At 39.3% G+C, this 576,716-nt stretch overlaps 7 protein-coding genes across 22 annotated transcripts; 4 read left to right on the top strand and 3 right to left on the bottom strand.

Moving 5' to 3' along the window:
- Window positions 1–2,398: 2,398 nt before the first annotated feature.
- On the bottom strand, window positions 2,399–43,817 carry Nudcd1 (NudC domain containing 1). 3 transcript variants are annotated; one of them, XM_057791757.1, is made up of 10 exons: window positions 43,629–43,817; window positions 33,855–34,009; window positions 20,728–20,910; window positions 20,286–20,466; window positions 17,559–17,741; window positions 15,516–15,720; window positions 13,296–13,440; window positions 9,941–10,066; window positions 6,891–7,050; window positions 2,399–4,225 (listed from the first exon to the last, which is right to left on the bottom strand). In XM_057791757.1, the coding sequence occupies exons 1-10, from the start codon at window positions 43,741–43,743 to the stop codon at window positions 3,933–3,935; spliced, it is 1,746 nt and encodes a 581-aa protein (XP_057647740.1). In that variant the 5' UTR covers window positions 43,744–43,817; the 3' UTR covers window positions 2,399–3,932. The 3 variants fall into 3 exon arrangements, with proteins under 3 accessions (XP_057647740.1, XP_057647739.1, XP_057647741.1); XM_057791756.1 differs by having other exon boundaries at window positions 15,516–15,723; XM_057791758.1 differs by lacking the exon at window positions 20,728–20,910 and having other exon boundaries at window positions 15,516–15,723.
- A 227-nt stretch (window positions 43,818–44,044) lies between these two features.
- Window positions 44,045–52,993, top strand: Eny2 (ENY2 transcription and export complex 2 subunit). 3 transcript variants are annotated; one of them, XM_057792163.1, is made up of 6 exons: window positions 44,144–44,208; window positions 44,547–44,604; window positions 45,537–45,613; window positions 49,489–49,559; window positions 50,952–51,026; window positions 52,731–52,993. In XM_057792163.1, the coding sequence occupies exons 3-6, from the start codon at window positions 45,546–45,548 to the stop codon at window positions 52,805–52,807; spliced, it is 291 nt and encodes a 96-aa protein (XP_057648146.1). In that variant the 5' UTR covers window positions 44,144–44,208; window positions 44,547–44,604; window positions 45,537–45,545; the 3' UTR covers window positions 52,808–52,993. The 3 variants fall into 3 exon arrangements, with proteins under 3 accessions (XP_057648145.1, XP_057648143.1, XP_057648146.1); XM_057792162.1 differs by lacking the exons at window positions 44,144–44,208; window positions 44,547–44,604 and adding an exon at window positions 44,045–44,136; XM_057792160.1 differs by lacking the exon at window positions 44,547–44,604 and having other exon boundaries at window positions 44,067–44,208.
- A 15,026-nt stretch (window positions 52,994–68,019) lies between these two features.
- Window positions 68,020–193,967, top strand: Pkhd1l1 (PKHD1 like 1). The gene is made up of 78 exons (XM_057792175.1): window positions 68,020–68,154; window positions 70,120–70,209; window positions 77,874–78,018; window positions 78,932–79,040; window positions 81,367–81,424; window positions 83,036–83,129; window positions 86,519–86,572; window positions 87,260–87,333; window positions 88,292–88,334; window positions 92,147–92,217; window positions 93,805–93,915; window positions 94,822–94,911; window positions 97,091–97,359; window positions 98,798–98,889; window positions 99,518–99,677; window positions 100,052–100,187; window positions 100,989–101,132; window positions 101,699–101,856; window positions 103,075–103,188; window positions 104,869–105,018; window positions 105,595–105,719; window positions 107,236–107,399; window positions 107,942–108,114; window positions 108,881–109,028; window positions 110,122–110,276; window positions 112,270–112,392; window positions 113,357–113,462; window positions 115,051–115,161; window positions 116,360–116,524; window positions 117,549–117,670; window positions 119,081–119,213; window positions 119,958–120,150; window positions 121,607–121,749; window positions 122,381–122,485; window positions 125,127–125,315; window positions 126,042–126,212; window positions 126,465–126,691; window positions 127,422–128,406; window positions 129,864–130,112; window positions 130,735–130,884; window positions 132,504–132,678; window positions 133,618–133,774; window positions 134,340–134,496; window positions 135,654–135,733; window positions 136,383–136,512; window positions 137,446–137,575; window positions 140,998–141,239; window positions 142,979–143,115; window positions 144,906–145,935; window positions 146,476–146,667; window positions 150,128–150,279; window positions 151,668–151,827; window positions 152,780–152,951; window positions 154,186–154,274; window positions 155,042–155,190; window positions 156,852–156,981; window positions 158,191–158,309; window positions 158,908–159,037; window positions 160,504–160,677; window positions 162,562–162,665; window positions 164,204–164,333; window positions 165,838–165,959; window positions 167,849–167,939; window positions 171,249–171,397; window positions 171,478–171,600; window positions 172,122–172,233; window positions 172,315–172,431; window positions 174,711–174,876; window positions 178,077–178,309; window positions 178,509–178,676; window positions 179,430–179,587; window positions 181,026–181,161; window positions 183,750–184,091; window positions 186,652–186,803; window positions 188,319–188,465; window positions 188,801–188,954; window positions 189,889–190,146; window positions 193,855–193,967. Exons 1-78 carry the CDS (start codon window positions 68,082–68,084, stop codon window positions 193,965–193,967), a joined length of 12,852 nt encoding a protein of 4,283 aa, XP_057648158.1. The 5' UTR covers window positions 68,020–68,081.
- A 15,683-nt stretch (window positions 193,968–209,650) lies between these two features.
- On the top strand, window positions 209,651–227,944 carry Ebag9 (estrogen receptor binding site associated antigen 9). Of its 3 annotated transcripts, none has more exons than XM_057792782.1 (7): window positions 209,651–209,692; window positions 214,372–214,469; window positions 217,551–217,629; window positions 218,318–218,476; window positions 219,911–220,018; window positions 222,860–222,951; window positions 226,053–227,944. In XM_057792782.1, exons 2-7 carry the CDS (start codon window positions 214,387–214,389, stop codon window positions 226,171–226,173), a joined length of 642 nt encoding a protein of 213 aa, XP_057648765.1. In that variant the 5' UTR covers window positions 209,651–209,692; window positions 214,372–214,386; the 3' UTR covers window positions 226,174–227,944. The 3 variants fall into 3 exon arrangements, with proteins under 3 accessions (XP_057648765.1, XP_057648763.1, XP_057648764.1); XM_057792780.1 differs by lacking the exon at window positions 209,651–209,692 and adding an exon at window positions 209,921–210,265; XM_057792781.1 differs by lacking the exon at window positions 209,651–209,692 and adding an exon at window positions 209,921–210,226.
- A 10,772-nt stretch (window positions 227,945–238,716) lies between these two features.
- Sybu (syntabulin) lies at window positions 238,717–339,615 on the bottom strand. 5 transcript variants are annotated; one of them, XM_057791623.1, is made up of 8 exons: window positions 339,341–339,615; window positions 307,237–307,314; window positions 305,132–305,336; window positions 282,007–282,204; window positions 250,562–250,664; window positions 244,104–244,307; window positions 242,102–242,251; window positions 238,717–240,501 (listed from the first exon to the last, which is right to left on the bottom strand). In XM_057791623.1, exons 2-8 carry the CDS (start codon window positions 307,258–307,260, stop codon window positions 239,412–239,414), a joined length of 1,974 nt encoding a protein of 657 aa, XP_057647606.1. In that variant the 5' UTR covers window positions 307,261–307,314; window positions 339,341–339,615; the 3' UTR covers window positions 238,717–239,411. The 5 variants fall into 5 exon arrangements, with proteins under 5 accessions (XP_057647606.1, XP_057647605.1, XP_057647604.1 ...); XM_057791622.1 differs by having other exon boundaries at window positions 305,132–305,339; XM_057791621.1 differs by lacking the exon at window positions 339,341–339,615 and adding an exon at window positions 310,993–311,108 and having other exon boundaries at window positions 305,132–305,339.
- Window positions 311,135–401,198, top strand: LOC130888556 (nonsense-mediated mRNA decay factor SMG5-like). 6 transcript variants are annotated; one of them, XM_057791616.1, is made up of 5 exons: window positions 311,135–311,255; window positions 321,999–322,053; window positions 327,452–327,530; window positions 381,362–381,515; window positions 397,862–401,198. In XM_057791616.1, exon 5 carries the CDS (start codon window positions 397,909–397,911, stop codon window positions 400,840–400,842), a length of 2,934 nt encoding a protein of 977 aa, XP_057647599.1. In that variant the 5' UTR covers window positions 311,135–311,255; window positions 321,999–322,053; window positions 327,452–327,530; window positions 381,362–381,515; window positions 397,862–397,908; the 3' UTR covers window positions 400,843–401,198. The 6 variants fall into 6 exon arrangements, 5 of the variants coding, with proteins under 5 accessions (XP_057647599.1, XP_057647598.1, XP_057647597.1 ...); XM_057791615.1 differs by having other exon boundaries at window positions 311,170–311,267; XM_057791614.1 differs by lacking the exon at window positions 311,135–311,255 and adding an exon at window positions 312,466–312,654.
- A 128,686-nt stretch (window positions 401,199–529,884) lies between these two features.
- Kcnv1 (potassium voltage-gated channel modifier subfamily V member 1) lies at window positions 529,885–537,540 on the bottom strand. The gene is made up of 4 exons (XM_057792164.1): window positions 537,401–537,540; window positions 535,770–536,684; window positions 534,451–534,980; window positions 529,885–531,608 (listed from the first exon to the last, which is right to left on the bottom strand). Exons 2-4 carry the CDS (start codon window positions 536,237–536,239, stop codon window positions 531,097–531,099), a joined length of 1,512 nt encoding a protein of 503 aa, XP_057648147.1. The 5' UTR covers window positions 536,240–536,684; window positions 537,401–537,540; the 3' UTR covers window positions 529,885–531,096.
- Window positions 537,541–576,716: the final 39,176 nt, after the last annotated feature.

Below are 576,716 nucleotides of genomic sequence, written 5' to 3' on the forward strand. Positions count from 1 at the left end.
TGTGCAGCTTATTGTATGTTAACCAGTTCAAATAATACCACAAAGATTTAAAAAAAAAAAAAGACTGTCTTTGGGGAAGAGGAATTCATAATTGAAGTTCAGGAGAAGATTCAAGATTTAGGTAGCTGTCCGTCAGTGTCCCGAGCAAGGTGCAACAAGTAGGGGCTTAAATGGGACACTGAAGTCGGAAAAAGAACAGGGGACACAGGACACGGCAGAAAAAGATATTAGCAGAGCAGTAATGTCCGTAAGTCAAGTCTGCTGACATCTCAACCCCCTGGGCACAGTGCAACCCAGGAGTCTAATGCCTGTGGCTGGAATGGAGGGGGCCATATTCTAGGCAGCGCCTGGGGCTGTGCGGACACACTGTCTACTAGCTCCCAGTCTGAAAGGCCAGCCTTATTGCATTACATCTTCTGAATTTCAGTCAATCCTTTAGTAATACTGTGATAAGGTTTAAATTAGGGATTGAAAATTATCGAAATTCTCCACATAATCCTTATTTTGCTACAGTTCCATTTTTATTAACTTTTCTTATAAAGTCATGGCTTCTCAATACTCATTTCTTGTATTTTGAGCATCAGCATCCACTCTCCTTCGTACTGGAAGCCGCACTATCATTTCTAATTCCATGTATTTGTATGTTACTGGATCCGGTCTTGGCACCAGTGTGGAGAATATCGCAAAGGAAAAGCCAGTTGCAAGGTCCCTGGTGATTGTTTTCTGCTCCAGTGAGCACTTGACCCACTTAAATCAATGGTTCACAACAAGCATTTGCTACCATCTTTGCAACAAGCACTGACTGGATACGATAGTGATGAGGTTTAGACTTGTATTGGTCACTGCAGTCAGGCAAAAACTTCTCACACTGCACAGCCGACTGAGAGATGGAGCTTCGTGGCTGTAGAGAAAACGGGCTGTGATGATATATTGGTACTACTACTACCAATGCTCAGCTCTGGTTTTGGACTTCCTGATAATGTGAATCACTATGGCTTTTTTTCGGCCAAGTTACTTTAGGTCAGGTGTTCCTATTTGTACTCAGAAGAGGCGTGTATGTGTGTGTGTGTGTGTGTGTGTGTGTGTAACTATACCCTCCATATCTTATTCTATTTCATTTCAGTTTATGGATAAGATTTTTTTATTTCATTTCCGAACAGTTTAGCAACTCCTCAAAGATACATATCTATATGAAAATAAAATGAAAGAACAGTCTTTGATATCAAGAAGGAAAGATAAAAGTTGCAGAATCTTTCAATCCTGAAAATGTTCAGAAATTCCTCTATCTGAATGATACATCTCTATTCTATATGGGAAAGGATTGTTCTGTAATAATCTGAGGCCATTTAAATTTCCCTCTGGAAACTGCATTCCAAGGAAGAGCTGAGTCACTCACTTTCCTGGGCATCAAACACAGCGTCTTCAACAGTGTTGCCATATTTCACTCTGGTCTTGCCAGTCTGGGATTTCTGCTGAAAGAATTCAGATGAAACACACCATGCAGTGTATAAGACAGGCAGAGTTTATTAGAAGGTAAAAAAGAGTCATTATTGAAAACAAGGAGGGCAATGGCCAGAGCGGCCACTGGGGGGCGGGTGGTGGTGGGATTGGGCATCATGGGGGAACCTCAAGGTGAAAGGGAGCAATGGTCAGAGAGACTATTGTACTGACCTACAATTTTAGGTGTGCTTTGTATTACTTCTTTGAGTCCCTAGAATTCCTTCCTGGGCCTTTTCTTTTTGGGCCCAGGTGACTGACAGGCTCATCTGAATTAACTCTTAAGGAAAGAGAACAGGTCATCTTTGTTTTTTGTTAGAAACCCTCACCAGATAGTAACCTTGGGATCTTTTCAACAGTTCCACTGGGATCTTAGATCCCATTCTTTTGGCTACTAATCAGAGTTCCACAGCTTGCATTCCTTGTTTAACATGATGATTATAAAAGGGTCCAAGCGCAGTGATCTTTAATCTTACTACTCCTAGATAAGATTACCACTGAGCAATGAAGAATTTAGATGTGTAATCTTCTTTCCTCTTTTGTCTCTCAAGATGGCCTGCCTTCTTTGCTTATTCTCACTCACTATGCTGGGGAACGAATGCAAGAATTTACACACACTAAACTGTAAATTCAGTCAAATTTAAACTGAAACTAGGTGTTGTGGTCCATGCCCTTCAGAAGACTGAGGTAAGAAAAGGATGACCATGAGTTCCAGGCCAGCCTGGGCTACAGTGAGAACTGTCTCAAAAATTGAACTTAGCCACAGCAACAACAACAACAAAGTTACACCTAACTGAAACTACCCAGTCAAATACTGGCTAAAACTTTCTCCCTCTCCCTTCCTCATTCTCTCCCTCCCTCCCCCCCTCTCTCATATTTATGAGTCTATGCGCGTGTGTGTATGCATGTGGAGGACAAATGTTCAAATGTTGACATGAGGAGCTTTGCTCATTTGAACCCGGAGTTCAGCTAATCTGGCTAGACTGTGTGGCCAGCAAGAATGCGCCTGTCTCTGCCTAGCAAGTGTGTCGGGATTACAGATGCATACAGCTGTGCCCACTTGTTTTTCTTTTCTTTTTCTAATGTGAGGAACAGGAATCTAAACCTTGGGTCTTTATGCTTACGCTGCAATCACTTTTCTGACAGAGCCATCTCCCTAGACTAGAAACTTCTTTAAATTGAATTCAGTCCCATGTTTGTTCCAGATAGGCAAAACATACATTCAAACAAATATTTTCTATCTTATGATCCTTTATTTTCTTTCTCTTTAATTAAATTTTTAAGGACATTAATAAAATATGAACTCTAAAAATAATGTAAAAATAAAACAAAACAAATCCACAATAAATACAAATTGAAAGAAGTTTGGAGAATAATTCTGAGCCACAAATATTTGTGAAGAAAAAAATCAATGTGGAAATAAATAAGCTGTCAGAAAAGTAAAGAGATCTTAGTGAGACAAATGTATTATAATCTGTCCTATGTGCCTGTCACCTCCATGGTACCACAGCTCTGCTGTCTGTCTAGACTTGGCCATGTGAGTCATACTGTCCATGTTTTTTAGCAATCATGAAAATCCAAGCTTGGCAAACCCTTGCATCCTGGGGTTTGCTCTTAGAATGTGTTCTCTGTCATGGCAGGACGCACAGCCAGCCTACTAGAAGACAAGAGACCATCTAGAGCACGAAGACCCAATTCACAGAACCATGAAAAACCATAAATAAAGCTTGAGTTGCTTTTCTTTTTGGAGACAAGGTCTTGATATGTGGCCCAGGCTGGCCTTGAACTGGTATTTCTCCAGCCTTAGCTTCCCAGGAGCTGGAATAATCTCTTAAACACCTGAATTTTGTGGTCTTTGGTTATGCAATAATGGAAAATGCTTCTCTGATATAGTAGAGCAAATCTATGCTTACATAAGCAAATCTATGCTTACTATGAAAATAATTAAGGTTTATAAGCAAACATCAAAACTGCTGTACTCTTACAACTCTAGACTTACAACAATTTTTCTGTAGATTTCAACCTGTTAAAATACTTTATAATACTCAGTGTTTGACTGCTACCCACACATTCTATAGAGTGACTATACCAATCTAAACAATGAGCTAGGTACATGATAAATAGTTTTATTTTTAAACAATGAATTCATATTTTTTCATATAAAAGATGAGATTTAATCACCAGGTTTTAAAAAATAACTATATTTGCCAATATCTTCATTTTTTACAGAAGCCAATTTCTCTAAATCTGTAGCTTCATCTATCACATAGCTTTTACAGATTCATAATCTCTTGAATACATTTCCAATCTTCTTTAAAAATAAAACTTCATAAAGGATGTTTGTAGTTATCACAGTAAAACCTAACAAGTTACAGGACAACTGTCCAGCCCTCCAGGTACCACTGGATACTTGATTTCAGCCAAATATTGGAGGATTAATTCTCTGTATTTACTTTTATTAAAAAGAGGTTTTTGGTAGTGAGAACAAATAATCTCTCATTTGTTGCCTGAAAGCCTAAAATAGGATCATTGGTTTCCAGGCTTGCTACTTGCTGCTTAGCAACCTGGCCCACGTGCCTGCCTTCCTTCCTGTTGTAGAGCACAGTGGACATGGGAGCAGGCTGCCGATAGATGAACACTCGGCGAAGGCACTCACAGAGGGCTGCATAGGAGGAGTTTGGAGAACAGGCAAAAAATTTCTTGTCTCTCTTTGATGCTTGGACATAACCTGCCAAAAACATAAGGAGAAAAAAAAAACTGATATGTTAAAATAAAGGGAGAAAAGTAAGGATTTAAGGCTTACTATTTCACAGTAACCATCACAAACTTAAATCCTTCAGTAAAACATATACCATAGCCAACAATAAATAAATTCAGCATCATTACTCTAAGCCACAGTTTCTTCTAAAAGTGCAAAAATACAACTTTAATTACGAAGAAACAAAACAGGGCTTCTCTTCAACAAAGCATAATACAGTACCATTTAATTTCCATGAGATAAAAAAATAAGAATTTGAAATCTTAAATACCAAAACACATAAAAATTTAAATGCCTAGGTCAAAAATAAAAAACCTAAAATGATGTCTTAAAAAACTTTTTTAAGCAAATGAAGAAAACACTAGATGATGGGAAGAGCTCCCATGACCTTGGGTTGGCAAAAGTAGTGCCGAGAAGTGGCTACATTAGTGAAATTGAAAGTTTAAAAAAGATCCTCATCAAATTATAATGACATTCTTTACAGAAACAGAAAAACAATCCTAATATTCATAAGGTAACACAAAGGACCCTAAATAGACAAAGAAATCCTATGCAGAAAATAATGGCTAGAGGTTACGACAATACTTATTGATCTACAGAGCCACAAGACAAAAGCAGCATACATAACACAGACACACAGACAGGAATGGGATAAAGAAAGAAACACAGCCAAGGCGACAGCACAGCTGACAACAGAGGTGCCACTAGCAGGCATTAGCATCCTACAGCCTCTGTGACAAGAATACTGGGAAACGGTATCCACAGAGTATCGAAGCTACCTATGCACTGCAGAGATGACTTGTATCCAGAATATACAAAGAGGTCACAAACTACCCCAATCCCAAACAATTCAGTGTATAAATGGGTAATGAAATGAACTGGCAGTTCCCAAAAGTTGAAGCACAGCGTCCAGTAAACATATAAAGAATGTTCAGCATCTTTACTGTGGAAATTCAAATTAGAGCTTCACTGAGATTCTACTGGAGAGTAGGCAGTACAGCTGTTATTAAGAGAACAAAGGACAATAAATGTCGAGGAGAATGTGGGCAAAGAAGAGCTGACGGGAGTGTACGCTGGTGCAGACTATGGAAGTCAGCACAACCTGAAAGACAGAACTACCATATGATCCAGTTATAGGGTCATCTAATGGCAGAAATCAGTTAGCGCCCATGTTTATTACAACACTATTCACCGAAGTGAAAATACAGAATTAGCTTAGATACCCAAAAAATGAATGCATAAAGAAAATGTTATACACACACTCCCAAAATATGGTGTTTTAGCCACCAGAAAAAACAAAATTCTGTCATCTATAAACACGGCGAGAGATAGAAAGGTAGATCAGGCAGATGACAATGTAGGGAGAGGAAGGGTTCTAAAGGAATTGGGAAGTGAAGAAGGAAGGAAAAGAGAAGAGACAAAATATCAGTTTTTCTCAGATGCGAACTAGATTTAAATGCAAACATATATTCACATTCTTTACATATACACACTAAGTCATGAGACGCGACAGGTCAATACTGCTTTTAAAACATGACGTAGGATGCAAAAAGGGAAAAGTGAAGATACAGGGATCTATCTGAGTAGATGAACAAAAACTGTACAGGCAACTTTGATAGTAACGTACATAAGAACTCAAGAGTCCTATCTACTAGAAAATTGATTTAAGTTAGGATCAAGCACAGCGGAAGTCATCTGCAAGAGGGTGTCGCCAAGCAATGAAGACTCTAAGCATCTAAAAGTGACCTGGAAGAACTTTCCTTTTCCTGAAGGAAGAAGATAATTACAAAATAGGAATTACAGCAGAGCAGTTAATTAATCCATCAAACCTCCCAAACTATTCCAAGACATACAAATTCACCTAGAGTCCAAGTGAAGCAGTTTAGTCATATGTGCTAGGTGATAAATTCCTCATCAATTAAAGTTCTACAAACATAGGCTTTAAAACTCACAATTTCACATTCATGCTGCCAGTTTAAATAAGTGTCCAATAAAGTAACAATTGTAGCTAATTCATATAACAAACCTCCCACATAATATGGGTATATTTCAACATAAAAACCAATTAAAGTGTAGTCTATAGTTACTACTTCCTCTTGTTTTCACTGTGGTTTGGATTTTGAGCCAGACTCTTGCTATATAACTGGCTGGTATCACACTCCTGCCTCATCCATCCAGGTGGTGAGAATGTAGGTATGTACCACCAGGTCTGGCTTCTTTTGCACTTAAGTTCAAAGAAGTATGTCTTCTCATTAAAAATGTACATCCCTATACAGCAGCTGTATAATGTTTTAAAAGATTACTCTGAAGATACTTAAACAAGTTGCATGTACTGCAATGTCAAAGACCCTGATGATAATGTATTTTAAGTCAGTATTTAATTCAACTCATTAGAAAAACTCAAATAGTTATATTGCCACTTCCATGTCCATTCTGTGTTATCTTCCATACAACTGTAATACAGGTTCATCTTTGTATTTTAACACTTTAACCCCGGTCAACAGAACACAGACACCCAAACTGTAGCATGAACCAATTAACTAGCAGGCCTGGCTCAAACGAAACAGAGCAGCTTCCGTCTGAGACGACGACTACTAGAGCGGACGGAAGCCCTCCGCAAGAGCGTGCTTCCTACCTAGGGCATTGAAGGTGGCGATGTGCTCCCACATATCATCCTGCTGGCTGCAGTGCGGCTGCCAGAGGAGGGCATCGACATCATGGCGCAGACAGAAACAGGGCATTTCTTTAGGATCCACAGTGACTGAGAACAGATACTGGTTGCTGCCAAGATTCACCTAAAAGGATAAAAATCAATTTATTTGAAAGTTAGTAACAGTAATGAAAATGGACATAAGACATAACTGTTCTGAAACCAACTTTTCCTCCTCCATTCTTCCTAAGACAAGGTCTAAGTCTGCAGCTCAGGCTGCCTCGTACTTGGCAGTCCTGCCCCAGCCTAGGATTTCACACGTGGACTAACCACCATGTTTTGCTTGCTCTAAACTCTGAGGACCTAGTTTCTGGACTGATTCTTCATAGAGACCCTGAAACGAATGTCTCTGTTACACTCATTCTAAAGCTGACGGAAGCAATGATGTGGGGCACTTAACTTGTCCAAGGTCAGGATGCGCCGAAGCTATGGACATGAAATTTGGACCCTGACTCTCTGTTGTTAACATTATGCTATCTGAAGTGACATTAGCCCACTAGAACATGTGGCTCTGGCAGGCCTCGCCCCTCTCCTATTTCCTCTGCCTTACTAAAAAGTATTAGATTATATTCCTGAAGCTAGCCCCTTATTTGGCCACTTCCTTTTCCTGAGGCTGACCACCAAGTTCCAGCTACCAAGTATGGAAATCCAGCAATTAAAATCCCCCTTTGGCTCACACAATTAACATGCCCAATTAAAATTAAACACCTCATCCTAATGCGGGTTTCCCCCTTTACCTTTACCAACAGCCATTTTCCTATGGGCCACATCTGCCTCCTCTCTATTCAGAGGCAGTACTTTATCCTTCAGAGACAAACACCCCTTCCCCTTCTCCCTCATCCTCTATTTCCTGTCTTTGTCTCTTATTCCCTGCCCTCTGTCCCTCTGGGCCAAAGAAATCTTCTTTGGAGAACTTGGTCTTGGGAGTCCTTTCACTATCTACCCCTTAGTGTCAGTAGTTAGTTTAACATATGACAGGAAGTACCAACTGAAAAACAAGAAGAGTGCTAAATCACAGAACACAAACATTACACTTGCTAGTGTTAACTTGTAAATAATACCAAGAATAATTAACAGCCACTCCAACTTAGGAGCATATTCTATGCCAGGCATGTTACAAGTACTAATCTGCATAGCTCAAGAGGCTGTTGTTATCTTCATGCAATAGTTGAAAGTAGTGCCTTGAGATTTTGAGTAATTGCTTCTATGCTGCTACAAGGAAAAAAAAATCACAATATCAGATAAGGCCTCAGATCTACTTATCAATAGCTCCACTGTGTTCCTGAATCATGTTACTGTTACTATCAATTATTGTTAGCAGCTGTTACTGTAACACTGACTCCTCAGGAACTCCATCTCACTAATCTGAGACCCACAGTTGGATCTCACTCACAAGGAAATTACTTTAACAGGGCCAGGTTGCAGGCATATTCCTCTTCAGCCATTTTATTATTGAAGGTTTAAATATCAACAGAAATAATATCAAATGTAGATAGTAAGGTTAGGGTCAGGGCTGAGAGGCCCAGTGTATGATATATGCTGACTGAGTCCATAAATTCTACAGTCCAGTGAAGAAGGAGGTGTTGGTTAGGGCGCTGAGGCCTGACTCGCACTGTGTAAGGGAAGCTGCAAAGGCTGCAGCGTGAGGATTCAATGGTTCACCAGGGCAACCTACAAAGCTGCGCTCATGAGAACAGCACCCAGGAGCAGGCATTTAGAGTCCCAGAGCTCACCCTGCTGAAAGGAAATGGCTGCTGTGCTCTCGCCACTGTTTATTTCTTCCTTCCCTTTGCTCTGGACTGTCAGTGGCTAAGTGAGACTTATTTTCAAAATACCACTGGCAAATGGCCCTGTTACGAAAGCCGCAGAGGACCCAGCACTGCTTCAGCTCTTTCCTTACATCCATCATTTTCCTCTGGATTACTGAGGGCTTTCCCAGAAGGACAGACCTAACTGAGGTACAGGAAGGCTACAATAGAATCTGCATAAAAATGTGTTTCCTGTGAACTGAGTATTACCATTCTTAAAGACAGAACTAACTCATCCCTGAGCCTCCTATGCATGACTGGAGAGAGCAGCACCAACTGAAAGCTTAACTACGAGAGATCAACCATGCAGACAAGAGGGTGAGTCCCTCGTTCTCATTAGATCTTCTCTTCTTCTGTTTACTTTGCCCATACTTGTGCTACACAGCATATCAAAGGGTGTCCCCGTCTGCCTTTACTGTCCTCTTGTCCTCTTACACATTCTTCTTATCCCCCAATACACAGTTCAATCATCACCTGTTCCTGGAATACTTATCATGATCCCATTTCAAAACTTATCATATTTGATGTTTAATAAATCATAACTGTCATCAAATTTGACCAAAGTATTCTAATAAAAAATATAAACATATTGAATGAATTACACAAATGAATTCTATGCTGAAATTTGTAATTGGCTGTTCTAAAGTGAAGGAGAAAGCGACACTACACCTAAATATAGTGCTGCATGGGCTGAGTTGGGAGTTACAACCGAAAGCTGCTATAAAGCACATCACCTGAACAGAGAGTGCAATCTGAGTATCAGCTTTACAGTGAGACGATTCTACCAATATTAAATTTCCTTAATGGTATTCTGGTTACACTAAAAGAATGCCTTCATCTTTAGTGCCTACATCAAGTAGGCAAAGGAACAATAAATGCAGTTCATTCTTAAACTCTACAGCCAGAAGAAAGGAAGAACAGAGGAAAAAATATGGTGGCAAAAACTTGGCAACTGCTAAGATTTGAAATATGGACTGAATTGCAGCCCCCTCCCCCATACATGATGTACCAAACCCTGGCATTCCAGAATGTGCCTATGCGATTTATCACATCCAATACCTTTCAACCAAACTATTTTTGCAAAACATGTATTTCATTCAATTTTTATCTGCCAACTTTCTATTTATTATCCACAGCTTTTTAGAATTCCTATTATCAAGAACTTACCACATGGGTTGTTTTTAATGTATTGCCATCAAATCTGCATAAACTGGAGCTCTCTTCAAAGAAAATATCACATTCTTCTAATTCCTGAGCATTACATGGAGGTTTCTCTTTATCTGGATTTGGATTCTTAAGCCAAAAAATAAATAAAATAAATAATTAAAAAAACAAGTAATAATTAAACAATAAGAAATAATTTATTCATCCTTTAAAAAGATGTCAAAATGGCAGCTTTGGTCATTGGACACAGTGTCTCAGGCCTATGAACCCACACAGTGTCTCAGGCCTATGAACCCAGGACTCAAATGCTGGGGACAGAAGGACCAAACACCATGACTTCAAAGCCATTCTGGGTACACAGAGAGACTGGTTCAGGCTGGACCTGCGTCCTGTACCAAGAAACTAAAACCAATCAACCAACCAACTAGTCAACCAGCCAGCAACAACAAAAACACTTAGGTACTGTAAATATATTTTATATACTCAAAGAGGAAAAGAAAACTGGGTATGTTGAATCATGGAAGATAGGAAAAAAAGGACCTAGTGAATTTTTTCCATATGAAAATGCAAAATGAGAATAGAAAACCAAACATGAGATAGGTAATTAGCCAATGCATGAGTATAAAGACAGAACACTAAACACTACAGCACATCACAAATCACGGTATGTTTAAAAACATCAGAGTACTGCAAGTCACAATAATAAGACTGCTGAAAAGCAGTGATAAAGAGAAACACTAACAGCAGTCAGAAGAAACTATTTTGCATGGCTGAACAAAGATTCAAATATCTGACTTCTCACAAAAGCTGTTTCAGCCAAATACAATAGAGCCTTTCTAAAACGAACAGTAACTGTGCTACCACTGAATTATAATCCTCACAAAGGCAAATGAAAGAAGTTAAGCAAGAAAAGTAAGTCTACCAACAAAAGCCGAGAGAATTAATCACCAGATTATATACACCACTGCAGGCAACACTGAGGGAAATTCTTCAAGGAGGGAAAAATGTAAGTGACGGCTGAGTCAACACAAATGGAAAGCAGAGGAAATGAGAAGCACGTAAGTGAATGACTTGTCTCTCTCACTTTTGTTCTTCTTCAAAAATCTGACTAAGGCTAAAAATACTGTATTATGAGGGATCCGAGACAGAAATAAAATACATGACAATAATACAAATGATAAGGGAATGGATATATTATATAATTTTTAAGTTGTACATAAATAATACTTTTTAAAAGACAAATAATGTCAGAGATAAACATAACATATACACAAATATTCACCCCAAAAAAGTGTATACATTAAATGATTATTTTATAAATTAATTATCTAAACTACTTTGAAAGCAGAAAAATAACAAACTAAGCAAAGGAGAGAGGTAAACGTAGCAATTAAAGAGCGAAAAAATTTAAAGTCAACAGAAAGTGATATTTAAGATAACACTCTATGTATTAAATTGAATTGTTAAAAACACCAAAAAAGGGAACTCAAAGCTCAGCTGGCTAAGACACAACAGCAACATTACATAATCTCTTCCGTGATGGAGGATGAATTCCCTAATCACTTTATGATATAAGCATTACTTAGGTATCAAAAGTTGGTAGACAACTTCCAAAAATGGAACATGAGAGCAATTTACAATCTACCATTTCCCTAGCTTACTGATGTTATATATACATGACAATACTGTATGTCTCTATTTTTCAATGAAACATAAAACACTGTTTGGGGCATAAGTAACTTCTCTCATAAATATCAATGCTTCTTTGAAACCATGAAGTTTAAAAAGCCCTCAGCTTAATTATCTACAATATCTTCTAGTGTGACAATTATTACACTCTCAACAAAGCTGGGCATAATAAAATCTGCTGATCAAATGAGTCTAAGAAACGGGGCTTTGTAAAAAGAGTTAGGAAATCATACTTCGTGGTCTGGTACATGAATTCCAATATTCTTGAAATTGTTAATGACTGTTGGCAAAGATGAAACTCGTGTTCTCTATTTGGGCCAGACTTCTCTTTGATAAAGGCATTCACTTTCAATATTTTAATCTCTCTTTTCTAGTCTAGGATGCACCTAATGCTACAGGGTAAATAATTTTTCAGAATCTTCTTTATAGCTATAATTCAACATGGCAATAAGTAAACAATTACACATGCCAATAGCACTTTTGGTAAATGATCATATTACCCATGTTCTAAAATATTGGTAAATGTTTTCAAATTTTCAATAGTTATTCCAAGTTATTAAGATGGTAATATTTTCTACCCCATAGCTGAATGAGCATTGTCAGGACATTGTAATCAAGAAATAGTTCATCCATTAAAACAATTACTGAGCTAGAAGATGGTAAAGTAGGAAAAAAGAGCAATCTTCCCCACAAATCTTAACTCAAGACTGGACTTGAGAAAGAAGTAGGAGGCGCAGAGAGGCAAAGGACAGCAATAAGCACAGACACAAAACAGATCAAGATAAGAACACTGACTGTTAGATTTATAAAGGAGTAAAGCTCCAACTCCATGAGACAGCAAAGGAATGCAGAGACTCGGTGACACTAACAGAGAGACATGGCTACTATTGTTTCTATTTTATTTTTATCTCACTTTATCCTTTTTTTAATTAGGTTTTATATTGGTTAGGCTTTGACTATTCTGTTCACCAATGTATGCTCGTGATGATGTGGGGAAAGAGGGACTTACACACTTGCTGGGCGTGGAATGCGGTACAGCTCACACCCATGGCAGTTTTGCTTTTAGTTTTGTGAGGAAACTCCATAGTAATTTTTTTTTTTTTTGGTTTTTCGAGACAGGGTTTCTCTGTGGTTTTGGAGCCTGTCCTGGAACTAGCTCTTGTAGACCAGGCTGGTCTCGAACTCACAGAGATCCGCCTGCCTCTGCCTCCCGAGTGCTGGGATTAAAGGCGTGCGTCACCACCTCCCACCCTCCATAGTAATTTCTACACTGCTTACGTATGTAGTGCAGAGACATCTGTACATTTATGTTTATTATAGCACTATTTACAATAGTTAACTATACAATCAAGTCTCGGTTATTGGCATATAAATGGCACAATTGTAATTGCTGCTTCTGTCAACATTGGTTGATTTTTTTAAGGACTCTCAAGATATAGCTACACACATACACCATGTAAAATATGCCTTCACATTTCTGTATATATATTCATAGTAAAACATATAAATATTAGAATTTCAATCCATATTAAAACATTAATTAGGTTGTTAATCACTTATCGGTGGCATTTACATAAGGAAAGGCACACTAATGTTTGACATGGCATAATCTTCATATAAGATACTCCTGGATTCTTGGACCGTGTCTTATACTACTGTACTTGCTTACCAGTTCGTCGGAGGTCAGGTGCATCAAGCGTTCTGCTATTGCAGCACACTGGGCTGGGTCCCTTATAAGTTCTCCCTGTTTATCACCAACGACCAGCTCTGGCCACATCAGACCTTCATTCTTCTTAATCAAGGTAATTTCCATGCTAAACGATTAAATAAGAAGCATGATGCTACATTAAATATTATTCACTTAAACTGGTGTAGTATTTCATTACAGTATCCTAGCACTCAGTAGGCTCAAACAGCAAAGAATCAAGAGTTCATGGCTACTTGAGGCTAAGGAGTGAGAGCACATATCAAAATTAGAGAGAGAAAAAAAAAGAACGAAGGGGAAGACTAGAAAGAAAGGAGGAGGAGAGTATTTTACCAAAAATCTTACTCACTTTGACTTTTATCTACAATCCAATGATAAATAACCTAAACTTCATAACTAAACATGAAAGTGCCACTAGAAATGGAGCTCCACATGAAGACAGAACCGGAGTGACTGAGAAAACAGAAAATGGAATGCAGGTACATAGCGTGCTACTAAAGCCAAGTAATAAAAGCACAAGCAGCATGGATCTGGGGGACACAGCAGATAGATGTGCAGTGCACCATATACAACAACAACAAATGCCCACAACTAACCTCTTAAGATACACACCCAACAATTTACTATCAGAAACTAATAGCCTTAACATGTAATTTTAATCAAAGACAGGACAAGTTAAATTAATGTCAACATTAATTTTTAAAACATGAACTTTTAAAGAACTGAAAACAAATGTAGGAATTAAAAAGAAACTTTGTAACACAGGAAAAATGTTAATACAGTCTACGTAACTTGTTTTATATTTAATTCTACACATTTAAGCCGTTAAACAAACTTCAACTGCACTGGGCAGGCCGTGCCAGAGACCCAGTGATCAGAAACTTATGCTCAGGAAGATGAAGTGCTGAGTAAGGACAGACCACGGGCAGAGGAGGAAGCAGCCGCCTGTGTCTTTTGCACAGGAGAGGCAACCCAGGTAGCAGGCCTTGTGCTGCCTCCACAGTAAGGGAGCTTTTCCATGCGCCATCCCCTATAAATGTGCAGCACACTAACTCACATCCTGGAACACAGCTTCAAACACACAAATCCAAGAATACAATATAACCTATTATTGTAATTATCAAAGTAAGCATGCAAACTTAACTATTCTTTAGTAAGGCTGTTGTTATCATGAATTCATAAAACAATTAAAGCACTAATTTTTTTCTGCAACTATTTAAGAGACTATACAAAATAATATCACTTACATAATAAAAGTTCTTATCATTAACACCGAAAATTACCACCACAATCAATAATGCCCAGACTTAGTTATATTCTCTAAGGAATTCGCCAGTCTGATGAGAATGGTAACAAAGCAACAACACTGTCTCACACCCACCTAATGCTTTACCCTGTGAGAGGGACTACCTCGGACACTTCATATTTTCTGTCATCTAATGCTTCACACAACCAAATAAATGTCTTTATGTCCATGTTTCAAATAGGAATGGAAAACACCTAAGAGGTTAAGCAACTTCCAACTGAGCAGTGTGTTCGAGCTACCAACTGTATTGGCTGATTTTTAATTGCCAATTCTAAATGCTATCAAGACTTTTGCATACACATAAACACAGTCAAACAGATGTGGAAACATACTGTCCTTTCAAAAGAACTTCAAACATAATTGTTTTTCCATATATTATAAAACCCAAAAAACAGTAAATTTGTGCATGCTAAGCAATCCCTCTACCAACTGAAATACAGTCTAAGCCCCTTGGTTATCTTAGGAGTTTGTAGGGCTTTTATACATTGAAAATGTCTTTTATATAAATATTTTCTTAACGGTTCATGTCTTGCTTTTAAAAAACATTATTAGATGAGCAAAAAATTTCGAGGTCAGCCTGGTCTACAAGAGCTAGTTCCAGGACAGGTTCCAAAGCCACAGAGAAACCCTGTCTCGAAAAACCATATATATAAATAAAAAAAAAAAAAAGAAAGAAAGAAAGAAAAGAAAAAAAATCACAAAAGTACAGCAACATCTTTACTCTTAACTAGTTTTTGATGTAGTTTCAGCATTTTTAATCTATTTAAAAAGTCACCAATATGGAAGGAACTATTACATTCATCTTTAACATAACTACTGTAGAATTAAAAAGTAAAATCATAAAAATTAAAATTTCAAATGTAAAACTACAAAAATACCTGTCATTCTCTTTAATTGTCCATGCACTGCTTTCATGATCAATAGATGAATAGAGCTTTCCTTCCAAAACGTGGTTATCCTTCAGCATAACGCTGATGTTATCAGGCAAAAATCGTATTTCAATATCTTCCTTCGCACAGTTTTCTGGAAGCCTTACTGTTACTGTCAAATCATCGTCAGTTTGCTGCCAGTAATACAGAGGTTCTACTGGGAAAAAGAAAATGCATTACATAATAAAAATTAGACGTAACACACAAAATCGAAGAGAAAACCTATCCAGCCAATCACTGTATTTCCTAGTGAGTATTCTCTCACACATACACAAAATGTAAGCACAGACTTCAAGGAATTTGACACAAAGAGTTATAACAAATGCACACGATACTTTCCTCTTCCAAGCTCACTCAATACATTAAGAGATGAAACTCATAAATACTACTGACAGCAACCCCTTACTTTATTACTTCACTTTCTGCCTCTCTTTACCTCCCCCTTCTTCTCCCTCTTATTTACAACACACACACACACAGACACACACACACAGACACACACACACACACACTCCAGTCTCCCTGAAATGTGAACATATCAGTTACTCAATCTAATCACATAATGGATAACGTCTGACAATAAGGCTAAGAGGAACCTGTAAAATTACATGTTTTAGTGAAAACAGACTAAAGAAAATTATTATTATAATACCAAATGGTCCACAAGTACCATTTTCATGAGGTTTACAGAGAATGAAACCAGTTTCTATTCTCAGAAGTGTTAAGAATGCTAACCAATCCAACATATATAATTTAAAATATCCTCTTTTCCTTTATCATTGTGAAAATATCACAAACAATAATTAATAAATCACAAGGGAATACAAGATGTAACACAAAGCATCAACAAGAAAACCAGCAGTTGGACATAAACGCACACTGCTCTGCTGGGACTGGTTTGCCGTGGTCACAGCATGGAGGCAGAGACATCCCCAGTGATCAAGGCTCTCGGTCCTTCACACCTGCTCAGTGAATGAGTTCTAAGGGCACTGACTTGGTAAAGACTTTAGTACATTTAGCAATGAAATAAGGTTACTGCATTTATTGAGAAGAAGTCCACGTCTAACAAACACTGTATGTGAGGTAACAAGTGAGGGAAGAGAAGAAAAGGCCCTAAAGGCACAACTCTTTCTGTATCGAGAGGCTCATATATAGATAAATTTGGGAACATATTTTTAACATTAATTACATTAGTATATTTAAATATGACATAAAGGATTAATCTTTTTTTAAAAAGTACTCAAATATACTGAGGCCAATTTTATTTTAAAGCTTTCTTTATTTCTATTTAATATGTATGAGTGCTCACATGTATGTACTAGAGATAAGGATGGTTGTGAACCACCATGTGGGTGCTAGGTATCACACCCAGGTCAGCAAGATGAGCAAGTGCTCTTAACTTCTGAGTCATCTCTTCAGTCCCCAGTTTTATTCCAAATAATTTAGTCATTTCAGAATAAAAGGCAGATGCAAAGAATATGTGATTATCAAATGCTATATATTTTTGTTAAATATACTATTCTGGGATATGCACAAAATAGCCTTTATTTATAAATACAAGTTTCTTCCAGAAGCCCTTGCCAACGTTTCTATTCTAAGGCATGACCTCCTGACCTTTATCCACTTACCATCAAGAAACTGCCAGTTTAAATAAAGGTAAGAATATGGATATTAGACCTTATTTTAGAAGAGCATTATCATACTGCCTTATCCATTATTAACATAAACATTTATTATCTATTAAGTATTATTTATTAAGTATTAAACAGAGAATCAAGTAAGCCAACTGCAATTTCTAAAACACCATGTTATTACAAAATTACGAAGGTAAACTAGTTCACATCATTCAGGGAGAATCTTCTGAAAAAATGGGCCCATGAAATAAAATTAGGGGAAAGCAATCTATTGTACTCTAGTGGGACTCATAACAAAGCAGACATACATGCATATGTATATAAGTACACATGAGCGCCCCCTGGCAGGTTAAATTACCTTTGATTTTCTCTGACCTGTCTTCATCCATACTTTCTTCAAGCTCCTGATCAACCGAAATAACCTTGAAGGACTTATAGGACACAACCATTAGGCCGTTTCCATCAGGCTCAACAGCAGCATAATGTGGCACCGACTTTCCACGGAGAACATGATGCTTCGTAATTTCATACTTTTTACTGTCTGGAGGAAAAAAGTATTATGAAAAGCTATAATTTAAAAAAAAATCTTTTTAGGAATAGAAAATTGACAACTTATGGCCACCAAGGCAGCTAGCTCAGTGAGTAAGGGCTCTTGCCACCAAGCCTGGTCACAAGAGTTTGATCCGCAAGACCCACATGGTGGAAGAGAGAACTGACTCCCATATCTGTCCTCTGGCCTCCACATTCATTCACACACACACACACACACACACACACACACACAACCACATACATACACACAAAAAAACCCACACACATACACATACTCCTGACAACTTTATCTACCTCAAATAAATCCCTACTTTAATACACTGGTTTGATGAAATTTGCTCTAAATTGTACTGTCCAGTACAGCAGCCACTTGCAGCAAATGGCAGCTTAACTAAAATGAGGTAAACTTTAAAATGCACTACCTCTGTTACTTCTCCACATTTCCAGTGCTCAATAGTCACACGTGCCTGGTGGCTGATCCCAGTGAATGCCACATACCTAAAGTGTATCAAACCTGCACAATTTCGTCTGGAGAACAAAGTCTAGACCGTCAAGGGGACTAGCTACTTTCCCAGCAGGCATGTAATATGCACCTTTTGAAAAGAGACACTAGCTGAGAGTGAGGGGGAACGTGCGGAATGAATTTTTTTTCTCGTTACTAATGAAGGCTTCTAAAAATAAAACATTTACAGAGTAATTGATTCTTATAAACTAAAATAGAACTATACAATTATTATAATTAATAATGAAATAACTTAAAACCTTTACAATACCAATTTAACTGAATTTTAAAGTTTTAATGAATTTATTCTCTAATGAAGACAGATTGTTTTCTACATACTCCAAACACCTCAGATAAAAGAACTACTCTCTACCAAGAACCCCACAGGCAACACGGTTGGCTGGGACCCTGAACACTGCATTGATACACTTCCTGCAACAAGGCCACACCTCCTAATAATGCCACTCCCTTCTTACAAAGAAAACATTTAACTGGGGGGTGGACTACAGTTCAGAGGTTGAGTCCGTTATCATCATGGTGGGACATGGCAATGTGCAGGCGGACATGATGCTGGAGAAGGAGCTGAGAGTCCTCCATCTTAATCAGAATGCCATAGGAAGTGAACTGAGACACTGATCGTGGCTTGAACGTATATGAGACATCAAAGTCCAACCTCACAGGGTCATTTTTGCTCCAAGGCCACACCTACTCTAACGAGGCCATAGTTCCTAGTAGTGCCACTCCCTATGAGCTTACGGGGACCAATCACATTCACACTATCACAGGAATCTACGCAGAAGATGACGTGGAAAGGCCAGAGGTAGAAGATAACTTCAAGGAGGCAGTGTTATCTAGACAAACCAGGGCAAATTCTCCTATGAACTCAGAGACTGTGACAGTATGCACAGACCTGTACAAGTTCATGCCACATAAAACTCTAGCACAAAGCAGTATATGTCAAAGTGTATGCAAAGTCCCACTACTAATGAGGAGGCAATTAGCAATAGATACCTGCTGGCAAAATGAAAATCAGCTTTTCCCTATGCAGTATCACTGGGTAGACAAGCACACTTCAGGGCAGGGTAGTTGACCAATACTTTGGTTCCCAAAATATACATGTAAAACTCCAAGAGGATTGTTTTCTTTTGTGTGTGCGTTTGTGTGTGTGCGTACACACACTTTTTGGTTTTTTGTTTGTTTGTTTTATTTTGCTTTCTTGTTTTTTTGTTTTGGGACCTTTTGGTGTTTTGAGAAAGAATGAAGGAACATGATGTTGGGTAGAGAGTATCTGGGAGGACTGGGGGAAGGAGAAAGAATGTGATCAAAATAAATTACACAAAAATTTTAAAAATGTAATAATTTAAAAATATAATAAGAAAGGAAAGAATACAAACCAGTGAGCAAACAAAAAAATCATTTCAGGTGACTATATACCTTTATAGTATTCATATTTTTATAAATATGTGCTCTGAAATAATCCTCTTGTACACTGTAAATATTTGCCACTCAAATTGGTTTAATAAAATGGTGATGACCAGTAATCAGGCTGAAAGTACAGACAGGGTAACCAAACTAAGGATGACGGGAAGAAAAGGCAGAGTCTGAGGAGTTGCCAGCCAGATGCAGAGGGAGCAGGAGATGAACATGCCATGTTAATAAAGGTCCCACCATGTGGCAGAGTGCAAATAGGGCGTATGGGTTAACTTAAAGGTGAGAGCTAGTTAGTGACAAGCCTGAGCTACTGGCCCAGCACTTATAATTGTTATTAAGCCTCTATGTAGTAATTTGGGAAGCGGTGGCTGGGCATTTGGGAATTGGCAGGCGGGACAAGAAACTACTGTTTACAATTTGAGGTCTCGAAAATTCATGTAATTCCTTTAAACAAACTGCATAGTTGGTTGTAGAAGCATATCATAGCCTTTTTAGAAGCATAGTTTATTACATTGCTCAAGAAGCAAGCAGTAAATCTTCCATTTCAAGCCCACACAAGGGAAGGCTAACTAGAGAGGTTTGGAATCTTGTTTACTTTACCTTCGTTGTTCTTACTGACAGTGACCCACTCCAAAGAAACATAGAAACCACTTCCTTTCATGTCCAATTCCTCCTTCTCTATTCGAAGAAGAAGCACAGCTACTGAATGTTCTTCAGCTTTCAGTAACGAGATACTGTGAATTATAATAAACGGATTCCCAAGTTCTTCATTAAACACAATCTGTAGGGGAAAAATTACACATATTTTAAATGCATAGTTTATAAAAGAGAAATATGATCAGCACTCTTGACAAAAGAAAAAAAAACCAAATAACAGGACATTTGAAAGGAATGGACAGGAGGAAAAGAAAGAAAGCAATGTCCCAGAATCATGAAAGGGTGCTTCACAGAGCACACAGCGCAGTCAGAAATGGCTCTCCGTTTAGTTTGCATACACCTTCCGGGTTCTGCACAAGTCTTACAAAGAACAAAAACAACTCACTTCCCATTTTTCAGGATTATTTCCACGGTCACCTGTTCCGATGACATATAATCTTCCCGTTCCATCTGACAAGGTAACCCAGGTAGGGGATGTAAAATGGATAGATGCACAAAGACGATTGTCATATGCTGTCAAATCTGTGGGAAGTCGAAAAACCTCTCGAGGTTTTCCTAAGGCAGTGTCCTGAAACGAAACCTAGGATTATAAACAAATCCCTTTCTCTTCCTGATCTGTACACACGCAAAATACCTACAGTACAGCTGATTCTTCCATATTCGAAAGTTGCGTCAATTTCCCTTCAAGTATGAACTTTATGTACTGATTTTAACAAATAAGAACAGCAGATGGAAGAGGTGGCGTACAACCTCTAGGAGATTACAAAACAAGTTACATCATCATCTTTGCCCTTTCTTAGGTTACATGTTGCAAGGGGCTAGCCAGAAGCTGTGGTGATGATCAGATAGGGGAGTAAATACCCACGCAATGAGGAACCCAACAATCACAGAACCCTGTGACTGTCATAGAGTTTCCCATGAGAAACCAACAGGGAGACCGCCACTTTGCGATTCCTGACAGAGACTGAGATGGTCACTGTTTACTTTCCAAGTGACTGGGTGCTGCAGCTGTTTGTCAAAGAGACTAGTACAGCACGGTAATCTCATTTCTTTCTCTTAGCTTTAGGGCTAATGATCACTAGTGTTAATTTTCTAACTAGAAATACCACATTGTATTTCAAATGCCTATGTGGACAATATTCTACACCAGTGATTTCCAGCCTTCGTATCACTGCGACCTTTAAATACAGTTAATCACGTGGTGCTGACCCCCAACCATAAAATAATTTTTGTTGCTACTTCATAGCTATAATTTTGCTGCTGTTATGAACTGCAGTGTAAGTATCTTTGGGGTTTTTTTATGGTCTTAGGCGACCCTGTGAAAGGGCTGTGACTTCCAAATGGGTCGTGACCCACAGGCTGAGAGCCACTGTTCTACAGCAAAAACCCTCAAAAATCCTAAAAAACAAATAAATGTGCCTTTAATTCCAGAACTTGGAAGGCAGAAGCAGGTGGATCTCTGTGAGTGAGGCCAGCCTGGTATACAGAGTGAGTTCTAGGACAGACAGGGCTATACAGGGAAGCCCTGTCTGAAGGCAAAGGGAAGAAGTATTACACTTAGATAATGCAAACTTAGATTTCTGTTAACAAATTTTCAGTTGTTATCTGCCTTTACAATATAGAGCTATGATAAGAAGAATTACCAAAAATGTTTCATAAAAAATATGTTCAAAATTTACCATTTAGGAAATAAATGCACATAAATCACTATATTTTCTATACTCAATTGTATGTTTAAAAATTTTTTAATTGTCAGAGTTCCCTACAGAGGAAAGTGATCCCTGATCAATGCACTTTATTCTTGTGATTCTATAATTGCTTTAATCTATACTTTTTAACTACAAGATTTTGAAAAAAGCAAACCACTTTAGTCATCTATGAAATTGCCTTTCGCTTTTTTACTCACGTTGTTATATTTGGTAATGTCGAATTAAATAAGAAATATAAAATAGCAAGCACAGCAAACAACAACTGCTTTTAGAAACATCAAATCTGAATACTAACAATGTAAAACAGGATTATATCAAGATTATATATTATATCAGTACTGAAATGCATTATACACAGTGCAGTACAGCCACCATCAGTAAACATTTGGCTTATTGCAGTCTCCAGTCCCAATGTTTTTCAGAGGAAACAGAACAAGATCAGTGAATCCAATCAGGTAGATGGAGGTCAGTTAACAGAAATTGTGCCGTAGGCTGATGTCCATGCCTGCATTTAGAACATGACATGGTACTTCCACTAAATGAAAACAGACAGACTCATCAACAAACGATACTGGTACGCTAGCTTACTTCTGGGGAACCTCATCTCTGACAAACACAGGAATACTACATATTTCAGCAGGACGATTAATCTGAAGGCTTTAGAGGAAACGTTAAAGGACTGGTAGAGGACGGTTTAATAACTGTAGGGCAGTCAGTCGATGGCTGTCCATACAAAAAAGCAACACACAGGAAACAAAGAAGCACACACAGGGCTAATATCCAGGTAAACATTGGCTTGTTCTTGAAACCTCAAGAGCCCCTAAACCTGTTAAAAAACGTCTTTTAAAGGTAAAATAATTTTCTACCATTATCAAAGAGAAAAAAATTAGAATTGCAACGCCTATCCTTGGCTTAAGTGACCTATTGGCAGAAGAAATACGTATAGGCTTATAAAAAAATGGTAAGAAATCAAATTTAACGATATAATTATACCCTTTGATATAATCCAACCTACAGGAATTTATATAGTATTTCTATTAATATAAAGCTCAAGCATAAAGAAAAAGAAAATTTAAGCCAGTGAAAACTGGGATGTCATGTAACAGCAGCTCCTGATGCAATGGAGCTGGCTCTGCTCCAGCTGGTCTTGGTTTGGCTACAAAATCAAATATTACAGCATTCTTCTACTGCACATAATGTCAGACAGACACTGCGCCTACAACGGGATGACACAAAACAGTGTCGCTCCATGAGAATTTCCACAGAGAAGAGCACATCACTACAAAGAGGATCTACAGCACGTGACAGGAGCCACTGCATCTTCCTGACTGTCACAGGCAGAGCTCCAGTCCAGTCTTCTTTCCTAGGTGACACTTGACAGCCCCATCTCCCGCTTCATGAAACCCTGCCCCTGCTGCTCCAAATCACCTCAGAGTCAGATCCCTTACGATCACCAATGCTAAATCCTCCCAGACACCCTGTGGCTCTCCTTCACTTATGTTCTCCCTTACTGCAAGAAGTAATAAATCCAACTTGTTCAAACAGTGTGACTGTTCTGTCATCTAGAAAGTGCTGGCAAAGAAATAGAACAGCCACTCTAAGGAAACCCAAATACCAGATAAATGTACTCAAATTTGTATTGCTAACAAAAAAATAATAAACTCAATGAGATACTGACAAAGGAAAAGACAGAATGATATAATGTATTTACCATTCAACATGAATTCATACATGCACAAACAAATGTGAGGCGGCATCAGCTCACAGCAATGACAGACAGGGAACAGTGCTTAGCTTCAGGAAGAGAAATAAGACTGGAGTGTGGCTGGGGCAGGGAGACTGATGGCAAAGGCTTTAAATATGTTGTGATTCTTGTTCCATACCAAATAATTTGTGTAGCATACATAATTTAAAAATATAAATAAAGAGATAAAATAATAAAGGTAAAATAGATTTCCACAAAGCAAGTGTTGACTGCATGGTCCGTCAGACTTACTCTGGTGAACCATCATTAAGAAGGAAGGCTAAACTAGGCAATTGCTGTTCAAGTGTTTTAGGCCATTTTCTTTTAAATACATGGCTACACATGACTGAAGTTAATAGAAATATAATTATCAGATAAATTGGTGCAATATCTAATAGAATAATTAAGACACTTGAGTATATAAATGTGAACCAAAATTAACTAACTTAAAACACACAGTGTCTGCCTCACTTGAGTTAAATGATAAAACGAAAACAACCCAAATGTTCCCAATTTAGAATTTAGTTCAGTTCTAAAGTGTCCTCATAATAATGCCTCAGGAAATGACATCTCCAGCTCCAGGATCCACATATTATCCTTTACTCACAAACAAAGCAAAACAAAACAAAACAAAAAAGTAACCATGTTAAAAATTACTAGAATATCACTTAGGGTAATAATTCCCTGCTGATTTGCAGAACTGGAATTGTGCTGGCAAACTTAATACTCAATGAGGGACTACAGCATGAAGCATTTTCAACTTTGGCCATCTCATTTAAACATCACCAAACTGATGAAGCTGCAATCACTAAGCCTAGCTTAAGAGGGGTTCACATGTATCAATCCGACAGAAACTCCACGGCAACAGGGCCAAGATTCCAGTCCTACCGAGTCCTGAAGATGGTAAATCTCTCTTCCTTATCGTTATCATCAAGGAAAGAAACCATTTTTTCTAACAAATACTTCAAATCTCAATGCAATGTACAAATGCCATTCCCTAAAACATTCACTCTGCAATTAGCACATTAAGTTTTTCTTTAACCAGACATGATATTTTTGGCTATATTGGCTCCTATGTCATAAGTGTAATGTAAGTTATAATGTTCATATATTATAAATGGATGACATTATAAAGGGATAGTCAATAGCATTTATACTGCATATATTTATCTAAATTAGATTTTGGGGTCCTTGTAGTTACAGCTGGAAACGGAAAAGCTTTGAATAAGTGAAATATTTTGTTTTTGTTTTTCAATACTTACACTCCTATGGGGAAACTGGAGGTTAAAAATATGTTCAAGCAGAACTTGGGAGGGATGCCACCCAGGAGTGCTGTTACAATGGGATTAACATCAATCATTGTGAAACATTAACTTATGAACATTGATGCAAAAATACTCAATAAAATACTGGCAAACCAAATCCAAGAATACATCAGAAAAATCATCCACCATGACCAAGTAGGTTCCATCCCAGAGAGGCAGGGATGGTTCAACATACGAAAATCTGTCAATGCAATCCACCATATAAACAATTGGAAAAAAAAAAAAAAACCACATGATCTCATTAGATGCTGGAAAAGCCTTCAACAAAATATGGCATCCCTTCCTGACAAAGGTCTTGGAGATAGCAGGGATACAAGGAACATACCTAAACATATAAAGGCAATATACAACAAGCCAACACACATCAAGCTAAAATGGAGAGAAACTCAAAGCGATCCTATTGAAATGAGGAAGAAGACAAGGTTGTTTGCGCTCTCTCTATAGCTGTTTATTATAGTACTTGAGGTTCCAGACAGAGCAATAGGACAACAAAGGGAGATCAAGGGGCTGCAAATCGAAAAAAAAGTCAAAATCTCACTATTTGCTGATATGATAGTTTACATAAGTGACTCCAAAAATTCTACCAAGGAACTTCTACTACTCATATACACCTTCAGTAATGTAGCAGGAATCAAGATTAACTCAAAAAATCAGTAGCCCTCCTTTATACAGATGATAAATGGGCTGAGAAAAATCACCCTTCACAATAGACACAAATACATAAAATATATTGGAGTAACTCTAAGCAAACAAGTGGAAGACCTGTATGACAAAAACTTTAAATCTTTGAAGAAAGAAATTGAAGAAGACAACAGAAAATGGAAAGATCTCCCACGCTCTTGGGTAGGTGGAATTAATATGGTAAAAAAAAATAAACAAGGCAAGCTTCAGGCCTTGAAGCAGCCTGCTGGCACCCAAGGATCTGGGCTACAAAGTAATTATTACTTGTTTCTCTATGGCATAGATACATTACATGAAATCCAAGAGCTACTGCCCACACTTTAAAGACACCACAGAAAATAACATTCTTGTTACTGGAGAAAACAAGAAAGCTTGCCAAGTAAACAGAAGTCTGTTGTGACAGAAACACTCTAAATACTGAGGAGCAGCAAGTCTCAGTAAACTGAGCAGTAGCAGTAGACCAAAGGCTTTCTGCACCCTAAACACACTTTCTCCTCCTCGACATTCCTAAAAGCTTAAATACTGCAAGCCTACAGCGAAACTTGCTTGGCATGGAGGGCCTCTTCCAGCTACACTGAGTTGCTGCCATCTGCTGGCTCTCACAGGTAGGGAAGGCCCTTTCATTTTCACAAGGTGTCATTTTGCAGATTTAACAAGGGTGCTCATTTACACCAGCCACAAGGAAAGGCTGGTCTCTAATTAGTGGTCTGCATTCTTCACATGCTCTCAACAGAGCAGCTCAAAGAATTTGCTGGTTTATTTTGTTGCTGAGGAGAAAAAAAATACTAAGCATGGTATTCCACTGGCCAGCACCGGGCAGCAAGACTTCATCGCCACTAGGGCCCTGGGAAAATCGCCTACTGTGCTGGATAAAATTTTAAATTTCCAGACCACTGTCAGCCATAATACACTGATTCAGAGTCTTTGAAAATGGGATTTTGAAATTAGTTCTTATGAGCTGGGCGGTGGTGGCGCACGCCTTTAATCCCAGCACTTGGGAGGCAGAGGCAGGTGAATCTCTGTGAGTTCGAGACCAGCCTGGTCTACAAGAGCTAGTTCCAGGACAGGCTCCAAAGCCACAGAGAAACCCTGTCTCGAAAAACCAAAAAAAAAAAAAAAAAATTAGTTCTTATGTTAGCTAAGTACTATACATGATTCTTAGGTGAAGTGGAATTGGAAAATCAAAGAAAAAAGCTGAATTGATGGAGAAAAAAACAAAGCAAACAAAACAAAAACAAAACTCCCGAAACCTGGCTTTTTATAATATAACATATACATTATAGTAACAGCATCTTTTTAAAACTTGATTGGGTAAACAGAGGAATATTACAGAAAAAAGGCAATAAGTAAACTAAAAAAAGTATAACCACTTTCTCTAAGTTGCCCATAAAGACGACAAATTAGGTCAGAAAAAAATGAATTTCAAAAGTATTGGTATTTGCTCCAATTACACATCAAATAATCTGTTTAGGTATAATTATAGTAACTTGTTTCCTGGGGAAGTTTCCAACAAAGAAAAATACTTGGACCAGTCCACAGTGGTTCTGGTGATTTCCAGGGAAAACCCGTTTTATCTCAGATTTCTACTAAAGTATTTGAGGTTTAAGCTGGACATGGCACTGCAAGTCTTGGTCATCAGCGAGACAACTGATGACAACCCAGCTCATGGCTCTAACTGCGACCCTGTCCACCCACCCCTCCCAGTTCAACACAGTGCCTATAGGGAGTCACCATGCCTTAACTTTGTCAAGTGTGTTTTTATGCTGCCGGAATGCCCATCACCCCAATGTAAAAGGCAAGTTCTTTTCTTTCTTTCCCCCATTAGATACAGCTTTGTTTAGGTAGCTCAGTTTTCATGCGACTTCTGGTTCTCCCATTTCCACGTCCTGAGTAATGGGAATGAGGTGTGCGCCATCACGCCCAGCTCCTGTGAGGCAAACTCTACTCCACCCTTCAAATCTCTGTGAAGGTGACATCAACAACATCCCTAACATCAGTCGTGTACTTCCGTGTACTATTGCACATCTCACTGCTGTACTTCACTTCGGCATGCTATCAATTTATTTTTAACTAACCATATAGAAACATTCAATAATGTTTGAAGAAAAATATTTCTTTACTCAGGAAATTAATTTATCTCAAAAACTAAAGATAACTAAGAATGTGTATTCATGTTTTTTTTAAAATAAAAATACTAAATGGTGAAAAATTAGTAAAACAGAATAAAAGGGGTTAGAAATGAGCCTTTTATGGAGTGCTAGTGGAGCTTTCCCCTTTAAGAACACTACATTTTATTGAAAATATTCCCCTTAGAGCAAGCTATTTCTACTTTACTAAAAATTTTGAGAGAAAAATGAACAAAGAAATATGATTTCACTGATGAATAATGGTGGCATGTCCACATGTCTAAAGTAGGCCAAATTGATCCTCAGCATATAATTCAAGGAGCTCAGAGACACTATTCAGAGGACAGACTGAAAGACGCAGTCTGATCGGCTATTTACACGGGAATCAGAGCATCCACCTTAGCCGCCCACTCTTCTTCCTTCACGTGTGCTAACGAGGTTCGCTCTTACCTTACTCACCAATTCAAGTCAGTATCATACACTCTGGTGACAATGACATAAAAACCCTAAGAAATCGTTTGACGAGAGTTAAAAATGTATATAGAGTGCAAGTGGTTATTTCAGAAACACAGTGTCACCTGTGGATCATGCAGGCCTGTGGTTTTTACCAAGTAAGTTTCCCTGCCAGCAGATCCAGAGGCCAGAACTAAAGGAATGACCATTATACTTTCTGTGGGATGATCCATTAAGATTTACGTAAGAATAAAATCATATTCTAGATTGATTGCTATTCTGTATGCCCAATTTGGACAGGAACGTCTACAAATAAATAAATAAATAACCAAACACCCATATGGAGCAGATGAAAACACACAGAGCTGCCCCTGGAGTCATCCTGGAAAAAATAAAGGCGGTAGGATCCGTATCCACTGTTGGGAGGTAGTGTGGCTACTATGGAAACCAGTGCGGGGGCTTCTCAAAACACAAGCCATGGGACTAATGTGAGCTAGCTACACCATGTCTGGACGTATACACAAAACCCAGAGATACCTGCATATCCATTGCTAACACAGTTCTAGTCACATTAGCAAGGAAATGGAGTCAAGCTAGATGAATGAATAATGAAAATGTGGAACATATATACAATGATACTTATGAAATCATGGATAGAACTAGAAAATACTGTATAACAAGATGCAGGCACAGATAAACAGATCCTAGACTCCAAGTGTTAAACCTGTGTTTCCAGATGGGAGTAAATATGGGTAAAGACAGGAAACTAGAAAAAAGCCCATGTGAGTAGGGAAAAAAAAGAGGCTTTAACGGAGTGGCGAGTGGGGAAGGCAATACAAAGGTGAAAGGTTACAGCAGGCAAAGGGGGACAGAGAGGAACGGGGGAGTAAAGAAGGAAGGAGAATCAGCCAAAACAATACAAATATATGGCAATCTATTACTTTTTAAGTTAATTTAAAAAGTAAAAATAAATTATTAATATGCTCTATGTCCCGTGCCTAACAACATCTGTCTGTTCCTCCTAATCTATTACTCTATACTTAACTTCTGTGGTTCTATGCATTGTAGCTTAGGTATAATTGATTTCACAGCTACTACCAGACAAAAGAAAATACAGACCATATTTGTCTTTTTCAGTGTGGGATACCTCACTCAAAATGATTTTTTTCTAATTCCATCCATTTACCCGCAAAACAACTTATTTCATTTTTAAACAGCTGAATAATAATCCATTTTGTAAATGTATCACATTTTCTTTATCCATTCTGTTGACAGACATCTAGATTATTTTCAATTTGTGGCTATTATGAATCAAGCAGCAATGAACATGGTATTGGTCATTCTAATGGGTGTAAGACAAAATCTCAAAATAGTTTTGTATTTTCCTGATGATGAAGGATGCTGAACATTTCTTTGTGTTTCTCAGCCATCTGAGTTTCTACTTTTGACAATTCTATTTAGATCCGTATTCCATTTTCAGTTGGGTTATGTGTTTTCTTCAGATCTTTATAGATTTTGATTATTAGCCCTTGCCCTAGTCAGGGTTACTATTGCTGCAATGAAACACCTTAACTGGGGGAGGAAAGGATTTATTTTAATTTGGCTTATGCTTCCACATCACAGTTTATCATCAAAGGAAATCATGACAGAAATTCAAGCAGGGTAGGAACCTGGAGGCAGGAGCTGATGAAGAGGCCAAAAGGGAGTGTTGCTTACTGGTTTGCTCAATCTGATTTCTTATAGAACCCAGGTCCACCAGCCCAGGGATGGCACTTCCCAGAATGGGCAAAACCACCCCCCATCAATCACTAATTAAGAAAATGCTCTACATGCTTGCCTACAGCTCGATCCCACAGAGGTATTTTCTTAATTGAGGTTTCCTCCTCTCTGATGATTTTAGCTTGTGTCAACTTGACATAAAACTACCCAGCCCTGTACCAGATGTGCAGCTGGTAAACAGCTTTTCCCATTCTATATGCTGCTGCTTTATTCCAAAGGACAGTGTCCTTTACAGAGCAGAGGCTTTTCAGATTCATGAGGTCCCATATATTAATTGTTGATCTTAGTGCCTGTGCTGATGGAGTTCTGTTCACAAAGTCTTTGCCTGTCCCATTGAGTCCAAGGCTATTTCTCCACTTTCAATTCTATGAAATTCAATGTATTTGCTTTTATGTTGAAGTCTTTGATCCATTTGGACTTGAGTTTTGTGCAGAGTGATAAATACAGATCCATTTGGATCCCTCTACATGCAGCCATCCAGTTTGACTAGCACCATTTGTTGAAGATGCTGCCCTTATTCCAGTGTATATCCTGACTTCTGTATCAAAAATCAGGTGTCCATATGTGTGTGAATTTATGTCTAGGTCTTCAAGTCAATTCCATTGATAATGTCTCTTTTTGTGCCAGTTTATTACTATAGCTCTGCAGTAAAACTTGAAATCAGGGGGTGGCGATACCTCCTGCATTTCTCTTGTTATTCAGGATTGGTTTTTAGCTCTCCTGATTGTTGGGTTTTTTTTGTTTTGTTTTGTTTTTTGTTTTTTGTTTTGTGTGTGTGTGTGTGTGTTTCCATATGAAGCTGAAAACTGTCCTTCCAAGATCAGTGAAAAATAGTGCTGGAATCCTGATGTGGATTGTACTGAACCTTTAGATTACTTTGGTAGGATGGCCATTTTTATTATATTAATCCTATTGATCCATGCTCATGGGAGATGTTTCCATCTTCTGATATCATCTCCTATTTCTTTCTTCAAAGACTTGCAATTTTTATCATACAGGTCTTTGATTTGCTTCATTAGAGTTACCCCAAGACAGTTTCTATTATTTGAGGCTACTGTGAAAGGTGCTGTCTCTTTTATTTCTTTCTCAGACTGCTTGTTACTTGTACTTAGGAAGGTTACTGATTTTTATTTGAGTTAATTATGTATCCAGCCACCTTGCTGAAAGTGTTTATCACCTGGAAGGGTTTCCTGGTGAAATTTTTAGGGTCATTTATGTATACTTTGGCATCATCTGCAAATAAAGATATTTTGCCTCTTCTTTTTTCTATCTCCTCGATCCCCTTCAATTGTCTTATTGTCCTAGCTAAGACTTCAAGTATTATAACAAATTTGTATGGAGTGTAGACAACCTTACCTTGTCCTTGATTTTAGTGGAATTGCTTCTTAGTTTCTCTCCATTCAAGTTTATGTTAGCTATGGGCTTGCTGTAAACTACCTTTATTATGTTAAGGCATATCCCTGGTATCCATAATCTCTCCAAGACTTTTATCATGAAGAGGTGTTGGATTTTGTCAAAGGTCTTTTCTTCATCTAATGATGATTATGTGATTTTTGTCTTTCAGTTTCTTTATCTGGTGGATTACATTTATCAATTTCTGTATGCTGAACCATCCCTGTACTTTTGGGATGAAGCCTACTGGGTTATGGTGAATGATCTTTTTGATGTTCTTGGATTCAGTTTGCAAGTACTTTATTGAGTGTTTTTGAATCTGTGTTCACAAGGAAAACTGGTCTGGAATTATTTTTCTTCTTTGGGTCTTTATGTGGTTCGAGTATCAGGGTAACTGGCCTCTTAAATAAATTGGGCAATGCTCCTCCTTTTTCTATGTTGTGGAATGATTTGAGGAGTACTGGCATCAATTCTTAGAAAGTCTGTGCTAAAACCATCTAGTCTGAGGCTTTCTTTGGGAACTTTTAATAACTGCTTCTATTTCACTAGGAGTTATAGGTCTGTTTAAATTGTTCACCTGGTCTTGATTTAACTTTAGCGAGTGGTATGTATTGAGAGAATTAGCCATTTCTTTTAGGTTTTCCAATTTGGTGGAGTACAGGTTTTTAAAGTGTGTCCTTAGGGTTCTCCAATTCCCTAGGTATCTGTTTCTATACTCCTCTTTTCATTTCTAATTTTGTTTAACTTGGATAAATGAATACATAACATATTGAAACTTATGAAACACAATGAAGGTGGTTCTAAGAGGCAAATCCATAGCAATAAGTGCCTACATTAAAAAAAAAAACAAAAAACAGAAATCTCATAGTAATAACTTAACAGTACACTTGAGAATTCTATAACAACAAAAATAAATCACACCCAAAAGTAGACAGCAGGAAATAATCAATTCAGGGCTGAAATCAGTAAAACAGAAACAACCAGAAAACCAAAAACATAACCAACAACAAATACAAAGAGTTAGTAAAGGGCTGGAGAGATGGCTCAGAGGTTAAGAGCACTGGCTGTTCTTCCAGAGGTCCTAAGTTCAATTCCCAGCAACCACATGGTGGCTCACAACCATCTGTACTGAGATCTTGCGCCCTCCTCTGGCGTGCGGGCATACATCAAGGCAGAATGTTGTATATATAATAAATAAAATCTTTTTTTTTTTTAAAAAAAAAGAGTAAAGCATACAGTTGGGTTTTTGAGAAAAAAAAACAGTAAGGCTGAAAACCCTTATCAAAATTAACTACAAACTACTTATAAGAGATGTACTTTTAACTTTAACCCTTTGAAAGTAAGAACACTGGTAAATACAAAGAGAAAAGAAAAAGAACACTTTGTGTGTACCCGTGAGTGTCATCACACCAGGACTTCTGACACGGGCTCTAGATATGGAACTTAGATCCACAAGAGCCAAGCACTTTACTGACTGAGATTTCTCCCTAGCCAGAATTTTAGTTTTTTTTTTTTTTTTTGGTTTTTCGAGACAGGGTTTCTCTGTAGCTTTGGAGCCTGTCCTGGAACTCCCTTTGTAGACCAGGCTGGTCTCGAACTCACAGAGATCCGCCTGCCTCTGCCTCCCGAGTGCTGGGATTAAAGGCGTGCGCCACCACCGCCCGGCCAGAATTTTAGTTTTGAAGTCAGTTGTGACTCTATTAATATCAAACTAACAAGATTTCAAGGTAAAGAAAATTATTCACAGCCGGGCAGTGGTGGCGCACGCCTTTAATCCCAGCACCCGGGAGGCAGAGGCAGGCGGATCTCTGGGAGTTCGAGGCCAGCCTGGTCTACAAGAGCTAGTTCCAGGACGGGCACGAAAGCTACAGAGAAACCCTGTCTTGAAAAACCAAAAAAAAAAAAGAAAAAAAGAAAAAAAAAGAAAATTATTCCCAAGACCTAGAGAAAAAAGGACTACTTCATAATGGTAAAAGAATCAACTCAAACAACCAACCATAAAAATTAACATAGTTTAAATTACATAATGTAAACACTAACTAAAAGGAAAGAGGAAATCTCTTATTATACTGAGGATGTACAACACACGGGTGGAAATGGCTAGGTGGAGGGATTATAAAAACAAGAACAAGAGTAAAAGCTCCAATTGACATAAGCAGAAAGGAGCGTTACAGCTTGATGACATGTTTCCACATTCCAGAGGAATGTACACTTTGACTGTCTGGATATCAAAGTCAAAGAGATTATAAGGAGCAAACACAACAGGATGAGCTCTGTCTTTACACTCTGCACGATTTTCTTACCAGCATCACTGTTAAGTTCATGATTCTCCCAAGGTTATCAATGTAGTAGACACTGTCTTGATACCAGGCATCACAGTGCAGATAATTATACATTCCAAAAGCATGCATGTGCTCCAGTGTATACTGGTCATCCCGAAGTTTTACTTCTGCTACAGCTGAAAGACAATATAAGTAAATAAACACATGTTTACATATATATAGCTATGAACACAATCATCAAAACATACACCTCAGATCCTTCCTTTGTGGAAAATTCCTACCGGGCACAGAAATCAGGCAGTGCCAGCTACAGAGGCTAGAACATGCAGAACTTTCATAGTACAATCCTCTTGCTTAATGGACCTCTACAATTTTGAACTATAAGAATAGAAATTCTAAAAACAAAGGACTTCTAATCTAAGAGCTAACAAGCCCAGCTTATAAATTCTTACCCTAGTGTATTGTTCATCTTTATCACCCAAAAAGAGATACAGATAAACTGTACTATATGATTATACAGCTAGAAAACTATGTGTAAACACAAATAGTGACTTCACCACCATAGTCTATCTTTCTCAATTACATATAATAAAAAGAATAAAACAGAATCACAGTTACTACATACACAGGTTTTCTATGTATAGAACAGGGCTCTCTGAACTAAAACATTAGCTGTTTTCCTAATTTTGAATTGGCCAAATACAGTTTCTCCCCCACACTCCTGTGGTTCTGTGCAGGTAAGAACTCTTGCAGCTCAAGACTACTTATGTCCTACAACTAATTTCTGCTGTAACAAGAAATACTAAGTAAACTGTGCCAAACCTAAATGTTCCTTTATATAAAATTCACTTTATTTAACTCTATTCTAATTGCAAGTATTTTCTTCTTTGCCCACTGTTTTGGTTTGCTTTCCGCTGCTGTGGTAAACACCATGACCAAAAGCAACCTCGGAGAGGAAGCGGTTAATTCCAGCTTTGACGTCATGTCACAGTTCATCACAGGGAAGTCAGGGCAGGAACTCAAGCAGGAACTGACCGTAGAGACCAGGAAGAACTGTTGCTGCCTACTGGCTGGCTTGCTCTGACTTGTGCTCAGCCAGCTTTCTTATGCTTACCCTGTATACCATCTGCCCAGAGGTGGCACTGTCTATGGCGGGCTGGACCTTCCTACATCAATCAACAATAAAGACAATTTCTCACACACAGGACCAGAGGCCAGTCTGATCTAGGCAATACCTCAATTGAGACTCCCTCTTCTGCATAACTCTTAATTGTGTCAAGGTGACAATAAAAACCATCCACGACATTATATCACTTTCTTTTTTTCTTTTTCGTTTGATTTTGTACATGTGTTTGTCTGCAGGAATGTATGTGCACCACTTGCATGCCTAGTGTCTGTGGGGGCAGAAAAGGCATCCAATCCTTTCAGATGCTTGTAAGTTACCATTTAGGTCCTGGACACTGAACCCTCTGCCAAAACAAGTTCTTACCTGCAGAGCCATCTCTCCAGCCTCACTTTTCCTATCTTCAATGCCTGCACTGAGTCCTAGCTTACATACTTATTCACTTATTTATTTAGCAAGTTCTTTAATAAGCACCAATGACACCAGTGACAACAAAGAGAACATACTCTACCTTCTAAGAACTTAGGATCTGGTAAGTAAAAGGATAATAGGCCAGGTGCACACTTTAATACCAGCACTCGGGAGGCAGAGGCACATGGATTCCTGTGATTTAGAGGCCAATAAGTTCCAAGCTAGCTAGTGACAGTGACAGTGTCCCAAATAATAATGATGATGATGATGATAACCCCCAAAAACAAAACAAAGGGGCACTAGTCAAATAATCAAATGTTGTATAACAAATTTTATATAATTAAACCATTATATAAGGAATACAAATACCACAAGGATATTAAAAAAGAATTGACTGCTGTAGAATAATACCTTTATATACTGTGAAGATTTTTCACTATGACTGGTTTAATAAACAAGCTGACTGGCCAGCAGGTGAACAGAATAAGGTTAGACAGGAGAGTCAGAGTAGGAGAATGGTGGGAGAGGGCAGTCAGGAGACACCAGCCAGCTGCCAAGCACATGAAACGTGTAGAAAATGAGCTAACAAGCCATTAGCCACGCAGCAAAGCATAAATAGAAATATGGGTTAATTTAAATAAGAGCTAGCTAGTAACAAGCCTGAGCTATTGGCCAAGCATTTATAATTCATATTCAGCCTCTGAGTCAGTAATTTGGGACTGGGTGGTCAGGACAGGAAACTTTCGCTTACATATGCCATTCCAAAACGCAGTCAAAATTTCCACATTAAAACCTTATTTTATGTTTTAAAAAGTATTCTAGACATACGGAGCCAAGTATGGCTTCTCAGTAGCTGCCTTTTCTTTAGTGGGCTCTGTTTGCTGGCAGTAAGCAGAGGCACAGCTCCTTTAAGAGATGGCTTCCTGTCTCAGTTCTAGCAGCAAAAATGTGGTGGCTCTTTAAGAGGCCCTACTACCAAACACTTACATGGTGTTTATGAGCAGCCACTGGCACACTACTCGGTGGCGGCATGGACCTAGAAACTTCGCAGAGTTTGAGCGATAAACATGCCTCCGCTATGAGACCAGGCTCTCAGGGAACAGAGGCAGAAGAGACAGTACCAGCACGCCATGACCTTTTTGTTCATGCAGACAGAAAAGGTTACAGATGCACAGCAAGGGCAGATTCAGACAAAAAGAGCCTCTAAATGGGACACCCACCGTGTATTTAAAAAATATGCATAGGCTTGGGAAAGAGAAGGAAAAGAATATATCGTCTTAGATTTAAAAATATAGTTTTAAAATAAAGTCCTTAAAAGGGAAATAGAGTAATAAAAACCATAAAAAGCCATATAAAACTGGAAAATACAGTCTAGATACTGTATGTTATTGTGCTGTTTTTAAATTTTTGACTATTAATAAACAAATGATACCTACTAAGAGACATATGATTATGGAAGTTGCTAGATTAAATCAACATATATATATTTTTAAAATACCTTAACTTCAAAATTTAAGTCAAATGATTTGTTATTTTGGAAAAGAGGTTCTGCTTTTACTTTCACAGGAAATGAGAGGCTCTTGATTCATTCTGGGTTAAGAAAAATCAGGTTTGATTGAGGAAGACCCCCTGGAAAAAAATTTCTGATGGGAATAGATGGCCCAGATGATCCAATGTTTCAGACTATCTCTGTTCTACTTTCCTCTGAGTTATGCATCCAGAACCTTCAAGGCTGCTGCTGGCTAAAATAATCCAGCCTCACAGAATACTCCAGTCAGGAATTTACCATAATCCCAAAGATTACCAATGCCTCCAATCAACAAGAAGTAGTCTAGAGAACTATGCCCCCATTCCCAAAAGTAACTTATGGATATTTGTCATTGTTTAGGGGTTTGTTTTCAAATTATTATTGGTCATGGTAAAAAAAATAAATAAATAAAAATAAACAAAATACTAAACAAATGAGTTAAATTCCAAGATCTCGTTCTAAAGGAAAAAAGAGATAATATATAGTATTGACAGGATAAAAGGATAGATTATTGAATCTACTTTAAACCCCCCCCCCAAAAAAAAACCAGCTACTTATCTGTCAGATATGTTAGGACTGTCAGCCAGAGTTGGATGCCTCAATATTACAGAGAAACTCTGGATGGCTGTCCAGGCAGTCTATTGTCCCTTTCACTAGATAACATTTCACCCTTTTGAGGTCTTTGTTCAACATCTATCAAAGACCCCAAAAGGGTGAAATGCAAATCAAAACAACTCTGACATTCCATCTTATACCTGTAAGAATGGCCAAGATCAAAAACACTAATGACAACTTATGCTGGAGAGGTTGTAGGGAAAAGGGAACACTTCTGCATTGCTGCTGGAAATGCAAACTGGTACAACCCCTTTGGATGTCAGTGTGGCAGAAATTTCTCAGAAAATTAGGAAACAACCTTCCTCAAGACCCAGTAATACCACTTTTGGGTATATATCCAAAGGATGCTCAATCGTGCCACAAGGACATGTGCTCAACTATGTTCATAGCAGCTTTGTTTGTCATAGGCAGAACCTGGAAACAACCTAAATGCCCCTCGACTGAAGAATGGATAAGGAAAATGTGGTACATTTACACAATGGAGTACTACACAGCAGAAAAAAATAACAACATCTTGAATTTTGCAGGAAAATGGATGGAGCTAGAAAACATTCTTTTGAGTGAGGTAACCCAGACACAGAAAGACAATTATCACATGTACTCACTCACTCATAGGTGGTTTTTAAACATAAAGCAAAGAAAGCCAGACTACAAACCACAATCCCAGAGAACTTAAACAACAATGCAGACACTGAGACACACATGGATCTAATCTACATGGGAAGGACAAAAAGGCAAGATCTCCTGAGTAAAATAGGAGCATGGGGACCTTGGGGGAGGATTGAAGGGGAGAGGGGAGAGGCAGGGAGGGGAGTGTAGAAAAATGTAGAGCTCAATAAATATCAATTAAAAAAACAGAAAAAACCAAACTACTAGTTTTAAGTGTTTTAAATTGGATTGGAGTTTTGTATATTGTATACAAAATTTATATATTGATACAAATTTGAGATAAATTTTGTAAAAGAAAAAAAAGAACAGAAAGAGAATGAATGTGCATTAGGTGCTAAAATCATCTTTTCCTGTCACTCAAGTCAGGGCCCAACCAACTAAACAGTATGCCTTCCCACCTCAATTAACTGAACGATTAATTAATTAACCTCAATTAATTCTCATACACATACCCACAGGCCAACCTAATCTATTCCTTATAATCTCAATAAGGGGGACTCCAGATGGTGTCAAGGTGACAGTTAGAACTAGCCACCACCCTGGCTTTGTAAAATACAAGAACTATGTACCAAGAACAGCTGCAAAGGAATGCAGCTGGAGAATGAGGACAACAATCAGATTTCTATAGTCCAATGTGACTTCATCTCATTTCTTCCTTTATAAACTCACTGTAAGGATCCACTGGTTCCTAAACAGGAGGTGGAAGTTGAGATTTGGGTTCCTGGGACAGTACTTCATGCAGCAGACAGAGAAGGGGCAAAACCACTAGCAAGTTACTAAGGTCATCCAAGTCACATCCAACTCACACCAAGAGGATGACGGAGGCCTGGAAACACTTCAATTCACAGGCAAACTTCTAAGCTTATAGAACACTGATGGGGGTTGTGGAAACGTCCCCTTTAGTTTAAGGAAGTATTATTTTATAAGGAGCGGTTAGAAATATATACTCTATTAAATAAGAGTGAGTTGGTTTTCTAGCACCATCGTGTGGATGAAACTTAATAATGCAAGAAGCGTGTATGAACATACATAATAGCTCAAAGCAGTAACGGTATTAGACAATAATAAGCTAAGTATGTTCTGCCATATTTGGATAAAGAGTACTGAGCAACCTTAAACAAACCAAAAGTTTTTAACTTTTTGCCTCATTATAACACCACCCACAAACATAGATCTGGATATGATTGACAGATTTTTATAAGATATTCACATATCATTAAAATACATAAGCCAGCAGTGGGTTTATAACATGATGACTATTTTATAAATCTGTTTGTTAGGTCACAGAAAAAGGCTGCCTCTCTGGCCCCAAACGAGCACTGAAGAGTTGTCACTGCAGCTATCATGCCGATCATCTTAAATACAAGGAGGGGTGCAGAGCTCCACAGAGGAGGAAGCAGAGTTCGGTCCATGGCAGAACTTAAGCACCAGAAGAACTCTTCCAGAAAGCCTGCCCATCCCAAGAAATAGACGAGGGCCCAGGCTGGACCTAATCTGGTGAAGATCAGTATTACAGAGAAGCTGAAAGTCGGTGTTTTATTACTTAATGTTACCATGAATTATAAATAAGCATTAATTAAAAAGTCATTATTTTAGAAAGAACTCAGGATCCAAGGAGATCTCCCCTGAACCTTTACAACTCCTGCACCAACAGACCCTCCAAAGCCTCTGTGGTTATACATTGGCTATCTACTAAAGGCCAGGCACTGACTGCATTTGGCTTTTGGCACACACTGCTGAGGAAAGTCAACGTCACTCCTGCACTAAAGGTGTTAACAATGCTACTCGCTACTACTCCTGACCTCTGGGAATATACTATTGCGCTGAACCCATGAAATCCCCTGTATTTAACTCTTGGCCAATGAAGTATGAAACATCTCATATGTTTATAAGTGCACTAGTTCACAATAGGGAGCACAAGGAACACTGTTTGCAAAGTTGACTTTGAGACCATGAGCACCATAACTTTTCCTTTACATTGTGACAAGAACAAACAACTAACACAATCTACCTGCACTTCTCAAGCTCCTTTACAAAGCTGGTCCTCTTCCATTCTACCCACCCTTAGCAACCATTCCCAACTGTTTCCCATTCAAATGCTCCACAGAAATCATTTTTTCACTTAAAATACATCTTGAACAATATTTATTTCCAACCAAGGCACGATAACAGAACCTAATTTCTTTTTCATCAAAGCAACCAGTAAGACAAATCAGACAAAACTACATGAAACAACAGTTTCCAAGAACGACACACAGGCAGCTAAGGATCGCGATCCTTGAGACACCAGACACACAGAAGGGCAGCCGACCATGCCCCATCTTACAGTCCTGAAAAGCTTCCAGAGCATGGGGCAAGGTGCCTAAGATAGAAGACAGCAAAGTCCTTGACTTGAAGACACTGCCCTGTGATTCTAAGAAGGCCAAAGGGGCCACAGTTCCTTGGGCAGAGCCGCAGCGAAAGGAAGAAGAGCACAAGACACAATCCTGCAGATGGACACAAGGTCTGCCCAAGCACCCAGCACAGCAGAAGCTGTGTGAGCTGACAGAAGTAACGAGCTAAAGTAAGAGACACAGCAAGGACGAGAGGAACAGTGGTGGGCCTCGCACAAGGCTGGGAATGACTGACACCGCAGGTAGAATGGGAAATGTGCGGATCAAGGAATACTGGGAAGGTCTTGTTTCAACACTGAGGATAGTTTGTCCTACCCTGAGCACTATTCCCTACCACCTTCGAGATAAAAACAAAGCCCACTGGTCTTAATGTTTCCAAGTAACTGAAGCATAGCCTAGAGAAAAAAAAATTAAGAAGACTGTAGGATTGCAAAAATGTTCTACATCCACATAACAAATGTAAATACAATATCATCTTCTTAATCAATTCAGAAAAGGCACTAGACTAAGTTCATAATATCTTCATGACAAAAGTCCTAGAGAAATTAGGACTATATCTCAAAATAAGAAGTAACAAGCCGGGCTGGAGAGATGGCTCACTGGTTAGGAGCACTGTCTGCTCTTCCAGAGGTCCTGAGTTCAATTCCCAGCAACCACATGGTGGCTCACAACCATCTGTAAAGAGATCTGGCTCCCTCCTCTGGTGTGTGGGTATAAATGGAGGCAGAAAGTTGTATACATAATAAATAAATCTTAAAAAAAAAAAAAAAAGTAACAAGCCCATAACCAACCTTATATGTTAAATGGGAAAAAAACTGAGAGTATTTCTTCTAAAACTAAGATGAGACAAGAGTACTCACTTTTTCCATCTTGTTTAATACAGAATTTGATGTCTGAGGTAGAGCAATAGAAAATAGATGCTTGCACATCCATGTGTGTTCTGCTCTGCTCACAATAGCTAGGAAGCAGAATCAATCTAGATGTTCATCAATAGAGGAACAAATAAAGTAAACTTATCACTCTGGATCTAGACCCTCTGCTAGGGCCTTCCAACAGTGACTCTTGATTTGATCATTTAATTTGCTTTGGCCAATAGCACAAGTAGAAACTTGTCAAAAGCACACTGAAGCAGCACTTGTACACTGTGACCTCTCTCCTGCAAAAGGCCTGGGCTGGCCTGCAGAAAAGATGACCAACCACGTGGGGGCTCAAGTCAAGATTATATGACAATATCTGAAACAAGGCACTAGCCAGCAGAGTCTCCTCACACCAAGATGACCAGAACTGCCCCTGCCAACCCATCCCTGAGCAAAGATGCATGAATGAGCCCTGTGAGAGGACCTGCCGACCCGTCCATTTGAGAGCAACAATACCTTCTGTTCTGAGCCAAAAGGCTTTGTGCCTTTAGGTTTTGTTTCCAATGAATTAGCTAACTGAACATGGCAGTATCTGTTACTGGCATGGAGACAAAAACATCAAAAGCCCAAGAGGAAGAGGAAAAGAAAGGAAGCTCCTCTTTGCTGCTGCCCAACAGCTACACTCAACTCAGTTCTCCAGGATACTTTCCCAGATGTACCATTGCATGCTCACTTCCTAGCCCTGCTTGCCCAGACTGTAGATGCTTCTTAAACGGATTATGATTCGTCAGCTACTTATGAACTGTTTCCTACCAATCATGACCATCATAGTATAACACAAAACAGACCCACAACGATTACTTTTTTGTTTTCCGAGACAGGGTTTCTCTGTGGTTTTGGAGCCTGTCCTGGAACTAGTTCTTGTAGACCAGGCTGGTCTCGAACTCACAGAGATTCGCCTGCCTCTGCCTCCCAAGTGCTGGGATTAAAGGCGTGCGCCACCACCGCCCGGCCGATTACTTCTAAATTGAATAAACAAATTAAAAAACAGGCATTTGTTGGCCTGCATGGGGGCACGAGAGAGTATTCCTTTAAATCCCTGCACTCAGGAGGCAGAGGAAGCTGGGTATTTGTGAGTTCGGGGCCAGCCCAGTCTACAAAGCAAGTGCCAAGCAGTCAAGGCTACAGAGTCACTCTCTAAACAAATATCAACATTTGCTCGATTTTTAAACGTCTACTAATACTTCTGGATCAGTATTTCTCCAAGCATAACTCTCGGGAAACATGTATCAGAAACAGAATTTGCAGAGGCGTGTATTAAAAAACAAAAAATCTCTGGGCGTTTCCGTTAATAAAACTGCAGTTCTTTTTTTTTTTTTTTTTTTTTGGTTTTTCAAGACAGTTTCTCTGTGGCTTTGAAGCCTGTCCTCAAACTAGCTCTTGTAGACCAGGCTGGTCTCAGATATCCACCTCCCAAGTACTGGAATTAAAGACGTGCGCCACCACCGCCCGGCAAAATTGCAGTTCTTAACGTTGTAAAAAGAAGTTTGAGCCAACCTGGTCTACAGAGCAAGTTGTAGGACTGGCTCCATAGCTACTAGGAAACACTGTCTCAAAAAAACAAAAAGAAACAAAACAATATATAAAAGAGAGAGAGAGAAGTTTGAGAATAGCCTCGGGCCAGTTACAAATGAACTAAGTAGCAGCAGTATGCAGTACTAAGCGCACTAAATCTGTTTCCCTCAATAACTTGTAGGGTCGTTGTGTGTGTATCGGGGACCTGAGTACTTGAAACTGCTAACTAAATGTGGGGGGGGGGGGCGTAATTCTCCAAAGAAATGATTCTGCGTCAGAAGAAAAAGGGAGCTGGGGATTTTCCAAGGAGGCGTGGCTTCCTGGTGAACACGTTTACAAAAAGGTGCTTGCTTCGGGGAAGGAAAGGGATGCAGGGAACCTCCGAGCTCGGCTGCGGGTGCCAGCCAGGGCCCAGGGTCCCGAGGCTCGGACGCGGAGAGAAGGGGGTGCCCCCCGGGTCCCCGCGTGGGTAGCGGTCTCCGGGGACGGCCGCTCTAGGTGCAGCCCGGCAGGACGCGTCCAGGGAAAGGCCACCATGCCTGGCCAGCCAGAGTGACAGAGGGTCGCGCCGATGGCAGCCTAAACGAAAAGGAACCGCGTGCGAGAGGGCGCCGCCGATCCCACCTGCATCGAGCTCCAGCTGGTAGCAGGGCAGCGGCTCGAGAGACAGCTTGTAGCCCTCGAAGCGGGGATCCAGCAAGGGTCGCTTCACCCGCAGGGAGCAATTGGCTGCCTCCATGGCGTTCCGGGAGCCCAGCGAGAGAATCAATAAAGCTCTTGTTGAAAGGTCCGCGCTTCGCTCCTGGAACTGAGGGTGGGAAGCGGCGTGGTTCCCATCCCAGAGGACTCTGCGGCGCCCAGTCTTGTCTGGGAAATGTAGTATGCTTGAGAAAGCTGACTCGTGTAGTCTCCGAGGAAGTGTAGTTCACCGAGAACGAACGCCCGCCCGCTAAGCTGACTCCGGACTTCCCTACCCAGAAGGCCGAGCGACCAGAAGGCGGCCCGCGCTAGTTGAATTCTCACATTATAGGCAGGGTGGCCAGATCCCGCCCCGGAAATGCGTGGTCTAGCTTTCTGTGTGCTTAGGTGCCCGAGCTACTGAGGGTCTAAGTCCGGGCAGCCGAAGAGTGTGGTAGGTAACGGTCGTCAGCGCAAGGGTCATTTCGTCGCTGGGAAGGGACGGCCCTCGCCCGCGGTGATGGTGGTGAGCTATGCCCGTGGTCCTCAGGGCCGGGACCCGGGCCCAGCCCAGGCTCCTTTCGATGTGCTGTCTTCTCGTTAGCTTCCCCGACCCGCGCTCGCGGGCCTGTAGGGCTCTCCGACAGGGCGTGCTGCTGGAGTTGGCCCGGAGCCAGACCTCGCTTTGTTTTCTGGCTCCTCCCCTCCCGCCTCTCCAGCTGTCTCGGCCGGGGTGCCTTTTCCCCAAGAATGTCAGAGCGGGGAGGGGTTCCCTACCCTAGCGCCCTTGTTTTACCAGTGAGAAAACTGAGGCCTTTGGGAAGTAAGTGACTTGGCCAAGGTCACCAGCCGCGATTTCTTTAGGGGCCCAGACGAGGTGAAGTTTCGCTGTGCTCGGTGTGGGTCTGACTGAACTTTGCAGGTATTTTGAAAAGGTTAAGCGCTAGCCACAGGAGTAGGACATTCCCTAGTTATTAACTCTCTGCTCTCCTGTGCCTGGCCCAACCCGACTCTGAAAATTCTGTCAGTCCGAGTTTTCATATAGACGAGGTGGGCAACTACCCAGTAGTCCCAAGTTAGTGACATTAAGTAGGAAAACATTAACTTAGTTCTGATTTTATTTTAAACCTTTAAAAGGCAAAAATGCCCTCAAAACTTAACCTTGCTTTTTCTTTTTAAATGAAAAGGGAGAATTTTCTCAAGGACTAGTTTGAGATTTGTTTTCTCTTATCATACCGTCCAGAAAAAGTGTGTTTGTGGGCACAGATACCCACAGTTAGGGTGGCAGTTGTAATTCTCAGTAAATTTTAGTGAACACTAAAGCACACAGAGTCCTATTTCATTCTTCACGATAGTATCTCTTATTGGTGTGCATACTATATGCCTGTCCCCAAATTTGAATGCGGTTAAGATGCAGAAATGAACAGTAGTCAGTTATTAATCTGCAGTTAAGTGAGGTGTTTGGGGCTCTTGGTGGCTGAGTGCCTGAGTTCAAATTTACCCATCACCATTTTCTGTCTCTGTGCCTCAGTGTTCTCATCTGTAAAATAAAGTCGTGTTCACAGAGCGAGTGTGGGAGTTCAGGATGCTCGGTATTAGGTAGTCAGCGCTTGATGATGTTGTTGTTCCCTTCAGCTCATGAATGAAGAGCAGACAGGAAGGGGGGAGTATAGCGAAGGTGAATTGGGATGCGGTAACTAATACTAAGAATAATGATGCCATGTCACATACTTGAAGTTCTCATCCTCTCCTTCCTAGAATGGTGAATGTGTTGTTAGGATGGTTGTCTAGAGAGGACTTAGCAGGAACCGGTTCTCTAAATGTGATGTATCTCACACTCATGTTGCTGTCCAGGTTAGCAAGATGAACAAAGATGCACAGATGAGAGCAGCGATTAACCAAAAGTTAATAGAAACTGGAGAAAGAGAACGGTGAGTAGTCAACTGGGTTCACAAGTCAGGTTTTCCCGTCCTTAATGGCTACGTGTGAATAGAAGAATTTCTAGTGTCCAGGGACAAAACCTATCTGGAAAGAATTAGAGAGAAGGAAAGATTACCAAAGTTTCTGTTCTTAACATCTATAATAGTCGGAACAAGCATTGCAAGATTTGGAGAGTCACATACAAAGATAGCAGTAAAGGGCACTGCTGGAGCATGGCTCACTAAACAGAGAAGAGAGCATGCACACAAATAACCACCGCCGGAGAGTAATGCCAGGTTTAGTTACCTCGTGCTCTTAGCTCTGCAGAATCGGGCTGTTACTCTTTGCCGAAGTGCTTTCTTCTTCCTCTTCTATTCAGTTAATTATCTTCAAATTCTAGCTCTTGTATCCACAATGTATTCCATTAGTTTATGGTGTAAGTATAATCAAGGTTCCATGAGAGAAATGCCTTTGTATACCCATTATATAACGTTATGCTTAAAACCTTATTTAAGGAGCAAATGTTTAAAGAAATATAAAAAGGCTCCCAGAGCAGAATAATAATTTACAAAAGGAAGCCAGGCAGTGGTGGCACAGGCCTTTAATCCCAGCACTTGGGAGACAGAGACAGGTGGATCTCTGAATTCAATGCCAGCCTGGACTACAAGAGCTAGTTACAGGACAGTTAGGGCTAATACACAGAGAAATCAAGTCTAAAAAAAAAACAAAAAAAAGAGAGAAAAAAAAAATTTACAAAAGGAAAGTCCATATACAGGAATGGAGGGATTTCTCCCATTTTACCTGAAGGTGATTGAGTAAATTTCAATAATAAAAGCTGGACGCTAGTGGTGCACGCCTTTAATCCCAGCTGAGCTGAGGCAGGCGGATCTCTGAGTTCAAGGCCAGCCTGGTCTACAAGAGCTAGTTCCAGGACAGCCTCCAAAAGCTACAGAGAGAAAAAAAAGATTTTCACATAGGATAGAAGAAGAATCAGCAGTTCTCTAGGTCAGAGAGGGAAAAGATGGTCTAGGCTTGTGGAGCAGGAGGCGCATCCAGAGCTTTGGTACCTGATAAGTGCTCGGGGAACTTCAGGATATAGAATAAAGAGAGAGTGTGAGAGCTTGTGAGTGAAGCAGGGTGCAGAAGTCTGGATTTCGTGTAAGAAGTCTATCCTTTGAAAACATACTGAATTTTACAAGTGTTTTAACCAGTGGCATATTTAAGCCCATATAATGAAAACATTGACAATCTGAAGATGCTCTTTACATCACTGCATCCAGGCCCTTAGAAACGGTTGCAACTGTGTCTTTTCCTCCCTCAGCTCTCCTTTCCTCTGTTGTCTTTATTCTCAAGCAGGCCCTACTCACAGGTTGCAGAGGTTAGCAGCTCAAAATTTACATCCTACCTGCAAAGAGCCTCACTTGGTTACCATCTTGCTTAGGTAATAGGCAAGTTATGATCAGCCATGCCCAGGTCATATTTCAAATTATAAGAATCTTCTAGGCCGGGCGGTGGTGGCGCACGCCTTTAATCCCAGCACTCGGGAGGCAGAGGCAGGTGGATCTCTGGGAGTTCGAGGCCAGCCTTGTCTACAAGAGCTAGTTCCAGGACAGGCTCCAAAACCACAGAGAAACCCTGTCTCGAAAAACCAAAAAAAAAAAAAAAAAAAAGAATCTTCTAAATAAATAAGAATCTTCTCCATATTTGTATGGGGAGAGTGACTCAATAGAGCTGTTTGCTTGTGTTTCTGTTACAGAGCAGAAAACTGGGTTTGCACAAGCGTATGTTGCTGTCTTCGTCCTTAGGTGATGGGAATTTTTGGAAAGGAAGTGACTAAGCTACATTGTCCTTGTAGGGATATTATTTTTGCAGTGTGAATATAGATTTGAAGGAGCTAAGATAGACGGTAGGAAGATTAGTTAGGAAGGTGATGGGGTGAAGGTGAAAAGCAGCCATTGGAAAGGAGGACATAGCCATGTACTTTTTCCAAATGGGAGGTAGAGCAGACACCCATATGGAGAGAGATCAGATGCTGTGCTGGGTGCGTGCAGACAGCATGGGTAGCAATGTGTGTGGAGAATTGCCGTTCTCTTTCTTATTCATGCACTGTGCCATGCACTATTATCTGTTAGGTGCCCAGGATACAGTAGTAAAGTGTACTTTCATGGGGCTTCCACTTTGCTGGAGGAAACACATCACACAGTGATTAGTATTGGGGAAAGAATAAGGCCAAGGGGTATGCAGGGAGGCTGATGTTTTAGACAAAAAGTAAAATATCTCTTGTAAAGATCAGATGTGGATGAAGGAATCGGGGAGCTCAGAGAGTCACAGTCCTAAGATAAACTTGTCTCCTAATCACATCCTAGCCATGGAATAAAGCGGGTGAAGGAGAGGAGATAGACTCAGAAGCGTAACTGAGGAGAAGGCAGAGCATTTGGGTCTGTAGTAGAATCTTTGACTTTTACCCTGATAAATTGGGAAGGCACTGGGAGATTTTGAAGGGAATGTCATAATCAAGGGAGCAGGTGGGGAGGTGATGTAGGAAGTTAGGTGTTAGTCCAGACAAGAAAAGATGGTGGCTAGAACTAGGGTATTCTTGGTAGAGAAACATTTAAATTCTAGGTAATCATTTTAAAACTGAAACTGCAGGATTTACTCACACATTGCATGCATAGTGAGTTGAAGGATGCTCCCAAGTATCCGGAAGAATGACATTGTCATTTTGAGAAGAAGGAGGGAAAGTGGGAGGGAGAATGAAGCTGTGTTTTGGCTCTCAAAAGCCCTACTCAGGTATCAAGGTTGACGTGTCACATGGTCAGTCTCTGGGGCTATTGAGAGACTGGTGGTCTGCAGGGAAAGAGTTTAAGAGAAGAAAATCCTGCTAATTATAGTACAATAGCCATGCCAGTTTTGCTGAAGTGTGGGAATTGGGAGAGACATGGGGCAGCTTAAGACTGGAGTCAGTGAATGGAGACAGACATGGGGCAGGCTAAGACTGGAGTCAGTGAATGGGGACAGACGTGGGGCAGATTATCAGTGAATGGGGACAGACATGGGGCAGGCTAAGACTGGAGTCAGTGAATGGGGACAGACGTGGGGCAGATTATCAGTGAATGGGGACAGACATGGGGCAGGCTAAGACTGGAGTCAGTGAATGGGGACAGACGTGGGGCAGACTAAGACTAGAGTCAGTGAATGGGGACAGACGTGAGGCAGGTTGAGACTGGAGTCAGTGAATGGGGACAGACATGGGGCAGGCTAAGACTGGAGTCAGTGAATGGCGACAGACGTGGGGCAGGTTAAGACTGTAGTCAGCGGGCTGGAGAGATGGCTCAGCGGTTAAGAGCACTGACTTACTTTCCAGAGGTCCTGAGTTCAATTCCCAGCATCCACATGGTGGCTCACAACCGTCTGTAACGAGATCTGGTGCCCTCTTCTGGCATGTAGGCACACATGCAGACAGAACATTGTACATTGTATACATAATAAATAAATAAATCTTTTAAAAAAAAAAAAAGGCTGTACCCAGACAGACATGGGGGCAGGTTAAGACTGGAGTCAGTAAATGGGGACAAGACACGGGCCAGGCTAAGACTGGAGTCAGTGAATGGGGACAGACATGGGGCAGGTTAAGACTGGAGTCAGTGAGGACAAGTTAAGACTGGAGTCAGTGAATGGATTCGGAACCTGACGATAAGTGAGGCCGAGATCTGGCTTGTGTAACGTCTAAAAACTAAGCAGTGACTCAGGATTTGACCCCAGATAAAGCCTGGGGACGAAAAGTAGGGGGTTTTAGTTGAACAGTTTGTACTTGTACATTGCTTCAGACATTGCTATTTAAAGTATCTTGTTACGATTGATTTGAAAACATTTCCTTTTAAAACAGCCTCAAAGAGTTGCTGCGAGCTAAATTAATCGAGTGCGGCTGGAAGGATCAGTTGAAGGCACACTGTAAAGGTAATCAGTTTCACTTAGATATGCATGGCTGTTGTCTGAACTGGGTTGGTCTGGGAACCATTACAATAAAGAATAGTTCATATCTTACAGTGTCAATCCTCAGTCATCATTTTAAGCAGATAGGAAGATAGGAAAGTGAGTCTGTCTTATGGTGAGAGTTTTCTTCTCGGTGATATTTTTAGACTTAATTCCTGAATTTTTAGAATTTTCCAAAATTGAAACATAAGTACTAAAGATTCTGTGGGACCAAAGTATAGTCGCCTGTGTTTTTTAGTAATGCTAGTGATCTTGATATACTTTTCATTAAAACAAGCACTTGATAGTTGGTAGATGTAGAGGAATTGTGTTGTGTGTTCTGTTACAGTGTGCTAGGGGAATTAAGCATACTGTAGAAAATATACAATAAAAGTCTTGTGGTTTTGGTAGCTATGAGTCCCTTTTATGGTACAGCTTTTGATAGATTAAAATTCTAGATATTTTTAATGAGTTGTCCTTATTACATTTCCTACAAGTAAAAAATAATAGACTGTGTCTTTATTAACTGTTAAAAACAAAAAAATCTGGACAAGTAAATAAAAGGGGAAGCTGAGTTGTGCAAACTTTGGCCAGAGCTCATTTTTGGCCATGTACTGAACTTTATTTTATTTTATTTTATTATTTATTTATTTATTTTGGTTTTTCGAAGCAGGGTTTCTCTGTGGCTTTGGAGCCTGTCCTGGAACTAGCTCTTGTAGACCAGGCTGGTCTCGAACTCACAGAGATCCGCCTGCCTCTGCCTTCCGAGTGCTGGGATTAAAGGCATGCGCCACCATCGCCCGGCCCATGTACTGAACTTTATGCTTTAGTTGCCTCACCTTTGACGTGGGTGTTATTGTAGGTACTGAAAGTTGTAAATGCTAAAGGGTTCAGTAAATGTGATTGTGTTCCCTCTTGTTTCCTTTGGTCCAGACTGGAAAAGAGAAAAAAAGCAAAGTAGCTCAACATCCTAATTCTTGCCTATAAAGTTATAACATAGGCTCCAGTAATAAATTTTATTTCCTTGATGCATTTAAACTTAATATAATTATAGTAAAATCTGTTAAATTACAAATTTCCAGATTTTTACAAAAGTTACATTTGACACTGCACAGTTCTTATTTATTCTAAGTATTCCTGCTATATGTTTGCTTAAAAAAGTCATTTAGTGGAAGGATGAACCAACTGTCTGTAATCTGGAGATTGATACATTTATGAGGCGATTAATTTTCATTAAAAAAGAAAAAAGAAGTGTCCTCTTTTTATATAAAGACCAATCTATACTCTAAAAACATGATTTTAACCCTTCCTCTATGAAAATCTTTCTTACAGATAATGATTTTAAATGATATGATTTGTTTTTTGCTTTTGCATAAGAGGTAATTAAAGAAAAAGGACTAGAACACGTTACTGTTGATGACTTGGTGGCTGAAATCACTCCAAAAGGCAGAGGTAAGAAGCACAAATTGTGTCAGAGGAAATACAGGCTTTCTGTAAGAAAACATCCTTGCCAAAATCATGGAGTTGTTCTTCCTGTGGGAAAGGTTTAAGTACAGTTGCCCAGCTGACTGTTGGAGAAGTCTGGAGTAGTTGGTATAAATTGGCATGCTCCCTGTCTGTGGTGTTAGGTTGATGGTTTGTATTAGTAAGGCAGATCTCATTTTTGACATGAGATTTTATAAAGTTTATTAGATATGGCCTGAGTCCACTTAAATATTTAATAATTCAGAGTTTTACTCCAGTCCTGAGTCATTGTCCTACTATCTCTTTCCTTATTAACAATTAATGAAAGTCTGTCTTCTTGAATGTCTAATTAAGAATTTGGTAATTCAGGGTTATACATATTTAAGACTTAGAAGTGAAAGCATCTAAATTAGCTGAGTTGTAGGATGTCTTTACACATGGCCACAGTCAAAATCCTTGACTATAAAATAAATACCTGAAAATTACACAGAATACTCATTCCATGTCAAGAAGGAAGCATAAAACCCATGGTCCTTTTCTTAAAGTTTATTTACCACTGAAAAACATTTGTTTTATCAACTATGGCTCAGGTAAAACATTTGTTCATTTTATCCATTTATACTTTAAGCTAATTTTCTCTGATTTTTCTACTTTTTTTTTTCTTAATCTTTTAACATTGCTTAGACATTGTTTATTTAAGTAAGAAATTATCCTGTTTCTCATTCAATGTTTCCATCTTGGATATGTTCATATCTTTCAGATTTTCTATTGGTTTCCAGTAAATATTGACTTTTTTGAGATTATAATTACAACATTTTTTCCTTTCCCTTTTCTCCCTCTTAGTCTTCCCGCCTCTCCCCCACTTCCTCAAATTTATGGCCTCTGTTTTAAAGAAAAGTTTTGTGTATTTTGTACACATGTTTAGATCTATTTAGCCACTACCTCAAGAAGGTTCACACACACACCCCCCCATAAAGATTCTCTTCAGCTCTATTGATGACTTTATAGTCAGACAATTCAGAGGTGACATGTTTGGTATAGGTCTTGTTTTTTTTTTTGTTTTGTTTTGTTTTGTTTTTTTTTTTTTTTTTTGGTTTTTCGAGACAGGGTTTCTCTGTGGTTTTGGAGCCTATCCTGGAACTAGCTCTTGTAGACCAGGCTGGTCTTGAACTCACAGAGATCCGCCTGCCTCTGCCTCCCGAGTGCTGGGATTAAAGGCGTGCGCCACCACCGCCCGGCTGGTATAGGTCTTGTTTAAGTTGGATTTATCAGTGTGCCTTTGCATTTTCAAATGGACTTGTATATATCTAGTTTAAAGAATTTCCCAGGCTTTTGCTTCTCATTGATAAGCCAGGCGGTGGTGGCGCACGCCTTTAATCCCAGCACTTGGGAGGCAGAGGAAGGCGGATCTCTGTGAGTTTGAGACCAGCCTGGTCTACAAGAGCTAGTTCCAGGACAGGCTCCAAAACCACAGAGAAACCCTGTCTCAAAAAAACAAAAAAAAACCACTCATACTCATTGATGTGCTATGTGTTTAGGTCTTAGATGTTAAAGTCCTGATACCATCTTTTTGTTTTTTCATTCAAACATGAATGTTCTGTGAAATCCCTGTATTGGTAATCTGTAATAAAACATCAAGTCAAATTGATATGTGATCACTGGAGTCCTCTGACTTTGATTTTTATGTTTCAGCCCTGGTACCTGACAGTGTAAAGAAGGAACTCCTACAAAGAATAAGAACATTCCTTGCTCAGCATGCCAGTCTTTAAGGGTGAACTAGAATGTATTGTTCTGTGGGTTTATTTCTGAAAGTAAAACTTGCCATAAATTAGAAATTGATATCCCAAAATAAAGTCCTTTTTTGTATGATGGTATACAGTTTTCAGTAATGATGTATACATTGTATTGGTTTTTTCCCTAAATGTGTTATTTTAATAAATATCTCATGAATGAGTTTCAATTTTTTTCAATTTTGGAATAAATGAGACTGTGTTTATTACTGATTGAGTAGATATGTTGAGAGAAAATGCCAGCAATTACTTACTATAATTCAGTATTTCTATGTGTGATTCTCTGTACTAACAGCTGAGAAGGCTTTCTGGGTTGTCTAGTTATGGTATGTTCCTCTTTTGAATTCTCATATTTGATAACTGTTATGTTATGCCCCCATCTTGTACTGTAGGTTATTTGTCTTATTTGTTACAAGTTCAGAGGGTTAAGACTGGGTCTTATCTGTATGTGCCTTTCTTGTGCTTCAAAGAATTTACCATCTAGTGGAAGACAACATTTACAGGCTGGCTGCACACCATCTGAACTTTGAAAGCAGCATCTCTAAATTGCATCCCTATATACTGAGGTCAAGAAAGAACATAAATGGAAACTAATACTCTGTACCCACTAGCTTTCCTCTGCCATCAGGATTGCTAGATCTAATGGACTCTTGTCTGTTAATGTGACCTTCGCAGGGTGATAATGTTGACCATCCTTCCATTTGGAACTTTGCCTCCCATTCCTCGCATTGCTTACTACCATTGGAAGTTCTTTCTGCTTGTTTTTGGTTGCTTGGGTTTTTTTCAGTGTTTTGTCGAGTACTTCTTGTTCTATGTAACCTTCAAGTAATGTTCTGTAGGACTTTCTTGAGTCCTCTAGTTAACAGTATATTCTTCCCTGGCTTGAAACCCAGGAAATGGGTCTGACCATGGCTTCAAATACCAACAAATTGGAACTTCCTCACAGCCAGACTTCATTCCAGCCTCAATACCCATATACCTATCAACGAGTCTAGTTCCTTGGATATTACACAAACACCTTAAAATGACCATTCTTTAAATAGTAACTCTCTCCCTGGTAACTCCCCTTGTTGTATTCCTTATTCATGGAATATCTCAGATACAGACGACTCAAGATGATTGTTAATGCTATTTCTGAAGGTAAGAGATAAGAGGATTATTTCTGAGACACCCTAAGCTTGTGTTACTGCCGCTGATTGAGGACCGCTGTGAGAATACCCGACATCAACTTGGATCATCCTTTTTGGCCCTCTTAAGCCCAAGTGACTGCAGTGACCCCTTTGTGCCTCCATTATCTCTCCCTTACTGTTACTGCCTATGTGGCCTTATAAAATTCAAGTCTGATCATTTTATTCCCCTACTTGAAATGTTTCAATTCTGGATGAAATCCAAACTCTATATATTAGCTAGGCCTTCCTAAGTCTATTATGTAGTCATCTCCCCAATCTGTAGAATCCCCAACATATTACATTGTTCTACCCCTTAGTCCTTTTCAAAACCACCCATCAGCCTGGGAAGCCCTCTAAGTCATCTCATTACTACTTTCCCTTCAGAGTTCAGCTTGAGTTTTAAATGTTCTGACAGTCCTATGATTTAAATTCCTTGTCACTGATTTTTTTTGGGGGGGGGGGATTTTTGAGATTGACTGTCCCTGTATAGGCCAGATAGCCTCAAACTCATATAACCCAGGCTGGCCTTGAACATGAATCCTGAGAGCTGGGTTTACAGGCATTTGGTGGTACATCTGTAGGGGAGGAAACATGACTTCATTGTATGATGTACGTTTCTGAATGGATGAGTAAGGGAATGAATGGGCTGTTCAGCAGGAACATGAGATAAAGTCCTGATAAAAATGGGGGTGTAACTGAAAAAATGTTTCTCAATTTTTGGTTCATAGTTCACACTTAATGCCATGAGTTCAAATGTCATCGAGTAATTTGCATAACTGTAAATTATATTTGGATCTTGATCTATGTACACACACAAAATCTTACCCAAAGTAATGTCGTATTTCAGTTTCATAATGTAGAGTATTGATAGGGTTGTTCATTTGTTGCCCATTTTCAGAAAGGAAATAGTCTTACATGGTACACATAAAATACTAGAGATAAGGAGTAGTTCTTCATAATTCTGTACATAGAAACAAATGGAAAAAGGGCTTATAAAGATACTGTTTTAATATCCTAAAAGGTTAAAAGAAATAACCAAGTTTTGGAAATACCTTGAAAATGGGAAAAATAGCTGAATTGAAAATACTTTGTAGAAATTTAAGAACATAGATTTGGGTTTTGAAGGTGTTTTTTGTTTTGTTTTTCATGTTATTTTGGGGTTTTGCCGTTTGTTTTGAGACAGGGTCACATGTAGTCCAGGCTTTCCCTGTACTTGCTATGTAGCCTAGGTAAGCCTTGAATACCTGCTCCTCCTACCTCTACCTCCCAAGTGCTGGGATTACAGGTGTGTGCCACCGCCGGGGCCCATAACTAAGTCTAGATTTAAAATAATGCTAAGACTCCCCTACCACTTTTTTCTTTGGCATCTTATAAATGTCTTGTAGATTGAATCTAGAATCACTGGTATTTGTAAATAAATCAACTTTGTGAACATTTTGGCTCTCATTGATTTATGTAAAGAAGCAATACACTGAAACCACTTCACCCTTTCACACTGAGTGTTGGAAATGTAATACAGTTCCATGCTGTGCTGGGTTAGTATGATCGGCATCACTATCCTCTGTTATAGGGTAAAAGAAGACCCAACTAAATTATTTATACAATCACTTTGGGCATTACAAGTGTATCATTTGGTTAAGCATTGCCAAGCTAGGGACTGGTTGATGCTGGGGCTTAGTAATTGGATACAGGACTTGACATAACTTGGTAGAAAGTTCCATCCAACACAAGAGAACTGTGACAGCTGCTCAGTAGCTGGTGTTGGAATTGATCCTGCGCGCGTGTGGGTGTGTGTCACACAAGCACCTGCATGTGTCTGACCCTTGTAGAAGCCTAGCTTGTGTTTGACATCATACAATCCTACATATTTTCTACTAGGAACCTTTGAACAGAAATTGAGTGAACCTATCAAGAAAACTGTTAAGTATAACCAGATCATTCTGGTTCTGAACTCATTTATGAAACTGGATTAAAAGATGAGGACAGCCGGGCGGTGGTGGCGCACGCCTTTAATCCCAGCACTTGGGAGGCAGAGGCAGGCGGATCTCTGTGAGTTCGAGACCAGCCTGGTCTACAAGAGCTAGTTCCAGGACAGACTCCAAAACCACAGAGAAACCCTGTCTCAAAAAAACCAAAAATAAATAAATAAATAAATAAATAAAATGACATTTAAAAAAAAAAAAGATGAGGACAACTCTTGCCTTGATTTCTCTGTATGATAAATCATATAATATCCTTAATATCCTGCCTGGAATTAATAAAGACTTAAATATTGGTAGGGTAATGAGAGCATGTGGATTTATGTTACCAAAAACTGTAGAAATGGTGTGATTATGTATTTTCCTACACTTTTGTATGGAATGAATCCCATTAGTCGGGAGTTTCTAGATGGTATTAACCACTATGCGATGCATTCAAAGATGGTGTTCTTGGGGTTGGGGACTAGTTCTGTTTTATCTGCATAGTTCTGAATGATTCAAATTTGGTTCTCAGGATCAATGTCACTGAAGCCCTTAAGGAGGATTGAAATGTACTCATTTTTAGCCTCTTAACTCATCTATGGCTTGGAGTGTATCACATTTACCTTTTTGTCTTCAGTACTTAACAGAATCCTTAAGATGGTCTTTTAACTGAATCAACAGCAAGAAAGATACAGATAAATTTGTGGCAAGTACAGTCAATATATTCCTGTTTATTCCAGATTTCAAATTGTATTTGGTTACTCTACTTGGCAGCCACAAGGGGGCCCCTGGCACCCATACTTGTTCCTCTCTGGACCTCACTAATTGAACTGAGAATCACATTTTACCAGGCCCAGTTCCAATCTAGAGGCCAACCAGCTTGTTCAAGAGAAAAGTGTTGTTGGATTAAAACTCAATATGAGAACATATAATGTGCTTCTGATACAAATAACGTGCCGATGATCGGATCTTCAGAAGACAATTCAGGAATTCAGGAACTTGACTTAAAGTGTATATACGACTCCCAAAATAGAAAGAGCATGTACGAGTCCTAAAATACTGTGATCTCACTGATTTATAACCAGAAAGGGAAATAGATTTTAATTAATTAACCTGTGTTTTTAATCACAGTGGAGGGGTTTCATTCACACTATAGATGGTTATTGCTGAGCTGCATCCCAGGCCCAGGGGTCTTAACAAATGAAATAAAAATGTTTTAATTCTTCCCAAAAGAATAATACTCATTTTTTTCCTTTTCATTCTCTGTTCTATTTTAAAGAGGAAAGATATAGGGCATATGTAATACCCAAAGCCTGTGGACATTCAACGATGTGTTTTACAATGACAGCAGCAATCAAAACGAAATCAAAGAGCATGTGGGCTCTAGGCTCATGTCACAGTATTGCACTAGAGTAGTTCGAAGTGTAGACGGCAGCACCATATTTACTGCATAGTTTGGCGTTGTGCTTGAATCGCCAGAATTAAGTAAATGACTTTCAGTTGGCCTAATTTTGGTTGAAGACATATCCTTCAAAATGTATCCCTTCTAGGTAGTTACCTACAGCAAAGTTGGGCTTTGACAAGGGAAGAGCCACAAGATAGGATAGAAATACCCACAGAACTATAACTTGGTCCTGTTCCGCTGATTGAAGTAATGCTATGCATTGTATGGTGTGGATATTCAGTTGGGTGGAGAGACAGACACTGAGGCCAAGATACTACCAACATAGGAGTATTGTTTCTACCATAATATGTTTAAGGACTTCTTTAGTTATCTAAGAGTTCCACCTGACAGTGCCTGTCAATAGGATATCTCCTGTTTTGCTGGGAACAGTCACAATGTAATGAAGTATGAGATTATGTGTGTGCCTCCTAAGAAAGGTGATATAAAGTCAAAGAAATGGAAAGACCCTAGCACACATTCTAATGTTCGGTCCTCAAAAATGGTGCTACACATAAGGTTTGTCTTTCATATTCTGCCCATCCGTAAAGACAGGTTTTGCACACGTACAAGCATATTTAATAAAAATATGACATTTATCTGCTGCATTTTCTATTCTCCAATCCTGTCACTTTGTAGTACAGACACAGTGAAGTCACTGCCCCCTTTTTATTTATTTATTTTGGAGGGGGGCAGGGTTTCTCTGTAGCTTTGGAACCTCCTGGAACTAGCTCTTCTAGACAAGGCTGGCCTGAAACAGATCCTGCCTTGCCTCCCGAGTGCTGGGATTAAAGGCATGGCCACCCACCCAGTCTTGTATTCCTATAGTAACTCCTCAGACCTGTAAGTTTTTCCCTTGGGCTCAGAGTCTATGGTTTATCATTAGAACCCCCTTGCCTGCTTCTCCTTGTTTCTAACCACACACAGTTCCATGTAATAACTTACACATGACTGCCCCAAACTTACTCAGTGTAGACACCTACTGTTTGAACTTTGTTGAAGAATACTTCATAGTCCTCCTAAATTTGTTTTAAAAATAACAATTCTGACTATCACTTGGCATTGGTTTTGATATGGCGCTATTGTGGTATCAAGGATTCTGCTTAAGGTCATTTGGCCTTGTGCACTTGGGCAGAATATTATGTTGGCAGAAGCCTGTGGTAGAGAAGGCCCTTCATTTCATGTCAGACAGAAAGGGGACAGGGACCTATTTCCTCCAGCAAAGCTCCCTACCTCCCAAAATAGAAACTAAGCATTGAGAACATGGGCCCATGGGGGACATTTTATATTCAAAGTATATCAAATCTTGATTAAATGTGCTGCATTGTTTTTGCTAACCTGACAAAAACTAAAGTCAAGTGGGAAGACGAAACCTCAATTGAGGAATTGCTTCCAACAGATTACTTGTGGGCATGTCTGTGGGACCTTTTCCTGACTGCTCATTGATGTGAAAGGGCCCAGCCTAGTGTGGGTGGTGGCTGGCTGGGCAGTGGTGACGCACGAGCAGAGGCAGGCTCTGTGAGTTCGAGGACAACCTGGTCTATGGAGCTAGTTCCAGAACAGCTAGAACTTTACAAAGATAAACCCTGTCTCAAAAACAAACAAACAAAAAACACAACAACAAGAACAACAAAAAAAGTGACTGAATATGAGCCTGGAAGCAATTGAGTGAATGCCATTCCTCCATGGTTCCTGCTTCTGGTTCTGCTTGAGTTCTTGTGACTTCCCTCTAAGGTGAACTGTGGTCAGGATACATAAACAAGCAAACTTGTTTCACCCCAGGTTGTTTTTGGCCCAGGTGGGTTTATCACAGCAACACAAAGCAAACTAAGACAGTAATTGGTAGCAGAGAGTAGGATCTTGCTGTGACAGACGTGACCATGTTGGTTTCAGGGACAGTTATAGAAGGAATTTGGGACTTTGGGCTTGGAAAAGCAGTTGAGTTCTTCAAGCTTAATGGCCTATTCTGAAGGAGTCAGGAGGTTAATGATGCTGAGAGCAAAGCAGACAATGGAGACCTGACTTACAAATTTTTTTTTTTTTTTTTGGTTTTTCGAGACAGGGTTTCTCTGTGGCTTTGGAGCCTGTCCTGGAACTAGCTCTGTAAACCAGGCTGGTCTCGAACTCACAGAGATCCGCCTGCCTCTGCCTCCCGAGTGCTGGGATTAAAGGCGTGCACCACCATCGCCCGGCCTGACTTACAAATTTTAGGAAGAAGTTTGAGAGTCCCTCAAAAACTATTAGGAGCTGTTTGTGTGATAATTTGATTTAAGATTAAATCTGTTGCTTCTGGTTAGCTAGCACTGAATAATCAGCTTTGATTAACAAGAGACCCAGGTCACTGAAATGAAACCTTTGATGTACTGGGACAACCAAAGCTAGTTAGCTGGGTATGAAAAATCAGCTGCAATTAAAGATACTAGCATCATTAAGGCAACATCTTCCAAGAAGTATTACCTCATAGTCAACACACAATAGCTGTGGTCAAGAGCAGGCTCAAGGCTACATTTCAAACTAGCAACCATACATGGTAATGGCTAAGAGTCTTTTACATGGTACTGGTTTTGGCAACATGGAATCTGAGGTTTTGAAAGGATCATAGAGAAAAGTTAAGGATTGGCACCATTCAGAGTCTTTGAAGACGCCAAGAAAGGACATCAGTGAAGGTAGAGCCTCATCCATAGTGGAGATCCCAGTGCGTGGAATGCCAGCACTCTGGAATGACCTCCAAGGACAGCAGCAGCTAAGGAGTACATCTGGGCTGGGCATAAGAGGTAAACTGTGTGTTCTGTCGATGTGGATAATCGAGCCATAGACATAGGGCCATCCAAGCTCCTTTCATCCAAAAATATCATGGGTGAGTCCTAGATGTTGGATATTGAGCTACTTACACTCTTGGATGTTGGCAGGGCTTTTCTCTCCTCCCCTAAATGGGGGGGGGGAGGTTTATAAAAGCGTTTGAAAACTAAACACGGGCGAATTCAGTGTTCAGTATTCACTGAGTTGCACTCCTGGTACTATCCTGTATCTCTGTATTTCTTTCATATCTCTGTTCCTCCTACCTGACTTTTCTAATCCACATGCCCCTACCCTGGACGTACAAACCCACTGTGGCTGGATCAAGACAGAAGTCACCCCATAGTGTTGCTTACAACAGGTCTGTCGATTTCTTTAAGAGTCTAACAATGTCATCTGAAAAAAATCTAACAATATTATTTCAAGCCATTCACACGATTTGAAAAAACTTAATGGTCACATTCACAAACGAGCATGTTTTCCTGTCCAAGACAAGTGTACTTTTCTAGTATCTACTCCCCCATTCACCACAATGTTTCCCAGCACTCACCACACCACCTCAAGCTTTGTGGAGAAAACAGCAGCATCCATACAGGAACCCTGCAGCAACCTAGCACCAAACCTCCTGGCTTCCCTGAAACAGATCTAGACTGAAATGCAAGCCTTGCCTCCAGCAAGTCTATTCTAGATCCCAGCACCCCCTACTTTCCTTTCAACAGATTCTTTTTTTTTTTTGGTTTTTTGAGACAGGGTTTCTCTGTGGCTTTGGAGCCTGTCCTGGAACTAGCTCTGTAGACCAGGCTGGCCTCGAACTCACAGAGATCTGCCTGCCTCTGCCTCCCGAGTGCTGGGATTAAAGGCGTGCGCCACCATCGCCCGGCCTTCCAACAGATTCTTCATGCAGTTGTTCCCCTCTTCCCTCGGAAGTCTCTCCCTGTGTCTCAGCAGCCACTTGACTGGGTATCTGACTTTTTTTTTTTTTGGTTTTTCGAGACAGGGTTTCTCTGTAGCTTTGGAGCCTGTCCTGGAACTAGCTCTTGTAGACCAGGCTGGCCTCGAACTCCCAGAGATCCACCTGCCTCTGCCTCCCGAGTGCTGGGATTAAAGGCGTGCGCCACCACCGCCTGGCGGTATCTGACCTTTTAATAAACGTTCTTGATCACCAACATCTCTCAAGAACATTGTTTCTATGCTACTAAACAAGAAGCAAGGATTTTCAACTGGGTGAGCTATAGATGCCATCTCTACTTCTTTATCTCTGATTTAATTCATTTTCTTTCAGACAAGGAAAGAATAATTCCATGAGAGTTATCTATTTCAAATATGCAGAAAATGTTCAACAGAACTTGTCATCAGAGAAGAACAAGTTAAAAGCACAGTGATGAATTATCTGACCCCTATTGGGATTGCTTGTGTTCAAAATAAAGGAGATAAAAATGCTGATGAGAAACTGGAGAAAATGCAACTGTTGGAAGGGCTCCAAATTTGTGCCGCTATGGTGGAAGGTACCACGAAGACCAGCATGGTGGTGTGAGCCTGCAATCCTAGCAGGAGGAAGACTGAGATAGGAAGGCCACAAGCTCCAAGTCAAATTCCATCTTATAAAACAATAAAAGTATAGAGGTTCCTTGAAAATTAAAAACAAGGCTTCCACATGGTCCAGCAACCCTACTCTTGGGTATATATCCAAAAGAATTACTTACCATAGCCAAGATATGAAATTAATAGTAATGTACATCAGTGGATGAATGGAAAAATGTGGTGTGTATATATAAGATACTATTAAACATTCCAAAATCAAAAACCGATATTATTTATGAAGAAAGAAAGAAAGAAAACACAAAGTTTTTTTTTTTTGTCAAGTTGCATATGCCGAGCCATTCTTGCTTTCCTGGGATAAAGCTAACTTGATAGTGATGGATGATTTTTTTTTTTTTTTTGGATGTGTTCTTGAGTTTGGTTTGTAGCTATAATTTTCTTGCAGTTAATTTAAAAATATACCTTATAAGTGTGGGAGGCAGTTCAGGGGTAGAGTACTTGGGTGCCGTGCCCTGGGTCCCGAGTTTAATATAAACCACCACAGAAGGAACAAAGAAACAATTGAAGATAACATACTTTGTTTGTGGAATAATAACCACAATCAACTGGCCCTCTTTCTAGTATACAAAATGCAAAAAGTATTTGAAGGGGATAAATCAGTAAACTAAAGAAAGTTTGCCCTTCTACAAATTAACAAACTACAATATCTCTATTTCTTTGTAATTTTTAGCAAGAACAAATGACTTTAACATTAATAATTGACTTGATAGTCAAATGTATTTGACATTGATTAGGCTATATATCTTATTAGAGAGTTAGGAATTTTACTTATTCCATTATGTGTGACTTTAACACACAGTATAAGACTTCAACTCTTTCCAGGTATTGAATACAATTGTTAGATATTCTGCACATTTTCCTCACATACTGTCTACTGCAAGAATATAGCCTCTATAAGTATGGAAAATTTCAAGGCATAATTATATTCTTATTGCCCCTAATGTTAAATATTTGCTAAAAGCGAACTACTGTTTTGTAGAGAGTGCATTCTGTTCATCCTCACAGGTAAGTCTAGTCGTAAGGTCAGGCATCAGCATTCAGCTGGTTTTCAAGGTTAAGTCAAACACTCACAGGTGGGCTCTCCATTCCCTCTGCTTCCATACAAACTTTTACCAACCCCTTTCACTTTCTGGTTGTTTTAGAGGCAAGAGTTCGGGTTTTAATGTCTCCGTGTCTCAGCACACAGTTAAGAAGGAGAGCAGCACGATATGCAGTGCGCACACAGCATGCAAAATGTGAACAAGGAGCCTCTGCCTCAGATTGTGAAGGATTCAGGACAGATCTAAACTACACAGAATACCACAACACTCAGGTACCCATGGCCCAGCCCTGCCCTGCAGGCAAGGATTTGTTAGAGCTGGAATTTTTGTTGTTTCGTTTTGTTTAATCTTAAAAAGGAAATACATGACATCATGGTTAGGGTTTGCTTTTGTGCCTTCTCATGCTCCTGCCCCATGATGGCTCTAAATTACAAAAGAGTTTGAGGATGCATACAGTTTTAGTCATAAACCACATAGACACATTTTTGGACCCTAGGATACCTTTAGTTGGATGAATTTTCATTAGGTTACATTTATTTATTGCCACATTACCCGCTCAAATTATTTTGAAAACTCAGGATTAAGACTCTCCCTTGTGTGATTTTACCTCATGGAGTTTATTTATCATATAAATAAGTACCGTTTAAAGAGGGAAAATCAGTTAAAGATTCTCATTCATTACACAGAAGCTTATTAAAAATTTATATATGCCAAGTATAGTGCTTGAATCTTCAAGAAGTCAAGCATGATAAGAAAGGAGGCTAATTGCCTTTTAAAAAATTAACTTTCTTAAAGCCAATTAGCCAAATGATCTAGAGGATGTATTTTAGTGACCAATTTGTCAAGGTGGAAATATTTGTCTGTTTTTAATAGGATTTTTTTAGTTGGGATACATATTATTATATATAAAATGAATCAGTAATATTGATATCACATATGCATCATACACATATGTGGCAATATACATGCAAACATATTTCTGCGCATACACACATAATTACATGTACACATACAAACTTAACCTGTTAAAAAGGCTAGTGTTGATGAAAGAGAGGCTCAGTAGAGAAGACAACTGTAATGGATCAGGTAATTAGTCTTCGTTAAGTAGAAATGTAAAATAAGGGCACAATAGGTCCAGAAAGATGTCTCAGAGAGTACAGGCACTTATCACCAAGTCTAAGGCTCTGAGTTTGACCCCTGGATCTCACAAGGTAGAAAGGAGGAGCTGACCACTGAAAGTTGCCTTCAGTATGCCAAATACTCACTGTGGCACAAGTACCCGTGCCCACACATGAACATTCATGCAAACAAATAAATGTAAATTTTAAGATGTTAAAAAATAAAATACAAGCTGGGCGGTGGTGGCGCACGCCTTTAATCCCAGCACTCGGGAGGCAGAGGCAGGCGGATCTCTGTGAGTTCGAGACCAGCCTGGTCTACAAGAGCTAGTTCCAGGCCGGGCGGTGGTGGCGCACGCCTTTAATCCCAGCACTCGGGAGGCAGAGGCAGGCGGATATCTGTGAGTTCGAGACCAGCCTGGTCTACAAGAGCTAGTTCCAGGACAGGCTCCACAACCACAGAGAAACCCTGTCTCGATAAAAACCAAAAAAAAAAGAGCTAGTTCCAGGCCAGGCTCCAAAACCACAAAGAAACCCTGTCTCGAAAAACCAAAAAAAAAAAAAAAAATAATAATAATAATAATAAATAAAATAAAATAAAATACAGTTGAAGTAACCAAAATTGTATATTAAGTAGTGAATACTATATAGAAGAATGGTAAAAGCTGGCCTTGGTGATGGAGGCCTGTAATCCTAGTTCTTCAGGAGGCTAAGGCAAGAGCATCCCACATTTTGAAGGCCTATATGGACTACAAAGTGAGTTCTAGGTCAGTCTGGGCAACTTAGCAAGGCTTTCTCAGATTTAAAATCAAGCGAGCAAACAGAAATCAGTGCTAAGTATATAGCTGAATGGCAAAGCACTTAGCTACCACAAGCTGAACCCGGATTTGTTCTCAGCACAGCCTTCCTCACCTCACCCCACTGCAGGAGCTGGGGGAGAAAGAAAAGAAAAGAAATCTTAAAACTATTCAACGTTAAGGACAAATACATTTAGTAAAAATAAACCTCGTATCACTCTGCTGACGCCCAGAATGCAGCACAGTTTTCCTTTCTGTTGTTAACCGTAAACATCATTTCTGCAGGAGAGCTTGTCTCCCCCAGTGACCCCTTATTAGAAGTCATAGCTTCTGGATACAAGGACCAATGCTTTCAAACTGTTTTTCTAATCTTTTTATAATTTCTTCCAGCATCTTTTTCATAATTTTAATACTGAAAGCATTTTAATATTCTTCTAGCATCACTTAGCCTCGTCCTCAAATCCATTTTATTTTGTAAACTCAGAAGCATCTGAAAGGCTGGGGATGGACCTCAGAAGTAAAGTATTTGCATAGCATGAAAGGGTTTCCGGATTTAATTCCACAAAGCATAACACGAAAGTATCTGTAAAAAATTATAGCTTAGGTAAACTTCTCAAAGTTTAATTCAGGTTAACTTTAAAACCGAATCACCAAAAGGAATCAAACAATTCCACAAATAAAAAAAAAATCTCATATTAAGTTCACTTTGCTTGCTGTTGGTTTCCTGCTTACTCCCTGCATCTATAAAAGAGTGCCCTGTGGCATGAGCTGAGCCACAGCAATACCACCGACGTTCAGAAAGAATGCTAGAGAGAGAGATGGCCAGAAAGGGAAGTCTGCTCAGAGAATGGGATTTCCTATGTCAGAATGTATGTGCTCAGAGGACCGCTGGTGTGTCCACACACACACACACTAACTGCTCACAGTAGCTAGAGCAGTAATCTGAAGGTCAGTTTGCAGAGATCTATTTGAGCTATGGAATGACCTGAATAATGAATGTTATTTTTGAAGGCTCACAGCTTGATACTAAGAGTGCCTCAGATCCTAAACAACAAGGAATTTATCTTACTAATTTTGGAGTTGCCATTGATAAATAATAAGACAAACACAAGTTAAATTTGAATTTCAGATGATATGAAAAATTTTAATATAGGTTATATCTTAAACAGTGCAGTTCATCAGATATAAATAAGTTGCTATTATCTTTTTTTTTTTTTTGGTTTTTCGAGACAGGGTTTCTCTGTGGTTTTGGAGCCTGTCCTGGAACTAGCTCTTGTAGACCAGGCTGGTCTCGAACTCACAGAGATCTGCCTGCCTCTGCCTGGATTAAAGGCGTGCTCCACTACCTCCCGGCAAGTTGCTATTATCTTGAATTCAAATTATACCTATATATTTCTTAAAAAATTAAATACATTAAATAATTAAATATTATCTGTCAAGCATCCCTCTAAATTCTACCTGTCCCCCATCCTTCAAGCACTTGGGACAGAGCTTGGAACACGGACTGCCTCTTGGAGTAGATGAACACTATGAGCAGTGGCCTTAGACAGAGAGTTTATTAATGTTGAAAGCTATTTCGAGAAGAGTAAAAGCACAAGTTTGGCATTCTACCATAATTTTTTTTAAAAAGATAAAGGTCTAGCTGGGTGTGGTGGCACAGGCCTGTAATTGCATCCCTTAGAAATGCGTAGAGCGGAGGATCCAGAGTTTGAGGCTAGCCCAAGCTGTATAGTAAGACGCTGTCAGGAACACGCGCGCGCACACACACACACAATTACAAAGCACCCCCCCCCCACACACACACATTAATTTTAGTCTTTACATAATGAAAATTGTGCCTGTTTCTAGGAAAAGTGGAGGAGAGGGCACTCATCAGGAGATAAAAGGGATGTTGATGAAGCACTAAGATGGGTAAGAACAAGTTTTTTTTTTTTTTTTTGGTTTTTCGAGACAGGGTTTCTCTGTGGTTTTGGAGCCTGTCCTGGAACTAGCTCTTGTAGACCAGGCTGGTCTCGAACTCACAGAGATCCGCCTGCCTCTGCCTCCCAAGTGCTGGAAGAACAAGTTTTGAGGATGCACAAGCAGGGGCATATACTGAAAGAAAAGTATTTCTTCCCAAAAGAGTGAAAAGTGAAAATATGAACAGAGAATTTGAAATGCTCTAGTCAGGAAAATTTTCAAAATTACAATTTTCAAAACGGGAAATCATATGGATCCCTAAATTCTGAAATTATTGAAAAATTCTAAATTTTATTTAATCACCATTCACATTTCATTTTACATATTTTCTTGGGTCAAATACATGAGATTCGTTCTAGGCACGATGATGCTGCAACCCTAAATGCTGCAGCATGCAGTTCTAACACGTGAACATTCCCCTCATGGAATAACACGGTTATTCGGTTATTCTACTTTTTCAAACAAACCCGTCCACCCTGTCTTTTAGTTCTCGGTCCATAGTCAGCTCCCTTAAGCATCCTGTCAGGTGCAGGTACCTTGACAAGCAGGATGTGTGGAGTAGAGGGAGGAGGTGAACAGTCAAGGTTAGAGTATTAAGGACAGTGTAGATTCTATAATGCCTCGTGGAGTGTTTTGTAGTTGTCAAAACCACTAAGTCCAGAGGTGGGCACTGATGGCTCATTCTTCTGCTACCTGGCACCCTGATGCACAAGGCAGCAGCGCCTGCTATCCCGTCAGCCCGCAGCAAGCTCTCTGCAGAAATCTGCCTCTTGAGGCTCTGGGCAGAAAAAGCAGGCTGTGTCGACTCTGGCACAGCGCTAAGCCCTCCCTCCAGTAGGCGCATATCCCTGAGCAAACTGCTTAAAGTCACTCTGCCTTAGTCTCCTAGGACAGTGGGGCCAGTACTAGCAAGGACGTTTGCAATTGTGAGTTCTGTCTGCTCTGCTGTAGACACGGGCTTTGGGAAACTTTGAGCTATCAGTACGCTATACTGTGTGAAAGACAGTAGGGTTCGTATATTAGCTGGTCTTATAATTAACATATCTTGGACGATTAATGAGCAAGGTAGACAGGCAAATAAAGATGTAACTAAAAATATATAACTCCAGAATTTAAAAGAAGAAAAATAAAAGGTGGGGGAAATAATGGGAAAGTGGGGTGTGTGTGTGTGTGTGTGTGTGTGTGTGTGTGTGTGATCCTAAAGGCACAGCGGGCAAGCTGGGGGCGGGGCGGGGCGGTCCTGTGTTGGCCAAGTTCTTCTTGGCTTCTGGGGCGAGTCTCGTGCGCCTGAGCAGCGTCTGGAGCCAAGTTTCAGCGCAGGAGGCTGCTGCGAGCCAGCGGCTGGTGCAGACTTCGCAGCACCGGCTTTGGCCATGGGACACCTGTGGCTCTCGGGGACCTGGTTTCTCTTGGGGCTGTTTCGGTGTGCAGCAGACGCCAGCAAAGGTAAGCAGTCGAGAAGTTAGGGAGCCAATCCAGACATCCAGCTCCACGGGTCACAGAGAGGCGGGACCACCTGCCGTCTGCCCTGGGTAGAGGCACTCCTGGGGACCTGGAGTCCTAGAGGAAGGCCTAATATGAGCCTTCTGATGTGGTACAGAGACTGTACTGAGAGAGGCTGAGACAGAGGTGGGGTCCAGAGAAAGACACCACACCGGTAGGGCTAGCTAAAAAAAAAAAAAAAACAAACAAACAAAAAACTCTTACAAATGTTATCAGTGCTGGGGTTTGAACTGAGGAAGTCCCTTACCTCTCTTCAAAATGACATAGTTAAAAAGAGACTAGAAAAGCTGCTAGTGATGGGTGAGGGACAGTCGATAGGCCCCACCTGAATCATCCCCCCTCCCCGACTCCATCTTCTTGGATCTCTTTCCCTACAAAAGGGAAGACTAGTCACAGGAAGCCAGGAATAGGTCCTTGTGGTGGGTGTCAGTCAAATACAGGGTAAGCTGCCCAGAGTCTTCAAAGCAATCCCCAGGAGAGGGCTGGGGAGAAAGTGATAAGAAATTGGAGTTGAGCTCTGAGGTAAGGAGAGGATGAATTTGAGATAGGGGAGGCAGTAAGGTCTGGAGATAGGATCCCGCTCCCTGCAGATCCTCTCTCGGCTCTCTAGGGCAGGCACAGAAAATAGGAAACACAGCAATCCGTGGCAAACTCGAGATCTATGCTAACCTGAAGCTCACAGACCTTGTGTCACTCGGCGCTGGTGCCTCCTTTTATACTGACCAGCTACGGCTGCCATAAATCAAGTCCATGTTACGTTTTTAGACGGTAATGAACTAAACAATCATAATTTCCTTAACATTTAATTTCCGGGCATCCATTTCAAAGCAATAATTTCTGTGGTTGTTCTTTGTGTCTTTTTTTTTTTTTTTTTTTTTTTTTTTTTTTTTTTTGGTTTTTCGAGACAGGGTTTCTCTGTGGTTTTGGAGCCTGTCCTGGAACTAGCTCTTGTAGATCACAGAGATCCGCCTGCCTGTCTCCCGAGTGCTGGGATTAAAGGCGAGCGCCACCACTGCCCGGCTTGTTCTTTGTGTCTTAAGATTTTCTATTTACTCTGATAAATTGTTTTTGCTTCTAGTTAAAATGCCACTCTAAGTAAAAAATAAAACACCACTCACTGTATTTCTGATTCATCATGAAGAATTTCGAGCAGTTCTCCAGAGAAACGTCTGGCTAGCTCTGGCGGTCCCGCAACTCCTTCTATTAGAACCTTCCTCCTATTTCTTGATGGTTGATCCAGGCTCACTAGCTCATATTTGCCCTTTGAGATACAGCAGAGGAATCCCTTTCTAGAAACTAGTGAGATCCCAGAAGTGTGAGAACCCTGAGTTGTTCGTCATTTTGCACTAGCCTAGACTTTGGGGAAGCAGGTACTAATGCTCTCTTCTCTATCTGCAGGAAGCTAGCCTAGTTTAATGAGAGGATGAGTGGTCTTCCCACTAAGCCCTCAGCTTCCTTAGGACGCTGTTAGGCTGTAGGAACAGTCTGTCATTCCTAAAGTGACAGGGCACACTTTCTCTTTGTAACACAGCGATTGTCCTTGCACCTCCTCATCACTGCACTTCCGTGCTTGACTTGACAGTCTGTCTCTCCCGGCAGGTGTTGCCTGTGTTTGTAAGCTGCTGTGTGTGGTTCTGGATCTGTAGCTAGAGGAGCATGACATGTAATTACAGGTTTACAAGTGTGTTAGAACACGGTATGTGCGAATGTTGAGAATGGTTATGTAATTCTTCCTCTTTGTCAACCCCAAAAGTTCTTCACCCAAGGCCAGTGAGTGTTACTTAAGTATTTGAATCCCGGTGTGAACATTAGTCACCTTCATTCCCATCTTACAATACGAATGGGAAATGCGGTGTTTGAAATGAGCTCATGATTGATTCACAACTACCATCTTTGTGCGCCTTTCAGATGGCTCTGTGACAATCCCCAAAGTGACAGAAGTTATACCCAAATACGGCAGCATAAATGGAGCCACAAGACTGACTATCAAGGGAGAAGGTACGGTTGCCCCCTGTTGGTCTGCATGCAAACATCCAAGACTGGGGAATTTTAAATTGTGTGGTGCTGGGGTTCCACTTTAATATTCCACAAAACTCAGGACTTCATACATTCTAGGTGGGTACTTATCACCTCTTAGAGTTTTATGTGTAAAGTAACCCCCAACAAAAGCACACACCACTAGTATAGTTTCTGTACTTGACCAACGTAGTTAAAATCTTCCTCCTTGATAACAAAACAAATAAACAAATAAACAAATAAAACACCACATTATTGTCAGCTTGATCACCTGGACCCTAATTACAATGACTTGTTTGACCTTAAAAGATCTGGATTTAATGGTTAAAGTGAACTCCAGTTCTTTCTCCCAGGTCTGGTGATTTTCCTCTGTCAGAGTTTGAATGTAACAGGCTGCGGGTGGAGAGGCCGGATGTTGGGATAGAAATGGAATGTTAGTGAAAGATGGAAGATAGCAGGACACCAAACGTGGGCTCCCTCCCACTGCCACCCAAGCCCTATCACATGCTGCATCAAGACATGAGTTATGTATGATGCCTGCGCCTTGCCTGGTCTCAGAAGGAAAGGATAGAAGGGAGATAGATTTAAAGTGCACTTCCTCCTAGCATGAAATAAATAGATGGTCCATCAGCTACCAGGCCTTTGTAATAACAATGGCACTACTATTCAGACACTTAGGAATGTTTGAAGGACATGAAAGAAGCACTTTAAAAAAAAAGAAACATTAGCAAAATCTTCTATTTGATCTTTAACAAATAAACCTTTGGAGTCAGAATTGACATACGGAAATACTTATTATCATGTATATTAAAATGTATTTTATTACATTTAACACTTCTATAAAATTCAGTACCTCAATGATATGATTAAAGCAGATTATATTCCTGAAGGGTGAGCAATACATTTAACTGCCCCCGTTTTTTGTGTGTAGTTAGGAATGGGAAACTGTATTTGCTAAAGATTTTAAGACATCTTAATCTTATCTACTTTATATTGTAAAACGCTGTCATATTGGCAGCTGTTAGGTTTCATCATAAATTTAAATGCCACAGGAAGAAAGTTCGAGTTAAAATGAAGCAAAGCAACACCCCAGCATTGCCTTCTGTCTCCAAAACCCAAACTCCTGGCACAGGAGCCACCGCTAGCTTCGCTGCCCAGAGTCAGAGCATGTCTGGTTGGGCCTGTTTTCTTTTTTTTTATTTTTTTATTTATTTTTTTTAAAATATTTATTTATTTATTTATTATGTATACAATATTCTGTCAGTGTATGTGCCTGCAGGCCAGAAGAGGGCACCAGACCCCATTACAGATGGTTGTGAGCCACCATGTGGTTGCCGGGAATTGAACTCAGGACCTTTGGAAGAGCAGGTAGTGCTCTTAACCACTGAGCCATCTCTCCAGCCCTGTTTTCAAATGTTGTCAAAGACACGGTCCCTCAGCTGTCATCTTTGCCCTTTGGTGACCCTTGAGGCAATCAGAGTTAGACTTCTCAGTGATGAAGTATAAGGTGTTAAGATATACTTTTCTTTTCCTTGTGATCCCTGGTATCTAAATACTTTTGACACAGTTTATAGATGAGTCAGGGCCCATTTGAACTGGAGACACCTGCATCCTTATCTTTACATCTTTACCCTTTCTCTGCTTTAATAATTCTCTCTGTGACTCCAGACTGACAGCGGGGAACCTGCATAGGACCAAACTAGGCTCTCTGTGTGACAGTTGTGTGTAACACCCGATTTTGTGTTACACCCTCGGTACAGTTCGGGCGCCACTGTACTGTACGCGAGTCTGAGTCGGGCAAGGGCCTGGAGATTTAAAGAACACACAGAGAGACCTGGGTCATCGAAAGGAGATCAGCTGAATGCCCTTTATTCAACCTTGGGGAAATCCTTATCTACCTAGCTGCTACACAAGGGTTACCACCCAGGCAGGTGGGAAATTACCATACCAAAGTGGAGTCAACAGTGCCCTACAGCTAATCACCAGGCGGGGTTAGGGGGAGCACAGAAACAAACAGAATGCTTTAGTTAGCTGACCAGTAACTGTCCTCAAGATGAACCCCAGGAACAAGGTTAGACCCTGGCCCTACAGTTGTGTGGCTTGGGCAGTTTGTGGGTCCGTGGAAAGTGGGATCAGGATTTATCCCTAGTATACGAACTGGCTTTTTGGAGCCCATTGCCTGTGGAGGGATACCTTGCTCAGCCTAGATTCAGGGGAAAGCCTGATCCTGCCTCAAAGTTAGGTGGCAGACTTTGTTGACTCCCCAGGGAAGGCCTCACCCTCTCTGAGGAGTGGATGGGGGTGGGGTGGGGAGAAGGTGTGGGGGCGGAGTATGAGTTGGGGAGGGAGGGAGAACTGGGATTGGTATGTAAAATTTAAAAAAGGTTTTTTTTTTTTGTTTTTTCAGTAACTCTCTGTGGCTAACTAAAGCTGTGTTGATCGGGTTGCTTTCGGGCCATACTTTATATTGTTTGGTTGGCTTTGCTATCAAGTCTCTGTGTTAAGAAGTTGGTTAGATGAGGGGAACTTTGGTTACTTTTTCTGTTTCTCTATGACAGTGGCTGGCAGACACATTGTGTTGAAGCGTTCAATCATAGACACTTTACAGTATTTTGGAAAAGACACGCATTTTGGTCCAGTCCAACTGACTTTTCATTGGACTTTACATTGCAGCAAGTTAATTCTGTGATTGCTGGCTTTCTCATCAGTCAACCAGGTATCATTTCCCAGCTTCTCATGGCTGTGGAACAGAACCCAGGCACCTGTTAAATACTCCAAGCTCTACTCATTGTTTTACTTCTGTTCTTCTGTATTTACAGGCTTGGTTTTAGCCTCCCACCTATTCCTCTGAATCTTCCCTCCCTGTGGTTTTACAGCATTTAAGAACATCTCACTCTCATGCCAGCTTTGTAAGCTAGAGAAACCAAAACAGCCTACACTGCATGACAACGGCCAGTTTGAACAGCACTGCCGTTTTCCATGATAACAGCATGGGTGTAACTGCTGGTTTGCTGCTATCAGCGGACCCAGCCTGTGTACCTGGCAATGCCTGTCTCCAGCTTTTCTTCAAAAAAGAAAAGAAAAGAAAAGCACATCAACATGTCAGGACTTTCCATCCGAAGCCTCATCCTCTCTGTTTCCAGGGTACACCCAACCCTTCCTGTAATCTGCGCTTTGGAAAACTTCCAGAGGCGTCAGCTTTTTATCCAACGGTTTATTTAGAATTATACTTAGAATTAATTCTACCAAATAATCTGTTTGTACTCCTTTTTACTCCCTGAGTTAACTTAGTATCAGACATATTCTATACTTCTTCAGCATTTCTTTTTATTTATTTATTTTTCTTTTTATTTCACCTGGTTGACAAGCATGTCTGCACACCGCATGCATGCCTGGTATCCATGAGAGTCAGAGAGGGTGTGAGATCCTATGGAATTGGAGTGACAGGTGGTTGTGAGCTGCCATGAGTGTTTTAGGACTCAAACTCAGGTCCTTCAGAAGAACAGTCAATGCTCTTAGCTTCTGAACAATCTCTCCAGTCCCATTAATCTCTGTTTTCAAGGCAAAAAATGTATAATTAAAATGTTTAAATATCTTGCTAATTTCTTCATATTTTCTCATTGGTTTTTTTTTTTTGGAAAACTTCACACATTCATGCTTGATATTATAGATACCCCCAAGGTAAAACCGATATCATCATTTGATAGTTTTATTATTGAATGTTGTACTTGTCTGCAGAACGCTAGAGTGCAGACCTGTGTGAGAACATCACCAATGCAGCATGTACCCGATATAAAAACAAACACATGTGTCACATCCTGAAGCATATCACAAGTAAAATATTCCATTCTTTAGTTTCCAGCAGCCCTCCTGCGTGCTGTGAACTCAATGTGAACCCCAGAGATAAGCAGAAGTTGGCAAAGAAAAAGATTGTGTTTGCAAGTGTTTGTCTTGGGCTTTTTAAGAATTTTTTTTCATGACTCTATTTTATTACTAACTGCCTTGATAGTCTTAAAACTTCAAATTATATGATAATATCTTTCATATGGAAGATTTAAAAATGTGTTTTTTGTGAATCTATGCTGAATACATTTTCTGATTCGGGTTTCCATTTTGAGGAATAAGGTCTCTATCCTTTGCTGAGTTTCTTCGTACTTTTATTGCCCCCGAAAGAAAAGATGGGAGAAGAATTGAACAACAGAGGATGGTGAAAGTTAGAATTGGTAACAAATAACAGCGCTGGTTTGATCCTGTGTTATTTTTAAAAAGGATATGAATGCTGGACCTAAATGTTAGAGTTTCCATGAAGACAGCAGCCAATTAAAGCACTCCTAGGTCAGATAGTATTGAGCCGCTATCAAGTTAAGTACTATACACCACTGCTTAGCAGTCTGACCATCCAACAGCAGAGATGAAGGGGGATTTTCTGATGAGGAGAACAAGAAAGCTTATAGGTTTGTTTAAAGTCAACCAGGCAGGAAGTGCCGACACTGAGACTCCAGCCCAGGACCTCACAGACTGAAAAGCACCATCTCACAGGTGGCATAATCTGAGCCAGAGGCAGGAGTGTGGGGTGGGATGGGCATCTGTCACAGCGAAGTCTTGCTCTAGTCCTGTGTTCAACCAGGCAGCATGGCATATGTGTGACCTAGTGGGCCTTTGTAGAACAATGAAACTGTCCAGGAATTTGACAGCGAGTCACACCTTAACTTCCTGTACTTACTTATGATTTCCTAAAATTAATTAAGATTAATTAATTAATTAATAGTAAACAGGATATTTATGTCACAGTGTCGTTTATATGATTATAAGTAGTACTATACACAGGAATTAAAGTTTATTGACCTACCAGGGTTCACCATTTTTTTTCTTCTTCATTGGTGTTAAGTGACTGCTCTGGGGATACAGTCTGAAGGTAATTATGTTATGATATGGAAACAGCTTATAAATATGCATTAAAATTTTGGTAATTTCAAACTCACTATGAGTCAAAAATTTCATCATAATAGTATTTCAAAGTGCTTTGATATTTTTAGGAAAATATTCTTAAGTGTACTTATCCAAAATTTAACAATTTTAAATTCAAAATTTAACAATTTTGGATTTTAAGCAATGTAGACAAAAGTGTAGGAAATTAAATTTATAAAACAATTGTACTTTAGATAATTCCATAAATGTACGTGATTTACCTTTATATTAAAATAACAGTAAGTGCTTCTTAGCTTTATTTTCGTTAATATTATTTAACATCTTAGAAGAGTTTGTACATCATAAACTACTTAGTCTATCTTTAATTACTCCTATCTATACTTTCTCATTACCATGTAAGATTAAACTAACTAAATAAGATTAAGCTAAATTTCTGCTGTTTTGCACTAGTCGATTTCTGGGTTCAGCTTCATTATCTCCATCAGCCTGACGATACACTCTTGTTCTGTCTACCTGAAAATAATGTTAAAGAAACGTCACTAGGCTCCTTACTCTGTCTGCCTGCCGTATCCAGCTCTAGTCCAAGTTCTCTGGCTCCTTTTATAGTAAAATTCCTGGAAAATGTTAGCAAGCTCTGTCTTCTGTGTTTATTGCTTTTAGACAAGTCGCTAATCCGAACATTTTCTATCATTTGATGAGAAGTTCGTGGTCAGGATAATAGTGAATCTAGAAAGGCCACTGACCTCAAAGCCTTGAGTGTTTCTCCACACACAGAAATGATCTCAACACTTGCCCTGTTTTCCATCCTCGTCATTTTCATACTTAGACTTCCCCAATCATAGCTTCCATTACTTGGCTCTACAAACACGGTCTGACCCCTGCCCGGGTACATTCTCTTCCCTCTACCTGAAAGGCATTTCTTTTAGATATTCATAGGCCTTCCACCCTCTGAAAAAGTTCCCACGACCATCTTCATCATCTGTCTCCTGTATCTCTGTCATGTAACACCATCACTTCTGATTTCAGTCCAGATACCACAAAGCCACTGCCAATGTTTGTCTCCCTTCCCCCCCTGCCAGTTTCCCTGGTAGTTTGAGCAGTGAAGATCATACAGCCAGTGACTTCACAGGCAGATGGGCGTGGTTCAGCATTAAGGGATATCTGTGCATGGCTCCAAGGGAGTAGCTGATGATGATACAGGGTCTGAAAGGAAAAGCAATGAAAGATCAGAACAAGAAATTCTTAGAAAAGAGCCGGTGAAGACACTCATGGCACCGAGAGTGAAGTAGGCAAATCTTTGCCTCACACTAACTCCCATGAGGGAGTGTCCTCACAGGGGAGTGGAACGTGCAGGCTGATTCCGTGACTCAAGACACCAGCTTCTCCCCTTGGCTAGCTCAAGGCTTGTGCAATAGGTCTGTGGAAAACAGCCCTGTGATGGAGGCTGTACCTGGGGGGAAAGAGGCATTGTTTTTCACCAAAGCAATCACTGAATGCCTTTTCTGTCAGAAGCAGAGAAATCTTAGGTTATGCTGGACTTGAACTCACAGTCCAAGTTCCTAGGTAGGAAATGCTTCTCTTAGGGATTACAACGTAGGTTTTGACCTAAACTGCCTGGAAAGAGCAAGTACTACTCATTAGCTTGATGTCATCAAGCATTCTGAGTTCATGACTAGAGATAATTCATTCTGCTTATCACAGAGAAGTAATGATGTTTTGCTTCATCATAATGGGGAGGAGTGTATCTGGAATTTATGGTATTTGGGGTGGCATATCTCTTGGCTCCCATATCTAAGGATAACTGTGGCAGGGTAACTGTAGCACTGTAATTCATTAAAAAAAAAGAAGAAGAAGAAGAAGAAGGCAATTAGGATTTCTGACCGCTTAGAGCTGAAGGTTGTTGTCGCCCTGATCACTGGGAAACTGGACAAGGATGAGAGGCATCTATAATGAGAATCAGGAGTTCAAGGCCTGTCTGGGATGTAGGGTACCCTTCATTAAAAAAGAAAAGAAGCCGGGCGGTGGTGGCGCACGCCTTTAATCCCAGCACTCGGGAGGCAGAGACAGGCGGATCTCTGTGAGTTCGAGGCCAGCCTGGTCTACAAGAGCTAGTTCCAGGACAGGCTCCAAAACCACAGAGAAACCCTGTCTCGAAAAACCAAAAAAAAAAAAAAAAAAAAGAAAAGAAAAGAAAAGAAAGTGTACAGCATAGCACTTTTGTGTAGAATAAGGAATAGTGCCTACTCTGTGCCTTGGAAGGGGCTGGCTTTACATTCTCTTGTTCTCCCTTTTCTTTCTAATCACAACTCAGCAAATAGACGTCTATGCACTTTGGCTCACTCTGTGCCTGTCTCGTCCTCAAAGTTCCCATATCTTTGTTGCCTCAAATGGCTTTTCTGATGAAATCAAGTAGAGCCCTGGAACCTATATAGCGCATGCCCACAGGAAGCTTCATTCTATAGGATTGTAGAGTATATAAATGAAAGTGTGACCTCTCTCTCCACCTTATGTGTATCGAACAAAAATGTGCATGAATAAGTTAATTCAAGACCAATACTTATGCTCCCAGAGTATAATATGGGGATAAGTATGAAATGAATTTAACTTCTTCCTTCAGCACTGTTCATTATTACATTACGAATGGTCCAATATTGGGTTATGACTGTTAGAGCTCAAGAAATAGATTGTCATTAATAATGGTTCCATTACTCTTGCAGGCTTTTCTCAAGCAAATCAGTTCAACTATGGAGCCGACAACACGGAATTGGGAAACCATGTGCAATTAGTTTCGTCTTTACGGTCAATTACTTGTGATGTGGAAAAAGATTCAAGCCATTCAACTCAAATTACATGCTATACTAGGTCCGTTTAAACATGCCTTTAATAACATTATTTTCATCATGTCAGAAATCACTTATGTATATTGGCATTTTAGCAGTTTCGTCACTTTGTCTATTACAGGTAAAAGTTAACAGTTACCAGTCGTTATATTTGATTTCATGATGCTGATATTAGTTTATACCCTTATTATGGTCAATAGTAATGCTCTTTATACATGATGACATTATAAATATATACCCTGTGCTCATTCTGCTGTTGTTGGCACTATCATATTTTATCATTCCTGAACTCTTCTAAGACGTGAATGGCTGCTATTAGTAGTTAGTAATGATGTGTCTCAAAATATTCAAATCATGCATTTCTGTTCAGGTTAACTGACCTTATTCAAATATTCATATATAATTTTGTGTGGTGACATTTCAAGTTCTTTGCTAGCACCTTAAGTCGATCAGCATTATTAATAATTTAGTGGAGCATTAAACCATTTTAAAATGCAACTTCTAGTACTGACTCAAACACATGTTCAGAAGGATGTTGTCTGCATTGGGCTTGCGGACTGTATGGGGGCTGTAGAAACTTTTAAGAGAGACCTTGTTAACAGCTTTTGAAATGCATAGCACAGAGTCACTGAGTCTACAAGATGGCACACTTAACATGATTATTATTGCTGGATGTGGTACCATTTATTTTACTTTTTAACACAAACCCATATGCCTACCCACAATAAACATTCGTTATATGGTATTGTAATTTGCAATATAGGGTGATTTAGAATGAACGCTTTTTATAATATAAAAGTGGAACCTAGTAGTAGATCACTGAGGATCTGAAGCTTGATTTGAACCATGAAGACAACTAAAGCAGTAGTTCTCATTATTACTATATGCTGGGAGAAGTCACTGTGTGTCTCCTGTGTTCTTCACGTCTTTCCCAGAGCAATGCCAGAAGATACCTACACCGTAAGAGTGAGTGTGGATGGGGTGCCCATTGCAGAAAACAACATCTGCAGAGGACTGGCCAGCAGCCGAGCATGCAGCTTCAGTGTATGTGGGGTCGTTTAATTGCTGATAATTGAGCTTGTGTCTTTCTCACAAAACTGAATCTTTTTTAGTTTTTATAGCTTGTTATCCATTTCCACATTAACAGATATATTAACAAGTAGCGAAATGTAATTTTCCATTTTAATTGACTTCCATGGTAACTTAACCTCATTTACTGCCGCTTCATTTCTGCCTCTTTAACACAACGTTTATCAATAAATTAAATGCTCACATCCTTAACTCATTTTCCTGCCGATCATTTATTCCCCTCCTTCTAAATTCTGCTCTTGATTTGATTTTCTCCTTTCTTCTTTTAAGGGAGTTACCCCCCCCCCCCCGTTTTAAATAGTAATGTTAACGTGTCTTCCTTCTATATAATTGCCAATGTAATGAGCCTAAAGGAACATATTTGGCCCTCAAGTTCAGGTTTTTGTAAATAATGACATTTAGGAAAATATGTTTCTCCAATTATTGTCTTATACATTCTTTAAAATTCCACTTAGTTTCAAGTTGTTTATTATTAAGTACCGAGATGTCTCAGTGCTACTTAGGATGACCAATCTGTGCTTTAGCTCTGCTCTTTATATAGTTAATATTAACTTTTTTTGCACACTAGTATTTGTCTTTTTTTTTTTTTTTTCCGAGACAGGGTTTCTCGGTAGCTTTTTGGTTCCTGTCCTGAAACTAGCTCTTGTAGACCAGGCTGACCTCGAACTCACAAAGATCCGCCTGCCTCTGCCTCCCGAGTGCTGGAATTAAAGGCATGCGCCACCACTGCCCGGCAGTATTTGTCTTTTTTATTAGCCATCTCTGATTTTGCTTTGCAAAAAGAAATGGACATGTTTATTTAGTTAATAATATATTAATCAATATAATTCAATGTAATTATTCAAAATAATGCATCATTTACTATATGTCTGGCTGTGTTATAAGTGTCTAGTTATTATAAACTTTTTGTTTATATAACAGTCTCGCTTTTGGATGCTCATATTATTATCTCTAAAGTTGATGCACAGAAGGATTCTATTACTTGCATGTAATCACATGACTAGGAGGTGGTTGAGCTTAATATATCAATTTGGACCATTGACTCTCTCTCCCCTTCATGCATGTACTCAAGCATATCTGAAACGTTAAGCATTTGTTTCTATAGATCACAAGTCCAGTGTGGGGCTAAGTTGGCAAGGTGCCTGTGAGGGGTGGTATTCTTTCTGGAGACTAGAGGGAGAACATGTTTCCTTGACTTTTCTTGCTCCTGTTTGCTGTCCACATCCCTTAGCTCCTGGTCTTCTCCCACTGTCTTGAAACCAGCAAAGGTAGTCTAATGCTTCCTTACGTCTCTCTCACTTTGCTTCCAATGTCACTTCAAGGCCAGCTACTTAGCAATCTTCAGTCCACTTAGCCATCTGTGTATATCCCAATGGACTCACAGACTGAAACACAGGCGCCTTTGGGGGCTTTTGTCCCAGGGATTGGAGTTTATGTCATACTGATGACCTCCCTGCTATTCTTTTTTTGTTTTGTTTTGTTTTTTGTTTTTCGAGACAGGGTTTCTCTGTGGTTTTGGAGCCTATCCTGGAACTAGCTCTTGTAGACCAGGCTGGTCTCGAACTCACAGAGATCCGCCTGCCTCTGCCTCCCAAGTGCTGGGATTAAAGGCGTGCGCCACCACCGCCCGGCCTCCCTGCTATTCTTAAGAATTACACCGGTGTTGCATGGTGACTTAGCCTTGCTGAGATCTTTCTATGTTTCATTTTGATGTTTTTTTAAAATATTTATTTATTATGTACACAATACTCTGTTTGTGTATATGTCTGCAGGCCGGAAGAGGGCACCAGATCTCATTATAGGTGGTTGTGAGCCACCATGTGGTTGCTGGGAATTGAACTCAGGACCTCTGGAAGAGCAGGCAGTGCTCTTAACCACTGAGCCATCTCTCCAGCCCCATTTTGATGTTTTGAAATATACTTTGTTTCTTATTTTTCTTTAAAAGTAAATCTTAAAAATGTAGTTTATCCACTTCTGAAAGACTTTACTGGAGGGTTATTGCTGTGGTTTCGCTTATACTGCTTACAAAGGCATGATTGACTTTTTGAATTCCAGACTACAAATACTAGGAAATTCCAGTCCATTTTTAGAGGATAAAGGAAAGATCCTGAAAAAAAAAAAGCAGAAAATGTGCCAAACTTTATTTTCTATATGAAAAACTATTTTGACAGTCAGATTATGGATAATGTTGAAATAAAACTGATACAGAAAACAGAATTGTGAAATTAGGATCAAAATAGAGGTAAGAATGCTAGCTGACATGATTATTAATATTTTACAGGCAAAAGGTTTTAGAACCCCAACAATAAGAAGCATCACACCTTTATCTGGGACTCCAGGTCTGTTCTGTGGCAACTGAAATGTGTTGGGACTTGTGGCAACTGATTTATTTTTAGCATACAAAAGTATATTTAATTTATAAATATTATTTTTCTGATTATAATAATAATGACTGATTATTTTCAAAGGTTGAATCTTAATCACTAATAATGTATTTTCCCTGTCAGAGATTGAGCTAGTATCTAGTGTTCTTTTTGATAATGTGATCTTATTAGTTTATAATCTTGTAGAAGTATGTGAGAATGCCCTTTTCTTCAGCCTGGACTAATGAAAGTCCTAATTGTTGTCAAGGATTTTGTGGCAGGTATGGGTTGCATATACCTATAACTCTAGAACTGCAGAGATAAAGGCAGGACTTAGCTGATACATAGTGACAGTTTCAAAAAGTATGATTAAAAAATAGCTGCTAAAAAAGCCCTGCATTTAAATCTTCCCCCTGTCTTTGATGTCTACCACCAAATTTACCTAAGATTTGTTTCTCATTGTCTTCTTTTAAATGTTGTTCATTTATTTGGTTTTCGAAAAATTGAGACAAGACTTTGTACTGTTGGTTGGCCTGAAACTCACTTTGTAGACCAGGGTGGACTTGAATTCGCAACAGTTCTGTGGTGCAAGCCCAGATGTGACTACCATGCCAGGGTCTTACCTGAATTTAATGGTAGCTATGCTTTCCATATGAGGAATTTTTTGTTTCAATGATATTAGGTGTTCGTATTTGTCATATATGCAGGAAACATATTTTTTTTTCTGGTTTTTTGAGACAGGGTTTCTCTGTGGTTTTGGAGCCTGTCCTGGAACTAGCTCTGTAGACCAGGCTGGTCTCGAACTCACAGAGATCCGCCTGCCTCTGCCTCCCGAGTGCTGGGATTAAAGGTGTGCGCCACCATCGCCCGGCTTAGGAAACATATTTTGAATTTATAATTTGCTTTAAATTTTCATTAATAGTTTTTCTGTGAAGTAATTTTCTTTGTTCAGTCTATAGATTTTAATGTCTTTTTTCCCTGTCCTGGGGAAGACCATTGCATTCTGGTTATAGAATAGGACATAAAATTTCCACCTAGTTTTCAGGATTTTTTAACTTCATTTTTATATTGTTTTTATTTAAGTTACATTTTTTTTTTTTTTTTTTTTTTTTGGTTTTTCGAGACAGGGTTTCTCTGTAGCTTTGGAGCCTGTCCTGGAACTCCCTTTGTAGACCAGGCTGGCCTCGAACTCACAGAGATCCGCCTGCCTCTGCCTCCCGAGTGCTGGGATTAAAGGCGTGCGCCACCACCGCCCGGCTTAAGTTACATTTTTTTAACATTTGGAGTAATGTGGGATTTTTTTCTTTTCAAGCAAGCTAAATATCGACTCAACTAATATTTACTAAAGAATTCATCCTGTTGTTCATTTTATAGCACATTAATCTAGGACTCCTTAGCGATGTTCTCATGTTTTATTGTATTTTTAGCTATTTCAAAAGAATGCTGAAAATAGTGTTGAGAAATCAATATAGATGTCTAGATTCTGTTTTATTGGGAAAATCTGTAATGTTTTGGAATGAAATGTACAGACAGAATCTCTCAACCAGAATCAATTTGAGGATTTGTTTTGCTTTGTATTGCTTTTAGGAACATTAATAACTATTCAAGGCCGGCTCTTCACGGATGTCTATGGAAGTAATATTGCACTGAGCTCAAATGGAAGAAATGTTAGGATTTTGAGGTAATCTTTTATTGTAGAAATATTGCAATAGTCTTATAACTTACAGATGAGACAGGATATCCTAAATGTGCTAGAGTCTTGGTGGTATAAAAGCCAACTACAACTAGATGGAACTAGTCAGAATTTCAGTCCTAGAGGAAGAGAACCAGACTACAGTTGATTTCTTCTTTTCTGGTCTGATATGACTTCTTTTTCTGTGAAGGCAAGGTCAGTAATAATTACAGGATAGCCTCAGAATTCCATTAATAGAGAACCTTATTCCTTATCCAGCCACATTTTACATGTGTGAACATACCTAAGGCCTGAAATGGATAGCTCAGTCAAGATCAGTAGTAGAATTCAAGGCTTCTAACACAATCTACATTTTTCTACCACACTTTGATACAGGGGAGAGTATAGGAAGTAGGAATAGTCAACAACTCATGAGTAATGAGAGCTTTAGTCCTGGTCGCTCTGTTTACCAGAGCCAGATGAGATAGCACTGGTTAGTCCAAAAACTGCCACCTCCTTTTGGACCGGAGACCTTTGCTGTCACGGGAGAGTTTTCCTGAGGCATATGTGGGGTTATCTCAGCCCTTTCTTAAAAGCCTGAAAGGTGTCCATTTCTTTCCTAAGGAAGTGGATGCCATACTGTTGTTTGTAGGGTGCTTCCTGCCTACTGAATACTTGTACCAGAGAGATAAATGGATGAACTCCATTTACAATTTATACAGCAGTTAAAAGATTTGTTAAGTACTAAAAAGGTTACAGATCATACACACACACACATATATGCTTTTCCAAACAAGCAATGTAAAAATTTGTACTAAATGAAATCAAAAGGATTTATCTAGCTTATTGTGAGCCAGAACTCACAATTAAATCAGGGTAGTATATAATGTTTTGCAATCATTTATAATGAATATGTATACAGAGGAAAATAATTACGAGAGAAATGTTTTATGTGCACAATTTAGTGTAAGTAAAGAGTGTCTGCTTCAGCATAATTGAACATTATGAATGGCTTATATTACTACTATTAGAATTTCCTCACTTGCCCTTTCGTATAATGAGTCTAAGAATGGAAACTATAAGCTTCAAAGTGAGATTCTGAGTCACCAAAATGGTGACTTCAGCAGGTCAAAGTGTTTGCAAACAAGCTCATCTCTCTGAGTTTAATCCTCAGAGCCCATGGTGGAACTCTGACCTCCACATGCAAGCGTGCAAGCTCCAGCCTGTGAGAGGCCTCATGTATGCACATTACACACACATACACAGTAATCAATAAAACTAAGATTGAGAAGAGATTCCTCTCCCTACCATCAGAATTTATTTCTGCGCCATACCAGGAAATCAACGAAAACTGTTTTCAGAAATCACAAAATCCTTCAGAAGGGACCTGACTCTTGTCATCTGGAAACCTTGAGAGGTGACAGCAAGTGTAGAGAACCTTTCACCTACTAAGAGGATGAGAATTCTTACACACTAGTGACCTCATGGGCACCTTGCTGATGATGACACTGGGGCTCCCAAGACACTGGCTGATTCTACTTGAGTTGCAAAGGGTCTCTGCTCTAGGGACAAATCAGGAGATCTTCTACCTGTCAGGCCTTGTCCTTTCTGCCAAATTTCCCAATCTGGTCTAGGTACAAATCGTAAAAGACACTAAAATGAGCTGAGGAACTTGCCCTGTTCACAAGTTGTTGACCTAGAAGTTTCAACAAGCAAAATTCTAGTCTGTATCTGTATCTACTCAAGCAGAGTGCTATTTTTTGTTTGTTTGTTTGTTTGTTTTGTTTTTCAAGACAGGGTTTCTCTGTGGCTTTGGAGCCTGTCCTGGAACTAGCTCTGTAGACCAGGCTGGTCTCGAACTCACAGAGATCCGCCTGCCTCTGCCTCCCGAGTGCTGGGATTAAAGGCGTGCACCACCATCGCCCGGCAAGCAGAGTGCTATTTTAGACATACTTTTTCTATCCAGGGGAGTTAGCACATGTGAGAACACAGAACACGTGGTTTGAATCCTTACTGTATCCCTTACTAGCTAGATGTGGACAAGCTACTTCACATCTCTGTCTCGGTGTCTTCATCAGCAAGTGGAAGAAAATAGGAGGGTGATAATTATTAAATTATACCATGATCACAATAGTTAAATCTATCTAATAAGAGCCTATGTTAGCTGATAAATTTATTGTTTAGTTGGAATAAAACAGAAGGTTAAAAGGAGAATTTGACTTGACAGAGCTCTACAATGGGAATAATGATTTTTTTATTTTTATTTAGGAAGCCTAATGTAAAGTTTAAATAAAACATACATATTCATGTGTGTGTGTGTGTGAGAGAGAGAGCCAATAACAAAGTTGTCTTAAATTTGGAAGGAAGCAGGGGGAACAGTGACATAGAAGGGGCCTGAGGGAGGAAAGAGAATGAGGAAATTTATGTCATTATATTTTGATTTAAGAAAATGAAAAAAGGACCGTGTACAAAAGTCCATTTAAAATATCAGTGTTTTGGCCGGGCGGTGGTGGCACACGCCTTTAATCCCAGCACTTGGGAGGCAGAGGCAGGCGGATCTCTGTGAGTTCGAGGCCAGCCTGGTCTACAAGAGCTAGTTCCAGGACAGGAACCAAAAGCTACGGAGAAACCCTGTCTCGAAAAAAAAAAAAAAAAATATCAGTTTTTTTTTCTAATAGAAGTCATCAGCACTTATAGTTCACATCTCTGAGCAGCTTGGGATTCACTTCACACAAGCTGGGTGACATGTTCTTATGCTACAAACCATTCTGATATAGCAAGACTCTTGTCAACTGTGAGCCTCCAAAATCATTTGGTGATGACATCGGGTATTCTGATGTTCAATTTCCACATCTTAAACTTACAAAAATACATCTTATTTGACTTGATTAAACTTTTATTGGCGGCCGGGCGGTGGTGGCGCACGCCTTTAATCCCAGCACTTGGGAGGCAGAGGCAGGTGGATCTCTGTGAGTTCGAGACCAGCCTGGTCTACAAGAGCTAGTTCCAGGACAGGCTCCAAAGCCACAGAGAAACCCTGTCTCGAAAAACCAAAAAAAAAAAAAAAAAAAAAAAAAAAAAAAAACTTTTATTGGCGAAGTCCCTATTTTGTTTTATGCTTAAATTATACCAAAAGTGTTATGATTACTATATTTAGTAATTTTCCCCAGAAAACTGTCTGTCACAAAAGCATAGAGAAATCTCACGTTCACAGATTTGTCTTTGTGCCAAGAGCAAGAACTGACACATAGGGATGATGAATAGGTGTTTAAGGAGTGAGCGATGAAAAATAAGCAACCGAGGAAAAAATAAGGTAGCCATTGATTTTAGTAAAAAGAGTAGAATTTTAAGTATTAAATTTGACTTGATTTTTTTTCTAATACAAAATATTTGTACAGGACCTATATTGGAGGAATGCCCTGTGAACTCCTTCTGCCACATTCTGATGATTTGTAAGTAATTAAAGTAATTTTTAAAATAAAAATCCATATAAATATAATACTTTTAAGTAGTAATTATTAGCAATAATGCATAGCTATGGGTTGTAATAATTACCTTTTATGTAATAAATTAGTATTGATTTATAACTGGCTCCTTCCTTATACACTTACATATGTCACTAATGTAACATACTATTTAGGTTCTTATTTCTACTAAGAAATAAATTTGTGACATCATTGTTGCATTTGATAACATTTGAAATGCCTTAAAAGTAACATTAACAAAAATACCGCAATTAATGACAAGCTATTTCAGTGATAAATATATTTGATTGAAATGTCTCCAATAAAGTCTGAGAAATGATTCATTTTGCTGAAATTTTTTAAAATATTTATTTATTTATTTATTATACAATATTCTGTCTGTGTGTATGACTGCAGGTCAGAAGAAGGCGCCAGACCTCATTACAGATGGTTGTGAGCCACCATGTGGTTGCTGGGAATTGAACTCAGGACCTTTGGAAGAGCAGGCAATGCTCTTAACCTCTGAGCCATCTCTCCAGCCCCCACATTTTGCTGAAATTTTAGTTGCAGCAATAGCAGCAATATATGTACTGTGATATAAAGAGATGATTTTAGGAAATAACAGTATCTAAATAGTCAATATGAGCCTTAATGCGAACATATTTACTTTGCTAGGTATGGTCTAAAACTCGATCATCCCAGTGGAGATACAGGGTCTGTGACATGTAAGACAACAGGGACTTACATCGGTAAGTGTTAGCCTTCCTCTTGCCAAGCCTGGCTCTTCCCTGGTTCATTTTCGCCTCGACGTTCCCTGGGTTATTTTCCCCTCAAATCTATCACTTGGGGTTTTGCTAAGGTTCACATCTGATGTGATTTTTGTCTTATTCTTTTACTCCTTTCCTTCCTCAGAGGATACATGACTAATTCTGCTGCTGTATTGATTCTTTAATTTAGAACCTATTTTTTTCCTCTCAGGGTGTATACTCCAAATATACAGATCTTTTAGTTCTTTAAGGTTTTATTAGCACACATTAGTTGCACATAGGTGCTTCACTGTGACATTTCATACATGTCTATAATGTACTTTGCCATATTCGGCCCGTTGCCCTCTCCTGACTCCCTCCAGCTCCCATTGCATGGCTTTTAATTTGTGAGCAAGCTTCCTCCTTTCTGTCTCAGATCCTGAGTAAACATTCTAGCCTGAACATTTTAGATAAAATTGTTGGCCAGGAACTCTTTCTCGGAGCTCTGTTTTCCATTCTTAAACCTCGCTTTCCTTTTCTTTGATAACCTTATCCCAATAGATAGCTCTTGGTGCCGTTGCTCTTAATGGAGATGATATGCTGTGCTAGAAGGACATGGATTCTGTTTCGCTGTGTCTGCTCCTGCTGCCCAAAGCTCTTAATGATTCAAAAGCTTTTGAATGAATGAAAGGACTACAGGGGAGTACACATGTACATCTTTTATCACTCATCATTTGTAATTATATTTTGTCAGATTTTCCAGTTATAACCTCAAAATACCCACTTATATGTTTTTATATTGTACATACTTTAAAAATAGTTCATTTTCGCCTCATTAGGGCTTTATAGGTCAAATATTTTTTATATAAATTTCTCTAAACTTTAATCAGCTTTTTAATGTAGAGTTATTGTTCTGTTCTGATTGAGAATTTAATTGATTATGTATTTTAATTAATTTCAGGTCATCACAATGTCAGCTTCATCTTAGATAGTGATTACGGAAGGTAGGCCATTTTGTAAATAATAATTTTCATAATTTATTCAAATGGGTAAATAAAGTACATATTTACTTTGCTCTATTGGTGCAGAGATTAAAGGATTAATCATTTTCCTCACAAAAAAATTTACATTCAAAGAGTCAGTAACTCCTGTTCACTTATAACTTTCTTTTTTTTTTTTTGATTTTTCGAGACAGGGTTTCTCCGTAGCTTTGGAGCCTGTCCTGGAACTCCCTTTGTAGACCAGGCTGGCCTCGAACTCACAGAGATCCGCCTGCCTCTGCCTCTGCCTCCTGAGTGCTGGGATTAAAGGCGTGCGCCACCACCGCCCGGCCACTTATAACTTTCAACTCACAAAAAGCTCTTTCTATTACTGGGACTCTCGCTTGTAAACATGATATGGAAAAAGTGCTATTTTATGTCTTATTCCTCGTATGTTTTAATTGTAATTCTTTTCAGAACAAAAGTAAAATTTGTTTTGAATTAATGTAAGAATAAATAAAACCACGTGATCAGTGTTATTTTCCTCATAATTTCCCTTGATATATCCGTACTCAGAATGTTACAAAGGTGATAACAGTTTTCAATACTGTGTCTTAACATAACTACTAATAACACAGAGCTATGTCTAACCAGAGTTTATTTCCAAATTTCCTATTCACATTTCAGGATAATACTTTCATGTATTTATAGAAAAGTAAGTCTGTGCATCTCTCTTTGTTGTTGCTCATGTTCTACAGTGCAGGCGTGGTATTAGACATGGTTTCTATGCTATCTAGATTCATCTTCTGGAGAACCTATAAAGCAAGCTATTAACCATCCTGTTTCCCACTGGGAAAAAAATGAGAATAATATAATAGTTCATCAGAAATATCTTGTGAGCAGAACCAGCTAGTGCATGCTGTCTAAATCCATGCCCTGGGCACATGGTCTCAGCGCTCTGCCATGACTGATGGCGGGGTCAGCCTTCAGTACCACATCTCATCGTCATCTAAATTTCTGACCTAGGAGTCTTACCAAGCAGGACTACTGCACTCTTGGGAGCGTTTGAAGATGTGTGTAGGGGCAGCATTTACTGGCTGTCAGTAAAACTGTGTGTGCTAATGACTCTTGTGGGCAGGACCATGATCATCAAACTGAAATGAGTTGTCCTGCCCCAAATGTCAAAGTGTCTTTCATCGACAGAATGAGCTAGTTGACAGACTTCCAAATGAGTAATACTCTTTACTAATAAAGTTGTAGTGTATCAATAATAGATAGGCCTATTGATTTCTTTTTGTGATTAAAGGACTCAGTGATTAAAAGTGTGAAAAGATGGACAGCAGTTCAATAAAAGTAGATGGTGTCATTCTCCTGAGTGTCCCAGGCTGAAGGAGGGATTCAGAGTTTGTTCCTCCCTGCATGGACCTGCAATTACAATTTGGTCAAGGTCAATTATCATTGTATTTAGAGATCATTTAGCTCTAAACACATAGAAACAAATATAACACAATCATGTCCAAGCTGGATGCTTTATTGTAGATCAATGTGGATTGGAAGAGAAATAAGAAGCTTAGTGTATTAGAAAACACCTTTGAAAACTATTCAAGGCAAATAACTTAGAGTTCAATGTGACTTAAAAGCTGTTTTCTGTAAGAACAGACCCATGTGCAAAGAACATGTAAATCAGGAGTAGAATTTTACCAAAGGGTTTATAAAACAGTGTCAGAACCAACCATTACTGAGTTTTAAATTCTTTCTAGGACAACATAGAGTTCTTTTAGGCTCTCGGTTTCATTCTTTCTAAGATGAAATAAAATGAATTTGCTTCTGAGTCTATATAAAAAGTGTTAATTGCCAAATCCATCATACATCTCTCAGAGAAGTAATTACCCTGAAGTAAATGGTTTGAGTGATCAAGGATGAATATTACTATGCAGCTTACATAAATCAATCTGCTGCAACAACAGACTCAGACTCCATCTAAAAATCCGGCAAAGGCTGAACAGGAAAGTACTCAAGAAACCGAGACAGGAGGATTGTGATAAGTTTGAGACCCATCTGGGCTACGTAATGAATTTCAGTCTCATCTGGGTTAAAAAGTGAAACCCTGTTTTAAAAAATAATTTGTAAAGCTTGCAAATTCACACATAATATTTAGCAAGGATGCTCCATTTACCAGTTAATTCTGTGGTCTTGATTTCTAATTTCATTTTCAGTCTTTTTAAAGCTAATGACTAGCTGGGCACAGTGGTATGCATCTGCAAACTCAGTGCTTGAGAGGTTGAGACAAGAGATTTATCATAAGTTCAAGGACACCACAGGCTACAGAATGAATACCAGGCAACCAGGGCTACAAAACACGGCCCTGTCTCAAAACAACAAAAGAAAGAAAGAAAGCCTATGGCTGATAGTTTTACATTAATGACATATAATTTAGGAAAGTATGTTTCTCTATAAAATAGTCTTAGGAATTAAAAATAACTATTAAAATATTAAATTTACCATATAGAGATCCACGGTTTAAAATTGCAGGGTATTTTTAAAAAGTGTTAAATCATTTTATAACTTATAAAATTCATATGTTACAAGTTTTAAGAGCACTCCTGCATATAAAATGAAACAATTAAAGACCACATTGACACACAGTCTGCATTTCTTGGGAATGCCCAACCTTTGATGCTCCATTTCCCCAAGTTCAAACAACAGCTGTTCCAAACTGATAAGGTTCAGATGAGACCGTCTTAATTGAGAAATGCCTAGTCATTATCAATAAATTAGTGAAAATCACCCCGGTGTCATCCACAATAAATTACATTTAAATTTTATTTCAGGAGGCAATTTTCCTGTTAACTTCAGAAGCAGCATTAATTTTTGAGATGCATCGTCTGGCCAAACACAGTGTTATTGATGCTGGCATGGTTTCAGATCAGGGGAATCAACTGGAAAGCTTATGATATGAAAACAGACAAATTAAGATGGTCTCCTTAAGCAACAAATTTAGCATAAAGTATTTTCCTAGATTCTTTAGTGTTGAAAGTGCACATTTTAAAACCTGGGTTAGATGGGTAGCAGAGTTGGTTATGGTCTCGGCCACAAGACTCGCAAATCCAAGAGACTGAGTGGATTTTTCAGAATTCTGGTTTTTTCAGTATTCTAGGTTACAGAATTATAACTGTCTATAAAATATATACAAATATTAGAGTCTGTGTTTGTGAAGGGTGATTTAAACCTCGTGAATAAACCTTGCTCTCACCATTTTTATTATCACACAAATAGTGGGCTGGCTAGGGGTACTGTGTAGTGTCTACACTACAGGAGGTGGCACTGGATACAAGGGGCCTGGGCTGTGGTTCTGCTTCTGCCACTTACTGGCTATGTATTCTTTAGTAAATTATTTCTTTGATGTTTATCTCCATCACGTGTGAAGATCAGTTGACACAATAAACTGAGCACTCTTAGCTCAGTGTCCTTGGACCCTGGGGAGACGCTAGGCAAAGAGACAGTGTGGGTGACAAACGGAACAGCTCACCTGTACAAAATGGAATCTTCCTGCTGGGTTCTGTTTTAATCCTTTTGGGAAAAAAAATTCCTAAAGTGAACTTTATTAAATATTTAGCGTTTGTAGTTTAGTAAGTCCTCAGAAATCTACACACCTGCAGAACCGACAAGTGTATGAGGATGTGGCCCTTTCGATTGTTTCCTTCAGCGGTTCTACCCTGCTACCCTGCGGGCCATGCCTTAATTTCTGTCATTGTACGAACCAAATTGAGTGACAAAATCCATCAACATAGGTGATTTTTAAAACAAAGAACTTCTGCTTTTTTTTTCCCCAACAGGAGTTTCCCAGAGAAAATGACATATTTTGTTTCATCTCTCAATAAAATTTCAATGTTTCAGACATATGCAGGTATGTGACATGTCCCCCAGTTCCGTGTGAGAGAGGTGTTGTACCCTTCGGTTCCCCCAACTAGGTGTAGTCACGCCAGTAAAGTGTACATTAGCGTATATACTGCTAGGAAACGAAAAGTACCCATAATGGGGCATGTGACTGAAGGCGTGACAGGGAGCTAAAACCCCTCAAAGCTGTGCACAGTGTAAGGTTGAGAAATATACTCGTTGCCCTGGCAGGGAGAGCACTGAAACAGGCTAGCTCAACTTTAGTTGTTGAGTTAAAGATAAAAAAAACTCTCAGTTTCAACCACATGACAGTATTGTCAGGTTTGTACTCAGTGTGAGTCCCAAAAAATCCCTTACCAGACTTTAATTATATTGAATTATTTTGAAGTAACTACTCCAGGTTAAACTACGCCCAGAAGAGTATCAAAAGCAAGTATTGGTATGCTGGAAAAACTGTCCTCCTTCCCAGATGAGGGGTAACTGAAGGACAGGCTAAGATTCCAAGGGCACTAAAAATGTGGCAGGTTCTGGGGCTGGGGAGATGACTCAGCGGTTAAGAGCACTGGCTGCTCTTCGAAAGAACCCAGGTTCAATTCTCAGCACCCACATGACAGCTCACAGCTGTCTATGTGATCTAGTTCCAGGGAAGCTGGTTCTCGCATACATACTTGCAGGCAAAACATCAATGTGTATAAAATAAAAATAAACAAATTATTTAAAAATGGGAGAATAGTGTGACTGCTTGTATCAACTGACTGTGGGAAATCTTGACTTGTGTTCAAATTTATTTACCGAAAAATTTACATGCAATAGCAATATATTGAATCATTATATATAATAATAATCTGAGATTGAGGTTACTTTAGAAGACTCACACCTATTTATGAGATCATGTTAAATGTTACATATTATATGTAAATAAAAGAAAAAAATTATGAAATCAATTAGTAATGATTTACCATATATCTTGGACTGGATGGACTGGGCTGTTTTAATTATATTAAACCTTTTCTGTACAAAAAAAAATAACCATAGTTAAATGCATTTTTTTTTTTTTGAGAAAATATCAGATGTCAATCTAGAGCCAAACACAGCTCCTGTCTGTGATTCTGGCACTCAGGAGGCTGTGGCAGAAGCTTTCCAGTGAGCTCAAGGTCAACCTTGGCTACACACCCAGTACTAAGCCCACCAGGGTTATATATCACCCTGCCAAAACCAATGTGTTGCTCTATATATGCGTGCTCTTCCAAATCCTGCAGAAAGGGGGCTGCTTCTACCTTAATTCTGCCTGTTTTCTTTGGGAATTGGTTGTGCTCAGCTCATGTCTGCTCTACTTTCTCATTCTTTTGAGGGCTTTTTAGCACCAATCACTACCCACACCTGTCAGAGACTCTATGAAAGTTGGATTTTCAGCGTCTTTGTTGGACCGCAAGGGTCAAAGCCTGAATTCACTCCCTGGCAATCCACCTTAGGTGTTCTCAAGCTCTCTTGTGTTAGGGATGGTGACTAGGATATGTGGAAATCTTGGTAAAAGGAAGCAGATTGGATTTGTGTGTGACATTTACAACATTTTACATAATGTGCCTTCCTTCCTCAGAGGTCACAACAATCTCCCCTTCAAAAGGCAGCACTCAAGGTGGCACCGTTCTGATGATACATGGGCGGTTCTTTGATCAGACCGATCTCCCAGTGAGAGTTCTAATTGGAGGTATTTTATGTGTATATATATACTTTTTATTGTACTTTATAAAATCAAATCCTGCCTGTTCTTTAGGAATTTGTATGGAACGTTGTCTTTTCATTATTGTTATCTGTTAGGAATATTTCCTAACTGAGCCACTCCATGGACACAAAATAATCCCAAACAAGCCAAATCAGACCAGATTAAAAGATATCCAGGTTTAATTAGACACCTGCGCTCCGGGGTGGCCCCGAGGAAAACAGGAAGCTGCCAACACGGCCACCGGAGAGGAAACCAAGTGTTCATTTTCTGGGGAGCAGTTTAAATAGCCTGTGGGAGTGATTTTGACCTTTTCTGGAGAGGGGTCAATGTTTGGTGGGCACAGGGGAAGGATCTCCAAAGATGGAGGCCGAGGCTGGGATGACTCCCATGGGAGTCATCAAAGTCAATAGCATCACTTGAGGCAGGACCAAGCCCCCCCCCCCAGTGTCTAGGCTGAGCAAGGTATCCCTTCATAGGGAATGGGTTCCAAAAAGCCAGTTCATGCTCTAGGGATAAATACTGGTCCCACTACGAGTGACCCCACACACTGCCCAAGCCACACAATTAAAAAAAAAAATTCAAGGGCTGGAGAGATGTTTCAGGGGTTAAGAGCATTTGATGCTCTCACAGTGGATTGATTTGGGTTCAATTTTCACCACCCACACCGTGGTTCACAACCATGCCTAAGTCTAGTTCCAGGGAATCCAATGCTGTTTTCTGACCTTCCCAGGCACTAAGCGTGTATGTGGTGGGCAAGCATACACTCAAGCTAAATGAACATAAAATAAAATGAATAAATCTAATAAAAATTTCACAGCTTTTCAAGATAGGCTGGTGTGATTTACATTCGAAAGCCTGTTTGTAACAGCTTTGTATTTTACTTCTCTATAGGTCAAGCCTGTGATATTTTGAATGTCACAGAAAATAGTATACATTGCAAGACTCCTCCCAAACCTAAGATCCTCAAAACCCTCTATCCAGGTAAGTTATCATAAGTTAGAATGTCAATTTCTGTGTTTGCAGGAAAAATTATTACTGACGTATGATCTTACGGTAAGAATATTAGTTGAACTTTTAGGAATTTTAATAAATTTCCCAAAAGCTTTCAAGTTTACAATGTCTCAGTTCATAGAAATTTTTCTAGCAGCCACTCTGTCAACCCTGAGAATGCTTTTATTAAAATAGTCGCATCAAAGCTGTGACCTAAATCCTAACACCTTGCTGTAATAAAGTGTGACCTTATTGAAAAAAAAAATAAAATGGTTTAACTCTTTGAATCACATTGTAAGACAATGTGAAATTCTTAACAGGTAAGGCCTCAGTCGTACACAAAGAGCTACAGGCAACTAAGGAATGTTGATACTGGGATAAACTGTCTTCCTCAGGGAAGAGCACACAAAATAGTCATCCAAGGCTAAGTGGTCATCCCTGAAAACAGGCTTACAAGTAACTGTGTGAAATCTTAGCAGGGTCTATTAGGAATTATTAGGAATATGTATTAAATATTCCTATATTTAATATAGCCTATATATTAAGATATATGCAATATATTAAGAAATTAATAAAAACAATTAAGGAAAAAGAGGCCATGAATTTGGAGAAGAGTGGGGAAGAGTATACAGGAGGGTTTTGAGGAAGAAAAGGGATAAATCTTGTAAATATATTATAATCCTAAAAATAATGATTTTTCCAAAATGATTAAAAAGGCTTTCTGTGCTAAAAGCATAACTATGGGAGATTAAATCTTACTGGTTTAGAAAGATCTGGGCATAAAAGCAGAGGAAAGAAACACCACTCAGAGTTTTCCCAGACTTCCTCATTCTGGCCCCTTGAAATAGCCATGTCTGGCCACCCTGCTCCTGCCTCCTGCATCTTGGAAAATCTGTGTGTGTAGCAGCAGCTGCTTATCTTTCGGAAGCAGTGAAATCTATTCTTTATCATGCCATTGGTGTTTGTAGTATAACAAATTATCGTTTACAACCTCCAAATTGCTTTGAATATAAGGAAAATGTTCTCAATTTACGAAATAATGTTGATATTAATGATTGCTGATTCAGAGAAAGTTGTGTATCAATGACCGCTGACACTATAAAAGGCTGACTTTAATCTGCTTAAGTTTTTTCTCAGCAAGTGCAGATGAAGAGCATTAGCTATTATTTTTAGATGCAAACAAACAAAAGGCTGCTGAAGGAAGGTGTTGGCCTCAGGGTGTTGCATTTTTCAGGAAAAAGCATTTGACAATTCCTTTCTGATTGAGAAGAGATGAATACACATGTTTGTCTCACATGTATAGTCACACCTAACTGAGAACTTTCCCTCTGTGATTCTAAGAAGCAGATGACATGTCACAGTTTATCCTACAAGTGTAGATACACCTAATCTAGAAGCAGGTGACATCTTAGCACAGGATCAATGTTTGGAAAAGCAACAACAGAGGAAAGCAAATACTGAGACAAATATTAAAACACCAATATCTGTCTTTTTGCTACATGATTTGCGTGCCAGTTATTGACTAACTTTTATTAGAGAAAATGATCAAGACAAGTTTGTTTAGTTTTTATTTATTTATTTATTTATTTATTATTATTATTTTTTTTTTTTGGTTTTTCGAGACAGGGTTTCTCTGTGGTTTTGGAGCCTGTCCTGGAACTAGCTCTTGTAGACCAGGCTGGTCTCGTACTCACAGAGATCCGCCTGCCTCTGCCTCCCGAGTGCTGGGATTAAAGGCGTGCGCCACCACCGCCCAGCTGTTTCTTTATTTTTAATGATAAAATGGTTTGAATTTTGGAGCATTGGGACTTTGCTATGTGAAACACCAGTCATACAGTTGAACAACATAGTATAGCCACATGTTACCATCTTACCTAAAGAGTAACTAGGTATAAAATGTTTAAAATGTCTATCAACCACATTATATTTCCATGTGCAATATGGATGGAAATGTCAACTCAGGGACCAAGTCATAATAATTAAAGAGTGAACGAGTCTAAGAGCAAGTGCTGTGTCTCTAGGATCAGCACGTGTAGGGTGTATGCAACTGTTTACACACATGCTCTGAAAATGCAGCTGACACAGGACCTCAGTAACTACCACCTAATAGGTCATCAAGATATAGCAACCTCATCCTGATGAACAATTTCATTTATTGCATTATATTTAGGTGGAAGAGGCCTAAAGATGGAGGTTTGGAATAATAGCCGGCCAGTACATCTTGAAGAGATTCTTGAATACAATGAACATACCCCAGGGTACCTGGGTGCCAGTTGGATAGATTCTGCTTCCTATGTTTGGCCCATGGAACAAGATACATTTGTTGCACGCATTAGTGGATTTTTGGTGCCTCCAGATTCTGATGTTTATAGATTTTATATCAAAGGTGATGACCGCTATGCTATTTATTTTAGCCAGACCGGACACCCAGAGGATAAGGTAGGGAACCTGCAATATGGTAATGGATAGCATGAAAACACTATTATAAATTCTTTAATGTGTTTCACATATTTTAATTGAAATTAGTAAATATTTTAAAAACTATATGAAAAATGATTTTATGAGGTTAGGTCCTTGCTATTTTAACACATGTGTGATCCAATACTGTAAACTTCTAGTAGGAACTTGACAGTCTCAAAAAAAAAATTTTTTTTTTTTTTTTTTTTTTTTTTTTTTTTTTTTGGTTTTTCGAGACAGGGTTTCTCTGTGGTTTTGGAGCCTGTCCTGGAACTAGCTCTTGTAGACCAGGCTGGTCTCGAACTCACAGAGATCCGCCTGCCTCTGCCTCCCGAGTGCTGGGATTAAAGGCGTGCGCCACCACCGCCCGGCTCAAAAAAAAAATTTTGTTCCTAACTCAAATCCTTTGTCAAGGGAAGTACCCACACACACACACACACACACAGAGGAAGTTTTCTTTATTATGAAGGAATTATAACCATAATAAGAGAAATTTAAAAATAATTTTAAAATCTTTTACATTTTCTTGGTTTTAAGATGAAAGTCTGTCTTAATGCTACAATCTGTATTTGAAGTTTTGCATAGATAGAATCATAAATCCAATTTTCTAGTCATCTTTTGTATTGTATTGGTATTATATGGTAAGTATGATTGTTTATTGACATTTTAAATTAATAACTATGCTACTCTACGGGTTTATTAAGCTTCTATATATCTCACCGCTAATGACTTTTAAACTTTGGATTTTTTACACCCATGAATAAATATGCTGTTGACTAACAGTATTTATTTGAAGTTTTAATGTTATGAACTAGTCTCTCAAGAAAGTTTTAAGAATGTGAAAATAATAAATCAAAATTTAAAATCACAGTTCAGTACTCAATTTATTTGACAAAATGTTTTCTTATGCTGACTATGTAGGCTTAGGTTGTTATTTGCAGTCTATAAATTCTAATGCTCTATAACTTGTCCACACCATTATCCAAAGATGATGTAGTCATTCTTAGTAAGAAGCATAAAGTCCTCTCAGCCTGCTATGTATTTAGCTGGCTTGGGTAGCTTTCAAGTATACATACAATTAAGTAATTTAGATCAAATCTTTAAGAGTTTTTTCCTAACAAAATTCCATTAAATAATAATAACAACTCTATCCCTAGTTTGTATTTCTGCTATTTTCTATTGCAGTTCTATTATTAGAAAGACTAGAACTATGTGGTAGACTTGGGTAGTGACATTGGTATCAGTAAAGAATGAAACCATATTTTTTAAGTAAATGTTGCTATGGATAACAGATCTTAGAAGAAAAAGGTGGATTTCCACATTTTTCCGTTGATAAAATTTTTTAAATCAAAAAAGTGATAAATTAAAATTAATTGTAGAAAAGTTTTGTGGTAAAATTCTTCTCTCTTTCTGGGATAAGGTGAAGATCGCATATCACTCAGCCAATGCCAACAGTTATTTTTCAAGTTCAACGCAAAGATCAGATGAGATTCATCTTCAAAAAGGAAAAGCGTAAGGGTATTTTTTTTTTGTATTTAAGTTCTTGTATGGAATTTAAAAATGTAGCCTTATATTTTAATACATTTTGATTTGTTTTAACTGGTGTGCACAATGGTCTATTTGGCTTAGTTTAGAGAGTTAGTCATTCCCAAAGGCCGAGGGCACTGTTAATTGTATGAACTCGCCTAGCGTGCACAAAGCCCCAGGTCCAGTGTCCTGTAGCTATAATCGTAAATGTTTACTTTCCACAATTTTGTGAGCTACAGAAGTATGATAAATGAAACCAGAACGGCCGTTTTCTCCGAAGCCCTAAGCTTCTACATTAACTTCCTTCTCCCTCAGTGTTGTGTCCCAGAAAATTACCACGGTCTGAACCTTTGTGCCAGCTCCACAAGGTTGAGGCTGCTGTCTTCTTCAGTAAATATTTATTGACTATCCTGAATCAGGAAAACTTTTTGGAAATGTTTGTGTATTCTAGAATTAATTTTGTTTAACAGACTGCTTAAAAACTTGTACCAATTGTACATTTATACATTATTATAATTTAATAACTTTTGTGTTACTGGTTTTATTCATTTAAAAAAGATTTCATGACATATGTTTTGGAGAAAATATTTATCTTCCTTACTCTGTTTCCCAGATATTACATTGAAATCTTGCTGCAAGAGTATAGATTGAGTGCTTTTGTTGATGTTGGACTATACCAATATAAGAATGTCTTCACTGAGCAGCAGACAGGAGACGCAGTAAATGAAGAACAAGTCATCAAGTCTCAGTCAACAGTCATCCCGGAAGTACAGGTTTGCAGTGATGACATATCTACTTTCTTGAAAACCAGTGTGTGGTACTGGGGTCAGCACTGGGATATTTGCATAACATCTGTGAGGCCCTGGGTTCACTCCTTATCCCTTAAAAGAGTAAATGCATGAGGACCGGCTCCGTTCAGTTATTATATTGTGTGCTAGGGGAATATAATTACATAGTTGTTGAATTTCCTCTTGATATACCTATATTATAACAACCAGGACTTCATTTCTTAAGACTCATTTAGACATGTTTTAGGATATCATTTTCATTAAAATATAACACTGGAGAGACATTGCATAACTAAATTACAATTATGTAAATTCACTTATATCTATATTTTAATTTTCTTATTTTTTTTGGAAAATAGATTATAAGCTTGGAAAACTGGGAGACAACTAATGCTACAAATGAAGTTCAGCAGGTTGCAGTCACCAGCCCCTGTGTGGGAACTAACTCATGCTCACATTCCCAATACAGATTCATCTACAACATGGAAAAAACTGGTAAGCTATACTAACGAGAGAATTGTTTGCCTTTGCATATAAACATAGGTATAAGGAATTCGCTCTAGCACCATGATAATTAAGAAGCAATAGCTTCAGTAGCATGCTAGAGAAAGGAGGAGAAACATATTTTGAAGAAAAGTTTCTACTAAGATTAGAAAATAGCAAACAACTCTCTGGCATATAGTATTGTATTTATTTATTAAAGCATATACATATTTATACACATTGACTCTCAGGTATAAGTTCAGAAACTAGAAATGAAAATTACCATAATAGAGAATAAATACACCTTTGAATTTGTCTTATAATTAACTTACAAAGTACTAATTTATCAGTTAATAACATATTCTATTAATCCCAGCACTCGGGAGGCAGAGACAGGCGGATCTCTGGGAGTTCGAGGCCAGCCTGGTCTACAAGAGCTAGTTCCAGGATGGGCACCAAAGCTATAGAGAAACCCTGTCTCAAAAAACCAAAAAAAAAAAAAAAAACCAACCATATTCTATATTAATAAATTCTAAAAATTAATAATCCTAAACAATTATTTTTGCTGTCTTGAGTAAGACATATCAAATAATGTATTCAGTACTTATTATAGAATATTAAAATAAAATATGGTTCCCTACTGTCAAAGACATTACTAACCAATTAAACAGTTAACATTATTATCCAGGTCAGTTTTCTGCTTGATAACTTTAATGTTCCCAAGAATAAATTTAAGTACAAGACACCACTTTGGGTTGCAAAAGTCTAGGAAGATCTCAATTCTTCTATTTTCCTTTTTTAATTCATTCAAAGTTTGGCTACCTGCTGATGCTTCTGACTTCATCTTACAATCGGCTTTAAATGACCTTTGGTCTATAAAACCAGATTCAGTGCAAGTGACCAGCAAGAGAGATCTTCAGACTCTTATTTACACAATAACCTTTTTGTCAACTAGAGGTAAGCTTGTGCTTCATTTGTATTATAGAACATAGAGAAACTTTGAAACTTTGACAGAGACCTTAACAAATAAATGGCAAAATCAAAACAGGGTATATGACAAGACTATATCAACAGAGAGAGGCAGTGGATTTCAGGGCCTCACCTGCTACAAAGTGGTACCTTGAACAAGCCCGTGATTGTAAGATGTTATTGGAAATCCACTTCATGTTTTGTAATTGATAGTCATCAAAACTAAATGGATTTTTGCACTAAAATACAGACATAAAAATGCAATAAACGTTTTGAATGCCCAGTTGCTCCCTTCACCTTTACTGCCTGATTCGATTGCAACCTGCTTTTCTTATAATATTTCCTCTGAACCTACAGATGGAAGTTAAATGGATCAAATGCCATTTTGCTCTTTCTTTTGTGAATGAGTCTTCTATACTATGATATTCTGCATTTTTCCCATTCCTATTTCTTTTTTGTTAATACAACCAATTTGGTTACAGTTGAATGTCACTTTTAGATGTATGGGTATGATGTAATTGTCTCTTTAAAATTCTATCTGGTGCCACATGCAGGAGATTTTGATCTGCTTGGTTATGAAGTATTTGAAGGGAATAATGTCACGCTGGATATCACGGAACAAACCAGAGGAAAACCCAATTTGGAGACGTTCACACTAAACTGGGATGGGATTGCTTCTAAGCCCCTTGCCCCGGAGTCATCAGAAGCTGAAGTATGCTCTAGAAGGATTCTACCATGTATTTCTTCTAAATCTTGCACAGTTCACACTGGCTATTCATACACAAAAGAAAAAAGACTTTGCTTCATGGCATTAGCGACAATCACTTAACATTTGGCTAACTAATGAAATGTTTATCATAACTAATTCTTGTCTCACATGGGTACAAAGTCAATCTAGTGTGATTACCCATTTTTCTGAGAAAGCATCTTAAAACCACCACAGCCATCCTCCGTGTTTGTGTGGGAGATGAATGCCCCTTACCCACCCCAGTACTCTCCTTCACCCCAAATCCAAGTGTTTATTATGAACAAGTTAAAGAGACCCTTAGATATGGATACAGCAAAGACTCTCTAATAAAATTTAAATATTTTGTTAATTTATTAAAAAGATACCCATCTAAATGTCAAGTTTATGATGTAAATAATACTTACAGGAGATGTGATACATTCTGCTACTGTCTTGGTCAATCATTGTAAGACAATAGGGGAAGAGATATTACAAAGACTAAACGAAGAAGAAAGTGATTCTTTGACGTGTGTCAGCATGGCCTGTTGTGCTGGGTAGTGTTGGAGTGGGGGCTGTTTTTAAAGAAAACATGCTTGTGAATTACCCGGACATGGAAACTGTACAGTGGGTTTCAATTACTATTTGCTTGGGAACTAAATACTATGTATTGCCTTAAGCCTTTAATTCCTAAGCAACAATCATTTTCTGTGTTTTGCTAGACACATAGAAGTAAAAGTTATGACTCACTAGTGTATCATAATGCCTATTTAATCAAGAATACTTAATGTTTTAGAAAATTGGAAGTTTTGGGCTAAAGTCAGAATTTAATCTGTCCTTTTGAAAATAGACTTCATTTTTGTAGATAATTTGATGTATCAGGGAAATCATTTATTTGGAATATATTTAATTGGGTAATTGTTTATTTCAAATTTTATTGCTCTCCTTAAAAGACTTCTTAACAAAATTCTTACATTATATAAAATGAGACATAATCATCCTTAAATAAATCTCTTGATAAGATCAATAGGCACTAAAATAATAACATATTGAAAATTTTTACAAAATTATAGATGAAAGTATCCTAATTATGGCTAATATAGGAATTATCTTGTGAAAATATTCTGATAGCCAATTAGTCAAACTAATAATAGAGTTACTTATATCTTAAGTTGATTAGAGATAAGAGTAATATTATCCATTTAGTTTCAGGCAGCTGTGGAAGAGATGGTGAGTGCCAAGTGTCCACCAGAAATCTCACATCTGGAAGAAGGATATCTAGTAAAATACTTCAGAGACTACGAAACTGATTTTGAACTGGTATGTAGTGTTGAGAGGGACTCAATAAAACTTCCCATTAGTGTTTGAGATTTTGCAATTTCTCTTCTTGAGCCAGCATTAGTTGTTAGTAGTATTCTACGTCAGACTGCAGAGGTCATTTAGTTACAGGCTAAATGCAAGGCTCAGTCTAGCATCTTCCCTAACTCTGAGTCATTAGTGAAGACAGTACTCCCAACACTCATGGGATACTTGATAAATAGACAGTAAGCAAAATGGGTAACTATAAGAACTTCAAGATTGTGCTTACGTGTTTTCTTCAAATGAGTGAAGTATATGTTCTCTTCCTCCTTGGCTTCAGAGCATATAGTTTGTATTGGAATGAGTCATACAGTAAATTTCTTGTCTTGCTTTGAAATCACTTAGTCTTTATTACAATGCCTAATTCTTATTTCTTTATGAGATTTATAAATTTTCTTTAGTATACAGAGGAAAATATTAAATATATACATTCTAATTTTTGTTCTGAATATGTGAGAATGCTAAATATGCATGCTTTCCAAGCGACATCCCAAGAATATGAAATGCAGGCATGGGGAGAGGGTCGGTGACTGAAACACTTATACAAATGGGAAGACCTGAGTTCATATTTCCAGAACCCAAGTAAAGCCAGCCATAGTGGCAAGTTTCTACAATTCCAGCACTCATATTGGAGATTGAAGGTAGAGACATGAGAATTCCAAGAAGCTTGCAACCAGCTAGCCTGTATATTTAACAGCAAACAAGAAACCCAGACGAGGTGGAAGGTGTATACTGATTGTTAAATGTATGCCATGGCACGTGTGCACCACATTCATGTATACAAATCATCCACACACATATATGCACAAAGATCGAACAGAGGGTCTAGGTATTTAAATGTGACCAATACTCTAGAAATAACCATGAATAACTAAAATATTTACTACATGATACTTTGTGTTAGCAGATTTATTAGAGATAAAATGGAAATTTTTCGGCTTAATGGCAGCATGTGTATCTGAGTGTAGTCCTGTTGATGGTGAGGATTAGATTATCCTCCATTCCTTTCTAGGTGCATCTCCTGTCTCTACCCAGCATTCATGTCTGGGCTCTGCTTGGCTTCAGCTACTAGCAACTCTAGGATCTTCCTCTCTTTGATGTTTCACGGTGATTTTTACCCTCCGAAGTCAGTTGATTCTTTCTCTGGTTTGGACAATTCCTATTTATCTTTAAAGGCAACTCATTTGTCACTTCCAGTGAGGTTTCTTTACGTGAGCTAGAAACCTCTCACCAAGATTAATATAACCCTTAGTTCTTTTGTCCCAAAGGGTGACCCTCTTCTTGCAAGGATAGTGTTCTTCATCACTTGAATTATGACAAATAAAATAAAAGTAAACAAAAACTTAGTACCTGGTACTAAACAAATATTCATGAAAAATGAATAGGCACCTTTAATGAGATGATAGTAAAAGAAAAGATGATGAGACTTGAGAAGCCTCCACACAGAAACACAATGGATGAATATGATTAGGGATCAGAATGAATGTATGAAGAATTTCATAGATGGGAGAGACTGTTTCAAGTTAAATACCGAAGAGACCATGGGATTAGAGTAGGATCTCAAATAACTTAGTTGGAGGTGTTGGGAGAAAAGCAGGATGATAAATCACGTTTTCCTTTGAAATATTGTTGTTTCTGTAGGATCATATTAATAGAGGGCAGAAGACGGCTGAGACGGATGCTTACTGTGGCCGCTACTCCCTGAAAAACCCAGCTGTTCTTTTTGACTCAGCAGATGTTAAGTCAAACAAATTACCATATGGAGATATTTTATTATTTCCTCATAATCAGGTGAGCTTGTGAAAACTGCATGCTAATCGAATCTGGGAAATCACCTGCTAATAAAATTCATGGAATTTTAAGACTAGAAAAAGCACTTGCCTTTTGGAATCATGTCCTGTGGGACAGGAATAATGATTCTGATTCTGTGATCATCTTTCTCCTGGTGATTCTCAGAAGACAAAAGAAGGAAGAGGGGCAGGGAGGGAGAGAACAATAGTAAGTAGGAAATAAATCATAATAGTTTATGCTTTTTCTTGAAAATTTAGAATAAATTATTTATATAAGGTTTAATTGAAATTTTATATAACTCACGCTTATAGAGAGTGAAATATTTTCTATTTTTAAAGGAAATTGCATTCAAATACATGAAGACATTATTATTAGGCTTTGTCTTCTGTAAGTGAAAGTATCCCAATTCTCTCACAGCTAACTGGTTGAAATCTACTGTTTTTTTTAAGTATTCTTGTATACTTTATATGAAAATGTTCAATAAATATATATAGATTTTCATTGCAGTCATTTGAATTGTTATAATACAAAGTAATTGTAAAATATTGTTATTAACCGCTTTCATATCTTTATTAGTTTTGTTTCGCATACAAAGGATCCTTAGCCAACCACATTGGTCTGAAGTTCAAGTACCAAGACAGTGGCAAGATCTTTAGAAGTGCTGATATGCAATTTGAATATGACTTTTCTTCTGGAAATAAGTAAGACACATTATGGGTTCACAACAAATTATACTACAATACACAGACTAGTCTCATTTCTTTTTCTTACCATGATCCAGTTGGCTTCATTCCAGAGGTTCAGGAACAACTCAACATACACAAATCAGCAAACAATGAATAGATTAAAGAACAGAAATCATAAGCCTCTTTTAATAGATACATAAGAGTTTTAGACAAAATCCAGAATCCCTTCATGATAAAACCCCCAAACAGATAAGTAATAGAAGGATCATGTCTTGACTTAAAAAGGCTATATGTAATAAGCCTATAGGCAATATTATATACTAAAAAAATAAACAAACCTGATGGAGGAGTTAATTTCATTGGTTAAATAAAGAAACTGCCTTAGCCATTTAATAGGACAGAAAATTAGGTAGGCGGAGTAGACAGAACAGGATGCTGGGAGAAAGAAGTCGAGTCAGTGAGTCGCCATGATTCTCCCACTCCAGACAGATGCAGGTTAAGATCTTTCCTGGTAAGCCAGCTCGTGGTGCTACACAAAATATTAAAAATGGGTTAGATCAATATGTAAGAGCTAGCCAATAAGAGGCTGAAACTAATGGGCCAAGCAGTGTTTAAAAAAATACAGTTTCGCCGGTCGGTGGTGGCGCACGCCTTTAATCCCAGCACTCGGGAGGCAGAGGCAGGCGGATCTCTGTGAGTTCGAGGCCAGCCTGGTCTACAAGAGCTAGTTCCAGGACAGGCACCAAAGCTACAGAGAAACCTGTCTCGAAAAACCAAAAAAAAAAAAAAAAAAACAGTTTCCGTGTAATTATTTTGGGGCATAAGCTAGCCATGCGGGCGGCTGGGTGCCGGGGACGCAGCCCCGCCGCTCTTAATACAACACAAACCTTAAAGCATTTTCACTAAAATTAGAATAATCAGAACTTACTTTTCTGTTTCCCATATAGTTAAGAAGTAGTTGATTTCATGCTATTTTGTCATTATTAATGTGCTCTATTCAAACTGTGCTTCTTAACTTCCTAAATACCATGGTGGAAAGTTATTTTACATCTCTATAGGTAAAGCCAAGGCTACAAATAAAACCTCTACATGTACACAGCATTAATATCTCATTGACAGTGAAGTCTTTCATTCTATTGCATTTTAGGTTAGTTTCTGCTCATGTGTGTGTATATACACAATACTGTGGGCATGTGTGCAAGTATGTACACGTATGTAAACACCAGAGGTTAGTATTGGACATTTTCCTTAGTCACCTTCCACCCGATGGAGTCTTTCAGCAAACCTGGCGCTCACCAGCTGGGCTAGGACTATAGGCAATCAGATACAGAGCTCTTTCTGTCTCTGCCCTCCAGTGCTGTGACTAAAGCCTGTGGCACCAGGCTTTTGCATGGATGTTGGGGATTTGAACTCAGGCCCTTTTTTTGTGCAGTGAACACTTTCCAAATAGAGCCATCTCTAGCCTGTTGTAGCACTTTTATTATGTATACTTATTACTAATGTAAACACAACATTATACAACGTATTTCAGGTGGACCTACACTTGCATAGATCTTCTAGATTTCTTACAAACCAAATATGTGGGGACAAGTTTTTCTCTACAAAGGATTAGCTTACAAAAATCATCCGAACGCCAGTCCGTCTATGTGGATGCAGTGTACATTGGACAAACACCTACAGTCTCAGCTTTGGGTGGTATGTCGACTCATTTTATTTACAGTTCAACCTTCAACATCTAGCTTTTTAAAATATTACCATGGAAATAATTCTCATATTCAGTGGTAAAGACAAAATACTAATTCATAAATATAATGATCTGCTCTTTTACCTCAGAAGTATTATGAGGGCTGCGTGGTTACTTTAACAATGAATAAATTCTTAATGTCAGCCTCTTCCAATCATAGCAATTTCTAGTTTATGATTCTGGATTTGGCTTGTTAATAAATAAACTATAGCAGACTTTGCTTATACATAGCTTTGCTTATCTTGGAGAAAGCAACTATGAAGAAGGAAAGCTGTTCTTCAATTTCAACTGTTTGACAGTGACGACTTTCTGATATGGTGGACTTGAAAGTTTTCATAGACTTGTATGATAATAATGCTACAAGTGAAAATTTTATTTACACATCTTAGCATCATTTACCAAGTCCTATTGATAGATTTATGCATATGTGAATTATGTCAATCACATAGCGAAACCTTAGCACTGTAATCTTATCTCCCACTGACTTTTACAGAAATGCCAAAGAGAAGATCTCCAGCACTAGCAAACAAAGGAATATTTTTAAAGCATTTTCAGGTGAATAAGACCAAAATAAATGGATCAACTACAGCGATTCAGTATTCTGTTACCATGACTTCATATAACTGCAGTCACAATATCCCCACGATGGCTGTGAGCTTTGGGCAGGTAAGCCTTTATAGTTACCACTTTCAACTTCACGACCTTCAGTTGCTGTGTATTATAGTAGAAAGAGCACTGCTTGTCCTTTTTGTTGACGGAGGCTTATACTATTTCTAATCTTTAGCACAGATAAAGTTGGTGTGCACTTACACACACAGGTGTTTTTTTCTATGATTTAAGTTACTTCTTTCTCTATGGGTTTCAGTTCTACAAGAAGGACAGGAAACTTCAAAAGACCAGAAATTAGAGATGATTTTACAACCTACGAATATGGATTAGCACGTATTTCTTCTATCAGTTGATTGGTGTTCAATATTTAAAAATTATTCAGAGGGCTGGAACGGTTGCTCTACTATAGTGTTGGTTATGTAACTACAGTTATTTCTCCAAAAGGTGTTTTAGTCATTTTATAGTGAGGACTATTTTTCATGCTTCTTTGCCTCCACACAGTGGTGTGCTTTGTACCTTAAACAGAGTGCTTGCTTGATAAATATTTGCTCCTTGAGTGATGGAGAGTATGCTCTGAATTAATGAGGTATTACTATGATTCCAGCTGATGGCTGCACAGATGACTGTGTTGACTTTGGTCTCATTATTGCAGCTGTACAGGCATGGCCTCTGTTGATTTATGGACCTCTCCTTAATGTCCCGAGGAATCCTGAGTATATGAGGCTCATTTATGTTACGGCACAGGATCCTGCATGATGAAATGGAAATTGTGTCACCCATTGTTAGGTTTACTCATTCTATCAATATTTATTTTGGAAATTAGGCAATCACAAATGAGACAAAGAATGAGTCGGTTTACAGAGGAAATAATTGGCCGGGGGAGTCAAAGATTCGCATTCAAAAAATTCGTGAAGCTTCTCCACCGATAAGTGGCAGCTTTGACATCCATGCTTACGGACATACCCTGAAAGGTACATTTGAATGCTTGGAATTAGCAGAGCTATACCAAAGCTGTTCAAATACACATGTATGCACAGTATATTAAATGTTAACTATTCCTGATAATTGCTATGTATGGTTATCTTACATTTAAATACCTAAATAAATGATAAATAATCATATGTATATATTAAAGGCAGTAATTAATAACATTTTTGTCTCAGAATTATTCTTTTGGTAGTTTAGGAAAGAATGCACCCATATAAAGTCAGTTTTATAAGTTATAGCTATTTTTACTTGAAAATGTAAATAAACTCTTAAGCATCCTCTTCAAATAAATAAACTCTTCCTGGAGGTGATTGAAACTATGACCTTATATAAAGTTACATCCTTATATGCTATGTACATTGAAAGAGATCATTACTGTGATATCCAGAAATGTTATAACTTTAAAATACTTATAAAATGGGATTGGAATAGTATTTTTAAATACAATCATAATTAAATCATTTAGACCTGTGTTGTTCAAAATGGTACCTATTATCATATGTGTCCACTGCAAGCTCTGGCTGAAATAAGCACCATACGTTGAAATCAATAACATTTATGTATAGCTTCATACTTGTTTAGTCTTAGTTTTACTTTATAAAATATTATTACTAGTACCAGAAAAAGAAATGTTTATTTAAATCTTGCATCACAATCTTTATCAAACAGACAGAGAGTGCTGATTTAAACAAAAGTAATATATGTTTGGTACACTTATTTTTAGCAAGACTTACATGACTTATATAGTTCAAATCGTCAATAACATGAAATAAGATTGTCTGGAATAAGTGGCATTTGAATGATTTCTTCATTGCCTTATTACATACCACTGTTTATTTTCTAGAAGTTTCTCTTACATTCATGACTTATAGATTATCCATAAAGCAAAATGACATTCAGATGAAAGTTTTAAACCCCAGACAATGCTCATATAATTTTGTTTCTCACTAATGCCCTCTTGGGATAAGAGTTCTAGATTTCTCTTTGACTGGAGTGGAATGGCTGTGTGGTTGAACTTGAGAGAGACAGTACTTTGAGGAGTGCTCCATTTGTGAGTCTTCTCTCTTTGTGCTGCAGGCATCCCTGCTGCTGTATCAGCCTCAGACTTGCAGTTCGCCCTGCAGAGCCTGGAAGAAACAGGACAAGTCTCAGTAACCAGAGAGGGAACCTGTGCTGGGTACTCATGGGCCATTCAGTGGAAAAGCCCCCGTGGAAAGCAGCCGCTTCTGCAGGTCCCTTCTTTAGAACAGCTTTTAGTTCCTTAGCAGTGCTTTTTGCTACATTGTTTCCTTCACAGTGTATTTTGCTACTTTGTTTCAGCATCAGTGCTCTTTGCCACTCTGTTTCTTTAGCGATACTTTTTGCTACATTGTTTCCTTAACAGTGCTACTTGCTACTTTGTTCCCCTATCAGCGCTCTTTGCCACTTTGTTTCTTTAGCGATACATTTTGCTACATTGTTTTCTTATCTGAGCTCTTTGCTACTTCATTTCCTTGGCAGTACTTTTTGCTACATTGTTTCCTTATCTGAGCTCTTCACTACTTCGTTTCCTTGGCAGTACTTTTTGCTACATTGTTTGCTTATCTGAGCTCTTTGCTACTTTGTTTCCTTATCTGCCCTCTTTGCTAATTTGCACTTTTTCTTAGATTCCTTAAAGGAACTCGAGACTGGGTTTTTCAAAAACAAACCATAAACCAATTTTATTTTATTTTGTTTTGATTTTGTTTTTTGCTTTGTACATAGGGTCTCACTATGTGTCCTTGACTGGCCTAGTACTTCCTATATAGACCCGGCTAGCAGTGGAGAGATAGAAATCCACCTGCCTTTTCCTCCCAAGTGCTGGGATTAAAACTGTGTGCCACCGGACCTGGCTCATAAATAAACTTTTAAAATTATTTGGAGAAAAGGAAACTGCTGTGCATTAGAACGACTAGGAAGGCGTTCTTTTTTATGGAGAATAGCTGTTGATACTTTAAATTTTTTTGTGAGAAGCCCCTTGATGGTATACAGGCATGGACAATCTCACAAATAAATTCAGCTGTAATTTAGAGAGGACATAAGAATAATTGGCTTCATCACCTGTAATTCTTCCACTGGCTCTGTATGGAAAGACAGAAAACTTGCTTTTTGTAAAGACGACCTCTTCAAGTCAAATCTACAGCTGTCATCTATTTGACAGTTACATTTGGCATACAGGAGTGGAAGAGAAGGGAATGGCAGTATGTGTGAAGGAAATTAGTGCAGAAGAACTGGGCACATACAAAGTCTAAAAGTAAATGACTATTATGCAGCCATACATAGGACCCACATATATTCTCCAGGAACGAAGCTACAACACAACGTGGAGAAAGTACAGAGTCCTAATCAGGAAGTATTTGAATGGGAGAGAGAAAGTAGAAGACAAAATCACACAAAAGCATGTAGCCATGGAATTCACATGGCTGTGTAGATTATAACAGCTACAAGACACAGGGTTTATTTTACAGGCCCAAGCTTGGAACTAGAATTCTAAAATTCTCTAGTTGAGAATGTCCTCCTCTTGCTAGCTCTGCTCATATCTGGTATCCATCTCTTTTCCCATGAGTCTCCTTGGCTTATTCATCATTGCTGTCCTTCATCACTAGCTCATACAGAATCCATCATGGAGACACCTCTGTCCTTGCTGGTGTCTGGATATATCAGAAGGTGGCCATACTGGAATAAGGATTTTGAAATGACCAGATTATACATGTGGATGTAATTTGGCTTTGTTTTTATGACTATAAGACAATATAATTTAAGAATGAGAGATCAGGAGAGCCAGAGATGAAAAATGCTAAAGGGAAAAATAGCTCAACTTTTTAACTATTTAAAATAATTTACCAAAGTAGCTATGATGACAGAGAGCAGAGAACATTTTAAGATATAAAAATTAAATAAATTTGCTTTATTTAGACTCATTTATATTTTAATTATGAAATATATTATAATGCAATAGTCTAATCATTTTCTTTGATTGATTATTGTTTCTCTAGAAAAGATTTTTTTAACCAAAATAACTAAATTTTTAAATTTTTCCATCCATAAGTGTTTACCTCCTTTACCCATGCTTAAATTGGTTATATTCTTCATTACTATTCTAGTAACCTCATTCTATGTAAAATAATTGTTTACTTCCTTTACCCATGCTTAAATTGGTTATATTCTTCATTACTATTCTAGTAAATTCATTTTATGTAAAAATAGATTAATGATTCCAACATTACTGGAGAAGAAGCTAATGTGTCAGTCACCACAATAAAGGAAGGTGGATTATTTAGACACCGTATACCTGGAGACATGCTCCGCACACCTAATCAGCAACCACAGGTACTTTTCCAACTTTTCTCATATTATTTATAATTTTAAATGCATAACTAATTTGTGCCAGTGTACCAAAGACCTTTCAAAACAAAAGTATTAATAGCTCTAGTCCCATGGGAATATTGCTGTTGACAGTTGACCAACTCATTATTTTTCTCCAACTTCTGGGGGAGATTATCTTCCTAATAATAAAAGATTCTTTTAACTCTACCACTGACAGAATTAGCAACTATATCTTTTTATTTAACATTTATGTACTTATGTCAGATAATTATTAATGTTGCCACTTCAGTGATGAGAATATTAAACTATAGAGTATAGGTGAGTTTCCTTAAAGCAATCTCTACGTTTCTTCATAAAACTAATTAAACAGTACTTTCGTGATTTAAGTTATGAAACTTTCCATCCTACATTTGCTATAATTTGAAGGACAACAAGGATGCTGGGTTTTTTTCCTTTTTTAAAAAATTTATTTACTTATTTTGAATACAGAGTTCTGCCTGCATTTATGCCTGCAGGACAGAAGAGGGCACCAGATTTCATTACAGATGGTTGTGAGGCACCATGTGGTTGCTGGGAATTGAACTCAGGACCTCTGGAAGAACAATCAGTGCTCTTAATCTCTGAGCCATCTCTCCAGCCTATGATGCTAACTGTTTATTTCACATATTTATTATACTCCTATTTACAACTCCATCAGAAGCCCAATGGTGCATTGGCTGTGCAAATGAATAGATGAGTAAATGAATAATAATGATGATGATGAATAATGAGTGGATGGATACACAAATGAATGAGATGTCAAAGTAGAGTGCATAAACACATTTTTGCAGACAATGTTCTATTTGTTCTGAGCATAAGTCCTGTGCATAAAGACTGTGCTTTCAGGGATTATTACTATACTTTGTTACTGAATTCAATGTACATTGTACTGAGTTCTACTTCTGGGTCTGTGTTTCTTGACTTGAAGGTTGAAGTTTATGTCAATGGAATTCCAGCTAAATGTTTAGGTGACTGTGGGTTTACATGGGATCCCATGACTACGCCTATCGTTTTGACAGTAACACCTTCTGAAGGTAACATCTTGCTTTTAAATTTGGGATATAGGTATAGGGTAACTAGAAAAATGAGTTCTCTGACAATGATTTTTAAATGTATGTCACTGTCACTAAGGCAAGCAAACAGTTCATCATAGTCAAAACTGTGTATTATTGAAACTATGGAAAGAACATTCACTACTTACTTGAAAAAAAATACCACCTATGAAGCCAATGTATGTCATTAATCTTTCTATTCTTCATTTTCAAAGTTAGAATCGGTCTCCATAATTTCCCTGTGACTTTGAAACATTGATTTCTACTAGACCAGTGTGTGTATTAACATCCATCATGAGAACATGTCCAGCAGAGATAGCAAGTAGGCAAGCAAGATAGCTGTGGTTTTCTGAAAGAAGAAAACAGAACAATTAATGCCAAGAACTCATCTCAACCGTAGGGGATGAATTCTTATTGGGGGGGGGGTGTAATTTATGTGAGCTCCTAAAAATTTAAATAAGCATCATTGTTAAGGACTGTAAGGAATGAGTTTTTAACCACAGTGATAAATTCAGAAGTCATAACCTCACCTTGGGTCTTTGTAGCTGATAGTAACCCTTATCTGGTTAGTGCCCTTTGTTTTTACCAGTGGTTTTTTTCATGTTTGTATACAGTTCTTAAAAATTACTTTGGGATCAAAATAATTAATAACTTGAACTGCCTTTTTAAAATTGATCAACTTAAAAATAATGGAAAATATAATATAATGAGTACAATAGAACCGAACCGTGTCCTTCCTTCACAGTTAGTGGCTGCTTTCATCTTGTTATACACATTCCGATCACCAGTTTACAGAATACAATAGAAGCTAAAGCTCTCTTTATGCATCCTAGTCCCCAGGGCTCCCAGAGGCAACCACAGTGACACATTTTGTGTTTTCTTTCTGTGCTGTTTTACTGCCTTCTGTATGTGACATATAGATGTAGTAATTTTGATGTGTGTGTGTGTGCATCTGTGCATGGGGTGGGGGTGAGAGGTCAACCATAGGTGTCATTTTGCGGCGTCTGTCTACTTTGTTTTTATTTATAATTAGAATGTTCTGATAGCACATAATATTCAGTTTCATTATGACATTCCCATACATGTATCTAATGTATTTTGATCATATTCACCTTCCATTACCGTCTCTTCTCTCCTCTCCTCTCCTTTCTAGTTCCTTCTCTCCACTTCCCCGTCTTTGGCCTTCAAGGTCCATCTCCTCTCCCCGTGCCCTTTGCAAGTGAAAAGTGTCACTTGTAAGTCATTCCTTCCTTCACGGTTTCGTGATGGCTTACTGCCCTATCAATTTGCTTGCCATTGGAGTATTTTTTTTCTTTTCTCGTTTAATTCCATAAGTCAATGAAGTAATTTTCTGATATATATTAACACAGAGATCCAAAATATGAATCCACACAGAGTAATTACATGGAAAACATCATCACCAAATAAATGTGTCTTTTCCCCTTGTTTAATTTCAGGTTTATGGTTTATATCTTTTAAAAGATAGGCATATTCTTGTAAATGTCTGATTTTATAATAACAAATTCTATTTTTTATATAAAATGTAGTGACTTAAACTTATCACTTTCAGGGTCCTATGCAGAAAGCACAATACTAACCGTAGCAGGCTCTGGATTTTCTCCGACTTCAGCTGTAACCGTCTCTGTTGGGTCTACCAGTTGCTCTCTTCTGTCTGTGGATGGTAGGTTCTTTTCAATGTCACAAAGTTCTGCTGTTTTCTCCAAGAGAAACTGGAAGAAAGAACTATCACAAATATAATTGTTCTCTCATATATGTTATGGAGTCACGAAATTAGCAGCCTGGTCTGGAGAATATATATATATTCTCTGATTATGACCACACACTAATTGTTTGGGTGTTATACGGTGTCTTCATCCCATTAAGGGTGACCCACCATACATCTATCCATACATACCTTACAAACTGGTTGCTCAAGATTTTTCACACTTGGATGTATCTCCGAGACACAAAAATATTCAAGGTATGATTCTCTTGTCCTACGCTCCCTATCCATGCTTGTTGTTGTTGCTGTTTGTTTGTTTGGGTTTTGTATGTATGAGGGATGGAACCCAGGACCTCAGGTATATTAGGTAAGTGCTCAGCCACTGAACTACATCAACAATCCTGTGACTTAGCTGTGACAATGCCATAGCAGTCATGAGGCAGGAGGACATGACGATATTCTTTGACTTCTAGTTCAGCACGACCTCTCTCCAGTTGTGCAGACTTTAAATGCCAGTTATATTTTTAACTTCTTGACATTGGTGGAAACACTGTTACTTAATTTCACCCCAAGCTATTCACATTCTAGATATTTTCCTGATTTAAATCACATGAACAAGACCACTTACCAAATCATTTCTGTTGATTTGTATTGAAAAGTGTCTTTGAGGTCAAATAGCCAATATTTTAACAGTTTAGCTAAACTGCAGTAAATAAAGTAAAAAAAAATATTTTCACTTAATTTATCACTTTATTATAGAACCTGCTATTTTACTCAATTTTGGACATAAGTAATATGTTGAGCCAAAAATGTAGTAAAATTTTTTTAGTATAAATTCTAATTAAAAGTTAGAATGATAAAAATCTTGATGTGCACCTTTTTTGGGCAATGGTTTGAGATTGGTTTTCATAGTTGATTTACAGTTTCCTAGAAGTAACTAACTTTTAGCAGCTGATAGTTTACAACGATTCTATCTCCCCACTAAGATTTCCCTGTCCCTATCAGAATATGAATAGTTTACCTTGGTTATATTTCTTGGAGTCTAAAAACATAGGTCACAGTTAATATTTGCAGATTAATTTTACTGAGTTTTTTTTAATCTTAAAAACTCCACCCTCCACATTTATTTTATCATTTTCTTCTTTTTTATCACAAGAAAATGAAATCCAGTGCCAGATTCTGAATGGAAGTGCTGGACACGTCCCCGTGGCTGTGTCCATTGCTGATGTTGGACTAGCACAGAATCTAGATGATGAGGGATCCCACTTCGTTTATCGGAGTCAGATCTCCCATGTCTGGCCTGATTCTGGAAGCCTGGCAGGTAATAGCTAACAGTTCTCAACAGAAGTGACCACATACATCCCCATCACTGGGTTTCCAGGGCTTTGTTTCTAGTGCCAGGAAAACAGCATGGACCGCAAGGCTCACAGGACAAAGGAGAATGTCTTTTCAAATGGCACAGAGATTAAGTGGCTGACTAATATTTTTATTCCTTGTGAAGCACAAGTCGGTGGTGTCTTATGCTTACATCATAGGTTATTGAATTAATATCATCAATTATTACATGTTTCTATAACAACCTCATTAATTATGTCAAGATAAGATTTATTAGTTATTATTCTGCTTACCAGCTGCTCCACATGTAGCCAGAGTCTCAACGGAGCTCCTTGACCTGGAATAAAGTTCTAGGACAAACAGGACAAAAGAAGGAAGGCACAGACAATAACACAGTTTCTTGTGCTGTTTCACTTACTTTGTATACTTTTAACATGATTAATATTGGAAATTGTATTTTCACATCGATGTGTATGTATGTGTATGTGTGCTTTAATTACTTTATTTTTACTTGAGTGTATTCTTTCTTTTCTACTTTTACTTTATTGTGTTTTTACTCTTAGTTTTCCCCTTGCTTGGAGATATTAAAATTTCAGTCTTAATTGACCCTCATCCCCCACACATGAGCTAAAGCAAAAAGAAACATGGTAACTTCATCCAAGATGGAGTGGTTGCTGCTTATATATCCCAAAGCCAATAAGGGAAATCCACGCAATTGAGAGCTTAGCTGGGCTTGGGATGGTGATTATGTGCATGGTTGATTCTCCACCACGCAACTGAGAACTTAGCCGGGCTTGTGGTGGTGTTTATGTGCATGGTTGATTCTCCACCACGCAATTGAGAGCTTAGCTGGGCTTGGGATGGTGATTATGTGCATGGTTGATTCTCCACCCACTTGTCATCCATCTGGTGTGACCAGATGATTTGGCAATGATAAGTTAGATGGTGAGAAAGTTTCTGTGGTGGTTGATCTGACTTTTGGTTTTATTTTCATTGCTTTTCTTATAAAGGTGGTACTCTACTGACTGTATCTGGATTTGGTTTTAGTGAAAATTCAACTGTTTTAGTTGGAAATGAAACCTGCAATGTGATTGAAGGAGATTTGAACAGGATAACCTGCAGAACATCAAAAGTAAGGCCTCTGACTTCTTTAATCCCTCCTCTCCAACAGACCTAACCTTATGAGCTGGTAAACAAGTAGGCAGGTGGTTAGACAAGGGTCATATTTTTACAAATTCCAGAGTTTTCATTATTATCTGTAAAAACCGTTTCTCTGAAATCTTTGAACTAAAATCTAAAACAAAAATATTATCTCCATATGTGAGACATTTAAAAATCATGATGAAGATGTCTATACAAAACTATAATCAAAAACAGTGCATCTCACTTGAAATAATAGAAATAGATACAAAGTAAAGATACCATTCAGTGGAAATGGGAGATCAGAATTAACATCAGCTGGGTGGTGGTTGTGCACGCCTTTAATTCCAGCACTCAGGAGACAAGAAGCAGGAGGATCTCAATGAGTTTGAGGACAGCCTGGTCTACAAAGTGAGTTCCAGGACTACACAGAGAAACCCTGTTTAAAAATACACCTCCAACCTCAAAAATTATCCTTAAATTTCAGTCCGGTCTATGGTCCACTAATTATGAGCAAACAGGTGATAAATGTAAATGCAGTCACTAACACGAAATCTCAAAACACAGCAAAGTAAGTAGAGACATAGGGTAAGGTGTCTAGGGAAGAAATTTCTCACGTGTGTGTTGGACTGAATGATAAAATAAGGATTGAGAGGCTATCACAATGTAAAAAACATTTTATTTAATCCATCCAGTTAAACACAACATGTGCATTAATCCAATGCCCAACAATAAAGTGTGCCTAGCTGAGAATTGCACAGATGCCGTAGAGGAAGTATAAAGTGCCTTTTAGTGTTTAAGCTTGGAGTAGGTAAGTAGATCAGCTAAATACACAACCTAGTTTGTGAATAAAGTAGAACTGTTTGAGTCCATTGCAAGAGAACAAAGGTTAAAAATGATATCTCACTCTTTATCGGTCAGAGAACCTTTTGCCCAGAGCATCTCAGTTGCACTGTGTAGCCCTTAAAGTTCAATAATATAAATAATATAGATGCAGTTCAATGATCTCTGTCTTGAGAATTTAAATGCAGAACCTATGTTTAATACAACTTTAAATACCTGAGAACTACCTCTGTTTTATGACTGAAAACAACTTCAGAATGTTGTTTACAGTGATTCTTTCTTCAGTCACTGTGTGTGTGTGTGTGTGTGAGAGAGAGAGAGAGAGAGAGAGAGAGAGAGAGAGAGAGAGATCACAGCCTTGGGTGTAGTTCCTCAAGAATTGTCTGTCATGTTTGTTTTAGATAGGCTGTCTCACTGGCTAGATGTTGCTAACAAGGCTAGGAAGGAAGGTCAAGTTATCACATCTGCGACACATTTACTGATGATCTCCTAGCTAAATGACTGTATTTCAATTCAATACCTCATTGCTTAAAATTTTCCTTTTTTTCATTTATTTCAGAGAATTGAGGGTACTGTTGATATTTCTGTTATTACCAATGGGATTCAAGCCACAGCAAAGGATAGTTTTAGCTACAACTGCTTACAAACACCAGTTATCACTGATTTCAGCCCAAAAGAACGGGCAATTTTGGGTAAGAAATTCTTCAGTGAGATCACTCAGTCATATTTCTGGGTCTGGGTTAACTCATTCAGCCTGATGATTTCAAGTTCCATCAATTTACTTGAGAATGTCATAATGTCCTTTTCCTTCATAGCTGGATAAGATTCTGTCATGCATACGTACATTTGCTTTGTCAAGGAAGGTCTAGGACAGTGAAGACTTCATAAATAGTAATAGATTTTTGTGTAATCTCCATCCATTCTTCATTTTATCTTTATTATAGCACCTATCACATGGCTGTAATTTTGAGTCCACAAGTGACTTTTCCCACTTTTTCTTGAGCACAGATAGAAAAAAAGTCAATCATTTGATGGATATATGGAAACCACTTCCAGAAAGCATGGGTTCTCAGAAAGTCTTTCAAAGCATGGTTTCTCACTCAAGTTGTGCTCCTTATATTGAAATGTGCTCTTTACTTTCCTTTGCTTTTAAATATAAATAACTGAACTTATAATTTTGCTCTCAACATGAAAAATGGTGAGAAAGATATTATATCTTTGAAAAATTATTTAAATACGTTTTCCCTTGTGAAACATGTATTTTATATGTACATAGAAGCATGAACTCATTCTTTGGAATTTTGCCTCTGAACGTGTCAACAGTTTCTAAATCCTATGAAAGATGAATATGTTGGTTTGGTTAAAGTACAAGTTTTGCACTGGATTAAAAAGTTAACTTTTATATAAGAAGTAGTCTTTTTCTTTTAAAACAATAGGAAACATCAATTTAACAATTAAGGGCTATAACTTTGGAAATGAACTCGCACAAAATATGGTGTATGTTGGAGGGAAAGCCTGCCAGGTTCTTCATTCAAACTTCACAGACATTACTTGCCTTTTGCCCAAGTTACCGCCAGGAAAACATGACATCCATGTCAAAGTCAGAAACTGGGGTTTGGCATCAACAAGGTATGGGACTGATTATAATTGCTAGAGCTGTGGAATGCATGGGGCTAATAAAATTGAGATAGAAAATAGTCCTAACTTTCAAATATCTTGATTGCTTTCTTTACCTTTTTATGTCTCGGAGGAAAATAAATTCTTTAAAATTCTCACGAAATATGTAATAATGCTTTGTTTTGTTTTTGAACAAACCATTTAGAACGGATTATAAAAATTTTCTGTGTAGTTGGATTTCTGTAACTGTTGTGTGGCTTATGTTCATCCTGGAAATGTTTTTCAAGCAATTTTGGCAGTGGGGGAGAACATTTGTGGACTTGCAATAGTTTCCTGTGCTCTTGGTCTCACAATATTGTTGGGAGGGTTTTCATCAAAAAATTAAATGACTACTGCAACAATTCTAGATGTGAAAAAGTTTACTAATAGTAAATCTTAGGTGTTACAAAAGTGTGTAATGGACAATAGAATAGGGCAGGATTCTCTGAGAAGAAGATTTTAAAAAGCCAGTACCTGGCCATCTAAAGAAAGGGGTGGAGATAATCCGTCACTGATTCTGTTCTGAATTTTCTTCCCTGATACTGTTAACAGGAACATTTTATTTCTTCTCTGAAACAATTGCTAGTTTAGAATACTCTGAAGAAGAGCAAGCTGAATTAGTAGCTTTAAAAGAAGGCAAAGAAAGCAAGTGTCAGAATAGAAGGACATACGATTGTCACAAAATCTTACAGGGACTGAGGACCAGTAAACAGAATCTGGGGCCACATCCTTGTTGAGCTCACAGGGAAGAGCTTGAACAGCTGCTGACTTTTGCTGTTCTTGGATGATAGTATATCCATATGGAGAAACAGTAATTCGGCATGCTAAAGGAGTTAAATAAAGCAACACAAAGCCTCATTGGGATCTACAGAGATTTTGCTCTCATGGTGGGACTTAGGACATAGGATGTATCAGGTCAAAAGAACATTGCACATTTTGATGGTGCCCTAGAAGGCATAATATCTATAGTAAAGCAAAGTTTAAAAAAATGTTTTCCCTGAGATTATGAGAAAGTTTTGACAAATTTTCAAAAAGAGAAGTTAAACTAAATTGCACAAAAATTAATTACTCCTATTATGTATGAAGTTTTGTTGTTATCTTTGTTTTACATGTATATCTGCTTTTATAAGTCATTATAGTAAAAATGCAAAATACTTTAAAGAATTTCATGTGCCATCGTTTCTTACAATCATATTTCCTATATTATTATAAGACTTTACATCTCACATACTTTTGCTGTCAGATTTTTAAAAACTCTAGCTTTCAAAATTAACATACTCATTTAACAAAAGTACAAATGATTGCCAGATTACCTGGTCTGAGAAATTAATGTGTAATTACACATGTATTCGATTATTTCTTATTCTCAAAACATTGGGGACCTATGGTGAGGAAGCTCATTGGAAATCTATTCTCTTGTTCTTTTCAGGAACAAGTTAAATGCTTCCATACGGTACATTTTGGAAGTCATCCACATGTCTCCACACAGAGGCTCTTTGTACGGTGGCACTGAGCTCACTATAATGGGTTTGGGGTTCAGCCCGATACCAACTGAGAATTCCATCCTCTTAGGTAAAACCTTTTCCCTGCAGGGGGCGCTGTTAAGGTTTTCCTTGGCTAAAAGGATCTGCTGGAGGCACTGGGTTGTTAAGCAAATGCTTTCAATGTTGTTTTCAATATCGTAAGAAAGGTTACATAAATACTGTTAGTTGCTATTCTATATTTTAATGTGTGTGCATGGAGGAGAGGGCTCCATGTTTATGGGTGCTCATAGAGGTCAGAGTAAGACACTGGACACCCTGGCGTTGGAGTCATAGGTAGCTGTGGGTCACTCAGCACGGGTGGTAGGAACTGAACGTGGAGCATTTGCAAAAGCATCAAGAGCTTCTAAGTACTGAGACCTCTCTCCAGTCCATTTTTTTATTAATGTAGAAAAAAAAGTCAAGTGTACATAGTTAAAGGGATGATCAAAAGGTGAACAGCTTTTGAATGTTTCAGTTTTAATTAGTTCTCATTGTATATTTAATGTGTGTAAAATCTTTCTGTGAAAATACAGCTATAATCAGCCTCAGGAGCACAGAATATCAAAGATCCTCCCGTATAACACAGAGCTTTGTTAAACATTGGCTCTTTACGACTGATAGTTCTTCTCTATAGTTTACAAAGTCATCTGAAAATGTTTCTCCTACCTTTATATTTTTAGGTTCTTTCCCATGCGACATTACATCATCATCAGAAAATGTCATCAAATGTACTCTTCATTCGACAGGAACTGTATTCAATATTACCAACAATGGCTCACATTTAGGTACCAATCAACTTTTTTTTTTTAAATTATTCTTCTTTCATACAATACATCCAGATCGCAGTTTCCCCTCCTTCTTCTCCACTCAGGTCCCCACATCTCTTCTCCCCCTGGTCTAATCCCTGCTGTCAACCCACCTCCACCCCGGGTCTCCCCAAGAAAAAAGCAGGCTCCCGGGGACATCAGCTGAAGACCGAAAACAAGATACAAAAATAGCACAAATCCTCACATCAAAGGCTGGGATGAGGTAACGCAGTAGGGGGAAGAGGCGAAAGAATCGGAAACACCTCCCCTCCCTCTGTCAGGAGCGGCCCCCAAACACCAAGCAAACAACCTTAACAGTAGCAGAGGACCTAGCGCAGACGCGCAGACCCGCAGACCCGTGTGTGCTCTCTGATTGCCGCTTCAGTCTCTGTGAGCACCCCTGATCCCTGTTTAGTTGACTCCCTTGGGCCATGTTTTCCCAGGGTCTTTGACCCCTCTGGACCCACAATTCCTCCTCCCCCTCTCCCACTGGGTTTCCTGAGCTCTGAAGGTGGGGTGCAGCTGGAGACTACCAACCTGGGTTCTCTCTGCCTAAAGTTTAGCTGTGGGTTTCTGCTGCCTCTCTAATGACTAGGGTAGACTTCAATCTATGAGTATAGCAGAACATCAAGACTCCTTTTGTTGATGGAGGGGGCAGTTGTGTTTGCTTCTACCCCAGGTCTCTGGGCTGTCCTTCCTCCCCATCCTGGTAATCTAGACAGTGTCAGTCGTGGGTTCCTGGTGTGGGCCTCAAATTAGACCAGTCCTTGTCTAACCACTCCCACACGTTCAGCGCCCTCATTACCCTAGCACATCTTGCAGGCAGGAAAGAGTAGGTCGAAGGTTTTGTGGCTGGGTTGGTGTCCATTTGCATCACTGGAAGCCTTGGAAGCCTTGCCTGGTTCCGGAAGAACCGGACAGTTCAAGTTCCATACTCTCCATTGCTAGGAGTCCTAGCAAGGGTCACCCTTGCAAATTCCAGAGCGTTTCCACCGCACTAGGTTCCTTCAGCCTCCAAATGCCCCCGAGTTCCAGTCGTCTGTCCCTGTACTCTCTCCCTCCATCCCCCACATGATCCCTCCTACACCCATCCCCACCCATCCCTCGTCTGCCCACAGAATCTTTTCTATTTCCCTTCTCAGGAAGATCCACGTGTCACCGTTAGAGATCACTTATCACCTAACCTCTCTGGGTCTGTGAATTGTAGCATGAATAACAGCTTTAATCCGATAAGCATCTAATATCCACTTACAAGTGAGAGCATATCATATGTGTCTTTGTGGGTCTTGGTTACCTCACTCGGGACGAATTATTTCTAGTTCCATCCATTTGCCTGCAAATTTCATAATGTTATTTCTTTTTCACTGCTGAGTAATACTCCATGATGGAAAAGTATCACATTTCCTTTATCTGCTCTGCAGTTGAAGGACATTTATGTTGTTTCTAGTTTCTGGCTGTTATGAATAACACCATTATGAACATAACTGAGCAAGTTTCTTTGTGATAGGATGAAGCACCCTTTGAGTATGTGCACAAAACTTGTACAGCTGCTTTTTCTTGAGGTTGATAAATTCCCAATTTTCTGAGGAGCCGCCATATTGATTTCAATATGTACAAGTTTGCACTCCCAGCATCAATGGAGGAGTGTTCCTTTTGCTCCACATCCTGGCCAGCATGAGTTTGTTATTGATCTTAGCCATTCTGACCCTTGCAATCCAAAGTAGTTTTTATTTGCATTTCCCTAATGGCTAAGATATCAAGGAACACTAATATTTTAGAAAAAAAGAAAAGACTTCATGCTGAAATTAAGTTTATTTTTATTTTGCATTTCAAGCTGTTCAAATAATTGATGCTATTTCTTGTCTACTTCTGCAACGTTCTCCTTATGCAGTTAAAAAGTCAAGTACATAGTATATATGTAGTCACATGTGTGACGAGCTTGAATTAAGAAGGCCAGGCTACATACTACATATGTTGTCATATATGAGATGCTCTTGCATTAAGAAGGCCAGGGACTTTGTGGCAGTCTAGGACCTCCAGAGTTGCTTCAGCTTATTACTGCAGTACTGAGTTTCAGAAAGAAAATTCGAGTTGAAATTATGAGCATGTCCAGTTGTTGCCAAATTTTTTTATGTAACAAGAGTTGTTCGACTCATTTCAAACACTCCACAAATATTTCCAAACAGCTTATTTACTAAACATCCAACTTTTTTTAGTGTCTCCTGCTTATCACTTCTGGAGATATTATTTGCAATTTACTTCTCCCTTTCCATCTTGTTATCCTGCTTTCTAGTAATCCTGGTTTTATTTTGGTCAATTGTTTAAATTATATACCAAGAAAAGTATAAAGTACTAATTTTTTTTTTTTTCGAGACAGGGTTTCTCCGTAGTTTTTGGTTCCTGTCCTGGAACTAGCTCTTGTAGACCAGGCTGGCCTCGAACTCACAGAGATCCGCCTGCCTCTGCCTCCCGAGTGCTGGGATTAAATGCGTGCGCCACCACCGCCCGGCTTACATTACTAATTTTTGAACATTGTTTGTAAAAATGACTGTTTTCATGGTTGATTTTTCAGACATTTGCTTCTTTGTCTTTTAAAATCTGCCTCCATTCTTCTTTCCAGAGCATGGACTAGGTTATGCCTGGTCACCACCTGTCTTAAATGTGACTGTGGGCGATACTGTGGTGTGGCACTGGCGAGCACACCCCTTTCTTAGGAGTATAGGGTACAGGGTTTTCTCAGTGTCCAGCCCTGGAAGTGTGACTTATGATAGCAAAGGATTTACAAATGGAAGGCAAAAGTCTGCATCAGGTACTTTTCTGCTTTGTTGAAGTTTTTATCATGCTCCTTTGTTCTTAGATTCAGTAAATATGTTTATATAAATTACCAATACAAATAAAACCATGAAGTAGTTGACTTAGCACTTTTATGCCTATTTAAAAAACATTATAAATAAATCTAAACAGTTCATTTAAACATGCCATAATGGATCTGGACTTTATTATCTTTATTGATTCCACGATAACTGACCACTTGAAATGTGTTATTCAGCAAAGCACAATGAAAATAGGACTGTTTTAGTCACATCGATCTGATAACAAACAATGAACTTTTGTTGATTGGAATCAGCTTATCAACCTTTCTTGTAGAACATCTAGTGTTAGTGTGCCTTTCCAATTGACCAGTTTGTTCTGTGCTTGTACCAGTATATTTACATTTTCATTGTATGCTATTTTTCTTTCAAATTTGATAAATTAGGCCTGACTTTCCGTGGTTTTCTTTAGAAAGTAAAGCTGGATCTTGCCTTTTTGTATCATAATTTCCATATATATATATATATATATATATATACACACACACACACTTTATAGTCAGTGAATTATTCTCTACTGCTTCCTGTTGAGCTATTAGACATTTGAAAAATAAGAAAATTGTCATTTGCATGTGCATTTAAATGATAATTCCCACTTCCTCACTTAGTTTTCAAAGATTCATTAATTGCTTGTATTTCTTGTGTACAATTTTATTTTATGGCAGGTTCATTTTCTTATCAGTTTACATCTCCTGGAGTCCATTACTACAGCAGCGGGTATGTTGATGAGACCCACTCCATATCTCTCCAAGGAGTCATTAACGTTTTACCAGCTGAAAGCAGGCATGTTCCCCTGCGAGTGTTTGTGGGAAACATTGAAGCAACGTATGCTGCAGGTAAGATGGTTAAACGTGGAAAGTGCAGCAGTGGAGCTGGGCTTAAAATGACCTTTTAGAGTAGATGCCGGTAGATGTCAAATGGCTGGGTCAACATGTGTTTGTCTCCTCCTAAGGCTAGAATATATTCCATAAAGTCACTCTGCTAATAGAATACCCAAATTCTTCACTGAAGGAAGCTGTAATGGCGTCTGAATCCAGTTCTTGTACAGGATAGCGTACATGGCTTACAGATCGCTCTTTTGTCTAAAGCAGGCCCAGAGAATTCACACTTGGCAAGTAAGGCAGCAGGCTGCCTAGCAACAGAACCCTTGTGTGACCTGAATGATACCATGGTTAGAAATACAGATCAATTACTCTTTGAGTTTTCACATTGTGTCTCACCATCTATAAGCAGCATTACTCCGTCTACGGGAACAGTGAATGAACTCATAACTATCAGTGGACACGGCTTCAGTCTTCTTGCATGTGCTAATAAGGTAAGAAAATAAAACCTGTTCTCGGTGTCCACATACTCAGTAAAAAGGAGATATTTGGCCACAATCTCTTAGTTTGACTTCATCAGATTTATGGTCTGTAACTGGCACACTACTTAGTCACTCTAAGTTTACATTTAAATGTGTGTGGTGTTTTTGGGGGGTGATTGTATAATAATGGAGTTGTATACCTGTGACTGGAATAAGTTTTCGAACATGTCATAATTATAAAATAAACCTCCTCATAAGAGAACATCAGCCACTTCCTTCATCCATTTCAGCATACCAGCAACTGCTAATCTCTTTTCCTCCCTATAGATGTGCCTATCCTGAACATTTTTCTACAATGTACAGTTCCTTGTAAACATCTGTTTCCATTTGGTATAATGTATGGAAATTCATTCATGCTTCATTGCTTTTTATGGCTAAATAAATACTTCATTATATGGTGCATATAGCACATTAAGTCTGCTCATTCATCCAGTTTTTGATAGTTTTTTATACTTTTCGGCTAATGTGAAGAGCACAGTTATTAACACACTTGCGCCAATTATGAGATTACTTCTTACATTTTTTAAGACATGTCTTCATCAGTTCCCCAAATTAATTTTATGAATACAGATTTTTCCATGGGATTCTCTTTTTAAAAATGCAATTGATGCTAATACAAACACAAATTCCATATGAGAGTAATGTATTAACTTATTTGATCTTACATTCATTTTTCTTCCAGGTTACAGTTGGTAGCTACCCTTGTGTTGTAGAAGAAAGCAGTGAAAATTCTATTATGTGTCATATTGACCCTCAAAACTCAATGGATGTTGGCATCAGAGAAATTGTTACCTTGACTGTCTACAACCTGGGCGCTGCTATCAACACAGTGCCCAACGAATTTGACAGACGGTTTGTCCTTTTGCCAAACATAGATATGGTGTTGCCAAGCGCGGGATCAACTACAGGAATGACAAGGGTGACCATCCACGGCTCTGGATTCATGGCTTCTTCTGCCAGTTTAGACGTCTTTATGGGTGATTTCCCATGTAAAGTTCTTACTGTGACCTACACAGCTGTTGAATGTGAAACGTCTCCTGCTCCCCAGCAGCTTGTTCCTGTCGCCCTTCTGATACATGGAGTCCCTTCCCAATGTGAGGGCAACTGCAGCTTTTCATACCTAGAAAACCTTGTTCCTTATGTAACTGGAATCTTCCCAAACTCTATCAAAGGACCTGGAAATCTCCTTGTTGAAGGAGAGGGGTTTGGGACATTGTTGGAAGACGTTTCTATATTTATTGGAAGTCAACAGTTGAGAGCAATCGAAGTGAATGAAAATAACATCACTGTTTCTATGACTCCACTCCCAGCGGGACTTCATTCTCTCCACGTCGTGGTTGGGTCTAAGGGCGTGGCTCTGGGAAACCTGACTGTCAGCAGCCCTGCAGTAGCTTCTGTCTCACCAACCACCGGAAGCATCGCTGGTGGAACCACTTTGGCGATCACAGGCAATGGCTTTGCTCCTGGCAACACCACAGTGACTGTTGGGAATAACCCTTGTCAGATTGTGTTCACCAACTCCAGTGAGGTCTACTGCAGCACCCCGGCTGGGAGAGCTGGAACAGCCAGTCTCAAGATCTCTGTGAATGCAATTGTTTACCCACCTCTGTCATTTACATATGCCATGGAGGACACTCCATTTCTCAAAAGAATTATCCCGAATAGAGGTACTTTATTATCTACATGTATTTTTATTGTATTGATGTCATATTATAGTCATATTCATTATTTTTTTTTAATTTTATTTTTTTTTTTGGTTTTTCGAGACAGGGTTTCTCTGTGGTTTTGGAGCCTGTCCTGGAACTAGCTCTTGTAGACCAGGCTGGTCTCGAACTCACAGAGATCCGCCTGCCTCTGCCTCCCGAGTGCTGGGATTAAAGGCGTGCGCCACCACCGCCCGGCTAGTCATATTCATTATTATGGGTTATGACATTCAAGTATATCTTTTACTTAGTCCTACTTAAACCAATTAATATAATCCATGGGACTCAAGTTCTGTGCAGTATTATGTATTTTTTTCATACATTCTCAGTATAAAATTCCAACTTTTATATGGGAACACAATGTCCATCAACTTGATCTAAATTAAAAATGAGTAAGAAATAGATGACTGTCTTGGAAGCAAAATGAGTAGTTTATGTCATTAATACTGATGTGGCATAAGAAACAACTATTAAGACTCATGTGTGAGACCAGGCAGTGGTGGTGCACACCTTTAATCCCAGCACTCGGGAGGCAGAGGCAGGCAGATCTCTGTGAGTTCAAGGCCAGCCTGGTCTACAAGAGCTAGTTCCAGGACAGCTAGGGCTGTTACCCAGAGAAACTTTGTCTCGAAAAACAAACAAACAAACAATTCACAAGTGATTGACTTCATTAACACTGATAATTGTGCAGGGTATATTACTTCTATAAGCACCAACTGATCATTGTTTGTACAACAGAATTCTTTATGAGGAAGTGACGTATCCAGAGGAAGATGGCATCTTATCCTCTGCCGTATGCCAGTTTCTAATCCTCACACTATTTGAATGTTCATCATCTGTGTGAAGGATCCTAGAAAAGCAGCTGAGCATACCTGAAGTCAATAGAATTGCTATGATCAAAAGCACAGATAGCACAAAATACTGTCTCATGCTCAGAAATCCATAGATCAGAAATCCAGAAAAATCCAATGACCCTCTAGATCATTCTGCCCTCTTTCTCTTTTTTCTATCGGTCTAAAGAAGTAATTTATATGTTATCATGGACAGAAGAACTAGAAATCAGTGCACTGAGATAAGTCAAAAGTAATGAATGTACAATTGGCTGGTATATACCTTAGTAAAGATGTATATAACATATAACTGTTACTTATATAGTTTTTAAACATTGGATATTATTTTGTTTGGGTTTTGGTTTTGGTTTTCAAGATAGGTTCTCAGTCTGGAATTTGCTCTGTAGACCCTGCTAGCCTTGAACTCAGTGATATGGATCCACCAGCCTCTGCCTCTAGAGTATTGGGGTCAAAGGAGCCCAGTTCAGATGAATATTATTTTATTTACAGGGGTAAAGCTACATATCTTCAAGTGCATATGGAAACATTAACATGTAACACGTATTTATATTGTTTCCTTTTTGTTTTAAGGTCCACCAGGAACTGAAGTTGAAATAATGGGGTCCAACCTTGGATTTGATATCTCAGATGTTTCAGTGATGATAAATGACACTGTATGCAACATGACTGCCATCAATGACACTGTGTTGCAGTGCATTGTGGGAGAACATGCAGGGGGCGTGTTTCCTGTGACGATGCTTCACAAGACAAAAGGCTCTGCCCTCTCCTCTGTTAAATTTGAGTACCCACTTTATATTCAGAATATTTATCCAAGACAAGGTGATCAGTTAATTTATGTTATTTCAGCACTCACTTAGAAACAATATATTCTTAAAACCCTGCCATAACTTGCTTCTTATAAGCATAAAAATATTTACCTTAATTTGTCCAACAAATTAAAATACAAGAGTATTAATTTGTCATTCCAAAATAATGTGTTCCATGTTTGTCTTATGGCAGTATTATTTGATTAAAAATTATCAAATTTTAAATTGGCAAGTTACATGTATAAATTTTAAAGATATTTATTTTAACTGAAATATAATTATTTCCACAGAAAATGGTGCTTCTAGTTGAAAATGAACAATTAAAATCTCTAAATGTATGATGAAAATATTCAATTAAGTAGTAGTATTATATGTACGTTTTGAGTACTCTGAAATCATTTGTGACATCTCTTCTAAATTAAATTTTAGTTTCTAGAATTACTTACTTGTTACCAGAAATAACATTTATTCATTGAAGATTTAAATACTACAATTAGAAGGTGTTTGGTTTTATTAATAATATAAATTTCAGAACTAAGGAAGCTTGAGTAAAGTACTTCTTCAGATTTTTAACTGAAGCAAATATGTACAGAGAAGAAGTTCTCTGCATATTCATTCAGTTTTGTCTGATTCAGGGAGCTTTGGTGGTGGCCAAACCATGACTGTGACAGGCGCGGGGTTTGATCCACAGAATTCAGCTGTATTGGTCTGTGGCTACAAATGTGCAGTAGACAAACCTGGGTCTGACTCTACAATGTTGCTCTGTGAGACTCCACCGAATAATGGTAAGTACTCAAAAAAAAAAAAAAAAGATGAATGGCTGTCATCGAGGAATACAAATTTTAGTACAATTACAGTCTCTTTTCTCAAGTTGTTGAATTCTTTGATGTGATTGAGTCTGATTTATGACCATCCTGACTTTAAGCAATTTGGTCAGAACCTTACTTTCTACCATTGTAACTCCGAGGACTTCGGTTTGTGGCATCAATTGGTGCCTGGGTCTTAGTTACCCATTCAAATGGAGAACATGTCTTTGGTTCTCATTAGTTAAGTTTTCCTAAAGGCAACTAACAAATGCTGAGAAACAGATAAATAATATTTCCAGGGAGTAGTACACCAACAGGTTATCCAATCCCAAAACATAAACCCAAGTAACATTCGACAGACTGATCATGTTGTATTTGGAAATATATGATATATATGTATACATATATGAATCTAAGAACAATTAATAGAAAAGGAGACCATAAACTTGAAAGAGAGCAAGGATGGGTATATGGGAGGTTTTGGAGGACACGAACAAAAGAAGGCAAATTATGTATTTACAGGATAATCTCAAAAAATAAAAGTAATTTTAAAAGATGAATTAGTACAATTCTTTTGTGTGCAAACCTTGGTAGTCATCAACAGGATTTGAGCCCTAAGCATTTCTTTAGAAAATGTTTTCAACCTCTGTTTGCCTCAGATTCTTCATGGACCAAATTAAGTTTAACATAGTGGTGTTTTTCATAAGATTATTGTGAGGTTAATATATGTAGGAGGGTGGATATCTGGAATGTGATACATGATTTTTTACTGTTATAATTCTTTTTCATTTTTCCTGGTTGAAAATAAAACCTAACTCTGAGTAATCCCTAAATCTCATATTTTGCCACTTCTTTTTTTATCCCCAAGTAAGTAGGTATCTTCCTACTCCAGGTTTTCTGTTAAATGGAGACACTAAGAGTCCTAATTTGGTAGGTGCTGAACCTCAACAATCCAGTGTGATGTAAAGATTTGTCATAATTATTTAACAAAATTTAGGAAGGTATTTAAATGGCTTTTTGGACAAAGAACAGGATTTAAATGGAAATATTTTGACATAATAGTTTACTTTTGTGAACCTTTTGCAGTTTAGTTCTATTCATCATTTCAATACTGGAGTTGATATCTTGATAAAATTACAGAGCAACAGTGTTGAAGACTGGCAGGGTGTGATTCTCAGCACTGACTCCTCTTCTTTTGTACCGATTCCATGGGCTCTGCGACGTGTTTCAGCTCCTCCCCCGACTCCTGTGTTGTCTGTGCTTCTGTATCTCCTTTTTCTAACTCTAATTTGCAGCATTGGACCTCCTGGGATTGGAAATCTAAGCAGACAGGTTTTCAGAACTGTCCACAAGAGCAGTTCTGAGAGAAGACTGAGAGGGTTATTTTTTTTTCCTTTCCCCTTTCCTGTTATTAGTGGATATAGGTTCTATGATATTTTTAGCTGTTGCTAGAGGATTTTGCTAGTTCGTGTACAATCTGTGTGCATTCTGAAGTGGTCATGGGGAAAACAGGATTATAATGAAAATATTGAGGGGTTTTGACAGTGCATCTGGGCCTGACGGCAGAGCTACGCTCAGTCTGCGTCCCTTCTCCATAGGCAGTGGACCAGAACAAGCCTGTGGCGTGAGTGTGGTCAACGGAAAGGACTCAACCCAGTCCACGATGCCGTTTACATACAACTTGTCTCTGACTCCACTCATCGCTGAAATATCGCCCAGGAGAGGCAGCACTGCAGGGGGCACCAGACTTACAGTCACAGGATCTGGATTCAGGTACCGTCTTCACACAGGGCACACCAACACACTTCTAGACGCGAGTGGAACAGTTTTCTCTCCTGAGACTCCCAGTAATCAAGGACAGTCTCGGAGCGTGGACTTTTCTGTCTCTAAGTCATGCTTAGGGCACAAAATAGCGCCTAACAGCCTGCATTCACTGAATACATACTCTGTGCTGGGGACCTTCCTACCCGCGGAAGGTTCCTTTTCCTCCATATAAGGTTTTGTTTTTTTTTTTAAATCCCACTTCATGTTCAGGAGGCTAAGGTGCAAGAGATGAAATGAGTTGCCCCAAACCAGACGGTAAGTTGACAAACACAAATAGATCATTTGTTCTGCTTTCCCCTCAGCTTCTCTTCAGTCATAGTATGTTTCACGGGTGGAAAAGAAACATCTTTTCCCTAATCAAATCCATTCCTTTGCAAGCAGCCAGGCTCTTTTTCAGATGCCCTTAGGCAGAGGCTCTGCCATCATTCTTCACAAGAGAAAGCTGACTTCAAGGCATTGAGGACTAGTTTAGTGTCTCAAGGGATAACAGTTCCTTAAAACGTGTGTTTCAAGTAGACATTACATTCTAAGGCTTGTGACTGTGCTTAAAATATTATAAAGGGAAAACATTCACAAGCAGTTTCTACAATTTGTAAAATGCAACTGTTTGGAGACCACAAAGAATCTTGGTGGCTTGAGGCCAAGCAGCTTTTCCTTTAATGTTGGGACACGTGCTGCTTTCTACAGTTCTGGATCCTGACATCTTACAGTCTTGGTTTGCTTTTTCTCGATAAATATTTCCGACTCTTAATATACTGCCAGCCTGCGCTTTGACAGGCCATAGGGCACGATCGCTGGTTTTACAGTAACATATGAATGCAGAGCTTTTAATATGTGAGGTAGAAATTCAAGGTAATTGTACATGGTTAACCTTTTTTTTCTTTACAGCGAAAATACACAGGATGTTCATGTCTCCATAGCCTGTGACAAATGTGATGTCCAGCATTCCAACAGGACACATATCATCTGCATGACGAGGGCTCATGCTCCTTCAGGGTGGGCTCCGGTTCATGTCAGCATCAGAAACATCGGCATGGCCAAACTGGTAATCATGGCAGTTGCATATGATAACCAAAGCAATTAAATCTCTCACTCGGGATATCTTAATGGAGCTTAATGGCTTCAGCAGATAATTTAACTCTTCCTGTACTCAACTTAAGCTGTGCACAGTTTTGTGCCTTAACCTTCATGTTTTTATTCTCTATTTTAATTATTCCATGTGTGACATAATTAATAATACATTTTAACTTTTTTATAATCATGAAATAATTGCATCATCTGCAACATCTTTAAAGTCAGCTTCATTTCATTACTTAGACAATGTATCTTGTTCTTGTTCTAGATTTTTGTTTTGTTTTTTGAAGACAGGGTTTCTCTGTAGCTTTGGAGCCTGTCCTGGAACTTGCTCTGTAGACCAGGCTGGCCTCGAACTCACAGAGATCCGCCTGCCTCTGCCTCCCGAGTGCTGGGATTAAAGACAAGCACCACCACCACCTGTTTTTTTGTTTGTTTGTTTTGGTTGGTTGGTTTTTTGTTCTGTTTTGGTTTGGTTTTTGAGATATTTCCTGATAAATCCTCTGAATCTATGGCTTCTTTACACACTGTTACAGGAGAATGCTGACTTCTTATATGTTGATGCTTGGTCTGCCAACTCCTCATGGGGAGGAAATCTCCCACCAGAAGAAGGTTCACTTGCTGTTATTACAAAAGGACAGATAATTCTGCTGGACCAAAGTACTCCTATTCTGAAAATGTTACTCATTCAAGGTGAATTTGTGATAATCTGTATATTAGACTTTGCTGACAATTTCTATGAAGTTAATTTCACCAAAATTCATTATTATGAACATTTATCTTTGCACTAGGCTTCTAAAATCTGATTGCGGATTATGAATTTATTTTGTGTGCTGCCACTAGCATTCTTCAAACTTTGTCTCATGAAACTTTTTCTTCAGTACTAATAGGGGAGGCTGGTGAACATCTTGATGTGCTCATATTTAATTGATTAAAATAACAGCATTTCCCATGTCAAGAATATTAAGGCAGTGGATCCCAGAGGCTACAAAACTGTATCAGTTTGCTCAAGTCAATCCTAAACAACTCCTGACTGCCTTTGGAAACTGACTACAGTTCTCTCCTTTGTCATGAACCTTTCAGTTATAACTCTGCTTCTTGGTATTCTGGTTCTATTATAATAATGAAATAGTCACCGCAATTACAATTATACATGAAAGAAATCTTCAACAGAAATTATAAAGTGCGTGGAGCATTTGTGTATAAACCTTGGCACAAACCTTGGTTGTGTATGTTTGAAGACTGCTGCAATTTTATGATTGTTTTTAGCTTCTGCAAAATTATTTTTATTTGAAGATAAAGTTGTACTATCTTCAAATTGACATCAGTCTTTTAAAAGGCGTCTTAGTATATCCTTAACAATGCTACTCAGTGGGCTGGAGAGATTGCTCAGCGGTTAAGAGCATTGCCTGCTTTTCCAAAGGTCCTGAGTTCAATTCCAAGCAACCACATGGTGGTTCACACCCATCTGTAATGGGGTCTGGTGCCCTCTTCTGGCCTGCAGACATACACACAGACAGAATATTGTATACATAAATAAATAAGTAAATAAATATTTTAAAAAAACCAATGCTACTCAAACTATCCCTGTGGCACAAAACTGTACAAATTTCAGAGCTAACTTTTTTTAAGAACAGAGCTAATGTTGTCATTATAATGGTTTTAATAAAGATAGCTATTTCTTTGTTTGTAATTTATACTTTGAATTTCTGTTTTATAGAATTAACTTGTGTAGTTGTGCCGTTTAATGGTAGTGGAAGTAACCCCAGTGTTTCTTCAATTGCCCTAGAATTTCTTTTGCTGTAACCTCTTGAGGGTCTCATGACATATTAATATTATGTGGTTCATAGGTGGGACTCTGATATTTGATGAAGCTGATATTGAACTCCAGGCAGAAAACATCCTAATCACAGATGGGGGCGTTCTTCAGGTATAAAAAATAATGTATTTACCTAATTTTATTGTTTAAAATATTATGTGTAAAATAGGTCGTTAATCCTACCATATTTTCCTGAAGTTGTCTTTGTTTAGACAGGTTTAATTAGTGGAAAACTTGCCAGAGGTTGATTCTCAGAATATTCTTCCATTTTATTAGAGAAAACATAGTGTATTGTTGAATTTAAAATAAAAGGAAAACTGCCCTGGGTCGATTAGCATGCTTTCTGAAGGTCAGCTGTTTTGTATATTGACTTATTAGAAAATTCAGGTCTTAGGGTTGAGGGAGCTAACAAGATGACACAGAAAAAGTCAACAGCACCTGAGGAACAACCCTGGAGGTCATATTCTAATCTCCATGGGTAGAGCCAACCATTGGCTTTAATCACACTTGAGGTACCAGGGTAACATTGTTTATAAGCTTTTGATGTTGATGTTTTCTGTGTTACAATAGCACACACATGCACCTGTGCAGACAGGAAAACACATACACACAAAAAAATTAAGGTTCACGTTGTAAAAGAAAGGTATGAATGACGAAGCAATTCTTAAATGGGGAAGAAAATGAAAAATAATTACTTTCACTTGTCAATTGTCAATTGCTGAGTTTTACTTTTCTAAACGGTTTGTTTGAATTCTTTCAGATCGGGACAGAAGCATCTCCATTTCAACACAAGGCTGTCATTACGCTGCATGGACATCTTAGGTCCCCTGAGCTCCCTGTGTATGGAGCTAAGACCTTGGCTGTGCGAGAGGGCACACTGGACTTGCACGGTAGATTAGAGACACTCCGGAATAAACTTAATCCAAAGAGGCTCTGCTCTCTTTGGATAGTCTTTGTTCCCTGTTTCTTTCTGACTCTACCCGTTAGTCTAGAAAGCTCCCCCTACACAAGCAAGTCTCAGATCAAGGCGATGCCTTCCTTGTGTCCCATCCCATATTCTTTTCATCGCGGTTTCTACGGATGGGCAACACTGTTACCGCGCGATGCAGCCCTTTAATCCCTTATGTACTCTGCCTACTTAGTACTCTGTCTGAAAGGGCACTAATTTTGGAATTAGAAGAAGGTAATATTTTCATTTTTACTTCTAAATATAGGATATTTATAAAATATAAAAATAAATGTACAGTTGTACTTTTCTATAGCTATAATTCAGGAAATTGCCATCCATTAATGGGTTTGATCATGTTTGAGGGGCCAAGGAGACATTCCTTAAGTATAAATGCAGTCATTTTTTTCACACTGATGTCTTCCATCTGAGGAAAATCATAGCCTTTTTTGAATATGGAATGCCATGAACAGGAATATTATGACCATAAATGTCCTATGTGGAACTAATATCCATCCTACTGTAATTTCTTAGAAATTTATATGTATGATTTATCTGTAGATTATCAGTTTAAACAGTCCATGCTAACAATAATAATATCACAATTTATGCTGTTTCTGTAAAGATTTCCACAAACCGAAGATACCTTTGCAGAAGCACAATTTATTAACATCGAACACAAATACACCATTATGGAAGCATGTTATTGTCAATTTTCCAAAGCAAGAATTTTCATATTTTTTTTTTTTTTTAGATAAGTGGTGAAATCCTAAGGTAGAATAAGTCTTCCCCAATGCGACATAATTCAAATGCAGAGGGCACTTAATAACCCCGAAAAGACATCTGATGCAATGCTGGGTGTTTGTGTGGCTTCCAGGTCTGCCCGTGCCTGTGGTCTGGACTCGTTTGGCTCACACCGCAAATGCGGGAGAGTGGACTTTGATTGTACAAGAGGCAGTGACATGGAAAGCGGGAGAGAGCATCGTGATTGCTAGCACAGGACACAGGTATCTAGCGATGCTGATTTATTTAAGATACACTTTTTTTTTATCCGTGTAAAAGAGGAACGATTTGGAATTCACCCAAACTGATTGGATGTTAGCCTCTGTGAGATCACCATGGTGTTGAGGTTTTAGTGACTGATCTGAATCATAGTAAAACAATGTGTAGCAACAAAATGCTTTTTCACAGGGTTAGGTTCTTTGGTGAGATTTCCCCGGAAAGGAACATTCTCCTCCTAAAAGTCCTTTGAAATCGACTCACTGTGCTGCGAAACCTAAAGACAACCATGGAAACAAACGTATAAATGAGCTTTTTTGTGTGGGGGTCACTGGAGGACATGCTGAGCAGCAGCCAAAACTCCTTCATCCCACAGGCTTGGCAGCGTTTCCCACTGAGCAAACCTGGAGGCAGCGACAGAATGGGCGAAGAAATCCACAGGCAATGAGGGAGCTAGCAGAACTCCCCACAACTGAATTTACCCACGTCCCTTAATTTCCATGTAGTTACATGTTCCGGCAATTAAGAAATTAAACATATAGTGCAGCTTTCCCGAGACTATGGGGGAGCGAGGACAAGAGGACCTTTCATTTGTTTTAGCGTTAGCTTGCTATTTAAATCACAGACACTAAGTTTGAATGTCGTTATGTTTACCAGGAAACGAAGAGTAATTATGACAAGGAACAGACCTGCCAAGTCCATGGTTGACTTTAAAAAAATTAAAATGCAAAATGCCATTTTTCAAGTTAAAAATAGGCTTGCAGATGTTGGGAAGAGATAAATATACACTTACAAACTTAGTCCTGTAAGTGCCTCTTTTTTCTCCCCTTGGAAGGAAACTTAAATTATATAATGACAAAAAAAAAAAGAAGGAAAATCATGGTGCTCACTAATAGAATAGAAAATCTTTATTTATAGCCTTTCTGTGTGAAATCTTTACAATGTAGAATAGAGCTGCTTTTAAGAAACATGAATTAGGACTGGAAGTTAGGCTCACAACCAAAACATCAAGAAAAAAGTTAAAGGGTTTCCCATCAAATTTAATTCATTATTCACAGGTGAATCCAATCTGAGAATTTACAAAATCAGAATTAAGAAAATAGCTTTTCTGGATGCAGAAAGCACTGGACCAATCTTGAGAATCCAGGTGATGAGAGGGAGGAGGGGTCAAGGTCATGACAGGGAAAGCCACAGAGACTGCTGACCTGAGCTAATGGGAGCTCATGGACTCTGGACCGGCAGCTAAAGATCCTGAATGGGACTGACATGGACCCTCCACGTGTGGATGACAGTCGTGTAGCTTGGTGCATTTGTGGGGTCCCTAGCAGTGGGATCAGGACCTCTTCCTGGTGCTGGCACAGGAGCCGGCTTTTTGGAACCTAGTCCCCATGCAGGGAGGCCTTGTTGCAGAGGAAAGAACTTGGTCCTGTCTTAAGTTGTTTTTTTTTTTTTTTTTCTATAGCCTCTTGAGCTAAGACAGTTCAAGAACAGCCTGAACTGCTTCCACATACCACCTGTGGGATCTGACTTTGATCACTCTTAAACATCCTGGAGTCTCCACCTCTCCGTGTCTCGTTACCTCAACTCCTCCATGGGTGCTCAGGGATCGAGGTTCCTGTGGTCCCTTACCATCTTGGAAAGCCATTTTGTTTTGTGTCCTCTAGTTTCTTTCACCATTATCCTTTAGAAAACAATCATTAAACTGTTTCAAAATGTCCATGTCTATTTCACGCTATGAGCCCTTCTTCCCCTTGTAACAGAGTCTAAACTACTTCAATGGAGCGTTGGCACCGACCTGCCGATGCCCCTGACTCTATCCTATACATCAATTGCCTTCAGCTCTGCCCTTGAACTTCTGTCCCATTGGCTTTCCCTGCTTCCAGTTTTACTTTGTTTACCACATCTGGATGACCGCAGCGTCTTTCTAGTTTTGTTAAGTGCTCAGCAGGCAAAATAATTCAAAATAATTCCATGTGCAGCAGACAGACCAGAAGACGAGACAGAGAAATAGGCACGACAGAGGACCACAATATGGTCCTTCTGAGTGTCAACGGAGCAGTCTGCAAGCTGTAATAACAATCTAGACGGCATGAGAGAGATAGCAGAGTTCACTTTTAATCTAGTTTATATATAACACCAGCATTTTACCCAGTTTTTCAAGCTAAGAAAGAATTATGGGAAAAAGAAGAACAAAAGAAAGCACAGTCATCTCTGCTAAGCTTGCCTGTCACCAATCACACTTTGTGGAAACTGTGAAATAACGTCTTGGTGCACTCAGCTTAAAGTCAGAGGCCCTTTCTGCTTGCTGTTTCCAGGGTTTGTCTCTATGCCTGGAAAGCAAACTAGACCCCTAGAAAGCAAACTGGATAAAGAACTGAATATATGAATGTTTGCACCATAGAATTTACAAGACTTAAGAAGAGTCATTTACTGTAGCTGGAATTTTGAGGATATTAGAGAATAAACTGCAACCGAGAATTTTCTCTGCTTAGAAACTTCTAATGGCGTTGCTTTGTAAGAGTTTCTCTACCTCACCATGACTGGTACCTTGACCAGATGGTCGTGGCTGCAGGAAGGCTTCGTCTGTGTCTTACAGAATGCTCGGCAGGCTCCCTGGCCTCTCTGCATTGATGCCAGTAGCACAGTCCTTTCCACCAAAGCTGTTTACAGTCCTCCCTGGGAGTATGCAGTCATTCTCATTAGAGAACCTGTGAGGATCATCCCTAAAGCTATAGATGATTATTTTTGTACTCTCTGAAATAATCTAGCCCTTGGGTTTGAGTCATGAAACTTACTCTAAATACAAAATAATTTTCTCAAATATCCTCTCAGAATATGGCATGATTTTTAAAAAGTACCTTACTTGAGAGGAGGGAAGGGAAACTGCAATCAGGATGTAAAATAAAAAATATTTAATTAATTAGTAAAAAAGAATATAAATGTCAGCAATAATACAGATAAATATTTTACTTCTATTCTCAAGATTGTTATAATTCTGTCCATAACTTAATTTGTATTAACTGGAACTTTAATGACGTTACTCAGTGCTGTGAGTCGAATACAAACTGTTCCCTATAGATTTGTGTATTTGCAAACTTGGTTCCCAAATGGGGATGTTGTTTGGAAGGCTGTAGAGCCTTTAGGAGGTTGGAGCCTGGTTAATGGCCATTCTGCTCTCTTCCTGGTGGTGGAGGCCACGTGAGCCTTGGGCTCCTGCCACCACACCTTTCAGACAGGGCGGGCTACATCTGTTAAAGTACATTTTAGAATAAATCCTTCCATTTCGTTTTATTTTCTTAGATATTTAGTCACATCAATAAAAAAGTAATTAATAAAAATCCTTACTTTATGACTGAAGCATTCAAACATGTAAAACAAGTATGGCAAATGTGTATGCTAATTTGTAAATTTTTTTCTTAAAATTTTATAGACACAGTCAAGGAGAGAATGAGAAACGGACCATTGCGTCGGTGTCGTCTGACGGCATGAGCATAGCACTAACTAGGCCACTAAACTACACACACTTAGGAATTACTGTCACACTCCCAGACGGAACTGTGTTTGAAGCAAGGGCAGAGGTTGGACTTCTTACAAGAAATATCTTAATAAGAGGGTCTGAAAATGTGGAATGGAATGACAAAATCCCATCGTGTCCTGATGGATTTGACACAGGTATTCTTCCCGTCCATCGTCTGAAGTGATCATGCTAATTTGCAAGACATGTTGATTTCTACGGAAGTGTGTTATTCTATTTTCAACATCCAAACATACCATGTGGGCATAAACTATGGAAAACTGGAATCACTGATGGCTTGAAAATATCTGTAATATAGTGATGAAAATGACCATTACTGATACCAAAGTGGATGAAATGAGTGTACTTGGAATCCATTGATGAAGTCCCTCCCCATTCTTGTGGTTTCTTGTTATACGTTTCTATTCTCAAGGTCCTTTGTCATGCGGTCTTGGTAACTCCAGAGTCATACATCATCCAGAAGCTACATCATCGACATTTACCAAGAAAATGCAGAATACAGTATTTAATGTTTTATTTAGCAAGCCTTTACCTCTTTTCCAAAATCTGCAGTATATATGAGGGTAATTCCATCATAGACAGATATTGTAAAAGCTAGTTCATGGACAATGTTGACTAGATGGAAAACTTGATATATGAGAAGATACAGAGATATGAGTGTAGATATATAGGTATATAACTTTTAAGATAGGCTAGAATAGCTCCTGTGCCTTTGAAATTTTGTTCTGAGTTATTCTTTGCATGAGATTCTATCCTATGCCCTGAAGGATATTTTGCGATATATCTGATGTGTATAAATCAAATATTATTAACATTCCCATCACTGTGTCAGCCAAAAATGGTTTCCAGATGTTGCAAAAGTTTTCTCTGTAATCAACATTATCCCATAGTTGCAAGCACAGGGCTACCCTATGCCCCATTAGTCAACAAGCCTAAAATATCCATGATGTTCACTGACAAAAAATACTTCTTATTCATGCTTCATCTGTCTGGTCTAATATGCGTCAACAGGAGGCCATTCTCATTACCATCCCAGAATTCAGATTGATGTAGGCTTTGTCTCAATATGGGCTTTAATCATCTCGGAAGCAAAGATGAGATGACGAAAGGAGCAAGCCACACATTAATTGCTTAGATTCTGAAACGATGTATATTGTTTCTGTTTATGTGACATTGGCCAGACATAAGTCAACAGTTATGATGTCTAAGGGAATTAGTGAAAGGCCCTGAACACACAGTAGAGAATTATTAGATATTGATGCACCTTAATGATGTGTTTATACTATAAAGCAGAATATCTTTTGACAAGTTATCTCTTAATATTTTTGTAATCATTAGTAAGTGATGATAAAACAGCAGTCACAAGTTAGCTGATAGCTTTTTCTTCAAAGGTAAGCATAAGTTCATTGGATTTTATGTTAAATGACCTATTTTCTGATTCCAGTTTATCTGCATCAAGTCTCACAGTAGATATGAAAACAAGCCTCAAGCTGTTAAAAAGAAAAGACTTCCTGTTATGCAAATTGGGCTGTCAGAATCTACCGCTAATCAAGCGTAATTTTGCGTTATGGTAATTTCCAATTTGAAGAAGAAGCTTCAGAAACCATAAACAAAATACAATTATCATTATTTACTCAACCATTCAAATATTATTTGATACTATCTCCAAAAGATGCCCTAGAATATGCAAAGATGAATAAGACAGCACACTTAGCTTTCTTATTAGCTAGAAAAAAAGACATGAATATGTAATAATTATATTTGAGACTAAGGTTAAAATTACATATAAATAGAGAAATATGAAATGAGTATAAGGAAATTTCTAACAATAATGTTGTTGGAACATCTTGAATATTGCTTTGAAATATTTTTACAGGAGAATTTGCTACACAGACATGCCTTCAAGGAAAGTTTGGAGAAGAAATAGGAAGTGACCAGTTTGGAGGCTGCATTATGCTGCATGCTCCTTTACCTGGAGCTAACATGGTAACTGGAAGAATAGAATATGTAGAGGTAAGGACCATTATGATTAAATCATCAAGGTGTCATACAATAAATATGTATTCAGCTCCTGCTGTTTGCCATACTCTACGTCCAATATGATAGCAGACAGATAAGTGAACAGTTTTAGTACAGTCAATTATTCACTTATTTGATCATTACAAATATTTGTTTATTTTTTATATTTATTTATTTATGGTTGTTTAAGACAGGGTTTCTCTGTGTAGCTTTGGTGCCTGTCCTGGAACTAGCTCTTGTAGACTATGCTGGCCTCGAACTCACAGCGATCTGCCTGCCTCTGCCTACCCAGTGCTGGTATTCAAGGCATGCACCACCACTGCCTGGCTCTTTCTTTATTTTTAAAAGCACAAATCAGATCTGGCTACACACACAATTATGGCATCATAGCACATCTAAAACACATATTCCATTCCCTTTCATGGGACCATGAGACCTGAATTCTAGCTATTTATGATTTTGTCATCTGTGACTTGTTCAAGTCAGCTTAGCCACATGGACCTCCTTCTGTAACTATGTCAAGCACATTTCTGACTTATGTCTGCAGCCCTTGCTCTTTGTTCAGTTTAAAATGTTATTCATCAAAGCTTGCATACTTCACGCTCGTAATGTTCCTGGGTTTCCTCTCAATGTCACTTCATAAAAGAGCCCTCTCCTTACCGCGTTTACTTAAAATTGCTACCCAAACTCCTGGTTACCTTTACTCAAACTCTAACATTTTATGAATTTCAAAATCTTCTTCATGTCTTTTCAATAATCAGACTTAATAATCCTCAGGACTTACCAGTTGTTATCAAGTACTCAGTGAAGAAAAGAGTAGGGAGGGGATTAGATGTACAATATCAAGATCCATAAACCCATTTTGGGAACTCCTAGATAGCAATGATAGTAGCAGAGTCGCCACTTCCATCTTGCCATAGCCTTTTCTTAAGATACATTACACATGTGACATCTGAGATATGAACTGACTGAGTTTCCAGAATTGAGCTGTATATTAAGTATTAGTGATAGCTAATTTTGTAGAAAAAATAAGAATAAATAGCTATTCTAATATTTTCTTTCCATAGACAACTGGCTTATGTTAAATCACTTGTTAGCATCTTGTGTATTAGATCATAGATAATTAGATAATTTAGATAATAGGTAATAGAGTTAATTAGAGCATAGACTTGAAAGAAGAGAGAGCTGAATGGTTAGCAACAGTGCCTAATCTGGACTCATTCCCACCTGGATTGCACTGAACGTTGCAAATGTAAACAAGGCACTCGAGCTCTTTACATTTTCTTCATCTGTGAGATGAAGTAAGTGGTGACCTTATGATTATGCTAAAGACAGTGACCTTGCATATAAAGCAATACAGTGTCTGGCATGTGGTAAATATCCCAAATGTTTCTTATATATAGAAATCAAAGGATCAGGAAAAATAAGACATTTAGAGAACTTTATTTTGTTAAATAGGAAAGTTCAGTAGTAGAATTAAGTTGTAGAGAGAAGATAAAACACAAAAGAGTCAAAGATGGGTTTGAGGATAGTAAAGAGTGAAGCTACCTTGCAACATTTGTGTGCCATTACATTTGTGTGCTCATTCACTCTGTTCATGACCTAACAAATATTGTCCTATGCATTCAATTATATCTTATATTGTATTTAGTATAAAATACTATTTTCAGATAATAGCACGAATAATATGGAGGATATTAATATAAATATATTTATATCTTAATATGAACTTGGAGATTATTTTGAAACAGCAAGCTACTGAACAGTTATTTCCGGCATGACAGGTGTTCCATGCTGGCCAAGCTTTCCGTTTGGGACGATACCCAATACATTGGCACCTACTTGGAGATTTACAGTTCAAGTCTTATGTAAGGGGCTGTGCAATTCATCAAACATACAACAGAGCTGTTACAATTCACAATACACATCACCTTCTTGTTGAGAGGAATATTATATACGATATAAAGGGAGGAGCCTTTTTCATAGAAGATGGCATTGAACATGGCAATATTCTACAGTATAACTTGGCCATCTTTGTACAACAAAGTACTAGTCTCCTGAATGATGACGTGACTCCAGCTGCATTCTGGGTAACCAACCCTAACAACACCATACGGCACAATGTGGCTGCTGGTGGTACTCACTTTGGCTTTTGGTACAGAATGAATGACCACCCAGATGGCCCCTCCTATGACCGAAACATCTGCCAAAAAAGAATTCCTCTTGGAGAATTCTTTAACAATACTGTTCATTCGCAAGGGTGGTTTGGACTGTGGATTTTTGAAGAATATTTCCCCATGCAAACAGGATCTTGTACCTCTACAGTGCCCATACTGGCTATCTTTAATTCACTCACTGTCTGGAATTGCCAAAAAGGAGCCGAGTGGGTCCATGGAGGGGCTCTGCAGTTCCACAACTTTCTGACGGTGAATAACTACGAGGCTGGGATTGAGGCCAAGAGGATTCTGGCTCCTTATGTTGGAGGATGGGGTGAAACCAATGGAGCTGTGATTAAAAATGCTAAAATTGTTGGTCACCTTGATGAACTCGGAATGGGGTCTGCGTTTTGCACTTCAAAAGGTCTCGTTCTCCCATTTAGTCAAGGCCTGACTGTGTCCTCGGTACACTTCATGAATTTTGACCGTCATGACTGTGTGGCCTTGGGAATAACAACCATCACTGGGGTCTGTAATGACCGATGCGGAGGCTGGAGTACAAAGTTTGTTGACATTCAGTATTTCCACACCCCAAATAAGGCTGGCTTCCGATGGGAGCACGAAGCAGTACTGATCGACGTCGATGGTTCACTTACAGGTAATATTGCTCTTCAATCTGTGATAAAAGGATATCAGAGCTATACTTAAGCTTTCGCGAAGTTGAATAATTAAGGCTAGCTAATTCACCAGTATCACTATTCTAACTGTATCAAACTTTATTGAGATGTATGCACTTGGATTTGGTTAAAGTCAGTGTGTGATGATTTTTATTTGCCAGTTTTTTTAATAAAGAAGTTTATTAAATTATTAAATAGGTATGTTAAACCTAGAAAAATACCAATATGGTATATGAGCAGATGTCTCAGAATTGAATCCTTTTGTGGATCCTGAATCAAGCCACTTGGGCTCCCTCCTGTCCCTTACTTGACTCTCATGTCTTGTGTTCCAATAGATTTGTGGTGAGTCCCTTCATAGAAAAGTCTACTGTGGAACCAATGCATCCTTGTCTCTTGGAAACAAAACCCTCTACCAAGGCTTCTACAATTTATTAGTAATGCTGTCACCACAGGACAGTAGATCAATTTTATGAATTTTCTGATAGAAAATAGCAATCGTGCTGCTTCTATTTCTTCCCCAGGGCACAGAGGGCACACCGTCATTCCCCACAGCTCCTTACTAGACCCTTCCCATTGCGCTCAAGAGGCTGCATGGAGCATTGGTTTTCCCGGATCTGTCTGTGACGCCTCGGTCAGTTTCCACCGGGTAGCATTCAACAAACCTTCTCCAGTGTCTCTACTTGAAAAAGATGTAGTTCTCTCAGACTCTTTTGGTAAGTGAATTGGAACAGTTTGAGTCAGTTAAGTCCAATGTTTTGCTTTCCTAAATGTTTCTCATTGTGCTCTTCATGGTGTTCTGAACATTGCAAAGAGCACATTTATACCAGACATAGTCCAGGCAGGACAGCAGTTACTCAAAGTGAGGGATGGAGGGACAATAAATAGGTGTATGATATCCTGTCAGTTGAGGAGCCACCAGACAGTATTATGACAAAGAACAGGAAAGTTGTCAAAGCCATTGGAGCAAGGCAGTAAAGACAGATATATTAAGCTGAAGACAAATTTTTTGCTATGCTTGCTTAATGAGACAGAATGTGTTTAGCATCTCCTAGGTCAATAGATGTATATGAAGTGCTATGGACTGTTGATTAGGAACAGGATTACTGTGCTTAGTACACCTGCTGAACTTGGCTTCATTACCAGACTAGGTTGTCATAATTTATTACTATTCACAATCCATATCTAACTTTTCAGCCAAAAGGAAAGTTAACTGGTAATGTGGTCATAACCTTGCTTTTCCTATGTCATAAATCTTCGGTAGTTGCACTGACCTCTGCAGTTCCTTACACTGTGTTTGCTGTCACTCATCTGTCAATCACAACAACAAAAGCCTGAGAAAATAATTAACTTGTACAGAGAAAAATTTATCTGGGCTCAGTTTTGATCACAGAACTTTCCGACTGATCAGCAGGACCAATTGTTTTTGAGCTGGTCACAAGACGGTCCATCCTGGAGAGGAACACATAATGGAATAAAGCTACTGAGTCTTACATTCCCATTGTGAGGGCCCGTTCTTAATGACCCAAATATCTCCCGCAGGGCTGCACCTTTTCAAAGTTCTATTGCTTTTGAATAGCACCACCCTGAGACTATACCTTCAAAGCACTGGCCTCTGGAGGACAATTATCTTCTTTAGGAGGCATGGTGCTGTTTCCTTAGTCCTTATTAAGGGTTTTCCCTCTCTCCAATGATCAGAGTGTGGGGCTTTCTCTAAGCATGTATTTTCTCATTTACACCTTGACTAGCCTACCTTGAGTGAATCAAATCTACTTATCCATCTATCTCTTATTTCACTCATCAATTTATCCATGTATTTAGCTATTACTGATATTCTTTGCCTTTCAGTGGGTCGTATTTTGATAAACCCATTCCTAATCGAAAATGTAGAAACTTTAGAAATGCAGCTGCTACACATAACACGCTAGAGGACGGTTTAGTCTAGCTGCTTTACCCGTGCTTGGACAGTTGCACTAGCCCCTAGCTCAGAAAAGTCATCTAACACAGAGCCTATTTTATAATAATGGCTTGAATATCTAATGTAATTAATTGGATAGTAAGTTATTGTTATTTTACGACTGCCGGTGTAGATTCCAAAACTCATTAAGATGAACCATCGTAAATTATATTTTCTCTGCATAAATATCTGTCTATAATGAAACAATTTTGTTTTCCACATCCTGTGATGATAGAATGGAGATCTGACGATGAGTGAAAGCTTGCGATAATCAGGGATTTTTTAGACAACAACTTTATAATATTTACAAATGTTATTCTTTACATTCTCTACCTGTGAATGTCTAATCCTAACATGTAGGGAATTATGACTATAGAAAGGGACTTGGTCAACAAAATCAAGTGCTCTTGCCTGTCCTTTGATGGCATCAATATTTATCATTCTTTGCTTGGGGATATTTTTCTCTTTTTGCTTTTTGAGGGGCTTACCAACCAGTTCCCAAATAAATTTCACACAGAGAGATTTATTCTTAGTTATGAATGCCCGATTTTAGCTTGGCTTGTTTCTTGCCTGCTTTTCTTACGTTATCCTGTCTATTTTTTCCCTCTGGGCTTTTATCTCTCTCTATTTCTGTGTATCTTCCCTTCTTACTCCGTGGGTGACTGGGTAGCTGGGCGACTGGCCCCAGATGTCCTCCTCTCCTTGTTTTTTTTTTTTTTGGTTTTTTTTTGGTTTTTCGAGACAGGGTTTCTCTGTGGTTTTGGAGCCTGTCCTGGAACTAGCTCTTGTAGACCAGGCTGGTCTCGAACTCACAGAGATCCGCCTGCCTCTGCCTCCCGAGTGCTGGGATTAAAGGCGTGCGCCACCACCGCCCGGCCTCTCCTTGTTTTCTTGCTCTTCATTCTCTCCTCCCAGATTTCTCTTATTTATCCTCTCTGCCTGCCAGCCCTGCCTACCCTTGTTCCTGTCTCACTATTGGTCATTAATCTCTTTAGGACCATCAGGTGTTTTAGACAGGCACAGTAACACAGCTTCACGGAGTTAAACAAATGTAGCGTAAACAAAAGTCACACACCTGAAAATATTTCCCAACAACTCTTCCTCAAAACTTTGCAAATAATTACAAAATGGCAGTTTAATATGCTCTCAGTATTGCCAAATACACCAACCCCTATTTAACTATATTAATAAGGTGACAAAAATCAGGCATTTCAATAGTAGCCTATTCCACTTTGAAATTTTACAACATGAATATCCTAGCAATATGCTAACTACTAAAAGTACCTGTTACTAGTCTAATTCACGCTGATGTATTGCAATATTCTTATTCTTTACACATCAGATTCTCTCAAGATGTTCCTTGCAAAAACTCCAAGTTCTTCCCCCATTTCAAGCAGAACTCTACATTTATTTATTGTGCATTATGAAACTGAGTAAATACCTGTACCCCACTCCTTGACCTACTTTGAAATGGAGTAAAGATTCAGTCCAGCACCGACTTTCACAGTTCCCTTTCTAGATGGTGGATTATGCAAGCAAGTGCGGTTGTTTATACAAGTGCGGTGGTTTTGAAATGTCCACTGTCCCTTCCCTCTCAACTCAATAACTTTTGCTGTTTGAACTGGTAAGGACCTGGAAAATAAGAAAGACGTGGTCAATTATTCAGTAACGGACTTCTGTTCCTCAGGTGTCATGCAGAAATTTTTATTTCTAGCCGGGCGGTGGTGGCGCACGCCTTTAATCCCAGCACTTGGGAGGCAGAGGCAGGCGGATCTCTCTGAGTTCGAGACCAGCCTGGTCTACAAGAGCTAGTTCCAGGACAGGCTCCAAAACCACAGAGAAACCCTGTCTCGAAAAAACCAAAAACCAAAAAAAAAATATATATATATATATGGTAGCAAATCTATGATCTCTGAAAATCTATCACCAAGCAGGTCTGGAAAGGGTGACGTGAGGAAAGGGAGAGGAACCTGGAGCCAGAAAGCACTAGTGTGAAGTAGGCTGACTCATAGCAACCAACCATGCTTTGCGCTAGGCGATGCTGGTGTCCACCAGGACTCAATACTGCCCCCTAGAGGGAGTTACAGAAATTTGACCTTCCTCCCTTGTCTGTCTGAGGACAGCCAGAAGACGGGATTTTGTATTTTTTCTTGTTCAGAAACAGAGGCCTTTCATGAGGTGGAGATTATGGCTGCTGCTTGTTTTATGTTCTCCTACAGGCACCAGCATCGTTCCCTTTCAGAAGAAACGGCTGACCCATATGTCTGGCTGGATGGCTCTGATTCCAAATGCAAATCACATTAATTGGTATTTTAGAGGTGTGGAACACTTAACCAACATATCATACACATCAACGTTCTATGGATTTAAGGTAAGTGAAGGCTACAAAGAACAGAACAGCAGCCTACACCGTCATCCTCACACACCCATTCTTTTTCTTCCCTCTTCTGAGTATGTATGTATATGTATGTGAATTTATGTATTGCGGTATATGCGCATATGTGTATACAGATGGGAGCCTCTGTATCTTTATCGGTCTCCACCTTATTCCCTTGAGATAGGTGATCTCCCTTGAGACAAACTCTCTTATTTAACCCAGAACTAGCCTGAAGATCAGAAAGCCCCAGCAATCCTCCAGTTTGCACACTTAATCACTGGCACCATGAGTCACACTTGGCTTTTGTATGGGGCTTTGGAATTGGAGCTCAGGTGATCCTGCTTCCACACCAAGCAGTTCTATCCATTGAACATTTCAGTAGCTCCTTAGCCGTTTCTCAACCCAGAATGCTTACTTCATAAATCAATCTTTCAAAGCCCTATGATGCACCCCGAATGATCTACTCACTCTAAATCTAAGAAGGAGGCAATTTTTGCCATATTCCCATGTTATGCTTTTTCCTGACTTCCTTTGTCCTTATTACTGTGGCAAATAGCTTACACATATTGAGTTCCAAGTACCAGTTAAGAGTTTATTTGTAGCCGGGCGGTGGTGGCGCACGCCTTTAATCCCAGCACTCGGGAGGCAGAGGCAGGCGGATCTCTGTGAGTTCGAGACCAGCCTGGTCTACAAGAGCTAGTTCCAGGACAGGCTCCAAAACCACAGAGAAACCCTGTCTCGAAAAACCAAAAAAAAAAAAAAAAAAAAGTTTATTTGTATCATGAGCTAGCATAGAGAACATTAATTACAGAATACAATATTTGTATTTCCACCACATATCTCTATAATCATATTTTCAAATATTTACTATCTTTGAAAAGGAATTAAATTTGTAGGGATAGTAGAGGCTCCATTTTCTGACCTCAGTAATTGTGTTCAGCATCTTGATAAGGTGTTTCCTCCTACTTTCTTCTATAAATGCTACATATTTGTGTGGCCCAGAAACCATAGCCAGCATTACTTCTAAAATTGTAAGGTATCACAGGAAAAAGCACATATCTTAAAAACATATCCATATGTGTGTGAAACTTATATACCCATGTGTACAACTGAGTGAAGAACCTGCACATGCGTGTGGAGAGAGAAAAAAACAATAATAAGAAAAAGAAGGAAGACTTGTCTTACCTTGACGGTGGAGCTAGCATGTTGACATAGACTTGCAACATGTCAAACAACATATAAGCCTTCATTGAAACGTAAACAAGAAACTAACTTTGTATGTAATACGCAACATGGGCTACATTCGTGGTATTAAAACCAAGTTATAATAGGAGATACATTTTTATATAAATCAAGCCACACTTTTTTTGCAACAATTTTAGGAGGAAGACTATGTAATTATATCACATAACTTCACTCAAAATCCTGATATGTTTAATGTTGTTGACATGCGGAATGGCTCGTCCAACCCATTGAGCTGGAATACTAGCAAGAATGGAGATTGGCATCTTGAAGCAAACACCAGTACTCTCTATTACTTAGGTATGTATTCATTAGGCAGAGTGATTTTTTTAACCTAATAATTTTCCCAAAGATAAGAACAATTTCTTAATAGAAATATGTGACACATAGTAGCCTATATTATCGGAACTTGATAAATATTTGTTGAATAAAAATACGGCACATAAAGTTTATGCTGGAAAAGCCTTTAATTTAAAAGCTTGAGTTAAATTTTTGAAGATAATGCTCATATAATTTACAAAAGGTCCTGATTACATTATTTACAGAATTAGAAAAAACAAATATGATGGCAACTTGTATACATTCCATTACTATTAAAAATATATTTAGAAAATAAAAGTGTTTAAGAATAAAATTAAAACTGGATGGTGGTGGTGCACACCTTTAATCCCAGCACCCAGGAAGCAGAGGGAGGAAGTTTGAGGCCAGCCTTGTCCACAGAGAGAGTTCCAGGACAGTCAGGGCAACACAGAGAAACCCAGTCTCCAAATCCAAATGCCAACCACTCCCAGAAAGAATAAAATTTAAATTTAAAAAATAAATATTATTAAACTAATTTTAAGGCACACATATTTTATTTTATGTCTATGTGTTCATGTTTATTTTATGTTTTGCTTGCATGTGTGCAACTGTACCACGTGGTTTCCTTGTGCTCACAGAGGCCAGAAGAGGGGCATCAGATTCCTACAACAGGAGTGACAGACAGTTCTAAGTTGCCATGTGGGTGCTAGGAATAATATCGGGTCCCCTGGGAGAGTAGCCCATGCTTTTAACAGCTGAACACTCTCTCTATCCCCTTAATTCTTCTTAATATCTCATCTCCTAAAATGATACCTATTTTGTTGAAGTTTCCCAATGCTTATTTTCTGTTTCTGGGTAAGTGATGTTTCCAAAATGGTATGGCTTCGCACAGATTTAAGTACTTGGTTGTCCTGTTAATGTGTTCATTGAAACCATATTGATTTTGCTTCAGTGTCAGGGAGAAGCGACCTTCCTCAGAGCCAGCCCATTCCTGGGACGCTAGATCCTGACGTGAAAGATGTGATCATTAATTTCACAGCCTACTGCTGTGTTCTCCAAGACTGCTTTCCGGTTCACCCCCCATCAAGAAAGCCAGTTCCCAGGAAACGCCCAGCCGCTTACACGTACGTAGGCCTTCTTCTGCTAATGTCTTTGATGCAATCTAAATCTCTCCTCCGGGAGATTAAACTGCCTTCCTCCTGCACGACGACTTTTGCTTCACAAAGTGCATCCACACCCATGCTTTTCTCTTTTTGTAATTCACTCCCCACGAAAAAAAATGGAGAAAGCTCATAAAAATTGGGTGCAAAAGTTGCTGACAGTGTTAACACTAGTGGAGAGTTAGCTTGGATTCTGATAGCTGTCCCAAGTCCTTTATTGTATAGGTGAGAAAGATGCCATCCAGTGACATAAGTGAGCTGTGTGAGTTCTCTGAACAAACTTAGGGCATGTCCAGTCCAACACAGCGTCTGAGCTTCTTCATTATTCCAAGTGGTGTCAACCTCACAAGAGAATTTCGCATTGTTTTCAAGTATTGATCTCAATTTTAATGCTTCTAGTTAAAAATCTTTCCCTTCTGTCTGATCAGATTTTACAGATCCCTACTTTTTTTTTTTTAACCCCTGTGAAACATCACAGTTTCATTATTGTGTAAATGGCTCTCTTGCATCTCAGTACTAATCATTTCCAGCCAGAAGGTATCAACTTTCTAATCACATCCCTTAGGAAATTTTCCATTAGCTGTCAGTTTCTGGAAGGCACAATTACAAAAAGGGCAAGGCCCCTTCTTTCCAATGAGCTTTCCATGTTTATTCCAGCGTAAGGCAGCCTTCATTCTGGGTGCAAACCTATCACCCAAAGTCCCTGCGCTGCCATTGCTCAGGGCATAACCCCAATTTGTCCTGACAAATAAGAGACCATTCTTACTGCCCTTCCATTCACAAAATCTACCCAAATATGTCCTTAAAGTGTACTTGGTGAAATAGCACCATTTGCCAGGGGCCCATAAACAGATAGAGGATGTACTGCTTTTCAACTTCCTACGGCCAAATCTTATAAGAAAATGAAATAATTGGCATATCTTAAATTAAAGTTTGGTTAAATTGGCATATACCAAAATAAGGATTTGATGTGAAGAAAGGTGTTCAGATTTTTAAAAGTAAGAAGAAGTACGTTGTTTGTATATGTTTTGTGAATGCTAATAATTGCACATGTTAGCTTGCCTAGTTAGTAAAATTATTAAACATCTGATTCACGTTCTACCATTCCCAGGATATCTAATGCACTGCTATGCCTTAAGGAAGTGCTCACTAAACACATAGAGGTGGCAATTAATGGCAGTATTCCTTTTCTTTTCAGTTTATGGTCAAATGAGTCTTTTTGGCAATCATCCCCAGAGAACAACTATACTGTACCTCACCCAGGAGCAAATGTGGTTATTCCTGAAGGTAAGCACATAAGTATGCATAAGTCACATGTTAGCCTTTAGGGAACATTAATGCTGCCATGGAGCAGGTGTGCTAATGGTTACATCTCTGTCTTCAAGCGTCATATGCTGGGGAAGAGTCACTGGAAAGAGATGTGTCAGGGGATGAAGCATAATCTTTAGGTTTTCTGTACATGATAGCTTAGCTGGGTGTGGTACAGTTTCCTGCTTTCCCTGAGACTCCAAAGACCAACAAGGGAGTGTGTGGCTTAAGTTCAGGGGTTCAAAACCTAAGTTATACACTGCAACACTGTTGTCTTCTTCTTCTTCTTCTTCTTCTTCTTCTTCTTCTTCTTCTTCTTCTTCTTCTTCTTCTTCTTCTTCCTCCTCCTCCTCCTCCTCCTCCTCCTCCTCCTCCTCTTCCTCCTCCTCCTCTTCCTTCTCCTGCTCCTTTCCTACTCCTCTTCATCCTCCTACTTCTTCTTCTGACAGGGTTTCTCTGTGTTGCTCTTGCTGTCTGGAAACTCCCTCTGTAGACCAGGCTGGCCTCGAACTCACAGAGATCGGCCTGCCTCTCCTCCCGAGTGCTGGGATTAAAAGCATGCGCCACCACTGCACAGCCACAGCACTGTTTCAAAAACAAAAAGGTCACAAGGACAACAAAACCACAATAGCATAATTTCTGTAAGATGCAGAAATCATTAAGTGAAAAGAAATCACGGACTTCAAAAACAAGATTCTGGGGCGGTTCACGGGGTGGGTTGCATTGCGTTTCATATTGTTTTTTAGGATCATGGATTGTAGCTGACACAGATATACCCCCAATGGAAAAACTCATTATTTGGGGAGTTCTGGAAATAGAAGACAGATCTGAACTGGAATCTGCAGCCCCTTCTTATAGAAGAGTTGTTTTGAACGCCACCTACATATCAGTGCAGGTAGGGGTGATGTCTCATCTTTTATATTTTTAATCTTATTAATTTCTGACATGAAAATTTAAGGAATTAGCATTCAGTGTGTAGATAACCACACACACACACACACACAGAGAGAGAGAGAGAGAGAGAGAGAGAGAGAGAGAGAGAGAGAGAGAACTGTTGTAGCCCAGAAAATGCAAGTGTCACACACCTCCTAAGTCTTCTTTCTGCTCTCTTTTAAATCATGGCGTCATCTTTCTTACTGGGGTAATTATCAGCATACACTTGAGTGTATGGTTGTCCCTGTTTTCTTTCTACTTAAAATATTTGTATTGATATTATATAAAGCTTAAGTATGAGTTCGCACCAACAAATACCAAATCCTTAGATGTTCTAAAGAGAAAAGATTTTGACTATTTTTTTTTAAGAAAACTTACAGTGCTTCTTAAAAATGAATGGACACAGATGGGATTATTAAAACAAAAGTAATAAGATTCAGTACTTCGGTGGCGTGGAATGGTCACCTGGTTCTTCTATAAACCTCAGGTGGTCTTGAGCTTGTAACAGCTTAATCAGCTTAATTGTGTTGTCACTCTGCTACCATTTATGAGAAAAGAATCGCTAAACAAAAAAGCTATTAGGGATTTATTTTAAAGAGCATTTATTGCACAAATAAACTTCCCTGATGCGATCCGGATGCTAAACTAACAGTCCACGGGTAGAGATGTAAATGCAGCTATAAACATAGATAGTGGTTTGATGCTATGTCTGTCCGTTTGATGCATAGTAATAGTAGATTCACCCCTGAGGGCCCCAAAATGGGTTCTTGGCCAATTAACATGCTCCAGTAGATGGCTTTATACACAACACATGGGCAGCACAAATTGGTTTGGGTGGGTTATTTATAAAAATGGAAGAGGAAAAAAAAAGACGTGAAGTTGGGAGCAGGAGGCAGGAGTGGAACTGGACGGACAGGAGTTAGAGGGAGGTGTGGGAGGTGAATAGGATCCAGACATCGAAAGAAATTCTCAAAGACTGAATAAAAATGTTATATTAAACAGAATTTGCCCGCTTTTTATGAAAATATAAAGAACAGAAATGCCTTTTGATGCTTTACAGAGCATAAGATTTTGGGCAGATGTAATGGAATTGAGGAACAATGCTACATGTGTCTTTACTTCACTGTTTATTGGTTTATTAAAACGTTAAATGTTGAATAAGTTGTCTGACCGCTTTCATTTCAGCATCAGTTTTCTCACTTATGAAATAAAGATACCAATTCATGAGTTTAGTATGAAGGCTAAAGTTTATAACTAATATAGATGAAGTTTCACATTAGGTTCATTTGATGCCAGCCATCATTAGCAATGCTGGCCCTTGTGGGTATAGCTTAGATGGAGGGTTAGGAGCATATTGTGTATGTCTATTCAAACATCACTAGCTTAGGTGTTGGAAGATCTTAGTTCTAGGTCTGACAGTAAGTAGATACTGAATTCGACCATGGAAAAGCATTTAGACTCTCTATCCTATGGCTAAAGGATAAAGTCACTTTCAACCACAAGACTGACCTAAAAAAAATGTCTCCATTTACGAGGGAGGCTTCTAGCTTCTTCTTTCTAATGGGTGCACTTTATTCCTGCTCATTTTTTTAAAAGTCCTAACCATTTTCTGCTTCAATGCAGGGAGGGAGATTAATTGGTGGCTGGGAAGATAACCCTTTTAAAGGAGAATTGCAGATTGTTCTTCGAGGAAATCATTCTACCCCGGAATGGGCTTTTCCGGAAGGACCAAATCAAGGGGCAAAGGTCTTAGGTAAGGGATGTCAGATACTGAATGTCTCTAGTCTTTTTTCTTAGTCTCTTTCAAAATACACAGCCCTAAAGTACTCAGCTCATGATGGTATGGCTTCACAATCTTTTATAGCCTTTCATTTATCCTAAACACACAAGGACCAGAGATTTTAAGATATTAAATAATGTCATATTACAGTTTGGTGACAGATGTAGATGTGTATACTTCAAATCAAAATTAGTTATTATAAGACTAAATTTAGCAAAGCTCTCTATATGCCTATCATTTCTCTAGACTGGTGTCTTCATAATCTTTTTTTGCTATGGAAGAACAATAATACTTTTCGTATTTTGTGGCTTCCCCCTTCCTTGCCCATAATTTCATTTCAATATTCATAAACATTCTTTGGCTCAGTTGGCTATGCTGTCAGTTCCCCACTTACAGCTGCAGCCGAGCTTAATTTCCCCAGGGCATTGGCGTATTGTGCACAGTCCTATTTAAATCTAGAAGGCAAAGGTCTTACAGGAGTAATTAACAGCTGCTTTCATTAATACTATTGCATATTCATTTAGGAGACGTGTAAAAATGCCACTACAACATTGAGGCAGATGAGCACAGTCTTTAAAGATATTTGTATGTCTACGTTTATTTTTCAAAAATGATATCAACCAGTGCAAAATATTATCAAGGAAAAAAACTATTAAACACATATGTCTTTTCAGCTCCAATCTGAAGAAAACTAGTATTAGGTAACACTTTTCTATCTTTTCTTGCACATATATTGTTTATAATTATTTATTGGGTTTTTCCTTTTGTTAAAACATGGTTAAAATTAACACATCATGACACAGCTTTTTGTTTCTTTGATAACATATTATGGATATATGGTTTAGATCAATTGGTGCCCACAGAGAAAACTCTCCCTTTTTTAGAATATTGTTTCCCACTGTTAAAACAATTGAAACATTTATAATAATTTATATACATCTTCATTAATTCCATTTTTTATTATTCCAAAATAACGTTGTTGAAAGACTCCTAATTTGTTTCTTTCCACACCAGGTTTACTATGGTCTAACTGCCAATACTTTTTGCACAGCCAACCTCAATTCATTCCATTCATTCTCAAATGTTTAGTAGCTTGCTAAAAATACATCAGTGAATAGTCTCATTCTACACTAGCTCCTAACTCAGGCCTGTGCAGTCAGTGGGAATGCTTGTCTCTTTCAGGAGTGTTTGGTGAGCTGGACCTGCATGGACTTCCACATTCGATATATAAAACTAAACTGTCAGAAACTGCAGAGGCAGGCTCCAGAATCTTATCTCTGGTAGACGCTGTGGATTGGCAGGTAGAGAACAAATCATGATGTTAAGCGTTCATCAAACCATATCAGGAGCATCACATGTACATTAGTTATAAAACAAAAATATGTAAGCTGTTGGTTATAAATATTTGTAGCTTGTAATTTCTTGAAGGAGAGACACTAGAACTATTTAAATATATTTTACTGTTATCTCTGTTACCTTATCCTTTGTCATTTTTGATGTTATATTTCAGCATTTGGAAAGCAAATAAACTTCGAAGCACAGTGAAATTCAAGTGATATCTATAGCAAACGAGAGAATAGTAGAATGCTAATAGAAACCTCATAATTTAGACTTTGCTACATTTTATTTATTCATGGAGCACATGCTTTTGTATGGGGTGGTTAAGGGGGAAGGACATGCTACACGTGTGTTTGTGGGCATGGGGTAGTGTCATATTCTAGAATTCTTAATATCAACAAAGCACATTTATTGTTAGAGATCTAGATGTATACTTAATTTTTGCTGGTAATACCCTGATTGCTAATAAGGCATAAATTTAGAATTACTTATGGTTGTTCCTAAGAAACATAAACCTACTTTTAAAATTGCTCTTGCATTTGGCACTTGAATTTTTCTAAGGAGGGAGAAGATATTGTGATAACTACCACAAGCTATGATTTACATCAGACAGAGACTAGAAGGATTGCTAAAATCCTTCATGGGCACAAAATTCTCGTCCTCAATGACAGTCTTTCCTACACTCACCTTGGTAAGTGGCGGCTCTTTATTCAAGGGGCTATGCAATTAAAATGTCTGGAAATGTCCATATTTTAGCTGTGTACCCTTTAATTATAATTCTTTGACTGAACTTTACTAATATTTTGCAAGCATAGTTGGCTTGGGTGCCAGTGGATTCTACTGTTCATGTCTAGGCTTCCAAAACCATTTGCTATATATAATGTATTTTTTGTTCATTCATTTACTCATTCAGCAAATATCCAACAAAGACCTACTCTATGGAGTAAAACTCTGTCCTTTTCTAAATGTCCAAGAAATTCTTAATATGCCATGGAATTGTAAAAGTTTTTTTATTCTGTGACAGTTAAGAACACTGGCTACTCTTCCAGAAGTATGGGATTCGATTCCCAGCATCTACATGGTGGCTTATAGCAATCTATAACTCCAGTTCCAGGAGATCCAACACCCTCTTCTGGCCCTTGAGTGCACAGAGATACGCAAATGATGCTCAAACATATGTATAGACAAAAAACCCATACATATAAAATAAATAAAAACAAAAATATGTGAATTGTTCTTGATCCACTTCTAACAGAATTCTGGTTCATATGCTATATACATATAAAAGTAGAACAATCCCATGACTAGGATCTGGGAAAAAACAGTGTCAGTTCTACTCAGGGTCCAGGGAAACATTTTTTAAATAACACAGTTTCCTCATTGACTAAAACTAAAACAAGTATTTTAAATAGCATTGCAATAATATTATCATGTGTAACTTTATATAATTGCAAACCACCTCCAAAGATTTTCGAAAGAAACTCCTATTTAAAATAATCGTAAGCACTGTCTACATTTCGATTATTTTTCATTAGTGTGTATTCATTGCTTGTGGTACTGTGTTATATAAGAATGTTTTGATACAAGTATAGAATGTACGTTGAGTCTATTCTCCCTAGACTATCTTACTTTTCTTACTGTGCATAATAATTAATCCCTGGAAGAAGCCTAGGTGTTCATCAACAGAAGAATGGATAAAGGAAGTATAGTGTATATAGATAGTAAACTTTCCAAGCATAAAGAACAAAGTTACATTGTTTTCAGGAGCACCAATGCAAGTGGAAACAAAAATATTAAGTGAAATAAGTCAGTCTCAGAAAAACCAGTGCTGGATTTCTTCTCATATTTGTACTTCATAGATTTAACAGAGGTATAAAACTGTCTAGAGAAACAAAAGGAAAGAAGAGGAAAGCAATAGCTTTAATTCCTAATTTTAATAATTTTATTACACAAAATGCCATGTCTTGGATGTATTAGTATATAAATAAAATAGTATCTTAATTCAGCCTGCCATTTATCTCCATTTAAACAGTGTATCAATGTATGCATTTATACCGACACTTGGCATGTCAGAAAGTTGCTTATCTTAGGAATTATAAAGAAATGAATAATTAAATATTTCTTAGCATTGACAGTGGCCCACCTTTCTGATTGCAGCTGAGAGACAGCAGATCCCTGGAACTGGGCAGGGTTACACATTAGCAGCTGATGTGGGGATACTGAGTAGGAACATCAAAATAGTCGGTGAAGATTACCCAGTTTTGTCCAGGGAGTCTTTCGGTGCACGGATCCTGGTTGGCTCATTCACTGGAAACATGATGACATTTAAAGGTTGGTCAATTTTCTGTCTTTTTTTGTGAAATATATAACATAGTTTCTTGTGTGTACAATGCTCAGTTCTTCACAGGAGCACACAGAAAAATAAAGCTTCAAGAGTGATTATGCATTCTGTGTTCCTCTCTGAGTAAATTTCATAACATTATTAGTTACTTATTTTATCTTCTTAGACAGTAAAAGTTATCAAACCAGAAAAGGATAAAGTGATAACTAGGCTGGCCTCTAAGCCAAACAGAAATTATTACATAACTTCTCTTGCCTTTTCTTTAAGGAAACCTTCAAATACACCAAATACAGAGAAACACAATGTAGTGAATTCTCCTGTCAATGTCACCTCTAGTGACCGTCAACCACCCGTTTCAGCCAATCCTGTTTTATCTGGTAGTATTTATCTTTGTCACTCCCTCCCCATCTGAAATCCAGAAAACTTTTTTTGATAAGTTTTATTAAACCCCACGGCCTGGAAGTAGAGTTCCGGCAGCAAATGCAGGGAAAATCCTATACCATTGGTGAGAGAGGGGTGTTGAAGTCTCCCTTCATTAAACTGTGGGGTTTTATGCGTGATTTAAGCTTTAGTAACATTTCTATTACAAATGTGGGTACCCTTGTATTTGAGGCATAGAAGTTAAGGATTGAGACTTCATCTTGATGGATTTCTCCTGTGATGAATATGAAATGTCCTTTTCCATCTCTTTTGAGTAATTTTAGTGTAAAGTCTATTTTTGTTAGACGTCAGAACAGCTATGCTAGCTTACTTCTTAGGTCTGTTTGATTGGAAAATCTTTTCCAACCCTTTACTCTGAGGTAATGTCGGTCTCTGATGTTGAGGTGTGTTCCTTGTATGAATTCTTTTTCACATATATTCTGTTAGTCTGTCTTTTTAATGGTGAATTGAGTGTGTTTATATTAAGAGATATTTATGACCAGTAATTGTTAATTTCTATTATTCACAGCATCCAGAGGGGAATCCCATATCAGTTGGGGGTCACCACAGCATGAGGAACAGTGTTTAAAGGATGCAGCATTAGGAAGGTTGAGAATCACTGCGTCTACTCCGCTATGATTCTCTGTTGTGTTGGTATTTCAATGTCCTACCATTTACCTTAGTAACCTTTCCATTTTAACGACTAAATCCTTTACAAAGGAGCTAATAATTTTAAGTCTTCATTTTCCAACATAGGAAACACCTTATTGCAGGGTTTTTCTTTTCTGGAATTAAGAACCAGTCATTTCTGTAGCTAGCTCTGGTTGTATAACCTTGGTGACATAGGAACCCAGTGCATCCAGTTGGCTTCAGCGACTTCCTGAAGCTTCAGAACTTGGCATAAAGTAATCTCCTGTAGATTGTTACCACTGTTTTTACTGATCTGCAATATCATCTTTTGTCACCTCAGTGGTACTATGACAAACTGGCCAGCAGGTGATTGCCAATACACTTTCTGAAAGAGCCTCTGAAATAGAAATCTCTTAATAACTGCAAGATTGAAACATCAAGTATATAGTGCTTCCATATTTTATGTGTGCTTTCTTAGCAAGGAAATATTACCATCAAGTACAAGAAAACTTTAGATACGATTATAAATAAATAATAAATAACAAACAAATAATCTCAGCTATTGCAATGATTTGTGATATTGCAAAGGGTCATTATGTAATTTAGATACATGTTAAATCTATATAATTTAATTTTTCTGATTTTGCAGGGAAAGAAGGTAAAATTCTAAAACAAAAACAATGGGGAAAGATCGAGAATGTTTCATTTGAATCAAAAAAAAATAAGGTTTCCATGAAAAAATTGAGTAGTTTTGTACAGCTTTTCAGTGTTTCCTTATTTTATTCATCTTTGGGAAATTTTCTTTTCATCTTATACTCCCACAGGAAGCGCAAGAATCAGCAATGTGGAATTTTATCACAGTGGCCAGGAAGGCTTCAGGGATAGCACAGATCCAAGACACGCCGTGACATTTCTTAACTTGGGACAGGTTTGTGCTTTGATTTTTGTATGTGTTCAAAATAAAATTTCTTTTTTTATACAAAAATCTTCATTGTACTAACCTTCAAATAAAACATACCACACAGCTAGATTAATGTAGTCACTTAAGCAAACACTTGCCTTGACCCAGCCAAAGTCTCTGTATCTTTTCACCCTTTCACTATAAATTGTTTACTTCTGTACTTACCACAAAATTTGAAAAACCCATGACAGAGTTAAATTAAAAAAAATCTTTAACTTTAGCGCCTCTTTCTCAACTAATATATCCTTTACCTGCACTGTTTAATCTAGAAGAGGTTTGTGGTAAGTTTTTATATACGTTCAAAATAACATATCTGCATTTTGAAATTTATTTGACTAAATAGTTGTCTTCAGATAGATAAATGTATCTTCTAATATTCGAGAAGTTCTTTGACCATGTTGCCCATAAACATTTATAGACATAGTAACATTTGTTTCAATCATTTCCTGGATAGTTAAGGTCAAAGGTCATAGGAAAACTAATAAAATTAAACGGTGTGATGTTGTAGCACATGTGTGAAGCTCAGAGAATAGCTTTGGGGGTTGGTTCTTTGATTCCACCGTGTAGGTCCTGGGATTGAACTCAGTTTGTTGGCTCAGTGGACAGTATTTTTGTCCGCTATGCCATATCATAGGCCCAGCTTAGTTTTCACTGGCAAAGAATAACTTTCTGTTAAATGAAGAGATTACTGTTTAGGTTTCTCAGAAGACAAACAGATTTAAATATCTATGTCCCCCGTGAAAGGGGAGAATAATTATTCTAAGACTGGAGAGTTAAGAGAGATGGAAAAGAGTGTTTCTTAAAGGAAATAAAACGAATGCTTCTAGGCTTAACGTTGAAACCTCTTGAGCCTGTGATGTGGCTCATCAGGCCTAAGTGCCTTCTACTGAGTTGACAACCTGAGTTCAATCCCGGAACCTGTATAGTGGAAGGAGAGAACCTACTTCCAAAGCTGACCTCTGACTTCAAGCATGTGCTGCAACACACACACACACACACACACACACACACACAGAGAGAGAGAGAGAGAGAGAGAGAGAGAGAGAGAGAGAATAAAGAAATAAAGAAATACAGAAATGTTTTTATATTTGAAACCCCTGACTTATTCCTATCAACATCTGAATTGTGATTCTTGCCTGGAGTGTTACTATTGAAATTTTAAAATCACTACTAGCAGTTTAATTATTCTGTAAAAACAATTTTTATCCCATTAGCATTTTGAAGGTAATAATAGAAATATGGACACATTTGAAAATATGAAAAAGCCCTTGAGAAAATTCTAATCTCCATTTAAGGTGACCATATGGTTTCTACTTTATTTAATCATAAGTTCATGACATGAAAATCTTCCATGATTAAAAGACTACAGGGAAATCATCTCTTTTAAGAAAGAGTATGCGTATGTAATCAAGGCTTGCTTGTTAAAAATCACCTAATTAAAATTTTTCTATAAATGTGTTTAATTTTTATTATAAAAATGTTCATGCATTCCAACTCTTCCCAAGATTGAAGAACATGGTTTGTCTTATGTTCGAGGCTGTGCGTTTCATCATGGCTTCTCCCCAGCAATCGGTGTGTTTGGGACAGATGGACTGGACATAGATGACAACATCATCCACTTTACAGTAGGAGAAGGTAAGAAAATAACACTTTGGTTCACATAGTGCACCCTTCTGAGGCAATCTTCCTGTAAATGCTATAGCTAGGCTGTCCAGTTGATCTTCCTGTGAGGGTGGAAATGGTCTGTCTGTGCTGTCCCATCAGGCAATCACTAAGCCACATGTGGTGAATGAGCCTCTGAATTGTGGCTAGTGCAACTGAAGAGATGAATTTGTGTTTTGATTTTACTTAGTTATAGTTCATTTGCATCCAAGTTGCCACCAGCAGCTATGACTGTACTATCAAATAGTAGAGACCTCAACCTAAAGTGAGTTATTGAGTCACTCATCTCTTCAGTTACTATGGGTTAGGCTGGAAAGATGCCTCAGTAGTTAAAGACATTTGTTGCTGGATTCCTATTACCACCAAGGTGGTTCACAAACACCCATAACTCCAGATCTAGGAGATTTATACCCTCTTCTGACTTCTGCAGGCACCAGGAATATATGTGGTTCATATCCATACATACATGCAAAAAACCTTTTTTTTTTTTTTTTATTTTTCGAGACAAGGTTTCTCCGTAGTTTTTGGTTCCTGTCCTGGAACTAGCTCATGTAAACCAGGCTGGCCTCGAAATCACGGAGATCCGCCTGCCTCTGCCTCCCGAGTGCTGGGATTAAAGGCGTGCGCCACCACCGCCCAGCGCAAAAAAACCTTTTATAAACATAAAAGGATCTACAATTTAATTACGATGACTTTATGCTACATTTTAAATGTGTGTATCATTATTCTATGTGTCTCTGAAGTGTACAGGAAAGGGACATTCATGCCATGGTATGCATGTGCAGGTAAGAGGACATGAGGAGTCTGTTTACTGTTTCCATAAGTACAGGCTCCCCGGATGGAACCTGTGTAGCCAGGCTTTGAGACAAAGATGTTTGCTCACTGAGCCACTGAGCCTACCAAATTACTATGCCTTTTAGGATACCCCTCATGTATCAGTCATAAAGATTATCCACGGGTAATGTTATTTAAAAAATAATGCACAATATGTTTCTTTCATTTTTATCATATGAAGTACACTGCAAACTTATTTAATGTACAAAAAGTTATGCATGTAATTAATAAAATAGGAGGTGAACTAATTTAGCATTCATCTAGAGCAGTGGTTCTCAACCCTCCTAATGCCGGGGTACGTCAGTGCAGTTCTCCGTGCTGTGGTGACTCCCAACGATGAATTTATTTCGTTGTTCTTACATAACTATAATTTTGCTATTGTTATGAATTGTAATGTAAATATATGACAGTGACCCCTATAAAAGGGTCATTCATCCTCAATGGGATCACGACCCACAGATTGAGAACCACTGATCTAAAGGATTCTAATTCAGGTAGTCCATATAAGAGTGAAGTTTGCTACCAAAAGATCAGGGAACCCTTTCTAAGTCTCACCCTAGAAAGCAAGAAAAGAAATTGCAGAAACAATTAAAAACATTCCACATAGTATCTATTACAAAATTGTTATCTTTTTAAAACACAGGTATAAGAATATGGGGAGATGCCAACAGAGTTCGTGGAAATTTGGTTACCCTTTCCGTTTGGCCAGGAACATACCAGAACAGAAAAGACTTGAGTTCAACTCTTTGGCATGCAGCCATCGAGGTAGGGAGGACACCTTTATAATTATGAATGATTGTAACATAAACATCAATTCTGTGAAAGTTGTGTCTCTCAAATTGGAATAGGATTTCTTCCTTAGGTATTGATGATCTATTAAAGTAAATTGGTTGAAGAAGTAAATGAGCTTTCTTAAAAATTATTTTTTTCTTTGAGAATTCTGAGGATGTCTATAACTCATTTTTATCATCCCCACCCTCATTCCCACCTCCCACTTTTGTGAGAACTCTCTCTACACAACCTTCTCCCAACTTCATGTGTTCTTCCTGTATTTTTATAGCCCACTAAATCTTCCTCTATCCTCATGGGTGTGAGGCAGTCTACTGGAGCAATGGCAACCTGCTAGGGACCATAGTCTCAAAAAACTCACCTTCCTGCTCTAGCCATCATTAATTGTCAATAGCTCCACAGCTGGGGTGGAGCCGCATAAGCCATTCTCTTCTCCATTATGGGATACTGACTAGCCTGATCTTGTGCAGATTTTGTGGGTTCATGGACGGAATGGCCCTGCATCTCCACAAGACACTATTTTACAGCAATTCTTGGCTTTTACAGTCTTTCTAGCTCCCCTTGCATCATGTTTTCTGAGTCTTAGGGACATGTGATGTGATGTGATATAGATGTTCAGTTGGAGGCTGTATGAACTTTGAGGAGTATGTTGCAAATTCTGATTGCCATTGAGTTTGTTGATGATGGTGTGTGTGTGTGTTTAGGTTTTTCTACCAATATTTGTTAGTTTAAACAATTATCTTTCTTCAACATTATTCATCATTTTTAGGTTCCGTTATGGGGCCTCTCTGCTACTATTAGACTGGGCATCTTGTGGACATTCTGAATGAAAGAGTGCTGATATTTATTAAAGAGTACACATTTTATCCTTATTTCCCATGAAGTTCTTTGCAAATACTGCAGTATATTTTAGCTATAGAGTAAGAATTCAAATGGGAAATGGAAATTATAAAAGGATTTAGACAAAAGTCAAATATCTCTTTAGTTTACTGACTGTAGTATAGTAAGGGAAATTAATTTTAAAATAGCTGTTTATAGAAAATGGGATAAGGCTTAAGTTTTGTTGTTATCTTCCTACTAACTTCCTTAAGGAAAAACCTAAAAATTGAACATAACACACATGTGTGTGGTAAAAAATATTCTCCTTTTCATCTATTTAATGTTAAAGTGCAATTAAACATCAATTCCAAATCTGTAAAATTATCTATAGGATTTTTAAAAAGTTATTACAGTCTAAAAAATAATTGTTTAATGTGCTTCAAATGGTGAACGAGTTTTTGCTTTTGTTTGTGTTTATTACTGCATTGTTGATATTTCTATAATCCACACCTTCATTTTCCTTGACTTTGACTCAGCTCATACAGTGAAATTGTAGACTAATTACTATTACTTGAACTAAACAGGTCTATGATGGGAGCAGATGTTGCTAAACTAATCAATATCCCCACGGAATCTTATGCTCCGTTGTACTGTACTCAGATATCTTTCTTTTAATGAATCAGTTAAATTGACAACAAATTATAACAAAAAAATCTTCTGATAATTTTGGACTTTGGCCCGAAGCTTCTAAAACTCTCACCACATCTATGACTAGAGTAAGAAGCAACCTCTGTGGTGTACCTTTCTAATGAAGAACTTAAGAGCTAAGCGAACTAGCATATAAAGCACAAAGTACAACCTCCAGCACCACGAAAGGAAAAACATAATATGATTTCACTTGTACTAATATTTGAATGGGATGAGTTATGATAATTAAAGCAAAACACTGGAAAAGGCTGTTTCCACACCTGTTTTCAATACACTTACATTCCTTGCATAATGGTGTACTAGATTAACCCTAAGCATTTCATCTGTGGCCATGCCAGGTAAACAGAGGGACCAATACAGTCTTGCAGAACAACGTGGTTGCTGGATTTGGAAGAGTAGGGTACCGCATTGATGGAGAACCGTGCTCAAGTGAGTCCTTTAACATGGCATTGCTAAAACTAATGAAAAACTTGTCCAAATTATGAAAATGAGTGATTTTATCATTTTGATGTCTGGTATCTCCTCCTTTTAAAGACTTAAACAAGGTACACAGTTTCAAGACCATCCAGTCTAACCGACGGATCCACCTGTTGTGTATGTTTGTGTGACCCTGGGGATTGATGCAGGGTCTTGTGAATCCTGGGCAAGGGCTTTATCCCTGGATCCACTTTGAAGGAAAACCTTTTCTTTCTAGTGTTATCATGCCCAAGTTCCAACGGCCATATCAGTCCTTGACTCAGTGGGTTGGAAGAATGACAAACTTGTTCTGCTGCCACTTTATCCAATTCAGCATTGCCAAGCATACAGATGCATTGCCTGGGGATGTGACTGTTTCCCTCCTGATCTAGAAGAATGAATGCCAATAACACGTAGTAAAAGCTGCATGCATGGAAAATTCAAAGGACATAAACAGTCTTCAGATATATTGCTCTACTGCATTCATGATTAATCAAGAACTAAGCAAATAATTATCCTTTTGGCAAGGTTGTAAGGACACGGGGAAGTTTACACATTGCTGATTGAAAACGGCCCCTGCATAAAACATCTGATATGATCTACTGACATCAGGTGTTCATTTACCTTTAACTCGGAATATCCATTTCAGGAAACATAGCTTCCGGAGACATAGTCTTCCCATATGTAAAGATGGCTTCTAAACAAGGCTATTTATCTGTACATGAAAGGCATATTCTGTTCCTTCACAGTTAGATTAATAGAACAAAGATAAAAATTAGAATATTGCCTTTGAAAAATAAGCTGAAAATGATGAAGAGATTTCCAGGATATTTGTAAGTGATAAGTGAAAGATGTTTAACAATATATACAGTGCTTTTTGTATATTGTTTATGTATAATGTTTTTTAGGAGGTAAGAAAATGAAAATATGTATGGAATTTAAATTTACGTAGATAAACTTTATACTGAGCATACGAAGAGAATTTATAGATGGCATAAACGAGAGGGCAGGGTGACTTGGAATTAATTATTACATAATTTTATATTTTCTTTTGTTTTTAAACATATACATAAATTATTGCCAGATAATAAAGGGAAATAAGAGCTCGAAAGAGAGACTAATGGCTATAACACTTGTCACAGAGGCCTAAGGCCCTAAAAGAAAGGTGGTTAACTGGTCTATCAAAATCAGCAAGTTCTCAGGTGCAGTGATAGATCCTGCCTCAATATAATGGGGAGCGTGATCAAGGAATATATCCATTGTCACCCTACACACATACACATAGGCACACATGCACATGGGAATGTACACACACAGATACATGGCAGGGGAGAGGGATAAATGATAAACTTTCTATTTCACTGAAACTGAAAAAAGTGTTAAAGAAAATGGGTCTTTATCAGAAAATTCTACACTTAATTTAGTTCTGCTTTTGCTTCCCTGGAACATTCTTTACAACAGCATTGAGAAGAAATTGTGTATTTACCATAAAGTTCAGCTGCTCTGTTAATATTCTAGTTAATGAGCTAGTTATTTTTAAGATTAAATAAATCAATATATTCTGTCAATTCAAAAACAGTTTGATACAAGCCAATTTTATTGTTACCAAAAATATATTCTGAAGAAATAAAACAACTTTATCATTACATTTAACTGATTTCTTGATTATGGTCTTATTAGATATTTAAGTCTCCAACAGCCCCAAGTAGCTCTTTTTTCTTTGACATCCAAAGAAAACTTAAAACTATAATTTTCTAAAGCTTGTATAAAGTTTTCTCACGGCTTTTTGTAGAATCAGAATATAGCTCTTGTATATCAATATTTACTTATAAGGTATAATGATTACTGATAGCACTAAACAAGAACGTTTGTAAGTAAGCCTATGGGCTGCAGAGATGGCTCAGCAGGGAAGAGAACTTCCTGCTCTCCCAGGGATCTCAGGTTCAATTCCTAGTACCAACACTGCCAGCTCACAAATGCCTGTAACTCAAATTCCAGGCTATCTGATACCTCCTTCTGGTCTTTGTAGACCCCAGGCACACAAGTGATACACAGACATACATTCAGACAAAACACTTACATGCATAAAGTAAAACAAATTTTTCAATCGAATGGGCAAAAATATTAAAACTTGAAAAGGATTTGCATTTATAGCAATGGAAATATAAAACACCAAAGAGGAAACAAAGCTAAAGTTCCTGCAATGTTTATCAGTTTTCCAATCCATCCCAGGCACTGACAGAAGTACAGGGAAGGCGCTGGTGACCTGTGTGGGTCCAAAGAAGGGTCTGTGTCTATCATTATGTAGACACAGGAAATGAGAAGAGACTCTTTTGGAGAAACAAACTCAAGCCAAGCCCAGAAAAAAACAGACATAAAAGGTAGAGCTCAAAGGATTAGGAAGAAGGCGAGTGAAGGGAAGATGGGAGGTCTCAGAATCAGAGAACCATCATACCAATAATGAGGATAATGTTCTTTATAGCTAGAATTTGTACTTCTTTGGGTTACTTAATTTGATCTTAAAATAATCCTAAATTAGAGATTAGAAGTGTTTACAAACATGGAAACTAAGGTTCAAAGAGATTGGACAGCTTTTCCAAGATCATGTATATATCAATCCAAAACGCATCTAAGGAACACTCTATGAATCTGGTGAAAGACAAGGCAGACACGATGGCTCCTCCCCTGAAGTTAACTTCCTAGAAGAAAGGAAAGATATTTCATCAGATTTAACGCGGTAACACCTTAATTGCAATGGAAGAGGACTGACGTGTTAGTTTGAATTAGGTGGTCAGCAACAGCCTTTTAAGAAAGTGATTCTTTAAAATGATGTGGCTAGGAAATACGAGAGAGAGAGAGAGAGAGAGAGAGAGAGAGAGAGAGAGAGAGAAGAATGGAGATGAATTTGACACATGCAAGTCATTGTGTTTCAAGCTTATATTTGTTTTCATCTAAACCTCATGCTTTTTCAAATAAAATCCATGCTTGTTTTAAATGGATGCTGTAATAGGGGAGTTAATAATGTAAGTGGCTATACAATTTGCCAGTTACTCCACAATTATTCAGAGTAATAAAAGGCAAATTAGATAAAGATAATGCCAAGCCAAAAAAAATGAGAGCAGACCCATTAAAATATCATCACATTAAAACTTATATTGAGAAAAATACATGTATATATATACATATATGTATATACAATATTATCTTTAACCAACAGTGATGGTTAAAATTACAAAGCATTCCTTGTAACATTAAGTTTCTGGCTTTCTATTTTTTTTCAAGGTCAGGCTAATCCCATGGAAAACTGGTTTGACAATGAAGCCCACGGGGGTTTGTATGGCATCTACATGAACGAGGATGGACTTCCTGGATGTTCTCTTATACAAGGATTTACTGTTTGGTCATGCTGGGATTACGGAATTTATTTTCAGGTCAATATGAATGAGACGGCGATGGCTCATTTTCTGCTATGCTCATTCTTAGCATTGTCTAACTACAGCTTGTGTTACAGACCACAGAGAGTGTACACATCTATAACGTGACTCTGGTGAACAACGGGATGGCCATTTTTCCCATGATCTACATGCCACCATCGGTGTCTCACAAAATTTCTAGTAAAACCGTAAAAATTAAGGTAAGGAGAAAGAATCATAGTGAAGAAAGTAAAATTATTGAAAGTCGAATGAGAATAATGTCCCGAGTGTCTCTCTGATTAACCTGTGACTTTGAGGTCACAGACTCTTTCTCCTGACCACTCTGCCTTCTCCACTCACCTCTTCTTATCCACATGATCTGTGACAGTCACTGCAGTTTCATCCTCTCCCTCAAGACGTTTCCTCAAACCGCAGAGATGCTAATGGCATGCCCTCCGCTTTGTATTTCCCCTATTTCTGCAAACGTCCTTATTTCTATCATCATAGAAACAGAACATTTCATTTACTATAATTACTTGCATGCATAATATTTAATCATGCTTATAAATATTTGCTTGAGAGCAAGCGTAATTACTTGCTTTCATTAGAGTCTCATTCCTGTTGCTATTGTCAGTCTCAATTTCTGTTCCCTTGTGTTTGGTTGCCATACAGTTCAGTATGATTATGTTCCCTTTTAGTAAAAGTGAGTATTAATGCTGTCTCATTTGAATGTTTTTGATAGAACTCATTAATTGTTGGAAGCAGCCCTGAATTTAACTGCTCTGATGTCCTCAGTAACGACAATCCTGATGTGGAACTCACCTCTGCACATCGAAGTTCTAGACCTCCATCAGGTAGAAATTCGACATCTGGAATGTTGGGTATCATGCATATGTGTATGCAGTTGCTGTTAACCTGTTTTTTTTTGCTACAAGGTGGGAGAAGTGGGATTTGTTGGCCGACATTTGCTTCAGCTCATAACATGGCACCTCGGAAGCCCCATGCGGGGATCATGAGTTACAATGCAATCAGTGGTCTTCTGGATGTCTCAGGCAAGTTAAATATAGTCTCTCACGAAACTGCTCAATGTTTCATTATCAGGAGAATGTGTTTAAGTTGATTTCTGTAGTAATCTATTGAATATGGTCTAATAATTTGCTTTTATTTTGTGTGCATTGGTGCTTTCCCTTCATGTATGTCTGTATGAAGGTGCCAGCTCCCCTGGAACTAGAGTTACAGACAGTTGTAACTGTGGATGCTGGGAGTTAAACCCAGGTGCTCTGGAGAAGCGGCCAGTGCTTAAAACTTCTGGCCATCTCTCCAGCCCCTGTTGAATATATTTTTAACATGACAATAAAAGAAATCAGATTTCAAAATCCGTTTCAAGCACGGTTCTCTAGTGAAATTTAGACATGTATATGTACATATTATATGTGTGTAAGATGACTATGAATTAGTATGTGGCTATGAGTGAGGGCACATGTATGTGTTGTATGTATGTAAGACGACTATGAATTAGTATGTGGCTATGAGTGAGGGCACATGTGAAGGCTAGCGGAGGACGCTTCTCATCTCCTATCATTTAGTCTTATTGCCTTGAGATATGAAAGCTCCCAGTTTTGGCCGAGCTGGCTAGCCAGGAGTCTCACAAGACCTGATTGTCTCTGACCCCTCAGGACATGCACAGCCATGCTTGGCCTATTCCATGGTTCATAGTTTACAAACTGAGGTGTTCATACTTGCAGACCAACCATTCTGACACACTAAACCATCTCCCTATACTCCTAATGTTTACATATTAACATTAAAGAATGGTATTTAACATTTCTTCTAGAACAACAGAAAAACGCTGACATAGTGATTTAATATTAATTTGTCTACTTTTCAATAGGGCCTTTGGGTTGCTTCTAACCAAGCAGTTAAGACAGTGCTACCCAAGAGTCTGTGTATGTGTCCTTCTCTCCCGGTTCACTGTGATAACACAGTTGAGACAAGCAAAGCTACACCAACCACAGGAGGCATCTGAATTCATTATTTTATCCGATTATAACTTAGGGCCACTTCATCAGTCAACTAGAGGTAGACTAGGAAGTGGAATATTTTACAAAGTGATTTGTTCAAAGTATGTTTTTAGGAGAGAAAGCATAAAGGAAAAAGGATAGGAGGAAGTACATAACAGAGTATATGGATTCCCTGAGGTCCAGTTTTCACCCGATGATTCAGACAGCTGTGATGGCCAAATTTCACCCCATATTTTTCCTGGCAGTCTTTCTTAATTCCTTTTGGTCAGGGATGGCTGTGCCTATATCAGCAGTGATGAGGAGTGTCTATTTCTTAGGGCAAGGGAGACCATAAGAGGTCAAGAGAAATTCTATGGGAATGAAACAGCTGTTGCTTCTCTGTGGGCAACCCTTGAAGGAAGAGCTAGAGTTGAGCTCGCTGGCCTAGTGAAGCTCTAGACAAAGTACAAACAGCATCTATCCTTACATCTGATTTCTACATATCTATGTTATCATTCAGTTATACATACACAGAATTTCTTAAGATACAATATATTTAATAAAGGTAGTAGAGAAACTTATTTAAAAGTTCTAAAAATAACCTTTGAGTTATTGCATTTTAAGTATGATTTTTTAAAAAATAAGTCTTTTATTTAATCTAACTTGGAGTATATAATATATACAAAGAAGCCTAAATAAAAACAACAGATCAATTAATTCTTGCTGCATAATAAATCACCCTGAAAACTTGAAAAGTTTTCAACAATTAGCCCACAATCAGTGGATTTGCAATATGGACTTTGTTCAGCCAAGTAATTCTTTAGCTATTGTCCCTTAGGCATTTTCATTGAGTGTCCCCTAGTTTGTAGAATGAGTTTTGACTGACTAGTTCATTAGAAATACCCTACTTTCTATAAAACTTGATGTCTGGTGACTATTGCTGGCCCCTAGCCATGGTGATGGGAATGATTGAGCCACATATTCCTAGGCTTGCTTATGCATTGAAAATCATAGAATTTCAAGAAGCATCAAGACAACTACCCTTAACATGAAAGCATCATCCAGATGTCTTCTTATGCCACAATGAACATTGTTCTATGATTTAAACAAAGTGTCAGTGTTAAATTGAAATAAAATGTGGGAGAGAATTACCGGGGTCATGCAGATATTAAGTTGCAATCATCTACTATAAATAAAAGGAGGTGCTTTTGTCATACCAGCCCAGAACTCCAGGTCCAAGGCAGCAAGAAAGAATATATTGGTTGAAATAATTCTGGTCTCACATTGTTCTCCAGGGAAGGGTTATCATTTTTATATTACTTTTGTTTTAGGTTCAACATTTGTTGGCTTTAAAGATGTTTGTTCAGGAGAAACTAATGTGGTATTCATTACTAACCCTTTAAACGAGGATTTACAGCATCCAATCCATGTGAAGAACGTACAGCTGGTTGACACTGTCGAGCAATCCAAAGTATTCATACACAGACCTGACATAAGGTATTGCTATGAAAACATATTCTTTATTAACTTCCTGTCCTCCATCCCCTGTTAAACATCTGAAAAGGTTACTATATTAAAATAACTGTTACTATCGAGAAACAGGTAGTTTTCACAGATATTCACAAACAGGCTTTGATAATGCAAATATAAGCGTTCTCAGGTGTTTTTACAAACAAGCTTTACTGTATCTATCCTTACCCTGTTTTCCGTGCACCATTAGTAGCATCGTTATAAATGCAAAGTACGGGGATGCAGGCTTTGTCTGCTTTCCACGTTAATGGTTTCCCATCAGTCGTCATTAAGGGATAGGAGATAACTCTGTATCATTTCTTTTTTTTTTTTTTTTAATCAAAACCTCAAAGTCTTTTGGCTTTAAAAAAAACATGCAGCAACAAACATGCCTTCTTATTTCAAAAGGGAAGAATCAGGGCACAGTTACAATTAAATCAAAGGAAACCTACAATCCGTTACTATTAATCAATTCCTGAGCTCCATGAGCAGCACCTTGGGTTCACTCATTGTATTCTCACTCTGAAGGCCTTGAACTATCATATCTCCTCAGGTCTGCCCTCCGCAGCACATGCAGCCTGTCCTGCAGGCGCAGGCTGGCTTCATGCCACTCCTCTACTGTTCTTGGTGAAGATCATGTGATCCGGGAATCTTTGATATCTTGAGAGCTCCACTGTAGCTCAGGTTGTTCCTTCACCAAAGGCTTTCCATCAAGTACTCTGACTCTGCCAAGTTGGGCCTCACTTCTTTTTATTATGTTTTATTACCTGTGGTTTTCCAAATGGCCCATCACAGGCACTCCAAAAATGGGCTCTGGTACTGGACATCAGTTATTCTATTCACAGTAATTATAATTGCATAGAAACTTAGAGCTAAGACCTTTTCTGATCAGTTAATGTCAAGATACTTCCAAAAAGGATGATTCTACAGATTTGAGGTCATAGAATATTCTAGTCAACTCATGATATTTTTATACGACTTATAAAACAGGAATTTAGTTGTAAGATTATATTAGAGAAAAGAAGTTTTCTGTCAGAAATGTTTAACCAGCTCGCAGAGACTCAAAGGAACAAAGCTCTGTAACCGAATGGATGTTTCCCACAGAGAAACACAATATTTCATCAATAGCTCAGGTTCATATGGTTTTATTTTGATGACAGCCCTAATTGACTTGTTTAATCATTTTTGAACTGTGGTAGATTTATTCAGCACTAACACTAACATCTGCTATTTAGTGGTCATTGACTTCTTTGGACTTCAAGTATAATTTTGATGTCTAGGTCATGAAGACTGTATTGTGGTTTTAGTTACGATTTGTTTTAGTTTTGTTTGGAGTGGATATTGTTGGTAATCTTTCAGATCTTTCTTGCCAAACAGTGCACTCATCCTTCAAAACTTCTCAGCCAAAAGTGGCTTTTCACGTTTGTTGTTATAGAAATCCTTGCATTACAATTTATCATCAGCCTTGCAACCTATGGAAAATGACTGACTGATTCTGGAGAATTCTGTCTCACCCTGACTCAATGCAGTTCACTTACCAAAACCTTTTTATAGAATCAAAATGATGCTGCTCTGAACCAACCAGGCATGCTCCATGTTGCTTCTTTCCCTGTGTCTTGAGTTATCTTTCCACAACTCACACAAAAATCTACCTGTGAGGCTTTTGGGAACCTGAATGAAGGCTGTTAGGGTCTGAGAAAAGTCTCCCCAAAGACCAACAGCCACGTATGCACTAACAAGAGTGCTTTATTAATTCCAACATTGGGTTGGCACTTAGCAACCTCCAAAGAAGGTCACAGGCTCCTTTTAAAGGGAGTTAGAGGAATTCCGGTGAGGGGGGATTAATCTGGGGTTGGTTGGTGGAGCAAAGATTAGTATGGGGGCTGATTGGTGGAAGGTTCTAGTGGATAGGGACCTTCCAGCAGCAGAATAGGGCAAGCTATCTTTAGCCTGCAGAAGTATGGGGGACATCTGCTGAGCTAGCAGAAGAACTTTGTGGCCCTGCTTAGCCAGCAGAAGGGCTTGTGGGGATGCTTACTAATGGTCACCCATAAATTGTGGTTTTCATGAGACCTGCTTGCTCAATTCTGTCCTATTCTAGTGAAGTGAAACTAAGGTCTGGTCTCTGCCAGGGCTCTGGTCTGCTGCCCTCCCCTGGCCCTTTCCAGTTTTCTCAAAGACAGCACACACAACCACACAATTTGAGGGTACCTGAGCACCTTACAGATTTGATTACAAAAGTACCCAACACGAACTTGAATATAAAGAACTCATTAACTACTGAAATAAGTTATTGAAATTCTCCCAAACGTGTATTATAGCAAGAGATAACTGATAGTATTTCTCTCATGACAAAAAAAAAAATGAGAAGCATACTAGGTTTCATATAACAGGTCCAAGATTTTCACTACTGCAGTGGGAATGAAATACATTTCTTCACTATATACATCGCAGCACCTTTAAATACACGGTATATGATTTGAATGTGTGAGACATTGCATACTCAGCAATCTTTCATTATTATACCTGAGGACACTCAATTAACACTGCAGGTGATAGAAGATGAAGCCAATATACTGTTTTAGGTTGAACTGTGAAGACATTTACAGTATTTTCACCTCTAGAATGGTTACCACTATGTAGCAGAAAGATCACAATCCAAGTTTATCAGTGTGTACATAAATAAAATTATTTAAGATTATATATCAGCCTTCAACTAGTAAAGAGCCTAAGATTTCAGGTAGGAAGGTGAAAGAGACAACTATTATTAAATATCTATATTATCTTATAGTAAGTAGTACTTTATCATTTGTAGAGACAAGAATGGTGAGAAAATTAGCAGAGACTACCAGGCCAACACAGAGATTTCCATCCTGTCACAACAAAATATTGGCATTCACCTGCAGCATAAATAAATGTTAGTGTATTATGAACAACACACAAAAATCAGATCTATAATTATACAAAATATGGGATACCAACATGGAGTTCTATGTATATCTCCCACCTGTATCACTTGTCATTTTGAAAGGCTAATAAATCCAACAGAATGGACTAAATAAACACCATAAAAAAAAATCACTCTTCTTTGCAATGCTAATTGCACAGGCTAGTTTGTCCCACTAGAAATTTTCTGAACTAAGACTCAATTAGTGACCTCAGTTGTTCGTCTTGCCTTTTCTCCCCAGTAAAGTGAACCCATCTGATTGTGTGGACATGGTTTGTGATGCCAAAAGAAAATCCTTCCTTAGAGACATGGATGGTTCCTTCCTGGGGAACTCGGGGTCAGTGATCCCTCAGGCGGAATATGAATGGGATGGTAACAGTCGGCTGGGGATTGGAGACTATCGAATTCCTAAGGCGATGCTCACCTTTCTGAACGGAAGTAGGATTCCTGTCATGGAGAAAGCACCTCATAAAGGTTTGTTGTTCTAGTAATAGAATGATAATTCTATGATTAAACTTGAAGTTTATGGAATGAAGTTCCTTTTTTAAAACAATTGTATGATGAACCAATAACTCGTTGCTTCTGTTTATTGATCCTATAATAAGATAAGGACAATAGAAAGACATTTTGCAGAGATCTACCATTTCTAAAACATTAATACTCATGTTTCTAGGGATTATTAGAGACACGACCTGTAAATACATCCCAGCATGGCAGAGCTATCAGTGTTCTGGAATGGAGTACGCAATGATGGTTATAGAAAGCCTGGATTCTGACACAGAAACACGAAGACTTTCCCCAGTGGCTATCATGAGCAATGGCTATGTTGATCTCATTAATGGTAAGTGTTCTGTGTAAGTGGACTTGAATTAGTAGTCAAAGCACTTATTTAATGCAGAGAGCTACCTGAAAAAATATTTGCATATAAAACCAACAAATACAAAGACTTCTTGACCTTCCATATTTAAGAAATAACTGTGTACAAGAGTGAGATTTGACTCAGTGGTTTACCAAATAGGAGATCCAGGACATTTATTTCATATTGAGTATTTGATGGAATGTTGTAAGAAAGGCCGCTTGTTGGTTCCCGGCTGTTCAGTCCCCCACAGCTCTGAATCAAATGTGTTGTGGAATTTATGAGCTGGCTAATAAACAAATGAACAAGTGGCCAAAAAAATTAATGCATCTTGTTAGGGAATACAAATATTCATTCTTTGCTGGCAGGCTCTGTCTTAATGAAACAGCTATGCTAAATACATTTCCTAGAAAACAACCCCAGAAAGCTAAGTCTTGACCACAGTGACACATACAGTCCTCTAACCCAAATCCTAGCTAACACATTGTCATCTTTTTAATCCCAATCAGTATAAAAGGAAGGATAATAAGAGCAAGTTGCTTCTCTGCCTTCCATTTTAAGCCAAAGTTTGAGAACCAGCTGGGTAGACAGAGGATAAATAATAGGTTTATCTGCTGAGCTTGCATCTGAATGAAACCCTTGAAATTTATTTTAAATATAAAGATTCTTCATATTTTGTAAGAAATAAACAAGTACTCATGAAATAGGAACATGGACGTTGATTTTGCATGAATTTAGGCCCACAGGACCACGGTTGGTGTGCTGGGTATACATGCCAAAGAAGACTGTCCCTGTTCCATGGCATAGTGGCCCTGAACAAAATGTATGAGGTTTACTTTACTGGGACCAGTCCTCAGAATCTTCGGCTGATGTTGCTTAACGTTGAATATAATAAGGTGAGCCTAGGTAGAAATACTGCCTTACCGATTGTCAGAGTTCCAAACTGCTGGCAATTAAGTCTCACCCGCCTTCTCTAATTTTGTCATCCTTCTAGCTCGTTTAAAAAGATACATTAGTGTAGTATTGAAAACACCATTAATCTGGATGGGTTTCTTTTCTTGAAAGAAAACATATGTACCAAACTCCTCCTTCCAATATGCGTTGATTCCTGAGCCCCATTTATGAGAACTGACTGATATTTATGATCGAGTGACTAGCAAGCAAGCCTGAATTTTTAGACTAAAATCATGTATGATTTAAAGTAATATATTTGTTTTTCTTATTCTTACATGCTGATATTATGCATATACATACCAGAAATATACCTTTGGAATATATTGCCATGTTTTCAGCATATTATTTAAATATCTCTGATAGTGTCACATCTTTGCTGTCAGTGTTACTCAGCTGGGAACATTAAATTTATTCAGACTGCCAGTGGGGAAAAGTATTGATCAGTAATCCCATAATCCAGACTTTCTTTTTTTACATATACAAGATTTTAACGTCCTAGAGTGTTAAGTACAGGAATGTATCTGGCCAGATGAAGGAAGGGAACAGAGGAGAAATGAGAGACATCCTTTCTTCTCAGGTGATAGCCAGTCGATGCTTTGCATTGCTAAGGTAAAAACTCGGGCATCATTATTGTACCCTCTCACTCTGTTTCATTCCTTACCCAATCCATCTGTGAATTCTGCTGACTTTTCAAACAGCTGGAGTCAGAGGATCTCTAACCAAATCCACTGCTACCACTTAGTGAAGCAACTCTTGTCCCTAGAAGTAGGCAATTGCCTACACCTCTTCTTTGTGTGTCTTCTCTTGCCCTCCAGTGGTCTGCTCACCTCGGCCACAGAGGACATGTTAGGACTCTCCTCTAGCAAACGTGAGATTGGTTCCACTCATCTCTGTGTGAACTATTCTTCACAGCGACCTACATGACCCTATGGGAATCTACCCCTGCTTCAACTGAGTTTTACCAGTCTCCGTACCAAAGTTTTGTGAGATAGTTTTCAACATTACAGATTTAATTTTGTGTTCCTATAAAGCAGAACACTGTTAAGTATCTCCCAGCCACTGGCTTCAAAAGTCTCTTTTGTACTTTATTGTCTTTGAAAGGGACCCTGCCTTCAACTTGTACATGACTTCTCTAATAATTTCTTTCTTATGTTACATTCTTCTCCTGGGATTTATCAGTTAGGGGTTAATATATCATCTGCATGAATGGTTAAATGCAAGCATATTTTGAATCTTTTCCCAATGTTTTCCCCGAGTTCACAAAAACTTATTATCTTACAAAAGGTGTACAAAAGAAAACCTTTTTTTAAAGAAGAACTAAATTCTAAGCATTCTGTTCTATTGCTCTAATAAAAACATATAAATGTTTGCTTTTAACAGGCAGTTCTAGTAGGAATTTTCTTTTCTACACTTCAGCGTTTGGATGTCTATGTGAACAATTCACTGGTCTGTCCCAAAAATACAGCATGGAATGCCCAAAAGAAATTCTGCGAACTTGACAGATATCTGAACGCAGGTATTTCCTTAGGACATTACACGTGTGTGTATGCGTGTGCATGTGTGCATGTGTGTGTGTGAATATATATATATATATATTGTTCCTTGTAAACATTTTTTGAAACATTTTATTCTTCCACCATTTCCATAACCATTGGTGAATAAAGAAGGAAGTACATTCTTTAGTCCCATTCAACAAAAAACTAAGATGTTATCATTCGTAAAGTGTTTTTGAATGATCCCTGCTGGCAACTCTTTCCCTGTAGGTGGATTAAGACAGGTGCTTCAGTAATGGACATGCTTGTTACTTCCTGACTAAGTTTTTCTTCAATGTGCGTGGTTTAACTGCTCTTGTGTTTTGGTTTTTTTTTTTTTTTTTTCGAGACAGGGTTTCTCTGTGGCTTTGGAGCCTGTCCTGGAACTAGCTCTGTAGACCAGGCTGGTCTCGAACTCACAGAGATCCACCTGCCTCTGCCTCCCACGTGCTGGGATTAAAGGCGTGCGCCACCACCGCCCGGCCCTGCTCTTGTGTTTTAAAGAGCTTTCTCTCCGAATCTTCTGCATGCCCTCTGCTTCATTTCTGTTCTATGGAGGTCAATTCCTGAATTAATTCTAGTTATCAGACGTATTGTCAAGAAAGCTATCATAATACCGACATTATTAATTAAATACTACTAACTACACTTGATTTGAATGTAATGCACCAAAAGGGCTACGTTTATCTACATAGTGATATTTATAAACCAAGAATTATCCCTGTTCATTTAGGGCTTTTTATTAAATAGAATTCTAATGTTGCTGATAGCAAACGTGTTTCATGAGTGGACTTAGATTACTTACCTCTGGGCTCCATGATCTTGGCCCACTATTACAGAATTGTAAAAAACAAACTATAAGCTAGACCTGGAAGTCTGAATGAGTTGTCAATAGTCTTTGTCATTTGTAAAACAAGTCTTGTTTTTGATACTAATAAAAGAGCTAAAATTTCCAGAGACATTCTTACATGTCAGACACTCGGCTCTCAGTGCTTTATGTATAAATTCTTGTTACATACCATTATACCTTAGGTCAGTGGCTCTCAACCTTCCTAACGCTGTCAACTTTTAATGCAGTTCCTCATGTTGTGGTGACCCCCAGCCGTAAAATTGTTTTCATTACTACTTCATAACTGTAACTTTGATATTGTTTTGAATTGTAATGTAAATACCTGTATTTTCTGATGCTCTTGGCGACCCCAGTGAAAGAAGTCCGCTACAAGGGGTGGCGACCCTTAGCTCGTGGATCACAGCCTTAGACAATAAGAAACATCTGAATAAAATGAGGCAAAGGGCTGGAAATCAAACCACATTTTCTTTCTCAGTGCTGATGCTCAAACATACAATCACTTCTCTGGCCAAAAATTAAAGTAAAAAAAAAATTGCATTGTTTTTGCAGGATTTCTTCAAAGCTTTAGCACACTGAGTGCAGAATGCCTTTGTACCATAAGCCTCTCTATTTTTTTAAGGTTACCTGAAATGCTCTATTGTCTTGATCTCTATGTCCTTCATGACTGCAGTGACATAAAAAAGTCAGCTAAGATGGATGGCACAGGCGTGTTAACGAGAGTATGAACTCCTACCTACTCTGTAGCACGGGGTACATTCTTTAGATTCGCACAATGAAGTACAGCCAGACGCTACATGATCTATTCTACCACAGGGGTACAGTTCAGCCTTTGAGGCTTACATGGTGAAGATCTGCTGGTTCTTAATTGTGTTGACACTCTCTCTCTCTCTCTCTCTCTCTCTCTCTCTCTCTCTCTCACACACACACACACACACACACACACTGTAAATGTATAATTTCACTTCATAAAATCCAGTTCCCTAGTAGAATTTGTTTTGATTAATCGTAGCTTTTTACAAGCTAGCACGTCATCCCATTTGCACGGCATGAGAGTCCTCTGAGATGTTTTATTTATTATTTTTTTAAATATTTGTTTATTTATTATGTATACAATATTCTGTCTGCGTGGGCACCAGACCTCATTACAGATGGTTGTCAGCCACCATGTGGTTGCTGGGAATTGAACTCAGGACCTTTGGAAGAGCAGGCAATGCTCTTAACCGCTGAGCCGTCTCTCCAGCCCTCCTCTGAGATGTTTTAATACATCCTTCATTTTATCACATACCTTCTGTCCTCAGTAGAATGAGAAATATTAACATGTATGTGCTGAACGAATTAGAAGGCCATTTTAAATTTACACTTTTAAATCACCAAATTCATTCACCCATGGCTTTAAAACTCAGAATATATAAGTCATCTTCTATAACTTCAGAATAAATTTCTGGGTGTATAGGTTTTTGGTGTCTCATTTTTATTGTGACAATAGATCATTCATTCCTTTAGAAATCGATTTGTATACAATGACTATAATAGTATTATTTAATGGATTATCACATTGCAGGTTCGTTTCGTAGGCATTTGGATTTTAATATGTACGCTTTGTTATGAAAATGATATCATTGAACTTTTGGGAGTTCAAACAAATATTAAATATGCATGTGGCCATTATGCTAATAGAAATATATTCTGATATCTTCCTGTCTTGACCTTTTTTCTTCCTAGAGCAATTCCTTCCTAACCTGGATTCCGCTGGCCCGGGTGAGAACTACTTTGACAGAGTCTACCAGATGCTGTACCTTGTGGTTAAAGGAACCACGCCCGTGGAAGTCCACACTGCTGCAGTCATCTTTGTTTCTTTCCAACTGCCTGCCGTGACAGAGGACGATTTTTTTAGCTCTCACAATCTGGTTAGAAACCTTGCCTTGTTCCTAAAGATATCGAGTGACAAAATCCGTGTCAGCAGAATAATGCGAGGGAATCTGCGGAGGAAGAGATCCATGGGACGCGCAGTGGAATTAGAGATTGGAGCCGCTCCTGCTCGGTTCTTAAGCAACTCTACCGCAGGTACGGGTAGCGGCTTTTGAGATAAAGGAATGTCATTGCCAAGTGTAATGTCATAAATAAGCCTACCAGGGAGCCCTGTTTTCTCTTTGTCTTGAACCCTAAAGGCCTACAAACCCTTTTACTTCTCTATTTCTATAATAATTACGACTTTGGGATTATGAGGAGGTTGCACATGAGTAGATTAGACAAAAGGATCTGACTTAATAGGAGTGACTTAATCTGAGTGCTAAAGGGTAAGAATAGGTTAAAATAGTTGATTAGAAGAGGAAGCTGCCAGTGGAACTCTGCTGCTTAGAAGAACATAGGACGTCTAGGTTATAGTTATATTTCATAGCTAAAGCTTGTCTGGGGATCAGGAAAGTAAAACAACCACAATGGCATACGCCTTTAATCGCAGTAGCCACATTAGTTGCCTTAAAAACCAGGCAGTGCATGACGTCCCAGTGGTACACACCTTGAATCCCAGCACTAGAGAGGATTATAAATCAGGAGGAGACAGCTCTCAGACACAGTCTCATTCTGAGATTCCTGGAGGCAGGATCACCACTTCAGACCAAGGTCAAGGCAAGAGCCAGGTGGCGGACTGTTTTGCTCTTTGGATCTTCAGGTTGAACCCCAGTTTCTATCTCTGAGTTTTTATTGATCTTGCTTCACTAGGCTTATGTTGTAGCAATGGTTTCTATGATGTTATCTGCTTTGAGTCATAGCTGACTTCCCTTCTTCAGCTCTGTTCTTCCTTGGATTATATGGCTAGTGTTCTGGTGTCAGTGTGACTTAACCTGTAGATTTAATCTAGGAGTTGCAGGGGCCAAGAGTACACTAGGCAGATTATTCACCCCTTTGTATCAATGCCAGATAGATCCTGATATAATCTAGGAGTTACAGGGGCTCAGGGTACATACGCAGATTATTCACTCCTTTGTAGCAATGCCAGATAGACCTCGATAAATATAAGATAGAGGTGTGAGAACAAGGAGCATAGGAACAGGAATGTAAAGAAAAGCAAGCCAATGGTGTGTTTACAAAGTAAGTTGAGTGTAGGGTTGCACGTCTAGAGATAAGTTCTAGAACTTGGCCTGGGGTGGATCAATCATGAAAAAACATACAGAAGTAAAAAGAAAGATGTGTACGTAGTCATCCAGCTGATCCATAACATCAGGGTATCCAGCATGTAAGCATCGTGCAATATGGCATTCGCATAGTGTCAGGTACCTCACTGACATTATGAGGTAGCAAAGGTGCTGAGGAGATGTCCGGGTGGGTGGAGTCCTCAGGTCAGAGGTTTCCATGTCAAGGTCTTCAGTATTGAGATGGCAATCGGGAGAACTGGAAGAACAGCGCAGCAGAGGTTGTGTTGCCACTGTGCTGAGAGCCAGTGACCATAAAGTAGCAGTGGCCATGGGATGATGCGCCTGGGTACATCCCCTAGACCACAGAAGCATTCACACTTCAGAGAGCTTAGAGAAGACATCTGGAAGGAGTCAAGGGAGAGGGAGGAACCTGAAAAACTCAGCCTGTTTCTGAGACTCTGGATCGTACAAGGAAGACCTTTCGAAGTGAACTGAAAATTCCCTGAGTGTGGGTTCCAGTGTGTCGTGTTAGGCAACATTGCTCAGAACACCAAGCTTTCTAGTATATTCTTAGTGGAAGAAATTCAGGGGTTTGAGTCATGAAGGCGTGACTTAGAATGTGGAAGACAGCAGATCTTTTAAGCTACAAGATCTTAATAATGTCTTGGTTACAGCAGTTTTCCAAGAATCACTCTGGATACAGTGTGGGGAATAAAGGAGAATTTAACGATTCTCATTTTGAGGGCATTTTGACAGTAAGGACAAAGGAAGTTGAAAATTAGTGTATGGTTAATTATGAATTGGTAGGTAAGTGGAGAAGAAATCAAGAATAAGTATCAGATTCTCTCAAAAGGAATACGAAGGTGTGGTTAATAAAGTGGGAGTCCTTGTGGAGGCGATTAGTTTAAGAGGAAACCCCAGGTCTTCCCTGAAAGGAAGAGAGAAAGGGAAGAATGTACTGTCTGAAAAGCAGCCTTCAAAACTGCCAGAAGTCCAAAGAAGGGAATGGATGGTTAGGAACCTGATAACTTCAGCAAGTTATTAATGCACACACTAATAATGGGTAGATCCTTATTATATTTCAGTTCTAAAAATACTCTGTTCTGGAAAAGTAATGTGTGCTGACAGGAAAGGCTGAAAATCCTTCACTTCTAACAAAGAATGACAGAAAAGTTTAAACCAAGAGACACACTCTCTCGTTGTGCTTTCAGGTGTGTGTGTGTGTGTGTGTGTGCACATGCACACACACATGTGCATTCTTTGTTACCTTTTTTTCCTTTCTTAAGTTGTATTTTCTAACATTCTTTTGATCTCTTCATTTTCCCCGATTTATTAATATGACTGTCATTTTGTTTTCATGTACCAAAGTCTTAGTAGTCTATAATGTGATGAAGAATGCAAACAAAATGAAAGCCAAAAACTTTCACATACGCACACATGTCTATATTCTTGTGATCCAAATAAATGCCCTAATGGATTTCCCCCCACAGGTCAGATGCACTTGTCCGAGCTCCAGGACATTTCTGGCTCTCTTGGCCAAGCTGTCATCTTAGGGAAAATTAGTACTGTCCTTGGATTCAATATTTCTTCCATGTCTATTACCAGTCCTATTCCCCAACCATCTGATTCTGGCTGGATTAAGGTAAGAACACACAGCTAGAGTAAAATGTAATTTATCTTTTTAAAAATGGTGTTGCTTTTTTTAAAAAAACGAATTAAGACCTTCTTTATATTTCAAATTTGAAACCTAGATAGCATGTCCTTCTAATTCATTTTTATGGGTTAACTTAAATGGTAATAACGTAGTTTAATATGGCTCAGAGAGCCGGGCAGTGGTGGCGCACGCCTTTAATCCCAGCACTCGGGAGGCAGAGGCAGGCGGATCTCTGTGAGTTCGAGACCAGCCTGGTCTACAAGAGCTAGTTCCAGGACAGGATCCAAAACCACAGAAAAACCCTGTCTCGAGAAACCCAAAAAAAAAAAAAAAAAAAAAAAAAAAAAAAAAAAAAAAAAAAAAAAATATGGCTCAGAGGCTAAGAGCATTGCCTGCTCTTCCAGAAGTCCTGAGTTCAATTCCCAGCAACACATGGTGGCTCACAACCATCTGTAATGAGGTCTGGTGCCCTCTTCTGACCTGCAGGCATACACACAGACAGAATATTGTATACATAATAAATAAAATAAATATTTAAAAAATAAAATAAAATAAGAAACAAATGGTGTTTGAGATATGGTTGGAACACTTGCAGTGCAAGCCTGTGTCTTAGTTGGGGTTTCTATTGCTGTGAGAAAACACCATGAGCAAAAGTAACTTGGGGGGAAATGAATTTATTTCAGCTTATAGCTATAGTCCATCGTGAAGGGGAGTCAGGTCAGAAACTCAAGGCAAAAACCTGGAGGCAGGAGCTGAAACAGAGGCCATGGAGGAGTGCTGCTTACTGACTTGGTCCTCATAGTTTTTACAGCCTGCTTCCTTATGCAAATCAAGGCCACTGCCCAGCGCTGGCACTACTCACCATGAACTGAATCCTCTTGCATTAATCAAGAAAATGCTCGGTGGACCTTCTTAGAGGCCCACATTACAGAGGCATTTTCCCAGTTGAGGTTCCCTCTTCCCAAATGACTCCAGCTTGCCTCAAGTTGATATAAAACTAATGAACACATATGAGGACTTGAATTTTGATTTCCATTATTTACGTTTAAAGATAGGCATGGCCAGAAGTGCCTGTAGCCCAATACTGGTCTGGGTGAAGGGACAGGGAGATTATTATGACTTGATGAACAGGCATAAAAACAACTAGTTCCAGGTTTATTGAGAGATCCAGTCCCAAGCAAGGACAGTGGAAAGTGCTATCAAATGACTCCCTGTGTATTCTCCTCTGGCCTTTATAGGTGTATGCACCTGCACACACACACACACACACACACACACACAAGCATTGGACATGATCATACCTTCTAAAACTTAGTTTTTCGCATGTATTTTGCATTGAATATGTGTCATAGCTATGATTTAGAGGGGTATTTATAGCAATGACCATTCCACATGTTGAATTTACTATTTCAAATGAACTGAATACTGCATTTGGCCTGGCTGCATTTGCTTTGACATGCAGTCAGACCTGAACAATTCCCTTCCTTGCTCTGTCCATGCCAGGTGACTTCCCAGCCAGTTGAAAGATCTGCATTTCCTGTCCACCACTTGGCCTCTGTGTCCTCACTCTCCGTGGTGGCTCAGCCGGTGGCAGCACAGCCAGGACAGCCATTTTCTCAGCAGCCTTCGGTAAAGGCCGTAGATGCGGAGGTGAGTCCAGAGTTGCCTTTCTCCAAGAGTGAAGAGCTCTGACTATAATCCCAGGAGGGAGCCACTTCTCCCGCGGCCTGAGTGTGAAAGTTGGCTATCCACATGTATTAGACATGCATTAGACATGTGGATTGTCTCTTTTAGCTACTGTTTCCAAAATGTTTCTTTGAAAGGAAACGCTTCTTTTCTGTTCATGCTCAGGGCCTCTTTCAGTGAGGTTAGGAGAGTCTTTAGATTCTTAATTTGTAATAGACATTTTAAAAATAGTTTATCTTTTTTGAAGATCTAGGCCAGGGCATTTATTATAATTCTCCACTGTTCTTTTTTTTCTTGAGGGTAACTGTGTATCAGTTGGAATTACATCACTTACTTTAAAGGCTGTCCTAAAGGATTCCAATAACAACCAAGTTGGTGGCCTTAGTGGAAATACAACCATTCCATTTAGCAACTGTTGGGCCAATTATACAGATCTCACGCCTCACAGAACAGGTGAGTGGACCAGAGTAGGTCCTCCATTTTGGCAGTAAAGAGTTGTGTATTTTCTTTGAATAGACAAAACATTCTATAATACTTTGGTCAATAAACTGTAGAAATCAAAATGCTATATTATGCCTTTTTCTGAATATAACTGGTCTCCTTATAAAATACCCTTAATATACAAAAAATTAAAATATAATTAGAGAAATTTAAACATAATCAGCGATCATACAATAAAAATATCATATTTTGTATTCTTTTCTTGCCTGTTATTGCTCCAAAATTCTCACTAAATGTGTTACATTTATATTTTAAAAATTAATATATACTTTTTTTTACTTAGGGTAGACTTGTAGTTATTTAATAATCTGCAAGTGTTCAGAGCTGAGCAAGGAAGTCACTTGTAGACTTTCTACAGGCTAATGAGAAAAGGGAAAATATGTACAGATGAGGATTTGGGGAGCCTCGAGTTCCACAAACCAGTTGTTGTGGAGAATCTTCACTGTTCTGGCTTATTTCCTGTTTCTATGATAAACACCAGGACCAAAGAGAGCTTAGGAGAAGAAACAGTGTCTTTCAGATTCCATGCTCAGAAAGTAATCCATCACTCAGGGAAGTCCAGGGAGGAATGCAAAGCAGGAAGCTGGCACAGAAACCACGGAGGACAGCGCTCACCGGCTTCCTCTCGCTTGCTCACGTGGTTTTCTGTGCATCCCGGATCGACCTGCCTGGGGACAGTGCTGCTTCCCAAGCCTGTGGTTAGAAGGGGACTGAATGTCTGAGAATTTAATTATTACCGTCTGTGCTCAAACTATGTCGCCAGATTCCATTGACAAAAATACTTCGTTAGAAATTAGTCCTGATTTTGAAGCCAATAAAAGACAAATGGGAATTGATTTAAAACAAGCAGAGAACTCAACGACTACAATGTTTTTTCTCCCCCTAGGAAAAAATTATAAAATTGAATTTATCTTGGCTAATGCGGTTCGGGTGGAATCTAGAATCTTCAGCCTGTCAGCACAGACGACGCCTGGTGGAGGCCAAAGCAGCGCTAGCAGCGGCAGCAGCGGCAGCAGCGGCAGCAGAGCATCCACTGTGGGGACACCTGTCCAGATACTGACTGTCGTAACAGGCTGTCTCGTAGGAAGACTGTTGCTCTTAGAAGTCTTTATGGCTGCAGCTTTCATTTTGAACACAACCGCAGGTAAATGACGTTCATTTTGTACGTAGCCTGTGTCTCCCCATCGCAGGGACCAGCAAGTGTTCCCTAAGCAAAACCTGTTCGCACAGCGGTTGTGCCTTGCATTGCTGGATGTGCAAAGAAATACAAACTCAATGACAGACAAGATAACTCCGTGGAAATGATACCGCCATTACGTGTTGGGATACAAGACTGGAGGTGGAGGCCTGCGGATAATCTCAGGTGTCACAAAGGGCAGACACAGCTTGAAATGCTTATGCAACTAACTAGCTAACTAAGCAACCTAGAAGTGGTCTGGATTCTGGGCGCTGTTTCTCCACCTCTGGGTTCTGTTCTCTTAGTGCTAGCTCCACTTCCAGGCTGGCTCCTCTCCCCAGTCTTTGTGGCGACTGTCCCTGAACACCTATGTTTGTGTTATACACCAGCAGCCAGCACAGCGCACAGACACCTACATCCTCGACAGATCCGGCAGGCCCATTCCACAGCCCAGTCGGTGATCTAGATTGGGACCCAGGCTCATTAGTGAACCAGTAGCCACGGGGCGCTAATGGGCGTGGCCTGGGTGCCATCAGGTGTAACCTGCTGAAAATAACGTTAGGACCAAATGTAACAGGCAGACAGAGAGTGAACTTGAAAAGATTAAAAGAGAGAAAGGCCTTTCTGAGCTGGAATGATTCTAATGGTGTTACGTTACTCTGTGAGTAACATGGAAAGCCTGGGTGGGTTGCATAAGATGTCTATGATTTGGAGAGAGAAGGAAAAGCAGCAGCCAAAGAAGATAGGGGAGCAGGAAAAGGCAGACTGCAACTAAATGCAGCCAGCACTGAGTCCTCATTGACTTCTTCCACACGACTACCTCACCTCAGTCACAACGGCGCGCTCCCCTGAGCCCTCCAGTTCATCCTTCTCAGTCTCTGCATCCAGCATGAGCTCTTTACCATATTCGCCAGACTACATGTCTCTCTTACCTTTCCTTGTTTAAAGTCTCCTCACTACATACTCTCCCCGCCAGCCTTGATCTCCTCTTTCTATAACACCATAGGCCTTCATGTGCTTACATTGGATTTGCATTCAAACATGTTTTTCATTAAACTTTGAGCACATAGAAGAGCATATTCTTTATGTATTATGTGCACTGAAAATGCAATCAAGTTAATTTTAACTCTTCAAAGGAAAATAGCCCTCACCTATGACTTAGAACTGTTGATTGGGTACGGGGTGCCTAGGCAAAACATAAAATGCTTAAAGGGTTGGCAGATATTAATCAGTTTATGACTGATTTAAAAATAAGAACTTCTGATTTGGGGAAGATTAATGATATGGAAACATCGCATATGCAATAAGCCTGAAGAATTTGAAGTGGGGCAATAATTTAGACTACTGAAGTATTCAAATAAAAATCCAAAAGTGGAATTGAAGCCAGGTAAAGAAGGTCACTGTGATACTGGTTCTAGGAGTGATAACAACAGCAAAGGAGGTTAAAATCAATGGCTGGGGCATGGGGAGACCCATTGAATGACTCCGCTTCTCACGGCAAAGAATAATGAGGGTCCATCTGTGGAGGGAGTAGCGTGGTTTCTGGAGACTCACTATTGTCTGCTGACAGCTGAGTGCACATGGGGGAGAGGCAGAAGAAAGAGGGGCTTGAAGTCGAGGGATAATAGGTGTACCCATCATTAACGAGCACACAAGTCGCACAAGTCAGCTTTACATCTGCAGAATTTTAATAAAAGTACAGATTGTTTTTCAAAAAGTTTTCAGTCCAGTGACTACCACTTGACTAAATAAATGGTAAGTACTGCTGACTGTATGCTAGTGTTGAACATGAGATGGCTTGATTTTCACAGTCATTCTGACTGTCCCTCACAACTTTGGGATTTGTGCCAACTAGGGAAATACTATTTTTCTTTTTTCTTTTTCTTTTTCTTTTTTTTTTTTTTTTTAAGTTTTTCGAGACAGGGTTTCTCTGTAGCTTTGGAGCCTGTCCTGGAACTAGCTCTTGTAGACCAGGCTGGCCTCGAACTCACAGAGATCCACCTGCCTCTGCCTCCCGAGTGCTGGGATTAAAGGCGTGCGCCACCACCGCCCGGCTGGAAATACTATTTTTCAAATCATTAGTAAGTTATATAGTTACCGAGTCTTGTCCAGGAATTTTTCCAAATGCGAAAATCTGTCAATGGCTTCTGCTTTGCTATTAAGTAAACATTTGTAATTAAGATTAAAAAAAAAAATCAATTCCCGTAATACATTGAGAGGTCTAGGGCTGTTCTGTGCAAGGGGCCCCAATGCTGTTTCTCTGAACATATGCAATGATGCCTTTGATAGCATGACCAAACAGGACCAGAGGTTCCTGCAAACCGTTTCTGATTATTCTAAGTTGCAGGCACCTTGTTGGGTTGAGGAGTGTCCTCAGTGACTCTACAGGCAGCTTTGGCGGCTTCTGTTTCTTCCAGGGTGCTGGCCTGGTCTCACTCTTTGCACTTTGGCTTGTCTGAGAGTGAGTCTCAGCAGTTTGACTTGTTTACATGCTGGGAAAGAGGGCCTAGAGAGTCTGGTCAGTTTCAGGTACTTCCTGAAGCTATTTTATTTGGAACTGTTTACCTTCCTGCTTAAGGAGCTTCACGGAAGGATGGATTGTTTTAATCTTGGAGAAAACTGTAATAGAACACTCAGGGAAGTCAGAGGAAGTCAGCTCCCCTGCCTGGCTTTGCAGGTCGTGACTGTGCTCAATTAGTCCAACATATAGATTTTGAAAATGCCTTGACTTCAAAATTTAAGTCAAAATATATGTTAATTAGAAGAAGAGGTTTTGATTTTGTTTCCACGGAAAGAAAGAGGCTGTAGATTCATTCTGGGTTAAGAAAAAATCAGGTTTGATCAAGGAAGACACCCTGAGAAATCTCCTATAGGAGCCAATGGCCCAGAGGTTTTTGGTTAAATGTGTATAAAGAAACATAATCAAAATAACTTAGGAAATTGGTCATTAGTACACATGTAATATTTACTGGCTTTTGTTTCATTATAAAAGTAGCATATATTCAACCTGGAAACTTGTAAAACCCAGAAAAAGGCAAGTTGAAAAATTGAAAAAGACCCAGAGCAAAACCAAAACCAGCCCAAGGTAGACAGAAGACAGGAAACCATAAAACAAGAGTGGAAGTAACCCCTAGAATCAGACCTAAATACTGATTACCAATGGCTGTTAACATCACACAAAAAAGATGTCCAGAGATTTGTGAAAATGTATATGAATTGCAACTCTAAATACATTTCCACCAAAAAAAAATTATTGATGGTAATAAAAATTTTATAAATTTTGCAATGATTTTGTTACTTTTACCTTGTTAGTCAAACCATGAAATATTTTAAAAGTTAAAATTAATGGCACATACTTTTAAATGTACTGTATGTTATTGCTCCTTTTTTTAAAAAAAAATGTATTATTGTCATTTTACAGGAAGCAACTGAAGTGCCGTGCTGAAGAACAGGCTAAAAACAAAACTATAAAAACTGCTTATGTATGAACTATTTTGCTACTCAACAGGAAAAAGCCCACAGCATTTTCAATGAAAAGATGCTAAAGTCTTTTAGTATTTTTATAATATTTGACATGTAATCATTATATTTAATCCAAAATTTCAGATTTCTTCAAAATATAAGTTTCTGTTGATTCCTTAAACTTGTACGTTCTTATTTCATTAAAAATTTTAGGAATCTCACATTTGGAAGCAAATACACCACCTCCCATCCACCTCCAAGTACCATCAAAGCAGAGAGTCCTTGAAGGAGTTGAAGGAGTGAGGTATAGTGGCTCAGGCCTTTAATCCTAGTGTTGAGGAGTCAGAGGCAGAAGCCTCCTCACAGTGAGTTCAGGCACGCTAGGCTCCATGGTGCGGCTATCTCCATAGTGCGGCTCTCTCAAAAACAAAACAGGCAAACAAAATAAACTAATTTTTCCTGGTTAGTTTATTTTTGTATCCTTCACAAAGCTCAAGTTTCCAAAGGATGAAGTCGTTGAACTTTCTGTCAGTCTTGGTGGTAAGATTGTTCTGGACCTTCAGCAGGCTGAACACTCGCTTTCAGATCTGCAGGTATTCTGGGAATCCCAAAAGGAAGAAGAGTTTTCTTAGTGTCCCTAAAATTGGCTATCAGAATTTTTAGTTTCCACTTAGTCTTCATTCCCATTCAAAACTATCTCTACTGAGTGTGTGTTCTGATTCCAGAGATCAACAGAATAAAATAAAATAAAATAAAATATATAAACCAACCAAACAAAAACTCTTATTTTCCAGAGTGATAAACTGGAGAATGCAGAAAGGCACAGATTAATAAAGTTACCCAAAGCCTTCAGACTATTAAAATTTAACTTGTCCTCAGAAAATTTTAAAGGGACTGATTAACTTGGTGGAATGCCCAATAAAGGCATGGCAGACATTTTTTTGTGGCAGGTGCAGATGAAGCTCAAAATGAATTTGGGATAGTTGATAAAATTCTATGAAGCCCATGCATTTGTCTCCTGCACACCATTTTCTGGGTACCATCTCCCAATATGTTCACCTTTGACCACTGTTAGACATTCTTGGAAGTGAAAAGGAAGAGAGACAAGGTTGGGGGAGGGAGGCAACCTTCTGCCAATACACCTGAGAAAATTGTCTTTGTTCTGTTAGTCGCAGGGATGCACCTACAGTCAGATATAAAAACATAAATTTTGGCTAAGACAAAGTACAAAGAGAGATACCGCACAAATATCTAACAAGTTTCAAAGTGAATCACCTAAAAGCATAAAGATTACAAGATTTTTTTTCAGGAGCAGATCTTTGGAGATGGCTGTGCTTAGAAGTCACATTTCAAAGCAGAGGGGACAGCAAACACCAGCTTCTAATTCCAAGCCAAGACAAAAGGATTTACACTTGGCTCATGGAAAACCTAATGTGTGTCCCTGAAGGTCAAGGTGTGCAAGTGTTGGTGATCCAAGACTTCCATCAGAGAACAGGTAGCAATCTCTTGTCATGAAGGGAGAACTTGCATGGTGCAGCGTATCCTGATGCACAGGGATGAGCTATGTATGAACTTCTCTGTCTGTGTTTGTGTGTGTATGTATGTGTGAGAGAGATGGGGGTGGGGGAGAGGAAGAAAGGGAGAGAGAGGGGGTGGGGGCAGCGAGGAGGAGAGAGTCTAGCAGTGAGAAGCATGGTCTAGGAGGGCTGCCTGACAGGGAAGGTGACTGGACAAGGAAGCAATGCATGACTAGAAGCAATAGGAAAAAGTTCAGTCGCAGCTGGAATATGACGGAGTCAAGACTTTGCGGGAGAGGTTTGGAGAAGATATGGGAAAGCTCCATGACAAACTTGCCATGTGAGAGGATAGTGTTGATACTTGTGACATCCCCCAGGAACTAAACACTTTTATACCCACTTAGTCACTTTCTGACAGACTGCCGAATGTGGTCCTGATGCAGTTGAGGAGGCCAAACACACCTCTGTTCCATGCTGAGATGTACAGTCAGGCGTTCTAAGGCCAGTTCTAAGGCGTTCTAAGGCCCTTCTACTTTCCATTCATGGTACCTCATTTCTGATAGAAAATTAAAGCCCGAGATTTGTAATTTACCATCTCTAGGGCAAATTAGGGTTCTGGGAGAGATGCGTGTGTGGTATTTGCCACACAGTTGGCACCCTATGTAGCTCTTTTTCTGAGTTTTAGTTTCATCCACTGGAAATTTTTTGTCAGGTTTTTTTTTCTGTAGACATTTAATCAAGAGGTTTTATAATATGATACTTGGCAGTAAAAAGGATTTCTAAAAGCTTTCTTTTTTGCCACAGACTTGTTAAAAGCTACTAATTTAACTGTCCTAGCTGTTGAATGTTTGTTTTTTTTTAAGAGTTTTCTAAAATTATCATATTACTTTCCCATAATAGATAATGGAAAAAAAATCACAATTTAATCTCTACTTTTTATATTTAGTCAGCTTTTAGAAATCCATAGGCAATGCCAATTCATATGTCTCAATTCGTATATTAGCCTCCTATTTTCTTTTGAATTTCTTGCTTTTAAATCATTTTTTATTTGACATTTTTTGCCCTAGATAATGATATTTTAATTCTTAAAATAAGTTTAAATAGTAGAATTCGCTATTCTATTCAGTTGATGGAAGAAAAGTCACTCTGTGTGTATGAATGTATGTTTGGATGGAGTTGGTGTTGGGGGCGCACATGTGTGTGCATGCATCTGTGTGTGTGTGTGTGTTATATTTTCATTTTTTGACTTATAACTCCCAAAGACCAGCCAAAGAATGCAATTTCTTTTCCCAAGGTGGGTTCCAGGAATTCTGTTCTTCCTTACTTTCCTCAGACTAATTTGTCTGAGAGTTAAGACTGTTCCTACCTCCATCTCAAAGATGGTCCTGTCCCATAGTTAGAAGGAAGCAATATTACAAAGATACACCAAATGTCAGTACAGGCATCCCAGGCTGGTTTTTCCTAGGCAGTCTGCTAGTATTAGATAAAATTGCCATAAAACCTTAAGCAGTCAGGCAGGTCTCAGAGAATTTCTGAATAGGTAAACTTGCAGAAGTCCCTGGATGATGCCGCCCCAGAGAGCACATAGGTGTGCTTTGTCTTTCTCATACCTCAGATAGTCATCGTTATACCTTTATAATGCCCCTTATAATAAATGTGTCTGTGTATGCCTCCATAAATTCTGTGAGCTTTCGAACAATACAATCAAATCAGGGAGGGGGTGTGGTGATCCAGTTAAACAGAGGCACTGATAAGACAACCTGCAAGCTGGTGTGCGCCCCTGGCATTAAAGTCCAAGGAGCAGCTTGGGAACTGAGTCTTTACCTGGGACCCGATGCTATCTCCAGGTAGGAGGTGTTGGAACTGAATTAAATTCTCAGCCCCAGCTGGTGTCTGCTGAAGAGCTGATTGCTTCCTGTTTGAGGACACCAAAAAAACGCTACGCATGTAGTGGAGGAAGTGATCTATCTGTGTCATGAGCATATCGTCTAAGAGAAGTTGCATCCAGGTTTGTTCTATCTAAGAAAATGGTCATCATATTATTGCCATTGTGGTCTATGCAATGATCAGGGAATAGGAAGAAAATGAGAGTATCTGCCTGTGTTTCCTATAACAAATAAAATGTTTGTCTGGTGACACTGTGACTAGCCTTTCTGGAATCTCTGCAATGATGGCCACAGGGCTCACCTGGTTTTGAGTCTTGTCTTCACCAACTCTTCTGTCGCTGGAATAAAACATTCTGACAGAAGCAGCTTCCGAGAGAAAAGTGTTTTCATTTGTTTTCTCATGGTTCAAGGATCCTGCACCTCATGTTGTGAAATCAAAACAAGAATCACATTGCACTGATAGGAAACAGAAAAGAATGAAGGCATGCTAGTGTTCAGCCTGCTCTCTCTATTTTTTTGCAGCCAGGATCCCCAACCTGGAGAATGAACTTTCCCACAGTTGAGTTTTCCATGCCCAATTGCTAGGCCTCCTTAGCCTCCTTATTCCCCAGGGAAAGGTGAGCGGGCTACCCACCCATTCTGCATCCCCACAATGCAGGACAATCAAGACACAATAGGGAGTCAAGTCGAAGCACGAACTTCGTTTATTACTGAGAGCATCAGCTTATTATATAGGCTAAGTGGCATCATGTGATATGGGGGTACCTTCAGCCAATGAGAGACAGTCAAGCCCTCCCTCTGGCTGGAGGGGCATCTACCTAGATTTTTCTGTCTCATCCTCACTCGGTTCCCTCAAACTCGAGCCAGGCTTTTCTCTGTCCTGCAGGCCTCGAGGTACAAGTCCTGAGATAATTTTGGGCCAACATCTCCCCCATTTGTTTTATATCCCACCCTCTACTCCGGTCACCAAGCCAAAATAGCCCACCGGGGAGAGAGTATGGGTCAGGACCACCCCTACCTGGAGTTTCAGTCTGGATACAAATTGAGAGTTCATCCATGGGATGAGATGTATCGAGCCTATCATAATGTACTTGAAGGGCCATGAGTTGTTCCTGTTGTATCTGTTTTTGGGATGCCTTTTTCAAGCCTTTGGAGAATGCATGGGGTGAAAAGACAGATCAATAAACAAATAGCCATCAGCCCAATTAGGGAAGAGATGAATGTGGTAAACCATGGGGACCAATTAAACCAGGTCTCATACAAGGTCCTTGTCTTAAATGAATCAATATCTTTTCTTAACTCATCTAGGGTTCTTGTAACTATCCCGGAATGACCCGCATAGAAGCAACATTCTTCCCTAAGTGTCTTGCAAATTTCTCTCTGTTCCATAAACAGCAAGTCCAAGCCTCTCCTATTTTGTAAGGTTACCCTTGCTGAGGAATCCAAAGACTTTCGTAAATAACGTAATGCAGTCTCTGTCTTTTCTAATTACATCCAGCCCAGTCTGCTCATATTCCCCGGGAAGAACAATAGTAATCAGGAGCTGCCCCACAGTTTCTAATAGCAGAAGCAGTCCGGTTGCTTCTTGGGCAGACATAAAAGGGTGTCTGCAGGAGGGCATGTCTCCTAAGGACATGAGAACACTCAGACTCACTAGGGTAAGATGCCTGGGGTAGGGAGCACCCTGAAAGCCTCTGCATTCAGGTCTCCCACCATGTCCCAGCTCCCACACGCCAAATCACAGAGGTCAAACATCAGGTCAGGCCACCACATCCAGGGTGTCATCATCTGAGAAGTTTGGTTTAGGATCCCTCCTAAACCATTGCTCAAACAGGATCCACGTCACCTGTGGTTGGTGGGGGGCTGGACCTTGATCTATGGGAGAAGAGTTAACATGATTACTGCCTGGAGGACCTCTTTTAGGGCAATATATATGGCCGTCATTTCCTTATATTGAGTGGATCCTCCAGAAGGGAGAATTTGGTAATCTTTGTCTCGCCCCCCACCCCCGCAGGGAAAACTACGAAGGTGATCCCATTCTTCCCACCATCTGTGCAAACAATGAGTGTTTGGGTCAGCGGCCTAGAAGAAAAAGACTAAGGGGACTCTCCAGTGTAGTGATATAGCTTCACTAACCAGGACTCCCCAAAGTGGGTGTCCAGGGTCCCCAGAAATCCCCCCAGGGTGAGGCTCAATCGAGAACAATGTCTGGCTGCCATTCTAAATCCTTAATTTTGGATGGAATTATTAATTTAGAGGGATTTTTTTCCATAATGTTGAAGGGATGTGTCCTGATTTTTGTGATGGTATCAGCTATTTGATCGACTAGAGAGCACACTCTGGGAGTGCCCCCTGGGTGGTGTCTACCCATTCTAGTGACTGCTGAACAATGGCAGCCGGCATGGTCTTTTTCGCTAATAATATCCAGCCTTGGATTGGAATGTTAGGATTATATCTCACCAAAGAAGCCTGATGGAGCTCATTGAGGAATTCAGTGAGTGCCTGACGACCCTCAGAGGGTAAGGAAATGATCTCATAAGGTTGCCGCCCTTTTAGGAGATCTTATAACACATCTAGTCTTCTAGTCTCTACAGACAACCAGGGCCTTACCCAGTTCATTTGTACCAGTATCTTTTGTAACCTCAATAAAGTGAGAGGCTAAGGCAGGATAACTGGAGTCCATTCACTTTGACTTGAGTGAATATTAATTGGTCACCTGCCCCTCCATCTTCTTTGTTTCTCAAATGGCATTCTCTCTCTGCTTTAAACTTTCTGCCCCCAGAATCCCCCCATCTCAATTTTTGTCTGACCTATATTCTATCTCTGTTTCCTTAATACAGTATGACAAATGGCCCCTTTCTATTTTCCTAGCTTCCAAATGTACTCCAAATTAAACGCAGAAAACAAAAGATTTTTAAAGCCGGGAGAAACATATGAACATGCAACTTTTGTCTCTCTGAGCTATGCTATATAATTTTTTCCAATAAACTGTTCTGGCTAACTTTATGTCAACTTGACATAGGCTAGAGAAACCTAGCCTATTTAACCTCAATTAAGACTGGGCTGTAGGCAAGCCTGAAGAGCATTTTCTTAATTAGTGATTGATGTGGGAGATCCTAGGCCACTGTGGGTAGGGCCACCCCTGGGCTGGTGGTCTCAGTTTCCATAAGAAAGGAGGCTGAGTGAGCCATGGGGAACAATCCCATAAGTAGCAACCCTCCATTGCCTCTTCATCGGCTCTTGCCTTCAGGTTCCTGCTCTGTTTGAGTTCCTCTCCTGACTTCCTTTAGTGATGGGCTATGGATGTGGAAGCATATACCAAATAAGTCCTTTCCTCTGCCAGCTTGCTTTTTGTCATGCTGTTTCATCATAGCAATAGTAACCCAAACCAAGACATTATCCATACCATCCGAATCAGAAAAACCTATACCTTGATTTGACCCATTCTGTGGATAGTCAGGGGACTCTTATCTGTAGAGTTCAGACTCATCAGTGGGTGTTTTCAGCTTGCTCATGTGGGCTACAAATACCAAGAACATCAATTTCCCAGTGAAAGAAACTCTACCATTTATTTATTCTGACTTCTTTCTAGACGGTCATTATATAAATTGTGTAATATCTAAGGAAAGTGCCTTCCAGAAGACAAGCAGTAAGTGCTTGGATGCTTGGTATCCCATTCATAGGACATAATATATTAAGTAGCTCCATTATTATGAATCAATGGTTGAATACTTATGGAAACTGCACTGCCAGGAACACTATTTGCCCATGAGTGCTGACTTTGTTGACTAGTTCCTTCTGGTTCAGGGTTATATGAGGATTTGACACACTGTGTATCTTTAAATTGGAAGAAATCTCTAAGTAAATTAAGTAATAGACAGAATAATGAAAAATTTCTTGCACTATATATTTTCCAGATAAAAAAAATGCTTCCAAATTATTCCAGAAACTGTACTTCATCCTGACTTACAGCCCTCATGTTTTAAATAGCATGGTATAAAATCAACACTCAGTTACAGAGCAAATAGTTATAGCTGTTATGGCAATAGAATCTGTGCCTATAAGCAGAGAAAGTTATTCCTTTTGGGTAAGGTATTTATTACAATTGTATCTGGCTACATGACAAGAGCATTTTCACTTTTTTTTTGTAGAAAAATTTATGTATTTAGACTGATGAGCCTTTGTATATGCAAATTCTTTCTAAGAAAAAATGTACAACTTAAAATTTTTAGTATTTCTTGTGTGATTACAACCTGAACTTAATTCTCACTGATAAAAGATTTAATTTCATTTTTAATATTTATTATAATATGAGATAAATAGCTTTACCATAGTAAATATATAGTATACCTAGTGAAAGAACCAAGGAGCCAAACCACTGCCATGACAGGCTCCTAATAGCCCTGCCAGAGAATAGGCCTCAGTTTTGGTTTATTGAAATTAAATAAGCAGTTCTTGGAAAGACCATAACTCAGGGGCAATCATCAGTAAGTACCCCCACAGCCTTATGCAAGCTCAAGACAGCTAAAGATAATGCTTGTAGAATGTTATTTTAAGGTGTGTTGATTTTATTTATTCTATATTCATTTAACTCTGTGAAGCTGTGATTCTTTGCTTGTCTAAAACACTTGATAGTCTAATAAAGAGCTGAACCGCCAAAACCAGGCAGGAGAAAGGATAGGTGAGGCTGGCAGGCAGAGAATAAATAGAAGTAAAAATCTGGAAGGGGGGAGGAGCAAGAAGAGAACAAGGAGAGGAGTCAGGGACCAGCCACACAGCAAGTCATGGAGTAAGAGTGAAAGCAAGATACGCAGAAGTAAGAAAAGGGAAAAGCCCAGCGGCAAAAGGTAGTTAAGTTAAAAAAAAAAAAAAAAAAAAAAAAGCTGGCAAGAAACAAGCCAAGCTAAGGCCAGAAATTTATAAGAAAGAATAAACCTCTGTGTGATTTATTTGGGAGCTGGGTGGTGGGCCCCTTAAAGAACAAAAGAGCAAAGAGCCCCAAAGAGTAAAAAGAATAAAAGCAAAAACCAGACAACTACAGACAGCTTCTCGCACACTACTGCTAAGAGTTCCTAACCACTAAGCCACCAAACAATCCTGTAGCAACCCATAAACCTTGAGTCTAAACCCACCAAGCAGGGCCCAGACTAGCTGATCCTTATCTTGGAATTCCTCTAATATTGCTTTAAAGGAGCCCATAAGCTTCTCTCTGGGTCACCATGTTGGCACCCCTGTATGCAGGTATTTTTTGCTCTCAAAATAAATAGGCTTGTTGGTTGCATATGTGACTGGTGGTCTTTCTGTGGGACTTCTCAGGAACTGTAACACCTAAACAAACATTTGACCGGAATTGCTAATATGATATTTTCAAGAGCCAGTGGTGTGGCCAGGAGATCCAAAACAACAGTTAGAAATAAATTTTGACTTTAAATCGCAACTATTAAGACAAAACCTCCCCCCCCCAAAAAAATGTGAACTGATAGACAAAGGTAACTGAATCTATTTATTTTAAAGAATATAAAGTTCAAATCATGAAGTCTGCACCTACAACCTATTTATAATAAGCATACAGTAAAGTACTGAGCTGGCATACAGGGCACAAACAAAACTTAGAACATATTACAGAAAAGCTTTAACGGCCCAATAAACCTCTCCACCTGTGCAATAATCCAAATCAGACCAAATCAAACTGAATTAGAAAAAGCTCAGGTTTAATGGATACTAATGCTCCTGAGTGGCCTTCTAGGCCCTCAGAGAGGAGATGGGGAAGGAAGACCAGGAAACTATATGTTTGTCCTTTGGGGGACAGTTTAAATATCCTGTGGGAGTGGTCTTGAGCATCTCTGGGGAGGGGTCATTCTCAGAGGTGGAGTCTGGACTGAGGCAACTCCCAGGTGAGGGGGCTTGGAATGGAACTTTCCACCCAAATGTTTGGTTGGAAGCCTCACTGCAGCTGCTGATGTCCCTGTACCCAAAGGGACTGTGATCTTTGGTTGAAAGTGTCACCCCAGCCCCTGGCACCCTTATATCCAAGGAGTCTGGAATGTTTGAGTGGAAAGTTCCATCCCAAGCCCCCCCGCCCCGCCCCCCCCCAAGTTGCCCCAGTCCAGAATCCACATCTGAGAAAGCCTGCCAAACGATGACCCCTCCCTAGAGATGCTCAAGACCACTCCCACAGGCTATTTAAACTGACCCCCAGAGACCGAACATGAGGTTTTCCCAGTTCGGTTCTCCTTCCAGTCTTCATCCCTGGGGGCCTGGAAGGCCACCTGGAAGCGCTGGCATCCATTAAACCTGGGCTTTTCTAATTCGGTTTGATTTGGTCTGATTTGAATAATTGCATCAGTGGAGAGGTTTGTTGGGCCATAAAAACCTTTCACCAAACAACCCAGACTCCTTGGGTATAGGGTGTGCCAGGGCCTGGGGTGATGCTTCCAACCAAATAGTCATAGGGTGTTTACTTGTGCTGAAACGATGGGGTGAGGGCAGAATGGACTGAACTGGGCATAGATGAAGTTTTGAGTAGTAACCAGAAGTCTGCGGAACCAAGAGGAGCCCTGTGGCACTTCAGTTCCGACTTCTGCTCATTAACTCTCTCCTTACCACGAAGGCCCAAGACTCGAAGGAGTTAATTTCGAGCTCCAGCTTCAACTCTTAATAATCTTATTCCTTTTCCTTTTTAAATAACATGCTACTGGCAAATATGTCCATTGCTGATGATGGAAAAAAAAGCCTCCTTTGTTTTGCTTGGAGGCAGCATTTCCAGTCGTGAGCTCGAAATCGTTCTGGACGAGGAGATGAAAAGCGGCTACCTGAAAATCGGTACCAATTTTTACTGCTGCTTCTAACACGTTTCTGCTTACATTATGACCTTTAGTTTGCAAAATAAATCCACAAGGAAGGTTTTATTAACCTAGTATTGCAGATATAAAAACCGAGCCTCAGCGTTGTTGAAGGTCATAGCTGTCATGGCCAGCTTGCACTACGGTATCTGAAGGGTAGAGTCTTTCACTGTAAGTTCGCACTATTGTCAAGTTTGCAACCCACATACAAGACAAATCACACTAGTATCTCATGTTGTACGATGACACATTTGCATTTCGAGATGATAAAAGGCCTTGCATCTCCATATCATACTCAGATCAAGATTACTTAAACCACCTTGTAGTAGATAAATGTGGGAAGAGCAGAATGGTGTTAAGTCACCAAACCATGACCCTAGACACAGGGTGAGAACTTATCCCCCCCTTTCTCTTTAATCTATTTCTAGTAGAAAGAAAATTAAACAAAATGTGTTATCTTTCTAAACTTTTATCCAAGCCCCTTCTAAAGAAACTTGACTAACTCAAACAATTCTTCTTAGATCACCGGTCCTCTTGTTTTAAGCAATTGATTACTATTGGTTGTTATATACTGGTAGAAACCATCTAGGGGGCTGGAGAGATGGCTCAGAGGTTAAGATCATTGTCTGTTCTTCCAAAGATCCCGAGTTCAATTCCCAGCAACCACATGGTGTCTCACACGCCATCTGTAATGGGGTCTGGTGCCCTCTTCTGGCCTGCAGGCATACAGACAGAATATTGTATACATAATAAATAAATATTTTTTTTAAAAAAAATCTAAGTGCTTCATAGAAAGTTAATTTTTATTTAATAGGTCTGAAGTTGTTTTTAAAAGATGCTTTAGACTGTTCAGTATATTTATTAAACCATTAACCCTAATTAAGACATAGTGATTTTAGATATTTAAAAGCATTTAAATTTCCAGAATATTGACGTTAATTATTTTGAAAGCAAGTAAAATTCTGTAGTAGCCAGGCCAATAAAAACAATCTACTAAAATTATCAAAAAGTCTATGCTTTCAAACGTCTGTTCACACTCTCACTCAGTACTATGAGCTGCAAGTCTTGCCTGATCAGAAAATGGATGTGACTTCATTATCTGTATCCAACTGTGAACAGCTGCTCATTAATAAAACTCTACTAACATTCAAGTTTCATCAGTTGGTTTAAATTAAAACAAAACAAAACAAAACAAAAAACAAAAAAAGAGGTATCCTTTGGTGAAAAGCCAGAAATTAGTCAAACACTGAACAGGGTTAGTGCAGAAGACTCAGTCACACAGCTGGAGAACCTAAACAATGAAGACCCTCCCAAAGGGAGCCTGAATTAAATGAGGAGGAGGATGGTCAGCAGCTTTAAAATGGGCAAATATTTTATGCACAGAACAGGCAGGATGAACTAGACCCCACTGAGAAAGGCAGTATAGAAAATGTCATTCACCTACAATTACTATCAGTAACAGTTACAATCAGGAAAAGTTACAATCAGTAACAGTTACAATCAGGAAAAGTTACAATCAGTAACAGTTACAATCAGGAAAAGTTACAAATCAGTAACAGTTACAATCAGGAAAAGTTACAAATCAGTAACAGTTACAATCAGGAAAAGTTACAAATCAGTAACAGTTACAATCAGGAAAAGTTACAATCAGGAAAAGTTACAATCAGGAAAAGTTACAAATCAGTAACAGTTACAATCAGGAAAAGTTACAAATCAGTAACAGTTACAATCAGGAAAAGTTACAAATCAGTAACAGTTACAATCAGGAAAAGTTACAATTAGTAACAGTTACGCTATTGAGTGTTTTCTTACAGTAATTTTAGTGGGCTGTTTTATTGCCCTTTCCACCTAGAATCTGAAAATCTCTTTTGTTCTTCCTATTTTACATCATCCTCCCCCGTCCCAGGACAAGACTTGAAGTTGCAAACTTAAAAGTGCTCTCTGATTGAGGGTCTGACTCCAAAGTGCTAAGATTTAGCCCTAATAAGTCATTTGTTTCTCGATTACTTTTTTTTCTCTTGCTGCCCTCTATGTGAATCTTCTCTGAGAGTTTTCCAAGGGTACAAAGCACATGAAAAACTTATTTGGGGCCGGGCGGTGGTGGCACACGCCTTTAATCCCAGCACTTGGGAGGCAGAGGCAGGAAGATCTTTGTGAGTTTAAGGCCAGCCTGGTCTACAAGAGCTAGTTCCAGGACAGGCTCCAAAGCTACAGAGAACCCTGTCTCGAAAAACAACAAAACAAAACAAAACAAAAACCAAAAGGAAAAGAAAAGAAAAGAAAAAGAAACTTATTTGGAAAATTCCTGAATTGGGTATTTGCATTTGGCAGCCCAGTCAAATTGTTTTGAGAATATGGAAATCAACTTGCTTAAGTGCAAATATGGAAAACTGTAAAAAACACCCTTGGCTAAGTCAAGGTGTCTCAGTCCAGACAGAGGCGGATTCCCCCGTGCAGGGAAAGGCTAGAGACATCCTAAAGGTGAGGCGTGTCTTCATTCCCCAGACTTGCTTGAACTCACACCCGTATTCCAGGAGGGATCCTGAAGTGCTGACCTGTGGGATCACCAAGAAGATTTAAAATATTCTCTTATCGGCGTTTTAAAAGGAAATTCAGTTTTCAATCTTTTGTTTGGTTGTCTTGGTCAGGGTTCTCTTGGCCGTGATGAAACATGTGACCAAAGCAGCTCTGGGAGGAACAAGTTTATTGGGCTTGCGTCAAATCACCCATCATCACTGTCGGAAGCAATGACAGGAACTGAAAACAGGTAGGGATCTAGAGGCAGGAGCTGATGCAAATGTTATGGAGGAAAGCTGCTTACTGGCTATCTCCACGTGACTTGCTCAACCTGTTTTCTTATGGAAGTTAGAGCCACCAGTCCAGAGGTGGCCCCACCTACAATTGGTTGAATCTCTTCACAGAATCATTAATTAGGAGAATGTCCCCATGAACTTGACAACAGTCCTATGTTAGTATGTCATTTTTATTTTCAATGAAATTGAGGTGCCCTCTTTGATAATTCTAGCTCATGTCAAATTGACATAAAACTAGCCAGCCAGTACCATTGCTTTTCTATCGCTCTATGTTGTGAAGCAATGATGTACCCAGTCACCAGGTTTTCTACAGAAGTGTGTGCCCTCCTTCCTTTTAATCGGAAGTGACAAATTAAAAGAGAAAAAAAATCATGAAAAGGAAGAAATTAACATGGGATATAATAAGTAATTTGTAACAAAGGTGTAAGTAATAAACTTAAAAAGATAAAACAGCCTAGTGGTGGTGCACACCTTTAGTCCCAGCACTTGGCAGGCAAAGGCAGATGGATCTCTGAGTTCAAGGCCAACCTGATCTATAGGGCTACACAGGGAAACTCTATCTTGGGAAAAAAACCTCATGTCAGAATTATTGAATTTTGGAAATTCAAAAAATATTGGAAATGATAGATTATCGGAATTTGTACAATAGAAGAGATTACAGTTAGGATACCTGTTTAGCAGACTGCAGGGGACTTCTTTAAATTGGTCAAGTGTTGAATGGCTATAATCTATGATTGCTTGTATGTACCAGACTTCACGAAAAGTTTTGTAAGCAGTAAATTCACTTAAAAGGAAATTCAGATTAAGAGATTAAATCCATGTTTACCTAGAATGCTAAATTCACTTTCTTCCTCCTTGCAGGGTAAGCATACTAAATTGTTGTTTTGGATTGGTGGTACATGTTAGTCATTCCAGAATACCATGGAGGCTGAGGCAGGAGGGGCTTAAGTTCAAGACCAGTAAGACTCTCAAAGACAGATAAAGAAAATAAAATATGCTGGGTGGTGGTGGTGAATGCCTTTAATCCCAGCACTTGAGAGGCAGAGGCAGGAGGATCTCTGTGAGTCTGATGCCAGTCTGGTCTACAAGAGTTAGTTCCAGGACATGTAGGCCTGTTACACAGAGAAACCCTGTCTCGAAAAACAAACAAACAAACAAACAAAAAAAGAAAACACACGAAATTACTAATAAAAGTGTGGAGCAGATTGCAGGGAGGAGGGTGGGCAGAATGCTGGAAGTTAAGTGACAGATAACAGAAATCATGGTGGGAGAACAAAGGCAGTTGTCACTTTTCCCCAATTCTTTTAAAAATTGTTTTTATTGAGCTATACTTTTTTCTCTGCTCCTCCCTCTTCCTCCCCATCTCCTTCTACCCTCTCTCGTGACTCCCATGCTCCTGATTTACTCAGGAAATCTTGGTATATGAAGAAAAAGACTAGTTGAGAAACAATTTGAAAAAAAAACTGTTTTCAGCTTTTGGATATATCATACACACACACACACACACACACACACACCAGCCACTTTCCAACAGTAGCTTAAGGGTTCCTAGTCCAATACAGTCATAAACTCTAACTGGTTCTCAACCTTTCTAAAGCTGTGACCCTTTAATACAGCTCATGTTGAGGTGACCCTAACCATAAAATCATTTTTGTTGCTATTCATAACTGTAATTTTGTACTATTAAGGGTTGTTCAAGCCTTAAAGGGCTCACACCCACGGCTTGAGAACAGTTGCTGTAGGGTTTACTAGCATACAAGATAGAAGACAGCATGGAAACTCATAAATAAGTACAAGGAAACTGTCTAGGCTGTAGACTCTAGGGAAACAAGTGTCTATGGGAGGTAGAAGGAAAAAAGGGGGTGGTGTAGTGGGGGTTCAAGATACAATTTATCCTTATGTGAAAGCATTTTTTATGGGACACAGTAACATGTTCAATGAATATGTACAATAAAAAGTAAAAACAAAACAAAAATAAACAACACAAAAATATCCTATTCCAAGAGAGAACCACAAAAGAACAGGAGCTTGATAAAATGCCTAGCCCTGATGCAGGCCAGGATATAACGAAGGAACTTAGAGGAAATGCTCCTTTACTTCCAGTTAAAAACTGAACTAAGTCGAGCAGGCTAAATCCTGGAAGAGACTTGTAAACGTCTCAGGTGCTGCAATAACTGGAGTCTGTCCTAGTCCGTTCTGAGACAGAGGAACTCCTCCAATGCTTCCTAATGTAGACTCAGCTTCCCCTTGGTCCTGGCGGGCAGGTTTTTACGGATGGAGCAGAAAGGGGACAGACAGGTCACGGGTGAGACACTCATCTATACCGGGGAAAGGAGGACAACTTGGCACAAGCCCAATCGCTCCACGACCAAAATAAATAAATAAATAAACAAACAAACAAATAAATAAGCAAGTAAATAAATAAATAAATCGGGGAAACCAACAACTACCTCTATCAACAACAAAAGGCTAAAGCTCAAGCTTCCTTATCGCTGCTGCGCTAGTCACGCCCTCTACGCCCATTGGCTTGCGGCTTCTACGTCAAAGAAGCATCCTATCCCCTTATTGGACCAGAAGAGACCTGGGGCGGGGTGTGGAAGGGAGAGCCTGGAGACAGCACGTAGCTCCGCCTTGGAGGCGGGGACTAGGCGGAGAATAGGGCGGGGTCTGGGAGGGGAGGTGGGGCCTGGGCGGGGAGTAGGGCGGAGCCTGGGCGGATCCGGGGTCCGGGGCGGGTTTTCTGGCGAAGGGGCGGCCATGGCGGCTGCGCGGCGGCAACGGCGGCTGCGGCGGAGCGCGCGCCCGGCTTTGAATGAGCGGAGCTGGGGCTGAGCCGGCCGAGCGCGAGCTCGGGGGAAACCGTGTGCGCGCCCGCGCTCGCGCGCGCAGGCCGGCCGAGCGCGCGTGTGTGTGTGTGCGCGTGCGCGCCCGCGCGCGCGCGGCCCGCGGCGGATCGGAGCCTCCGCCGGGCGGGCGGGCAGGGGGAGGGGCAGGTGAGTGTGTGCGGCCTGCGCGCGCCCGCCCGCCCGCGAGTGGGGGCTTGGCTCGACCCCACCCGCCTCTTTCCACCCGCGGTCCCCCTCTGGGTCGTCCCGTACTTCCTGCCCTCCTGCCTTCCTCTTCGGCCCTCTTCTCGCGACCTCCTCCACGCCGGGCCACCCTGGGGGGCGGGGGGGCGGACTGTTTCCGGGTCAGGGTGACCTGTGGGGTGAGCCCGGCGTGGCTAGGAACCGGCTGAGCCCGTGTGCCCTCGCCATGCCACGCGCACCGCTTGGGACACCGGCCTGTGCGCTGCCGACCCGGAAAAGCCCCGTGTTGAGTCTTCCCCGAGGGCAATGTGCCTCCTTCCTGTCCTCCCTCTCCGGGCCTCGCACCTCCGGGGCCCGAAGTCCCCAACCTCGGAATCCCAGCCCACCCGGCTGGCTCCCACCTCCTGCAGTGTAGAGCGCCTAGCATGACTCCCGCCGTCGGGCGTGGGATTGCGTAACCAGAAAGCTCGCGTGTTGTTTTGCTTATCTGTACAGTGGGTATGATTTTCGTTTTTTCCCCCGTCGGCCAGACTCTAGGTGGGTCACGCGAAAGTGAAATTGATTTCAGTTAGGGAACACTCCGCGGAGTCATTTCACAAGACGGCCCACCTAGATGGCTGTCCCAGTGGGGTCACATGCGAAGGCCCGATGGTACAGAGACGGTTTTTACTTCCAGCTTGCCAAAACAGCGCTGCTGGTTCTGCTTACTTGCCTCTGTTGGTGACCCGTCTTTTTTCCCGTTTGGGTGCAGGGGGTTTTTCATTGGAACCTTGGGGATTTTTAACTTTAGCGAGTTTGGGACTTCCTTTGAGTCTGTTCTGTGCTGCTGTAGATCGTAGGACTTTGGAGTGTTTGTATGAAAAGGCTCGGGTTGTGAAGTACAGCACTAAATGACGCGTTGAGTGGGTATCACTATTTGGCGTAATGAATTTTAGGATGGATCTTTACTCCAGCATGTCATCACTGAGCGCAAGGAGGGATTGACTTCATGCAGGATTCTTTTTCTTTATGCTTTCCACCCCGGCTGTAGAGAGATCTTTCTCAGTTGACACAACAGATGTCTCATCCTACTTGCTTGATCGGAGATGTCATTTTTTCAAAATTCTTCCTCTGTCATAGATAAAGTTTCTGAATTTTGTTAGTCATTTTAAGGACTGTTTTTTAATTCATGTATTTTAGTAGTAGGCCATTTCATTATTGCCTGGTTCTAGAAAGCATTTTAAAGCACCCATTTTACAAAGTAGACCCAAATATTTTTCTAGTTGGTAGGGTATTTTAGAAACCAGACTGTAGCGATATATATACGATTAAACTAATTTCAAACGGAATATGTAGGGAGAGTCAGACCTTGGGATCTCTTCCAATTTATCCTGGTTTAACCTGTCTAAATTACTCAGGCCAGTTACGGCCCTCATCTGTTACCTGGGAGTGGTGAAACATTTGGACTACATCCCGAACATGTTACGGCCCAAGGAATGCTGGTTCCTTTTCATTCAGGAAATATTTGAGCGCATAAATGCTGGTGCTGCCTAAGATTTGGAGATAAGAAACTGAGGCACTCTGGAAGGGTCCTATCTTTCTAGGCTTTTTCTTTTGAATAAAGTAGATGTAGAAAGAAACTCAAGACCACCGAGTAGCAAAGAGGGTTTCTCTGTGCGGGGAAGTGTTTTTTTCCTTAAGAGTGTAGCATATGCCAGCTTGGTCTACAAGAGCTAGTTCCAGGACAGGCTCCAAAAGCCCTGTCTCGAAAACCCCCCCCCCCCAAAAAAAAAGAGTGTAGCATATGTTACAGAGTGTGCGCCAATATCTATTCACCCCTTTCTATTTGCAGCGTTATGTACAAGTCCTGAGTAAGATTTGTCTACGAGTCAGTGTCATTGATAAAGTGTTACTTAATAGCTTGGGTACATTTTCCCCATTTTAGTGAAACTGGTTGGAAATTTTATCCTGGAACTTATATCTCCCCTGATTTCTGAGGATGTTTGAGACTAGTTTGTTCTTGGTTTTCAAATTAAATCGATGTAGGTTTGAATGCCAGCAGTTGTATGAATGTGGAAATGTGCTCATTCTGTTTCTATCTACTAGATGAAGAAAATATCTATTCACAAGAATGAAGTTCTGTGGGTTCAGTTAGCTAGTATTTAGGTGGTGCTTGGTTCATAATGGTTAGTGGATTGTAGGTCTCTTTCATTAATTACAGAAGCAGATTTCTCACAGAATCGGAATGCTGTTGTTAAGTGGGAATTCTGTTCTGTAATCAGTAATAATTCGACTTTCTGGTTTTTCACTTAAACTTGAAATCTTATTTCTACTTTTTGTTGGCGTCATTCAAGGTGACGGGTGTTACTGAGTAGTGACACTTTGGATGTCTGAGAAGTGTAGCTCCTCAAGACTGAATGAAGTTTGTTCTCAGCCTAAGGCAGCACCCTGTCACAGTACCAAAATAGTAAATGTCTTTTTTCCCCAAAAAACCTTGCAGGAGTATCTCTTTGGCTGTATGTCCTTTCCTAGGGATGTATACCATTGAGCTATAAAGCTACCTTTTAAATAATTTTTCTGAAAATTTATTTATTTGTTTTTTTGAGACAGGGTTTCTCTGTAGCTTTGGAGCCCGTCCTGGAACTAGCTCTATAGACCAGGCTGGTCTCGAACTCACAGAGATCCGCCTGCCTCTGCCTCCTGAGTGCTGGGATTAAAGGCATGCGCCACAGCTGCCTTTATTATATTTTTAAAAATTTACCCAGAATTTTTATTAATGTATATTGACTGTATAAATTACTGGACTCCATTATATTTTTCATTTCTTTATGTAATGCAGTTTGTTTTACCCCCTGCCCTCCATTTCTATTGTACTTCTGGCCCCCATCTTCTTACAGATAGTACCACATCTATTTTCGTGTCTTCCTGAATTGGAATTGGAAATCTAGCTTGTACAAACGATGGGGAAAATGCTGTCTTTGTCTTTCTGACTAGCTTATTTTGCTCAGCAATATGGTCTTTATTCCATCCATTCCTGTGCACGGCACTAATGCTTACTCAAACTTCTCTTTGGGAAGTTTGCTTTTCTATTTGTTGATAGGTACTTTTGACCAATCAACTTTAATGAAGCCTTAATTCACCATTTTATTCTGTTCATTCTACTTATAATGACGCATCAAATATTTCTTTCAAATTTTATTTTGCAAATGATAACAACGTACCAAGTTAAAAAAATCCTTCAGAGAAGTATTGGGTAGGGCACATAGGTAGTATATAGATATTACTATGCTGTGAAGTAGAAAAATGTGAAGTTTTTCAGTGGAAAAACACAGGCTAAGAAGACTATTCCACCAAGAGGGTAGGAAACAATATGGACAACATTGGGAAACCAAATAATGCTTGTAAGCCATTGGCATCTCTGAGATTCGTTGAGAAAAAGGAGTCAGCTTTGTTGCAGTTTTTGAAACCAAGTACACCACCTTGGGGATATTTGTCATAAACTCTGTGTGTGTGTGTGTGTAGTACTTGAAGAAGGAGATTGGTAGTGTGCTCTTGGTTCTCTTTTTTTTTTTTAGCATCGCTGTTCTTTGCCCTTGCTCAGTAGTGAGCCACCTCCAGCTTTGGACATTGAGTAGGCCATTCAGTTAAGATAGGCAGTCTTCATATGCACAAAAGTACATGGGCATTGCTAAGGGAGCCTTGTGGAACTTTTCTGTTGTACGGACTAGCTGTGGTTCTTCAGAAGGAGCTGCCAGTTACTGACTACAGAGCAGTCAAGCTCAGGGCCATGACAGTTAGTGTGTTTTCCTTGCTTTCTTGTTTTCTTCTTTCCTTTACGATTTGGCTGTGTGTATTGAGCTTTTATATTGCGGTATAATATATAAATAATATATGCAACAAAGCAAGTCGTCTTTTACCACTCAGGTTAAGATACAGATCTTAGTTTCCTAATGCGTCTGTATCTCCCCTCTCATCATGAGAGGCAAATATTTTTTATTATTTAATTTTTAACCTACTAATGTAATACTTCATTTAGTTGAGGAAACTTCATTATGAGCTATCTTTAAAAACCTGCAAGTTACTGTTGGGTATGATTTGTCCTTATTCCTCAGAGACTAGATTAATAGACTTAGTGCAGGCCCAAGCATCACTGTTTCTCTGAACAGATCACTAAATTTGCAGACCTGAACTAGATGGGTTTTATCCTTTGTCTGAACTTACTAGCTGTGCTTAGAACATGTTAGCTGACTTGACTCAGTTCAGTTTCGCCATCTGTGAAATAATGAGAGTATCTCCAGGTTAAAATGTTGAAAATATTTTTCATAGTGCTATGTTGAGGTGAATCAAATTTTAAAAGGTATAGAAAGGTTTAATATATACTATGTTGTCCTTTTTTGAGCTTTTAAATTGTAGGTAAATTTGTACTAGTTTAGGCAAAGCATTTTTTAGAGACTGAGGGTGAAGAGTGTTCTTCCTCACAACTTTAAAATGACTCACATTGTATTGGAATTTAATGTTATATTTGTAGCTTTTAGAGAAAAGTGAAGATGTCAGATTTCTCTTAGTGCATAAGGACTTTTTAATTTGAATTCAGAAAAAGAGCATGGCTTCAGCAACGTGTCTAATATATTGTTTCTGTGTGCGTGTCTTTCCTTTTCCCACAGGTTTTGGTTCTCGCCATGGCCATCACTCAGTTTCGGTTATTAAAAGTTTGTACCTGCCTAGCGACAGTGTTCTCATTCCTAAAGAGACTAATATGCAGGTAAATGATTTCTGTGTTTAAACTGACCTATTTGTCTCTTCATTGGTGTAGATTACTTCCTAACGTCAAAAGACATGGATATCGTATTTAAACTAGCTGTCCTGCTTAAAATACGCATTAATCTCTATGCTTTTTCAAAACATTTTTGCAGATCTAGAAAGGATATCAGTTGTTTTTGTTCTTTCAGATGTTCACATCTTCCATTTAAATATATTAAGTAATTAGTCCTGTAAAATTTTGGAAAGAAGCAGACCAAGGCTAAATAGTACCGTGATCACAGATAATATGTATTCTCTCATGATTGGAATGTTTAGAAGTGGTTAGGCAAAGTTAAGCTTAGGTATTTCTATGTATATTTCTATATAAATGCTATTTTTGTATTTATTTTTAAAACTTTCACCAGAGAGGGGCTGGAGTGATGGCAGTGGCTAAGAGTTCTTGCTGCACCGGCAGAGAACCTGGGTTTGGTTCCTAGCATCCCCGTGGTGGCTCACAGATGTCTAAACTCCAGTTGTGGGGAATCCAGGGCCCTCTTCTGGCCTCTGCAGATAGCAGGTGTACACATGATGCACAGGCACACATAAGATACACACAGACTCAGAAAGTAAAAATGGATTTTTGAGACTTTAAACAAAGAAACTATAAAAAAATATAAGTATGTGGCCAGAATAAAGTGTTTGGCTACATTTGGTTTTCCTTAGATTCCAAATCCTTCTGTCTCAGCACATGACATACTCTAGCTGCGGCTTCTCAACTCCAAGGTGCCTCAGGACTCCCCGTGACATTCAGAAGTGTGTTCTAAGGGTTAAGAGTTTCCAGCAGAGCTTCAGTGATCAGTAGCTGCTGAGCACTGGTGGAATCCAAATTCAGACTGCTCATATTTTGCAGCACTGGGGTCTATAGCTTTATTCAAAGCTATGTTCTTAGGTTGTAATTAAAAGTCGTTATTCCACCAAAATTAATGTAGAGCAGAAAGTGAGGGTGTTTGTATTCAGTGTGATTGAAGGCTTCAGAGGCTATGTAATGTCCAAACGGCATATATAGTTCAATAGTAAAAATTTGTATTTTATTCCAAATAAAAATAATAATTTTTATTTTCTGCCTTTTTTTTTCTTTTCTTGTTTTGAAACAAGATGTTGCTATTTCCCAGGCTGGCTTCTATATTTCTGTGTAGCTTAGGCTGTCCTCAAGTTTGCATTCCTCCTTTCTCAGCTTTTTGGTCATGAGAGGGTTAAGAAAAGAGAGGTATATGTGTATTGAGATTTTCAATTGGCTACAGAGAACTTAGGACATCTGTAAGTACTGAGTTGTTTGGGCCTAAGTCTGAATCAGGAATGGTCCATGCCTTTAGTTAAAACAGCGTTTGGAAGGCAAAGGCAGGCTGATTTCTGTGAGAGAGCCAGAGCTGCATAAAGTGACTCTGTTTCAAAACAAACAAACAAACAAACAAAAGCTATCAATCAGAGGAACTATTAGACTGTTAAGTCTTTTGGTGTAAGTTTTCCAGAGAAGCTTAGTGATAGGTAGGGTAGAAGGAAAGCAGACGTAAGTGGTAATCAGCCCTCTCTTCAGGTAGTTTAGGAAGGTACACACAATACTAGGTTGAGCCTGTTCAGAAGTTAGCATATTGATGAAATGCTGTGGAGTTGAAATGATCACTGGGAGATGAGAAGTCAAGAAACACATGGAAGAAATGGAGTGGTTGACCCTTGAGGATTTGGTGAAAAAATGTTCAAGTCAGAGAATGAGGAAGAGTAAAAGGCATCGTCAACAGTTGTCTTGGAGCGTCGATGTCTTCATGTGTCTGCAGTTTCTAAACGTCTAGTCAGTGTAGGTTAGTGTGAGAATAAGAAATGATATTTGGTTTCATATCAAGGGCTTTGTTTGTTGTCGCTGTGAGCTTCTGTTGTCAGTGTCAGCATGTTTAAGACTGCGTACATTCAGTTGTAAAGAAAACCAGCTCTTTATTAGGGTGAACTTAGGTGTCAAAACGAAGCTGGATTATGTGTTGTAAAATTCCATACTTGTGGAATAAATTTTGTAATAGGCTGTAATAATTTTGTCTTTATAAAAGTGAATAAAAATAAAGTGAATAAAACAAAGCTTGTGAATTTGTCCTAAAATAACCCCCTTTGCTCTAAGGGAATGAATTCCAGACTGCTGGGTTTAGTGGCTACTGTGTTTTTATGTCTCATTATGTAGCTAATGTTATTCTAGCTGCTTTAAATACGTTTCTTAGTTAAAGCCTTAAAAGAACCTTACAAGTGTGGCTATCCAGCTGACAGATGAGGATACTGTAGCTGATAAATTAATTCTCATTAGCCTCAGTAAAGTAGCTTTGAAAGTCTTGTCAGTGTGGATTCTTTAGCTCATGTTAACAACTGAATGTTATTATATCCTGATTAATGTAGTAGTAGTATTTCTCTACAAATCCTTAGAAATCAATTGGTTTAGTTTGGCTAATTGATTTTCAAAATTTTCCTTTTTTAATTAATTTATTTTATTCCATGTGCATTGATGTTTTGCCTGGATGTATGTCTGTGTGAAGGTGTCAGATCTTGGAGTTGTAGACAATTGTGAGCTGCCATGTAAGTGTTGGGAACTGAACCTAGGTCCTCTGGAAGCGTAGTCAGTGCTCTTAACTGCTGAGTCGTCTCTCCAACCCCTGATTTTCAAACTTTTTAATAGTTGAATACTTAATTTTACCAAGCAATCTATGAAATGTAAAACCAGTCCTTCCTGATTAGTAGTTTAGAGCTTTATCTCCAGAACCCAGAACACTGGGGGAGCACAAGGCTCAGAGGGGCTTGCGTTTGTGTTTGATGTTCAGTTCATCCCAAATCCTATAAGTTTGTCTATAATTCTAATCCTAACCGAAAAGCAGCTACATTGGCTAAGATTTGGGACACATTGGCAAGATTGCTGAGTCATGCTTTTTCATCATAGCTTTTGGGGCAGTTATTGTTTAAAACAATAATTATAAAGTTGAAAAGTCCCATTTTCTGAGTAAATTATTATCTAAAATGTGTTTTCATGCACGCTTGTCTGGGTGTTTCTTGAAATATATCCTGTTTCTTTCAGATCTGGCAGAGGAAGGAAATTAAGTGGAGACCAAATAACTTTGCCCACCACAGTTGATTATTCGTCTGTCCCTAAGCAGGTAATCTGTAATGGAGGTGTCCTCCAGAACATGGCTTTCACATCAGATAAACTGCATCAGAAAGATTGGGTGGTCAGGATTCTCGGTGATTTTCTTATCATTTGCTTACTTTTATTCAGTTCTTTATATTGTGTGTGTGTGTGTGTATGTATGTGTGTGTGTGTGTGTGTGTGTGTGTATCTTAGCATCTAATTTCTCCCCTACTGATTTTAAGTACCTGCCACTTTTATGAAACATTTAGTATTTAAATTTTTATATGTATCCTACATTTATATCATCATGGGGTTGCCATTTTGTAATTAGTTTTGCACGTGAATTGAGATTCACGGATTCCTGATATATTGAAAATTCTGGCTTGTTTTTTGGGCATTTGTTATCACATTGAGACTTTTACTTCCCTCATGTCTTGTGGAAAATGTTGATACTTTTTTTTAAGTCAGGTGATTAGTTTGGTTAGGGTTGAATGGAAAGTTCCATTCTACCCTGTGTGTCCAGTACATGTAATGATAACTCAGTTTTCAAAAGCACCTGCTTGAAGTAGTTTCGGGGTGTGGTTTGAATTGCATATATGTCTGTGGTTCAAGAGAGTTTTAAAACCAGTGTCTCAGAAAGCCTGTTTCTCTAATAAAGGTCGAGGAGATCGTTAGGTTGTCCTTTTGTGTCTCACAGTTCAATCAATTACATTTAGACAGATGTGGAGGAGTGGACTTCCTGGGATGAAGATGCACCCACAAGTGTCAAAATTGAAGGAGGGAATGGGAGTGTGGCAACACAACAAAACTCTTTGGAACAGCTGGAACCTGACTATTTCAAGGACATGACACCCACTATCAGGAAAACTCAGAAAGTACGTGGAAGATTCATGCTTTTGGAGTTTAGAATGCTTCCTAGATCCTCAGTAAAACTAGAGAGTATAATTGTGTTCATTAGAAAGCCTGTATATCACTTTGTTTCTCTGTTTATTTGATTAAATAAAAATGTTATGTATTCACTTGACCTAAAACAGATCTAATAATGCATATTTTAAAGTTTTCTAATATAGCTAAGTATTTCCAGAAATTCTATTGGCTTTCAGATAGTAGGTGTTAGTCTCTGCTAAGAGAAACTTAAGCCAATAAAATTAGCAGTTTTAAGAAGTTCCAAGTATGATGATATCTATACATTAATAATTTCACATCATATACCATGTACAGCTCTTGCAACCAGTCCTTGGTAGAACACTGTAAAGTTGTTGTGAGTTGTGAGTTTGTTAGCTTTCCTCCCTTTTGAGTTGAGATGAGCTTGCGAAGAGATGCAAAGGTGTTGGAAAGAGCACAATGACGGTTTTCTGTCCTTTTACCAAAATAGGACAATACTGGAGAGCTCATAATGAACCCTGACTGACTTTGTCTCATCACTCAGCCAATTCTGCTTCCCGCAGTAGCCATTCAATAACTTTTCTGTTGTTTGTATATCACATACTGCTATTCCTGACACCAGCCATGCATACTGTCCACTTACACCGTAGTGTGGTAAATGTAGAATTAGTTCTGCTTCATCTCCTTCCAATAGTGCCATGTTAGTCCATTCTGCTCTTCTACTTCAGAAGTTTGTACTTTTTATTCAAATACAGAAACATTCTATAAACATGTTTGTATATATGTAGAGACATATATTTTATATAACATGAAAGTATTTTTTTTCAGCACTCCTTATGTATTTTCTTGCTGTCTTTTTCTTAGTTTCAGCTACATATATGCATTCTTTCTTTTTTAACTGTGTTCAAATATTCCAGTAAGGAAGGATACTTAACAAATTTCTCAGTTGATGTATATCTTATATTGTGGAACTATATTGCTGGGATTTAGCATATTATATCATGCCTTATTACATTAATTTAGATTAAAGGTGCTTTTCCTGAAATTTACAGTATTTCAAGTAAATATATTCTAATACTATTCCACATATTAAAGATGGTAGGTATACTTTTGGTAGAACATATTAGATGTGTTATTATTTAATTTAGTAATTTAAAGTAACTAATTAAATTTTAATAACCCTCATAAAACAGGGAGAAGGAAAAGACAAGATTTTTTTTAAATGAGATATAAGTTTTCTTGATATGAAGCTGATTTATGTTATAATTGCATGGGAATTTTGGTACTGTTTACAGAATAACTCTTACTTCATTGTGTATTATAAAGACAAGCACAATTTAAGCATTACCAAATACATTAATCAATTATTTCTATGTGGTTTTGTGTAGATTATCCTTGTAATCCTGTTGTAATTTATGTTTCAGATTGTCATTAAGAAGAGAGAACCATTGAATTTTAGTATCCCAGATGGTAGCACAGGTTTTTCCAGTAGATTGGCAGCTACACAAGACATGCCTTTCATTCATCAGTCAGTAAGTATGCCAGTGCGAGTTAGGGTCAGCTTTTATCTTTTTTTCCTTCCCTCTCTCTTTTTTTCTTAAGAAGAGAAAAATTCTCAAGAAATTGAACAAATTTAAAATTTCATCCAAAGCTTTATCAACATAATATTGAGTAAGATTACAAATTATATTGGACAGGGTACCATTATACACAGAAAAGACAGAGGCACAATTTGATGACATTTACACGTTAGAATTATAGGAATTATCTCTAAAATGACTAAGGTAAGTTTTGACTTAGGGATTTTTATCATCACAGAGTAAGTTTACATTTAAGCTGTGATGTAATTTAAGATGAATTCAAAGTACAAAGTTGGGGTGCCCAACACTGAGGAGATATGAGAATGATCTGGGGAGTTTTTTAAGTCCAAAATGAGAATAAAATTCCACAAATACCCACATGTCTCCCCAGGCATAAGCTTGCTTCGCATGACTGGTTACGCCAGCTAATAGTTATAAACCCAAGATACAGTGACTACTGAACATCCATTGTCTCTGAGTCTCTGTGGTCTGAGAATCCAGGGGTGTTTAAACAGGGAGATTCTGTCTCAGAGTTGGCAGTGAATCTGCAGGCTTGACTAGGTTGGGAGGACCAGTGTGTTCACCTTCCAAGTTCACATGAAATCTTTTGGGTTTTGTCATGTACTCTTTCTTCTGTAGGGCTGTTTGGATTTCCCTGTGCATAAGTACTGATTTTCAATGGTGTGGGAAGAGAAGGGGATTGATTATAATGAGGAGACAGTGTTGAATGATTGCACACCGTTACGAACAATAAAATATAACATCATAGATATTTCTCCTTTTATGCCTTTTTTTAAAGACCCAATCAGTTTTATCAGGGTTGCTTATGAAGAACATGGCTGAGGGATTATTTACAGTGACAGTTTATGGGAGCATGAACACCTGTGACTACACCACTGAAGAAAATCCCTCTGCTCCAGGAAGCCTTAGCTGCTGGCTGTTGATTGTCAGTGCAGAGTAGTTTTCAGATAAGATATTCTTTATTTATCCTGAAGTTCATCATTTGTATATGGAGACTTTATACTAAGAATATCAACATTTTTCTGTCATCTTTTACATATTTTTACTGTTGTTGGCTTCATTTGGATGTTTTTGGTATATTTAGGGTGTGTGCGTGTGTGTGTGTGTGTATGTGTGTACTTACGTGTGTGTGTGTATGTAGAGGTGAAATCAATGCTGATGTCTTCTCTGTGACTTTCCACCTTACATTTTGAGGCAGAGTATCCCAGTGAACTTAGAGCTCCCCAGTTGTTTAGACTGGCCAGGGAACCTCTGGGACCTTCCTCTCTCCCCTGCCAACCACTGAGATTTTAGGCACACACTGTCATGTCTAGTTTCTTACCTGGATGCTGAGGGTCCAAACTCAAATTGTCATCTTTGCATAGCAGGCACTTAAATTTCATATGCTTAACTGGAAAGTATGTGCTTGTTTTTAAAATTTCCAACACAGACTACTCTAGTTAGACATTGTCATTTATTCTGGAGTCGATCTGTATCATTTCTCTCCTTTTTGCTCCCAAAAAGAGACAGAAACAAACAAATAAAAAAGGATCTATTCTTGTCTAGTCCAAACTAACAAAGTGAAAACCAAAATTAATTATAAAACAATATTCTGTGAAACATAAAATGGCTGGGTGGTGGTGGTGCACACCTTTAATCCCAGCACTCAGGAGGCAGAGGCAGAGGCAGGTGGATATCTGTGAGTTCAAGGCTAGCCTGGTCTACAAGAGCTAGTTCCAGGACAGCTAGGACTGTTAACACAGAGAAACCCTGTCTCGAAAGAAACCAAAACCAACCAAACAAAAAACATATAAAAATGAAGACATAATATGAAGAAATCTGGTCTTCCTCAACACACACACACACACACACACACACACACACAGAATCTCTCTTCTGTCTCCTTTGTGTGTGTGTATGAATTTTAATTGGTTGCTTACTTGCCAGTGTCCGCACCACTGAAGAAAATGTCTTTCTGCCCTGCTCCCATCCCCCAGCTATCAGTAAATGCTTGTAGGTTGTCAGGTGCAAAAGGGGCCTCATGAGCCCTCCCCACTTCCATGAGGGGATGCTGAGAGGAGCTCTTCATGGGCGAGTCTTGTGCAGTTAGTCACAGCTCCTGTGAGGACTGGAGTGCCCTTGCTATGCCATTTCAGAGAGGCTGCATTTCACAGTGCTTTACCCATTCCTCCTGCCCCTTCCAGGTGTTTTCTGAGCCTGGCTAGCAGGTCTTAAAAGAGGCTTCCTCTTAGAATTAAGCATTCAGCAGTCACTGATGCTGGTCATTTTGAGCACTTAGGAGTCTACAGAAACCATAGCTGATTGGAAAAAGAAGCTTCTCTGACTAAAGCTGACAGCAGCACCAGCTTATAGGCATAATAGTAAATCTTTAGAAGTTAATTTAGTGAGCACAGCACGCCTGTTCCCTACTCATGCCTATGTCCTCCCCAGCCATGGACTCTTGACCAGGTTTATAGCACCAGCTGTGAATTCCCTGCTGTGGAGCAGACCTTAGATCCAGTCAGAAGTGGTTGGCTCCATGAGGCCGGCCACTATTATACCAGTAGTGCAGAACAGTTTTTACCACTTGGGAAAGTCACACATCACAGCATTATTGTGAAACCTGCTATTCTCGGCAGACTAGAGGCTAGATCATTTATGCCTGATGTAGGGAATGTATAGTTTGGCTTAGACTTAAAACTGCTCCTTTTTTTTTTTTTAAAAAAACTGAACCACTGTGTAGAGAAATGACGGCTCTTTACGATCTTAGTTTCTCTTTGTTTTTCAATATAGTCAGAACTAGGTGACTTAGATACCTGGCAAGAAAACACCAATGCCTGGGAAGAAGAAGAAGACGCGGCCTGGCAAGCAGAAGAAGTTCTGAGGTATGCAGATGACATTTATCTGACACCTTGAGTGCAATGCTTGAATTTATCTCTTGTGTTTAAGATCAGGAAAGCCTACTCTGCCAAATGTCTGTCTGTGTCTATTTTTCCACACTGAATCTTATTGAACATGTTCTGAATTCCAGATTTCATGTCTCAGTATATGGATTTAAAGCACTGTTTAAATCAATGAATAATAACCTTAATGGTAAAAATTGCTTGCCTATACATACCACGTGGTAGTCACAATCTCCTTCTGTGAAATGTAAGCCACCATGATACGCTGTTCTAGATTAGAAGTTGTCATTTTGATTTTATTGTTTCACAGTTTAATATAGTGTCTGAACTTCACATTTGAATAGAAGTAGCTAATAAAGCACCCTGAAAGTCTCCATGTGTCTTACTTTAGTATCCACAAAGTATCATAAAACAGGGAAGTCAGATTAACAACCTGTGCTACAGAAAAGCAAATGTTGTTCTGTAGTTTTAAAGTTCATTTTTGTTCGATGGTCATTCTATATTTCATTGAGTAATAAACTTAGTTCTTGTACTCCTTTACTCCTTTTTTTTGTTTGTTTGTTTGGTCTTTTGTTGTTGTTTTGTTTTCGAGACAGGGTTTCTCTGTGTAGCCCTGACTGTCCTGGAACTTGCTTTGTAGACCAGGCTGGCCTCAAACTCACAGAGATCCACCTGTCTCTGCCTCCCGAGTGCTGGGATTAAAGGCGTGCGCCACCACCTGGCTAGTTCTTGTATTTCTAGGATGGGTCAAAAAATAAGGTAAGAAGAGTGAAAAGCAGAACTGTGAGTGTTATCATGGATGCAACCTTACACGTCAATCTGTCTAATCTCTGTGCATTTAAGATCATCTAGCAAGGGGCTGGAAGATGGGTTGGTGAGTAAGAACACTGCTTCTCTTCCAGAAGACCCAGGTTCTGTTGCCAGCACTCATATAGGCTTCAGGGGATTCAGTGTCCTCTTCTGGCCTCTGTGTGTACACACATAATACACATACATACATGCAGACTCATGCACATGCACATAAAATATAAAAAAAGTAGCAAAATATACTGATAGAATTTTTATTTTAAAATTATGATTGTTTTTGCTCTATGGATAGAAAATGAATTACTTTTTCCTTGTACTTATTTTTATGTTTTTTGTTCTTTTCTTGTCTTTGATGGTAAATTTATAGTAACCTTAAATAACCAGCAGAGGGTGCAGTTAAATAGACATTTTTTTTTTTTTTTAAGTCGTGTTCTCAGCATGTCTTTTTGTAAATGTTAGAGGGAATCACATTTTTAAAGTTGTGAGAGTTTTTCATATTTAGCTTTCCTTTGGTCGGTATAAATGAGTCTTCAATAAAAGGTGTTTTTAAAATTGTGAACTAAAGTAATGATGTTACAAGGATCATCAGACAGACATTTTTATCTGAATTTTAAAAATAATAGTTTCAAAAATCACCTATTTTTAGGAAATTTGAGGGGCTTTAATAATTATTATTTTTATGTGGCATAAGGATAAAAGAAAGAGCTGTTCATTTGACTCTAATAATCTTAATGACATTGTTATGGAATCTTCAGCCGTGAACGGAGCATCTTAATGTTACTCTAAAACTTTCCATTTTCCATCATCTGTCTTGTTCCTTAAAAATGAAAACAGAAATATTTTACATTATAATGGCTATTTAATTGAATGAGATTATTAATGTTAGGCAGGCGAAAATCATGCTGTGTGCTGCACAAGTGTGGGCCATGGAGGACAGGAGGACATGGAGGCTTGTGGCATTGCTCCCTTTTAGAAAGCGTTGTGAAAGTGGATCTGTGTTCATTGCCACCCTCAATCCTCTAGCCCTGTGATCAGTTCAATGAGTATTTACTCTAGTACTGAAGCAATTCCAGACTTGACTCTGGATGAGTAATATATATATTTGCCTTCAGTAATCTGAATTATTTCTTGTGCCTGGAATGTTCACTACTGATATTTTCATTTTAGATAGGAACCATGTCAAAGTTTATCTTCTTATAACCTATCCAGTCCTTTATAACTATTTTCCTTCCTACTTTTTAATGCTAATGCTTTGACTTAAGTAGAGCTAATGTAAAGTCAGTTTTCTTTCATTTTTAAATGTGGTTAATTGACAGTGAAAGTTGGAGTGTTGGCACAAAGAATTTTTTTCTCCTTTGTGGAATTTTGGTCATCTGTAACTGCCCCCTTGTATTTATAACTGTTACTGAAAATCAGAGGTGTGTGAATGCATATGAATACTTATGCATTAACATCATTTTCATAAACTTTTAAGTTGTACATTTGCTAATTTAGATGCCCCAGTCTGGAGTGTTCTGCATAGATGTAGGTCTTCCCTATTCCATGCTCAGTGGTAACCTGTGCTTTCCCTCTTCAGTCTTACGTATTGAGTTACTGTCTCACATCCCACCCAGGGTCCCTCCCTCTCCTGTGTCATCTTTCCAGGCCCAGTCTCCCTTCCTGCACAAGCAGCGAGCAGAGTGTTTGTGTCATCTCCAGCCCCTGGAGTTGCACCGGGCTAAGAGCCAGCTAGAGTGCAGTGAGAGACCGATAAACCCCTGCTGGTGTGCGGGTGGAGCCGCTCAGATGCCGATCTGTAAATTCTTTGGTTCTGATCCATCTGAACTCCTGTCCTCCTCGCAATGTGCTTCTAACGTCCTTTAGCTAATTTTTAAAAATCTATTTAATAACGAGAGAATTAATTACAGTATCAAACTGTTTTGGATAGTTTCCCCCTGAAGTAGAGAGTTTTTGTAGAAATGAGGTGAAGGAGGAAAGTAAGAAGATATGGGTTCTTCTTCCTGGAGACATTAATGCTGTGACTGCACATCTCAGCGTTGTGACTCATTTCGTCTCTTTATACAGAAAGATAACATTTCTTTTTGTAAAGTTATCTTCTAAGGATAAGCAGAAATATTCCTATTGAAAAATCCTTGAAATTTTTAGAGAAATGAGAAAATTAAAGACATTAAACATTTATTTCTTGATTATAAGAAGGCATCCTTTTTATAATTAATTTGCTATTTTAGCTGTGCAGTGTTTTATGAAAGTAAAGATGCAAATGTGTTTCTTTTCAGGCAGCAGAAAATTGCGGACAGAGAAAAGAGAGCAGCAGAACAGCAAAGAAAGAAAATGGAGAAGGAAGCGCAGCGGCTGATGAAGAAGGAGCAGAACAAAATCGGGGTGAAACTCTCCTAACACACACCCGCCTGCCACACCAGTGCCAGTAGGAGAAGCCGGGCCCTGCCGCCTACACAACAAGCATTTGTATGGACTGGAGATGATTTTCAGAATACAAACACTGCTTGATCTTAATGTGTTCATCCAGGACACCAGGATTCTCCCACAATACCTTGAACTGTCAGTAATCAAGACTCAAAACACAGAAATGATGAGACAATTATTTTCTTCAACATGTTCCAAATATAAGATAATTGTTTGCTGTAGAGAAGTTATTTCAAGTGGAATATACCAGACCAGTACCTCTCAAGCTAGTGTTTCTAGCTGAATAAAGTGGGTGTAAATAATTTTATGGTAGAAAAGTACTCTGCTATCTATTATGCTTTCATTCATTGTGCATAATTATAAGATAATTTAATAGTCTTTGTTGCCATAATCACTTGACACAAATTAAACAAAGTTTAAGTGGGGCTTTATACCTCCTTAATTTTGTTTTCAGGTAGTGTTGACGTACATTTTCTTTAATTTGAACTGGCATTGTTTGGTACAACATTAAGGAATATGATTTGGATTTTCATGAAAATACATTAAATGCAATAATTTTATTTATCAAATATTTTGTATATCCTTATTTTCTTTTGGATGGTACTGTAATGTTATCCAGAGCTGTAATTTATAGTGCATGTATAAACGTTGAGAATCAGCTGCAGTGACAAATCTGTAGGATTAGTAGCTCTTCTCTTCCATCACAGACGTCAGGATGCTCTCAGTGTCTGTAAGGATCGTAGCTCTTCATCCTCCTTGAAAGCCATTAATTTTCAAATGCAGAAAGCCTTCAGTTTTAATTGATTTTATGAAAGTGATTCTGAAAAATTTCTCTTTTTTTATCTTACACAATGCAGGGTATCTATATTTTTGGCTAGAGAACATTACGGATTCATTACAAACAAATTATAAGTATTTTTTGTTTGTGATATTCATTGACTTGTTTAAAGAAATAATTACATATTGTGTTTTATGGGGAAAAATCCTATCTCACAGTTTAAAATACCATTAAATTTTCTCCACAATTGAAATATAACTGGCCTGATTTTCTGTGGCTTTGGAATTTTTAAAGATGCTTTACTTTCTTCAAAGTTATTAGCCAGGATTAACATTTTGTGGGCCTTTAAAATGTCATAGTGTACAGGCCAAACATTACTAATATGGTTGAATTAAAGCAATGCTTCATAGTAAAACCAATAACTGTACATTGAAACTTTTAAAGGTTTCTTAGTCTGAGATTTGAGACTTAATTATTATGATCATTTGACTAACTGGTGGGAAGAGGTTTTGGTCACTAGACCACATTGTCAGTTGCTGTGTTTACTGTTTCTCCAGTACATTCCCAGCTAGGTAGAATTTAACTGAGAATTTTAAGAATCTCTTCTCTCCCATGTGTTTGGTTTAGTCATTGTGAGAGTTTTATATCTATGAATGTAGAAGTCATAAAGGATAATTTCCCTTCTTCCAATAGTAGTAAGTACTGAGGTCCTCTTTAGTCAGGCTTTTTAAGTATATGAACTAATTTTTATGTTTATCTCTTTAGCTTTTGAGAAATAAAAAAACAGAAATTGCAGCTTATATGAACGACTAGGAAGAAATAGATTTCTCTTTAACAATTGTGAAATATTTTCACCTAAATTTATATGTAAAATTGGGTATATATGATCCCTGGAAGGTCCATGGAGTTAAATACACATAATAAATACTTCATGGTAGCAACCTGAATTCTTCAGCTTCCAAATTTATGTTTTTTTCTTTTAGTTCTTTTGATATTGATAAAGCATGATGGTTTGGTTTTGTTTGAGACAAAGTTTCTCTGTGTATCCTTGGCTGTCTTGGAACTCACTTTATAGACCAGGCTGACTTCAAACTCAGAGATCAGTCTGCCCTTGTCTCCCAAGCGCTGGGAATAAAGGCCTGTGCCGCCACAGCCTGGAATGGTATAATGGGTTTTAGATGTTTACTAGAACAGACGAAGTATGCTAGATCTAAATAGTTTGTGAAGTTCTACTCATATGTTTGAGATAAGTTATCGAAGGCAGTGTAGAGCTTCTTTCGTGTGTTTAATAGAAATGTTGACTTCTCAACCTTTTCTTAGTAAGCTTTAGCTAGATGTCCTTTCTTGGCTCTCTGTGATATTTGTCTGGATATTTTGAACTGATGATTTGAAGATATTTTCATCTGGATTCCTCAGTTTGGGGATGTACTCATTTCTGGCCACAGCAGTCACTATTTCTGGATGAAGACTGGTAGTTAAGAAGATGGCAGTGGTGGACCTGCATCTGGATCAGCTATTACCAAGTATAACCATAACCAGTATTCAAAAACCCCAAGACGACGATGATGGTTCATGTACTAAAAGGGTGGGCTGAGCCAGAGGCCGCTGGTTCGTTTACCTTAATTAAGCCTATCGAGTTCGTGTTGGCTCCAATCTACCAATTGCTGTTACTTTCACACTCTATGCCCTTGTTCAAAGGAAATCCTTTAATTAGGTGTGGAAAGTAATGTAACCATTGTGAGCTGAATGATTCTAGCTGAAGTCAAGTGGGGAGTAAGGCATGGGCTTTGTTCTATAGGTTGACTGTCTTAGGAAAGGAGACTGCCTTTTCAAAAGGAAGCTGGAGGCTGGGGAAGAGGGTAGATCTGTGAAAAGTACATTTGATTCACCAGTACCTTAGGCTTAGCTCATTGTATGTTCAAAAAGAACTGTGTGTGCTCGTGTGTGCATGTGTGTGTGCACACTGTGTGTGTGATTTCCTTTATTTTTCCTTAGAATATTCAGTTTTGTTCTAAGATCATAGGAGCAACTAGAACTAAGGATTCCCTTTTCTTCTCCCCTGCCCCCTCCCCTGAACTGGTCTAGAACGTACTCTGTAGCCAGGCAAACCGATTTTAACTCTCCATCCTTTTGCCTTACCTCCCAAGGTGCTGAGATTGCAGTCCTGGCCCACCAAATATTCATGTACAACTTCCTTGTTTTCTTGCTTTACTTTCTTCTTACCTTTTAATCTTCCATGTCCCCTAGCTATAGCCATTGGGCAGGTTTAGGAACTGGGGAGGTTTTTGAGAAGTGTTAAGGTGTGTTTTGACCAGAGGGTCCCGTTTTGTCTTGCAGGGCTACAAAGGGACACCATTTTTAGGAACTTCTGAAATCCAGCCCACCCTCATGCTAAAGATTTATTCCGGACCATGCGTACCTACCTGCTGCTGACTGAAAATCTGGTCAGTCCCAGTTAGTGTGAGCCTTCTCTTCCAGATGTCTACAGCTATTCTGCAGCTGTTTCCTTTACCCAGCGGTCTGGTCACAGCAGTTTTGAAAACTCCATAGAGTTGAAGAGATGGTACAAAATTAAGCAGTTTGTCTGAGTTTGTAAGTTTTTTTTTCTTTTAAATGGAGGAGGTGGTCTAATGATTAAATGAGATGGTAAAGGCATGGGGGGGGGCTGACCTATAATTTTCAAGACTTAGGAGGCTGAGAGAGAATTGCCTCAAATTAATGGCCAGCCTGGACTACATAATTAGGCCTGCTGTAAAACATGAAAAAATAAATGGGGGTTGTCAGGCCCTGCCCACGTTTTTTGTGAGGTCCTACACGTACTTCTCCTAATTGCCTCTACAGTGCTATGGTTGGCCCTTGCAGAAGGTAGGAGAGGCTGGCTAGTTAGACACAGCAATAGTCTCTGCACTGAAGTCCAGATTAGAATGTCAGCAGTTAGGGTGGGATGCTGTAGACCTTAAACTAATGTCCCTTGCTGGCTGTTATTCAAAGGCTTGGTGGCCAGCCTGTGGCCATAGGGGTGTACCATTGAAAGGGATGTTGGGACCATGGTCCACCTTCTTTTCTGTGCCCCTTCTCAATTTCTACTGGTGAGAACATTTCCTCCACCCCATCCTCACTTGGGGTTGTCTGCCTTACCACAGTTCCAAAAACAATGCAACCAGGAAGGACACCGTGTGGACTATAACCTCTGAAAGAGTAAGCCAATATTTGTCATAGCAATGGAAACCCTAAATATCACGTGCTTAAGCCGCCTGGTAAGTCAATTATCATTTTATATACAGAGAAAGCAAAGCGAAGGAAGTTTGATCATCACAGTATAAAATGTCAAACTTCAGAGGAGGTTTATGCAAGTGATTAATCAGAATTCCTAGTGAATTATGACTTCTATGAAATTCAAACTGGAAACATGAATTGCCAAAAATATTGGGTGTAAGATGTTGTCCCCACTTCAAACTCAGTGAAGATGGAATTAATAAGTGATAGTAAGTAGAATCTGTTTGTGTTTTCTAAAAACTTATTTAAAATAGGCATGGTACCACATGCCTTTAGTCCCAGCCCCGAGGAGTCAAGGGCAAGTAAATCTCTGAGTTCAAAGATAACTTTGTCTACATAGTGAGTTCCAGGCCAGCCAGATCTACATACTGAGACCTTGTATTGGTTTGGGCTGGGGGATCTGGGATGAGACACTTACTTAATAAATTTGGAAGAAATTAGCTTAGCTTTATTTTCTGTAATTGATGACTGTCACTGAGTGGCAGTGCTACGTCATTAGGTGTTCACAGTTTATTTGGGTCAAATGTGGCCAAGTGTGCAGGTGTCATTCATGTGCAGACCGGTGTTACAGCCTCTTAAGAGACCTTTCTGCGTGGACACCTGTAGCCATCTTTAGGGTTGCTTGAGAGGCAGAATGACAGAAAAACATTCAACTTCTCACACAGAAAATGTAAAAAACATGGCTACTCAGTGCTACATTTTCCAACTCTCCTGTCTTTTTTCTTTTCTTACAGATTTCTAATTATCACCCTGTATTTTACTTGGTAAAAATATTCAAACCATAGTTTGAATTCTTAACTCATACACTGTTGCTGTTTTTAAACTTACTGATTTTTGTTGAATAAAACTCATTTTGTAGCAGAAAATCAATACCACTGCTAGATAAAATGAGACTTCTGTCTTGTTTTCTTTCTTTTCTTTTCTTTTCTTTTTTAAATATTTATTTATTTATTACGTATACAATATTCTCTCTGTGTATGCCTGAAGGCCAGAAGAGGGCACCAGACCTCATTACAGATGGTTGTGAACCACCATGTGGTTGCTGGGAATTGAACTCAGGACCTTTGGAAGAGCAGGCAATGCTCTTAACCGCTGAGCCATCTCTCCAGCCCCTTTTTCTTTTTTTTTTTAAGATAGGGTCTGAGTGGTCTCCTGGAACTTATTTTATAGACCAGGTGGCCTTGAACTCATAGAGATCTAAGATCCACCTGTCGCTGCCTTCCAAGTGCTGGGATTAAAGGCACTTGTCACCATGCCTGGAGAACCAAAACGCATTATTTTGTTTGTTTGCTTTTTCGAGATAGGGTTTCTCTGTGTAACCACTCTGACTGTCCTGGAACTCACTTTGTAGACCAGGCTGGTGATGAACTCACAGAGATCCACTTACCACTGCCTCCCAGGTGCTGAGATTAAAGGCGTGCGCCATCACCACCTGACTCCAAAACTTTTGAGCTGGTTGTGGTGGTGAATACTTAAAATCTCAATACTTAGGAGTTAAGGTGAGGGAATCACAAATTCAAGGCCAGATTGAGCTACAGAGTGAGGGCCTGTCTCAAAATACCAAAAATGAATATCATTTTATTTTCGAATCCGCATTTTCTTGTAGTGCCAAGTGAAGTATGATGTGCACACAGTCATTGACATCATGAACCTGCCACGTTTAAGTTTAAACCATAGAAATAACAAGTGCTTTATCTTCCAAAGCACTGCTGTGCACCTGTGTCTGATTACTGTCTAATCAGTTTTGGTTAGAAGGAGCCCTTATGGATCAAAGTAATACATTAGTGATATTTTGAAAGTGCCCCCCCATACACTGCATTCTGGGGGGAGACAGAAAAAGTGTTAAAACTGTTTCATTTTCTCCATTTAACAAGTAAGCCTGAAATCATGTGGTGGTGTATAGGTTAGTTAGTTAGTTTAAGAATGCAAGGACTTTTTATTTAGTTTAAGAAGAGAATTGGCAAATCATTACAAATACCGAGCTATTTTGAGTCAAAGGAAGGATGGACATGCTAACGGAGCTATGAGCCTACTCTGATATTTACACGGTGAAGGGGGGATGCTGACTTCCACATCAGTTTAGGTCACTGTTGCCCCAGATGCCTTCCCCTCCCTTCTCGGAGTCCTCTTCACAGTTAAACCAACATGGCACTGGGAAACACGTTTGTGAGAAGAGAGTACTATTCCAATTCACTGAGCGTTTCCATATGAAGTCTTGCATAAGCTGACAATTTCAAAGAACATGGTACACAGCAAAGTGGTTTTCAAACTGTTCCAGATGCTATGCCCTCATTTTGTAGGAGACGGATGAAGCCAGATGGCAAGGTCCCAGGCTTGCTGTCATTCCAAAATTTTGTGTTTGTGGATATGTTTTATATATTGGGTTTTTCTTGTTCAAAACTCATTTTAATGGTATGCCTTTGACAAAGTTGAATTCTATGGAAATACTTCAATGTTAAAACAAAATTCTTCTGAGTAAGATTTGGATTTAAAAATTACTTGGAATTTTTGATAGAATCATTATAACACTCATAACAGGCAAAATTGGTGGTTATTACAAAGTACATTTCTAGTTTTTTATTGTTATTATTATTATTATTGAATTTTTGAGACAGGGTTTCTCTGTGTAGACCTGGCTGTCCTGGAACTTACTCTGTAAACCAGGCTGGCCTGGAACTCAGAGATTCATCTTCGTCTGCCTCTGAGTGCTGGGATTAAAGACATGCACCATGCCTGGCTGGTTTAAAAATAATTACCTGATAAAAACCTATTTCATTTTATTTGGACTAAATACTTACTTGTATTTTCAGATAGCTAGGAATTTGTGGATATTGTCTCAAGCATAGTTTGCTATAAATTTATTTTCCTAAATTACTACTTATTCAGCTGGCAAGATTAGGAATATGTAAATTTTATAAGTATTCACTGACCCAAAATGGAAGTAAGGAAACTACTCCAAACCTTTCAAAAAGAAAACCCTCCAAGAGAAACACAGACTCAAGCGTGTGGGTGGAGCCTATGACAAATGCAAATCTCAGACTTCTTTCTACCCCAAATGTCAGAATGCTCAGCATCTGACCACATTGTGCCTGCACCCCACCCCCAACCTGGAAAGGTCAGCCTATTCCTCTGGGAAAAAAAACCTGTTCTTATAAATTGAAATGTTTGCTCACATAACCTTAGGAAATATTTAACATTTGCTTTGATGTGATGGCAATTTGTGCAATAGAGTAGAATTGTTCTTTCTGTTTCCATTTTCCTGTCTGTGCATCACGGGTACCGAAATTCCTGACAGCAACTTAGAGGCTCTTTTATGTGCAGGATCAGATCATTTTGTTCACAAAACCAGGCAGCGCCCTGAGCTTCCAGAAAGCAAGCGTGAGCCATCCTTTCCTGTTCCAAGGAACTCATTTGAGAGACTGGTCTGAACCCAAGCAGTGATTTTCCGCATATTATACATGCTGACGCCCTAGAGCAGGAAAGGAGGGGAAAGAGACAAATAAGAGGAAAAGGAGTCTGCTGCAGGGTCCCCTTTCACCTTTGCGATGGTTTCACGGTGTATAGGATATTGCAGAGCCTGAGGTCTCAAATGATCTGCCTCTTTTGAAGCTTTTCAGTCATGTGAAGGATGCAAGGCATTGAGGCAAGGAAGCAGTTTGTTGCTGGTAAGAAATCTGCCTCCAGTTTGCTAACAACTGTGTGGCTCTTGAAGATCTTTTCTAGTAGGAGTAAGTCCTTTCTCTAGAGCCATCTGAAATTGATACCACTGTGGAGTTCTGGTTTACGATAACAACAAGAAAATATCACAAATAGGCCTATATTTTTTTAAAAGTAAAAATGCCTTAAATTAGCAATGACTAAAAATAACTGTAAGGCGGGACTTCAAGGAAGCAAGCTGCATCCAGGTTCTTGTCTAGGCTGGACAGCAGGAAAGAACCTGAGTCAGTATGGCTCATTATTTTGGAACACTTCCGAATATTCATGTCCCTGAATAGTTTTCCCTTCCCTTTTAGCCAAAGCCTTCTACTGCTGACTAGAACTGCAAGGTAAGCTGCTTCAATGTAAGTACAAATTTGTGTGCCTCCTGTATATACATTCCAGTAGACAGGACCCTCACAACTCTCATCGTGAACGCTGTCAGGATCTTCTTTAGACTTCCGTTTCTCAGTTAACCCTTTCTTTCTCTGACTTCAGTTTCTTTCCCTTCAGGGATTCACCAGTCAAACTCTGAACCTCCTATCTCCTTGTAGGTTTTTTGCTGCACACTCTTATTTATTCCATTTTCTCTCTTTCCCTTCTTGTGGTTGCTGAGAATCTCTTATAAGAGCAGCTGCATTTACATCATTTCCACTGCTCTCTTCCTCTTCATTTCTTTCCATGTCTACTACTTCCTGTCAAATTCAAGACCATTTATTTATTATTAGTTTGATTTGGTTTTTTGAGACTGGATTTCCCAGGAGCTATGGACCAGTCCTGGAATTCAATTTGTAGACTGAGCTGGCCTTGAACTCACCAAGATCCACCTGCTTCTGACTCCTGAGTGCTCGGATTAAAGGTGTGTGCTAACATCGCCCAGCTATAACCATTTCTTTAATTATTGTTGTTACATGTGTACACACACACACACAAAAAAAAAAAAAACCACACACACATTCATAGTTGGCCTAACAACTTGAACGGAGCTTTCTATGCCTGGTACTGGCATTTTTATTAGTCTATAGCTCTCTTTTTTGGGAGAGCATTTTGACCCCATGTGGCATAACTGCATTCAAACTATATACATTTGTATGTATGTATATGTGTATATATTTAAGTAAATATCTTTCCCTATGGCTTTTTCAAACAGTGTTATTATCTCTTCTACCTCCCCCACAGTTACAATCCAATGTTATGGAATAATCTTTTTGTATACTGTAAAGATGTGTCTTTGACAAAGTACCTTCTTATTGGTTTAATAAAAAGCTGACTGGCTAATAGCTAAGCAGGAAGAGGTTAGGCAGGAGAGCCAAACTAAGAGAATTTAGTTGGGAAGAAGAAGGGCAGAGTCACCAGGAATCATCAAGAGGGGATATAGAGAGAAGCAAGATATTCCATTCTGGAAATAGGTACCACTGTGTGATAGAGCATAGATAAGAAATGTGGGTTTATTTAAGTTGTAAGAGCTAGTTAGTAACAAGCCTAAGCTACTGGTCAGGCATTTATAATTAATAATAAGTCTCTGGTTATTAGGGAGCCAGCAGTCCTGAGGAAAAACTCTGCCTACAAATGATGCCCAACATGAGACAACATATATCCACATAAAACCTGAGAAAGCTTAAAAAAGGTTCCAAACACACAAAAATGGAGCCAAGCACCATTTCCTATTTGTGAAATTATGATAAAAGGTATATTAGATATAAAAATTTAGACTCACAAAGATAGATAGTATTTTCTCTAATTTTGCCAAATACAAATTGGCTAGATACTGTAGCTATAATTCTTCAGCTATTCAGATAACTGTTTTTGTTGTATATAATTTTACAACAAAATGTTAATGTTAAAATCTTTCTTTTTAATTAGACAAAAAAGGGAAAATGTAATGAAATAATCTTTATACACTGTGAAGATGTGTCTGCCAAGATGCCTTCTGATTGGTTTCATAAAAGCTTGTAGCATATGGAGGGCTGTTGTCTTGGCCTTTCCTATTGTTTGTTTTGTGATGTGACCTGGGATTATGGACATCTTTCATTGGTTGTATATCAGATGTGAGATTCTAGCCGACCAGCGGTGGGGCTGCTGCAGGGGTAGTGTGGTCAGATCTAGGGGCTGGAAGTGTGGAGACAACACAGGTGGCGTGGTGTGGTAGTTTGAAGTAATTGACCCCCGTAAGGTCATGGGGAATGACACTACTGGGAAATGTGACTGTTGGAGTAGCTTTGGCCTGGTTGGAAGAAGCGTGTCACTGTGAGGAAGAGATTTGAGTTTCCTATGATTAAGATACCACCAAGTATTTCAGTCTACTTTCTGTTGTTAGTGAGTCAGAGGTTAGTGAGTCAGCTCCTTTTCTAGTACTGTGTCTGCCTGCACACTGCCATGTTCCACCATGACAATGGACTGAGCCTCTGAATTGTAAGCCACCCAATTAATGTTTCTCTTTATAAGAGTTGCCGTGTTTGTGGTGTCTCTTCACAGTAACAGAAATCCTAACTAAGAGACTTGGTGCTGGGGAAACTCACTAGACAAGGCCAGTGAAGGAGCTACATGATTGAACCATACCTGGCAACGTAGGGCTGGTGCAGGTGGAGGTCGTTTGGGGGAACTCACCAGGCAAGGTGAGTAATGTACATCAGGAGCTAGACCTAGGAACGCGGTCACGGCATGGACAAGCAAGGTTCTGGTCTTCCATTCACTCTTCAAGCTGGTCCAGCATCTCCCATAAAAGTGAACTGACGTAGTCATTAAGACTGCTATGAAAACCAGTGAATACACTGCTGTTTTCGTATTAGACATCTCCTGAGAGTTCTCCCACTGCACTCCAGCCACTCTCTGTCTCTCCTACTTTACTTGCCTACTTTCCTCATCTTTTGAGCAGCCTCCTCTCCAGCTCTGTCGGCTCTTCATTACTCAGGTCGATCGAAATGTGAGAGTAAGACAGATATAGTATTTGGCCTTCTTCTTTCATATTTCTTGTATGATTTCATCTTTTGTTTTTAAATACCGTGCAGCCAAGGAGCCCAAATTCTCTAAGTAGCCCTGGCAGCTCCTGGGATCATCCTCAGTAGGTATGCAGTTACTGACTTGGCTTTTCCACAGAGTAGAGTAGACATCACACATAGTCTCTTAGCCGAACCTGATTCTCTTGAACTCTTAACTTTCAGCAAATGGTACTCATTGATGTAGTTGCTCAAGCTGAAAACCTTTGAGATAGCCTTAATTTCTTCCTTTTCCTTTTACCCTTCCTTCCCTCTCACCCATTTTTTCCTATATTTATGCAGCTTAATCAATTAACCTCTTCCACAGTCGAGTAGTCCATCTCTCATGTTCTCTGTACTCGGCCCCCTCGTTCCCATTCCTGCCTGACTACAATACATTCTACACCCATGGGTTAATTTGGGAAAATAAACATGTCATTGTTCTGCTTAAGTCTATTAATATTTCCTCATTGCATTGACAGTAAACCTAAACCACTACCATGGTTTACATGCTCCCATATGAACCAGCTTCCTATTTATCCCTTTTCCCTTCTCTCTACCATCCTTGCTTCCCCATGTGCTCCCCAAATATGTTGAACCCTTATCTACCTTTGGAGTCTTCACTCTAGTTCTTTTTTTCCCTGCCTACCTATTTGTGACCAACCCAATAAACTCTTTTGGGCTTGTGAGATCCCAAAAGGTGGCTGATGGATGAATTATACAGTGATTTCCAGATCTATGTGCCAGTTTCTTTTCTAAATTCTTGACGTTTTGTGCATGAGACAGAACACAGATCCCTGCCCGCTTCACAGAGCTAAAATATCAATGGGCGATATGGGTAAAAAGACATCAATGGTATAAATAAACAAAAATGACAGTACGTTATATTTAAAGTGCTATAGAGGAAAAGTTTTAGAGTGAAAGACCATTTGCCAGATCGCCTCCATTTCTCTAGTAAGACAGAAAAGGCATTTTCATTGAAGACTCTTAAAACCCTGGCTTTTGAAGATGAACATAGAGATCTTGAGCAGTTTTGCTCTTAGAGGCTTTTTTAGTTCCATTTATGAAGTGGAATCCCATTCACAAGACAGATCTTTTTCTCCACCCATCCCCACGCTATCATTGAAAAAAGGGAGGATGGAGGATGGGCAGTACTCCTGTGATCTCCCTCTCCTGGGAAGGAGGAGGATGGAGGATGGGCAGTATCTCCTAAGAAGAGGGAGATTAGTTCTAGCTCTAGTCTCTAGCAAGCTTAAACAACCACCCACCTTTCCTGAAAAGAGTTAACAAATGCTACTGATTATGTGTGCAAGCAAATGCATGGTGTAAGATAGAGCTACTCTTATTTTAGAAATAATGCTTTTCAAGATAGGATATTTACCTTTTATTTTAAAATAATTTTTTATTTTTAAATGTGTGTGTATGTGTGTGTGTGAGAGAGAGAGAGACAGACAGACAGACAGAGACAGAGAGACAGGGACAAGGCTAGAGAGAGAGACAGAGAGAGGAGGGAAAGGTACTTTATGTGTGTATACTAGTGTTTGGTAAGAAGGTGCTGTGAGCCACTGGGATGCTGGGAACAGAATTCAGGTTCTCTACAAGAATGGTTAAGTTCTGCTCTTAACCATAGGGCTATCTGTCCAGCCCTTCACCTTTCTTTAATAATTATTTTTCCTTTCTCATTCCTCTGCTTAATTACATTTTACAGAATATTAATAAAGAATAATCTAATAATTTGGTGTTGTATAGTAGTGAACTCACAATTATAGGAGGCATAAACATTTAAATGGAAACACTAATTTTTATTTTCATGCTGAAGTGTATGTTTACAAACAATTTCCAATAAAACACTATATATAATAAGCAAAAAATAAGTTAGTACATTGTAACATTGTAAATTTACATAGTTTCATCAACTGACAGGTTTAAGAGCAAATGAGTCTTTTAAGACTTCGGAGCTACATTTGGTTAAAAAAAAAAATTCCAAACACTCAAACCTTATCAACCCCAAGAAAGACAATAAAGAGCTATTCAAGTGTTCTTTGAACCAATTACACAAACACATTTTTATTTTTGGTTCTAGTCCCCTGCTATGCACAAGACCATTGGAATGCTGGAACAATAACACATTTGGAGACAGCACAAAGCAGAGCAAGGAGATAACATGCCAGCCTTTGCGAGGCTGTGTTGAAAGTGCAGACTGCATTTTCTCTTCCTGAACCATTAGCATAAAAACGGGCACCTCGACAACACGGCAGGGGCGTAAGCATGCTTTCTATACCACTCTGGCGGGACATCTACCAGGACCAGGTTTCCATGCCTCGGAAGATTCCTCTGGTTTTAAACAGTGAACAGGCTTCAACTGACTATAGTGCAAATCAAACAGCGAGGAGCAAAACGACAGAATAAAGACTTCCATTGATCCACCTGCTGTTGCTCTACCAGGTATAACACCACACGACACGTTGGCACACAGTAACAACTAACTAGGTTTTGATGTGGAAAGCTGTACGGCGGAGTGAGTGTAGGGCCACCACACAGCAGCCCCGGAGCAAGGCTCCGATGCTGTAGACAGGATCTACACCCCCTCTCTGAGTACTGAATGCCCACAGAACAGTGGGCACCACAGGGGCAGCCACAGCCAGGAGATCCACCAAGAAACTGCTGCTCCAATACTGCCTCACGACACCTCCCTGAGACAGCGAGAGGATGCTGTCCAACCTTTCTTCTGTGTAGGCTGCAAAATCTAGCTCTCTCATGAGGCGGTTTGTACCGGCTTCCATAGCTGCCTTGCTGAATGGAATCTCCACAGGAGACAGAAGGATGGCTGAGTTGGGACTCCTTGGAGTTAAATCAACCGTGAAGGCAGAGATGGACTCTGGGAAACTTTCCATTGAGTCAGCTCCAGATTCATCTGGGGATGCTGAGCTTGTGGGACAGGAGTCTTGAAGCTTTAGCACGCTTGGCATGAGCTCTGAGAAGGCAGGGCTGAAGGGAACCATGTCGGTCTGCACGCCTTGCTCCACCACCACGCTGCACTCTTCCTGGCTCACCAACGGGAGCGCCTGGAAGGCTTGCGGCCCTGGCGTAGAATGAACAAACACCAGGTCACCAGATTCTGTGGTGGTGGTGGTCACCATCTCCTCTAACACATCTGTGCCCTCTCCCACCAGAAGCTCACTGTCAGCGCCTTCCTCTGTAACCTGTTCTTCCAGAGAGAACCCATCCGCCATCTTGTCAAAGGTGCTGCTCAGGGGTAGGCTCTTCTCCGGAGAGTCGCAGGAAAAGTCTAGATACAGTTCATCCCTCAGGGAACTATTGTGCGCCATCTCCATGCTTTGGAGCAGAGACTCCAGCTTCTTGTTCTGGATGTTTATGTCTACAAAGTACTTCTGAATGCCTTTGTCTTTGTCCGCCAGGCTGTTCCTCATAGTCTCAATGACCTGCTTGAGCTGCTTAATCTCTTTCCTGGCCTCCTTGAGTGCCAGCTGAGCCTCCACTCTGTGGCACTCTTCCTCAATCCAGTCTTCCCTCATCCGAGTCAGCTGGGACTTGAGCTCCACGATCTCCGATTCCCTAGAGGAGACACGGGCATGGTTACAAGCAGAGCCAGCTCTTAAAAAGACAACTAACAATTCACACAGGCCTAAAATCCATGCTCTTCCACATGAATTTTTTTTTTTTTGGCAAGTATTAGCCATGGAACCTCGCCCTTTAATTGTAAAACAGCTAATATAATAATAGCAACCAGAATCAGAATCAAAATAGCTGCCATTGTTTCCTACTTGAATGCTCACTGGGGGGCAGGGATTGTACCAAGTACTTTGCTTGCATTGTGCTCTACTCAAAACTTACTGTTAGATGTTTTACTGTTAGTTTCTTGGCCTACTTCTGACTCTGTAGTTTTTTCTTTCATCAGTATGTAAACAGCTGTAGAAGAAAAGCCCATATCACCTTTAATGACCAATTAAAGAGAAGCCAAGATGATCAATCATAGCCTTCTGTAACTGTCCTTATATTCCAGTGACTTTTTCAAATCATAAAATGCCATATGTTCAGGAAGTGCTCTGTAAGAGTGGTTTAGTCTGTGTCACCCCAGAAAAGAGGTGATGATGCATCACCCGTGATGCCCGGAGGTGACTTTCTGAGCTGTCTTATCATTCACAATAGCCTATTTTAAAACCTTTGCCAAGACGTTCTTATAATTTCTTCAGTCGGGGCAAATATATATCCTCATGTTACTTGTGAATACAAAGACCAAACAGTCCACTTCTTCTTGTGTCTAAGAGCTATTTTATCACGTTTTCCTGCTTTCTGATGCCTTCTCTTACAAGGGTTCAAAACTTCCCCTGGATTCTATAAATCCTAGGAGTCCACCCAGAGGTGAGCCTGGGTCTGAAGCATGTTTCAGTCAGGTAAAGAGTCGAATTAAACAGGAAGGTGAAAACTCCCTGCCTGTACTTCTGTCTGTCTGTCTGTCTGTCTGTCCCGCTTTACCAGTCAAGGTCACCATATCCTATGGCTGTAGAGGAGGACAGAGAATGCCAATGGTATCCTCACTAAGGACCTCGCACCCTAGTCCCAGCTAGTATGTCTCTCGTCACCTCGTCTCAAGAAGTTCCAGGAGGAAACCCCGAAGCAGAAAATCTGGCATGCTCCCCACATGTCAAAAGCTTTTCTTTTCTTTTTTTCTGTCTGTGATAAGATCTAGACACAGGCTGGTTTTTGTTTTTCGTCCCCCCCCGCCCCCCATAAGCCTTAACACAGTCCAAGAATAACGAAACACTTCCTTGAGCAGGGAAAAAGCTGGCAGGAGTCACAGTACACACCGCTGTCCACTCTCTCCAGAGATCACTGGGGCCACGGTGACCTGTTCTACTGGAAGGAGAAGATGGTTCCTGAGGGTATTTCTGCCATTTAAAAATAGTCCTGCACACACCCTATCTTTCACGGCAAAACCGAGCATACCCAGGAGACAGGGTTCTCTCTAGCCTATTGGCTACTGTGACCTTCTGCAGCAACCGGGGCACACACAATTATGGAATGAATCTGAAGCCTGAAAACTTTAACAGCACCGTTTTCTTTTTCATTCTTCTTTGTACTCTTGGTTCCTTCATCACTTTCTGGAAAGAACGGACTGTGCTAAGCCACGAGGTGTAGAAACATTCATATTTACCTCTCGTGAAGTCTGCGCTCAGACTCCTTCAGCTTGGTCCTCAGGTGCCTCACTGTGACCTCCTTCTGCTGCAGTGGAGTCAAATACTGTTCTGGATTTGGGGGTTTGACACCGTGATTTTCTCCACAAGACATGTATCTGCCAGACCTCCTGAAATGATTTGAGTAATAAGATATTACTCTCTGCCCGGCGTCCTTTTCTACAGAAAGAAAAGGATGGTACTAGACAGGCTATCTGTGCACGCCCCCTCAAAATTGGAAGGTAATTAAGACATAATAAACAGAGAGCTTTGTGATGGAATTCATTCCCTTATCAGAGGTCCTAACTACTGGGAGGATGAAGAAAATTAAGACTAAATATAATCTGAGTGTAGTAAACGCATATGTAAAAGTCTCGGTGAAAACATTATTGCATACCATTAATATAAGCCAATAGAAATATTAAAAGAACGAGAGAGAGAGAGAGAGAGAGAGAGAGAGAGAGAGCTCTAGATCCCTTTCTTTGTGAGGATTCAATAAAGAGGAGTCTCCAGCATGTAAGTGAGCTTGACCATGAACGTGACCACATTTGCACCATCTCAGATTCAATCCCCAGAACTGAATGAACACCTACCTCCCTAAAGTCACCCGGTCTGTGGCTCTCTGCTCCAGCAGCCCAAACAGACATGGAGCTGACAGCTGGAGCAGAATGGCGACAGTGGGCTGGCGTTGTCAGTCTCAGGATAGGCTGTGACACACCGGCCAATCCTAGGGCTGTTTGTTAGACAGAAGACTGAGTGTATGTGTATTTCTGGAAGGAAGGGGCAGTGCAGAAAGGTTTTCTAAGGCTTAGGAATGATTTCATATGAAAGAGTGCATGCTTGTCTCTGGGCCTCAGCAATCAGTTCAGATTAACAGCTGTAACCTTAAGGAACTGTGTGGGGTAGGGAGGGGGCATGGTCAGGACGGAAGGGTGAGACAAGATGACCTAACTTTCCCCACTTTGCCCCTGCCTGAAGACCTTGCGTACAGTTACTCGAATTCCAATTGTTGTGAAGTCAGTGGCAGGGTAAGCATACTGATTTGGTGGGAATGGAAAGTTCCCCGTTCAGAGGGAACAAGGCCACTCCGCTCTGACCAGTGTGTTTTGTGGAGGAGCACTCAGTGTTCTGCAAACACAGCCCGGCTGGAATCTTGGCCCTTCTCAGGCCTGGCTAAGCCTGGGCATCCAGGCTGTAAGAGCTGACTAATGAGTACAGGGAAGCCGGGGAGGAACAGGGCTGTGGAGGGCTGGCTGCCAGACTCTCCTCTGACTCTGGAATCAATTCAGGTTCCCATGCTGCTTGCCCCCTGTGCCTACACTCTGCTCAAGATGGCCCACGTTCAGTTCCCAACCCTCCAAGCCCTCCTCTTCTCTAGCTCCTCTGGATATGCCACCCCTTCCTCCTCCTCCGCACCCCTTTCCCACCTATTGTTAACACTCCCACTCACCTTTTAGATGTCACTTCAGTTTTATTTGGCTAGTGTGGCCTCTCTGATTCCTCTATCCTGCATTGGACCCCTGCCCCACCTCTTGCAAATTCATATAGCAACAGATAGTTGCAGAATAACGTAAATGTGTTTATGTATTAGATAGAATCCTTCTCCTTTGGGCAGCGAGCCTAGGGCCACTTCTGCTCACCCTTCTGTTCTCAGGGTTGGACACAGACCCTGTTACTCAATGAGCAGTTAATGAAGGGATGAACACAAGCACAATTCCTTCCCGTGCCTAGGAAACGAGAACAGCTCCCTGCTACAGTGCCATTTCCCCTCCCTCCACACTAGCTGGATTGCCTGCTGTTGATTCAGTTTGTGGTTTATGTTCACTCCGCATCAAGCCTTAAAGCATTAACTAACTATGAGAAAGAAGAGAAGCATCTTGCAAAAAGCAGGGAGTCGAGAGTTATATAATTTTCCCCTGGCTTATGAAAAGTCCCAAACTGGACAAACTAAGAAGCATGCGTTCAGAGGCAAATGGGGCTCACCTCATAACGGGACTACAGTCACTTCCTTTGTAGGAGCCGGAGTTGCTGCTACTCGGAGAAGAAGGGGCGTAGCTCGGGTGGACGTTATTGGGACTCAGTGGATTCCTGCACACAATGGACACAAGGTCCTTTTCCCTTGGGGATGGAGGGCTGCTGCCAGGCTTGTGGGATGATGCTCCGTTGCTCCGCCCATGGGGACCTCGGCTGAAAGAAGAGCATCTCAGATGCTAATCAGAGTCCTGTGGCTAGAGATGCCCAGGTGTTCCTGTGCTCCTTCTAAGCAGTTGCTTGATGCTAAGAAAATCTGATTCCTAGAGTTGACTGGGACAGTGTGGTCACTTATGCAGTCCTCGTGAGCAATAATTTTTTTTCACCTACTTAATATGTTCTTTTTATCACAGGCGCAGGAAACCACTCCCTCTGCCATTAAATCATTTCTGTGTGGTATTACTCTCCCCTGTAAGAGTCTGATGCCTTTTTCTATTGGGAGCTGGCTTAGGTTTATCTTTGTATTTTTGAACCTATAATTTTTGCTGCCTAGCATGATTCCTGAATGAATTAAGTGGGTGTGAGTCCTGGCACTGCCATTTACTAGAAAGTTAGGAAAGCCACTTGATGCACACACACAAACATTCATATGCACACACACACACCACATAGACACAATACACACACCACACAGACATATCACACACACCACACACACAAACATTCATATATACACACACACCACATAGACACAATACACACAATACACAGACACATCATACACACACACCACACGCACATAAACATTCATATACACACACACCACATAGACACAATACACACAACACACAGACACATGACACACACCACACACACACAAACATTCATACACACATACACCACATAGACACAATACACACAACACACAGACACATGACACACACCACACACACACAAACATTCATACACACATACACCACATAGACACAATACACACAACACACAGACACATGACACACACCACACACACACAAACATTCATACACACACACACCACATAGACACAATACACACAACACACAGACACATGACACACACCACACACACACACACCACATAGACACAATACACACAACACACAGACACATCACACACACCACACACGCACACAAACATCCTGCCTTCCTTGTAGAATTGGTTTGAAAATCTAGTCTGGTGGGGTCCACCCCTGTAAAACCAGGACTTGGCACATAGAGGTGGAAAGATCAGAAGCTTGAGGTCACCTTTGAATATATAACAAGTTTGAGGCCAATCTGCATTGCATGAGGTCCGTGTTTGCAAAAAGAAAAGTCAAATTGAAAAAGTGTGTAAGTTTATTCCAGAAACTTCATGCAGCTCAGCTCTCGGCTGGTATTACAGGGTCAGCTTGTTTAGGCTTTTTCCTGTTCATCTAGTTCCAGAGATTTGATATCCAGTAGAGTTGGAAAGCACCCAAGGAATGTTGAAATTACTAACAGGATAACATGTTCTACCAGGAGTACTGCTTGGGATTGCAGGACAATTAAGAAGAGCACCCTTCCCAGACAGCAGCACTGCTTTCTAGAACCTCTTCTATCTGTGGCTCAAAATCTGGCCCTGTCCCACGGCTGCATTTCACTGAGAAATGTCTGTGAGACAGAGCGCTGGCGCAAATGTGGGCTCCATACCTGAGATCACTTATCTGCATTCAAATGCAATCTCAGCTTGCTGTCAGCCATTGCTCATTAACAAACCCACGGAATCCTAAACTTACAAGTTCTTTCCTCTTGAAATCACCCAAATCGGCTCACTCTCCTTTTCACGAAGGAGACATTTTATATGGAACAGATGGGCTGATGGCCTGGTGACAAGCCGACTTCAGCGGCCCAAGGGCGGGAAGAACTTCACGAGTGGCTGAAAGGAACATGTACTCTGGCTTGGATTTCCTTCTCTATGGCTTCACTTCTAAACCTGGCACTGGCTGTTGTATTTCCCAATGTGACCACAAGAAAATATTGAGGGTTAATGAACCCTTGCAAGTGACAAGAGAATATAAAGAATTACCCATATCTGACACAGGGAATTTTATTCTCTGTTAACCATTCTGTAGAGCAGTGGTCCTTAACCTAATTCTGTGACCCTTTAATACAGTTCCTCATGCTGTGGTGACCCCTAACCATAAAATTATTTCATTACTACTTCCTAGCTGCAAGTTTGCTGCTGCTGTGAATTGTAATGTAAATATCTGATATGCAACTCCCAAAGGGGTTGCGACCCACAGGTTGAGAACTGCTGCCTGAGCATGCCCCGAGGCACCTTCTGTGACACTGGTGCTGCTCCAGAACTTTGTGAACACTCGGCCCTCATCCTGTCAGACTGATGAAATCACTGCTTCCCATTTACACGTACATCACTGAGATAAACAGCCCAAGAATGTATGGCTGACCTGGGATTAAGAGCTGGAAAATTTAAAATTTAACAGTGATGTTTCCCACTTTATAGAATTAGAGTGCATTGCTTTGGTCCTGTAAACAATCTTATCAGGTTCTCATTTGGAGATGGTTATTGTTGGATAATCCACTTGGGCATTTAACCATTCACCTTGCAACAAAGTGCTGAGGTATATGATCTATGACAAGCATTAAATTAGGTGATTTCATGAAGAAAGTAAAGGCTCATCAAGCCAAAAGCACATTGCTTAAGTCTCATAAAACATATAATCAAGTCTTCATATGTATTTCAGGACATGACCCTCAGAGAGCCTTAAGAGTAAATTTTCAAAAGAAACTTGGTGTTTAAGACTATTGCTTTTTCTTCTCCTTTCATTTATTTCAGTTGAAATGTTAGCAAATATGGACATAAACATCACTTCTTTTCATCATTTTCAGAGGAGAAGCTGCAGTTCCATTGTTCATCATGGCCATGGAGCTTTTCTACATGTTCTTTGTTCTAGCAGGCAAGAGCAATGGAATACACAAAAAAGAGAAAATTTGCTCACCCTGCACCCTTTCTGAATACCTGAACAGAGAAATGTAAAAAAATATATAGAAACTTCACAAGAGCCCAAGGGATCTGTTTCCTATCCATCGGCCTTTCATTTCAGGTGGTGTCACCACCACGATCCCACTAGTTTTCATCACCATCATCATCACCATCATAACCACCATCATCATTATCACCATCATTATCACCATCATCACCACCATCATCATCACCATCACTATCATCATCACCATCATCATCATCATCACCATTACTGTCATCACCATCATCATCATCACCATCACTATCATCATCATCCTCACCATCATCATCATCATCACTATCATCACCATCGCCATCATCATCACCATCACAATCATCACTATCATCATCATCATCACCATCACTATGATCACCATCATCATCATCATCATCATCACGATCGCTATCATCACCATCATCATCATCACCATCACTATCATCATCATCCTCACCATCATCACCATCGCCATCATCATCATCATCACCATCACAATCATCACTATCATCATCACCATCATCACCATTGCCATCATCATCATCACCATCACAATCATCACTATCACCATCATCATCATCATGATTAACACTGTCATCATTAGCACCATCATCATCACCATCATCACCATCACCGTTATTATTGTCATCATTCACTGTTACCATTTTTTTTTTTTTGGACTTAACTCTGTTACTGTCAATATCCCAAGTTTGTATGTTGAGTACCTAATCCCTAAGACTTCAGAATGTGACTGCATTTGGAGACAAGGCTTTTAAAGAAGTAATTAAGTTGAAATTAGACAGTTATACTGGGCCCTTGAATTTAACTGATAGAATAAGGGAGAATTTCAACACAGATGTGTACAGAGAGAGGATGATATAAGGATATGGTGAGGTTGAGTATCTTCAAGCCAAACAGAGAGGCTCTGAAGAAACCAACCCTAGCAGACCTTGATCTGAAAGTCCCCAAATTGGCAAGTAAGTGGCTGTCTGTCGCTCGGGCCAGCAGCTCTGTCACTTTGCTCTGCAGTTCAGTAGTAGAAGTAGCATGTTTGTCTTCTCTTACACATACACCCCCTCCTGTTTTAACTAAGTTCTGGACACTTGTGATGTGATTGCCTACCTCAGCTCACTTAACTCAGAGACAGTACTGCTATTTCTGTTTTCCTGAACAGGAAGCAAACCTAGTCATACACCTAATAAACGATGATGAATTTGATGCCAATTGCAACTACCCATACCTCATTCATACTTTTATCATTTCTAGATAGATTAATGTCTTAGGTAACAAAAGAGACATCCTCAGAAATACTAGCAGAATTCGATGATGTGTTATTTGATTTGTAAGTCTCTGAAGGTTTGCTTTAGAAACAACTTGTCAAAAATCTTTTGAACAATTCCACATTTCCCTTGCACCCCAACACTCGCATTGAATATTCCTGCTACACAAGGTGGCAACTAGCTACACATTTGACTCTCCTACACTGTCTAGGATATAGAACCCACTCCCAGCGGCCCTTATTGCTTGGTCCTGGTGAGTGCAACAATTATAGGATAAGCCCAAGATCTTCCATCACTGAACTTGCTGATGATTCTCTGTGCCTAGATCAGGAAAGGAAGTGAGGAGTCAATCTCAGTTTCCACACACTAATTGTGGTTAAAACTTGGAAGTCTATTACTTGGCTATAAAAGATTCTGGTGTGGGACTGGAGAGATGGTTCAATGATTAGGAGAGATTATTTCTCTTGCAGATGGCTTGGATTTAGTTCCCAGCAGTTCCAGGGCATGGCACCTGCATCTATCTGGTACATATAAACACATGCCAGCCACAAATACACACATAGGAATAAGAATGAAAATTAACTAATATTCAAAACAATTGTGACATATCTGATTTGCCCAAATTGCTTTATATCTGCTACTTCAATTTTTGATCACTTTTTTAAAATCCTGAGTTTCAGATTAAAATGTTTTCAGAATGTAACTACAATCTTATGTTCATTTGAAATGCTCGATAAAATTGCCTTCTTTATGGGTTCATTTTTTTTGATACAGTTCACCATAGGGTTGCGTGACTTGCCTCACCTACCCCACGAATGGTTACATCCCTCCCCTGTGATCCCAGAGGCACTTTATAACCAAAGGATAGAGGGGTTGGACTGGGCCGCAGTGCTCTGGTACTTGGGCTCTACTTTTCATCATAGATTTATCTGGATTTCCTCTATTTTTAGTGTGAAGCTGTGCACTGGAGGCATCTTAGTTCCCTTTACAGTCATCAGTCAAATGCTCTGTCCACACAAGAGAAATAGGAAATATTTGCCCAGGGTTCCAGAGCTGTCTGTTTGTGGAAACAGAAAGGATCTTGAAAATTATAAATTACTAATACTTGAAATAATTTTGAATGCAGTGGCGCAGGGCAGTGAAGTGACTTAATAAAGTCAGAAGACGTTCTCCGGGTGGCTGTGACGTCACTCCACCACTCCTTAGTTCCTAATGGAGCTCACATCAGTACCCTGGAAACTAGCCCATCAAAAATGGGTCACATACCCTATCACACACTCTCTCTCTACTTTCCATGCGCCATTTTTTTCAAATTACATAATTTACCCATGTATTATCTTCTGTACATTACTAGAATAATTACGGCTTTCTCTGAGTTCTGTTTGCTGTCTTACAGCAGATGCTCAATGAGTGCCTACAGAGGAATAACGACACTGTTCGTGGGTAGAAAGAAAACCCTGGGCTTAGAACCCCTCCCACTAAATGTGAACATTAGCATGTATTTTCCTATAATCCCGTGCCCCAAGTCAGCTAACGATAATGGTGAAAGATTTATAATGCCTACCACTTGGCAAACACTGCCCTAACCAGAAACCCTCCAAGGTAGGTGTCATCGATTTTGCAGATGAGAAGCGAAGTGTAGAGAAACGAAACCCCTTGTTCAGGGCCATGCAGCCTAGGGAGGGTGGTACGAGTGTAAGGCCAAGGCAGCCTGGCTCTAGAGGGCACACATCCAGCTGCTTTGCTCTGCTGCCTCTGGCAGTGAATGCACACCTGTGAACTTTACACATTCTTTTCATTTCTTCCCACGTAAATAAATGTCTCCTTCAAAGAAGGGAAGTTAGAGCCTTTGCAGGTGGCTAGGGGTTATGAGGGGCAGGCAGCGTGCAAACCGTCATTTCCCCGTGCAACAAGCGTGGGGAGGAGGGCAGAGAGCCAGGGTCTGATTGAGAGATAGCTGGGGGGCAGGGAGTGCAGGCTCAGTCATATGAGGACAGGAGGTGAAGCAGGCAAACGACCAGTTACACATTACTGCAGAATGAATACCTCAAAACTAATAACAGTCTCAGAGTCCCGGTGGTTCCCCAGAAAGCTATGGACAGGAAGTCACCTGCCTTGAGCTTCGTAATTACAGAGCGGGAGTCAGTGCCTACTTGCGTGAGAAAGAGGAGCGCTTGTTTCCCGCAGTGGACATGTGGACTTCAGGAGCCGAGATGCTGCCTGTGCTGCTCGAGGAGCTAAAATCTGCTTCACTGCCTGAAAAAAAACAGAAGAGAGAGAGAGAGAAGCATGAAGGTAACGAGCGCCAAGAACGGGACGACAGTACCCCGCCTCTCAGGTCCGAGCCTCCAGAGCTGCGTGCTCTAACCTTCAAGCGCCAACATTCCAGAGCTTCCAAAAGCTTTGTGCTTTCCTGGGGGAGGCAAGGGAAAGGACAAGACACCGTTTCATAAACAGCCTAGAACAGAAGGCCAGGCAGATGGTTTCTCAAAGAGCCAGTCTCCAGCAGACTATAAACAGCGGCCCAAGCAGGGCAAGGAATCCCAATCTTCCCTGGGCCCTTCTCACCAACAGCTCACTCCACCCAAAGTGTAAGCAAAAGGAAGGCTCCTGTTAGGAGCAAAAGTAGTTTTCCTCCAGAAGTTTATCTTGGAGCCCTTGCCGTCGGCTAGTTGAACTTGGCCCCTCTGGTCAGGAGTCAACCAGTTTGAAGCAATCAGAAGACCTGGCTTCAGGAGTGGCTTGAACCAACACTGTCTGATTGCAGACACAACTTTCTATGATAGCAGCATCAGAGTGTGTGTATATATTTGGGGATGAAATCTTAACCAAACAGAAAATTAACATTTCTAAGCACAGGGACAGTGATGGGATCTGGGAGTGAGACAGAAATTGGGGATTTGAGCTTCGAGGTGGGGTTGTCAGCTTACAAGGGGCATCATGGGAACAAGTGAGAGTTGGGTGTGTGACTGTAATAATACGCCGCGTGTTGGAATCATCTAAACCCATTTTAATAAGAAGTCATAGCCATCACATATCAGCAATGGAATTATTCCCATAGGTTTTCTAGGGAATTGAAGGGGGAGGGCTGTGGTGGGAACAGAGAACAATGGGAACAATAAAATAGGATGATTCAAAAGAGCACGACATTGCATTTGGCTTTGGAAACTATCTAGGTGCATTTTATTTGACTTTCTCACTCAATTCCTACAGCAGAATTTGTGTGGTATTTTGACCTAGAATCCAGAAGCAGCTCCCACTTCTGAATTGAGGGAGTTAAGAATGATCTAAATCACTTCCCTGTCTACGAATAGTGAACCATTATTATCATCACAATGACTGTCTATCCAGTGCCTATTAGGTCACCAGCTCTGTATGAAGTACTTTCTGTAATTCTATCTTGGAAAATCGGTACGCTGAGATAGACATTAATCTCACTGCTGTGTTTTGGAAGAGATAGAAGCTGATCGGCCCTAGGCTTGTGGAAGGTTGATCCAGGGTAGGATCAAGTCATCAAAACATATCTGTAATACTGGAGTGCTACCCTGAGAAGGCAGAGGATGAAGCAAGGGAATCTGAAGGCTTTATGGGAACAACTAGAAATCACCAAGAATAGCCTGGTACACAGTGCAGCCAGGGCTGGGATCCTGCTGTGTAGATTCCAACAGGTTTTATTAGTACAGCCAGTGGGAAGAGCAGACTGTACCAAGACAGGCAGAGGAAAACAAATCCCTCCTCGAGCTCCCAGGAACCCTCAGGATGCCCAGTTACTTTTGGAAAAGAGTAGAGAATGACCTGTTAGTTAAAGAGTAACTCTCTTTCCCACTTCTTAGCAGATTAGAGTGACAATACACTGGGACCCAGACCAGCAATTCCTTATGCATGGCAGAAGCGGTCTATGATGACATGCACTTCCAAAGCTCTGTGAACTTAATTAGTTGCTTCTGCATAACTCACTGGGTAAATTTAGCCCTTGAAAATCTCAAAGACTGGTGATTGGTGGCGCAATCTGGCGACACACTATTCCTGGCAGCCTAATTGGCCAGCTTTGTCTGCCAGCAGATCATCAGATTGGTTTCTAAGTGACAAAGATGGGCAATTTCCAAAAATATATCTTGTGGGTATAGCCTCCAGGCCTAAGGTATTATTTTCAAATGTTAAATTATTACTTGGGAACACCTGGTTTTCATTTCTTAAAAGACATGCAAAAAGTCACGTGTTGTAATAACCGCCTGCATGAAAACAGAGATTCTAGAACATAGACAAGTGCTAAATATCCAGGGTTTTACTAAAAATCTAGGACGCCTTTGATCTCTAGTACTTATGTCTTCAAGCTAAATGGTTAACTTAGCTTAACATTTTATTGCTACCAGAACACAATATATTGACTCTCATGTATTTGCAGAGCTGAAAGTCTCTCTCTGTTCCGGTACATTCTATCTTATCTCCAACACATCTGTAAACGATTAGGAGCCACTCTCAGGGTGGCCTATAGCTGCAGCTGTACTTAAATCCATTTGAATGATATGGTAGTCAAGTTATGCGGATGCTACTTCCCAACTACTTTCACTAATGACTTTTTCCCCCTGTATTTGTAATTTGAAGGCTGGTGAGATGGTTCCGTGGATAAAGTCACTTGGTGCATTAGCATCACGAAGCTACACAAGACTGATGACCCAAGTTTGATCCCTGGAGCTCATGTAGAAGTGGAGAGAGAGAATTAACTCTTATCATCTGAGTACCAAACACAGACACAGACACAGACACACAGACAGACACACACACACACAAATATACAGCTTTCAAAAATTACAATTTGAATCAATGAGCTTTTTTTTGTTTTTTTGTTTTTGTTTTTTGGTTTTTTGAGACAGGGTTTCTCTATAGTTTTGGAGCCTGTCCTGGAAGTAGTTCTTGTAGACCAGGTTGACCTTGAACTCACAAAGGTCCACCTGCCTCTGCCTCCCAAGTGCTGGGATTAAAGATGGGCACCACTGTCGCTCAGCTTTAGTGAGGTTTTTTTTTTTTTTTTTTTAATATTTTATTTTAGTTTGAGATCGGGTCTTACTGCGTTGTCTAGAATGGCCTTGAACTTCTGAATTTAGTTGATTCCCCCATCTCCATGCATGCTAGGTCTATAAACACATGCTACTATGCCCATCTAAGAAAGCTAATTTGGTGGATTATCTAATACACCCAGCCAGTTTACTAAGCAAAGTAACAAAGAAAAAGACTAGAAGGACTTGCCATTTACTTCTTACTTGGCAACAAAACTTAGAGGCACTTGAGTGTCTTTAGTGTATGCCAGTGTAGTTCTTGGTAGCTGCTTTGTCTTTCTACAGAGAGCACCTCAACAGAACTGCAGACCTGAAGTCAAGTGGCGGGGACCCCTCACATCCCACCTCTGCAGAACTTAAGCGGTGTGGGGCCACACACATCCCACCTCTGCTTTCTCCGTGATGACGTGAGGAGAATTACTCTACCCCTTCAGGCATCAGTTTCTTCACAGTGATATCACAGGCTTACTGTAACAGTGACATCACAGGCTTACTGTAACAGTGACATCACAGGCTTGCTGTAACAGTGACATCACAGGCTTGCTGTAACAGTGACATCACAGGCTTACTGTAACAGTGACATCACAGGCTTACTGTAACAGTGACATTGCAGGTTGACTGTAACAGTGACATCGCAGGCTTACTGTAACAGTGACATCGCAGGCTTACTGTAACAGTGACATCACAGGCTTACTGTAACAGTGACATCACAGGCTTACTGTAACAGTGACATCACAGGCTTACTGTAACAGTGACATCACAGGTTGACTGTAAGTCACTGGTATATACATAGCATAAAGCTCAGAAACACTCAGCAGACAGCGCATCAGCTAGAAATAAGTGTTATTAATCATTGTTTTTAGCTTGTTGTGATTAAAATATAGCTTCTATTTACTATATATTTCTTTCTTACAATATTTAGAAAATGGTGCTGGTTAGTAAGAAAAAAAGTAAGTCTGTAAATTTATCCTCAAATATAATCTGTTGCTATATACTATTCAGCATTTACCCTTAATACATTATTATGTAGGCTATTTTTCCCCTTCATAGAGTAAAATCTTTGATATATAGCACATGTTAATGGAATGAATAAATATTACTCTCCTTTAGCTTTTTCCTGTTATCAGAAGCAAGTGCTCTGTATGAAGAACTGTCCCAAACACCATTACCTAATAGTTTATTTCTCATAATAACACCCAATCTATGAAGTCGAGACAGGTGTTATGAAATTGCTTTTATAGCAGGGGAGTGCACAAGTTGACACAACTAATAATTCAAGGCTGAGGTCCATCTGATCCTAGGGACTGTGCTTTTAAACATAGCTAATAGTTAATGAATATATTTGGTCATATAAATTTATATTCTTGTTTATTGACTGATTTCATTAAATTCTTAGAAGAATTTTGGGACAAATGATACACTCAACTGAAAGACCTTCCATACGCACTCTATATCCACAGGGATTTTGAACTGGTGCTGGCATGAAGCAGATTTGTGCCTGAGAGGGTATCTGCCTCCTCAGCCTGGGTGTCAGTGCCCAAGTGGAAAATCTCTGCTGTCACTGGAAATAGTCTGACAAAGCACTAGTCATGATTTGCTCTTTGAAAGTTGGGATTGAAAGGCTGAAGGGAACTGAAAAATTCGTGGATCTGAGGCAATCCTCCTAAGCACTGTTTTGTCCCCCATTAAATTCATCTTTGGTTACCTGTGTGGGTGACCCTGGGTTGCTGGACTAAACAAGAAGGTGGCTGTGGGTGTCCTTTATGAGGACAAGTTCCTGGTGACCAAGAGCTAGCAGCAGAAGCAGATTTCAAGGTAGCAACAAGTGCTCTTTGGTAGCTTCTAAAACTCCTGGTTGGTATTTTGCTTGCCTGTTGGTGCCAATGCTTGGCTCTTAGAGAAGTGTATTCTTTATTCCCTGTAATGTTAGAGGGGAAAGCGCTCAGTGCATACATGCCTAGGCCAGGGAATGAGAGAAGAAAAAGGAAATGAAAGTTTCAGCTTAAGCTGAAACCTAAACTTATTCTTAAATCAATGCTTATATTTGAGTCTTTAGAGTGCTACTTTTTTTGCTTGCTTTTGAGACACTATGGAGTCCTTATGCATTTGAGCACAGAGCAGACTTACTATCTAGCAAACATTGACAAGTCCTTCTAAGCCACCAAGTCTTCTGTCCTTGTCATTGCAATTATCAAATTAACTCAAATTAACCATCTATATCCCCAGTCCATATCGAGGAAGATTTTCACTTCCCTTCACAGCCCTCACTGCCGCAAACACAGCTATTGTCTTTAACTGCCTCTGGTGAGGACAGAGGAATCACTTTCGCTGAAGCCCAGCACACCCATAATGGAAGAGCTAGAACAGTGCACACAGTCACCCCAAACACCATTGCAGGTCCTAGAGCCCAAGAAACATATAGCATAGGATGAGAGGCTAATTTCTTTATTTCATTGAAAACTTATATAAATTGGGGAAATAAAACAAACCAAGAATAAATGAGCAAATGACATAAGAAGATATGACAGAAAAATAAAAACAGTAATTGTCCTTGAAAAGCTGCTTCAACAAGGAGACAGGTTGCATTTATCAAACTGGAAAACTGTCTGCTAGTATGTGTTCTATTAAGAGCATGTAAAGACAAACAGAGCTGGTAACAGCATGTATGGATACTATACGTGCAAAAGAGACAGCTGAACTCCTAAGACTTTGTGTCTTACAGGAGCACCTGAAGGACAGGCTGGAGGTCTGCGAACAGTGAGTGGCTGATCTGGAAGCGGAGCAGCCTCTGAGAACACCGCAATCATAGGAGGAGGGAGGTGGGTGTTTGGAAACGAGGAGACCTTGAGGGGTGCTATTTAGATTAAAACAGGATGGTAGGTGTGGGGTGTCTGCCATAAAGTAAGCCAATCTTAAAATTACCTGCAATTCATAATATTCTAGAATATTTTATCAAGGGAGGACAATGGTCTGTCAATCATGGCCTCCCTTAGAATCAGAAATGAACTTGGAAGAGAACAACTGCAAACGCATTTTTTTTTTTTTTTTTTTTTTTAGAGACAGGGTTTCTCTGTAGCTTTTTGGTTCCTGTCCTGGAACTAGCTCTTGTAGACCAGGCTGGCCTCGAACTCACAGAGATCCGCCTGCCTCTGCCTCCCGAGTACTGGGATTAAAGGCGTGCGCCACCACCACCCGGCATTGCAAACGCATTTTCACCTTAGTATCATCCCGCGTAATTTTATTTTCCTGGCCATATGCCTATTACTCTTACCTCAAAAATACAAGCATAGTGACTTATGTTGTTTTATGTGACAAGTAATCAAGACAGCGAATGTAACACTTTGAGGGCTTTGGAGTCAAGAAACCTATGAATCTAGGCTCCTCTAATGGAAAGCCTCTGTGGAATCTTGAGCAAGCTATCGACTCCTTTTCTACCTTAGTTTCTTCACCTATAAAATGGTGATGAAGATATTAACAGTATTACTAAACAATAAACAGGGCCAGGTGTACAGCAAGAGCTATTGTTTCAATAGAGCCACAGCTACAATACAAGGATCAAAAGATATTGCAGACAGTATCGTGCCTGCCGCTGAGAAAGATCCACAATAAAGATTATACTGAACTTATAGAAAAAACTTGATAAAAAGGTAGTTTTCCCTAGAATTCTTCAATAAAGAACCCCTAAGACAAAACTGTGTGGTGTGTGTATGTGGAGAAAAGTTTCTAAAAATGGAAGATTCTACATCAGACTCTAGCCAACAGGCTGCTCCACAAAGCTGTAGAATTGCCCTCAGGTCTGAGTCTTGTTCCAGAAAAGTCCAGGGAAAGAGCAAGTTTCCTACAGCACTCAGCAACCCGGCCAGGTGGCTTCCAAGTCTAAGAATGTAAGCGGGCAGGTATCCAAAAGCAGACTCTAAGAGAGCCACGAGGTCATGGGCTGCCCTGTACAGGCCATCATCCCCTTATCTCTGCAGGCTTGGCCGGCCACCTGTTCTTGCCACATATACAGGCCATGCACCTGTTGAAGTTGAACAGGAGTGAATGAGAGAACTGTAAAAAGGCAGAAAGAAAGCTCAGCAAGGAAGGGAAAAGTGAATACTTTCTAACCAAAGACATTGCCCTTAACTGGATATTTGGTTTTGGTTAAAAATTTAAAATCTCTCTTAAGCCTTAGGTACACACGTACACACGTGTACACACACACACACACACACTCACACACACCAAGGTTAATATATTATTTGCTTAGCAAATGTTTGTTGAACATTTGTCCTGCCCATGTGTCAGTCTCTGTTCTAGGGAAGAACATAATGACTCTAATGTTAGAGGGGAAAAGAGTTTGTGCATAGAATGTTCCTGATGCATCTTTAACATTCATATTGCTAATAACTTCATATTGCTAATAGCTGACTGTGGGGCCCATGGAATGGAGCTCCAATAATCAAGAGAAGTGGACTTTCTCTCCTTTTTCTGCCAAGACATCCACCGGACTTTGAAATAGCTTCTTATTCCTATACTTAAGCACATTTACAAATCAACTCTGAAATACATCAGCCGTAAGTGTCTCCTCTCCTCTTTGTCTCTACTGGTCAGTAACCTCCAGGGCTCCTTGTGGACACTCTTCATCCTTGGCAATGGCACTTACAGCATCACACTCCATAGCCCACCAAATAGTGGAGTTTCACACTGGATCATCCCCAGGAGGCCTTCTCCCTTCACAGCATTTAAATAGGCCAGCATTTTAACTCTGGACTCAACTAGGCTCCAGTTCCCATATGTTGGTGTCCTTACATCCTGGTTCATGAATTATCTCTTCTTTACTCACTTGTGTGTTCAAATCTCATGAAACTCTTTTGATGAGCAGCCATATGCACTAGCTATGTAGCTTTCAGAAAAGTCCCTAACATCCCTGTGCCTTGTGTTCACCCCAAAGGGAAGATTGTCATAGGATGTGTCACATAGAGTTAAGAAGACTCTACAAGTTGTGTAGGTATACGAACAAAGTGTCCATGTCACAGTTTTGATAGTATCTTAATTTTTCTTCTGATAATCACCCTCCCTGAGTTACATCTGGAATCCAGCCTGTAGAAAAGTAAACCAGGGGAGGACCTGGAGCAGGAACTCAGGAAATAGTGAAGCTATTATAGCATATGCCTGGGAAGGGAGAATTCAGAACAGACACATGAAGAAGCAAAAAAGGAGACAGTCTGGCAGAGGACAGTAAGGACCCTGTGTTTTGCCTTTGGAGTATAAGCCACTACAACGTGAATCCTTAGATCTCATCTGTATTGGTTGACAGAATGTTTTACTATTTTAAGAAAGTCCATGGCACACTAAACAACAAAGACCCATTTAGCAAAACCTTCTGGAGCAGCTGACTTTGGTTCTCAGTGAGATCCAAGAGCTCAACACTGCTGAAAGATCACTAGATCACATTTGTATGCCCCACAGGTTTTTGTTCTGTTTTGTTTGCTTCCCAATTAATGTCAGATTGATACCCAGGCTTTTTTCAGGAAGAGGCAAAAATCACATCAGGGACATAATTTTCAGAAAGAAAGCAACAGAGACCATTTCTAGCTAAAGGATTAGGGTATCAGGCAGAAGGAACATAGAACTAGCAAGTTTGGAAACTATACATGACTATTGCGACTCAGCATCCAGAGCAAGGAGCAGACGTGAGGGGAAGGAGCCAAGTGTGGACACAGTAGCATGAGAAGAAGGAGAGAGAACACTCACAAGGCCACAATGGTGACTTGGAGACAGTTGAGCTTAAAATCCTCCTGAGCCATAGGACCCGAAGTCTGAGGCTGGAAGTTAGGAGTTGCTCTTACTTGACACAGAGGTCCTTGCTAGTCTCTTCTCTGAGGAAATATGTGAACATCATTCTCAGAGAGATGGATACCCAAGGAAACAGGTGCCTGACTTCTCTACACCTGTATCACCGCCATCACAATTCTGTCCAAAGGGTTCTACTGACAGCCTCTTAACAGTCTTCTGATAGGCCACCTTAGTGGTCACTGTGTATAAAGTGAGTAACTGTCAGGAGATGGGAAACAGAGAGGCAAAGGATTAGGTCGCACTGCGGTGTGGAAACCAAGCATGTCATTTCTCTGTGAAAGAGTGACATTGTATTATTCTCTCTGTATCCTAGAAGCTATTTTCTTAATTTCTTTTTTTATTATGAATCTCAGAGGCATGGTAATGTCATGTAAGTATCCATGAGGTAAAGCCAATGCTGAGGCAACCCGCCTTTGTGAAGCCAAATAACTGCTTTTGGAGCAGGTCAGGTGATCAATTTTAGATCAGCCTCTGTTCTGAAAGTCACTGGTGATCATCCTCCTAATTACAACGTGATTCTTGGAGGGTGCATTGACCTCACCTGGAAACACGCTTCTGACTCACCGAGACTGGTCTTTGTGAAGCTTAGTAACTTACAGGCGGGGCCAGGCTCAGGGTTAATGAGCCCTCTGGGTCCAGAAACTCCAGAACGACTACTCTAAAGCACTCTTCAGCCTGCGATGACTCACACGGCGGTTTTCTCTGAGGCTGTCTCTGACAGAATGCTACAGAAGGCTTGACTGTTATTTCAAATATAGCTACACACTGTAGTATGTATTTTGGGAATTGTTTTTACACATTTTACATTCAAAATGTGAAATTTTAATGAATTTTACTTGGCAGAGTATTGGCTCCTGCTGACTGTGCCTTGTGCAACTGTCAACAACACAGAGTATACTCTGCTCAGGTGGAGTCTAGCCAGCGGGTTCAGGGGTCACCTTTCTGGTCTTCCATTTAAGGGCACTGTGAGCTCAGGCAATTGTTTAACGTCACTGTACCTCAGTTTCCTAATGCCAATACCGGAACACAGAATCTGTTTTGCCTGGGATTACTGCCGGGATTAACCGTCACGATGTTTTCCTAACTCACAGTAAGAATTCCTCCTCATCACTATTAGGCCGTGGATCCATGTGGAATCATGTGGATCCGCACTTAGTGTGTCTGCTGCTAAACAGCTTCTCTAGGAAGTCTGGCATCACAGGCATAAGCCTGCATCGTCGGACAGGACAACGTATCATAAATATATGCTCAAAAGAATTGTCAAGAGCCGGGCGGTGGTGGCGCACGCCTTTAATCCCAGCACTCGGGAGGCAGAGACAGGCGGATCTCTGTGAGTTCGAGGCCAGCCTGGTCTACAAGAGCTAGTTCCAGGACAGGAACCAAAAGCTACGGAGAAACCCTGTCTCGAAAAATCAAAAAAAAAAAAAAAAAAAAAAGAAGAATTGTCAATACCTAGAGCACCAGGTAGATACAGGTTTTTTCATAGTGTGGAAGGAGTGTCTGCAACTGACATCATCATCTGCCTGGTCTGCTGGTGGAAATTTTCCTATGAAAATGTCTTCATGCCACAGATGACCTTTGTTCTTTTACAAATGGCCTAGGTGACCATCTATAGCGAGCTGAGCTGTTACAATAACAGGGTCTTGTTTGCAGGGTGCCATTGCATGCTATAATCAGCTGCTCGGCTCTGGATGTTGATCTACCCACTTCTTCCCATCCGGTGTGCTCTACCTGAAACAACCATTTCTCCTTTTTTTTTTTTTTTTTTTTTTAACTTGCAGTTTCCATACCACACCCAACTGTTGGATGTGGCTCCGGATACTTGATCTTCCTTACTACTTCATAGCATACATCTCCTAAGATCACTCCTTCCTTAAAGTCTTCCATGCCACCTGTGTCAAGACAACGTTCACCATCCATGGCATGAACTATGATGCCAAGTTTTCATACATGCTGTGCCTTCTGCCAGAATTATTTCCTTTCCCTCCAGGCTTGTCTAAACACTGCCTGTTCTTGAGGTCTCACTTTACCTTTGACCTTTACCTTCTTCAAGAAGAGAGTGGGTGCCCCTCCTCTAAGGTCCTACCTCGTGAGTGTTCATCATGTTGCATGGTAATTGTGTTCGCGCTTTAACACCTCTGTCTCTGAGCTTACTCATCCTCAAACCCCAGGGACCAAGGCAGCACTTTGCCAATAGGATGCGCAGTTATTCTGAAATTTTTCAGTGATGTCTCCCAGAAAGGGTCATGAGCAAGGTAAAAATCTTTTTCCTATGTCCCCTTTAGGCTGAGTTGATGAGCCCAGTCGATGTTGTTTATAGCAAATGGATTTTCCCTTCACGTTCCCCTCCATCTAACATTGCCTAATTCTCTTAAAACTCAACTTTTCAGCTCAGGTACAAGCCCGTGGCTGGGAAAGCCTCTGTCTCATTCATCATTGCATATCCAGAGGCAAGCACAGAACCTGGAATATGGTAGACAGGAAATACATTTCGTTGAATGGTGGAGGAGAGGCGCTGAAGACAGTGGTATGGCCACTTTCAGCAATACTACCAGGTTCTGTGAAATTAGAGTGGTGGCAGGTTGGAATTGGGGGGAAATACGCAGGCAATAGAGGAAGAGACAGATTGTGGAAATCACATCCTACTGACATTCGTGTTGATCAGCATAAATGTGGAAAAAGTCCCGCAAGAATACAAGAAAGAGCCAGCAGTAGTTTCCCAAGAGCCACATATGAAAAACACCCACTGTTTCTGACAGCGTTATGATTGTCATATAACACACATGTCTGGAATTCAGTGGACATGGATATAAACATTGAAGATACTCTGGCAAACAAAGCAGCCATGTGCACTGGGTGACATCATGCTTCAGTACCCAGAGGCCCTGACTAATGGGTTGCCCATCAACCTCCAGGGAAATCCCTAGCCGTATGTCACCCTGCTCTGTCCTTGTCCTTATCCCGTTTAATGTGCTTAACTGATGACATGAGCACAAACGTGGAAGGCATGGTGCTGACAGTAGACTACAGATTACACACGCCTTGAAGGGACAACAGACAAGAAATGACAGCGCTAGATAACAACGCTATTGTAAGCTCCGTGTCCCCAGAGCCTTCTTGCTCAAGAACCCCGCTTCTGCTGGTTCCTTTCATCCTTTGAATCCTAGAAAGGGTAAGGATGAGGAAACTAAAGTTCTGAGGGGTGATCATGAGTCTATCCAAGTCCCAGAGCCAACTAACTTGTCTGATTCTGAGACTACATTCTTCACTGTTTGGGACCTGATCATCACAAGTCGCAGAGATGTAACAGTTGGATTCCAGGATGATGACATCTAAATTGGCTAATTTCAAGTGTGCTCTGTGTCTTGTACATGCTAAGATTTTATCTGGGGCATCAGCACAGGGAACACTGTTCCAGGACCCAGGATCTCAAGGAGGGGGCGGAGCTCTCACTCAAGCAGCTAGGCTACATGCTGAGTGCAGCACACATCCACACAGAGAGCACAGCGCACACAGCAGAGGAAGAAACTCTTAGAGCGAGGGCAAGAAGGCAACAGGTTCTGCAGTAGGGACAGACGCTACTTGAGATGGTCCTGGAGCATGAAGCAGAGTGTAATAAGGGTGGCGGTGCCCAGAGGTGGGGCGAGGAGGGGCTAAGTTCAAGTAACAGGAAGAGTGAAAACTGAAACATGGAAGAAGGGAAGCAGAACTGGTATGCAGGTCATCCCGTCTCCTGTTTGAATGGAATATAGTAATTAGATGAAAAGAATTGTAGTCAAATTGGGGCTATTGTAGCAAGGCACAAAGACTGAGAAAGCTATGCTTCAGATAGAGGGACACAGTCCATACTGAAGGCAATCTGTGAATGCGGTGGCAATATGAATCAAGTGACGCCTTATGCAGACAAGGGACAGAATGATCTGGAGGGGAGGCTGGACAGAAACCAGGTCAGCTGTGACAGACCACGAGCAGCACAAGACAGGGGAAGGGGACGGCTGTGAGGCCTCTTCATGCATAGCTTATAAATTCACAAAATTAACTTCATAGTGCAGAAATCATGTAAAATACGAGGCAAACAAAAGAATTTAACAGGAAGAGCTAAACATTAAAAATACTTATAATATTTTTACTATACACTTGTCTTATATTTACTAATACTTGGCTTATAGTTCACCCTTGACTGCAGTGAAGCCTACAAAAACAATCAAACAAAACAACAACAAAGAAAAACAGTTAAAGAGATATATGCATAAACCTTCTCAATCAAAGGGTGGAAAACCCAACAAAATGGTGGAAATCATTTCAGTCGATAAATGGGAAAACTATCTGGCATTCAACCTGACAAACTGTTTTAAAGCACTGAATGATCCAATCCAAATGGTCCGAGATATTCCAACATCAGTGCTGGATCTATCCCTGTGTACTCTTCAATGAAAGCATACACCAGTAAGGATGATAAAAGATGGGCAAATCCTGACATCTGTACAGAGTATGGGAACAAACACAGCTGAAGAAATCCAAGTTCTTGGGGTGGTTGCTTTAATTATGACCCCCGCTTAAGGAACTTAAAGTAAAAACAAGAGAGGTAGGATTATGAAGTCATATAGAAATATTTCCAGGGCAGGGCTTGGCTGCCATCAGAGAACCCCTTTTGGGGTTGAACGATCCTTTTGTGGGGGTTGCATATCAGATATCCTGCATATCAGATATTTACATTACAATTCATAACAGTAGCAAAACATTGCAGTTGTGAAGTAACAATGAAATAATTTTATGGTTGGAGGTCACCACAGCATGAGGAACTGTGTTAAAGGGTCACGCATTAGGAAGGGTGAGAACCACTGCTACAGATTATGGGAAGGGCTCAAAAGAACGTAGGTATAAGGCAGGTGGAGTGACTCCTCTCTCCCACCCTGTGACACCTGTCCAAGGTATGATGTCATCGTGATAAAGATGACATTGTCTCTGGGTGGGGGATGCCAGGTACAATGAATAATGGGAAATAATATTGCTAGGTATTGTGTGCTCACAGCCTCTTCAGTCAGCAACTGGATCCGTGCTGCTTGCTTTCTACTTTCTTCCTTCAGGGTAACCAAGAGGACTTGGTTCTGGGGCACAAACACCCAGGATACTGTGTAACACTTAGACTTTCCTTCTGGAACTGTTCAGGTGAGGAGGGGGAGGTGGTCCATCTCCAGAAACAGGCTGCGGTTCTGCAGCTCCCATCACTATCTATCAACTGAAACCACTTCTACCACCAAGCTCCTAAGAGTCTCAAGCTTCTGCGCACTCCCTTTTGCCCCTTCCTTCCTGCTGAAAGGGATTTCTGCTTATCCTAATGGGGTTTATAGCCTTTGAAGAGAATGAAGTGTACTCACAATTAGATGATGCTCTGCCCAATGATTAGCTCTGCATGTCTATGGATGCGTTAATGGATCCGTCTTTAGGATCTCTCTGTCAGTGACAGCGGGCACAGAGGATGTGTTCTTAAGCCAAGCCTTGGCTGCCCAGGTACTGTCTGCCCCAAACCCTTGTAAAAGTTAACTTCTGAATGCAAATGTACCCAATACTCTCTGCTCTCTCTATTCCTTAAAAAGGGACAGAAAAGAAAAGCAGAGTCTTACAAATGTATGAAGGCCACTAGAGAATGTTGGCATGGCAACAAAAAGAAATTAAGTAGTAACCTGCAAAGGCTAATATGAAGATGCTCCCAAGCCATCAGATTTGATCAAACATTTTTATGGGTGCATATTACATTTACAAGCACCCCAATAAGATAAAACAAGGATCCAAAGGGCTAAACCCCATTGTAGACAGAGTTTTTGTCCTGTCTGGTTCCTCAGGAGTTCAGTCCCAAAGAAACACCCAGAGGCTTATATTAATTATAAACTGCTTGGTCTATTATCCCAGGCTTATTACTAACTAGCTCTTACAACTTAAATTAACCCATAATTCTTATCTATGTTTAGCCACATGGCTTGGTACCTTTTCTCAGTGAGGCATTCTCACCTTGCTTCTTCTGCACCTGGCCTGCAACTGCCTCTCTACTTTTCCTCTTCCCAGAATTCTCCTAGTCTGGTTGTCCTGCCTATACTGTCTGCCTTACTACTGGCCAATTAGCATTTTATTAAACCAATACGAGTGGCAAATCTTTATAGTGTACAAGAGCGTTCTCCCACAGCACCCTATGGAGTCAGTTAAGAATACCTTGCAATCTAGAAGCACAAAAATACCCCCTAGGCTCCATCACATCTATTCATAAGCATCTCCTGAAGACCTACCAAGTCTGTGCAATGAAGGGGAACACAAAGGCAGAGAAAAAATAGCTCCAGGGTTTTGAAAATGCTGCTTTGAGTTCTATCATATTTTCAAGGATATGTGTCCAAGGTAGTAAAGTTATCTAAGTGTTAGGAAAGGAATAAAGCATATCTTGGTATAGTTATCATTCCTGTTGTGAGATAGAGAATAGAATCTGGGGGGAAAAGGCAAGCCTTCATGATGGCAGTTCTTCAGATGGAATCAGGTCATTGTCACCATGCTGTGCCTTCACACCCATGCTATAAATGCTCTTTTCTATACACACGTCATGTGCAATGCTGAGGAAGGGAGAAGGGGAACAGCAAAATCTAACATAAAACAGAAGACAGTGAAGTGATTAAGAGGAAGGGAAAGAACAAAGCCCATCAAAGTGATTGACAGACGGCGAGATAGAGAAAGAGGGTGGGTATTGGGTAAGGGAAGAAAAAGAAGATAGTTCCTGTTCTAATGACATATGCATCTCAATAAAGAGCAATCTAAAAATACTGATTACACCTAGACCATAAGAACACCATGATACTTTAGTGGGCAGCACTAGTGTGTGGGTGGAGCTGGGCTCAGTTCTGTTGAATGGTGGCTGAGACTGACGGCGAGGATGCTAAACTGCAGAACCCTTGCCAAACTTCAAGGCACAGACAAAGCCCCTCGTCAGTCTGCTGCTTTGGGCTTTGCAGCATGGAGATAGTGGTACCATCTGTGGATCCCAAACCATCCCTCTATATAAACTCTTCTAAGTCTGTGGCTGGAATCCCTCACTTCTACTACTCCTCAGGGGGGAGAGCATTGTATGTCATGCTGCAACCAGGTGTCAGGTTCAAGCATCGCCTCTGTCACTCAAGAACAGTCAAGGCTGCCCCTAGTCTTGGGTAGAAATCAGATCTTCCTAGAAGAGACCTGTGGAGATGCGTATCTCTGTGGCTGAGGTGAGCACAAGAAACCGGACTCAGGAATATCCAGTTTCCATGAACAATGTCCCTACGGCATCAGCTAAGGGAAAAGGGAACACCCCTCTTTCCTGAATGGCCACAAGCTCCCACAGTTACAAAAGGGCTCAGGATACAGAACTGTTAACCAGGACTGCACAATGCTCCCAGGGGTCAACTAATGATATGACAGCAGCGCAAGGACCTAACACACAAGGTGTGACATCTGCCCACAGCATGGGCGTGCTTGATAACAATGGGGAAAAGGAGGGCATTTTTTTTTCAATTTATAGATCAATAGAATAAAACTACAAGTTGCCTTTTTAGTCGGGATGATAGTAAAGATTTAATTATTGTCTTGGAACATTAGAAAAGAGATTGACTCTTATAGTTCCTCTGAGCCATGTGCATGTAAAATTACACTCAGCCCGATGTAGGTGGAGTGTGTGGCCCTACCTTGCTTCCAGGTTCCTAACTCCTAAAACCTTCGCTACACCCCGTTTTCTATTCAAGGGAGATGGTGGTATAGCCCTTTTTACACATGCTGCATCCTTTCCAGGGCAAACAGATGGAAGGAAGAGAATATGCCAGAAAGGAAAGTAGAAGTGAAAATGGCATTAAAATAAAAATAAAGTTGCAAAGTGTAATCTAGGTCAACTCCTCGTGTGCTTTAAACTAAGCACCAGCAGGCTCTGTGCAGACGGCACCGATTTCTCTTTTTCATTTGATTTATTTATTTCTTTTTATTTTGCTTGAATGTCACACAAGATTAGTGCAAAAGGAAAAAAAAAATCCCAGCATGGGGCCTCTTTTTATACAGACTAATCAGTGGCTTCCCTTCTCTTTCTCTTCCATCATTCCCTGACCTTTCAACTTAATGCGATTACTCTTTATTCAAAAATATTTTATCCAGTAAACCCTAAGCAGAAATCTTTCCAGGAAGTGGGATTAAAAAACTCGAGCCTAGGTTTCAGTTGTCACATTTCCAGTTCATGTCACAAATGTGGACTACAGTTGTGCTATGGCCTAGCTTCATTCACCGTGCCTACACACTGTAATAGCCTAAATAGTCACTGTTAGCAGCAGCACAGTTAACTGGAATGCATTCTGTTACACATGTGTAACTATCCAAGAGAACAGAAGGCAACATATTTGAAGTGAACAGAAAGTTTAAACATTTCACTTTGGGAGAGTTTCACTCTTGTACACTGAGACTCACAACTACCTTCAAATGCCAAGTGTGTATAAGTTCTTAGTACTAAACATATAATTTAATAGGCTGGAACAATCGAAGGATTGTTCAAGTTGTTATCCAAAACCTCCCTCGACTCTTGTGTGGTGGCCCAGTGACGATGACTACGCTTACAGTAGTCACGCTGTAATACCATCTGAGAGCTACCCTAGGCCACGTGTCATCAAAGTTTCAAAAGACCCTTAGCTGATTGGCACTATTTTCCTCTGCACATTTTAGGTGAAATACATAGATATTTTGGGGTCAAATTTAGCACAACACACGGACACACACACACCCCTCATTTTCAAAGCAAAGAAAGAAACAGGAGCGGTTTGATGAGGTGGAAGAGATGTGGAGTCTCAGTCTGCTGATAAAGTGAAAACTTTGGGGACAGCGTCACCGGCAAGATCGTGCTTTCTGCAGACTTCATCACAGAAAGAGTTGCTCATTGCTCCATCAGCTGATGGGCACTGTTTTCATAGAGCATGAGACTGATGACCCATAGCTTGGCTCGTGTGACAAGCTGGGAATGTAACAGTCATTGGTGCATAGCCGCTCTCAGAGGGTGGGACCTTCTGCCATTTGAGCAACCACCGCTTCATGGCTGTTGAAAAAGATATTGAGCATAGTATGTCTTTGGCTTGAATGGCCATAAATTATAGGAAACCAAAGAACTTGACAGTATAGCACTATGCTCTGTGCTCATTCTTTTCTTTTTTTCTTTTTTTGACAAAATGTCAGCATCCTATATTTTGTGGCCCATTTTTGCTTTTCATTTGGAGCCGTTAGATGCTGCATGTCTATTGAAGACATTCTAAAAATTTTAATTTTGCATTTTAAGATCTCTTTAGCTAGACTCAGAGCAACCACATATATAGCCATCCTTATGTTTCTACTAATTAATTTTCATGCCACGGGCATTAATCATTTGCTCAGCAGATGAAAGCCACTTTCAAAGGACTCCCATGTTTTACAACAGCAGGAACCCAACCCTTATGCTCCTGGAATGTGCAGTAAAGAGGAAGTGTTCCATAAACTCAGACCATATGAATATCAACTCAGACCACACAAATATGAAAATCTTCCACACCCCAACCCACAGACATGAAGAGTTTCAGAATTTCTACCGGATGCCACGGAAGAAAGTAAATTAAAATAGGTCAGACTGCCTTGCTGAATATTTTCCACAGTTAAGCGGCAGACATGGGCATCTCTTTCCCCAATCACAGAAGCAGACTCTCTCTTGACAATAAATGCATTCCATCTCGGCCTGCACAGAGGCCCACTGCAAACCGCGTGACCTGCCAATTAGCGTTAATTGTTGTCATGCATGTTTATTCCCCTACCTCAGACACGGGTTATACCACACTTGCTATTCATAAATGAAGTGAAGAAAACATGCCGAAATATAACCATCCAGAGTCATTTAAAACTTATTTCTGCCATTAACTCACATACAGAAACTCATAAAAAACTAATGTATTTCAAGCAACATATATAGGCATTAAAGAAAAAAATAACAACTTTAGTTATTGACCCTGCATTCAAAATATCTAAATGGCCATTTGTTTTCACTATGTATTTCTATCCTGTTACAACTTCACACACACACACACAGAGAGAGAGAGAGAGAGAGAGAGCAAGAGAGAGAGAGAGCATATGCACTGTAATCCAATATAATCATTTACTTACTGTGACTAACACTACTTACTAAGAAAGTAAGCTCCATAGACTTTCATGGCAAACACTGCAAACGGCCTCCCACCACAGGCTGGGGAATGTCTTTTGCAGAAATATAGAGTGTGCAGCTCATTTCTCAGTAGAGTACAGTCTCAGAGTCGTGTATCCATGGAGATGGAGCCTCCTACATGTGCAGGGCAAGGAAGTTACTCTGCTGGGCACCATAGCAACAGGAGGCAGAGGGAGAGCTGGCCTATCGGGGAAGAGCGCTGGGCCTTTTCCCTGGTGACTGCAGCATTTCAAATGAAAGCGTTGCCCTCATGAATGGACACAAAGCATTTGCAGAAATACCGAATTGTCAAATGGAGGCAGAAGCTTGCACAACAGTCATCGCTAATCCTTCGGCAATACCAGAACAAAGCGCAGAGCCATTTTACACATTTTGACTACAATACCCCAACGAGTAAGCAAGAAACGACACTAAAAACACCCACAGAGCTCTAAATTCAATGGCAAGCGTGTGACATTTTAGGGAAACGCTTAGGCACTTCATGAATTAGAGCTATTTAAGTATGCAGGTCACTTCACCACGCTGCCAGGCAGAGAAGAGCTGGGGAATTCTATTGTTCTGAGAAGGAGAGAAAGGAACCCAGGGCTGTCCAGTACAACTGTAGGAACCCTCTTCCCAAACAACAGCTTTCTTGAAGTAGACATTTCCACCCGAGCGCCCGCTCCAATCAGGATGATTGGTACCGACAAGACAACGCAGACATCAGAGCCGTAGTGGAAGGAGGGTGGTGTTCAAATGCCTGGAAGTCATACCATCCGTAAGCTTATCCCAGTTTGGGATTACAATAAAACCGACCATCTACTGAGCAGTTTGTCAGGCAAAGGCTTTCCCCTGTAACACAGAATCCTGTCCAATGCTGACAGTGATGATTCCAAAGACAGAGGCCATGCCCATTTCCTTCCTAGTGCCGTGTGGGGCTTGGGTACTATGTGTGCTCTCTGGTACATGCCTCGCATCATTTATGACCCCCACAGCACTGAGAAAAAGCTAAGTATTAATTATTTCCCCATACAACTGAGAAGAATAGAAGACATTTCTTGACATTATTGTCTTCCTTCTGCTAGTGCTCCCCCACCTGCTCAAGGGTGACCTAGATCACCCTACTTCAATGTCTAAATATACGCTGAGTACCTCCTCCCACAATTTCCTCTCACAGAAGAAGGGATCACTTTCTACTGAGCCTTCGGCAAACCTCTTATTGTAGGGCTCTCATAATTACCTCCTTTGGACAGAAAGTGCCATTTGGAAACCACACACCAGTCTGAAATGGCCCAAGTCTATGCTGATTCCAGCTCCATTCAGACTTCATCTGATGGGAATTCTTCAAATGAGAATCTAGATACTAAATATTAAAAACTCGTTTTCTTTTTTTTTATTTTTGAGGTTATAATATAATCACAATCCTTTCTTCCTTTCCTTGTCCAAACCCTTCCATATACCCTATTTGCTTTTTCATGTTCATGGCCTCTTTTTTGTTGTTGTTAATTGTTGTTGCATGTATGTGCGTGTATGTGTGTGTGTATGTGTGTGTGTGTATTCCTAAATGTAACCTACTTGTGTGTATGTTCTCGGAGATAGGCATTTAGTTTAGGTAACCAGTTTGTGTGCTCTTCCCGGGGAATGACTATCTCTCCCATTCTCCTCGGCGTTCCTCAGTTGCCTGCAATTCTTTGTGAGGGTTGAGGACTTGCAGTCTTTCCCCTATTATTGTTGTTCTTGTTCAGCTCATGCTTAGGCAAATTAATAAATAAATAATAAAAACCCAACAATTCGTTTTCTAGTTATCCCTAAGGAATGAAACCCTCCACCTTTTAAGAATCTCTAGGGTTGGTTGTAGAGCTTGTGTGACCCTACCCCTCCTGCTATGTGATCTCAGGCACAGAATAGCTCAGCAGAGAAAGGCATTCGGATACCTACAGAGTAACAGAAGAGCCAGCTGTCTTTCTGTTATTCATGGACCACTGTGATTGCTTTTGGTCATTTACTAATGTCCATCTTTGTGGTCCCTTCTTCTATGATAACAGGTGTGAGACTAAGTTGTACTGGGATATAATTAGAAATGACATGTGGTGCTTCTTTACTCTGACCTTAACATGACCAGGTGCCTGCAAGCTCACTTTGCCCCTTCCTTCTGCCTGGAATATAGCAGACAACCTGGCCACTCAAGAAGATAATTGTCACAGAAGCCTAAGTGCCAATCAGCCTGTATCACCCAAACACCTGCATGCTTTTCTGTAAGAGACAAAGAACTCTCAGTCTAGATTTACTTCATATATTTAGGGTTAATAAAAACCTATAGCCTCACAATAAATGTAGGCTTATAAAAGCAACCAATGAGTATGCATGACATAGATTCAAAATTGCTTTACCTTAAAGGAATTAAGTTGAAGTAAAGATGATTTGATCTGAAAAACTTAGATGAATTAAAAAGTGGCTCAAAAGATAAAAGACACTGAGTAAAAGTTTAATGTAAAATACAAACAGTTGTGGATGGTGGGACACACTTACAATGCCAGCACCTGTGAGGCAGAAGCAGGCAGATCTCTGTGAGGTCAAGACTAGTGAGTCTATATACAAAGGTTCTGCGTCAGCCAAGAATACATCATGAGACCCTGATTAAAAATTACATATAATATGCTGTACATAAATAAATAATACATTATCAATACTTCTAATTAAAACAATAAATTCAAAGTTACTTGTTATTTATGACTTCATATATCTGATATCACTGGAGATGGCAAAGAAAGCAAATGCTGTCAAGAAAATGGGAGCCTCGTGCTAAATGATAGAAGCTACACTTGTTCATCCTAATCCAAGGCTCAGCCATCTGAACTTTATATCCTGTTCAGTTTCACTCATGGACAATTGAGACTCAATGAGTGACATGAGGAGTCTCAAACACATAAATCAAACCACATCTCCTCTCTTCAAGCCCAGAAACGGCCTCCCGTTACTCTGACAACACAGACTGCTTCTGCTACTCTCTTCCCCTCCGTCACTTACTCTGTCAGCTCCCTGTGACACTCCTAAGTTGGAAGGAACAGACCATGTTCTTCATCTCAAGACATCCCTCCGCCTTTCCTGGTACCACTTCCTTGCTTTATGCTTAACCCCACATTCCCACATTTAAAGTTGGTGACATGAAAACAGATTCCACACTCAGTTTTCCCCTGCTCTACTCATGAATAATCACACTTTCACTACATTGAAAATACTTCTTACTAGGTACTGGATGAATGAATAAACTAATGAATGTAGAGCCAGAAGGCAAACTTTGGATTAGCAGAAACCTCTTAATCATAGGATGAATGAAGGGTCCCCTCCCTTTTAACTTTGATGTAGGATGATCACTTTAATGCAATGCTACAAATATTCTGTCAAATGCATTGTAGCCATGTCTCAGAAACTAACCCCTACTTGGGGCCTTGTAGCTTATTTACTGATGCACTTTGCTAGTTTGCAGATCCAGGTCACATGACAGAAGAATTTTACTATTTGAATTACCCAAGGAAACAGACTAGGCTGTTGAGTACACATAGTTTTGCAAACCACTGTACAAACACAGTCAGATGTTATACTACAAATGCACTTGTGAAGAAGGCAATAGACTTGTGTCATGGGTGCCCTATCCATGTCTACAGCTATTTCACACGGAGCCTCCCAACTTCTTCTCCCTGGATTTTAGGTCATGTGACCTGTGGTGGTTAGTCTTGGTTGTCAACTTAACTATATTTAACTAAAAAGCAAGTAGCTGAACACACCTGCGAGGGATGTTTCTTGGGTTCTTTGAGGTGGGGGACACCTATATTACATCCAGATAAAAGTTCTGGTCAGATTCATCCTACATGTGGGCCACCACGTGGTGGCAGGTAACATAAAAGGACTCCAAAGAAGGATGGAAGCCTTTCCTTCTTGTGTGCCTGCCTTCACTCTCACTGGCAAGCTCATCCATCCCGAGCCTTTCCTTTACTGGTGTTAGAAGCTATTTCCTTAGGATTCTAACATAGATGGAAGACTGGCAACGCTCTAGGACTTCCCTGGGACTCCAACACCTGACTGGGACTGCTGAGATAGCCACCCTTGCGGGGCAAAGAACTGCTGGATCTTTGACCTTTCCCTCAGGAGAAAGTCATTGTTGGGCTAGCAAGCCACTCTAACAAATCCCCTCAATGTACATATGTATATGTATAAATTAGTTAGTTTATTCTATCAGAGCGTTCCTTTGGAGAATGCTGACTAATACACGGTCCTCCTCTCTTATTCCCTCAGGCTGTTATCTTGACTCCAATCAATTACAGCCATGTATTTTTACCAAGCAGGTAAGTACAGGATCTCCTCAGGAATGCCACTCCTTTGCAAGTAATCTTCAACGAGTGTTTCATGTGAAGGAAATACAAAACCCAATGTAAAGCATACATCTGCGTGATTTATAGCTCTTGGGTTGTAACTTTTTGCATTTCCGGGTGTACGTCTGTCATGCTGAGAACCAATGAGTATGCTCAATGGTGGGTGGAGTCTTGCACCTATGAGAGACGTGGGTGGCTTCCTCAGACATTAGAGTAACTAGTGAGCATCTGGCAGACCCCCAACTCAGTGGCTGAGAAGACCAACCATGCAATAAATCCTGGGAGACTGGGGTTTCGACAGTAGTTGCCTTTGAGAGGAGAATTATGATTTACTAATTCTTAGGGGAAGCCCATTAAGGGCCATTTGGCACCATTATTTTGATTGAGTACGTCATCAAGGGCACAGATGGGGGAAAGACATGAGAGTAAATATGTAAACCAGCCACAGAGATAAACACTTAAGTGCGCTCATTATGTTCGTGCTTGATGCTGCTGTTTGGGTCCTGCTGGGGTAGTCTAGGAAATCGTCCCACACCAAAGCATTATCTGCTGTATTCTGTGTACATTTTCTCTCAGCATGAGAATTCAGAGTCCCATTTTACAATAACTTCAATGCTCTCTTGACAAAGTAATGATCTTCACTCAAGAATCTAAGAAATGAGGTAAAGCTCCCGTCTAATAAGCCAGCCCTTCTTTCTTTCTTTCTTTCTTTCTTTCTTTCTTTCTTTCTTTCTTTCTTTCTTTCTTTCTTCCTTCCTTCCTTCCTTCCTTCCTTCCCTCCCTCCCTCCCTCCCTCCCTCCCTCCCTCCCTCCCTCCCTTCCTCCTCCCTCCTCCCTCCGTCCCTTTCTTCCTCCCTCTGTCCCCCCTCCCCCCTCCCTTTCTTTCTTTCTTTCTTTCTTTCTTTCTTTCTTTCTTTCTTTCTTTCTTTCTTTCTTTCTTTCTTTCTTTCTTTCTTTCTTTCTTTCTTTCTTTCTTTTTCACTTGACCTAAAAGGAACTTACTGGAGTGAAAGGTTTGCTGCGCTTCTAATTCTAGGTAGCGTCTATCATCCAGGGAAGTCAGAGCACAGACCTGGAGTGGGAACCATGGAGGAGCATTGTTTACTGGCTTGTGCTCTGGCTCATGCTGAACTAACTTTCTTATCTATCCCAGGCCCACCAGCCTAAGGATGGAATTGCCCACAGTGAGCTGTGTCTACCCTCCCATACCATAAGTCATGAATCAAGACCATCTCTCAGAGACATTGACAAAGGCCAATCTCACCCGTGCAATTCTTTAACGGAGATTCCCTCTTCTTAGGTGACATTAGGTCATGCTAAGTTGGCAGTATAAACTAACCAGGACATCTTGCAAATGGAAGATTCTGAATTCCATCACCAGCTATTCTTATATTCATATTCTCTGTCTGTCTGTCTGTCTGTCTGTCTGTCTGTCTCTTTTTATCTATATCTACATACATATATATTCTCTCTGTATATATCTCTGCTTCTCCATATATGCATGTATGTATATATATATATGCATGTGTGTGAGAGTATGTACGTGTGTTCATTCACAGAAACAAATTTTGTAAACAGTGGCCTCCCTCATGATTCAGTGGAAATAACATAGTACCTTAATATCCCTTTGATGGTTATATTCTGTCTTCATGGTTTATTTTCCTGCTCTGCCTCGAGAAAGTTTATGTTCAACCTTCTGAATGTAACTGATGCTGCTGACGTTATCAGCCACAATCAGCACCATCTACCCATGACTAAATCAGATAATGTAAAATAAGAATTTCTTAGGATTTAAAAATAGTAAAACGAAAAACAAAACAAAACAAAAACATCATTCCTATCTTATACCACTACATCTTTCTTAATTGTCATACTGCTCAACTTTATTTAAAATTACAGTTTGGGAGGCAGACCTTAGAACTTCTGTGCTGGTTAAAAGTAAGGAGCATAGGTGCCCCAGCTAAGATCTATTCCTAGGGTGAGTTACAAAGCATCTTTGTATATTAGTGTCCCTAATTGAAAATGTAGGATAATGATAAGTGTTTTTTGCTTGTTTTGTTTTATTTATGTACTGATGTTAGGATGGAATGAGTTACTAGTTTGGAAGTTTGCCAAGGACAGTCCGTGCTGAGTAAAAGTCTCAGCTTTTCTTACTGCTGGATTTACTGATAATCAGCCATATTTCAGAAAGCTATCTGAGCCCCAGAATAAATCTAATATATCCTTTCAAATATTCCCATCTGTCTATGTCCATTTCAGAAACAGACTGTAGTCTGTTCTTAAGGCTGCACTCTGCTGCTGGAGTCTTTTTTCTTATGACTGACAAGATGTGAGAAAATTAACTCCATGTCACAGAATGTAGAAAGTCAAGCTTGTGTCTCCCTAGAGTCTTCACTCATACTAACTAGGTTCATGTTACTGGAAGGTCTTCTTCAGACTACCAAAGGAGAAAGGTGAACAGCAGCCCAGCTCTAAACCTTTGAATACACAATGGTGACGTGCTTGCAAAATATGCTGGTGCAATAGTGGCACAAAGCTTATGGGAGCAACCAACCAATATTTGATTGAGTATAAGACACACTCCATGAGATGGAACCCATCCTTGACACTGCTTGGGGTGCCAAGATCCCAAGACTAGATAGGCCAGGAACCCAGGAGAAAATTAAATCCACCTACTCTGCTAAGGGAACATAACAATAAGAGGACTCCTAATGACATTCTCTATATGCATCGGTCATTTTTTTGCTCAGCCATCATCAGAAAAGCTTATCTGCAGTGGATGGGAACAAATACAGAGACCTTTAATCGGACAATGTGCAGAGAATGAGAGACTCAGTCCTAAATGGGGTGTTGTTTTCAAATCCTCTCCCTCTGAGCCAGAAGGGATGCAGGACATAAAGAAAATAGACAGTTCTGAACACATTAGGACCAAAGCACAACTAAACTCAGAGGGACTGCGACGGCATGCGTAGGACATACACAGGTCTGAGCCAGATAACTTCCCAGCACCGAGAGGGGAGCTAGACACATGCCTCCATCACTAACCTAGAAGTTATCTTCAACTGAAAACTGCTCACAAAGGAAAGATTAGTTTTCTCTAACAGAGCCTCACTGGGTATACAAACTATTCTTAAGGGCTGGCCCCCATGTCCAGTATCAGATGGCCCACACAACATGAACTCAGTGGCATTTGGGGAGGTGCTCTATTTCATAGTGCTTTGTCAGGGATGGTTATTGTTCATTGGCTTGGTCTTGCAGGTCTTTTGTGTGCATATTTTGGTTTCCAGGTGGTTTTGTGTTTTTATGGGATTCTGTCTGTGCAGATGTGTCTCTCTCAGCCTCTCTACTTGTTTCTTGTGCATCTTCCTTGACTGTTTTTCTTGTTCATTTTGTACCATTCCAGTTTGTTTGTTTTAATTTTACATTACTTTTTTTGGTAGGATTTTCTAGATGCCTGTTTTCTAATGAAAGGAGAAAGAAAAGGTGCAGATTTTGGCTGGAAGGGGAGGTGGGGAGGATCTGGGGGAGGGAACTATAACATAGGATACTGTATGGAAAAATCTATTAAAAATAAAAGACAGCAGTTATACACCGCATGTGGTGGCTAATGCTTGGATCTCAGCACTGGGAGGCTAAAGCAAAAGGAAAGTTGTCAGTGCAAGGTGCACCCGGCAACATAGTGAAAGCGATTCACAAGAAGACCTGCACCTGGCATGCCAACTCCTCAGTCCGCTGCTGCTCTCTCTGGCAGTTGAGGTTTATCCGAGTGGATTCAGGTAAGGGGCCGAGCTGTTATTTCAGCTCACAGAACTCTGAAGTAGGGAGGTAGGAACAACAAGGAATCACACCTGGGTTGAACTGTGCCAAGGGATTTCTTAAGGGAACGGGGCTCACGCATCTCTAACCTAGTTGGTCCCTTCTGGGTTTTCTAGCAAATGCCTCTTGGATACAGGGAACTTTTTTTTGTTTTGTTTTGTTTTGTTTTTCTAGAGGTAACCAAACCCAGGCCATTGTTTTGGGGTTATGATAGTTCAGCCAGCCAGGTCTCTAATTTCAATACCTGGTGATGGTATCTGATGACAAGCTAAGGATATACAGTGGCATCTTTCAAAGGTAGACTTCAGCATCTCAGCTTCTGAGTAGATTTCTTTCTCATGACTGTGGCCCTAATCACTCGCTCCTTACCCCTTCATTTGCCTCTAGTGGTTTTTCCTCTCACTATTCCTCTTTGTTAAGCTGTGTCACTGTGTCCACCCTCACACCTTTCTAGCCAGTCTGTGGACAAAGGTTTTAGCACCTCAGTTGTAAAATAATGATGGTGGATTGTTTCTTTCCTGAGTTAAGATGATCTTTAAGTAATGAACCAGCAGCTACAAGCAGCTCTGGAATAGTAGCAAGCCATTTAGGGATTTTACTTCTGGGTAAAACAGTTTTAAATCCTGAGAGTAGGCAGGTGATTGTGTGTGTGTGTGTGTGTGTGGGTGGGGGGGGGTTACAATCACCTGATTCCTCAGAAGGCCACCAGGGAGGAAGGCTTCCATTCCTCTCCTTTTGATCTGTGTTATCACCCAGATATATCATACCGTGCTCTGCCTTGAATTACAAACTCCCTCAAAATGGGGTCACACTTGCCCATTGCCTCCATGCTCCCCTCACACTGAACTCACTGTGTAAGGAACACAGTCCCTTTCTCACCGAAGTCCCCACTGGGTATGTAGCTCATAGCAAACACAGATGCATCCTGCAATGTTTTGCCAAAATGGGAATAAAAGAGAAGCCGGAAGCCAGAGTCACCATCCAGTCACACTATAGGAATGCTTTGCTATCGCTCTTTGGTACAACCTTTAATTAAATCGGTGTAGTTAGTGAGCAGCAGAAGCCAGCATAACAGATGGCCTCCCAGAAATTTCCAGGAGGAGTTTCTGCCTGGCAGGAAAGGTTTTCCTGCTGAGGGCACCTCAGGACTCTGTTGGCAGAGAACAGATTTGCTTGCTTGCTATTCACCTTTCCAAGCCCTTCCTGCATCCCTTGGCATGGTTCTCTGCTGGGTCTACCCGACAAGGCCCAGCAGCCATTATTCGTTCTGTATGTCACTGACATTTCAATGACTGTTTTCTGCCGTAGGGACAGCAGTGTTCCCAAATCTAGAGCAATGGACCTAAAATTAGATGGGCTTTGGTTACTTAATTTTAAAGAGTCCCTGAGCCCCCACGTAATGCCACTAATTGCTTGCTATTTTAATAAACTGACATTGGTTTTAATGAATTGCCTTTTTTTGTTTTTTTGAAAGTAGAACATGCACCTAGGGCTGAAGATCAGCTTTGGCGAAGTGTCCGGTGGGGCCACAGAGAAGCAGATGGTTTTAACCTGAGAGCAGGACCTTCAGGTGCCTTAACAAACTATCTCTGCATGTCGTAAACTGTAAGAGTCATCCAAGGGTCTTGCTTCCTGCATTTCCTTTCTTTCTATTCATGAGATGGACAAGTTCACTCAGCCAAGAGTTCAGAGACTCTGTAGGTCAGCCTGCAGATTTTTCTATTCATGAGATGGACAGGTTCCCTCAGTCAAGAGTTCAGAGACTCTGCAGGTCAGCCTGCAGATTTTTCTCATACAAGGCATTTACTGCGCAGAACTGGGTTCCATTCAAAAGCAACAGGGACTTACTTGAAATTTTTGTTGACTCCAAATATTTAAGGATTCCTTTAACACAAGTATGAAGTTCAAGAAAAGATTGCTTAGGGGGCATTTGTGCCTATGGACAATGAAATCAAAAGCAGTCAACAAAAGTTTTGTCTCCGGAATCACTAAATCAGGTCAGTAAATGAGGATTCATACATCTTAATAAACCAGATCCATGAAGATGCTGAAAAGTACCAGATGCTTTGTGCACATGACCATTTTTTTATGGACTGTAAGTACATAAATAATCCCATGTTGGGCTATAAGAAAGAGGTGAGAGAGCCCTGGGATGATATACTACCCACCTTCTGCACGTGCTGTCCTCTGTCATAATGTGACCAAGTCAGACGGCCCAAGCAAGATGGAAACTCTCTACTTTGAACTCCTTAGCCTCCCAAATCATTAGGAATACATAACCCATCTTGGGTATTCTGTTGTAATGACACATGGCCAAAACAAAAACTATTGTTTTTAAATACATCTATAACCAATGTTGCTAGAACCCTCATACTCTGCTGGCAGGAATGCCAAATAGTTCAGCCATGGTGGACACAAATCTGGTCATTCATTAAAAGGTTAGCATGGAGTTACCACATGATCTAGCATTTTTATTTTTAACTATGTATCTGAAAGAACTGAAAACTTGTTCAGGGCTGGAGAGATGGCTCAGAGGTTAAGAGCATTGTCTGCTCTTCCAAAGGTCCTGAGTTCAATTCCCAGCAACCACATGGTGGCTCACAACCATCTGTAATGGGGTCTGGTGCCCTCTTCTGGCCTGCAGGAAGACACACAGACAGAATATTGTATATATAATAAATAAATATAAAAAAAAAAAACTTGTTCACACAGAGGCATATATACAGAAATTCATGGCACCATTATTCATAGTTAAGATGTAGACACAGCCTAAATGTCCATAAGGACAAGGTAACGGGGTGCAGCAGCATGCTGGGGCCAAGTATTAGCCAGAGGGGAAACTGGAAACTCTCAATACTGTTCACTTATTTATTTCTTGTAAATCTAAAATTGCTTTTTAAAATGAGAATTTCTACAAAATGGAATTTTATTCAGCCATTAAAAAGAATAAAATATCAATATAGGCTACACTGATGAGCCCTGAACACATTATTCTAAATGGAAAATCTCATACATTAATGGTCACATGTATGGTTTCATTATGAGGAGATACAAATACACAGAAAGTGGATGCCAGGCACTGTGCAGAGGACTGAGAGCAGCTGCTAAAGGAATGAGGGTTTCCTTTCGTGGTAATATAACAACTTTGGATAAGGATAGTGGCGATATTTGCATAACAGTTAAACAGTAAAAGTAACCATTTCTATAGACAGACTTAAGATATTTGAATCCTGTCTCTATAACAGTGAATCTCAGTTCTTCAACTGATGAGATCTAGAATTACCTAAGATGCTAGCCATGCCTGTGAGTGACTAACTTGGTTAGATTAGCTAAGGTGGAGACCTGTCTACTCTGTGTATGTGTGCGTGCGCACATGTGTGTGTGTGTGTTAACCATAGTTTTTAAAAGTTGTACGTCATCACAGCATTTTTTCTAGCACCATGTTTATATTTTTGAGCTATAAAATATATTTATTCATATATTATAGGTTCTGAGAATTTACCTTTTCTTTTAAGCACATAACTTTCTCATTTTTGCAATAACTTTCCGCATACTATCTTACAGTATCTAATATTCTGTAGTTACTGAAGGGGTAGATGCATCTACATGTAAGCATGTTAAACTTTAAGTCTCTAAAAGAAAATATATTAGCTAATTTAATAATTTTGTCTAGCTATAGAAATTGGCATCGAGAGAAATATCTCTCTTCACTAGTATTGTCACTTTTTATTTTATAATTTATTCATAATACAGGTTAGAAATGATTATAGAGTTTAAATGTCTGTTAAGCCATTTAGCTTATACATTTCAAAATTTCTTAAACACATATAAACCAAAAAAGTCTATGATGGACAGATATACCATTATACCTAATTACTAGCAACTATTGCATTGAATACTCTATAGGCTACCTCTTTTAAAAAATATTTCTGGGTACTTCCTGGGTATCTGAGAGTCCTTTCTGACTTCATAGGTAGGTTTCCAATGGAAATCTCTCTTTCTGCACTATAAATCCCTTAAGGGAAAGCACACCAATTGTTATCCAATACAAACATTCATCCCCCAAAATATACATACAAATAAGATTTTAGAGATCAAGCAGATTGTATACAGAAATATGTATATACATAGATAGATAATGCATGTAACAACAATTAATAAAAAAAAGAGGCCATGGATTTGCGAAAGAGCAATGAGGAGTACATGGGAGAGTTTGGGGCATGGAAAGGGAAGGGGGAAAATGATATAATTATATTAAAATCTCCAAAAATAAAGAAATAATTTTTAAAACTATGAATAGTAAGGGCACTTACCTGGCTTTATGACGCCTCCCTTTGATTCCTTCTTATAACGAGCTGCCTGGACACTTCCCTCAGCAACTGTTCCAATCCTGCATTTCTTTCTGGTAAAGTCTTCATCGCTTCCGGGGCAAAAGCCAATGGGACTGTGCCCTGTGTCTGAGGGAGTCTTCACAGGCGATACCGACTGGCTGCTGGGACAACCTGTGTCATCTACGAGACAGAAAAAGCATTGAGCCACGTCACAGGGAAGTAGTCATGCAGCGTACCAGACACACATACACTCATAAGTTGCTTACGAAACACAAGTAAACTGGGCATGGCTTTTCCTATTAGGACCCTTCTTTTGTTTTTTGTTTTTTTTCTTTTGGCTACACACAGTGGCAGAGAAAACACTCTTTTAAGGGAACACTGTGAAAATATATCTCATAAGTCTTTTCATTTTGAAGACTTCAGAGACATGCAGTTGTTCTTAAAATCAAAGCGTATGTCTCCTTGGATATTCTCCATGTCAGGATTTGGGTTCATATCTGTCCACAGATTTTAGTTTTGTGTTTTGTTTGCTTTTGCTCTTTTGTTTTGCTCTTCAGCCAGGGTCTCGCTATGTGACCCTGACTGACTTGGAATTTAGAAATCCATCTCCTTCCGCCTCCCAGGCACTGGGACTGAAGGTGTGCGCTACCATGTTTGTTGCACGCATGTGTTTGAGAAGAGTGGGTAATATAAAATCACAAGAAAAGTTCACAATAATTGGGCATCTTTCGGAGTTGTTTTTGTTAGGGAAATAAAGTTATTTGAATATTACTGAAATTACCTGAGCCTTTGATCGCATGGCCCATCCTCTGGTTAATAAAGTTCTTGGGGAGGCTCTGGTTTTAAAAGTTCAAAGAAACAGAAAGAAGTGGTCCTATTTTAGACACAAGTATCTAACCAAAAATAGGCCAATCAGATCTATCCTTACCTGCAGTAAGCTGGAAAAACAAATACTAAACATAACCAGGGTCATTATGTTAGGCTGATGTGTATGTTATGTCATGAGGTTATCTGTGCAGGTGCCAAATAGGCAAACAGAAAACTGCTGTCTCTTATGAATGTTTTTCATATATACTAAAGTATATAGTCATCTAGGATGACTGATTCATACTTTTAAGCTTTAATGAGAATTTCATGAAAAATTAGAACCAAATTAATGTTACTTTAAAGTTTATATACTCAGTAAAATAGTATTTTTTTCATTTTCATTACTCAACACTTTACTAAATGAAGTTATTTTGATATCAGAATTACTCTACAAATTAAACAAAAGATTGTAAGAAAGATACGTACCACTAACAATCTTAGAACTATTGTATTTTATGAACTGATGTAGTAGCCAGAGTCATTTGTCATCGACCATAGGCTATCTTGGGCTTCCAGCTGGAATAATAGCAGGATAAAACATGGGCTGGGTAGAATACACAGATTGCATGAATTATGCCTGGGCTTTGTCTAAGAAGGAATTGCCATTGCTTCATTTCTGGCTTCTACTTCATTTTTTTAATTATGAAATCTCCCAGTTCCTGGAACAAAATGAACTTGGCACTTCAAGACAATGCATTTTTCTTGCTCTCTCTCGCTCTCTCTTTTTTTTTTTTTTTTTTTTTTTAAAAAAAAAAAACTTTTGGACACGTTATTGTTCATGGGACCACAGTGATCCATTTCTAGAAGTTAGTGATTGTCAGCGCACTGTGCCTGAAGATGTGCTAGATCCTTCCAGAGTAGCCAGGGGCAGAGGTCCTGACGAAAGGTGAGCCCCTCTCTGGGCTGCCACTGCTCAGCCATTTCATCATGTGCTATCCATGACACCCCCCCCCATTTGCATGCCCCTGTTTCAGTGCAAAACAACAACAACAAACCAAAAAACAAAAAAACAATGTTCCTTTCTCGGGGTGCAAATTTTGCTTACTGGGCCAGACTCCAGCAATTAATACATCTGCACATTGCCCCAGAGAAACTTTTCCTTGATTCCTGTTCCAAAGCAGAAAAACTCAAAACAAATGTTATTAGAACACTCAAAATTATCTACTGCCTTTTACAATGGTTTTCTTGTGATTCAGACCCATCCATTATTTCTTTTGAAAGATACTCGGTCCAAATAAATAAAAAATCTATGCTTTAGAATGTCTTTTCTTCTTGGAAGTGCCCAGAATCAAAGGGATAGAATTAAGTAATTTCTAGTGGGAAAAAGTGTTGAGAAAAACTTTCAAAACTGTGTTTAAATAAACAGGAATCAAACATGTTGTGATTGGTTCTATTACTTCTCTCTGGAGCTAAAAAGTAAAGGACACACAAAGCATCTTTTCCAGTGCTGTGACTTCACAAGCAGCAGGGATTAAGTACGATGTTCCAGATAAAATTTAGGATGAGAAACTGGAGGCACCGTGGGAGAGGCAGTAGCTGGAGTCCATGATCCAGCTGTCATCAGTATTTGTAGCCCGCATCTCCAGGAGATGGGAATGAGAGGAGGAATATATAATCCAATCTTGAACTCTGGGTACCTCTTAAAGCATTTTTTCCCCTCTATGTGCCAAGATTGGGGAAACAATAGCAAGAGGAGACATGGATTTTCTTAACAAATATGTATAAAATTCTGGCACCAAAAAGACTCACTGTTCTTGTGCCCAGTCTGCATCCTAATGCAACTTATAAAGGAGCCAAAGGGAATTTGTGTACATTACGTCTTTTGCACATTTTTTCTCATCTGGGAAGTTTGAGCAAATGCACAGACAACAACAACAACACCATTAAGTGCTCACAGTGGCCTGTGCTGTCTGCCTGACTTGTCTAGTGGAACCAGCGCTAACAAAGCAAGGCAACTGTGAAAGAGCAGACCTGTTATTTTTGCTACGGTACAGGAGACAATATGACATGCAGGAAGGGGCCCAGCGCAGACTCAGAACTTTATGTGCCAAAGAATCACCTGGTCACCCATGGTCCCCGAGGGATTTCCTCTGTGCTGTGCTGAAAAAGTAATTATTCTTTCAACAAGTCCTTCTGGGGCTGTTTCTCTGCTCTTACCAGTTTAGGTGAGGATAACACTCACTTTCAAATTCTGTGCAAAATATTCTTATTTGTCATTTAAAATGATCTTCTAAGGATGGCAAAGTCAAACTGCTGCTTTTTGGAAGGTCATGTTCAATCCCACAATTGTGAACTGACGTTAAGATCAAGTACATACTACAAAGGCATAGTTACTGGGGGAGAGAGAGGTGGTTCAGCGGTTAAGAACGCTTGCTGCTCTTGTAGAGGACCCAGGCTCTATTCCTAGCACCCACATAGTAGTTCACAATTGTCTATATACATCTAATGTAATCTCCTCTCCTCTTCTGATATCTTTGGGTACCAGATATCCATGTGGTACACACACACACACACACACACACACACACACACATATACATGTAAGCAAAACATTCATGCACATAAAATAAAAATAAATCTTTTTAAAAAATAGATGTGGCCATTGAATTCATTGAACTTATTAAAGAGACTGAGCTTTCTGTTTCTCACTGCTACTGAATCTACAGACTGACAATCATGGTGTTTATAATTGTAACATTTACTGGCTATATTAGTACGAAGAATCATTAATTGCAAACAATTCTAAATAATAGAAACGAGGGAACTATTTCTGGTCAGGAAATGGGAGAAATCGTGACAGATAGAGGTCGCTGGGAGGAGGTCTGTGATGGGTAAGACTACCATGACTTCAAAGAGGAGGTTGTAGTCAATCGTTGGTCTGTGGGAGGAGGAGGAGGAATTGAAATCACACACACACAACTATGACGTGACTGAATGTTTACACTTCCTTTGACTCATGCCAAGTATGCCTGTTCTAGAGTGCTTGATCAAAAAACCATTAGCAAAAATGACTTGAGGGTGGGAAGGATGTCTTTCAGCTTACACTTCCATGTCACTGGGTCACTGAGGGAAGTTGGGGCAGGAGCTTCAGCAGAAATATGTAAGAAGATTGCTTACTGACTCATGCTCAGCTGGCCTCCTTATACAACCCAGGAATGCCTGCTTAGGGATGCTACCGAGGGCCGGAGCCTCCTACATCAATTAACAATCAAGAAAATGCTCCCAGGCCAGTTTGACCAGGCAGTCCTTCAGTGGAGGTTCACTCATCTCACATGACTCTAGGTGGTGTCAGGTTGACAATAAAGACTAACGAGCACATTTAAAGAACCAGGATCGCTTTACACATTGAGGGGCATTTTAAAGTATGAGGTGATTTCCTTCAGGGAGAAAGGATTTGAATTCCCAACTGGATGGATCCAGGATGGTCACGGATAAAGTTAGCAAAAAGCAGTCCTGCTTAAGACTTACACCTGTGTGATCACCACCTGCAATGAAGCAGAATAATTGAAATTTTCTGCTTCACTTAAATATAAAGAAAGGGGTCCACCAAGCTTAGTGTCACCTACCTAAAATCAGAGCACTTAAGAGGCTAAGACTGGCCAGGGATGGTAGATAGTGCATGACTTTAATCCCAGAGCTCTGGGGGTAGAGGTAGAGGCAAGCAGATCTCTGAGTTCAAGACCAACCTGGTCTACACAGTGAGTTCCAGGGCAATCAAGAATCTGTAGAGAGACTGTGTGTCAAAAAGCCAAACAAACAAACAGACAAGAAAAGAGGCTAAGGTGGGAACATTACCAGAGAGTCTCTGGGAAGAAAAGGGGGTTGTATTTTTCAATGTTCATTTATTTAGAGTCTGTCCATGTGGAACGAAGAGCAAGGGAAAGATTATGGCGAGCCTCAGGAAGCCTGGGAAGTGGCTGTCTATATAGAGCATGGTAATAAATATAGAAATACATCTACAGAGTAGCTTTCAAACTGTTGATTGGGAGAAAAAGGCCTTCAGGTCTGTAAAGAGAGGGAGGGGAAATCAGAAGCTACTATAATTCTAGTGCCTTGATGTTAGAAATCTTAATTGGGTAGGGGGAGCCATATTTTTTTCTGAGAACAAGCAGTATAGTTAAAATTTTATGATTATCTACAGTTATTAAAGTGTAGCCGGGCGGCAATGGCGCACGCCTTTAATCCCAGCACTCGGGAGGCAGAGGCAGGCGGATCTCTGTGAGTTCGAGGCCAGCCTGGTCTACAAGAGCTATTTCCAGGACAGGAACCAAAAAGCTACGGAGAAACCCTGTCTCCAAAAATAAAAAAAAAAAAGTATGTCTGTGTGTTTTATAAAATAATTTTAAAGATAAAATTAAAAGAATTTAAAAAATCATCTGCTGGTGTTAAAATTTAATTGCATTTTGCCATTCTAAAATTAGTACTCACTACAAATAAGTAAGTAAATAGTAAAAAATATATTTTCTTGCAATTGTTACCCAGAATAAAATGAACACTTTGGCCTATTTGATTCATTAGATTAAAACACTATAACAATGAATATGCTTTACTTGCTTTCTCTTTATCAAAGTTTTAATAAATATTAATAGCTAAGCTCATTACTATACCATGGAGCATTTTCACCTGGAGCTTGATAGCTTATCAATACTAACAAGACCAAAAAGGGGCCCCCTTAGTGGAGGATGGGGGTGACTTTAGCTCCTAAAAGAGGGATAAGTGTAAGCAATGACAATCATTGTAAAAACATCTGTGAATACATTTTCACATGCACAATTCTTAACCCCTCCAATTCCCAAGACCCTGGAAATCACCGGAAATGGGAACTGTGGGGGTTTTCATTAGGTCTGGGATGTAGCTCAGTGGTTGTCTGGGATGCACAAAGCCCTGGCTTTGCTACAGCATTACAACAACCAGGCCTGATGGTGACTATCCGCCATCTTAACACTCAGAAAGTCGAGGCAGGAGGATCAGAAGTTTAAGGCCATACTTGCCTACATAGCAAGTTTGAGCCTGCTTTGAACTACATGAGACACTGACTCAAATGAAAATTGTCCATTAAAAGGAAGGAATCATCAGCTATATTGACTGTAAAAAGGGAGCAATATTATGCCATATTTCATTCAGTGAACCTGAAATTCCTCAATGGTTTCGAAAGTTCTTTTTCTTTTTTTACAAAAGCATTTTGGCTAATGAAAGTAGGCAGAATAATAGAAAATTACTTTTATGCAATTTCTAATGAAATAATTGCATGAGGCAATACACTTAGTGAGTGAATTCACAGACAAAAGCTGAGAATTTACATTGAGAACAGACATTCCTCACATGTGATAATGTGCTGTTATTCATGCACCATCTGAAGACACGTGAGATGAAAGAGGCTGGGGAAGTAATTCAATGACAGGGCACTTGTCTGCCAAGGGCAGGGTCCCCCACTCTACAAAGGAAGCCAAAAGAAAGGACCCCCTATGAAGTATTCCTGACACACATAAAAATAAATTGTCCCTACGTCTATTCCAACACTTCAATGCTAATGTCCGTCTTCCAGTCTGCAGGCCACATGTAGTTCTGAGAGCTTGTAAAAATAAAGTGTTATTGGAAGAGAGACACCTGGCTCTATATTGTGTAGTGTGGCTTACCAGCAATAAAGTCATGGCTGCAGCATAGGCTGCCTGGTCAGCAAAGTTGAAAATATTCACCAATTCGCTTTGTACAAAATTTGATACAAGGAAGTAAACAGACACCTTTGAAACAATTAGGGATATTTTAATGTTCTGCAGCATTATATTAATTCTGTGAGTGATTCAAATAATTCTGTGACTACATCAGAAATGCTTGCATTCTCTTATAAATGGTGTTGAGGTGTATAAAGAGACATTGACCGACATGATGTCTAGAGACTTGATTTAAGACGTGTAACAGGGAACAGATGCAATGGATTAGGAACCACGTTTTAACCCAGATAAAATTGTCAACAAGCATAAAATACTGTACTAGTCTGATTTTTAAGGATGCATTAAAAGTTCTGAAATATTTAATTTCTTTTTGCTTATTTTTATTTTGGGGTAGACTTGGTCTCATTAGTCCTGGCTGGACAGAAACTTTTCATGTAGACCAGGCTGGCCTTGAACTCACAGAGATCAATCTGCCTCTGCCTCCTTAGTGCTGGGATTAAAGACATGTGTGACTATGCCTAGTTATTTAAATTTTACTTTAAATTGGAGTCTATTCAAAATAGATAACAATGTGAAATTTTAAAAACCACTTCCATTTTATAGGGTTTTAAAGCTTCCATTTTTCTCACTATTATTAAAATTGCTTACATCTTACAGATATATTTTTAGCTAAATCTTACTAACATTTAGAATATATGTCTAATAGAATTACCAACATTTCAATGAACTTTGAGATAATTTATAATTCTCTACTTAGTATCTCACTTAATTCCTGACAGTAATATTCATTTGCTTATAATTTCTCAAGTTAAGAATTACACATGATGCTTTGATGTCATAATTTGCAGGCTTTTTATTACTAAAGCTTCATATCTTTCATGTTTGTTTGTGACCCTTCTTTATGTATCCGATTACTTCTTCATATCTTTTTTACTTAAATATTCAGATGTTCTTAAAGTTTACATATGTTATATTACATGGTATTAATAGACTATTTTGACTTTTACCTTCCTAATGTTTTGAATATTCAAATATTTCCTATTTTTTCAAGTCTTTACATATGTTCATTTCTGCTTTCTTTCAAGAATTTTTATACATGCTTAGAATATCTTTCCGTACTTAAAGATCAACTAAATAAAGAGTCATACTATTTCCTAGATACCGGTAGCTTCACTTTTCATTTTTATATCTCTATCTGGAATTCATTACGAAGTTCAGTGTCAACATTAGATAGTAACTATTACTTTATTAAATTTTTAGGAAATCAATCACGTTAATGTGTTTCCAATGCTTCTACATAGAAATTTGAAAGCAATGGATATTTTGGTCTGTTAATTTATACATCTTAAATCTTAACATCACCAAAATGTTTACAGGTGTGTATGCATTTGTTTTGTCAACTTTCCTGATATTTAACAAGTGTGCCTAACAACCATTATCATCAAGCAGATTTGGTAGCAACTATGATGGCCAAGGCCTACTTCAATGCCCTTGCACCAGCTACATAGAATTGTTAGACCACTTACAACAGTAAAACAGCAGCTTTCGGAGCTGGGTGCGGTAGCACAGGCCTTCAGTTCCAGCAACTGAGAGGCAGAGGCAAGTGGATCTCTAAGTTGAAGGCCGGCGTGGTCTGCAGTGAGTTTCAGGACACCCAGGGCTACACAGGGAAACCCTGTCTGGAGAAACCAAACCAAAGCAAACCAAAACGGGCCCCAAATTCAGAGATTAGAAATAAAACACTCTACCAAAGTCTAAGGAGAATCTTTCTATGCCTCCTGGTCCCTTTTGATATAGAAGATCTCAGAGATTACCTGCTTTCCAAAATGTCAAACTAAGCAATTCCAGGAGACACATTTAAATTCAACATCATTCAGAAGAAAACGGTGCTTTTGTACCCTGATATTTTGAGACATTCAGTTACACTTGGTTGCCACTCCATGTTCAATTATATAAGTTTGGGGCAATCACTGTCATTGGAAGGGAGTATTACTTGGACTAATATGAAAGACTGCTTCACTCTCACAAAATAATTATTGATTTACATTCATTCAACTAATGGTTACAGAGTATCTACTATGTGCCAGATGTTGCTAATACAACTGCTCCAAATACTGTATTGTTTAATATAGCTTGATAAATATATAAAATATCAAAGCTTAAACTCATGATTAATATAACCATGTCTAATTCTAGCCGCACACCATACACTGAAGGGATATAGGTGAGGCAAGAAAGCATCACATACATGCCTATTTTGTAATTCTAATAATGTCTTAGAGATGGAGGACCTGGGGCTCGGAGAAGAATTCCCTGCTTGCAGAGACTAAATGGTTGACACAGAGTTGTATGAAAAACATGTATCTTTTAAAAAAAATCACCCTATATTTTTTTCTTTTCACTTTTTTGTACTTGAACCTGTTCTGAGAGGAGCACCAATAGTTCTCAGAGAGGAGCACCAACAGTTCTCAGAATGCTCAAATTAAAAACAGACAAAGCAATCTGTCAGAAAGCAGTCATCCCATAATAAGCAGACCACAACAATTTGAGGCCAGAAATGCTTCCATGTTTCTGTGAAGGCAGTGTTCCTGCCCCCACACAGGGAGCCATTGGCACAGAGAGTACACTGCTGCCATCAGTGTTGTAGTCAAGAAGCCTGCTCTTTTATTTACTCACTTACCATTAGCAATCTTTTCACAGTAAGAACTCACAAGTGTAGAAGACTCTACACTGACTTTGCTTCAGAATCACACAACGTATACTTATCATCTTGTGTCCAGTGCTGAGATATAATAAGCTCATCAATCTATCCTCTGATAACAATTACTGAATTCCTAGTGGGTGTCAGGGATTCTGTATAGATGCCATGATAACCGACACACACAGGTTTCCCCCAGGGAGTTAGCATTGCAGCAATGAGGGCAGACAGCAGATAAACAAGTAGGAAAAATAAAATAAAGAGGACACGTAGGAGTGTGATGTGCATTAATGAAGCTCACTGGATGGCATTCTGTAGAGTAAACAGTAGGAGGGGCCTTGTTAGACAGCTTGTCATGGAGAACTCCTAAAGAGGTAATTTGAGCTTAGGCTAGAGAGAAAGGAGAGAGAGAAGGGGGGGGGGATGGGGAGGGATGGGGAGACAGAGAGAGGGAGGGGGAGGGAGAGGGGAGAGAGAGAAGACAAACAGAGAGAGATAGAAAGATAGAGTCAGAGAGAGAGAGAGAGAGAGAGAGAGAGAGAGAGAATGAATATAGATAAGTAAACTAATTCCAGGCAAATGAAAGAAGAGTGTTAAAAAACAACCTTCTGAGATAATAAAGGATAAAGGATACAGCAAGGAAGTTGACAAATGAATTATGGGGGACAATGGCTAATACTGAGGTTGGATCTGAAGCCCAAGCACTTGTCAGGAAGGCTATAGGAATCACTAAGCTCATCTCAAGTTTCTCAAGTTTCATGCACGCTAAGCATGAAATGACACAGATCTGGTAGTTTGTGCTGATAAAGAGCTGGCTCGGTTTGTGCTAATACATTTACATGGTAAGGATTACATTCTGTTTTAAGCACTTAATCCAGAGTCCCCTCAGAGAGTCACTACTGCCAGCGTGACTTCCTGGGCACATACAAGACCTGCACCTTCCTAAGCTTGGAATTATTGAGTGGGTAAAGCCATGGTCCGAATCCAGATAGGCAAGACCTGAATCGTCTTCCTCACTGTGCTTTGTTCCGGTTTCAGAAACAAAAGGTCAGAGGCAAATAAATCCACCTAAAGGCCACTACTACAGCACAAATGAGGAGAAACAGTGGGCTGATTGGGTTTGTAAGAGTAAAAATTGAGAAAAGGAGACATATTTAAGATATACTTGGAAAAACAATGAAAACCATTTATTTATGGCATTGAAAAACGGGAAAGGAACAAAGTCATATTCTGTATTTTTTTTGAAGTAGCAATATGGTGGCTCATTCCAGGATAAAGAAAAATGAGTTCATGAGTATGTCAGTAGTGAAATAAAATATTCTGACTTTTCTGTGGTAAAATTGAGGGACAGATTAGACACAGCATTGTGATGTGGAACAGACACTTGGGTGATTGAGCCTCACTCTCAAGGACAGGCTGAATATCATCACACAGAACAGGAGGTTCACGCAGGAGGCAGGGGTACGAGTGCTGAGGAAAAAGATGATTGTGTGGAGCATCACTGAGAGGCCAAGGGAAAGATGGCGGACAAGGGAATCTAAGGTTTGCCAGCATGGCCGCTCACTTGCTAGTCAAGGACAAATTGAGAAAAGAGTTCTGGTGGCATGTTGCAGTGAGGAAGAGCAGAGGAATTGTGTGTGGGGTCTAGGGGACCTTTGTTTTCCCTCAGTGCTGTGGAACTTTGTGGGTGCTGACGGACATGGCTTGTCTAAGTACCCAGATGAACACCTACCCTCAGCCATGTAACCTGCGTCTCACAGAACAAGTGGACATTGGGGTAATTATTTAGTGGACACTTCCCTTGTTGTTTCTTGGAGACAAAAATAATCATCTCACATGTGAACATTCCCAGGATTTCTGAGCTAGTTTGGAGCCCTGGGTTCTCCCTTAAAAGTCCCTGGGTGAAGTACTGAGCAGGATAGGGGACGATATGGGAGAAAGTCTGCTCATTTTCTCAGAAGGAGGACCAGGGGCATTGTATAAAACAGGGTCTGTGACTTGGTTTCCTCCCAAGACTCGGGTTGTTTAACATGTCCCTGGAAAAGGAATCTAGAATGAAAATATCAGGGCAACACATTTAATATAGCATGAGGAACACATTCAAGTGATGTTCTGGGGGAGAAGAGACTGAAACTAGGAAGCTGGGTAGGTCAGCCGACTTGAAGGAAGGTTTTGAATCAAGCTGCCATGAAAGCTTTAGGCCAGTGGTTCTCAACCTTCCTAATGCTGTGACCCTGTAATACTGTTCCTCATGGGCCGGGCGGTGGTGGCGCATGCCTTTCATCCCAGCACTTGGGAGGCAAAGGCAGGTGGATCTCTGTGAGTTCGAGGCCAGCCTGGTCTACAAGAGCTAGTTCCAGGACAGGAACCAAAAGCTATGGAGAAACCCTGTCTCGAAAATCCAAAAAAAAAAAAAAAAAGAAAAAAGAAAAGAAAAAATACTGTTCCTCATGTTGTGGTGACCCCAACCCTAAAACTATTTTTTGTTGCTACTTCATAACTGTAATTTAGCTACTCTTAGGAATTGTCATGTAAATATCTGTGTTTTCCAATGGTCTTAGGTGACTCCTGTGAAAGGCCCTTTGACTCCAACAGGGGTCATGACCCACGGGTTGGGAACTGCTGTGCTAGGCAGGAACAGATCTTTCCGAGCTTCCTTGTCTTCAGCAACGTGAATTTAATTACAGTTTATAGCTCATGACTTTTCAAGGCTCAGAATTTTTTGTTTTCTTTACACTTATTTTTTTAAATAAAAATAAATGGAAGTGTATGGGAAGAAGGAAAGCCTGGGCGAATGGAAGGGAAGATAGAGAGACAGATCAGGGAAGAGAGAGAGAAAGAGACCAGGGAAAAGAAAGAGAGAGAGAGAGACCAGGGAAGAGAGAGAGAGAGAAAGGGAGAGAGAGAGAGAGAGAGAGAGAGAGACAGAGAGAGACAGAGAGAGAGAGAGAGAGAGACAGAGACCAGGAAGCCAGTTCTCAAGCCTCCAGAACTCAGTGTTAAGAAAACTTGTGCCCTCACTAGAGTGGCTTGGATCATAGAAAACTGTTCTGTAGCAATGCACACCCCCTTCCTTCTAGTTCTTCTCATCCCGAAGATCTAAAGACAACAGTGGACAAAATAAAGCAAGGCCTAAAATAGAAGAAAAGGAAAACCTGGAATGTCTGTTGTATAGGCCATTATTTGCAATATTTGAGACTTGTTTTTGAAAACAAAGAATTGTTTCAGATAATATTTTTTTTCTTAAAGGTCTATTTTTATTTTATGTTTAATTCTGTGTATTTGTGTGTGCCTGCAGGTGGGTACATGTACATGAGTGTAGGTGTCTGCAGAAGCCAGAGGTGTGCATGCCCTAGAGCTGGAGTTACAGCTGGTCACATGGTCATATGAGTCACATGATATGGGTGCCTGGAATCCAACACAGGGCCTCTGCAACCGCAGCAAGAGCTCCTAACCGATGATCCATCTTCCTCGCCCTAATATATGCTTATATTGGTTGGTGCTAGGATGCAGGTTAAAAGCTGAACCTTGCTCACGCTAAACAAATGAGCTACAAAACCAGCTTATCTTAAAAAAAATAAGGAAGAAAGGGAAAGAAGAAGCATGCTCCTACGTAGTCTAATTCCTGTGGCAGTTCTAAGGCCAAACTCAGAATTCTGAATGTCAACGTCCAGAGACGAAATGTGCATCTACAGAAGAATGGTTTAGATAGAGATGCTCCTTAGCAGACTATTCTGTCAGCGCCCGGCGGCATGAAAGAAAGAGATATTTGCGTGTTGACAAGCAATGGCAGGTGTGGGTACTGGTCACAGAGCACCTGCTGGGGCCCTGCTCCAGTTTAGCCATTAGAACAGCTCCTCTCCTATAACACGAGTTCTCCACATATGCACCCAGCGAATGAGCACAGTCTGGTATGAAGCCGTACAAAGCCACTTTTAGAAATGAAACCATATCTACTCTGATAGATGCCCTTCCATGCTTCATGTGGAACATGTTTGTCAGTTTTCAATTAAATTATAAAACACATCTTCACTGAACTTAGACCCCCCCCCCCACAAAAAATACTAGATTACATAGAAGGAAAGCTTAGGATCTACAGGGCCTCTGAGAGTTGGGTTAGTGTTTCATGGGAACCCCCCAGCCTTCACCCTGACAGGCAACCACACAGAAGACAGAAGGAAGATGACATCGGTTATTGAAGAAGAAGAACCCAGAGAAGCACACAGGAGCATGTTAACGGGATGGAGGTGGGCTCTGCTGGGATGGGGTGAGTACAGCGTGCGCTTCAGAACAGGTTTAGGCACACACCGCCAAGTGGTCTGGGTTCTCTGCAAAGAGACTAGTCATCGGCCTCCCCTAGGGTTCACAGCAACCGCCCCACAGAGACTCCCAGGCAAGGATGCTGATCTCCCAGTGCTCAAGGATACCTAGTCAGAGGCTCTTTCCACACACAGACAGGAGCTGAGCTGCGCCTACAAAGCAGAAGGCAGGCTAGTAGATCTGCAGGGAAGGTGTGGGCAGTTGCTTTGCCCTAGATCAGGAAAGTCACCCTAGACAAAAGTGCACCACTTTTGTCTCCTTGAACCTCCCTGTGTCTCCAGTTGGTCAGCTGGGAGATAAAACTTCCTGAGATTAAAACCACCTAAGTGTGATGTGATGTCAAGTCAGCCCGGGAGATACAGTGCTGAACATCTTCTAGCTTGTAGTCTGAGCTGCTGGGTTTGCTCAGGGCTGTGCGACCAAGCAGGAGAGCAGTCAGTATTCCTCACAATTTCCTCAATATACGGGGCACTTTAAAGACTTTGGACTTGACCATACATTGGCTTCCATTTCTCATGCCACTCTCTTCTTCTCAAACTCTTACCTTGCATCAAACCTTTACATGCCAACTTTTGAGGGGAGCATTTTATGAATTTCTCTGTCTATCAGCTACTTAGCTACCCACAGCACTGTGAGGGTAACTTCTCTATGGAGGTGGTTTTTTGTTTTTTGTTTTTTTTTTTTTTTTTTTTTGAGACAGGGCTTCTCTGGGAATTAGCCCTGGCTGTCCTGGAACTCAGTTTGTAGTACAGACTGGCCTGGAACTCACAAAGATCCTCCTGCCTCTGCTGGGATTAAAGGCACCACCACCACCACCACTGCCTGGCAGGCTTAATTCTTTGGATGTTTGGAGACACTGGAATTCCCAATACAGGAATGTTGCCTTAAGTTAACAAAAACATTAATGTGGCTACTGGTTTTCACTTTGAGAATGACTATCATTGGGTCCCCTTCTCAATAAACCTTCTTAAATTGGCGATAATTCTTCCCTTGTTGTCTATTCATGAATACAGGGTGCTAGGGAGTCCTGCGCTATGACAGAAGTGCAATTCTGGCAAACAACCAAGGCTCTGAATTGCGTCCGATGCCTTCCTACTCTGGTCTCAAAGTAATTTTTCCAAAATGCCTGGGTCCAGAAGTATTTTATGTCTTGAATTTTCTCTGGAAGTTGGAATATGTACATAAACAATAGCAAGGTTCATATTTGGAAGCACTTCAGATGTGGGTTAGGAATAGCTCTAGCAATCTACCCATACCTATACTCAGCCTTATATAAATCACCATCTTTATCTCTTTTCCTTTATTGTCTAAAACCTTTATCAAGCACTTTTTGCCTGCTAATGACTCAATATTTATTACTAATGTTTTATTTGCTCCCATGCCAGTTAAGCTTTGGAGAAACTGTCTAACTTCCTCTATCTGCCACCCTTCTCTCAGGACCCAGGTTCCAGCCTCCTGTGATTTGGGTTGGGCTTCCCAACAGTTTTCTGCAATGCTTTGTCTGTGATCATTAATATCTACTCTGGATAACTATGACATCACCGACATCTACTCCTGGATCTACTACTGCCTGGATTTAATGCAGTTTTTTCAAACCTTATTTTAATTATTTGTGCACATGGTAACTTATGTGTGTGAAGATGTTCAAGAGGGTGTTGGGTTCTCTGGAGCGAGAGTTATAGGCATTTTCAGCTGCCTGATGTGGGCTCTAGAAGCTGAACCCGGGTTCTCTGCAAGAGCTGTACTTGCTCTTGACCAGTGAGTCACCGCTCTAGCCACAGCCCACCTTTTAATCTAGTGGTGGGTCGTTTTCCTCTGGAGACTCATCTCCTACCTGTGGACTCAGACACCATTGCTTAGGATTCTTTCCTTGTCCTTGAATGTTCAGCCTTGGAGATGGTGTTGTTGTCTTGGTTTCCCTTTCTACCTGTTTCCCCTGATGGTTTTCTAAATCAGGGCCCTCCTCGGAACTTGTTTTCCCATGCACCATCCATGAACTTCAGCTGTTGCCATTTTTAAATTGTGTTAAAGGCATCTGCTTTGTTCTTAAATGCAATCAAGTCTAAACCGAACAATTTAGTTGACTTCTTCCTTTTTCCCAGTCCTGCAATTCCATTATATTCATTTAGTAGCAATCAAGATAAGACCTCTCCTTTCCCTTCCACATGAAGCTGGTACCCAAGACCTACTTATTGTGGTTGCAAAGCTCACAGCTATCATTTGATTCATCATCGCTTGTACTGCACAGTGGCTACAGAGCCAGGTAAGGCCTTTACCATCATCCCATGTGCTCTGCATCCACTGTCTACCACCACCGAAATACAGAGAGCTTTCTAAAGTAGAAAACTGGCTGTAATTCCTCCCTGCTGAAAACCCCTCATTAGTTTTTCAAGATATCTGAGAACTCCAAAACAGCAGCCCCTGAGCCATGCCTGGCTATTGACACATGCTGTCTGGCCCACAGAGTTAATTACAAAGTTGTATTGCTAAGATTCTAAACGACTTTAGAAGCAACACACATACATCTAGTTTTAAAGTCCCCTCCAGTAAGCCAGACCCAAAAAGAGGAACATGGGATGTACTCACTCATATTTGGTTTCTAGCCATAAATAAAGGACATTGAGACTATAATTCGTGATTCTAGAGAAGCTAACTAAGAAGGTGAACCCAAAGAAAAACATATAAGCATCCCCCTGAATATTAACCTTCATCAGGCGATGAAAGAAGACAGAGACAGAGACCAACATTGGAGCACTGGACTGAAGTCTCACGATCCAAAGGAGGAGCAGAAGGAGAGTGAGCACGAGCAAGGAAATCAGGACTGCGAGGGGTGCACCCACACACTGAGGCAATGGGGATGTTCTATCGGGAACTCACCAAGGCCAGCTGGCCGGGGTCTGAAAAAGCATGGGACAAAACCGGTCTCGCTGAACATAATGGACAATGAGGACTACTGAGAACTGAAGAACAATGGCAATGAGTTTTTGATCCTATTGCACGTAATGGCTTTGTGGGAGCCCAGGTAGTTTGGATGCTCACCTTAATAGACCTGGATGGAGGTGGGTGGTCCTTGGACCTCCCACAGGGCAGAGAAACCTGCTTGCTCTTTGGGCTGAGGAGGAAGGAAGACTTGATTGGGGGAGGGGGAGGGAATGGGAGGTGGTGGCGGGGAAGAGGCAGAAATCTTTAATAATTAAATAAATTAATTAATAAAAAAAAATAAAGTCCCCTCCAGGGTCTTTCACTAATCTACATCATTGATCTGATTTCTGTATGGATATTTAATCTCACACTTCAAGTGTTTTACATGGAATATATGCCCTTCCCAATCTAGTTGAAGCTTCTTCTGTCTATCTCATCTCACGCTTTTAGTCAAGTCTGCTGATGTCAAAGTTTCTGTTTATTCAGAACACTATGCTAACAAATGTTACTTCTTTGAAAATGTGGGCTTAGGAAATATGAGAGGCCAGTGTTGACAGTAAGTGGAGGAACAATCTCACATTACATAGGGGTGTGTATGGATATGGGTAAAAGAGATAGGAACATTAAGTGAGAAAGTCAACAGTATGGGGATCATATCCCAAGGTTTGTTATCCTATTGTTCAGGCAATAAAATGAAGAGCCTTTCTTATCCCAATTGCTCATTCATTCTTGTAGCCGTAGCACAACTTCTCATGCTTGGCAAGCGTCTAATAAATGCTTACTGGACAAATAAGTGTTGTCAGGAACTTGTAACATGACGGGTTTCCCAATACACGTAGGCACCCATTTCTCTTCCTTTCCTTCTTTAATTGTAACCATTGAGTGTCCGGGTTTCATTCTAGGTGTGCCCTGCACACTCACTGGCCATCTGCTCCATGTCATTGTCATCTCAGAGAAGAAAAGTGAGAGAATAACAAGCGTAGGTACAGATGGTAAATCTAGAAAGCAGGTAACATAGGAAAATAAAGTAAGAAAATTCTTTCTCCCATCTTCATTTTCCTACAATTTGGACACAAATTAAACCCCATTATATAAATATAAGTATTACTATTGCTAAGACTAAGTATGCAAGATATTTGTCTATACAAGTAGAAACTGTGATTTTGGGGGATATTGAAGCATTTCTTTTGCCCCATAGCCAGTGGTTACCAGGTCCACCATCTTCCACATTTGTGCAGTTTATAGTGAGATTTTGGGCATCACCCTGATCCCTGCTGCCTGCATACACTCACATGTCACAGAACATAAGTTTGTGAGCCTAAGACGTCAGCATGCATAAGAACTCTAAAACGTAGACGCTCAAGCTCTCGAATACCAGGATGGCAGTCTTATGTCCACATTTCAAACAAGGAAAGTTATTCTAAAGCAGACAAGCAGCATCTGAAACTGTCATGATGAGACCTTTAGAACGTGCAGGTTCTTCAGGTTGGGCACAATCTTCTACCCTTAGATGTGGCTCAGTTCTTTCATGGTGATTCATCAGTTCCCACTCCTAAGGTTTTCTTTTAATTGAATGGAAAAGGGTTGTTCTTATCCTCCTCTGTTTATAGCAACAAGAAATACTGCCTATAAGCCTAACACTCATAACCTATTCCACTAGGTATATACTTAGGTGAGCTAAGAAGCTATGTACTTGGAATATGTATTATCCCATAGTGTCTAAGCCCCCAGACTCATTCAAGTGATATTCAGGTCTTAGGGTATTTGTGTTTCAGTTCACAGAGGGTTGGCAGTGATTCAATGATGGTATAATTTGGTATTGCAGCTTATGCCAGTTGAAACAGTTCATCTCAATGCTGATATCATCACGCTCAACGGTTCATTCTATCCAGGTGCCGACTTTGCTCAAGCCAGGCAAAAGCAAAGCAGGGCTATTTCTGCTTGGCAAGGCCTGGCAGATTTCTGAAGGCTTGGCTACGCCTCAGCAGTGCTAAGCAGGTTATAATTTGCCTTAATTGTTCTGCCACAAACAGTAGCAATGATTACTTCGAGGTCAGCCCCAGTTTAAGATTTTACCCAAGCCGCTGTAAAAACTCAAATTCTGCAAATACCTCTCTTGAGATGAGACGGCAAAGAAAGTCTGAATCAGACTCCTTGGTGCATGTTTTCCTTGGCAGAACTCATAGACCTGTCCACGCATCTCACCTCTGCAAGCGCATCAGAAGCAAGATAATTCTGAGAAATTATTGGTATCCCATAAAATATGCCCGATCTCTTCCACCTGCCATGTTTACAAGGCTCCCCATGGAGAACTAGCTTCAAACCCAGCAGTCCATCTGCCTCCAATTCTAAGGGAGTAATTATTGCCTCAACTAAGCAAGGAGGAACGCACAGCAGGCTGCTAACTACGGCAGGTGACTGATGGCTGTGCCTCACACCCACAGAAGTCACCACCTCTCCTAATGGCAGCCAGGGTCATGATACAATGACAAACAAGTCATCAGTAACCAAAACAACAACAACAACAAGCCCAATCAAACAAAAAACCACCATCCCCCCATCAAAACCCAAACCCAAACCAAAAGAGACCATGAATTTTAGAGAGCAAAGAAGGGTATATAGGAGGGATGGTATGGAGGAAAGAAAAGGTGGAAATGATATTATATTAATCTCAAAAAATAAGAAAACATTTAAAGAAAGAATTAAAATAATATAAAGAATTAAAATATATAAAAACAGCCCCTCCAAAAAAAGGAGAAAAAAATTAATAGAAGCCTAGATTCAAAGGGCTACATCCAAAACACAAATTGAATTGCCATTGTGGATTTTACCACTCCTTATGGGTGTGTTAGAAACAAGGAAGACAACCTGGGCAGAGGAATGGTGATACGATGCCAAAAGCATGTTCTAAATGAAACAAAACACTGGCTTGAACAGAAGTACGTGAAAGCAGGTGCTTTATTCCCAGTCACAACATGAATTGTACTTCTTGTGTCTTATTTACAGGAAGCTAAGAATCCACAATATTTGCAGTATACAAAATAAGGCCTAGCCTTATCTGTCTCCAACCACAGCCAAAGGCGAAGACAGGCTACAGACTGTTCCAAGGGGTCTACTTCAGCTCTGGAATGATGCCCACGTATGAGGACACTCACATGCTGATGAGATGCAAAGCAAGGTCTCATCTTCAGAGACTCTGCCCACAAGCAGCCGCTCAGAGCAAAAGCTCTTTAGGAACACGCCCCAAATGATAGGTGAAAGGTCACACACAATTCCTTCCTTCCCAAATGAGATAGACACAACCTACCCATGAGCATTTTCTTATCCACTCATTAAGTGCGTGAGGAGGGAAAAGAGACACTAGGTAAAGATAAACTGTCGCTTTGGAAATGGTGTCAGACTTTTAATTTTACTGATCAACAAAATTAGTAGAAAAACATGGTGGGCATAGAGGTAACAGAGTGTTCTTGCTTTGTCAAAGTATAAGGACCGTCTGCTCTGAAACATTTTATATAAATGACAGGACTGCCAGTCTATCAAAATAAGGGATATCTTTGATATTAAGTAACTTTAGCTGTATATAAACTTATTATCCTATAAATGTATTATCTTCCAAAAGTTGAATATTTTATAATAGATAATGCTTTGCAAATAATGCTTCTGATACCACACTTGGGGGAAAAAGGAAATGTAATTTTCAAATTAAATCTCAGAAAGGACCTTCCTCTATATTTTCAGTTCCAAAGTTTAGAATTTCTTTAACTTCCCATGGTCCCTTTGTAGTGCCGGATGTAAGGATTCATAGAGAACCAACGCTAGTGTCGTGAGGTCCATCCATGGCTGCCTGCAATAAGTGGTCTGGTTTCATCTGGACAGATAACGGCATTCTTCAACTTGTGCCAACATTTGTGTTTTGTCGACTGATATAACTGCTGTGCCTAGGCAGTACATAATAATTCTGGCCTCAGTATTCCAGTGTCTGGAGTCGGCTCTTCCCCCTGCTGGCTGGACATGTTTTACATTTGCTACCTCACTGCCCGCCGCGTTAGTGGTCCCCATAGAACCAAACCCATTTATTTTCCACCCGCCGACTGACCTCCTAAAGCATCATTAACATGCCCCCAAAGGCCTTGCTGCTGTCAATTTCAGTCAGTGCAGCCCTCAAAGGCCTTTGTGGAGCTCATCAGCGCTCCGCAGGAAAGGAACTTAAGGCAGGGAACGGCATCAGACCCAAACCTTGGGGAATTGTCAGCAAGGGAAGCTGGGGAGAATTGCTGGAAGGACTGAGGGGTGGAAGATGAGGCGTGAGCCTAAGGGCTGAAAGGCTGGTGTGTGGACAGCCATAATTATGTGTGTCTGCCACTCAATTCTCAGCTAGTTAATGGCAGAAGGATCAATATCTGCTTTCGATTTTCATGTCTACCATTATGGTCTTCATGAGAGACAGGTCTTCGGGGAAGAAGGGATGATTCTACAAACGGGTCTGGGGGAGATGGACTCACAACCAAAATCAGCACTGCCTTTGTTTAGTAAAACACATTAGTTCACTTCTCTGTTGTTTGACTCACTACTTATCTCCCAACAAGCACTTACCTTGAAGTCGGTCACAGAGAGTGATAGTATGTGAAAAGGCTCTCAGGAATAAGTGTGGGGTCCAGTTATACACACAAAGCTGGAAGTCATTTCCCATCCACACTCCTTAGAGTGAGCTCTGAACTCTACAGGGTGTCAGCAAGCAACGATGGCTCCACCAGCTTTATGCTCACCCCCTTTATCTCAGGAGGGTATCACATAGCCACGAGGGAGTTTTCTTTTAACTATATTTGTTCACTCAAATGGAAGGAAACATTTCATAACATAACTCTGTGATATCTTTGTTTTAGGATGAGGGAGAGGATTTGAAGCTTCACAGAGGAACAACATTTAAAGAGTAGATGGCTATATTCCTAAGCTATAACTTAGGTACAAAACAGGATCATTTTGTGAGTGAATGCCAGGAGGCCAGAGTGGAATGTGCAGTTTCCGTGTTACCCGTATTGGAATGCTGCTCCCTGCTAAGTGAGGGCACTGGTCATTTCACACAGACCCACTTCCCCTTCCTACACATGTTCTTTCGGTAAATTTGAAAACGCTGGGCGTTACAAAACATCCTTCACCATCAGAAGACAGCCCGAGCTTCACATTTTTCCCAAATTCCTAATTATTCATTCATTTTTTTCTTTCTTTCTTTTTTCTTTCTTTCTTTCTTTCTTTCTTTCTTTCTTTGTTTTTTTCTTCTTTTTTGAGACATGGATTTTCTATAGCTTTTGGGCCTGTCCTGGAACTAGCTCTTGTAGACCAGGCTGGCCTTAAACTCACAGAGATCCATCTGTCTCTGCCTCCAGAGTGCTGAGATTAAAGGCGCGTGCCACCACCGCCCAGTTAAATTCCTAATATTTCTTTTAAAAAGGACCCATGTCTTGTTAAGTTACATGCTTCAGTACCACAGGGGCTATCCTCTGGAACCAGTGGCATTTGAGGAACTATCAGAGGTCGGGGTCCTAGAAGGATATTTCTGACTAAACAAAACAACAAAACAAAAAAACAGTAACACAAACCCTCTTCATTATATGCCGTGGAGATGACCATAGTTCATGGCATTAAGAACCATCAGAAATGAAAGCACTCCGTAAGCCAGGCTATGTACCTGGCTTTGTACTAGGGATGCACTTAGGTGAGCAGTCTCACTGGGCCTCATGGCAGCTCTATCCGTAATACAAATTACCCAAGTCTAAAACACTATAAAACGTGCAGCTCTTTGAATACTGACATAAGGCATGAGTAGAAAAAAGCATGCCCAAGTTCATATGACAGATTATATAGAGAAGATAGGCACGTTAACAAATATCTGGGCTATCTGAATGAAGTACATATGAAACATTAATAAATCTGCATTTAGTTGTTCCTATCCCTATTATCTCTCCTCTCCTCTCTCTCTCTCTCTCTCTCTCTCTCTCTCTCTCTCTCTCTCTCTCTCTCTCTCTCTCTCTCTCTCTCTCTGCAAATACTCTAAAACAGCCAACATTTCTGATAAGGAATCCTCAACCAATACTTATTGTCCCACATTATTGCTGTAACGACTAAGGTTTGCCAAGCTTAAGCAACTTAATCAGATCACACAGCGTCTAAGTGGTAGGTCTGGGATTCCAGCCCACCCTGGGAATCAGGTCTGGCTGGTAATAAGTCTGTGTTCTTCCCATTACACTACATAGCCAGGCCTGCAGCATAGTCTTCCTTGGTCTTGACGTCATTTGTTAGAAGTTATTTTATTTGGGGTTTCATAATCAAAAGTACATAGAGTTATATAGAGATTGCTAATATAAAACTCAAACTGATATAACTTTTAGATTTAATAAAAGAACATACTTTAAAAGTTATAGAAAGAGAAGTTGAATTTTACAGCCTAAATTGTAAGACATTGAACTGGGCTGAGGCGCAGGAAACATGTATTGGTAGCTTACAGCCAGAAAGGGTCAGCGTGCACTTGTCAGGGTGGTGGGAGGAGCTTAGTTTTGGCTGCGTGGATTCAGTTACAGTCTGCCTGCAGGCCACACCTTCCTGCCGGGGAGGCCCAGCAGTGCTACTGTACCTGAGCAGAAGCTGTTGCTGCTGATTGTCCTCCCTGAGCGCCCAGAGCTGCTGGGGTTGAACTCTCGGCTTTCTTCCTCAGAAAAGGGAGACTCGGAGGCTGGAGAAACCTTGTTCTGCTGTTGATGAGGCAGATGCGGCCGCAGAATCAAGCGGGGAATTCGGCTCCTGGAAATCTCCTTCTCCTGATGCTGCGCCCTTGGCTCCTTCTCCAAATTGGAAAGCCAAAAGAAAACAATCATTTTCCCTCTGTGGTGTCTGGGAGGTCATATTTCTGAGCACTGAACAGCCAAGCAGTCTGTACCTCAGTTGCTGAACTCAGCTCCCCAAGTCTTGCCTTTTGATCCTATAAATAGCACAAGTGCAAGTCTACAAGTCTCTCTCTCACACACACATACACACACACACCATCCATCAGCATAAACACCACCCCACAACTCCGAGTCATTCCTCCCTCACCTTCTTATCCTGCCTTTTTCTACCACATTCAAGCCTGAGGCTTTCAAAGGCTCTGTATCACCCAGAGTGAACACCAGCTTTTTGGGGTGTGTGTGTGTGTGTGCTTTTTCCTTTAGATTCTTGTGCTATTCCTGTATTGATGACAATTCCACTTCTGTTTTTCTGTCTCCTCACAAGCTAGATAATGGATCATCCACACTTATCTTTAAAATCCCTCCTCTTCCGGACAGGGTCTTAATTATTCATTAATATCCTGGTACACACTGCTTGCTGCCAACAGAAAAGCAAACACATCCAATACCCAGGAAAATGGCTCCACCTTTTACATCACATCAAGCTTTTGTTTTTCCAAAAGGACAACCACAAGAAGGAAATTTTCTCTTCTTAAAAATGACTTTCTAATAACATGTCATGCTTTGGTTTAAAAAAAAATGAATAAGAAGTAGATTTTCACAATGTTTTCAGTTTAAAAGTCCCTTTTCTTAATAGCCAAGATGTCTCAGTAGGTAAGATGTTCAGCCAAGCCAGCCGACCTAAAAGTTTGGTCCCTGGGACCCACAAGGTGGAAGAGGAGGACTCCTGCAAGTTTTTCCACCTGATTTCCACACTTGCTGTGGCACCCACACTACCTCCCCACACAAATAAATAAATGTAATAAGAAATTAAGTTCTCTCTCCATCATTAGTTCATTGAATCGATCTTTACACCCCAGTGTTCAACACCGACACTTATACAAGTTCATCTGAACAGATGGGAAACTGAGCGGCTGAAAGAGGAAAGAACTGTACATCACCTGAAAGAACAGAACACCAGACCAGTGCTTTCAGGGTCCCCACTACTCTGCCTTGTTAAACTGGATTCTCGGAGCTTTTTTTTTTTTTTTTTTTTTTCCAGAAATTCCACAGCTCCTTCCAGCCTCTGTAACTGAAAGAGGGCTTTGGCTTAAGTAGCAAACACCATTCCCAATATGACCTCCTGCTGTTTCCTAAGCTTACCAGGAAGGGTCAAGGCCAAAGCGAACACCTCGGACGAGAGGCCTCCCCAGGGAAAACCCCCTGCAGCCCGGAACCTGGTTCAGGCATCCATGCCATCCTGGCGCTGCAAGCCACACCCAGACTCTGGATCTGTCCAGCCCATCAGTCATCCAGCAGGTATCCCACGCCAGGCATTCTGCTTGGCATACTGCAGACTCTTGAGCTGGGTCACTGTCACGCTGCGTCCTTATTCCTCAGTCACGAATACACCAAATTCCCTTTGCATGTCACACACACACACACACACACACACACACACACACACGCACGCACGCACACACAGGCAAACACATGACACCAGCTAAAAGCTTCACCTCCAGACACAGCTTTAGGAGCTAGGATTAACCCTCTAAAATCAATCATTTAAATCCTCATATTAATCCCCCAAATCTCTTCCTGTAGTGCCACCTCCCCATCTGCCACATCCCATCACCCTCGGATGACCCTTGACTTCTCTGCTGTCTCCAGCGCCTACTTCCCCCGGATTGCCTGGACTCTGAACACCAGGGTCCATTTCTCACCTGGTTCTCTACTAGGCAGGCTGTACCCACCTTGTCCTTTACTGAAGCCCTCTCGGACCCTGTCACCGTGCCCGCACACCGGGTCCCCTTACCTTGCTTTCTCGGAGGGGTCCCATCTCGCCGCTGCCTGCCGGTACCCCGCGCCGCCGCCGCCTTCCAGGAGGAGGCACCTGTGAGCACCGAGCAAAGACGGAGACTCTACTGAGCCCGGGGCTGCGTGTGGCGACGGCAGCGGGTCCGCCGCGTCCCCGCCAGCGGTCGCGCTCGGCTCCGAGGGCGCGCCCGCCGCCCCGCCCCGCGGGACACGTGGTGCCGCCGCTCGCCGCCGCTCCGGAGGCGCCTCCCGGTCGCCTCCCGGTCGCCGCCTTCACCTGCGGCCGGGCACAGCTGCCTGGCACCTCTGAGCGCTGCACCCACCAGGTCGCCCGCCACGTCCCGCTCTCAGCGCCCCTCCCTTCTAAGCCGAGCTCGACCCACTGTGGGCAGACTGAGGCTTATTCGCAACACCGCCAGCCCAGAAGGGTCCCCATCTTCTTTTGCACCTGGTCCGGGATTGTAAGTTGGATGGGGAGGGCGAGAAAAGCTGCGATATCAGATGGCCAAGATGGAGAAAGAGGGAAAGTCACCCTCCCCACTCGCTGTCCCTCTGTGACCTCTAGTCAACATATGATTCTCTACCATGACTTCGCCCAAGGGAGGTGGGGCGGCGGGTCCCGAAACCCAGGCAAGCCAATGCTGCTGGATTGACACAGCACATGGTTTGTAGGATTTCCTTCCAAGGCTGCGGTTCTCCTTGGAGGGATTTGCGTCAGAAGGGCCTAAGGTGGCAGTGAAACGCGGCTGACACCAGGAGGCAGGAGCCCAGGGCCCACACACAGGCTTTTTAACCGAGCACACAACCCCATCCCCAGCTCTACAACCGTTCCCTGACTACACCGTGAAGAAGAACCTGTATAGACTGTAGACGGGACAGGACACTGTGCTTGGGGAACCAAGAGGAAGCCAGTTCTTCCAAGCTGAAACCCTACTTCAAGTTTGTCTGGCTTAATATGAGGAGTAATAATACCTCTTGAAGGGTAGCTGGGAGGATAGAGGGAAGGAAAACAAGAGAGCTGTATCCAATTGATAAAGCAGACCTTTCCCGGGACAGCTAGGTCAGGTCCAGGTAATCCAATATCTGCAGGGGTCTTTCATGTGACAGGCAGTAAAAAGCATTTACAAGATGTTTAAGAAGCTCAAAACGTCTCTGACGACAGAAGAGTTGCTAGCCATGCTATGCTCAGGTCTTTTGTGGTGACAGACTTAAATTTGTAAAATGACTTAAACACCCCTTACTCAGAGGCAGCAACGGGAGTGGTAGATGGTCTCCACACCCCAGGGTCCTGTGTGCAAGGATTGCCATCTTGTTGATATTTCTTTGAGTACCAACTCTGAAACCTAGGGATGCGCTGAGTTCACAGAGACACTGAAGTTGGAGGATTAGTGGAAATCAATTTGTTGGTTTCTTAAAACCCCCAAGAGATTGTATTCCACAAATCCTTATCCCCCTTTGATCTACTTAACAGAGATATAATCTTAGGATTTTCTGAGGTGGAGAAAAGGTGCCTAATTCATTCTTTCTCTACCCATAACTGTCTTAACCATGGACCTCACCAAGATACAGCCCAAGAGGAGTCATACAATTTATTTCTAGAATTACGTGCCAGAATTTGCAAATGGTGAGATAGGCATGAACTATGGACATCAAGAGTTGCTTCTGTACCCCCTACCAAGAACTGAAAAATTGGTTGTAGGATCTAACAGCAGAAACTGTCCACAAAGTTGTTCAAATCCGAATCTCAGAGGCAGTTCTGACATCCTCTGAACCCCTCTTTTGCCTCGCTCTTCTTCTCCTGTGACCAACAGCACTATTCAGAGTGATGGAAACCTCACTTCTGCCTCTCCTGATAACAGGACTTGAAGAGGACCACGCTTGTTCATCACTTTTCCTCATCTTCATTTGAATCCTGAGTCAGTTCAACAGTCGCCATTGAAGTCGTTTCTAACCAATTAATTATTTTCTTAACTCACAAAGCTTTATAGAAAACAAATTACTCACAGTCTTCCTTGATTTTATTTGGTTTGAATTTTTTCCCTGTTTGTTTGGGTGTTTTTATTTTATTTATACATTTATTTATTTAGGTAATGCTGGAGACTAACCAGAGGGCCTTGTGTTTGCTAAGTAAGCAGTCTGCCAAGAAAATCTTTGACCACTGAGTTAACCTATGGCCTCTTTTATGCAAAGCTAAGTCAAATCACTCTTCCCCATTAAAATCATTAATGACTCCCTGTTTTCCAGCAGGTAGTATTCAGACCCCCACCCCCAAGATGGCACCAAGGCCTTTCAAGCTCTAAGTGCTGTTTGCCTCTCTTCTCCAGGTGTTCCCGACCCTGGCACATCCCTCAGCCTGCTGCTGTCTCCATAACAAATGGTTGTTGTCCAAGTTGCCGTCTTTCAGTTCTCTCGAGGTTTTCATGCCCTTTCCCCTCTAGACTTTTGCACACTGCTGGTCCCCCTGTTTGCAGTTCTTACACTCTATCCACCCTTCCTCCTTCATTCTGAAAAAGAGTAAGTTTAATTTTGGACAGCTTCTTCCAGGAAACCTCCCCGATCCCTCCATACCACCTGTGCTTACCCTAGGAGCTCTGCTATGATCCTGTTTCAGAACTCCCCACTCACTGTCTTCTTCAGGGACTGTAGGCAGTGCCTGGCACAGTGTCTTCCACACAGTAGCATCAATGCACAATTGCCAAGTGAATGAATACCTAAATGAATGAGTTCCACAAGCCCACATAGGGCCCGCTGGTGCAGGATGAAGAACACAGATACAACTTGTGTTTAGCAGATGACTCAGATAAAGCTGCCTCCAAAGTGTCTTTGTATTTAATGATGGGATGTGTGCCTAAAAAAATCCAACATGTGTTCAGTGAAAGTCTTGACTGCAGAAGTGCAGGCACTGAGAGGCTGTGTGGTAGCCTTGCTATCACCATAGCAACCTTACTGAGGGAACGGCTGATGGTTTACTGCTCAGATACCTCTTAGCTCTGTACTTTTGGAAACCAAGCCCGTTTTCCCTGCTGTTCTAATAGGCAAGTTTTACAAATAATCACATCTACATTGCCTTTAATTTCATTTAAGTGTTTCTCATGTCATTAGGAGAAATTTAACATTTGGATTATAGCATCAAAGAGATATAATCTAATATCTTTTGAGATATTCATCTTTCATCTGCCTATTATTATGCAGCAATTTCATTTTATACTTAAGTACTTATTGTCTTGTTTTGTAATATTGTGACAATTCCCTGAAGAAAAAAAAAACATTTCTTGGCTATTTAGAAAATATCAATTGCTTGATAGTTTCTAGAGGCTTGGTCCGTTAGAGGCTTTAAATAATATGCCTGCCCAGACCTGGCAAGAGATCTGGGAGATCAGGTGTTATGGATTGGGAGGAAAGCAAAGTCTCTATACTTACTTCCCAGAGGAAGGGGTTCTTTATGTGAGATTTGTGATTAAAAGGTCTATATTTTTAATGTACAGAGAACTTTACATTTTCAGAGCCCTCTCACATAATATAACCTGACACAAGTCTCACAGAAAAAAATCCTGTGACCTGGAAACGGCCAACTGGTAAGTCAGACGAGTGTTAAAGGGCAGGATTTTATTGACAGAGGACCCCCCGCCCCCCCCCCCCGCGACTGCAAACTTCGTGGGGAAGACAATACAGATGCCCTACCCACGAGCAACACTTGCACCAAACAGTGTCGATACCTCCCAGTCCTACTCATCCCCTTCCCCTCACATCTCACCTGCGTCGTCTGCCGGGGCTGTCTGGGACTCAATCAGGGCTGACAAAGCACTGGCTCCTAATCCTATCAGCTGTGCGAGCAAGCGCTGCTGTCTCTCAGTGACCCGATGTTGGGTGATCTGCACAGCAACAAGGAACAGCTGACGTGCTCTACAACACGTCATGAAGAAAAGAAACTGCATTCTGGGGCATCCTGGGATTTTTTTTTGTGGTGGGGTGGAGACCCATATTTTTCTTACCAGGGAGAGAGCTGCCCGTTTTCCTGTAAGAGCTTGTGTGAGTGATCCACCCTCCTCTTATTGTATGTGTGTTATTGTTAAGCTATGGTTAAGGTATTTAGATGCTGTAACCTGTAATGGCTAGGATTATGCAAGATCACTCCCTGAGGAGGGGGCCCAGAGAGTACTTGAGGCAGAGAGGGGAATGGGTAACCTGAGGCAGTGTGGCATGAACATTCATTGGGTTTGGAGTGTGCCAATTAGCTGGGCTCTGCAAATGAGTTTTCAGTTAGAGATGCTTTAAGTGACGAACAGAAATTAAATGGAAGTCCAGGTGAAGAGGACTGGCAGAGGTTTGGGCCTGGGGACTCGGAGGCATGGAGGATGTATTTTTCTGGCTGTGTAATGGGGAATCGGATGTAAGCTGATGTCTTAAACCATGCTATCCGGCATCTGTGTCCTTTTTGTGAGAACAGGGTAAAAAACTAGCTAAAACATAGGAACAGTGACTGTATTAAACAATGTGGGGACACAGGGTGCGTCAAGCAGATGTACACTGACTGGGAAAGTGGATTAAAATGGTTGAAAATCAGATACCTAGAATGGCTGTGTAGAAAGCTGGGCATCCAGGTGGGAGAGGCTGAGTCTGGACATTTCCCTAAGGAACTGCGTCCTCTGATGACTAGACAGACCATGGACCTCAAAGATTCTCTGAAAGGTCACAAGAAGTCGTCTGTGAGGTAGGCACCGGAAGGCCTAAAGCCAGATGTTGAATTCTGGGCCTGAGGGAGAAGTCTCTTCAGGTCCTAAGAACCTGGATGGAGGTATGAGAAAGACAGTGATGCGTCCCATGGTCCAGCAGCAAGCTTCCTAGAAAGGAGGTAAGGGGACGAGGCCAAGACAGTTCTGCCAGGCGCCTCATCTAGGCGCCCTGAGGACTGGTTCAGCACCCACATCAGTCTAGGCTTAGAACAGATATTTCTAATGTTGCCTCAGAGAGCAGATCTATAGCTACATCTGAGTCCCAGGAAGGATTGTTTTCCACAATATAATTTAGGTCTATGACTTTGTGTTTTTACCAACATCAACTTTCTAGTAAACACCCTTTTAAAAATAATTCTGCCTTTTTTTTTCTGCTAAAAGATGGGGGGGGGGGTTGATTTTGAAATTTCTACTCAAAACAGCGTTGTTTCAAAACCGAAGAGAGCTCCCCTAGCGGCCAACTGCTCTGACAGCTGGGGCAGGAGCCTCCGGAGTTAGGGAGCAGTTTGCAGGGCCGAGGGACAAGGAAGGAGGTGGGAGCTTGGGGTTCGGGAAGGAACACAGAGCCAAGCACACCTCTGCAGTGTTGGAGCTGGGGGCAGTCTGATTGCTGCTTTACTCCCGAAACCGGCTATGCCTTTGTTATCAACCATTTTTCTTCAGTCCTGGCATCATGTGACCTAGTGAGTAAACAGACCGCTTTGCTGTGTAACCTGTCTCCTCTCCAAGCCGGGGCAGAAACATTTATAAAAAAATAAACCTAGAGGTTGGGAATCTGCCCTATGTTTGTCTCATCTCTCCTTGTGTCTCCTTTAGCCAATTCTAGGATGCTGTTTAGTCAAAGAAAAATTGCCTTTGAAAGGAGATAACTTTCATATCAGTTTTACAGGTACCGAGATGACATCATCCAAAACCTGGCAAATAAAAGACTAAAATTGTTTATTTCATCGGCCTGATAACTATGAGCCCCTGGTTTTTCTGTTAGCGTTCCCTTTTTTTTCCCCCTCTTCTGTCTTTTCAGGTTTATTTATTGTACATCGAAACAGAATCAAAATGAGAATAAAATTCAAAGTAACCTCTGGCATTTGGGGGTCTGTTATGCCATTTTACCTGACTGCTTTGATGGCTAGCGTGGGCAGGAATGCTCTTTGTTTTCCAACAGGTTCCTCCCTTCCTCTTGTCCTCTGATTGGGCTGTGATGTGGGATGTGGTTCTCAGGCTTCCTTCTCCTGGCAGACAAGCATTGGGGCTGCTGCTGGGGAGCCTGGATGCTCCACGGTGCCTTGCTATCCCTGACTCTGGTGGTGACTGTAGGAGATGCGATGTTAAGATGGGAGGCCTAGTGCAGAATTAGTAAAACTCATTCTGGAGAAATGACCTTGAATTAGGATCTGAGGGAGGAACAGCTGTGTCTAGTTTTCTGCTAAGAAGTCCAGCTACTGCCTGGCCTCCCCCTGTGAGGGCCCATCCAAGAGACAGCAGGAGATTGAAATGAGTTCCCTTGTTTGTATTGAGGTTCGTGATGAGTAGAAAATGAGAGATGGACCTGAATCTCAAAGCCCTGGACACTAGTCAACCGTTTGCCTTGTTCTGACTGTGAACCTCATCGGAATTGTTTAAGGAACCCCTAGGACTCAGCATGGTGTGAGTGCAGGTTAGTTGGAAAGGAAGACTTGGTTGCACCAGTTAATGTCTCTGAACAAATTAAGTTCTCTCAGCTTCATTTTCACACCTATAAAATAGGCTTAATAATAGTAATTAGCTCGAAATGCTGTTAGAAGGATTAGACAAGTCTGGTATTTAAACCTGGCATATGCTTACAGCTTCCTAGATACCCTCTCTCTCCTTCAGATTGGACCATTCTAACTACCATTGCTGCTTCCTGTTTGCTTGGTATCATCTGAAAAATCTGCATTTTTACCAAAGGGGAAAACGCTTTTCCTACATTGATTGTTACACATAAAGAATGAAATGGATTTCACATCAGAAAAGAGGTTGATAAGCCTGTCCAACTAAAGACTGATTGACAAGGGTTAAACAGAAAGGATGATGACAGGCCACACCCCAATCATCCATCCATCCTCTCATCCATCCATGAGTATTGATGTTTCTACTCTGAGCTAGTGTCTCCTATTCTTTAGGATCTAACAGAAGTCTGGGCATAACCCTGGCATACCTTTCAGAGTGTTGGCATTGTCTCAGAAAGAAGCCAAAGGGGTTTGCCAGAATTTAACTTAGTCTGGGATCTGAGGTAACCAGGCATCAGTTTAGAGATGAGCTTTGAAGAATAAACAGGTTCTACTATGATTCTGGATTCTTGAGTGTCCCCTTCATTAGCTTGTTCTTCTTCCTCCTCATTTTGTCTCCTTCTCTATCTTCTCTCTTCCTCCCTTTTCCCAAAGAGTCTAATGCAGACAGCAGCTCTGGGTGCCCCTGGGGATTTGTCTTAACGTCTTGACTGACTACGAAGAGCACCATGTATATAGGTAGCTTCTCCATCACTTTTTGCTAATTAATAGTATTTAAAATTTTTAAGAGGGCCGTGTTATGTTGCCACCTATTGGTCCATCGGTGAATTTTTTTCCCTTTGTTATCTAGGTTTGCCATGAAATCTTGATAGCATCTTCAAACTTGTTCAGCATTATTTGAAACTTTTCTGAAACTTTAAAAATGGAAAGCTGTTTAATTGTATGTCAGTGAGTGAAGTCACCATGTACTGGGAGTGAAAGAATTAAAGAGTGTTTTTTCTCACTAGGCATTTCTTCCCCCTGCTTTCTGCTGAGCTATACCAGAAAAGTTAGCATTCCCAAATCTTTGCATCTTTACTTGTAAAATGCATATATGGTCTACTTCATAAAATTTTTTCAAATATTTAATTCTCTAACACCCACAGAAAACTTATACAGGTTGGGGATTCAACTGCTGGCTTATTTTTCTTCCTTTCTTTCCCCTTTCCCAATTAATAAAAACCCTGGGGAGAATAAACTATATGATTTAATTTTAGCTAATTAATGAGCTAAATCCTTCTAAAACAATAATGCCAAATGATCTTAAGATAGTCCATATTTTGCCTATTCTCATGGGTCTATTTGTATATAACTAATAGGCTTGATATTTTTAAGGTGATGTTTTTAAAGCTGTTTTACTTTCATTGAAAGATTAACCATCTAAACTACCACTAAACTCCATCTTTTAATGTCAAATTTTGGATGCAGTTCAATCACTACTTGCTTGCCCGGTTAGATATAATCATACCCTTCTTTAGAAGAAGGTGAAAGTAAGAACAAGTTCAATGGATCTACCCGATCCCAATCTCCTTATCTCTTTGGTTGGTCTTTCATGTCTCTAATGTGTAGTCATCACCCAACTTCCAGAAACTTCTCAAATAAACTTGATATAGCCACTTCTGCAGTGACCCAAAGCTGCACAGAAGGAATTCTATGGCCCCACTAGTTAATAGCCCTGCCTGTTCTCACTCTCTGACTGCCGGAGTGGTAGTCAGCGTTATTTCCTGTTCATTTCAGTGTCTGTTTACACCTTCCCCATACTTCAAAGTTACCCGCCTACTCCTGCTCCCTCATGCTGTGCAGATGCCCTTAGACCTTGATTGGCTGACAAAATAGAAGGTACAGGAAAACTTTCCTTCTCCTACTTCCAAACCCATACATGTTTTGACCTCTACCACCCCATCCCTCCCATTTCCCCATCTTGTTAGTTTTTGTCTCTCTCGCCCCCAGCCAAGGGAAATTTCTAAACCTGAAAATTTCTGTATGAGACATTCTTTCATGCCTTGTAAAGAACATTATTCAATCTGGAAGCCCTTCTAACTCTCCAGGATTTCATTTCCTTGGCTTTAAAGTAGAATAATTATATAATTATATGGAGGCTTCTATGAGTCTCGGTGGAACACATAAGGAGTGGAGGAGAGGTCCTGGAGTATTCTAACCATGCAATTGGGTGTGAACTGTTACTAGCTGTCAGTCTCTTTAAGAATGACTTCAACATACATTTCCACTGAACATTCCCTACCAGGGTTTAAATATACTGAAGTATTCCTCGACGGCAGATGCCTCACTGAAGCTCTCCACCTTCCTGAGTTCCAGTACTACTGGCCTGCTCTGCTTCCCATATCAGCAAATTTCTGATGAAGGCTTAGCTGGGCATACTATCTGAGACCCTCCCTGCTTGTGACACTCCACTCCAGTACCAACAATTTTTAGCTGGCAGCTCTTGCCCTAAGTCACAGATTATCCTCTCTGTGACTACTTTAATGGCTATTTTTCAACCACAACCTTGACTTCTGATCTGTCTTTGGAGTAAACAGTACTCCAGTTTTCAAATATGAACTGTTCCCTTCTGATTATCTCTTACTTTGCAACATGGTTTTAGGCCATCCTCTGAACCCCGGTATTTCCCTTTTGTTTGTTCATCCTGTCTATTCTACCTGGGTAATGCTTTTTTTTTTTTCAACTGCTTCAATAACTATTTAAAGGTAGATCATGTATAAGTTCTACAAATCCATATGTCTAATATAATACTTCCCATAATCCACTTGGATATCCATCTTCCATGTCCCCAAAGGCCCACAAATGTCACTATTCCTAATTGAATTATGACACTTCTGCATGTGACTCTTACCTCTGCATTCTCTAAGGTAATAAACGGTTTCACCATGCAAACCCAGGGACCTTGGAGACTCTGTTAAATCTTTTGTCTTCTACACTTCTACAAAGAAGTGTCCTATCTTTCTTACCTCCAGATTATCTTGAAATGTCTCCATTTCTCTACATCTCTTTCTTCCCCAACCATCACCTGACTTCCTAGACTAGTCCACCAGAGTATATTCTTAAATAGTGGCCCAAAATGTTTCTTTAAGGGGCACATCTGATTATTCCCAACCTTACTGTGACTCCATCAGATCTAACTGAATCCTTTCATTGCTTTTCAGTGTCTTGGAGATAAAAATAAATGCACATGCCCTTTTGATCCAGCCCTGGTATCACACCTTGGGTGTGTTCACAAAGGGTCTCTCTTCCCAGAGCTCTCTTCACAATCTCTGGTCTCCACCTGAAGTCCTTATCTAGTCTCTTTTGTCCTTCAGATACACTCATTAACCAATCACACTTGCTCAAGTCAGGTAGCTTATTCTTGTACTGAGAGTAATGTAGGAGAGAATGATTTCTAGGTTTAAAAATGGTGTCTACTTTTTTGCATGGTTGTATAGTACAATGGAAAACTACAGCCACATGCCGGATAAGATAATCAGGAGCCGGATTTGCTTTGGGGCTTGTCACATGAGCTGAAAAGCAATTCAAAAGAATTTTAAGTAAGCAAGTAAAAATAATGATTTCCAAATTGGTGTAACTTGAAAAGCTTCTGTCTCAGAAAATACATATATTTTATCTTATGTATTATAAAATATTAATCTTAGCTTCATTTTTAATGGGTTCAACTCTCTTGAGTGAGAATTCAAAGAATATGCTTTGAAAAACTATTCCCCTGATTCCTCGTTATGGTTTTCCCCTCTTTTCGTTTGTCGCTTATTAGATTTTTACTATTAAAATAGAAAACAGTTCTAGACAAGGTTTTCTTTCTTAAAAAATCTCTAACATTTAAAATTTTAAATATTCACATAATCTCATTGCTATATTTTGTCATACAGTCTAATACAGTAGTTTCACACACACACGCACATGCACATACACACACGCACATACGATTTAAGTAGTCCTATTTTGAAGCTTGGAAAAATAAAAAAAAATTGTTACTAAGGCAGGGAGCATTAGAAAATTTCACACTATGAGCCTACTTTAAACATTCTTTGAGAGCAGCCGGTTTCCCAGTACTTGGGATTCTAAGTATAGATGTGTGAATTTGCTGAAGTCAGCATGCTTGTGGTTCCCATCATAAACACCTGGAAATTTTGCATTTAAATTACTAGTTTTGTTTCTGCCTACCCTCATGTCAGCAATCGTATCCACAAACCTCTAAGTTCAAAAATAATTCTATAGGAACAGATAATGAAATGAAGGAATAAACACAGAATTAGGGATCATTTAGGTTTTTGTTATTGCTGCTGTTTGATTTTTGCCTTATAATAATATTGCAAAATTGGATACTTGAAAAATATTGTCTTAAAACAAGGAGGTATTCATCTTTAAACATAATAAAGATGAAGTTGATAATAATTATTAAGTATTTCTAAACCTTGAAATTGGCAAACAGTTACTTTTACTAAATACAAAACTTATACCTTGAACCCAAGACTTTTTGTAAATAAGTGATTTTTATTTATTCTAAAAATATAAATTGAGTCCTTTCTTATTATTTACAAAGAACTCCAATAAATATTGGGAGAAACCTAATCAATTTGCGGTGATAACATAAATTAGTCTAATTTCTTAATTTTATTTGACTTCTTTACATGGAACTTTAGCAATGCTGGGACTCCTATGTAGTCATGAAAAATAGAGGGAACAGTTAATGTCATCCAAATACTAAACCATGCTGCGGGGTAGGTCCTTTGGTTTTGCGCTTGTTTTTTTTGTGATGATTTTTAATTAAATATTAAATTATAATCATTTTAAACAGAACAGGAACACATGAGTCATTTAATATTAGTATAGAGATCCATTTCAAGCTATAAACTCTATTTTAAGATAAACTAGGAATGAATTCACATAAAAATATGACAGAAGTCATACTTATTAACCTGAAATATGTTATACTTTTTCAAGTTAAAAATTGTGATCATATGAAAATTACATATTTTTTTTTTTAAAAAATCCTTAGTTGAATCTTTCAAATCCCTTTTCCACAGGGCATTGTTATTTCTATAAATATTAAAACAAAGAGGGTGTATGGGTCCCTAGAGTTAGGACACACACCCCTTCCTTCTCTTCCCTTGCTCGTAGCTCTGGTATTATTCTTTGCTGTAGGACCACTCAGTTCTCTGTAATTAAAGAAATATGAGAGGGATAGTTCACACAGGAGGTTTACACAGAAAATGCCATTTTTTATTTTTAAATCAGTAACATTATGGTGATCCTTTCAAACCAAGGAAAGGATTGTATTTTCTGGTTGTATTTTTGCCCAAAGGTAAACTGTCTATTTTAATGAGCTTTATAAGAAGAGGCTGCCAGCAGATCTGTTGCTGTGGCCTTCGGTGGTGTATTCAGGATGGAAGCCCTTGCTCAAGCATTCTATTCCCGCACTCTGACGTCATCCTTTCCCTTGTTATCGTTGAGACTGGGAATGGCTGCAGAATACAAATCATATGATAAATATTTGGGAATTGGTCTTTGTGGTTTTTCAGCACCACCGCCAAACTTCTTGCCTAGAGAGCTGTGTGAGGCTTTTCAATCTGAAACCTTTGAGCAATCCTGTTTCCTTGCCAGCTGGGAGGCATCCATATGATTGAATTGCAGCAGCCCTTCAAAGAGATTAATAAACATTTCCACTTCTTTGCATCTTTCCACGGCTTGCTTGGTTATTTGTTGATAACATTTTATGCTCAATAACTCTAAACACTGGAATGCATCTTCTTTATGTGGATTCCCAAATGGGATGCACAGAATTTTGAATAGTATTAGTATAAATGAGGAGTCTTTCCCTATTTTTTTTTTTGTATCACAATTTTATCCTCCATTTAGTCTGATACTACTGGAAGATGCTGCCGTCTTGTTCATTTTTCATTCACTGAGTGTTCCATGCAAGATTCCTTTCTCAACTCTCTTTACGGTATTGGTATTGTAGCACATTTCAAGACATGACAATGGCCCATCACACAGTCCTGCAGTGCTGTTTGGTGGACAGATCTAACACCTCAATGACAATGGCCCATCACACTGTCCTGCAGTTCTGTTTGGAGGGTAGATCTAACACCTCAATGACAATGGCCCATCATCATTCTGCCTGCAGTGTTGTCTGGAGGGTAGATCTAATGTTTCAATGATGAGTGGAATATGTGGGACAAAAAGTTTGGTTGGTTAGCATCCTCAAGTAGCTTTGCTCTTTCAGCCCAAAGTTCCAACCCTTTTATCATCCTTCCCCAATCAAAAGGGTCAGCCTTGTCACCAACTTAGACTACTCTCAGTACTCAGCTTTGGCTGGTTTACTTTATATTGTTGTGATAAGCATTATGACCAAAAAACCCTAGGGAGGAAAGGGCTTATTTCATCTAACTTTTAAATTAAAGCACTAAACTAAGAAATGCATGAGAAATGCCTATGCTTGCCCTGTTTTCTTTTTCTTTTTTCTCTTTTACCCATCTGTTTCTTTGGGATTGTCAAGACTGTTTCTAAGTACAAGGACTAAGACTTTCAATTCACAAGGACAAAGTGAGACTACTGGCAAAAACTCTCAACAGAAGCAGTGTTTTAAATTTGTTCAGAATGTTGAGGCTGTAAATAAGTGCTTGGCTCATATGTGCAAGGCTCTTTATTCGATTCCTGGGCACACCCAAAAACAAGGAAGGAAGGAAGGAAGGAAGGAAGGAAGGAAGGAAGGAAGGAAGGAAAGAAGGAAGGAAAGAAGGAAGGAAGGAAGGAAAAAGAAAAATCAAAGGCTCATGATGTGGGATTTCCCTTTGTATGGTGTGAATACCATTGGTTAATTAAGAAGCTGTATTGGACCTGTGATAGGGTAGAACAGAATTAGGCAGGGAAAACTAAACTGAATACTGGGAGAAAGGAAGAGGAGTCCAAGAGAAGCCATGTAGCCCAGCTGGAGACAGACACCAGAACTTTACCCTGTAAACCATAGCTTTGTGGTGATACACAGATTGATAGAAATGGGTTAAATTAAGATATAAGAGTTAGTTAACAAGAAGCTAGAGCTAATGGGACAAGTGGTGATTTAATTAGTCCAGTTTCTGTGTGGTTATTTTGCGAGTTTGGGTGGCCGAGAAATGAACAAGTGGCCTTCTTAAAACAGGTTCACACAGAAGTGGTTGTGCATACCTGCAATCCAAGCACTTGATATATGAGCCAGGAGGGTCAATAGCTGAAGGTCATCCTCTGCATAGATTTTCAGGTCTGCCTGGTCTATATGAGGGTCCATTTAAGAAAAACACACAGACAAACAAACAACAAATAGAAACATGTATTCATAGGTAGCAAATCTTTAAATAACAGAGGCAAACAACTGAAATTAAGATGATCTTTTCTTGCTCAAATGGATCAGAAATGTCTCTTTATTTGGAGATTAGAATCAATGGTGGGGCTGGAGTGATAGCTGCTCTTCCAGAGGAGCTGGGTTCAATTCCCAGCATCTACTTGGCAGCTTACACCTATCTATAACTGCAGCTCTAGAAGACTCGACACTCTCATATAAACATGCGTTCAGACATAACTCCCATGCACATAAAAATTTTAAAAAGTAATAAAGAATCAATGCTATCACACATTAAACCAGTGTACTTATATCCACTCCAATCTTAGACAGTATTTTACAGGTTTTTTTTTTGTTTTGAGAGGGGAAATTCTATTATGTTGCCTGAGCTTGAAGTCTTGGTCTTCCTGTCTCACTCTATGTCACTGGTCTTATAGGCTTATTTGTCTGCACGTATAGGACATTGTCTTAAGAACTAAGATGCTGGAGTTGGAGCTCAGTGGTAGAACACTTACCTGGTATATCTAAGGCTCAAGGTTTTATTTTCAATTTACAGTAAAACCTTTTGCATTCACCCTCTTGGTCTCTTTTCAACTTAATAGTTTAACATTTGGTAAAGCAACCTAACCAACCTAGAGCATCATGGTGGCTTCAAGGTCACCAAAGCACTTTTGTCCTCATAGTCTTGTGTAGCCAATAAGTGGTAAGGAAATGTGCTCCTTCAATAGTGACCACTAGATCCGCTTCTCTCAATGATGTGAACGATGTCATATTTACTTCCCCAAAGGTAGTTTCCCTTAAGTCTACGGTCGGTTTCCAATTGAACAATAGAAAAATGGTAGCCAGGGGACTTTCCTGTTAGCCATGTAGGCAATGACAAACGACCTGACAATCTGCTGCCTCTCGTTTGCATTAGTGCCTGTGGAACTACTGTTGGCCATTACCCAGTTCAAGTTCTCCATGAGACCAAGGTAAGGAGTTTTCAAAGCTTTTGTCACCTTTCACTGCCTGTGTTTATTTGCCTTGTTCTTTTTCAGTGATGAGTCCAAGATGCTATTGGTATAAGCAGTTTCATATTCATACTGATCCAATTTGCATTTTTCCTTTTACACATAGAGAACAAAGACAAATTTGTCCATCACAACCCAACCATCAGAGCCACAGGAGCCCTTTAGTTCTGCTTGCCGCTTTAACTCTCCATTCTAGAAGCCATTCAGCTGTTCTTTCCTATTTCTGGTTTTCATTTAGGTATTTTTCTTTTCCAAATATTATTGTCTTTTTGCATTGTTAATGAAGAGCAATCTGGGGTCTTATTGGTACTAGAAGGTTCAAAATAAATATTTACAGTTATTAACTGGAATTAAAATACAGGTAATTCTTTAAGATGATTTCTCAAATCTGTTTTTAAAATATGTATTGCTCAAATCCCAACTATATTTGTCATTTGGAAATATAGATATTGCAGGAAGGAGGACATAAAAGGGTTTTATAGAAATTTTAATGCTTTAAACCAAATAGTCAATTACCCAGATAGCACTCATAAAATGATTGCAATATATACCTAAATATGAGACACATTTGGGCTCTTGAATATATACTTAGTTATGAGACACATTACCACTTGAATTGGCTCATTTTAGTTAAAAAATGTGTAGTTATTTTTTCCACATTGATTTTAAGTTTATAATAAACCGGAACTGACATTTTTGTTTGCACGTTAGGAAGTAAGAAGGCTTTTTGGTTGGGGAGACAGTTATGTTAGTTATATGTTTTTAGAGAGTGTCTCAAGTAGGCCAGGTTGGCTGTGAACTTGATATATAGTTGAGAAAACGGCCTTGAACTTTTGATTCTCCTGCCTTCCTTTACCAACTTCTAGTCATGGGTGAGCGTAACCATACCTGGTTTATGCGGTATGGTGATTGAACCCAGAGTTTACTACTTGCAGGAAAGCATCCTATCAAATAAACTACAGTAGACTTTCTTTAGACTTTCTGAAAAAAGAAGGTTGCCTTTGTAGCTTTAATAATGTAGTTATTAGCTCTGTGGTAAGAGGTGGTAAGTTAGGGTAAAATCTGTTTAATTATTTATATCAGAACCATAAGTATGTAACATTTCTGAACTGTGTAGTTACTGTAATATCTTATCTCAAGTAATGCAACTGAGATCCACAGCTGTTATCTAATATCTTAATATGTACACTGGCTATTTTCAAGTTGATGTTTATTTTTTATGTCTCAAATGAGAATATATTTCCCTCATCTCACTGATCAATTAGGCTAGGCTAATTGGTGAGCTCTGGGACAATGAGAAATGCTGTATTAGGGATGACAGACATCATTTCTGAGGATGACACCTGAGGTCTTCTTTTAGACTTTACATGCATGCACACACATGTGCAGAGATGTGTACACACACAGTATCAAAAAAGTATTAGATAGTAGTAAGAACCAAATGGTTAACACATAGTCCAAATAGTGTCAATAGTATCATTAATGAGACTAAAAAAACTGTAATATGGTTCCCTACGCTAATTTGATAGGCAATTAATTACTCATTTTGCACAGAGCTGATGATGGTGTTTTCTGGCCTCCATAAATCATATTTCTATCAACAATTAAGAAAAAGATTGCAAGTTTAAGTAAATTACTGATTTGTATAATGGCTCTAAACAAAGAAAAGGGATGTTTGCTGACTAATGGCACCTTACACTGCTTCCCAACTGTATTGCTTGGCATTCAGTCTTGTATCAAATTTAGAAAGAGATACTCCAATGTAAAAAAATTAATTGTATGTATTTTAATTTAACTCAAAAATTTCATTTCAGTGCATAATTAATATAAACATCAATGAGAAATATTGGGGAGCCAATACTTCAGAACAGGATTCAGAACATGTCAAGTTCTCAGAGAGCATGTGGCTTCTTAGCATGTTGGAAATCCCTCTCTATGCGTTAGCAGTGATCAGTTGGAGGAAGGAGGATCAGTTTCTAGAGTTTTCTAATCGACTTTACCATGACCAAAAGTTTTATTTTATTTATCTTTTTATTTTTTTGTTTTTTGGATTTTCGAGACAGGGTTCTCTGTGTAACAGCCCTGGCTGTCCTGGAACTTTCTAGATCACGCTGGCCTTGAACTCACAGAGATCTGCCTGCCTCTGCCTCTGAGTATTGGGATTAAAGGGGTGCACCATCACCATCCAGCTTCACCAAAGGTTTTAAATGGGTAAAGGTCTTTGTTTTGTGGGTTTGGAGGAATTTATGCTTCTTATTTTGAGTGGATTTAAAAGAGACAAATTAGTTTCAAGGTGACAAGCTCAATCCCCCTCTCCAAATCATCTAATTGATGCAAACAAATGAATGGAAAGTTCCCTGTTTGCCGCACACCGCGCCCCCGTGTCTGCGCTCTGTGCGCTGGCACCCAGTTATTGAGCTTCGGGAAAGGGGCTGGAGGTTAAAATACACAGACACACACAGAGAGCGAATCCTAGGATTCCCCAAGAATGCCCCCTTTATTGTGTTCAGGGGCAGATTATATAGAGATAGCCACGCCCCAGCCAAACCCACCAGAAACCACTCTCCTGCCATCAGGAACTCCTGAAGGTCTCATGCTCAGAGCAGCTGTAAGCACTCAGATCAGGGGATTACAAGAAATTCAGGATCTGGGGTCTCACTGCTCCCAACACCTGTTGAGGTAAGAAAAGTTGGGGCTTTGCAACAGTGAGGCAGAGTCTTCCCCGCGTCAGCTGACTTGTAACCATGCACATACTCTATGAAACTATTTTTTACTTTTTAAAAATTTTAACTGATTCCTCCTGCTGGTGCAGTTTCTTCACACTTCATCGCATTTCTAAATAAGTAGCACTGAAGATTTCATGTGCTGAAGGCGCTGTGCCAATGCTTCCCAAATACATCTTTTTAAAATACACAGTAGTTTTATTCACACTTCCGATTTTGGATCCACTAAAGGCATTTGGAGTTGGAGGGAGAAAATGCCTGCTGTTCAACTTTTCTTTTCCTCAAATTCTCTTTACTGAGAGGCCGCATATTTCTCGCTAAGTTCCCAAAGCACATTAAATTCCCACTAAAAACCAAGTCACCATGACACACTCTGTAAACAGGAGGTGCGAGCAACTTTTAAGATAAAAGATGAATACCAATGCCACTGCCTTGCCTCTGAGTGGAGAGCGCTGCGCCAACAGGGACGGAGCAGACTTTGGGAGTGGGAGATCCAGCAGCTCAACACAACACGTTCTTTGAAAGTCCATGGCTTCACTCCTGGGTTCTGAATCTCAGCTCGATAGACCCACTGAGCTGGATAAACCTGTTGTGAGGCAGTTCTCCACTCTGGAGGGCGATTAGGAGCGGTTCCAAATTCTACTCATTAGCAACCACCTTCCCACGACTCAAATACCGACAAGTCAAAGATGCCTCCAGATCATCCAGTGTCCCCCAGGAAACAAGATTCTTCTCAACTGAAGAGAAGCTTTATTCAGAGCCTAAACATTAGACATTTAAAATAAAGCATTTACTTCAATATCAGGGTCAAGTTAACTAATTCGGTTATACATAGAGTGTACTTCTAAGAGCTCAGAGACTTTGGGAAATGCACTAGGTCCACAGGGCATTCTTTCTCTTCTGTCCCACCTTCTCAATCTCAGTGCTCCCTTTTTACCTTGACTTCTAATTTAATGGTAAATTAAATTTTATCTGGAATTGATTTACATACGAGAATTTCAACTTTCATGTCAAGTCAATTATCATATACAACAGAGATTGAGAAGATGTAGTTACTTAAATTTTCTTGGGTGTATTTCAAGGGTGTTTACTGGAAGTGATTTACAATGATCAGCACTCCCTAAATAAATACAATGATTATGTCGCTACTATTAACTTGGAAGCACTATAAGAAATTTTGATAATCCATGTCTTAAATAATAGCACAAACCTCTCTACCTCCATAAAATATGGCGAATGAACAAAATCTCAAAGGGAAACTTGCATTTCTTTCTTTCTTCCCTTAAAATAAGCACAAATCAAAGCATTTTAGCACATCTATTTCCTGTCACATAAAAAATTGAGATAGTTAACAAAACAATAGTGTTAATACAGAAAAGAAGAATATCTATTCATTCTGCTTGTAATTTTTTGGATGACAGAATAAGTTGATAAATGCAGTAAAAGACAAGGAGATGACAATATAGTGGAGGCTGGACTGGATAGAATTTGGTATACCTATGAAGGTGTCAGCTTCAATATAAAATCAATTATTTCATAGAGCAGAAGTTGAGAATATGTAGCATGCTGCTTTAACTTTTTTAGATATATTTCAAGGGTGTACAATGTATACAAGTTTCCTCAACCCTACTTGTTTGCTTTGATGAAAGCCATTAATAATCATTGTTCTAAATACTGATATTGACACTGTCATTTGTTGATGAAAATTATGCTAGGCTAAACAAGTCTTCACCCATCTAACACTGCAAGATTGCTTGAGGTGAGTATTGCAGCCTACATCTGATGAGGAAAAAGAAGCTCCAAGTGTTGGAATTGCTTGTAGAAAATGGTGACTCCAGCAAAAATGAAGTTCAACCTACACATCTTCAATGACAAAGTTTAAATTCATTCTGGAAGTTTTCCTGATTCCCAAGAGACTCTGAGACTCTGAGTGAGAGCTGGCCTGATTCCACAGGCTTTTGAATTTAAGGAGGCTAATGGGATTTTTGGCAAAGCAGCAGATTTTTTTTTTCTTTTTTTAGAGAGAGAGAGAGAAGGAAAGAGAAGGAGGAGGATCAGAAGGAAGGAAAAGAGGAGGAGGAGGAGGAGGAAGAAGAGACATTAAACAGCTGTTCATGTTGTGAGAAGATGGGGAGAGGGATGAAGAGACAGTGGAGATGGAAACAGACATAGAAAGCCAGAAATGTTTAACAGCAGAGACACTTTCCAGCTTGTGTTGGTCATGAGTTATGTCTTTGGTTCTCCCACCAAACCGAACCCCGTGTTTCAAGCCTTTAGAGAGCCAGTTTGAATATTAGGGCTCTAATTATAAGCCACCAATATTATCTTGTATTTAAAGAAAAACAATCTTTTCTAATTTCATAAGAAAACTGACTGTGGTGAACTTAATGGGCAATTTAAAGAATTTTATACTATCAATATTTTCTCTGTCCTAACATGCTTTCTCTAAAGTATAACCCCAGAATACAATGTAATTTGACTGATTTTGTCTGTATGTAAGCACATTAGAAGAATAGAAGACAAACTCTGGTTTTGAGATGAGTGTCACCCTATAATTTCACAAGATAAGTAAAAGCAAAGCCCCTAATTTTCATGGTAAAATTTAAAAATAGCAAACTAGTATACTTCTCTTTCAGGCTATTTCTGCCAAAGATGAATGTTTTAGAAGATTACAAGATGAAAATGATTCAGACTGAGGCGAGGCAACGCTGAATGGTAAATATTTCTTTCTAAACCTATAATCCAAGAGAAGATCAATAGTGGAAAAAATCTGTGCCAGTAACTCAACTTCAGGAACTTATAATTTGAAAAATTTCTCAACTTTTATTAAGGTACTTTATAAATACTAGTAAATATGTGTATTTAATTTGCTTATATTAAATATTAAGTTCAAATGGACTAAAAGTTATCCACATGTCAGACACTTACTTGCCTATAAAAGGAGAGACACTGAAAACAGAAAAAAATGTTACTATACAGTGGGAATTCAGGCTTGCTTCTCTGTTGTACTTAGTTCTACAAAACAACCAATCTCTGAAATTGAAAATATTTATTGACTCTGACACAAATAACCATAAAATCTGATTGAATGAATTACATTTATATATAGTGTCATGCAAAGTATATCAAAGCATCGAATTTCAACAGGACATTGTTTCTTCTGATTTAATATCATGTCAGTTTTACACAAATGCTGTATGTTTTAATGCCTGTAGTGTAAGTTGAGAAATGTAAGCCTACCTATCTCAAGCTACTTTTGGTTGATTCTTTCTTCGCTGTAGCTTTCTTCTGTTTGTTCAAGGAAAATGCTAGGCAGTCTGCCAATATCATTTAGAACATGGAAGAATACTTTAATTGACTTCAGAGTTTCTAATTAGACATTTGTTTGTTAGCTTAAACATATCTCTGTTGTTTTATCAGAACTGTGTTTATGCAAGTAGTGTTGGTTGGCCTTTAACCCTAGCTATGCATTTGAACTGGGAGGTCCCTGTATGCGTATGCAATAAGATACTTTAACCCTTAGTAACTGATGGGCACTCATATCACCACCACGTTTTCAGTTCAAAGGTACAGACCAATGCTTAAGGAAGACAAAGAAAGTATTAGTAATTGTAATAAAACTGTGATCAAAACACAAATATATATCTTTTATAATGTAGAGGCTAACTCCCTCTTTTATTCTGTTACAAGGTATCGCCATCACGTGTGTATATGAACACAACAATGACAGCATCAAAACTGCATGCCAAACAGGCTACTTTCTATTTTAAGGAAAAATTTTGAAAATAAGACTTAACCATTTATCTTTTAAAATCTCAGAAAAACATATCATTAATAATATTAACTGAAATAGTTTCAAATTTTTATGCATCCTAGCACACCTCTTCTGATGATGCTTTTCCAATAATATTTACTATCACAGAAGGCCATTGTAAAATTGCTTGTTGATCTTGTGCACACTACTGAATGAAGCAGAAAGGCTGTTTCACCTCTATATCATTTCTTTCATCATTTAAGTATAGTGTGTTTAAGTACAGGTTTGAAGTAAAGAACATTTGCTTCAAGTCTCCCCAGAATACGTTTTACTAACCCAGCCTTATTCCTTCCCTTCTGTGGCTTTCTTTCTCCATTCCTTGAATGTGTAATGTATAATTTGAAAGGACAGGGAGGGAGAGAGAGAAGGAAAATGGGAAGGACAAGAGGTGGGAGGAAGATGGAACCTTAGCATAGAATCTCTCCTCTTTGGGTCCGAATGCTAAATTCTGCATATTCTTTACAAAAGATTAAAACAATATCTCCCAGACTCTTTTCTAGTTGAAGTTATTTGCTCTTTCCCATACAGCAAGAAGGTATGAAAACCTCACTTCAATGCATGATACTGGTTTTGTATCTTCAGAGTAATTCTTTTTGGCAGAGTGGACTAAATTTGTATGGAGAAAGCTCTACTTAGGAGTACACCGTATTAAATCTGAGACCACTATTTTGGTAGCATTTTGTTTACTCAATACTGGAGCAGTACAGTTTAAAAAGAGAGAAAGGGTATATCTGAGTGTATGTTTCATAAGTTTAATATTCATTATTCATGCATGCCATTGAAATAGAAGGAATATACATGGGCATTCCTTCAGATATGTGTTCTGAGCAGTATATGCAGGATCCACGTCAAAGGGTACATTTTCAGGGGGGTTGGAAGGGTGTTCACTGAAGATAACAGAAGGTGAGTTCTTCCAGTAATGCTTCAGAGGGTTCCAAGATCCGCAAGAGTTTAAATTTCCCACTCTGTGAATTAGGCTGACAGCACTTCCTCCTAAAATAATTAGAGTGAAGTAACATTTGAGAAGTTTCAAACTAGTTTTACTCTATGTTTCATGTAAATGGAAAAATATGAAATAAAACTGACATCTGGTCTATTATGGGAGGGGCCATAGCACTTACGTTTTTTGAGTTAAGCAGGGTTTGTGATTCTTATAAGGATGTGTGGCTAGCTGACTTAGGGCTATAACTTAGTGAAGGCACACAGGAGAGTCTGTGGTTACTTTATAACTATTCACTTACAAAAAATAAGGAGTGTGCACTCCTGCTCAGCAAATATTAAAAATAATTATTGCTGTAGCTCTTTTTGAGAATGCTTATAAAAAGTGAATAACATGGATGAAAAAATGCAGTATGTAATTTAGAAATAAGAATTAAAATCTTCCTTATTTTTCCACTAAATTATTTTGCCCCAATCTGTAGAATTTTGATAATGAATAAGAAATTAGTAATAAAATTGATAAAGTGAATATTGGAATTATCACTTGATAAAGTGATAAATGGAATTCCTCGTTCCCACTTCTACATGTATCTGTCATCTTAGGAAACTCTTTCAGGCATTATTGATTGAGTGCTCAGAAGGTAGACTGTCATCATTGGCAAGGTTGTAACAAATACAAACAATTTTGTCTGTTGTACATGTAATAAACTGTGGTTTAGCAACTTGGAATCTGGGGGCCCAGTTATTATGCCTATCTGTGTAACTCTAGCTACACAATGCAGAAACAGGAACTTTTGTTTTTCTTTGTTATTTTTGTTATACAAATACAGACTAGAAGGAATTCAATGGAAAGAGAACAAGAGGCTGCAGTAGAATTTTCTATGTGGAGAATCATAGCTCCACTGCTCTAATGAAAAGTCGGGATAAATTGTAAGTTTCACAATTTATAATTCTTTCAGAGGCAGTCAGGGTGGATAAGTTCTTCAGTGTTCAAATGCTCATTTGAAAATGGAAATTTTCTCCAGACTCCTTCTAACTTCAAAACTAGACGTTGAAAATTATCTTAAAAACCAATGCTTAGTTAAGCTTTTTTCTTTAAACTTCTTATTACATTATGACAAATCTTTGTTTTCGTTTTTGCTTTTTTTGTTTTTCTTCCATGACAGGCTTTCTCCGTAGTTTTGAAGCCTGTCCCGGAACCAGCTCCTGTAGATCAGGGTGGTCTCGAACTCACAGAGATCCACCTTCCCCTACCTCCTGAGTGCTGGGATTAAAGGTGTGCGCCACCACCCGTCTGATGACAAATCTTTGATAAGAAAATAGCCCCTATAAAAACAAATATTCCTCGCTCATGAGCATAAGCAAACTCACCTATTAAAAAGGAGAAGTTATCAAAAAATTTCTTCACCTGCCAGGTATGGTGGTGAATGCCTTTAATTTCAGTACTCGGGAGGGAGGGAGGGGCAAGTTGATCTCTGGGAGTTCAAGGCCGGCCTGGACTGCTTAATGAAGTTCTAGGCCAACTGGGAGTACAAAGTGAAATCCTGTATCAAAAAACAAAGTTTTAATTCTGGGGCAAGGGATGGAGACATTTAAAAGAATTCAAGTCAAGGGGCTATGTCTACCCACTAATTGGAAAGCAGAGACACGTGTCCGATGTAGAGTGCCTTCTGGCACCTCTTTGTCCTAGGTAGAATGCTAATGCTAATTTTCCATTTGCATTTCTGCAAGCTCAGAAAACACTGATATCCTCTGACAAAGCTTCCAGCTGAAGGACTCTGATTGAGCAAGTAAGACCTCTTTTGTATTCTAGCAAAACAAGGCACACAATAAATATAAATCCAGATAGCTAGAAAATTGTTATCACCTTGTGATTGGTCTCTTTGATAAGAGACATACATGAGAAATGTTGCATTTCTGTTTACTTTAAATGTGCTTGAAGAAAGCCAAGACAGATCTTTGAAAATTTCCACCATTTTCTTCTTTCCATTGTGCAAAACTCGTCACTGACGTGTGTAAAAGCAATCATCAAGCCAGTTTCGAAGGATAGTGAACTACAGATAAAAGCACAACATAATGGTATCAAAAATGCTGTGAAAAAGTTACCATCATGAAAAAGGGGGAAAAAACCCAGCTAGCCCTATAATTATTTATGTGCTAACATGATACATTTTGAAATATGGAAGGAGCTTAATTTAAATGATGTTTAATGATATTATTACTCTATTCAATAAATCCAAAGCGAGTTGTTAATATTTGATTTCAAATTTTTAGGAGGAATTTGAAGCTCTTCCCTTAAATCCCCTTTCTCTGTGTCTATATGACTAAACATGAGATAATTGGACAATGTCCAGGAAAAGCCTTTCAGAGGAGGTGATAAAACTATCATCATACATGTATAAGTCTGGATATTTAATTATGTACATAATCACAAGTGCACGAATAACCTATCAGCCACTTCATCTAATACATAGCTCTATCATTATTTCACCAAATAAACCAGGATTGTCTTTTGCCTTTCACAATGGAATAAAGAGCGATTCCTAGTATATGGAATGTTTTTATCAGTATTTACTTTGGTTAGTTTTTCAATTTTGATTCCCTTCACTGGATGTCAGAGTTGCTAATTTATGAATGGTAAGAATTTTGCATACTTATTTTAACTTCTCTACAGATTTCTTTCTTCCAGCACTCTTTATGGGGATATTGTTATTTTTGAGTTGATTTAAGGTGATTGGTGAGTTTTCTTGATGCATGCTAGTGATGATTAGCAATGCAAAAGAGGTGCTGGATTTGCAAGTTCTGCTCTCAAAAGGACAACATAAAAATAGCAATCACACTGGGGAAATGTAAAAACAATTGGCAGCTTTATTAGTGATGTTTCTGTAATCATTTTAATGTATAAGTCAGAATTGGTCAATATGTCCAAATGTTTGATGTAGGCCTTATTGGAAAGTAGAAGATATTTCCCTTTGCAGGGCAATTCTTTAGTCTGTAACTATACTCCATTTACTGTGGGGTAGAACACAGTGTTAGAAATGATTCCTCTAGTGGAGTGTCAGGAAACATTGCTGACTGGTAGCACCAGCTGTTATTCATTCTTCCATGACGTCATTCTTTTTCTGTATTTCCCAGGTAGCCCCAGCTACCTAGAAAAGGAAAAGTATTTATGTGTGAGAAATTTGTTGTAAACTGGTCAGATGGGGCAGAGTTTTGAAGAGCTTTAACTTAGATGGTGATATGAAAAATGATATGGCACTTAAGTGCTAAGGTTGGCTGAAATTTGGGCATAATAGTTGTTTAAAAGCCAAAACTTAGTCATTAAAAACTTTTAATTATTATTTATTTGCTAGTTATTTAAGCAAGTTGATTAACTTCCCACATTTGAATAAAAAGATAATAGCTGTATTAATATTAAAGACATACTATAGAGGAAACACACCAAATATATAACATTTAATACACACTAATTAAAAACACACTTTTTTACTCTTAATATTTTAATACATTGGAGAAAATAGAATAATCAATTCTCTAATTTGGTAACTGGTGAATGCATCTCCTCTCTAAAGGCAATACGTCAGAGTTGGTATAATCTGATCAGTGCCACCAATTATTGTTCTTTTAGTATTTCTCCTATCATCCTATCATTCAGATTCTAATTTATGCAACTAATAGGAACTGAACACTTACTATATGTTAGGAATTTAGCTAGGAAATAGATATAATAAATCAGTAAAAAATACAAAAATGGCTCAGTCCCTCACTGATGTTATGTTGTAGTGATATGCCCTGCTTGTGGTATTATTTTCAATATATGTTCAACAACTATAAACTTTTATGGCTTCTTATCTTCAGAACTATATGTCTCAGTGAATTAATCTGAAAACTGATCATTAGTGTCCTGTGGGTATGGAAAAGGGAATGCAAATTATGGTTCATTATTAGAATGTGCATGACTTTGCCTTGCTTGAAATTGCATGAAGAAAACTCAAAGTATTCTCCTCTCAAAATATAAACTGAAAAGTTTCTGGTAAATGAACAGAAGTTAGTGACTAACAATATTATTGCCATATTACAGTTTTGTAAAGGAAGGAATTATAAGAGTTAAAAGATGAAAAACCAAGTTAGAACACTTGCTATTTCCCTCCCAAATTCCTCAAATACACCATCTAATAATGTTTTTACACTTTCTTCTATAATAATTACATAGTTGTATAATACATGAATTTCTCAATTTATATTTACGGTTTTTTCTTTTCTTTTTTTTTTTTTTTGTCTGTTTATTTTGTTTTGTGTTTTGAAATAGGGTTTCTCTGTGTAACCCTGGCTGTCCTGGAACTCACTCTGTATACCAGGCTGATCTCAAATTCGGATTTCAGCCTGCCCCTGCCTCCCGAGTTCTGGGATTAAAGGTGTGTACCACCACCATTCAGCCTTATATTCATGTTTTTAAAGTTGTTAGCTTCGAGAAATACCAGTCTTCCCTCTTCATGTAGTGGAAGGTTGGGTCTCAGAGAAAGAGACCAATTCAGCACCATGGACAGAACTCCCAAGACCCTGCAGGAGCTCCTAAACACATTCGCTTAGGTTAGGGTTAAGGAATAAACTCAAGAAAACCAACACACAAATGAAAACAAACAAGCCAGAATGAAAAGCAAACAATAACAAAGAAAAAGCATAAGAATCACAGACACAAAAAGAAACACCCCCCCCCCAATCACAAAAGATTTGTGTGGTTGAGGAGGTAGGGATGGTCTGGAAATAGGAGAAAGGAAATCATGATCAGAATGTATCATAAGATAAAAGTATTTTCAGTAATAAGAAAATAAATAGCCTTAGGTATAAGAGCTGTTTTGAAGATGTATCAGTTCAGACTAGATTCCACAATTCTACTTTTTGATTGATTATGGTTTTCTCTAATAGTCTCCAATTTTTGCAAAGAGAAGTTTCCTTGATGTGGGGTGAGGACTAGACTTATCTCTGGGTATAAGGACACATATTTAGGATGTAGTGGAGGATTATACTGGCTTAGTAGATTGGTGGTTGGGGATATTTCTCCAAGATCCAGGACTTCATTAACCTCGGTAGTTGGCTAGGCTTTCCAGTACGAGGCATGACTTACTTCTTGTTGCGTGAGGTCTAAGTCCAATCAGAGAGCTGTCGGTTACTTCCAGGCAGTGTATGTCACTACTGTACCCTTCCTTCAGTTCATCATGCCATGGGGGTGGTGGTTGTGGTGCATAAGCCTTATAAGCAGCTAGAAAGAACAGTTGGCTGCTTCCCTATTTTTGGAAGCTTACTTGATGCTTTCTGGTACCATGGAAGCTAGTCCTCAGGTAGGAGACTTATAGGTCAATTCTAGCTCAGAGATCTCTGCTTCCTGTATCTCAAGTACATGGTGTCTTCAACAACAGAAACTTTTCTTTTCCTACCCCAGAGGGATACCAAGGGCAATAGCAACAGTCTTTAGTGTTTGGGGAGTTTCTTGAACAATCCTGATCAACAAATCAAAAGAGAGCTTATCATGCCTGGTGCTGAGGTTTTTACTATGTGGTCTTTGGTTTTGGAGGGAGCATTGTCAGCCCAGATGACAGAATTTCAGGAATCATTGCAGAAGAGAGGGTGGAAAGATTGTAAAAGCCAGAGAATCAGGGAGTTTGTTGTGAGATTGTATCTCCTAAGAATGGTAAAACCTACACACATAAAGTCTCATCAACATAAGCATGAGCTGAGCAAGGACCACAGCAACAAACATGCTAATCTTTAACCTTACACAAGGAACTATAAGTAAGTAAGGAATGTTGAAAGGGGGTGAAAGCCTTCTCCAGGGAAGAGACAATAATTAATTATCCAGTAGTAAATGATCAGTCCTGAAACATATATACAAGTAAAATTGTACAGACTGAGAAGTTTATATTTATGTATTTAGGAATACATATGTACACACACACACACACACACACACCAAAAACTATTGCAAAAAGGCCATGAATTTGAAAGAGAACAAGAAAGGGTATACAGGAAGGTTTAGAGGGAGGGAAGGCAGAAATAATATAATTACATTATAATCTCAAAAAATAAAAGATACAATTACAAAAAAGATATAATCTGATTGTATCCACCTTTCTTTTTCATACCTAAGAGACAAATGAGTATGGAGGGATGTTCACCTAGATAGTGTAAAGTTTACTCCCCTCTATCTTAAGGAAACACAATGGCCCTTTCAAAGGCACACATCATTTTAATAAATGCGTCAAAGGTGTCATTAGGTTTAATAGCACCTACTCACTCAGACTATTACTCCATAGCTTTTAAAGTTAGTTTAATGTGTATTAATGGTGTAAAATTGATGAAATTACAGTTTGAGTTTCCCTGGGCACAAGTTAAACCAAGAAAGTAAGGAGAAGGTTGGTTAATATTATGCTCTACCCCATTCTCTGTTCATAGTACAAGATAAGTCACTGTCCCCCAGGGAAAGAAGTGCATAGTTAGTGCATTTTTATGGTTTTAACTAAGGAAACTCTCTTAGGTTGGGTCGTCAAAGGTTCATCATTTTCTGTGGGGAATAAGAAAAATTGTTCTCTTTTGAGATTAAATTCCTATTTTATACATTCAGATTTTTTTTTTGAGAAACAGATAGCTTCTTATTGTCTTTTCTTTCTCTATTCCACTTCCAGTTCAACTTAGAGGGCCGAATCCATCTCATTCTTCTATTTTACTACCATTTATTGCAGTCAATGATGAGGTTTAGCTAGTTAAATATTCAAGCAAAATATGATAATAAACATCATTACTGCTAATACAACTAATAACTGAAAAATCCAAAGTTTTGATTTCAGACACATGTGATACAGGAAGACTTCATTTCAGAGATTAAAAAGATTAGAAACTTATTTAACTGTGACTTGCAAAAATATAAAGAAAGAAAAACCACATTCATTTTGTACTTGAAGGAAACAAAAATAATTGCCAAGGTGAAATCTGCAGAACCAGGCTTGTAAGTGGCTTAGGGTGGATAATAGCACTTAGCACACCTGACAACTGGGTGATCATGGCCAGGCTTTTGTGTGGCATCTTTTGTCAGCAGAACAGAATCAACAGCATCATGGCAGCACTGTGAACATCTCTAAAGAACCCTGGAGATGAGAAAAGATCCCCACTGCATGTCCAAAAGCTCAAATGTCAAAAGAAAGCATCTAATTTAGAACTGTTAAGATTTACATTTTTAATTTTTAAATAATATGTAAATATTTTTATATATTTTATTTCATCTTAGCTAAATCTTTAAATTGTTAAATTTAATATTAAATTGAATAAAATTTAAATTCATTTTAATTTTTATTTAAATATTTAAGCATTTATATATCATGTTTAAATATTTTAAATATTTAAAAATTTAACTGACATGAAGTGTTTTCTGAGCAGTTAGTAAGGAAAAATTGGTGCTTAGAGATTGGCTTTTGTTCAAAGTAATGCCTTTGTTGATACCTAGCTCACTTTACTTTTATTTATTTATCTATAGATAGTGTGGGATTAGATCTGGAAGGTGGTTTAGGGCATAAGTCACGAAGCTCAAGACAGTCGATACATGAGTTCAGTGGTCAGTGTACCAGCCGTAGACTAGAAGTGGAAACCTCTGTAGAAAAGCCTGAGCCCTCGCTGGGAAAAGCCCGTCAGCCCATCTGAAACTAGAAATTTGGATTTCTAAAAGCAAATTCTCTTTAATTTTTAAAAATTTTAATTTCAACCTTTTTTTTTTAAAGTAAACATCTTCCTGATTTTTAAAACGAAGTAAATACATTTGTGGGTTGAATCTGGCCCCTAGGCTGTCTGTCAGCTTGGGGCATGTGGGAAGGCATATGTACTTCAGAGGGAGAGGCATCGGGAAAGTGCGACATGATAATATTACTGAGAATTTGCGGTGGGGTGCCAGGAGATATACTGTGATTATGTGAGTTCTGAGTTAATTTCGAAATAAGGATACTTGACTCTAATACGTTCTCTGCTGTTCTGTGGAATAGGCTTCCCTCCTCGCTCCCTAGAGCATGCTCACACCTTGCATTGCCTCCCCATGTGCCAAGTGTACAACTGAGGGTTCACAGATGATTTTGGGTGATTCCCAGATAACTCTTTAAAAGTTATATATGCTGTAGAAAATGATAACATACAAAACTTGGTATTTTGTGGGTTTCATTCCACAGATAAAGTCTAAGGAAAAACATAGTGTGTTTAAATAATATTAAGTAAATAAAATAGCTCCTAGTTGGCGATGGTGGAAATTATTAAGGACACCAGTAAAACGGACAGTTTTGGAGTCCTGTATTGGAGTCCAGTATTCTCTATGCAGAAAGCACATATAGAGACTTGTCTAGCATTGCATAGAACTTAGTCTCCAGGACTACCACTGATTTAGCTTCCTGACTTCTTTAGGATTGCCTTTGAATATTATGGGGCTTCTTCCATTGGTGGCCAATCTTCAAAGTAGAAACTTCTTAAAAGGCTACACCTTAAAATCCAAATTTGACTTATCCACAGCACCTAAGTACACTCGGATGTGCGCACACTCAAATAAATAGATAGAAATATGAAATCGGGGCCCAATATTTTCAGAGTGGCCTCACTTAATATATCTGATTGCTTAGTTTTAGGAAGACATTACCTTAAAGATTTTAACTACAAAGGCCACGTCAAGCTAATGAAATACAAATTAAAGCCGATTGACCGCTCTGCTTTACATGATCTTTTATTTAAATAGAGCCATTGTCAAATAAAGTAACCAACATTTGCATTATAGCAATATTGCTGCTTTCAAAGTGACAAATGCCACGCGGAGAAAGTTTGACAGAGAAAGCCTGTTTAAGTCCTTTTGCCCTAAGGGTTCCCTTTGGGGTAAAAAAAGACACCCACCATCCGTTCCCCTACTACCTTTGATTAAACTATCGGTCTGGTAGGGCTGCAGCAGGATCTCAGATGGAAGATTATGAACTGCAGGGGGTTCAAATGTGGCTCTTTTCTAGAAAAGGGCTTTCACCAGTAGAGTCGCCCATGCTCTGTAGTCACAAAGTGAGACCCTGCAGAGGACCCTGGCAATCAGTAGACAAGTCCTTCATCTATCTTCACCTCACTAGGGAAGATAAAAACACCAGGAGAGAAGTATCCCCAAGTGGCTTCTTCAATTGAAGATTTAGAGGTTTCCTCACACATTCTACAACCCATCCCATTTCAGACCGACAGCTGTTGACACCACCCATTTTGGCTTGTGCTACCATTTTCAACAACATAGCAATGAAATCTAGATTCATCTTCTTCACCTCGGTATATCTTTATGAAAAATCATCCAGGAAGCTCCAACATGAAGGCTGGGGACTTGGGAGCGATCCATCCCCCAGAGAATTCTTAGAGATACCTTTTTACGGAAACCTTCCCTTTCAAAGGGCGCCATTTCCAAGCCTGGCTTCTGAGAAACATCAGGCAAGGGACTTCCAAAACTGATGGCCAACTTGCTGGTCTAGCCAGCCAACCTGACTGTTGCAGATTCCAGGCGGACTGTTTGAATAACAATTCAGGCAGGACTGCTTTTGCCTTAGTGTCCCTCTGTGGAAAGCATCCCTGTGTCCAATTTCCTATGACCTCCTCGAGTTTGTCCAGTGCACCCCAGGTACCTCTTTCAACGAAAGGGGTGGTTCTGGGATCAGCCGTCCTCGTTGAACTCAAGACATTGGTTGCCCTCCGGTGCCCACAGGCACTGACACCAAAGCATGCATCTTACCGGTTCCTTTGCAGACCGTGTCCATTGCGCTGTCCAGAAGGTGTCCCCACGCACCCTGGAGGCTGGGACCGGGCTGGGCCGCCGGCCTGCGACACGGCGCGTGACAGCTGGTTTGCGCTTGGGCTGGAGGAGCCGGACCTGGCCCGCTCCGCCCGCGCCAGCCCGGTTAGCACACGTGGTGCGGCGGCAGCCCGTGCGCTCCGGTCCCCGCGGCCTCTTGGCTTCTGGAGCCAGCGCGGCGGCACCTGGGGCTTCAGAACACGTGGGGACACACGCCGGAGACCAGAGACTCGGCACGGGTAGGTGGGGACGCAAAGACGCTGGCTACCAGAGGACCGATTGCGACCGGGGTTCTTCTCTGGGGCTCTCAAGCCGAAGAAGGTCTGGCCGCTGTCACCAGGGCCTGTGTAGATCACAAGCTCAGGCTTGAGATTCAGCTCCCGGTGGGGTGTCGCACTGCAGTGCCTCTAGTTCCCGCCAGTGGGGGGAGCCCCATCTAGGGCGGGAGATAAGTGTCTGTTTTGCAGGGCTACACTGAAGCCCCGGGGTGGCTGGGGCAGAAGTCCTCTGTAAAACCTTGGAAACAGCAGCAGGAACCTAAGGTGGCCTTTAGGATAGCCTGTCCTTGGAAGAATTCGAGCAAAGGCTGCTTGGAATCACCTAAGGAGCCAACTGAGAACACTTGTGCAGCTGCAGACCCTTTCCAAGTTCATTAATGACCTTGCCTACTTCCTCCATGCAAGGTGTTTGTCTAAGTGCTCAGATTTCTGACCTGGGGACATACACGGTCATTTACTTTCTGGTTCTTAGGAGATAATAGCACGGACAAAAACAATAATAACAAATTAACTGGTTTAATAGCTAATGAAACAGAGATAGAATTTGTGCTCTTTTTAGGAAAGACTGAAAAGATTCCAGAGACTGGAGAGAAATTTTATTTTAACTTACCAGTCCAAATGCAAAACTAAGCAACAACTTCTCTACCTGCCGTTCTCGAAAGGTGAGATTCTGAAGAGACCAATAGGAAGATGTTTACTCTCACCAGAAATATTACAGTTCCAAGTAGTCTGCCATGAACTTACAAGCTCTTAGAACTCTTCAGCACTAGCTGTTGGTGTTATGCCCAAATCCACGCAACCCCGCAAGCCAACAAGGAAACCAAGTCCCGTATGTAATAGGAAAGAGCCTTTATTTTATGCAAGTTTGCAAACTTGGTCCCTCCGCATGTCCAACGTATTGGAATAACCAGAGAGAGAGCCCAGAGCTCAGTTAGAATTCTTTTTTTTATAGTAGTAAAGGTGGGGGTGAGGGGTCTCTGAGGTTCAGAATCCCTGATTGTCTGACGTTTGTCTAGGGGTATCCTGGTGAGTGTACACTGGCAGGTGTTTCTATCTATAGCGCTCGGAATGCCAGGCATTTCCTTTGAATGGTCTGTTCTTGGGTAGGGGCTGGGTAATCTCAGTTTGTGGTTCTTTCCTGCTACCAGGTACTGCTCAGGGGAAACTGAGACTCAGGCCTCTTATATTTATTGAGGGCCGAGCTCTACTCTGGCAGGTGATAATGGTTGGAAGTAAAGAACTTCCTTTGGGTGACCTGTCCAGACTTAGCTTATCATGGCTGGCCCCCACAGTTGGCTCCTCGTCTAATCAACTGAGGGTAAAGGGCATCCACCACAGCTGGCTAAAGAGTTCTCCATGCCTTAGGGGCGGGAGAGTTTCTTGCTGGTGGTTTTTTTTTTTTTTTTGCTTACTTTTACTCTGCATTTGTATTCCTTCAGGAAGCATTCTGTAGGAAAGGTTGTTCCTGTCTTGTCTCATCCTCTTTCCTCTGGGTAGCACCCTAGTCTCTAAACTTCTACCGACAGATAGTTTTATAAATCCCTTTCTCCTTCCCTGACATCTCTAGCTCCCTCCCTCCACCTCTCTCTTTCCTTTTAAATCTTGACATTAATAGATATTAGTATGCACTTTGCCCACCCCCTCAACTTCTGTTCAGGATCCCACCTTTGAATTTAATCTTCTATTGTCTTTTAATGGATGGATGTAAGTCCCCCCCCCCCATACCTCATGGCTTTGGGTTAAAATTGCTGGTTGTCCTGCATTTCCCTCATCAGTTTGACTTAGGTTCTTTCAGGACTGTGCCGTAGGAATTTGGTTTCCTCTGCCAACAGCCCAGCCAACAGATACTGTGCCCCTTGACCTGCCTTTGAATCCTTTAAAGATATTGTGGAACTAGAAGAAAAAAAATACAATAGAAATTTGGGCGATTAGTTTTAAAGTGAAACAGCCCTATCCCTGCAATATAGATTCCATCTGCTTGAAGGAAACATCACCAAATTTTCATACAGAAGATTGAAATGTTAAAAACATAACGCATGGTAGTTTGGGTGTGAGGGTTGGGACTAAAGCTATCATGCGAAGAAGGGGGAAGGATTACATGTGCTGATTGATGGGCAGCTCCAGATCAGACCATCCAGATGAGGGTTAAGCAGACTAGAAACAGAAAGAGAAGGTAAATCTGTAGCATGAATTCTAATTGGTCTCAATAATAAAAACCTGGAGTCAGATTTTAGGGGGTGAAAGCTGAAAGGTCAGAGAAGCAGAGCAACCAACCACTAGTTCTTACCTCTACTGAATTCTCAGACCAAAGGGGCAATCCTGTCCCTATGAATCCTCAGACTGAATACTCTCTCTACAAAACCTCAGACTCCTTTGAGCTCCTATCTCCTCCCATCTTATATTCCTTTCTCTGTCCAGCCATATCACTCCTGTCTCCAACTCCCTAGTACTGGTATTAAAGGCCTGTGATCACAAGTGCTGGGTTCACCTTTGTGTGAGCTCTGTTTCTATTTTAGACAGATTCAATCTCGTGTAGCCCAGGGTGACCTTGAATTCACAGACATCTGTCTGCTTCTGTCTCCTGAGTGCTGGGATGAAAGGTGTGTGCCTTAGCTCTGCACTCTGATCTTTAGGCAAGCTTTATTTGTTAGCTCACAAACAAAATATCACTATAGAAATCTTGGTAGAAATGCTTTTCATCAGAGTGGGCACAGTGTTGATTATACTGTGAAGCCAAGGTGGAGGGCTTCCCTACAGTTTTGGTCATCATTCCTTGACAACATACTGCATGGATATAAAAGGAACGTTTTAAATTGTGGATATAACATATACATGTAGCCTCAATTGAAGCTAAATCTTTATTATTTTTCTTTAACTTTAATTTTTGAGAGTTTCACATATTAGTACAGTAGCTATGTTGTTCCTGTCTTCCTTCTTCCTTCCAAATTCACAATCTCTTCTTTATGCACACATATATGTACACATGTATGCATAACATATATGTGTATGTATACACACATGGATATATACCCTACTTAGTCAATTATTGTTGCTTATATGTATATGTGTCCAGGGATGACCATTTGAGATTGTATACCCTGTGTAGGAGGTCATCTGTAGACAAAATTGATTTTCTTCTCAGCAGCCATTGAACACCTGTAGCTTTTCATCTAGGGGTGGAACTACATGGCATTTCCCCTGCCCGTACTGGCATACTAACTGGCAGTCAAACCCTTGACATTGTCCTAATGCCTACTCATTGCAGCAGCTTTCTGGAGGCAGTCATTCATAAAAAGTCATCAAACTGGACTCTCTGAATGTGGCTGAAAATGGGGGCTGACTGAGAAGCCAATGATAATGGCACTGGGTTTTGATTCTACTACTTTTTGGGAGCCTAGTCTGTTTGGATGCACACCTTCTTAGACCTGGATGGAGGGGGGAGGACCTTGGATTTCCCACAGGGCAGGGAACCCTGACTTCTCTTAGGACTGGAGAGGGAGGGGGGAGGAAGTAGGGAGGAGTGGGAGAGAGATGGGAGGAGGGGAAGAGGTGGGAATTTTCAATAAATAAAAAAAAATCCATCATGAAAATGCAAATGAAAAGGACTCAGTCAAAAAAACAAGACACCTGAGTTGTTCGTGACAAACAACAACAACAACAAAGTCATACACAAGTGGGAGAAGTCAGGTCCTCTTGTATTGAGAGGGGGCGAGTTTTGGTCTCACGGGTCTTTTCTTTCCTCATTGCTGTGACAAAACACCTAAGTGTGGGGGGGAAGCTTACAGAAGAGAGGATGTATTTTGGTTCACATTCTAAGAGGGAACCTGTGCAACAGAGAACACACATTGGTAGGTCTGTGGAGTGGCTGTCACATTGTCTGCAGCAGCCGGCAGAGAGATGAGTATTTGCTCTTAGATTCCTTTCGTTTTTATTCCACCTTCATTCCAGCCCATGGAAAGGTACTGTATATGCAGGGCAAGTCTCCCTTCTTAGTTACATGTCTCTGGAAACTCCCTCACAGACTGGTCCGGAGGTCCGTTGCCTCGATGATTCTAACCCATTCAAATTGACCTAAAGAGCAGCCATTGCAACCCTCAAACAAACTGTTAAAAACTCTCTTAAAGGTACATTGCATTAGAGTCCTCTACAAACCCTTATGAAGACTGGAACAAAGTGTTAGGATTCCTTATGCACACCATGATTATAAAAATTCATAATACTGACTATTATGCTTTATTCATAATAGATTGGTTAAATGAAATGCGATAGATGGCAAATTTGAAGAAATCTCATAACCTCTCTCAGCCTATAATGTCATCTGTGAGGTAGAAATAGCACAATGTCCAAGGACTTTCAGGTGAATGTCAAAGGAAGTGACAGAAATAAAAGTGCTCTGTGAAGTGGTGCTACATGTGAATTATCAGATATAAAAACAAAAGGAACCCAAGTGGAAATCATAGAGTGGATTGAGTAGAAAAGGAATATTCTATAATTCCAGTTAGCTTTGCACACACACACACACACACACACACACACAAACACACACACACAGAGTTGTAAAGATTTGCATGGATAGGGAATTTATAGATTGCTTAATTTGCCTATTTATTTATTTATCTATTTATTTAGTCTTTTAGCAACAGCATAACTCTATGTAGTCCCAGCTGTTCTGGAACTCATTCTGTAGACCAAGCTGGCCTCGAACTCTAGTTTGCCTTATTTTATATGTGAAGAAACAAATATTCCTAAATTGTCTGCAATCTTACTAGCACACTTAAGAATACTGTTGAAATTCTATAATAAAAAGGTGGTGCCACCAATAACAAAAAGAGGCCATGGATTTTAAAGGAGTGTGGGGAGAGCTATTTGGAAGGGTTTGGAGGAAAGTCTATGTATTTTAATTATGTATGTATAATGGAGGTTCCATGGAAAGAAGTAGAAAGTTTATGGAGCGGCTCCTGTATGGCAGCTTGCTGCTAGAAACACAGCGAAGCACAAAATGGTTACCATGCCTGCCTTCTCAAACCTGATGACCTAACAAAGAGAGCAAGCAGTCATGTTAGCCACTGTCTTAAAGGTCTTAGAAGTGGAGATGCAGCAATGAGTTCAGAGGCTAAAAGGTGACAAGAAGTGAAAATATTTCAGACTAGTTAGATGTCAGACTGACAGGATTTACAGGTCATTTGCCGTAAGAAGTCTATGGCAAGAGAGTCAAGAATGTCAGACTTTTTGCCTGAACAATTGATTAGCTGTACAGCTTTCTTAGATGGGGCAGGATTGTGGCGATGGTTTAGATGGGAATGGGAGAAATGTTTAGTTTTTCTTTACTTATATGGTAACTTAAATAACAATCAAGCACCATAATGGGATTTTTGAATAGGAGTCTGGAGATCAAAGGAGACTCAGTAAGGCTGGACATCAATTCTTGAGAACTGTGTTTGAATATGAAATTCCATTATTGAGAGTTGCTTCTAATCTGTAATTGTAACAGCTTCCTGTTGTTATCATGTTTGAACATACTATGCAATTTGGGGCAAAAATTTAGATGCAGTTAGTGCAGTAGTTTTATGTAAAGGAGGAAGAGACTCTTATCCAATGGGAACCAGTGTCTTCAATAATTTTATGTCAGACATGGCAAGCTGGCACCGCACTGAAGATAACTCTTGATCAAGAAGCCAGCCCAGTAGCACGCTTCTACATTATGGAGAGATAAGGGCTGTGCCCGCTATGGGGGTGCGGCATTTTACGTTGGGGTCGGGACACTGTTTCACAGGTTAGCCATAGTTATGAGTTGTTAAGAAGGTCTTGCATGATGGTAGAGCTCCAGGGCTCTTGCTGCAGTGTGACTAATTTAGAAGCATAGATGTAGAGAACAGTGTGGATGCAGCAGCTGGATGAAGCCCTGGAGAGGACAGCTGTGACTTCCAGAAAGTAAACTGTGATAAACAAGGCTCATCTAGTGACATGACTTCAAGATGTGTATATTTAGAAATTCAACACACTGCTCCTGTGACTAAGCTGGATTCTCCATTGCTAGAGAGACTAAGGATTAAGGGACTTCAGAAAAGAATGTTTAGGAGTTCTTACCATGGGCATGCTATGTATTATTTGTATTGTGCCTCTACTACCTTGCACAGTGTCTGGCACAGAAAGTAATGGTTATGTCCGTGTCACAGTGACTATTTCACACCTTAATGCAGCAAGTCTTTGCCTTGCATTATGTTATTGTAGCAACATTTAGTCAATCCTTATATGCTCTGTTATTATCTCTTGAATACAGTAGGTATGTAATGAACATTTAGTTCGTCAATGTGTTTTAAAATGTGATAACACGTTGTCTCACAGCAGAGAGCTACCTGAAACTCCTCGGAAGGTACCTTCCATCTCTGAAGGTAGCGCAATGTTAATCTCTGCCAAAAATCATACATGGTGATTGAGTAGTTGAGACTCTAAGGGCGTTATGGAGGTCAGTGAGAGGAAGCCCAGGAGGCTATGTGAATCACCAAAGCACTTGTGAATCTAAGTTGCAGTTCTTATCCTTTCTATCAAGTGCATTTGTATCAAGAACTTTTTCACCTGCCTCGGTCTTTTCTATTATTAAAAACAGATTTTTTTCCTACAATATATTTTGGTTAGAGTTTCCCCTCTTCTGACCCTTCCCAGTTCCTTCCCGCCTCCCCTCCTATCTGGATCTGTACCCTCTATGTCTCTCCTTGGAAAACAAACAGACATCTAAGGAACAATAATAAAATAGAATACAGTAAGATAAAACAAACAAACACTTCAGAATTGATCAAAACAGAAAAACCACAAGAAACACAGATAGCAAGAAGGACACATACAGGAATCCCTTGAAGACACAAAAACAGAAGCCACAATATATACATAAAGGACCTATAATGTGTGTATGGGGGGAAATACCTTGAAAATGTTATGAGACAATGGACCTTCAAAGATGGTATTGATTTCATTTTGTTTTGGCCATCTACTGCTGAGCATAGGACTTACCTTAAGAGTGTTTTTTTCCTCCAGTGAGACTCCCTTGGAGAAAGCTAATTTTTCATGTGCAAGGGTATTTTTCAGTTCTCGTGGAAGCCAATCACCACCCCTTTAGATGGCAAGGGTATACTTAGCAAGTTTTTCAGTTTATGAAGCGTCTAAGAGTAGGAGAGCAAATGAGTGAACTCCATCCCTCCTCTCCAAAGCAGACAGCTGCCAGAGAAGCGGGAATATAATTATTTCTAGTCCTCCTAAGCTCAAAGGTGGTCTTACATGCTTCCTTGACAGAGTTCCCTGGGCAGTTACTATGACCAATAGGATCAACATTCTAGTAGAACCTACTTGCCACCTTTGATAATGACAAATGTGTAAGTATGTGTACACTAGATTTAATTACACATTTACTTAAGAGATACACATATATGAAATGATATAATAAGCAACATTATAACTGAGATCTTAATATAATTCCTAATGATGGAAATATCTGGAATTTTTTGGAATGGTTGCCCAGACTTATGTCACAGAGTCTCACTCAAGTATTTCATGTCCTAAATAAATTCTCCCTTCTGAAAAAAAATGTCTTGTCATTGACTTTGAGTTGCGTAGTTTACAGCTACTCACAATGAATGAGGGTCCCTCGTTTCCCATATCCCTATCTCTGTTGTTGCCATTTGTCATTTGTTTTCTTGATGGTGGCCATTCTGACTGGATGAGGTGGTTTTCTTAAAATAGTTTTAATTTGCATCGTTTGACGTTGGAGTCATTGGACACCTTTGACAGTGCACATGGGCTATTTGTACTTTTCTTTTGAAAACTTTCTGCTATGACAGTTGGCCCCTTTATTGTTTCGATGTTTTGCTTGTTTGGTGTTTTATTTTGGCACCTTTTCAGAATGCCTAAATATTAACCTCCTGTCTGAAGTGTAGCTGACAAATTTCCCTCTCATCCTATAGACCGTTTATTCTGTTGATAGCTTCTTTTTGCTGTGCCTAAGCTTTATACTTTCATGGAATTTCATTTCTCAGTCTTGGGCTTATTGCCAGTGTTTCTGGGGTTCTACTCAGAAATTTGTTTATGTCATATGCTCTTAAGTGCTTAAACCAGCTTATTTTTAGCTAGAATTGTCACTCTAACTTGCATGATATGAGTATGTTTGAATTTATTTGTACTCCTTAGCATCCATATCTTTTTAAAATTTTATTTCCCATTGTAGAATTTTATTTATTCCTTGACTATTTAATATATTGTATACACTGTGATTTGGTCACTGTCCCTCTTCCCCTCCTGCTTACTCCTCCTTCCTGCCACCTTTCCATCCGACTTCACGTCCCTTCCTTTTCCTTAATAACCCACATTTTAACAAAGCCTGCCATTTGTGTTCCTTTGTCCATAGTCTTTTGCACCATGAAACATTTAAAACAGTCCTGCTGAATTACTTCTCTATAAGAATTCTACTCCGACCCCACCATCCTGTCCTTGAGCATGCTATCTAGCTACCGTGCTAACGCTTCACTTTCAGTGAGAATTGTCCCTGGTAACCTAGTATTAACTATATCTTAAGACTTCCTACATTGTACTAAGATGTATCTTATCCTTGTTGTAAGACCATATTATGTAATATGGTCTTTAGGAACTTGGCCGTGAGGCTCGGCAATCAAAGGAATTCAATTATTCACGTTTCGTCGAGATGAGTAGATGAATCTGTAATGAAAGTACTGTTTCCAGTGTCTTCTAAAAATATGCATTATGTTGACATACTTTAGGCATGTGTCATAATTTCCTGCTTGTAAGTTTCTGTTTGAGCAATAACTACGGTTTCCTGGTGGCTTTGTGTCCTGGTGGGTATCCGCCTTTTCACCGGAGACCTGCTGCTGCTCCTGCTTGCTTCGCCTTCCTCTTCTCCATTTTCATGCTTTTCTTGCTTCCACCTACAGGCCTAGACTGGCTCCTGCTAGAGCAGGAAGTCTGTGAGAAGCAGCCCGTGAAGATGGCCTTGGAATCCCTTTTGCTGGTTCTTCCTGCCTGTTCTTCTGCTCACCTTCCTTGCAGCTCACCTGGTTCCTGCTGCCCTGCCTCACCTTTTGATTCATCTGCCTTGCCTTCCAGCTCTGGGACCCTCCAGTTCTTCTCTGCCTCCCCTCCCTCCCATCAGCTGTTTGCTCTGAAAGTCCATGTAGCCATGGATATATAAATATATTTTTTCTTCTTGTCTTGGTTTCTGACTGTTGGCAATATCATGACCTTTTTGACCCGTTTGAATGATGGAATTGTGGACTGTGTATCATGGTTACTTTCAGTTGCTTTCCCTGGCTCCCACGGTCGAAATTTGCCCTGTGTATTATCACCTCCGGCCGTGAGCCACATCTTGCCATGTTGTTTCATTTGAACAAGGACACTATTTCTCTTCTCTCATGATGGTGGAAGCTGAAGTGACAAACTCCAGCTCAGGTGCTAAGCTTTTTAAGTGAAACATACTCCAGTGACTCTAAAGGCAGTGTTTCATGACATCTTCTTAGTTGTGACTGTGCCTCTTAAACATGGTGGAACCTAAGTAAATGCAGACACTTGGGCCTTGTTACAGAGATGCTGAATTAGAATCTAGAGATAGGCTTTTGGCATATGTATTTCCAATTGTTATTTTTGGTGCATCTTGAGGTAAAGCCTGCTCTGCAATTGAGCACTGTTAAGCCAGTGATTACCCAAAATATTGTATATTATAATGACAATGAGCCTCTCATTCAAAATTGCTATCAGTCATTGCTATGTATCAAATGATAAGTTCTCTACATCTAGTTTCTCACTTAATTAATCATTGAGTCAAAGCAGCAATATACATAAAGAGGATGAATTTGACTTAATTAGAAAGAGGCTAAATTGCCAACTAAAGTTAATAGTTCTTTGCACAATAGGAATTTAAATTCAAATCGTTTTTATACTTAAATATTGTGCTATAGAAAACACCAATATCCCAATACTCATAAATCAAAAGACACAGTGTATTGTAACTATCAACTTATAATTTTACTAATAGAGTTAATATGGTCATCTAATTGCTCTATTTGAGGATTCTTATAGTTTTATTATTGCCTATAAGATAAAGTAGATTTTCCTTGTAATAGTATGAACTATCTCTTAAAATTTGTCTTACAACTGCCCCTCCGGTGCTGACTCCCTCTTTATTTACTCTCTCATCACCTGAATTTTCCATCATTTTTGTGAGGCAGTGTCTTGGTCACTGTTCTATTGCTGTGAAGAGACACTTATGAAAGAAAGCATTTAATGCAGGGTTTGTTAACAGAGGCTTAGTCCATTATCATTATGTCAGGGAGCACGGCGGCACACATGGCTTCATGCTGAAGAGAGAGAGAGAGAGAGAGAGAGAGAGAGAGAGAGAACACTAGACCTGCTTTGGGATTTTGAAACCTCAAAGTTCACTTCCAGTAACGCACATCCTCCAACAAAGTTATACCTACAACAAGGTCATACCTCCTCATCTCCCAATACTTTCAAATCATACCACTCTGCGATGACTAAATATTCAAATATATGAGCCCATGAGGGTCACTCATATTCAACCCACCACAGGCAGCAAGCTGAAACAATGGCATGTGGTCACCGGTGACCACACTAAGTCTCCTTCCTAGACTCTAATCAACTGAAAAGGACTCATGATAGTCAGGCCTCCTTAGATGAGCTTTATGGTAAGTGAAGTTAGATTGCAGCAGTAGCTAGGATCTAGTGTCTTCCCACTGGATAAGTGGTAGTAAGGCCCTGAGCTTACTACCCAGGCACAGGTGTAACCAGTGAAGGAATGTGGGCTCCAGCGGCCCTCAGCCCTGGTACTGAGATCTTGCAAGACTGTTCCAGCAGACTGTGGTAGTGAACTCTTGGGCTGAGGCTGCTATTGAGATGCTCCAGATCCTGTAAGCTGGCTGCCTGCAGGAGGAGGGGACAGCGGGGAACCATCCCTGCCTTATGTCTGGGAGGGAGAAGATGACTTCCCCAACATGGTTCCTATTCATTTACTCTTCTTTGATTTCACCATCAGCATATGTGCTGCCTCCTGGTTGGGCATCTGTTGTGTACTAGGCTCTCTCGACCCAAAACATTTAGTTCATACCTGATGTTATATGCATGCATATAGGTTCAGGTTCTTGTAAGTTCTTTTTTATTCAAAACTTTTTTCATACAATATAATCTGATCATGTTTTTCCCTCCCCCAAATTCTCCCACATCCTCTCCACCTCCCAACCCACACAGCAATATGAATTCTTTCACTCTTTCTCTAAAACACAAACAAAACAGAATCAAACAAACAAAGGAAAAGCACAAGAAACACACGCGCACACCCCACATGTTACTGTGTACTGTCCGATGTCTAAACTTTCCTGAGGCCGGAGCATCCTCTCACTTGTTCAGTGAACCTTTAAAGTAAAGCTCAGAGTGTTGTTCCCTCACAAGCTTAAGAGTGCTCCTCCAAAGCCTGGCATTTCCAAGCTGCCTGGCCTAGATGGAGTCCACCACTGTTCAGTCTGCTCCTAGAATTAGCCCAGGATGTGGAGGATTGAGTTAAAGCAGATCATGTCCTATAATGGTGGTTGTTGATTGCCACTTTCTTTCAAGGGATGTATTAAACTTACAGTAGAAGATACATACATGTTAGGAACAGGACAAGCCTGGTAAAATCAATGCAAGGTCACCGCCACAGGACAAACAGAAAGAAAGACCTAAATGTCAAACAAAAATTGCTGCATTGGGAATCGGTAAAAATCCTGCAGGTTATAAAGGATTAGCTCTATAAAATATATTCATATGCTTTTGAAAATGTCACTTGTATTAAAAGTAGAACCACTGATGTAAAGGGACACATGCATTCTTAGACAGTAGCTCAAAGGAGAATAATATGCTTTAAAAAATCTGTTTTAACACATGAAAGTATAACCTTCTTTTTCAGAAATACTTATTTTAACCTTCACAGTTACTTTATAGATTCTCTTATATGTTTTCAGACTGATATTTTATTTTAAAAATTAAAATTTCTTGAGCTTGAGGAATAAATTTAAACTAGTACATGACCCTATTAGATATTAATGTACGAAATCATTAAATTAAAACACACATTGGATTAGAGTTGTCTATTTTCCCATTTGTGAATTTAATTCATCTAATTCTTGAAGTGGCTAATAAAATCACTGGGGATGGGGGTTTTTCATGCTTCCTTCACAATCTTCCTTTACCTTCAGTTGCAGCAACAGAATGCCAATTACTTTTTTTCCTCCACAAATGTCATTATATTTTCCTTTATGTAAGGCATAATGTGCTAAGAAGAAAATAAACATAACACGAAGATCCTTGTTCCTAGTAAGAGTAGGAGAATGTGGTAAGCTGCCATGCTTAGTACACAAGATACAGATGAATGAATTTGCGTTACTATACAACTGTGTTGCAGGCGAGAGTTTAGAGTTTGTTGTTTGTGTCTTATAACACCCAGCACAGCCCCTCATATAGATGACATATACCTAACTTTAGTTAATGAGTGAGAAGCTGGTGAATCACAGAAACAGGGGCAGGGTAGCTTTTTAATGATGTAAGGCCATTCTGATCACAAGGGGTTGCCTTATTGGCATATGTGTTAGCTCTGTTTGAAGTATGACTACATTCAGAAAAGTGTAAGATTCAGAAGATGAGTAAAAGGCACAGCTAGCTCCCAAATTAAATTCTTACTGTTGGCCTCCTCCCAGTAACTTTTCTCCAAAATTAACTACTGACTTGACTTAAAGCATCAGAAATTCGTTTCTCTGTCTCGTGAAATGGAACCACTAAAGGTCTAGTCTTTACACTTCATATGTGCTGTGAAATCAATTCATGTGAAAGGCGTGGCTATTAGTTACCCACAGACATTGCCGTGTAGCACTCATTCACATAAGCATACCACAATTCACATATCCTTTCTACTGTAGAGGGAGATTAAGATGTCTTGTTCTTTTAATTTGAGGGTGTCATTGGTAGTACAACAGATAATTTTTACTGATCTTTTGGTGATTGTATGCACAGATGTCTAGGAAAGAAGTTGCAGCAAAGTCCAAATACACATGGTTAGCTGATACTGCCGTCACTCTTCCCCATCAGCTGCACCTGAGAGTTCAGCTCCACTTTATTGGAGACATTTGGTTTTATTTTGGCCATTCTGTGGGGCGTTTTCTAAAATAATAGGACATTGTGGTACGCATTCCTATGATGACTAATAATAAAGAGAACCCATTATATATGCTCTTGGGAAGTTCCTGTTCATAGTTTATACTGTATGTTTGTCTCTGTATTCTGTAGCACTTCATCATGCATTTTGATACAGGCCCGCAGTCAGGTAGAGGCACTATGATAGCTGTCTTTGTCAGCAGATTTAACCTGCAGGGTTTTCAGGTTAAACCACGTAGCCCTGCCACTGGTGGCAAGGACTGGTGTATAACAGAATCCAGTGCTAGAGCTTCACTCCTGATTAACTGAACTGGAGGTAGAAACTGGATGTATTGCCTATTCTTTCATCCCCAGTGCCTTGTAAGTCATTTTCTTAATATTGAAACAGATTTTTTTTTAATCTTTAGTTCAAGATTCACTTTTCACAAAATTGTATATATAAAGCATTTTATTCCATGCCCCAAAACCATAATAGAAATTACTAAATGGGGATAAATAAAAACTTGTCTTCATAGGTTTGCTACATATTCATAATTATAATAAATTCCTTCTGAGCTAAGGATATAACTCAGTTGAGAACCTAATGCCAAAAAGCCCTGGGCTTGACTCCAACTCCACTGAGCTTGGTGGTACAGCCTGTGGTCCAGAGCTCAGGAGGAGAGGACAAGTGAGTCAGAAGTTCGAGGTCATCCTCAGATATGGAGTGAGTTTAATGCCGGTCTATATGAGATATGCCTCAATTAAAAAAAATTAAGTAAGACATAAAGAAATTTACTTTCCGATGGAATGTTTAATACTAGTCTCATGTAAAACGAGAAGCTTTTCACTTTATGCTATTGGCATCCTTTCAAGCCTCTTAGAAGCAGATTAGGAAAGCCCGCATTTTCACGGAAGGGGTTTATTGTTCACAATCAATGGGAATAGGTCGGCCCGAGGCTCAAATTGGGTATAAGGAAAAGTTGTGGCTCATTATGAAGAAGAAATGGGCAGAAAGCTGCAGGATATCAGTCTTGCCGCAGAAGGCTGCAAGGCCCTGTATTTAAGAATCACACGGAGCTGAAATTCCCCACCTGGATGGAAATTTCCACAGTGGGTCACTGGCTACAACCTCGCGCAGTACCTCCCAGGTTTGCTTTCACACCATCCTGCAATATACAGCATTTCATATATTGCAGGCATAATTCTTCCCTTGTTTGCGAGACCCTCCTAACCTTGAGATTCTTGACCTGGGCACAGGAAATCCCATGTTTGGGATTTGGAGGTCACACCAGGTGAGAGGATGCTGGCATAAAGGGGACTTTCCTGCCATTGGCTGGGAAGGGAGCTATTGATACTCCCCCCTTTCCATTTGGACTTATTCTCGCTGTGTGGTGTTTTTAAGGACCCCTCCCTCCTTCAGCTTGAATTTTCAGGATGTTCTATGAAATGGAAATGCAGCAGCACAGAAAAGAAGATTGACAGCCAGAGTTCTCAATCTGCCTTTCCCGTAGGATAATTTGCTCAACATTAAATATAAAAAGCTCTGCCTGATGGTGGCATTAGGACCAGCGGGGTGTCATATCAACCAACATGCTGGGAAACAGGTTTATACAACTCATTCTCTTTAGTAATCATTGCCTCCAAGTGAGGACATCAAGCATGTTAAATGGAACTCAGTTCATAATTGTCAAATATTAGTATAATGGATTCAGTTAAAAGGATTTTAGACATTTGGGGCAAATTGGCCTTTTCTAGAAGCAGCACGTGCATGGCATGGGATGAACCTGCTTCCTAAAATTGGAGAGAGGACAGGGTCAGTACCTGGGTGCCAGGCTTTGTTCTACAACCCTTTCTGACTCTTTTGCCGCTCACAACATTCTTGACTTAAGGGTATGGACACTAGGGAAAGCCTACCTCCAACAAATGACGATAATCTGCAGAAAGTTACGGAACTGAATGATTCATGAAGTCTAGAGTTTGATTGTCAGATAAAGCAAAACAAAATCAAAACCAAAACCCACACAATCAAGAATAGTTTTCCTTAGCTTCATAGTCTTTTTCAAAAGTGTTGTGTGAGTTTTTTTGGGCATACTTCAGTCTTGTATTTGTGATATAATTTGAATGAGAATTGCCCCCCCCCCATGTATTTGAATAATTTGTCTCCAGTGCTGTTTGGAAAACTTCCAGAACCTTTAGGAGGTAGAAAGCAAGGAGGTTTGACAGATTGGTCCCACTTCCTGTTCTTTCTCTTCCTCCTCTTGGGTATGGATAAAATATGATCAAGCAGCTGTCTGTCTACCAGGCTAGCCTCATTTACCTGCTCACCTGCCTTCCCTACCATGATAGAATATATCCCTTCAGGAATTCTAGTCAAATACACCTTTCCCACTTTGTTATCATTTCTAAGGGCAGGGGACCTGAGGCCCGTCCTACAAGGGGCAGCAGTGGGGCACTGGAGACCTCGGCGCGTCCCCTTGGCAGGTGGGAGATCTTGGCAGGTGAGAGACAGACAGACAGATACGTCATGCAGAGAGACCTGGGGTATATATAGAGTTTATTTAGTGGGTTATGGGGAAGGAGGAAAGGATGAAGGGGAAAAAAGGAAGAAGGAGGGAGGAGAAGAGAGAGAGAGAGAGAGGCAGAGAGAGAGACAGTAGTTACCTCTTTGGAAGAGGGATGGAGAGAGAGAGAGAGAGAGAGAGAGAGAGAGAGAGAGAGAGAGAGAGAGAGAGAGAGGAGAGAGAGCATGTGTGAGCAGGCTGGAGTGAAGGCAGGAGATCCAAGGAGGAGATTGGGAGTGGGTGCTGCTTGTCTTCTTAAAGGGACAGGGTACCCAGGTGACAGACCAGGCTAGCAGATTACAACACCCCTCTAAGTAGCTTTTTGTCAGGGCATTCTACTAGAATAACAGAGCTAGTGTGGTTAGGAAGCAAGTTGTGTCCAGGTTCTTATATCCTGCATTGTTTAGCATATTGTCTTAGTAGCTAAGGTTGTGGAAGTCTACTTTAAGAAACAGTATCTTCCCTTAAATCTTATAAATAGGCATGCATTTTTGGCACAGCAGAGAAATCATAGAAATATCATCTGGCAAGATTGGATCCTGATGTTTATACTTCCACAGGACTAGTATATTATAACTAGAGTTAAGGATTATTTGGAGACCTCTTTCTATTTTTTGCCTCAGGAACAGTTTAGTGAGGCAAAGGTTGTATTGTAAGTCAGTTTTTCATAACTGTAGCAAAATACCTGAGAGATAACATAAAACGGTTTGCTTTCACTTACAGTTTCAAATCTTAAGCATTGCCTTGTGTCTGTGGAAAGGCGGTACCTGACGCAGGAGCCTAGGATAAAGCTCCCTTCACGGTGGCTGGGAAGGGTAGCAAAGGAGAAAAAAGAATGAGCAGGGCCCCATAATTATTGTCACGATCATGCCTCTAATGATCCAAACTCTCCCTCTAGGCAATGACTTCTCTTTTCTGTGAAGTGATTTTGGAGAGACCAGTGAATTTATTTTAATATAGGCTTAAGTGTGAGGATTTGAAGGAATCAAGGCCATGAAAATACACCCACATGTATTCCTTGAGAGAGGGTCACATAGACCTCACCTTTTTCTTTTTAATTTAACTTTCTTTTTTCCTTTGTTTTACACCCCAACCAGTTTCCCTCCCTTCTCTCCTCCAGTCCCCTCCCCTTTTCCATCTACCCAGCATTGGCTTGCCCACAGCTTAGTAAGTCAAAATTGGAGCAGGACCAAGCTCCTCCCCTTACTTGGAGGTAAAATCCCACATGGGAAACAGGTTGCCAAAAGTCAGCTGAGAGCCAGGAAGAGGTAACTGCTCTCACTGTGAGAAGCCTTACTAAGCAACCAAGCTATAGGATTATCACACAGCTGCAGAGGGCCTAGGTCGGTCCCATGCAGGCTCCTGAACTGCTTACTTCCTTACTTCTTATTTCCGCCACCTCCCAGACACTGCCAAGCCAGACACTGAGCCTTTAGCCCTGGGACTTTCACATCCAAACTACAGCACAGCATAAACGCTGATTACCTCAATGAGCAGAAATCCCAGACTGCCTTTCAACAGAACAGGCTGAGCTTCAGAGAACCTTGGGTGCAGTAGAACCCTCACTGGTAAAGCTTCGTTTTAGAATTTCTCTTTATTTAGCTTATTTGAGATTTAGTTTTATTCTACAGCTTTAGTCCAATCAAGCTGTGGAATAACCAAAGTTAAAACATATTTTAAAAATTAGCATATCTAGGTAATAAATGAGTACATATGTATATTGTTTACACACACACACACGCTTGGAATTGAACTTAGGGTCACATAAATGGAAGGCAAATGCTCTATTATTCTGTGTTCTGATAAATACGTTTGTTTTTGAAAATAGTCAGATAAAGAGTCTCCCTTCAACCCTCCTTCAAATCCCACTCTTACGGACCGTGTTATAAATGTAGCCAGTATTAACACTGAAATACTCTTCTAAGTAGTGTAATGTTTTATATATAAGACTCATCTATAAGCACATTCAAGTATATAGTTTGCCAAACAATAAGAAACTACAGAATCTGGTTTTCTACTATTTTACAATAGGAGCAAACTGCAGGAGACGATGAAGCTTAGGAATATATCCCCATCTAGAAACTGTGCTAGAGATGTTTTTCCGAAGGCCTTCTTTGAGTGTGGCCCTGGCCTGGCCAGTTTCACCCACATTGTCTTTCCTATTCTTCACCCTTACCAAGATGCAAGACACTGTATTCCATATAATCTAGAAAATCTTGTTTTTTGTCTTTATATTAAAGTAGTCATACGATTTCTGAGCTAACAGGATGATTTTTAATTAAGAGTTAAACACGCTAGGCAAATAGGCTACCCAGGCAGCAAGGGACTATTTCCCAGATCCTTGCAGTCTGAAATGGGATAATTACTAAGACAAATGGGTCTCTGTGACCTATTATCTCTTATTTCTACCAAATTCTAGCAGCTTCTCTCTCCCTTTCCTTTATGCCCACTTGACAATGGAGCAGAAGGCAATGGTTTTTTTTTTTTTTTTGTAACTGTTGATCTTGATTGCTCGCAATCTTCCACCCCAGGGGTTCACATCCCCCCTTGATTAGGAGAAATGGCCCCCTGCTCATCCTGTCAAGGCTTCCACACTGCACAGTGAATAGGGGAGAAATCTCATTTTGGAGACGAGCATTTTCTGTGAACTCTATTAAGCCACAAAGAAGCCAGCCTTTCATAGGGTCACATTTCCAGGACATAATCACCAACTTCTTGGGTGCAATAGGAGGCCCCCACCGGCGTCCACTCCTTCCATGTTCATCAGCGATTATTTCAGCATGGCAGCTTCCTCGAGGGAGTTGGGGATGCTTCCTTCACATTTTAATGAGCCTGTCATCCTGCCTCAATTTTCCTCCTTCAGTCTTTATTTCTTTCTGATCCCTTTCTTTCATGTTGTGAGCCTCCATTTATTTGGAAGGCACGGGGAGCAGAGATTTTTAAAATGTCATTCAGTATAGATGGAAATCCATTTTCCCCTCTTGAGACTTAACTATATTGTATTTCCTGGTTAAGTAGAGTGAAAAATATTCTTTATCTGTGTTCTGGGGAAAATGACATATAACAGGACATAAAACATTTTGATAAAGAATACTTTTATTTCTCATGAAGATCTGAAATGTGTGTGAGTGAATTTATAACAAAAGTATTACAGCCAACAGCCCTGTGCAGCAACACAGGGCAGACTTGGCCCGTGACTCAGCAAGTGAATATCTTGCCATTCTTGTACAGCTCTCATCATAATCTTTTATTTCTAGAGGTTAACTTAATAGCAAATTCCAAACATAGGATTTGATTTAAAAAAAAATTAAAAACAAAAGCAATACCAGAACAGATAAAGGGAGAGTCCGAATATTTTATATGGTTTCATTGTACTAATTTTACCCTTCATTTCATTCTGTTTTATATTTTTCTCACATTAGAGCTTAATTTTATAACTAAATTTACCATGGGATTTAGTTTCAGGAGATGCTAGAAGAGAATTTGATTTTATAAATAAATTTACTTAGGATTTATTATGTACGGATTGTCAATTAGGTTATATTTTAATGCATCATAGCTACCCGTCAATGATTTTTTATTTTAATTTTTTTCTGGTAGCCTTTGTTAGCAAAATAATGGCCATGGCGAATGCTCCCTGTAGCTTTCCCTATTTAGATTAATCTGGTTCTTTATCCTTTGCAAACATATGTATGATCTGCTTCAATCAGATTTTCTGAAAACAAAGGAAAATATTCCCCATTCCCTCCCCAAGGGCTTTACAAATGATATGCATTGAACTAATCCAATTGGACTAATATGATTATTTTTGTGTGTATGCAGAATGGCATAGATTCTTCAATAATACATGAGAGAAGAGAGGGGGGTCTCCTGACAATTTTTTTTTTTAAACAGAGATCTGGAGAGCATGATTTCTGGGCTAAGAACCCATATGGCCACTAAGACCTACCTTTCTGTATATGTGGTGCTCTTTTGGAAATAAGAATGCACTCTCTAACACAGACAATGAAGATGTGTTGGCTCACCTGTACCCATTCTCTCATTCTTCTTTCCAGTAATGGTGAGTGTCATATAAGCACAGACTAAGACTCTCACCTGGCCACAGCTGAGACAGACCAGGCATGGGTAGCCACAGCAGCTGGTTGAGGGAAGGACAGTGTTCTTTGTGTAAGTCTTGGTGTGTCCTCCCTCTTTCTTAAACTGACTTGCTGGTGTTGGGAAAGGTTCTCCTTGGTGTGTCGCCTTTATTCATGCCACATACTTTTGGAAATTTCAAACAATTACTAGTTTTTATCCTGTGCCAATTAATTCATAACATATGTATGTACACATTTATTAGATAAACATACAGTTCATCATATACACACAGATTAGATCTCTCCTCTGTTTCCCATTCATTCAGGGAATCAGTTTAGTTACTGTTTTGTCGGGGTGGGAATTGGAGTATATAGAAATAAATGATTTATTGGACAGCTGTATCATAGGCTTCGCATTAGGCAGAGTCCACCACCAAACACACAGCTCTGTTTTTCCATCTTCCTATAAAACTATTCTCAACAAGATACGTTCAATTTATTGTTCAAGTTCCGAGACAAACCTCAACCCCACCAGGAGTTCCCCCCGATTATCTCATGCTCTTCACATCAGGTTATACTTTCACCAACTTCATGTAAAAATCTCTTTATTCACACTGTTCGGTCAGGTGCTACCTTTTGTCTCATGAAACACCATAAAAATAACACACTGAATATTTGTGTTAAATTAGAACAACATTTTAGTACAAAGAGCTCTCATATGTATGGGATACCCCTATTCTTCTATAATGTTTTATGTCTTTTATAAATAGTTCACTTTCTAAAATTTAAATGAAGTACCATCTCCTGGTTCTTTGATAGGTTTCACAGTCTCCTTGTCCTCAAATGGTACTAGTGCCACCACACTTCTGTCAATTTCATTGCTTCTGGCTTATAACATTCGGATAGCTTCCCATGGCCTTCAGTTTGTTAATAAAGATTATAACCCAGTAAAGGTCATTTGTGAACTGGCTCCTTGTTTTCATGTGTTCACCCACCCAGTTCTCTAACCATGGAGACTCTATAGGGAAACAGGGTAGTTCCTCTGTCTGGGGTGGCTTTCTGTTTTCTTTGTCTTCTTAGAAATTCTTTCTAGGTTCTAACACAGTCACTTATTCTTTCCTTATAAAACCAAAGGACACTGATTAGTCTTCCATCATTTTTGTAATGTTTGCTATACCAATGCACCTTTCCTCTTATTTTCTAAGTACGCACTAACATACAGATGAGTATTAATTTAAATACTACTACTGAAGAAAGAACTTTTGCTTTTTTCTTGATTAAATGGAAATTCAGTGTGATTTGCAACAGATAAGAGAAACTCATCAAAATCCTGCACCTATCACTTTTTATATAATCTTACATAGTCACAGAGACATGCCCTGCTTTTACAACACCACCCACCAGCATTGTTGATCAGATCACTGGAAATCCAAGTTAGAGAGAGAATTTCTGACAGGTATTTTGTAGACCAATATATAATCATATTTATAGGAAGGTAAACTTATGAACGATTAAATGCATCTTTTTATAATCACATTTATTTTTTTGAACTTTCTTCATTTTCCTTTTTTCTTTTTTCTTTTTTTTTTTTTAGTAAACGATATTAGTCTTAAACCTTGTGCCAGTGGAGCAAGTTGGTTCTGCAGTGGCTGCATTACAATCAGAAAGTGATAACGTGGATGTGGTCCTTAGCCATTAGTCCCATGATGTTGGCCTAAATTCAGGAAGGAAAGTATCAAATACAGATAAATGACAGTGGGATTCAGCAGGGCAATGAAAGTGGAATGCCATGCCTCTAGAGGTGGATGTTGTCATGGAAAATTCAGCTGTCAGGCTGGATTTGTTAGATGATGTAGTAGAATGAGCATGAACTCGGAGTAAAGCACAACATCGTGTCTAGAGTTGGGAGTGCTCACGTGTAGCTGCTTGTCTGGCCCTAATCATACATGCCACTTGACTTCGCGGTGCTGTGTGCTCATAAAATGCTAAGTGGGTTTTCATTGGAAAAGTTCACATATACAGTTCAAATCCCTTCTCGTTATCCTCTATTGTATACATCTATAGTTATTTCTGTACTAAATAAAGGTATAACAGAATAGTTTGTGTTCACGTGTTTTCCCTCTTTGATTTACTCAAAATACGCCAACATGCATGCTGGATATTTAATACACTAAAAGCTAAAAAAAGGAGAAAATTATTATTTAAATTATTTTAAATTTGTTAAAAATTTAAAACCAGGATTACAAACTACCAATTTGTACTAAATCTATAAAATGCTACCCATCTTAGAAATCCTGAGAAAATACTCCACATTAACTAGTGTTATAAAAATAGAACTTTGTAAGCAGTAATAAAGGGGAGTTTATTTCCTATTTTATTTCAACATGTGTAATTTTAGTTGTTCCTTTTCAAATTATAAGCGGATACAAAAAAAAAAACCTCTTTCACACGGAAAGGATGTTATTAAGTTTTCCTTGGGGTAAAAAAGACAGCTGTGTGCAGACAAGTCTCAAAATAGCTCTAAAGATGAATGCAATAGTTTATTAACAGGACTATGTTGCAAAGAGATGAGCCACGCTGTTTGATGCCTTATCGTTGTGCTCATTTTATTGCTGTTCCCCATGCCTGATGTAGGTTGCGAGCTAGGCACTCAGCCTAGCAAAGCTCAGAACTCATGCATACGTTTTTGGACTAAAGCTGGGTGTGCCTTTGTTCTGCTTTTCCATCTGTGATATTTTGCTGTTTTTATTGTTATTGTTGTTTGTTTTTCAAGGACTTCAGCTACACTTGAACACCAAATGTCAGTGAGAATTTCTCTTTCTTGATAAATCCATTAATTACTCTTCTAGCCTTTATGGTAAGGTATCTAACAACAACAACTCAAGGGAAGAGCATTTTGACTCCTGGTTTGAGATGGTCCAGGTCTATCCTGGTGGGGACTTCATGGCAGCAGGAGAATATGACTAGGGCTCCTCACATCTTTTTGGATCAAGCAGCAGTGAGTTTGGTGTAGACCTGGAGTGGGCTAGAGCCTTTTATTCCAGCTCTTATAGCCAAGCTTTTATGTGTGTGTGTGTGTGTGTGTGTGTGTGTGTGTGTTCAAAGGCTTAAGTCTAAGGGCTACATTGCCCAAGTCAACTTCAATTGATCCGCTGTAAGGATGCCATGGTGCTGTTGAATCTTGCAACATGATTGATCTCCAAATCAAACTCAGTGAGGGACTTCTACCCCCCCCCCCAAATTTCCCACGACAGTAAGTTTTATGTTTCCTTCACACTGTTCCACAGAGAGAGGTTTCATGGTTTCTTGAAAATTCAGCAAAGGTCCACTAAATTTGTAATAGCCAGAACCTGGAAACAATCTAGATGCCCCTCAACTGAAGAGTGGAAAAAGATGTGGTACATTTACACAATGGCGTACTCTCAGTGGTAAAAAATAATAACATCCTGAAATTTGCAGAAAAATGGATGGACCTAGAAAAAGCCATACTGAATGAGGCAACTCAGACTCAGAAAGACAAATATAATATGTATTCACTCATAATTGGCTTTTAGACATAAAGCAAAGAAAAACCAGCCTACAATCTACAACCCTAGAGAACCTAGACAACAAAAAGGACCCTAAGAGAGACATACATGGATCTAAACAGGAAGGAGAAAAAGACAAGATCTCCTGAGTAAATTGGGAGTGTGGGGGTCACGGGAGAGGGTAGGCGGGGAGAGGGGAGAAAAGGAGGTGATTGGAGAAAAATGTCTAATGCAGTAAAGACAATAAAAATAAATAAATAAAAAGGTCAGAAACTATTCCTGTAATACTTTGTCTTATTGTAGTTTAGAGTCCTGTATTCTTGACCAGCACACTATGGAAACTCTAAATATTTTTAATTTAAACTAGATAGACTTCTTTCTAGAAGACACTATGATAAAAAATACATGGTAACTACTTGAAAGGATACACAAGCAACATTAGATACAATCACAATAGTGTGTGAGCATCAATACTGTCTTTATTCCAAACTTTTCATCTTACCAATAGAAATTTTTGAACCCAATAGCCAGTGATTCTTTCCACAGGCTGAGCTTAGCATCCTTTGCCGTGTCTCTGTGGCTGTGCCTCTGCTAGTGGAATCCCATAGCATTTGTTCTGTTTGATTTATTTCAACGATATCCTACTTTCACTATGCTGTTGTATGTATCAGAAAGTTTTTTATTTTCCTTTTTACGTCTGTGTGCTATGCCATTGCATTTTATACCATAGTTCTAGGTATTAATCTGGAGATAGGTATTGGTTGCATCTACTTTTTAGCTATCACGAATAATGCTACTCTAAACATCGGTTTAGCATTTCTGTTTAAATCACTGCTTTTAATTATTCTGTATATGAAACTAAATCAAACGAATTCTCCTTTTATTAGATTGAGAAGTTAAATTGGTGTCTTTTGTTTACTATGAAAAAGAATGGCATATGAATACTCTGGTTCCAAGACAGCATTGTCTGTAGCTCATCTGACAGGACTCAATATGATCACGATGTTTTCAAAAAGGCTTTTCTCATGTTACTGCCTTGTAAAATGCTTTTAATAAGGAGATAAAAGTCTATTATAGATCAAGATAGTTCTTCACTGCTGATCTTTAGAATAGATACTATCTTGTTTGCATCCACACCCTTCCTTCCTTCCTTCCTTCCTTCCTTCCTTCCTTCCTTCCTTCCTTCCTTCCTTCCTTCCTTCTTTTCTTTCTTTCCTTCCTTCCTTCTTTCCTTACAGTAAAATAACCTAGGCATTATTCCCATGCAGTCTTTGGAATTTATTTCACAAACCTGAAACAGCACTTGCCACCAAGGAAGAAGATGGAATATAAGGACATGTCATTCTCCCTGTTGGAATGATTATTCTGGACACGGCACTAATTTGCTAACCTGGAAGAAGTCAGTATTGTTTATGAAGACCTTGACATATTCACCAAATTGAGAATTTTAAGTAAATATCACAGGCTTGTACTTGCTGATCCCTGGGGTAATTGTTTAATACAAGTTCCTCAGAGCTCCTTATCCTTGGAAATCACATTAAAACGATGACATTATCAAGGTGTAGGAGGATGAGTGAGAAAAAAATTAAAGATGGCCTCATTGTAGGAAATAAGACAGAAAGTTCATTTCCATGGAGATGCTTTGTTCTTTCTCCTAGATTCATTCTTCTGTAGAAAGGCTAGAGAGGACGACCAGACATATTCCTTGGAGACACATAGTTAATTATCCCAAATAATGTGGCTCAGGCTGCCAGTTAATGGGAATGGAAATCAAGTAATCTCAGAGACCTGCAGGGCCACATCCCTTCCTTTGCCTCCTGCTGTCAGTCTTGCTGTGCATTGCCCCAGTCCTACAGACCGACCAGTGAGAAAAATGATGGAAGCATGGAGTTGCACATTTGGATGACACCTGTACTCATGTTTCTTGATTTCATCCACCTCTCTTCTCAGTAGAAAGCCAGAGGCCAAGTAAGTTTTCCAGAGAAAGTGGGCAACATACAGAGTATGCTCAGGGTCTTCTGATTTGAAAGCCAGAGTAATTTAGCTTGGATTTCAGATTCTGTAGCTTACTGGTTCTGAGGCTTTTACACACGAAGCAACTTCCTTACCCTCAGTTTCCTCTTCTTTAAGCCAGTTCAAATAAGAGCTTTGCGTAATTGGTGTAACAACAAAATAGAATAGGTTTATATATTTCTTCTAGGATTCCATGGCTGCCTCCCCCTTCAATATGTCAGTGCATCCTCCCCATACATATTATCTTAGGTTGCTGCATTGAAAGTGTTAGGAAAGTACCAGATAGGCATCCCGATGCCTGTAGGTAACGCTAATGTAATGTAATCAAGTATCACCTTACCCTTTCTTCAACCCATTCTCCAAAATAAGATTTGAGCAATCACTTTAAAATAGGAGTTTGATTACATTATTTCCTGGCTTGAATTCTGTCATTGTCATTTGATCACCATTAGGACCATTTAAGCATCTATCATGGCGTTTGATTGACCTTTGTTTCTACTAACAGTCAACCCCGTCTCTGGCTCTAAATCATCCTCTGATATAGTTATATATCCAGAGTCTCCCACGTGTCATGTTTTCTTTTGGTAATCTTCCATTTTTCTTCTTTTCCAAAATAACATAGCATCTGCCTTCTTAGAAGATTTCTCAAATGTTGTAGAGACTTCCTTGTTGCTCTTATGTACTGCCGCTGGATGGTTACCTGAGCACAAGGTTACAGAGCACAAGGCTCTGGTTTCAGCAGAGCGAGCATTGTCTTTCATTTCCTGCATGAAAAAACTGTCTTTTCATTCCTGACCTTCAGCTGTACTCAACTCATATTTACTGTAGGGATGAGTGAATGAGAATCTCAGTGCTTTGAAAGTAATTAGTTTCATGTCCTTCCCCCACCCACTAAGTCAGAGACACATCTCTAACTATCTTTACTAATATTCCTCAGGATCCGTTGCTACAGAATGGATCTGATCTTTGCTATGGCCCAAATAGAGAGGAATGCATAGCAGCCATGTCTCCTAACCCCCCCTGCCCCCAGCTCTTCTGGAATGTGGGTAGAAAAGCCCAGAGCATAACGCAGTCCCATGAGTTCAGAGAACAAGGACAGGGCACAGTGTTTTCAGTTGACTTCTCATCACTGTGACCACATAACAGAAGCAGCTGAATGGAAGAAGGGCTCATTTGGCTCACAACTCAGAGGCTGGAGCCTATCATGCAAAGAAAGCATGGCATGTTGGGAGCTTACAATTGGACATGTCCATGTCTTGATGCCTCTGGATGCTGAGATCTAGGATGGGAACTAGAAGTGGGCATCACATTAAGCCTTGCTCCCCATGTTTTATTTACAATCCCCAGTTAGGCTGCATTTTCTAAAGCATCCACAGCATCCCCAAACAGTGCGCCAATCAGAGATAAAGTATTTAAACCTATAAGCCAGTGGGAGAAACTTGTAACATTCGTACCACAACACTCATAAAATATCTTAATCAACTTTTGGAGAGTGTGATGAAGGGCCAAAATCTAGACAGAGGGTGAAAAAAATCAGTACAGATTAATGGGAGGTCTTTAGGTCACGGGGACATGCCCTTAACTGGAACTGTAGGGCCTCTTTATGCCATACTTTTCTTCTTAATCATGATGTAGATGGAGTTTGTTCTGCTGAATGCCCCTGCCATGGCGTTCTGCTTTGCAACAAGCCTAAACCAAATGCTAGAATTAACTCTCCCAAAGTTTGTTCCAAAACAACCTTACCCTAAGGAAGTAATTCACCTCAGCTATTTGTTATGATTACAGAAAGTTTGTGAACACAAATGTCCTTTTGAAATTCCTTTATTAAAGCAGCAAATATACAAAACTGTTGCATTTTCCTGTGGCTGTGATGTCCACGAAGTATGAACTGTCTAGAGACAAGCTCTGTTTTACCTACCTATCTTGGAATCTCAGTCTCCCTCCATGCCTGCTGATTGACGAGTGAGTGCTGCCCCCGGCTTTTGTGCTTTTTCACACCTTCCTGCGTGGATTATGCTCTAACTGGCTTATAGTGTTTGCAGCTGAGTTTATTGGAGAAGGCCATGCATACACAATATTCAACGCACATTTTATTCTAGACAAAGGAATTCAAATGCATGCTGCAAATAAAGTTCAGAATGATATTGAAATAGGAAATCATTGAAAAATATACCTTTCTAAAAATCTCTTCATTTTGTCCACTTCAATCTAGATGTGCCGAAGACATAATTGGGATTATTATTTTTTTTGCATTCTTTGAATCCAGAATAAATCAAATACCACATTCTTTGTCTTTTTGTTTACTATGTCATATTTAGTCGATTGCTACCCAACCAACCTTTTTGCAGTATAGTAAATTTGTTTATTTAGTTAAATTGGTGACATTAACATTTTTGGTGGCTCTCCCCTTTAGAAGCTACTACAGAGAGTTGCAAGGGCTATTTCTTGTACGTCTTCTTAGGCGTTTACGGTTCATGCTTTATAAAAGCATTCCATTTGGTTGACTACAAGTCAAGGTGTGCTGACTATTGTCATTATTATTCTGGTAAAAACCCTATGCTATTTTAGAGATTTTTTTTGAACAGTAATTTATACTTCCATCTGTCATCCATGTATTCCTTCCAAAGCTCTGAAAACCGTGAATTCCAGAACTGAACCAACCCTGCCCTCTTGTGGCAAAGTTTAGAATTTCAGGACAGACCTTTACAAAGGACTCATTTGCTGTTTCCTTTTATTGGTATCTTACTATATACATGAACAAATTATGACTGTATGAAAGATGGAGTACAGTGTAATGCTTTTAAGAACAGTTTTAGACATTCTTTTCTGTGAGCCTAAATAATGCTGTCATTATTGGCATCTTGTTTTCAAACGCTGGTATGAGTTTAACAGATTCGGATATGATTTGGTTGTGGAGTTCAAAATATAACTGAAAAATAATCTTGGGATATATTCGTGTACAAAGACATAAAATTTTTCTGCTGGGCTAAGGAACTTATGGTTTCACTTAAAAATAAACTTTTTTGAACGGATGATGGGGTTAAATCCTTTAAAAGGGCGAAATATGCAGTTGAAAAATGAGGTTTTTTTTCTTTTTTCTTTTTTGGTAGTCCCAGAAGAACCAACAATGAAGGCCTAGTTTGACTATGTAACAAATGTGGAGATCTAGATGCAGGGTAGTTAACTGGCTTTTGTTAAGGTAAAACACCACCACCACCATCACTAGCACCAACAAAAACTAACAAATCCATATAGAAGCTGTAACACAGCTCACCCTTTCTCTAGCCTTTCACCTCCATGAGAAATGTCTTCCCATTGGGTCCCTTCAGGAACTGAGGCCAGCATTAAGTGGGAAGAGACACAGGGAGCACTTTGAGAATTAGTGCAAGCACAGAGAAGCAGACTTATAAGGTGGAGTGGCAGAGAGACGAACCCACAGGTCTGATGTGCAGGCAAACTCTGTGGGTTTAGGGCTTGGTTCTATGTGTGGTCTTAGGCAAGTCACTTAAGTTTCAGATTGCCAATTTTCTCATCTGCAAACTAGAGATGGTGATTAAAAATCACGGTGATAAGAATCACAAGAGCTTTGGGTAGCATGATAGACCCTGCTTAAAATCACTTGAAATGGTGCACCTCAAAAAGGATTGAGAAGATGAATCCGCAGTGCATTGGAATGGCAACTAAAAGCACGACTCAGTACTCAGGCACAGTAGTGGCTGCAGGGTGAAGCACCAACCATTGCCTACCTGTAGTGACCTGTGTAGGTTTACTGCTCACTGCCTCTCTACACCTGTGTGAAGGATTCCCATTAGTGACTTCATTTGTAGATAAGGAGGCAGAGGACAGAGAAGTTTGATGTGCTCACACAGACATAAGAGGATGCTCCAGAATCTGATCCCCAGAGCCTGGCTCCATAGCATCAGCTTACTGCCTCATCAGGCCAACTTCCGGGGTCACCAGTGCTCAGGTTAACTGTTTCCTGAATACTACACAACGCTGTCTTGTCCATTAGGCAATTCTTTTTTGTGTCTAGGAAACAGGGGAAATCCAGATCTTTTCATACTAAATACAAAATTCAACCTTCCTCTAATTATGTATTATCAATGTGATAGATTTATTACATCAGAGCAGCAATTTGGTTTTCGTTTGGGAAGAGTAGTGGAAAACGCACGATCCATGTCCTGTTTTCTTAACAGCACCTAAAAACTTTACCTTGCAAATAAGTAGATGACCTTTTGACTAGGAGTAGCCATTCTGTGCGTATGAAAACATATCTGGAGTTTTACTTAGGATAATTGGATGCCAGCTACTTCTCCCCCTTCCTCACCTCAGGGCCTTATTTATTTATTTATTTATTTATTTATTTATTTATTTATTTGCCCCTTCCTTTCCTCCCTGCAGAGCTTCAAAGGCTGCCTGGGGTAGAGAAGGTGAGTCTTGCAGGCACTAAGATCATCCTGGCACCTCCAACCCCAAGGAGGAAATAGGACGTGGGGGATGACCCGGGGAAAAGAGAGCAAAGTAAAAAGACTAGGAGGCCAAGCTGGGAAAGGGAATTATGGGTATGTTTGCTGTGTGCCGGAGAAGTCCAGATGAGAAAAACTGAATTTTGCTTCTGATTTGAGTGTGATGGGAGATGCATGTGGCTTACATGCTCCATGGTGTGGCTCTGAATCATGACCAGTCCCTTTCTTCTCATGGTATCCATCCACTCAAATCTGTACAATTATTCCTTCACAGATGAAATTGAAGTTTGGTAACTATGAATAATCTCCCAAACCACATCCCCAATGTAACTGTAATTTAAATATGAACCCCATTTCTACAGCATCTTACCAGACAGATGAGCCGCCCTATAGCGGTTGTGTGTGTGTGTTTCCATACTCAACAAGCAGGTGTCTGGCTCCAGTTAATTCCAGCAAGTCTTGCCATAGATATTGTAGTGACTTTCATTCATTAAATAAGATAGCTGAGTAGCAAAAGGTTTGGCCTGTATCTTAAAGGACATAGTCAACCACGATATGAATTTGCCTGTTTGTGAGGTAGGCTATTTAATTCTATTGCAGAGACTTCAGAATTAACTTTCTGTTCCACCTAATTGCCTTCGGTCTCAGAACAAACTTGTCTGTGACTGTCAGCTGTGGAACACAGCTTGCAAATAATCACGCAGGAAACTTCATTTTCCAGTTGTTTTATTTCCTGCTGTTCAGCTTAAATAGAGAGCAAAGGAGCAGAGATTTCAGATTGATTGCAGTAGATCTTGTTGGGTAATGCAAATTACTGCTTCGTGTCACCGCAGGGGAACACTTCCATTGAATCCTCACCAAAGTTGACTCTAAATGGTCTTGAGGATGCAACTCCAGATGTTTATAAAAGGTGTTCTTTTTAACTCCTATTCTAGAAGTATCTTTTTATTACATACTGACCATATGAAGGCATGTTATTGGTGGAAAGTCTTTGAGAGACTTGGACAGCAATACCTGGTGTGATTATTTGAATGTTGCCAACATTATCACAGGAATTCGGGGGATGATTGTGGCTACCCTAAAGACCATGTTTAAACTTTGGCTGAGGACAAAGATCAGTGCCATTTCTCCACATATCTCCAGAAGCACCAGCCCTTCCATCAAGTTTCATCTTTAAAATGTTTGTTCGGCGTGTGTGTGTGTGTGTGTGTGTGTGTGTGTGTACACGTTTAAGGAGATATGTGTATGGAGGTTAGAACACAGTTCACTAGGATCATTTCTTTACCATGTGGACATGGAATTGAACTTATGCCCTCAGGCTTGGTGCCAAGTACCTTTAATGCTAAGCCATCTCATCAGCCCTGAAGCTGCAGTTTCATTTCCTATCTCCTTGAGACTTTCCAGGGCAGCCTGTGTCTAGGCTGCAGTACATCTGTGGAGAAGGAGACAGGAGGGATGGAACAGTGAATGTCTTCTGTTCTGTAACCCACATGACAGCGGAAAATCATGTTCTTGTTTCATAGCTCAGGCCCTGATAGTTCAGATCGTTGCTGTCTGAGCAGATTTAATATTTGAGAAGCAACAACCTGTCTCTCAGTATTTCAAGTGCTGTCACTTTAAAAGGCATCTTTTTGTATCTCACTTCCAATTCCTGAGTCCTGATTTAGGGTGGAGGAAGAAGAGCAATCATTTTGAAGACATTGCTTACTATTTACTTGTCATCTCCTTAGGATTTGAATTATTCAGACAGACTACATAGATTTTGACTTTTTCCTTTTATGGCATCTGTGTTTATTTCATTTTTATTTTCATTACTAATACAGAGAGTACAAAGACTCCATCCACCAAAGTAGACGGCTGTCTCGGTGGAGTAGCCATTTGCACAGCATCTCGATCAGCATAGCCCTAAACTTCATCAACTTGGTGCTTGTATTCTTAACTGCAGCTCCCCCCTTCCTTGCAACTTTCTTTTCCATTTCACAACATCTGAATATGTCTGTCCCTGAAAGTAGTGGGACCTTGGAGAGGGCCCTTGATTTGGCCCAGGTGAATTTCATTTGTGAAGTAAAGAATTCCTCCTATGTGCTGGGAGATGCTGAGACTCGGATGATAGGGTATGCTGTAGTTGGTTGTTTTTACTCTTTACTCTCTGGGGAGGCCCAATACCCAGCAATACACATGGAGAGTTATTATTATAAATGCCAAGCCTTAGCGTGGCTTGTTTCTAGCTAGCCTTTCTTTCTTTCTTCCTTTCTTTCTTCCTTTCTTCCTTTCTTTCTTCCTTCCTTTCTTCCTTCCTTTCTTCCTTCCTTTCTTCCTTTCTTTCTTTCTTCCTTCCTTTCTTCCTTCCTTTCTTTCCTTCTTTCCTTCCTTCCTTCCTTCCTTCCTTCCTTCCTTCCTTCCTTCCTTCCTTTCTTTCCTTCTTTCCTTCCTTCCTTCCTTCCTTCCTTCCTTCCTTCCTTCCTTCCTTCCTTCCTTCCTTCCTTTTTTCTGGTTTTCCAAGACAGGGTTTCTCTGTAGCTTTGGAGTCTGTCCTGGAACTAGCTCTGTAGACCAGGTTGGCCTCAAACTCACAGAGATCTGCCTGCCTCTGCCTCCTGAGTGCTGGGATTTTAGCTAGCTTTTCTTAAACTATCCCATTTACGTTTTGCTCTGGGCTTTTATATTTCTCTATTATATATACTTTTTTAAAAAAACTTTATTCTGTGGCTTGCTGTGTATCTGGGTGGCTGGCTCCTGCTATCCTTCTCTTTCTTCTTTTGCTCCTCGAGCTCTCTTCCCAGATTTCTCCTATTTATTCTCTCTGCCTACCAGCCCCAACTATCCTTTCTCTTGCCTTGCTATTGGCCATTCAGCTCTTTATTAGACCAATCAGGTGTTTCAGACAGGCAAAGTCACACAGTTTTACAGATGTAGACAAATGCAACGTAAAAGGACACAACACATCTTTGCATCATCAACAAAAGTTCCACAGCATAAACAAATGTAACTCATCTTAAACTAATATTCTACAACAGAATGTCATACTCTTCAAGAGTTGTGGTCCTTCTACAAAGGCTTCTCTGCCGAAATCTCAAAATCTCGGTGGAAACCTCTAATTGCTGCGCACCACGCCCCCGCCCCCGTGTCTGCGCTCTGTGCACTGGCATCCAGTTCGCGAGCTTCGGGCAAGGGGGCTGGAGGTTAAAATACACAGACACACACAGACAGAGAGACAGCGACACGGGTCATCCTTGAATTCCCCAAGAATGCCCCTTTTATTGCGTTCAGGGGCAGATTATATAGAGATAGCCACGCCCCAGCCAAACCCACCAGAAACTACTCTCCTGCCATCAGGAACTCCTGAAGGTTTCGTGCTCAGAGCAGCTGTAGGCACTCAGATCAGGGGAAAACAAGTTGTTTACAAGAAATTCAGGATCTGGGGTCTCACTGCTCCCAAAACTTCTCAAACACTGATGAACTGACTGCTCCACCCTTCCTTTTTCCAGTTTGAAGTCCCACAGTCTTAACTCTTTGAAAGGTTTTCATTACGTCCTTAATGAACTCTATCCCTCGACACTTGGCTCTGGCAGCCACTGAGTCTCACTCATTTGTATTATTTTGGGAAGGAGGTGTCTTTGGTTTACTTCTGGGTGAAAGTTTGTTTCCAGGAAAAAAAATCAAACTTGTTTTCTCTACGTGGAAGTTCACCAAGTGTATGCAGTGTGTGTCGGGGTCAGAAGAGGGTTCCAGACCACCTGGAACTTGAGCCACCATAGGGGTTGCGAAAACTGAACCCTGGCGCTCTGCAAGAGAAGAAAGTGTGTCACCCGTCCAGCCTCAAACTTTTAAAAGCAGATTTGTTTTGTTTGCATCCCTAAGCAAGATGTTATTTGATGACTGCAAACATATTTTTAGCATCTACTGAGTCTAGTAGATGTATCCTCAGTGCCCCTGAAGACCTACTTTTAACCTTGTCCACGCAGCTCCATGGCCCTGAGGCTGATCTAGAGGGGCTGCTCGTCTTTTGGGGTTTGGCTTCAGGCAGCCTCAGTAGGACATTTGAGTTACATCACAACACCACACCCCGCAACCCTGCACCCCGCAACCCTGCACCCTGCTCTGCATCGCCAACTTTTCAGCAGAACCACCTACAGTGCTGAGGATCACGGAGGCCTACTTTTGTGTGGAAAGGTTTTGAAGTTGCATAGGCATTGTGGTGCAGTCCTGTGATCCCAGAACTCATGGGGTGAGAGGCAGGAAGAGTGAAAATTCAAAGCCAGCGTGTTCAGCATAGAAAGGTCTGCCTGAAGACCTCTGAGCCAGCAAACTTCTCTCTCTGCATGGCCTGTCAATCATGTGTCAAATCAAGTATAACCTTTTCTGAATTTTTTTTCAATCTTGTCAATGTTAAAATGGAGGCAGAGGCAGGCGGATCTCTGGGAGTTCGAGGCCAGCCTAGTCTACAAGAGCTAGTTCCTGGACAGGCACCAAAAGCTACAGAGAAACCCTGTCTCGAAAAACCAAAAAAAAAAAAAAAGAAAAATAAAAAAAAAAAGAAACTTTAAAACATTAGTGTAAGTGATCATGTAAAGTATGTGTGAGTTTCTCTACACATAACGTAATTTTAAAACACAGGGCGTGCATTTTGTTATCGAGGCAAAATACTGAGAAACTATGATTTCATGGTATTTCTTTATTCAATTGTTTTGCTTGAGGATACCTTCAACAAAAGCCGTTGTAAATAGTGTTCAGTATTTTGAAAAAGGTATTGCTTGACCCACCAGTGTTTCAAAATACAACTTTTGTGAGAGAGAATTTTCCCAGTGAATGCTGCTGGATGAGAGAAGTCTGTCAGTTCTCCGAAATCACCCTTAGTTTCAAGGTGTGGCTTCCTGTTGACAGCGGCAAACACGGAGCATTCGCAGACAGAATTTGTTGGAAAGATAAACAACGGAGAACACCAATCACACTTAATGGGTTATAAAAACCACAACCAAATGAAATTAGGAAAGGATCCAGTTAGAAGTGGGGGGAAGGGAGGGTCCCAGGAGTATAGGAGACGGAAGAGGGGTGAATATGATAAACCACATTGTTTGTGTCTGAAATTGTCATCCGCTAACCATGGAAAAGGCTTTAGAGAGCCCTAGCTGATTTAGTGAAGTCGCCACTAGATGGCAGCAGTGAACAACAAAAATAAACAGGCCTCTAGCAACAGGAAAGAAAAAAAACTAAAAAACTTCCAGTTTTTATCTCTCTCCCTCCCTGCCCTGCCTTCCGCAGTTATTACAGGCTCACTCCCTCACTCTTCCTCTCCATGCCCCCCGTTGTCCCTGTGTTTACAGATGTAATTTTGAAAAGCCCTACCTGCTTCTGTAGAATTAGACATGACAATCGGCCACACGAAGAGTTGTCGTGTAGATACTAACAATGCACGAAGTATTTTCAAGAGGTTTCTCATATCTGCTTTGTACTGGAGGTGGGGATCAAGCTTCAGAAGATAGCAAGGCTCAGAAAGACCTACGCTTTCGGTCCAGGGCCCTCACATGCTGGCAGATTGAGACCCGCTGGGGTGGAGCGCCAGGGCAGGGGCTTAGGGGACTAATAGAACATGCTAGAAATTTTGGGACTCCTTCTCCATTGATGAGACATATTCCGCCTCCCTGGTCTTATCAAAGCATTGGCTCGATAAGGATCAAAGTGCAGGATGGAAGTTTTTCTTTGAAACAAAGAAAAACAAAAGAAAACCCACCCACCCAACATCCAGACAGGCAAAGAAAGCAAGAAAGCCAAGCCCAGCACGGTGCAGGTACAGAAAGAGCTGCCTGCTTGCTGATCTATGCACAGGGGAGTCAAGGGCTTGACTGGCAGCCCGATCCAGGCCTGAGCTGGAGAGTGAGATTCTGGCTCCTCATTCTCCCCAGAGCCATCATTCCCCTCAGTAAATCTCCCTTATTTATTATTAATTTATTTATTCTATTTCTTAAGTTTTCTCCCTTTGAAGACTGGATTCTGGATTCTGAAGCGTAGAATTTGAATTTTTATCCCCTGATCCCGATCCACCAGGCACACAAAAGCACGGAATCTAAGGTTATATGAAGTAGGCGTTATGAAACCTCACTAGTTGTAAGATAATCTGAAACACATACACACACACCTCACACACATATATGTATAAACCCAAGGGGGTTTAAATGGGAATACTCTGTCAGTGAACAATAACAAATCGACTCACAGACGACATGGTCTATTAAGTGGAAATCTCATCGTCTGGTACATGTTAATTTCCTATGAACTATTGTCAAAAATGCCCCAGAGGCACCCAAAGCATGCCAGGCTATTGCCATTGCTCTTGGTTGCCTGCCATAACTAGATGGTAAGACTTATTGATGAAGATGCCACACACTTTAGTTGCAGAACACAGAGAAACCAGTCTTGGACTGACCAGGAAACTCTCCCTAGTGGTCAACGTTCACAGGCTGGCAAGTCCTGTGCCGGCTGCTGGAAGACAAAAGATGACAAAGGTCCCATCCATTTACGGATCCTGTATGTTACAATTCTAACTTGCCAGACAATAGTTACCCACTGGTGTAATAGTGGCAAGACTGTTTATGGGGCGGGGGGACCAACCACTTTCTTGAATTGATTTGAGACCAGCTTCACATGAAGGAATTCATGCCTTGTACTTTAAACATGGTCAAATCCATGACTAGCACACTCAAAAGTTCTAGGGGAGAAACTGCTGATGTTTTTTTAAGTTGTTTTCTTGTCATACTGCCTTCTCAATATTTATGTTTATATCCATAGATTGGTGCTTGACCATCCTTGGTCTGAGAAGCTTCTTACTGGAGTAGTGATTAATGCGTAGATAAATTACCATTCAAAGTGCTAAAAAATCACTGACAGTGAGTGCTCATGTGTAAAGACAGTCACTTTTCTTTTAGACTGTGGTCATTGATGGGTTCTCTGGGCCCCGGTGGGAAATCCCACACCCTTGCACATATGGGCAGCAATAATGGGACACAGTGAGTATAAAAGAAAAATAAGTGAAGAATTATAAAAAGAGGACCTGGAGCCAGGAGGGAGCTGCGGTGTGGCCTTAGGTGGGATTTGTAGGGAATGTGGGGAGTGGATTTGATCATATTCATACATGTATATGTATGACATTTTCAAAGAATAAATATACATGCATGTATATGTATGATTTCTTTTATTATTTATTATGGCATTTTCAAAGAATACTTAACACTATTTTTTTTTTAAAAGCAGGCATCAGAAAGCTTCTTTGAGGTTAGCCATGCCACTTGGGGACAGTGAGCAGAGGCGCTTCCAGCTGCCATATTTTTCAAAATCTATAGATAATAAAGGCATAGAGGAAGAGTTACGCCTTTACCCGTCTTCTTCTTTTTCACAGTCTTTGTCTCTTTCACACACAAATACTTGAACAAGAGAAGAAAACGCATGCCAGTATTAAACGAGCCCTGCCATCACCAAAGGGGTTTTCAAAAATGCTTTTACTTGCCCCACCTGTCAATTGTTAGCTCCTGGTGTTGAAGTTAACACCAGTCCGTGACAAGAGGCCAAGAGGGAGGCGTTGACTCTGAAGGAAGCAGCATTTGGACTCCAAGTTCACTGAAGAAGGGCTATGTGACCTCTGACAGAAGCTGTGACACCCCAGAGCCTAGCATGTTATTTCAGCAGGGCTTTGAGCTGCCAGGCAGCACACACACACTGAGTGCAATTGTGAGGGTGAGTTGAGAAATCACGGCTCCCGTTGCTGTGTGTGAGTCCTTAGTCAAGTGCTGGCAAAAACCCCCAGAGCTGTGGTTTTTCTCATTTATAAAGCAAAATTGACACGGCTTACCTACAGTGTTGCTCTGTGTGTGAACTCACCTGGGAAGTTCCTGGCATACCTGGGCCCATAGTAGGCATTTAATGAATGGAAATAATTTAATCAGGACAATGATAGAGGAATAGATTGTGGACTGTGGAGTCTATCAGGATCTGCTTCGTTCTTGCTCTTCATCGGAGACAGACTTTGGGTCAAGTGTGAGCTACCCGAATCTCATCTGCAGGATGGAGATGATACCATGCCATTACAGGCTTGCTGCCTTGGCCCTGGCTAATCATTCTTCTCCCGGGGATTACTACTATTGTTCAGTCCTTAAAGTATATATTGAGTTGAAAACATTTTCTTTTTGTCTTTGGAAGTGAGAAAAATATACAACAGAACTATTGCTTTGGGCCAGTTGTGTTGGTATATACCTTTAATTTCAGGCAGAACCTGATAGCTCTCTCTAAGTTCAAGGCCAGCCTGATCAACAGAGAGTTTAAGGCTAACCAGGGCTACATGGTGAGACCCTGCTTCAAAAATCAACCAACTCCCCAGAGAATCTAGACAATAAAGAAGACCTTAAGAGAGACATACATGGGGCTACATAGGAAGGAGAAAAAAACAGATCTCCTGAGTAAATTGGGAGCATGAATGTCACAGGACAGGGTAGAAGGGAAAAGGGGAGGAAAAGACGGGAGTAGACAAAAATGTGTAGCTCAGTAAGTACAATAAAAAAAATCAACCAACCAAAAAATAAAAACCAACAGCTCTTGCTTCAGGGCATATATAGATTTATTGGCAATAAAGCAACAACAACAAGAAAAAACAGAAGTATAATAGGTAGAAACATTGTTGCTTAAACTTAAAGCAAGCGAGCATCAGTACCAAGTGTAATAACATGATGAAGTGTATAATCGAACCTGGGAGAGTTCAGAAAAAGGAGAGTGGAGAGTGCCAGGGGCTGCCAACTTTTAAGCGAGGTTTTTCTGGATGACTGAGATTGCAGATGTGTAAATTGAGATGAACAGACAGTAACTCGCTAGGGAAAGACATAACAGAGGAGAGGAGGCCGCGATGGGATAGGCCACAATTTTAAGTGATGTGGATAGGGAAGACCCCTGAGAAGTTCTCATGAGATACTGCTAGAAACAGAGGTGAACCATAGTCACATCCAGAGAATCCATGCAGTGTGAAGGGCTGCTGCCAAAGCCCTGGCTTTGAAGCCGGTTTGTTATGTAAAGGGGTTAGGCCAGTCACGACTGGACAATGAGAAGCTGAGGACAAGTCAGGCCTGGGAAGCTGAGGACTATGACACTAGGAAGGTATCGTGGAGGGGCAGGGACCAATGTGTGAGCAGATTATGTGGACCTTGTATGCCTTCTCAAAGTCTTTGGCCCAAACTTGAGTGAAATGTGAGATCATTGTCTTTTGAGCAGAGAAAATGAAAGACTTAAGTTGGTCTACTAAACACTTTCCTGGCTGTTTATAACACTTTTAGAAATATGTTATAGGGAGCCGAAGGCAGAGAAGTATCTTTGACTCTTGGATATTTGCACACACATACACACACACACACACACACACACCACATACACACACAAAACCTTCCTTATGAAGGTTTGGTACAGTGGGAGAGGTTTTATTGAACGCAGATGCTACGGCATAAGTAGGTGTGGTAGCCAGGTTAAACATGTGCTGGCGTGAGAGGAACATCAGCGTTAGAGTCCTTCACTTGCCTTTTGTGGAGAATGAGAAACCAGAAATCTCTCCAAATAGGGAACTGTGAACCCAAAAAAACTCTTTTCTCATCTGGGGACTCATATCAGAAATCAGAAAACTTGGTTGGGCTTATCTTCCTACAATGCTTAGTGTCATTTCCTTGTGTGAATTCTCACCATTCTCTTTTTCAATGGAACGTCCAAGAGCATCTTAAAATCTTGCTGCATGAGCTCTCTACTTCTCCAGGGAGGGAGAGTCCTGGGAATACACCTCTCTCACCATTGCTGCTGCCGAGAGAGAGAACAAACTGTTCCCGGACTGTTTCCATTACTTACCTCTCAGAATTAATCCTGTCTTAATGAATTGCTTTTATCTTCTTTAGCACAACCAGACTCAATTCAAAATATCTGGTTTACAAGGTTGTTATGATGGTACCCAGACGTGGTCCAAATGGAAAGAGCTCAGCACATGCCTTGTTTATATCAGGAAATCAATACCGTGTCACATCTCCTCTCCCAGGTTTTCATCTCCCCTCTCCTGGGAGCTTATTGAGGACAAGAATTCTGTCTCATAACTTATTGCTTTCTTTTCTTAGCAAAGAATAAAATAACAGTAAGGGTTTCTTCATCAAGATTATGAAAGAAAGTCTGTCAACACTCAGATGTGAAGTCCTGCCCCGTAGATGTTTCTCTAACTCAATAAAGCCGAGCAAGAACATTATAGATGATTCTGTTGTAAGTAGTCTTAAGAGAAACAACTGCCAAAGTCCTGGGATGTTTCCTTTGACGGAACTCACTTAAAACAGCTGGAAGTTAAGCTTAATCTGACCATGCCTGTACCTGGTTCAGTCACCAGCAAGTAAAGATGCCACATGGCCATTCTTCTCTTCCATATAAACTCACACTTGTTTTGATTTCTTGTTCATCATGGCCGAGAGTCCTCATATCTTGAATACATTTAACTCTGTGTCTTGTGCGGGTTGGCCTTGCTCATTTGGGACATATCTGTTCTGAAAGCAGATAGACGTCCTGATGACTCCACCTTGTCTACTTTGCCTCCTGCATTTTTCAGATTCTTGACGTCGAGTTTGTGCTTTGAAATTAATTGTATACTTTTTGAGAAATTAATTGCACAAAGGGATATGTACAAATCCATCTGTCTACACAGCTCCATCCAGCACACGGAAGAGAGACTGTTTACATTTCTTAAAAATTTTTTAAAAATAAAACCAATTAAAATTTCCACTTCCTCCCTCCTCCCACTTCCCTCTCGCTCCCTCACTCACCCTCTCCCCCACCAGTCCTACAGGAGAGCAGGGTACCCTGCCCTGTGGGAAGTCCAAGACCCTCCCCGCTCCATCCAGGCTTAGGAAGGTATGCATCCAAATAGAATAGGATCCCAAAAAGACAGTACATACAATAGAAACAAATCCCAGTACCATTTCATTGACTTCTCAGTCAGCCCCAATTGTCAGTCACATTCAGAGGGTCCAGTTTGATCCCATTTTCATTCAGTCCCAGTCCTGCTGGATTTGGTGAGCTCCCATTAGATCAGGCACACTGTCCCAGTGGGTGGACCAACCCCTCGTGGTTTTGACTTCCTTGCTTATATTCTCCCTCCTTCAGCTCTTCAACTGGACCTTGGGAGCTCAGTCCAATGCGCCACAAGGCCAGTTCAGGCACCCTCTCCTCCACTGCCCAGGGTCCTAGCTGGGGTCATCCCCGTGGACTCCCGGGAACCCTTCCATAGCCAAGCCTCTTGCCAACCCCAAAATGGCTCCCTCAATTAAGATATCTCCTTCGCTGTTCCCATATCCGTCTGTTTGCGTCTCTTATCTCTTGTCAACAGTGGTAGCATTTCTGAGAGAGAGAGAGAGAGAGAGAGAGAGAGAGAGAGAGAGAGAGAGAGAGAGAGAGAGAGAGAGAGAGAGAGAAAGAAAATGTCGTTGTTGAGACTGGAGAGGTTTTCATTATTTCAAAAGAAATCCTTCTCCTTGCCTGCAGGTTCTTCTACCCTAATGGAGCAGACTTGATTTTGTGCTCGTCCCACACTAATGAAGTGTCTGTGCTTGTGTGAGCTTGGAAATGTTTCTAGGCACCAATGTTTCCTTTATTCTGACAAACAGGAGATCCAGTTGGCACCCAGTGAACAGAGTGCTCCAGCTTAAATCTTCATAACCCTGTCCAATTTCTTACCTTTTCTACTGACCCCTGACCAAATTAGCATCTCATTTAAAAAATATAAATTCTTTTTCTGAATAAATACCTCTTCCAAAGCTCTTTTTACTCACTATCCTTTTTAATCCCACAACTTTCCCTCTCTTTTTATCCAGGTAAAATCCCATCCAGTCTTCAGATGCTCCTGCTCCTCTGCAGCTCTGCAGCCCTCAGCACAGCTAGCTCCGCTTCTACCATCAACAGTGAGGCTCACTTATAGAACAATTACTTTAACCTGGAAAACACGCCTCGTTCCAACGATCCTATAAGGTAAGCATTCTTATTTCTGGGTGTCTCAGTGGAGGAATTCAGAAGACCAGGGAGGTTAAGTGGCTTTCTCAGCTTTCACACACAGTAAGAAAAGATTCTCTTTCAAGTCTCTTTGGTGAAGTGACATTCAAATGTTTTTGACCCAGAGCTGCGAGGCCCAGGTATTCCTTGAGTGACAGCAACATAAATTTGATCAATCACTGTCTCAGCACTTTGCAATTATCACATGTGATAATAAGCTCTTTGGAACTGGAAACTCTGTGTTTGTCTTTTGTCTACACATAATTGGTTTAAAATAAGTATTAGCTCAATGAAGTAGATAAAAAAGCATCTTTCAGAGACTTTTGAAATCCAACAAGGTCAGTATTAAGCCTCTAACCATGCTGGCCTATTAATAGTTTAATTCAGTATTGTTAACAGTTTGAAAATAGATCATATATGCAGAGATTTTAGAAGTTATGAAGATCCATAAAAGCTCACATTGGAAATGAAAGTTTTGTCAAGCAAGTCCTTGGTGTCCCTGATTCTCTTTAATATTAACTCCTGCTGTTATTGTGAAGGAGTACTACTGAAGGGTATAGTTATTAGTCAGTCCTGACACATGCCCTCATTCTACTTTACTTTTTAGAAAGTCTATAAGTAGCAGCTTAAAAAATTACAGGATACTCATTTTTCCATTTGTATGTGACCTATCTTGTATGGATCTTCAATACTATTTATTATAGTATCATGAGTGAGTCAATATTGGAAATTCTCCTACTTGCTGAGTAGGTGATGAAAGTCTTTGTTTCTGACATTGTGATTTTACATTTGGTATTTGGTCTTGCAAACCATGAAACCTAATATAGTGCATTTAGATGTACAATATTTGTGAAATTTTTCTTCTATTCCTTGTCTTTGGGGTTCCCATTTTCTTTATGCTGTGTAAATTTCCATTTTTATTGCTTCACAGCTGGTTTCCAGCATGAAAACCACTCCAATTTTCTACCATCTTGGACACGCAAAAGTCCCTTTCTATAGCAAATAGCAAGAAATGAAGCCAGAAACAAACACATAGATGTATACCAGGCTTTTTCTTTTAGGCCACCAACTAGCTCCCAAATCATGACACAGAGAGTTATTATTAGTTATGAATGCTTGGCCCAGCTTAGGATCTTTTCTGGCTAGCTCTTTTAACTGAAATTAACCTGGTTCTCTTTATTTACCTTTTTCCTTGGGACTTTTTCCCTTTCTTACTTTCTGTATAGCTTACTTTCACTGCTTCTTGTGTCTGCTGGGTGTCAGCTGCCTGGCTAGCCCCTGACATCTTCTTCTCTTTCTCTCTCATTCTCTTCTTTCTTCTGTTTTCTTCTTATTGAGAAAGATTTCTCCTCCTATTTATTCTCTCTGCTTGCTAGCTTCATGTATCCTTCTCCTTCATACCTCTTGGTCATTCAGCTCAGGGCTCAGGGAACCCCGCGGAAGAGTGGAAGAGGAGGCAGAAGGAGCCAGATGGGAAGGAGGACTCCAGGAGAGCAAGCCCACTAATCAGCATGAGCAAGGTTTATGTGAAATCACGGAGACCGAGACCTTATTTTGGGCTCTTCTGTTTGTCTTGTTCAGCTCCAATCTGATAGTTTTTGTTCTATCTTATATTTTATTATTATCCCGTAGAAATCAGTTTGTTTTTGAATGAGAGACAGAACAGGAATGGATCTGGATAGGAGGATGGTAGGAAGGAACTGGAAGAAAAAGGAGGAAAAACTATAATTAGTATCTATTATTTGAGAAAATAGCCTATTTAAAAAGATAGGGAATAAAATGGAGAGAATATTATTTTCTCCTTCATGGAAGAAATATATTCGGTGGCCAACCCATTGTTTTCCCTGGGCTGGTGCTTCCTAGCATTCAGTATAAACTGTCCAGAGTTGCACAGAGTCCCCTCTGCACCATCGCTGTGAACCCTTTGGCTTTCAGAAGATGCAAAGCCTGTTCTTTTTAGATACCATTTGCTGCCTCAGGCTCATCTGCTGCTGTTTAGCTAAGGATGAAAGAACCCAGACAGTGAAAGGCTAGCTGAGTGAAAGGGAGAGCAGACACCCGCAGACACACCTAATTGGCTAACTTCCAAAACATCCTCAGGCTTCCTAGAGCTTTGATGAAGCATAAAAATCGGGTTTTCAGGGACTGAATGTCTTTTCAGAAGGGTGATAGATCCTCTTGCCAGGATTTTTAAAAAAAGACTAGAATGAGCCCCGTAGCCTACAACTGCCATCGTTCACTTTATTTAGACAGCAATAGGTTGATGAAGAAGGCTCCTGCTTTCTGAAAAGGAGGAACAAAAAAATGCTAGTTATCACACACGGGTCTCTAGGCTGTGTCAGCAACACTGTGAGCACTTGCAAGGAAAATGATTTAGCAGGTGGAAAGTAGTTTTATAAGTACGTTTCCACCCCTCCCTGGTGGAAAGTAACGGTGGCTCAGACGCTAGCGGTATCTCAGGGTGTAGAAGGGACTCTCTGGGGTTTTCTTTCCAGGTGACCATCAGCACGAGGTAAGCTCAGTTTTGCATTGACTAGGTTTGTGAAGGGTTGAAGGGCATCAAAGAGGCACAGGTGAGCACCACTCATGCTGCGGGTGCTCAGGGAGCCCCATGGAAAGTCTGGCTTGCATCCTTCATTCATAGTCCTTCACATTCATTCTTCCATTGTCTTCTCAAACCTGGCGATATAAAAAGACATATATAAGATTTACCTCACAATTCCAGGGCATTCTGTTCACTGTAATGAGTGGGCAAGTTCTATTTTATTAACTAAATAAGTTTGTCTTTCTTTTTCCTATTTAATATTTGTCAAAATATTATATAAAATCGAAAGATTCGTTGGAACATTGGAGATAACTCTAGTGATACATCTTGCTACCCTTCTCTTTTCTAAGTGTCAGTATTTTCTTCTTAGGTAAAGTCTCACAATGTTGATGTGGGATTCCCCTCTGTATGCTGTGGATATGTTTTATTACCATTGGTTAATAAAGAAACTGCTTTGGCTTAAGGCAGGGAAAATCAAAGCAGAGATAGTGAAGGAAAGGAAGGCAGATTCAGGCAATTAATTTTTATAGTTTTTATAGTATAGTGAATTTAGGTCTTTGTAAGTTTAAGAAAAGCTTTAGTTGTAAATGTTTATCTTCAAATTTGCATTTGGGCAGAGGAATTATTCCTCATTGATGCTTAAATATTGAGATGAAATATCATTTAGGCATGTCCACAGTATTTCAGATGTGGAAGAAAGTCCAGAGTTTCTTTAGAAGGGGAGAGGTTTTGGAATAAATCTAAAATTAATATTGTATCATTTGAGATTAACTAACATAATTTGTATTAAGTAGTATCAGCAATGTAATTTTTGTAACTTTTGGCCAATCTGGTCTACAAAACTAGTTCTAGGATAGCCAGGGCTACACAGAGGAATTCTGTCTCAAAAAACCAACCAACCAAAGCAAAGAAGCAAATAAATTCCAAACAGACAAACAAACAGTGCTCCCCCCCCACAAAAAACCTTAGTGATTTAGATGTATTTAGAAACACATGGATAGTTGTTACTAGATCACACAACACAGGTCCAGATAATGCATTCAGATTTCACCTGTAGCTGTAGAATTTATCTATGTCAAGGCAAGACAAATTTCAAAGTCATTTACATAAGTTAAGTTTTTAAAACTGTGATCACTGGAATGGTGATTGTTTCAGGCAGTGTGTGTGGGTGGAAAGAATACAGAGTGTGAATCAGACTTAGAAGACACCTTCCCTAGTGAAACAGAAAGGTGTCTAGGGTTTCCATCTGTGGCTTTTCCTGGGGAGATATGAACAGACGTCTGTTCATCCCAGATAGGGCATGGATGGTAGATGAGAAACAATTCTACTCATGTCCAGCTTGGTGAACCAGTGGGTTTCTTGGGGTTCCTTACAGAAGCGTAGGTGTTCCAAGGGCAGCTGCATCACCTAAACTCATCTCAGCATGGGTGATGAGTCATGGAAGTTGCATCCCCAGAACTCATTACAAAATTTTCAGGCAGTTGCATTGAAGAGGGTCTCTTCTCCTCTGAAATCGTTTATTGTTCTTATAGCACAGAATACGGGGAGAGGCCTGTGAATCTTGCAATTTCCTGAATATTGTTAAGTTTTTTGAGATTCCTAGGCCTTATGAGCTCTTCTCCTCCCTAGAGGAGGGGATGTTCCTGTTTAGAGTAACTAGTCAGAACTGCCCCACCAAGACTTGTATAAGACCAGTTACCTGAGAGAAGAACATGGAGCAATCAAAAACACTTTCCTAACAGTTTTTTATTCCAGGATTTTCTTTGCTTGGACTTTCTACACTTTAAAAATTTCCACGGTTGAGCCGGTGTGATTCCATTGCACCTACAAATCTCTCACACTCTTGCACACTCTTCTGTTGTATGATTACAATATTCTGCTCTTAATGTGAACATATCTGTGTATGCTAAATAGTGTCTCCTCCTTCCATTTCCTATGCTGATTATTACTTGTATAATATAGAGGGTTGGTGTAAACTATGTAGGCTCAGAGATTAAAAAAAAGGAATAAAAATTTTAATGGGATAATAGATAATATAATGTGAACTTATTCACACTAATAATAATAGTGGGTAATAAAGTGAATACTTGTGAACTATTATTTATGGATAATTTACTTTGGTATAGATTTTTGTATAAGTTCATATTATATTTGTTATTTCTGTTTACAATATTTGTACACTTACCCAAAGTTATTCTTTCAGATTGTATAGTGTGTGTTTTTACCTCTGTTTAAGACATTTCGTATATTGATATAACTTTTAGGGTATATTTTCATATTGCATCATATATTATTCTTACCTCTGATCAAGGTACTAATACATTGTTTACATTTTGAGGTCATTGTCCTCATTTGCTGCACATTTGTTTACAGGTTATTTCATATTCTTATATAAAGTCTTCGTCTTAAGTTATACAGATATTAAAATGTTATAGGTCAATAATTATTCATATTTGTTTCACATATAGTCAGATTTATTAGGATCTTTAGATACATAGGGATTGTATCCTGCCTAGATAGATAATTTTCAACCACTGCAAGGATCTGTATAATATGGTATTTAATAACTTAGGATTCTGTTTACATGAGACATGATTGCTCCTTACAGCACCTATCTATTCCCGAAAGGACATTGAGCACCAAAGACACTCCACTTGGAGTTTGTTTTCTTTTTGGCACAATTGGCCTTTGGGCAAGGAACTACCCAAGACTCAACCACTGACAAAGTACATGGTATCCAGACTAGAAAAGCAGGACACGAGGAAAAGGACAGCCAAACCTTGCCAAGACAGGGTAAGACAGTTCTGATAACTTTTCTGTCTCTGAAAATGGTCTGTTACTCTAGGCCTTAGCCAAAGTTAGTTGCTTCAACATTGCCAATGAGACTTTGGGTGATTGCTCAGATAGCCAGTTGTCTCTGTCATATACTCCTTGCTTTGGAAGTTTCTTGATTGTACTTCCTGCCTACTCAAGTAATATTATCTTCCTTCTCAGGCCTTCAATAGGGTTGAAGATTAGATAGTCATAGTTACCTTTCTCTTATGATTTAGCCAAGCCTATTTCTGATGCAAGAATTAGACTCTTTAGAACAGAATGTTTATTAAAACATTTATCATGTGTTCCTTGATTAATACTGTTTATGTTGGTTGTAATTTTATACTTGATATGTGTTTCTATTGTATATAGTTTTGTATTGGGTTTGGATGGTTCTTATTTAGACAAAAGGGGGAGGGGATGGGGAATCTTTGTCAACCAATTATCTTTAAGAGGTGGGACCAAGTTAGGGTATGGCTTTCTGGGACCTCAAGAAAATTGGTGCAAGGCCCAGGTACTCTCTCTGTGTGGTTCCCTTGCAGAACAGATGAGCTTGGACTTTTGTTCCTCTTTTGTGAGTTTGCCCCTTATAATAAGTAAAAATATAATTGTTTTATCTTTTAGCTAGCCTGGTTGTTTCTCAAACTGAGATAATTCAACACACACCTCTTTGCAATCTGACACAGCAGATGGAGGGAAAAGGACCCTGTCTACTATTGCCTTACATCCTATTTTTGATCAATCATCACCCCCAAGTTTGCTCCGACATTCTGTTTTTGGATTCTGTCTTTCTGTTTTTTATGCTCATCATAAATATAATTATTTTATTATATTTTTTATTTGTGTGTACGTGTGTGTGTATGCATGTGTGTGTGTGTGCATATTACAGCAAGTGTGTGGAGACCAGAAGACAACTTGTAGGAGTTGATTTTTTACTTCCACCATGTAGGTCTTAAGGATTAAACTAAAATCTTTGGGCTTGCAGGCAAGTGCCCTTACTCATTGCTTCCTACTTCTGATGCGAAACTCCAGTGGTGTTAGAGTTCACAGTAAATTATCTGTGTTCTGAACTTCCATCGCATTCCACATGGCACAGCTCATAGCCAGTTCACTTGAATAAAAATCCCTTGTCTTACAGATACTGTCTCAGTTCCTTTGTCTCTCATATCTTGCTGTGCTAGAAAAACGATTGGAAATAAAACATAATACACTCCATTCTTTAGATCCTAAATTCCTTGATGTCTGTTCTTTTTCATGGAATGCTTTTCAGATTTCAGTGATTGCTGAGCATCTGCTGTGTGGAGAAATTGTAGTTACTGACCCTGCACATCCCTTGGAACTTCACAGAGTTCTTCCTTGTCAGAGAGTGCTATGATTCTTCTCCCTGGACTGCCTGGTTGGATAGCCATTGGAGCATAAGAAGCACCTGTTTGTGTGATGTAGCATAGTATTGAGTTGAACTGAACACTCTTGTGTGGACATCACTTTCAGAACTTAATTTATATTTCAATAGTTTGGCTTTCAAAAAATAGGCTATGTAATAGTCTATTAAATTCAAAGAAGCCCTCAATCAGTTTAAAAAATTAGAGATTAATATCACTTTCACTGAGGCTGAGTTCAGTCTATTAAAACTGGATTTTATTTGAATTACAAATGGCTAGTTTGGATTGATCATGTGAAGGTTTCTGAGACAAATATTTTAAAAGATTAAATAGGGAAGATAGTAAGGGATGGGTGCAGTAGTAACCTGTTGGAGGGGCCGCTAGTTAGTTCCCATTCGCTTAGCCCCAAAATAATCACACAGAAGCCATATTAATTAAATCACTACTTAGCCCATTAGCTCTTCATGGCCTACCAGCAAAGTTTCAGCATGTTTGTCTCCAGGCAGCTCCATGGCTTCTCCCTGACTCTGCCTTCCCTCTCCCAGCCTAGTCTAGTCTTCCCAGCCTACCTAAATTCTGCCCTGCTGTAGGTCCAAAGCAGTTTCTTTATTCATTAATGGGTAATCACAGCATACAGTGGGGAATCCCACACTGGCAACCTTTTATTTTATGTCGTTTTTATTTGACTTATATGCACTTCAGAGAAGAATAGTTCAATGAGGTAATGAAGGCAGGACAGAGTGGTAATGACCTCAGTTCAGAGCTTTAGGAAATTGAGAAGCAGAAAGAGATAAAAGGGAAAATTATAAACAGTAGAAAGAAGACCTAGATTTTATCTTCTTGTTCACTTTGCATGCCAGACATATATTTTTTAAAGGGCATAAAGACATAGAAACCATCTGTCTAAAATACTGTTGATTCAGTAAATAACTCCAGAAAGCCCAGGGGGTGAATCTGTGCCTGTCTGTGCCTACTACCTCATCAGAAGTGAGAGTGTGAGGGGGGAGAAGTGGCTTAGTGGAATTTGCTGTCATTTCTACTTTCAGTGTCTCACTGTGCTATACAAACAGAAGAGCCTTACAAAGACTTCTACTACAGTGATCTTATTTAACATATGAACATAATGGGACCTAGAGGAGCTAGGATCGTCGACAAAAGCAGATGTTTGTCAATTCACTTGAGTGTCATTTTGCCATGTAAACAGTGACAATAATTAGCACTGAGCTATTGCTCTGTGAAAAGCAAGTAACTGTGGCTTGCAAATCTCTAGGTCCATTACTGCCGAGATCATAGAAATGACTAGATACTTAAGAAATAATAGCAAAAATGATGAGTTTATTCATAAAAGGGTAAACAGTAAATAGTCAAAGTAAATAGAATGCGTATTAAATTCAGCATAAGACTTCATCCATGCAGATCTGGCAGAATAGTGTGGAGCCATTAAGTCAGAATTCAAATCCAAGTGAGTTTCTGCCTAGTTAGGTACATTTGACAAAACTTATTAGCCTCAGCTCTTTTTGCAGGCTTGTCTTAAAGTGGGAAAAATAATTCGCTCACTGCCCTGTTTGTACCCAAATAAAATGTTTAAGACAGTGGATAGATGCACTGTGACATGTGTCCAGTGATTTCAATTTCCCTGAATCCATGAGCCTGTGTAATCAATTTCCTTCTTAACTGTGGCACACACTGAGGGGTTAACCTCCAATGTGCAGATTAGGGAAACGGTGATAAGATGCCAGGCTTGTGAGTAGCTTGTCTAGCACAGTGACTTCCATCTTCCTAGATGACTGTCTCTCTTGCTGGTTTTGGTAACAATATTAATCATGGGTGACAGGTTTACATGGCAAGGGACAGAGGTCCTCACCCCAAAAGTTACCAGCCACTGCTGTTATTGTTGCTATTGTTGGTGGTGGTGATAACAATCAGCAGAGATGCTGATTTTCACGATGTTTGTGAACATGAGAAGGTAATGAACTTACCTGCAGCTACTGTTCTTGGTGCCCCCATTGGCTACAGGGTTTACCTTTACTCAGATAGTACCCCAAAGTCAAAAGTTACCAGCTCTAGTGATTCTGGTTAGTCCTTCTACTTTCCTGAGTTGATAACTGTGTGAGCTATAATCTGGGACTAGGTGAGGTAAGATAAGAAGTGCAAGAAGAAAGCTTTGCCAGATGTGATTTTAAACCATAATCCATGCTTACCTGACTTGCACCTAGTCTACTCCTGTTTCCTCTGTGCTTTTGACAGTTTCATTCTATGGAGTCAACCATTCTCCCCAATTTGTGCAGATGATGCAGGCTCAGGGGCACTGCCAGAATTCCCTGGAAATTTGTCATCATGCCCTGCACCCTAAAAAATTTTTAGCTTTAGAGTTTCCTATCAGAGCTCACAATGTGTTGCATTGTTTTCTTCTCACCTGTCACTGCACCTTACCGCTTGAAAATTTGATGCATGCAAGGCATAACAATTGCAGAATATGACACTATTTCTCACATAAACTACAATTAACTCAATTCCTTCTTCCTCTTGGACATTTGAAGTTCTTGTTGTTCCAACATTCTCTGCAGCACTAGACACATTGTTTTCACTGACTGCTGTGACCATATTACTAGTGACTTCTTTCCCAATTATCCTTTCTCTTTTTAAAAAATTTCCCCCCAGTATTTGAAAGAGTTAAAGTGGCTTCCAGAAGTGCTTGATGTTCTGGGAGAACCAGGCTCCTGGTGTCTGATTCATTTTCTGCGTGGGAGGTGTGCAGCTCTAACCTTGTCACTGACAGGCAAGTTCAGACTCTTCTCATACTGCAGAGAAGTCTGTCCATGCAGCTTTTGGAGGCTGAGCACAGCCATCAGACTATATATGCTCTTCCATCAACACGCTGGTGCTTGTTGGCACCATTTCTGCCTTGCATTGGGCAACTTGCAATTTCCTTTCTTCATCCAGACTGTCTTAAAAAAGGGCAGGTTTTATTTAGATGGCACATGTGCTGCGGATTCATCTTGTTTAGGTTTGACTGTGATTGTTCTGTCGTCCAGGGCAACAGAAGCAATGCTGTAAAGGAAAATGTTTGCCTTATTACCTGACCAAAGTGAGTGTACAGTTACGGTGATTTTAGTTTTTGGATACATTGGTTGCGATTTGAGAAGCAGCATCTGAAATAGGTAGTGAGTCATCATGGGGGGAAAGGAGGGAAGGTTTGGTCTTTAAGGAGGACGCTGGATGATGAAGGATGCTGACTGATGAAGGATGGCAGCTTTTCCTGTAGGTCAGGCGTCCACCATGCTGGAGGAAATCACATTCATTACATTTTGCCTCTCTGTTCCTGTTTGTTTTTGCACACCATGTGGTTTCAGATTTTACTTTTTCAGTTTTATGTTCAGCTGTCTTTTCCAACTGTTCACTCTTCCAAGTGACAGATTTTGGGACAAATAGAAATTGTAGAGACAAGAGCCCTAAGTGGACTACCTCTCAGGATTTCATAATTCTGTAAAGGCTGGTTCTTACAAACCATCTGTATGAGTAAAAACAATTAACATGACAAAAAGGATATTAGTATTCATTTAAGCCACTCTCCTACCCACGAGCAAAACTCATCTATGATGTGCAAATGGGGATAATTTCTGCTTTAATTCTGTCCCTAGATGGAAGACATTTATCTCATCAGAGAGCTCATTTATTCTTAGAGACTTATAATGAAATATTTTATTGGATGTGCTTGTGGACATCTGAAATCCCAGCACTAAGGAAGCAGAAGTATCATTAATTCAAGACCAGACCGGGTTATATACAAGATTCTGTCTTCAAAAGAGTCTCTTTTCATCTTTTCTTGAGTTCATTGGCTTCTTTGGAAATCAAAGTCTGCTATTATGTGAGATCTCTTTGTGTTATAATTAGAGACACGTACATCCTCAATGTCTTATTCTAGAGTTCTGTTGATGGGCTATGGTGCCGTCATTTATGAGAATTATATTTAAATTGGTCATTTTATTAGATTCTGTCTCAGGCTATGTGTCTTTAATAGGAATATAGTTTGTAAAAATAGACAGAAGCTTATAATTTACACAATTTACTGAATGAATGATTGCAGCATGAATGTTATGAATGAAATTGAGGCAAAAATAAATGAGAAAGAAATTTCAATATACCATACACAGAACAAAAGGCAGCCATGGGTTTGTAATACCTGCTCTATATACAACTGACTGACCACACCTAACTCATCTCCGCCATCTAGGCATCATCTGTAATTTGGAAGATTATTTGAGGTGTCTTCCTACTTTTGAACTTTAAAAAAATCTTTTCTAGTTCTAACTCTATACAGAAAATTGTTTTGATACTTTTGACCATTTTTAGTGAACAGAATTTATCTTTCCAAAAGAAAACAATTACTTAGTAGTTAATGTTATTTCTTATTCAAGTTATCTGGCATCAAAGTAGCAAACCTCTAAAGACACAAACAATAAAGGCCTATGTGACTACAAAGATGGCTCAATGGGTAAAGGTGATTGTTGAACATGAATGATGAGCCTGGGTTTAATTCCCCAGAACTCATGTAAAACTGTACCCATAAAGTAAGTACCCATAAGCTTATTGCTGTTCCTACGGGAGACAAAGACGGAGAGTGTCTGGAAACTCATGGTGTTCGAAGCAGAAAAGTAGCAAAGAGACCCTATTTGAAGCAAGATGGAAAGCAAAGAACTAACAATGTCTGAGTGTGTCCAGTGTTCTTGACACACTTACTACTGCATATAAGTACCTGCATTCACAACCTTGGAGGCATGAGGGCACACACACACACACACACGGTACGATACATACTTTGTGTTTAGTCTTTTAATACAAACTTTAAATTTTCAGTGATCAAATTTACATATAAAATGAACAAAGCACACAACATACATACATGCATGTTTCCTGCAGTGGACAGCATACTTCCACATTTTTTTGCATTTGTGAAGTGTGTATCCATGAAGAATATATTTTTCTGTTTTGCCCATTTGGGTCTTAGTTTCATACTATCATGTTTTCTATGTTCTGCGGATGACTGCTTCTGCACAACATTATGCTTGCAGGATCCATCCATAAGGATGAGGGTAGCATGGCTGCTCATTTATGCTTACAATGTAATACATGTATATCCTGCACTTTATTCAATTCACCGATGACACAAAATCAGATTCTGTCTAGTTTTGGATTTTTTTTGTTTCATCTATTACAGACAATGCTGCTAGGGATATTTTTTCTCTTGTCAAACGGTGTGCACTTCCAAGAGCTCTCTTCTGTGTGAGTCCAAACCTGAAGGTGCTGCATTGTAAGGTATGTGAGTTTTCGACAGTCGTGAGTCAAGTCCAAATCCTGAAATAGATTATAACACGCAAACGCTCCCCTCACTCTCTACGCAAGCACAAAGTTGGTTTTCTCAGGTTGTCTCACATTTTACATGGTCCTGTACTTCATGGTGCTTTTAAATTGTATATCCAATCACTAAACATCTAAAATTTCTAATTCTTTTCTGACCATTTTCCCCTTCCTCTTCCTCTTCTCTTTGAGGCAGAGTTCCAAGTAGGCCAGAATTGCCTCAAGCTCACTATGTAGTAGAACCAGTCCTTGAACACCTGATTTTTTTGCTTCTGGGCTCTGACTACTGGCATTACAGACTTACATCACTATGCTGTAGGAAATGGCAATGTATTATAAATTATTTCATATGTATGAGGTTTTCAGACATTTGAAAAATTTCTTCTTTTAAATTTTATTTTATTTATCATCATTGTGTTTGTGTGTGTGATATATATATGTGGGGAGGAGCCTGCGCCATCATGCATTTGTGTGGGATAGAGGACAACTCTGTGGCATCAGTTCCTTCCTTCCAATTTTAGTAAATTCTGGGGATCAAAGTTGGGCTTCCAAGTTTGTGTGTAAAGTGCTCTTATCCATTGAGTGATCTCTCCAGGCTGGGCCCAGGCTGTCTTCTGTGTTTCTGTTGTCCCAGAGAATGGTATTTTAAATGATCAGAATAGCTTGCCTGAAGTTTCCAGAACATTTGGACATTCGTAAGTCAGGTACACGCTTCATGCAGCCATACTGAAATCCAGAACACTGGTCAATGATTAATTTTACCTTTTATATTGAAGTGACAATAAATACTCTTCCCTTAGGACAGTAAGTGTGGCCTTTTCGTCTCATGGAAGCATCATTGGCAGAGTTGGATATGGTCTTATTATTTGTTGTCATGTCAAAGGAAAATTTGCCTAACACAGAGTAACATATATTTTCTCCTCACTTATTCACAGAGTTTAATGTTTCAGGTTTTACTTTGAGTCCGTGATCCAATTTGATTCCTTTTGTGTAAGATCTAAGGAATGGGAACTAGCTCACTCTTGTGACAGTGGATGTCCAGCTATTCCAGGACCATTTATTGAAAAGATGGTTCTTCATTAATTTATCTGACACTATTGTTGAAATAAATGGATTTTAAACATAAACACTTATTTCTTCATTTTCTTTCGTTCATTACTTTAGCTTTGTTACAAGTTTAGAAGCAGCAGTTGTCGCAAGCCCACTGATTTATTAGTTTCTCTTCTCTTCTTCTCACGAGGGTGGGGAGTACATATGGGAGATCAGACTCAATCGTTTGCCACGCCAGGCAAATGCTCTATCATTGAATTATATCACTAATCTTATATAGATAGCCCTTTCATGTTAATAGTAGTATATGTTTTAGGATTCTCACAGAAATATCTGTGAGAATTTTAATAGGGATTACACTGAATCTATTGATCAATTTGGAGATTGTTGTCCTCTTATAATATTAAACTTATGATTAGGTATGAGTTTCTTTCCACTTATTTAATTCTTTAATTCATCTCAACACTGTGTTATAACTTTCAGGGTATAAATTTGTACTTCTGTTAAATCTTTTCACAATTGTTTCATTTTGTTACATATTTATTATGAACGGAAGTATTTAGTTTTCTTTTTCTCCCTTCCTTCTTTCCTTCCTTCCTTTCTTTTTTTTCTTTTTTCCTCTTTCCTTTCAAGACAGAGTCTCTCAATATCACACAGGCTGTCCTTGATCAAGCTATGTACTGTTACTCTCCCGATAGTCCTATCTTCTTCCAACTACCAAGAATACAGATGCAAGTTCCCATGGTGGCTATGAATAGAATATTTTACTAACTTCATTTTTGTATTCCTTTCATTTTTAGTTTATGTAAGTATTATTGATTCTCAGAAGCAAGCTCTCAACATTATAGATCAGGCTGGCCTCAGTCTCTTAGTCATTTTGCCTCAGCTTATCTAGTATTGGGATTATAGGTGTGTATCACCATGTCTGGCTCTGTGATACTTTTCTAACTTCTGTTTTCTGTCTGTCCTGCTGTCTTTCTGTTGTCTGCATGTTTTCTGAGCCTGCCTTACCTACCCAAGTCAGATCACTTGTGAGTCCCGCCTATGCCAGTTTTGTGGAGCTAATGTGGGGCCTAGGTTAAGTGCTGTATTCAAAAGGCATTGGGGAGCCTTATGGGTGAAATAAGACCCAGGGAACCAGAAGGCTGAGCAGATGTACACTCTAGGAGTTCAGCTTACTGGTGAGTTCAAAGGTGGGTTCATTTAGATTCATTTCATGGAAGGGGCTTAATTTTATCCATTTGATAATGAAGCTCCTAGGAGTTCACGAGCTTTAGATGAGGAAACATCAGCCTTGGGGAATTACCATTGCCCGTGGCTTCAGGAGGAGCAGCTGTGTCTCATCCCCTCCTGTTAGCCTGCTAGGAAACTTCTCCAAAAGTTTGCAAAGGACGGAAGAGGTCCTGAGAGAAAGTAAGAATCGGATGTCACCATCAGTGTGAGAGCTCTTGTACGGGGGCCAGGTCTGCTCGACATCCACTCAGGCACGATGAGCAATTCTCCATAATTATTTGGTTCAAAATTGTTTGTGAGAAACTACAGTTTAGCTTCATGGACTCATACCTAGATGTAGAGAGCCCTACAGTGTTTTTGTGCACCATATAGATGAGAAAATATGGCTGCAGTGACCCATGGTCACCTCACTATACACTTGTTTGCAGAAATTAGCAGAAAAAGCAGTGTTTGTATGTACTTTTTCAGTATCCTTAAAACATGAAAAAGTAGATTAAAGACGATGAGTTTTCTACTTTTCTACTTCTCTGGACATGCTGAAGTACAATTTTCCTAAATGAGACACCATTGTGCTTAGAAAACTTTCTTTCATTCCTGTGAGCTGCTATTTTATCTATGGCTTCTTTACCGTTCTAGTTGAGGAACTGATTTGGGTAAATTTTTGAAGATGTCTTAAAACTCTTCTCCTTTCTTATAGTTTGATACGATAATTTCTTTTTAGACAAATTGTGGTTGGGGAGGAAGGTAGAGAGATGGGGGAAGGAGGGAGAGCTATTGATCTACACTAGGCTGTAGGTCTGTCTTCTCTAGATATTTTATGGTAGGTCTTATCCCCCTTGCCTAAGTCAGTTCAGAAGGGAGAAAAACGAAAAGAGCCCCAATTCTCCTAACCAGTAAAAGGTGTGCTGCTCTGACCGTTTGCCAGGCTGTGGTGCTGCTGGTTCAATTTCCGGCCTCTTCATTGCTTCTCTGCAAAATTATTTTCTCTTCTTTTGTTTGCATCTCTCTTTACTTTTAGCTTTTCTCATTTTAGTCTGAGACACAAAGACACTTGCCTCCCTAGATCTATCCTCCTGTGAGGATAGTATAATGCATGCGCCCGATCGGCATCCAAGCTATTTAGTAGTCAGTTAAAGTGCCGTCTAGTTAGTCACTTTTTGTAATTTGGGGCGTGGCTTGCTGGTAGGGCCTTACACATAATGGGCGAGAGCTGAGCTGTGCGCCCAGTGCCCTTTGTTACTTTTAGTTCTGAGTCAGGGCTTTGCCAGTCTGGCCAGGACTGACTGATACCCCTATACCTCCGGCTCCAGGGGAGCGGGATTCACAGGTGTGCATCATCAACCCAGTCCACAGAGCTTCAGATTTTGAACGTCTGTTTGATTACCAGCTTTTCTCTATGTCCGTCATTCAAAGGTATTGTTTTTAAATCATGGAAATGAAGGAGCTTCAGGAGAATGTCTGTTGAACAAGTGTTATAGATCTTCTGTGGGGGTTTACCAATGTCTTTTACATACCCATGTGATATATTCTATTTGGAAGATATAGCCATATTATTTTGTCTTCCACTGGTTTTTTCCCAAGTGATCCTTTCCAAGTCTTTATAATTATACTTTTCTAAACTTGATTTCCTTTGTATATGCATGCACATCACATAAACTATCTTAATCTTAGATTGTGTAGGTTAATTTCAATGTATGTACTCCTGACTTTCCTTCATTAGAGAGATACATTTGGGAGGGACCCCATATTCATGTAGGTTTGACTGCTGATGGGAATGATTTCCAAAGAAATAAATATACTTTAGTTGCTAACTAAAGATCAGGAAACTAAATGTTTATATAAGTGAGAGAATCAAAGTATCCCCTCCAATTTCATTGTTCTCTTTGGCGTTATTTTCAGTCTTTGTGGGTGAGTACTAATAGATAGTTTTCATCTTTTCTCAGGAAACATCGTTAGCATTCCTCAAAAAGAAGCATCACTCTCCAGCCTCATGGAGAGAAGCCATGAAGAAACACCCAAGGCCAGGCTCCTCTACCAGGAAGTTTGCCTGGCAGCTCAGCGACTGGATTTCTTCCTTCAAAAAGGAAATGCCCACAAAGAAGTGTTCAAGCCTCACATCCTGGCTCTCAGAGAGATGGTTCAGCAAGCCTGCATTAAACTCATGTTCCTGCATCCTGTGGTTTATGGTAGGAAGGCCGAAGAGCTCTTATGGAGGAAAATCTACTCTGACGTCATCATGCTGCTCATGAAGACCAACAAAAAACAAATGGACACTTTCCAACACTGGGGCGGGCCCCTGCAGGCTCACCTGAAGGCTGGCCTCAGGTTCTACGAGCATCTCTTCCTGTTCCTTCAGGGCCACTACGAGCTGAGGTTACAGAGCTACATAGACTGGCCTCACAATGCCATCCACTTGATTGGCTGTAAAAAAGTGGGACCCACATCAGTGGAAGAGGCTTCCTGGGCCCGCATGGCCTGCCATCGCTGCCTCCTTTACCTGGGAGACTTGTTCCGCTACCAGCATGAGTTCCTAGACCTGGCCACCAAGAACTTGGCTGAGAGATGCTATTATAGGGCCTTGTCAGTGGCCCCACATATGGGAATGCCCTTCAACCAACTGGGCGCGCTCATGGGGAGTAAGTATTATGACCTGGAAGCCACATACTTCTATCAGCGCTGCCTCCACTCGGAAGTGCCTTTTAAAGGAGCGGCTTGGAACCTCAAACGGCTCTATGATCATGCGGGAAAGAGATATAGCTGTCTGAAGAGGTACCAGGGAAGAAAACTGTCCCACAGCCAGAGGCAGTGTTGGGACAACAAAAGGCTTCTGGTCAGCTTCCTCTACCTTCAGAGCCTCTTGCAGCCTAAGAAAAAATTCAAAGCCGCAAGACTGATAGCCCTGTGCCAACTGGTTCTCGAAGACTTTCGTCTCTGTCTTTCCTATCGGCCACACCAATCTGTCCAGTGCCACGCTTCCATAGATGATAAGCCTCCTAAAGGGTATCTTTTTCTCCCGGACCTTCTCATTTTCCACATGGTGGTTCTTTGCCTCATGAATGTGCACAGCCTGAGGAAATCAGGCTCAAAACAATACAAACCAGCTGTCATCTTCACCCTGACTCTTTTCTCTCATCTAGTACAGCATGTGAACACACGGATCCAGGCTGAGCTGCAGAGGCAGAAGCTGACTCCAGAAGATGCTTCTTCTCGTGAAGGATGCTGGGAGAAAGAACCTGGAAAGCAACATCAAGACTTTCCATCTACCGGGCTCCAACACAGCAACTGTCAGAGAAGTCAGGGCTGGTCTGGTATTTCTAGGGAGAGTGAGGCTGGCTTTCCTTCCTGCTGTGACTCAGATGAGACAGAGGAAGAGGAAACCTCATCCTTAAGTTCCCAGGTCCAATCGGACACAAGCAGTGAAGCCTCCCACTCAGATGCAACAGATGAAGAAGGAAGTGGCTCCCTGAGTTCAGAAACAATTCAGAAGGGTGGAGGTACATCTAAACCTACCACTGCTCACCCTAGAAACAAACTGAAGGCATATGTACCTCCCGACAGTCTCCTTAATCTCTTGAAAACAACTCTATCTTCCAGCTTGTCGACTCCTTTGAGTCAAAAACTCCAAGGAAAACATGGCTTGCCCTTGGCTTCCGTCTTCAGTCATAACATTCTGACACCTCCGTCTGAGCCAAGTCCTGCTGTCAGCAGTTCTTTGTGCACCGAGGGCGAGATGAGCAGCTTTCCAGACACAGAGTTCTACGTGGGTTCCTCTTGGGAGCAGAGGCCCTCCGTTGCCCAGAAAAACAATCTCCAGACCACCCAATGGAAATTGGACATTCTTTCCGCAGAGGGACTGTTGCCTACCATCAAAGTGATCCTGAGCTGGCTGCGCAGCAATCACAGCCTCCTCTCATCACACCGGAGGAGTGTACTCAGCTTATGGGACCACCTCTGTGTGCTTCTGAACCTGTTGCCCTCGGTGGGAGACCTGCAGCATCCAGGCCTTGGTCTGTCTCGCCATCTCCAGGACTTACTGCGGAGCTGTCAATGGCCACACACTCCCAAGTACCTTCAGCTCCCCGAAGACATTGCCCTGTTCCAGCAGTTCCCTCCTCAAGTGTCCCAGGATAGAGCAGACGTAGGGCAGGATCTGCCTTCACTCACCAACCGGGAGGAAGTTATCGTGCGCATCTGTTTCTTCAGAAGTTTTGGACACTTTGCCACCAGACTCCCAGGACAGTTTTTGAGCTTTGATTCGAAACTGGGCGTCTTTGTGAACAGTACCCTTGAAAGGTCAGAAAACCCACTTCAGCAGCTCCCAAGAACACCTACACGAATTAGGTTTTCCAAAGACATAGTCCAGCTTTGGCTTCAGCGTGAAGTGGCATTGCTCGAGAAGACCCTCCGGGGTCCCCAGACTCGGTCAGTATTGACCCCTTACCTGTTCCCTGACCCCAGGGCCCTCTGCGAGCACCTCCCAGTTATACAGAAACTAGCCACTAGTGCCAAGTTTTTTCTTATCATACCCAAGGTTGTGGTTGACACACTGTACATCCTAAAATGGGAAGACCGCAGAGCCCTGGCAGCCATCACTTTCCTGGAAGATGAGTTAAAGAGAAGGAACCAGTACATTCTCTGCCAGTCCTTTGTGTCCAAGAGGTTGGTGAGACCCAGAATGACTAGACCAGACTCTGATGCCTGGGACCTCTACAATATTCTTGGGTTCTGCAAAAGTCTGCTGGACTCCTCCAGGCCAGGGGTATTGGATCCCAGCAGCATGGTGACTATCGTTACCGGTGTCTGTTTGGACCGCCCTAGGAATTTCTCGTACCCGTTGCAGTTGGTGCTGGGGATGGCAACTGAAGCTGGCGTGGAAATCAAGAACATCCTGAACTTCCACAAAGAGTGGAAAGTGATCAGTTGACGAGTTTTACATCTTCCTGTTCTTTGTCCTCCAGTTCTCATTGTTTAAATTCAGTGTGGTCCTTTGTCATGGGCACCTAACGTTGAAGTAGGCAATGTGTTCATGAGTATTCGTGTCTACCTGCAGGTAGAATTGTAGTGTGCCAGCTTTCAGAGGCCCTCCTGTGTCCTTCTTGGCCATCTTAGCTCTGTAGTATGCTTCCTCTGATATAAAGCTCAAGATTAACTCACTGGTAAATGATCTTATGATAAAACAGCAGATTCAGACATCACTTCTGTGTAATACTTTGTGGACATTCTGTGATTTACTTAGCTCTGTTTTGTGACACACAACTTTTATGTATATTGTTTTATTATGGTAGGGTCAGGTCTGTTGTTGAAGGCATGTCTCTGCCATTTATGAAACTCAATAAATAAAGCTAAAATTTCATGATGCTGGTAATGCGCTTTATTGATTTTCCTGGTCACGTCTATATAATAAGCATGATTGAAATAGCTCCCAGGACTGGAAGATTCCATTCTGCTTTGGGTAAGTTAGGAATGCATATTATATGATACAATATTAGCGTTTTAACCTACATCTACTGAAAAATTTTCAAATATCGTTTTTATGGAGATATCCCTTGCTTTTTCCTGGCTCCACGGTATCTTTTGGGAGCTGGTTCTCAATCTCCTGCTTCACCTAGAATCCAGGAAGCAACTAGAGTATTCTTTCAGGATCCCACATTATGGAGGAATTCCTTCCCTCTGTCCTTTGACCTCCTCATAAACTCAGCCTCCGTCCAGTTGCCCCCCCGACATGTCTGGAAGGCTCACCCTTAGCTTCTTCATCACTCCTGAATTCTTATCATATTTTTCTGTAATTCTGTGCCTCAGCCAAACCTTCAGTTAGTTCTTCCACCATCTCAAGTTTTAAACTGCTTTCATGCTTTATTTATAGCCATTAGAAAATTTTTAGCAAAGTAATAAAAGCTCAAATATCATCTCTCCATAACCTTACCATTTCTGATACTTTATTTACACTCTCATGCTTCTCCTGAACACATAGATTTTTAAAATCTATCATTAATTTTGGATATGGATGTTTTCTGTGTGCGCACATATTTGTTTTAAAGGCATCTCCTTTAGCACACATTATCTATATAATTCCAGTAAGTCTATTGCATTTACCTTCTTTCTTTTAATGAATGGAGCAGGGGACACTTGTCAGTTTGTTATGTGTTCCTTTTGCTTCGGGTGCCATTCCAGTTTGATATGAGCATAAGCATTCTTCTTTGAAGACCTAGAAGAGTCTATAAGAGCAAAGCTGAGAAACGCCACACACATACAAATGACAGGAAACATTACGCTTGTTGATGCAGCAACTTTCTCTATAGTTTAGGCTGGGCTTTTCCTAGTGCTGTGTCTTGCAAAGCTTGGAACCTTCAGCTGGCTAAGAATGGTAAGGGAAGGAAGAAAGGACATTCACAGGCACAGAAAAGCTGGTATCAGGTGGGCTGTGTGCACTCTGATGGGGGATTAACTACCTCTGCACAGCGGAACCTTAGGTACGGTGGGCAGGAGTTGGCTAATCTTGATGGGAGGTTTCTCTAGACGAGTACTCGGGCTGTAAACAATCCAGGAGGATGAAGCTGCACTTGGTAGTTCTCACATAAACTGTTCAATCATTTGTAGACCAAAGAGAGACTTGGACCAAAGAAATGTCCATGCTGAGTCTGACCCAAGAAGGCTTTGCCATTTCCATAGGTCTGAGGCTGTGCCTATGTCAACAACACACATGCACTCAGGATTTCCTCTGATCCCCACACCGTAGGCCAGGCTGACCTCAAAGTCAGAACTCTCTTGTCTCAGCCTCCTGAATGCTGGAATTACAAGCATCTCCTAGTTTGGGAAGTTATATTTTCTCTTTTCCCTCTTCACATTATGAACTGTAAATTACTGGACTTTACTTCCTGTGTCCTCCATTTACATGTTATGTCTGCTTTTAGATATCAAGAAAAACTGGCTTCCTGAACAACAAATAATCTCAAGACTGCCATTTTCTAAAAGGCTTCGAATATTTCAAATAGCCACACACACACTTTCTCTGGATCGTTTCTCCCTTAAAGTCTTGGTTTCTCCAACAAATGTTAATCTAGTAAGTTACATTTACTTGCTTCATTTTCTTATTAGATATTTTTTGAACCTTGCATTCTGGCTTCTGTATCCAGCACTCTGTGGGAAATTCCCTCACCAAGGTAAGTCCCATGCAGAACAGTTGATTAGTTTAAATTTTCTATGTGGATGGGGATAACGTGCAAGAGTGCTTAATTCTCTTTCATGAGGGCCCATGTGTAATTCTCAGCAAAAATTTTCCAGTTTATTAGCCTGAAACTTCTTGAAAAGAAGAATAATCAAGCTTATTATTTTTCTCCCTCTAACAATTTCTCAAGTTTCTTCTCATCAGTGTTTGATATATGTTTCACATGATTCTGCACCTTCCACCAAGAAACAAAGCTTTGGGGCTCAGAAATCCATTGGATTTCAAAAGAGGAATCCTTTGAATCATTCAGAGAGTACATGGAGTTCAGAGAGTCCAGTCCATAGTTGCTTTGCGGAACATTATTGTGGTAGGAGGTTGTGCCACCACCCAGGGGAACGAGAAGTCCTGACACGGTTTTCTGAAGAAGGTGGGATTGTTCAATGCATGAAAGAGTATCGTTAGATAAAGCTTCTGTTTCAAAGGTCATGGAGGAGGACCTTCTATGAGCCAACTGTTTTCTAACTTTCTTACTCTAGACTGTAAGAAGGAATCATATTTATATAGTCGAAAAAAGTGAAGTCAGTACAAAACCCTGCAGCTACTCAGTGACGTAACTCAATCCCATGCTAGTTACATCTGGCTGGCAGTCTGTCGTAAGCAGGTCTAGATCACTTCTCAGCACCACAAGCTTATGACAGTCAATGGCACCTTATGATGTCTCTGTGAATGTCAGGGATAGCTGAGATCAACTTGTGAAGAGCAGAAAAAAGCTGCCCTCTTTCGCTATCCCATTGTTCCACCTTTATCTACTCTGTCTCAGGATAGGCAGCATCATTGGAACCTGACAGTCGATTTCATCTCTTCCTTGAGATGATATTAGCCTGAGAAGAAATTGTTTTAGGTGTGAAGACACCGGGTTTTCTTTACAAGAAAATTTCATGTTTTGGTTGGAATAAGTTTAGATGTAAGCTATGTTTAGATGTTAACTACAGCCAGATAGCTCTTCTATATGTTTGCTATAGTGTATAGATTTCTACACTACAGTATGTGTTTTATAGGAAGAGAAGCTTCTTGGTAACCTACTCTTCTCCAGTATGCTCTGTTTGCTCATGGTCAGCAGAGGTGCAGCTCCTTTAAGAGAGGCTTTCTGACTCAGCATTAGCAGCAAAAATCTTGCAGATCTTTTAAGAAACTCTGTAACCAAACACTTAAATAGTAATTATGAGTAGCCAGCAGTAGGCTTCTTGGTGGTGGTGTGGACCTGGAAACTCCACAGAGTTGTAGCAATAAACATGGCTCCTTCTAGTACCTCTGCCATGAAGATAGACTCTCAAACAACTAAGGAATGAAGTGGAGTCAGCTGCCAAAGCCACAGCTTTAATCCTAGCCATATGGTTTAGCAGACTAAAGACTTATGTGGTCAGAAAAAGACAGAGATATATAGTAAAGACAGATTTAGGTAAAAAAAAAAAACCCTCTAAATGGTTTATAATGTGTTTAGAAATATATGTAGGCTTAGGAGAGAAAAGAAAAAAGATAAAGTCCTTAAAAAAGAAATATAGTAGTCACGTGTGGTGGCACACACCTTTCGTTCTAGCACTTGGGAGGCAGAGACAGATGCAGGCAGATATCTGTGAGTTTTAGGCCATTCTGGTCTACAGAGTGAGTTCCAGGACAGCCAAATGTACACAGAGAAACTGTCTCAAAAAAAAAAAAAAGAAAAAGAAAACAAAAAAAGTTAAAAACAATAAAAATAAAAGAAATAGAGTAAAAACAAACAAACAAAAGCCACAAAAAGATGGAAAATACACAGAGAATCTGGATATTGTATGTTATTATGTTGTCTTTGAATTGTTTGACTGCTGAGGAAGGAGAAACAGCTCCTAAAAGACATTCAATTTTAAATGCTCCTGGATTAATCCAATCTATATATTTTGAAAATACCTAGACTTAAAAATTTAAGTCAAAGATATGTTACTTTGGAGAAGAAGTTTTGCTTTTTGTTTCCATAGGAAATGAGATACTGTGGATTCATTCCGCGTTAAGAAAAATAAGTTTTGATCAGCAAACGCCGCCCTAAAAAAAAACTCTGGTAGGAACAGATGGCCCAGATGATCCAATATTTCAGAATACCTCTGTTGCAGTTTCCTCTGAGTTCTACATTCAGAACAGCTTTAAGACTGCTCCTTGAGCTAATCCAGTTCTCACAGAATACTCGAGTCAGGACTTGACCATAATCCTAAATTTTCTCTGAGTCCCCATAAGATTATCAGTAATCCCAATCAGCAAGAAGTAGCCTAGAAAACTATGCCCATATTCCCCCCAAATGGATTATGGATGATTGTCTTTGTTTAGTATGTTGGTTACAGATTGTTATGGATAATGGTCAGGAAAACAGCTGAACAAAGAAGATTAGATTCAGTGTCTTGTTTTGAAAGAAAAGAAAGGAAATGCTGTGGGATAATGCTTTTCTACACTGTAAATATTTGTCACTCTTATTGACTTAATAAAATGCTGATTGGCCAGTAACCAGGCAGGAAGTATAGTTGGGGCAACCAGACTAGGAGGATTCTGGGAAGAAGAAAGGCAGAGTCAGTCACAAGTCAGATACAAAGGAAGAAAGATGAGAATGCCTTACTGAAAAAAGGTGCCAAGACATGTGGCTAAACATAGGCAATAATTTTGGGTGAATTTATGTCATAAAAGCTAGTTAGTAATAAACCTTAGCAACAGGCCAAACACTTTATAATTAACATAAGTCTCTGTGTGTTTCTTTGGGACTGAATGGATGCAGGACCAGACAGGGCAGAAACTTCATCTATAATCTTGCCCCTCTCAGTTAAAGTGTAATAAGAGCTCAGTGTACACACATAAAGTCCATATATTTTATGTAAGCAATTCAGGGCTGATTAACTGTAGTGAATTTTTCTAGTTCTGGCCATCATTTCTGTTCCTTATATACATTTCTTTTCATATTCAAGCATTTGCAATGAATGTTGGCCTCCCAGGAGCCTGATGGTTGTGAGCTGCTATTTTAGGTTTCGGAAACAGAACTTGGGTTTTCTAAAAGAATTGTAAGTGCTCGGAAACACTGAGCCATCTCAGCAGCCTCTTTCTAAGGAATCATGATTAACTTGGTTCATTTCTTTGAATTTGATTTCTTCAGATACAATCTATTCCAAAGTATCAGGACAGTCAAATGGAATAACGTGGAAGCTTTATAATGAAATGAAAATATCACTGTTATTTTTGAAGCTGCTTCCTACATGTGTGCCTTATGGACCCTTTGTCCATGGAAAATGACTCATTCTCTTATAAAATCATATTTATATCATTTTGTTGATTTTTATTCTTTTTATCTTGGTCTTTGAGTAAAAGAAGAAACTCTGCTTTGCTAAAAGACTAAGGAAAATATATATCCCTTTCTGTTTAATTTGTTGAATTAAGGCAAATGTATATAAAATATGACAACTTTCTATTAGGTATTTTATTACACAGTCATTTATTGTGTTTGTATTGATGTGTGTCAGTTATTGAAGTTTAAATAACAGTAGGAATTGTTTTGCTCATTAACATCACTGAGTTTTATTTTTTAAAGTCATATGAAATAAGTTTGTTACATGATTTAATTATGTTGTATGTTGATATATAAGATATCCAAAGAGAAGATATGATAGTCATAAATAGTTTATAGATGAATGTTGTTGCATTGGATAGTCTACACTGGGAACCACGTGGTCATTTACAGAGAAGTGCCCATATAATGTGTGTGGTTTATTGGTTAGATGTATATAAATAGGAAACATTACATGACAAATTAGCACTATGCCATTTTGAAATGTCTTCACTAAGGACAATATTAATGTCAATCCACTACAACTTTAAAGGAAAGTAACAAAACCAATGATTGTCACATTAAGTTATATCCATAAAAATGAATCAATTCTATTAGAATTTTAGAAATTCTGAATCCTTACTTCAAGTGTCCCAGGTGAGGACATGTGCTTTGTCTGCTTTTCTGCTGTCATGACAAAATACTTAGCATGTGTGTTTTAAGAGCACAATGTCTTATTCTGGGCCCAGTGTGAAGGCCCCAGCCATCAAGGTAGAGATGGGGGCAGGACCCTAGGTTCCATTGTATCTATACTCCAGAAGTAGAGCTAAGTGAATGGTACTTTGCCCCGTTTCTTCTTTTTATTCAGCCAGGGACCACAGCCCATGAAATGATGCTGCCCACATTTAGGGTACTCTTCCCTTCTCATTTAAATCAATCTAGAAACTCCTTCAGAAATTCTTACATAGGTTTGGCTCCTAGGTAATTCTAGATCTATCAAATTAACAATCATAATTAATCATCACAATGGTGCTGTTTGGTCTTTTATAATCAGCTCATGCTTACATTTGTTATCAAATAAAAATAGGAGATAATCAATTACAAGTGCACTTCCCTGAAATTAGTGTGAACTAAAATAAAAACCAATTGGTCCCAGTAGAGGGGCTTGTCTATTTCGAGAAGAGATAACTAGTTCCATTGCACAGCAAGGTAGCCATAGTCTAAGACAATTTACTATAGAGTAGAGAATAACACGTATTAGTCATTGATTTCTGATTTACAGAAACTGTAAATGTTTGAAAGAGAGGAAAATACTAATTGCACTAATTCAACCACATTATTTATTATGTATTTTCCAGTGATTCTCTATCTCATAAATATGTAGGATATTTTGTGTCAAGTGAAAACAAAAAATAAATATATAAAGGGCAGGGGGTCCTAAAAGCAAAGACAGTTTAAAAAAAAAATAAAAAGGAGTACCACAGGTAATTCACTGTATTTTCTAACCAAGGGAGGCTCTAGGAGGAGGGCATGTATTTGTGAACAGCTATCTTTGATTCCTCTGCATGTACCCTATTTAAGCACTCCCACTCTCTGCGCTCTGACAACTCGGCGGCAGGAAGGAAAGCTGGCATTGTAGTTGGAGCAGATGTGCAGACACTTCCTTCCCTCCAGCTTGGCTAGAGCTGTCGGGAAAATTAGCAGTCTATACTAACACTGAGGCTTTGGAGCTCTGCCTCTGAAAAGTAACATTTAGAGTGAGACCATGGCTCAAAAAATTCTTCCAAGTGGAATGGCCCTTCTTGTCTCTCTCTGGCTGAGTGAAAGTATTGGGAGAAGACAGACTGTGTGGTCACATTGTAGTGGAATTTCTTTTTTTGGCATGAGAATGCAGATTCTATCTGCTCACCAATGGCAAATACTGTGCACACATTACTTATTCCATGGATCTTGTCCTTTTTTTTTCATTCTCTTCTGCAGTTTAGAATCTCCAAACTTTGGTGATGTTTCACTTCATGTATGCCACAATTCTTGGTCTCCTAGGCAAGAAGAAACAAGCAGCTAAGATGTTGATGGATTTTGCTGACGTTTGAACTACTCGGTGGAGGAATATTTTGTTACTTGAGCCGATGCTGTCTTATTTGGATTATCTGTTCCGGTTTATTATGCTTTGAAAGAATGTAGATATCAGCATGTGCAAAAAATTCAATAATAAATCATTTGACTTATATTCTCCACGAACAACAGAAAGACATTTAAAGCTATAATGATGATGTTGACAAATTTCTAACAGGGTATTACCAACCTGAATAAATCTATTAAGGAAGGCCAGGTGAAAGGCATGCTTTAACAGTTTTTATTTGTCAAATACAGTCTTGTGACTTTAGAATTAGAAGGTATTTGGAAATCCCCTAGAAATCAATGAAAGGATTATTCAGTTGAACTATGGTACCACATATGTGAGATCTTTGTGATGGAAATTGCCATCGAGGAATGTTTTTACCTTGTTTGGTCCTTAAGTGATTGGCTTTTTCTTTCTTTCATTTCCATGACCTCACCTTTCTCTTGTCTTCTATAGCAGAGACCCTGGCTCTGAAATGAGATCAGATTTTTAAGTTGCCTCTAAGTGAGCATCATTTAGCATTTTCCTTCCTCTAAAAGAGCTCATCAGTAATTGCTCTTTAACAGCAGGCAGGCACGATGACAAGCAGAGAAAGGCACGATGAAGCTAATGAAAATTTAAAGTCACCTCCATTCTCTGCTGGCTTGGAAAAGGCCCATCAGAGCAATGACACTTTGTACAGATAATGACATGCCTCCAAAGATAATTGAAAGCAAGACATACAGGAAGCACAGAGAGCCTTCCTGTTCTCTTAAATACAGCGCTTTCAAATTCATTATAGTTCTTGGAACACTTTTTGATTTTCTTGCACTAAATGATACCAAAATTTGACAATTTCAAAGGTGAAAAGATACGGAGATCCCTGTATTTAACTATAACTGATCTTGTAAATGTTTGATATAATGTCTACATAGTCTATGAAACTTTCCCTGAAAGTATCTACTTTCAGACCCTGAACTGGTTCTAAGTATTTCTGACTCTGTTCCAGGAACCTTCCCTTAAAAATTGGGACATTTCTAAATTACACAATACCGAAGTTTTGTCTAGGAAGAAAGGATCTTTTTATTTAATTTTACCCAAGAACAGATACTGAGACAGTGGCAGAACTATGCATATTTTATCTAGGAAATGATCCCACAAGTTTTTACAAAAGCTATGAAAATTGAGAAAGGAGAAAAGTCAAAAAGAAGAGGAAAAAATGGTCGAATGGATGCCCTGTGATGTATATACCTGTGATGATTAGGAGTTAAGTCTCTGGGGAGTCATATAAGAAATCATAAAGAATATGCTTCAGTATTGTCCCACCGATGGGAGAGGAAGAAGAAGAGTAGGAAACAGAATTGGTTATCTGTGACCCCGGGGTTTTGGGAAACCCTGGAGGTATCAGGGGTTCTTGTGATACTGGAGGAAACCCCCAGACAGAGCAGAAAGAACATTTGAGTGGGGAAAACTGTCCATGTTCCAAACATCAGCTCCACAGCATCTGGAGGTGGACACAGTGGACTGAGAGGTTAATGGTCTGAGTATAAGATGTCTACAGTCTATCATACCAACAAATTCTCACAAACTCTCTTTGAAGATATAGAAATTCCCCATTTTCTATGTATAAAATGTATCATTATATGTACATAATTAAGTCTAGGGGAAAGCTTGAGAAGATAGATTTCAAAGCAACAGGACTGAGAAACAGCTGAGAATTAGACACTGGCAGGGGATAAATTGCAGCATTATGGTAGCAATATCCTTGAGAAACTTTGTATCATTGATCACCATGGTGTATCAGCCGCTGTCACAATTTCTGTAGATCAAGTCCTCTTGAGCATCCTGGCCTTGCTGCTTATTTTTGTGACTGTTAAATACTGCTTGGGGTTCTGTTATTCATACCGACACTAAGGAATCTCCTCTTCAACCTTCTTTCTCTTCCTCTTCTTTCTCCTCCTTCTTCTTCTTCTTTTTTTTTTTTTTTTTTTCGAGACAGGATTTTTCAGTGTAGTCCTAGCTGTTCTTGTAGACCAGGTTAGCCTCGAACTCACAGAGATCCACTTACCTCTGTCTCCTGAGAGCTGGGATTAAAGGCATGCACCACCACTGCCCGGCAAAAACTTGTTTCCACAAAATACCTCCTACTACCCTGTAGGCCTATGGAAAAACCATGGACCTTCTTAGTCACATCGACATCTCCAATGCTGTGTGTTCCTTACTGTTTTAATGGAAAGCATTAAATGTCAGTTCAGTCCTCAATAAACATAGCTAATTAACAGATTTCATGCCTCTCTTTATGTAGATATGTATATTTTAATTATTGTTTTAAATTAAAATATTGTCATATCACTTCCCATCGTCCTTATCTTCTCTCTAGGTTCTTTCATGTCCTCTCATTCCCTCTCAAATTGATGACTTCATTTTAAAACTATTACTGTTACTATTATTATTATTATGTCTAAATATATAAATACAACTTGCTGAGACCATCCAGTGTGGATCATGTGTACATGATGTCATGGATGACCACTTCATGTTGAATTACCAATTAGGGGGCTCATCCCTGAGAGAGGCTATTCTTCCTCTCAAAGAAGTAATTGGTTGCTTGTAGATTTTGCCTACTGGTGGGTCTTTCTGAGGTTTTTCTCTTCTGTGTTAGCATGGCCATTGACTTTATTATTGGTCAGGTATTGTTTCAACAGTCATATTGATAAGGTGTCAAAAGCATAGCCTTCTCCTTTTTCCCCCCTAGGAGATATGATATTACAGCAGAATTTCTGGTCCCCTGTCTCTTACAATCTTTTCTTCCTCTTATCTTCTATGATGGGGGTCAGGGAATCTCACCTTTGTTAATTCCCAGTCTTTCTTTTATTGCTGTCAAGGCACTTACTTAGGAGTCTCAATTTTGATTACTGCAGGGCATCAGTATGTTCAGTCTGTAAGAAGACCATAATGTTTATAGTGAACTGACAATTTAAGAGTTCTTATCCCTTATCCAATCCAACACTATCTGCAGGTCCACTTACCAGTTTCTGCCTGTTACGTATTTGTTAGGCATCAGCTTTCTTGGGAAATCAAACCATTTCTTTATGTAAGATGTTCCTCCTCCAGTGGTGCTGATATACAGCCCTAGGTATCAATCTAAACTATGTCTTCTGATCCCAGATTCAACTAGTCATTGAGAGCCAGAAAATACTTCATATAATGATGGTTTGTATCTCTTAAAGGGCTACAATGTATAAAATATATCAATGCTAATAATTGCATATATATTTATAAATAAAAGATAATAAAAAAGACAGGGAATATTGTATATGAGGAAAATAATTGTTTAGGTCAAATGTCTAAGGCTTCTTGGATAGTTGATAATCGTGATGGTTCCTTTTTGTTAACTTGACATAAATTAGAGACACCCAGGAAAAGGGAACTTTAATCAAGGCACTGCCTCCATCAGCTATGGGCACATCTGTAGGGCATTTTATTGATTAATGATTGAAGTAGCAGGGCCTAGCCCACTGTAGTCTCTGCTGCCTCTGGGAAACTAGTCACGTTTTGTGGAAGAAAGCAGGCTGAGTCAGCCATAGGGAACAAATCAGGAAACGACCTTCTTCCGTGGCGTCTGTTTCAATTGCTATTTCCAGTTCCTGCCTTAAGCTCCCATCCTGGCTCCCTTCCACGATGAACAGTTGTAACCTATAAGCTGAGATAAACTTTTTCCTCCTGCAGTCTTGTTTTAGTTGTGGTGCTCATCACAGAAAATGAACAAGCAAACAAAACAGTAAAGGTAATAATTAACTTGGACTAACATGCTCGACACTGTGTGCTAGATGATCTGGGTTGTAAAGATCAATCTGTATCATGTGCTGTTTGTCAGAACCCTCCCTCCTGATGCTAATAGCACTCCCCTTTCCTTCACTCTGCCATGACAGTCTAATATGCCTCCAGGCATTGGAGCAGTTTCCCAATTAGCATGTATTACAATAACCTATAGACTTCGGTAAATAACAGGTTCCTGGGTTTCCAAATGATAGCAGAGAATTAGTTTTCTCAAATAGCATAATTAAAGGTGACGGAAGCATGTATCCCTTGGGATTTTTTTTTTTTTGATCTACTAAAATAAGGCTAGATAAGAGATAAAAAGTTCCTTGGTTTGGTTAGTGAAGAGGAGGGATATCAATGAGTAGATGAGTGAAAATTGTGATGACTAGAAGCATCAGCGAGGAGCTAGATTATGAAGAAAATATTGACTGTCATGTTGGAGAGCTTCTTGAAAGACTGGAGTTGAAGAATGGCAGGGTCTGGCTTATAACCGGCTTGTCTTATGAGTCGTGTGTATAGACTGAATGGAAGTGTGAATGCATTACTAAGAATTGGTTTTTATAACTCAGGAGAACACACCAAGGGCTTTGATTCACGCTGAATTAGAGAGAAGTGGTCAAATGAAAGGAACCCATTCAAGTAAAAGCTGGCAGGGCGGGATGGCACATTACATGAAAAAGATGCTCCCAAGATTTTGATTTGAACCAGAACAGGTCCTTGCTCCTTACTCAATGAGAGATTGTTAAGGAAGGGGGAGTTTTGGGGGAAATAGTAAGGGTTTAGTTTTTGGACATAGGTTAGGTATCTCAAATATAGATAAAACAACTACTGATTGTCACAAGGAGAAACATCATGTAAAGTCTCAGTTCCTAAACTGTCTCCTTTGAAGGAATCTGCTCACAAGATTTGTCATAATAGGAGAGTATGCCACAAACCGGAATGTTGGTTAAGACTATAGGATCCTTGCATTGAGAAAGAAGCTGAAACTAGCGATGTTTAAAATCCATATACAAGTGTTAATACCAAAGGGGAATTGTAACTGAGGAGATAGATTCCACACTACAGAACATTTAGATGCCCTCCAAATCAACTGTGGTATTGGACAACCTGTCAGAACAAAACCAAAAGTTTTTTTTCCTAGTTAACTTAAAAATCACTGATTTTGGATGTCATATGGTTGAGCAATGTGTGGTTAGCTTTCCGTTAGATGGTAGCAGTTTCCTAGGGTATTTTGAAGAAACTTGAAGCTTCAGCTTTTGCTAAAACATTGACTCTTCAGCAGAGGTCCCTCAGATGTTCAGATAAATAAACATATATAATAACTAAATGGGGTTAAAAAAAGGTTGGCATGTCTGGCTTCTTACTGTGTCTGTTCCTTTGTCTGCCCTAACCTTTGAGTCAGATTCTGTTTAGCTTTCCATGTCTCCACTTTTTGGAGAATCCTTAACCCCAATTATAAAGTATTTGGATACTCCAGTAACATACATGCCACTAATGTGTCAGTGGGCATACCTGGTCAGGCAGGGTTTATGATATAGCTCAAAGGGTTCACATCTGGATAAGACCGACGATTACTTTTCTTCCTTGATAGTGTGCACTTCATCTTCCAACAGTACAAAAACTTGCCAGTAGAGATGAAGATTCTAGATAAATGCAAGCTTAATTTCACTTTATTTTATAGTTCAAGTATGTCATGTCTTCACCAATAGAGTCTTACACTCATGTTCATTTTTATTTTATGTTTCATTACTTAAAACCATTTTAAATTTAAATATATTTTGATCATATTCATATCCCCCAAGTTCATTCCAGGTACTGCCCCCCCACTTTAATTTCTTTCTTTTTTTCTCTTTTTTTGTTTTTTTGAGACAGGGTTTTTCTGTAGCTTTGGGGATAAAGTGGGGAAGGGTGGATATGTCAGATGGAGGAGGATGAATATGGTCTAAATACATTGTGTCAATTACAAATGACTAATAAAATACTCTTATAAAGAACTGTTTAACCAATTCTTGCAAGTAAAATGATTGAAAAATGGCCCATTTAAATATCTGTTAATAGGATGGTTAGGGAAAGGCTGACAATAAGTCATCACTCTTGGCTTTAGAGTTGACAAGACTGACAGAATAGATTTGTTGAAGAACCAATATTGCATATACACATCCATGGGCTATAATAACTACCTTCTGAATTTCATTATAGAAATTAATAAAAGTCTGAAACTGTTATTATTATACTTGAATAAGAGTTTTGAAATTTGTTTTATTCTGCACGACGAACTTGTTTGATGCATATTTCATGAGCTCTGGGTGAGAGGGAACATTTTATACTGCAATATATGAAAGGCTCTAATCAAACATTTATGTCAGCATGAACTTTCTTTTGTAGAAGAAAGACAATATGATTAAAAAGGCTGGAATGGCATAATAATGCCCTGAAGACATGAATCCTATTTGGATAAGACCGAGGCCACGGATCAGCCCTAGAAATGGACAGTTACTGACAACTTTACTGAATCAGGAGCGTGGCACATGGGTGTGGCTTTGGATGATAGCTTCCTTGGGAAGTTCCTTAACCTACGCTAGTAACTGTGAGCCCATTCTCTCTTACATCTACTGAGTAACAAAACATTTACAAATGCTGCCTTCAAACTCACTGTGTCATTTTTATATTTGAGTGAAATAAAACAAAGTTTCACTTAAAAATTTTAATATTGTGAATGATTCCTGAAGGAGATATATGGTTCTTTAAAATGCATTAATTTCAGAAAATATATTTTAAATGGCATTAATATAGTAACCATTTGCCTCTATATGTTCCATCTGTATAAAATAAGGACCTGCACAGCTTGTTATAAACAAACTTCCTCCATAGATTCTGAAATGATTTTGCAGGAGCCTATAAAAACTTTTAGTCTCCATCAGATCTCCTCTTCCTCCAGCCTCCTATATCTTATGTGTGGAATTTGAGAAACTGTGTAAACTGGTAGGATATACATCTAACTTTGTAATCTTCATTCATTTTCTAATGATTAGTGGGCTATTGATTTCTATGTATTTATCCTATTTTTTCTTTCTGAAGGGACCATTGCTGTCCAGTTATCATTGTATCTCTTACTGTATATTAGTCATTTTAAACGCGTCTGTCTACACTAGATACCCAGTGGTGCTTATTGTCTGGGGAGAAGCATGATGTAATTCTATTTGGAATGGAAAAATTTTGTTCAAATGACCAGACAATTATTCTTTGAGATACTGGGCCCAGCTGAAGATTTGTCAGAGACTTTCCTGTTTTCAACACATGTTTAAAAATATTTACCATATCCCATGCAGTGTAACATGTGCCGAAAATCCATTAATGCCAAGTTGTAGCTTTTGTGAACCCAATGCTAGCAGAACTGCTATTAGTGTAGTATTTAATATATTGTAAGTCTCTAACAATCTGCTGAATAAAGATAATAAAAATATATACACTAATTTTATTATAAAAATTGGTGTTAACCTACTCCAAAGTTTAGCTTCTAGACTTTAATATAATACATTTTTGAGTCTTTATATAAAGCTTAAATGTATTTTTACTGGTGTCATATCAATTTCCTGAGCTTTTACAAAGCCAAAATATTCTCTTATGCATTTAATCTAGTAGAATTATGGCTCTAAATGGCTCCTCGATATTGATTAATGAACCCTTCCCTTAAATTTTCTTTCAATTAAAGGAAGCCAGATTTCTTAGTTCAACTTAGTTTAAAAACTATCACTTTGGATGTTTAGACCTACAGTCAAACATTAGGCAGAACTCAGGGTACCCTGTGGGGAGGAAGGATTATGAGCAAGAGGGGTTGAGGGTACCAAAAGAACATGGTCCACAGAAGCAGCTAAGCAGGGCTCATAGGGGATCACAGAGACCGAAGCAGCAATCATGGAGCCTTTATGGGTCTGTGCTCAGTTGTGTGCACATATGTTATTGCTGCTAGCTTGGTGTTCTTATAGAACTCCTAACAGTGAGAGTGATGTTTTCTCTGACTCTCTTGCCTGCTCTTGGGACCCTTTTCCTCCTACTGGGTAGCCTCATTCATCCTTAATATGAAGGTTTGTGTGTAGGCTTACCTCATCTTGTTTTGCTGAGTTTTGTTGATATCTTTGGGAGGCCTGCTCTTTTTTTGAGGGGAAACAGGGGAGGAGGGATCTTGGAGAGATGAAGTAGGGAAAACATTTGGAAGAAGTGGAAGGAGGGGAAAGTGGAATTAGGATTTATTGCACAAGACAAAAGTAAATACAAAGGAAAAAAGGTAGTTCCTACTGGTATATTTAATTTTATACAGCCTCAGTTCTATTACTGGCCCTGATTGGACTATTTTAAACAGAGAACCGGAACTTTACTAATGAGAGCCTTGTGTGAGTCACAAAATTTATAAAACATCATTTGACTGTTACATGATAATATTTTAACATAGAAGTACAATTTATTTAAGTATAAGGGACTGAATAAGCATGGGATGAAAACGGACTCTCTGAACATGGCAGACAATGAAGGCTGATAAGAAGCAAAGGACAATGGCACTAGGTTTCGATCCTAATATATGAACTGGCTTTGTGGAAGCCTAGCGTGTTTGGATGCTCACCTTCCTGGACCCAGATAGAAGTGGGAGGACCTTGGACTTCCTGCAGGGCAGGGAATTTGGACTGCTCTTCAGTACCTAGAGGGAGGGGGAATGGAGTCGGGGGGAGAGGGAGATAATTGGGGAGAGGGGGAGGGAAATGGGAAATGGGGAGGAGGCAGAAATTTTAATTAAAAAAGAGTAAAATAAAGAAAAAAAAGAAGTACAATTTCTTCATACCCTGCTCAAAAGTTATATAAGTAGCTAGAAAATTCATGTCTCTTTCTTCTCCCTGAAGTGATAACATACTCTATGAATGCCAGGATATGTTTTCTGGTCCTCAGAGTCTTTTACAGAAAACATAATGTGTATCAATTTAGACATGACAAATTCTATATATGCTTTTCATAGCAGGCTACTGAGTTATAAAAAAGCATGGATTTTAAAATTTGACAACCTTAGGCTTCAATTTTAATTGATATTCCATCATCCATTTGGCCTTGGTCATTTTCTAACCTGAGGGCATTTTACGTTCCTAATTCTAGATGGGATGCTGTTTATCCATCAACATAGAGAGGATTAACTTAATTAATGTGTGTATGACTCCTGGAATATCTGAGATGTTTTAAACATCTCAGAAACCTTGCAAGATAGGTCCAACATGAATAACTTACAAGGACTTTTAAATATGCTTAGTAGTCAAGTATTTAACATTTTCCACTGTTTTAAAATCTAAGTGGGAATTTTCATAGATAGTACTTTGCTGTGTTGATCTGGGCCCTCACAAAAGAAGTAAAACCAGGAATTAAAATGAATGCTCATGAGAAAACAGTGGTTCTCTCTTGATAGAGGAAAACCAAGAGAATTTTGAAACCCATAAGACTATAATGTGATTTCAACCCCAAGAGAGGACAGAGTAGAGAAAAGATTGCATGGAAGCAAAATAAAATTCAGTTTCGTTCTAAGGGAAATTGCCACAGGCGCTAGTAATTAAGACTCAATCTCCCACCAAAGGTGGCTTGCCTCTCTCTGGAATAGTCTTGCCCTTTTATGCCTGCTGTGCTCAGTCACTGGCCAGAAGGAGTCCATTGAAAGTATGGGTTTCATTTGATACAGTAACAGATCTTGATAAATAGTTGCTGGGATAGTCAGATAATTATAATCCCTGCAGCTGGAGGCTTGAGGACTATGTTTCTAAAAATGTATTTTATGCTTTTTTCTAAACATCCTGACCTCCTCATCTCCAGCACCCTTTGCTGGGATCTTCCTTATTTTACTGTTCCCACATTATTCATTTTTATCATTGGTCTCACCACTCCCCAAAAGTGTGCTGCTTCTGAAAAATGTCTCAGGTGATTCTTCACCCTCTAGGAAAAGCTCATTAACTATCCTCAGTCTCGCTGCCACCTCAGGGCTCATTTGCTTACTTCCTGTCTCACCCAGCCAAGAATCTACAGGGGATCACTGTGGCCAGTAACTTGCAGCCAGCCCACTTGCCCTCTTTCCTCAATTGCATCCACTCCTCATGATTCCAATTGCACTTGCATTTCAATATTCCATTACTTTACAGCAGAACCTTAGAAGTTGCTAAAGGCTCTCTCGAAATTTTCCCACCTCTCTTTCTTGGCAGACTGCTACCACTTTAACCATCTAATGATTCTTCAGCACAGATTAAATGTCGTGTTTATACTGTGCTTGTATATAATACAAAATGAATATATTGCAGTCATACTTTTCTTCTTATATTCTTTCCTATACAAATTATCCTCAGTTGAAGGTTGTGCCTTATATTTTATTGAGAAAACTTGAAAAAAATCGCAGAACCTTACTGTATCAGCCAGATTCATGTTTTATAATGGAGTACTTAACATAATCAGCTCGTAAAGATAAAAAGTTTATTTAGACTCATGATTTTGGAGGTGTCAGTCCAATATCTAAGATTTCCAGGTGACAATGATAAGGAAGACACTGAATCAAACTGCGTATATTATTTACATAGTATGTGACCCTTACGAAAGCACAAGTCACCAGTCTGTGTCTCCTGTCCTCTGTTTTCATTCTCCCTCCTGTTTTATTTATGACCTACAGCATAAGGTCCACGAGGAAAGAAATTTTGCTTTTGTTATCCACTGACGTATCTGCAATACTGGCTAATAATAGTAACTAGAAAAATTTAAATGAATAGATTGATTCATTCAGTAAAGATTTGTTATATGAGGAGTTAACATAAACTAAATGACGTTGAAGGTTTTCATTGTTTCTGTCAATTATTTCTACAGAACTTATAGACTAGCAGCAAATTTACAAGGAACAGAGGCTTTAAAGGAGATAGCACTTGCCAGTCTTGTTTTTCTTGATAGTCCGTGTCATTTATCAAGACAAGGTTTTACAGTGTAATCCACCTTGTCTTCAAACTTTTGATCCCCCTTTCTCAGCTTCCCAAATGCTAATAATACAGATATTTTCTGAATATATGTTCCACATATTTTAATCGTAAACATTATTGTATTCTGTCCTACGGGCAGTTCAATTTCTGAAAGCAAACATAATCATATTGTCACAACTTGTACTACTTTAGTTCAGTTTATGTGTAGTTTCTGTGGTGATGGAATCTTCACGAATCTGAAGAAACATATACCTATTCACATGCATGGATATTTATATGATAAAAAATTGGTGGGTCTAATTAGTACAACATACAGCGATCCTTAGCATCCAAGGTAAGAAGATGAAAATGGACAATATTTTCCCTTTGCTTCTATTCCATTTGGACAGAATGACAGGGACTCTGTCAAAAGTAAGATGATCACAATCCTCATCCAGAGATAAGAACCTGTTTTAGGAAGAGAATGTGGCCCACAAAGTCAGTTAAGCAGGGCTCATACAGACTCACAGAGATGCAAGCGGCAATCACCTGACCTGCATGAGTCTGCACTAGGTCTTCTGCATATGCTATAGTTGTGCAGTTTGGTGTTTCTGTGGGACTCCTAAGAGGGGGAGTGTGTGTGTGTGTGTGTGTGTGTCACTGATTCTTTGGGCTGCTTTTGGGACTTTTTCCCCCTTATTGGGTTGACTTGTCCAACCTCAGTAGGAGGATTTTTGTCTTGCTTTATTGTGTCCTGTTTTGTCCTATTTGGTTGTTGTTCTTTAGAGGACTGTTTCTTATGAAGGGAAAAGGAGGGAGGTAAATCTAGGGGAGAGTGGAGGTTGAGGGGGATGGCTGACAGGAGTGGAGAAAAACTGATGTATTATATGAGAAAGGGATGCATTTTCAATTTTTTAAAAAAGGAATAAGACTGAGAATTACAGCTCAGCAGAGCAGCAAGTTTCCTTCATTGTTTCCTGGTGTGCCAAATCCTGCACCCCTCAGATTCTGGGACTTCCCCAGGGAGTTTTGCTATCCTACCTGCCCACCAGGATATTCTGAAATCCCTTTACACCATGAGCCAAAATCCAATCTTTCCTCATACTGGTTTTTCAGTCAGTTGTCTGCCATAGCTATACAAAGTTTACTACCAGGCAAAGCAGTTGAGAATGTTTCAAAGACTTTAAGGGTAAGAATGAGCTGGGAAGAGGGGCACATGACAGTTTCTTTTATTCTCTTCTTTTCTAATGCTTTACAGTGAGAAAGATTACATAGGTTACTGCTGTCTTTGATTAGAGAAAGAGGCACTGACTTTGACTTTTGTTCTAGCTCCCTTCCTCATGAGGTTCCTAGATAAGATACTTGGCCTTTTCTGTGTAATTAAGTGATTGTAATTGATCATATTTCTGGTCTATTCCCAACAATTCTGGGTCTTTAGTGACTTAACAGCAGATGAACAGGGGAGGTAGATTATAGAAATAAAGGGCAACCCATCCTCTTTCTTCTGTAGTTTTGTCCATACACTCAGAAAACATCCAGTCCTAGAGAAAGAATTGTGTTGGCCCACATACTCCCTATGAATGTCCCTGCTCTCTGTAGTTAGTGTAGACAAATTTATTTCTTCATGACTCTTGAAATGGTATTTCAAATGACCAGATGGAAATGCAAATAATTTCCACCTCCATTGCCAAATTGGCTCTCAACCAACATTAGACAATGATTGATACGATCAAAATTTTAAACTACCACAAGCTAGTAGGTTTATACTTTTAAATACTATGTGTTTATTATTTCCTAAAGAAGTCCTTTGGTGGGCAATGGAGAAACAGTCCTTACTACTCTTGAAGAGGATCTGTGCTAGGTTCCCAGTGCCAATCAGGTAGCTTGTAACCATCTGTAACTACAGTTCCAGAGGATCTAATGCTTTAATCTGGCCTCCACAGGGACCAGGCATAAATATGACGCACATACATACATGTACCCTTCTAATGTTCGTAAAATTAAATAAATAAATTAAAAATTAGTTTTTAAAAAGAAAAGGCAAAAAGAAATTCTTTGAAAAATTTTTAATTGTTTAGATATATATGTGCTTCTTATGTTTATAATAAAATGTGTAAACAATTACTAACCAATTGTCATCTATATGGATCTAAAATTTTTGAAAGTTATATTAAACATATATATATAGTAAAAAACCAAAAAGAACATATTTTAAGAAGAGACTAGAGACTAGTCGAGAGTTTTGGGATGGCAACCTACCATGAAGATGAATCAAGGCTCTGTTTACCTTGGTTGGTCAAAATTTAGATAGGCCTTCTCTAGCACTCAAAAACTGAGAACCAATGTATTAGAGTCCCTAAGATCTTAAAATTCCTTCGTGTCCACAGACTGCCACTGGAACTGGCTTTTACTTTTATGGAATGACTCAGCATACCTTCCAACCATGTGAAAACATTTCAAGGACCAATTAGTTAGAAGCAGGGCTGATGTGGTGACTCAGTGGATAAAGGGGCTTATTGCCAAGCCTGCTGACCCGAATTCTATCCTGGGGATCCATGTGGTGGAAGGAGAGAGTAAGCTTTCCTCTCCCAAGTTGTTTTCTGATTTCCTCATGTACCTCATGCATGGCACAACATCCACACCCCCGACACCTAACAAACCCACCCAAACAAACAATAAATAAATGAAATCTTAAAATAGGTGGGGAAGGAGGAGGCAGATTAAGGGTACATCTTAAATTACAAGGAAACATGCAGTGAAGCCTCATGTTTAAGGTAAAGCTTAGAGTACAAGCTTTACCTTCCTGTACCAGAGGCAAGGCATAGTTATGTTTGGCACAATTTTCAGCTCTGTGCAACCCCGAAAGGCTCAGGCTTATGGCCAGAGATCAAAAGCATAGGCAGACAGGGCTTTCTTTCTTTCCTCTGCTTCTTTTCTATGAATCTATGAATCACTTGGGTATTTGCCAGTGACCTTAAAGTAGCTTACATCATATTTTGTAATGTGGGGCAACAGAGGCATATCCTTTTCCTGCCCTGGATCTATAAGCAAAACCTTTGAACTTGTTTCTTACCATGGGTGCTACATTGAAATTGTATATTCTTCCTGAAGAATGTGGGGCTGGCCCAGGCCAAGGCTTTCTTAGGAAGCTGGAGAGAAAGCATAAGATTGGATTCTCAGTGTTGGAGGAATAACTATAGCGTGCAAAATGGAGATGAATTAGTCAGTAGTGACAAGGGCATCTGCCAGTATAAACACATTTCTGGCATCAGGAACTCCCATTAAGCATTATGCTCCCCACCAACTAAAAGCAATATGTCACGAAAGACACTCTATTAGCACATTTATCCAGCACTGTTTTATTTCCCATTAGATCAGAGACACTAGTTCTCTCTAAATAAGGTGCAAGACAAATACGTGAAATAAGTGTTCCTTTACTTTCTTGGTATGTGTGCTCATTCAAACATTTACAGTGGCCAGAGGCTGATGCACAATGGCTTCCTTACTTGCTCTCTATTTTATTTTTTGAGACAGAGTTTGCCAATGAACACATATCTTGCCAGTTCAAATACATTGGCTTATTCACTGAGAATGACTGTCTGGCTCTTTTACTTGGGTTCTGGGTGATCAAACTCAGGTCCAAGCTCTTCAATGCAAGAGCTTTACTGATTAACCCATGCATGTCCTTGGACTCCTCTCTTATCTTCTGTTGCTTCCTTCTTCACTAGAGAGAGGGTCATTCCAAACGTCCTTGAGAGCTTCCACCGAAGCACCTAGCACTTGCTGAAGGTTCCTAATTTTTATTCAAGTCTGTCTCCTACAATGTTAGCATTTTAAAGACAAACCTGTTTCTCAGGCTGTAATTCTTTAACTCAACCACAGCAAGAGCAAAAACTCCATTTTTTATCGTCAGTAGAGCCAAAGGAGTCAAAGAAGAAGTCAAAACATTGATAGAACTAAATGAAAATGAAAACACAATGCAGCTCAACCTCTGGGACACGGTCAAAGCAGTCCTATGAGAGAACTTTATAGTTCCAAGCTTCTACATTAAAAATCAGAAAGATGTTGTTATTTTTTTCTGCTGTGTAGTACTCCATTGTGTAAATGTACCACAATTTCCTTATCCATTCTTCAGCCAAGTGGCATTTAGGTTGTTTCCAGGTTCTGGCTATAACAACAAAGCTGCTATGAACATAGTTGAACACATGTCTTTGTTGCACAATTGAGCATCCTTTGGATACATACCCAAAAGTGGCATTACTGCGTCTTGAGGATTGTTGTTTTCTAATTTTCTGAGAAATTGCCACACTGACATCCAAAGGGGCTGTACCAGCTTGCATTCCCACCAGCAATGCAGAAGTGTTCCCTTTTCCCTACAACCTCTCCAGCATAAGTTGTCATCACTGTTTTTGATCTTGGCCATTCTTCTAAGATGGAATCTCAGAGTTGCTTTGATTTGCATTTCTCTGATGACTAAGGGCATCTTGAATTTTGTAGGAAAATGGATAGAGCTAGAAAACATTATTTTGAGTGAGGTAACACAGACACAGAAAGACAATTATCAAATGTACTCACTCATAGGTGTTTTTTAAACATAAAGCAAAGAAAACCAGAAGACAAACCACAATCCCAGAGAACTTAGACAACAATGAGGATACTAAGAGAGACTTACATAGATCTAATCTACATGGGAAGTAGAAAAAGACAAGATCTCCTGAGTAAATTGGGAGCATGGGGACCTTGGGGGAGGGCTGAAGGTGGGAGGGGAGAGTCAGGGAGGGGAGCAGAGAAAAATGTAGCACTCAATAAAAATCAATAAAAAAAGGAAAAAGATAAATAAATAAATATGTAAATAAATAACCAATAAAGAAAGAAACTTCCCACAATACACAAAGACCCCTCTTAATAAGAAAATGTTAAACTCTCCAAAGAAGATATGGGACACTACACTGTGAACTCCACCTGGACTGTGGTAATGTTAACCACTGGACAAAGCTATCCCATGCCTTCACAAAGTATAGGCACTTGGGGCTGACTTCAGTACTCTGCCTCATCAAAGTAAGGTTAGTTTTTCAAAGTTCTCCTACTGGAAAAATTTCTCAGACCTGGGTCTGACAGCCTAAGGCCTGCTGCTCTGTTTGGTAACTAAGATTAAATGCTACTCTTGTCTGAGAGCCAAAGACCATCTACTTCTGCACCCAATAAACCGTATAAGTCTCAAAAAATCATCTAAGTACATCTCTGCCATTTTAGTTAATACATAAACCATTTAAGTTAAAAAAAATCAGGAAGAACACAAATAATTGACTTAATGATGCATTTTATGCATTGGGGAAAACAAGGAAAAACAAACCCAAATCGAGTAGACAGGCAGAAATAACAACAACAACAACAACAAAAAATTAAAGCAAAAGTCAATAAAATAGAAAAAAAAGAGAACAATTCACAATCAGTGAATATAGGGGCTGGTTCTTTTAGAAGATAAATAAAGAGATGGTTCAAATGAACAGAATCAGAAATGAACACGGAAACATTGCAATGGACAAAATTTTCAGAATACTATAAGAGAATACTTGGCAAACCTCTTCCCCTCTAAGTTGAAACTCCAAAAGAAATAGATGAATTCTACATCCAAATTTGAAAAGAGTGAAGTCTAAGCAGTTGTCACTGGTCCTGCTCTCTCTGTGATTCCACCAAGAATCTGAGGAACTCGTGATGGTCTCAGGCTCCGGGTCCTCATCACCTATCCCAGGAGCAGCAGAAGGAAAAGCATTCACTGTTAGGTTATCATACAAGCTTAATCTGCATTTACATTGAGCAGTGGTAGCATATGTCACAACATTATCTGTCAGCCAAATGATCTGTGAGGAGAAAATGAGCCAAAACTATATCTATAAGATTTCTTTATATTCTTAAACATCCAAATAAAAATATTAAATTTGCTGTTGGATAAACAGTTGTGTTATCCCTGAAAACAAACATAAAAGTAAAATCATACAGATTGAGCAGGTTGTATTTATGCATGTAGGAATAAATATGCCTATGCAAATATGTACACAACTACAGTTAATGAAAAAAGAGGCCATGAATTAATTTTAAAGAGAGCGAGGAGTGGTTACTTGGGAGGGTTTGAAGGGGGAAAGGGAAAAATTGTGTAATTATAATCTCAAAAATAATAAAAAGGTATCTATTATTTCTAAAACATCATTGAATTTCTCATCAAGGTGTCCTTTAATTACATAAATGTTTATCAAACAGTGTGGAACAAAGCAGGAGGAAATAACAGAAAGGAATCCAGAGATACTATTGTATCTGATTAGAACTCCCCTGCCGGGAGTATTGAAGGTACTGTCCTGAAATACTTGCTGGGAGTTAAAGATTCACTTTACTAGATTGTTTTAAAATTGAAAACAAATTCTCTTCTCATACAATAAATCCTAACCACTGTTTCCCCTCCCTCCATTTCCCCCAGCACCCCCACCAGATGTTTAAGCACAAACTCATCATACTTTATTTCAAAATTGAGCTTGTGTTCTGAATAGCAAATGAATAACATGTCTGTTTTCACAGTGGAGAAAAAAATGTTCAAAAATGCACCTTATTGTGTTTTTGTTTATTTTTCTTATTTCATTGAGCTATACATTTTTCTCTGCTCCCTTCTCTGCCTCTCTCCTCCCTCTCAACCCTCTCCCATGGTCCCCATGCTCCCAATTTACTCATGAGCTTTTCAGTTTCAGGAGGTCCCATTTAGTAATTGTTTCTCTCAGTGTCTGTGCTATTGGGGTTATATTTAATAAGTGGTGTCCTGTGGCAATGGATTCAAGTGTACTTCACACTTTCTCTTCTATGAGGTTCAGTGTGGTTTGCTTTATGTTGAGGTCTTTGATCCATTTGGACTTGAGTTTTGTGCATGGCGATATATACAGATCTATTTTCATTCTTCTACATGTTGATATCCAGTTATGCCAACACCATTTTTTAAAGATGCTTTCTATTTTCCATTTTATATTTTTTGCTTCTTTGTCAAAAAGCAGATGTTCATAGGTGTGTGATTACTATCTGGTTCTATTCTGTTCCATTGGTCCTCCTGTTTGTTTTTTTATGTCAATACCAGGTTGTTTTTAATACTGTAGCTCTGTAGTAGAGTTTGAAGGCAGGATTGTGGTGGCTCCAGAAGTTCCTTTATTGTACAGCATTTTTTGGCTATCCTGGGTTTTTTTGCATTTTCATATGAAGTTGAGTATTGTTCTTTCGAGGTCTGTGCAGAATTTTTCTGGGATTTTGATGGGCATTGCATTGAGTCTGTAGATTACCTTGGTAAGATTGTCATTTTACTATGTTAATTCTACCTACCCAAGAGCATGGGAGATCCTTCCATTTTCTGGTGTCTTTTTCAATTTCTTTCTTCAAAGATTTAAAATTCTTGTCATATAGGTCTTCCACTTGTTTGGTTAGTAAAAACAGAAAGAACATTGCCAAACTCTTTTTATGAGGCTACAATTATCCTGATACCCAAACCACATAAAGACATTACTAAGAAAGAGAATTACAGACCAATCTCACTCATGAACATTGATGCAAAAATACTCAATAAATACTGGCAAATCAAATCCAAGAACATATCAGAAAAACCATCCTCCATGATCAAGTCGGTTTCAACCCAGAGATTAAGTAACCCTCTTTTGCACAGATGATAAATGGTCTGAGAAAGAAATCAGAGGAACATCCCCCTTCACATTAGCCATAAATAGCATAAAGTATCTTGGAGTAACTCTGACCAAAAATGGACCTTATTGTTGTCCTGATTTATCAGAAAGAAATTGTTTACCTTGTTTTGTCTGAGAAGTTGTGGTTTTACCAGACTGATTACTGCCAAGATAGTTTTCTATGGTCCTTAATGCAAGATGTCATTTTGGGTTGGCTGAAGGAGGAGCATGTTTTGCCTCTAGGTGGAGGCAAAATCAGAGAGCCCTGCCACCAGATGCAAATTGTCTGAAGAATGAAAAATGTACTGTGCTTTGTGCACAGTTTCCAGAAAACATTAGTTAAGATTGGCCAATTTTTGCTCTGCATGAACTCTGTGAGGGTGATTATGTTCTTTTCTTGTTAGAAGATGAGGTGCTAGGGTAAAAATATTAGACTCAAATGAGATGTTTTCTATATTATTCCTAAGGTCATTACTATATCCAGAGCTATATTAGATAATATAATTTAAAAAGCCAATTTTCATGCTTAGCTGGTTGGTTTAAGTAACTGTTGAATTTCACACCATCACCTCTTGTTCCTGCGCTAACTTCCCTCAGGAAGAACAGAAACTTAATTATTGACAGGCTAAATATTTGCATCTTGTAGAAACTAGAACATTCCACAATTTAAAAACAGAGCACATATTTTCTCAAAAACCAGATTTTTTACTTAGTTGTGGGTTGCATTTAAAAATAGCAGGATGGAATTATGAAATTGGAAGGGTAGTTTCTTCTTTTTGAAGTCTGGACCTACTTCGTTTGGTCCTTTGTCTTTTAATTTCTGCTCCTCGTTGACTTTTCCCCTTTATGTGCCTGCAATACCAGATAACAAAGTAGTGAGCTTTATCTTAGAGAAGGTCATGATATTCTTTCATGTATGTATAATTTCCATGTGATGTGGGTAAATTTGTAAAACACCAACAATTAAAGTTATCATGTGCAAAAAGGGTCTTGTTTAAGAGCTCACATGATGAGATTTTTGTGTTTCTTATTTATCTGAAGTTCTTACAAAGTGTATACTTCATTAGCGTCTCATTTGCATAAACAAATTGTTTTGCTTTTCAGGGACAGTTTTTTTTTTTTTTTTTTTTAGGAAACTAGAAGCTATCATACAGAATCCCTTTGAAAAAAGTGCTATGAAAATAAAGGCATTATTGTTGGTTTTATAGAAGGTAGATTACTTGTATTTTAAGAATTATATTTGGTAAAGTGTCCAAGTTATTAGCACACAGGGAAACAGCTAAGTTGGAACTTTCCAATGTGATTTTGGGTACATCAAAACATGACTGTGAAGTAGTTTCTAAGCAGCAGAATGATAAAGGGTAGAACCTTTTCTTGGTTCTCTGATTGTCTGAGCCTCTGTGTATTTCACTGTTGGGTTGTAAAAAGGGCATGGAGTCCACAGAGAGCAAAGTTCCAGCCTCATTTCCCAGCTCTACAATTCTGGAACATCACTGAGTCCATTAGAAATTCACAATCTCTGAAATGACAACGAATATGCTTCCTTGACCAGCTTCCACAGTAAGAGCTATCATGGACTTAAGAGTATTGCACAAAGTTAGTTAATAATCGACTTTATTTACATGTGGTCTTTTGTCACCCAAGAGCTACAAACCCACAATCACTACTTAAAAACTGATTTTACTGTATTGCATTTTGCTATCATTCAATCACCCAAATTTAAAGTACAGCACAAGATAATGAAAATTATTTTCTATTCTATATTGAATTTGCTGCAGAAAAATGACTGAAGAAATTGTTTATAACTTACATAAAATTCTTTTCATGATGATTTAGAGACGGTACATGTTATTTTTAGGTTACCACAGATTTTTTTTTAAATAGGAGTTTTCTCTTTCTTTCTTTCTTTCTTTCTTTCTTTCTTTCTTTCTTTCTTTCTTTCTTTCTTTCTTTCTTCTCTCTCTCTCCCTTCCTTCCCTTCCTTCCTTCCTTCCTTCCTTCCTTCCTTCCTTCCTTCCTTCCTTCCTTCCTTCCTTCCTTCCTTCATTTTTCTTTCCTCCTCCTCCTTCTTCTCCCCCCTCTTTTTTCAGGGTTTCTCTGTGTAACAGCCCTGGTTGACCTGGAATTCACTGTGTAGGCCTGGCTGGTTTTTTTTTTTTTTTTTTTTTTATTCTTTTTTAATTAAAATTTCCACCTGCTCCCCGTTTCCCATTTCCCTCCCCTCCTCCCAAATATTGCCCCCTCCCCCCACTCCCCTCCCCCTATCCCCACTCCTCTTCTCCTCCCCCCACACCATTCCCCCTCCCTCTCGATACTGAAGAGCAGTCCAAATTCTCTGCCCTGCGGGAAGACGAAGGTCTTCTATCTACGTCCAGGAAGGTGAGCTTCTAAACAGGCTAAGCTCCCACAAAGCCAGTTCATGTATTAGGATTGAAACCTAGTGCCATTGTCCTTGGCTTCTCATCAGTCTTCATTGACCGCCATGCTCAGAGAGTCCGGAATCAACCCATGCTTATTCAGTCCCAGACCAGCTGGCCTTGGTGGGCTCCTAATAAATCAGTTCCACTGTCACAGTGGGTGGGTGCATCCCTCGTGGTCCTGATTTTTTGCTCTTGTTCTCCCTCCTTCTGCTCCTCATTTGGACCTTAAGAGCTCAGACCGTTGCTCCAAATTGAGAATCTGTCTCTACCTCGATCCATCGCCAGATGAAGGTTCTAAGGTGATATGCAAGAAATTCATCAGTATAGGATAGGGTCATTTCAGGTTCCCTCTCCTTAATTGCCCAAGGTACCAGCTGGGGACATATTCCTGGACACCTGCGAACCCCTCTAGAGTCAAGTCTCTTGCCAGCCCTAAGATGGCTCCCTTAGATAGGATATATACTTCGCTGCTCCCGTATCCATCCTTCCTATATCCCAACCATCCCAATCCCCCGAGCTCCTCCCATCCTCCCCTTCTCATATTTCTCATCCCATTTCCCCTTTGCCCCGTGCCACCTCACCCGCAAGTTCCCAGTTTTTGCCCTGCAATCTTGTCTACTTCCCCCTCTCCATGCGGATGACTATATGAATTTCTTTGGGTTCACTTTCTTATTTAACTTCTATAGGATCACACATTATATGCTTAATGTCTTTTATTTATGGCTAGAAACCGATTATGAGTGAGTACATCCCATGTTCCTCTTTTTGGGTCTGGGATACCTCACTCAGGATAGTGTGCCTGGCTGGTTTTGAACTCACAAAGAAGGTGTGTGCCACCACTGCCTCACCAAATAATAGTTTTCTATAGTTGTTTCTAAGTAATACGCAACTGTGTTCTCCCACTGGCCTCTAAGTAGGCCTAAATTAAATTTATGGTTTAATATCTAGTGAAATATGTGTGGCTTAATGATCTGCATTTGACCTTACAACACCATCTTGATGATACATATTTAACTGCATCATCAGATGGCTCTGGTTTGCTCTTCTTAGGCATTTCTTCTCTTTTCCCTTCTATGCTGCATGTATTTTGAACACTAAGTGATTCATCTCATAACTCTCTGCTAATAAAATGGGTGTACCGAATTCCAGTACAGAATTTTAGGATTCTAAAGTCCTAAGGTGGCTAATCGTTTGATTATGCAGCATCTTACTACAAATTACAGTGTAATGGTGACAGTGCCACTGTTATAAAAATACCAAACATTTGATATAGTAAGACATTTAACTTTTATGAGGAACATATACAATTAAAATAAGATGTTCAAGGCATTTATTATTGAAATCTTTGCTTGACAACTTGGTAGAGTGAATTTTGCTATATCTTGCTTTTACTGCCAAGAATTATTTCAAGGCCTGTCTCCATATGTGACTCGTTGTAATATCAGGGAGATGTGTATGCCTCTTAATGACATATGGAGAAACATCCCCAGCCATCCTGTTTTAGAATGCAGCGAATTCTTTCTCACACTTTCTAGTAAGGATATGCTTCTTCCAGTGTAGTTTGGTTGCTTTTTCTACTCCTGCCTGTGATATTCAAATGTTAACACTCACTGACAGATCTTTCAGCTTGAGTGGAAAAAGTTCTATTTCCACTACCTTTTGTACATGGGGATCATCCTTAAAGGGTCACTTTCCTACCAATGCCATAGGCACTGTTTGAAAAAAAAAAACACGATTGAAGGGGATGTCTCAGTAAAGTGCTTGCCGAGTTTGTATAATAATCTTGGTCAAATGGCCAGGACTTGCATAAAGGATAGACTGCCAGTGATCCCAATTCTGGAAAGATGCACGATCCCAGCGGGCTGTTTGATTGAGGGAATGTGGACCATACAAAGTTGATGCAAAACAACAGTAAGATCCTGGCTGCAGTTCTGGGAAGCTGATGCTTCCTGTCATACCAGTTATGACACCATCAAGCCACCAACCTCAACACCATTTGGTTTCATACCAGAGGGGGTGCTTGGCACCATCATGGGTGTTTGTTCCCCAGAACAACCATAAAAGCTTCCTGTTACCGAGTAAGTTCTCAGAAGACAGAAGTACTGTTCAGGGCTCTGGAATAATAAAACTTGATCGGAGACATCATTTCTAGGAAATGGCAGCCCAGGCAGTATTTCTCAGAGAATAGAAGGACATGCCATATCTATCTAGCATTCCAGTTTTTTCTTTTTAACAGAACTGGGAAACAGCTACTAGGAATATAGGATCATTAGGACCATAAGCAAAGAACTCAGAAAAATCAGACAATAAATACAATTTTCTCTCAACCCAGTTCTGCTAAATGTTTTACCCAACCCCAGTAGAATTGGGGACTAACTTCTCAAGGGAGAATCTCACTGTGTCTCCTAGCACTGCCCTGATGGAATACTCCAGCCTCAGGCTCATGAGTGCTGGAATTACAGTCATACAACACACATTACTGTCCCATAGTTTCTGTGTTAGGACTTTGAACTTAAGGGGAAGGTGTCTTGGCCCCTTGTCTAGAGTCTAAAGAGGCTGAAATCAGTATGTGGCCAGGCTTGTTAGCTTACCTGGAGACTTATCTCAGTTAATTAAGAGAATTATCATGGGAGTGATATTTCATCCCCCGTGCGATTTAATGTATCCAATCAAGAAGGACATCCTGCCAACATTACCATATCCTACAGGTCATAAGATCTGTCTGCACCCAAGGGAAGAAAGCAATGAAAATGAAGAGGACCACGGGTACCAAAGAGATCTAGGGTCATCATGGGGTGTGTCTGCTTTTGATTTAGGGTCATCATAAGGTGTGTCTGCTTTTGATTTAGGTTCTATTCGTTTTCACCTAAGATTTTGTTACCTAGTATCTGCCACTTACTATAAATTATTTCTATGGTTACATTTTAAGACTTTGAGATAAAAGTCTCATTCACACTGGACATAAATAGTAGAGCAGTTCAGCAAACAGTAGGTGCAGAATTAAAGAATTGCAGAGAAAATTATTTTGACTGGGAAAGAGAAACAGAGACATTTTAGAAGAAGGTTTGATTTTGTATGTCGGTAATGTTTCCAAGTTTTTAATTTCTGTGCCCCAAGTATTCTAAATGATTTCTCAGTGGCCTTTAATTTGAAATTGTGTCTAAGGTCATACAACAGATTCAAAGAACTGGAACAACAGAAAATAGGAAGTTAAAAACTATTGGCTATTAGTATATTCTGAGAAGTCTTCTGGCTATAGGATCAATATTTTTGCTTCTCTCATTTCCTTTGCTTCCATCTCTTCCACTTTTGTCTTGCTCATTTCATAAAGTTTCTTTAGTTGACTTTTATTTCATTTTATAATTCCATCTTTCTTCCAATATTTGCTTCTCCTTCATGATTATACCTTCCTTACAGTATTATTACTTTTATTAATCAACATACATTCACACATATTTGTTACATTTATGGATGTTCGTGCAAACCCATGCTCACACCTCTATGTACAAGTTAGTGCAGTATGATTTGATGGCCTTGCCCTTGTGTGGCTGGTTAATGTCTTTTTTCACTCTCAGATGAATGAGTCAAGGTCAAGCAGATATTGATTAGACTAAATAGTGAACATACCAAAGACATATGTGTCCTTGGAAAGTATCATAAGTAGATGTCACAGAGGGATTTGCTGAAGAAACGTTGCTTGCAGCTAAGACTGTAATACAATAAGGCTCTGAGGATCAAGGGAAAGTTGGCAAGTTTCACAGGAAGAATTTTTGTAGGTTTTGAAGGGATAGACTACTCATCCAATAGTTGTAACACATGTTAAGGAGGAGGTGAGAGAAGTTAGAAGGGGGTGTCTATCAGTGATACTATTAGTTTTAAATCTATCACTTTAGTAGTCAAGGTACAAAGTACTCCTATTCTTGAACAGTGCTCGTGGAAATCAAAATTAGTTAGGGTAGCTTCATAAATTCATAGCAATCAGCTTAAATTTCTATTCTAAAGAGATAAGCCTAATGCATTTAGAATGTAATTGTTTCTCTTTCCCATACCACAGCCATTATAAGGACTTCCGGATTCAGTACTTTGATGTGAGAGCATATCCAAACATTTTTTGTGCACAAAATTTTAGTTTTCTCTATTTATGTATTGATTTATTTATTTTTTTTACCCATAAGTGAGTGCTAATGCTTGAGATAGAGTCAGAGCTAGGAACATGTTGTGATTATATGATTTTTTCCCCATCTGTCTCTTACTATGATACAGCAGCATCTGTCAGTAAATGATGTAAAACCAAAAATCCCAAAATTCCTACTTGAAGACAAACAAATTTGAAGCATTTATCTATGATCACGGAGATTAAGGTGAATAGTAAAGGGGAAGAAGATAATTGAAGTGAGAAGGTTAAAAGAGTATAGAGAGTCTTTGAGGTGGTCCTAGGGAGGACCCTTAGTAATGGAGGACACAGAGTCTGAACTAGCCATTTTGGTAATTGGGCAAGGTTCCCAGTGGTGGACTGGGTTACATTTGGTTGAGCTGTTGTCTATGGAGGTCCTGTGGAGATCATTAAACAATTCAGGCTAATGATAAGAGAGAAGGTGGCACTCTGAAAACTGACAGTGGAACCCCATTGCCAGGATCAACTTACACAAATTTCATTGAATATAGAGAGGGAGAGCTGGTGCCTTCATTTCTACATTCTGGTCTCTTTGGGCACTAACCCAGCCATAAAACCTTCGACTTATGATCTGTCCTGCCAGTGAGATATACTAAGGCAATAATAGGACAAAACTTGTGGAAGTGGCCAACCGACATTTGGTTTAACTAGAGGTCCACCCCATGAGAGGGAGACCCATGCCCTGCTGCCTGGAAGGCCAGGAAGTGGAGACTTCCAGAAACCTTGAATAGAACCAAACATGACTGTCAAACGAACAAACAAGCAAAAACCCAAATGATTCCTGATGGCATTTTGCTATACTTGTAGATCATTGTCTTGCCCAGTTGTCATCAGAAAAGCTTTGTATAGAAGCATATGGGAACATGAGCAGAAATCCACAGCCAGACATTAATTATGCAGAGAGAATGTCTAAATTGAAGGTCTCCATCGGGTCCCTCCCCTTGGAGCTCAGTGAACCCCACAGAAGGGGGAGGAAAGATTGTAAGAGTCAGAGTGGATGAAGGACACCAGGAGAACGTGGTCCGTTGAATCAACTAAGTAGGGCTCATATGGACTCACAGAGACTGAAGCGGTAAGCACACAGGGGCTGTGTTTATCTTAGGGCTGTTAGCTTGGTGCTTGTGTGGGGCTCCTAATAGTGGGAGCAGGTGTTTTCTCTGACCCTTTTTTCTGCTCTTGGGATTCTTTTCCTCCTATTGAGCTGCCTTGTCCACCCTCAATAACAGGGCTTTTGTTTTGTTTTCTTGTATCTTGTTTTGTCATTGTTTGGTCGTTGTCTCTTGGAGGCCTGCTCTTTTCTGAAGGAAAACTGGGGGAGTGGGTCGGGGGGAGAGTTTGGTAGTAGAAGGGAGCGAAGGGAAACCGCTCTTATGATATATTGTATGAGAAAAGATCTATTTTCAGTGGGATAAAAGAAAAGTAAAATAAGATAGAGAATTAATTTTATGATGAGAAGAAGATGGACAAGTTCCAGAAGCAGTGTATTCCTCCCACTCAGAGTTGGGGAATCTGTTTCTCTCTTTGAAAATTGCTGGATGAAGCTACTTAGCGCTAATACATTTAATTAGTTTCAGCTTGTGAACTCATGATTACTGGAACATGAGTTCCTGAAGAGAGTTGCTTTATCTCTATTAAACTTTTCATATTAGTAAATAATGTAAACAAAACCAAAAATGGTTGGAGTTTCTCTACATTTGTTGATAAATTTGGTGTAAAAAAGCGTGAGCACATGTGAAAATTAACTTTATACATAGAGAACCATCTTTTAAACATTTGCAGAAGTAAGGTTCTTTAATTATTGCTGTGCCCTGGAGAGCTATGCCTCAAAGGTTCGTATATAAATTATATATATGATAGCCAGCTTAGTGCTGTTAGGAGTTAGTCTAGCCTGAGGGGAGTGGGAAGTCTTTAGGTCATTGGCATCCTCCTGGAGTAGAAGCTGGAGCTCCAGCTTCATCTTACTCTTTGCTACTGAGCTGTAAGAACAGGCTTGCACCATGTTTATTTGGCATTATGTGCTACCTTGCCACACTCTAAACAAAGCCTCGAATCCAAAGTGAAACTTCCATAGCCATGAGCCAAAATAAGCCCTTTCCCTTCATCAATTCACTTTTATCTAGTATTTGAAAGAGTGATATAAAGCTAATATGATCATAGTCAAACTAAATAAGACATTATGAACTCATATGAGAAAAGCAGTTCTACTTCAAAATGACACGCAAGAGCCCAATTCAGAATTACTAAACCCCACTTTTATTAGCAGATTTGTTTTAGTTAGAAAGTTATAAATTGGGATTATTTCTTCTTGGTGAGTATGATATTGTATCATCAAATGTAAGTTCTTTCTTCATATTCCATAGCTATAGAATTTCAATTATGGAAGCTCATAACCCAAATCTCCACTTAAGAGAGCAGATTTTCGTTGACTGTCAGCTAAGTGGGATTTTGGAAAATCCCCAATATGTTTCAGTTCCTGAGGGAACATTAAGAATAAGCAGTATGAAGACTTGATAATTCTTTTAAAGGAGAAAGTACTTTCTCTATACTGAGCCTTGATTTTTGTTTTTCCAAAAAGCACTAGAAAGTAGGCCCTGAAGTTGGTAATTATGGAGAGAACAAAAATATTTTCTTATTTAAATTGTGTTCATACTTTGAAACATTTTATCCACGGGAGTATAGATGCTTGGCTTGAATGAGAAGTTTTAATGGGGGGGGTTGTATATAAAATCCGATTTCATCCCAGTGCTGCACTTCCTATCAAAGGAAGAGAAATAATCCATAATATCTTGTAAAGAAAAAAGGTAATAATCTAAGACGGTGTGAAAATTTTAACTAATAAGAGAATAGTTTTCATAGCTCTGTGCTGCAGGTTTTGTTAATTTGACTAAATGAATAAATTTCAGGGAAAATACACAAGGCTGAACCAAAGCAATATTGAAAGAGGCACCAAACTAAGCAGAGAATTGAGGAAAATAACGAATACCCCCGTTTCCACAATCTGAAGATAAAACGTGTCCAAGATCTGCTACACCGAGGAATGATTTCTATGCTATTTAAATTGTTAGCGTGTGCCGAGAGTGTAGGAAAATATAATTCTTTCTAAATTTGCATAACTATATTCAGAAACTTGCACAAAAAGGAAAATAAAGCCTTATCAAAGGAAAAGAACAGAATTGTGATTCTGCTCTTAAATGCTATTAAAACTCTAGAAATATTGCTACAAAATATTGCATAACAGAAGAATAGCACATTCTGGGTTAGAAGGATGCAAGGGTGAACTGATTAACTGCAACTCTTAGCAGTGTAGCTTATCCTGACATTAGAGACTCAGTATTTTATAACTCATCTTTCCTTGAATCTGATTCAATTGTCTCATCTCAGCCCGATCTCTTCTCTTACTTATCTTTTTTTTCGGACACAACAGGACACCCCATGTTCTCCTTGAGAACACCACATGTGCTCCTGAAAAGTCTAATCGTGAAATCATTTTTAGAAGCATTCTTTCCCCCGAAATCTCCTTTTACAGCAGGGAATGGGGTATTACTGAGAGATTAAGGATTTTTTCTTCCATTTTTCAATCCCCTGACAAAGTGGTGTTTTTCAGACCCATATTTGGCAACAGTCAGAGGGAAGGTGGACAGCCCTAGCCACCTGAATATACAGGTATGAGAATGAGGTGTTCCACATGCTATTCTTAGCACCTCTTTTCTGTTTTGGGGTCCTCCAGTGAAAGAACGAATGCAATACTCAAGAGTTCACTATCCTAATTTATTCTAGGGCCTTTATCTGTTTCTCTCATCTCTACTGCGTAGTTTTTCCCTGTATAATTTTCAGGCTTTGTTTCTGAAAATAATGATGAGAAAGGACAGATGAAGGGCATAGGGACTTGGATGAGAAAGCTTAGAAATTTTTGCTTTGCCTATGACAGTACATGAGACTAAGGAGTCTAACCTTGGTTGAGAATTACTCTGCTGATATTAGTGTGGTACTTTGGTGCACCATACACAAAACAGCAGATGAGATGGTTATCTTTATAACCTTCCAGACAGATGAACTGAGCCAAAAGTGTGACATAGTAAAATAAACTAGTCATGGGCTACCTTATGAGTCAGTGTAATGGAAGTTCCTGTAAAGGAGGTTTCCTGGGGGTTTCTAAGCACTATATACTCTGACTTTTACTCTTGGTTGCTTAGCAGAATAGATTGCTGAAGACAATGTGCTGTGGTTGCAGGAACTGGGAACTGTGCTGCTCTTTTTTGCTGACCACTGTTCATAGTTCTAGACGTGACACAGCATAGTAATCAATATTACTTAGCTGTGGACCTTCTGTGCTACAAGACCCACCTACCACACAAGATGTACCTACTGGTAAATAGACGTGTGACTATTATACTCATGTAAGCCATTCTAATTAAATTCATATGGTCACCAAATTAAAACAAAATAACAAAAGTAGGTCAGAGGGAGGGGACCAGTGGGTGTGGGAAGGGAGCAAAAGAGAACAATGGAAGATACACCACAGACACATACACATATGCTTTATATGCATGAATGAAATTTTACAATGAATTTCATTTTATGAATAATTAGTTTATGCTGATTTAAAAAAAACTGGCATTTTAAAAATTTACACACACATTGTGTGGACAAATTTAAAATATAACTTCTAATGGGCAGAAGAAACTATCAATAAAAGTTTCCCAAACTAGAAATGTTGAAACTTGTGATGACATCAAATCAGGAAAACTAACAATAATCAGAAAGAATTCAGAAAATGTAAGAAGAAACCTGAGTTGAGCTATAAATGTCTAATACAAGAGGTACACTAGATGTAATAAAAGTTGACTAAATACTTGGGAAAATGATTAATGATGTAAGGACGGTGGAAAGTTATGAAATTCACTGGATGCCTTTGTTCTTATTTTATTATATAAACAAAAAGCAAGAACAATAATGACAAACATCAAATGAAGACCACATATCTTTTGGAAAAAGCAGGGTAGATTCGGAGCTCTATATAAACATCAAGTTTCTTGAATTACATTCATTAAGTCTAAACAATTTATTGTAGGCTTTGTTGGTTAGACATTTTGTCAGCTTGACAAATTCCAGAGGGAGAAAATTTAAAAGGAAGGAGGACTTATTTTGGCTAGAGATTTCAAAGCTTTCCACTCATGGCCTTTTGGTCACCCTATTTCTGGGAAATGGTGAGAAAGAATGTTGTAGAGGAAGGATATGGCTGAACCAAATATCTCACCTCATGCTGTACACAAGCAAAGAGACAGGAAAGGGTTGGACACAAAGTATTATCTTTTCAGGGCACCTAGTGGCTGACTTCTTCCTAGGACACCCTACGTCCCACACCCCACTATGTCTCAGTATTGCTATCATTATGGATCCATCAAGGTATTGATCCATTGAAGAAGGCACAGGCCCCATGATCCACCTGCTTCCTAAACTCCCTGCCTCGGAACACTGCTTGCATCAGGACCAGGCCTCTAACACTTTTTAGCCTTTGGGGAAAAATTCATATCTAAGCCATAAGAGATCCCATTTTATATTTCAATGAAAGTATAAAAAAATATATTGACGCAAATAAAATAGAAACTATAAATTATTCTAAAGTCGATTATATACAGTTTGCTGTATTTCATAAATATTTACTGAAGTGGAAAAGTCATAGCCTAGGACACCTGGCATAACATCTTTGAAATGGTTAAAATTAGGGGGAAAATATGGAAAACAACTCACCAAAATCTTAGTTGCCTAAATCTAGTTTTCTAAGTTAGATTTTTTGCCTAAGTAATTGTTATTTGCATGTAGCAGCTGCCACAAAATTCGAAACACTCCATCCTTCATGGAAGTTTCTTAAGACAGAAAATAAAAAACTTGAAATAGTTCCAAGAAGTCCCCCTAACTAACCAGATTCACTAGGTACCTCCCTCCCCAAGTAAAAGCAATAAGGATGGCTAAGGCATACTCTCACAAGAGCCCAGCCACAAACACGAAGCAGAGATTAGCTAAATTGTCTGTAAAGAGGACTCAGAGAGTAGATCAGCTTCCTGGAAGATCATTAGGGCAACTCAAGCGTCTGGAGAGAACACTCTTCAGCCTGATAAGCTGCCTACAGGCTATGCAGTGTGCTCCAGGTCCAAGGCTTATAAACCATCACCCATCCTGGAGTGGACTTTGATGATACAGCTGTCTTTGGCTCATTTCTGCTCTTCTAAGTAATCCCAGGAAAATTCATCCACTCGCCAAGTTGGGCTCTGGTGATGTCCATGCTTTTGTCCCCTGTGGAGTTCCTGTTCTGGGTGTGTAGATGTGTGTGTGGTGCATCTCCCCAGGAAAAGGCTGCGACACAGCAAAACTGGATGAATTATATTAAATAAATTTATTTTTATACAAAGTGCCTTCTTAATTAAATGCATCCTGACACACTTCCAATTTTTCAATGTTTAGTTTGAAGACTTATTGAAAAGAGGAGAATTTAGTTCAAAGCAAAATCAAGAGAAAAAAATCTCTTATCTATTCTTTTTATCTTCATACATTTGTGAGGACATTATAGCCTCAAAAATATTCCTCATTATCATAATGTTTTCTAATTAAAAATTTAATTTGCCTTACAAATGCTGTTAATCACCTAATACTTTTTCTCCTTTGTCTTCCTTATTAATGAGCAAAGCCCAGATTTTGGGTTGGTTTTTGGATGCAATGTTGTTCAGTGCCAATGAGGTAAGTTTTAAATAGCTTACTCTAATCATGCAAATTCTATTTCATTTCACTATTAATTAGGAATAATAACAGTATAGCTAAGTTCTCAGTCATGAGACATGCAGAAATATTTATTAAGAGGTCCTGGATTTTTTCATTCTTTATAAAAAGATGAAAGAAAAGATATTCTTGTGTTGGTTAGCTCTGTTGTGTAAAGATACAGTAATCAGAGTTAGTGTAACCATCTTGCAATATGAGGACATTAATTTCAAGGCCCAGCCAGGTGTGCTAAGAGTGATTTCAAGGCTCCAGTCAGTATATTGGTGGTGACCTCAATGAAAGAAGAAAAGAAAGGGGCCTTTGACTGCACTGATAAACCCTGAAACCAACATCTTGAAAAGCATTTGTATTTAGTTGTTGTTTTTAAATATCTCAGAGCAGATTAAAAAAAATTCATCTCTAAATTTAATAGTTAGAAAAATTATTCTCAATTTATCTTTAACCTGTATTTTCAGTTTAATTTTCACCACTCTTTATAACCATCCTTCACAAACATCATCCAACTGACTTTTTGAAAAAAGATCTACTGATCAATTACTCTGTTTCTTTACTTGAGGAAGTCCCTCTTGACATTAACTTCAGAAGGCAGAACTGCTCTCTTGCCTGCTACATTTCCCAGATTCCTCAGGAACAATTGCCTTTCTCTCCCATCTTGCTACTAAAGCACTTTCCACTTACGGTGCTTTTCGCTGCTGGCATTTTATCCGTTTTCGGCTTGAGTTTTCTAAGTCAGAACCATCATGCTCCTTAGGATCATATGTGCCCTGCTGTACTGCTGTACATAATACAGAATGTGTAGGCTGTGACTATGACAGTCTGTGTGAAGGACCCACTGCTCTTCAGAATATCTGCACTCTTGTCTAATAAAGCCCTGGACCAGCATGGGTGGTGTGGGTGTATGTGTGTGTGTGCGTGCAAGACAGTCAATATCCTGGTCTCTAGTGAAAAGGAACCATTTTGAACTTGAACTGACTGCTCAGGCTGAGTCAACTCAGCAGCTAAGATTAGCTATATTTTTCTTTTTAATAATTTCTGCTTATTTGTTATACATAAGAGAACTATCATGATGGTTTTGTTTATTTATTAGCTTTTGGGATAATATCTCTTCCATAGCACTGTTGGAGATTATTTGAAGAAATCCACAGACATTTAATTCTGAGACTCAATTTGTCTTCCCAGCCCAATAACAACAAAACGAGCACGTCCTGATTTCAAACTTTCACTGTGAATCATTTTAAATCAAATGGTTATGCTTAATATAAATATTAGGAAATGTGTCAATCATGATTTAATAAAACACTACTAAGCAGTTCTTGTTATCTTCGCACAGATTTCTTATCACAGAGACATGGTCCATTTATTAAAGGTAAGAGGGAATAAAGGTCACAATTTTAAAACTTCTGAGGAGACAGAAAACAGTTTAAAAAATCACTGTTTGCTGTTTGGATCATTAAGTCTGTCTTAAAGATTTTTTTCCATCTTCAGCAAGGAAGTCACATTTTGTTTTTGAACATCTAATTCAGTTTCCCTAAGTCTAGGCCGAGAATTGGATAGCACAATTTAAGACCTTCCAGGATCGGACTTCTCAAGATCAGGAGACCCTTATTGAAAAGACACCAGACATCTGAATCTTCACAACTTGAACTTAATTCATTCCTAGAAATCAACAGAGCAAAAATGGAAATTTTTTATGTCATCATTATAGTTAGTTTCAGTGACTGGCATCAGCATCCTGTTGGGCTAGAACAGAGGACCGCAAGGAGCCAAGTGGAAAGGGCCACCCCATTCAGGCAATAGCTTCCCATCCTAGGATTCAAAGGACTTTTGGATCCGCAGTAAAGTGTCAGGAGTTATGTATAGCACAGTGACTCTGGGAATGCTGAACCATCAGTGCAGTTCTCACAGGCGGGTTTTCTCCTAGGGAGTTTTCTCATTAAGACAAATGCTTGGCCACAGCCATGCATTTTACATTTGGAATGAACCACACGCTCAGAAGTTAGAAAACTCCTAATGGGCTTCTGATGCCTTCCCCACTGCAATCAAAATGCTGTATTCAAAAGGAAATCTTTTACGAAAGTAATAGAGCCCATGTTTGCATTTGGAAGATAAATTATCTGGGTATAAGTTTCTCTTCTGGAGTTTCCTCCGGAGTTTAATAATTTCTCACTTTTCTAGGTCACCTCACAAAATTGAGTACATAGAAAATGGAACTGAATTGTATTTTTCATCTTCAGCATTAATAACCTGGGATGGATTTTGCATTTCTTGGGGGAAAAGTCAACTGTCTTAGCTTTAAAACTGTTTCTTCGCAGGGTTTGTGGCAAGTGAAGGTTTATATGATATTTCAGCTGCAGGTTAGAAAAGGTCCTTAGGATGGAAATAATCTTTAAATCCAGGGATGATTTTCAGCAATAAATGGAATTGTTTATTCAGTGGGTCAGGTGACGTAACCAAGGAAACTTCAATGAGGTGAGAGAAAAGCCATTCATTGAGGAGTCGGAGCACCTGGGAGTGCCCACAGGACTGCTCCTTGTTTTAATAGCTCAGGGAACTTTCACAGGATGCAAGCCTTCTCTGTTAACCTGGAACCTTCTCTGTGAAATAAGTTCAAGGAATTAGAGTGTAGTTCAAGTCTCTAGTGTTGATAAATCATCATTTCCTTTCTCGCAGTAATCTTGCATTTGATGTGGAGAGAATGACAATCAATGGGAGACTCTGGAACAAGAATCATTTTAAAATCAGAAAATTAAATTACAGCACATATGTGATAGCTATCATCACAAACACTGCTAGGCGCTAAGTATACAACAGCAAACAGCCAGCTTTCTTATACGCATGCTCCCTCCATTCCAAATTGCCTGATTGGTGCTTGAAAAGAGGAAAGAACCTCAACTGAGAAAAATTTTCCATATGATTGGTCTATAAGAAAGCTAATGGACTTTTTCTTGATTAATTATTGATTACATGGGAGGGCCCAGTTCACTGTGGGTAGTGCCATCCCTGGGCATATGGGACTGGAATGTATGAAAAGGAGCAAGCCAAGGAGAGCAGTTTAGTAAGCAGCTTCATCCATGGCCTCAGTTTCAGTTCTGGTCTCCTGGCTCTTGACTTTCTTCATGATGGACAATATGGAGAAGGGTAAGCCCAATAAAAAACAAACCCTTTCCTCTCCAAGTTGCTATTGGTCATGATATTTCATCCCAGATATGGAAAAACCTAACTAAGACACTGACTAATGGAACTTAAAGCATTAAAATTCTATCTCAAATGCCACTTTTGTTTTTGTGGTAAACCTCGAGAGAAAAGCCTCAAGAGATTAGAATCAAGGAGTTACACTTTGACTACTCTTAAACATTATGCAAGAAACTGATAAGACATGGATTTAATTTTCTCCGTGTCGATTGACTGGCTTGTTTTCCAGGTTAAGCTTCTGGTTACAGCTCTTCTGAATCCATGACTGATTCCAACAGTCTGGACTTTCAGGACCAGTGTTTTCACATTGCTTCCAGCCTCACTGGTGACCCTTTTGGGGGAATTGAGGCGCCTACAACTTACAGACTTCCCAATCAAACTCAACTCCAGCACAGCAGTTATGGAACAGGATGTCAGTGTGGATTGGCCACCAGAAGAATAGGTTTGCTTCAGAGTTAACTTATGGGCATGCATGGAGGAAGAATCACCTGCCATTAAATACAAAGCGTGCTTCACTGTTTCCTTAGCATTGACTGTGAAGAAGTTGCCATAATCAATGGGCAAGGGTGTAACTTCAGTTTACTAAGCCAAAAATGGGATGTCATAGTTCTGTTTTAAATTATAACTCTAATGAGCAAGAGAAAAATGAACGGAACCAGGAGCACTAATAGTCAGACACCGTTTTGATATATAATGCCCATATAAACTATAATCCCGTCTACATGGGCTCCATGCAATGAATACTGTCTTTATTTCCCTATCCTATTCCATAACAATCAAACTTTTAAAGTGGAAATAGCAAATATACAGAGTTATCAGTGTATAGTTCATCCACCACAATGTGAAGACATCTATATAATCATACCCAATCAGAATGTAGATCATCATGAAGAACTGGTCATCTTTCTGTGTCTTCTCCAGTTTCATCCGTTTCTTTCATTCCTCAAATTCAACCACGGTTATGACTTCTCATATCCGTTTTGCCTGGTTTTAAACTCAATATAAATGGAAACATTATATACTACTCTTGTTTCTGGATTTCCCCCAAACATATTATTTGTCAGATTTGTTTATGGTATTGGTGGAAAAAAATCCAGCAGCCAAACTTCATACATTCTCTCTGGCTTACAGTTATAGCGAGTGAGGCAAATTTCTGCATACTCCAGGGCTTTGGCAGCCAGAACATCAGTTTCTGTGCCTGGAGGCCAGGAATGCCATGGGATCAATGACTCTTCAGCAGATATCAGGGATGTATGGGCTTGCATGTACATGTTCCAGCCTTCACTCCTGGCTGGGTGACTCTTGGGAGCATATGTCATGCTGATCCTGAGGAAATCCCAGTGGACTTAATTCTACTTACCATGGTGACTGGCTCACAAATGTATTTATAGAATGCTTTTTCTGCCTAGTCTCCTTTCTTAGTGCTTCCTGGAATATGTGCTAGAGAAACCTTCCAAGTAAATCAACTGGATCTGTATTTTTATCTCTGGATCTCCTTCTGTGAGCTTAATATAATACAGGTAGGTTGCTTTTGTGTGTGTGTTATAATATATTACTGCTACAGGAATGAATATATCTTACTTATGTATTATCAAGAACTTACCTGGCACACACGCCTCCATCTTTGAGATGGTTTGAATGAGAATGACCTTCTTTGGCTCATATATTTGAGTGCTTGGTCATTAGGTAGTGGTGCTACTTTACAGGGATTAGGAGGTGTGGCCTTGTTGAAATAGATGTGGCCTTGTTGAAATAGGCGTGGCTTTGTTGGAGGAAGTGTATCACTGGAGGTAGGCTTCGGGGTTTCAAATGCTCAAGCCATTCCCGGTGTCTCTAGTTACCTCCTGCCTGGGATACAGAAGCAGAACTCTGTTCCTCTAACACCATGTCCACCTGCGTGCTATCATGCTTCCCTCCTTACTGGCAATGGCCCAAACCTCTGAACTGTAAGCATGCCCTAATTAAATGCTTCTTTTATAAGAGTTGCTTTGGTCACGGTGTCTTTTCAAAGCCATAGAGCATTGCCTAATACAGCCTTCATATAGAACAGAACATATGTCACCGTGAACAGAAATGTGGGGTATGGATGGCACTAGCGTTTACTGTGGTAAAGTCCCAGATGGTTTATGGAGTAGCTCTGTGATTGTCTCTAGCTGTCAAGTATTGGAAAATTGTATAGTGGTCTGAAGTATGAGATTCAAACAAAGAAAGTGACTTGGGACATGCATGTGTTTGGTTGAATGTGCACACAAAGGCTTGCTAACAAGTGAGTCACGTATTGACACCTAGAAATGTGTTTTCTCTGAGGAGCCGGTCACTCCCTACACTACACACAACAACATATTAAGTCATGAAATATGGAAGAAGAAATATTAACTCATTTTTACTGCTGGGGTTGAAGTGATATCAGTTTAGTTTGGAGTGAGAAAAATTTTGCATTTCAAAAATATATTTTCTGATCTCAAAATACTTTTTTAAAATGTCCCATTTGTTAAGTGGGCGGTTTCAAAAACTGTCATTTTTGTTGCAAATTTATTTCATAATAAAAGTTGCTTTAATTTTTTTTCGGTGTTATCCTCATTGAAATAGTTGAATCTTCCTATGCAACTGGCATCTTTCTTTCTCCTCGTTTGCTTGTCTATGTGGAAAGATGTTGGTTTGCTGATGGGTAGGAGATGATGCCCATCTCAGATTGTGTGGGTTTTTGAGTCTTTTTTTAAATATAGAGTTAAACTAGAAATGACAGGTTTAATTGTTTTTTTTCTCTCCATATTTTGGGGTCTGTTGGCAATTTGCAATAGCATGCACTTAAAACTCCCCACAGCAGTTTGTGTATCTTTCCACTCATTTCGTCTGTCTGTCTGTCTGTTTTTCTTTCTATGCCCTCATCTATGCATCTGTCTATGTATCTATCTATGTATCTATGTCTCTATCATCTATCTATCTATCTATCTATCTATCTATCTATCTATCTATCTGTCTTTCTATCATCTATCTATATCTTTAACTTTTTATGAATTCTTTGTAGATTTCACAACATGAATCCCAATTGCACTTATCTCCCCATTCCCTCACTTCTGCCCTTGCAACCTACCCCCCAAAACCAAAATTTAAAAGTAAAACCAAAAAACCCTAATAACAACAAAGCAAAACAAAAACCCAAAACAAAATGCAAAAGATCAAGCAACAATAACAAAATCTTGGCACGGAAATTGTAATGTGGCCTAGTGAGTCACACGCTATAACCTTTAGTCCATTTATCTTTATTTGTAAGTGTTCATTGCAATGAGCCGTTGGTCTGGTTTGAAGTCTCTGACTTCTGTTGCATTATCAATACTGGGTCCTCATGGAAATCCTCTTGGATATTCTATTGTTGCCTTGAGTCATGGAGGTCCTGTAGCTTTGGATCTGTAGGTCTGGGCCCTTCACATATTCCAGCAGTTCAGGGATGAGGTAGATGTTGGGGTGGTCTACCTTGTGGTCCTGGTTCTGAAACAGGGTGGTAGCTTGGTTGGTCAGCCTATCAGCTTTCCTTCCGTGTGACCACTCAGGTTAGCTCTCCAACACTGCCGGCCCCCACCCTCAGTCCCTGCTCCCCTAATGTAGCAAACAGCAAAGAGCAAGGACCGTTCACTTGCTCTCACACCCTTGGGTTCTATTTACCTGCACTTGTACTACGAGGGCCAGCTCTACTGTTTTGTACAGGGGAGATGCAGGGCCTGCTTTCTGAATTGCTGCACTTCAGGAGGGTAGGGCCAATTCTCCTGAGGCTGCCTCTTGCACCTGCTGCAGGTGGCAAGGGGTGGGGGTGTGTGTATTTCCCTCACCCTTGCCACCCCAGGGTATTCGAGGGAAGAGGCAGAGGCAACTCTCCTGCTCTCACGTCCATAGGCCTGACTTACCCGTGCTCCTGCCAATGGGATCGCTTAGGTACGGCCTAAAGGAGGTAAAGGGCCCAATCTCCCGAGTACTGTGTGTCGATTTCCCAGGGTGCACTAGGAGGGAAGGCAGTGTGAGTAGGTGGCCTGGCACCATGGGTTGAGCAAAGTTCTCCAGAGAAGGAGAGTACCAAGCCTCTACAGACCACATAGTCTACAAAGAGTGGATTGACAAAGGGAATCTAATGTGAGCACCAACAATGGTTTCTGTATACGTAAAAGTACCAAAGTCATCAATCATATAAAATATTACATATATATAAGCTAGTAATGTATATATCATGTATGTATGTGATATATACAATATATAGTATATTAGGTTACTGTAGCCTCTTTAATTCTTAATAATGAGCACCCTAGGATCTAAGGGACAAAGAACTATTGTGTTTGCAAGAATGTATTATCTGATGAAACAGAATTCTTAGTAGCTGGGCTTCCTATGATGTGAGGTGATTTTAAATTTAGTAGAAAATACATTAAAACTATATATTACCTGTGTTTCGAAGTGTTTATTAAAAGTATAACTTCTTCCCAGAGGTAGTATAGTATGCTAATTTCCAGACTTCCTTTTGTATTCAAATCCCTAACAATCTGATCTGTAATGGAAGTTGTCAGTCTAGAGAAAGAAGCCAATTTAAAACGCATTAATAGGAAAAACAACAGCTGTTATAAATAGTGCTTCAGATGCCTTTTGAGTATGGTTACACATTGCTCCTGAGACTGAAAGAAATTGAGAATCTATCAACATTTCAGAACACACCCAGGCAAATGTCAAGTCATTTCAGTTTCGCAGCCATATATTAGTGCTCAATGACCAACACTTCTGAGCTTATTCAAGGGTCAGCGTAACATAACAAGTGCTCACAGTGCATCTTGCAACCTCTATCATTAATAGAAAATCAGCATCACAAGTTAACATTTTATTTTATAGATTCTTTGCTTTTTGCAACATATACAGCTATGTGTTTAACTTATGTGTTTAACTTCTGTAATTCAAAACATAATCATCAAAACAAAACAAAACAAATCAAAACATAATCATGACAAACTTGCTCAGAGGAGAGAGAAAATACAGCCATGAGCTACAACATTTTTGTTCTTAATGAGAGGCATAGGATAGTGATTTAAGAATTTAATGAACTCGAGTCCTGTATTAAAGTGAGGGTTTAATTAAATAGACTTGGTTATCTATTTTACTCCAAGAATCTTAAATTCGCTGTGGGCTATAGTGAAGTAGATTGTCAGATGTGACAGTTATCAAAATTCACTCACTCCTTCAATCGCTACAGAAGGCATAGTCGACTGATGGCATTGATTGCTGTCCCAGGAATATGTGTCTCAGGGAATATTTGCCTTAGTGATAGGGCTGTATTTCATGCTAAGTTTCTTGTAGCCAATGACTGAGCCTAGAAAAGGACGTTCATTATTGCAAAATGGCAGAATCCTGTCATTGTTGCCTCTGAATAAGGGTGCCCCACTGACTTGGCTGAACCCTTCCTAGAGCTGTGATGCTGTCTGCAATTCTCCTTTCCTTAGCTTTGCTGATTACTCCTTCCATGGGAATCACGAAGTTTCCTTTTGTCTTTTTATGTTCCCATTTCAAATACATCTCTCACGTGCATAATCATCTCATATTGCAAAATGCTTCCAACTGGACTTTAATGAGCACAAGTGATAAAGAGAATGGCCCAATAAAACATGATGAGACTATGGAACAAGTTCACTTAGCAGCTTTTCATGAACAAAGATGCCACTGTGAGCAGAAATCCCTGGCACAAGTTGGTAGCTCGATCGTTAAATGTTTCACCAGGGGTAACTTGGGGAAACATTCCAATGAGAAGGATCCTATTGCAAGTGTGATGACTCACATATCAAAGTGATGCAAACCAGAAGGCATTATTTACCCAGCAGGATTGTTATTGTATCTTGTTTAGCACTAAGTTGTGTTTCCATCCTGCAGATGGGTAAGGAAAAACTGAAAGCTGTTAAAGGCCAGACATGGGAACTGGGACTCTTATTTGGTAGGTTGCTAACATTCTTAGTAGATGAGAAGTCACAGTTGCAGAGAAGATAAAGAAGTGATAGATTTCTTTGGTGGTAATATGATAGAGTAAGGACTCTGGAGACATTTAAGTGTTCAGGACTGAAAAACGATCTCCTCGCTAATAAATTCAGGGTTCTGTATTGGTCACCTGGGACCCAGAAACACTGTAGGAGATTTGACTTGATAATCCTACCTAAGGCATCTGGGTTCTCAGATGCTCTGGTTTCCATAGAATCTGAGAAAGTAATTCACCTTTGTTAGAAGACTGAAGAAACCTTATTTAGGAAAGATAATAAATATTCCCATCAGGAGCCCTTTTTAGTTCCTTCCTTGTGCCCAGCCTGGTTAAAATTAATCACAAATATATCTCAACAAAGAGGCCTGGGGAGGGAATCATAGACCGAAGGCCTTCTAAAAGTTGGGTATAATGTACTGTCAGGAGTCAGGGGTCTATTCCTGAATCACAAAGAGGTTATTTTCATCACAGAATGCTGACACACCCTTCTGAAAGTGCAGAACTACAAAGACAACTCTCTGAAAGAGTTGGATATGATTATTTAGGGTACAATATGCATTAAATCAGACACATCCCTAGAGTTCTGAATCCTCAAGAAATAGAATGCATGAGTCCGGGGCAAAGGATTAAGTAAGAGCTGTTTTACTTAAACATTCCACCATTCCCAATGACATATTGAGAGACTTCATGTTTTCTGTCCCCCAAACTCTACACTTACAAGATTGGAAGTTTTGTCCTACAAAGGTGGATTGTTCTTGACAGAAGACCCAGCAAGGTACCTACTAAAACAACTCTCATATGTTTTTCAAATCCTTTGGACATTGAATGTCTAGAAACTGGGGTAAATGTCACCATGGCAGAAGTCAGCAACTCACTGAAGAGAGGACATAGGACACTTTCTTACAGTGGGATAGGAATTAACATGCGTGGCACTCAGTAGGTCCATGCGGATTTTCTGCCACCCCCTAATGGCCATAGCTTCACTGAAGCTACAAATAAACAATCATAGCCATGTAAAAGAGAAACGTGTGACTACTGTGTGCACAAACACATCACAGAGGAATCTTTGTGTCATGGCAACAGGTGAGCCATCTGAACAAAACAACAGAAGCTAAGGAAGGTTGGAAATGTGAGTGGGGGAAGTGAGAACCAGCTGGGGCTGTGTAAATAAACATGGCGAAGTGTCTCTAGGCCATTCTACTAACCTCTGTCTTATACATTTCTCCTCAGGAAGGACGTTCAATAGGAATGGAGGTGGAGTTGTCCTGGAGACTTCAATGGAGAAATAGATCTGTAGTACGTGAGCTCTATACAGAGGAAGCTGTAGCAATCACTGAGGAGCTCTCCTGCTGTAGGGATCATGCCCGGAAAATGGTTACACCTGACGCTTTCTCAATCAGCTACCACTGCTCTTGCACTAAGACATGGATCCTGCTGTTTGCTATGGCAGTGGTCAAAGGCTGGCCCATACTAGTAAGATATGACACAAGTCATTTGGATAACATTTACCATATGTTATTTGACATATTAAAATGTCATGTATTAGTCATAAGAATTTTTCATTCTTTAAGAAAAGATTTTATGCTATAAAAACAGAGGTTTTAGCTATAGAGATGAAGCTGTGAGAATTATCAAGAATCGTGTGAAATATCCCATTTCTCACAACTAAAGGAATAAACAATGATGAAATATCCTTTCCTCACTGCTTAGAGTTGTAAAACTTATGGTAGTTAATTTAGTGCTGAAAAACATAATCATTCTGGTATAGGAGCAAGGTTATGTAACATTTTGGTTAGACTAACTATTAAAAAATCTGGAGAAGATAAAATTTATTTTATTTATGCAAGAGCTTTATTTAACTGTTTTTTTAAAACATGTGCATGCACGCATGTGTGTGTATGTGTGTGTGTATGTGTGTGTATGTGTGTGTATGTGTACTTGGATATGCGTGTGCATATCAGTCATCAACACTGAATGCCTTCAACCATTGCTTTTCACTTTATTTTTTGAGACCGGCTGTCATTGAACTTGAAACTCAACATTCTGATTGGACTGACAAGCCAGAGAGTCCCAGGGTAGGTCCTTTTCTTTTCCTCAGCACAGAGTTTCTATGTCTGTGCCGTTACACCTGGCTTTAGATGAGTATGAGGGATTTGAACTCATGTCCTCATGCTTGCTCTTGGGACTCTATCTCACGTTGCTTGCTCAGTTTTCAAATTACATTTCCTTTAACCCAACAATCTCATAGCTGGGAAGTTGTCACGGTTGCCTAAGTAAAAGGATACAGTAACAGACCGCAAACAAACTTGTGGCCATTAATGCTGACTGAGTGTTTGCTATACTGAACGTTGTTCTAAGGGTTTTGCACTCAATAGGTCATTTCATCTCCATATCTTTAGCCATAGAGAGCTGGTTATTTCATTTTGAAGTTGAGAACATTACAGGAGAGTGTTGAAAACGAAAATGAACCATATATTTTCGCTCTAGTTTCCATTATCTGAACCATAATATACATTATTTTAAATAAATTGAAGTTCAAACTCACAGCTATTGAGTACGTGTACACATACATATGTAGACACAACAGTAATACTTTAATGAGAGGTCACAGATTGTAGAGGGATACTGAGGAGTCAGAGACAGTGAGGGAGACGTGGAACTAATGTGAATACACAGGTAGGGAATTCTCAGATTTTTTCAACGCAGGTGATACTCTGAAGAAGTTTGACTCTTGTCAATTGAGGGAGTTGATAAGGCTAGAGGAGAAATTATAGAAACACAAGCATGCTTAGGAATATAATAGAAAAGACAAAACCAATGCATAACATACGTTTTCTGGGTTAATTGGGTACAGTAGAGTCTAGAACGCTAAAGCAAGAGTGCGATTCTAGACCCGAAGAGACATGTACTCACCTTTCCTAGACGGCAGATAGGACAGTAGTGGGCAGCCTGCATACGCCAGTCTCAACGTTTGGACTCAAGAAGGGGAAGCGATCCCACCAGAGGCTTTTGGTCAGTGACTCATGGGCGCCAGGAGTGTGACTTGCAAGCAGAGGTTTCATGATAGAAGATAATTGCAGCTACTTGTCAATTGTGGTGGAACATTAAAGAGATCAGTACAGTGACTCTATTTTAAGACTCCTGAGACAGCAATTAGTGTGTGGTGTAGAGACCAAAGGGCAGCACCCTCTGCAACAGCTTTGTTTGTTTTTTTTTTGTTGTTTTCAAGGAAGGGAGTGGAGCACAGAGGGAAGCAACATTCCCCAATCAGAATGCTATGCTCCTTTGTCAGACCTTTCTTATGCATGTTTAATTGAGGAAGCTTGACTGAGGACTTTAAAAATTACATGTGATCATTTCCAAATATTGAACTCAGCCTAAGTATTAAAATGAAATAGCTTAGAATTTGAGATAAGCTTGGGTGGGGTGTCAGACAATGTTGGTTGGATTCTGATTACTGCTTTAATTACATGTATCTTATTTTGGAAATTATAGTCCCTTCTCAGTGTTTCCAGTGTTTCATCTGTGGAAGGTGATTAAGTTTATCAATTAAGGAAAAGGCTTAAGGCAGTGCATGCATGTCCTGGGCTCTCGAAAGACACAGGACCAGGCCCAGAACCTCGGAGGAAATGAAGGGACTCATAAGTGAGACACTTGACTTCACAGGCTCTGCTTCACAATACTCTTCTGGGTGTTTCAGACAGCTGAATGTGAGCCCAGCTTTTAAAACTTATGAATGCCATCTAATGAGGTTATGACTTTTGAAAGAGTGCTCTCATTTTTTTTGTTTGCTCACTAAAAGTCAATAAAAACTAAGTACTTCATAAAGCATGTTTTTGTAAGGCTGTCCCTGGATGATGGAGTGGGTTGACATTTTTATAATGTGTTGCCTCTAGATCCCACTTGACAATGCGGTATTTAGAATCTAGTACATGTGAGTTGGGATATTATCTCTGTCAGCACAAAACAAAATATCTTTGGAAAGTAAAGTAGCGATTTGCATGAGGAAAAATGGCACACAAAGAAAAAAGAGATTTTTTTTTCTGTCTTTCAAGCTAATGTCCTTACAAATCAAGATGCTTGGACTTTAAACCAAATCTATAAAATAATGACATTATCATAAAAACTATTCTTTTATTTTGTTTGCTAATAATATAGATCTCTCCCTAGGGAATTATCCCTAAATTCCATTTGTATGGTAAAAGTCAGATAAATTAAACTAAAGAACAAGAAAGATTAATTTTATTTTCTTCATTTATGAAGTACAATTCAAAAATACAAAAACTCAAAATTAAAAAGTAAATTTCATAGCAAGTAGAAATATTATACTGAAATTCTTTCTGGAACATATAACACCTATAAATGAGATAAATGTCCTCTAAATGCTTTCATTTTATATAATATTTATGTCCATAAAAAAGTTGGAATTGGGTACTACTTAGTTGTATTTCATGATTTCTAGACATATTTCTCTCTTTATAGGAACAGAAAATAATAAAATGGGTCCTTTGTATAGTTCTAAAATTCAATCAGACAGAATATTTGTTATAATAGTTTACAGATATTAACTTATTAACAAAATCACTTCCTACTCACTCTCCTCTATTTTGACTGAGACTGGGTGATTTTCCAACCAACAAAGATCTACACCACTCACTCTTCCTGAACCTCCCTCCTTGTCTCACCTGGTATGAATACTATCTGTGTTTGGGTTGAGAACACTGAGTCCTAAGAACTCTAGGGCCTGTAAGACCCATGGAATCAAAGATATGTTCTCTGGGGGAGAGTCTTTTCTGGGCATCTAGTTATTGCTGAGGGCTGAAAGTTTAGCGTTTTAATATTTCTAAACAAAATACTTAATTTCCTTAATTTAATTTTGATAATATACCATTAATTTGCTGTGTAGAAAGCATGGTCTCTACCAAGAAATAAGTATTAATTTTTGCTATATTGTCACTATCAAAATTTCTGGCTGAAACATTTACATTTTTTCCCTTTTGCAAAATGATGGCACTTATCTCCTTACAGGAAGACATTTTCTGACTTTGAATGAGCTGTCAATTATGTTACTTTTGTCTTTATTTTGCTTTATGCTTCAAAGTTCCTATAATAAAAATAAACTTCCTTAGGGTGTAATACTTCATTTTATTGTGTATCAGAAACAGTAATTTAAAATATACCTTTTGCATTGGAGAATAGAGCTATTATTCATTTTACACCAGTGATGTGAGCCCAATAAAATATCCAATGTATAATCATTTAATGCTTGGAGTTTTTTTCTTCATACTTAACGTCAAGCATGCCTCTTCCATAAACCCTCCTTCCACCATGATGAAACCCAGGATTAAAAACACAGTTTTTAATCATAGCTACCGAAAAGCAGGGATTTATCTAACTCTTGGTGCCATGCCCAGTATGTGGCAAATTCGTGAAAATCAACATTGTTATTACTGTCGTAACACCAATAATTTTAAAGAAGAACAACCTACAATTTAAAAATAAAAGTGATTCAACAATGAAGAGATTCCTGCTGCCGGGATTCTTGTACATTACAATACTTTAAAAACTGCTTTTGAAACTGGAAATTATGACACGTTCTCTTTAGGAGAAACAATGGAATAAAAGACAATATTTCTGAGGTTATTTCAGGTAAATATGGAAAACCAAATATAATACCATTAAAATTTGCTGTATTTATAAGAAAAAATTCTGTCATTGTCTGTCCTGTGACCTTCATAACTGCGGTTTATCTGTGACCATAAATGTAACTTAGAAGTTTTTCTTTGCATATAGTAGTCTTATAAGTCTTTTTCTGAGAGGAGCACATGAGATATTCTACAATCATGTGTAAATATTTATATGTTAATTCCATCTGGGGATCTCACACCTTTTCTTGTAGAATGATAAAACATTTGTCATGTAGAGTGTTGTCAAGCAGAGTTTCTACTGATCTTAGAAACTTACGTCTCAAGAATGAAGCGAATCTAAGGGGTGCAAGTGTCTTCTGATTTTACAAGTCTCACTTTCACTTCCCATTCCATTCCCTCTCATTTCCCATGAAGCTTTGCATCCCATCGTGAATCAGTCCCATTCAGGAGGCCTGAGAAGCACCCAATGGTATCACAGTAGCCTTTGTAGCTATCCAAATACTGTATAGGTCTCATGGTCCTTAGAACTAAGTTGTATAAAGAACATTTCATAGATTGCTGAATTTGTCCTTTTATTATAATTTACTAAGAATTTCTGAGGTAGAGTGCTCATGCAATATAGAATTGTTGGAGGAGGCAGCTTGCTGTTTTCCAGCCACTTAGCCCCGGAATAATCACACAGAAACCTATTAATTAAATCACTGCTTGGCCCATTAGTTCTAGCTTCATATTGGCTAACTCTTACATATTAATTTAACACATTTTTATTAGTCTGTGTATGGCCATGTTGCTGTGGCCTACCAGCTAAGGTTCCCACCTGTAACTGTCTCCGGTGTCTCCATGTTGTCTCTCTAACTCTGCCTTCCTCCTCCCATGCTATAGGTTAAGCCAGTTCTTTATTCATTAACCAATAAAAACAACATATAGACAGAAGGACCTCACACACCAATTAAGAAAAGTACAAGGTGGTACATGTGTAGAAATGCTGCAACGAAAGCTATTACTTTGTACTCTAATAAAAAAGAAATTAATAAAACATTAAAGGAAGAGTTTTTATATAATGAGTTAGGTGATGGAAAAATAAAGTTAAGAATTATAATATCATTCATTATTGTTTTAGAACTTAGGAAGACTTGCATACCAACACTTTACTACGCTGTTTACAAAGGGATAGATCAGGGATCCCAGAATATATGACATCAGAACAAAGAGTAAGATACCAATTCTTTTTAGTAAAGGCAGCTTGAATCAGGACTGTCTTGGAAGCCGGCTTCTTATCCAGGTTACCTCCCAGACACCTGCTGACTACATATACCTCCAAATCTCAGACAAATACATATTTCATTTTATATTCTTTGGCAAATTCCTGTGGCTGCAGTTTTAAGAAAGGACCAAATAGGGTATCAAGGCAAAACTGAAAGTGTCTTGAAAACGACCCTAGAGATTTTTTGTTTTGTTTCTCTTAGCATGTGGATTGTTTTAATGTGTGGATTTGGAGGGCATTTCCCCTTGTGATATATTTCTTTCTTTCTGTTTAAAAATCAGATTTGTTTTTTTAATTAATTTTGTCCTTGATTACTTTAACTCCTATCACTTTTTAAATCTCTTTCCCACCCTCGTCAGCCGACACTCCCCACTGTCCCCTGTACAGGGCAGTCAATACAGAGCCTTACAGCTGCCCAAGGTAATGAGAAAGAGCAATGGCTGAGTGCTCATCCCTAGGAGGGCATTTGTACTGCCACTTCCGTCTTAGGTTTTCTTTTGCTGTGAAGAGACACGGTGACCACAACAACTCTTATAAAGGAAAATGTGTTTAGTTCAGAGGTTTAGTCCATTATCATTATGGCAGGGAACCTGAATGCATACAGCCAGACATGGTGCTGGCTACATCTTGATTAGAAGGCAACAGGAAGTGGACTGTGACACTAGGTAGTATCTTGAACATTGGAAACCTCAAAACCCACCCCCACAGTGACACACTCCACCCCCCAAGGCAATACCTTTTCCAACAAAGCTACACCTCCTAATGGTGCCGTTCCCTATGGGGCCCAATTACATTTGAAACATCACATTCTACTCCCTGGATCCTATAAGCTTTTAACAATATCATAATACAACATGCATTTAGTCCAACTCAAAAAGTCCCCAGAGTTTATCAGTTTTAGTTTTTTACTTTATTTTATTTTTTTTACATCAGAGGGCTCACCACCTAGCTCCCAAATAAACACATGAAGACTTACTCTTAATTATGAATGCCTGACCTTAGCTTGGCTTGTTTCTAGACAACTTTTCTAACTTAAATTAAATTAATCCCATTTCTTCTTAACTATGTTTTGCCTGTAGGCTGTTTTAGCTTTCTTTATTCTATATATCTTTCTTTCATTTTTACTCCATGGCTGGCAGTGTGGCTGTGTGGCTGTGGCTGTGTGGCTGTGTGACTGTGGCTATGTGGCTGTGGTTGTGTGGCTGTGTGACTGTGGCTGTGTGGCTGTGGCTGTGTGGCTGTGTGACTGTGGCTGTGTGGCTGTGGCTGTGTGGCTGTGTGGCTGTGTGACTGTGGCTGTGTGGCTGTGTGACTGTGGCTGTGTGGCTGTGTGGCTGTGGTTGTGTGGCTGTGTGACTGTGGCTGTGTGGCTGTGGCTGTGTGGCTGTGTGGCTGTGTGACTGTGGCTGTGTGGCTGTGTGGCTGTGTGACTGTGGCTATGTGGCTGTGGTTGTGTGGCTGTGTGACTGTGGCTGTGTGGCTGTGGCTGTGTGGCTGTGTGGCTGTGGCTGTGTGGCTGTGTGACTGTGACTGTGTGACTGTGACTGTGTGACTGTGGCTGTGTGGCTGTGTGGCTGTGGCTGTGTGGCAGTGTGGCTGTGCGGCTGTGTGGTTGTGTGGCTGTGGCTGTGCGGCTGTGTGGCTGTGCGGCTGTGTGGCTGTGGCTGTGTGGCTGTGCAGCTGACCCGTAGAGGCATCATCTCCCTTTTCTTTTCTCACCCCTCTTTCTTCACTCAAACCTAGATTTCTCCTACAATTTATTCTCTTTGCCTAGCAGCCCTACCTATCCATCCTCTGCCTAGATATTGGACTTTCAGCTCTTTATTAGACCCATCAGGTGTGTTAGACAGGCAAAGCAACACAGTTAAGAGTTAAACAAATTCAACATAAAAGAATGCAACACATCTTTGAATCATTAAACAAATATTCCACAGCTTAAACAAATGTAACACATCTTAAGATAATATTCCACAACAGTCTCAACAATAATGTCCGAAGTTTAAAGTTTCTTCTGAGATAAATGCAATCTTTTATATGTAATCCCCTATAAAATCAAAGTAATAAAACAGATCACATACTTCCAACATATAATGGCATGGAATATGTATTGTCATTCCTAAATGTAGAAAAAAAAGCACAGTGAGGAAATACTGGATCAAAGAAAGACCAAAAATTAGCGAGGCAAGCTCCAAACTCTACATCTTTATGTCTGATATGAGAATGTTCTTCAGGTCTCCAACTTCATTCAGCTTTGTTGATTCCAAAACCCATTTATTTCCCTAGGGCTGGTTCCACTCCCTGTTAGCAGCTTTCCTCAGGAGGTATCCTGTAACTCTAGGCTCTCCAACATCTTGGAGTCTCCAAGGGAATCCAGGCTTCACCTTCACAAAAATGGTGGTTCTGGGCCTTCATTCAGGGACACCCCTGACACATGCCTGGCCTCAGTGACTTTCCTTAAGATTCAGAGGCAAATTCCATAACCCCTTTCTTCATAGCTGAAGCTACCTTGTTATGATGTTTGCTGGAGGAGGAACATGGACCCCTTGTTCAATTATATCATCACCAGCTTTCTGTTTTCCATGATTCTCTTCACTGCCTAAGCTTGACTGTTCTGAAACTTGCTTTGTATACAACCAGGTTAGCCTCAAACTCAGAGATCTGCCAGCCTCTGCCTTCAGAGTGCTGTGATTAAAGGTGTGCACCACCACACTTGACTCTAAACTTTTCTTTAATACCTTTTCACAAGCTGGAAATTTAGCTGGGTGGATGACATCTTGCTTCTAGGTCACCACTCCCTTTATTCCATTTCTTAATCTCTTGATCTCCTTAAACACTTCCCCATGCCCCTTTTTGCAAGCTGTGTATTTTGTATTTTTTATTTACATAGCTTGTTGCTTTTCATTATATATCTTCACTGGAGTTACCACTAATTGCCGTGCCTGCATGGTCTGGAACCAAAACCGAGTGAAGGACGTCAGGATTGGACACAGATACACCTCTCTAGCTGCTGGTAAAAGAAGCCCTTTATTAAACAGCACCACGGAGGTTTTTATACCTAACACAGGCAGGTGGCCAACAGGTGAAGACCTCATAGCCTGATCCTCAATCTAGGTCAGGGCAATATGTGCTCAGGAAGCAGGGTTGGCAAACAGCCTTGACACCGCTTTCAAAAGCTCAAATTAGAAGGGCAAGAAAAGGTCACTAGCGGGGAAGAGCAGCTGGAGGCCAGGATTCCAAATGGTCCCAACAACTAATGATCACAAAGCAATGTCTATACGAGGCTGTTTTGATATTTCTTCTGCCAAGAGGATTAATACAAAACTCTTCACTTTAGCCTCAGGCAGACTCATCAGAAAAGGGGAAAAAGCAGCCACATTCACCAAAATATCACAAGAATGACCTCTGGGCGACATACTAAAATTTTCTTTCAAAGCCTTTTGAGTCAGCGCCCCAAAGTTCAAATAACTCCTCACACCACTGTCTTCATGTTCCTAATATTATGTTTCATTAAGACGTGCCTAAAGCATTCTACAGCTTTCTTAAACCAAAGTACCAAGTGCAAACTCCTCTAAACAAAACCATGCTCAGTCTCTCACAACAACATCGCATTCCTGGTACTAACTTCTGTCTTAGGGATTCTCTTGCCGTGAGAAGACATCATGATCACAGCAACTCTTATAGAGCAAAACATTTAATTGGGTTTCTCGCTGACAGTTCAGAGGTTCAGTCTATTATCTTTATGGTGGGATGTGGTAGTATGCAGGCAGACATGGTATGGAGAAGTAGCTGAGAGTCCTACATCTTACAAGCAGCAGGAAGTGGATTGTGTCTCTGGGAGTAGTTTGAACATAGGAGAACTAAATAGCCCATCCCCACAGTGACACACTTCCTCTAACAATGCCACACCTACTCCAACAAGGCCACACCTCTTAATATATGCTCAACTATGTTCATAGCAGCATTGTTTGTAATAGCCAGAACCTGGAAACAACCTAGATGCCCTTCAATGGAAGAATGGATGAAGAAAGTATGGAATATATACATATTAGAGTACTACTCAGCAGTAAAAAACAATGACTTCCTGAATTTTGCAGGCAAATGGACGGAAATAGAAAACACTATCCTGAGTGAGGTGAGCCAGACCCAAAAAGAGGAACATGGGATGTACTCACTCATATTTGGTTTCTAGCCATGAATAGGGGACGTTGAGCCTATTATGCGTGGTCCTAGAGAAGCTAATTAAGAAGGTGAACCCAAAGAAAAACATTTAGGCGATGAAAGGAGACAGAGACAAAGACCCACATTGGAGCACCGGACTGAAATCTCAAGGTCCAAATCATGAGCAGGAGACAGAGCACGAGCAAGGAACTCAGGACCGCGAGGGGGGCATCCACACACTGAGGCAATGGGGATGTTCTATCAGGAACTCACCAAGGCCAGCTGGCCTGGGTCTGAAAAAGCATGGGATAAAACGGGACTTGCTGAACATAATGGACAATGAGGACTACTGAGAACTCAAGAACAATGGCAATGGGTTTTTGATCCTACTGCACGTACTGGCTTTGTGGGAGTTTAGGCAGTTTGGATGCTCACCTTACTAGACCTGGATGGAGGTGGGTGGTCCTTGGACTTCCCACAGGGCAGGGAACCTGGATTACTCTTAGGGATGATGAGGGAGGGGGACTTGATGGGGGAGGGGGAGGAAAATGGGAGGTGGTGGCGGGGAGAAGGCAGAAATCTTTAATAAATAAATAAACAATAAAAAAAAATATAATATTATTTGGAGAAATGGAAAAAAATAGCGCCACTCACTGTGGGGGAACATTTTCGTTTAAACCACCACACTATTGTAGGTTTACATGCCTGAATTAAGGTGTTAACAATGTGATCTCCTCAGAGATTCACAGTTCTTACTAGAGGTCCCTGGTTCCTGGCAAAAGTCAATATATGATCACACGACCGAGGTGGACCTTTCTTTCCTTGCTTCTCGTTGGATGGAAATTAGCCTTTAATCTTTGAACCTACCCTCAAAATCTTGTCACCAGGCCTCATTTTCTTTCATGTGTACCTGATGCTTCCCCTTCTTTGATAGGTTTACATGATTAAGCTATCCAACCTCATTGACTCAAAGCGCCAGATCAGTTTCAGAAAGCAGGAGAGATACATGGTATGTATTGCTATATTATTCTCTAAAAGGGTCAGAGTTTATCAGAATAATATCCCAAGGAGAACTGAAATTTCACATATCTGCAACCTGTAAATAATATTATGTTCGTTGTACTGTTCAGCTGTTGATATACTAACTTTAAGTACAGGAACCATAATGAGGTTAGTTGTTGATTGTTGCTTTGTACTGTTCATTGCTGCTTGATGTGGCACCTTTGCAGAACTCCCTCAAAAGTTCTAATTATTCCTGGAGGTAATATTATGTTACATTTAACATTAAACTATCCAAGAGCCCAACATCCCATCATTTTTGCCATTATTTTGATAGCTAAAGATGCACCTAGTTTTGTAAGTGAATGTATATATTGTTATTATTGTTTTCTTTATGTAATATGTAAAATCAAATAAATTTAATGATATTTTGTGCTTAATCAAGAATATAGACTCTGTAGGATGAAATTAGTATATAGAAAGCTTTATCATAGATTTGGGTGATATTACTTAACATTACAATATGTGTCAGTTCTCCACAAACTATTTATTATTTTCATAGACAGTAATTTGAATATAACGCAGGGTGTATTGTTAAAAAAACAACAGATCAACAAAAGGGACCAAAAAAACACTGAGATAAATTTCTATGTACATAGTTAATTTTGTAGTACATCTACATAAATAAAAGCATCATAAATCAATCATAAGTTGATTCTTTGCAAACAAGTAAACAAAAACTATCGAGCAGACATGCCTGGTGTGCCAGAGTCTAGCCTGACTGGGTGTAGGAGTCATGTGTTTCATTGTTCTTATGTGGACTGTGACGTATGACATGTTTCTGGGAAGTCTATGTCAGTAGAGTTTGTTCTTTTGCAGGAAGAATACAGAGATATGGGCTGGGGTCTCATTCCAGTCTGGGGAGGATGACATGAGTCTGTCTCAATGGCAAAGACAGCACAGGAAAAATGAAAAGAAGAACTTATCAACATTACAATGGTGATTTTTTTTTTTACTTTTTTTTTTTAAGGGTGATTTTTAAAGTTGGGTTAAATTTAGTTGTGAAGGGTAAATACCAATAATTAATGGAAAAAGATAGTCAACCTGATATAAAGAAAAATGTCTTAAAATCTCAAAGTATAAATCATAAGTAAAGAGATCAGTATCCTTATATCTAAACAAAATATTTCTGTTTAAGAAAAGATATGTGCTAGCTAGTTTTATGTCAACGTGAAACAAACTAGAGACATTTTGGAAGAGACAAACTCAACTGAGAAAATGGCTCTCAGCTGATTGACTTGTGGACAAACTTATGATGCATCATCATCTGGATTCTGTATTGATGGGGGGGGCCCAGCTTACTATGAATGGTGTCACCCCCAGTGCTGGTGGTCCTGGGTGCTATAAGAAAGCAGGCTTAGCAAACTACAAAAATCAAACCAGTAAGTAGCAATCCTCCAAGGCCTCTGCTCTTGTTCCTGCCTTCAGGTTCCTGCCATTTGAGTTTCTAATGTCTATCAGTGATGGATTGTAACCAGGAAGGCTAAACTAAAAATAGGTTCCTGCCATTTGAGTTTCTAATGTCTATCAGTGATGGATTGTAACCAGGAAGGCTAAACTAAAAATAAACCTTTTCCTCTAGTTGCTTTCAGCCATTGTGTTTCAACACAGCAATTGAAACCCTAACTAAATTTCAACAGATAACGGATGACACAATGACAGAAAAAAAGTTTCAATGTCTGTATCTACCAAAGTTTAGTTTCTCAGTCATTTAAAACTGGAAGTTAAGAAAAATATAGAGCTCAATAAAGACCAATAAAAAAAGAAAAATTCTATTACTTGGCAACTCTTTCAAAACAGACTTTTCTTGTCTTACTATATGCGTATATGACTTTGCCAGTCATATCTGATTAAAATAGTATTAAGTCAATTGTCAGGTAGGCTGCAAGCACATGTACTACCAGTGGAAAAATAAATATGGCGTTTCACAAAGCATCGTCAAAGGCTGCCTCCAAAAGAACACGAAGTATGGTTTAAAATTCAGATTCCTAACTCCCACATCGTTCCTATTTAAACTCACTCTGAAACTGGCAATTCTTCCCATGTTTTAAAATGTTGGATTAATTCTCCCTTTTAGCTGGAGCATGTAAGTAGGATTCCTTTCTTCCAAGGAAACACCAGTTCTCCATAATTCTCTCCGTAGGTTGATTCTAAAATACACTCTACAGAAATCTTTGCTGTGCTGTAACTGTCAGTATTTACTGACAGAACGACTTCATTGCAGTTTTTCTTGTCCAGAAGGGTCAGTCCTCCCAATTGGATCATGTTTCCGTCAATAGTTCTACGAGTGGAACTATCTCATTTCTATATAAAAACTAATGTGTTTCAAATCAGATAGTGAGAAGAAATTCCTTACTTTCTTGCATGACCCGTATCATACCCTAAGTGGCATTTCTGGTGAAAAATTAAAGAGAAAAGTCGGCTAATGCAAAAATAAAAGAAATTTTAAAGAACAAAATTGCCATTTTTGTACATTCACACTTAAAATTTGAAAAGTCCCAATTGTCCATATTCTAGCTTGAATGCAAAATGTCTCACACAGACTTCATGTTTAAATACTCAATCCCCAGCTAGAAGTCTTGTTCGGGAGGTTGTGGACCCCATAGGAGATGGAACCTCATTGGAGAAAGTGGATCTCTAGGGATAGGTTTTGGGGCTTAATAAATTTGTCTCAATTCTTGGTCCACTCTCTACTTTCTGATTGTGGATGCGAGGTCACCAGTCAGTTTCCTGTTCCTGCCGCCATGTCTTCCCTACCTTGATTATCTGTATCTCTCTTTAATTTAGAATTCAAATTAAAGTTTTCTCGCTTCAGCTACTTCTGTCAGGGAATTTCTCACAGCAATGAATACATTGGTTCATTTCTTAAGAACCCTTGTAACTCGCCTCTGGTCAAATTTAGGGTTTAAGAGAACAGTATGTTATATATTATCAGTCTTGTAACTATCTTGGTAATTATTCTGTTGCCCAAAAGTCAGCATAATCAGTATTGATTTTTATGAGCTTCAGTGAAGATTAGGCATGAGCAAACTACTTTTGTAAACAGCAAGAGAAAAGTGTTTTAGACTTTATGGTTGCTATACTGTGTGTACCTACAACTCTCTCATTGTAGTGGAAAGAAAGCCAGAGAAAGTACCTAAAATTTTTGGTTTGGCTGTGTTCTAATAAAACTTTATTCATAAGATAGTTGTTGAATGGCTCATAGCAGTCCTTTCCAGATCTCGGTTTTAGTTCTAAAGCACTATGACATATCTCTGGTGTGGGTTGGGACCAATTACTGAGTAGTTCTCATACAGACGAGGAGTCAGGAGACCAGCAGAGGCTCTTATGTCAGGAGCAGAGAAATAAATGTCTCAGGATGGAGATTTACTGCACAAATAAAGTCGAGATTCATCTAGTAAGAATGAGTTTATCAAGACAAATGAGAAGACTTGAGATAAGCTTGTAGGTCTCCATTTCCATGGAGATTTTATAAAACACAACGGCCTTTTCACTATGCCATTTTAAGTAATTACTATTAGTAATGAGGCTATTAATTCAATATAATCAAAGACTGCAAAGGTCAGCTAGCTTTGCACTGCCTCCATCAGTAACAGTTCTCTGTATTCTTCCACATATTATCATTGAGTGGCCTTGTCAGATTCTTCAATATTATATTTAGATTTCCCTGTTCCTAATGAGATGAAATGAAATACACACACACACACACACCACACCACACACACACACACACATAATTTCTTGTTACACTAGGCAGAAGAGCCTTCTGTTTCTTTCAAATTTTCCCTTGCTTGGCATGAATAAGTAGGAAGGACATTAATTTTTGATCTCATGAAATTTAACGAGCAATCATTACTTACGAACCAAACCTTTACTCATATTGGTCTTCTCCAGTCAGTGACCTGATCCAGTATCAGACACATTTGATTTGCACAGCTGTTTGGTCCTGATGGACCAGAACGTGCTTTAAGCTCAGAGCCTTCACTTCCCCTACTCACTCTACCTATAGAACAGGACTAAAATCTGATCACCCCGCCTGTTTTCAGTTTCCTCACCTTTGAAATAAAGTAGACAGGTCCATTTTCCAAATAACAGGCGACACTAAAGTAAACATGCTAACATTTGCCTTTAAGGAAAACACATACAATGTTTTTCAAAATGCTATGATGGAATTGCCAGTTTGGGAATGTTCTTTAGAGGTCTCAGTGTTTTTCCATTTGGTATCCGTTTGAGGCGTCCTGAAATAAATAGACACAATTTTATGCAAGTGTGAGGAGCCAGGTGTCACAGTTTTGGAAATCTCATTATGAGGTTTCAGTGGGAGAAGTTGTATATTCAACCTTGCAGACAACTGAATAGAACCAGGTGACACTTTCTCTATGGCTGCTCCGGCACCTGTTCTCAGGACAAGTAAAGATCACACTTCCTGCTCCAAAGCCCTCATAAAACATCACCACCCATTCGGGAAACAGTTTTCTCATTCTTTTTTCCCCCTCATCTGTTTTTCTTTCCTTGTATCCTTCTGCTGGTGTATGTGTAAGTGAGGGGGGGCATGCGTTCCTGTGTGTAATTAGAAGTCAGAGGAAAACCTTGAGAGCTGTTTATCAGGAGCCATTTACCTTGCTATCTGAGCCAGCCTTTCATTTGCCCAAAGCTTGCTAAGTAGGCTTCGCTTGTAGGCTGGAGAGTCCAGGTGTTCACCGCCTGGTTCCACCTCCCCAGTGCTGGGATTATAAGTATCTGGGGCTTGTGGCTTTTAACATGTGAATTCCTAGAACCAAATTCACATCCACATGTTTGTGTGGAGCTTCCATTACTGACAGAGCATTTTCCCACCTCCCTTCTATATTTTCCCTGGTGACACTGAAGCATTCCTTGTTACCTGTTTAATTAGTTGTGTAACCCAGCGGCTTACATAACACCTGCCTTCAATTTTCTAATTCAGCCTCCACCCTATCACTGCCGTGATATTCCTAACAGCAATCATCTTCCCTGCTTATTTCTGAAGGATTTCAAAGTGTTTATAGAATATATATTTAGAATCTTGAACATGGTATATTTTTTGGAAGTAGACATATATTTATTTATTTGCATGGTATGGCATAAGTACCCTGCCTTTTCACACAGTTGGGGGTATAACACAGTGCCAAGAATAATATGTTAATATACATGGAAAAACAGAGGATGAAATAAAAAGTCACACACATTTTTTTTGGAGGGGGCTGATGTTCAAGGAAATCTTAGAGAATGAATTGGCAAACTGCCTGCTGCCAAGTAGTATGGCAAATTCTATTATTCTTTAGTTTCATAGCAGTGATTGAAAGGAGAATTGTGAAGCTAGGATTTGAACTAGTGTGTAACAACTGCCAACATCAGAGGTGGTACAAATGCGTGTGATATATGGCTTGAATTTCTGCCCAACTTCCTATGTCAATACTCTTTTTCATTGTTGAGACCAAATTTACAGAGGCAGGTAGCTTGCTAATCAATTAGTCTTTGTCAATAAATGTTTGTTTCCCGGGATGGTGTGTGTCAGCATACCTTTAGAAATTAGGTAGGCCTCCTAGCGGTTTCATATGACAGAGGTAGAGAAAGACAACATAAAGAAATGAATGTGATCATTTCATTATGGGGCTAAAGCAGCAACAGAGGACTGGATAAAGGCCATTCTGTGAACACAACCCTTTCCCGTCGTCTGCACAGTGAAAATGGAAAGTCTTAAAGCAGCCTGAATAAACTGCATTATAGGTGAGAAAAATGAATGTGCAAAGACCTGGAACCACAAAGCTTTTGTGTTTCCTAGAGACGGAGTTCCCATCACAGTGGGCAGAAGACAGGTTAGAGTGATGAGGTTCATAGGCATCGAGGCAAGAGGCCCAGACTTTAGCAAAAATTCCTTTCAATGCCCTCAAAGAGGCTGTTTTTAAAGGGAGGAAACATGATATAATTTGAATTTCTTAAGCCAGACCTCAGGTGGGACTCAGACGGCTCAACTCTGATGGCTTACTGCCTAGTCTGATAAGGTAGGTAGCATCCCTGGGATTCATATTGTCCAAAGGAGGGGACAGATTTTCTCACTTTGTCTTCTGATATTCGCACAAACGTCCTGGCTGCACACACATGCAAACAAACAAATAATAGATAAATAGATGTGAAAAAGATCATGGGTTGTTGTATGGGTTCCCTGGCAGCTGAGACTCTTTCATCCATCACCAAATGTCACTGTGCGTGCTGCCTTCATAACAGGTAGTTACCAAGTAATTGTGTTATCGTCACACCAGATGTTCTATACAAGGACAGGCTTTAGATCACTGTGTTTCTATGGATTTTGAAAATTACAAACTAGAACTCGTGAGAACGGACCTGGAAGTTCAGAATGCACAGGGTGGATAAACAAATGCTAGCTCACATGAGTGTTTGGGTTGGTTGTAGTAGACACACAGAATTCTGTACCCTAGAGCAGGTAGGGTTCTGGCTGTTCTCTCTTGTTACTGGTGTGTTCCTCTTGTTTTATAATGCCCTGCATCCGGGTCTTAAAAATGGTGTCCTGATGTTCTAAACCCAAGTTCATTTTGAGCTTTCTCCCATCTTCTAGATGCTCTCTTCTTCTGGTGACTAGTTTAAATGTTCTCTGTGAAGTTAATTTTGTTTCAGTAGGAACAAGAGAGGCAGTGGAGTGTGGGTTTGAAAGAGCAGACGTTGGAGTCAGAAAACCAGAATTTAAAAGCTAAATTAAAATATGATTTTGAAGCAGTGCAAACAAGATTTCGCACTTAACAAAAGGGCATCAATGACGTGGAACATCCTTCTAGAATGTAGAGGATTAGAACTGCTTGGCAGGGAGTAGCTTGTGATTGTGATTTGTGATTAGATTTGGCATTCAGTCATGAATGTACTATTCATTGTCCCAGTGGGTTTAATAAATTCTTACTTTAAATGATTTACCTGTGATGGGATTAAAACTCAGGATCTCACGCAGGCCCTTGAAGCTCTCTATCACTGAGCTGTATCCCTATCAAATCCCTTAACCTTAATAAGATTCAATTTCACATGTAAATAACAGAATCTACTATACAAGACATTTGTGAGGCTTAAAGAGCATCATTCTAATCAAGCAATGTATCTAGAACAAATTTAAAGATACTTTATTCTTTCAAAACTCGGTAATTTTACTCTCATATGCCAAAATATTTTTGAAGAGACAGACATAATATTAACCCTTTGCAACTGTTATGATTTAATGAATTAACTCTTACTAATCATCCTGAGATAGTTCTCCAGTATAGCATCAGGGTCCAAAGTTCCTTGGCTTCAGTTTTGAGTTTCAATAAAGGGTCAAAGAAAAACATTCATTTTAGAGCCTTCAACTGAATCTTTTTTTAAAGAGAAAACATTTAGAGGACAATTATAATCTTTAAAGAATATCAGAAATGCTGCCAAATATAACTGAGTCCTACTTTTCTATGTAAATTTTATTGTATTGTAAATACAATTTTAATTAATATAGAATTGCATCACTTTTCGTGTTTCCTTCCTCCTCTCTGGTCTCTCTCAAGTACTCTCGGTTCAACCCCTCCCATATGATCTACTGTCAAATTGTTAGCTTTTTAAAATAATTATTAATGTACACAACTATATAACAACTTGTTCAGTTCATTTCTGTTGTTTGCATGTATATGACTTGGGGGCTGAGGACTTTATATTAAGTAACCAAATAATGGGGAAAGTTGGCAGCAGAAGGTGACATTGGGGATGGGGAGAAAATCTTTGAAACCTCAAAGCCTGCTCCCAGCTACAAACTTCCTCCAACAAGACCATATCTCCTAACTCTTCCCAAATAGTTCTACCAACTGTGGACCAGCTACTCAAACACATGAACCTTTGGGAGTCAATTTCATTTAAACCATCATGCACTATTGCCTAGAGAATAGAGCATGAGACGCTATGAGCTCTTTCATAATGCAAGAATGCAGTTACACCAAGTTCAAATATCCCCATTGTCTTTCACAGTCAACATAGTCTAAAATCCCAAAGTCTCTTCTGAAACTCAAGGCACTCTCTTAAACCTTATGCCTTATAAAGCCCAAAGCCAAAGGCAAATTATAAACAGTTAATATGCAATGGTACACAATGTACATTACCTTTCCAAAGAGGAGGGATGGAGACAGAGGAAGGAAATATTTGGATCAAAACAGGACTGAAACCACACAGGAGAAACTGCAAATTCTGGACCTCCATATCTGCCGTCCAAGTGCTTCGATGGCTCTGTCCTTCTGATTTTGCTCCATGCAATGCACTTCTCTTTTGGGGTGGTTCCACTCCATGTGCACTGTTCTCCTTGGCAGAGTGCTTACGGTTCTTGCAGCTCTAACATCTTGAGGTTCCCAGTGCAATTCAGGTTTTATTTTCACCACATCAAGCAATGGCCTTTGAAGGACTCAAAGAATACCCTGTCATGCTTAACTCAGCAGCTCTCCTTAACAACTAAGGAAGATTCCACAATCCCTGGTGTATCCTTCCGGACTCTAATCCAGAACCATGTGGACAACCTGTCAAGTTTGGCTGATCATTTGGGTAGTCCCATGTGTTTGCAGAAGCTTTCCTTGATAGTGTCATTTAAAGAGTAGGAAATTCTTCAGGCCCTTCCTTTTTACAAGTTGGAAGCTTTCTGAAGTGAGGTCTTCCTCTCCCTTTATTCCACATCAGATCAGACCTTTCTCTAACCTTATTTCTTTCATCCCAGGCTTTGGCTCCAACATTAAAGTTCCTGGTGTCCTTTTTTGTTTCAAACTGTGCATTTTGCATTTCTTTTTGCATTGCTTGTTCTTTTTCATTGCAAACCTGCTTAAGAGTGATTACTAAGAACCACATGACAGAGTTAATATTAGGCTGCCTTGGAATTTCCTACATCAAGGAATATAAGTCAATACTAGTCAATTTAACCTGAGGCACATTCTTTTGACATGAACAAAAGGCAGTCACATTCTTTGCCAAAATATTACAAGAATGGTCTCTAGCCCAGTTACTAATATTTTTCTCCTACGTAACTTTTCCAGATGGACCCACATAGTCCATATTTCATTTAGCATTATTCTCTTCCAAATTCCTACTAGGATAGTCCATTAAACTCTGCTTATAGCGTCCCACCACTTTCTTATTTCAAAGCTCCAAGGTTTTATACCTTCCGTCCTCCACAGAAAACAGGATGGCCAGAGATGTCCCATCAATCCCCCATCCTCACAGTAAATTTTCAACTACTGGGAAAATACTGTACGAACAAGGCAGCTTATAGAAGAAAGCATTTAATTTAGGTGTTACAGGTCCAGAGGGTTAGAGCTCACTAAAATTATGGTGGGGAGCATGGCAGCTGCCTGGCATGGTACTGGGTCATTAGATGAGCGCTTACACCCTTATCCAGAAACTGGAGTGTAGGTTATTGAAACCTCAAAGTCTGCCCCTACCCCAAAACCCAGTGATACACACCTTCAAAAAAGGACACGTCTTATTTCTTCCCCAAAATGTTCCACCAAATGGGGATGAAAGTCGATGTATGAGTCTATAGGAACCATTCTTATTTAAGGTATCATGGCTCATTCGAGGGAGGGGTTATTCCTTTCCCAGCAGTTCATAAATTGCTTTCAGTTCTTTGACTGGGGTTGCACCCATGACATTTCCCCACTTCCACATTAGCATGTCTTTCGATTCTGAACTCTTTTTCTTCATGGGTATTCAGGGTAATCCAAGTGCCTCCCCTCAGAGCTTCCAGGCATGTCCCTTTTGCTGAGGACACCACTCCTTTAGGATTCGAGTGATTTCAGCTGTATCTAACCTGAAAGTCTCCTTCATGGGGTTTATTTTTTATGGTACCAGAAAACACTATGCAAAAGCTGCTAAGGAAGAGAAGCAATTAATATCCCTACCCAGTCACACCACCTACGAACCACAGCAAGGACTAGCAAGAAAAGATATTCACATGTGGGTAGTAACCGAGAGCTGTTTAATTGGACCGAAGAGCCACTTAACAGAAAGCAATTCATGCCAAGCACTAGAAACCCAGACAATACCCAGATGTTGTGAGGTCATGAACCTTAGAGACAAAGTCTACTCCCATTACGTTGTTAGAACAGCGTTATTCCTTACTATATTCCAAATCTTTTCCTGATATCGCAGAAAAGCATAACTTTCACCCCTTCTCAAGGAAAGCCACACTGGATACAATGCAGAGATCAGCAGACCACAGGAGGCACAACCCCAGCTGATTCATCTACATCCCAGTTCCTGCTTCCCTGACTCTGCAAGCATTGTGGAGGAGGAGTAGAAAGATCCCAAGAGTCAGAATACCAGGAAGCCTGCTAGGAGACAGGCTTTCCTAGAAATGGTTGCAAAAGCAAGACCAGAAGAATGCCATGTAATTTTATAAAATATTCCATAGACAATCTTAGTAATGTGGAGTAATTTAATGGCTTATTGACTACAGCATTTTTTGGTTAGAAGTTATAGAAAATCCAACTTGAAATGACTCAAACAAACAGGTTTTTATTTTTCCTCACATATGGAAAACTGGAACTGTTCATTGAAGCTGTTAATCAATGTTTTGATTCTTTTTTCCTTTCTGACACATGTAAGAATTTTGTTACTTTCCTCCTCGATGTTAGGTGTGGTTATGTAATGGCTTTGGCCATTGGTTTGGGAGCAGATGTAGCTCGTGCTATTTCTGGGCAGGAACCTTTAAGAGTGAGTGTTTCTGCCAAGTTCCCTTCTCTGTGCCATGGTGATAGGTGACAGGCCACGTGATGGCTATGGAGCGCAGCCTTCACTGCCCACTATGGTTCCAGGATGCTCGTTGTAGCAACGCAAGTGTTTATTTTATTTTTTGGTCATCCATAGTCTCAAAGTGGCTGCTAAGACTTCAGGCATTATTTTTATATTCAAAATTGGAAGACTTGGTAAGGTAGAATTTGAGTTGTTTGCTTTACCAAGAATGGAAAAAAATAACACTGGGAAGCTTCAAAAAATCTTTTTATAGCTTCTTTGACAGCAGGACTGGGTTAAAAGGCTTCTACTTGTTAGGAGGGAAATCGCGAAAGTGGGCGTAGTATTATTTTCCCCTAAAACTGGGTAGATGGGGAAGGGACATAGATAGTGTCATGTGGATAATGACAGTGTGTGCCATCAAGGCACAATTAGCATGGAAAGAGTTCAGATTTTCTCTTAAGATGAAAATAGCTTATATTATTTGGCTATACCTTAGCAAAAATCACCTAAAATCTTTATTTCTAGTCATTAGTAGACGATAGAAAGTTACCTGTTGAAGTAATCCTCCCCAGTGTGCCATCCTAACTGAACAGTTTTATGAGTTAAACCCAATTTTGCAGGTTATTGCTCTGTAGTTACATAGGACCATAATTTAAAAACTGGCAGATGACAAGTATCCTCTTTCTGAATCTTTCCTCGGGCAAGACACTTCATTGGCTATGAAAAATTAAATTGTTCTGGTAATCATACTCTTTCCCAAAAGAAAAAAATTCAGTCTTTTAAAATTATTAAGCAATTGGGGGCTGGAGAGATGGCTCCGTGGTTAAGAACACAGACTACTCCTTCAGAGGAAGCAGGTTCAATACCCAACACCCACGTGGCAGCTCACAGCTGTCTGTAATTCTAGTTCCAGGGGATCTCACACCTTCATACCAATGCAAATGAAATAATTTTTTTTTAAAGCAAGCAATTGTTACAGATTCCCCAAACTATGGCCTTTGGGAGACTTGAAATTGATGTGTGACTTATTCCATTCTCTTACTGAATATTAGAGTTATGAGTTTAACAGGAAACCATACTTCTGCTTTTTCATATTTTCCAATTTGATGAAATTATATGTATTGTGTTTGTCCTTTCTTGGACTTTTTGACAAAAAGTCCATTTTTAATCTGGACTTCTCAATGTACGTGATATAAAACCAGTATCGCCTTTTATATTTAAAAATCCTCTGTTGATGGTATAATGTGTTCAACATATGTATGGGGGTGGTGGTTGAGAAGACAGGCACTCAAATAACAGTTTCTCTCAAGCTTGAGGGCTCTCTCGATTTGGTTTAAAAATATAGTTACTCGTCATTTTGTCACTTCCTTGGAGAGAGTTTAATGACACAGATAGTGCTGAGCCTGCTGACCCCACTCTTCTCTATTCTCCTTTGAGACTGAGAAAGCAAGAGTCTCACAGTTTTGACATATGTGAGTTTGGTCAGAAGAGGCTTGTTCCTGGGTTTGGCTTGGCCATCAAGGTTGTAATTCTTGGAGACATGACTCTGGCTCACTCAGTAGCTGTGTCACTTCAGCGAGGCATCTAATAGAGGATTATGTATTCCAGATATCACAACTATGCATCTTCTCCATCGACTGAATAGTTTACCCGAAGTGGTTTGACAGCATGGATCATTTACACAATGTGAGCAGGGACTGGTTTAAGAATCCGGTTTAAACCCATGAGGTTTGAGACTAGATCTCATTCCTGTGGACGTATTATGCTATATGGAGCCATAAGGACCTCATAAAACATAACTGGAGCCAATTTCATTCTATATGAATTGCATATTAAAACAATATGTTTCAGAATGCCCTGAACAGTGTTTACAGCATGATCAGTTGCTGGATGCTATGGATAAGATGAAATTTAACTTTATTTGTTACCCAGAAGGTTAAAAATAACAACCCTACTAAATTATGGTGGTAGCTTTTGTGATACTTGTAAGTTCACCTGCCCAGTCTTCCATAAAATCTTAACTTTTCCAAAAGAATGGTTTGGCCTTCAACTGGTTTCTACGGGATAATCTTTTCAACTCTTCGGGTGACCTGCTGATAAAACTGTGACTTTGTCTATTAGATGGAGTGATATGTGATACTCCACTCTAGAAATTGATTCATGGTATGGCTAGTTGGATCATGAAGTACCTACATCCCAGGGATTAGTGACAGAATACTCTGACAGGAGGAAGGTATGCCTGTGTGCCATACCTTAGTAAAACTCTCAACAGTAAAGCTTGCAAGTTCTTCTACTTTGAAAATGCATAGTTTCACATATAGTTGCTGAAAGAATTTAAATGCCTGTGCTGGGTAGTTTTATGTTGACTTGATACAAGCTAGAATCCCATGAAAGGAAAGAGCCTCAATTTGGAAAATAAGATCTAGGTGTATAAGATTTTCTTAATTAGCTATTCATGGGAAGGGTTCAGTTTATCGGTAGTGGTTCCATCCCTGGGCTGGTTGGTGGTCCTGGATTCTATAAGGAAGCAGGCTGAACAAGCCAGAAGGAGCAAGTCCTTAGCAGTAGTGTTCTTCTATGGTCTTTGTATCAGCTCCTACCTCCAGGTTCCTGTCATGCTTGAGTTCCTAGTACTGATTTCCTTCTACGATGAAGAGTGATATGGAAGTAGAATCCAAATAAACCCTTTTCTCCCCAGCTCACCTTTTGGTCATGGTGTTTTGTTATAGCAATAGTAACTCTAACAAGGTCAGAGGCATTCATTAGAGTAGCTACTTTTCTGGTCATGGTAACCAAGTAGCTGTCAAGATAAAGCTTAAGGGAGAAAAGATTTATTTGCCTCATGGTCTTTGGTGATATAGCAAGAAAGCTCATGGCAGTGGCTGTCTTGGTGGTGGCAGGATCCTGCTGCAGGTTAGGAAGCTGAGATGGGTCAAAAAGTGGCATTGGGCGATAAAATCACAAGGCCTGCTCCAGTGATCCTGCTTTCTCTAGTGAGGCTCTGACTCCTACAGGTTCTGCAAGCTCCCTGAACTGTGCTGCTAGCTGAGAGCCAAATGTTCAAATCCGTGTGCCTGTGGGGGGCATTTCACATTAAACCACAATAGCCATCTGTACGACTCCACTGAGAGGAAGCGCTGGAAGCTGCACCTGGGACTCCTGTGGACTCTGCCTGGTAGGCCTCTCCCCTTTACTAGCTTGCATCTGTGTCCTTTCCCAATAATACACTGTGACTGTGAGCTTAATGACTTTCTGAGCCCCGTGAGTCCTCCAAGGAAGGCATTGCACTGAGAGTGATCTTGGGGACCTTCCAAATTGACATTTATATTACAGGAATTTTAAAAGTCTGAAAATAATTGTAATCAGTGTCACCTATGCCTCCCTTTAGCTTCTATCTACAACCAAACAACAACAATAACATTAAGCAAATGAACCAGTCTCTTAACACCAGATCAGAAATGTAGTTGATGTCTTTTTTTCTTTTCATTCAGCTTAACAAACTCTGATGAAGGGTCTCTCTTTTCTTAACTACTGAAGGTCCATTATGATACTCCTTTTAAATGCATTTTCCTTCATGATGTAGATACAAAGCACTGACTTTCTGGGGAGACTGGACAGAAATTATGTGGCGACTGGAGAGATGGCACAAGAGTTAATGGTTGTCTAATCTTCCAGAGAACCCTGGTTCAATTCCTAGTACTACAAGATAGGTTCACAACCATCTGTAACTCTGGTCTCAGAAGACCAAAAACATGTGACACACAGCCTTAGATGTAGGGAAAACACTTCTACACATAAAATGGAAACTAAAGTTGAAAAGTAAACTTTTAAAAGTGTTTGAGAAACAGGTTCTTCAGTGCCCATTTCTAGAGGTCCACTGAGTATTAGGTATAAGGGTGGCAAGCCTCTATCTCTCATCATTTCGTTTCGTACGACAAGAGGGCTGGATTGAACTGGAATCAGCTCATCTTTATTTGGACATATCTAAGGCTTCTATTTCAGGATTTTTGAATGAGTATGCATACTTCATGCCAATAATATTTCCCCAAGAGAGATTTCTGATGCACTTTATAATCCATTCCTGAGCAGAAATTCTGGACCCACGGAATCACACCAGGAACTTTCCCACTAAGCTGTTGGCACCATTTAGGAAGCCTTTGCTTTCCACCTGGCTTTTGGCTCCTCATTTGGCCCCTTGTGTTGTACCTTACCCTCTGGGTTCTATCCTATTTCTGTGACTGTGAGCTCTCACTGTCTCATCACTTCTAAGTCTCCAGCATGAAAGAACTGCACATGCTGTGTTCACTCTTGCATTTCAGGGCCTAAAAATAATCCTTAAGGTGCAGTAGCTCTTCATTGATCCATGGTTGTTGAGTCCATGAATGGAGAAAAGCTTGGTTCACTGTACCTTCATCTCAGACTGGTCTCTAGGAATGTCAATTTAGATCAGAGGCATGGCATAATCCAGTTCTTAGACTGAGCATTTTGATAATTTAACAGATATAATAAAACAGCATTTTTGAATCCTTGGTGAATAAGAACACTAAAGCCTCTTTTTAAACAAGTTGCTAGCAAATTCTAAAGCTGTTTATATGAAATCAATATTTTGCAGGGAGACCATAGGTAGAAAGTCTCTTATATACCATACGAAATAGAAATTGGGCCATGGAAGGGGAGAGTGTGAAGCAGAGAGACTTCTTACAAGTTGTCATTCTTCACTTAAAGAGTGCGATCTATTTTGGTAGCATCTCTGCTGCGAGCATTCCCGCAGTTTTTAATAGCTCAGCCTCAGCTGTCATGAACATTTGTGTTAATTTTTCCTCTTCAGCACACAGAGGATGGCTGTGCATGTTGTTTGCAGATACCAAATTTGCTTCCTAATAATGTGACTAAAGGTGTCCATCAGCCAGAGCTCTCAAAGTTCCCTTCTCTTTTCCAGGAAGCTGGGGATGCTGGGTGCTGGGAGACTCATTTGCTGGCATAACAGATGACACTAGAGTTTAAATGGCATAGTGGACCTATTTGGAAATTGCGTTTCTGTTGATGTTATTAGTAGGCTCTGTTAATAATAGCAGGATGATACCATGAGTTTATCTTTTTAGTTTAGTTAGCTTCATAAGGAGGGTTTGTAGACCTCAAACTATTAGCTACATGTGGACAATATTGATGATTAAGAATTATTCCTGCATCTTTCAAGGGATTTCTGTTTTCAAAACATCATTTTTCATCAATTTATTCCACAGTAGATATATTAATTCCCTAGTGATACTCTAAGTTATCACCAGTTCAGGATTTTTTAGACAATGACAATTTGTTACCTCAGTGCTGTGTCATAAATCAGATGCAGGTGGCTCAGCTGCTTCATGTACCTGGGTGCCACTGAGCCAAATTCAAGGTGTTGAGAAGGTGCTTTCCTTTCCAGAGACTGTCAAAGTGAATTTCCCGTCACAGGTTGTTCAAAGAAGGTTCCTTTCCCCCGACTTGCCTGCTTCCTTTAGCTTCTCAGTTTTTAGAGCAGTGGTTCTCAATCTGTGGGTTATGACCCTTTGTGGGGGTGTCTAATAACTCACTTGGGTCACCTAAGACTATTAGAAAACATAGATATCTACATTATGATTCACAACAGTAGCAAAATTAGTTATGAAAAAGAAACAAAAATAATTTTATGATTGGGGTTCATCACAACATGAGGAACTGCCTTAAAGAGTCCCAACATTTAAGAAGGTTGAGAACCACTGTTTTAGAAGCTATTTGGATTATTCAGCATTTCCCCCACCCCTTCTTCTCCCCAGAGAAGGTCTTCATGCACACTGGGAATGCATTCTACGGACTTGGTGTCCATATTCTCGGAACTCTCTCCTCCATATGTAACATCAGAACTCGTGTTTCCTTTCCAGTCTCATCTCTTGTCTGCTCTCCTTTTGCTGTTGTAACTCTCAAGCGATAGTCATGGACCCACGTAGATAACCTACCAAGTACCTTAATGTTCATTACCTTGAGAACACCTACAAAGTACATAGTGGTAAGTGGGATGCTATGTGATTCACCAATTAAGTATTGACAAATCAGAGAGAACAGTAGAATCCCACTTAGCAGAAAAATTATGGTTTGGACATGAAGTATCTCCAGAAGGTGCTCATGTGATATAGACTTGCTGCCCCAACTTGTGGTGCCAATGAGAAGTGACTGGTGATACTTTTATCTATGAATAACCGATTTAAGAAGTCAGAGTTATTTAGACCATTAGAAGTAGTGACTCCTTGTGGGAAGTGGGACACTTAGAGTCTGTCTTTATGTATCTGGTTTTTGGATCTTTCTTTTTCCTGCATCTCAGCTTCCTCACTACCATCATGTGAGATGCTGTGCTCTGCTATATAGGTATTTATATTTTATTTTGTATTTGAACTTCTTTAACGTTTGTGAAGGAATCCTGTAGTGACAATGGAGCGTGTACTTGGACTGAGGGCTATGGTGGCAGCAGTGCCCTCCATGTGCAGGCTCAGTCCAGTGGGAAACATGGACTGGTTGCATGGTGCATGCACATATTTGATCATAAGAGACTGGACCAGGGACAGGCAGCACCTGGATCCTGGGAAGTTCTCTGGTTTTTAACTAGGCTCAAAAGAGCTGTGGAAATAGCGCAGTGAGGATAGAAGCATCGGGATAAACAGTGTAATTGCAGTGTAATTTCACAGGCCATAAATGAAACAGAGAGAGTATGGATGCACCTTAGGGCAAGCGGGTCTGTTGTTATTCCTGGCCCCCAGGTTATATAGCCTTCATGAATGCTAACTTTGTCTTCCAAGACAGTATGTAATTTTCAATAAACTTGTCAGTAAATTATTGTAAGATAAAGGCAATGTGGATGCTAAAGTAGCAAAGTTATTAAAATTCTCTGAGTTTTTAAAGTATTCCTACATTGTACTGAACCTACAAGCTTATATTTAGGAATTCAATTTAAACATCTTTGCATTCGACTAAAAATAATATTATTTTTAACTTTGGCATGATGTGTCAACTAAGCTAACTACATAGGAGCATACATTCCATCCTGCAATTTCCCTTGTTACTAAAGATATATCCATAGAAGATCCAGAAGGTAGAGAATCTTCAGACCTTCAGTTTTCCTCCTCATCTCCAAATCTAATCCCCTAGTATCATTCCCAGTGCTGTAGCAGAGTATCTGCTGCAGCCTTTCCTCTGCTAAGCCCCAAGCTCCATCAAACCACTTTGATCTCCAATAACCTTCCTTATCACCATCCCATTGCCTAACCCACCAATCACCAGAGGCGCTCCCTGGAAACTCTGGCCAGGGTTTGGACTCTACACAGTATTATCTGACATGGTTCAAAATGATTTTAATCAGCGATGCCTCTTTTCGTAATTTTCTTTTTCTTTAAAACAAGGTCTCTCAGAGCTTGACAACTGTATCCGTCTTGTCTCTCAACGTGCCCTCTCACTCTAAGCACAAAATTACTGATCTTTTTTTTTTTTTAAATATAAAAAATATATTTAGAAATTAGAATGTTCTCTAGTGGGTTTGTATAGGTTTTCTCACACATTTATCGTTTTGATTCAATTCATTTTCTAACCTCCTTATCCCGCATCCTCCTGCCCTCCACCCCTGCTTAAATATTGACCATTTCTTTCACATACAAAGTGTTGTACTATCCCCTCAAACAATATTTTTTAATTGGGTTCCAAGAAAGTAAAATTCCTTATGGCTTTTTGTTTACCCTTACTTTAGGTTAATGCTTTCCCCCACCAACTCAAAAATAACAAGCAATTGTGATGTCTTTTGGTTACCTTCCATCACTACATGAGATGACCATATTGCTGAAGATATCACATACATTAACCATAGGATATAGCTGCTCTGGGAGAAAGAATCATTCTGTGAATGCATGGACCATAGGTAGTATGACTGTAGGGCCATCCTCCAGTGGATGGCCCCATATCCATGCATGTAAGGGCAGCACTGATTAGATCTAAAGTATTAAATAAGAAAAGTGCACATGAAGTTGGGAAAGAGACATGGGAAGGGACCTGGGGAGTTGGAGTGGGGGGAAGTGGGGGATGTATATAAATTTATTTTATTGTGTGCATGCATTGAATTCTTTAAGATTAAAACTTATAAAATAAGAGACGACTGTTGTTTTTTTAAAACTCAACTTCACTCAGAAACTTCTAAGATTTTCAGAATTGCAAATTATGTTAACTGAAATCCCCAGATATCCATGCCTGGCTTCTGCTCAGCCAGGGACATACCTTATGTGATCATTCTTTGTCTTTATTCCATCACCTTTTGTGTCCTTTTCTGTAGCAGTTAGCTTCATTTTCTAACCTGACAATCTTGAGAAGAGGGAAACTTAACTGAGGAGCTGTTTCCATTGGGTTTGCTTGTGTGTATGTCTGCAGGCATTTTCTTAATTGCTAGTTGATGTTGGAGAGCGCCATCCCTAGGTATGTGGGCTGGAGTTGTATAAGGAAGACAGCTGAGTAAGCCTGGGGAAGCAAGTCAAGCAAGCCCAGAAGCATCACCTTTAACGATTTCTGCCTCTGTCCCGACCTCTAGGTTCCTAACTTGAGTTCTTGCTTTGATCTTCTTCAATGCTTGATTGCAAAGTATATGATGAAATAAGAACTTCACTCCCTCTAAGATTTTTTTCAGTCACATTGTTTGTCATAGCAACAAGGAAACTAAACTAGGACATTTCACCATTAGAAAAACTGAGCTTGCTAAAATGTGAAGCCACAACAGATTTGTGACTTTGTTTTAGTTCATAAATTTTTAGAGTTTTGAAACTAAAATTATTACTGCCATAGAATTTAGTGATTGTCCTACTGGGAATATAACTATAATAAATGAAGTCAATGTATCCAAGAGATAATTGCATTCTTATGTTTTAAGGAGTTGATGAGGCATCCATCATTGTATGAATAGATAAAAACAATATATATAACATGTATATATGTACATGTTAAATATATATAACACATATATCTGTGTATACATACAATGAATTATTTCTAAGGAGTAATTTTTTTAAACTGATTTATTATTTTCATATTATGTACATTGGTGTGTTGCCTGCATGTATGTCGATGTGAAGGAATTAGATCCCCTAGAATAGGAATTAAAATTGTGAGCTGCCATGTGGGTGCTGGGGATTGAACACAGACCCTCTGAAAGAGTAGCCAGTAATCTTTATTTCTATGACACCTCTCTAACACCTACAATTAATTATATTTATTATTTTATTTATATAAAATTTAAATTACTAAATTTTATACTGTAGTGCATTCTGGCAAGGAAAGTAAACCAGATTTAGGGAGTCATGGGAAGGCAGAGTCCCAAAGGACAAAAGGGAAGAGTTTGTAGAGTCCATATAGAGAGCAGGTGAATGATCAAGAGAGAGAAACTACTTTGATTGTCAGACATTGTACACATATATCACATCATCACTCCATAACCATCAATATACAGGTTTTATATGTCAGTAAAGCTTGACTAGATACTTTCACAGTGATTACTGAATCAGATTATTTCAAAGAGTAACTCAGGTAGTAGTTAGCTAGAAGATCTTGGTAAAGCTACTTGATCTTCTGGAAAGGGGCTATGTTGATTTATTTCATAGGGTTCCGATGATCCATAGAAGCTGCTCATTTTCCTGTCCCCTTACAGGCTGAAGAATTTGCTGATTCATGTTTTCCTGTGTGTGCAAATCTAGCTTACTATTGGAATAGTTGTTACTATTACTTTTAACTGCTGAGTCATCCTATGCGCTTAGTTGCTGAGTCATCCATGCTCTTAATTACTGAGTCATCCCATGCTCTTAACTGCTGAGCCATCCCTCCAGGTCCTCACACTTTATTTTTTAAAAATGTTTTCCTAACTCTTTTATCATATAATTTGATTCTTTGCCAGATTCATTTTCTCTATAAATGTTAACAGAAGAGTTAAAATAAGTTACGAACTGCTATTAGCCTAGCATGCAATACCACTTTTATCACCTTAAGGGGAAATATGATATACATACCTAGATCTCATTTTTTTTTCAGTGTTGGAATTCAATCCCAGCACCTTACACTTATTATGTAGGTTCTTCATCACTGAGTGGTATCTCAAGATCAGTGTTTTAATTTAAACATACAATAATTTCACAATTGTTAGATTTTCACAGTGTAGTGTAGATGCCTTTGTAGTTTAAGAAATTATGAGATTTCAACTCTTGGTGTCCTTCAGTGTGCAGGAAAGCCATTGTTGCTTCCAGATGCATCTTTAGCTAATCAGTTCGGAGGATGAAGGTACTAGCAGTATTCTTGTTTTAAATATGAGATTTCAAACTAATTTGGCATCTGTGTGTTTGCTGTAATACTTCCTCTAAAGGAATTATTGTTACTTATTAGTAGGAAGATTTCAATCATGCATTTTTAAAAGACCAGATGGTGATTGACAACCATGTGCATAATAATGGCACTAAATTTTTTGACATGGTTTACACTACATTATTCTGTGAAAAAGCAAGACAAGAACTTTCATTTAAAATACTCTGTATTTTAATGTTAATGAAATCAACATTTTATCAACTTAGTTAAAATAACATTGCCTTTCTACATTGTTGCTCCTAGGGCATGTTGACTAGCTGATATAATGTTTGGTGGTTGCCTGTTTGCATTGCTAAAACTAAAGTAAAATTTCAAATGAACTCAGTGTTCATAAATACTACCCCAGTGTACATCAATTAAACTAAGCAAAATTCTCTAGTGCACAATCAGAATTGAAAGACTGCTACATAGTTCCAACGAAGGATATTTAAATCAGCTTTCTCTTTTATGTACAGCACAATTAGGGGTTTAATTTAATGATCTATTCAAAATTCAAGGGCACTATTGAGAGGTGGTGGAAGTGTGGAAGGTAAGTCCTATTTGTTGCAAATGGGTACCTATGACTATTTCCTCGAAAGGTATATTTTTGGCCCCAAACTCTTCCCGTTTTTCCTTGATGCTTCCTGGCTGCCATCAGATGAACAGATTCATCATGCCCTTCTGCTATGATGGCTTTGCTTTGCCAGGGGCCAAAAAGTACTTAAGCGGGCTGACCAAGGGCTTAAATCTTTGAATTTTGAACTAAAATAAATCCTTCCTCCATTAAGTTACTTATGTTAGGCATCTAATCACAGAGATTAAAATTCTAATCTAAGAGTTAACTGCTTAAACATTATTTAATTAGGCTTACTTAAATAGCAACTAATTTCACTGCAAAAGCATACCACATCTTGACAAATGAGAATATTGGCAACACACAATTATGGATTAGCTGTTAAATCACTGATAATCAGCTGCAATCTGTAGAACCACAGGGATTAGGTAGAGAGTAAGGGACTATAGGGAACAGATATTATCAAGGGCCTTTGGGGTCCAGCCCCCAGGTTCTCTTCACAGTTCAGGATGGACACTACAGCAAGCTAAAGAGCACTTAGGTATCGGAGGGTGAAAGAATCCTTTCACACTGTACTGTCTCTTTATTCTTCTACCTCTATTCTAATTCTTCTGGCTTCTAATTTCTCCTAGCTTCTTCTCCTCCAGTCTAAAACCTCTCTCTCCCATGTGGGGCTTGAAACAATGAAAAAAGTTACAATTGCATTGTTCAAAAGCACATTACTAGGGTAATGCTAAGGAACTGAGCCATTTACCATGTCAACACAAGGCTCCAAGGTTACAGGAGTAAGACAGTGCCTAGTCTGGGGATGTGGGGCACAGTGCCCAGTAACAAACTTTGAGATATAGGTCTTTTGTCAGCAGACTGGCAAGTGAAGAATTGGCATGCTTTTCTTAGGGTGCTTTGTGTAGCAACCTTGGTTGGACACCTGTGACTCTGAACTTGTGCATAGCTGTAAAGTTTTAAACTTATGATCTTTTTACAAAAAAAAAGTATGAACTTTCTCTGAGTTAAAAGTGAGCTAATTGTGTGCAGTTGGTCTGAGCATAAATGAACAAAGCAGGCTGTTAAGTAAGTATCCACAGTCCTTGAGGGACAATAGATCTAGTTATGAAGCATGTCCTAGTATACTTTTTATATGTCAAAATTATACAAATAAATAAAAAGTCACAGATATATGTGTGCCCAGTGGATGGAATATTTTCAAGAGATAAACATATAAACAGTGGGAAATACATCTAAAGCTATTCTCAAGGAAGAAATGAAGTGACCAGATAGAGGCAACTGGTTTTCAGAGTCAGTGGTTCTATAAGCCTTGCTAGACAGGATTATCTTCATCAGAATCTGGTGGGTCTAGACCTAAATCAATTGCCAAATGCTATGTTTCCAAGGCCTCTGACAAGATAGATTTCATTAAGAAAATGAAATAGGATAATGACGGATGGATGTGGGAGCTGGAATGGGAGAATCAAGTGTGGAAGAGGAAAGTAGACGAAGTTGGGGGAGGGAATATTGGCAGAGACAAAATCGTGGGCCATTTTTGAAGAGTAGTATGAAAACATTTGAGGTGCAATATGGAAATCTTATACAGGAAAAGATTCCTGGAATCAATACATAAATGAAGGCATTCTAAAAGAAATCACAAATCATAGGTGAGATGTAGGGGGAGGGGAAACCTTAATCAGAATATATTTTGTGAGAAAAAATATATTTTCCCTAGAAATGCATAAGGAACAGTTATATCCTGGCACTATGTTGAGGAATCAGGAGTAGCTATAAAGTAGTTCTTTGTTAGCTCATCCCTTATCAGAGCCTCTCTAATTCAGAGCCTCCAAACTAAGATTTTTTGCCCAAACTATTATTTTTAGATAGGTTAATTAGCTTAATCTTATCGAATCTATGGAGTCTTTGGCTAGGTGAAGAAACTTTTATCCTTTTATGTGCAAGAGAATGTGTTAAATTATTACCGAAAGACTTTTTTCTTAAGTAAAGTAATTATAAAAGACATACTTTTAAAAACATGTTTGATCAGATCTTAGGAATCTCAACAGGTCTTAGACCTTTGCCTTTCCCAGCTTTGCTGACCCTGGCCTGTCCCTTTAAAAATCTTCCCATTTGCTCCCTCATGGCCAGTTTCTTACCCTGTCAATCTGTATTCTTCAGATCTAGTTAATAAAATACGAACCTGATTCAGTTCATGAAACATTTCAAAGCCTCCTATTACTCACTGTAGCCCCACAGAACCCTGGATCCTTGCCATCTAATTTGTCATTAAATTCCCCATTAGGTCTCCTGTGTTGTAGGCACACTATACTAGTTGACATGACCTTGTAAATTACCAGTTACTTCATTTCTGATGCTTGGTTCTCCTATTACTGTGGATGGGAATTTTAACAATCTTGTCCCGATTCCCCAGTTCTCTAGCTAGTGGCAGTGACTTACTCCTCAATAATCTTATAATGTTCTGTTAATGTTTCCTCTATACACTTATTCTGCTGCATTGCAGATATATGCTTATTGCTCTGAGCTACAGGGATGTGTCTTAACCTTTCTCCTAGCAGTTCAATGTTGATTTTTGGACTGTTAGAAGATTAAGATCCAGGTGTACTTAATTGATAAGAGATTTGCATGAAGGTTTCCATTCAAGAGGAATTAGCCTCCCCTAGGGATGAACACCAATTATTGGTTGTTCAATGTAGAGGGTTCATCCCTGAAACCATACATCTACAAACAATAAAAATGAGCTCAGCAAGTTGTACCTATATGTACACATGTGCATACATTCAACCCCCCCCACACACACATACACACATGCATCCATGCAACCACGCATGCATGGAGGCACGCACACAAGTGCACAATGTGATGATAATAATAAAGAAAGAGATCCTATCAACTTGAGAGTGGGTGAGTGTAGCTTAGAGAGTCTGGAGAGAGTAAAGGGAGCAGGGGAAATGATGTAATTCTATTCCAATTAAAAACATATTAAAAAGCCGGGCGGTGGTGGCGCACGCCTTTAATCCTAGCACTCGGGAGGCAGAGGTAGGCGGATCTCTGTGAGTTTGAGGTCAGCCTGGTCTACAAAGGGAGTTCCAGGACAGGCTCCAGAGCTACAGAGAAACCCTGTCTCGAATAACAAAAACAAAACAAAACAAACAAACAAACAAAAAAAAACAAAAAACATATTAAAAATAACAAAATAAAATTTAAAAAAGTTGAGTGTGTGCATGCATATATGTATATGCTTGTGTATGTGTGCCTGTACATGTGTATGTGTGTGTAGCAAGTGCTCCAAACACTGTACCAAGACAATTACGGCAAAATGAAAGGAAGTTTGTGTAGAATTGCAGGTTAGTTGACAATTACGACTAGAGCTCTGTGGGTCAAATGATGTCTTACAAATTGGTTTATGAGAATTTTTTTTTGTGTGTGTGTGTGTTGGAAAAATATGCTTCCAATGACAACTTCTTTCTTCTTTTTCACTCTTTTTATTTTGCAGGGAGTATTCTTAGTATTGCATTTTGAATAAGTAAATAGACAGGTTTTTAAATTTAAATTTAAAAATAACTCCACAGATGGTCTTCAAACTTTCTAAGAAAAAAAAACTTTGGAAATAAATCAAACAGAAAATTTGTTAACCTAAAAACATACCCATCAAGCTCAGCAAAGTTATGTATATTAGGTAACTACAGATAATTAGACTTTGATTAATTAGTTCTTTGATTTTTATGAATATCATTTACAAAAAGAAATATAGATTAACTATGTTTTAAATATATAAACTTACACAAACACTAATACTTATCTTTAAGATTTAAATATTTATTTCATTATCTTCACTGAATATAATCATCTTGATCACTGTTGGCAAAATTAAATCTTTTATATTATCTTTTTTGTAGTTTAATTGTTTTTTTATTTTTTGGGAATTTTATACATGCACACTAAATTTATAGCGTTTCCACTCCTTTCTCTCCCTCTTGAAATGACCCCATGACTCTTGTTCTGTTTCAAATTTGTAAACTCTTTTGTTACTATTGTTATAAACACTGTATCTTATAAGGAAATCATGCCAAATGGTGTTCAAATCATGGCAGAATTTTGGGGAAATATGGATGAATTACTTGTTTAAAAGGGAATAAATGAGTTAAGTAATTTTCAAAGAAAGTTACGAATATATAGAGATAAAACAATTCAAAAGAGTATGAGCTGAACAAGTAGGTGGTAGTAGATAATTTTGAATCTAAAGGACATAAATCAAGGTTCTCTTATTTGAATGACACTGTATTGCCTTCTGTGTGAATTTAGGAGCTCTCTCTATGAAAGATAATTTATGATTATTTGAACCAAAACAAAATCCTCTGAAAACTGCTATGGAAGATTAATGGTTGTGGATGTGGTCAGGCTGTTTTCATCTGTGTTAGAAAGTTCTGCTTTGTTATAATAGTTTTGTATACGAAGTTATAGAATTAGGATGTGAGTCAAAGTTATATAGTGCTGGAGAGAGAGAGAGTTTGTAGAGTTCAGAAGTGAGTCAGCCGTGAGCCCTGGTCATTTCTAAGATTCTTGCTGCAATTATAGACCTAGTTTTTTATTTGTCTCCTGATACTGGGCCATCTTGTCACTAGTCACACAGAAAATAAAGTATGTCAAGGGAACAGCACGGTTGCACTGTAAGTGGCTTCTCCTCTGGGAGAAGAGACTGCTTATAGTAGATGATAGCTTCAGTGGCTTTTTCTCATTCCAAATGTGATGAGATCCTGGCTTATTTTTGGATACAGTCGTGGTATTTGCAGGTGTTATGGAGACCTTGGAGAAGCGGGGCAAAATTCCTCTGCAATCATGCTGCCAGCACAGCCGTGAGAATAGACCTTGTTTTATGAATCAGAAATTCATATTCTTCTCTCAGCACTCATAGCATTTGAGAGGCTAATTTCTTCGATTGAAAGTGAAATAATAATATTTTAGACTACTCCCATTCTTGAAAATTAAGATTCTTTAGGTAAGATCTATACTAATAGCAAAGTAAAACTTAGCCTTGAGGTTGTTTGATAAATAAGAAATTATCTGTATCTAAATAGTGCCTTCTGGAAAACTGAAATTTGACACAGAAAATATTCTGACATTTTGAGGCACAATGGCTTTCACGTTCTGATCAACCTGGAAAATTAACTTTGTTGTGCTGAATCAGTAAATTCTCATACTTATACTATATTGATATTTGAGTTATGTAGGTCATAAAGAAATTCAGAATACTACTTGCTGACTAAAGGATACAATTGCCACTACTCAAAGATCAAATTCTTACTGGAGCTTTCAGGAAGTTCTCTCTCTATAATTTGTTGGTAAATAGTTTTATTGAAAATGCAGAATTATATTGAAGAATTTCCAAATAAGTAATGCAATAAAGTAAATGCTTTTATAGACACTAGTACACACATAGAAAATGAATCCTAAATAGTTCTGTTCAAGAAATAGTCCTGGTCTAAGGGCAGTGTAGTGGATACTGCAGCAGCAGTAACTCTTTTACAGACACTGGGTGCTCTGTTTGTTTTAACTGTGTACTCTAGTCTTCATTGACCTTTTAGGGACTTTCCATCCTCCCAAAAGTTACGTGAAATATTCTACTATGGCAAAATGTACATGAACAAACTAAATACATTGGGATTGCTGACTAAGAAAGAAGAATTTGGAATCAGAATGCCAAAGAAACATAAAAAGTAATTTGAGCTTTATATGTATATAAAATGCTCCAAAGACGCACCATTAATTCAGAAACATTCACAATTTTGAAGAAAGATTCCAGCGTAGGCAAATCTATTTATAAACATTTAACAATCTAGAAGCAATAACTATCCAGGGATGTAGAGTTTTAATTAAATGCCTAGAGGCAATCTAATCTGAAGTAAGTGAATCTAAATTTAAAAAGAAAGTAATCAGTTATAATTACAAATACTGCTATAGATAATGAGACTGGATTTCAAAAGTGATGTAAGAAAATGAATGGCATGCCTATATCAGTCTCTAGTTCATTTGCTCAATAATTGACCTGCTCCCAGATATCCCTCATTGTTTCTGCTCTTAAGAGTGACTTTTTAAGGGATGGAGGCATGCAAACTGCCTAGAATATGTTTGATTTATTTAACTATCCAATAGAGGAGCTTGGTTGTAGTGTTGTAGTTTGGCCAATTTCTGTTGAAAGCAATCACAGAGCCTTCGAGGAAGAGTTTAGGGTGGATACTAAGACTGTACAAGCGCTACCCCCACCACCCCGAAAAGGTAACAGACTAGACAGAAATCCCTTGAAGGGAATTCTAACAAACTGTGATAAGAATGCTGAAGTGTAGCCCTCCACAGCTGATGGCTTCCATCCCTCAAGGGTATGAGTGGTGAAGGACTCAATTGTCTTCAAGGGGCTGGCCACTGACAGTGTGACCATGTTCCAGTGAATGTATGGACAACATAAATTGGACTTATTCCTCCTTCTTTTCTTTTGTGAAGGATAGGTCACACAAGTGGAAGGTGCAGACCTGGGAGGACTGGGAAATGAGTGTGATTGGGATGCATGATATGAAATTCACAAATAATAAAAATATTATGTTGGAGGAAAGAAGTTGCATATCCAATTGAGTCTTAAAGGCAAAGATTTGACAATGGCATGGAACAGAACAAGAGTTTAGAAGAAAAACCCCAGGACAGGAAAGCTGTTGTAGAATGGAGTGAGATAAAGAGAAGAGAAAGGAAAAGCCATGTCATTTGAGTTGTGTCTGACAAAGAGGGCAGCCCCATGGAGGGCAAGCAGTGGGAGGGGAGCATTAGCGAGAGAATGAAAAAGTCATTACTACTAGACAAAGCCTGACTTAGGCTCTGGTCAGAATCCGAAAGATAAAAGGGAGAAGAGAAGAAAAAGGAAAAGTTATGTCTTTGCGAGTTGAGACTCAGAAAGGCACAGAGCTTCACAGTAACCCTGGCACTACACTAGAGGGCAAGAATTCTGTGAATGAAGAGTACATCACCTCTTTAAAAGTTATTATTCTTTTTACTTCTACCTTTGCTTAAGGTAAACTTGCCTTCCTGATGATTGCTTCTGTGGCCAACTGATTAGCTGGACCAATTGGAATAATACTTACATGGGAGGAGACAGTGGTGTGCCTCCACCAAGAGGTAGATTCCCTTCATCTGGCTATGAGACAACCTCTGCTTTAAGCAGCCTTCGAAGTTACTTATACAAGTCCTGAAACTTTTGTAGAGCACATAGTATCATTCTAAGTGTTCTTAACACACATGCAGACACTAGAGAATTTTTGGAGGTAATGAACATATTTTTATTACTTTGAATGTAGTGATGGTGTCCTGTATAGGTATAAACGCACAAACTCATCAAATGTATACATTAAATATGTGTAGTTAGTTTTGGTAGATCAACTAACTATGCCTTAATACGGTAGTTAAAAATGAGTTAGCCACACATATATTTCCACTTATGTTAACTTATTCACTCAATGCTGTTAAGTATTAGATCCATGGCTGTTGGATTCCTTTACTGTTGATGAAATAAGCCAAATCAGACTGAATAAATAAACCCGGATGTAACAAACATGGCAATGCAAAGCAGAGCACCCCCCCGGGTAACCCCCAGGATGGCAGGAGACTGAACAGGAACACACGCATGGCAAATCTGTGGTCCAGGTCTTAAACACGCTGGTAGCCGTGGTCCCGGGCAGACTTTCTGAGGTGAGCAGGCTCTGGGGGGAGAGAGAAAGGTGAAGCTCCCACCAAAACATTCCAGACTCTTTGGGTATATGGATGCCAGGGGCTGGGGTGGAGCTTCCACTAGAACAAATGCATTTGGGTTATATTCTGCCATTTTAGGTTTCAAAGATTCTAATCTTGGAATGTTTTATTTACTCAATTGCTCTTTTGGGGTACTTTACTTCCTGTTGGAGAAGGATTCTTCTTTTAATCAGAGATTACTTTTGTATCCATGTATTTGTATAATATCATCAGCCTAGCCTCTTCAGTGCTCCCATTTCTCTCCTCTGTTCTTATCAAATCTTTAATTAATATGAGCCATCTGGGATTATCTAAAGCTGTCGTGTTCTTTCCACTACTTTCTCCATCCTCCATACACTATTTCTGGCAATAGAATTTTACTTTTATTTAATATCTGTGTTACTATCTGACTTCCATATGGAATGAGATATTTTGCTCTTCAATATACTCTCATATAGCTTGTCGTGCCATACAGTATCTATTAGAATCATCTCTGTACAGACATTACTTATTGCTAACTTCAAAATTAATTTATACTTTGTGTCTTTATTAGTTTTTGTAACTATCTGAACATATCCTAGCAGCAGATGCATGATAGTTCCTGTTATTTTATAGGACTCACATTTATTTCTAGATTTTATACTTGGACAACAGGTGAGTGACTCACTTTTTTTTTTTTTTTGTAACGGAAATGTGTCCTTGCTTTCCTAGCTTATAAACTAATTTTTAAGGTCCCCTCCAAGCCTCTTTGTATTTTAGTGCTTATATAGTAGGTCCCCATAGTTCTCATAGTATTTTGATTTGTTACTATAAGCAGTATTTTTTTCTTCTCCAGAATCTTATAGAACTGACAGACAACATATGCTAAAAACAAACAAAACAAAATCACACATGCCAGTTTTTTCCTATTGTTGTTTTGATTTTTCATTCTTGTATTGAATCTTATAAAATCTTCTACCAGTTGTGGTTGCCAACTCAGGCTCTCTTTCCACTTGAGGCTTTCATTGTTGGGCTACTAAAATCTAGCACTCTGTCTGCTTCCTTACCCCAATCACCCAAGAGATGCCATTATCATGCTGTCATGACGTCACAGTTGCTGGACATTGTCAAGCCCCTGTAAACTCTTGCTGCTGACCCTTGTGGTCTCTAGTTCTTTCACTTACTCTCTTCTTTACTCTGTCTGGGATATGGTAAGCTGAGATTGCTCATTTGTTTCCCTGCTGCCCAGACCCGAATAATCCCACAGAAACTATTAATTACAACACTGGTTGGCCAGTGATCAGGCGTATTCCCAGCTAGCTCTTACATCTTGAATTAACCCATTTCTATTCATCTGTGTATTACCACAAGGCTATGGCCTACCAGTAAAGTTCTGGCATCTATCTCCTTCTCCAGCTACATGGTGTCTCTTTGACTCTGCCTACTCTCTCTATATATATCTCTGCTTGGATTTCCTGCCTAGCTTTATTTACTCTGCTAACCCATTGGCTGAAACAGCTTTATTTATCAACAAATAAAAGCAACACATATACTGAAGAACATCCCACATCAGGATATACTCTTTTGTTTTGTCTTCTGAAGTCAGAAAAAAAATAGATTCCAATCCAAACTTGTAACTATGTTATATACTGCTCATTAGATAAGCTGTCATACTGCCTACACCAGAGAGCACACCTTTTCTTTTCATAAAGTGGGTTGAGATGCAGTTGTTTCTTCTAACTCTTGGGGGCCCATCACCAAGCTCTCAGATAAAAACACAGAAACTTATTCTTGCTTATAAATGCCTGGCCTTAGCTTGGCTTATTTCTAGTCAGCTTTTCTAACTTAAATTGTTCTGTTTCTCTTTAACTGTGTTTTGCCCCTGGGTTTTTATTTTTTTAAACCTTTCTTCAGTCTGTATATATTTATTTCTTCCATCCTTACTCCATGATTGTTATTCTGGCTGGGTGGCTGGTCTCTGGTGTCCTCTTCTTTTCTCAGTCCTCCCTTTTCTTTGGAGCCTAGATTTCTCTTCCTATTCTCTCTGCCTGGCATCTCCACCTAATTATTGGGCTTTCAACTCTTCAGCAGATCAGTCAGGTGTTTCAGACAGGCAAAGCAACAGAGCTTTACAAATGCAACATAAAAGAATGCAACACATAGTTGTGTCATTAAACAAATATTTCACAGTGTTAGGAAATTTTCCTAACTGGAGCTCTCTGCCGACGCAAAAATCCCAATCAAACCAAATGACAATGGGCCGAATTAAAGGATATCCAGGTTTAATGGGATTTCTGCGATCTAGGGTGGCCCCCGAGGGTAACGGGGCGGGGACTGCCTTGCCCCTCCTCAGGGGAGGGAGTCAAGGTTTGGAGGGCACAGGGGTGTGGCCTCCAAAGATGGAGGCCAGAAATGGGGACTTACATGCAGCATAAACAAATGTAACGCATCTTAAATTAATATTCCACAATACTGAGGAGAGGTTCAGATTTGTGAGCCACAGTGTACTCCACCACAGTTTGCTTTAATTTGGTTACATTCTATACCTGTGCTCTGACCGAGAAGAGGTTTCCTATTGCTACAGTCGCCATATAAAATGAAAAGGGGAGTAAGTCAAATCAGGTTTAATCAATCCATAACCAAGAAAAATGTACAAAGGTAGCTATAGATTGAGTCACTTAGAATAAAAATTTTAATTTCTACAAATATTCAGGTCTGGAAATACACTTTTGAACCAGATTAATATATAAATGCTTCCCGTTGCAAAGATGTGGAACTTAAAAATTATTTTACATGTGCATGATATAGGAATAGAGAAAATTAACATGCATTGAACAACACTTTGGTGTTAAAGCCCAACGTCATAATACTGAGAAGTGGGATTGGGGCAGCCCACAGTGTTTAGACTATCTAGGCATAGGCCCTCTGTGTCAAGGAGCTTGACATTTACAAAATGAAGGAATTCAAACCTCAGACCCATAAAAAGAGACAGAATTAAACATTTCCTAAAAAAGCTGATGTAGGCATGTTTGGAAATTGAGTCTGTGAAAACATCCTCTATCGCCCTGGGCAGCATGAAACTTATTTCTACTGATATTTTATACAGTATTAAAAGCCTCCATAAGAAAAAAACCCCACACATCCACCACTGACTATGAAATTATGTCTGAAATTATAGTTTACAAATGAGGAAGACATTCTAGACAAAATGAGGTGGCAACATGAAATGATCCCAGTATGGCGCTAACCATGACTCCCAGAACAGTAAGAAGCAAACACGAAGACATCTGTCTAGAAAGGCATTTCTTAAAGCAGAGCAAGGAATTCTTACAAGAAAACTGTTCCTTCCTTTCAGAAAAGGAACCACTCCCTGCCCCACACAATGGTGTAATAAGCATAAATGTCACTCCATAAACACAAAAGATAGAAAACAAAAACAAAAAATGACAAGAATAACAAAAAACAAACCAACAACCCTTAAATCTCCAATATGAATTAATATGAAAATAGCTAAGACATAGTAAACCCCTTAAATAAAAGAAAGTATCTCTATCATATGTGAGGTGGATACAGCATGGTTTCCTGAGTTTGTAACAATGATCAGTCTGATTGTTGCTCTGTTTACAGCCTAGATTGTTCACAGATTATCCTGCAGACCCTGATTGCAAAACAGAATAAATACACATGTAATACATTGGAGAAATGTTTAAAACAAAGTCAGACTTATGTCAGGATCACGAAATAATCATTCTGTTTCCAGTTACAAACTGGGGGTACGTGTAGACATGTGGCAATAAATAACTGATTTCAGGTAAAATATCAGAGCTAAGAAACAGTTGTGAATTCACGATTTCGTGGTTTCCTAGAACAAAACAGCTTCGAAGAAAATGTTCCAAAGTCATTGTTTCTTCTTTAAGGTAAAATCTCTTAGAATGTATGATTCTTTATACACGCTTTGTTTGCGAGTTTTCCATTTGTGTGAGAATCATCTGAGGGACACAGTTTGACAAGGGACAGACTGTGGCGCTTACTCTTTTCCTTATATACCCACTGAGGCCAGCATCCTGGTGATGGGACCAGGTGGCACCATTTGCTCATCCCATGGTTGCCAGAAAAGAGTAGAGTGCATATCTATGTTAATGGATTTTCTCCTCCATATTTAAATCATCTGGACAGGTATGATATGGGATAATGCCACTTATTTTTACCATAGGCTTTCCACTATCTTAAGTCTTCAGGTTAATTCTCACACGTGTTTGTTAACATAAGACAAAACAAAACAATTCCAAAATAAAAAATAAGTTTTCTCCAAATATAACCAGAGCCCTGGGTCACAGTTCCAAGCAGAGATTCATATTAGCCATATCCAGCTACTGTCTCCGATAAAAAAATAAAGTTACAAAGAAAGTAATTTTAATCAATGTAGTCATATTGGAGTAAGCGTCTCAGCTCAGCTTTGGTTACCAGTGTAAGTTTGGGGTTTAAATAGCGGAGGAATTGGGCACAGATGGTAAAAGGTATACATAATTAGGTAGTCTTGATCAAATTGTAGTCTAGTTGATCATCATTTCCATCTTGGTTTTATAAGGTGGTTGCCACAGAAACCCTCATGTCTTGAGGGGACAATGAGCTTCATTTTTTATTATGAGGAAATTGTTTCTGCTTAGGAGGATCATTCCTTAATGAGATGACCAATCTGCAATGTTCCGCCATTCCTAGAATCCCATATAATTTCAAGTTCAGGACAATGACTAGAGACTTTTCTTGGTTAAAACACTTCTTAAAGTCCTTTGTTATTGTCTTAAGTGTGTTGCAAAAGATAATACTTACATACCCCCGTTAGTTTTAACTTTGTGCCTTCACAAAGTTGAAGGCAGATGAGATAAATTTAGGGCTAATCAACTTCATATCGTGTTAAACAGGTTTTCCGTGAATGGTTAACAACCTTACAAGCAGAGTTTAGCAGGAATCTGACCCACAGTTTCAAGACAAAGAAGATGCAAAATGAAATAGAGGATCTAAGCTTTAATTTTCTTGTGGTTATGAGCCAGGTATCTCCAGACCTAAGTGAAAAGCATCTTCTTTCAGCCAAAGAACTTTCTAGGAACCTGATGCGCTAGTGCCAGCAGCAACTTTACCTTGACTGGCACAAAGTATGATTCTTCCACAGCACAGACATCCAACATAACATTTTAACAATTTTATTTGGACTGCACTGTGAAACTTTTCTGTAAATGCCATTTTGCGAAGAGGTTGAATTGAATTCTAGAGGTATAAATGCAAATTTTTCATACCTCGAATTCAGCCAAAAAGTATGGTAGCAAAAAATGTATTTTTAAGAAGCTTGAATATACGAAAATATGCTACCAGGAAAATATTAATCAGGAAGTTTTTGTGGTATGGATTTATATGTTTAAATAATTAGGTAGATAATATTCATATCTTCAAGGAAAGAACTTATAGCAAAAGCCTGAGAAAAAAGATCAAACCTAAATTTCTAGAAATATCATACACAATAATGTAATAACATTAATGAATGAGTTAAAGTCAATATCAGAAATGGAAAATAAAGAAGATTTACGTAACCCTATTGAATTTTAGTTTACCAAGTATAGCCAAAACAATATGGTAGGTGAAAAACATTTTTTAAAGAACAGATTTTTATCAAATTGCCAAATCACAATGAAGAATGATGAAACAACGATGTCAGTAAATATTAGAACCTTGTATATTCACACTCAGAAGAAGAAAATGTAGTGATATTTCATTTGTATTTTAATTAATTTAATAAAGTTTGCCTGAAGATCAGAGAGTAAAACAGTCCCACTGGTCAGCCTTACAGACCAGGCAGTGGTGACACACATCTTTAATCTCAGTAGCTGCACTAGTTTGCCTTAGAAACTGGGCAGTAGTGGTGCATGCCTTTAATCTCAGTCTTAGAAAGAAATATAAAACGAAGGCAGCTCTCACACATAGTCTCATTCTGAGGATTCCTAGAGGCAGAATCATTGCTACCTGGTCTGTAAGGCTGACTATTGGGGCTGTTTTACTCTGATCTTCAGGCAATCTTTATTTATTAAAATACAAATGAAATATAACTACAAATAAAATTGGATTCTACTAGGTATATGAGAAAATGCTCAACACCACTAATTATTAGGGAAAAGCGGGTCAGATTAATGAGCTGTTGCTTCGCTCTAACCAAGAAAACAGAAGGTAAGTGTTGATAAAGAAATGAATTTAAGAGCTGAGGTCCTGTTATTGGAAAAATAATGCAATTTAGTGGAGCCTTTATGGAAAATAAAATGGAGTTTTCTCAATAATTAAAAGTAGAACTAGTGTGTAAACAAACTTAGTTCTGGGTATTTGGTCAAAATGAAATTCAAGATGAGTATTGGCAGGGGGTCAGCAAACTGAAGAGGTAACATTGTCCCTGATGGTTGCACTCTTTCTGTTGGCAGAGGCACTGTGAGATAGCCTTGAGGGTGGAGGAATGAGAGAGCTGGTTATACCTCCTCATCTGCCATGTGGTGGTGAGGGTGAGGGAACCATGTCTTCCTCCATTGCCCCTGCTGTCTGTGGAGGGTGAGGCAGTTGACCCTCCCACGTTACCAGCTGCAGCACTCCGGAATGCGGATCCTGCACCTTACTGGGCAACATAATAGAGCTGACCCTACTCTATGCTGTCACAAGCCAAATATAGAGCAAGCAAAATGAAAACGCCATACTGAGAAAAGGTACCAAGTCATAAGACTAAACAGATAAAAATTATGGGTTAATTTAAGTTATAAGAGCTAATTAGTCATAAGCCTAAGTAATAGTCAAACAGTCTATAATTAATATAAGCCTCTGTGTGCTTACTTCAGACTGAATGGCTGCAGGACAGGGCAGGAAAGAAACTTCTGTCTACAAACTACAGTGCCTAAAGTCTCTTAAGATGAAGAATTATACCATAAAGCTAGTATAAGAGCTAGGTGTCAAACATGTGTTCACTATCAAGTGATTGTAGATTTTATTGGTGCAGATAATGGTTGTCAACCATATGAGAGATTGGGTTATGGGAATGCAATTACAACTAGTAACTATAAAAGTTCTCGATCATATCAAGACTATAATGGGAAAACATTTTTTCTAATAAAATGTCTCTAAACAAATTAATCCGATTCATTGAAAATGAAAATTGGAAAAAATTGGGGGATGCTGTGGTAGAGTACCATCGCTGTTATAGTTATATATCAAATTCAGGGACTTAAAAGAGGAGGTTTAACTATTTGAATGCAAGAACTCTCTTGAGAATAAACTCTCTCGTCACTTTAGATGGGATCATCAGGCAGAAAGTGAAGAAGGGCCATGGACGAGTCTGGAATTGGACAGGTACTCTTACATACAAGCCACATAGCTTTCAGTTTCATGATCCTTGCTTATTAGTTATCCTAGATCTTTCTTAAGTTAATCCTGTTATTTGTTTTGAGTTGTATTATTATTATTGATATCACTATTATTATTGTTATCATTAGAGATGGTCTTGATATGTAGCTCACGTTAACAGACACCTGTCTTCTCACCCAGGTGTGCCTTGACCTCCTTTGCAATTTTCCTGCCTCAACCTCCTGAGTGATTAGTTTAAGGTATGAACAACCATGTCTATCTTAACCTGGATCTTTAAATAGATATTTTAATAATTAAGACAAAATATTTGTGAGAATTAAATGTGAAATATTACAACAGAGCATTAAACACAGAAGTAAGAACTAAACAAGTATTAACCCACTTTGATGCTTTTATTCCTATAATGATTTCTACAGGTTTCATTATGGATACTTATTTGTGAACTTATTGATGTTTAATGGAGGAGTTAAGTAGAATTATGCTGGTTATGGGGTCTTTTGGTATAAATAGTGACAATTATAAGTAGTATTGATATTAAGTATAAATTACAATAATTTAATGGTTGTATGGTAGAATGGTTGGATTAAGCAGGATTTTCTAGAGGAAAAGTGCTAATATAATGTATATATGTTATAAAATTGTACTTATTAATTTTGTTAATTGGTTGGGAAGCTCTACAATGACTATCTACAATGACTACATGCTGGAGAGGCAGAGACCCCAGTGGCAGCTCAGTTAACAAATCTGGATTCTTCAACAATCTCAGTCTGACACAGCAAACCTAGAAGATCCCTGGAGAGTTGCCTTTGTTCACTGCAGATGAAAAAGCAGAAGAAACTGGAGTCTTCTCTCAGTAGAGGTTGGCAAAGCTAGTAGCAATAGACATTCAGGAAGAAGCAATGAGAGCAGTTAACACTTCCCTTTTCTCAAATGTCTTTATCTTAAGGATGCCCTTTGGATGCTCAGTTTGAGGTAGGTCATCACCTACTCAGTTAAAATTCTTGGGAAGCACCCTCATATACATTCCCAAAGTGATCTCCTAGAATTCTGTGACTCTCATCAAGCTGACAATTATGATGAGTCCACAATTGCTAAAATTTACTGATTTGTTGCTTTTCATGATTATAGGAACATAATATTTATAGCTACTCTAGAAGAGATGTCTGTTTTAATATAATTTTAGGCTGTAAAAATATAAGAAAATCAGTAATTCTTATTACTATGGTTTCATGTTTTTACAAATATAGGACAAAAGACGTGTTTGTTTAATAAGAACCCTGAAACCCTGAGATAATTCACTTCCTTTCTGACCCAGCCTCCTTTAACTACTCACCTTAGTTTAGTGTTATTACCAGTCTCAACCTTACATTTTTTAATGTTCCTATATTGGTTCTGTTTCTTTACTATTATGCATAATAATCATTTTTATGACTATTATTTCATTTTTCCAGCCTCTAGAAGGCATATTAAATTTTGAATTGTCTTAGCTAAATTAAAAGCTAAGATGGCAAAGTATCAAGATTTCTAATATGTTGAAATGGCAGTATGTACCCAACTCAGAAAGAGCCAGTTTTTTTTACTAACTACTTTATGTAGGCAGTGAAATGCCACACATGAAAATGAAAGTGAGCATAGGAGTCCCAAGAGGCAAAAATCAGAAAGACTTTCATTTTATATGTCAAGTTCAATTTAGACTCAATTGTTTTAGAAATTTGGATGATGAGCTTGACTTTAGACATTCTGACTTAGAAGACAGATGTTGGAGTGGCACTTTCTGACTCTGTAACCCACTTTTCTCACCCACTTTTACACTTGGGTCTCAACTAGGCATCACCAGCCGGAGTTGCTAGAGGATGCTGCAAGCTTATGGGGAGAGGAAGTGGAGATGTATGGCCACAGGGTGGTAAGGCAGGTTGTCTAATATAGGACATATAACACAATTTCAAGTTGATTTGAAATTTTTTTCTTTTTAGAAACTCTAGCCATGCCAAGCACATGTCCTAGTTCACTTTCTATGGCTGTGATAAACAAGACGAACAAAAGCAGCTTGGAGATAAAAGGTTTTGTTGTTGTTGTTTGTTTTTATCTTATAGTCTACCATGAAAGGAAGTCAAATAAGACAATCAAGTCAGGAACACAGAGACAGAAACTGAAGCAGAGGACATGGAAGAATGCTATGTACTGGCTTACCGAGTTTGTTTTCTTAGACAATCCAGGTCCATCTGCCTAGGCATAGCATTAGCCCTCCAATGTCAGTCAATAAAATTTCCCACAGATGTGCCTACACTCTGTCTGATGGAGGCATTTTCTCAACTGACATAAACTCTTTTCAGTTTGTGTCAAGTTGACAAAAAACCCCTCAGCAGCACATCACCTTGGTAGTGCTTATACTGTCTTACTGAGATCTGTGATCCCTGGGAAAGGTCAAGACTATATTACTAAGATTCCTCATTTTCTTGGAGAGCAAGGAACTCTTTTAACATTTAGTAGAAAAAACACAGCCAGCTCAACTGTCCAGATAAAATCAATGGCAGATAGGCTACAGATGGATGAGGCTTAGAGATAGATCATAATGTTGGCACAAAAGCTTAATTTGACCTATAGTTACAAAGATGTATCTCAAAGGTCTGACTGTATATGAATATATTATCCTTGAAGTCTGCCATCCTCCTCAGGACCTGAATAGTATTAACATACATAGACTTCCTTTTTTGTCCAATACAAGGGATTTTAGTGTTAAGGCACTGAGATATGAGATACTGTAAATATAAGTTTTATTCCTCAGTGGGTGAAGCACCATAATTTAAGGCAAATTTTGTTTAAGCAAAGTGAATAAAACTTATTAAATTCATATATTCCACTCCGAAGCAACTGAGTATTAAAGAAATTACATTTATTATCACAGTACAATTCCATTAAAAGTTTAAAAAGAATAAGTAAATTCTTTTGGGAAATTGATATGATGAATGAGAATATGTCTCTAATTTCAGCTTGTGCATTGTTATAGTTAGGGTTTCTGCTGCTGTGATGAAACACCAGAACAAGGGGAAGGAAAGGGTTTATTGGACTTACAATTCCATATCACTGTTAAAGACAGGAACCTGGAGGCAGGAACTGATGCAGAGGTTATGGGGGGTGGGTGCTGCTTACTGGATTGCTCCCTATGACTTACTCAGCTTGCTTTCTTATAGAACTCAGAACCACCACCCAGGGATGGCACCACCCACAATGGGTTGAACCCTCTCCCAGTAACCACTATTTAAGTAGATGTCCTTGCTGAATCTTATGGAGGCATTGTCTCAATTGTTCCCTTTTTTTAGATGACTCTAGCTTGTGTCATGCTGACATAAAACCAGCCAGGACTTGGATTTATCAAAACTTTCATTACAATTATTATGAAGAGTACTACAGGGAAGAGCTGATACTATGGTTGAGAAAAGAAAGAAAAAGAGTTAAGATCAGAGATCCACACAATAAACACATTTTCAGACTACATGCCAACTTTTGCAGGACATGCTCATTGAGATTTTCAAATATCTATTGATATATTAAAGTAATATATTGCATGGAAGTCTGGTAACAATACTTGTAGTCTTTTACAATGCTTTGATGGAATTTTATGAAAAAAGACTGAGAGTTTTAAAACCAAAAGTTCTTTGTCTTAGTTTTACATCTACAATTATGATACTAACTTATGTTATATGACAAGCTGTCAGAGTTCCTATTTTACAACCCATTTAAATGAAATCAATAGGAGTAACTCGTTGAGAACTTTCTCTCTTGATTCTGTGAAGAGGAGTCTATTAACCTACTGAACTTTTTAAACTTGTGGTAGGATATAGTTATTTGAGAGGAGATGCTAGCTGGACAGAACACTTACAATGATAATGATTTCCCGAAACAAGAAAAGAATCGCACAGCAACAACAAAACAAGAAATACCTTGACACTGAAAAATTAGCAAACATTGCTTTAAATGTTTGGAGTTCATGGAAAATGAGAATAAAAAGAAGAAAACAGCCATTCTCATTTAGTCTTCCTCAAGGTAACATTTACTGTTAGTATTATTTGATTTTTCTGACAGCATCCTCATCTTAACATTTTAGTATAAATGTAACAGGTTATTTTTTTGTGTGAAGCATTTAAATGATGAATTTTAGTTTTAACATATGGGTTTATTTAATTTTTGTCTCTTTAGGAAAACAATTATTTCAGTTTATCAACCATTGGGAATATTATTTCCCTCTCCAGTTTCCATCTGCAAATTTCATTATAGAATGATATGGTTACCATCTGGTGTTTTTTTTTTTAGATAATATTATATTCAAGACTTTTCAGCATCGAAATAATAATATTTTAAAGCCAAAAGCAGTTCTTTTCTGAATCTACTACTTTTTATATAAGTAACACATTGGTATATAAAAAGATCAAGTTTAAGTTTGTACAGACTGCATATACTGGAACTATGTGACTAACACGGCCTGATGAATTAAATATCCCTATTGGTATGTAATACTTTATTTATCAACTTAAGAAGTTGAGGGATATTTGTTGGTACTGTTGTCTCGAGACTGCCACTGGAGTTAAAATGTGACTCATTAGATTAACTCTTTTTGCTTATTTTTGTTGTCAAAAAACCTTGAATGCTACATATTTTTATTTTTGTGTTAAAATTTTTTCATGTTTAAGCATTTCTACTGAACAAGTCTTTTATGAATGTAAATATAGCAGGTTTTCTAAAAGAACAATTATTATTTCCTTCCATCCCTCCTTCCCTTTCACTACCTATCCTTTCTTCCCTCCCTTCCCCTGCCTTCCACCTTTCTTCCTTTCCTCCTTCCTTCTTTTCCTCTCCTTATCTTCTTTCCCGTCCATCCACTTGTTACATGTAGTTTGAATGGGAAACACCCCTCATTCAGTGTGTTTGAAAACTAGGACTCTAGTGGTGCAGTTTTGAGAAACTATGCAAACTTTGAGTATGGGGCTTAGAACAGAGAAAAAGAACCATAGCAGCGGAGTTTAGGGCTTCTAGGTCAGTGCTGCATCTACTTTATCTCTCAGTTTTCCGATTGCCTCCATAATGAAACATGCCTCACACTTTGCAACCACAATGATAAATTTCTTGTGCATCATATTTACCTTGCCGTGATGGACTGCATACATTTTCTGCTTTTAATGAGAATGGCTTCTGTATGTTCACATATTTGACTACTTGATTCTGTTAGGCAATGTGGAGGACGTATGGCTTTGTTGGAGTATATGTATCACTGGAGGCAGTCTTTGAGGTGAAAAAAAGTCTATGTTATTTCTTTGTTTTCTTCTTTCTTTCTTTCTTTCTTTTTCTTTTTTTTTTTTTTTTTTTTTTTTTTTTTTTTTTTTTTTTTTTTTTTTTAGACAGGGCTTCTCAGTAGCTATGGAGCCAGTCCTGGAACTCACTCTGTAGACAGGCTGCCCTTGAACTCACACAGCCACACAGCTCCACCTGCCTCTGCCTTCTGAGTACTGGGATTAAAGGTGTGTGCTGCCACATTTGGTCCACGTTATTTCTATACCTCTCTCTCTCTACCTTATGCTTGTGGATCAAGATGCAAAGCTTAGTTATTGCTCCAATGCTATGCCTGCCATCATGGTCAAAGTCCCAATCTTTAAACAGTCAATACACTTTTCTTTTATAAGTTACCTTGGTCATGGTGTTTTACCAAAGTGATCAAAAAGTTAACGAAGACAGAAAGAAGTTGGTACCATTAGTGCTAGCTATCCCTGCCTATATTCCGTCCTCTACCGTGACCTCCCATTGTCCTCTCCATTTAAGTTCCTACTCTAATTTCTTCATTATTCATATAACACCATGTTTTATTTCTCCTTTCCTTGTTCCTTGTTGCTCCCTGATCTCTTACTAGTCATATAATCCTTGCGGATATCTGAGTAAAACAACATATGTGCACTTTTAAAAGCTAACATTCACATTTAAGTGAATATGAAATGTTTTTTTTTTTTTCTGTGTCTGGGTTACCTCACTCATGATGACGGTTTATATTTCCACCCATTTTCCTGCAAATTTTATAACTACATTCTTCTCAACAGCTCAATAATGTTCTACTGTGAAAATGTACCGTCTTCTCTTATCCATTCATCCGTTTATTGACATCTAGACTGTAAGCAATTTCTGGTTATTAGTAATAGAGCTGCAGCAAACATGGATGAACAAGTATCTTTGTAGTAAGACGCAGAGTCCATTGGTTATATGCGCTCTCTTAAAAACACATGCTACACCAATCAATTTTAATTAAACCAAACATAGAAAAATGCTTCCATGAAATAATACTTTATAACATAGCCAATCTTTTAAAATAAGACTTCTGAAGTTCCGATACACTAGTAGAAAACATCCAACAGCTGGAAATGTATTTCAATGGTAGATCACTTGCCTAACATCCACAAGGCTCATTGTTGAACACAGAGTACTGAGCTAAAATACATTTAAATTTTATGAAAGAGAATAAAATACTATTCTTTTTTCTAAGCTATTTATCTAAATAATGAATTTTTGTATGTTCTTCAATATAAGAAATCATTCAAAATAGATCATATGAGAAATCAGATTAAAAAATAATCTCTGAGAAAGAAAAGTGATATACGAGCATGCTAATTTACACAAAACTATCAAATTTTCATGAAAATATGTACATTTAATGGGCAATGAAGACAATGAAATAGCTCTCATTCTTAATTTCTAAGCTACAAATCATAAACAGATATAATCTTAAAGAAAAGAACTGGTCAGTTATCATCAACTTAGATCATGAAACCTGACATGAACAAGCTCAACAGAGCTGCCGTATATGGGCTGCCCATGCCTGCCCTTCAGGGCTCTCAGATTTTTTTGTTTTTGCTTTTCAAGTTGTAAGGGAATCTGGAGAATAAAAATTTAAGCATTTCTCTTTTGTACTTTTTTTCTTTTTTTGGGGGGGGTGGGGAAGAACCAACACCTAAGCTACACAGAAAATGTAAACAAGCACTCAGGATATGGCCCACAAGGGGGAGGTTAAAGTGAGGCAAACTAAGGAGAACAGAGCTACCACTGAGAAATCCAGCTTCACTGTGTCTGGGTCTGCTGACCCATGTCTGCCAGAGTTGTTCCTTTGTCTGGAGAAGGGGAAGCCTCAGGATTTCATGCAAAACAGCCATTTCAACAAAGAGAGCTAACTTGACTAAAATCAGAAGAAATAAAAATACTGCATGAACCAAATTGTACAGTCATGGAGTCCATTTTGGATTATATCCCATTCACCTGTGCACAAAAAGATACTATGGTGAGTTCATTAAACAGAAAAATGTCACTGAAAATATAATATTTATGTAAAATTATTTCTTGTATAATACTTTGGGGAGAATTTCAGCTTTCTGATATAAATATTTTTATTTCTTGATTGATACCCTATTTCTAGATACCTATTATTCAAATAATCGATTAACTATTGAATTTTAATAATATATTTTGTACAGAGTTATATAATATACATTAAAAACTGTTGAAATAGTTGCACATTCCCTCTATTTTTAATTTTTTCTCAATAGGTAAATCACCATACAAGATAATTAGAAAAATCTCATGAGAGGGCAACAGACAAATACCACATTGGTCTGTACTTTTTGAACATAGTATAGAAAGAGAAATAATAATAATTTATTTTTTGGTTTACTTTCCTCTTTCTCTCCAAAGTTCATGGTGGGGAAGGTGTTTTCTGTTTGGAAAAATACCCATAATCATATAAAGCTAAAACCCTCCAGAGCAAGACAGAGAAGGAATCATGGGATCAATATTTAAGATTGACTTATTTTAGACTTCAGTAGTAAAAAAAAAAACAGGTCAAGGGTTGTAGATAGTTTAAGAGATGTCTTTAATTTAAATCTATCAAAGGTGAGACACAACAGAATATAGGGTATGAGATGTTGTCCTTACTGACCTTGGAGGACAGCATTTGGGAAGGCTTTATAGGTATAATCCACAATTGAATTAATTACCAACTGTCAATAACCACATGATTTCAAGTCAAAATTCCCAAGAGGAAATGACCAGTCTGTCTACCCTGGGTAATGAGCCCAATAAAATGTAACTGAGGTGCTAAAGATCTCACTACTTCATTTCTAAAAGCTGTAAGGTTTGTTTAGGGGAAGGGCATTAATCACGGGACGTAAGTCTTTTGTGGGGTACAGAATTGTAACCCATAACTTTTCTCTTTTGTGAACTGGAATTGAGATCTATGGCTCTACTTGGCGGCAATGCATTGTCTTTTCACTGGCCCAAAGAGAGCAGGCCCTGATTAGAGTCTTTACAACTTTAATTCCTCTCTCTCTCTCTCTCTCTCTCTCTCTCTCTCTCTCTCTCTCTCTCTCTCTCTCTCACACACACACACACACACACACACACACACACAATCTCTGTCTCCTCTCTCTCTTTAATGTTAATATTTTAGTATCTTAGGTATTTGGTAAAGCATAAAGAACAACTGTCTTATGTAAAGGTAGAAATAACTTAGCAGACTTAAAGCTGAGTCTGGATTAAAAGAGTGAGTACAGACAGTAGAGAGAACAGTGGCAAGCAGTGAGTTTGGGAAAGTTGGGGAGGAGCATGTTAAGAATTCCACATAGAAAGAAAAAGAAGTATTGTGTCATTATGAAGGCACAGTAGAAAGCATGGATGATATTTTGAAACTATGAGTTACATATACATTTCCTTTCTCCATCAAAACATGAGTCTTAATTTGTGTTCTCTAATAGAGTTCCTTTTCTCTCACCAATGATCTCTTCTACACTCTAACACATAAAGCAAAATAATGGAGGACCCATGGTAAAAATCCAACCCAAAATCTGATGATATAAAACTACTTAATTATGGCTGCCTTCAGTACACAAATCAGTAGAACTCTAATTGCTTCCTTCTTCTTTTAACCTGAGTGTCTTTAAAGGTGTGCCTAATACCCTGAGGTCACATGCCTATCAGCAGCTGCTTTAGAGCAAAGACCTTTATTACCAAGAGCAAGTTGGTCATCAAAGGAATGTGTGCCAAACCAGAGAATGTTGTGCACATTCTTATGGCACAAATCCTCAGCTACTTACATCTATGGGTTTTACAAGTGTAAATGCTTCCATTCATAATTTATATAGGCCATTACAAGAACGTAATGTTAATCACTGGATGAAAGCCTTGAGGGGAATGGGGTGACAGTTTGATGGGTAAACACAGTTTCTTTTTCTTTTATTATTTTTATTCTTTTTTAATTAAATTTCCACCTGTCCCCGTTTCCCATTTCCCTCCCCCTCCTCCCAAATATTGCCCCTCCCCCCACTCCCCTTCCCCTATCCCCCACTCCTCTTCTCCTCTCCCCCACTCCATTCCCCCTCCCTCTCGATACTGAAGAGCAGTACAAATTCCCTGCCCTGCGGGAAGACCAAGGTCCTCCCACTTCTATTTAGGTCCAGGAAGGTGAGCATCCAAACAGGCTAAGCTCCCACAAAGCCAGTTCATGTATTAGGATCGAAACCTAGTGCCATTGTCCTTGGCTTCTCATCAGCCTTCATTGTTCGCCATGTTCAGAGAGTCCAGTTTCAACCCATGCTTATTCAGTCCCAGTTCAGCTGGCCTTGGTGGGCTCCCAATAAATCAGTTCCACTGTCACAGTGGGTGGGTGCATCCCTCGTGGTCCTGACTTCCTTGCTCATGTTCTCCCTCCTTCTGCTCCTCATTTGGACCTTAAGAGCTCAGACCGTTGCTCCAAATTGAGTCTCTGTCTCTATCTCGATCCATCGCCAGATGAAGGTTCTAAGGTGATATGCAAGATATTCATCAGTATAGGATAGGGTCATTTCAGGTTCCCTCTCCTCAGTTGCCCAAGGTACCAGCTGGGGACATCTCCCTGGACACCTGCAAGCCCCTCTAGATGATGAAAGTGTGGAATATATGCATATTAGAGTACTACTCAGCGGTAAAAAAACAATGACTTTTCGAATTTTGCATGCAAATGGATGGAAATAGAAAACACTATCCTGAGTGAGGTTTCCCAGACCAAAAAGAGGAACATGGGATGTACTCACTCATAATTGGTTTCTAGCCATAAATAAAGGACATTGAGCATATAATTTGTGATCCTAGAGAAGCTAAATAAGAAAGTGAACCCAAAGAAAATCGTATAGTCATCCGCCTGGATAGGGGAAGTAGACAAGATTGCCGGGCAAAAACTGGGAACTTGCGGGTGAGATGGCTTGAGGCTAAGGGGAAATGGGATGAGAAACGTGAGAAGGGGAGGATGGGAGGAGCTTGAGGAATTGGGATGGTTGGGATATAGGAAGGGTGGATATGGGAGCAGCGAGGTATATATCCTAACTAAGGGAGCCATCTTAGGGTTGGCAAGAGACTAAACACAGTTTCTATGCTACTGTAAGCACCTGAGTTCACATCCAGAGGCACCATGTAAAAATCCTGATGTGACCATGTACCTGCTGTGAAGCTACAGCATCATGAAAGAGAGAACCTCTGAGTCTTGCTAGCTGCTAGCCTAACTCCAATTTCATTTACAGATCCTATCTCAAGAGACAAAAAAGTGGTAAGTTATGAAGCAGGGCACATGACGTCATTCTCTGGTCTCCAAACCGGTACATCCACGGGCTAGGCTACGTGTTCATGTACGCATGCGCACACCCACTTGCTTTTCTTGTCTTAAGAAGGCATTCCCTTTTCAGAACACGAAATGAATATGGATAATGGTTTAAAATAAAAGTCATGAGAATGAGGCAGCGAATGTGAAAGGGAAAATTGGAACTTCACATTCTCTGCGGGGAAAAATATGTTTTCCAAGAAAGGATTTCATTTCATCCGAGTACCATGGCAATCAAAGCTCTCTGCTCTCGGCTTGTGTATACCCATTCACAGAATCTTGTAACAGAAAAAGCAGGAGAAGTAAAAATAATTGTATGACGATGGAATAAATAAATAAGCAAGTAACAGAATAAAAAGAAACAAAAAGTGCCATGCACAAAATTGTAAATATATGTATATTATTTAGAAAAGTAATATATATGTATATTATTTTATTTTATGACTATGTGAAAAGTCATTGCTCACCTTAAGGAGGTTGATATTTTTCACTCAATAGTTTATTCAAACAAGCATTTAAAGATATCACAGACATATGCAAAGGTAAAACTCTTAATTATCTCCATTTTAAAAGGCTCAATAATCAGGATTATTTTAAATGTACTGTAGATAATATTGAAATAAATTTTTATTTTGTGGAGTAAATGTATAAATATACACACATATCTGTATACGAATGCATTAAGTACATGCATTCATATGTGTATTAATTATAGACCTCAAACTGGAAAATGATATGGGAGTTTAATATGGGAGAATCACAATGGTCAATAAAATGTTTCATGTGAGTCTTTTTGTTGTTGTTTTTGGTTTTTTGACACATGGTTTCTCTGTGTTTCCCTGACTGTCCTGGAAGTTGCTCAGTAGACCAGACTGACCTAGAACTCACAGAGATCTGCTTGCCTCTGCCTCCCAAGGGTTGGAATTAAAGGCGTGTGCCACCACCACCTAGTTTGTGTAAGTCTTTTTAAAAACTTATTTAATTATTTTCTCTCTGTGAATGCTCATCTATGTGTGTATGTCAATATGTACATTTGTGTATGTGTGTGTCTACATCTGCGTCTTTGTGTGTACAGGGATGCCACAGTGCAGGGGAAGTCAGGAGACATTTGTGAGAACAGATTCTTTATGCTGTGTGGGCCCCTGGCATTGAACTCAAGTCATTGGACTTGGAAGCAAGTACCTGGAATCACTGATCCATCTTTGCAGAGACCCTCATGTTCTTCTTCAACATGTGTTCATGTTTTCTAGTGTAAAATTCCCAAATAATCAATAAAAATATTATATTGGGAAAAAAGAATATAGTGAGACTCACTGTACATTGAGCATCTAAGCTATGCTTAGTTTTTGATATATAAAAACTTGCTTATATATATTATTATTATTCTTAATGAGACTCATGGTATATTGAGCATCTAAGCTGTACTCAGTTTTTAATAAATAAAACTTGCTTTTATATATTATTATTACTCTTTATAACAAACCTAAGTAGTTGCTTTTTTATCTAAAGGATGAGAAGCACGTCAATGTTGCAAAATTGTGGTTAGAATACAGATTCATTTAGACTCCTCAAACTGGATTTTTTTATCGTTCCAAGTTGCATTTCCCTATAATATGTTTCCCTTCGAGTAACGGCTGACAACTATCATGATCATCAGAGACCACCAGGTAGCTTCTACTGGGATAAAGGTGAATATAAATTTGGAAAAAGAATGAATATTTATATACCTCTGCGAACTCAAAGGAAGATAATTTTTATAAACTAAATTTTGATAGACTGTCATAAATTATCAGTGAAAAGGGGCAAATAGAAATATTAAAGGAAGCCTACATTGTTCTCCCTGTGACTAACACATATTATTTTAAGTCTTGGTTGCTCTGGTGATGGTCTCATATGTCCATCTTCATCCAGAAACCCAGGAGAATTTTTTTCTAGTAGTGTAAAAGAATTCCCAAATTAAACGTTCTGTTTTAAGAAATCATTTAATTCTCATGAATATAGAAAACATTCAAGTACAAGAAATTCTGTTGTATTATCTCACTGAAGTAGTAGACTAAGAGATATATTAAAATGTTTTCAATAAAAATAAATTTACTCCTAATGGCATTCTCCCTGTTGAGGAGTACATCTTTTAACTCTAACCAGAGAAGCATCTTACGAATAAGATTCACAACTGTCAGCATGCAGAGTGAGAGACTTGGAAACACTTAGTTCTAAATGGGATGTCTCTATCATACCCTTCACCCAAAAGAAGGCATAGAGATCTATGATGAAGAGAAGGCAGAAAGATTGTAAGGGCCAGAGGATATGGATGACTTCAAGGAATCAGCATCTGCCAGACACAACAGGAGTGAGACATATGAACTCATAGATATTATGACAGCACATACAAGACCTGTACAGATTCATTGACACAAAATTCCAGCCCTGAGAAGGGGAAGTGGACACAAAGTCCCACAGTAAACCAAGAAGCCATTTGTGATTGATCCTTTCTGTAACACAGACCGTTTTCTCCAGGGAAGAGACACTCAATATATCAACCATATTTCAACACAGATTCCATATCCAAGAATAGTTGGACATCATAAAACTGACTCCATGGGTGTGTGTCTCTCTGTGTGTTTGTGTGTGCATGCTTTTATTTTGTTTTGATATTTTTCTCTCTTTTATATAATAAATTATCTCTATTAAATAGCTCTGGCTATCCTGGAACTCTTTATATAGAACAGGCTGGCTTCGAACTTACAGAGTTCCATCTGCCTCTGTCTCCCAAGCTCAGTTTAAAATGTGTGCCACCATGCCCAGTTCTTTTTTGTCTTATTAATTTTCCTTTCTTTTTCTTTTTCTTTCTTTCATCCTTTCCTTCACACCTCTAGTTTTCTTTCTTTTGGTTTTGATTTTTTCTTGTTATTTTTCTTATATATTATTTACTTATTTTGAGAGAGAGAGAGGAGAATATTTAATTGGGTGGGTAGGGAGGTGAGAGGACTTCTGAAAACTTGGGGGATAACATAATAAAAAATACTATATGAAGAAATTAAAAATATTTTAATAGTTACAACCTAAGCTTGCTATTTTCTCTAAAAATAAAGTCTACATTCAGAGATTAGGTTTGGGAGAAAGGATTATTTTCCCCTAATTTACAGTTTGCTCTCATGTGCTGAAATGATTTAGCTTCACTCTTTAGAAGGAGCTTTGATGCTTTCAAACGCAAGAACACAGTTGCAGCCAGCATCTTCTGTTGAATCTCTTTAGTGAAAGTTTTCAATGTAATAACATTTTTGGGAATATGAGATCTTAGAAATTCAGTCAGTAAAGACAAAATGAACAAAATAATGAAATGAACTGTGAATAAAATATTAGTCTCCCCAGTGTCTGAAATGTTCAGTTATTTGGAGCAAGAGTGTTTTTCTGATGTCATTAGGCTTGGCCCTTCTGAGATACCACTTCCCGCTATTTCCCACTTAGAGATTTAATGTGGAAAATTCCTATGAGAAATTAACCATTCTGTAATTTAAAGTCCAATTCAATAACTTCTCTTCCTTGCATTAAAACACTTTCAATTTGTATCTACTCTATTTGCTTTGGGATCTTGATCATTTAATTGTGCTATCTACTTCCAATTGATTCGTTATCTGAACTTTTTTTATGTTTCTGTAATTAATTAGAGTAATTTGTTTATTTTGAAAAAAGGTAATTACTTTTCCTGTGTTTTCTTTTCCATATTAATTTAGTTGCCTTTCCCTTGTCAGAATGCAAAATGTCGTTTGAAATTTCTGAATCTGCAAATGTTAATTATTTAAAACTCTCTCTCTCTCTCTCTCTCTCTCTCTCTCTCTCTCTCTCTCTCTCTCTCTCTCTCTCTCTCTCTTTCTCTCTTTCACACACACACATAGCCTAGCACCTTCTTGTCTGATAACGGGTTCCAAATGGCATGATGAATGATTTAATTACAAAGATTATAAACACAGCTTATTTTTTCCATTGCTGTTTCATTATGTTTATTATTATTGCAGCAGTCAATTTAATGTTTACTAAACAATATTCATTAAATTACAGCATCTACAACCTGATCTTTAAATAATGTATATAAAATAAACCATTCTTTGGCAGCTGTATATCCGGTAGTTGCCTACTAGATATTGGAGAGGCAGAGAACCCAGGAACATCTTTCTTCCAACTGGAAAACTCGGCATAAGAGGAAAGAATGATGCAATTTGGGCGAGAGACTGAAGACCTGGGAACTCCCTGAGGAGTCAATGGTGTGAGTCTGCCTTGAAGACTGAAGAACCAGGAGCCTAATGTCCTCAGGCATTGAAAGGTCAATTTCAAAGATTCCTACTGTAGGTGATATCAGAGGCAAATAGCAACTGCACATGTATGTTATAGCTTTATTTCTTTGTATGAAGTGTTGGGAGCAGTGAGACCCCAGATCCTGAATTTCTTGTAATCCCCTGATCTGAGTGTCTACAGCTGCTCCGAGCATGAGACCTTCAGGAGTTCCTGATGGCAGGAGAGTGGTTTCTGGTGGGTTTGGCTGGGGCGTGGCTATCTCTATATAATCTGCCCCTGAACACAATAAAGGGGCATTCTTGGGGAATTCAAGGATGACCCGTATCGCTGTCTCTCTGTCTGTGTATGTCTGTGTATTTTAACCTCCAGCCCCTTGTCCGAAGCTCGGTAACTGGGTGCCAGCGCACAGAGTGCAGACACCGTGGCGCGGTGCGCGGTGCGCGGTGCGCGGCACATGTATATTGTGATTTATTATTGCATTTTAGAGCAGTTGTGTGAAACAGCAAATTGCATACTGGTTGTTGGCTCTAAGTACTCCCAGGATGTATTGTGGGTATAAAGTATTAGATGCAGACTGAATAGATAAACAAGAATGTTCTGTGTGAGTGGTATCTTTAGTAATAGGTTCTTCAGTCCGGTAGATTGTATACCATACGTAGAAGTGCTTATTTAAACAAAAATTGAAAACACCATAATGATATCCTATTCGTGTTATTTTTCTCAAGAGACATCTCATTGAGTCCCTTTGCTTGAGAAAGAGAGCTGACTTTTGGCAAACTGATATGGAAAGAAGAAGCTCAAAAGTAACAAATTCGGAATGAAAATCTTGTCTTGCATCAGTATTTCCGAGGAAAAGCACTGAAGTCCTGTATCATGCAGTGCCAGTGAGGTCACAAAGCCTCAGTCTTACTCTGAAGATAGATGAAGAGCCCATCGCTATTAATCAGAGGTTGTGTTGGAGTTGAATAAACAATATCCTTGGGATCGACTTTTAAATACAAAGGCCTTCTGAGATGGTCTGTAATCTTTTTTGAGCATTATTGTAAGAGGTAAATTGCTTCTAATACAAACAAAAATAGCTAGTGCTCTTTGTAATTATGCTGAAATCAAGATAGACCTATTCATCCTGAAGAATAATTATTCATTGGGAATCAAACAATGAATGTGGTTATTAAGTTGATTAAAATTAAAATGAGCATTTAACTTTTAATAACTAAAATGAAGATTGAAGGAAAACTTTTGACAATTCTGTTCTTTCTATGAATGCTTATCTTTCCCCCTTCCCCATAAAAGACTTGTTATTAAATGTGCGGTCATATCCTGATCACTTCAATGTCTAGGGAATTTTTTTATAGAAGTGATCTGAAATTTGGTGGCTCATTAATGTCAACTTCTTTTGTGGCTTAATTCATCATCTCTTTGGTACAGAACATTTAATGTACTTTATCAACACTCGCTAGGTTAATATATTTCCAATCATGTGAATCGTTAAGTAGAGTTTCTTTTAGGGAGAGCTTTTCATTCAGGGAAAGTGGGGGAAGACAGTGCTAAAGGTCCCCACACTATGTTCAATAAATAGATCCCTATTAGAATGTTGTCTGAGTGGGGTATATTATTATAACTAAGTAAGATTAATTAATGTAATATTAACATAAGATCATGGGTTGTTCAGATTTTTTCTTAGTTTTTTAATTACATATGTGTATATTTTTCCCTTTTATTGGTATTAGATTTTTTTTCTCACGATATATACACTGATTACAGTTTCTGGTTCCTCTACTCCTCTCAGCTCCTTTCCACCTTCCCTTTCACCTGGATTTACCTCCTTTTTGTCTGTCATTAGAAAACCAACAAGCTTCTATGTGATAATAACCTAATCTAATCTAACACGATAAAACAAAAAAACTAACACATTGGAATTGAAAAGAAATAAGACAAAACAAAACAAGAAAACAGAAGGAAAAGAGCTCAATAGAGGGTACAAGAAACAGATTCACTCGTTCTCACACTCAGGAATCCCGTAAAAACACTAAACTATAAGCCATAATATATCCACAAAGGGCCTGTAAAGAACACACACACACACACACACATACACACAAAGAGAGAGAGGGAGGGGAGAAAGACAGAACAGTAGTATTTGGTTTTAGCCATGGTCTCGGGGCTGTCTATTTTGAGGTTCTTGGTAACCTAAGCACTGTTAAGTATGTGGTGTCTTTTTCAATTTGTGGAGTGGGCCTTCAGTCAAATCAGATATCTGTTGGTTACTTTCCACAGGCCACCATCATACTAGCACATCTTATGGGGTAGGATACCATTGGTGAGTGAAGCATTTGTTGCGGTTTGATGTCAGGTTTCCATATTTCCACTTAATTGACCTTTAATTTTAGCTGCATCTCTCTGTATTTTATTTCTCATCCTACTCTACCCTCCCTTTAGATCATCTCATTCTATCACCCCCATTCATCCATTCGTTTATTCATCCATGCATTCACCCAGAGCTATAGGATGACACAGGCCATTTAGTATGTGTCTTACCTGGTTATTCTCTGCTTGGATGTGGCTTCTTTGTACTTTCTTGTGAAATTTTTAAGAGGCATGTTTGAACATATTATAATATTTGTTTGTTTTGGAGTTTTCCTGGCTCAGATTGTGGCTTTAAGGTAGGAAGAGCTCAAAAATGTATTTAGTGTAGACACTATCTATGTGGTTTATGACTATAGATGTGGCCTTCTGTTTTGGTCAGTGCTTGTCAAAGTCTTTGTCAGGCTTCTGCTGTGTTGACTACCTTGTGTTTTCTCATTATCTATGCTAATATCTTTCTGAGAAAACCCTTGCATGGCAAACACTCAAGGAGTGGCATGTGCTACTCTCCATCCTCTAAGACTGAGCATCTACATACATTATTTAACTCTTTTTCCTGTACGGTAGAGTTGTCTCTTTTATGTCTCTAATTAATTTATTCAATAATTAATATCAGGAATGAGTGAAGAATATTTAAGTTATAGATAGGTTTAGGATACAATTCTCTGATTCATTCTATTGCTTGGAATATGTCAGCTTTAGTCATTGGGATATTTTACATTAGGTAAATTCTGTGACCCATTGACATAGGTATTTCGTGTGTGAGGTTTTTTTTATTTGGGGACTTACAATTTATTTTTGAGCATTCCTCTTTTTGTAGTTTTCTGGAACCATAAAATATTAAGGATTAATCTTGTGTATTTCCTGATCAAGTAATAGAACTAATCATTTTTCATAAAACCTACTAAAAAAGCATTAGATACCAATATTGGGTGATGGAGAGATGGCTCAGAGGTTAAGAGCATTGATTGCTCTTCTAGAGATCATGAGTTCGATTCCCAGCAACCACATGGTGACTCATAACTGTCTATAATGAGATCTGGTGCCCTCTTTTGGTTGGCAGACATACATGCATGTAGAACACTGTATACATCATAAATAAATAAATCTCAAAAAAAAAAGAAGCCATTGTTGGTCAGTAGGAATACTCAGTTACTGAGATAGTGCTTTGGTTATGTCCCTTTGATTAATATGGTGATAAAAACAGATCAAGTGATATGTTTGTTTACAATATATGTGAATAGCATATATCATCACGTTCTCTGCATTGCACTAAACATGACTTTATCTTGCTATGTCCAACTCTAATCACCTGGTTCCTTCTAGACCCCTTGTCTTTCTTGCCTCTATCAGTGAGGAACTTGACTCAAACTAGACACTACTCACTTCCTTAATAATTGAATTACAGTATAGTTGTATATTAAATACATCGATAGCAACCACCATTTACTATTTACTAGTCTCACAGCAAACAGCCTTACCAATTAAATCTAAACCATTAATCGGTATCTCTCAATTAGCAATAGTGAACTTAATTGAATTCATGTCCTTCAATGTATTCTTCTCTTGATAGCTCTTCCTTTTTTTAAAGGAGAAATAAGATTCCATTTTATAGATAGGCCATAATTTATTTATATTTTAGCCTATTGAAGTGCATATTGGTTGTTGCTGTCTTTTAGTGATTATGAATGAAGCTGATATAAGTATGTGCATTCAGATTTTATATCATACTTTTTTTATTAAGTTTGGTTAAACATCTAGAAATGTGATTGTCAGATTGTATTCTAAGGCTACAATTTTCTTTTTGGCTAGGAAACTGCAAATTTATCTTCGCTTGTGTGTGTTTGCATCCCCACCAGCATGAACACAGAGTCTTATTATCTCAACATCTTCACCATTTGCTCTGTCATCCTTGAAGTGACGGTAGCTCCTGAATTTGGAATCCCTCCCGACAAGTGATACTGGATAGTTTTCTACGGATAAATAAGTTAACTGATTTTATGTCAGCTAGGTGGAATCAATTAGGTTCCATTGTTAGATGACGAGTCAAATATAACGCTGTATTTTTCTTTGGAAGTAGTTTTAAGAGGATTGACATTTAAATTGGTAAACTTCCAGGAAGGTATGCCGTCCTTCATGATATGGAAAAGTTTATTCACTTATCTGAAAGCATTAAGAAAACAAACAAACAAAACACTAATGGGACAACATAACAAAACAGTCCTGCCTAGGGGAAAAGGGAAAAGGCTGGCAGACTGCCACCCCAGACTTGAAGTACAGCTCCTATCAAGTTTCTTGTTGGTTTGCACTGTGAATTGTGGACTTGACAGTCTCCTAATGGTGTGAGCCAGGTCTAGATGCAAAGTAACACTGTCACACATACATACACAAGCTGCCGGTTCTGTACCTTTGGAAAGCATTGATGAACACAATAGCTCTCTGTCCTGGCTTTAAACATTTAAAAAGCACACTGGTAGCTTCAGATAAGCCTGAGTGATTGTGACACTGCACATCCACAGTAACACATTTATATGTGTGCATTTGTTATCATTGCTAAAAGCTTTTTAGTTTTGAGTACCTCTCATCTCTGCTCCAGCTCAGATAATTCTGGGCTTCTATCACAACTCAGGAAAACAGTGTCGTTGGTGGTTCCTTCTGTTATACTGGGGATTGAATTTAGGACCTCACTTAAGCTACACAAGCATTTTTCCTTTGAGAAATATCCCAGCCCTCATTGCTTGTTCTTAATAATTTGTCTTGGAAATCTCTTTGATAATTATTGTAAGACTTAGGCATGATAAGCTGGGTTCAAAGAGCTGATGTAAAAGGGACTTTGGTGAGGTGACATCATGATATGAAGAGAAGGGAGCCCTGCAGGATGTGGTGGCTAAGTCTCTGTCATTCACTGAGCCCAAGTTTCTGACTTGTGAGCTTCCCTGGTAATCTTTAGTCAACTCCAACCCCCAAATAGGTGAGGCAGGCTTGATAGATTAAGTTGTGTATTTTCTTTCTCTTACATAAATGGCTATGGTGGCCTGGACTTGGCTATTTCCCTTCTGATAGGGAAGCTAGGCAGGTGAGGGTGTGGTAAACTAGTTTACTTTAAGGATAGGCCTTCTTAAGGACAGAATGATCTGGTACTTTATACAGAATTTTCTTTCTTCTGTCCCGTGGAAGCTTCAAGAAGTTCTACTGAGGGAACTTAGATGCTCTCCTGAACATAAGTCCTATCACATTGCGGGTAGCACCTGGGACTGTCTCCCTCGGGAGATTTCTGATTCAGCCTTATCTACTCGAAGCACACTGGAAGTGACTGGTGCAATGGTCTCTGCTTGGGGGCAGCGACTCATTGCTTGTCCACCAGTTCTCACAACCATGGGACATGATACTGCCTTGGATCCTCCTTCCTCGCAGAGTTTTCGGAAGAACAGTTGGATCTTTATTTTTCTTGTTTTTTCATTGCTAGGATAGAGCGAGGACTTTAAACAGTTTCTTCACATGTGGAAGGGAAACTGAAAGTTCCACAATGTCATTTTTAAAATGATAAAGCAATCTTTGATGAGAGCATTTTGTTTCAATTGTAATATTATTATCAGGTATGAAAATAAGGTCATGTAACTGCAATAAACTCAAAACTGCACCTAAGTTTATAAAACTGACTTTGTTATGATATTCAATTACTTTACCAATAAAAGGTAAAATTTACTTGCATTTTTTCACACACTCACGAAAAACAAAAACAAAAACCAAAAAGACCCCCCAAACAATATAGTATACACGTGTGAGACTTGATGATAACATCATGTACTGTAAGATCAAGAAATAAGATTGAGAAATTCTGCTAGCTAACGTACATTTTCACCATATACTCTGCAAGTCCCTGTATCATTGCACCCACAACCTCCCATGATGAAGTTTGCATTTCTTCTTGAGGGCTTGAATCTCTTCTAGTCTCAGCGCCCAGTTCCCTGCCTCAATTGTACAGCCCATTCACATCTATCTCATTCCATCATAATATACTCTACCCATTATATTGTGTTCCATCAACTTTATTTAAAGTAGTAATGACCGTAAGTCAGTAAACTGATGACTCTGTAGTGACTTTTATTTGGCACTAAAATCAGTGTCTCTTATATGTTGAAATCATTTATGTTGTTTCCAAAGAGTGAATCAATGATCAAGTGACCATTGATAAAAGAGATCCAGTTTGGTGTTAAAATGACAATTCAGAGAAATAACTTTATTATATAGGTTAAAAAACAGATTTTTAAAAATAAAACTTACTTGAATCTAACTTGAATGTATGATTGTTTCATTTCATAACACATTCTTTGATTTACATTTTTTTCTTCTTTAAACTTGAGACTAAGGGAGAAAAAAACTATTATTATGCTATCATTGCCAGTTTTGGTATGGATTGAACAAAATTATGCTACAATACTCTTGTCAGGGCCGATTGTTAATCTGCTCCTATGGCACCGGTTAATTAGTTTATCTTATACGTGAGCAAACCCTTGTGGAAGCGTCATATGTAATTAATTGCATGTGTCTTGCTCTGTGTGTTACAAGATAGTTCTAGAAAATGTGTCAGCATGATGTGAAAGATGATTCTGCTAATTGGATTTTCATTTATAGCTGCTGAAACTTTCTGAAGATATATTTATAATATATATGATGAGTTCTGAGTGGAAGATAGAGTCTTAGTGTGCACTGAAGTTTTGAGATTAAACAAATTGATTTCTTTAACTTTTTAAAAGTTTTTAAATTGATACCTATCATTATTGTTTTCAGATAGTGCTTTGAAGTCATATCATATGCAGCCTATTCTGTCTCTGGTCTTGAACTCAGACCATCACCCTGCCTCAGCCTTCACAGCGCAGGCATTATAGGCATGGATTTGACTAGTATGGAAACTTTTCCTTTTACTTGTGTATTACTGGAGATTGAATAGAGGGCCTTGATGACGCTAAGCAAGTGCTCTACTCCTGAGATATGTATATGTTTAGTTCATTTTTGTTTCAATTATACATGCCACCAGTATTTAATGCCCAAACTAGAGTAGTTAATATTTCCATATCTTTAAAGATGAAAGGAGTTTTGAATAATATATAATATTATCTGTATTTATGGAAGTACAGTATATTTTAACACATGAATCTACTGAATGTTGATAAAATCATAGCAGTTAACATTCTATCTTCTTGCCCTTACTTTTTATGGAAAGTCTTTCATTTCCTCTCTTCTTGTTATATACAACATGGAAAATAGATTAATGTGAGCTATGTTTGCCCTACTATGCTGTGCAGGTCTAAAATTTCCTGCTTTAACCTGTGCTTTGGTGCCTGTTACCCAGCCTTCTCCCAGCCTACCCCATGTTCTTCCTCATGATCTACCAACTCGTCTCCACTCACATCAACCTTCTATAGCATCTATATTTGAGACAAAACAGTTGATATTTCTCTTTCTACGTGTAACTACCCATTTAAAAATGTGGTACTGATCTAAACAGAGAATTCTCAAAAGAAGAAACTCAAATGATTGAGAAGTACTTTCAAAAAAGTTAGACCATTTTAGCCCTCAGGGAAAAGCAAATCAAAACTATTTTAAGATCTCATCTCACTCCAATCAGAATGGCCAAGATCAATAAGACCAAAGAAAGCCCATGCTATCCAGGATGTTGAGTAAATTTCATGACTTCATTTTATAAACAACTGAGTAATACTTCATTGTATGAATGTACCATATTTTCTTTATCCATTCATACATTGTTAAACATCTAGGTTGCTTCCAATTACTGGCTACTAGGAATAGAGCAGTAATGATAATAGTTGAACAAGTGTCTCTGTTACATGATGAAGTATCATTTGGGTATATGCTGGGTGTATTCCTTTGTTATAGCTGGACCTAGGCACAGTTCTATTGTCATCTTTTGGATGAACCACAAGACCCATAGTAGTTGTAAAAGTTTCACACAGCAATGGATGAGTCTTCCCCTGACTCAGCATCCTGGACAGCATGGGCTTTCTTTGGTCTTATTATTATTTCTTACAAGTCTGTTTTTTTCTAAGGAAAGACAAAAAAGTGCAGATCCAGAAACTAGAAGTGGGGAGAAGCTTGAATAAGTAGAAGTTCAGAAACAATATTTGAAATATGTTGTATAAAAATTTCAATAAAAGAAAAAATAAATATTTTTTGATAATGTCTATATATTATGAAATTATCTGTTTTATAATTAAAAATTTAAAGAAGATTTTTACCTATATTTGATCATTGTAAATCATATACATGTTTACCCTTCCTTTAATAAAGATATACAAGCATTGTGTGTCATTATGGACTTACAATATTAAAAAGATAAGTTCCATTGTTATGTGGTGGACTTTTAAAAATAATTTTTTGTTGTTATTTTAAGAAGAAATAAATAATAATTTGCTAAATAACAAGGCTTATGTGAAGCCAGAAGATGTGAGTTCAGCTTATGGTAGAAGGAAGGTTTGTTCTCACACATTTGTGTCGTTTCTTTCCTTTCCCAACAGCTTCTGGTCAAGGTAGTACTACTGTCTGCAAAGCTCTTTCTTATTTTAACTTGAGAAGTGAGGCCTGTTGCAATACATTTTCTGCACAGTTTCCATAGCAACTATAACTGTCTTTTATTTTCACATGCACCGTGTAGAATGAGTTGACAATGATAATTATAGCCCACTTAAGAGAAAACATTTGCTGTACAGCAAAGACAGGAGTAAAGATGGGGTTTTGGAAATATTGGCCTAGTTAAGAGAAACCAAAATTACTTTTTCAAGAAGATTTGGCAGATATCTGAAATTCAAACTGAATGTCCTGTTTGAATATTGAGAAGATTATTGAGGACTCTCAAGGAACTTGTCTCTGCCTTGAATCTCAAAATCACATTTGTTAGCTACGAGTTGTCATTTATCATTGTTTTTAATTATATGCATTCCTTTACCCAACTGTCTAATCTTCTGTAATTCAATTTTTATTTCTTTTGATATAATTACTTTTGATATTGTATGTGTATGTATACATATATTCAATTTTCTCAATATTTTCTTTTGCTTTTCAAACCCATTAGATTATGAGCTTTTTAAAAAATAAGGAAATCAGGTTTCAAATAAATGGGAATATCCACTCAGCCGCACAAGATAAAAAGGAAATTATAATGTTAACTATTGTCCATGTCACTTCAGACTTAGCTGCATTGTGTTATTCAAAGCTAAATATATTTACCTAACTCATTGGCCTTACATGAAAGGAGTTTTGAAACATTGGGTTACTAAAAATGCCCATTAAAGAAACATCCATGCTGAGTGATGTTACTAGTCCAGAACAGAAGAAAATAAGATTTAGATTATTTTGTAAATTCCTCTGCTATACCATTGCTACCCATTCTCTTTCTTAGTAACAGATGGAAATGATCATATTATGCATTGTAACTAAATATAATGTGCTTCAACACAGAATAATAACTTTAAAGATGTTCCGTCAAATGAAAATGGTTATTCAACTCTACTGGAAGATAAAATAGAATTTCCTTGTCATTTCTTTAAGTGTTAAGGTGTAGTGGGGGGAAATAATGTGCTGGAAGTTTTAGGAAGGAAGTCAATAATGAAAAGTTGGTAATAGGCCAACAGTGTTGAGGGTTTAACTTAATTCCATTGATTTTTTTTTTTTTTTTTGTCCTAAGCTACTCCTGTCCTAACAGCCTCAAGGGATTTGTGAAGAAGCTGGGCCTGAACTGCCTGAAAAAAAGCTGGGAGCCACATGAATTGCTTGACTATGGTGCAAAAAAAAATACACTGGGTGGACCTGTTCTTGGGAGGTATATGATCGACAGTCTAAGTCAGCTGGATCTTTCTCCAGTAACAGTGCAGTCCCATTTCAAGAGTCAGGACTCTCCTCAGTGGCTATATTGCTCAAGGCCTGTCCATTAACCTGGCTACAATGTCTCAGATCTTCGTTCATAACAATCTTTTCCTCCTTTCTCTCTCCTTATAAGAGCTGCCTGATTTGCTGCCTGATCTGAAGTCTTCCTGGCACTCTGACATTGTGCTGTCCACATGTTCACTTGCACAACAAATACCTTGAACATTGACAAAAAACAATTATTTGCCTTGATCAGCTTCTCAGAAGATTTTAACCTAGGGATTTTGTGGAAATGTCAACAGTTTTATGGTTGACATGCGGATTGTGAGGCATTTATTAAATATCTGCTGCATAGATACAGGCAGTGAGAGGAGGAGTCTGGTCTCAGCATAGAAGTTTAGGAGCTGACTAAATGTCAGTGATATTTAAGTCACAAGCCAGATTATTTTATCAAGTGAAGAAATATATATATATATATATATATATATATATATATATATATATATATATGAAGGAGCAGATGAGTAAGGATTTGGCTCTCATGAACCATTTCAACCAAAAAAGATGGTGAGTAGTGGGGAAGGGTAAAATTAGGAAGCTGCAAACTACTGTGAGTCAAGAGAAGAAAGCGTTTCCAAGAAGCATCTGTAATTAACCTCGCGAAGGGCAATACACACCTGAGCAGGGATAGCTGATGCGATCAGTGCTGGGGTCATTGCTGACCATGGGGACATTGGTTTTACAGGAGGTATATCAGCAGGAGAATCGTGAGGAGATTTTTCAAGAAAGAGAAGGAAACGCTATAAAAATGGAAAGCTTGGATATAGAAACTGCTGACAAGAAGTTTTTATTTCCATGAAGGGGAGCAGAAAATTAGGTGGGCTTTAGATAATGAGAGATCTGGAAATTTAATTTGTCCATATATTTTTACTTTGCTCTTTTCAAACTGGTAAGATTAAAACTTATGTTTAGCATGTCCATGGGAGAAGAGAAAAGTGATGATCTGCTGGGGAAAAGGAAAGGTCGTGAGGCAATCTTTGGATCTGGAGAGAAAAGTGTGATAGTCAGGTTCACTCTTGTAATAGAAAGGAAGAAAGAAGAAACAACAGATGGAGGTGGGCGGATAAATGTGGGTGCTGGTTCTTCTAGACTGTCTCTTTGATGATTCAATTTTATGAGTGAAGGAAGAATCAAAGGGAGGCTTTAGCAGGTTCCAGTTACATTGAGAGTGAATGGGCTCAAGAGGTGCATTGCAGTTTGATCGCTCACAAACCTAAGAATTCTTGGGATTGGTGACATGAACGTCAAGAGGAGCAGGCAGCAGCATTGTCACCTTCTATAGCCATGACCTTGTCTACATAGAAAAAAAACAGAGGCTTTGAAATAGATTTTGTTGAGATGGGGCGACCCTGATCGAGGGCCAGGAATTAGGCCAGTGGAGATGAGGGAGAGAATAAAGATCTGACTGTAATATGTGTGGTGTTAGGACAAGGAAAGTGTCAGTATCCAGGCTACTCCATCACTCTTATTAATGTGTTCCATGTAAACAATTGCCTGTGGGGCTAATTGATAAAGTTCTCCTTCTAAGTTTTTCTTGTATATGTAATCCTGTTTACAAAGAGGGCTTGGGATAAATTGTAAGTGGATGCCATTAAGGGAGGCATTGGAACACAGCCTTCGTCATCCAGCTTTGGACTGAAACAGAAGGACTGATAAGATGAAAATTAATGCTTGATTTTTCACAGGACCAGGCTTTTCATGTTAATAAAATAAACTTACTTAAAGGTAATGTTCTGTTTAGACAACTTGAGTCAGTATACACACTTTCTGTAAGAGGTAGTCAAAGGATTATAATGAAAGCAGCACTTTTGCAGAACAAAGATTTTGACAGTATTGAACTCCTTGTGACTTCTACATTCTGTATATTACTCTTATACATTAAAATAATAAGCAAACCATCCCTTGCATATTTGGATGTACATATATAAGAGAAACAACAAAAGAGGAATATGACATGACTCCTGATAGGGAGTACACTTGCTTTTTAAAAATATTTAAATATTTAACTGTGTGCATTTAAAATTTTTGTTGCATTTTATTAGTGTGTGTGTGTATGGGGGGAACAAGAATGACACAGAAGTGCTGATGCATATAAGAACACAACCTAGCCGGGCGGTGGTGGCGCACGCCTTTAATCCCAGCACTCGGGAGGCAGAGGCAGGCGGATCTCTGTGAGTTCGAGACCAGCCTGGTCTACAAGAGCTAGTTCCAGGACAGGCTCCAAAACCACAGAGAAACCTTGTCTGGAAAAACCAAAAAAAAAAAAAAAAAAAAAAAAAAAAAAAAAAAAAGAACACAACCTTTGGGAGTCAGTTCTTTCTTTATATCATCGGGCTCCCAGAGTCTTCAGCTTTGGTCATGGGTCTGGGCAGCAGATATCTCACTGGTCTTTGAAATGATTTTAATTTGTTTTCTCTAAATAGCTTAGAGAAAGACAATATTTTATTTCATTATTTTAGATTTCTAAATAAATTCAATATTGCTTTACAGTAGCCATTCATAAATTTTTGAAGAATGCCTAGTGTTTCCATTATCATGCATATAAAATAAGCAGATTTCTCATTTGGTTTATCTTTAAACTAATCAGGTTTGCTTATATGTAAATTTATTGAATAAATACGTTAGTATTTTTTAAACCAGCAAATTCACTTAAGCAATTGCATTATAAAGTATTTCAAACTTAAATAATTTAGAAATGTCTATATCTTAACAAAATTTATACAGTTAATAAATCATATTTGTAGAGAATATTTTAAGATGCTCTGTTTTCATTAAAGTTGATGTATGTATGAACATATACATATAATTTTCATAGTAAAATTCAACTTTTGATTATTATAAAGACAGTTTATGTTTGTGCTATAAAAACTACAAGTTTTTCCACACCTTTTTTTTTTGTAAACACAATCTCACATCTTCAAATGCTTCTCTTAAGGCAGAGTGACTGTATGGGTAAAATCTGCAATATGATTTTTTTTTTCAGAGTCAGGTAGATTGGTTAATGTTTCTCCGACTTTACCATTTGGTGCCTCTGTGGATTTTGGTAAGGTTTTGTCTCCCAAAGTCATCTTTTTTTGTCATTTGGCTTTGCCACATGGTATTGGAAAGGATATTAAATACAAGAGAACAGGATTTCTTCTTGATTAGCAAATGATGTCTAATGCTCAATACTCATAGGATTTGAGGTAAATCTTTGTTGAATTGGTAAATAGGTATAAAGTAAGGGACTGGGGGAAGGGTTGTCTCTGATAGGAAGGGAAAATTGAATAGAGAGTTATGGATGGATTGGGTGGGGAAGGAATTGGAGGACCAAATGAAGGAAGGGAGGGAGCCCTGCTGTTGGTTGTTTTTTTACTCTTTTGGGGGGCCTGCCACCCAGCTCCCAAATAAATCACACACAGAGAGACTTATTCTTACTTACGAATGCGTGGCTTTCTCTTGGCTTGTTTCTAGCCAACTTTCCTTAAATTATCACATCTATTTTTGCCTCTAGGTTTTTCCTTTTCTTACTTCTGTAATCTTACTTTCGCTCTTAGTTCATGGCTAGCTAGGTGACTGGTTGCTGCTTTTCTCAGTCCTTGATCTCTCTTGTTCCTTCCTCTTTTCATGCCAGATTTCCCCTTCTATTTTTTCTCTCTGTCTTCTTGTCCTGCCTATCTTTTCTCCTGCCTGCTATTGGCTGATCAGCTCTTTATTAGACAATCAGGTGTTTTAGATAGGCAAATAATCACATCTTCACAGATGTAAACAAATGCAACAGAAAAGAATGCAACACATCTTTGAATAGTTAAAACAAATGTTCCACAGCATAAACAAATGTAACACATCTTAAAATGGTATTCTACAACAGAGCCCCAACTAGACATCTCTCATTGGTAAATGAAGACAGGAATAATTATATCTAATTTAGATGTTGGCTGAAGGGACTCCATGGGAGCCTCCAATAACCCAGGCTATTGTCAAAGTTATTGACTGCACTCCACAAACTGACAGTAAGGCTATATTGCTGAAGACAGCTACACAATTCACTGAACACAGAGAAGTCAAATTGGTTTCTACCTAGAGGCTTTACTACTATGAACTAGTGTCTATGCTACTGGAAGTTACTCTGTGCGCTACCAAAGGAAAAAGGTAAACATCAACCTAGCTACAAACCCTTCAATTTACAATGGTGATCTGCCTTCAAGATATGCGAGTGCAATAGTGAGACAAAGCTTATGAGAGTGAGCAACCATATCTGATTTGACTTAAAGCCTACTTTATGAGACAGAATCCAACCCCACCACTGCTTGAATGGTCAACATGAGCCTCAACAAATCAGAGACCTAAGAGGAACACCAAATACTACCTTTCTGCTTAAGGAATGGAGAACAAAAAGACTCCCAATGATATTTTGCTATATTCATAGATCAATGTCTTGCTCAGTTATTATTAGAAAAACTTCCTTTTGCAATAGTTTGGAACAAATACAGAGACCCACAGCCAGAAAAGGTGCAGAATGTGAGAGACCTTAAAACACTCAGTCCTAAATGGAATATCCCCCATCAAATTCCTTCCCACAGGGCTCAGAGAACCATGTGGAAAAAGAGGCAGACAGAGTGTAAGAGCCAGAGGGGATGGAGGGAGTTCGACTCTCTAAGTGTTATAGGACTGATGCACATATGACCTCACAGAGACTGTGACAGCATACCCAGAGCCTGCCTGGGTCTGCATAGATGGGGTCCCAGAGCAAGAGGCGAATTTAATACCAGTCTCAACCCTAACCTAGAAGTTATCACCAACTGATAATCGCTCATAAACAAAAATGAGTTCTTTCCATTGGAGTCTCACTGCAGCTACAAATCCAATGCCCTGTAGTAGATACAAAACCACAAAACAAACTCAGTGGTGCCTTTCAAGGTTCTTTGTCTCATAATATCTTGTCAAGGCATTTGTTTTTGCAACCTTACAGGTACTTTGTGTATATATTGTGGGTACTATTTTGTGTTTTTATGGGATTCCTCTGTGTGCAAATGTGTGTGTGTGTTTGTGTGTGTGTGTTTGTGCATCTGGATGTGCTTCCTGAGGTTTTGTTTTGTTTTTCAACTCATTTCTTCTTTTGGTTGTTTTATCCTACTCTTGCTTGGCTTTTTAAATCTTATTTTTAAATTCTTATTCTTTAGATGCCCATTTGTTTTATAAGGGAGAGCAAACATGGTATGGATTTGAATGGGAAGGAGGTAGGGAGGATCTCAGAGGAGTTGGAAGAGGGAAAGCCATAAACAGAATATATTAGATCAACAAAATCTATTCTAAATTTTAAAAAGTAAAATATTTTAAAAGTCTACAAAAACAGTATTTATATAATTGGGATATTTGAGGGAAACTACAGATTATACTCCAAGAACAATTCTTGCTGGAGACATTTCTAGAAAGCCCAGAGTTAATTTGTTTTCTGTGTCTGACGTCTCCTTCCCATTCAGACAATGAACAGATTTGTGCTATAGCCAGGGGTGCCCAGACTTGCTCTAGACTACATGTCTTTTTTTTTTTTTTTTTTTTTTTTTTGTAAGATAACTATTGCTGGATGTCGGAGTGCACAAATTTAAACCCAGCACTTTGGAAGCAGAGGGAGGCAGAGATTTCAGAGTCTGCATAAGGTTTGGTCTGCATTGTAAGGTACAGGCGACTGGGCTATATAGTAAGAACCTGTCTTTAAAATAAATATAATTTATTTTAAAATTATTCACTTTTTGTAATTCCTTATAATCTTTAGTAGAAGTACAAACAAGCCAAGTAAATTAAAGCACCGTAGGATATAATTTAATGAAATTTGCTATAGAAATGAAAATTTGTCCAGAATGTAAGCATCCACATCAGAAAACAGGAAGTATTGCCTTGTGTCTGTGATAAGTATTAATATTTTATATGTTTAAAAGCTGGCCCCAAGCTTATGTTTTTCCTGTGTGCTGGGATTATGGGCTTGCATTATCACCCCAGGATTTAAAGCAAAAGATTCTTCAATGCTCACTACCATTTACTTCAGCAAAATATCATCTGTTTTTCTGCAATTCTATCCCCTATGAAGGTTTGACACTGTAGGTATTCTGTACACATAAGCATTTCATGTAGGTTTGTTTTATAAATCAAAGAATAAAATTTCTGACCCAGAACCAATTTTATTTTCTTTAGGAACTTTATTGCTTACATCAAGAAAGTAGGCAATAAGGAAATCCTTTGCTAGGCTTTTGTAAAAATTGCTCGCTTTTATATTAAAACCGGGGTTATTTCTTAACTAAAACTTTTGGCTTTAAGTATATGCCACAACATTTAGGCATTGTATCATTACCATAAATACTGTCAAAGTGCCTGCAAAGTCTGAACATTTGTTATTTACCTCAACAATCAGAAAGCTTTCCACCAATAAAATTTTAACCAATAAAAAGATCTTCGAGTTCATCTAATGATGCTGTTCAACATATTTTCACTTATAAAAAGACTATCTAATCTTTTCAATGAATAAATTTAGGATCTTAACCACTTCACCTTTACATATTCATGACTTCATGAATTTGAAGGCAGAACTTAAATAATTCATCCATAATGAGACATTTTACAAACCGTCTTAAGTTTCACAAAGAACTGTGCTCCTTTCTTCTTCACACCTCTTGCTCAGTTGTGATGGTGAAGCTGTCTAGGCACTTGAAGCCTCACCCCCTGCACTCAGCAGTTTGAGGTCCCTTGCAACTGGAATGACAAAGGGCAGAGCTCTGTCTGTGAGGGCCCAGTGATTTGCACTTGATGGAAGATGAAGCAATCGCTATGATCACCAAGTTTGCGTGTTTTCTTGCAAAGCTTAACATTGTACTCAACAGCTTTAATTTATATATAGAAAAAGTAATTTATTTGGAGGCTATTTCTAAATAGCCAAAAGATGTTCAGTGTGGTTTTAAATGTTCACTAATTTTTTCCCTCTGGGATGAGCAGTTCAACTTTGATTAAAAATTACTAAAAGCTGTGGAAATCTAAAACAATGATACACGAATCTTTAAAATTTGGTGTATGAAATTATATCAACTAATATCTGAAAATTTAGATATGCATTTCTTTTCCCAAATAATTTTGGTTGTATCAATTAGCTATGGTGAAGAGAAGTATGTCAAAATAATCAGTAGTTGCTATAGGAGATGTTAAATATTCTAGGAAATCAATACACCAGAAAGAAGATGAGAAGTGTTTAAGAAACTCATCATCAATATACAGATATCCATAGTAGCAAGGCTTCATCAATCCAGTCAAATGTACATCGATTTTGCAAGTAAGTTGAAAGTAAACTTAAAACCAAAAATCATCTCCACCACTACTTCTAGTACTTGCTCTTTCCCTGCCCTTTAATCGAAGCATCTCCATGATGCTCCGGGCATAGACATCTCTTAAGTTAACACTGATATAGGAGTCAGTGGCAATGTTCTTGGTAAGCTTCTTGAGAGCCTCGCGCTGTCTCACGGCTGCTTCCTTGAGTTTCAAGGTAAAGTAGCAAGCAGAGAAGCGATCATTAATAATGGCAATAGGCAAGGCCAAGACAAGGATTCCAGATAGGATACACATGAAGGCCACGATTTTGCCTGTGGTGGTGTCTGGTCTAATGTCCCCATATCCTACTGTAGTCATTGATGTTGTGGCCCACCACCATGCACAAGGAACACTTGTGAAGGTTGTGTCAGGAATGCTTTGCTCTGCAAAATATTCTATTGTAGAAAATATAGAAATCCCCACAGATAGAAACAGGAGCAGTAGGCCAACTTCTTCATAGCACTGGGTGATTGTCATCCCAAGTGAGCGCAATCCTGCAAGAGAAGAGCGGCTGTCAGGCTTGAGCATCCTTCTGCTTTCCTTCTCTTCTTCCCCTCTCCCTCCTTGCAATCCACCCACAAACATGTTCTGCATAACTAATATGCTGAGCAATGTTCTGGAGATACAATGAAGACGTCATTATGACCTCTGTATTCGAGAAGCTTATAGTCTTGTTGGTGGGGCCAGGTTTGAAGGATAAAGAGAAATGTAGCTACATTCATGAATTTACTTGGTAATTATTGAGTTTATGCTGTTTATGTTTTTATTTTTTCATGTAAAAAATGAAACTGAAATATATAGAGAGGTGTTTTATAGCAGTTTGTCACTTCATGGAATCAAAGTTTTTGGCAGGGATGTATGTGGAGAGCCCATATGATCAAAGCTGCTTTCCAATGTATCATTTCAGCACTTCTTTTTATCATCATTTTGATGTTGTTCTAATGTATTTTTATCTTTTTTTTTCTTACTCATGGTAAAGATTAGCAGAATGAGATGCTCCATAGAAAGGAGGGGTAGATTCCATGGCAACGAAGTGGAAAAACAGGAGTACATTAGGTGCTGGTAACAATACAGTCGTCAAATGTATATCCAGAACACACTCTTACCAGTGTATAGGAAGGTTCTAGAGTTCCCAGAATACCTATTAAATTCCAGTCCTTATCTCCTTTAACCATATGATAGCACTGATTTCCTGTAAGAAGATACAACTGAGCAAAGTATTCTTTCATTGCCAAAGTTTTGAAGTTTTCCCTTCAAATTTTGAGATATTTTATTCTTATTATCACCTATTTTTAAAGAACAATGTACATAAACTTGGAAGTTTAACTTCAAAAAAAAATTCCAGAGTAACTTTGTAATACCTCATTAGAAAATTGTCTCTAATGTGTCGATATGGAATGACAGTTAAGAAATATTTTGACATAAGTACAGTGTTTAGAACAACTGATTACACTTAAAGATAAAATATCATCCATATAACTAAATTTAGTTACCCCTCACAAGTACCACGTGACAGATTTTGTCCCTGTTGTGTCATTTGGCAGATATAGATTTGACAATAACAGGGCTGGTGTATCCAGAACAAAGCGACAAAGCCTGGATTTATACCAAGACTGTCAGGGATTCTATCCATTATTATACAACATCTCCCAATGAATGTTTCAAATATGTGGGAACTTATGATGTTTGTGGCCATATTTTCTAAATGCTCTCCTTGACATAAAACTATAAATTATTCACGCATTCATCATACACTTTAAATAAATCAAGGTTTTGCTAATACTTTATACTTGCTTTAGAACTGAGAAAACTTTTGAGGAGGTGACACTGTTGAAATTACTATTATTTTGCTTTTTCTTTCTTTTGTGGAAAAACGTAGCTCTCAGTGTTTTATAAATTGAATCCCGGGAAGAGTTTATAAATAAAGAAAGCATCCCATTATCTATGTCAGGAAACAAAGAATGTTACTTGTAAAAGTTCTTGGAAACCCCATCATCAGATCCCTGGTGTGTAAGACTAGCTAGGAAAACACATGACTAGAATTTTGTAGGGTGAGTCTTAATTACAGAGATGTAGAAAAAGAAATTGCAGGTTAATTTCTTCCTACATTAATAGGCAGGCATAGCTACCCTTACTGCGGTCATTCAGAGGTATCTTTGTGGACATTGATGGCAGCATACCTTGTAAATACACATGTTTGTGTGTATATACATTTGTATACACATGCTGCCCAATCTTTCTCAAAAACACATATGACTTTCAAATTATGTAGCTCAAAAATAATTGCATACACATTAAAGTACAAGATTTAGAAAGTAGTAAATATACTAAAATTTTTCTGACAGGTGGGGTTGAGAATTTACATTTGAACAAACTCATGGAAATATTCTTGTTTTCTTTAAAATTATGCCTGTAATAACCCAATAATATTCAGTAGTCACAAAACCAACTACTGAGCACTATTAATTTCAGATCATAAAGAATTCTCTTAATTGCTCTAAATTTAATTTCCATTGGCATTGGTTGTAATTTTCAAGGGCAAGTTAGTGTGTGTGTGTGTGTGTGTGTGTGTGGTGTGAGGAGAGAGAGAGAGAGAGAGAGAGAGAGAGAGAGAGAGAGAGAGAGAGAGAGATGTATTTTTTCTAGGGAATGCTCATTTGATTTTTTCAAAGTTTAAGAAAATTCTCAAATACCAAGTAAGGCAGTTAGTTACTAATTTTTTTTCCAAAGCAAATGATGCTATTTTTTTTTATTAAAAAACTAGAGGAAGGCCATCAAAACCTGGCTTTCTCTTGTCTGCCGTGACTAAGAAAGTCTCTTCTCTCCAGTCAAGAACAAAATTCTATATATTTATTTTTTGGGAAATAGAAAACAAAATAACTTACGGCCTATATATAGTATATAATTTATTTGTATGCCGTTTATGTATGCTTTATGTTTGACCTTTGAGAAGAGGAATGTCTTAATGTATATATGTATCTATATGGCATTGTATTATATTAATCTAAGTTAAAAGATGATCAGATTGTTCTACAATCCTTGTAGACAGAAAGTGTGTGAGAGATAGCTCTGTACCTCTGATGATACCTTGAAGATTTTGCTTCTAGTACTTTTTAAGAGTGAGGGGTGGATAAGAATGGAAGGTGGTGATGTTCTCATTTACATATTTTTTGTTTGTTTGTTTGAATATTTTGGGGGATGATTTCAAGATGGGCTTTCTCATTACAACAGTCCTGGCTGTCCTGTAACTCACTTTGTAGACCAAGTTGGCCACGAACTCACAGAGATCTGCCTGAAGCAAAGAGAAATTAAAACACACCATTGAAATATGAATACCTGTAGAATGCCTTCCCAGTTTTAGCATGCGCAGAGCCCTGAGGAGCCTCAAAACCTGGACCAAGCGCCCCACATTTTCCAGCTCCTGTGTGGTGTGGCTGCCACTCAGACTTTCCACCAGAAGAGTTATGTAGAAGGGCAAGATAGCAAGGAGGTCTATGATGTTTGGCACCTTCCTCAGGAAGCGGCACCTGTCCTTCACACACAGGAAGCGCAGGAGGAATTCCCCGGTGAACCAGCTTATACACACATATTCCAAGATCTCCAACAGCTGTAGGTTGAGCCAACTTAGCTCAGCTGACATCAGGGCCATGTTGACGATGGACACTGCTACAAAAATGATGGAGATTACTCCGAAGATCCTGGCTGCTGTGGAAGACCCAGGTTTCTCCAGGATGTCCCAGAGCTTTTGGCGGAGAGTGGGACAAGGTCCTTGTGAGAAGTCCTGTTCACTCTCATGTTGGCTCTCCTGGTCATCCGTGTCCTTCTTAAAGTCAAGCGTCTCACTCAGCTCCTTTCTCCTGAAGTATCTTTCAGGAAAGACAACTTTGTGATTAATTTTTTTAAAAAAATTAACACATATAGAAGGACAAGAGAATTTGACAGAGAGGTCACACTTACATAGGGATAAAATATAGAAATATATATTCATATTTTACCCAGGGTGGTCCCTGCCGGATTTCCCGTTTTTTAAATGACAATTTCTTAGTAGAAATTTATGCAAATAGGATTTATTCATAACCAAGTAATTTTGGATTAATGAATTTTTGTGGCTTAATTTTTGGTGACAAGAACATCTGTTTGCCACTGGAACATTTGTGTGTATAAAAGAAAAATATCCATGAAGGAGTAATAGTAGTCATAGGTCAACAGAAAGTCACTGTCAGAGCCTATATCTTTAAGGGCCAGAGGAGGTCCTTCAAGCAAGTTTTTCACAGATAAAGTTCTGATTTGATGGCAATAAACCGAAATCTTTCATTTTTTTTTCTGACTCAGCTACTTAATTACCAGATGCTTACTTAAAGACTGATCAGCCTGGGCTTTCAGAAGAAATCGGAATATTAATTTCTGAAAGAAACGGGACAAGAAGTTTCTTTGCTGTTCTTTCTGTTTTGCCTATAATGTTAAACGTACAAGTTGACTTTAGGATTGATTTCTAGTCTTATGCAAACACCTTAGCCTTCAGTCAAGAGGCAGACAAAACTATTGACAAGGCTCTGGAGTAGGCAAGTTTACACAAAGCCTCAAGCCTTCGCCTGTGCCTTCTTAGCCCTACTCCTGACTTCCCACCCAGCTGCCGCGCCCTGCCCTGTGGGTACCTGTCCCTGCAGCAGGAGTCGATGCTGAGTTCGTCGATGCCCCAATACTGGATCTCCTGAAGAAAGGAGAGAGCGCACAGCTGCTCCATGACGTGCAGACGACCAGTGCGGTAGTAGTGCAGGACATAGCGGAACGCCTGGGAGCTCCGGTCGAAGAAGTACTCGTTGTCCACCGGATTGGCATCATCACAAAGCTCCAGGGGGCTGGGAGCCGCAGCCAGGGCTCCTAGGCGGCGGTAGGAGGCCACCACCACGGCCAGCTTGCCCAGCCGCGTGTGCGGGAAGCAGGACAGAGCCTGCTGCGAGAGCACGAAGCGGCTACCGCCCACGTTGACCGTGAGGCAGTCCCCCAGAGCCAAGGGTTCCCCTTCGCCCTCGCTGCAGAATACGCTGGAGTCCAGCGAGGTCAGCGAGCCGCTGTCCAGCGACGAGGAGTCGAGCAGCGGCCGGTTGCGGGGTGACAGATCCATCCCGACCACCTGAGTCTGAGGGCACCACCAAGTTGGGAAGGCTCTGGATCAATGCTCGGGTTCCCGCGAGGGCGGTGGCACGGCCCCTCCTGGCGACAGGGATCTCCCAGGCTCCCGAGGGAGAGGCCTCCCACTTGCGCACCCCGACTCTCTCCACCCCCCAGCTTGAAGGCTGGTGTCGCTAGGGAGCTGCGAGTGCGCGGTAGAGCGAGGAGGCTGGGAGAGCAAGAGTGGTCGCGCGCACAGAGGGAGCCGGTCATGCAATCAGGTGTCGTCCAGGAAGGAAACAGCCAGGACACGAGCTATGTCCCGGTGGCGGTGGCTCTTCCTACATATAGACACAGCCTTCTTTCATCTTTGTAATTGAGACCCCACACTTTGTATGGATAGTATAGCTGGCGATTTTGATGGTGGGGGGGGGGCTGGCAGGGGGTCATGCGAAGATCTGGAGGGCGGAAGCAGAGAGGAGGACTCTGTCAGGTGCCGGGGAAGCGGGATGGTGACCCTCGCTTTTATCCAGTTGCAGACGAAAAGTTGTGAAACTGGTGGCGACAGCAGGATCTGAGTCCTAACTCTAGGATTTATAACGTCCCTCTTCTATTGCAAGGGGTTCACTCTGTGATGTTCTCTAGGGCTGTGAACACGTGGGGGGTGGGGAACATGTCTGGGGTACCCTACTCAAGATTTCCTCCCACTTCTCTCTGGTTCCCATCTGTCTTTCATGCTAGATTTTCTTCCCTCCTCCCTTAGGTTTTGAGCTCCTACTTCAATAAAAAGGCTAGTTAATTTTTTTTTTTTAGTTGAAGTTCCAGTGGGCAGTGGGTCATTATGAACTGAGGGACTCCAGTCTGCTGGGTGCCCTTGAGCACGGGGAACACTGTACACTTCTTAAGTTTTCTCAGAAGAGTCATTCTGGGCGCATTCTCCAACACAAAGGCGAGCTCTCACTTAAGGATAGGAGGAAGGCAGAAAGACAAGGAATAGAACAAGCGTGGGCTGAGGCGAGGGTTTAAATAACAGCGACCCCACGGTTAAAGGAGAAGCCAAGTTCAGGAGAGCAGGTGAGATCAGCTGAGTGCCTACTGGCCCCTTAGAGCTGCCCTTCCCCACCTCCGCCAACCTGTTGGACCCAGGGCCTGGGAAGGAAGGACAGTGACTCACCTGTAACTTCTGGCACACCTGGGAGTTGTTCAGCCAGTGTAGCTGGTAATGTAACCTTCTTTAGTCCTTCTGGTCTACACTTGAGAACTCTGACTTCACCAGCCAGGAAGGGAAGCTGCTCAGGGCTCAGATCATAGCTTGCTTTTGCTGCTTCACTCTGCCTGCACCAGCATCCTGGCTCCTGGCCTCAGGATTCTGCTGAGAGTTACACCCTGCCCTTGCACAGGGCTCCTCTGGAACCAGTGCCCCCGAGGTGGCCAGTTCCTTAAAGAAGAATAAAAGGTGAGGAAGGAGGGAGACTAGTCCCAGGGAGGAAAGGCGTGCTCCCTGACACTGAATATTGCACCTATCTGAGGATTCTTCAAGAATCGTTGCATTTGATTTTCATTCCTCACCATCTGTGTCTACAAAATGTTCCAACATCTCCAAACTGGTGAAGGGCTGTGAAGCAGGGTTAGGACAGTTATATTCTACTTCCCAAACATGGATAAGGATTTATCATTATGTCTAACAACCATTTATGCTCAGTATTTTCCAGTATTTGCTAGGGAACGTGAACTAGTCCCCCCCCCGCCCCCTCGCTCTCTCAGACTCTTCATTATTATTTATTTTGTGGACCTGAGTGCCTCAGCAAGACATCCAGTTTTAATAAAGAAGACTAAATATTTATTGGCTGCTTATTTTATACCATGACATTTTGTAGACTCTCTACTAGGGCCACATCTTGTTTAGTCCTAACAACACCATGAGATACCCATGTGCTCATTAATGGAAGAAGAAATGGAGACAGAGAGGTTGAGTGTTTATTCAATACATATTCAAGCATAGCACTAAATGGGCTGCCTCTGGAAGTTAAATGTGGAGATGATGGTTTTTTGTTGCTTTTCATATAAAATGAAGTTGGATGATTTTTGCTTTATGTTTCCAATGAAGAGCCAGCATTAATAATATCCTGGGCCTTATTTTAAGTGCTTAAACAGATGCTGGGAAGGAAACGGTTAGAATTCCTTTTTGTGACTCTTTCAGCTAACCACTGAGTAAAATTCAACACATTCTTTTAACTCTGGTATTTCTAGGTGATAGTTCTATTAGTAGCTCTCGCTTTGGTTAACTTTTACCTCTCTAAAGAACTCTTTCAAGCAGAAAATACAGACTGAATTATCCCAGGAAACATCATCATTTATGCTTAGATACTGTGTTGTTTTTAAGGTATGTCTTTTTATACTGAGGATAAAACTTCATCTCAATCATAGATGAGTTCGGTACTGAAAGAGCAAAAAGTTCATAGCTCTCTTAAGCCATATGGTCAGTTAAGGTCTACACTAACTTCACAGATTGTAGTAAGGAAACAGGTATATTTTTACAGAATTACTTTAGATAAGGAAGGTGATGGAGGCTTTTGGGTGGCACTGCCAGATCCCTGACCGTCAGCTGTGATGAGTGGTGCTCTGTGGAAGGAATTATAATAATAATAATAACAACCATCTTTGGGAGTATGAGGATGTGGTTCAGTGGATAAGAACATTTGTTGTGCAACCACAAGGACCTGAGTTTAAATTTCTAGAGCCCATATAAAAACCCAAGTGTGGTGGCCTGTTTTTAACTCCAGTGCTATACAGGGGCAAAGAAAGGAAGATTTTTTTTTTGGGCTCAGTGGACACCAGTGTAAATCTGGGTTCAATAGATCTGTCTCAAGGGAATAATAAGCTGGAGGGTGTTAGAGCAGAACACACCCCAAGTTCTTTTCTGGTCTTCTGTCTGTGCAGACACATGAACACACACGCATATGCATATACATCACATATATGCCACCGATATACACATATGAATTGTGACTTGTTAAGCGTAAAGCCCTTTGCTAAGTATCTGAATTCTCAAAGTGCTCATATAGACTAGTGTTGTCATCATGAAATACTTCAAATTGTCTCTTTCGTGACAATTGTGAAAATAAATGTTAAAATTTATTAATTAATAAATGTTGAAAGTTTTATACTAGCATAAAATAAAATCATTTTTGGATTTTGAAAAATAATATTATTCATATTATTTTTTATTCAGTTTATCTGGAATCCTTTTGGGGGATAGACTATGATATTTCTGTGAAATTACTCTTGATAGTAATGTTTCAAAATAATGATAGCACACAGACATGACCTTAAATCTTTGAAGTTTTATTTAAGAAAAAATATATTCACTATTAATTTGTATCTCAAACATTTTTTGTTAGATTTTTTCTTTAAAAAAATACCAATCCAAATTCCTACTCCTTCCCGTCCTCACATTCCCTCCAACTACCCTCTTATGCCACCCTCCAATCCCAAGAGACGGCAAGGCATCTTGCCCTGTGGAAAGTTCATGGCCCTCCCCACTACATCTAGTCTGAGCAAGGTATACATCCAAAGAGAATAGGATCCCCAAAAGCCGGTAAATGCAGCAAAGACGAATCCCAGTGCCACTGCCAGTGGCCCCTCAGTCTATCTCAGCCATACAACTGTCAATCACATTCAGAGGGACTAACGAGCTTGGTCCTATGCTTGTTTTTTCCCAGTTCAGCTGGAGTTTGTGAGCTCCCATTAGCTCTGGTAAACTGTTTCAGTGGATGAACCATTCATAGTCTTGACGTCTTTGTTCATATTCTCCCCCCTTCTACTCTTCAACTGAACCTTGGGAGCTCAGTCCAGTGCTCTGATGTGGGACTCTGCCTCTGTTTCCATCTGTTGCTGGATGAAGGTTCTATGTTGATATTTAAGATAATCATCAATCTGAATACAGGGCAATATCAGTTTGAGCACCTTCTCCACTATTGCCTAGAATCCACAAGGATGGCCCTAGCTAAGACCTTGTATCCCAAATCTTTAACTTCAAAGTTTTTATAGATAAGGTGATTTGATGAGGAAGTAGTTTGAATAAACAGCTTAAAAGAATTTAACTTAGGAAAATTCTACTTTTTCACTATTACCCCCATCAATATAGGCTCATGTGTTTACATACAATTCTCTTAAATTTTATTATTCGTTAGCAAAGGAGATTACATTTCATGTGGTGAGTGCATCACTTTGCCTTGCTGTTGCTTTCTCGGGGGTTGACAGTCAGGTAAGTCAATTGCGTGGATATTTAAGAACGCCTTTGCGTATGGATAAGATGATTTTGCTCCCTTCCTCCTCAGCACTGGGATATGTTCAAAGGGAATAAAATCTGCTGACTTCTATGTATTCATCTTTCATGTGCCTTCTAGGTGCTTGGAATAAATCCTCCCAACTGTATGACAGCCCACTCTAAGGCAGAATTTAGCTTAATGTGGGCTTGTTCTGGATTCCTGCCAAGGGGAGGCAATTATCTTTGGAAGTACCCAGGAGCTCGTATTCATAGCCTTGTCTGCTACAGAGATAGCAGGATGCAGTGACAATGGTGGTGATGACAATGCTATCCTGATACACATAGCTACTACCTTAATGTGTTCAATTCATGTTCTGTCTTCTATTGACTGCACAACCTTAACAAGTTGACTCATTTTCCTCTTCTGTTAAACAGGAGCCAGGAGTGTACTTTATGCTACTGTTTTCAAAGTAAATGAGATAAAATGCTTCCTGTAGTTCTATTTGTTCTTCTTGTTTTTATGGAAGTTTTTAAAATACATTTTTTTATTTTTTCTAATTATAATGTTATTGCATTATTTTATCTTCCCCTTTTTCTCTCTAAAACCTTTTATGTACCCACATTTTTAATAATTTACGAGTTTTTTTCTAATATCCATCCCTTATACGTCAGTAAGTATTTACTATGTGATAGGCACCACACTAAGAATTTGACACCTTGCATCACTAATATACCATAGAACCTTTCAGAACAGATAATAGTATATGTTACAGATATAAAAGAAAGAGACCATTAAAATAATTTCCCATGTGTTGCATAGACTGATGATATTGATTTGACTTTGTTTGTTAAATTGAAAGCTTGTATTATTATTTGAAAAGGCATGCTATAAAATGACACCTTAATAAACAGGAATCAGTGGGAATCTCTTTACAAACAATTTTAAAAGGAAATATTTACTTTTATGCTCCACACAATTAAGACATTGACCATGTCTTATAGATAACGGCCAAAATAGTGCCTTTTAATTTCACAGCGTAATAATTGACTTTTCCCCTGTAAACATGCTAGATGGAATGCCTGATTGGCCATTTTATGATTTTCATTACGCCACTATGATCTTCAGAAGGCATACATCAAATTTTTCTGGATTATCCAGAACGTGTCAAGTAGGCACTTACTCTTCACTGATTAACTTCTGTAATTACCTTTAAATTAAACTTTTATAAAAAAGATTTAGAAGTAGTGGTGCAGAAGCAGTACAAGTGCTGTGCCCCTCATACTCATGAGCTTTTAATTGAACTCAACATTGAGCTTCAATATTCCACTTAAGATCTTAAAATTCCCTTTTGCTTATCCTTCTCCTCCTTCTCCTGCTCCTCCTTCCATTCTTCCTCCTCCTCCTTTTTTTTTTTTTTTCTCCGTGTGGCTCTACTGTGCTAGGACATGCTCTGTAGACTAGACTGGTATCAAACTCAGAGATCTGCTAGAAGTTAAGTCAGCCTCCTGTAAGTATATGCAAGTGTATGGGCAACACAAATGAGGCATTTTTTATTCTTTTCTTTTGGGGAGGGGTGTTCATGAGTGTGGGGCAGACCTCAGATGACTGGGAAGTGAGTGTGATCAGGGTGCATGATGGGAGATTCCTAAGTAGTCAATAAAAATAAAATATTAGGAAAAGCCTTTTATTTAGCTTTCTTGAATTTCCTTATGTTGAAAAATCAAGAATCATTAAGAACTGTACTTCTCTTTAATGTATGTAGTTTATTGATATTAATAGTAAAATTTTATGTAGTCTATCTATTCCTTATTCCATCTAATGTTTTATCTCATTATCAAGGAATGCAGCAAAGTTAAAATTTCAACCAGGAATTATAAGAAACCTCTGCACTCTCTTATATTATGAAGGTTTTCTCATACTGTGGTTCTTTTGTTTCCCTGTAGGCTACTCATAGTTGAGTGGTTTATTGACTGGCAATTATCCTTAAAAATTTATTTCTATAACCTGATCTTAGAGTCATAAATACTATATATGTATATATTTTTGTGTACCATATATTTTATGTTTCACACACTTATTATATGCAGTACTATAGACACATGCAACACAAACACGAGAAATTGACAATGTAGTGACATTTACAGTGACTACTAAATAGAGCACATTGTCATTACTTTGTGCAAGAGCTAGTATGAAATCAGAAGAAATATATGAATCAAATAGAGATACATGGAGATATATAAAGAGACATGAAATTCCTTCTTTAAAAATGGATATTTGTTGTGGTCTAGTGTTCTCTTACATAACATCCTCACAGAATTTGAACATGATATAATTAAATAAAATATCCAGTAACGTTTTAGGTGCATATGCTGAAATATATGGCTAAGTGTTTTTGTTAACTGGATATGACACTATTTTGAATAAGTTATTTTAATATCTAAGAGCATTATCTTATTTTTAGCACATAGAATTTTGTTAAGTTTATTGCACAGAAATGGAATGGCCACAGTTTTCTATATATTCAGTCAGTGCCTTTTACACTCAGCTCTGTATTCCACATTTTTGTGTCTTCTCACTGTAACAAAGAATGGAAATATGGAGTTGGTAAGATTTAATTATATTTAATTTTTTTGAAATTATAATTGTATCTCTTACCTACTCTTTCCCTTTCCTCCATCAAACCTTCCCAAACCTTCCTTGCTCTCTTTCAAATTTATGGCCTCCTTTTTATTAATTGTTGTTACATGCATGTAAATATTCATATATGTGTGTGTATTTCTAAATATAACCTTCTCTGTTTGTATAATGTTCCTTCTATTTATGCTTTCACGGTTGACAGTTTTGTATTAGATAAGCAGTTGGTGTGCTCTTCCCTGTAGAAGAATATTTTTTCTGATTGCAGCATTACTTAGTTGCCTTTAGTTCTTTGTGATTGGTTGAGGTCTTGAGGTCTTTCTCCTGTTCACATTGGCCTATTTATTGGTGCCCTTGCTTACCTCATGTGCAATAGTCATGTCATGAGACTTCATGAATGTAGTCTCTTAAATTACTAGGAGGCAATCTCAGAGCAAACTCTGTGATCTACTCGTCCTTACAATCCCTCTACTCCATTTTCCAAAATATTTCTAGAGCCTTCGGTGCATTTTTGAGACAAGATCTAACACTCTAGTCCAAATTTATTTCCAACTCAAAGTAATCCTCCTGCCTCAGCCTCCGAAATGCTAGACTTTTAGGCATGAGCAACCATGATCAGCACATACTAATATACTAATCTTATTAATTTAGAAATCAAGCAAGCAAGCAAGAAAGGAAGAAAGAAAGAAAAAAGAAAGAAAGAAAGAGTTGGGGTGAATTAATTTGTTCTAGTATATATTTTCTCTACACAGTAGAGAAAATTGTAATGGTAGCAACTGAATGTACAATTTGTTATTCTTCCAACATGGGAAACACAAAGAGCCATATGGCCTCCCTCACCATTGCATCTGATTGACATCTCAGTTTTAGACATGGCCTCACAGTTCTCCCACAAACAGATTTCCCGGAAATCTAAAAGAGTAGGAATCCAGGGGGAAGTCAACGCATTACAAATTTGTCATATCTGTTCTCATCTTTGTTTGATCAAATTTATCTTCTTTAGGAAGCAGCTGAAGATGGTTTATTTTTATAATAGCAGACAGCTTTATTATGGCTTAAAATAAAAAGTCATGGAAATGAAGGCAAGGACCCCCTTCTCCCCAAATCTGTCAGTGACAAATAGCTCAGGAGTGAGACATAAGACCTCTTGAACCCTTTTAAGAATGTACATTTATCTGCTGATTCCCTAGCTTGTACAGACCTAGCACAGCGATCCAAAGCTGTTACTTTGTGACTGCAATGACTTCTTTTTACCTAGCAAATGGTTTCACAAAACTTATACAAAGGTTTAGGGTGAAAATAAATGGTTTGTGAAAAAATGGAAACTTATTAATCCAGGAAAGCCATTGGTGGGGTTGTGTAAGTGTGTGTGCATGTGTGTGTGTGCACGCATAGGTGTGTGTTTGTGTGTGTTATGGTTGAAAGCAAAATTAGAGAGGGTATAGTGGAGAGAATAATTATATAAATGTCCCTTTTCTAAATATTGTGAAACTGTCAAAGAACAAGCAATGAAAATGCGGCTTTCAAATCACCTGTTAAAGAGCGCAAATAAATAGTAATTTTGAAATTAACTTAGGAAATTGTTAATTTTGTAAGATTGTTGGGAGCCATATAGCCTAATTTCAGAGAAGCATATGACTACCTGTCCTCTGGGGTTCCATGGGGCAGGCACCTGTGTAAGTGGTCTCTCGTTTGTCAAGGAATAGTAGTTCCACGGTTCATGCAGCTTCCAGGATCTCTTCTCTCTCGTTATACTGGTAATTCGTTGGGTGATTTTTAGTTTTACTTTGTCAGTCACACATGAAACAGCTGTATGTAATTTTCCCTGGAAATTCTGTTCCTTTTAAAATATTCCCTAAGATTCAACATGGGGCTAATGTTTCCCAAATCTCTTATCTAGAATTATCTAACTACAACTCCTAATCCTGGGAGAGAAAGTTAGGTGCCCATGAGTAAACAGCAGTTGGAACATTAACCATGTCTCTCTCATAGTTCCGGGAAGGAAAGTAGGGCATGCGTGCACAGAATAAGGAAAAAGCCTCAGGAATACACATAGTGTCAACTGTTGAGAGTAAATTCCCTGGGCACCAATCATATAGAATTAATAAAAAAGATCTAGTATATTCTGATGGGAATAATGCAATAGAAAACCTGTGATGGATAGATCCATCTTTGCCATATATAGCAACACTGGCAGGAGAAGTTACGGTATAGTGAGATGGGAAAAGAGTGCTCTGTCAAAGTCTGCCTTTTACAGAGAGATTGAGACATGAAACCCTCTTGTAGAAAAGGGAACTGTATGAAAATATGCCTTGCAGACATGAAATAGTAGTCTGGGTTTGAATACTGTTGTCCTTAAAGCATTGTGCCCATGTTTATTGCTTTTTAACTTTGTAGCCACAGAGGGCCTAGTTTGGTCCTATGCAGGCTCCCCCGCTATTAGTCTGGAGTCAGTATGCTCCCACTAACTCAGGTCAGCTCTTTCTGTGGGTATCCCCATTATTGTCTTGACCTCTTTTCTTATACTATTGCTCCTCCCTCTCTTTGACTGGTGTCTGGAAGCTTGGACCAGTGCTTAGCTGTGGATCTCTGCATCTGCTTTCATCAGTCGCTGGATGAAGGTTCTATGATGACAATTAAGGTAGTCATCAATCTGATTACAGAGAAAGGCCAGCTCAGGCACCCTCTCCACTATTGCTGTGGGTCTTGACTGAGGTCATCTTTAGGGATTCCTGGAAATTTCCCCAATGCCAGGATTTATGTTCTCTCAATAACAGCTCTCTCAATCAATATATCTCTTTCCTTGATCTCCCTCTCTGTTCTTTCTCCATATCAACCATCCTGCACACTCATGCCACAAGGATATTTGCTCAATTGTGTTCGTAGCAGCATTATTCATAATAACTGGAACCTGGAAACAACCCAGATGCCCTTCAACCTAAGAATGGATAAAGAAAATGTGATACATTTAAACTGAAATACTACTCAGCAGTTAAAAACAATGGGATATTGAAATTTGCAGGCAAATGTATGGAACTAGAAGAAACCACCCTAAGTGAGGTAAGCCAGACCCAGAAAGACAAATATGGTATGTACTCACTTATAAGCGGATATTAGATATAAAACAAAGGTTAACCAGCCTATAGCCTATGACCCTAGAGAAGCTAGGTAACAAGAACTCTAAGAATGACATACATGGAACCCCTGAGAAGGGGAAATAGATAAGATCTCCTGAGATAATTGGAAGCAGGGGTAGGGGATAAGGGAGAGTACAAGGGAATGTTGAGGGTAGAAGGGGAGGGAGGAGGAGAGCATGATGTATTTCTTAAAGTAAAAAAAAAAGAAGCCAATAATAAAACTGTTCATGTAACCCTGGTAAGAAATATAACTTTGTTTAAGTATAAAAATAAAGGTGGCTTGAGCTACTCAGGGTAATTTGTGTGCAATCAACTTGGTGGTCAGGAAAGGTGCTCCTTTCCTGTCTCAGGGCCTGACCCTAGCATAAGATGAACAAGATTTAGAATGCATCAAGATAGCTATATCAGTACCATCTAGGCACAGTGAAAAAACAATGTCTAGGAACAATTGAAACTTTCGATTATCAAGAATATTTCAAAGACTAGGAATAGCACCGCACACTTTGAGAATTCTACCCCAGGGTTATCTGTAGGTTTACAGCTGAAACAGTAAGCATCTGTGCTTACATCTGGTCAGGAATTAAGCAAGTGTGGAAATTTTCAATGTTTTTAGTAAGGTTTCAGTTGCATGTCTTTTGCACTGCTTGTGACTTAAATGCCTGTAAACATGTGAATGTGAACACATTTTACTCATGCAGGGGAATGTAATTAGTATATCCCTAGTTTATCCGTGATTTCTTCTAAATTCCTTCACCATAACAAGCTCTTTCTTGATTGTGGAACCCGGGAGGGGAGTTGGAGTTTTGACTCAGAGGTTGAGAACATATGTTGCTCTTGTAGAGAACCTGAGTTTGATTCCTAGCACACACGGCAACTAGAAACCTTCTGGAGTTACAGGGAATCCAATTCCCTCTTGCCTCCGTAGACAATGAAGTCATGCAGTGCACAGCCTTATGTGCAGGTAGGATACTCATACACATAAAATAAAAATGTTTAAAAATAGTTTTTGTGGACTCAGGGATTAAGCCTAGTATTTGAACATACTGGGCAAGTATTGTATGACTCTGTTACAAACTCGGTCCTCTTTTCAATTTTCATTTTGAGACCAGGCATCTCCAGCTTTCCCAGACTGTCCTTGATCTTACTGTGGTGTTCTGAATGAGAAATGTTCTCCATAGGCTTGGGTATTTGAACACTAGTCTCCTGGTAGACAGCACTGTTTGGCGGATTTTAGGAGGTCTTGTTAGATGTCACTGAGGATAAGCTTTGAGGGTAAATAGTGTCTAATTCCAGCTTCCTTCTATCTTTCGTGCTTCAAATGGATACTGTGACATATTCATAAGCTCATATAAAATTTAAGCTCCGATGAACTCCTTTAAATATGTTGCCTTGGTCATGGTGTTTTACCATAGTAGTAGAAAAGTAACTAAGACAATAACTGCAGTCCAGAGAGGCCTTGAGCTTATGATCCGCTTCCAGAGCAAACTGGGATTATAGATTTGTATCTCTAGGCTTGGGTAAACCTTTCTATTAGTACAGCTGGGAAAACTAAATCTACCGCAGTGAGTTAGTGAAATCTTCTTTTTGTATAATACATGGGAAATTTTGAAGCAAATGCCCAGTTTGTTAATTTTATGCAGTCTTTAACCTTTCTAAAACTTCTCAGGTTATAATGAAGGCAAAATTATTCTGTTTCTTCTAAGATATGTGATTATTTCACTGGCTAGTAGCAGGGATTCCTGAACCAATGATGACAATGATTGGTCCATATCCCTTTCTATTTAGGCTATAACAGCTTTACCACATTTTCCCATCTTCTCATCTTTGTCTCTCCTCATCGTAGAAGAGGGGCTCTAACTTATCTATCTCAGATTCACCTGTGTTCAGCCACTGTACTGCAGCAAAATAATCACAGCTCCATGTTGGCAGTGACTCACCATGGAACACCTGTTCCAACTTGAAGCTTTTCACTAATACGTATGGAAGCAGTAACTCCTATATTACTGTGTAGGCCGAGATTGCTTTCTCATTTCTGGCTGCCCACACTTGAAATTATTTCACAGAAACTATTAATTAAATCATTGCTTGGCTAATAGCTTAGGTGTCTTTCTGGTTAGCTTTTATATCTTAAATTAACCCATTTCTATTAATTTCTTCCTCACCACTAAGTCTGTCTCCTCCAGTGACTACATGGCATCTCTCTGACTCTGCCTTCTTCCTTCCAGCTTTCAGATTAGTTTTATCCACCTGGCTCTATTCTGCTTTATCATAGGCAAAAGCAGCTTCTTTATTAACCAATAATAAAAAAACATAATCACAGCATACAGAAGGAAATCCCACATTACCTCCCCTTTTCTGTCTAAATAAAAAGAAAGGTTTTAACTTTAACATAGAAAAATTACATATAATAAAATAGGTGTCAAGCAAGAATTAAAGTTAAAATATTTACATCTATTTTATCTTTTATCATAACTAAGAAAAACTATAATTATAACTTTCTGTTCTCCAACTTCATCAAAGACCACAGAAGAATAGAACATTACCTAAGTTAACAGTCATAGCATACAGAGGGGAATCCCACACCATTACTGTTTACCCTGTACCATGCAACACCTGACCGTACATCACACACTTCCTTTTCTCCTTGTTTCTACTTCTGGTTTCTCTAGGCTCTACCATGACATTTAAGCAATTTGCATCATATAACACTCATTTCTACTTAAAAGTCTTCAAATCCTCTTTAACTGCATAAAGAATAAAATCTAAATGTCTTTGCATGACCGGCAAGTCTTTCGCCCTTTCCAGTGACTTCTCCCACATCTCATTTGTGCGTACACAGACTGTGCATCTTGAACTGCTGTTGCCTGTCTTCTCTGTCTTCCTTAGCATCAATGTGGGGGCGAGGAGTGTGGACTTGCAGCTCTTTATATTCATCTGTCTCCAGTATAGCCATGTGCAGCCTCAGGACAGTGGTCTCGTTTTTTATTATACACCACTTTATTCTCAGGGACAAATTTAGGGTTTAATACATAACTTACATCTAACAAATGTTTACTAGTTGTTTAAACATATATTATCTTACCATGATACTGTAAAATATAAAAAGTTTTCAAGCTCTAACTTAGAAGTACATTCATGTATAAATAAAAATGTTTGTGTTATTCAAGTTTCTATACATTTCCTATAAATTAAAACTTGAGCTGATACTGTTGCCTTCTTGTAGATGGACTGATATTAGAACTGATTTCAGGGTATCCTTCTAGAATACTTTTTTAAAGATGTGACATATTATCTCTGTCTGGTAATACTGGCTTGGATGATACCTATGAGTTTTAGACACAGGTTTTATACATTCTGTTTCCAGGGAGAATATACCGAGGTTAATCTTCTTTGTCTTTTTTTTTTAACCTTTTGTGGAAAAATATGTTTTTCCTCATATAATATGTCCTGATTGTGGTTTTCCCTCTCTCTACTCCTCCCAGTTTTTACCCATCTCTCTTTTCAGATGGATCAACTCCCTTTCTGTCTCTTTTAAGAAAACAAACAAATAAGTAAAATATAATATAATAAGAAAATCTAACAAAAAATATAAAATAATAACAAAATTTAACACATTGCAATTGAAACAAAAACCCAAAGAAACAGAAACAAAATTTCTAAACGAAGGCACAAGACTAAGAGACCCACTCATTCACAGTCAGGAATCCCAAGAGATCACTGAACTGGAAGCCGTAATAAATATGTAGAGGACCCGAGGCAGAGTCATTCAGGCCCTGTGCATGCTGCCTCTGTCTCTGTAAGTTTACATGAACTTTGATGACATTGGATTTTTAGGGCCTTCTCTTCTTTGTATTCTTCATCCCCTCTGGCTCTTACGTTCATTCTGCCTTCTTCTCTTGAGGGTTCCCCTGATATCTAAGGGGAAAAATTTGATGGCTACATCCTGTGTAAGGTAGAGTATTGCTTTCACATGCTGAAGAAAAAAAACAGATTTGTGTTTGGTGTAAGAGTTATTCAACACTTTAAACATGTATTTACTTAAGTGGTGTGTATGTGTGTGCGCGCGAGCACGTGTGTATAGGCTTACATGAGTTTATGTGTGTCATGTGCATGCTCGAGTCTTTGGAGGCCAGAAGAGTGCATCCATCAGATCCCTGAAATAGAAGTTATACACAGTTGTGACCAATCATTTTGGTTCTGGGAAACAAACCAGCATTTTGAGCAAGAGTAGCAAGGGCTTTTAACCACTGAGCTTTCTTACTGGACTCTAAATTTTTTTTTTTTTTTTTTTTTTTTTTTTTTTTTTTTTGGTTTTTCGAGACAGGGTTTCTCTGTGGTTTTGGAGCCTGTCCTGGAACTAGCTCTTGTAGACCAGGCTGGTCTCGAACTCACTGAGATCCTCCTGCCTCTGCCTCCCAAGTGCTGGGATTAAAGGCGTGCGCCACCACCGCCCGGCTTTGGACTCTAAATTTAACACTTTGACCTAGTCAATCAATTACCCAGATACTTACTGGGATTGTGCTAGATCATCAAATACAGTCCTTTAATTTTAGTTGAGTTGAATTTTGGCATGTCTGATTAATGTTAGTGGGCCATCTAATAAATAGCCATCTACTTCTTAGTTTTGTGTTTATTTAAAAGTCATTGTTGAGCATGGTATGTTCCTGTCACGGGGCTCTTTACTATGAAATGTTCTTTACTTCCCATGAGAGGAAAAATTGCCATCCATAGATATATTTGACATATGGACTTTAGAATATAAATGATTTTACTGTTCACATACTGTTCTAGAGTAACATTAAAATTAAAATTATTATCATGTGAGATCCATGGACATAAGCTATTTTTCTATTTTTTTCTACTTTATGTGATGTACCCCACTCAATTCTTTCAACCATATGTTGTGGTTACAATAAAAAATAGACACCTACGATCATGTATTTGAACACTCAGTTCCCAGATAGTGGTGTTGCTTCAAAAAGTTATGTAATGTTTTATTTTTTAATTAGTTAATTAAGTAATTCTTTGTTTTCTCTTTTTCAATTTTTTTTTACTAAAAATTTACTTTTCATTTTTACATACCAACCCAAGTTCCCCCTTCCTCCCTTTCTCCTACTTCCCCAACTCACCTCTTCCCATTCCCCATCCATTCCTCAAAGTGAGTAAGGCCTTTCTTGGGGAGTCAATAAAGTCTGGGATACCAATATGAGGCAGAACAAAGCCCCTCCTCACAACCCATATGACACACCCCAGTTCACGCACCCCTGCCCCCAATAGATCCAGCCATATTAACTATCACTCATATACAAAAGGTATAGTTCTAGTTCAGTCCTGTTCAGGTTCCCCAGCTGTCAGTTCATAGTCCGTGAACTCACCCTTGCTCGAGTCAGCTATATTTGTGGTTTTTCCGCATCATGCTCTTGATGCCCTTGTTCATATGAGGACTCTCTCTCTTCAACTGAATTCCAGGAGCTCAGACCAGTGCTTAGCTGTGGGTTATTACTTCTGCTTCCATCTGTTACTGGATGTAGGTGATATGAAGACAATTAGGGTTGTCACTAATCTGATTAAAGTAGAAGGCAAGTTCAGACACCTTCTCCACTATTGCTAGGAGTCTTAACTCAGGTCATCCTTATGGATTCCTGAGAATTTCTCTACCACAAGGTTTCTCCCTAACCCTATAATGACTCCCTGTATCCTCTATTAAGATATCTCTTTCATTGTTCTCCTCCTCTGTCCTTACCACAACTTGGTCTTCTTGATGCCTCATATTCCCACACCCCATTCTCTCCCTTCTAACCCCCCTCCCAGTTTAATCAGGAGATCTTACCTATTTTTTTTCTGGGGCCCTCCATATGTGTCCCTCTTAGTGTCCCCCTTTTTACTTAGCTTCCCTGGGATTGTGGATTGTAGCTCGGTTATCTTTGTTTCATATTTAATATCTACTTATGAGTGAATACATACCATGTTTGTCTTTCTGGGCCTAGGTTACCTTGTTCAGGATCGTGTTTTCTACTCTGAGAAAATCCAGACAATCATTAGGTCATACTTTGAAATCCTGTATTCCACAAAATTGGAAAATTCAAAAGAAATGCACAATTTTCTGGGTAGGTACCACATATCAAAATTAAATCAAGACTAAATAAACAACTTAAATAGACCTATAATCCCCAAAGAAATAGAAACTGTCAACCTAAAAAAAACTCATAGCTAGATGGTTTCAGTGCATCATTCTACCAGAATTTCAAAGAAGAGCTAATACAAATACTTCTTAAATTATTCCCTACAATAGGAACAGGAGGAACATTGCCAAACTCTTTTTACAGGTCTATAGTTACCCTGGTATTCAACCCACACAAAGACACAACTAAGAAAGACAATTACAGACCAATTTCCTCACAAATATTGACACAAGAGTACGCAATAAACTAGTGGCAAACTGAATTCAAGAACACACACACACACACACACACACACACATAAATCTTCCATGATGATCAAGTAAGCTTAATCAAGAGATGCAGGGATAGTTCAACATACAAAAATCTGTCAATGTAATCAACTATATAAAGAAACTGAAAGAAAAACCATGATCATCTCATTAGATGCTGAAAAAGTCTTCAACTTTATATTAAAGGAATTGAATGAATCAGGCACACAAAAACATATGTAAGGATAATAAAGGCAATATACAATAAGCCAAGAGCCAACATCAAACTAAATGGAGAGAAACTCAAAGTGATCCTGCAAAAATAAGGAACAAGACAAGGCTGTCCACTTCCTCCACATCTATTACTTGAAGTTGTAGCTAGACCAATAAGACAACAAAGGAGACCAAGGGAATAAAAATTAGAAGGGAAGAAGCCAAACTTTCACTATTTGCAGATGATATAATACTATATATAAGTGACCCCCAAAATTCTACCAGGGTACACCAGGCAACTGATAACCACCTTTAGGAATGTGGCAGGATACAAGATTAGCCAAAAAATCAGTATCTCTCCCATTTACAAATGATAAAAGGGCTGAGAAAAAATGAAAGAGACATCATCACAAATAAAAAAAATATTTTGGGGTAACTTTAACCAAGGAAGTGAAAGGCATGTGTGTTGTTGGAGGCTGCTTGTTCATTTCCAGGACACCTAGACTCCCAAAATAATCACACACAAATTTATATTAGTTAAAATATTGCTTGATTCATCAGGTAGGTGTATTGCTACTTAGCTCTTATATCTTAAATTAACCCATTTCTATTATACTGTGTATCACTACATGGCTGTGGCCTACTGGTAAAGTTCCATTCAGTATCTGGAGTCTGTCTCTTGGGGCAGCTCCATGGCTTCTCTCTGACTCTGCCTTCTTTCTACCAGCATTCAGTTTAGTTTTCCTGCCTAACTCTATTCTGCCCTGTAATATGCCCAAAATTCTTTATTTATTAACGAATAAAAGCATATATAAAATGACTTCCCACATCATCTCCCCTTTTCTGTCTAAATAAAAAGGTTTTAACTTTAGCATAGCAAAATTACATATACAAAACAGTTATCAGGCAAGTTACAATATTTAGTACATTTACATTTGACAAATTAAAGAAATTACTTTATCATCTATCCTATTTTTGTGAGTCTTAAGTTTTATATTTAATCTATCTTTTATAATTATAGCTATATTTCTTCAGCTCCATCAAACAGTCCAGAAGAATATAATATTACCAAGTTAACAGGAATTGCACTTTAAGCAACTTCCAAAACTCTAGAATTAACAGAGATATGTCACTGCCTGGCCAGTCACCCAAAGTTCTTTTGTAACACTTGGGGGCCCATTTTCAGTCTATAGGCCCTTAACATCCAGGAGACTTTTCTATGAAGCAGAGAATTTCAAAGACAGTTCTACCTGTACTGGAAGTTTGTTAGTCACTTTCTTCTGTGTCCTGAAGAATGCCTGACAGTTCATGAAGCAGGAACCCTAAAGTGCCTTTTCATCTTTAGGCAAGTTCAGCAGTCATTTTTATGTGGGTCCTGCATGTTCAGTTCATATAGCATAACATCAAGCATTCCAGGCAAAAGCAGTTTCTTGGCTAAATAGCTAAGAAACTCCATAAGAAGCCTCTTCTAAATCCATCTTCTTCTTGAAGTAGATTGGTGCTACCAGGAGCAGACGAGTCTCATTTTCCCAAAAGTCCTAAGTTCTTAAAAAATTTTAAATGTCATATTCTGAAGCACCTCTATCTAGCTGCAATAAATCTCTATCTATCTAGAAAACATAACTAACATGACTATAAGCTTGACTATTATAGATGACTATCTATTAAACTGTATTTCTTAATTATGCATTACATTTCTAAATGAGCTACACAAACACAATATCTTAATCAAGAGCAGAAATATACATATAACAAAAGTAGCGTTAAATTTGTATCAATAGACCACAATCCATACCAATGCAGAATATTCATCTCTATAGCATATTCCCCTTTAAATGTAAACAAACATTTCTTTCCAAACTGCTTCCTTCTTTTTGTTGAGTGAAGTAATTTTAAGGGTTCACAGAGACCTTCCAGGGTATCTTAATCCATCAAACCACATTAGTCTGGAAGGAATCCACAGGTTCTCATCCTCCATGGAAACAAAACAAAATCTCTTTTCCAGAGCAACATATTCTTAGACCCAAATTTTGAAGGCAAAATACCATTAAAATATATATGTTGGTTTAGCATAGCAGCCTATACAATGAAATGTCTCTCTGTACTTAGCTCATCACAGTCAAAAAAAATCAAAGAAAATACAATAGTATATATAATCCAGATTCTCTGTATATTTTTTATTTTTATGTGGCTTATTTTTCTTTTCTCTTTTAATCTCTGACTGTCTGTACTTTGTCTCTTTAAAAACTTTGTTTTATTTTTTAAAACAATTTGCCTCTTGTTCCCATGTTGGACCCCCGGATTGTTGTTGGAGGCAACTCATTCATTTCAGGTCACCCAGATTCCCAAAATAATCACACAGAAATCTGTATTAATTAAAGCACTGCTTGGTTCATCACTTAGGTGTATTTCTAGTTAGCTCTTATATCTTAAATTAACCCTCTACTATTATGTGTATTGCCACATGGCTGTGGCTTACTGGTAAAGTTCCATTCAGCATCTGGAGTCTGTCTCCTGCAGCATCTCCATGGATTCTCTCTGACTCTGCCTTTTTTCTACCAGCATTCAATTTAGTTTTCCTGCCTAACTCTATTCTGCCCTGTCATAGGCTCAAGCTGGTTTATTATTCATTAACCCATAAAAGCAACACATTTACAGAAGGATTTCCAACGTCTCCTGTATTATAATAACTTTAAGTCTTTGAAGAAAGCTATGTAGCTTTTAAGCGATCGAGGCTCGCTGGAGAAAGTCCATCACTGGGGAGTGTGGATGCACTTTGGCATTTTATAGACTGGCCTCGCGTCCGATTCTATTTTTGTTGCCTGTGTGTGGATGGCACCTGTAAACTCTCTGGTTCTTGATTTCCAAGGCAGTCTCCTGCTCTTCCTTTCATGCTCTCTTCTGCAATGAAGGTTGCGTTTCCTCTGAAACACAGAGCCAAAGTAAACCCTTTCTTTCCCTCCTTGCTCTTTTGTCAGTTATTATATCACAAGAACACTAGAGTAACTGTTCTGCTCTGTGCTTTAGCTATTTTATTATTCTAATTAAAATTAAGAAACCAGAAGAAAAAGATCAATCATTCAGGGTTCTACAGGCAAAAAATATTGGAGTCAACTTCCAAAGATAGCTTAATATCAGTAAACAATTGATGTTTCCACCAACATCTACTCCTGTCAAAATGTTATTTGCCTTTTATGTTTTATTTTAACCTACTTAAAAATTCTTAAGTGATTCAGAAAAAATGAAGGACAAAAAAGGAAAAATAAGATATAAATATGCTTTTAATAATGCCGTGATCTGTCAAAGAGCCCTAATGTATGTAGGCGAGAAGCCAAGGGAGGCATATTAGAAATACATCCCTGTTATATGGTAAACTGTTCAACAGCCTTGGATCACTTTTTAAAAGTGATTTATTAAAATTTTGACCATTTATTTCTCCCTGTGTATGGGAAGGGCATGTGTGCATGAATACAGGCGACCATAGAGGCCAGAGCCTTTTGATTCCCTTGAAGCTGTAGTTACAGTTGGCCATGAACTGTCTGATATAAGTGTTGGGAACAAAACTTAGGATCTCTACAAGAACAAAATGCATTTTATCCATTAAGTCATTTCTCCAGCACTGTGATCTATTTTAAATGCACATTCCATCATGGACTGTTTCATAAATCGATTTTCAGTTCTCTTGGATTATTTTCTAAAAATATAAGCACAGAAAAACTAACTTGTTATATTAATGATGATTAAATGGTACCTTATAGTCTTTTATATTCAGTAAATTATGATACATGGTAGGCTATTTCATGAACCTTATTTAAATCAACAACAAGTAGCAAGATACTCTAAAAAGTATCTTTTCAATTTATATCCATGATTAGGCCCTGCATCCAACATTTAGGATTTTTTATTTTTACAAGTATACAAGTCACAAATTTTAATTATATGCATCACATATGTAATTTGGTTCTAATACAGTTTCTGATATGAAAATAACACATAAAGCATACAAATTACTATGGTTTAAATACCCTAAATTACTGCTAGAAAGTCTCTTTAAACTGTCAATAAAGTAGTGATGTTTAAATTTTTAGAAGCTTCATTATACATAAAATTTTCACCAAAATTATTAGGTATACTATATTGAATCATCGCATTACTTTAGTAAAAAAAAATGACAACTCACAGACTGATTATGCCTGACTAAATCAACCATGGAAGCAGCAATATAAAATTAAGAAAAGTAAGAATAAATTTCTCTTTATGCTACTGTCCTTTGTCAACCATCTGTGTTAAGATTCTACTATATCTTCCAAGGACTACTGTGAATCTCCTAGTAATTTCTTTATCCAAAATCTCAAATCACAGTTGTTCCCGAATTCCATCACGATCTTTAGCAGCTTGAGTGATCTTTATCATTATCTTATTTGCCTCTGACATTCAAAGGCTATTTCTCAGCCCTTTCTGAGGCTATTCATATGCTCAACCTTCCTTACTTCTGAAAATGAGGCCCTTTCTCTCGTTTTCTGTCTTCACACTTTTTATGTAGACCATCTTTCTTGTTGTGGAAAATTATTTTAAGATGTGTTATATTTGTTTATGCTGTGGAACATTTGTTTTAATGATGCAAAGATGTGTTGAATTTTTTTTTTGTTGCACATGTTTAACTTTGTAAAGCTGTGTTTTTTTTCCCTATCTAAAACTTCGGAGGGTCTAATAAATAGCTGGAAAGTCAATAGTGAGGCAGGACAAAAGGATGGAAAGGGCTGGCAGTTAGAGAGAATAAATATGAGAAGTCTGGGAAGAAGCAGGATCAAGAGAGATTAAAGGGCAAGAAATAAAAAAGGCCAATCAGGCAGTCACACAGACAGCCATGGAGTAAGAGTGAAAATAAAATTAAAGAAGTAAGAAAAAGCCCAGAGCAAAAGGTAGATGGGATAATTTAAGAAAAGATGGTTACAAACAAGCCAAGATAAGGCCAGGCATTTATAAGAAAGAAAAAGTCTCTCTGTGTTTGATTTATTTGGGAGCTGGGTGGTGAGCTCTCCAAAGGGTAAAGAGTAAAATGAGTAAAAAATAAACTACAACATTTTGATGTTTCAACGTAGTAAAAAAAAAAATCCAACAGCACTTTCCCTTTAATCTGCCATAGTCTATCACATCTTTTTTGGGATTCTGCCTAGGTATTTTCTCTGTTGAGTTAAATTTGGATTCTATCCCTTTGCTGTACCATGGCTCTACAGAGTTTATTTTACTAGTTCTGCTGTTTGCCTATTCATTGTACCCATGGGAAAGTGCAATCCTCACTTGTGAGAAACATTTTCAGCTCATCATCTTGTTCTCTGTACCAACCTTAGCAGTCTGCATTCAACAGTCTTTTAGAGGGCCTTCAGAAGTTTTTCAATAGCTGAATGTTTTCTGATATTATAAATGTATCATTTTATAACTTTTTATTCTTAATACATAAGATTCTTAAAGTAGCTCACAATTGTTCTGTATCAACTTGAGTTCAAATTTAATTACCTACTTAGTAGCTAAGTGTCCTTGGACAAATTAACTAAAGCTATAATATTCCCATTTTAATATCTGAAAAAATGATAGTGCTTTTAAAATAATGTTTCAATGAATGGTTCTTAAGATAACGCACACAACACTTCGTATGATACTTGAAACAAACGAAGAACTTCTTATCACTGTACATTTTTATTGCACCAAATTTGTGTTAAGCTTAAGATCAATGGATAAGCCAACTAGAACGATGTGTCAAGACCTCACAGATACTAGCCATTATATGAAAGTACTCTGTTCTGTGCCAACTTACAGCTGCTAGCTGCGAAAAGAGGGAGCATCTGCCAAACACCTGAAGAACTGACTTCAAACATTTTTACAATTAATGTTGTGAAAGCAAGGTTTTGTAAAGCGAGTGTAAGATATTTATCTCAAACCTTCCGGGGTCTTTGGACTGAACTGACTGTAAAATTTAAAATGATATCATTGACCCCCTATCATGGGATTTAAGTCAAGGTTTCAACATGAACTGTCCTTTCATCATTTTGCTGTGCTTTCAGCTGTTGAATCTTTTCTATTATCCCTTTTTCTTCTTCTTCAGCTCTCTAGTCTTTTAAATCAAATTTGGGACATGTAAGCATGTTTTCCTCATCATAGTGTACATAGCTTAGCATAAGGCTTTAGGACTCGAGCTTTGGAGACATACGTGAAGTTCAATTCTCCTCCACATGGCCTACTTTAATAGGTGACATTGGTCTTTGGGAGTTATTTTTCTCTTTTTAAAGGTAAAATTAAGATGATGATGATGATGATGGCAGTGATGATGGTACCATAACAGAATGTTCTGAGGCTTCAAAAGATAAGGTAAATAAAACCTTATCATTTTACATTATATACAGGAGAAATTTAATAAATGCTCAGACTATTATTCACTGAGGTTAGTCTATGTCTGTCCTAACTTATTCTGAATTGTGTGAAATAGTACTTTTCAGACCGTGCCTTGCTTTGAGAGACTACATTTTGAGACAGGAAGATGCTTTGTTCCTGTGACATATGAGCAATACCACCTCCTTGGTACCACACACTGAGCACAGATTCAGAAAAGATTTATCCCAAAGCTGGGCAGTGATGGTGCATGCCTTTAATCCCAGCACACGGGAGGCAGAGGCAAACAGATGTCTGTGAGTTTGTAGCAAGGCTGGTCTGCAAGAGCTATTTCCAGGACAGGCTCCCAAGCTATAGAGAAACCCTGTCTCAAAAATAAAAACCCACAAAACCCTAAACCCTCCACAAACAAACAAACAAACAATAAAAGATTTATTCTGGAAACTATAAAGAATTCATGCTATACGTTTATTTGTGTAAATTAATACTGCAGAGATACATGGATATATTGAAATTATATCAACAAAGTCAGCTTAAGAACTTAGACATATCATATGAAGGAAAGGACAGCACTCCCTCATTTGGACTCCATCGAGAGAAGGACACCTGACACGGAAATGACAATGATGAAGGCTGTCTACTAACCTGTTATCTGACTGCCCAGTATGTCACAGGCTCCACAAGAAGAGAGCTCTTGATAGTCACTGAGCCTTCATCTTGGCTCAGTGCCCTCTGCTGTTACTGCCTACTCAAATGACCTCCTGTTTGTCCAGTTCAGCCATCTGGACCTGCTGCTCATAAGCCATTCACTCACCTGGATCTAGCCCTACTCTTGGCTGCGTCTCTCTCCTGAAGCTCATTTCTGACCCTAAGCCTGACTTCCAAAGAACAGTCAAGGCTTTTCTAAAAGACCTCAACTATGCTCCTCTCTTTGTTTTATGGAATACACTTCATTGTGTTTGTATCAGCATCTCAGTTTCTCTGAATTTCTGAAACCTCTTAAACTCTTCTCTAGCCTATTAATCCTTTAGAGTCATTTTGTGATACCCTTGATCCCACTAAATTCACACTTTCATTTACTGTGTAGTGCATACTTTATCATCTATGGATTAATATTATTCAATCAGATTGTAATTTAAAAGCCTGGCATCTACCCTGGTCAGGGATACCAAGAGAAGTGAGACTATCTAACAAGATGCTTTCACTGAAGTTACCATATCTTGTGTGCTTACTGTTATTCAAGACATTCTGATATTGTGAACAAACATATTCACATATTCACCATTGTTTCTGGTATCTGAAATAATATAGCTTTAAAATGTCACTCATCTTTGAATTCTAATCATCAGAATTTTCTGTTGCTGTCTTATGTATGATATTTCATGTGCTTAAAAATCTCCCGAGAAGCCCTCCTGTTCATTGTCACTGGACAACAGCAATTTGATACAGGGGTATGCTAGAACCAGAAGCAAGTGAGTTAGAAAGCTTTACTTTTGGAATGTGTGGACATTTCAGATGAAGAAGAATGTATCTAATGGTGTCTCAGCAAACATAGTTAAGAGCTGAGGAAGAAATGTATTAAAGCTAATCGGTCAAGGCACAGGGGTAAATAAATCCTGGTTCTTAATTGTAGCCATGCTGTAGCTTGGACCCAGCTGTAGTTCTAATAAAAGGAAACAGAAAACAAACAAAACTTATCCAATCCCCAAACATTAATGGTTTAAGTAAGCCAACTTTATTTGAATTCCCAAGAATAAGATAGTTTTATTTCTTTAAGGTCAGAGGTCTATCTAAAAAGACTAGAGGCCCAGAGGAATACACGTTAATTAGTAAGCTTCTAGTGTTAAATTGCTGCTCATTTGGTTCTTGTTTTTTTTTTTTTTTTTTCTTTTTCTTTTTTTTTTTTACTTATTTATTTATTTTTATTCTTTTTTAATTAAAATTTCCACCTGCTCCCCATATCCCATTTCCCTCCCCTCCTCCCAAATATTGCCCTCCCCCCACTTCCCTCCCCCTATCCCCACTCCTCTTCTCCTCCCCCCACTCCATTCCCCCTCCCTCTCGATACTGAAGAGCAGTCCGAATTCCCTGCCCTGCGGGAAGACCAAGGTCCTTCTATCTACGTCCAGAAAGGTGAGCGTCCAAACAGGCTAAGCTCCCACAAAGCCAGTTCATGTATTAGGATCGAAACCTAGTGCCATTGTCCTTGGCTTCTCATCAGTCTTCATTGACCGCCATGCTCAGAGAGTCCGGAATCAACCCATGCTTATTCAGTCCCAGACCAGCTGGCCTTGGTGGGCTCCCAATAAATCAGTTCCACTGTCACAGTGGGTGGGTGCATCCCTCGTGGTCCTGATTTTTTGCTCATGTTCTCCCTCCTTCTGCTCCTCATTTGGACCTTAAGAGCTCAGACCGTTGCTCCAAATTGAGACTCTGTCTCTACCTCGATCCATCGCCAGATGAAGGTTCTAAGGTGATATGCAAGATATTCATCAGTATAGGATAGGGTCATTTCAGGTTCCCTCTCCTTAGTTGCCCAAGGTACCAGCTGGGGACATATTCCTGGACACCTGCGAACCCCTCAAGAGTCAAGTCTCTTGCCAACCCTAAGATGGCTCCCTTAGATAGGATATATACTTCGCTGCTCCCGTATCCATCCTTCCTATATCCCAACCATCCCAATCCTCCGAGCTCCTCCCATCCTCCCCTTCTCATATTTCTCATCCCATTTCCCCTTTGCCCCATGCCACCTCACCTGCAAGTTCCCAGTTTTTGCCCTGGAATCTTGTGTGATCCTATAGAAGCTAAATAAGAAAGTGAACCCAAAGAAAATCATTTGGTTCTTGTAATTGAAGCGAGCAAGCAGGCAGAATGCTACTGACAGCGCTCTCAGAGAGGAGGAAGTTTAAAGCAGCTCTTCTGTAACTCATCTTCCTGTGATAAGACACAGCCTATTTCACTTGACTGAACTAATTTTGTGAAGTGAACCTTCTGTCTCCCTGAAAAAAAGTTGACAATTTTGCAGGAGATGAAAGGGAATGAGAATTCTTCACAAAGTTCCATTTTAGATGTACCTTACAAGTAAGCGGTTTGCTTAAGAAGGCAAAATACTTCCAAATATTGCAGGCAGGTGAAAACTGATGCTTTTGTTTATTTAATGTCACCTGATACTAAAACTGAATTTTTTTTGAAACTAAGACTGCAATGCCTGCCAGAATCTAAGCACAGGCAATAGTTCAGAAGCAAAGAGAAGAGCAATTCCACAGAATCCCAGGACTTGTTATTGGGGGTGTGGTGCAAGATATAGGTAGACAGTTGTCTTCTGAGTAGATTCAAGACCAATTCCACAGAATCCCAGGACTAAATGCTAGTACTGTAATCTGGCTAATAACCTAGGTCTGAGGATGTTGTAGGCCCATTTGTGGAGTGTGCTTCTTCTGATGGGCAATTAAACTAACATAGCCACAAACTTCAAAGTACCTATTCTTACACCCAGAGACAAAAGCAGCCCCTTATCCTAAACAGAGAAGCCTTTTCTTTCACAGCAAACCCTCACAGCTGCTGAAGATACAGAAAGTAAGCTTTAGGTGTGGTCCTAACCCTAAACAAGTACTTTATGCTACCTTCTATAAGGCTCAGGGAACCTTATGGAAGAGAATGGAGGAAGAGTTTAAGAGCTAGAAAATAGGGTAAAGTCTACAAATTCCCACTCTAAGCTGCGTATAAATATTATAGTCATTACCTCACATCAACTGAAGTGAACTGCACTTAACTCCACAAGACCAGACATATCAACAGTCAGCCAAGGATAGAGGAGAGACTTGCTCTTCTCTTTACTTCATAAGTCCAAGGTTGCATTAGGACCAGGCAGGAGGAGATGCACACACAAGCCTTTCTGTCGGGTAAAGAGCCCATGGATCCTCCCAGTGTCTGGCACCATTATGGTGAGCAAAGACATAGTGGGGTGTTGAAGAGGGAGAAGGGCGGGCAGAGTGTCTTGTATCCTGTGGAGGGAGGCAAAGCTGAGGAAGCAAAGACAGCGAGGGAGGATGGGGTAGGCCTGCTAGCCAACTTGGACAATAGTGACTCTCTAGCCTGGGGCTGATGCCGAGAGGGCCGTGTCTGGGTCCTCAACCCTGGGGCAACAGCTGTCTGTGTTGATGTCCATGACTCCTGTTGGCAACAAGAACCATGGGGATACCCAGGATCTGACCACCACATGTGACCATATTAGTGCCCTAGGGCCATGTCACCTCAGGGGTCATTCTATTATGAGTGACCTAAACTGAAGCCTGAAACCATGGAAATGTTAAGGCTTGAGCTGCAACTGAGGGCTATTTGGGTTCATGACTCTACCATATCCAAGGTCTGTGTTGATATCCACGTCACCGTCAAAGTCTGTGTGGCAGCCTAGGGTCTAAGCCCCTGCCTTCGGCCATATTGTTGTCTGAGGGCCATGACAATGGTGATCTGAGTGGCCTGTGCTGTGGCCATGGTTTCGTCTGAGACTGGGCTACTGCTGAGGACCATGCCTGTGTCTACTGCAGTTGGGGATGTGCTTGCTGTTGCAATGAGGGGCTGTTTATCCCAGCCGTCTGGGGACATATAGATATGAGTGCCCTGCACTGCCATCAAGAGAAATGGTGACACATGGGCCAGAGCTTCAGTCAGGGTTTCTGCTGATATTCGTGGGACCTGGGACCAGGAAAGGCCTGTAAAGAAGCTTAAGGTCTGGATCACCACCTGGAGCTATGTTGATATCCAAGATCCACTTTGCAGCCAGGGCAATGCCAATCTGAGTGGCCTGCATAGCTACTTAGGGTGACATGGTGACATCTGGGCTCAGGACATGTTACAAAGTTAAACATATACAACAACAACAACAAAAAGAATGCAACACATCTTTGCATCATTAAAACAAATGTTCCACAGCATAAACAAATGTAACACATCTTAAAATAGTTTTCCACAACAAGAAAGATGTTCTGCATAAGAGGGTGTGAAGACATGAATACGAGAGAAAGGGGCCTCATTTTCAAAATAAGGAAAATTGAGAATATGAATAGCCAAAGGGCTGAGAAATAACCTTTGAATGTCAGAGGCAAATGAGGTAATGATAAAGATCACTCAAGCTGCTAAAGAATGTGATGGGATTTGGAAACAACAGCGACTTGAGATTCTGGGTAAAGAAATTATTAGGAGATTCACAGTAGTCCTTGGAAGATATAGTAGAACCTTAACACAGATGGTTGACAAAGGGCAGTAGCATGAAGAGAAATTTACTCTTTCTTTTCTTAATTTTATATTGCTGCTGCCATGGTTGATTTAGTCAGGCATAATCAGTCTTTCTGAGCCCCTGTGAGCCCTGTGAGATCATAATTCTCCTGGTATCCTCAACACCCGCGGGTCCTACAATCCCACCTGCCCCTCTTCTCCGGGATTCCCCTGAGCTCCAAGTGGAGGGACCCAATGACTATTTCCAAATTAGGTTCTCTTTTCACCTATTGTTAGGCTGTAACTATCTGCATCTGCTCCCATCAGCTGTGAATTAAGCCTCTATGAAGACAATTAGCCTAGGAACTGGTCTACGAGTATAACAGAATATCATTAAGAATCATTTCACTGATTTTTCTCCTATCCTACATCTCTGGGCTATCCAACCTCTGGTTCCTGGTCATTCGAGCAGTGTCAGGCATGGACTCCCTCTTATGGAGTGGGCCTCAAATTAGACCCATCATTGGTTGGCCTCTCCCATAAGTTCTAAATCTCCATTTCCCCTGCATATCTGGCAGGCAGGATAGATTGAATGCGGATGGTTTTGTGGCTGGGATAGTATCCCATTCCCACCACTGGAGACTGCATGGTTATAAACGATGGCTGGTTCAGTCTCAATATCCTCCATTATTAGAAGTCTTCAGTGGGGTCACCCTCATAGGATCCTGGGAGTTTCCACTGTAGTACATTTCTACATTGGCCCCTACATGCCTCCATTCAAGATGTCTCTACCGATACTCTGTCCTTCCATTTCTCCCCTCATCTGATCCCTTCTGCTTCCATTCCTTTCATCCCTCCCCCGAGTCCATTATCAAAATTGATTCTACTTTTCTTACCAGGGATATCCATGCCTCCTTGTGGCTTAGCCTTTTTAGGTCTGAAAACGGCAGCCTACGGAATGGGAAAAGATTTTTCACAACTCCATGTCCAATAGGGGACTAATATCCAAAATATACAAGGAACTCAAGAAAATAGCTGTCAACAATCCAAATAATTCAATTAACAAATGGGGTACAGATACAAACAGAATTTTCAATAGAGGAATCTCAAATGGTTGAGAAGCCAAAAAGTGTTTGATAGCCTTATCTATCACGGTAAAGATGCAAATGAAATCTACTTTGAGATTCCATCTTATACCTGTTCAAATGATTAAGAACAATAACAGAAGTTGACATCTCATGCTGGTGAAAATTTGAAATAGGGGAACACTCTTCCATTGCTCGTGGGATGGAAATCTTGTAAAGTCACAATGGAAATCAGTATGGTGGTTCCCAAGAAAACTGGGAATGGATCTACCTCACAATTCAGCTATACCAGCATATATGCAAAGGATGCTCCATCCTACCACAAAGGCACTTGCTCAACTATGTTCATAGAGATTTTATTTATAATAGGCAGAAACTGAAAATAATCTAGATGTCCCTCAACCAAAGAATGGGTAAAGAAAATGTGGTACTTTTACACAGTGGAGTATTAGCCAGCCGCTAAGAAAGACACCAGGAAGGTTGCAGGGAATGGATGGAACTAGAAAAGATTATCCTGAGTGAAGTACCCAGACACAGAAAGACAAACACTACCTGGACTCACTTATGAATGGATAGTAGCTGTTAAGTAAATGATAATCACGGTAGAATCCCAGATCATGGGACTTACTTTTTAAACTTAGTGATTTCACATGGTGAATCACACTGACTGATTTGGAAAAGTAAACCAATCGCACATTATTGCATCAATGCTCCAGTTCTATGGCACACTTTCTTCTATGTATTGCTAGATTTGATGTGATTTGCTTTCTCTGTGCCAAGCTCTGTCTCATTCAGATAAGCCAGGTTTCATTTGGGGTTTCCCTCCACGCGTCATATTTGGGAAATACAGTCTTAGGCTGAACTACAATTTCTTTGTCCTCATATGTCATGAATCACATCTAAGAAGGATGCAAAATTTTACAGAGAATAGAAATGTCCTAAATTTTTATTGTGGTAGTGCTATTGAGAACTGAAATATTTCTAAGTGGTCCAAAGCTCTTTAAGTGTGTTGAGTGAAAAACTGTGCTGTTTAGAGGATGTCATGCTGAGTTATTTGATTATGTGGGGTTTGTGAGTTTCCATTTTCTCTGAACTTTATTTCAACTCTGCAAATTGCTAAAAACTAACAGTATAACAAATCTAATTTATGGAAATGTATGTTTGTCAAGTGGAAAGCAATTGAGTATGTTTCTGTAGATACTTACCAATTCTGCATTTAGTAGCAAATTTGTTTCTGGTTTGTGTGTATGTGTGTGTGTGTAGTCTTAAAATATAACATTTTTCCATTTATGATTGTATCAAGTACTATTTTGTAAGAAACAAAATCTTTGACAAAACTTCATCTTAAAATTTGAAAACATGAAATGAAAATAGCATTCAAAACACATGAGACTGAACATCTAGAATGTCTATATTTTATATTTTATAGATAATGACCCAATAAGTTGTGAACAATAACTGTCAAGAGACATTTCAGTAAAATATACAGAGAAGAATTTGCCTCACCATCTCTGAATTTTTCAGCTGAAAGCAGGCTTGGCTCTCATAACACTGTCTTTTCAACATTTCCCTTTAATCTCTACAGATTTCTTATTGATTTTCCTTTCATCATTACCAATATCCTTTGCTTCAATGTTGGAGTGATTCAGAAATCTCTCTTAGGTCTTCTTCTTAGTGTAAATTCTGGTCCTATTTTTTTTCTCAAAATACAGAGGTGCACAATATTCAAAATAAAATTACAACATCCCAACAACTATTAAAAATGTCTTATGTCCAAAGACTGGTGAGATGGGTCAGAAGGTGTTCCAGAACTTTCCTGCAGCATGAGAGAGCCAGCTTCTGTAAGAGGTCCTCTGACAGCCTGTGACAGTTTGAAGGAGATGGCCCCACAGTCTCATTTTTTTTTTTTTTTGAGACAAGGTTTCTCTGTAGCTTTGGTGCCTGTCCGGGAACTAGCTCTTGGTGGCGCACACCTTTAATTCCATCACTCGGGAGGCAGAGGCAGGAGGATCTCTGGGAGTTCGAGTCTCATATATTTTAATGTTTGATCCCCAGTTAGAAGAACTACACTGGAAAGGATAGGACTAGGACAAGGAGTTAGTCTTGTTGGAGGAGGTGTGTCATTTGGGGTGGTCTTTGAGGTTTTAAAAGTCCACTCCAGGTCAACCCTGTTTTCTCTCTGTCTCCAGATTGTGGATAAGACATAAACTCTCAGCTACTATTCCAGCACCACCTGTGTTGCTGCCATTCTCTCTACTACAGAGTCAGGGACTCTGCTTCTGAAACTGTAAACAACTTCCATCCCCAATTAAATGTTTTCTCTTTATAAGTTGCCTTGGTCATGGTGTCACCTTTCAGAAAAGGAAATGTAAGACATAGTCCCACCTGCACATGGAAAGTATGCACCAACATATATCTATCTACATACAAATATCACATACACACAGGCTTTAAAAATCCAGTAGTCCATGTATTCTCCCATGAATATTATTATATCAGTTCACTAACTCTTCCCAGTGACTAACATATGCTTCTTTATGGGTATTTTATAGTCAAAGGGTCTACTAAGCTGTAGATTAATGCATACAATCTCTTTTCTCCTTCCCATGCTCAAATTTAATTATGTCTTTTGGGTATTCCCCTTTATCTCATTCACTCCTATGTTGGCATAAATTAGCTACAATCAGTCTGTATGTCCTTCTTGTATTTAACGTGCGTATTTTTTGTGTCAGTTGACTGCCTCCATGGGTTTCCTTTTGGGACACGGGAGCCTTCAGTATGGTTTTTACACATATCCTATGCCAGGCAAGTACTTTTTTGCTGCACTGCTGTTTTTTTTTATTCACACAAAAGGGAATTTGGCTTAACACTCAGTAAAGTTATCTTTAAAATGAAGATTCTATAAGTATTTTTGCCTCATTAGGATAGGGTTAACGGTTTCTGTACATAGCATCAAACAGTTTAAGCAACATGTTACCTCCCTATTTGAAAGTTTCCATCTGATAAGTGTAAGTTTCCTTGTAAAAGGATCATCACTTACGAAAATGCAATATTTAGAGCTGTCACCTCTCTGCAGTGTGTTAGCCCCATCTAGTGAATGATTAATGAATTCTCAAATCCAGTATCGTATGAACATTTTTTAAGCTTCCATGGGAGATTAGTTGTGCTATTCATCTGTAAAGTATTTAAGTGAATAACATGAGATGAATAAGAAGAGTTGCAATCACTTCCTCAATCTTTTCACCTAACTTTTTATTTTTACAAAACGTTCATAGTTGAAATAGTCACAGAATTCTGTAAAGCTAGATGCAGAAATCAGAAGTCCATCGCTACTCCTTATCTCTATTTCCCTTTAAGAAAGTCAATTACAATTATTAAAGAGGTGTGCTATTATGTAGGCCTCTTCTGTCCTGCCTGTTTGTAGCTTCCAGTATCTATGAGTTTGTGAGTATTGGACATTGTGGAATGGTCTGCTAATTTTGTTTTATCTGTTTTCTTCTATTTTCTGTCTCCTTTCAAAAATTAAGAAAAAATGATGTCATAGACGTTGCCTTCTAATTTTTTATTAAGACTTATAAAAATTGACACTATAGTTTAAATTTTTCCAGAAGTGTTTCTCTTCAATTTCCTTAAAGTATTATTCTACTCCTACCTGTTCGAATGTTATTTTTACAGCACATTTTATCACACATGCATGGCCACTGCACTTTAAGCTGCATTTCTCTGCCTTTATTTAGCCTTTGGCAGAGGTCCTCAGTGTATCACAATTTCTGATGGTTTCCCATTGGTAACTGTGGGGAGCTTAGGGCTGGTGATCAATTTGCTGAGTCTCACTGGACTTCACTCTCAGAGGCTGTGATAATAGCCACACTTTCACAGTCCTCAGTCAAAGCTGTTTCCTTTACAAGGCAAAAGTTACAAGCCGGGCGGTGGTGGCGCACGCCTTTAATCCCAGCACTTGGGAGGCAGAGGCAGGCGGATCTCTGTGAGTTCGAGACCAGCCTGGTCTACAAGAGCTAGTTCCAGGACAGGCTCCAAAACCACAGAGAAACCCTGTCTCGAAAAACCAAAAAAAAAAAAAACAAAAAAAAAAACAAAAAAAACAACAAAAAAAAACTTACAGGTAGGCATTCTAGGACTCACCACATCTTGTGCACATACTAGAATTACGAAAGGTGCCCCTGCAAGTGGTTTACAACACAGCGACCCTGTCTTTTACTAATACAGAGTTAAGCTTCAGCATTTTCTATTCAGAAGATGGGGGCAGAAAGATACGGCTGCTTGCTGAAACAGTATTTTGGATAGTCCTCCTTGCTATTAATAAATTATTCTTTCAACTTAAGTTTCCAGAAGATCTGATTGTTACTAATTCCAAGGTATATTGGGGATTCGCCATAGCAAGTTGGGTTGTGTGTTGATTTGCTTGTTACAGTTTAATATCTCGGTTTTTAAAGTGAATTTTTTAGCTCCAAAATGGTTGCATTTTTTCTGTGCACTCCCATCTTAGTTATGGTTTTTATTGCTGTGAAGAGACACCATGATAACAGCAACTGTTTTCTTTTCTCTGTTTTAGTTTTTGAGACAGAGTTTCACTGAGTTTTCGAACCTGTCCTGGAACTAGCTCTTGTAGACGAGGCTGGCCTCAAACTCACAGAGATCCACCTGCCTCTGCCTCCCGAGTGCTGAAATTAAAGGCATGCGCCACCACCACCCAGCTCCACAGCGATTCTTATAAAGGAAGAGCATTTAATTGGGGTGGCTTCTATTTTTAGGGGTTTAGTCCATTATCATCATAGTGTGATATGGCAATGTACAGGCCAACAAGGTGCTGGAGCAGGACTCAAGTATCCTACCTTCTGATTTGCAGGCAACAGGAAGTGAACTGAGACACTGGGTGTGTCTTGAGCATATATGAGACCTCAAAGGCCATCTTCACATTGACCCACCAAACCATACCTACTCCAACAAAGCCACATCTCCACACAGTGCCACTCATTCCAAGAGCCATTTTCTTTCAAACCACAACTCCTTAATTTTGGGGGATTTGCCTTTTTAAACAATTTCCTTTCTATAAATAAGAGGAAGAGCTGGTGGGTCTTGATAGTGAGTTTGTATGATTTGTACGGCAGCTTCTTGATATAATAGTACGCAAACACTTGCTTGAATGTACCTATGGGTATGCATGCACATGCTTGCTTTCATCTTTCTTTCTGATTTCAGTCATCAACTCTGAAATCAATGTCACTGTATTCAGAGAGGAAAAGCAGTTTGATGCTAAAATGGTGATAATAGAGAAAATGTTACAGAACAATAGAAGTTAATAGATTCCTTGTATACTCTATTTCCTATCAGAGGTTTGGACATTTTTACAAGAAGTTGCTTTTTGCTTTCACAGTCACCTGGGTCTCATTTAGTAAATTAGTCTCTTAATGTTATTAAGTGCTTAACCTATAAAACTTCACTGAAATAGTAATTTATCAAATAGCACTCAGGTGATTTTGAGAGTTAATATTGCTTCTCAGAATATATAATGTATAATATAGCCAGACTACCAAAACATTTCTCAAAAAAAATCTGCACTTAGGCAGATGAATTAGAAAACTTAGGTTTTTGTTCACTTAAATCTGGTCGTGAAAGCATCATATTAACTGCAGTGATGAGCATGAGGTGGACACAGGGAACGGATAGGATGGGGTAAATCATGTGATCGCAAAGGGGAAGGGGCATGCATTTCTTCACTCATACATGCCATCGGTGATGCAGACTCACACCTACGCTAGGAAAGGAAGGAAGGGCAATGATCTACACTGGAAAGAGGAAACTTTCAACACTGACAGTTCACAAAGGTAGACTTGTGCAGATCGGAAAAAAAAGAAACTGGATACTTCAGAGAGACTAGAGCAGAACCTGTGGGTCCGTACCCACTTTCACTCAGAATCTAGGAAGGCCATAAGTGAGACCCTGGCTGGTGTATAGGAAAAGCAAAAACTGAAGAAGGGGCACTTTTGTTTATCAATCTAATGAAACCATGTCCAACAGGAGGCAAGATAAGAAACAGGAAAGAAATAAACAAAAGCAGAATCCCAAACCTGCTCCGAGCCAAGATCTGCAGAATTAGGTATGTCACAGATAAAAATGGACTGATTTATATCACTGGATGCCTCAGGCTTTTTATCAATGTTGTTTTCTCTCTGCTGTCTTCCTTATAGTCAAAGGCTTTCCATGTGATAATGAGATGATTATTGGTGAATCAATATGCACATTTTCCGTATCTTAGTGATTCTAAAAAAAAATTTCAACCCTTTTTGGACTGGACATGATGTCAGTCCCTCACATGAATTGTGGTTTGCCTTACTTAGGTCCTATCCCTTTCTCTTTCCAAATCATATTCCTTAAATAGTAATGTACTTTGGTTGACTATGCTGGGTCACTGTTGAAGGCATTTTTCTTAAAAAGTTGCTAACATTGTGAAATATTATAAAGGCATAAACATTCATACATATGAATACATAGAGAATCAAAATGACCTCAATATTTCCATAATATTTTTATTAAATATTTAGGAATTTTGTACAATGTACCCCAATCACATTTGCTTCCCATTCCTCCCAGGTCCACCCTTTCACCCTTGCACCCCCTTAAATTAAAAGCAGGACAAAAAAAACCTTACCAAGTTCAATTGTATTGCCCATATACAGACTAAAGGAGAACTTCATAAGATACATTTTTGTGGATTCTAGAATCACATATGGTTTACTATAAATATTTTGAAAATAATGCTGAAAAACCTGGCCCTTAGGGGTTGGAAAGATAACTCAGAGGCTAAGAGCACTGGCTGTTCTTACATACGCCCTGATTTTAATTCCTGGCAACCACATGGTAGCTCACAGCCATCTATAATGCCCTCTTCTGGCATGCAGGCATACATGGACGCAGAATACTATATACATAATAAATGAATCAGTCTTAAGAAAAAGAAAAGAAATACCTGGTCCTAATGTAGAAATGGTTGTATATTATCATGAATCAAAAGAAATAAAAAGGAAGTGTCCAGTATTGCAAAGAGTGCAGGCTTAGCATGGGGGACTAATAATGTGCAGACAAAACAAGAGATGTGATGTGGATCAGTGGGAACAGATGTTTATGAAGATAGTAGCTGGGACACAGGTGACTTTATCTGCGTGACATATCTCAAGGCAGAATCCAGGATGTTGGTGACACTTTTGTGTGCAGAAGAAATGAATCTGCATTTTAAGCTCAAATCACACTTTATTTATATCATTATGCTATATTATTTTCTATAGTTAAAATTTTTTAACGGGATACCAGGAATGTTGCTATATATGCCAGGGTAAATATGTATAATTATATTATTTTGGGGAAATTTAGCTATGCTTTTGGACTCTTGACTGAATCTATTTTCCATGTTACCAAGGGTATAACTAACATGTTCTTTAAAATAAAACATGTTAGGATAATTCTGAAGCAAAGAAGTATTAATGTATATTGTAATCCACTTTTCTCTCCATTGATTAGAATAGATGGATTAAAACACTGTCAGTTACAGCATGTAGAGATTCTGGCAGTTTCTTTTCTGAGGCATCTCTTGGATTTCAGTTTTATTGCATTCTTATCACCTTGAGCCACTGTTCCCATTAACTGCAGTCGGGATTACAAACTAGTGAATGGCAGGCAATTTGTTCAAAGGTATGTGGCTTTGTGTTAATGTGGGAGCAAACATATCTCTCTGAACACCTGATATCTGGTGAACACAACAGATTCAGGTCACACTTTTGAGTCTGCGAAATTCTACCTGTCTCAGTGTCCTGGAAGCAGAATGAAGAAAGGAATGGATGGGACTATAATTTCAAGTAGGTCTCTGTAATAAGTCTGGATGGGTCACCAATCATGCTTCTCCTGTTGATATGGTCATTATAACTCAGTATAAGTGATATGTTGCAGCTAAAATCTCATTTGGAGAAGTATCTATTTAGTGTAACTTCCACTCACAGCAGCTGGGATGATGCAATCGCTTGCATTTCAACATTAATTCATGCCTAGTATTAGGGTCAGATGGATGGGATGGAGGTTTTGAAGCAGCCTACTTGCAGGAAACTCACCTGCTGGCTGTCTATAGAAGCTGAGGCAGATTGGGGAGGGCGCTGGGTTTTTGCCCAGTATGGAGGGCTTAGAGAGTGGGATGTCCTCCTGGGCAGGTAGGTGGTCAGTCACCTTTTGGTCCTCTCTGTGTAAACTCTCTGGCTGTCTGTCTAGAGAAATGGAGACAGGTGGGGGAGGGGCTGGGTGTTTTGCCCTGGTGTGGAGGGCCCAGGGAGTGAGGTGTCTCACTGGGTGGCTTATCCCTTACCTTTTGATCCTCACTGTGTAGTAGCAGGCTGCTTTTCAGAGTTCCACTGAAGTTTCAGGGGAGTAGGAGGGTTGGGGAAAAAGTGGGACTTGTACCTTAAAGATTATGATGAATGGGATAGGGTTACTTTTTTTTTTTTTTTTTCATCTTTATGCCCTAGAAAAGGCAATGCCATTCCCAGGTTTTTTTTTTCATGTTCTAATGCTATTTATAAATTCTGCCCTCACAACTTAAACATCTCTTACAGTCCTCTTAAATATCACCACCTATGTATGTTGACTTCAATTTTTGAGTTCCTGGAGGTCAGAGACATTTAGATGGAGACAATGCAATCTGTTCTTGTTAAAATGAAGCCCATTGACGGAGGACTGCACCCGAATACACATAGAGCAACTCTTTCTTTCTTCAATATTAAAAATGCTGGAAGCTGGACATGGAGACATGTGTTTATCATCCCAGCTGAGGCAGGGTAATTGAGAGTTCAAGGCTAGCCTATGCTCCTTAGCAAAAACTTGTCTTAATAAAACAAATTAAAACCAAACAAAAATGATACAGTTGCTTGAGATCTCATATCTTTGATATGTGCCAGATGTGATTGCTCAGCCCTTCCTCATTTTTTGCAGTCTCAAAGGTCAGCAGGTTAGAGTGTGTTAATACATGGAGGCATGGAAAAGGTAAAACCCATAATTAACTATAATTAAACTGAAAGTTTATGCACGTCTCTGAGGAAAGTATAGACATTGGATAAAGTACTGGTGTGTAGCTACTGTGATGAAAAGGACACATTTGTAATAAAAATGCTTCAAGTGCAACAAATTGAATCAGTTAAGCATTTAACTCTGGGACTAAAAGGTACAGACATTTCAGGAGTTATTTAGAGCTCAGGGAAAGATGTTTTTAAAAAATGCTAAACATTACTACAATGAAATACTGTTAGGAAACCAAATTCATTTTGTGTCAAAGTGAATGTGGGGTGGAATTGTTGGCTTCCGGGGGAAATTAAATTCCTTTTCCTATCAGTAACTTGGTATCTGTTAAAGAGATGTGTGTATTTATAGGCACTCAGAAGCCTATCGCTTTATGAGGGGGACTTTAATAAATAAAAGTTCATGAGTTGAAGGAGATAGCCAGGCTGGCCTGCTTTCAAAAGGGAAGTTTGACTCATCTAAGTTAAGATTTCTTGCTCTCTAGATGTGGCTTAGTTTGAGATAAACTTGATTTGTGAGGCTCCCATACTTCATTATAGAATATTGCATGAAAATTGAAACCAGAAAACAGCTTCAGAGTGGAAAGCACTATCTAACCTTTATTGACCACCTACTATTTGAAAGCTTTAGAGGGGCAACTGATAGCGTATTTAATATGTCATTTATTCTTTCGTTTGATTGAAAAGAATTGGTGGTTTGGAAAGTTTATCTTTTTCAACTTCATACAAAAAAGATGATGGATGCTGAAATTCAGATCTGCTGGACACCGTGGGTCCATCACTCAAATTTTCCATACTCTTAATGTCTTGATTGGTCTTTTTTGGGTATATATGGATTTTCTTATGATTTCCACAAAATAACCATAAAACATAAATTGAAGTCTGATGAGAAAATATTATTAGTGATGACAAATAATTAAATAAAGCCTATCATGTGAATATTTTATCAGTATTATGTCAAATGTTCATACACACCCAAGCAGCTAATGTTGTAGGACATAGACAAACATTATATTTTGTCTAAATACCACTTAAAAATTTTGGTGAAATAGTTTTATTTTAGAGCTTTTTAACACAATATGTAAATATGTCATTTTGGATGACAGAATATGTAAGTTTTCAGTTTATAGTTTTGTTACCTTACTTTAAGTAGGAAAATGTAAGAGAGATTTCCTCTGGACTTCTCTATTCACAGTGAGGGAAACAGCTGTTTTTGGAAACTTATCTAGAAGAGGCATTTATGTAATATTTAATGACTGTGAGTCTCTAGAACAGCAGTTCTCAAACTTCTTAATACCATGGCCCTTTAATACAGTTCCTCATGTTGTGGCAACCTCCAACCATAAAATTATTTTCATTGCTACTTTATAACTGTAAATTTACTACTGGTATTTTTTTTTCAACACAAGGCTTCTCTGTATAACAATCCTAGGTGTCCTAGTACTAGCTCTTATAGGCAAGACTGGCCTTGAACTCACAGAAACCCTCCTGCCTCTACCTCCCAAGTACTGGGATTAAAGGTGTGCATCACCATCACCAGGCTCTACTGTTAAGAATTGTAATGTATGTATCTGTGTTTTCTGATGGTCTTAATGACCTTTGTGAAACTGTCACTTGAACACCCAAAGGTATCATCCCACAAATTACAACTGTTGCCCTAAAAGAACGTATTATTCTGTGCCTTTATTATGGTAAGAGCTGCATTCTTGCTAACATGTTAATGACTTTGTATTCTCTGGAAGGGTGCTCTGATTTTAACCTAATAGGAAGGCAAAGGAGAGAGATATTGAGCAAAAGTTGCTGGAGACAGCAGAAAAGGACAAAGTGACCTTAATGCGCAGTAGTATCAGTGGCATGCCTAGACTAGAAAGCAAAGCGGTTATCTGGGTGGATGAAGGAGAAAGTGGAAGGGATTTAGAATTAGGAGGAGCTTGTAGCTTCAGGCATACAGCATCTAGCAAAACTTCAAAGAAATGGAGATAGTAGTAAGTTTATAATTGATTGTGGGTGTGTGTCTAGGGATGAATTGATAACATGAGGTT

The sequence above is a fragment of the Chionomys nivalis genome, chromosome 17 (genome assembly GCF_950005125.1).
Source record: "Chionomys nivalis chromosome 17, mChiNiv1.1, whole genome shotgun sequence".
Taxonomy (NCBI): domain Eukaryota; kingdom Metazoa; phylum Chordata; class Mammalia; order Rodentia; family Cricetidae; genus Chionomys; species Chionomys nivalis.

Bases quoted from the DNA above. Each gene is read 5' to 3' on its own strand.
- LOC130888556 (XM_057791616.1), top strand. From the start codon at position 397,909: ATGGAGAGAAGCCATGAAGAAACACCCAAGGCCAGGCTCCTCTACCAG.
- Kcnv1 (XM_057792164.1), bottom strand. From the start codon at position 536,239: ATGGATCTGTCACCCCGCAACCGGCCGCTGCTCGACTCCTCGTCGCTG. The intron at 534,981-535,769 runs GTACCCACAGGG...CTTTCCTGAAAG, and splicing joins GACTCCTGCTGCAGGGACAG to ATACTTCAGGAGAAAGGAGC. The intron at 531,609-534,450 runs GTATTCATATTT...CTTCTCTTGCAG, and splicing joins ACTGGGAAGGCATTCTACAG to GATTGCGCTCACTTGGGATG.
- Eny2 (XM_057792160.1), top strand. The intron at 45,614-49,488 runs GTGAGTAGTCAA...CTTTTAAAACAG, and splicing joins GAAACTGGAGAAAGAGAACG to CCTCAAAGAGTTGCTGCGAG. The intron at 49,560-50,951 runs GTAATCAGTTTC...CTTTTGCATAAG, and splicing joins GTTGAAGGCACACTGTAAAG to AGGTAATTAAAGAAAAAGGA.
- Nudcd1 (XM_057791756.1), bottom strand. From the start codon at position 43,743: ATGGAGGCAGCCAATTGCTCCCTGCGGGTGAAGCGACCCTTGCTGGAT. The intron at 17,742-20,285 runs GTAAAGTAAACA...TTTTTCCTCCAG, and splicing joins TGTCAGTAAGAACAACGAAG to ACAGTAAAAAGTATGAAATT. The intron at 7,051-9,940 runs GTAAGTTCTTGA...TTATCCTTTTAG, and splicing joins CATTAAAAACAACCCATGTG to GTGAATCTTGGCAGCAACCA.
- Ebag9 (XM_057792782.1), top strand. From the start codon at position 214,387: ATGGCCATCACTCAGTTTCGGTTATTAAAAGTTTGTACCTGCCTAGCG. The intron at 214,470-217,550 runs GTAAATGATTTC...TGTTTCTTTCAG, and splicing joins CTAAAGAGACTAATATGCAG to ATCTGGCAGAGGAAGGAAAT. The intron at 217,630-218,317 runs GTAATCTGTAAT...AATTACATTTAG, and splicing joins ATTCGTCTGTCCCTAAGCAG to ACAGATGTGGAGGAGTGGAC.
- Sybu (XM_057791622.1), bottom strand. From the start codon at position 307,260: ATGGGACCCCTCCGAGAAAGCAAG. The intron at 282,205-305,131 runs GTACAGTAGCAC...TCTGTCTCGTAG, and splicing joins CAGCAACAGCTTCTGCTCAG to ATGACACAGGTTGTCCCAGC. The intron at 240,502-242,101 runs GTAAATATGAAT...TGTCTCCTCTAG, and splicing joins GAGCGCAGACTTCACGAGAG to GGAATCGGAGATCGTGGAGC.
- Pkhd1l1 (XM_057792175.1), top strand. From the start codon at position 68,082: ATGGGACACCTGTGGCTCTCGGGGACCTGGTTTCTCTTGGGGCTGTTT. The intron at 86,573-87,259 runs GTAAGTAATTAA...TTACTTTGCTAG, and splicing joins CTGCCACATTCTGATGATTT to GTATGGTCTAAAACTCGATC. The intron at 155,191-156,851 runs GTAGGGGTGATG...GCTTCAATGCAG, and splicing joins CCACCTACATATCAGTGCAG to GGAGGGAGATTAATTGGTGG.